The sequence below is a fragment of the Pleurodeles waltl genome, chromosome 5 (genome assembly GCF_031143425.1).
Source record: "Pleurodeles waltl isolate 20211129_DDA chromosome 5, aPleWal1.hap1.20221129, whole genome shotgun sequence".
NCBI classification, from domain to species: domain Eukaryota; kingdom Metazoa; phylum Chordata; class Amphibia; order Caudata; family Salamandridae; genus Pleurodeles; species Pleurodeles waltl.
This window is the reverse complement of record NC_090444.1, coordinates 1094213187-1094789902: the sequence shown is the minus strand read 5'-3', so window position 1 is coordinate 1094789902 and position 576716 is coordinate 1094213187. Positions and strand designations below refer to the sequence as shown.

General features: G+C 44.2%; 1 protein-coding gene across 2 annotated transcripts; it reads right to left on the bottom strand.

The window, feature by feature from the left end:
• Positions 1 to 103783: 103783 nt before the first annotated feature.
• ZDHHC14 (zinc finger DHHC-type palmitoyltransferase 14) lies at positions 103784 to 539595 on the bottom strand. 2 transcript variants are annotated; one of them, XM_069235302.1, is made up of 9 exons: positions 537930 to 539595; positions 262196 to 262356; positions 173425 to 173583; positions 147913 to 148050; positions 134640 to 134688; positions 131120 to 131222; positions 129325 to 129434; positions 112123 to 112225; positions 103784 to 104921 (listed from the first exon to the last, which is right to left on the bottom strand). In XM_069235302.1, the coding sequence occupies exons 1-9, from the start codon at positions 538184 to 538186 to the stop codon at positions 104526 to 104528; spliced, it is 1476 nt and encodes a 491-aa protein (XP_069091403.1). In that variant the 5' UTR covers positions 538187 to 539595; the 3' UTR covers positions 103784 to 104525. The 2 variants fall into 2 exon arrangements, with proteins under 2 accessions (XP_069091403.1, XP_069091404.1); XM_069235303.1 differs by having other exon boundaries at positions 103784 to 104876; positions 537930 to 539262.
• Between the last annotated feature and the right edge of the window lie 37121 nt (positions 539596 to 576716).

The window sequence follows — 576716 nt, the reverse complement described above, 5'->3', positions numbered from 1 at the left end:
GGATGGGTGTCACTGTAATGTCAACGGTCATCCCATTCAGCCCTGTGCCTCTACCGGTATTGTGACAGGTCTTACCTTTGTGCCCACAGGTTACTCTGGCTTTCCTAACCTTCCCTGGCTGCTGGCTGCTGGCACCAGTGAGGTACCCTACCATGGATGGGGAACACCGTTTTAATGAGGCCCACGGCACAACGAGGTGTGTTATAGAAAGAACATTTGGCTCCTGAAAGCCAGATTCAGGTGCCTCCACGTCTCTGGAGGTGCCCATCTCCACAATCCCCTGAAGGTATTCCAAATCATAGTTGCCTGCAACATGCTACACAATCTGGCCCTGAGATGTCAGTCATGGAAAGTGATGAGGAGGCTGATGAGGAAGGTGCAGCTGAATCCAAGACTGAGCTGATCACTCATTACTTCCAGTAACATACAGGTATGTTGTGTGTGTATTGTCAAGTGTATTATTTCTAAATTACCTTATGACAGTGCTGCTCATGGTCAGGTACATCATTGGAGATGTTCAGTGTACCTATTCCTCGGTGTGACTTTTGGTGGGTGCCAGATAGCCTATCAGGAGCTATGTTACTGATGAAATCTCATTGACATGTGTGCTAAATGCAGATTGGTAGGTTGATAATTCCTATGTACCGGCAAGCGTTATATCATTTGTCCTGCAAGCTTCTGTGCAGATGTGTTCCCAAATGAAGATTGTATAGTGTGTCTAACTCCCTATCAAAAATGTTGGCTGTGGCATCCATGGACATTGTCCTTTCTTAACAGTAGTAAGGGTAGTTATTTACCCATTTCAGCTGTGATCTACTGCGTCATGTGATTCCCGATCTTGTGGGTATGACATTGTCTTTTGTTGTCCCCTGTGTAGTTGCAAATCCACACTGTGCACAACAACAATGTACTGCATGTGTGCTGTGGCTCCCACCATGCCTACTATCCTGATGTGAGTCCCTGTCTTGGTCTATTTGCAGGTTGGATTTGTGGATCTTCTCCTGTGTGTGGCTGGGTGTAGGAAGTTGGCTCTGTAAGTACTATCTCAAAGTGAGAGATAGTGTGCACAGAGTCCAAGGGTTCCCCTTAGAGGTTGATAGAGGCAAAATTAGATCATTCTAATGTTCTATTTGTGGTAGTGTGGTCGAGCAGTAGGCTTATCAGAGGGTAGTGTTAAGCATTTGTTGTACATGCACAGGCAATAAATGAGGAACACACACTCAAAGACTTAACTCCAGGCCAATAGTTTTTATATAAAAAATTATCTTTTCTTAATTTATTTTACAACCACAAGATTCAAGATTTGAAGTAAATACATAAAATGCAAGGTACTCCACACAGGTAAGTAAGGAACTTTGAATCAGAGCAGTAACATACACAGTATAGGTTAAAATGGCAATAAGCTATTTTAAAAGTGGACACAGTGCAAAAATCAACAGTTCCTGGGGGAGGTAATTAAGGTTAAGTTTCTGAGGTAAGTAAAGCACTTACAAGTTCAGTTTCCTGGGCATAGGCAGCCCACTGTTGGGGGTTCAAGGCAACCCCAAAATCACCACACCAGCAACACAAGGCCCATCAGGTGCAGACGTCAAAGTAGGGCCCAAAACACACAGGCGCCTGTGAAGAACAGGGGTGCTCCGATTAGTTTGCCAACAGGTAAGTACCTGCGTCTTCGGAGGGCAGATGTAGGAGGCTGGACTGGCTTGTAGTGAGTACCAAGGGGTACTTGCACCTTGCACCAGGCCCAGTTATCCCTTATTAGTGTATAGGGTGTCTAGCAGCTTAGGCTGATAGATAATGGTAGCTTAGCAGAGCAGCTTAGGCTGAACTAGGAGACGTGTGAAGCTACTACAGTACCACTTAGTGTCATATGCACAATATCATAAGAAAACACAATACACAGTTATACTAAAAATAAAGGTACTTTATTTTTATGACAATATGCCAAAGTATCTTAGAGTGTACCCTCAGTGAGAGGATAGGAAATATACACAAGATATATATACACAATAGCAAAAATATGCAGTATAGTCTTAGAAAACAGTGCAAACAATGTATAGTTACAATAGGATGCAATGGGGAAACATAGGGATAGGGGCAACACAAACCATATACTCCAAAAGTGGAATGCGAACCACGAATGGACCCCAAACCTCTGTGACCTTGTAGAGGGTCGCTGGGACTATTAGAAAATAGTGAGAGTTAGAAAAATAACCCTCCCCAAGACCCTGAAAAGTGAGTGCAAAGTGCACTAAAGTTCCCCTAAGGACAAAGAAGTCGTGTTAGAGGAATAATGCAGGAAAGACACAAACCAGCAATGCAACAACTGTGGATTTCCAATCTAGGGTACCTGTGGAACAAGGGGACCAAGTCCAAAAGTCACAAGCAAGTCGGAGATGGGCAAATGCCCAGGAAATGCCAGCTGCGGGTGCAAAGAAGCTTCTACTGGACAGAAGAAGCTGAGGTTTCTGCAGGAACGAAAAGGGCTAGAGACTTCCCCTTTGGTGGACGTATCCCTCTCGCCGTGGAGAGTCGTGCAGAAGTGTTTCCCCCCGAAAGAACGCCAACAAGCCTTGCTAGCTGCAAATCGTGCGGTTAGCGTTTTTGGACGCTGCTGAGGCCCAGGAGGGACCAGGAGGTCGCAAATTGGACCAGCAGAGAGAGGGGACGTCGAGCAAGACAAGGAGCCCTCTCTGAAGCCGGTAGCACCCGGAGAAGTGCCAGAAACAGGCACTACGAGGATGCATGAAACGGTGCTCGCCGAAGTTGCACAAAGGAGTCCCACGTCGCCGGAGACCAACTTAGAAAGTCGTGCAATGCAGGTTAGAGTGCCGTGGACCCAGGCTTGGCTGTGCACAAAGGATTTCCGCCGGAAGTGCACAGGGGCCGGAGTAGCTGCAAAGTCACGGTTCCCAGCAATGCAGCCCAGCGAGGTGAGGCTTACCTCCACCAAACTTGGACTGAAGAGTCACTGGACTGTGGGGGTCACTTGGACAGAGTCGCTGGATTCAAGGGACCTCGCTCGTCGTGCTGAGAGGAGACCCAAGGGACCGGTAATGCAGCTTTTTGGTGCCTGCGGTTGCAGGGGGAAGATTCCGTCGACCCACGGGAGATTTCTTCGGAGCTTCTGGTGCAGAGAGGAGGCAGGCTACTCCCACAGCATGCACAAGCAGGAAAACAGTCGAGAAGGCGGCAGGATCAGCGTTACAGAGTTGCAGTAGTCGTCTTTGCTACTATGTTGCAGGTTTGCAGGCTTCCAGCGCGGTCAGCAGTCGATTCCTTATCAGAAGGTGAAGAGAGAGATGCAGAGGAACTCGGCTGAGCTCATGCATTCGTTATCTAAAGTTTCCCCAGAGACAGAGACCCTAAATAGCCAGAAAAGAGGGTTTGGCTACTTAGGAGAGAGGATAGGCTAGCAACACCTGAAGGAGCCTATCACAAGGAGTCTCTGACGTCACCTGGTGGCACTGGCCACTCAGAGCAGTCCAGTGTGCCAGCAGCACCTCTGTTTCCAAGATGGCAGAGGTCTGGAGCACACTGGAGGAGCTCTGGACACCTCCCAGGGGAGGTGCAGGTCAGGGGAGTGGTCACTCCCCTTTCCTTTGTCCAGTTTCGCGCCAGAGCAGGGCTAAGGGGTCCCCTGAACCGGTGTAGACTGGCTTATGCAGAATTGGGCACATCTGTGCCCAAGAAAGCATTTCCAGAGGCTGGGGGAGGCTACTCCTCCCCTGCCTTCACACCATTTTCCAAAGGGAGAGGGTGTCACACCCTCTCTCAGAGGAAGTTCTTTGTTCTGCCATCCTGGGCCAGGCCTGGCTGGCCCCCAGGAGGGCAGATGCCTGTCTGAGGGGTTGGCAGCAGCTGCAGTGAAACCCCAGGAAGGGCAGTTTGGCAGTACCAGGGTCTGTGCTACAGACCACTGGGATCATGGGATTGTGCCAACTATGCCAGGATGGCATAGAGGGGGCAATTCCATGATCATAGACATGTTACATGGCCATATTAGGAGTTACCATTGTGAAGCTACATATAGGTAGTGACCTATATGTAGTGCACGCGTGTAATGGTGTCCCCGCACTCACAAAGTTCAGGGAATTGGCTCTGAACAATGTGGGGGCACCTTGGCTAGTGCCAGGGTGCCCTCACACTAAGTAACTTTGCACCTAACCTTTACCAGGTAAAGGTTAGACATATAGGTGACTTATAAGTTACTTAAGTGCAGTGTAAAATGGCTGTGAAATAACGTGGACGTTATTTCACTCAGGCTGCAGTGGCAGGCCTGTGTAAGAATTGTCAGAGCTCCCTATGGGTGGCAAAAGAAATGCTGCAGCCCATAGGGATCTCCTGGAACCCCAATACCCTGGGTACCTCAGTACCATATACTAGGGAATTATAAGGGTGTTCCAGTAAGCCAATGTAAATTGGTAAAAATGGTCACTAGCCTGTTAGTGACAATTTGGAAAGAAATGAGAGAGCATAACCACTGAGGTTCTGGTTAGCAGAGCCTCAGTGAGACAGTTAGGCACCACACAGGGAACACATACATATAGGCCACAAACTTATGAGCACTGGGGTCCTGCTTGCCAGGGTCCCAGTGACACATAACAAACATACTGAAAACATAGGGTTTTCACTATGAGCACTGGGCCCTGGCAAGCAGGATACCAGTGAGACAGTGAAAACACCCTGACATACACTCACAAACAGGCCCTTAGTGGGGGTAACAAGGCTAGAAAGAGGCTACTTTCTCACAGCAGACCAGGGGGATTTTGTAGAGCACTGGAGGGGACACAAACAGCCATACAAAACACACCCTCAGTGGCACAGGGGCGGCCGGGTGCAGTGTGCTTAGTAGGCGTAGGGTTTTCTGTAGAAATCAATGAAGGGACACAGGGGTCACTCTCGCGATGCAGGCAGACCACAGGGGGCTTCTCGGGCCAGCCACCGACTGGGCTAGGAAGAGGGTCGCCTGAGGGTCACTCCTGCACTGGAGCTCAGTTCCTCTCGGTCCTGGGGTCTACGGGTGCAGTGCTTGGTCCAGGCGTCGGGTTCTTTGTTCCAGGCAGTCGCCGTCAGGGGGAGCCTCTGGATCCTCTCTGCAGGCGTCGCTGTAGGTGCAGTGGGGTCGTCTCAGGTTACTCATGAGGTCGCAGTTGCCGGGAGTCCTCTCTGCAGTGTTGGTTCTCTGGAGCTCGAGCCAAGGTCGTCAGGTGCAGAGGATGAAGTCTCACGCTTGCGGCGGGAAGAGTGAGTTCTTTAAAAGTTGCTTCAAAGTTGCACAAATGTTGCTGTAGGTGAACAGAGCCGCTGTTCTCTGGAGTTTCTTGGTCCTTTGGTTTAGGGCAGTCCTCTGAGGCTTCAGAGGTCGCTGGTCCCTGTCGGATGAGTCACTGTGCAGGTTCTTTGAGTCTGGAGACATGCTGGTAGGGCTGGGGCCAAGTCAGTTGTCGTCTCTGTCATCTCCGCAGGGCTTTCAGGTCAGCAGTCCTTCTTCTTTGTGTAGGTTGCAGAAACCTGATTTCCAGGGTTCTGGGTCGTCCCTAAATACTAAATTTAGGGGTGTGTTTAGGTCAGGAGGGCAGTAGCAAAAGGCTACTGTCCTGGAGGGTGGGTACACCCTCTTTGTGCCTCGTCCCTGAGGGGAGGGGGGCACATCCCTAATCCTATTGGGGTAATCCTCCAATCTCAAGATGGAGGATTTCTAAAGGCAGGGGTCACCTCAGCTCAGGGCACCTTAGGGGCAGTCCTGACTGGTGAGTAACTCCTCAGTGTTTTTCTCATTATCTCCTCCAGCCTTGCCACCAAAAGTGGGGCAGTGGCCGGAGGGGCGGGCATCTCCACTAGCTGGGATGCCCTGGGGTGCTGTAACAAAAGGCATGAGCCTTTGAGGCTCACCACCAGGTGTTACAGTTCCAGCAGGGGGAGGTGAGAAGCACCTCCACCCAGTACAGGCTTTGTTCCTGGCCACAGAGTGACAAATAAATGCAAAGAGTACACTGTTCCAAAAAGATAAATCCAGATAGGACGCCGGATATCGGTAAAATGATAGGAGTGCCCTCATGCGTCAATGAAGACGCTAAGCATCATCATTGGGCTTACTCCACGTCAGACCGGCACTGCAATATCTGACGGGTCACCACTCCAATGGTGGTGGCTCTATACCGAAAAATGGTATCGCAGATCCATTGGTATCTGCAGTACGTGCTGACAAAAAAGAAGGAGAGTGCAATGTGGGATAAAATTGGCTCTGTGCATCCAAAGACTAAATTTAATAACTCAAGGAAGCTGTCAGGCCAAGATTAAAATCAGTGGAGGAGTATTCGGAGGAAATAATGACCACCGTTACTCCTACATGGAGGGAAGGGAGAGAAATACTCTATCCTTACACTAAGGGGTCGGCATGTTTGGCGCTCATGCGCTTCATCAGGACCAAGATTCGTCACTTCTCCTACAGAAGAGGGTGCAGTGTGTGCTGAAAAGTCACTTACTGTACGTAGGCTAGTCGTCAAGGTCAGACACCCAATAAGTCGCCCTAAAATAGGAAAAAACATAAAAACATATATTGGTGCCTGGGCACAACACAAATACCCGTAATTAAAGGGGGTAAACATCATACCTAAATAGCATCGTCGGGCACAAATCAATAAAGAGGGCTTACCATCCCAGGTGGAAATCAGGCATCTTAGGGACGCGTAGCCCTCAGACAAAAAGAGAATGCACTGTGTAGAAGCATAGTAGCAAAATATCTTGTCAAAAACAATCATATGATATATAAAGTTTGAAAACATATACTCATGTTTGCCTCTCTATGTACACCTATAGGGCCTCATTCTGAGGCCGGCGGGCGGCGGTTGCCGCCCGCCTGGCGGGAACCGCCATATGGCCGCTCCACGGTCGAAAGACCGCGGAGGCCATTCTGGCTTTCCCGCTGGGCTGGCGGGTGACCGCCAGAAGGCCGCCCGCCAGCCCAGCGGGAAACCCCTTCCCACGAGGAAGCCGGCTCCGAATGGAGCAGGCGGAGTGGGAAGGTGCGACGGGTGCAGTTTCTCCTGTCGCGAATTTCAGTGTCTGCTAAGCAGACACTGAAATTCTTTGTGGGGCCCTCTTACGGGGGCCCCTGCAGTGCCCATGCCATTGGCATGGGCACTGCAGGGGCCCCCAGGGGCCCCACGACACCCCATACTGCCATCCTGTTCCTGGCGGGCGAACCGCCAGGAACAGGATGGCGGTATGGGGTGTCGGAATCCCCATGACGGCGCAGCTTGCCATGGAGGATTCCTGAGGGCAGCGGAAAACCGGCGGGAGACCGCCGGTTTTCCCTTTCTGACCGCGGCCAAACCGCTGCGGTCAGAATGCCCTTGAGAGCACCGCCAGCCTGTTGGCGGTGCTCTCGTGGTCGTTGACCCTGGCGGTCAATGACCGCCAGGGTCAGAATGACCCCCATAGTCTTGTAAAGGTGACACCGATGGTATAGTGGATGTAAAGAGAGGTGAAAAATCCTACTAGTGTAGGCTAGAAGAATCAAGATTATGAAGCACGCAGAGTTCTTTGGTTGAGTAAACTGTCTTAGAGTGTTTACATACAATGTTGTTATTATAAGAAAAAATTAACGATTATATGAGGCACAAAGCAATAGTCAAATCATAGACCAAAGCCGCTACTCAGGTTGGGGCTCGTGCAACATTATAACACGAACACCAAACGCCGTGTTTTCTGGCGTCGGTGAAGTGCGGAAATGCCGTGAATGCGGCTCGCACAAAAGCCAATAAGGTCAGCAAATCTATTAAGGGCCGCCGCGGTAATTAGTCCGGTCAATAAACACACAGGCAAAACTTCCAAAAAGTAGCTCGAATCCCAGAGTAGGGTCGGTACCCACACGGGTGTCAAACACAGCCGATAAACAGATAGGTGTTCAAAACAAGTCAGTGGTCGTGATTAACGACAAGCTGCACCCACAGGTGCCGAAGTTTGACTTACTTCATGTCTTCCTTTCGTCTGCCCGTTACACCTACCCGGGGACGCGTGCCTGGAAAGTGAGGCACAGTGCGTACAGGAGGTTATAAATAGAAATAGGAGGGAAAGGGCTGTGAGCCGGCACAGCAAGTGACCGGTTAAACACTAAAAAAGGACTATCTGGGCCAGTTGAAACACTATAGAAAAACCGGCGGCCATCTTAGAATGGTCCTTGAAGCAACTTGACACTTAGTATATCCATATGTTACACAGACCACCGGAGGTAAAAAATTGAACCCATGGAGGCCAGAATTATAGAAAAGAACACCACAAGATGAGAAGTATTAACACTAGACTAAACAAGAATAGTCCATAAACGGATGTATAAAGTCATACAGATTGGAAAGAATGAATGGACGTCAGTCTGTGAACAAGGGATCTCAACATATGTTAGGGTTAAAGGGTCCACCACGGAATCTCGTCATTGAGGCCTTCGTTGGATGTTTTTAATTTGTGAATCCAACGCTGTTCTAGCCTGAACAGATAGTTAGGATCATTGTCATTGCGTGGGGGCACCTGTAAAACTGTCCACCACAAGTCATCAGGGCCATGTTTTGCTTCAAGAAAGTGCGCACTAAGTCTGGTCGTGATGCGTGAACATCTGATATTACTACGATGTTCGTTTATTCGCTGTTTGACTGGTCTGGTTGTCATACCCACATATTGGAGATTACAAGGGCATGTGATCAAATAAATACAATGGTGAGTATTGCAATTTGTATGTTTGGTCAATCGCCATACACCAACATACTTAAGATCTAGTGAGTCTGTCCGTTTCGTCAGTGGGCAGACATTGCAGGAGCCACAAGGAAAATGCCCAGAAATAGGAGGTAAATTCCATAAGGTGGACTGTACACTAGAGCTGCCTTGTTTATAAGGCCGCATATGTACAACCAGATCTCTAATATTAGGGGATCTCTTGAATGCAAAAAGAGGTCTGTCAATCTGTGTCCCACCACTTTGTAGAATGTTCCATCTTTTGTTAATAAGTTTTTTAACAGTATTGGACATAGGAGTGTAAGTGGATACACAAGTCAGACGTGATTGCTCTGCCCGCATATTGGGTGCAAGGAGGGCTTCTCTATGGTTATGGCGGGCTCATTTGTAAGCTGGATTGATAACCTTGGTAGGATAATGGCGATGCCGTAGTTTATCCTTCAGTTCAGATGCCTGTGCTTCAAACAGCTGGGCTGTGGAGCAATTCCGGCGTAGCCTCAGAAATTGACCAAATGGAAGGTTATCGCGTAGGGCCTTAGGATGGTGGCTGTCATACAACAGTAAACTGTTCCGATCAGTACTTTTATGGTACGTGTCAGTGACTAATTTACAGTTCACAATTTGTATCATAAGGTCTAGAAACGGGACTTGGGTGGTGGAAACGTGTGCTTTGAATCTCAAAAAAGGATCCAGCGTATTAATCCAGTTGGTGAACACATCGATGATCTGTAAAGGACCTTGCCAGATAATAAGAATATCATCAATATAGCGACGCCATAATTTGATGTGGTCGAAAAAAGGATTGTCAGTTGGTGTAAAGAAATGGCCCCCTGTTGCAGTTACTCCCCACTTTTTGCCTGATACTGATGCTGACTTGACTGAGAAGTGTGCTGGGACCCTGCTAACCAGACTCCAGCACCAGTGTTCTTTCACCTAAAATGTACCATTGTTTCCACAATTGGCACAACCCTGGCACCTAGGTAAGTCCCTTGTAACTGGTACCCCTGGTACCAAGGGCCCTGATGCCAGGGAAGGTCTGTAAGGGCTGCAGCATGTCTTATGCCACCCTAGGGACCCCTCACTCAGCACAGACACACTGCTTGCCAGCTTGTGTGTGCTGGTGGGAAGAAAATGACTAAGTCGACATGGCACTCCCCTCAGGGTGCCATGCCAACCTCCCACTGCCTGTGGCATAGGTAAGTCACCCCTCTAGTAGGCCTTACAGCCCTAAGGCAGGGTGCACTATACCACAGGTGAGGGCATATGTGCATGAGCACTGTGCCCCTACAGTGTCTAAGCAAAACCTTAGACATTGTAAGTGCAGGGTAGCCATAAGAGTATATGGGCTAGGAGTCTGTCAAAAACGAACTCCACAGCTCCATAATGGCTACACTGAATACTGGGAAGTTTAGTATCAAACTTCTCAGAGTAATAAACCCACACTGATGCCAGTGTTGGATTTATAAAAAAATGCACACAGAGGGCATCTTAGAGATACCCCCTGTATTTTACCCAATTGTTCAGTGCAGGACTGACTGGTCTGTGCCAGCCTGCTGCTGAGAGACGAGTTTCTGACCCCATGCGGTGAGAGCCTTTGTGCTCTCTGAGGACAGAAACAAAGCCTGCTCTGGGTGGAGGTGCTTCACACCTCCCCCCTGCAGGAACTGTAACACCTAGCAGTGAGCTTCAAAGGCTCAAGCTTCGTGTTACAATGCCCCAGGGCACTCCAGCTAGTGGAGATGCCCGCCCCTAGACACAGCCCCCACTTTTGGCGGCAAGTCCAGGAGAGATAATGAGAAAAACAAGGAGGAGTCACTGGCCAGTCAGGACAGCCCCTAAGGTGTCCTGAGCTGAGGTGACTCTGACTTTTAGAAATCCTCCATCTTGTAGAAGGAGGATTCCCCCAATAGGGATAGGAATGTGACCCCCTCCCCTTGGGAGGAGGCACAAAGAGGGTGTACCCACCCTCAGGGCTAGTAGCCATTGGCTACTAACCCCCCAGACCTAAACACGCCCTTAAATTTAGTATTTAAGGGCTCCCCTGAACCTAAGAAGATAGATTCCTGCAACTTACCGAAGAAGAAGACTGCTGAGCTGAAAACCCCTGCAGAAGAAGAAAGAAGACACCAACTGCTTTGGCCCCAGTCCTACTGGCCTGTCTCCTGCCTTCTAAAGAAACCTGCTCCAGCGACGCTTTCTCAAGGACCAGCGACCTCTGAATCCTCAGAGGACTGCCCTGCTTCAAGAGGAACAAGAAACTACTGAGGACAGCGGACCTGCTCCAAAAAGACTGCAACTTTGTAACAAAGGAGCAGATTTAAAGACCCCTGCAATCCCTGCAAGAAGCGTGAGACTTGCAACACTGCACCCGGCGACCACGACTCGACTGGTGGAGAACCAACACCTCAGGGAGGACCCTCCGGCGACTCCAAGACTGTGAGTAACCAAAGTTGCCCCCCCTGAGCCCCCTCAGCGACGCCTGCAGAGGGAATCCCCAGGCTCCCCCTGACCGCAACTGCCTGACTCTAAAATCCCGACGGCTGGAAAAGCCCCTGCACCCGCAGCCCCCAGCACCTGAAGGATCGGAACTTCAGTGCAGGAGTGACCCCCAGGAGGCCCTCTCCCTTGCCCAGGTGGTGGCTACCCCGAGGAGCCCCCCCCTTGCCTGCCTGCATCGCTGAAGAGACCCATTGGTCTCCCTTTGATTTACATTGGAAACCCAACGCTTGTTTCTACACTGCACCCGGCCGCCCCAGTGCCGCTGAGGGTGTACTTTTTGTGTGAACTTGTGTCCCCCCCGGTGCCCTACAAAACCCCCCTGGTCTGCCCTCCGAAGACGCGGGTACTTACCTGCTGGCAGACTGGAACCAGGGCACCCCCTTCTCTCCATTGAAGCCTATGCGTTTTGGGCACCACTTTGAACTCTGCACCTGACCGGCCCTGAGCTGCTGGTGTGGTGATTTTGGGGTTGCTCTGAACCCCCAACGGTGGGCTACCTTGGACCCCAATCTTAACCCCATAGGTGGTTTACTTACCTGCAAAACCTAACAATACTTTACCTCCCCCAGGAACTGTGAAAATTGCACAGTGTCCACTTTTAAAACAGCTATTTGTGTTTTATGTGAAAAGTATATATGCTACTGTAATTATTCAAAGTTCCTAAAGTACTTACCTGCAATACCTTTCAAATGAGATATTACATGTAGAATTTGAACCTGTGGTTCTTAAAATAAACTAAGAAAATATATTTTTCTATAACAAAACCTATTGGCTGGATTTGTCTCTGAGTGTGTGTTCCTCATTTATTGCCTGTGTGTATGTACAACAAATGCTTAACACTACTCCTTTGATAAGCCTACTGCTCGACCACACTACCACAAAATAGAGCATTAGTATTATCTCTTTTTGCCACTATCTTACCTCTAAGGGGAACCCTTGGACTCTGTGCATGCTATTCCTTACTTTGAAATAGCACATACAGAGCCAAGTTCCTACATTGGTGGATCAGCGGTGGGGTACAAGACTTTGCATTTGCTGGACTACTCAGCCAATACCTGATCACACGACAAATTCCAAAAATTGTCATTAGAAATTGATTTTTGCAATTTGAACTATTTTTCTAAATTCTTAAAAGTCCTGCTAGGGCCTTGTGTTAGTCCCTGTTTAGCATTTCCTTTTAGAGTTTAAAAGTTTGTGAAAGTTTGAATTAGAACCTAGAACTAGTTTTAAATTCTTAAAAAGTATTCCAACTTTTAGAAGCATAATGTCTAGTACAGAGATGAATGTGGTGGAACTCGACACCACCCCTTACCTCCATCTTAAGATGAGGGAGCTAAGGTCACTCTGTAAAATAAAGAAAATAACAATGGGCCCCAGACCTTCCAAACTACAGCTCCAGGAGCTTTTGGCAGAGTTTGAAAAGGCCAACCCCTCTGAGGATGGCAACACAGAGGATGAAGATAGTGACTTGGAGGAAAATTCCCCCCTACCAGTCCTAACTAGGGAGAACAGGGCCTCTCAAGCCCTGTCTCCAAACATAATAGTCAGAGATGCTGGTTCCCGCACAGGAGGGACCAACCTCTCTGAAATCACTGAGGATAATCCCAGTGAAGAGGACATCCAGTTAGCCAGGATGACCAAAAGATTGGCTTTGGAAAGACAGATCCTAGCCATAGAAAGGGAAAGACAAGAGATGGGCCTAGGACTCATCAATGGTGGCAGCAACATAACTAGGGTCAGAGATTCTCCTGACATGTTGAAAATCCCTAAAGGGATTGTAACTAAATATGAAGATGGTGATGACATCACCAAATGGTGCACAGCTTTTGAGAGGGCTTGTGTAACCAGAAAAGTGAACAAATCTCACTGGGGTGCTCTCCTTTGGGAAATGTTCACTGGAAAGTGTAGGGATAGACTCCTCACACTCTCTGGAAAAGATGCAGAATCTTATGACCTCATGAAGGGAACCCTGATTGAGGGCTTTGGATTCTCCACTGAGGAGTATAGAATTAGATTCAGGGGGCCTCAAAAATCCTCGAGCCAGACCTGGGTTGATTTTGTAGACTATTCAGTGAAAACACTGGATGGTTGGGTAACTGGAAATGAAGTGCATGACTATGTTGGGCTTTAAAATTTGTTTATGAAAGAACACATTTTCAGTAACTGCTTCAATGAAAAGTTGCATCAGTATCTGGTAGACCTAGGACCAATTTCTCCCCAAGAATTGGGAAAGAAGGCAGACCATTGGGTCAAGACTAGGGTAACCAAAACTTCCACTGGGGGTGACCAAAAGAAAGGGGTTACAAAGCCTCCCCAGGAGAAAGTGGGTGACACTAGAAATAAAGAAAAAGAGTCCTCTGTAGGCCCCCAAAAACCAGACCAGGTGGGTGGGTCCCAAGACACAACCCAAAACAAAGGTGGGTACCAGGGTAAGAACTGGGATGCCACTAAGGCATGGTGCCATAACTGTAGACAGACAGGGCACCACACCAAGGACACTTCTTGTCCCAAAAACAAACCCCCTAGCAAAATCCCTGGGGTGACCAGTGTAGCCATTGGGGATGACTCCTCAGATGAGGAGGTCTTCATAGCCTTCAACTGGAAAAAGGGCCCAACAGGTGAGTTGGAGATTCCAGAGGGAAGTAGACACTTCCACCGCCTACTGGTGAATGGAATCCCAGCCACTGCCCTGAGAGACACTTGTGCCAGTCACACTATTGTGCATGACAGGCTGGTGTTCTCAAACCAGTACATCCCAGGTGAGACTGCCAGAGTAAGAGTTAGCCCAGACAGGGTCACTGATAGGCCTGTGGCTTTTGTGCCCATAGAAGTGGGTGGGACTTTTAGCTGGAGAAGGGTGGTAGTCAGTACAGACCTCCCCCTTGATTGTCTCCTTGGAAATGACTACCCAGAGGTTAGTCAGAGCCCAAGAGAGGAACTGGTCCAGTGCCACTCCTCTCCCAAGGATTCTGGAGGTGCTGCCTCTGCAGTAACTGCAAGCAGGCCCCAGAAGAAAAAGAAAGGAAAACAGAATAGGAAAGGTGGACAACCTTTAGCCAAGGTTCCAGCAAGCCAGGGAGATTCTGCTCCAGTAGGGGAGAACTCCAAAAATGGCACTGTTAAAGTCCAACCTGACCCACAAAAAGTCCTGGCTAGTCCGGCAACTGTTAAGCCTGAGTGGGTGGCTCCTCAGCTAACAGAAGAAAGAGTGGAAGAAGGGTGTTTACTACAAGATGTGGTAACCCCCCACTCTAATACAGCAGACAGGCACCCTGAACCCAAAGAAGCCTGCAACTTAGCCCCTTCCCTTGTAGGTGAAGAGCTAAAGGTGTGGTTCTGGGCACTGACAGCTGTCAGTGGCCTCTGCTGGGTGTTAGCCTTTATGGCTGCACTATCTTTGGCATGGTGGTCTGACACCATGCCAAATAGCAAGTTAGGCCCCCTGACCCTGTTGGTCATGGTGGGGTTACTCCAGCTCTGGGTAACCTCTTTGGGTAAGCTAGGGGTGACCCTGGCTTAGATAAGATTAGCAGAGGTGGATACCTCTAACCCCAAAATAGAGAGAATGGGTGGAGACATAAAAAGTACAGACAAGAGGCAATTCAGACTAGGTCCTATCACTGTGGAAGTGGGTCAGTTCCCCAGAGGGAATGACCTGAACAGGAGGATGTAAGGCAGAGTAGGCCCTGCAACAAACCAGCCTATTTCCTCTACTCTTCCTCGCCTGACAGACTAGGAAGACTCTCCTAGCTTTGGCTGAGTCTCCTGGCCTGTGGGCTGGGGGGGCTTGTGTAAAGAAATGGCCCCCTGTTGCAGTTACCCCCCACTTTTTGCCTGATACTGATGCTGACTTGACTGAGAAGTGTGCTGGAACCCTGCTAACCAGGCCCCAGCACCAGTGTTCTTTCACCTAAAATGTACCATTGTTTCCACAATTGGCACAACCCTGGCACCTAGGTAAGTCCCTTGTAACTGGTACCCCTGGTACCAAGGGCCCTGATGCCAGGGAAGGTCTCTAAGGGCTGCAGCATGTCTTATGCCACCCTAGGGACCCCTCACTCAGCACAGACACACTGCTTGCCAGCTTGTGAGTGCTGGTGGGAAGAAAATGACTAAGTCGACATGGCACTCCCCTCAGGGTGCCATGCCAACCTCCCACTGCCTGTGGCATAGGTAAGTCACCCCTCTAGTAGGCCTTACAGCCCTAAGGCAGGGTGCACTATACCACAGGTGAGGGCATATGTGCATGAGCACTGTGCCCCTACAGTGTCTAAGCAAAACCTTAGACATTGTAAGTGCAGGGTAGCCATAAGAGTATATGGGCTGGGAGTCTGTCAAAAACGAACTCCACAGCTCCATAATGGCTACACTGAATACTGGGAAGTTTAGTATCAAACTTCTCAGAGTAATAAACCCACACTGATGCCAGTGTTGGATTTATTAAAAAATGCACACAGAGGGCATCTTAGAGATACCCCCTGTATTTTACCCAATTGTTCAGTGCAGGACTGACTGGTCTGTGCCAGCCTGCTGCTGAGAGACGAGTTTCTGACCCCATGCGGTGAGAGCCTTTGTGCTCTCTGAGGACAGAAACAAAGCCTGCTCTGGGTGGAGGTGCTTCACACCTCCCCCCTGCAGGAACTGTAACACCTAGCAGTGAGCTTCAAAGGCTCAAGCTTCGTGTTACAATGCCCCAGGGCACTCCAGCTAGTGGAGATGCCCGCCCCTGGACACAGCCCCCACTTTTGGCGGCAAGTCCAGGAGAGATAATGAGAAAAACAAGGAGGAGTCACTGGCCAGTCAGGACAGCCCCTAAGGTGTCCTGAGCTGAGGTGACTCTGACTTTTAGAAATCCTCCATCTTGTAGAAGGAGGATTTCCTCAATAGGGATAGGAATGTGACCCCCTCCCCTTGGGAGGAGGCACAAAGAGGGTGTACCCACCCTCAGGGCTAGTAGCCATTGGCTACTAACCCCCCAGACCTAAACACGCCCTTGAATTTAGTATTTAAGGGCTCCCCTGAACCTAAGAAGATAGATTCCTGCAACTTACCGAAGAAGAAGACTGCTGAGCTGAAAACCCCTGCAGAAGAAGAAAGAAGACACCAACTGCTTTGGCCCCAGTCCTACCGGCCTGTCTCCTGCCTTCTAAAGAAACCTGCTCCAGCGACGCTTTCTCAAGGACCAGCGACCTCTGAATCTTCAGAGGACTGCCCTGCTTCAAGAGGAACAAGAAACTACTGAGGACAGCGGACCTGCTCCAAAAAGACTGCAACTTTGTTACAAAGGAGCAGATTTAAAGACCCCTGCAATCCCCGCAAGAAGCGTGAGACTTGCAACACTGCACCCGGCGACCCCGACTCGACTGGTGGAGAACCAACACCTCAGGGAGGACCCTACGGCGACTCCGAGACTGTGAGTAACCAAAGTTGCCCCCCCTGGGCCCCCACAGCGACGCCTGCAGAGGGAATCCCCAGGCTCCCCCTGACCGCGACTGCCTGACTCTAAAATCTCGACGGCTGGAAAAGACCCTGCACCCGCAGCCCCCAGCACCGGAAGGATCGGAACTTCAGTGCAGGAGTGACCTCCAGGAGGCCCTCTCCCTTGCCCAGGTGGTGGCTACCCCGAGGAGCCCCCCCCCTTGCCTGCCTGCATCGCTGAAGAGACCCCTTGGTCTCCCATTGATTTACATTGGAAACCCGACGCTTGTTTCTACACTGCACCCGGCCGCCCCAGTGCCGCTGAGGGTGTACTTTTTGTGTGAACTTGTGTCCCCCCCGGTGCCCTACAAAACCCCCCTGGTCTGCCCTCCGAGGACGCGGGTACTTACCTGCTGGCAGACTGGAACCGGGGCACCCCCTTCTCTCCATTGAAGCCTATGCGTTTTGGGCACCACTTTGAACTCTGCACCTGACCGGCCCTGAGCTGCTGGTGTGTTGACTTTGGGGTTGCTCTGAACCCCCAACGGTGGGCTACCTTGGACCCCAATCTTAACCCCGTAGGTGGTTTACTTACCTGCAAAACCTAACAATACTTTACCTCCCCCAGGAACTGTGAAAATTGCACTGTGTCCACTTTTAAAACAGCTATTTGTGTTTTATGTGAAAAGTATATATGCTACTGTAATTATTCAAAGTTCCTAAAGTGCTTACCTGCAATACCTTTCAAATGAGATATTACATGTAGAATTTGAACCTGTGGTTCTTAAAATAAACTAAGAAAATATATTTTTCTATAACAAAACCTATTGGCTGGATTTGTCTCTGAGTGTGTGTTCCTCATTTATTGCCTGTGTGTATGTACAACAAATGCTTAACACTACTCCTTTGATAAGCCTACTGCTCGACCACACTACCACAAAATAAAGCATTAGTATTATCTCTTTTTGCCACTATCTTACCTCTAAGGGGAACCCTTGGACTCTGTGCATGCTATTCCTTACTTTGAAATAGCACATACAGAGCCAACTTCCAACAGTTGGTAAAATGAACAGTTTCTCAAACTGATACATATAAAGGCATGCCAGGCTGGGGGCAAACGTGCTCCCCATCAAACATGAGTATATGTTTTCGAACTTTATATACCATATGATTGTTTTTGACAAGATATTTTGCTACTATGCTTCTACACAGTGCATTCGCCTTTTGTCTGAGGGCTACGCGTCTCTAAGATGCCTGATTTCCACCTGGGATGGTAAGCCCTCTTTATTGATTTGTGCCCGACGATGATATTTAGGTATGATGTTTACCCCCTTTAATTACGGGTATTTGTGTTGTGCCCAGGCACCAATATATGTTTTTTACTATTTTAGGGCGACCTATTGGGTGTCTGTCCTTGACGACTAGCCTACGTACAGTAAGTGACTTTTCAGCACACCCTGCACCCTCTTCTGTAGGAGAAGTGACGAATCTTGGTCCTGATGAAGCGCATGAGCGCGAAACATGTCGACCCCTTAGTGTAAGGATAGAGTATTTCTCTCCCTTCCCTCCATGTAGGAGTAACGGTGGTCATTATTTCCTCCGAATACTCCTCCACTGATTTTAATCTTGGCCTGACAGCTTCCTTGAGTTATTAAATTTAGTCTTTGGATGCACAGAGCCAATTTTATCCCACATTGCACTCTCCTTCTTTTTTGTCAGCACGTACTGCAGATACCAATAGATCTGCGCTACCATTTTTCGGTATAGAGCCACCACCATTGGAGTGGTGACCCGTCAGATATTGCAGTGCCGGTCTGACGTGGAGTAAGCCCAATGATGATGCTTAGCGTCTTCATTGACGCATGAGGGCACTCCTATCATTTTACCGATATCCGGCATCCTATCTGGATTTATCTTTTTGGAACAGTGTACTCTTTGCATTTATTAGTCTACGTTCAGGGAGAACGTACACTGGACCAGTAATCTCCCAGTCCCTCTTATTGTTTAATGATATTGCACAGCAGTCTTGCTGTGGGACACATTGCATTTCTTTAGTAGTATTTTCTATGGCCATGGATAATTTCCAGGGGTTAAGCTTCGACGACGATGTTGTCTCAGCTATTTTGCAGACTACATCTATTCTTTCCAATGACGGCTCAGCCCCGTCAGGGAGTCTAAAAGAGGATTGGGACAAACTATCCTCTTTGAAACGTGAATTGATAAAAACCATCATACATGGCACAATCATGACTGAATACTTGAGAGCCAACATTGCCCCTAATGGGTTATTGGTCTCCAATATGCCCAGGATTTTCCTACAGGATTTGGCCTTTAGGAAGGACTGGGCACAGATTGCATGGAAATGCACCCGTGACTGGCTAGTATTGATCATCAACACTTCAAAGCGTCTAGCTGATTCAATTACAATACAGATCAATTGTATTGAGAGCACAATTAAGACAACAGTCACTCTAGCGGCATTTAAGAGTCGTCTTTCCGAGATCAACGCGGAACTCAATGAGACCAAGGAGTTCCTCACACAACAAAAAATCTCCAAACTACAAATAGATATTGGCAAGTTCAAACGGGAAAAGGTCTATCCCTATATTAAAGAGGACTTTGAGACTGATACTCAGTCCCGGTCATCAGATGAGTCCACTACCTCTTACAAGAAGACACGTAATTACAGCAGTAGCTCCTCCTCTGATGGATGGAGCACGGATGAGAGCATGCCCCCATCATTTTACAACTTTCCCCAATATCCTAACAACCAACCTCTCTTCTGGCAACCCCCATATCCATTCTTTCAGCCTCGCCCCATGCCACCTTATGGGCCTTTTTTATGCCGCAGCCCGGGCAGAGGAAGAGGCAGAAGGAGAGGAAGAGGCCGGAGAGTACATTGGGGCCGCGAAGAACCACAGATGGTCACACGGAGCCAGAACAAGACAGCTCCTCCAAAGACCTAGTGGTGAATCTATCGCATAGACAATTGTCTGTTCATGAATCTAGAGTCATCAACCGTGGTCTGGGTTTTGTCCCGACACCCCCAGAGGACTCCTTTCGCTTGAACTGTGAGCTGTCGCACTTTTTTAGGAAAGTACGCCTACACTTTTTCTTTAAAGACCGGCCTGAACCAACTCCTATCAATGACACAGGTCTGAAAAAACCTTCTTCATTTATGCCCCCAACTAACTTGCTTCCTTACGAAGTTTTAGCATTTGAGAAAGCTGTCTTAACCGATCTTGATCAGATCACTTCCAAACGCCCGTTCATTAATTTACCAACTCTTGAACGAGACGCACTTGAAACTTTGGCTAATGATCCCTCAATCATCATCAAACCAGCTGATAAAGGTGGAGCGATAGTTATTTTGGACGCAATGGACTATAGGCAGGAGTGTCTTCGCCTTTTGAGCGACACTACCTACTACGCTCCCCTTACTCGGGACCCTACCAACATGTTATTGTCCCAGATCAAAGCCATGGTTGAAGAGGCCAAGGCAAATGCTTGGGTGACTCCTAGGGAAGCTGAATTCTTGGTGACCTCTCATCCACGCACCCCATATTTCTATTGCCTCCCGAAAATACACAAGGGTACTCTTCCTCCACCTGGACGACCCATTGTGTCTGGCATTGGGTCTCTGTTGGAACCACTCTCTACCTTCTGCGACTCATTTCTTTAACCTCTAGTGAAGAATTCTAGTACTTATCTGAAAGACACCAAAGATGTCCTAAATTTAATAGAGGCCATCAATGTCACCACCTTTGTTGAGGCCCTGATTACCTTAGACGTTGAATCTCTGTATACAAACATTCTTCAAACAGCCACCTTACAGGTAGTTGAGGCAGCCCTCTTCCAGCACCCATGGACTTCACCCACTCCTGTGCACTTTGTTATGCACTGTGCTTCCCTGGCAATGACACAGAATTTCTTTCAATTTGAAGAAACATTGTATCATCAGATTCGAGGTACTTCAATGGGGAGCATGTTTGCCCCCAGCCTGGCATGCCTTTATATGTATCAGTTTGAGAAACTGTTCATTTTACCAACTGACAATCCTTTTTTCGACCACATCAAATTATGGCGTCGCTATATTGATGATATTCTTATTATCTGGCAAGGTCCTTTACAGATCATCGATGTGTTCACCAACTGGATTAATACGCTGGATCCTTTTTTGAGATTCACAGCACACGTTTCCACCACCCAAGTCCCGTTTCTAGACCTTATGATACAAATTTTGAACGGTAAATTAGTCACTGACACGTACCATAAAAGTACTGATCGGAACAGTTTACTGTTGTATGACAGCCACCATCCTAAGGCCCTACGCGATAACCTTCCATTTGGTCAATTTCTGAGGCTACGCCGGAATTGCTCCACAGCCCAGCTGTTTGAAGCACAGGCATCTGAACTGAAGGATAAACTACGGCATCGCCATTATCCTACCAAGGTTATCAATCCAGCTTACAAACGAGCCCGCCATAACCATAGAGAAGCCCTCCTTGCACCCAATATGCGGGCAGAGCAATCTCGTCTGACTTGTGTATCCACTTACACTCCTATGTCCAATACTGTTAAAAAACTTATTAACAAAAGATGGAACATTCTACAAAGTGGTGGGACACAGATTGACAGACCTCTTTTTGCATTCAAGAGATCCCCTAATATTAGAGATCTGGTTGTACATACGCGGCCTTATAAACAAGGCAGCTCTAGTGTACAGTCCACCTTATGGAATTTACCTCCTATTTCTGGGCATTTTCCTTGTGGCTCCTGCAATGTCTGCCCACTGACGAAACAGACAGACTCACTAGATCTTAAGTATGTTGGTGTATGGCGATTGACCAAACATACAAATTGCAATACTCACCATTGTATTTATTTGATCACATGCCCTTGTAATCTCCAATATGTGGGTATGACAACCAGACCAGTCAAACAGCGAATAAACGAACATCGTAGTAATATCAGATGTTCACGCATCACGACCAGACTTAGTGCGCACTTTCTTGAAGCAAAACATGGCCCTGATGACTTGTGGTGGACAGTTTTACAGGTGCCCCCACGCAATGACAATGATCCTAACTATCTGTTCAGGCTAGACCAGCGTTGGATTCACAAATTAAAAACATCCAACGAAGGCCTCAATGACGAGATTCCGTGGTGGACCCTTTAACCCTAACATATGTCGAGATCCCTTGTTCACAGACTGACGTCCATTCATTCTTTCCAATCTGTATGACTTTATACATCCGTTTATGGACTATTCTTGTTTAGTCTAGTGTTAATACTTCTCATCTTGTGGTGTTCTTTTCTATCATTCTGGCCTCCATGGGTTCAATTTTTTACCTCCGGTGGTCTGTGTAACATATGGATATACTAAGTGTGAAGTTGCTTCAAGGACCATTCTAAGATGGCCGCCGGTTTTTCTACAGTGTTTCAACTGGCCCGGATAGTCCTTTTTTAGTGTTTAGCCGGTCACTTGCTGTGCCGGCTCACAGCCCTTTCCCTCCTATTTCTATTTATAACCTCCCATACGCACTGTGCCTCACTTTCCAGGCACGCGTCCCCGGGTAGGTGTAACGGCCGGACGAAAGGAAGACATGAAGTAAGTCAAACTCCGGCACCTGTGGGTGCAGCTTGTCATTAATCACGACCACTGACTTGTTTTGAACACCTATCTGTTTATCGGCTGTGTTTGACACCCGTGTGGGTACCGACCCCACTCTGGGATTCGAGCTACTTTTTGGAAGTTTTGCCTGTGTGTTTATTGACCGGACTAATTACCGCGGCGGCCATTAATAGATTTGCTGACCTTATTGGCTTTTGTGCAAGCCGCATTCACGGCATTTCCGCACTTCACCGACGCCAGAAAACACGGCGTTTGGTGTTCGTGTTATAATGTTGCACAAGCCCCAACCTGAGTAGCGGCTTTGGTCTATGATTTGACTATTGCTTTGTGCCTCATATAATCGTTCATTTTTTCTTATAATAACAACATTGTATGTAAACACTCTAAGACAGTTTACTCAACCAAAGAACTCTGCGTGCTTTATAATCATGATTCTTCTAGCCTACACTAGTAGGATTTTTCATCTCTCTTTACATCCACTATACCATCGGTGTCACCTTTACAAGACTATAGGTGTACATAGAGAGGCAAACATGAGTATGTTTTCGAACTTTATATATCATATGATTGTTTTTGACAAGATATTTTGCTACTATGCTTCTACACAGTGCATTCTCCTTTTGTCTGAGGGCTTCGCGTCCCTAAGATGCCTGATTTCCACCTGGGATGGTAAGCCCTCTTTATTGATTTGTGCCCGACGATGCTATTTAGGTATGATGTTTACCCCCTTTAATTACGGGTATTTGTGTTGTGCCCAGGCACCAATATATGTTTTTATGTTTTTTTCTATTTTAGGGTGACCTATTGGGTGTCTGACCTTGACGACTAGCCTACGTACAGTAAGTGACTTTTGAGCACACACTGCACCCTCTTCTGTAGGAGAAGTGACAAATCTTGGTCCTGATGAAGCTCATGAGCGCGAAACATGTCGACCCCTTAGTGTAAGGATAGAGTATTTCTCTCCCTTCCCTCCATGTAGGAGTAACGGTGGTCATTATTTCCTCCGAATACTCCTCCACTGATTTTAATCTTGGCCTGACAGGTTCCTTGAGTTATTAAATTTAGTCTTTGGATGCACAGAGCCAATTTTATCCCACATTGCACTCTCCTTTTTTGTCAGCACGTACTGCAGATACCAATGGATCTGCGCTACCATTTTTCGGTATAGAGCCACCACCATTGGAGTGGTGACCCGTCAGATATTGCAGTGCCGGTCTGACGTGGAGTAAGCCCAATGATGATGCTTAGCGTCTTCAGTGACGCATGAGGGCACTCCTATCATTTTACCGATATCCGGCGTCCTATCTGGATTTATCTTTTTGGAACAGTGTACTCTTTGCATTTATTAATCTACGTTCAGGGAGAACGTACACTGGACCAGTAATCTCCCAGTCCCTCTTATTGTTTAACACAGAGTGACAAAGGCACTCTCCCCATGTGGCCAGAAACTCGTCTGTTGTGGCAGGCTGGCAGAAACTGGTCAGCTTAGCAGTAGGAGTTGGACTGGTATTCAGGAGGCATCTCTAAGATGCCCTCTGGGTGCATTTTACAATAAATTCCACACTGGCATCAGTGTGCATTTATTGTGCTGAGAAGTTTGATACCAAACTTCCCAGATTTCAGTGTAGCCATTATGGAACTATGGAGTTCTTGTTTGACAAACTCCCAGACCATATACTCTTTATGGCTACCCTGCACTTACAATGCCTAAGGTTTTGCTTAGACACTGTAGGGGCACAGTGCTCATGCACATATGCCCTCACCTGTGGTATAGTGCACCCGGCCTTAGGGCTGTAAGGCCTTCTAGAGGGGTGACTTACCTATGCCACAGGAAGTGTGAGGTGGGCATGGCACTCTGAGGGGAGTGCCATGTCGACTTAGTCATTTTCTCCCCACCAGCACAGACAAGCTGTGAGGCAGTGTGCATGTGCTGAGTGAGGGGTCCCCAGGGTGGCATAAGACATGCTGAAGCCCTTAGAGACCTTCCCTGGCATTAGGGCCCTTGGTACCAGGGGTACCATTTACAAGGGACTTATCTGGATGCCAGGGCTGTGCCAATTGTGGGAACAAAGGTACAGTTTAGGGAAAGAACACTGGTGCTGGGGCCTGGTTAGCAGGGTACGGGCACACTTTCAATCAGAACTGGCATCAACAAAAGGCAAAGTCAGGGGGTAGACATGCCATAGTGGCATTTCCTTACACTGAGCTAGAGACTCCCTTGCCACTGGAATTTTGACCCTGACTGGTGTAGGGTGTCACCTGCAGGGAATGGCTCCCTCTGCTATCCATGTGACATACTTTTTGTGAAGGGGAATTACCACACATTACATTTCGCTGTGATTGACATTCGTGCATGTGACAATAAAGACACAAACACAGTTCCTGTGCTCTATGGTGTTTATTGTGCACAAAGTGTGGAAGAGTTGGTGAGTGGGGCCATGGTTGGAGTAATCATCAGAGTAGGAGGCCTAGCTGTAGCCAGTACAGGTCCAGTATCCAAGAGCCATGTGAAAATGGAGAAGTGACATTGAACAGCCAACAGGGTATCTCAGTGGCACACAAGGGAGAATTTTCAGAAGAGGGTCACTTCCTGGCAGTGTCTTTGGTCTTGAAACCTGCTCCTGCAGGATGCCTGGATGGACGACCGCATTTCCGGGGAGGGGGGGGGGTCCTCAGCTGCAGAGGGTGGGGTGGGTGTGGCCTGTGGTTCTTCTGGCTGTGCCTCCATTCCATTAGCTGAGGCTGATATTGATGGCTCAGTTGGTATCTGGCTAGTGGAAGGGCCTGCTGGTGGGTGGAGGTAGCACGCAGGATGGCTATCAGCTCCTTGAGCACCACTGCAATGGAGGCCATGGTGGCATTGTGGGTCTGGCACTGCTGCATGGCCTCTTGGTGGTATTGCCTCTGCAGCCTTTGTTTTCCTCCAGAATGGTAAGTATTTGGCCCATCTTGCCCTGGGATTGCTGGTATGCTCCCAGGACTTGGGAGATGCGTTCCTGGCCAAAGTCCCTCAAGGTCCCCATCCCCTGTCCCACAGGAGCCCTCCCATGGCCCCTGACCCACTGTGCCTGTGCCCCTGGGATGGTGTGCCCACTCCCAGTTACCCCAGAACCGAAATTGTCTTGGATGTGAGGGGTCGACTCAGGTCCTTGCACTGTGGTACACACTGCTGATTGACCAGTCCTTGGGACATAGGTTGGGGAGCAGGGTTTGGCTGAGATGTAGATGCCAGAGGTTGGGGGGTGTTGGGTGTGGACAGGGTGAGGCTGGGAGTGGTGGACTGACCAAGTGTCCCAGATGGGACAGGTAAGTCGTCTATGGCCAGACATCCTGTGGTGTTGTCGTCACTGGAGCCATCATCATGGGGAGGGCTGGATGTCTCTGGCATCCTCTCCAAGGTGGCAGTGGCAGGGGTACCTGTGAATCAAGTGGGAGAGTATCACATGGTGGAGATGTGAATGTTAGTCTCTGTGTCTGATGCATAAAGTGGCTTAACTTGATTCCCAGTTATGGCAATGACAGATGCAGCACTACAGACATTCTTTGTGGGTAATGTACAGTGATATGGGTAGCATGTTCCATTGAGGGTTGCTGTATGAGGATTGCATTTCTGTCATTGCCATGCACAGGTCCTCAGTCATAGCATCCTGTTGGTGTTGCAGGTGCAACAACTATACATGCAGGTGTTGCACTGTGGCGTGGATAGATCAGCTTTTTATGTGGATACACAGGTGCTCTGTGGGAGTTGTAGTGATGGTGTTTGGCAGTGCTATCCGTGCAGTGGCCAGGGACTGTCTGGCCATTGTGGCTGGGTGGTGGGGTGGCATGCAGGGGAGGGGCTTTCGTGATGGTGTGCGAGGTGTAGTGGAAGTTAGAGTTACTTGGGAAGTGATAGGGTGGTGGTGTAGCATGCTGGAGGGCCGAATTAGTGCTAGGGGCATGTGGGTACATTACCAGTGTATAGTCCTCCAGGTATTCCAGTCAGTCCCTCAGGATGCAGGATGTCCAAGATCTTTTCCTCCCTCGAAGCGAACTTTGGGGGAGGAGGTGAGTACCCACCACCAGTCTTCATCACGGCAATTTGGTGCCTGGACACTATGGAACGTACCTTCCCCTGTAGGTCGTTCCACCTCTTCCGGATTTCCTCCCTTGTGCGTGGATGGTCGCCAACTGAGTTAACCCTATTGATGATTCTCTGCCATAACTCCATTTTCCTGGGTATGGATGTTTGCTAGACCTGTGCTCCGAGCAGTTGTGGCTCTACCCTGACGATTTCATCAACCATGAACCTCAACTCATCGTCTGTGAAGTGTAGGTGTTTGTGATGGGACATGGTGGTTGTGTTGTGAGTGGGAGGGGTGTGGTATGAAAGGGTGTAGTGTAGGATGCTTTGTGGGGTGTTGGGGCTTGGTTGTGTGTGCTGGTTGTCTGTGGTGTTTGTGTGCTGTGATGATGTATGTATTGTGTCAATGGTGCAGTTTTGTGGGGTGTGCTGAGTGTTGTGAGTGATAGTGCGTATGGTCTACGTGTTCAGTGTCTTTGGTTTGTGTGGTCCTCGCTGTCGATGTATTTCGTTTTGGTTGCAAAGGGTTATGGGTTGTTATGTTGGTGTGTTTTATAGTGGTGTGTGTGTTGGTGTGTCTAATGTGTGTATGTGTGTCAGGTTTGGAATATTTATTTGTCCAATGTGGTGCTGTGTTCTGGTAGAGGTGTGTTTTTGGCCGCAGCGGTACACACCGCCAATGGTTTTCTGCCGTGCAGTGATCAAGGTTGCTGATTTGTGGGTCATAATATGGAGGGCGGTATTTGTTTGGCATGGCGGTGCTGGTGGTGGGACTGCCTCTATGCCGCCCTCGGTCATCTTGGCGGTGTCGGATTTGTGTCTATTTTTGGACAGAATACTTTGTGGACTCTTAATACAGCAGGCAGGATACCGCCAACACTAGCGGTCTTTTGTCACCCACAACCGCAACAGTCTTGCTGAAAGACCGCCAAACTTGTAATGAGGGCCAGAATGTTCCAATCCACTTTCCCGCAGTGTACCTAACCAAGCACATCTCAACTGTCTCAGGCTATTGTCGTACAATGTATCAAATAGGATGCTTAAATAAACTGTGAGAATGACTGAAATCCAATGTAATATTACCATGAGAGAATCACCAAAAGTATTCTGTAATAAAATGTTTCTTCTTGCTTGTTCTCTATTGGTGCCTATCCTGAAACCCATGTACTTTTGTAGAATTGTATGAAAGTCTTTTTCTGAAACCTTATGAAAGGATGTATAGTTTTCTGTACCCCAGTACCCCTATTCCCACCTTTAGAAGGAGAATATATGACCGATTGCATATGACCTGTACACTTTGCTGCCAAACTTGCTGATGGAATATTTCATTAATACTGCCTATTAAATATGTACACATAATTTCAAACCACTCTTGTCTGTCATTCTTATGGGAATATTTCAGCATTGATTATTGACCTTTATCATAATTATATTAGCAGTAGGTCCAATCGGGGAGCACCAAAGTTCGTATCTGGACTTCACCGCTCCCAGTCCTAGCCATTGGCATGCCTTTGCTATGATCATTTAGGACAAGTTTGGGTACCAACAGACCCGGTAGCAGAGGTGATGGTTCTGATTTGAGCCAACCAGTAATTGACAAACAAATTCACTAAAGAATCGAGTACTGCCTCCAGAAAGCCTGTGGCAATGACCCCTTCGTGATAGACAAAAGTAAAGTTCTAATATTCCCGGAGTTCACGGCAAATGTTCAGGCCCAACGAGGGTCCTATTTGGAGATCAAGAAGGACCTCCACGAGGAAGGCATACAATACTCGCTGATGTTTCCGGCAAGGTTACAAATCATTCTCAACGGAGCCACTCACGTCTGCAGCACGCCAGAAGATGAATGGACTTGGCTAGAAGCCCATAAGGGGGCATACAGCTCCCAAGGCCTGGACCTAGAACCCGAGGGCCTTGACAACACCCTAGAAGGAGAACCAGAGGCGGCACTGGGGAGTCCTCACTGAAGAAACCCTTTCCCTCTTAGACTGAATGAGAAAGAGCATCAGCACTACAGGCAGTGGCAGAAATAGTGCTAACGTAAAGGACTGCAGAGGAGACTGCCGTGACTTCGGAGCACTACTCGTATGCCTCTGGCTTGGAGGCCTTGAACTCCATTGGAGTTGTTATTCCCAACGTAACTCCTCAGAGAGCTGAAGAGTTGATATGACAGTTACTCTGAGAGGTCCGACAAGCACGAACTTTTGACACAGCAGACTGAGGACACTCAAATCATGACTATGCTTTAGATACAACTGTTGTAGAAGAGGACGAGGGCACCGTACTGGGGGCCAGTAGTAGTGGTCCGAATCCTCTTGAGATCCTATGACGCCTTTTCATGCAGCATCTAGGGATGGGACGGAGTTCACGGGAAAATCCCCCTTTTTGATCATCCCTTAAGGATTACCCCTGCCAAGTAACTGGAGGCGGTGATCTTCGACTAATGTTTTCAGGTTACAAGTTTGAACGATCAGCCACTGCTGGGCTGCCCTTGGGTGTGGGAGTTTGTAGGGGGAAATGTTGGTCCTGGGGGTCTTGTTGTGGTATGCTGACTGGGAGATGGTCTGGGGAGACCAAATGAGGTATACCTGGCTCCTGTGTGCTCATCGAACAGATGGCAGATCCTAGAAACGCAATAACTTTCATATCCTGGAATATTTTGGGGATGGGGTTTGCATCTTAACGGCATAACATCCATAGATATTTAAGGAGGTATGGCACATAGATAGTTATGCTACAAGAGACGCACCTACAGACCACAGAAATAGAATGACTGTGTCATAGATGGAGAGGTCAGTTCTATGCAACAGCATACTCTGCTTACTCCTGAGGTGTGTGATATGGATAAGGGCAGACATACCCTTTGAGTGTATATACTCCCTGATTGATAAAGATGGTTGATATGTACTGGTTAAAGGTAGACTGATTGGCAGAGAGATCACACTGGGTTGTACAGTATATATGCCCGAATCACGACCAAGGGGCATTCATCGAGGGACTGGCCACCATGTGGACGGGAGACTTCCTACTAGGTGGCGATTTTAATTGTGTAGTGGCTGTGCATTTGGACAGGTCTACACCTCCTTATTCTCTGGCCCAAAAGCTTTACCAAGAAGAGGACATTATTTGGGGTATCCCCCAATTAGCAATGAGTAAAAGTCTCAGAATGAGCAGAATGGCTTACCAAATTGTTGATATCACACTTGCATATGGTCTCCGTGCTTGTAACGGTCGTTCCTGCTCAGATGCAAAACCTTGTCCCACTTTTAACGTCCACGACCCATTGATTCTATCTATCAGGGTCTGCTGCCCACAATAGAGGCCCCTGATTCTAGGGACTATGTGCAGCAGCTTACCATGACAAATAACAAACGGAATGTCAGGTGGGATGTTGTTAATTCCTCTCCAGGGACCCTTTCATCAATACATAACGTTCTGGCAGACCAAATGGAGCATATGCTCCATTTACCTGAGGATGATAATAGGCTCCTGGTTGCTCATGTGGAACTATTCAACTCTGAAAAAACATTTTACTAAAAAGCTGTCGCTAAAACAAGAAACAGGTGAAGCGAGAGGTGGTTCAATCATTCATGCAGGGAAGCCAAGCACAAATTATTGAGGGACCTGAGAAGGGGGATCAGAGAGCAAATAAGACAGTCAAGAGAGAGCTATAGGTGGGAACATTCCCAGGCACAAAGAAGTTGGGAGGAGAAACAATGGGTGCCCTCCTGGATGCCGCATTAGCTAATGATGCCTCCAAGTTTTGGAAGCTGATTTCAAATGACAGTGGTGATTCCCGGCCCTTGGGTCGCTTTACTCAGGGATAAATGAACCTAATTTCAGGGAGCTGATTAGCATTAGGTAAATTGGTGTTCCTCCAATCAAGTTTTCCCTAGCCGAAACTAAAGCAGCAATAGCTTCCCTCAAGTGGGGAAAGGCCCTGAGTCTTGATAAAATACCTGGAGATCTCTACAAATCAAGCCCCAATATCTGGGTACCCTACTTAAACAAGGTTTGTAATGCAGTTGTAGCAGGAGCACCTATTCCTTGCACATTGAGGGGGGCGCTGAGATAGTTCCCCTTTTTTTATACGATCGTGCCAATGCTCACAGAATTTGCAAATATGACCCGTCCACACTGGTAGTAAGTGCGGTTACTAAATATATGTCAGCAACTTGGTCCATTCGCCATAGGGCTATTACAGTACCAGGTTTCAGTGTTTAGCCCGCATCATGGGCAAAGATCCATTTGACCATGCGGTTGGGACAGGGCTTTGGAATAGATTTCTTTCAGACAACATGTGGGTAATCATCCTGTGTTTCTGCTATCATATCACCAGTGTTAGCCTCAAAGAGTTATTTTTATGCATGTTTGGTTTTTGTGCCATTTTAACATGAATCTGATATCTGTTTTAAGTTATGATATAAGCTTTATATCACGCTGTGCATGTGTCTTTAATGATTTGACTATGCTTAAATTTGCTTATATGACTGTGCAGGTAGTAGGCTCTCTTTGTCAAAGTATGTCATCTAAATTATTACGAAACTGTATCAGTTTACAACATCAAATCAGCACTTTAAATTTTGGGTCGGGCTGTTTGTTTTTATCTTGATGATGGTATTATCCAGGAAATTTGAATCTGTAACCACCTTTCACTGTTTTGCTAGCTTTTAAATATTTTTATTATTTTTTCATTGTGATGCAGACGTTTTAGAAACCTTGGCATCTAAATCTTAAGTTATGTACCGGGAACAATGGTGGATTATAGTAGGCTATTGCCTATGATTGACTTTTTATTGCTGGTATTTGAAGATTTTAGAAAAGCTATTTTTATTCTAAACTTTATTTTAAGTCAGTGTAAAAGCACAATGATAACGAACGCACTTTCTTTTTTACTATTTTATGTGTAACTTTAATGACCTATGGTCGAAATTAAGTATGATATGATTTGATTTGATCTCCTTTGTCAGGAGCACCAGCTCATAAGGTCTCAAGGGACTTTTGTTAATGGTTCCACCACTGGGATCTGTCAGAGATCTGGAGAATACAACATGACTAAGTACGCAAATACTCCTACTACTCACACATATATAATTTACACACCAGACTAGACATGTTTGCATGCTCCACTATTCTGGGACAACATGTGCTGCATACAGAATATCTAGGGCATACACTGTCCGACCATAGCCCTTTGTTATTGAAGTTCAGGCCTATAGCAGACCGTTCAGCGATACCCCTATAGAGGCTTAACCCCCTGATCATAGAAGATGTTTGCTTTACCTCCTCCCTATGGACAGCGTTGATAAATATTTCAAACATAACCAGGGGTCGGCGTCCACTGCACTTATTGAACGGGACGCACTGAAGGAAGCAGTGCGAGGGTATTGCAGTGGACAGAGGGTGGGGGTTTGAAGAGCACTCTTTGATGAACTTAACACGTTGGAGGCTCAGCTGCATGAAGTAGATAATTGGTTGAGTATTTAGGAGGGTGCCCAGGACCTACACAGAGAAACTAGGGAAAACTATCATAAGGCACTTGAATGCCTATGCTGCCTTGATTACAAAGTCTACATAGCTAAAGCACATGATGAAGAAGGTGGAGCAGGCAGGTTGTTGGCTTGGTTGATTTGATCAAACACCAAGATTAGACCTATTACGCAGATAAGGATGACAGAGGTAGACCTTACATATTCTCTGAGGGCCATCAACACTGCTTTCCCGGAATATTATGAGAAACATTACAGTGACTTAGAACATCCCTCCTGTTGGGAGTGATTAAAAAATTCCTGGCCCCTGTACCCCTGAGGGAACTGGACCAGATGCTTTGCTTGGAGAACAATTGGTGACCCAGTGAGAACTCTAGAGAATAAAGCAGCCATTAAAGAGATGGCATCTGGTAAGACTCCAGGTCCAGATGACCTCTCAATGGAATTTTATGCTGTGTTCTCTCATGTATTGGCCCCTAAACTGGAATTGCTATATGCAGAATCACTGTAAATAGGAATTTTACTGGAGTCCACCAGAGACGCACTAGTGATCCCTCTGCCCACATCCACAGCAGTGGAGGTAGCTCCATCGGCATTCCACCCGCTCTCTATGCTAAACCTAGACTTCAAAATTATTAGCAAAGTGTTAGCCCTGTGGCGGTTCTCCCATATGCCATCCTTAATACTCTCAGACCAAAATGGTTTCATCCCATCCCATAACACTTCCCATAACCTTTGTAGAATGTATTACACCCAGATGTGTGCTTCCATCAAGATGCTGCCTTTATGTTGGTGGACCTTGAAAAGTCCTTGGACTCTTATCTGATGGGACTTTTTGTTTGCTGTCATGCTCAAGATTGGATAAGGAGGGGATTGTCTGAAGTGGGTCAGGTTGCTATATGCCCACTCTAGAGCTAGAGTGCAAACAAGTGACTGCCCAATATGAGATATAGCGGGGAACTAGGCAGGGGTGCCCTTTATCCCCCCTCCTGTTTGCTTTGGCATTCAGCCTTTAGCAGCACTTTTCCATATGAAAGGGAGGGGATATGGGTTAACACTAGACAATAGCATATCTTTCTATGCTGATGGCCTACTGCTTTTCCTGACATATGGCAATGAGGGAGCAAAGAATGTGTTTTCTCTACTGAGGGAATTCGCAGTCCACTCTGGTCTGTATGTCAATGCAACTAAAACATATTTGTTCACCTTGACACCGGAGCTATGTGACCTCAGACTCTCCCCCAGGGCCTGATCTGGTCCCTGCTGGTCCCGGGTATCCGTTAAATACCTCGGCATCCAAGTGTTCTACTCACTAGTGGATTTGCAGGATGCCAACTTAGGTACTGCCCTTAAATCTCTCAAATTATGTGTACATTTTTTTAGATCCTTGAGAATTCCGATCTTGGCACTTATCTCCCTATCCAAAATTGCAATGTTGCTCAGATTACTATACTTTTTGTCAACTTACCAGTCAAGGTTTCCTCTGGCCGGTTTAAGTGATTAGATACCCTCTCCCGAGAACTGATTTGGGATGGCGGACGCAGTCGGGTCTCATTAGACATTGTTAGGTGTCCACCAGATGAAGGAGGATTGGGAGCCCCAGATTTTCAATTATACTATCTGGCTACACAGTTGCAGTGGGTTATACAGTGGCTAGATGGAGAGCTCCTAGAGGAACTGGGACACATAGGGACACAGGGTATCCAGGGCACTTTGTTGGCAAAATTACTGAACAGGGCAGTGGTGCTCCCCAAACAGGGAGTGCTTCTGGGGGTGGCTTTGTGGTGCTGGAGGAGATGTCTCTGTCAGTCTACTGGGAAGAACCTTTACACATGGGCACTGCCTTTAGTGGGGCTACCACATTTGGACCCACTTACATACTTCACAAATGACAGCTTATGCCTGGTCTGAGATGGGGTTGGTGATGGCTACCAACAGGGAGTATTACTTTCATTGGAAGAACTGACCTACCCACGGGGCAATTTCTGACTTTTCAAGCGCTGGTACACACATACGGTGAACTATGGCATGCCAGTGACCAGGAACTGGAGACACATCAGGTACTTCATAGCTTAATGACTTTGGGGACTGCCTGACACTTGGTGAGATGGTTCTACTGGGCATTATGGGAGGGGGTCAGAAAACCATTGACACGGATCAGAGAGAGATGGGAGTCACTGAAACGACAATGTTTCTCCGACTCTGAGTGGCAGAGAGTATTGGCTTACACACACAGAGTTTCCCTTAATACCCAATTGAAATACATGCAATTTAATTTCACACAAATAGCATATTTGAAGCCCCATAGACTACAGGTCATCTATGGGGAAGTCCCCAGACCAGGCCCGAAGTGCACATCCCCAAATGCCAATTTTGGACATATGACGTGGAGCTGCCCCAAAATCAGTCAATTCTGGAGAACTGTGACTGACACTCTCTGATGCTTTGGGCTGTTCTCTCCCTTGTACTGTGGAGAAGTGCTTGATGGGTCTGTTCATTAGACCAAAACCCAGGAAGGTGGGGACTAGATTTATTGATCTAACATTAGTATTGGCCAAGTGCTGCATAATAAGACAGTGGAAGGCAGCAATAAGGCGGATCACCTGGCTGGATGCGAGAAGTGTAGTTGTGGGCTAGGGCAGAGGAGAAGGCATTGATTAGGGAAAATGCACAGGGGACAAGACGAAGACCATTAGCAAGACTGTGGTCTGAGGTGCTAATGGCATGGGAGATTTAGGGAGCGGACTCAGAGAGTGATATGAGTGCTGAGAACTCACCTCCCATGGTGATGGCAGACACACCATGATAATCTTATGATAATAGAATCCACAAGCCCTAACACGTATATTATGCTGATCTGTGGGAGGCGACAGGAAAGGGTGCCCCCGGGGCCCACCCCATCCCCGGCCCTGCTCATGAAGATATGGACACTGCAGAAAACTATATTCTGATTAAGAACACCTTGGGCTCTTGTAGCCTGCTTTAACTAAGAGGCACCCGGGACAACACATAGTTTGGTTTAGGTTTACTGTTATTTTACTGAAAAGCTAACCTTTTCATTTGTTGGCCACAGAATCCTCCGCACTCTCTGGCCTACAACAGCACTACCCACAAGATACATATGATTTAGCAATGTTGTGGTATATATCTCAAGTACAATATGTTGGATGCTGAATTGTGCCTCAATAGGTCAGATAGAACTTGATAATAATGTAAGATACAAAGGAAAAGAAGGCTTATAATTGTATATCACATGGTGATGTTTATTTTTGAAAATGCCAATCAAAACAAAGTTTACAACATCAGTATGCACCACATTACATATCTGCACAAACAGTCACTCATCTACTGTTTCACACATGGCACATCCCTTATCTTCAGGGGGAGATGTCAGAACCTAACACATTAACATGGCAATGTGACAGGCAGGAATGTGCCCTGTACTCACCCCCTTGTGGCTGCTGTGCTCCTCTCAATGCCCATCAAGGTCTGAGTACGCCTCCATGAGGATGGGTGACATTAGGGGGGTCATGGTCCAACATGCCCCCCACCCACATTGGAAGGACAGCTCTAGGTGGACCTCTGCGATCTTCCAGGCCCAGCATCTCAGGCCCTCCCACCTCTTGCGGCTGTGGGAGCTCTGCATGCTGTGGACCCTTAGGGTCCGCACCTTCTGGGTGATGGCTTTCCATATCCCGTTCTTTTCTAGAAATGTAAATCTGGTAACACACCACAAGTGTGAAGCATACATGCAAATAAGTAAAGGGACATAACTACGTACTTTTGTATCTGTCTGCAGACTAACCCACTACCCAGCTCATGGCATACAATGACTAAACAACCCTGCTGACATCAGGTAGGCCATGCTCCAGCAACACGTACTGTGATGTGAGCTGCAATGAAATACTACACACAAATGCGACTTCTTAAGAGTAAACTACTGAGGCCTGACTGGACCAACACATTCACACTCTGTGAGATTGACTCACTGCATACAGTCCTTACAGCAACTGCCATAGTAAAAACTTCACCCTTACACTTGAGTGACACTGAAGGGACTGGCATGGTGAGTACATAATGTGTCTTCCTTGTGCCTGTTTGGATATGTGGCCTACCAAATACAGACCCATGCCACTTCAGGGGGTGGGTTCTGTGGTATGTGCCTGTACCACATAACATTCCTTTGGACATATGTGTCTATTCCACAGAGGTGCCATCCAACACACAAAGGTATGCAATGTACAATTTCTGCAATGTGACCAGGCACATTTCATGACCTCCAAGGAACAGTTGTGGCTCGCATGGGTCACAGGGGGCTGGATGGCGCATGGGAGAGTGGGTGGGGGGAAATTACATTTTTTTTTTTTTAACTTAACTCCGCTCTACGTACCACTTCTCTCCTCCGTCACTTCAGGTACAGGCTCCCAGCCTGCCCTGTGGCCAATCCTGATGATGCTCAGAGCAGCGTCAGGATTGGCTGGGAGCACCCAGCCAGGGCACTCCCAGGCAGATTGGGAGCATGTGCAGGCTCTTTCCAGCCCGCCAAATGTATTGCCGGGCTGGAGAGAGCCTACTGCGCATGTTTGGCCGGCCCAAGACAGCTGGCCATACATACATGCGCAGTGGGCGGGGAGTGCACAGTGCACTCCCCTCACTACTCGTCACCCCACATGCCACGCCCTTTAACAAGGAAAGGATACTAAATGTAGTTTATTATCCTTTCCATAATAAACTTAGTTTATTATCCTTTCCTTGTTAAAGGATTTGCAGCGGTTGCTGCTGGCGCGGGGGCAACGCTACTCCACCCTAGCGGAGGAGCCACCACTGCCCAGGAATCAACAAACTGCCTGCACTGTTGGACTGTCATCAGTGTACTAAGCCTGTACAGCACAAATATGACTTCTGTGAAGGAGACAATAGAGCTGTGGGAGTAAGTGTCCTGTCATGAGTCAAAAACACACATTTACTCTGATGCAAAATGTATATATGGATTGGTTCATGGATTTACCTCAGTACCCATTCCTAATCTAGTCATTGGACTGAGGCATTCAGGACAGGTGTTGCCACTAGAGCATCATATTGCCCACATGACAGGATCTTCTGGTGTACTGAGATTGGGCACAGTTCCACAGTTGCAATGCCACAGTGACTCTATCACAGGCTGGACTGTGTGCCATACTGGGAGATGCATTTGGCAGGCCCTGGGCTCTGCAGGCTGTGCATACAGAACCTACATGTCACTCCATTTCCATCACTTCCATGCATGGCAGTTCATCAAGTGGGCATCAGCAATTCGGCATGTGGTGTGTGTGGCAACCTGAAGGGCATAGTGAGTCAGGATATGCCTTCCAGACTACAGTTTGTCAAGTTCAGATGTGGGATGAAAGATATGTGGTACTATACACACTGCATACAAGATCCTCAAATGACTCATACAAAATGCATACAAAGCTCATGCTGTCAAGCAGATACATGTTGTCTAACATTTACAGACATCGTAAAGAAAAAGATGTCAGTGGATGGCAGTAAAGTTTCCTTATCTAGTTATGTGCATCCAACACAAGGAGAGTCTAGGACCCCAAAAACCTCACACCACACAATGTGACTGAACGTTACATGTGTTACTGGCCACCAATACCTGCACAATGTACATCCCATTGATGCCACACAGACTGCAACAACAGGCACACAAGAAGTCTACCTAGTACACAGGGGCTCAATGCAGCCTGTGAGGAGGAAAAGGAAGGTGTCGAAAAGTATCAATTGTACCTATAAGATTCTTACCTGCTCCTCTGGTGAGCCGTAGAGCTCTCCATACAGGGGGTAGAACCTCATCAACTACCCTCTTCAGCTCTTCTTGGAGAGAAGGTATGGGCCCTGTCAACACCTGGAAGTGGTATTATTGCTCCCAGAGGCGGCACACAGCAGCTCAGGTTGTGGAGGTGTTGTTGGCAACAGTGTCAGGAGTCAAGTGAGTGAATGTGCTTAATATGGTAGTAAGGTCCACCACATACGCAGTCGTCACTGCCAGTGGACACAGCCATTGTTCTGAACATTACAGGCAACAACGTTAGCCTATGGGTGTGTCTGCCGCAGTAGCAACCACCTACCGACATGACAACTTCCGCCGGCGGTTGTGGGCAATTCCTAGTGTCCAGTGGAGTAGGTCAGGCATCACATCATATTTTGTCACACATAGATACCCTGGGAGATGGAGGATGCAACAGCCTCCTGTCTACCGTCCACTGCCAGACCTTCCACCATGGAAGAGCTCCATGTCATCCAGCTCTACCGTCTGAATAAGCAAACAATAGTGGGCGTATAACATCAATGGAGCCAGATCTAATGCCCGCTATTAGTTAACCAACCAGGATATGACCCGTTGAACAAGTCATGCCTGTATTGCACTTCCTGGCCACAGGGTCCTTCCAACATACAGTGGCCCTATCTGATGGTATGTCCCAACCTATGTTCAGTCTGGTGTTGAAGGATTTCATCTCAGCAATGTTGAAAACACACTGGCAGCTATATCAGGTTCCCCGCACGTGAGGAGTTAGCCAGTGTCAAGGCTAACTTCAATGGATTTGCCCACCTCCCACATATGGTGGGGGCCATTGATGGCACACATGTTGGCTTAGTGTCACCGCAGGCCATTGAACGAGTCTATCACAACTGAAAGAACTTCCATTCCGTCAACAGGCAAGCTGTCTTTTTGGTGGATCTCTACATATCACATCTGCGCCCTTTGTCCAGGTTCAGCCCATGATTCCTTCATAATGCGGAACAGCACCATATCCCAACTGATGTCACAACTGCACCCTGAGAGGGCCTGGCTGGTTGATAAGTCATGTCTGTCCTGATTGTGTGTGTGCAATGTCAGGTGTTACAATCATGAAGTGAAGGAGTCATTGTTGCACTTATGTCCCATTCCTTGACAGGAGGCTTAGCATAACCAAACCGTCCTTGGTTGTTGATGCCTTTGAGGAATCCAACTACACTAGGGGAAGTCCGCTTCATTGAGGCCCGTGGAAGAACACAGCGGCCAGTGGAGGGGGCTTTAGGGCTCCTGAAGGCCTGATTCCGCAGTCTGGACCAGACTCGTGGAGCCCTCCTCTATTCACCTGGGAAAGTGTGTCAGATCCCTGTGGCATGCTGCAAGCTACACAACATCACCCTGCAGAGGAATATCCCCTACATCCCAGAGGAGGAGGAGTCTGCAGTGCCACCGGGTGAAGTTCCTGAAGTGCCAAGTAAGGATGACTGTGGTGAAGAGGAAGCAGCTGACCTGCAGGAAGATCTCATCAACGGCTACTTTTTATGAGAGTATGTCATGTGATATAATGACTGTGACTGTATGATGAACTGTAGTTGTGAGAATGTGGAATTTAGTGTTTTTGAAACAGCTAGGGAGCTGATACTCTGCAATATTCTGCCAAAGGTTGTCTGATAAGATAGCTTTTGACACATCCCCACCTTGATGATGTTGCTTTGTTTGTGTCATTTCCTTGCAATGTACTTTATTTTCAATTTGCTTGCTATGTGACTAATGTCATAGTTACGGTTTCAAGCCCATACTCCTTGTTTTGTTCTTTATACAGGTAGCTTCACCATGGCATCTTAATGTGGGCATTTCAGAATTGTGACGTCCACAGGTATCCAATGCTGTCCTGACATACAAAGTAGGTTGCAGTGTTTGGATGCGTGAGGCCAGTCGCAAGACAGTTGGCATGGTGTTTGGGTGGAGGTACAGAAGTGGCCATTGGACTTGTTTTGTGTCTTGTGGTGGGCCTGATGCTTCGTTTGTGTCATCATGTGGTCTGAAAGTATGTAGTCCTAGCTTTTGATCAAGTAATTTTTTCCTTCACATTGGCTAAACACTATTTCTGTATGACCTGTATCTAGCTATAAATGTGTTTCATCATTGCAGGCCACAGTGTCAGTGCCACAACACCAGAAGCATGGAGATTGGATTGTCATGGACCTGTGATCAGGTACTGTTGTGCTGCCATCTGTCTGTATCTTACATCATGTGATATGGGATTACTTTGGTGTAGTATATGATAATGCTTCAGCTGCTGACATCAACAACTTTAATGTTTGCCTATACTACGGGACAATGCCTGTCAAAGCCCTTCCTACCGTGGCCTGGGGTCTGTACCTTTAAATATGTACTTTGACCCAGTATGAGTCACACATACTTGTTCCTAAGAGACCAGACATATTGACAGCTTATGTGCTGTACGCTGGAATAAAATGTTTGGTTTGACCAGACACTTGTACTAATATGTTGGTGTGCAATGTATCTAATCCTGAGCTGGACACTCTGTACCTGTAACATATCCTTGCAAGTAGCTTGTGCTTTCATCACATGGTTCACATGGTCTTACATCTCTACATAGTGAAATGTGAAAATTATGAAAGCAAACAATGAGTTTGTGATGGATGAATTTATTACAATGCGAATTATGCAAATAAAATTTGGACAGAAGGAATCACAAGATTTAAAGTAAAGGAGTCAGCCATGGTGAATTAAATAATTGGAGTAGATGTCACACCATTGAGAGTCCGAAGTCCAGAGTACTCCTTCCATTGGAACTGGTAGGTGGTTGAGGATCAGAGTGAATGTGTGTCACACAAAGGAGGTCATTTAGGAAGAGGTCACTTGCTGGCAGTGGTGGGTGTTTTGGCATCTCCACCTCCTGGATAATTTGCTGGACGTCCCCACTTTCATGGGGGGATCTGCTGCTACAGAGGCAGGGGTGTCCGGTTCTTCTTCTGGCAGGGCCTCCCTTCCAGTGGCTGGCACCGATGTTGATGTGCCTGGTGCTGATGAGCCAAAGGAAGGAATAAACAGATGTTAAAAAACCCTTCTCAGGGTGGTGTGAATGTCCCTCAGCACCCCTGTTAGGGAGCCCATGTTGGTATTGTGGGCCTTTATCTGATCCTGCATGTCTCTGTGCATGTCCCTCTGTAGCTGCTTGATTTTCCAGAGTTCAATAAAGTCATCAAGGCTTCGGACTCCTGATAGTCCCCCATGATGTGGCTAATGGTGTCCTGGCCAAGATCAGCCCCAGTGGCCTCACCCCGCTGGCCCACAGCATCCGTCTCATGCACCCTACCCCACGGGCCTGTGCCATTGCCATAGGGTACCCTCTCCAACTTGTTCCTGGACTCTCATTGTTGGAGGTGTTGCGCTGCAACTCAGGAACCATGACTGGGGGGGCATAAGATGGTAGACACTGTGCTTGGGCCTCAGGCTGGGGGGCGAATGGCTGCCTGTGATGTACAGACAACCGGGCTGGTGGCAGATGTAGTGGCCACAGTGAAACTCACTGTTGCCGTCTGACCAGGTTGCCCAGATGGGCCAGAACTGTCCTCCACATCCAAATGTTCAGGAGTGTTGTTGTCCCTGAGGGCTTCCTCCAAGGAAGTAGTGGCAGTCTGTTCTGTGGCCTGTGTGCCCAGTGGCAGCTCGACCTGTTGATGTAAAACGTACAATGTTACTGGTTGTATTGTGACCTATACCTCCAACGGTTTAGTGTTACAGTAGGAGAGACCTTGAACAAAGTAAAGTTGCAGTTAATTCTATTATGGCAAGTAACCATGGTATTGGATGTATTGACATGCCATGTGTGAAGCATGCCAATTCAATTTGACTCAAGCTACTACTGAAATGTGCAGGTCTTTAGCACTATGGGGTGGTGGCCTGAAAATGCCATCTTGCCAGCAGTGCAGGCAAAACAGTGGCTAGGCATCATAAGGCTTTGCCCATTAGGAGGCCTAGTTGGTTGTGATGCAGGCAGATCCAAGACTTGTATATGTGACTGGAGTCATCATGTGCCTAGTATAGTGTGAATGAGTTAGCTGCCAGTACCATTCTGGTGATGCATCTTGAGGCAATATGAATAATGATCATATACAGTGTTTAAGGCGTCATTCCTTTCCTCCAATATTGCATCTTGGGTTAGCAAGCCAGGCTGGAGCTATGTTGACAATTACATCTGTGGTTTGGGCATGATCCGTGCTTGATCAGTCTCAGTTGAATATACTTCATTTGAGAGTTGACAAATGGGGTATTTGTATAAGTGGTCACTGTCCTCGTGTTTAGAATTAGATTTACGGGGCCTATTGGGCTTTGGAGTCATATCACATCCTCTACTTCTTAACACTTCGCAAATGGTATCCTCCCAGGGGAGTACACTTTAATTGAGACTTGCCAAACAGTGGTATGTGGACAAATGAACACTGGTCTGGTGTTTGGAGTCAGATAAACAGGGCCTCCTGGGAGTTTCAGTCAGGTTATTCCCTCTACTTCACAAACTTGACAAATAGTATCCTCCCAGGTAAGTACACTTTATTTGTCGTTTACCCAACAAAAGTACTTGGACAAGAGAACACTTGTCTGGTGAGTGGAGTAACAGCAACAGAGCTTCCTGGCCTCAACAGTCATACCACTCCCTTTACTACACACACAATACAAATGTGATATCCCCTGGTGAGTAAACTTCATTTGTTGTTTATCAAACAATGGTATCTGGACAAGAGAACACTGGTCTAGTGGATGGAGTACTAGTAACATAGCCTCCAGGCCTCAGCAATCATGTCACTCACTGTACACACACTATACAAATGTGATCAGCCCAGGTGAGTACCCTTCATTTGTGGTTTATCAAACAATGGTATTTGGACAAGAGAACACTGGTCTTGTGAGTGGAGTAACAGTAACAGAGCCTCCTGGCTTCAGCAGTCACGTCATTGCTTATACTACACAGACTATTCAAACATGATCTCCCCAGGTGAGTGAACAATTTGGAGTTTACCAAACAATGGTATTTGGACAAGAGAACCCTGATCTGGTGAGTAGATTTACAGACACAGGGCCTTCCTGGCCATAGCAGTCAGGTTACTCCATTTACTTCTCACACTTGACAAATGTTATCCTCCCAGGTGAGTGAGGGTCATCTGTGATTTGCCATAAAGTGGTATGTGGACAAGTGACCACTGGAATTGTGTTTTAAAATAGTGAAAGAGTGCCTCCTGGGAGTTTCAGTCAGGTCAGTCTCTCTACTAGACACACTATACAAATGTTCTCCGCCCAGGTGAGTAAACTTCATTTGTGAGTTCACTAACAGATGTACTGGCCCAAGTGACCACTGGGCTGGTGTTTGGAATGAATGAAACAGTACCTCCGGGGAGTTGCAGTCAGGTCACTCTCTCTATCACACACAGTATACAAATGTTCTCCCCCCAGGTGAGTAAACTTCATTGAGGGTTCACTAACAGATGTATTGAGCCAAGTGACCATTAGACTGGTGTCTGGAATTAGATAAACAGTGCCTTCTGGGAATTGCAGTCATGTCACTCTCTCAACTACACATACCATACAAATGTTCTCCCCTAAGGTGAGTAAACGTCATTTGAGAGTTCACTAACAGACATATTGGGGCAAGTGACCACTGGGCAGGGTTTTGGAATCAGTGGAACAGTGCCTCCTGGGAGTTGCAGTCAGGTCACTCTCTCTACTACACACATTATACAAATGTTCTCCTCCCAGGTGAGTAAACTTCATTTAAGAGCTCACTAACACATGCATTGGGCCAAGTGACCCCTGGTCTGGTGTTCAAAATTAGAGAAACACTGTTTCCTAGTAGTTGCAGTTTGGTCACTCTCTCCGGTACAGACACCATACAAATGTTGGGGCTCATTTACAAGCCCCTTACACTGCCGTAGCGTCACATTTTTTTGTGGCGGCGCAAGCAGTCCCCTACACTGTGCCACATTAACAAACTGGTGCAATGGGACCATTACACCAGTTTGTAAAGCCTTGTGCCACATTATAACTGCGCCAGGTATTATGCATGCAAAGTAGGCATTCCCCCATTAAAAGCCACGCAGAACTGGCATTGTGAAATCTAAAAGATTTCACTGCGCCATTCTGCACTTTCACAGAGCCAACTTTTTAATGCCTGCTCAAAGCAGGCGTTAAAGTGACGCTGGCCTTTTTTATATCGGACCCCCACCTCGCACTGCTGGAGTAGGGTCATTTTATTTATGCTAGCCTAGCAATGCGTCAGTTTAGGGCCACAAATGTGTCAGAATTTCTGATGCATCTGTGGAAATGTGCCCCATGAAGAGCTGTATCATAAATACAGTGCTACCATGGCATTGTTAGGGGGTCCTGGGCTGGTGCAAGAAAACTGACACATCGATTTGGATGTACCAGTTTCTTGTAAATGAGGCCTGTTGTGTATTACATATCTGTATGCAGACTGCATTTAGGTTTGGGCATACATTTACCTGTTGAGTCCTGGGTTCAATTTTGTATATTGAAAGACTTACAGGCCCAATTTGTACCAATGGCATGTGATGGACCTTAGTAGCTATGTTGTTGGGTCCAACAATACAGACTGACAGTGTTTACACTCAGATACTCTAGGTATTGAATGTTGGTGGGGTACATGAACAAGACAGTGGCAAAAGGTGAGCTGTAAGCATGCATGACATGGCATTTTGGTGACAATTTTTGTGTTGTTACTTATCAGATTCCAATCCCCCAGGTATTCCTGTCAAGCCCTCAGGATGCAGGATGGCCAAGGCCTCCTCCTCATCCCAGGGAAAGAGATGTAATGGGGCACTGGGCGGGCCACTGCCAGTCTTCTTGGCCTTCAGCTGGTGCCTGTGGACCATGGGGTCCTCCCTCCTCTTCCTGATGTCCTCCTTTGTGCGCAGGTTGATGCCTACAGCAATGACTCTGTCGACGATCCTGTCCTGAATTTCCGTTTTCCTAGTGATAGGAGTGTGCTGGACTTGTGCTCCAAACAATTGTGGTTCTATTCCTATGATTTCATTCACCACGACTCATCATCTGAAAAACTAGGATTTTCCAACCCTGACATGGTGGAAAAAAATGGGTCACAGGGACTTACTATACAAGGAAAGTGCAAAATGATGTGAATTGACAAAAGTATGTGCAGGGTGTTCTATCGGACTGTGAAAAAGGGGTGCCTAATCTATGCAGTGTTTTGGAAACAAGATGCTCTGGCTTATGTGATTTGTGTTAAAAATGCAAAGGATTGTGGTCTGTGAAGGGGTGTGTTTTATAGTGCCCTTTGCAGGTGTCCACTGTGGCAATGTGTGTCAGCTGTGTTGTTTTCAAATTCATCCAATGTTCAGTTGTCTATTACTTTGGTGACCTAGAACCGCCGTGGTTCGAACCACCATTGGCTGACCGCCATGAGAGTTTGCCACAGTGACTAAGTGCCTGTAATATGCTTAGTGGTTGGTTGCAATGCTAACGGGGTTGGCAGTCAGACCACCTATTTCCAGGCCACTGCGCCGCTGGCAGTCTGGCATTTTTGTTTGGCGGTCGGTGGTCCTGTCTGTGTAACTTGTAATAGGGCTCTTCAGGACCACCAACATAATGGTCTGGTGGTCCGACTGCCAACCTCGTAATTGGGCCTGAGGGGCAGAGGCGTTGGAGATAAGGGTAATGAGGAGGTTTTATGGTTCATGACTGTGGCACAGGATAGGTCACAAGCTTTTTTAGAAGGATAACTTCTTTCAGAGTGACTTTTGTTTTTTAAGGGAGTATTATGTCCCTATTGAGAATATGGGGGTAGTCTGGAATCTTCTGGTTTGTCATTGGGAGGTTTAATGCCTAACATTAAGGGATCATATCTTTATGTTATGCATATTAGTGGTTTAGGGGTCTTGCGAGAGGTGTCCCTAGTTGAGCAGTGGATCTGGATGAGGAGTTGATGTAGGCGATGCCCGAAAGGGTAGGGGATAGGATGGGGAAGGATTTGGGTGGGAAAGTAGTGGTGGGGGAAGGGATGGAGTATGGTAATGAAGGAGGGAGGGGAGAGAGGATGGGGCGGAGGGAGTTGACAAGTGGAAAGATGATAGAGAAGGGAAAGTGAAAAGAGAATGAGAGAGGAGCAGAGGAAGAGGCAACATAAGGAGTATAACTATGAACCAATGTACCAAGAGAGGGTACAGAAATAAACCTATTTGGAGGATAGGCAGTTGAGACCAGGAGGGGGGTCAAGTCTAGATTCAAGTGCTAGAATTTATTACCCTTAATTTGGTCTGTGAAGGTGTGAATTTGGGCTAAACCCCTGGGTGAGAAGTAGGTGGGAGAGTGAAATAAGTATAGTAAATTGTGCATTAGCCCAAGGTTGACTGGTAACTAATTTCTATGAGTAAGATTCTATATCAGCAGGTACGTGTACATATGTATCAATTAATAAATAACAGGTACATAATAAAACGTTTACCAAGGTAGCCTGCGCAGAATGTGCATTTAAGGGGATGAGCTTGTTAGTAGTCAGGGAAAGGGGTGTCACACATCTTACGTGGAAGGGTTAGTGTCGAGTTTCCACTATGATTAATATATTGTGCTGATATGGTGACATGCAAGCATTTCATTAACATTTCATAATTGATACCTAGGTAACGGCAATAAAAAGGCTTTAATAGAGAACAATGAAACAGTGTGAACAGGTAAAGTAAATGGCATCACAGGTGACACTGGATTCAGAACATATCAACAATTATTTAGAGTGCCTCAATAGTTCAGGAGTCCAAATTGTTGGGATCTTCAATGATGGTAATTTTCCCCTTGTATGTGGTCTTAAGGCAAGATGGTCCTGTGAACAAGAATTGTATTGCTAAGTCTTCCAGATGTTTTTGCTGGGATAGGAATGCTTTCCTTTTTTGAGAGTGTGTTTGGAGTAATCCTCTGTGATTCCAATGCTTCTGATTTGCCTGTTTATCCTTCATTCCTTTTTTATCTGTATAATCATGTTAAAATGTATCTGGGTAAGTAGTGGTTCGGTGTATGAGGCCTGTAGATATTAACTCTGGGTGAGCTGCTCTTTTTTGGTTTGAAAGTGGGCACTCTGTGGGCTTTGTAATTTCAAAATCCTTTGTGAAGTTTAGGCCCACGACTTGAGGAATCTATTTTTCCACAAAGGAGATGCAAGATGATGCGTGTTCCTCCACGCCCTCTGGGAGCCCAAAGATCTACAAGTTGCCCCTTTCTATGCCTGTCCTTGAAGTCTGTAAGGTTTCTTTCTACTCCGGCTGGCCTTGCACTGGTGGTTGTTAATGTCTTTGAAGAACTCTGTTTGTAGTCTTCCAGGAGGCTAATGCGTGATTCTGGTTCAGTAACTCTGCCCTCTAGTGATAGAATATCTTTTTTTTATTGATGTGAGCTAATTATGCATGGATTCTGTGGTGGCTTTCGTGCATTGGGCAAGGTCATGCAGTTCATCGAGTTTCTGCACATTTAGGTCCAAGACTACATTATTGTTCATTTTTGTTTTGATTGGGGTGTCAGGGATGGGATGGTCCTATTTGGATCTGTCTTATGCTGTTAAGATTCTTTTCAACCCCCTGGACTCCCTACTGTCCTGCATTCCGGGATCAGTCATGTCAGTGTTGATTTTAGCTATTTTTATGAGCTTTGAATTTACCCCTGGTTAACAAGGATGGCTGATTGTGAGGTGCTCTCACTGAGAGGGTTTGCTTCTAATCTCTGTCAATGTGTGAGGCTCCAAATGAATCAAGGTTGCAGGATGGAGGGAATTCTGTGGGTATTATGGATCCATAGGAGGAGAGGGAAGGACAAGTGTGCCAGGGCATAAACACTGCAGACAGTCCTGTCTCCCCAGCAGGGTTCAGAGCTCAGTTTGGAACTTCACCATCAAGCGAAGAGGTAGGAGACTGTTATGGCAGTTTGAGTGGTTCAGGTAGCTGCATGAGGACCAATGAGAATTTAATTTGAGGTATCAGTCCAAGTGGTGGTCATTTTAAGGTCAGGCATGGCCTTTGAGAAACCTCAAGGAGGTAGCACTAAAGATATGAGCAGTGACAAAGGTAGGGAAGCACCTACCATACAGTGGTCACCGCAGAACAATCAGGTGCTGTGTGGGAGCTGCTGGCGGTTCAGGTCTGTAGGGACTTGCATGAGGTGCAGCACTCATTAGAAGTATGTCCTAATGGCAGCCATCTTGAGGTTAGGCGTGTCTCCTCCAACTACCTTGTGGAGCAAGGCCAGACAGAAGCCTCAGAGCGGTGGTGGTAAGTCAGCACAGCTGGGCAGCAGTTGAGTGGTGCTTCAGGTGCACCACATTTTCAGCGAGCCAGGCATCTCCTTGTACGAGCCAGAATGCCTCTCTAGACAGTGGGTAAAACCTTTATTGTTCTCAGGTGCCATGGAGCGTTGAAGTTAGACAGACATCTTCTCTGGGCGCTAGCCACTACCCCCCCAATTGTTATGTGGCTTTAGCCTTTGGATTTGTGGGAACGATAGCTACTGAGTTCTTGATGATATGCTTTGAGTTTTGAAATTGGTAAATGGATGAGTTATTATACACATGATACAGAGCTAAAGAGAGGTATCTCAAGTTAGAAGTATTGAACTATTGAAATTGCCTGCTAATGTGAGGTGCATTTTGAGGTGCTATCAGTTATACCAAGATAGAGACGTAATATTTTCTTGCACAAATATATTAATTGAACACTGTGGCAGCTCATTCTTTACTGCACAGGAGTGAACGTGCTGAGTATAGTAATTTTTACAAGTCGAGGGCTCACTTTGGATGAAAGTAGGTACTATTCTTTTGGCTGTGGAAGATTTTATGTTTAGTTGAAGCAGGCAAACAGTAAAAAATGTGTGGAAAGTGGTTCAGAAGGACTGCACAGTATTCTGGCACTGCATCTTTAACGTTATGCAGGGATTGGCTGGTGAAAGCCGTAGCTGCGATATGAAAAGGTGATATTTGACAAAGACTTGCTGGTATTTGAGGATGAATCGTGAACCCAGTAGTGTGGAGAAAGTGAGTGATTGAAATAGAAAGTGACTGGGAGCTTCTCAGAATGGGAAATCCCTTTTCAAAGAAGGATAAAGAAGTAAATAATGATTAAAAAAGTCTCCACATGTAGGTACCCCCGTTAGGGAGATGGTGGCCAAGAAAGGGTTACACACAGCAATGTTACTTGATCAATGGCACAAATACACATCCAGGGATGAGGAATAGCGATTCCTACTGAAATGGACCTTCCACATCCTTCAAGTAGAGAGTTTGAGGAGGAGAAGACAGGACTTAAAACTACAGCCTTGGCCCACATATTTCGAAGCACTAAATCTTTGGGAGAAGATGTCAAGTGAAAAGAAAGGAAAGACATTTGAATTAAAAATCCACAGTAGGGCTAATGCATGAGCAGAGGCAGAGAAAGTGGAGGGAGGAAGTCACTAAGAACATTGGTGCTTATTTCTTAATAGAGAACGAAGAAAAGGAAAAGGGGAAACTAAAGAGGAAGAAAGAAGAGTGAGGAGGAATATGCCCTTATAAACAAGCTCCTTAGCATAAGACCACTCCCATACAGTGCAGTATCTACTGCACTGAGTGCCACAGCCTCAGCAGTAACCACAACTGGGACAATTGCAAACTTCCCTATAGATGCTGGTGCACCTCTGAACAGTACAGAAACTGCAGTCTCATCCATGGTCAGGTCCCCATATCCCACACAGTAAGCACACTGTGTTCATCAAGCACCGTAATTGTTTCTCCAGTTGAGACCCTTGTCAGTGCTCTACTGAGCAAACCTATCCCAAGCATACCTCAAGACTCTGCACCAAAGCCTGCAGTAATGGCACTAGGGTCCCCCCAAAAGAAGGGTTACCTAGCAGCGGGATGGGAACTCAAACAATAGCATAGCTTCACCAGTACAGTGAAATCCCATAGTGACCTAATGCCACACAATTAAAAATACAATTTGAAGAAATTGTTAAGAGATACATGGTAATGGACTTCTTAGGACATTACAGTGAGAACGAGTCACTTTACATGAGCAAGGAAGCAGCGAGAGTGGCAAGATAGGTGCATACAAGGATGTAAAAGGTTGTGGAGAAATGTGGAATTGACATAAGCCAGTGAAAGAAAATGCTGGGTGGCAATGGGTGAGAAGGAGCTAAAACTGTTGAAGCTGAGGGGGTCGAGGACACATGTAAGGGAAATGATTGAGAACATCAGAGAATAAAGTAAAGCTGAAACGTTTAGGGAGCTGTGGTCCAGGAAAGAAATGGTCAAACTGAAGCAAAAGAGAGAGGGTTCTAAGGAAGAAGGGGGAGGAGCTGTAGGAGGGGAAGTAAAGAAGGCTCCTTTACGAGACATACAGGGAGGAGCATATGTACATGTTCCATGGTCGAAATCAGACCTTTTCCATTTTACAAATTCCCTTCCTAAACTCAGAGAAAATCCCCATAAGTGGTACACATAGATGGAACAGATTGTGACCAGTGCTAGATTAAACCCTGTAGATGCCCGTAGGGAGTCGAAACTTTGGGTACATTACATTAATACAGTATTTTTTCTATAGCGTCTTTAATGTAAAGGTTTTGTTTCTTTGAGTTTACTTTTTTTCTATCTTTTGAAAATAATTTAAGAAAGCTTGATTGTAATTTTCCTTCAAGATCAAATCATAATTGTTTTGATCTTTTGTCGCAGGGCTCCTAAAAGGAGTGGGGCTCATAGGCCGGTGCCTACTTTGCCTATTTGGTAATCGTGCACTGATTGTGACCGTCTCCAAGGAAGATTTACTTGTACTATTTAAAGTAGCGTTCCCAAAGGATCTGTGGACAGAAAGAGGGTAGTTAATTAGCCAAAACAAGAACCTCCATGGGTGGCTGGATTGTATGCCCCTTTGCCCATAATCAAAACCAAATATGATGAAGTTGTAAAACATCTAAAGATAACGGTTCCCCAAAAGGAGATGAACTGACCTAAGATTTTCTTACATCTCAAGAACTGAAAGAGTCAGTGTACATTCACTTAGACAAATTGATGCAGATATATAGAGAGCAGCAGGATGAATGATCTGCTAGGGAATAATTTGGAGGTCTCCAACCGACCTCGTACAGGGAGTGAGACCTGAGATTAGCAATTAGATTATCCAAGGTGTCCTCTGCTGACGGATCTTACAGTATGCAAAATACAATTCACACAAAAGAAGTATTTAATCAATCATCAACCAACCTCCCAATATACAAACACCATACATAACTAAGAATTGATGGTAGGGAAATTAAATGAAACTACCCTCTAGAGAATTCCTTATTGTGGGATAGAAATGCCCGCACCCACTGTTAGTAGCATGCATTCATTGTCAGTCTGCTACTACACTCCCTGTGTTGCCATCAACAGGAGCAGAGCAAACATTTTCTCATTTATTCATTTTTTAGTGAACAATTTTGTTTAGTGATATATGATTAAAACTGCCTTAGGGATAGCCTATTTATTCTGACCCTTTAATAGTGGGTTCCCTAGATAGGATTACAAACCTTGTGAATGGTCTCTGGGCTTTATCACACTACTGTCCCCCAAACAGATGTTGTCTACATGTTTGAGCAAAACATCTTGCACCACTAAATGCCAATGGCCTTCATCAGGACAATGAGATCTCTATTTTTAAGACATTTACTAACCAACAGCATACCAATAAAATTACTGCCCTAGTTTCAGTAAAAATAGAGACACCAGAGAACAACATAAGTTTGTGATTTGTGATTCTAGCCCAGTAAACTTGTTAGGATGATACCTTCTCTGTAAACTGAATTGCACTCAGGATGGAGTTGGAATTTAAATCCAAGCAGTTAATGATGAATTTAAATTACAGTACCTGAAAGCTATCCTCAGGTTATCCCTGGTCATTTCAAAGGAGGACCTACCAGTTGATTTAGGAGAAACTGTTACGAAGAATGTCTGGGATTTCACTGGGGGTGAAAGTGTATTGATAAAAAGTGCCAAACCCCTAAAGATCATCCTCTGACCCAGTGCTGTTTTGCCACAGAACCGCCCTTATAAAATCACACCAGAAGCCATTGCAGGGCTCACCCCTGTCATTGAGCGCATGATAGAACAAGGAGTTTTAAGGAAAGTTATCGGAAGTCCATGCAACTCACAGATCATGGCCTTACAGAAAGCAAGCAAAAAGTGGAGGATCAATCAAGACCTCAGAAAGATTAACAAATTTGTTGTTCTATGCCTCCCTGTGGTATCAAACCGGGCTGTAATTCTGTTCCAAATTCTCAAAGAGGCCGAGTGGTTCACAGTCATTGACCTTTGTCAAGCTTTTCTCTTGGTTCTCCTACATGAAGAGAGCCAGTTTCCCTTTGTGTTTCAGTTCCAAGAGAAGACCCTTGTGTGATGTTACACTCCACAAGGCTGTACTGAAAGCCCGTCCTATTTCAGTTAGATACTTAAAAATCTAGAGTCTCTGCAGCTTACATGTGGTTCAACTTTAAAACAGTATAAAAATGATCTTTTGATTGACGCGATGACCAAGCAAGCTTGCAAGTAAAACACCATTGCTCTGCTCTACCATCTAGCTGAGAATGGCCATAAGGACTATTCTTAGAAATTACAATACTGTTGGAAGGAAGTAATGTACCTAGGACATGCGATAGAAAAGGGAGTGGGGCCAGTCTCACAAATGCGTATAGATCATTCTTAAGATGAAGTTCCCAACCACATAGACAGAAGTGTAAATGTTCTTGGGCATGGTTGGCTAGTGCCAACAATGGATCTCAAACTTTTCTTTTGTGACAAAGCTTTTACTGAGGCTGATGTACACCGATGGTAATGACTAGGTACCAAAAGATGACAAAACCATGGAAGCCTTTCAGGAGCTTACTACTGTCTACTTTGTAGTGCACCCACTCTTGTAATGCCCGCCTACATAAAGAAATGTGTGCTCTAATGTTATAAAATAGATGGGTGCGCACTGTCTGTACTAACACAAGGCCACTGGGAGAATTAAGCACCCCATTGGGTACTTTTGCAGCTACTCTTGACCCGTAGCAGCTGCATTGCCTGGTTGTCTTAAAGCAGTTGCACCGGTGAGCCTTAGCATTCAGCATACTGAGGAAACAATGATGGGTTACCCCTAATTGTAATAGTACCTAATTCCATCAAAATTCCTATGACCCATACCCAAACTCAATATTTGTGCAAATAGCCACTTATCTGGCTATGAGAGAATAATTTTGCAGCAGGAAATGTTTCCTTCCGGAGATGTAATGCACTAAAACCTGCTTGTACAGAAGTCAGACCTAACATACTGGAGGTTTCCCTTCCTGAACTGGACCACACCATTTTGTTTATGGGTCCCGCTTGAGAGACCCATGCTGTATTTTAAAAGCTGCTGATGCTATGTGCACACTGAGCAGAGATGTGGAAGCGTCTTACTTGAGCCATATAGGGTCCACACAAGTAGCTAAACTAATTGCCCTTACCAGAGCCTGCTGCTCTTCAGAAGCCTCCGGAGTCATTCTTTATACTGACAGACAGTATGATGTTGGAGCTGTACACGACTTTGACCAGTTGTGGTCACAACTAGGTTTTATGACCTAGGCTGATTCACCCTTTCGAAATAAGTTGTATATGTCAGATCTGTTGGATGCTTTGCAATTGCAAAGGGAAATTGGTGCGGTAAAGTATGCTTCATACAAGAGTACACCATTTTGTCACCAGAGGCAATTGTTATGGGGATGAAAGTGTCCAATGTTGCATTCTTCAGTCCAGCACCTTCCATTTCAATGAACCATGTAATGCAAAGGGAGAAACTGTTTCCAACATGCTACTGAATACTGTCCATACTTTCAATGATCAGATGGAACTGCAACATACTGCCGCAGAGCTAGAGAAAGACAAACGGGAAAGGATGGGATGTGTGAAGGATGCCAGTGACATCTGCATGTCCAGTGATGGAAAACCAGTTCTTCCTGATTCCTTCTTGCCCGCGATGGTGCAGTACATGCACAGTCCTACACATGTGGGTAGGGATAGGATAGTGTCCATGGTCAAGCTCTACTGGTATTATAACCCCTGTTTCTGACTAATGGCAGAAAACTTGTGCCAGCGCCGCTTGCCAGAAACAAAATGTGGGTAAAAGGGTTGCAGTGACCATAAGCCACATTGGGAAGTCTAATGGTTTGTTCAACGGTCTCCAGATTGACTTTATGGAGATGCCCCAATGTAACCTACTGAGGTTTATTTTTGTCATCAAGTGTTTATTTTCATGATGGGTTGAGGCATATTTCACCAAGAGATGTGATAATCTAACAGTTACCAGCCTACTGCTGGGGGAGTTGATACCGCAATTCGGGATGCCAATTCATCTTGAATCGGATCAGGGAACACACTTTAAGAGCGATGTAATGCAGCTGCTATGTACATCCTTAGGGATTGACCAGAGATTCCAATGAGGCTGCAGGCCTGAGGTGTCAGGCATCGTAGCGAGATTGAATGGAGCAATCAAAGCTAAACTGGCTAAATCCAGTGCCTCTATGTTGCTTAAATGGCCAGATGCTCTTCCTTTGATGATAATGAGTATTTGAAGTACCACCTGTAAGAGAATAGGAATTTCTCTTCTGGAGGAGCTGATAGGGAGACCCATGCAAATTGCTTCTGTCTCAGCATCTGCTCCTGTGAATATCACAGATGACCTTGTTCTCTAGTACTGCAAGGGATTATCTGATATGGTGTGTCTATCTCTCATCATGTCAATGCTGCTACTCCAGATGTACGAGAGTCTCCAGAATATAACTTGAACCACGTTGATTGAGTTCAAGAAACACATCTGCAAAACCTTGCTTGGAGGAGCGCTGGAGAGGTCCTTATCAGTTATCTTGGTCACCAACACTACAGTCAAGTGTGCTGGTCTGCCGAACTGGATACTAGCTTACCATACCAAGAGGGCAAAGGATAAAGAGAAAGAAGAGGAAACTACACCCACTAATTCATCAAATCACCTGAGGTTTGAAGTGTTTGAGGCTTCAAGAGAAGAGGAAGACGAGCCTGAGGGTACACAGTCTCCATCAGGCAAGCATTAATCAGGACAAGAGCCAAAAGACAGCACTGCTATTCCACTGACCACTTTGAGGCCAACCACTGGATTGAGAATATGCATTCAGGAGGACAGTGAAAACTCATGAAAGGCTGAAACTGTAAAGACGCAAGAAGCAGCGATTGGTGCGGGACAATGAAGTTCCACTTCAGAGAGTCAATCAGCTTTATCAAAAACAGAGATCTCAAGAACCTCTAGGGATTGAGGACCATCTGAGGAAAGTTGGCCAAGAGCTACAACCACCAAAAGAGACTGTTGACAGTTACAAAAAGACCAGAGATGGTTAGGGACGGTGGTGAGTTAGGGGAACAAGAGTAGGTTGACCAGACTGACTTTGTGGATGAAAGCCTGGACTTGATCAGTACCAAATGACCCAAAAGGGAGAGAAAGGTCAACCAGGAATATTCAGGCTCAGAATGGACATATCTTGCAACAATCAGATTTGATTCTGATGATTGCCTAACAGACATTGACAAGCCTCCCTGAAACTAAGACAAGCCACACCAAAAGCATATCCATATTGATCAGTGACAAACTATGAAAGGACGGTCAGAGAGTTAGGGTAATGGTCAGAGGACTGTAGCTCCTTTAGGCCTCCAATTGATCCATACTAAAAATGCTGGTAGCTTCCGCGATAGGGTAGTGATGATAGGATAGGTCCTAGAAGACTTATCATTTTCTTCGGATATTTTGAGGTTTCCTTGATCTGATTTAAGCTAACGCGGTGCAGCAGTGCTGCAAAAGTTTTCTGTTTCTATGTTTGGATGGCTGTGGGGTGTTTATTTGCTGAGGGGGTATATCCCTCATGTTTGACAAACTCCAACCCTGAATTTGTAGTCAAACTACCCGCACACAGGAATAAAGTGTCACATGTTCCACAGCATGAGAGTGTGTAGGTTATGGAGGAGGAAGATTGGTTTCTAAGTCCCTACCTTTCCACCACTGTGGCTAAGAGGTCAGTATATTTCCATTTACTTTTGTCCTACTTTTTTTCTTATTCTGTTTTCTTAAATCTCTTTTATCAATAGGACTCGATTAAACTGTTCTACTCTGACTTTGATGAGCCAAATGCAACCAGAGCAAATTTGTATTTGTGGGATACCAAACATGTTTCTGACTTGTACAAAAGGTTTAAGCCAAAGGATCAGTGTGCATGTAGAATTAAATTCTTTACTCCCACAGTTAACCAGAGCATGCATGATATAACCTGTAAAATTAACAAAGATCAGAGGGTATTTGTAGATGAACTGAATGCGAGGATAAGAACAGATGAAGAGAAAGGGGAAAATAAGACAAGTGCAGAACATATTATTGGAAAGGGTAAGGAGACCTTAAAAGAACCATCCCCAAAGTCGGAGCATTGACATCACCAAGAAGGGATCTCTATGTATAAAACTGTGAGAGGAGGCCTCTTTTTGCATGGTTAGCCCCACGTTTTGCCTGATGTTGATGTGTCCTAGAAGTTGTAATGCCCAGGGCCCCTGCTAACCAGGTTCCTGGGCCAGAGCTTTTTCCCTAAATCTGTTGTTATGCTTGGGACACACTCTTACATATCACTAGAAGACACTAGTAAATGGGTACTCCAGAACCCAGGGCATGGGATAGTGTGCATAGGCTCCTGGGGTAGCAGCACTGATTGTGCCACCCTCTAGGGCCCTGCACCCAGATGCAACCAGCACTGCCACTGGGGGCAAACCTAAAAAGGCAAACTCAACATTCAACACACTCTTTGTGTGCCCTGTCCACCCTACACTGCATGTGATATGGGTAAGTCATCCCTCTGGTAGGCCTTACAGCCCTAAGGCAGGGTGCACCAAACTATATGTGAGGGCATAATTGCATGAGCAGTATGTCCCCACTGTGTTCAAGCCAAGCCTGGGACATAGTGAATGAACAGAGCAGCCATTTTAAGTACATGTACTGGACACAGGTCAAACACGAGTTACTCAACTACTTGTTGGCCACTCTGCACCCTGAGTTATTTGGTATCAAACAACTCAGAATGTTAAAACCAAACTGGTACCCGTATTGGATTTAACCCTAAATGTATCCAGGGGTCATCTTAGAGGTGCCCCCTGCAAAAGCTAACCTAACTGGCATAGTTGCTGACTGGTTCCATCCAGGCTGCCACTTTCAGACAGGCAATATACAAACCTGGGGTAGAGCCCTGGCTCTCTGGTTTGTAAAACAATGCCCTTCCTGGTTGGAGGAGCTAACACCCCCTCCCTCAGGAATGTGCAACACCCCGGCGGTGAGCTTTAAAAGGGCTACTGCCCCTGAAACTCAAGCTCCAAGCCTGCTGCTAGCAGCAGATGGCTTCCCCCTTTCCAAACCCCCACTTTTGGTGGGAGCAAAGGCAGGAAACCAGACAAAGGGTAGGAGGAGTGGCCTCACTGAGCATGCACCATCCCTAGGAGCTGTCAGGTGAAGTGGACCCCCCATTTTATTTTCGTCCGTGTTGAATGGCAGGAAAATAGCCAATGAGGTTTAGGGAAGTGACCCTTCCCACAGAAAGTGGGCAAAGGGTAAATGCGGAAGAAAGAAGAGGGACCGGGAGATTACTGGTCCAGTGTACAGCCTCCCTTCAAATTCATAATACAAAAATAGGTACACTGTTCCAAGCAAAAAAATGGTTCACACTAATGAATCAACTTAATCAGGAGCAAAACCCTCATGCATCACAATGGATGACTAGCATCATCATTGGGAAAGCTCCACGTCAGGCTGGTACTGCAATGCCTGGCGGGCTCACCCCGAAGGGGAGCTCTTAACCACTTTAATTGAATGGTGACTCTGAAAGGTGAGTAAATAAATGCAGGGCTACCCAATCTTAGGAACCCGATTCAGTTTTGGAGAGAATGAAACAGTTAAAATTGATTTACCATCAAAAAATAATTCATTAATTTTAATTCATAATGCAGGAGATGGCAACCAAGGTTAAAAACAAGAATGCGGAGTAACGTGATAAATTATGTACACCTACTCACACTAGAAACAGGGGAGGAAAACCAATTAGGGTACCTCACTAATACAAGTCTACATGTTTCGCGTCTATGTGGTCCAACCGGATCCAGCGACGCTTCATCAGGACACACGAAAAAAACCTTCTCCAAAGTTTATGGTCAACAATATGTCGAAGGAACAAAGTAACTTACTTAGTCCTATATAATAACGTAGGAAAGGTCACCCTAAATAAATATAAGTCAAAGAACAGTAATCACAATAAAGTATGACAATCATATAATATTAAAAGTTAGTGCACATGTGCGAAAAAAGTGATCATAGTGACTCACTCGTGTGAAAACAAATAAAAGGATTATGGCTTACCATCCCATATGTCAGGATAGAGCTTTAGAGGATCACTCGCCAGAATGAGAAACTGAAATTCTAGTTAATAGTGATCATGAATCCCAATGGATAAAAATAAGAACATTTGTAATGAGTTTGTAAGGTACTTAGCTTACAGCAAAATATCATTGGTCATTGAAATAATTAAATAGTTCAGACATAGTATAGTCATGCACCATGAAAAGCAAAAACGGTCAGTTTAAGTGGGACGAATGTTACCTACATAACTGCAATCATATAAATTCAGTGGACACATATAATTATGCAGAAGATCGCTTCTTCAGTTGTTAACATGCATATTATCTCGTGGCAGAAATAAAACAATATAATAATGCCAGTGATGTTAAACATGTGATGTAGCAAACGGAGACTCAATGACAACGAGTGTAGGGAACCTTCGGTAAGGAGGCAAGTCAATTACTGATACCTATCAAGGCATACCAAACGGATGCACTGTGTTGTCAAAATTATAGCCTAACATACTAAATATGATGAGCACTTACTTCGGTTTCTGTGCCGTAAGTAGTTACACCTACCCTCCGGCGCGCGTCCACACAAACAGGGGCGCGATGCGGACGCGGGTATTTTATACCCGTTCCGTCTTACCCGGAAGGGCCTGTCTGCTAACACTGTCACTGACAGTGAAAACGGACTCAGCTACGGCTGAGGTCGGGGATAAACAATCGGAACAACTACATCGTAGTTCCACAGTACGTCTAAACCCGAAGGATATCAAAAATTACTAATAAATAAATAAAGAAAGGAGTGCCTGTCGATTTAGTTTAATTTTCACTAAGGACACTAACCTCTAAGCAAAAAATGTGTGAATTGAAACAGGAGAATGAAGAACCGGTTACGTACCGGTTCATGTAAATCAGTCGGTTGTGCAGTTATGTATCCAGACACGTTCTCAGTATATTCCCACCGCATGTATGTCGATATGGTGTATGTTCCCATAAAGAAACAGTTTTATAAATAGTCACCGTCCAATCTCCTAACCAAGGTGTATCAAAATTAACTCAGATGTAAAGGGGCTAGGTAAATAGACCAACTTGTTAAATTACATGTAAAAATTGAGAAGTAAAATGTAAAAAGTCAAATACCCAATGGACTAATGTACAACACACTCTCTCCTAAGGTGAGAGAGAGGTCCAGGGAATATCATCATTCAGTTCTCTCTGTGATGTGCCCAATTTGAAAATCCATCGTTGTTCTATCCTAAAAAGTGAGTTAGAACCATGCGGAAGAACCTTTGGAACTTCTAGAACTACCCACTTAAGGTTGTCTGGTGAATGATTAGCATCCAAAAAATGAGAGCTCAGTTTAGTAGTCACTTTTCGACATCTGATATTGCTTCTGTGTTCATTTATACGGACCCTAACTGGTCGTGTAGTCATCCCCACATAACGTAAGCCACAAGGACAAGTAACCATATAAATACAGTTTTTGGAATTGCAATTCGTGTGTTTCTTTAAAAACCACCTTCCAATAGGGTCTAGATCTAAAAATGTGGCGATGACTACACGACCAGTTAGGGTCCGTATAAATGAACACAGAAGCAATATCAGATGTCGAAAAGTGACTACTAAACTGAGCTCTCATTTTTTGGATGCTAATCATTCACCAGACAACCTTAAGTGGGTAGTTCTAGAAGTTCCAAAGGTTCTTCCGCATGGTTCTAACTCACTTTTTAGGATAGAACAACAATGGATTTTCAAATTGGGCACATCACAGAGAGAACTGAATGATGATATTCCCTGGACCTCTCTCTCACCTTAGGAGAGAGTGTGTTGTACATTAGTCCATTGGGTATTTGACTTTTTACATTTTACTTCTCAATTTTTACATGTAATTTAACAAGTTGGTCTATTTACCTAGCCCCTTTACATCTGAGTTAATTTTGATACACCTTGGTTAGGAGATTGGACGGTGACTATTTATAAAACTGTTTCTTTATGGGAACATACACCATATCGACATACATGCGGTGGGAATATACTGAGAACGTGTCTGGATACATAACTGCACAACCGACTGATTTACATGAACCGGTACGTAACCGGTTCTTCATTCTCCTGTTTCAATTCACACATTTTTTGCTTAGAGGTTAGTGTCCTTAGTGAAAATTAAACTAAATCGACAGGCACTCCTTTCTTTATTTATTTATTAGTAATTTTTGATATCCTTCGGGTTTAGACGTACTGTGGAACTACGATGTAGTTGTTCCGATTGTTTATCCCCGACCTCAGCCGTAGCTGAGTCCGTTTTCACTGTCAGTGACAGTGTTAGCAGACAGGCCCTTCCGGGTAAGACGGAACGGGTATAAAATACCCGCGTCCGCATCGCGCCCCTGTTTGTGTGGACGCGCGCCGGAGGGTAGGTGTAACTACTTACGGCACAGAAACCGAAGTAAGTGCTCATCATATTTAGTATGTTAGGCTATAATTTTGACAACACAGTGCATCCGTTTGGTATGCCTTGATAGGTATCAGTAATTGACTTGCCTCCTTACCGAAGGTTCCCTACACTCGTTGTCATTGAGTCTCCGTTTGCTACATCACATGTTTAACATCACTGGCATTATTATATTGTTTTATTTCTGCCACGAGATAATATGCATGTTAACAACTGAAGAAGCGATCTTCTGCATAATTATATGTGTCCACTGAATTTATATGATTGCAGTTATGTAGGTAACATTCGTCCCACTTAAACTGACCGTTTTTGCTTTTCATGGTGCATGACTATACTATGTCTGAACTATTTAATTATTTCAATGACCAATGATATTTTGCTGTAAGCTAAGTACCTTACAAACTCATTACAAATTTTCTTATTTTTATCCATTGGGATTCATGATCACTATTGACTAGAATTTCAGTTTCTCATTCTGGCGAGTGATCCTCTAAAGCTCTATCCTGACATATGGGATGGTAAGCCATAATCCTTTTATTTGTTTTCACACGAGTGAGTCACTATGATCACTTTTTTCGCACATGTGCACTAACTTTTAATATTATATGATTGTCATACTTTATTGTGATTACTGTTCTTTGACTTATATTTATTTAGGGTGACCTTTCCTACGTTATTATATAGGACTAAGTAAGTTACTTTGTTCCTTCGACATATTGTTGACCATAAACTTTGGAGAAGGTTTTTTTCGTGTGTCCTGATGAAGCGTCGCTGGATCCGATTGGACCACATAGACGCGAAACATGTAGACTTGTATTAGTGAGGTACCCTAATTGGTTTTCCTCCCCTGTTTCTAGTGTGAGTAGGTGTACATAATTTATCACGTTACTCCGCATTCTTGTTTTTAACCTTGGTTGCCATCTCCTGCATTATGAATTAAAATTAATGAATTATTTTTTGATGGTAAATCAATTTTAACTGTTTCATTCTCTCCAAAACTGAATCGGGTTCCTAAGATTGGGTAGCCCTGCATTTATTTACTCACCTTTCAGAGTCACCATTCAATTAAAGTGGTTAAGAGCTCCCCTTCGGGGTGAGCCCGCCAGGCATTGCAGTACCAGCCTGACGTGGAGCTTTCCCAATGATGATGCTAGTCATCCATTGTGATGCATGAGGGTTTTGCTCCTGATTAAGTTGATTCATTAGTGTGAACCATTTTTTTGCTTGGAACAGTGTACCTATTTTTGTATTATGAATTCAAAGGGTAAGTGCCCCATTGGACACTACCAGGTTCCCCCTAAAATGCTCACTAAATTCAGTATTTAGTGGGCTCCCCTAGACAGGAAACTAGATTCATCTGGAAGATAAGAAGACAGCACTAAAGAACCTGACAGGACAAGAACAGAGAACCTGCTGCACCAGAAGAGGCTCCAAGACCACTACTTGCTGCACCAGAGTTCTGACAATCGCCGCTTCGGAGGAGCTGACCACTAGACCAACCTCAAAAGACTCTGAGGACCTCCTGACTTTGCAAATACCCTGAGATCTCCCTCCTGAGTGGAGGCACCACTCAAGAACCAAGGAAACCTACAAGGAACCAGCAACCTGATGAGGGACACTTCACCAAACGGATGATATCTCCGCAACTGGAAGTCGCAGCCAGACCCGACAACACCCCGACAGCCCAGATGAGACCTGCAAGTGTGCCAACTTTTGTGGCACAGTGCCCTCCTGTGGCTGAGTTGTGCCAATACCCCAGGTACTGGTCAATGCATGTCAGACAGCCCCGGAAACAGTTCCCCCAGAGCTGCAACTGGACCAGGAGGAAGCCCCAGGCGAGGGACTTCAGTGAAACCTTGGACCTCCCACCAGAGCACCCACGATGTCCTGCAAGGCCCATGGAAGAAGCCTTACCTCCAGCTCCAAAGGGTCCCTTTGTGCATAGCATCCAAGAACTTCAAATCTCCCTGCATCCGGCCACCCTGAGCCCTGTATCACAGGATCTGCTGTGTGCCCCGGAATCCCCAACCCCTTGCTACTTCAACAGCCCAAGGGGACCCCTAGGCACCATCTTTAAATCTGCAAACCAGCTCCTTTTCAAAGTGGCCCCTCCAGGTGGCCCTGTGCGTGTGCCAAGAGATTTTCCAACTCTGTTCCTGCCAGAACCAGGAGCCGTCTGAGGCTCTCCATTTGGCACAGGGTGCCCACCGACTACTTCGACCATCCTGCAAAAGAAGAGACTGATAACTCAACTTTACGGTTTTTAATGCATTTTTAAAAGTGACTGCCTATTGACTCCTGTGGTGCGTAATTACGCAAAGAAAGACTAACTTTATTAAAACTTTGAAAAGTCATATCTCAGAAAGTACTTAACACATCTTAAAGATCTTGGTCTTACAGTTTATATAAAAGTCTTAAGTATTTTTATAAATTCTGGTCTTGAGTTATTCATTGAGTGTGTGTGGTTCATGATTGGATTTGTGAGTACAACAAATACTTAGCACATCTCCTGGATTAGCCTAACTGCTAAACCAGCTACCTTAAAAATTGGAGCATTAGGTGGTCTAATTTTTACCTCTGGAAACCAACGTGTGGTTGCCTGGACCCCCTGCACGGTGTGCCTAGTATTGCACACTATATAGAGGGCCAGCCTCCTACAAAAACTGTGTTGGAAATAGCCGTTTTGGCTGGGTTATCCCCTGACTTTTGGATCTGACCTCTTGGTTTTGACTGTATGCTGCAGGTGGTTTATGCTGGCTTTAGGACTCTGGGCACTTTATCACTACTGACCGGTGCTAAAGTACAAATGCTCGCTGCCTAAATTGTATTGGTGATTGGTTTATCTATTGTTGGTATATTTGATTTACAAGTAAGTCCCCAGTAAACTGCCCAATGTGTGCCAAGGGCCTGTAAATCAAATGCTACTAGTGGGCCTGCAGGACTGATTGTGCCACCCACTTAGGAGCCCTGTAAACATGTCTCAGACCTGCCCCTGCAGTAGCTGTGTGTGCAGTTTTAAACTGCCATTACGACCTGGAAAGTGCTCCCACTTACGAGCCCCAAACCTTCTCTTTTTTTACATGTAAGCCATCCCTACAAAAGGCCCAATGCAGTCCCAAGGGAAGAGTGCAGTGTATTTAAAAGGTAGGTCATGTACTGGTGTGCTTTACACTTCCTGATAGTGAAATACTGCTAAACTCGTTTTTCCCTATTGCCAGGCTAATTTCTCCCATAGGGTAACATGGGCATTGCCTTGAAATATCTTTTATGTGTCATTTCCCTTTGGAAGCAGACAGAGATATGGAATTTGGGGTCTCCAAACTCACAATTTAAAAATACATCTTTTGGTGAAGTTGGTTGTAATGGGTTCTTTGCCTCCAGGTGGAGGAGATATTGGAATAACTCTATAGGCTCAGGATTGAGGGGATAAGTGTTTTATTTATACATAATTAAGGTCGTCTTTTTGATTCTTGTGTTTCAGGTTGGCTTCTTATTGTAGTCATCCGGGTTCTTTTCTTTCTTGTAGGATTCTGGGTTGAGATCCTTGGGTAGCCCGTTCCCGGATAGAAGGAGGTCCGGTCTTTCCCTCGTGGCAGTAGCCCAGGGTTCCCCAAAACAAAAAGAAGAATGGGACAACAGGTAAGTGTAGAGGTAAGGCAGGGGTCTTAAGAGGGTTAATAGGTTGGTGGGAGGAGAGGGAGGTGTAGGGCTGTGGTGGGGTACTTTCTTCAATAGTGACTGTCACCTTCCCGTGAACCTTCTTGATTATTTTCCCTCTTTGTCTGTATCTCTTTTCCTAAGAGGGATTCCCCTCACAGTGAGGTTAGTGGTAGGGTCAGTAGGTTTCCCCTTCCCTGTAGGACCTCCCTTCCTTACTCCCCGTATTCCCCTCCCTCGATTTCCTTCCCCGTAGCCAAGCCGGCCAGAAACCCCAGTTTAGGTACGAACGTACCTGTGGGTGCCACGCCCCTCCTGGGACGTGGCTGGCCCCTTCGTAGTATCCTGAATTCTCTCCGGTAGTGGTGAGAGGCGCTCCGAGGTCTCCTTTCTTCTCCGGCATCTTTCCAGTCGTGGCGCGTTCCTTCCCGACCTTTTCGTGCTCCGGCGTGTCTCTCTCCTGGGTCCGTGCGTGCAGTGTTCCTCTCTGCTCTCTCGTACGGCGTTTTCCTTGTCCGTCCTCTATTTCAGTGTAGGATGAGACGCCTTCTGCGTCTGACGTCACCCCTTCGGGACTCTCCGGAGTGCCCCGGGGGTATTTTGTAATGGGCTCCATCGGAGTGCGTGTAGCCGTGGCGATAGATGCCCGGTTACACATCCCCTCCCAAGAATGGGGCTGCTCGAGTCCCAGAGGGCCCGGGAACCGGGACAAATAGTCAGCCTGACCCATAAGATCACCAGGGAGGTGGCAAACCTGGAAGGAGAAAGGTTGAAGCTCCATAAACCATCTCAGAATACATATGTTGGTATTTTTATATCTCGAGAGCCACGTAAGAGGAGCGTGGTCCGTATACAGTAGGAAAGACCGCCCTAGGAGGTAATACTGTAGGCTCTCAATCGCCCACTTGATGGCCAGACACTCCCTTTCAATTATAGGATATCTTTGTTCCCTGGGGAAAAGCTTGCGACTAATAAAGACCACAGGGTGGCTTACATTTTCCTTATCTTTTTGGAAAAGAACTGCCCCCAGACCTACGTCTGAGGCATCCGTCTGCAGGTGAAATGGGAGATCAAAATCAGGACATCGTAACACCGGTTGAGTAGTAAGACACCTTTGTAAAGTTTGGTAACTATGGGACTGGACCGTGTTGAGACTCGTAATATTTTTGGGCGACCTTTCTTCAAGAGATCCGTCAGGGGGGCCGCCAGTGTGGAGTAGTGCGGTATAAATCTTCGATAGTACCCCACTAGACCTAAAAACGAACGTACCTCTTTCTTTGTGGTAGGCGTTTTTATGCGCTAAATGGCCTCTACTTTGTTCATTTGTGGTTTAATGATACCTCTACCTATGTGATACCCCAGGTAGGAGATCTCATGAAACGCAAGTTGACTTTTGGAGGGATTGGCTGTCAGACCCGCCCTCTGTAAGACTGTAAATATGACAAGTGGTCGTCCCAAGTTTCGCTATATATAACAATATCATCCAGATAGGCGGCGGCGTATCTGGTATGAGGTCGTAATATGGTATCTATAAGACGTTGGAAGGTGGCTGGTACCCCGTGTAGCCCAAAAGGGAGAACATTAAAATGATATAGGCCTGAGGGGGGTAGAGAATGCCTTTTTTTCTTTATCCTCTGTTGCTAAAGGAATCTGCCAGTATCCTTTGGTCAAGTCCAGGGTAGACATATATTTGGCTTTTCCTAATCTTTCTATGAGTTCGTCTACCCTTGGAAGTGGGTAAGTGTCGAATTGGGATACGGCATTGACCTGTCTGAAGTCAATACAGAAGCGTATAGACCCATCCGGTTTTGGAACTAACACCACCGGAGAACACCAGGGACTTTTTGAAGGCTCTATAATACCTAGGTCTAACATTTTCTCTATTTCTTTTTCTACTAGAACTTTCCTAGCTTCGGGGATACGATATGGTTGTAACCAGACTATTTTACCCGGTTGGGTTATAATTTGGTGTCGTACTAACTGGGTTTTACCCGGTAGCGGGGAAAATACCCGGTTATGACCGTTGAGTAGTTGAGTTAACTGGCTATCCTGTTGGGACGTGATTTCTGTATTTCTTTGGGGCTCTTCGGTTTTGTAAGGGCGGTCTGTGGGACACCAGCCTATTTCCAGTTCCTTAATCGTATTAACTAGATATCCAGCTGTCTGGCCCATCATAGGTTCTTCCCATTTTTTTAGCAGATTGATGTGAAAGATCTGGGATCTTTTGGGATTATCAGCTAGATGGATGTTATAGGTAACAGGAGTTACTACTCCTATCACCTTATAGGGCCCCTGCCACTTTGCCAATAGCTTGTTGTCGGAACTTGGTAGAAGTACTAACACCATGTCCCCTTCTGTTAAGGTTCGCATTCGCATGTTCCTATCATAATAATGCTTTTGCTTACCCTGGGCTCTTTCCATATGTACCCTTACGTCTTCCCATACAGTTTGTAGTCGGGATTTTAAATCGCAGGTATATTCTAAAAGGGATTTCTCCCCATCCTCTTCCTCCTCCCATAACTCCGCTGCCATATCTAATAATGTTCTGGGTTGTCGTCCGAACACTAATTCAAAAGGACTATGGGGGTTATTACAACTTTGGAGGAGGTGTTAATCCGTCCCAAAAGTGACAGTAAAGTGACGGATATCCACCAGCCGTATTACGAGTCCATTATATCCTATGGAACTTGTAATACGGCTGATGGTATATCTGTCACATTTGGGACGGATTAACACCTCCTCCAAAGTTGTAATAACCCCCTATGTCCTGTGGAGGCTTGCTTGTGTGTCCGGATGGCATACAATACTAATGGTAACTTTCTATCCCCATCCTTACCTGATTCTGAAACCGATTTTCTTAAGAGAGTTTTCAGGGTGCGGTTGTATCTCTCCACCAACCCATTGGTTTGTGGATGATAAACCGCAGTCCTTATTTGTTTAATTCCCAGAAGTTGACTAATCTGAGCCATTAAATTGGACATGAACTGGGTACCTTGATCTGTTAAAATTTCTCGAGGAAAGCCTATTTGGGAAAAGAACCCTATCATTGCATTGGCAGCACTCTTGGTGTTAATACTGGTGAGTGGGATGGCCTCGGGGTACCGTGTAGTGTAATCTACCAATACTAGTATATATCGGTAGCCTTTAGAGGAAGGTAGAAGAGGACCTACGATGTCCATCCCTATCCTCGAAAAAGGTATTTCAATAATGGGAAGAGGCTGTAAGGGGGCTTTTTTCTTCGGTCCAGGATCAATCAGTTGGCATTTAGGACATTGTTGACAGAATTTTCTGATCTGAGAAAAGACCCCAGGCCAATAGAACTTCCTTAACAGGTACTCTTCCGTCTTCTCTCTCCCATAGTGACCACCCCCCGGTTGACTATGGGCCAGATGTAACACCTTCTGTCTATAGGGCTCGGCAACAAGTAGTTGTTTCTTTTCTTGCCTTTCACTGTTAGTGATTCGATATAACAGATTCTTAACTATAACAAAAGAAGGGCCTTTATCGTCAGGAGTTCGAGGTCGGGCGGTCTTCCAGGCATTAATCAGACTAGGATCTTCCCTTTGACAAATACGGAAGGGGGGGAGACCAGTGAGGGTATGAACCCGTGTAATTACCCTATTATAGTTCGAATCCCCTTTTCCATAGAGTTTCCTTGTTTCTCATTTTTCTTTCCTAGTAGGTTTGTACCGGATAGCCTGGGGTTGTATTTGTATGTTAGAAAAGGGGGCGCTTTTCCACCAGGAACTCGTGTCCTCTTTATTCCTTGTACTATCCAACAGTATCGAAAAGTCCTTGAAATCTGTACCGATGATGGCTTCTTCAACCAGTCGTTCAACTACTCCCATCCTTATGGGTGTTTCTTTTCCCTCCCACGAAAGGGTGGCCCAAGTCATGGGATACTCCCTCGTTTCGCCATGTATACAACAAATGGAGACAGTAAGTCCCGGCGTTAAGGTATGGCTGTCTATTAAATCAGCCCTGATTACTGACTGACTACATCCGGAATCGATAAGTGCCACAGTTAGTCTCTCATTGATGAAAAGCTCTTTCTTATACTGGGTATCTTTTCCCCCTGTAAAGAAGACCCTCCCTCTAGTAATCCCTATTTCCATAGGCTCTGGTTTCTCAGTTTTAAGGGGACAAACCCGGGGTATATGGCCCCACTCCCTGCAACTATAACACTGGGGTTGCTGCAAATACGGTCTCTCTGCCCCTCGTGATTTTCCTGGGTCTTCAACCGGTCTTCGCCCCAGGGAAGAGGTTTGTCCGAGGTTCTGTCGGATTGGGGCAGGGGTTGTGCGATGGAGGGGTGTCTTAAACTCGAGGGAGCGGTGGAAAGCACAGGCCAACTCGATGGTAGTATTTGTGTCGGGACTCGGATGTTGTTTGATCCAGTTGCGGGTATTGGTGGGTAGGGCCTCGAGATATTGTTCCAAGAGGATGGCCTCCATAATATCTTCCCTATTAGCCCCTATGGGTCCTAGCCATTTGAGACCCAAATCCTTTATCCGAAAATATAATGCTCTGGGATTCTCGGATGGTCCCCACTTGGCTTTCCTAAACCTGACCCTATAATGCTCTGTGTCAAAGCCCACCCTCTCCAGGATGCTCTTTTTAATATCTTGGTAGGGCGTCGTACCTCCCGGGTTTACCGCTTGATAGGCTGCTTGGAGGGTCCTGGTTAACAAAGGGGCAATGTACTGGCCCCACCTATCCTGAGGCCAGGTGGCTGAAGTGGCAACTCGCTCAAAGTTGGTAAAAAAGGCGTCCGGATCTTCGCCCTCCTGATACCTTTGTAACACTGAGCTGGGTACATTCGGATGTACTCTGGTGGCCGCAATGGTATCGGTTAAGGATTTTAGTGCATTCTCATGTACCAACTGATTGTTGGCTATTATAGTGGCCTGGCTTTTGAGAGCGCTTTGTAGGGCTTCCCTTTCCACTTTCTCCTCTTTCTGTTGTTCCTCCCACACGATCTGCAGATGTCTCTGTCCCTCAGCCAATTGCTGCATCATGTCCGCTATGGTGGGGGTACCCTCCCTGGTATCAGTCCGTCCTGTCGCCTATTCCAATATCCCACTTCTGACACCACTGTAATGGGTTCTTTGCCTCCAGGTGGAGGAGATATTGGAATAACTCTATAGGCTCAGGATTGAGGGGATAAGTGTTTTATTTATACGTAATTAAGGTCGTCTTTTTGATTCTTGTGTTTCAGGTTGGCTTCTTATTGTAGTCATCCGGGTTCTTTTCTTTCTTGTAGGATTCTGGGTTGAGATCCTTGGGTAGCCCATTCCCGGATAGAAGGAGGTCCGGTCTTTCCCTCGTGGCAGTAGCCCAGGGTTCCCCAAAACAAAAAGAAGAATGGGACAACAGGTAAGTGTAGAGGTAAGGCAGGGGTCTTAAGAGGGTTAATAGGTTGGTGGGATGAGAGGGAGGTGTAGGGCTGTGGTGGGGTACTTTCTTCAATAGTGACTGTCACCTTCCCGTGAACCTTCTTGGTTATTTTCCCTCTTTGTCTGTATCTCTTTTCCTAAGAGGGATTCCCCTCACAGTGAGGTTAGTGGTAGGGTCAGTAGGTTTCCCCTTCCCTGTAGGACCTCCCTTCCTTACTCCCCGTATTCCCCTCCCTCGATTTCCTTCCCCGTAGCCAAGCCGGCCAGAAACCCCAGTTTAGGTACGAACGTACCTGTGGGTGCCACGCCCCTCCTGGGACGTGGCTGGCCCCTTCGTAGTATCCTGAATTCTCTCCGGTAGTGGTGAGAGGCGCTCCGAGGTCTCCTTTCTTCTCCGGCGTCTTTCCAGTCGTGGCGCGTTCCTTCCCGACCTTTTCGTGCTCCAGCGTGTCTCTCTCCTGGGTCCGTGCGTGCAGTGTTCTTCCCTGCTCTCTCGGACGGCGCTTTCCTCGTCCGTCCTCTATTTCAGTGTAGGATGAGACGCCTTCTGCGTCTGACGTCACCCCTTCGGGACTCTCCGGAGTGCTCCGGGGGTATTTTGTAATGGGCTCCTTCGGAGTGCGTGTAGCCGTGGCGATAGATGCCCGGTTACATTGGTTTTTCAACTGTGATTTTGAAAATGCCAACAGGGTCAAGACTGATTTGCATATGGTTGGGTCCATGGCAGGCAAAATAACTGATGGATTAAACCCAGATCTGTGACTGGGGGGTGAATGTTTGATTTGCTCTGCATTCTGTCCATCATCTGTTGTTTTTGCTTTTGGCACCCCAAGTGGGTCCCAGGCTTGCTATGCCACTAGGTTCAAGCTAGCCTGGCTAATGAAGAGTGATACCCTGAAACTGATCCCTGGATGCTTGTTTCTGGTCCAGGGAGGACATGGCCTGGTAGTTTGGGCTGGACTGTTCCCATGGGGAACAGGATCAAGACTGATTTGCATATGGCTGGGTCCAAACTGGGATGGTATGGCAAGCAAAACAACTGATGGATTAAATCCAGATCTGTGACTGGGGGTGAATGTTTGATTTGCTCTGCATTCCGTCCATCATCTGTTGTTTTCGCATTTGTTGCCCCAAGTGGGAAGGGTATGCCCAGATGTGGGTCCCATGCTTGGTATGCCCCTAGATTCAAGCTAGCTTGGCTGATGAAGGGTGATACCCTGAAACTGGTCCTAGGATGCTTATGTCTGATCCAGGGAGGACCTGGCCAGGCAGTTCGCGCTGGACTGCTGCTATGGGGAACAGGGTCAAGACTGATTTGCATATGGTTGGGTCCAAACTGAAATGGCATGGCAGGCAAAAAACAGATGGATTGAACCCAGATCTTTGACTGGGTGTGGATATTTGATTTGCTCTGCATTCCGTCCATCATCTGTTGTTTTTGCCTCTTAGAAAGTGGGCATTTTCTTGCTTAACCATTCTGTGCCTTGGCCTGTCTGCTGAAGACACATCTGGGTCAGAATGACAGTTGGCTGTTTGTGCATTCACTCTAGACAGTCACACAAATGGAACTGAGGTGTGCCCTGCATATCCTGATGGCCCATCACCAGGCTGATGGGTCTTCTGTAGCTAGAGTGGTGGGAGGAGCTGAACCTTGCCCCTGAATAGGGCTGTGCCTGTCATCACACAAAGCAGTCCCCTATCCTTTGGAGTGTTTCTGGGGCCAGGGCAGGAAAAGGCAGGGTCTTTTGCACTACAAAGACTTTTCTTTGAAGTATGCCTACTTCAAAGACAGAAATGGGTATAAGTACTGGACCTCTGACACCACATAGTTAGAATCCTCCTGGACTGAGGAAATTCTGACAGGAAGAAGGATGCTGTAGTAGGGACTGCCACTCTGCCCATTGCTTTGTTATGCTAGCCTGCTGCATGCTGCTTCTGTCCTGGAAGTGAAAGGACTGGACTTGGCTTTCTACATCCTGCTTCCAAGGATTCTCCAAGGGCTTGGACTGAGTTTGCCTCCTGTTAAAAAGTCTCAGGGACATCAAAGACTTCACCTGCCAGAGCCTGGGCTCTCTTGCTGAGACTCTTGACATGCCAAGTGGTGCCAAATCCAGTTCCTGGGCCCTTGAGAGTGAGTTCTGGCGCAACAAGGAAAGAACTAGTGCATCGACTTCCAGAATGACTTTGGAACTGGTGCTGCTCTCTGGCCCCGCACCGTTGCCTGTACAGAAGCTGTGGTCCCCTCTGAGTGCAATGAGTGTGTCCTACAATGCAGGCTTGATGCCACCACAGTGCCGCCAAAGTCCTGCTACAATGTAAGTCCAGAGACTGTGTCACCGACATCTGTGGCACCCGATTTCGATGCAGTACCTGTGGCCCCATGGTGTGAGTGCGACACCGCAAAGTTGACTCCTCGCATGTTGACCTGCTGAGTTCATCTACCCCGCTTTGTTGTAAGGAACTGACATCTCCCTGCCAGCGCCGCATTACCTCCTCTACAACCATGAGGACCCACAGCATTACTTCCTCTGCCTAGCATTAAGGAGCCAACGCCTTACCTACCTGGTGGCAGTAAGGAACTGACACCGCACCAGCCCCAGCGACGCCTAACCATCCTGACTCCGGGCAACATCTTTGTTTCCTCATTGTTTTCCAAGGTACTGTAACTGGGGTCTATACGACTCTGTGGCCGACCGCGCTCCCTTGCGGTTGGTGCTGGACTGTTGGAAGCTACTCTGTTAAGCTTTTGGGATAGCCACAGTTGGAGCTATTGTGTTTCTAAGTGTTATACTACATTTAATCTTTGACAATTCTTATATTTACTTGTGTATGTTGGATTCAGATAAATATTGACTATTTTTCTAAACTGGTGTGGAGTACTTTTGCGTCGTCTTCACTGTGTTAATGTGTGTGTACAAATACTTTACACATTGCCTCTGAGATAAGCCTAACTGCTTGAGCAAAGCTTCCAAGGGGGCCAGCAGAGGTTAACTTAGCTGTGTGATTCCCTTACCCTGACTGGAGTGAGGGTCCCTACTTGGACGGGGTGCAAACCACTGCAAACTAGAGACTGCATTTCCAACAGACAGCAATCAGAGGGAAATTATATCATTGAGAAATTAGAATGAAGGAAATGTGAGCATAATCATTTAGTTAAGGGTAAAACCTTCTCAGAACTAGAGGTGAGTATAAAAGGCATGATATAAGTGGTAATTCAGCCGATTTTAAATTGCCACACAACTGGGCACGCAGTTGCTATGCAGCCTCAGTTTTCCCCAAGATTTATCACACTAACAAGTTAGATTTTCCTCTTGAGCAATACATAAGGTGAGGCAGGTGTAGTTTTGAACAGATTCTTAGTGATATTTTTTGAGCACTCATACCTTCTATAGAGTGCCACTAAGCGATGTGAAGATCAGAAAACTGTCCATCTTTGTATAACTGTCCACCTTGGTATATCGGCCTGCTACTGACACAGCAGGAGCGTTAACTGTAATGAATAAAGAATTGCTTGCAATAAGGACTATGATTATGTAAAGTTGCCTTTTATTGGATTTATTCCTTGCTAAGGAAGGTGGAGTTTGCAAGGTCATTCATGTTCGAGAATGTTGCGCCTACATCCCATGCATAGATAAACCAATTGACTAGTATGTTACTAACATCACAAACGTAAAGCATGAACTAACTGACGTGGAAGAGTCAGAATCATTGGAAATATTACGATCCGTATGTGGATCTATTGGAAGTGGCTTTGCTTAGATAAGAGAATTGCTGGGTAGTGTAGGTTGAGGGATTCTAAATTTGCTTTTGACCCCCTTTCCTGGTTATACTATTCAGCATTGAATGTGTACTTATTGATCTACATTTTTGCAGGGGAATTTCAGCACAAAATGGTATGAATTGTGGGTAGAGAAAGCTGTCATCAACAAGAGGAAAACGAGAGAGAGAGAGAGACAGAGAGAGAGAGAGAGAGATGCAAAGTGAATGCTATGATGCCATGAAAGATTTGGAAGCGTTTAAGGAAAGGAACCTGAAGTTAATGAATGGCGTGTTGTAATAAAGAAATGTGGGAGTTGTTTTTTCCCTTTTTTCAGTTTAATGCATTATGAACTGAGCTTATGCTAACCTAAACTGTGCTTACACTGTACTCCATCTTTCAGTGTTGTCACAGTACATCACATGATGGCTGCTACTGTTGCTTCTTGTTCTAAATAAATAATTGTGAGCTTTACATTAATAGATAGAGAGTGTTCCCAGAGACTTTCCTTCACTGTACCTAACCAATGACATCCTAACTGTCTCAGGCTATTGTCGTACAGTGTATCAACTAGCATGTTTGTATACACTGTGAGAATGACTGAAATCCAATGTAATATTACCATGAGAGAATCACCAAATGTATTCTGTAGTGAAATGTTTCTTCTTGCTCATTCCCTATTGGTACTTTACATTAGAACCATGTACTTATGTACAATGGTATGAAAACCGTTGTCTAAAGCCCTATGGAAGGATGTGTAGTTTTCTGTACCCCAGAACCCCAATTCCCCACCTTTAGAAGGCAAATCTATGTCAGATTGCACTTAGAACTGTACTAAGTTCTTTGTACTTATGACCTTTACGTTTTGCCGCCAAACTTACTTATGGCATATCTCATGTATGTTGCCTATTAATTCTTTACATAATGTTTCAAATAATTCCTGTCTCTCATTCTTATGTGAATGTTTCAGCATTGATTATTGGTCATGTTTATAATTATATTAGCAACAGGTCCAAACGGGGAGCACCAAAATGTGTATCAGGAGTACACCGCTCCCAGTCCTAGTCATTGGTGTGTCTTTGGTATCATGGGAGTCCCCTGGGGGTTGTGGGGGTGGGGGTCAGACAGTAGGGGTGCAGGCAAGGGGGGGGGGCGATTGACCCCACCCCCGTATTTAGATACAGCCTGGTGTGCAGGCTCACAGTGCAGTGTAACACTATGGCCATGGCCCCCGCCAAAAACAGTCGGGCGCCCCCCCTGGAAAAAAGTCTGCAGACACCCATGCTTGGTATGATCATTTAAGACAAGTTTGCGCGTCAACACTACCACATTGTGATAGCAGTGGCATATGCAAGTCTGCCCCACACCAGCGCTCTGCCCATAGCCCACACTCTAGTAGTGCGCACATTAGAAACTGTGTGTCAGCTGAAGTGGAGTGTGCGCATCACTCACCACGACTCTCGGAACTCAACAGTGGAAAGGCCATTGCGTATACTGTACATCTTTGCACTCCCATCATTGAGATTTGAATAATTTTGTGGTTGGATGGTGATATTTCTTGGCCTACACTTTAGAGTAAGAAGTGATAGGGAAGGTAACACTTGAACTATTGAAACAAATGTAGTCATTCAAGTTCCAAGTTTGACCCATCATAGCCTGAAAAAGTGGACCAGCTCCTATTGAAAAGCTGTAATGCAATGCCTTATTTCTCTGTGGTAAACAAGGATCTTCTTTGATTGAGCAAAGGAGCAAATGATGACAGATTAATTGTGCATAATTGGGCATATGTGTGAACATTTGTGTAGGTTAACCTCTAACCTAAATAGTGTACATATAAAATTCCAAGGGTGGAATACTAGTGCACAGTTACTTAGGTGTCACTCACTGTGCGGAGATAGTGGAAACTAACCATCACATACTCATCTATTTACCTGGTTAAGGTACTGCATCATGATAAATACAGTCAATGTCAAAGCAAGCCTCTACTCCTTAAGTGTGTGTGATCTGTTTCTAGGGGTGCCCCCTAAGTTCCTGCCACCTCCTTCACAAAGTTACTTCTGTGTGGTAACTGTGTAGCACCTAACATGTTTACCAAGTTCATAGTACTTCCCAAATTGTGATGCTTGTGCACTGTACATTTCATCATGGTACGATGCAAGTTGGTCCACCTTTGCCAGATGAGAACAGTTATCCCGACTTGGCCCCTGCTTGTGTTGCTGTTGTCTCTGACTTCATGTTGACGTGCAAATGCGTGCTCGATCTGAAAAGGTAGGTTGATGTGAGCCCAGGCTATTTGGTGTCTTAGGTTGGCTTTGTTCACGAGAAATCTTAGGGTCCAACACAAAGCCCACAAACTAGAGTATAAGCCACCTTGGGTCTTGGCAATGATCCAATGGGGATCCACTGATGTGGAGTGCAGTCTCAAAGTGGCGCCCACCTTTTTTAGGTGCTTTGAGTTTTTTTTTATGTGATCCAGGGTTATCCCCAAAACCTTGGCCTCTGGCCTCCTGTTTTTAACTGTTTACTGCATTTCATTTTTGCTGGCTTTTGAACTCTGAGCAATTTACCACAGCTAACCAGTGCAAAAGTGCACATACTCTCTAAGTAAATTGTATTGAGGATTGATTTCTCCATGATTGCCATATCTGATTTACTAGAAAGTCCCTAGTACAGTGCACCAGGTGTGCCCAGGGCCTGTAAACCAAATACTACTAGTGGGCATGCAGCACTGATTGTGCCACACACGAGTTGCGCTGCAAACTAGTCTCAGGCCTGCCATTGCAATGTGTGTTTGTGCAGTTTTAAACTGCATTTCTACCCGGCAAGTGTACACACTCGCTAAGCCCAAACCTTCCCTTTTTTTACGTGTAAGTCAGCCATAAATTAGACCCAAGGCAGACTTATGGGCAAGGTGTAGTGTATTTAAAAGGTAGCAACACAAAAGGATGATGGACGGAGTGATGAAACTTTACAAACACTCACCCCCACACACAGATCTGGGTTTAATCCATCATTCTTTTGCTTACCATGCCACCCCAGAACTCAGCCATATACAAATCAGTCTTGACCCTGTTCCTCTATTGGTATAGTCTATCCCAAACTGCAAAGGCAGGTCCTCCCTGGACCAGAAACAAGCATTCTGGGGCTGGTTTTGGGGTATCACCCCTCATCAGCAAGACCAACTTGAATCCAATGGCACAGTGAGCAAGGGACTCACATCTGGGCATACCCTGGCCACTTAGGGTGACTTTAGCAACACAAAAGTATGATGGATGGCGTGCTGAAACTTTTTAAACATGCACCCCCAGTCACAGATTTGGATTTATTCCATCATTCTTTTGCTCACCATGCCACCCACGTTTGGACCCAGCCATATACAAATCAGTCTTGACCCTGTTCCCCTTGGAAACAGCCCAGCCCGAACTGCCAGGCCAGGTCCTCCCTGTACCAGAAACAAGCATCCTGTGACCGGTTTCGGGGTATTTACCCTCATCAACCAGGCTAGTTTGAATCCAGTGGCACAGTGATCAAGGGACCTACATCTGGGCATACCCTGGCCTCTTAGGGTGTCTTTAGCAATACAAAATGATGATGGACAAAGTGCTGAAACTTCTCAAACACTCGCCCAGTCACAGACTTGGGTTTAACCCATTGTTTTTTTGCTCACCATGTCACCCTAGTTTGGACCCAGCCATGTGCAAATCAGTCTTGATTCTGTTCCCCATGGGAACAGTCCATCCCGAACTGCCAGGCCGGGTTCTCCTCGGACCAGAAACAAATATCCTGGGACCTGTTTCATGGTATCACCCCTCATCAGACAGGCTATCTTGAATCCAGTGGCACAGTAAGCAAGGGATCCAGGTCTGGGCATAGCCTAGCCACTTATGGCAATGTTATCAACACAAAAGGATGAAGGATGGAGTGATTAAACTTTTCAAACACTCACCCCTGTCACAGATCAGTGATTAATCCATCTTTCTTTTGCTCATCATGCTACTCCAGTTTGGGCCCAGCCATGTGTAAATCAGTCTTGACCCTGTTCCCCATGGGAACAGTCCAGCCCACGCTGCCAGGCCAGGTTCATCATAGACTGGAAACAAGCACCCTGGGACTAAATCTGGGATATTACCCCCTCATCAGCCAAGCTAGCTTGAACTTAGGGGCAGAGTGAGTAAGGGACCCATGTCTGGGCTTACTCTGGCCACTTAGGGGGACTTTAGCAACAGAAAAGGATGATGGACAGAGTGCTGATACTTTTTAAATACTCACCCCCCAGCCACAGATCTAAGTTTAATCCATCATTCGTTTGGTTACCGTGCCACCCCAGTTTTGGACCCAGCCATATGCAAATCAGTCTTGACCCCGTTCCCAACGGGGGAGCTACAGAAACATGTGGATGGTTGACAATAAATTTGACATGAACAGAGGCCAATTTCTTGTCTATGCCTCTTCAGATTTGGTGTAAATATAGTTGTTCTTGAGTAGTTTGAAAATAAATTCGGCAGCATTTTCAGGGTTTTTCATAGCTATATTGCTGAAAGGTTGTGAAATTTTACAATCATCTGTCACTTTAAAAAAGTTATGAATTTGTATGACATCTGATTAGATGTGGCAGATTGCAAATTGTGTTGCAGTCACTGTTATCTGATGGTTTGAAACTTGTGTCACGGAAAAATACACTAAGCCATGTGGGAGTAAGCCGACCACGCCCAAGTGCCAGAGGGATATGGGGACTCAGCAGATGCATGCCAAATCTCCTTCGAAAAAAATACATTCGATGTGTCGTTTGCCTACATTTAAAGCAGAGTCCACTGAACAATGGCCACGATTTTGAGATGCTGTCATATACTAAAAATAAGATCATATACGGCTATTAATGGTTTGCTATCCTAGACGCATCAGAATAATTTAAAATGGAAGGTTTACAAACCTTAATCATTTTCAAATTATTGCAATTAGTTAAAAATTGTTTGATAACTTCACCCCGGTGGAAAGGCTCGAGGACATGACAAAGCCCAAGCTGAACTTCCACATCAGAATTATAAGGTCGGAGGTTTTGATTTTGCACTGTACAGTCTTTATGCCGTTACGGCTTTTTCTGTTTAGTGCTGTTCCACTGATTGCTAGTTCTACTGTGGCAGCAGACAGTGTGAGTCTGAAAGTGGTTGGTCTCACTTCATGGAAGTTGACAATGGACACTTACATCCAGCTCTTGACACTCGGGAAACCACTTTTAAGAGGATGCTTCTGTGTCTAATATTTGAGCTGAAAAAGGCTTAACTGGAAAGATGCATAAAGCTTCTCAACTGTCAAGGCAGTATTGGGGTAGTCAGTTCAAGACCTTGTCCTTTCCTGCATCTCTGTAGCTGATTGCTTCCTGAACTTTGACAGCAGGAGTCGGATATCTTTTTTCTTAATTAGTGTTTGATCTTCCATGGTCGATTTGTTTTCAGGTGAGGACATTGGGTTCCACACTTTTATCCACCTCTTGACATGGGCCCAAGTATTGCCAGTGAGCAGGGTACTGCAACTGATCACACAAATGTGTTAACTAGTGTGGATAATACTCCAGACTATGAAACTCCTACATCAACGAGCAATGAAACCATGCATCTGCAGTCAAATGATCAACCTGCACACGTTCCTTATAACAAATCTGCAGCCGCTTATGTTGCATGCCTGGTGCCTGGTGCAAATTGTACTTAGCATACGAAATTGCTTGAATGGCTTGGGAACTGTACCAGCAGTAGGCATTAGGGGGATGGCAGAAGCCCCAATGCAACTTTTACCACATCAACTGTGGAATAGGGCCAGTAACAATAGTGAAAAGGAAACCTTCCAAAGACCAGCAGTGGATATGGTAAAATAATTCAACCTCAAAACTGTAGGTCCCCATGCAGGGTGAAGCATTAACTTATGCAACAGCATGCCTCTTCATTGCAACGCTCGGGGCATCCATACAAAAATCAGGTAAAATGGATCTCGTACGTGGTTTCGAGGGCAAAACCTGTCAGCAACAGCTATGGTCTTAAATGCAACAGAGACAACCTGTGATTCAAATATTTCTGATGTCCCCATGCTCAGTTTAGTAAACCAAGGAGTAGCATCAAGAACAAAGTTCATACGGTTTTCTGGTTGAGCTGACCTGAACCCTGAGGCCAGGCTAAAGGTACTCAGCTGGAATATCGCTGGACTAAGAGCAAAGATGGATGACACAGACTGGGTTAACTTTATCTAATTAAATAGTATTTGCTACTTCCAGGAGACTTGGCCCCTGGATGGGCTCAATATGGATGGGTTCACTACGTTTTTGACAAGTGCCACAAAGGCAACAATGGGGAGACCGAGAAGTGGTCTCACAATCTGGATCTCTACCCAACTAGACATGTAAAGCCAAGTGTTCACCTCAATTAATGAGAATTTTCAAATACTGGTAATTTCTGGCGAATGCTGGGTATTGACCTTAATGAATATCTATTTTGTGTCAGGCTTGCAATCAGGTTTTCATAGGCAGATGGTCGAATTAGTAAAGCATATGGACAGTGCCAGTCAAAACACACTGTTATCTTCATTGTTGAACTATATGCAAGCAAAACAACATGTTATCCTGGTATGCGGGGATTTTAACACAATACCTGATGAAACAATGGTTAATCTAAATGTGCTGTATAATCACACTATGTGCATAAATAATTGCAAACCTTCTTTTCACGGATGAAGTGGTTATTTTGTCCTGCACTGAACTGGCTATGCATAAACTTCTGCACGCACTGGAGATCTACTGCACATAAAAACGACCTGCAGATCAATACAGCAAAAACAAAGTACATGATCATTAAAGGAACTGCTTAGCTGAGGATCCCCTTTAAAATCCACGGAACACCTTTGGACCATGCCTACCATTATGATTATTTAGGAGTGAGAGTTGACTCCAAGTTGTCTTGGTCCACTCAATGGATCAAGGATCAGGCATCACTGAGACAATATGCCTACAGGGTGCTTCTATGTGCCAGATGCCAGAGGAGTAGGCTGATCATCCCTCCCCTTAAAGCCTACAGTGCACATGTCCTTGCTGCAGACTTGTACAGAGCAGAGGTGTGGGGATAAAAAAATGTTAAAGGTCTAGTTAAAGCTGAGAATCGTTTTTTGTGCCGCCTCCTCGCGCATGGTCCTGGAATCCCCAATGAATGCTTTACGTCTATTGAACAGCAGGCAGCACTTCACCCAGTTTTATATGTGGTAAAGGTACAAACCAAACCTAAGCTAGAAACTTACTTGAATAATGTGCAAGAGGTTTGGTCTCAAGACAAACTAGTCAAATGTCCCTGGTACAGTCATGTGGCCAACATCCTGCACCATAAGATGTCCTAAATGTCGGGCTAAACCAGATAAAATGATGAAAGGAGCCGGGCAATATGTGAAGGAAAGGTTTTGGCACTCTGGCCTTCATTACGACTTCGGCAAGCCGCGGGTGCCACTATACCGCCGGTGGTATTGGTGGCTCCGTATTAAAACATTTCCGCTGACCCAGCGGAAAAGTCACATCAACATTGCAGCTGGCTTCTAACAGAACCGGCGGCAATGTTGATGTGCAGCGGGTGCAGCAGCACCCGTCGCGCATTTCACTGCCCAAAATTCGGGCAGTGAAATGCGTAATGGGGCTGTGCCTGGGGGCCCCTTACTGCCAGCCTTTTCATGGCGGTGTTCACCGCCATGGACATGCTGGCGGTTGGGGACTCATAATCCCCAGGGCAGCGCTACTTGCAGGCCTGCCCTGGGGATTATGACCGCCTGGCAGAAGCCTGGTGGTCAAGTGGAGGAGCTGGTGGGATGGCCGTGGCTAATGCGCCACGGTCACAATACACTGGCAGATCACCGCCAGCCGGTGTACCGCCGACCGCCAGGGTCATAATGAGGCCCTTTGTGTCATCAACCAGTCAGGATGGAAGCTGGAGCAGCTTCGACACTCAAGCCCCTTTCTGCCTTTGAACCATATCTGGCAAAATTCACCCACCCTTTAAGAGGTCATTATATGTTAATTTTAGGCTAGGCACCTTGCCAGTAAAACAGTACTCCAGGTCGTGGCATAAAGTTGGGTCAAGCTCATCTGATTGTGGATATGACCTGGGGTAGGAGTCCGTTACACACTTTATGTTGCTTTGCACCTTTTCAGTAGAAGCCAGAAGAGAATATCTCTTCCCACTCTTCATAGCTCATGCTATAAAAAGCTGTGAGGATGCCTTGTCTCTGTGCATGCGTATTGATCTGGAGTAAGTTGTTATATACATGCAGCCTGGAGAATAACTAGGCAGCTGCAATAGCAGGGCTACAGGGGAGTTCCTACTCAAATACTAACTAATTCAGTTTAAGTATACTGCTTGCTCCACTGTTGCTGCTAAAAAGGCAGGGTCACTTGAATGAATATTTTGGCCAGTCACTGGTAGGTAGCCTGTAGTGCCTGGTTTACTTAAAATACTTGTTTTGAATTTAGAGTGGCTGGTAAAAGACGTGGGGACCTTGTAACTAATGCCACTGTCATGACTTTATATACACATTTGATCAAGTTTTTGCCAAAACGTTCAAACATAAGCATATCCTATCAGGACACCAGGCGCAACATAATGTAGCAGTATGTCTTTGATGATTAATTGATCCATGGGCTGCTCAAAGTCAATGCGTTAGCACTTTGTGTCCTGAATGGTAGGACCAGTGTGCAAAGTACCATACATTTGCATGAACTGTTATATCTATTTCGTGCTGTTTTAGGTCAAAATGATTACAGCTATTCCTGGTAGGCTTGAAAATAGGGACTGTGGAACCAATGCTCTTTTTGTCAGTCTTATGTTCACAGGACAATGCGCAATATGTGCCCAAGCCCCAGTTTAAAGGATGTCGAAGTGGGATCTCAGGTGCAATCGCATATCTTTTTGAAGACTTCGGCGGTCATTCTGACTCTGGTGGTCATGGACCGCCAGGGCCGGGGACCGCGGGAGCACCGCCAACAGGCTGGCGGTGCTCCCAAGGGCATTCTGACAGCGGCGGTATGGCCGCGGTCAGAGACGGAAAACCGGCGGTCTCCCGCCGGTTTTCCGCTGCCCTGTGGAATCCTCCATGGCGGCGCAGCTTGCTGCGCCGCCATGGGGATTCCGACCCCCTCACCGCCATCCTGTTCCTGGCGGTTTTGACCGCCAGGAACAGGATGGCGGTGAGGGGTGTCGTGGGGCCCCTGGGGGCCCCTGCAGTGCCATGCCAATGGCATGGGCACTGCAGGGGCCCCCGTAAGAGGGCCCCTAAAAGATTTTCAGTGTCTGCCATGCAGACACTGAAAATCGCGACGGGTGCTACTGCACCCGTCGCACCTTTCCCACTCCGCCGGCTCCATTCGGAGCCGGCTTCCTCGTGGGAAGGGGTTTCCCGCTGGGCTGGCGTGCGGCCTTCTGGCGGTCGCCCGCCAGCCCAGCGGGAAACACAGAATAACCGCGGCGGTCTTCTGACCGCGCAGCGGTATTCTGACCGCGCAGCAGTATTCTGGCGGCTCCCGCCGGCACTGTGGTTACCGCGGCCGGCGGGAGTCAGAATGACCCCCTTCGTGTTTAAAGGGACGTCAAAGGTTTACGCACTAGCCCTTTCGGTTAAAATGGCAGGGCCAACGTCTGAAGTAATACTTATTTTTATGCCTTGTTAGCTACAATTGATTTGGGCTACTTGCAATAAAGTGATTATACTGAGCTTACTGTAAAATGTGCTCAGGAGGGAAATCCTGGTAGGTGTTAAACGGTAATTGTAACCCACTACTAGATGCTTTCCGAGATCCTTACAATAAATTGGTGGTCCAATAGCTAACGTCTTAAAATTTACCCAAGCGAGTCCGCACTTACACTTTTCATGTTAGTAGGTTCTTCTTCCAGAATCTTATAATGGTGCTCAAATTGTATTCTTTGATCAATTCTAATGGGTGTATTCTTATGTTTTTATACTCTGAAGTTGTTTATTTTACAATGTAAAACATTGTGCATATGTTATGTATGGATATATTATGGAACAACGAATGTGTATATCATGCATGCCTTTACAACGTGGTCAGTGCAACAACCGCCTCTTTACTATGCATGCCTTTACAACAAATTTTGTTGTAAAAGAATGTTTGGTAAAGGAACATGCATGGTAAATTCTCCCTTACACCTAACACAAAGCATTCTCCACCCACTCAAGCCCTTAAAACTGCCTCTTCCACCCCATGCCCTGAGTCCTAACTCCCCTACCCTAGCCTGCCCTGCCCTAAAACATACCCCGCCCTGTGCTAAAAGAAATCAAGACCTCTCTACCCTAAACCCTAAAATCTACCCTGTCCTAAAAACCAACCCACCCTGTCCTAAAACCTATCCCGATCCTGCTCTAAACCCTAAAACCTACACTGCCCTGTCCTAAAAACTAACCTGAAACCCTAAAATCCCCCACCCTAAACCCTAAAAACTACCCTACCCTGTTCTGAAACCTTCCCCGCCCTGTCCTAAAAACTACCCCAACCTCTCACCCTAAACTGTAAAACTTACCTTGTCCTAAAAACTACCCCTCCCTGTCATAAAAAGTGCCCGACCCCTGCCCTAAACCCTAAAAGCTACCCTGCCCTGTCCTAAAACCTACCCCGCTCTATCCTACAAATTAGCCTGACCCCCCACCCCATCCTAAACCCTAAAACCTACCCGATCCTAAAAACTACCTCAACCCCCCAACCCTAAAACCTGCCCTGTCCTAAAAACTACCCTGACCCCCTAACCCCAACCTAAACCCTAAAATCTACCCTGCCCTGCCCCAAAACCTATCCCACCCGGTCCTAAAAACTACCCTGACCCTCGCCCTTAACCCTAAAACCTGCCCTGTCCTACAAATTAGCCTGACCCCCCCCACCCCACCCTAAACCCTAAAATCTACCCGGTCCTAAAAACTACCCCAACCCCCCCCCGCACTAAGACCTAAAACCTACCCTGTTCTGTCCTAAAAACTACCCTGAAGCCCTAAAGTCCCCCACCCTAAACCCTAAAATCTACCCTGCCCTGTCCTGAAACCTACCCCGCCCTGTCCTAATAACTACCCCAACCCCGCACCCTAAACCATAAAATGTATCCTGTCCTAAAAACTATCCCTCCCTGTCCTAAAAAGTGCCAAACCACTGCCCTAAACCCTAAAAGGTACCCTGCCCTGTCCTAAAATCTACCACCTGTCCTAAAAACTACCCTGACCCCCATCCTAAACCCTAAAAGCAACCCTGCCCTGTCCTGAAACCTACCCCGCTCTATTCTACAAATTAGCCTGACCACCCCACCCCACTCTAAACCCTAAAACCTAGCCGGTCCTAAAAACTACCCCAACCCCCCACCCTAAACCTTAAAACCTGCCCTGTCCTAAAAACTACCCTGACCCCCTAACCCCACCCTAAACCCTAAAATCTACCCTGCCCTGTCCTAAAACCTACATAACCCGGTCCTAAAAACTACCCTGACCCCCGCCCTAAACCCTAAAACCTGCCCTGTCCTACAAATTAGCCTGACCTCCCTACCCCACCCCACCCTAAAATCTACCCAGTCCTAAAAACTACCCCATCCCCACCCGCCCTAAGACCTAAAACATACCCTGTTCCAAAACCTACCACACCCTGTCCTAAAAACTACCTTGACCCCTGCCCTAAACCCTAAAACGTACCCTGCCCTGTCCTAAAAACTACCCCGCCCCACCTCAAACCCTAAAAGCTACCCTGCCCTGTCCTAGAACCTACTCCGCCCTGTCCTAAAAACTATCCCAACCCACCACCGCACCCTATACCCTAAAATGTACCCTATCCTAAAAACGACCCCACCCTGTCATAGAAACTACCGCACCCTAAAACCTACCATGCCCTAAAAACTACCCCACCCCACCTTAAACCCTAAAAGCTACCCTGCCCTGTCCTAAAACCTACCCCATCCTATCCTAAAAACTACCACGACCCCCACCCTAAACCCTAAAACCTACCCTGCCCTGTCCTAAAAACAATCCCTCCCTGTCCTAAACCCTAAAAGCTACCCTGCCCTGTCTTAAAACCTACACCGGACTGTCCTAAAAACAACCCAGCCCCTCCCGCCCTAAACCGTAAAACCTACCCTGTTCTAAAGACCACCCCTCCCTGTCCTAAAAACTACCACTACCCCCTGCCCTGAAACCTAAAACCTAGCCTGCCCTGTCCTAAAAACTACCCGGACCTCTCACCCTAAACCCTTAAAGCTACCCTGCTGTCCTAAAACCTACCCCACCCTGTCCTAAAAACGATCCTGACACTACGCCCTAAACCCTAACAGCTACCCTGCTGTCCTAAAAGAGACCCCGACCCCACGCTACAACCTGAACCCAAAAACCTACTCCACCCTGTCCTAAAAACTACCCTGACTCCCTGCCTTCACCCTAATTCCTAAAAGCTACACTGCCCTGTCCTAAAAACTGCCCCTACTCCCCCACCCTTAACCCTAAAACCTACCCAGCCCTGTCCTAAAAATTACCCTGCTCCTGCCCCACCCTAAACTCTAAAAGCTACCTGCTCTGTCCTAAAACCTACCCTGCCCTGTCCTAAAAAGTACCTAGACCCCCACCCTAAACCGTAAAACCTAACCTGTCCTAAAAACTACCCCTCCCTGTCCTAAAGACTACCCTGACCCCTACACCCTAAAACCTACAGCACCCTGTCCTAAAAACTACCCGACGCCTCGTCCTACATCCTAAAACCTACCCTGCCCTGTCCTAAAAACTACCCTGACCCCCCGTTCCCACCCTAAACCCTAAAACCCACCCTGTACTGTCCTAAAACCTACCCCACCCTGTCTTACAGACTACCTTGACCCCCACCCTAAACCCTACCTTGTCCTAAAAACTACCTGATCCCCCACCCTGAAACCTAATACCTACCCCACCCTTTCCTAAAAACTACCCCAACTCCCGCCCTAAACCCTAAAAGCTACCCCACCCTGTCCTAGAACCTATCCCGCCCTGTCCTAAAAACTACTGTGACCCCTGCCATAAACCCTAAAAGCTACCCTGCCCTGTCCTAAAACCTACCATGTCCTAAAAACTACTTTGACTCCTCCACCCCGCTGTAAACCATAAAATCTACCCTGTCCTAAAAACTACCCCGCCCTGTCCTAAATACTACCCTGACCCCGCCCTAAAACCTATCCTGCCCTGTCCTAAAAACGAGCCCGCCCTAAACCCTAAAAGGTACCCTGCCCTGTTTAAAACCTACCCCACCCTGTCTTGGAAACTACCCCAACCACAGCCCTAAACTCTAAAACCTACCCTGTCCTAAAAACGACCCTGCCCCGCCCTAAACCCTAAAAGCTACCCTGCCCTGTTATCAAACGTAACCCATTTCCCAAAAACTACCCCGACCCCTCAACCCTAAACCCTAACCTGTCCTAAAGACTACCCGGATTCCCCCACCCTGAGCCCTATACCTTCCCCGCCCTGTCCTAAAAACTACCCCAACCCGGCACCACTTATCTCTCTCTCTCCTCTGGTCTCTGCTCCCTCTTATTCCGCCCGGACTGCTCTCTTCAATTACGGGCTAAACGCATGCGTAGTAAACGCATATGCGTGGTAATGGCAGCACTGACCGCGTTGTTAGTGATGTTTCCGTTACGTATACTGTAGGGCCTAGCTATATCAGGCTGGCGCTATATACTTGAACTTGCGAGCTTCTATCCGATTTGGGGTTTGTTGAAACAAAGATGTAAGGAGCATAAGTTGACCATTTTTGTCCATTATCAGAGCATATTTCAATTGTTCTTATATTCAGGGTTCTGGGATATTACGGTATTCCTTAACGCAATATTGCATCCTGTGTTCCTAAAAGCCATATGTAAAGACATTGGAAAATAAGGCCAGGGAGAAAGTTGTGCAGTTTCAAAGACTACCATAACCTACTGTCAGTAAACAGACCTTTGAGAAGCCTTTGTCTTGGATGAATATTGTCATTGGCTGTGCTCGGACATCCATAGTGAGTCAGTATAGTCAGATAGTGAAGGACCTGTAGTGAGCCAAGCAGATGGGCAAGAGTGGTGGTGTGTGGAGGCGCACCTCAAACATTTTTCCTTGGTTGGCGGCATCAATGCTTTGGGAAAAACACAATTACACTAATAAAGAGTGCATATTGCATTTGAAAGACCGTAGACTTGGAACAGTGTCCTTTAACCACAAGGTGATGTTTGTTTCTTTACTGATGAACTGATTGCTGCAGACCAGCAGTGCTTTGAGTAGGTTTAAGTCCAGAATCACGGTGAGCGTAGAGCACGTGAACATGGAATAGATGTAGACATGTTCATGATGTAGCTGTGCTCTTCCAGATGTTTAACATTTCTGTGTGTATCTTTCGATTAGGGAGCAGAGGGTGAGTGCTCATGTGCTCTACATAGGACTGAGTTTGCTCTACTAGTCAAACCTTGAGCAAAAATATACCAAACACAAGTAGAATTCCTCCTACCGTTGATCTTAATCTCATTTTGGGAGCCAGCGGGCCATAACAGGATGCACTGAAACCTCAGTTTTTTCAAATAGATCAAATGCCCACTTGCATGAAATGGATCTTTTTGGTGTCCATCTAAGTAAAATTGACCTAGTTGCAAGATCTGACGCTTCTCTGCAGAGTGAATTTGATAGTTTCAATGGCTAGTTTAAAGTTTTGGTTACAATGAATTAGAGCATGTAGGGAAAGAAATGCTGCTGCCTCATATATCTCATGACGTTTTCTCAATATCAGAATGCTGTTGAGGAAGATTCTAAAAGTAGGGCAAATTTGCTAGCGTGTTTATGAGCCAGATAAAATTGCATAATGAGACAGAACTTTGTTCTCATTCTGCTTTATACCATTGCATAAGCCCAGCTTTGCTTATCCATTCCAGACCAGCCTTCGGTTGTGATGCTGCAGCACGCCTGATACAGTCCAGGCCGGCCATCTGGGCAGAAGATCTTATGTATCACCCCTGCTGTTATATGAATTTCGTTATTCACCTTGGATCATTAGAAGGATGAAGGACGAGCTCCAAATATAAAAAACACATGGCAAGAAAATTATTTCCCCAAACAAGAATATCACAAACCTCTTGCATCTGTCTATGTTCCTAAATGGGAGTTTTATAACTTGGGGAACTAGGCTTTGAAGGAGAGGTATCGTCTTCAATAGGTAGGTTTCTGAATATGCCTGTTTTCCATATGGAAAACAGTAGGTGGGTGCCAGTCTGGTAACTATGTTTTTGACGCCTGCTGTTTGTGAGTGTGCTGACTCTTTTTATTTGATGTTTAACTCTTAGAATGGCCAAAATGCTCGGAACTTCTCTGTCAACCCAGGCATATAAACACTCCATCTTCAAATATGATTGGCAGTGTGTAGTAGGGATGTTAAGACCTGTAATTCCATCATTTGGTTGCATTTTTAGGCAAAAGACCAATGGGAAAGGTGAATATCGAAGACAATAGGGCACATTTCTAGTAGGCACTAATCTAAAACAGTTTATGTGGCTAAGTTTTAAACTCAGCGTGATCATGTTGGAGAGGCAAACAAAGTCTGCTATAACATTTGCGAATCTTCGATCCTAATCCAAATTCCTGCAACCTAGTCAAGATGTTTTCACATAGAATGTAACAAATATAAATTGGACTTTGTCCATGACAGACAGATCCTATGCATTTAATACACAGAATTCACACAATTACAGATCGTGTGGTTTAGATGTCATAGCACAAGCAGATCCCATAATGAATTCTGCCACTGCTTCAGAGTGTTGCTAGAGTTGTCCCATAAAGCTTCCCAAAACACTATTTGGTTCTGGAACTATATTATCCAGCAAGGTGTGCATTAGGCATTCTTGTTGACACCAGGACTCGCCTTGGGTATTACTGAGTTCTAGAAGCTTATATCACTCACATCATCATTATCTTTGACTCTGAGATAGGAAGCCTGATTGCTTTTTTAACCTTCACATATAGTTAAAGGAATGTAGTGTCTTCTATAGGAATATGCAGTATTCAGTAAATTCTTCATGACCTCAGAGGCTGTATGTCTTGTTTTTCACTTTGTTATGTGCTGATTGAATTACCTTAAAATTGTCGGCTTTTTATTGTGTCCTTAGTATACATACATTTATTAGTAACACATGTATTCATAATAGCCCCCCCCATTTCCCCTAACATTGCATATTTCTGTTTGTATATACATTTTATGAATCTCTGTCTTCATGTTAAGGCCTCAAGGTCCTTAAGCTGTTTTTTTTAATTACACCATTTGGAGTCGACTGCTTTACACATTTATGCTGTACATTTGATCAGTTCTTCCCAGTGACTGCTGTTACTGAACACATATTTCTTCCCAGGGTCTCAGGACGGTGTTCATTTGCAGGATTTGTCCTGCTAGGACAACAAGCGTGTGATCAGGCATTATCTGGTTCCATATTCTCTTTACTTCATCATTGACTTATCACAGCAAAGTGACTACATTGGAAGAAACTATGGGACTATAGATTCCCCTCTTTAGTACTCTCATTCATTTTGTGTCTTCTCTGCTTAGTTCTTTTATCTCTGCATGGCTTTGGGTACTTAAATTATATTTTCATCTGTGGATCTCCAGTAGTAGCCTGGTCTGTAACCTCCTCCCAGCCAAGGATCATAGTCGCCACATCTGTTGTGGTGGCTGACACTTGTTTGTTCTCGAATGCTAGTGAAAAGCAGAAGGGGAAGCCTCTTTTACCCCAAATAACCTCACTAAAATTGTGAGTCATCTAGGAAGTTTGATTTTGTTTCTTGTAGCTGCTAGAATTTCCTAATTTATGTGAAAGATGTGGAGTCTTGCCAAGTTGTCTGGCAAAGGACCATTTTTGGTTTGATATGGGTTCTGTCCAGGACTAACTGATAATCTGTGATATGTAATATGTCCTTGAATAGCCCCTGGATGCATTCTTCCAAAGTCTTTGATAGAGATTGGGGTACTTATACTTTATATATATATGTAGATTGTTCCATTGTGATCTAATTTGACATCATCCACTTTACAGATGAGTAGTTGGTAATTGGGATGTTGGCTGACTGGGGTGAGTGCCCTGGTAAAGCTTGACTGGGGTGTGTACCCTGGTAAAGCAACATCCACACTCACTTGCAGGATGAACTACAAAAACTCACTAAATGAACCTGTGCTTAACATTGGGTAGCTTGGCTAAAAACAGTCAGTCCTAACCTAGAGTTAATGTAATACGCCGTATTTATGCAGCACACAAACAGAAACCACAACAATTTAGAAATATAGAGTAAATGTTGATAAATTGTTTGACACCAGAACAACAAATATCCAACCAGTAGAACTGGCGTTATAAATGTTTATGTTTTTTGTAAAAAAAAAAACTAGCACCTAAAAGATCAAAACACCAACTGTGGACATTTAAACACATATGACTGGGTCAAAATAAAAAAATATGGTTAACAGCATTGGCGCGTGGCTCAGATACAAGAAGTAGATTGGGACCGGTCAACGCTTAACTTCAGACGTAGAAGAATTTTTGAGAAAAGTGTTCTGAGAAGATAAAGTTCAGAGGGGCAACGCTGCAGCCAGTGTCCAAGGAGGGAACTACATCATCAGGGAACCTTGGGTCAAAGCCACGGTGAAGATTTACACATTTCAACTTAGTCTCTTTTCTGGAAGTTGAAAACCCCAGTGGGATGAGGCAGAAGGTTGTAGTCCAAGACAGTTTCAAGGACTCGGATACCCCTTTGGCGATGGACTGCTGAACAGGATTTGCTGCTGCAAAGAAGATTGTAGCAGGAGCAACCACAAGTTCAGGCCGTCCGGTGATGCACCTTGGAAGGATCGACGAGTAGGTTGGTCATGGTCTCCCCTAGGTTCTCAGAGCAGTATTTGGCCAAAAAATCCTTGGTTTTAGATTGTGGCTACCTGGGCACCTTTAGCACCACAACCAAGGGTCCAGGACTGTTGGTTTGACACCACCTGAGGGTTCAGGACTCACTCAGGCCAGGTTCATGTGCGGATTCAAGATGGTAGGAGCTTTTTGTATCCCTGTGGCTCTGAACAGAAGGCCAGCAAACTAACCCTTAGAGTCACTCTGATAGTTCTTGGTTCAGGTGAAAAGGCAGGCTCAAACAGTGGGGTTGGCCTTTGAGGGTTCAAATCAGGCTTCAAGTAGCAAAGCAGTCTTTCCAGGTGCAGTAAAGGAGCCTTGCAGATTGTGCAGCAGGTCACAGCGGCCAGCAGTCCCCTGAAAGTCCTTCTGGAGGCCCAGGAGTGAACTGAAGAGTGGATCTTAGGGTCCTATTTTTATAGCTAGTGTCCTTCCTCTACAAGCTAGGAGAACCTTCTAGAAAGTCTCTTTAATGTGAATAGAATTTCCTGAGTCCCCTTTCCTGGATCCAAGCTGGCTGCAGTGACAATATTGAGGTGATAAGACTTCTGTGTGAACACAGAACACAGCCTGTTGCAAGTAGGACTGTGCTAAGTCCCCCCCTCCTCCATCCTGCCAGCAGATGGACCATTCAGGCACACCTAATCCCTCTATTGTGTGACTGTCTGGCAGGAATTCACAAAGTCTAGCTGTCAGTTATACCCGGTCATGTAGCTCAAGACAGGCTTCAGGCACAAAAGGGCTAGCGGCAGGAAAATGCCAACTTTCTAAAAGTGGCATTTTCAAAATTGTATTTTTTATTACAGTTTAATGGAGCACAAACTTGGACTGCCTATCTGTCCAAATCAAAAGTTAGCACTTTTTAAAAGTAATATGGCAGCCCGGTGTTATCCTATGGGACAGGTAGGCTTCACGGAAGTGAAAATGAATTGAGAAGTTTTTCACTACCAGGACATGTAAAACTTAAAAGTACATGTCCAACCTGTTACAATGTACCCTGCCCTACGGGCTACCTAGGGCCTACCTGTAGGATAGAAGTTAACATTTGTTCAAATGCCGCACTATATCAGCAGGGGTGTACCAAAAGTAAATTAACAACCTATTTTGTCACAAAAATTGTATAATGGAAGCAGTCAGTGGTCCCTTGCACAACATCATGCTAATAAATAGTTTGTGACCATGCATTCACAAAGAGCAGGGGTCCCATGATGACCCATTCACTTTACAAAATAGTTTGGCACTAAAGAGACACAGATGGTAACTGCACTAGCTCAGTACCAGCAATTGCGTCCAAACCAAAAATGTTGTTGGGCCCTGCTACTCAATTATAGGATTGCAATGCCTACTTCGAAAAGCCACAAGATGAACCTGTTGTGTGCTACTGCAATCTGGTAGCATCCTGGCACGTTTGGGTTTGGCCATGTGAAAGATTATCTGTCCAGACGTAAACACACAGAAACAATGAACTTAGGGCCAGGAGTGTCAGTTTTTTTGTGTAGCATTTGCTTCATTTGTTTATGCTACAGCTATGGAAATTAGCAAAATAAAATTGATTGTAGCAAGTGTGCTATACTTTTGTATCCAGAACTAACGCAAATTCATCACCAACAAAGTAGAAAGATTGGCCTAAGATAATAGCAGAGGTTAGGAAGAGCTTTGTACGTATGGCCAAGAATACTGTTCAGACATGGTTAAAAAAAATGGGGACTACATTGGTACCTTGTATTAGCATGTGAAATACATCCCATTCCTGGTACTATCACAGGCCCTGATTCATAATTTTGTTCGTGCCGCATTACAATCATCTATTGACACAAAAGCAGCACTAATTTACAAGATAAATTTGTCTTTTGTAAGTTTGCGTGGCTTTTGTGTCAACAAATGACGGCAATGCGTCATTGCATGCAGCATGTCACAAAATCTGCTACTGTCACTCCAGAGCATTGTACTGTACACATTAGTCAATTTTGTACTCACCAACAGGGCCACCAATCACCACACCCAGGTGGTCCAGCAGGTCCTGCCCTTGGGCCACCAGGTCAGCCCAGAGATGCTTCAGATGGTGGTCGTTGCGCTGGCTGTTGAATATGCGCTGCAGGTGGAACAGCACCTTTGCCAACCTGAGCTTTCTTGCCTCCGTGTGATACCCCTGTATCACCTGGCCCCCAGCCTCCAACATCAGGGGGAGGAAGTGGCACACCAGCAACACAAATGCCCCTAGTTCCTACTCACCCATTCTCCCCAGACGTGGCCTTCCCAACATCTCAACAAAATTAGGAGAGAAAAGGGTAAAGAGGGAAAAACAGGGAAGGGAGGTAGGTAAAGGAAACTTAACTAACCCACAGACAGCCCAACAATACCCCAACTAACAATACCCACAAACAGACTTCCAACAGTACAAAGACAAATCTAATTACAATAAATGACAAAAAACACTTACACAGGATACCACAGACACTTACAAAACACCAAAATACAATATCAATAGCACACAGGAGACAAATTCACAATATTCGCAGAGACAACTCAAGACACAGCCACACAGTCTGGAATAATCACAGACTGCAAAGTGAAAGTGCACCCACTGTACCATTTCTGCAAACAGGATATCCTATTACATCACTTCCTGTCTCAATTGCGGGCCATTTTTTTTGTATTGAATGTAATTTTATGACACTTAGGGGGTTTGCGTCAATATTTTTTGACGCATATGAATAAAAATTCCCCCGCATTCAAGGATCAATTCATTTTAAATGGATAACCGCCTTCCTGGGGTGTAGTGGTGGAATTAACGCTAGGGACCAATTGATGTATAATGTGTGTGAGTGTCATTCTTTAACGCATTTGCGTTATATTTTGAAGCATATGCTTCTTTTTTGACGCATTTACATAAAAAAATCTGCCTTAAACTGTGTTTGTGTGATTTTTCAATTTTTTACATGCATGCAGCCTTTAACTATACAAAGATAGGATGGTATGACCTGCAGTGTGTGTTCTAGTGTTTGGGCACATGTGGCAGACCATACTACTGCAGCCCATAATACTCATGTTGTTTTGCAGGATTAGCTCTCTTAACTGACGTAACAGCAACACAAACGTTGGAAATAAAATAGGTATTTTCTAGTTTGAGCAGGTGTTGCATCAATAAAGGACAGCAAGGCTACGCTACTAAACAAATAGACTTATGGCCTGTGTGTTTATGTCTGCCTCTGTGGGACCGTCATGAGAAAAGTTTGGCGTAATGTGCATGTACGAATGTGTTATAAATGTGTATAACCATCAGATGCCATTCATTGAGGTACATCAGTCATGATATGTGTTTGTTATATCTGTTGCGTCTTATGCTGTGTGTACTTCCTTGACTTTGGGGACAAAACATTTCCCATGACTAACTATACACAGGAAAGATCGAGGACGGTTGATCATGTCTATGTCAGATATGTTACCCCTCACATGTAATGAAATGTTGGATACCACTTCATGGTCACTTGTGTGTATACTACCCATGAGTCAGGCATTTGAATATGCTAGGTAGGTACAGTGTTTGTGACACAGAGCCGCATATTCAATCCTAAAATTGTTATGTACACCACAGTTTGAGTCATGTAAGTGACCTATGTTTCTCCTGTGGCTGTGGAGGACCAGCAGACCATGTTGCATGTGTTCACATATTTCCAGTGGTTCATTGCACAATGGTGTCCCGTTCAAGTGTGTGGCCATATGTACCGTGTGTCAGTACTGGCCTCCATGTTGTCACAGTTACATGCAGGTCTGTCATGAGTCTGTGGAGCCAACCCTTGAATTAACAGAGTATCCTTCAAAGCAGATTTGACCAAAAGCCAAAGATCATCTAACGACACACATGGGGATAGTCCAGCTATGGCACAGCAGAACTTTTCGAAGGCTGACGACAGAGCAACCTTGGTGTGCTCAAATACGTTATGGATGAGTAATAGTAAATAGGCAGGTTTCATCACAAAATGTGTACACAGGGTGGGCTCTAGAATTCCCACTGCAACAGGGACCATCAGTGCCTCTGTGCTGATTAATCTCACAGCTAGTCACCACGCAAGCCCCATCAAAAGGTGGCGGCAGAAGTGAATCTGTGTCTGGAGCGTCAGGGCACAAACGTGTTTTGTTGTGTCTTTACATACACATTAGCAACCCTTGCTTTTTGTGCTGGAGGCACAGTACCAAATCCATGCATACAGCCATAGCACTGTCACTGTTTGGCACTAATGAATACATGCAAAACCAGACAAGGGACGGGGGCTGGATTAGGCCATTTGAATACATGTCCCAGAACAGAATACGATAAGTAAACTGATTAAACTATACTATACATTTGAGGGTTCATCGTAGACCTACCAGACACAATACCCCAGGAGGGAACAGCGGGCATAGAAAGCAACTATGAGGCAAATGTAGCCACAGGGAACCTCTATGGTTAACACAAAGACTGGAACCAGTCTGGCTAACAGGATGCAGGCTCTGTCAGGAACAAACATGAACAAGGCAAATACACAGTGAGCAGACTCTGACTGGGTCAAGCAGGAACAACACTGTGGGAACAAAAACTGTTTCTGCTGTGGTCTGCACTGTTACACAATCCCCCAAGGGCTCTGGTACATAAGTGATTTGTACGCCAATGCACAACAAGGAGATTCAGAAAATGGCAGCTTCTAAGCAGTTCCAGGCAGCAGCAAGGGCAGGGCAGGTTCAAATGGCTGGTCTGCATGGAAGTGCTCACAGGTGGTGCACCTTCAGTCTCTCACAAGTCCTAGAGTTGAGAATCAAGTTCAAAGGGCGAACTGGACCTTTCGCATGGGAACCAATGGACAGCTGATTACAGGTCTTACCGACTACCAGGCAGTGCATTATCGGACCTGACGTCCATGCAGACTGATGAACTATGACTATGGCATGCCATACCGAAGAGGGAAGCACACAGGAGTAAGAATGGGAGTCTGGGCGAGTGTAGATGAAGATTCTCACGGTACAGATAGTCTATTTACAGCGCCCCCTAGAGAAGGGTGGGGAGAGACTTAAAACATGGCAGTGGCCGGACTTATTACCTGGGATGGACTGCGGAGGGCATGTCTTGTGAGCAATGCTTGTCATACCTGGGGCACTTGTGCTATCCATTTTCAGGTTTGATGCACTTCTTGTCACACATATTTCTTGAAGAGATAGCTGATGTCACACTGCTGTCAAGGGTTGGGTCATACATTCCTGGTACCAATGCAATTGCACATCCACTGCCTCATGTATGAAGCACTTTTTTACCTTATGATTGATGGTGTCTTAGTTGGGGGTCATATGCTGCAATGGACCATGTTGGCAACATGGATGTGTCTTATAGCTGTGGTCCTCTGGTATTGCCATTCAAATGTGAAATAGACAGGATATATGTCATTTACACCGTGGGTGATGTTTGCTGTACATTCATACCCATCAAATGTGATATGGATTTTTCAGTATGCAAATTTGTATTTCTGCAATGCTCCATGAGGCAAAACTCTGATTATGATTCCTAGAGATCATGTGATGCATAAATAATTACCCAGAGCATGATTGAGTGATGAAGTCACATGTTTAATTACATATGATAACAAAGTGGTGATGGTGACTATAGTTAGAAGAAGTTTTGTACGATGTGTTGTCTCCGATGCAATCCTGCAGCTGTGTTTGAATGTTCCCCCTCATTTTCATGGACAGCATCCTCCTCTTCCTCCTCTTCAGGCATTTGTTGATCTGGTTCATAGAGGGGAATGTTCCTCCTCACTCAAATGTTGTGCAGGATTTGCACAGGTCAAAATGATCTTGCAGACCATTTCAGGGGAATATAGGAGGCTGCCTCCGGTGATGTACAGGCACCTGAATCAGGACTTCAGGATGCCAAAAGTCTGCTCAACTATGGTGCGTGTCCTATGATGTGCCTCATTATAGGCACGCTCTGCTGCTGTGCTAGGGTTGGCAATTGGGGTCATGATCCATGGCTGGATCCCGTAACCCTGATCAGCTGAAAGAGAAAATGAGGGTAAGTATTTTGTTGTTGGTTGCATCGTGATTGTCACTTTGCATGGCAGTTGTTATCTTGTGTCGTTTGTGACTCATCTGTGTTTGTGGTATTGTGTGGGATCCTAGGCTTCTGTGATGTTCTTTCTGCATTGGGTTGTTTGACTATTAAAACTGGTGTTTGGCTGATTGACATGATATCAGTGGTATATTTAGAAACTTGCTGTTCAGTGTGTATCTTCCATGTGTTATGTAATGTGAAAGAAGTGTCTGTGTGTCTTCATTGAAGTGCATGATACTTCCACACACACAAGCAATTCCACTGTGGTGGTAACATGGTTGCACTTTATGGCCTGAACCTCCCATCCAATTCGACATATATAATTGCAGGTGAAATGCAACAGTGAGGCCCTTTGATTTGGCTAGGTGACAATGCACAACACATCTCCATAAGTTGGCAGCACTGAAGTGTTCACAATTGACAATGCACAATTATCCCATGTGTGACAAGTTCTATGCAAACCTATTTTTGTGCCCTCACCAAGTTGGCTCATGTGCAAATGTGTACCTACACTACTGAACTTGCTTCAGGTAAACTGGCTAACTTGGTTGTGGGGGTGAAGGTTTTAGTGTAGGAAGGTCCATCTGCCTGCACATATGTTATGTATATGGGGAATTGTCTCAATCCGTATGTGTAGCAGTGTGCACTTTGCATTAGTGTCACATCCACATGTTTTCATAGCACAGTCCACTTCCTTATTGCTAGCTGGCAATGTCACCCTAGGAGTGATGTGAGATGTGGAACTGCCTCAATAATTCCATGTCACCTTCATTAGAGTCAGCGTCATCATGCTATGTGTCTCATGGTGTTTGACCTGCAGCAACACACATTACACACCCCTTACACAGGACGTATTGCTTGGAAGGGTGTGGGATTGAGTGTTATTGATGTGATTTTGAAAGGTTCATCTTCCAAGTTGTAATGCCAATTAAGGCCATGTCATTGTCACTGTGTGGTTATAAATTGGTCCTGTGTGGCTCTAGAGTGGCATCTCTTGTTATTTGCATCTGTCATTTGTCCATAGGTGTGTCTCCCATTGGGTCAGGATATCAAACATGACTAGCAGTGTTACACCTCAGTGTCTTCCTGGCCACGTGTCAATGTAGTGATGTATGTGTTGGGTGTCCTACAGGGTTGCTGTGCTGTGTGTAAATTACTAGGTTTCTGTACTTACCAACAAGTAGGATATTACCATATCGTCCATCCTGGAAGTGCCGATTGATGGTGCTGTGGCGGAAGTTGAATGAATCATGTACCCTCCCAGGATACTTTACCATTATGTTGGTGAACAATCCCCAGTGATCCACAATGGCCTGCACATTGATGGAGTGTGTGTGCTTCCTGTTGCGGTATAGGTGCTCAGTTGCAGCAGTTGGCACAATCTGGACATGTGTGCAGTCAATGGCACCTAGCACGTGCAGGAAGCCATGAATTGGATAAAACCCCTGTTTGGTCTGCTGCTGCTTCTGCTGTGTGTTGGGGAAGCTGATGCAGTGGGTGTGAGGGAGATGATGGCATCAAGTACCTTGGGAAGGAAGGCAGAGAATGAGGGCTGTGAGATCCCGGCAACCAGGGCACCAGTGGTTTGAAAAGAGCCACTTGCCAACATGTGCAGGACAGTTAGCAGCTTGGTCTCTGGTGGAATGATGTGGGGTGTCTGCAAGCTGGCTGCCAACTGTGGCTCAATGTGGCGCAGCAGCTGCTGTTTGGCTTGCCAGTTTAGTCTGTACCTATGGATGATGTCATGTTCCCTAAGGCCCTGAAGGGTTGGCCTGATCCTTAATATTCTCTCCTGCCTTCTGCGTTGCCTTTGGGGTCCATGTTGGTGTGGTGGTAGCTACTGCTGTTGCTCCTGTGCTCTGCGTCTTCGTGCATGCTGCATGAGTAGCACCCCCATGTCTTCCTTTTTGAGCAATGATGTTGCTTGTGTGAGTTTTCCTTAAGTAGGGGTGTGTTTGCCTCATTTTAACGCCTGCCAGACGTGCGACATTTTTGCACGTTGGATAAATATGGCGCACGGGTGTTTAAGTCATTTTTTTGGATGGGAACGCCGACCTTGCATATCTTTGTTGCAAGGCAGTTTCACGCATCCAGAAAATGGCGCACACTAGGATATTTTGACGTTAGACGGGTCTAGCGTTAAAGTATAAATATACTCTCAATGGATAGGTTACCACAACCAAAAAATATGAATATATTATGCCTAACATAAGACATCTTGACTTGCTCCCGCTTGAAGCTTGAATAGAATTCAAGATAGCTTGTTTACACATAAAGCAATCTATACTGATGTACTGCCCTACCTGACTGAGAAACTCCAGCTCATAACTGGCCACAGAAAAAACAGAAAGCGAAGCTACATAATTCTTCATATCCATAAAACTAGAAGAGGTAAAACAGCTCCCAAAATTGTCGAACTCCATTCCTGATTACATTTGTCTGACGATTTCCATATAGTCCAAAAGGATCAGTTAACTCTATCAGATAATACCTTTCTTATTAACTGTAGCTTTTGTCCTCTCTCTCCTCTTGTCTAAGAGGTCCATGTAGATGTTGGCAGACTATCTACGACCACGGTGGGGGTGGCCATGGCCTCCTCCATTGTGGCAGTAGACTGTCAACCTCCATTTAGTAAGCCTTGAGTGCCTAGTGAGGATTTCTATGCTGTGAGGGTTTGCAAGGGGATATCACATTTAAAGCACCTGTTCTGCATACTTTAAAAAAAAAAAAGAAAAAACACTTGTTAAACAAAATTAGATGGCCCGGTGTACAGGGACTTTTTGCCCTATGTGTGGGGAGACCAGCCTACATACTCAAGCTAAGTATGCATGTACAGACAGGGAAAATAAGATTCATCACATAAAATCCTTTGCCTTCTACATGCTCTAAATTGTACATCCAAAAGATAATGATTCCCTCTCAGAACTTCGATTTCTGACTTTTTGGACTGGTACCTATTTCTCTGAATAGTAGCCTTTTACTCATTGCATCATTGAAAAGTCTTTTATGTAAGTCATTGGCAAGGTATCCTTGTTTTTCAGCAGGGGGAGCAGGTTTGTGGAAGTGTGAACGCTGAATTTACTACTAATTAATTTTATGTATTTTGGGTGAAGGATTTTTATAGAATTTGATTAATATAGAAAATAATGTACATCTTGGAAAATGTGCCCACTTGAGTGGCTGCCTCTAAACTACTTAATGTCTTTATTAAATGCATATAAAATGCCTGCATTAGGAGAAATGTAGTCTCATGATTACATGTTATGTATTTGCTTTATTAATTATGAGCCTTAAGCTAGCATGTTTTTGGTCTTGTTTTGCACAACCTCATATTAAGCTGCACTGTTTAATAAAATCTTGGGAATGTATGTCCAGGGAAATTAAGTCATGTATTGTACACACTGTGTTGACCAAACGTTAGCAGATGTGTAACTTTCTCATCAGAACTGATTGCTAGAGTATCTTGTATTAGTAATTGTTACACTGTATAGTTTGATGCGCGAGACAGCGATGTTCCCAGGAATTAACAATGGATGCACCGACTGGAGTACGGATGGATACAAAAATGTTACCTGACAAGCCTGACGATGGGAACAGGAAAAGAGGAGCCAATCATCGACATGTGAAAGACAGTTTAGTTATATCTTAGATTTGAAGATTAATCCTTATTGGACTAATTGTAAACGTACAATTTCCTGACCAATGGCGATGTGGGAGGTTCTTTAGGTGATTCTAACTTAGCCCGACTGCACCGACAGGAGCGTGCCTATTCCTACTTTAATTCCATCTTTAGAGGGGCTCTTATTCTAGTCTGTTTGAGGAGCAGAACACTTCCTGATGACTTTATTTCTATCTTTGATTTATTGCTCAAACTTTAATGCTGAATGCTGATTCCTTAGGTATTGCTTCTTAAATGGTTCAGATAGTTTAGAGTCCCTGTGTCTGAACCATTCTCCTTTCACTGCCCGCTGCTGATGCTAACCGAACCGATGTCCAACTGACGAAGATAATCACAGCTTGCTGATCCATACGAGGAGAGGTATAACAAAGTGCTATTGTTCTTGTTGTAAGTTTGTCTTGTGCTTCTAGGTACCAACCGCTAATATGATAGAGACATAGTTAGATGTTTTCCAAATTGACTTTGACTAAATTGTTTTGCATGAAGTCCAAAGATGCTATTTTAATCAAAAGTCTATTAAGGAAAACCCTGAAATGTTAACAGGTTGCTATTAACAGATAATTGATGTTGCTCAGTTGTTGAACCTAGATGTATGCTATTTCTATTGCGCAGTTATTCTTGCTATTGGTTTGTACTATAACTCTCAAATGTTAAGTGATCAATGTGTTAGCTTAATTGAGATTCTTTAGAAGATTTGGTCAACCATGTTGTTCTTATATGCTTGTCAGTTGGTTTTGAGAATAATTTATGTGACATTAGCATTGTTAATATACGGAAATAAACCTTCTAACTTTTACATAAAGGTGTGGTTATTCATGACCTAATGGGTCATGGTGTGTAAAGATTATGGACTCCAAAGAATATTTGATGATGTTTATTGATTATGATGACGTAATTGTAATGCATTTGGGGCTTATGGTGGATTCACTCTAAGCGTAGTCAAAAGGTCTATCGAACCTCTAAAGCGTCCCCTTTTAAAATACCAATAAAAGACCAAATAAGGACAGACACACTCACAGAGGTTCTAAACATTTGGTCCCACAGCTTTGATCTACAATCAATCATATGCATTTTTACTACTGTAATCTTCTGAGCAGAGAGTGTTTGCCTGGATGTATGCCTTTGTAATGCATATGACACAGTCTGGAGTCACTACTTTGCAGTCGCTACCTCAGGATTCACTACTTCAGGAGCAGCACTACTTCACAGGCCAGTTAATATTTGTTTTTAAAAGGCTGTTTTCTTTTTAGGTGGGTTAAACTCCTCCAAGCTCCTCATGTTTATAGTTGGAAGTAATAGCACTAACCGCATTGTTTATATACAATTATTTTTTCTCTTTTTTTATCAATTTCTTTTTATTGAGTTTCAGGACACAGTTTAAACATCATCATAATTTAATATTCCCTATCACGAATGAGGACTAACTTCTTCAGCTTTATTCTCCCCTAATCCAGCTCATCTCCTTAATACCATCAGCATAGTAATAGCTTTAATTTTTATTGCAGACATACAGGAACACCAACTTGCTTTTTTATAACATCGTTTTAACATAAGGCCCATATTTACACCTTTTTAGTGCCGCATTTGCATAATTTTTTGATGCAAAAGCGGCGCAAACTTGCAAAATACAATTGTATTTTGTAAGTTTGCACCATTTTTGCGTCAAAAAGCAGCGCAAATGCAGCGCTAAAAAAGTATAAATATGGGCCTAAGTCTTTCATTTTGGCTTCTTGCCTTTGTGCCATTTGACTCCACCTATAGCTCAAAATTCAAATACTTGTAGCATTCAATCTCACTGGTCTTTGTGAAAATATTTTGCTCTCATGATTAGAACAAGCCGCAGAAGCTAAAATGAGAACACATTTTCTATAAGTTCACACTATCTTCTTCAACCATGTAAGAACAAAGTCTGATATTACGAGTGACACATACTTACAACAGCAGCAGTAGCCTGTCGGCGATTCCCCAGTGCTCTACTGCTGCTTCACCACAGTGTTCTAATTAACAACTAGAGTGCTAACATTCTACATTTATGACAAATATGTAGCATAATGTATATAATTACTTCATTTGAACCCTCTAATACTTACCTGCAAACAGTGCTTAATTTGTAAATAAAAATGTGCCGGTGCCCAAAGCTCTCCTCTGAAACACCCGGCTGCTGCAATAAAATGTACGAACACAGAATACTGAGGCAGCGTAATCCTGAAGCCATCTTGGAACTCTTCAGTAAATATAAAGCCACTCCCTTCCCCTTCAGCTCACTCTGATTTCTGCTTTCTCCCTTTGTGACGCTTTTTCGTTTTTCCCTTCCTCCGTCTTTCCCGTTTGTGTCTTTTGCTTGCAGAAAATACTTGAGGCAATAGAATAAGCCCCGGCCTTCAAAAATAAGTGCTGGTGCTCAGCACCGGAAACAACAAGCACAAATTAAGCACTGCCTGCAAAGTAATTTCCAATGGAAAGTAGTGATTCTTGATGTAATTGTATGAAAACGTAGCTGTGATGTAGTGACTCCCAACGTATTACCTGCGAAGTAATGACTGAACTAAAGGCCCTGATTTAATGAAGGGTACACCATTTTTTTGGTACAGTAAACATCTCCAATTGTGCCCAGTGTACACATCCATCTATGAAGGCTAAGGAAGGGACTGTGAAAATGATGCTGCTCAGAATTTCCTTGCAACACCATTTATGAAGATTTCTCCCAGAGCATAGTTAGATCAGTCGGCGAAGTTATACGAATAGCGGCACTGTGCTCACACAATAAGGACAGCCAGAAAAAATGCCTTAGCATTATTTGCCCAGCCTCTCTTGCATCCTAAGAGACAGAGTGTGCAACTTTATTGGATGTCCAAAGAAAGCCATCACATCACTTTCCAAGCAGGAAGATCAGTTTATGATAAAGTGTGCCCATATGTAGAAAATCAATAACTGTACCCAGAGTTACCAGATTTGTACAATCATTAAACACAAAGTCTTTGTTAAAATTAATCATTAATATAAAAACAGCACTTTATTTAACGGCAACGGCACTCCTACCCATACCAAAAAGTGGCATGCAACCCCACAGCTGAAGCGTTTATAGTTTTCATTTTTACAATAAATGAAATAGAATTCTTCTGGTTCAGAACTAGCGTTGAAATGCCTATGTGCAGGCCTCCTGGGTGCCTCGAGCATGTGCAGAAGCATCAGCGCTACCGTTCAACAATGTCCTTCTCCTTATACCTTAGAATAGGTCAGGACATACATGTTTAGTGAACGGGATAGTGTCCAGCAATTTGCACACACATTAGAACAAATCAACCAAGTCACCAAAAATCATTCTGACAAAAGGTGCTCTGTTAGCTGAGTCTACGGGAACCATGTTCACTTGATCCTTCTCCATTGATGTACAGCACAAAGTGACCACAAAGCGGATGGATGTAACTGAATGGCTATAATGCTTCCGATATGGCGTTGCTGGTGGACCTGCTCTGGTGCATAAGTGGCACATGGCGGAATACCTGGGGATACAAATTTCCACATATGTCACACCGAGCTAAGTTTAACCAGGCCACGGACAGAGTCTTCGTGCAAGGAGTCTTGGCTGGCAGGGCTCAGCACGTGCATGGTGTGGCTGTGAGTCATTGGGTTGGCCATGGGCAGCACCCCAGGTGGGGAAGGGGCTTCTTCAGGTGTTAGAAACTGATGCCCCTCCAGCTGCCCTTTTAAGTGCATCATGTCTGTCAACCCAGCTTCGGCAGCCAAGTTGTGCATGGAAGAAGGTGGCGTTGGCTGCCCAAGTGTGGCACAGGGTGCGCTTAGGGTGGTCTTCCCATGCAGAGATGGATCCTCGCCAGCTATGCTGGGCTCGGTCTGTAATAACGGTGTGGCCGCAGCCTGCAAAACGAATTTGGTGCTTTGAATGCACTGGTCTTGGTCACACTGCAGAATGGATCATGGGAAAAAGGAGGAAAAATATACAAAACCAAACCAAGATGCAGATGAGACACAATAAATAAAATGTATAAATGACAGACAGGGGAGGGGCATGAGGAGAAAGCAAAAAGTCATTAGTAATATGCTGCAGATGGAGCTTAGGAACAAATAACATGCATAACCCATCCAGCACCACCCGCATGCTTTGGCAAAAGATCAATGCCATTACTCATTCCCCGTGCATAAACTCTATGCAGTTTTAAAGCGTTTATGTGATGCAATTCTGACTTTTTTAAACTGCTTTCACTGGTTTTAAATATGCAAACTTACATCGACCTTCAACAAATAAGGACCTTGAATAGTGAGCACAATTAATAATTATTGCTTTTTATTTTCTTGTTGAAACATCAGGACCTCAAACTACAATCAGAGATCATGAAAATAACATCATTACTTACAGTAGTCCATGCTTTGAAAGAGTAACGGAGGACATTTGAACTTAGATTCATTAGAGATTGTGATAAGTCCCTTGTTTATCTGCCGATATATATATTTTTTAATTTCAGACACCTGTAAGGGACAACTAATCACTAGCAGCCCAAGAAACCAATATATAGTCTCAGGAGAAGAAGGGCAGATAAAGCAGTATACGAAAGGTCTGATTGACGCGAGTAAATTTGTGTTTACAACAGAATTTACCTTACTTGTGCCTGCCGAGAATTCACAAAGGCATTCATTTTAGGTGTAAACGTATTTATGTGTGTGGAGATCTCTGCTATGAGTGCTACTTCTCCGCCCCTGTAAATCCCACTCAAGGGGCGGGAAAGTGCGCACTTTAAGGCGTGGTTAGCCTCGGAAGTTTGTCAACACCCCAAACATGGTTATTTATTGCATTCACAAGAGCTGTCATAAAACTTATCCAGGTTGGGCGGGGAATGAAGTATCACCTCCAAGTGTAAAGGAAAAGGTTTCTCCATGAGAAAAAATATTTTCCTTACAGAAAACAAATCAAAGAAAAGGAGCGTTTACCCGTTGGAGCTATGCTGATTTTTTCCTCTATAAATAATTCCCCCCTGCAGGAATAGGAACATGCTAGGAATGTCATATGCCTCATGAATACGTATTGAAACTTGTGCCACATGTAGCCTGCCATGTGTATTGCTGGAAATTATTGTGAATTTCAGAAAGAGGTGAATCTACACTCAATCATGGGTGTAAATCTGTAAGTGCAGGTTTGCAACGTTGTACCTGAATCCGGCCCTTAGCCTGAAAAAGGATTCCTGCCTTTTCTGGAAAGGAAGAAGTTTTTGAACGTCTCTAAAATACTAATTGAGAAAGTTCCACGAGGCAAATCAGAAAATTGCAAATTCTTAAGCACCGAAGGGGAGACGTTAAAAGAGTAAGGAGTCTTTCTTAAGTCATCTGTTGATTGGAGAAGTCCCAGTGATGAATAAATTGTGAGGAGTTCTGAAAGTTAACAAAACGCAACCATGTCCATAGCTTCAAGGACAAACAACTTGACCTGTCAAAGTTCCTTAAAAGGGATCCAATTTAGAGATTTAAGAATACATTTGAAGTAATCTTTCAAGAGGTATTTGAAACAAATCTTGCAATTGAATTTTAGAGAATATGTTTATTTTGTTGCACGCTTTTAATACCTTCTAGGATGCTCGCACAGCAATTCGATCTCTGGGTAATTAGCGACTGGGTGACAGATTGTAGAGAAGCCACTGCGTGGAAGTTGCATGTGGACCTGATGCGTTTGAGAATGTAATTAGCAGAGGAAATCAAGGTATTTATACAAGGATAAAAAGGTACCTTTGAGTCAGTGTTTTCCCCATGGTGTTATACTTTCTTAGATTTACAAAGGTTCTGATAAAAAATATGGAGCTAATGTATACATGTTAAAGATGTGAAATATCTAGGTGAGCAAAGGCCTGCTGATCCAACTCATCTTTTTCACTTCGACAGATTTCTGAAAAGCTGTCTGCGTTATGTATTTATGTTACTTGTAGAGCACTGATACTGGCTGGTGGGCCTTCTAAAGCTTTGTAGAAGTTAGGAGGTGGCTAACAAGGTATGGAAGGAAGGGACAATGCCATTCAATATCAGCGGTTCACTTGTACTGGAGCAGTCATCTTTGATGTATTCCAAAGGCCTGTTGAAGCAAATGTGATGCCAGAACTTTCCTGACTCTCGGGAACTCTGATGTGAGGCAGAGGGGTATAGGGACTGTGTTCCAGTAAAATAAGCTTTGCATGCAGTGCATTCTAACCCCAAAACATTTGTACATAACAAGGTGGGGAGATACTATGAAAGGGACTACCTCAACAACTAATGAAAGGGAAGCAGTTGTAGCCTGTGGGACCTTATCCAAGTGATCAGGCCAGGCCTTTCTAAGCTGTGCTGGTTTCACACGAAACTAAGATAGTGTTGAAGTGAATGTGCTCAGTGTGTTCAGAACATTCTAGTGCGCAGGTCCCCCATGAATTCGGAAGAACTATCATAAATATAAAACAGAGTTCATAGATCAAACAATGAAAGATCCCTATTTTGAGAACAGTTAATTTGTGAAACAATATTTGGTGGTCGATCTTGGAGGTTCTGGGTCCTATTCTCTGGAATGCCCTCCCACTATTACCAATGGAAAGAAAATATTTGTTCATTTCCGCAGAGCCTTAAACTCAACCTGATCTGGGCAGATGACTCTTATCCAGTTTCTGGTTTCCACTTATGCTTATTCCTGATGCTGCTCCTTATCTTTATTGGTTTTGCAAAGAAGTTCAAGAGCCTCAAAGTGACCACTGAATATCAAATTGCTCTACATTAGACGGTCTAACAAATTGTTTCGGACCCTTGACCAATGGAATTTGTTTTTATGTAATGCGCTTGGCTACTTCTTGCGTGCTGCACAAGAAATGCAACTCAGTACGATTCAGAGAAAAAAGTGAAAAAACAGCGGACTTGTTTCCACATTCTGAGTAATCGATGATGTGTTGAATGGTTAATTTGGCAGATTTAGGAGTTGATCAATACCTTACCTACAGCTGTTCACAATAATTGAAATTTATTGTGAAATGAATGATTTACAAATTGTTGCTGGTGGCTACCAAAAACAGCATAAAAACATCATTTGATTTTGAAAGTGTGGCAGCTTTTTCCTATATTTGAGAGACCTACTCATACTACTGTAAAATAGCAACATTTATAAAAATGCTGCCTGTTATTAGACGGTGCCTGCCCAAGATGTCATATGACATCTCAGTCGAGATCGTTCAAAGAAATCTTTGTAGGAAATGATTATCAACTCTTTTCAATGAACAGTTCTATTCTTCTCTACTTCCCTCTGAGGGAAGTATTTTGCTCCAGTTCCGGCACTCGGGCCACTCTGTAACATCTGATCTACAATGGCAATCTGGGGCCCTTACTACAATGAAGAAATATTTGTACACTAGTGTAACATGCCACAAAGGATTGTATGAAAAAATGCCTATAGTGGTACTTACCTGATGCAAGCCTAACTAGGAAGCAAAGAGCAGCCAAACCCGAGTGAGAGACCAGAGTATTATACGAAGATTTTAAAAATGCAGACGAACAGTAGTTCTAGTATGCTAGGGTGGGGTGGGAAGAGGGGGGGTGATCCTTGAAGGGATGTGCTTTCAGTGTCTATCAGGATTGCTGGAGGGCCAGAGTAGTCCTGATGTCAATGAAGATATTGTTCCAAATCCTGAGTACGTTTCTGGAGAAGGCATGTCTTCTGTTTGTTTCGTTCTTGTCCTTTTCATCTCTACTCATGTGATGTCCTGGTTCCTGGTGTGGCCCTGTCCATCATAGGTGGTTGATTTCTAGGTCAGATATTTTGGGTTGTTGATTCTGATGGATTTGAGGATGATGCAGCTAGTCCTGAAAGTAATAAGGGCTTGGCCTGTGGTTCCATTAGCATTGGATTGATATTGTCTAACTTCTTCAGGCCCTTCATGAGGCATGCCCTACAAAATTAGGCTCCTACATTGTCCATGTGAGCAAATTAATTGCATAGCCCTTGAATATTTGTTTAATCAAGAAATCTTGCTCTGACATTGAATTAATCAATAATAGTACAGGACGCCATTGCAAACCATACACAAATAACACCTAAATGCCTTTTTCATAAAAAGAAGCGACAATTTGGAATTATTTCAGACTTTTTCATGATGTCACATATCCCATCATCCCTGCTGTGTCTTCACAACCCTAATGCCACACACACTCACAACATCCACTATCCTGGAGAAGAGCAAGCCATCATGCAGTATTAGGAGTGTTACGTCTAACGCAGTGGCATACAATCTTGAGGATTTCCACTTTTCAAAGAGTGCTATAACGGGAATCCACTTATAGATCTAAATTCAGAAGACAACTGCCTCCTGAGGGGACCACCATATCCATGTGTCTTAGAGGTAGGCTCAAGTTTAACAACTTTTAAATTCATTCATACTACCAGTGACAGGGCCGGCCTTTAGCATGGGCGAGCTGGGCCCTGGACCAGGGCACCAGTATTCTGAGGGGCGCATGGAGCTGTGTCCATTAGGGTTATGTCAACAGCAGCGCCCTTTTCATTTGCACCCACTTGACCTTGCCCCTGCGTGTTCTTTTTTGTCTGACTTGCCAGTTTAAAGTGGTTTTAGTCCTTTATTATCATACCGCAGGTGATGTTTTAAACACCCCTTAGACCCCTTCCTTGCCCTCCCTTCACCCTTGGGCCCCTGCTAACACATCAACAAAACCGTCATCTGCGTGAGGCAGCTAAGCTATCGGTGATTTAGGTGATCTGAGGGAGGTCACCGGATGTTTTTGTGCAGGGGCCAGTCACTCATGCAGATCCTGGCCAATGAACACAAAAGGGACTCCCTGGTGCCTCATTTAATTCATTACCATCTGCAAGGGCGGCAAATTTCTCTCCACCCACGCCCAGGGGGCTATCTTAGCAAAGGCCAGCTCTGACTAGGGAGCACATCAACCAACGTGTTGCTTCATTTTACCTCTTCTCCACCTGACCTGCTCCTGAAACTATTAGCACACCTGCTGACCATGAAAACCGCAGGCCTGCAGTGAAAATGTCAACCAAAACACTGACTGTCTGATGGCTCAGTGACTGCTGGCAGCCTTACATTTGCTAACACTAATACCTGTTAGTTGAAAAAATTAGAAAGAGCAGAAGAGCGATTTGAAATGGTATATAAAGTAGGTGGCTACTATTAATTTGAATCTGTAGACAGGCTAATTAAAAAAGTGTGCTGGAGATGCATTCATCATGTAATACTATTCTAAGAAACTGAGCTCTGAGGGCATGTATAGACGAGTTAACACGCAGAAATAAAGAAGACTTCAGACGCAGCGGACAGGCCAGGGAAGAGACAAAAGAAGACCCTTGAATCCACCAGCTCAGCAAAACATAACTGGAGGCAGGAGTTCAAAGAAGAGTGTAACTAAGGCAAATGAAAACACAATCCTCATGTACGTCCACTTCCACATCCAACTTCCGCTGCCAACAGTATCAGCAGCAAGGAAAGTGATTTGAATCGATGAATGAAATAATGAACTTCTGAATAGATAATTAAACCTCGGCATCAAAAAAGGATTAAAGTGACTTATTGGAAGAAGTCCTTTTGGGATCCAAGGGCAGTGTGTTGGGTCATACTGTAGAGCAGTAGACACAACAGGCGAGTTGGCACTGACAGCAATAAAACATATGAAAAACAGCTGCGATGCCACGCAAGAGATGACCAAAGAAGTAGTAAGCCAAGATGCAGCGATAGTGAAAGAGGAAATAGCTGAGGTAGGCTCTATGCCACTCATCTATACCAACATGCAAGTGTCCTGTAAAAGAGTGGGTCAGTACAACCACATGTAGCAGTGGGGCCAGCCTGCGAGGATTTAAAAACAATTTGTCCATAGGGTGATTAATGCAGCATCATATGATCCGGGGGATGGCTTAGCGTCCTCTCCATCTTAATTGGACACCTTTCAGACCCTGATTTCAATGTCTTTAATTAGGGACTGTTTAGCGAACTTTTATGGCATGAGCCTTAAGAGTTGAAGCGATTTAGAGGCTAAAACTGTAAAAAAATGTTTAGCCATTTCTTCTAGCATTAATGAGCTAGGGCTTAAAAAGAAGCAGTTATTGATGTCTTCTCTTCAGATAGATAATGGTGGCAAAGGGGATTTCAATATAAAAATATGCTCCAAATTGACAGTCAGCTCCTAAATAAGCCATCAAAGCATGGTTGTGTGTGGTAAACCCCATTGTAGGTGCTAATTTCTCTATTAATACTGTTTTTTGTCCTGAGGTAAATAAGTGATCAATTTTTTTGTGATCTGTAGATCCTGTTACACACTGAATCGCAGAAAGCACTCCTGCCCTTTTAGAAATTACTCTTCTTGCCCGAATGTAAGGAAAGTCAGAGTTGCATCATAAACAAAATAATACACATAGACCACCGATCACCATTTCATCCAGTCAAAATATTCTGTTACACATTTGAAGACAACATTACATTCAACCATTGAAAGCCGAGAAATGATATCATCAATGTGTGACGGGCGGCTTAGCTTGACCATTGTGCTGTTTTTTTTATTCAGAACATCAGTAGCATTTGTTGAGGAGACATGAGCAGAAGAAGCTGTGTAGACATTTCATGAAAGGAATCTTCACCAAAAGACCCAGTGCCCACCACTGCTCTGGCAATGGTGCCGAAGAATGCATGGCTGGTGGTCATAGATATTCACGGTGGCATTGTGCCTGTTATTTTCACGTTTGTTATCATAACAAGAAATATGTTCCACAAACATTCAAGACACTTTCCACATGAATACTGAGACTGCCTTGGGAGATGGTAATGATGGAAACACTGTTCCTGTACTGTACGCAGAAGCGCCCAGACGCACTGGTGATTAAGCTCTGGATAAAGCTTCACCTCGTTGTGAAAGTCTTCTTGAGTGATCAGGCAATGACAACACTTCGGGGGGACATTTTGGCATAGCTAGCTATCTGGTGCTAAGGTAAATACCTTGACACCTGAACGGAAACCCTTGTTGCATTATTGCTGTCACGGCCAGGGATCATTCCCTCTAATCCCAAGCCATCAGTGAGTTGGTTAGTTTGTTAGTGCAGGCAGGGAGGCGTTTGCAGGGATCCTGATGGACAACACTATGGGATAGTTCCTACCATGTTGCTCTGAGACTGCGTTGCCCCATACATTGTGATGCCATTGGAGGGTGCCACTGCCTGAGGGGAGTCGGGCTGCACGATTCCTCTTCTGTCGATGAGACTGTAGAAAGACAATTCATCACTGTTATCAGCTAATCAATTTAGCTTAAATAACAAATCCAAGCAAGTAGATTAGAAATGCATCAAAAATTAAGTATTTATGTTTTATCACAGAGCCATCACCTAATTTGTTCACCAGCCACATGTTAAGAAGTTGTTCATTTTTTCACCTTTATTCCAAGAAAGTAAATAGTGCACTGTAAGACCTAATTAGCCATTTAGGTACATTAGTCATCCTGGCCATAGAGCCATAACAGGGGATTGTTCCTTTAAACCACAATTAACTGTTGAATAAAGGTTGAGATTTGGCCAGTCTGTTGAAAAATATTAAAGGCAACTGTGTTAGAAAGAGTACAGTTGTGTGCGGTGAACAATGGTGTTACAGTAAATATGTGGACTATATCTAATAAAAGATTTAGAGAAACAACATGCAGTATGGTTGCCTCAATGGACTGTTTCTTCGCCATTTGATGTCTTTAATACTGACAGCTTTAACAAACGTATGCCATAAAGACATTTGTACACATACATTTAAAAGCTGAAAGAGAATGGTCAATGATTAGAGTCCTTGACTTTGCACGACTGAACATGGGGAATGTTATTCCTAATATCTTTGCTCTGAGGATTCATTTTGCACTATGCTTAGTAGTGCTTACAATATTACTAACGAACTACAAAACGCAATTCAGAAGACGTCAGCCACTCCTATCTATTCTGTGTGGAAATCTCCACCATGAATGGGAGATCTCAGCGAATACACACATATGTTAAAATAGTAAATGTGGGAAGGACCAGGGAGAGTGGCTGAAAAATTAGGAATACTTACTCTTAAATGGGTGGGATTTACAGAGCGGTAAGGAGGGGTTTAGGAAGGGACATACAAATACGAATACCCACTCATGAAACAGTAAGGCTTATTGCTATTCACAAACTATACTTTTAAAGTTACAACAGCCCAAATGGTCTCAAAATATTAGTAAGTGTACTCTAGCTCAACCTTGGAATAAGTCTAGTTCTACACATGGCCACTCACAAGTACAAGAACGCACTCCTATAAAACATAATAGAGACAAAAACATAACATAACACCCCATCACAAATAATATTAAATACATTAAAATATTTCAACATTTAAATTAAATAATAAATTATAATAATGCTGTTTTTTAAAATATATAAACATATATTTTAAAGTAATACAAAATCAAATCACTATTAATAAAATTTATAATTTTTGCCTATCCTTTCCCATAAGGGGATCTCTGCCTATGTGTGAAAAGTTACTAGTATTAACTTTACACTTGCAAATCCAGACTTAGATGTCACGAGTTCAACCCCCTCAGCTGAGGTGTTGAAGAGACGTAAGTCTGCACTTAAGTATAAACCTACACTCTGAAATGGTAAATGGCAAAAAACTATAAACTTGCACATGAGTAAATCTATACTTGTATATTTACCTTAGTGAAATTACCAACAAAAGGTAAAAAAAAACAGTCAAACGTCCAATTAACTACTGAAGTACGAAGGACAACTACAAGTACCTAGCATGACAAAAAGCGTAACCTTTTATCCGATTCCATCAGATCTTTCTAGAGAATGCAAAATCATTAGATTTTTAGAGAGTGAACTACAAAGATAGTAACATTTATAAATGTGGAGGGATTAGAATAAACTACATTGCCTATTTACTTACTATTCCAAAAACAAATAGTGAAAAAAAGAAAACATATATAAAGAAAGCCTAAATCTCCCAAGGACCCTCTGCTTCTTGTCACATAGGATAGATTCATCAATATAAATCAGCTGGTTGCTTGCTAGACAAACTGTATCAGAGTAACTCACAAGGACTTAACACTGTGGCCTGAACCACCAAAAACGTGATTACAACTGATGCTACAGTACCCACTCCTGGCTATCACAGCAAAATGTGACAATGCACATCAACACCTTCATGTCAAGTTTGGCGATAATTCTGATTTAGGTGGAAACTTCAATTTCTGTCCAAAGCAGGACTAAGAGTGTTGTGGGAAAACCCCATGTGGTAAACCTTCATGGCCCTCATTCCAGTTTGGTGGAATATGGTGGGGTATTGAACACCTGTGGCAAATATAATCACCCCATCGTGAGGTATTTAACACCTGTGATAAAATAGCTCATATTCCGAATTTTCTAAAGACAAATTAGGCATATCATGCTGAATCCGTTTTTAGCACACCAAATTCTGCATGTTTTGCCTTATTTATGTGTCTTTGCTCCAGACTACAGCAGATTTGACCTGCCAGAACGTACCAGGAGAAAACTGCAAGCATGGGATAATTATCACACAACTTGTAATATCGATCCCTGTGCAAATGCGTATTTGCACAAGGATCAGATTTCAGCCTTTGACTCGTAAAGAGGGCCCATGTTGTAACACTTCATGCCGCATAACATTTTACTAGGCAGAACCAGGTAAATTGTGCATGGGTGAATGCCTTCTGAGTGGCGGGGTGGGGGGCAAGAGGAATACGGCTTGCAAAAGCTGATTTCCATGGTTATTCTTCATTCTGAACCAAAAACTGATAATGATGAGGTAATACTGTACAGGGATATTACCCCAAGTAAATTACATATGTGCCTGGGTTCATGAACTTAGTAATCAACTCAAATAGAAAAAGGCTAAGATATATCTGATTGGGAATGGAAGGCAGACAGAACCAGTAACATACAGAAGAAAATTACCCAATTCTACTTCTCCATGAATGAGTTGCAATTTTACAAGACTGACACTTTTTGTATTCAAATTCCTTATTAAGCATTTATTTCACATCACAACTGTGGCCATCATCAGACACACTAGCACATGTAACATGTAAAATACCGATATTCTCACATCTAAGACCAATATCAACATCAGGTGGTGTTGCGTGTTACAGGGCATAGGGACTGGGTCAATAGTGTGACTGAATATGAAAGAGAGATAGGCGAAATGAGATATGGGAAGGGTGGTGGTGGCAGGTCAGATATACTGCACAAACTTATCATAAAGGAATTCAGTTAAACACCAAGATCATTTTGATCACAAACCTGTGGGGCGCATAAGAAGGCAAAAAAAGGCTATAGAGGTAGACATCACTAGGGAGGTGACAGAGGGACCAATGTGAGTGCCCTAATGGGTCATCCTATGGTCAAGGAGGGATCTACAAAAAGGAGTGGGCAGAAGGCATTCTGTATACAAGTGTAGGAGCAGTCGGGTAATGTCATAACACATTTTCACAAACAAGGATATGCTAGGGGTGTGGTGAGTGGGGAGAGGCACATATAGCAGTGTAAGGGAATAGCTGAGAAAGTCCATTGACTGAGGGTTCCAAAATACGCAAGTTGCTCCTGAGTAAATGAGGGAAGACGCTGTTGGGGTCTTTATCACCTGGTGCATGTGTGCAATCCCACTACTTAGTAAAAAAAGGGAGGACAAAAGATAGAAGACGGAGGGCCACATCAGAAGGAGCTGGGGGAGAATATGGATAAGCAACAGTGAGTGTAAATATCCAGTGGGTTGACCAAGTAGGAAAGAGCAGTCTGTATGGAGGGAACCGTCACCACACAGTTGTGACTTGTTAGGGGATGAATGAAAGAAGAATGGGGTAAGACGGTGCAGAAATATTGTTAGGAAAGAGTAAAACCAAAGGGGTCAGGACACGAGGTTCGGCTGCTTAATAAATGTCAGCATAATGTGCCATGGTGTCCATCTGAACTTTCAACCTGCGAATGATCCTCTCATAAGCCGCCAATTTCATCATTTATCCGTGAACCAATTTCAGTAGGTGGGATCTGCAGAAGATTTCCAAGGTCTGATAATACATACCTTGGCAACAGAGAGCACCGTGAGGGCATGGCTTGGTTTGGCAAAGGTGAGTGTCCCCTATGAGATTCCCTATGGATGTCAGTCATGTAATGCAGTAAGGCAAACGAGGCAAACATTATGATAGGGGGTCTATAAGAGGACCTCTTGAAAAACCATGCCTGTGACCAGTAAATCATTAGACTCGGGTAGGTTAAAAAAATCTGTAAAGAGGCCCCAGTTTGGGCACATCTGCAGCAGTACGAGTTCGGGCTCATGTTGCCCATGTGCCGTTCCTGTAGGGACATCTTTCATGCAATATTTTAAAATAGCTTAACTTGAGTCTTGCTTGTCTTACACTTGTTTTATGAAACACAAAGGTATCATGCCATATCTCGTCACTGAATGGCAACCCCTGTTTATTATGCTATTTGGACATGAGAGCTACCACTGTATGCATGGAAAACGTTGTGTCAATAATCGCACTGTATAGACCAGAAAACCTATGAATTGACGTCAGATCCTAAAATATGTGCAGACATGAGACAACGGAAGAGAGAAGGAAGGCATCGCCAGTTTGGGTTTTACACAGTGGGCCAGTTTATTATCTTTCCAGAGTTGAGAGGGATGTAGATTAAATTTTGCCTGAAAGGCAATAAATTATTTTAGTTGGCAGTCTATCAAGAGGTCTACCAGGGTGTGACAAAATGCCTCTTTCCACACCTGTCAATATAGCTCACCGTTTCCCAACTGAAGACCCTTGTTGCCCCATGTAGGTGCATACTGATGAATTTAGGGGTCTTGTTTCATAAGCATGTGGGCATCAAACCAAGCGAGACCAGTGACACACATTATGGGACTGTAATCAACCACTGCACCAGGTATTCTGAAAGCACTACTAGGTCAAGGTGACCCCCTATTGGCAGCAGTCGATTTCTGATAAGGACCCAAACTGGTTTGTTCTGACAGAAGCAAGTGCCAGATATATGATAGCTGATTCACCAAGTAGTATATCTTCATGCGAGGCAAAGATAGACCAGTACTCATTGTAGTCTCATGGTGTTTCAAAGGCTTGACCTCAGTCTCCTGCACCCCAATGAACTTTATGAGACCCTCAATCTTTGACATAGTGGCAACTGGAAATAGTAGGATAGCTGCAAACACATATCGAACCGTGGAGTGGCGGTCATTTTAACTACCAGAACTCTCTCCCATAGGAATAATTGAAGGCCTGACCAATTTGAAAAATGTTCACACATCTTCATTAACAAAGACTGAATGTTGTCATGTACCATTTTGCTCAGACCCTGATTTATCAAGATACCCAAGTATTGTAGCTTCAATGACACCCATTATAAAGGGTAACTTCCCAATACAACCCTAGTACTGGATGCAGACATTAGTAGAGCTTCACTTGTGTCCCAGTTAAGACATAACCTGATAAGAGCGAGAAATCCTTGATTATGGAATGACACAAGGAATGGACGTCAGATTTAAAAGGGTCAGCAGGACATCATCCGCATGCAAGACATTTTTCTGAAAACAGATGAACTGGGTTCAACTAACTATGCAGTAAGGGTCACCTAAGGGTACTTCTCTGGATCACAACAACCAAAAAGTAAATGTAACTTTTATCTAGCGAATCTAACATTCTATCTAACCCAAGGAAGTCCGAAAAACTTTAGCACTCTCTGCACCTAGCAACCCAGCATTCTAAGAAGGCGTTATCATAAGCCACCAAAGAAGAACATGTGTATGTACACAGCAGCTACATCCAAATCCACACAGAATCAGGATACAATGAGGATGCACTTTGTATCCTCGACTCCACTGTCTAGTGCTTTAAGGGTGACCCATATTCACCTAAGAAAATTCCACCATGCCAACTTTAACAAAGACAAGTAAATATTTTTGCATTCAAAACTCGTGGAACAACAGATAATTTTGGGTCTGTCTGAAAGGAGATGAATACGCCTTGTAGTATCTTCCAAAAATTGTATGACATCTGAGCCAATGTTAGACATAGTGGTTCATCACCAATTAGACAAGGAATCAATGCCCAGCCACAAGGAGTTCTTCTGTCAAAAAGAAAAAGCTTAAAGTATGAGTTAGCTAGAATGGTTGGGGCACAAACTGTACTGAGTGAAGTATTTTGCCATAGAAACAACAGAACAAAAGGAAGAAGGCATTTCAGGATATGATAATGTTTTAAAGGGAAATATAAATAGGGTTGAGGTGTCATTTCTACCTCTGTATGTATGTTTGTAGGTATGTGTTACATGTACAGCTCAAACGAAAAGCAATGGAGTGCTGTTCCGGAAGTAAGGTAACATATTAGTAACAAATTGAGTGGAATTATGCGTCTTCAAAGCCCGAATCAGTCAACAAGACATACAAATGTGAGGGATGCAGGCGGAGCGACTCTCAAAAGGATGGCATACGTCCCTTGCCCTTTAAGGCTTGAAGTCGTTAGGAGCCGTGGTTTTTAAACTTGTGACTTTGGTAGACCCCCGCTGAGTCACTACTGGAGGCCCGGGATCCTAGCCTAAGCAATTTCAATTATTTGAACCTCAAAATATTACCAAGAAATATAGAAAAAAAGTATTCACAAAAATCTAAATGTTTATTTCAGTGGGAAAGTTTGAGCTTTTCAAAATTTTATTTCTAAAAGATGAAGCACTGCACATTGAAATGTGAAGTATTGCATTTTTACTTTTTTAAAATATATATTTTATTAATCTGCTACTATTATTTCATTTTCTAGACAGTTGTGGACTCCCTGAGTAGGCTTCGTGTTCACAGACCCGGGGTTAAGATCTGGTGATCAAAAGAACATTCACTTAGGGTCGTAAGACAGCACATTCATGTGTACAGCCAAGAACTGATAAGGATTCAAAAACAGAAGGGCTCTTTATTTACTGGTCTGCTGCTGTATTATTGTGGACATTAAAAGAAATGACATAACTCTAGGCGAATCCACAAATTTGATCATGCCTTGTGTAAGGAAATGCCTCCTTGGCATGGTTATCCCCTGACTTTTTGCCTTTGCTGAGGTCAAGTTATGATTTGAAAGTGTGCTGGGACCCTGCTAACCAGGCCCCAGCACCAGTGTTATTTCCCTAAACTGTACCTTTGTCTCCACAATTGGCACAACCCTGGCACCCAGGTAAGTCCCTTGTAACTGGTACCCCTGGTACCAAGGGCCCTGATGCCAGGGAAGGTCTCTAAGGGCTGCAGCGTGTCTTATGCCACCCTGGGGACCCCACACTCAGCACATACACACTGCTTGCCAGCTTGTGTGTGCTGGTGGGGATAAAATGACTAAGTCGACATGGCACTCCCATCAGAGTGCCATGCCAACCTCACACCGCCTATGGCATAGATACATCACCCCTCTAGCAGGCCTTACAGCCCTAAGGCAGGGTGCACTATACCACAGGTGAGGGCATAGGTGCATGAGCACTATGCCCCTACAGTGTCTAAGCAAAACCTTAGACATTGTAAGTGCAGGGTAGCCATAAGAGTATATGGTCTGGGAGTCTGTCAAACACGAACTCCACAGCACCATAATGGCTACACTGAAAACTGTGAAGTTTGGTATCAAACTTCTCAGCACAATAAATGCACAGTGATGCCAGTGTGCACTTTATTGTGAAAATACACCTAGAGGGCATCTTAGTGATTCCCCCTGAAAACATACACAACTCCAGTGTGGGCTGACTAGTTTTTGCCAGCCTGCCACACACCAGACATGTTGCTGGCCACATGGGGAGAGTACCTTTGTCACTCTCTGGCCAGGAACAAAGCCTGTACTGGGTGGAGGTGCTTCTCACCTCCCCCTGCAGGATCTGTAACACCTGGCGGTGATCCTCAAAGGCTCACCCTCTTTGTTACAGCGCCACAGGGCATCCCAGCTAGTGGAGATGCCCGCCCCTCCGGCAACTGCCCCCACTTTTGGCGGCAAGGCTGGAGGAGATAATGAGAAAAACAAGGAGGAGTCACCCCCCAGTCAGGACAGCCCCTAAGGTGTCCTGAGCTGAGGTGACTCTTACTTTTAGAAATCCTCCATCTTGTAGAAGGAGGATTCCCCCTATAGGACTAGGGATGTGCCCCCCTCCCCACAGGGAGGAGGCACAAAGAGGGTGTAGCCACCCTCAGGGCCAGTAGCCATTGGCTACTGCCCTCCCAGACCTAAACATACCCCTAAATTGAGTATTTAGGGACTCCCAGAACCGAGGAAGATAGATTCCTGCAACCTAAACAAGAAGTAGGACTGCTGACCTGAAGCCCTGCAGTGAAGACGGAGATGACAACTGATTTGGCCCCAGCCCCACCAGCCTGTCTCCCTACTTCGAAGAAAACTGCAACAGCGACGCATCCAACAGGGTCCAGTGACCTCTGAAGCCTCAGAGGACTACCCTGCATCTAAAGGACCAAGAAGCTCCCGAGAACAGTGGCCCTGTTCAAGAAACTGCAACTTCTGGTAACAAAGAGGCAACTTTTAAAGACCACACGTTTCCCGCCGGAAGCGTGAAACTTTCCACTCTGCACCCGACGCCCCCGGCTTGACCTGCGGAAAACTAACACTACAGGGAGGACTCCCCGGCGACTGCGAGCCCGTGAGTAGCCAGAGTTGAGCCCCCACAGCGATGCCTGCAGAGGAAATCCAGAGGCTCCCCTGACCGCGACTGCCTGCTTCAAAGAACCCGACACCTGGAATCCACACTGCACCCGCATCCCCCAGGACCTGAAGGAACCGAATTCCAGTGCAGGAGCGACCCCCAGGTGACCCTCTGCCTAGCCCAAGGGGTGGCTACTCCGAGGATCCCCCCCTGTGCCTGCCTGCATCATTGAAGAGACCCCCGGGTCTCCCCATTGATTCCTATTGAAAACCAGACGCCTGTTTGCACTCTGCACCCGGCCGCCCCTGTGCCACTAAGGGTGTACTTTCTGTGCCTACTTGTGTCCCCCCCGGTGCCCTACAAAACTCCCCTGGTCTGCCCTCCGAAGTCACGGGTACTTACCTGCTGGCAGACTGGAACCGGGGCACCCCTATTTCCATTGAAGCCTATGTGTTTTGGGCACCACTTTGACCTCTGCCCCTGACCGGCCCTGAGCTGCTGGTGTGGTAACTTTGGGGTTGCCTTGAACCCCCAACGGTGGGCTACCTTGGACCCAACTTTGAACCCTGTAAGTGTTTTGCTTGACTGTGAACTTAACATTTACTTACCTCCCCCAGGAACTGTTGATTTTTGCAGTGTCCACTTTTAAAATAGCTTATTGCCATTTTTGCCAAAACTGTACATGCTATTGTGATAATTCAAAGTACATCAGTGAAATACCTTTCATTTAAAGTATTGTTTGTAAATCTTGAACCTGTGGTTCTTAAAATAAACTAAGAAAATATATTTTTCTATATAAAAACCTATTGGCCTGGAATTGTCTTTGAGTGTGTGTTCCTCATTTATTGCCTGTGTGTGTACTACAAATGCTTAACACTACCCTCTGATAAGCCTACTGCTCGACCACACTACCACAAAATAGAGCATTAGAATTATCTCTTTTTGCCACTATCTTACCTCTAAAGGGAACCCTTGGACTCTGTGCACACTATTTCTCACTTTGAAATAGTATATACAGAGCCAACCTCCTACACCTTGTCAAAGTAAAGGAGGTATTGGGTGACATTTACTGGTTATGTGTTACTCCAGGTCACTGAGGTGGGGCTAGTACAAAGATTGGGATGAGGTTATATTTGAAGGCCCCTTTTGCATGTTCCCGCACAATTATTGACCCGAAGGTCAAGCCCAGGGTTGTCTATTTCCTATCTTTCCTTTCTATGTTCTACTCATTCTCTCTCTGTATTTTACAGGGAAATACTGAAACCCAAAGGAAACATGGGAAGCATCCTTTAGCTCAGTAGTTCCCAACCTTTTTACTTCTGTGGATCCCCACTTTATCATTACTGGAACCCGGGACCCCACTAAATCAGTATTGGAATCTGTGGACGTCCACCCCCGCATCACCGAGTCATTACTGAAAGCTGGGGACCTAATCTGTTAATATTATTTAATTTTCTAAGCAGTATCAGACTCCCTGAGGAGGCTTTGTGGACCCCCGGGGGTCCCCGGACCACAGGCTGGGAACCACTGGCAAAGAGGAGCACTATTTGCAATACCAGACTTGTACCCTTGCTGCACATATACTGTACAGAGGGATTATCCTGCGCAACTGACACCTAAAACGCAGGTCAGAATCAACAGGTCACTCCGTGGAAGGACAAAGGTCTAATCACATTTAAAAAAGCAAACTTATTAAATGGCACTACTTCAGAAAATTATTTGATGTAGCACCAAAGTAGCTAAGAAAGACCGTTCGCTATATTTTGAGATCATTGCCTGACTGGCAGAAATCTGTGTGTTTTCAAAGAAGCTGCTGCCACGGTGACTCCTCTGAAAGACCTGGAACTTTTCTGAGCGGAGCCAAGTTTAATGGAGTCACTCAGGAAAGTGTTTTGTATAAAAATAAACTCCTAAAGCTGGGTGTGTTTTTGATAAACAAAAAAATGATAGACCTGGCATGCTTCAAGTTTTCTCGTAGCGTAGGGGTGTTATTTTCATTTTTTCCTGTTCGGGACCTCCCATAAATATATTTTTGGGAAGACTTTTGAAAGTGGGTAGGGTTCAGAGGGCGTATACATTACGATGTCCTCAGTAACCCGCCTTGCAGTTTCACCCACTGGCGTTACCAGTACTCAGTGCAATGGCAACACTGGAAATCACATTACTAGGGATTACAGGAATAGGGAAAATTGGTAATTCCGGTACCAATTGCCCTGGTTATTCCTCATCTCCCATCTCTATTTCATCAGGAGGCTTCAACTGCGTTTAGCAGGTTGAGTCTCTGACCGAAGTACACCGGACCCGCAGTGCTTAAAGGCTCCATCGAAATTAAAACAGCACTCATAATCGATCTCTTGGCGTGCAAAGGGTCCCACTTCAGCTTGTGTTTTTGGAGATGGCAAAGGGACACATCTTGTGATGTCCTACCTCACTGATCACCTGCGACAGAGGGGCTGAAGAGACTGCCTAAGACATCTTGTGTCGAGCAGTGCACAGGGCCTATTCTCATGTACCAAGGAGAACCAGTAATATTCTTTTTGTACAAAAGATACATTAAATTACTGGAACTTAATAATCATTTCTAAAAATGTCCGGGACAGAAATATCTATTAAGGTTTTTGGATACTCACTTAATCACGATAAGACTGAGATCTTTCCTTTAAAATGTATGTGTCTCCCCTCTATTACCCTTTAAGGACTCATATAGAGTTCACCCTTCTAAATAAAAGTAAATACCTACTAGAAACGGGGTCTCCTAGATACAAGACTTGGTGGGGTCGAATAGAAACTATCAAAATGATGATTGCACCTCAAATCAACTTTATCTTGGGAATGTTCTCATTATGGCTCACCATCAACCTTCACAATTCCATTAGTAATCTTCTCTCAAACCTTATATGGAAACACAAGACAGCCAGAAGTTCCCAAGGGAACTAAAATGAACAAAATTAAGGATGGCCCGAGTATAGCAAACTTCAATAACTATCAAACAGCTTTCCTTGTCAGACAAGTCGTCTGGTGGCTGAACTCAGAACCAACCACCCACCGTCGTTTGGGTTGGCATCAAATCAGATCTAATCAAGTATCCACCTACAAACACACTCACTCCAATTTCATTACAGACTCAAAGCTCACTATTTATTATATCAGTTACTATTAATGCCATAAAAAATTCAATAAATTGTTCCTAAATGAAATAAAATACTTCGTTTTCTCCTCATTATGGTACAATCCACAAAATTAAGTTACATGGGCGCACAATCTTTTGGAAAGAGTAGACATCTACAGGTATTCTACATATCAAGGACCTAGGTAGAACTGAAAAACCCGTCATGCCATGATCTGTAAGAAATGTAACCTTCAATTGAATTTTACACATTTCTCAACATCGGACTTAGGAAGACTGAAAGACCTCACTCTGCAGACTGTCTTCACCTCCTGAGTTTCATAGCCATAAGGGACATGTAGCTGCAAAACTGTATGGACTTTTTTAAATAAATAACCCTTCAAATACATACATTCAGGAAAAATGTAACAAATCTTGTAGAATTAAGAATACATCTCCAACTACTGGCACTATGTGGGAGCAAGTTTGGAACTCATTTATTTGCCATTCAATATCCCCATTGCTTTACCAGTGCAAATTTTGGATCACACACAGATACTTCTGGACTCCAACAGGACGGCAATAACTAGGCCTATCTGCACAAGCCAATGATGGCACTGCTTGGAACCCTTCGGTGATTTAGATCATCTACTCTTCTATCGCAAAATCATGCAAATTAACGGGAACAATATTGAACAAATGCTACATGAGATCTTTCACACTACTGTCTCTCAATCTTGCTATAGTTGAATTAGGTCCACATACTATTTTTTCACCACCAGATCTCGTCATATGGGACTTCAGACTTTTGGATCTATTATTAACTATTACTGTGAAGACTATTCTAGAGTATTGGAAAAACTCTTAAAACATCTACTTCGACACATGGTGGGCATTGGTTTGTTTCAGCAGAGACGCAGATAACATTACACATAACCACAGCTTCAGCCCCAAATCTTCCAGAGCACTCTGGAACAAGTTAGACTTATACCTCTAAAAAACATAATGCACCCGTCTTTCCATTCACTGGAATATTACCCTCTATTACAGCATTTCGATTATGGAAACAGTGTACCTGCCTTATGCAACCTTGGGAAGTGATCCATCATCTCCTGCACCCTTTTAATGCCAACCCTACTTTCTCCCTCCCTCTACTTTCTTGTTTTATATGTCACTGTCCCTTACTCTTTCTTTCGTCATCCACCTTACCTTTCTTTTTTCCCCTCTACCTCTCTCAGTATTGTCTACCTTATATACCATGCCCAACACCTAAGCAACACACATTGAGTAAGATCTTTCACTGTTACTAGATATATGAGGTAGATATTGTGTGGCTTTATGTGATAATTTCTGACCATGTCTTGCAGCTTTAAAAATGTTGTTAAACTCTTTTGGAAGAAAAATAAGAATGTGATCGTTTCCAATTGTGCTTATGACAGTTTTATAAATGTTCTTTTTTGGTGGAATGGAGATGCATTCCTACAAATACCAGGAATCCTCGTGTTTTCCGGCTTTCGTCTGTGAAGTTCCCTGCTTCGAGAAAAGATCCTGCCTGCGAGCGTCAAACACCCGGAGACGTGACAGTTCCAAGTATAAGCTCCACTGCCCTAGATTCCCACATTCCTCTCGGGCTCGGATACACGAAGGTACAGCTCTCTAGCAGTATTTATCTGCACGACGACTAAACTGTATTAAACCGGAATCTTTTCCGTACAGTACCATGTTTTATAGCAGTGCCCTGTCCAAGGTTATATTATGCAGTATTTTAGAGGTGGGGTAACGAGCATTCAGGCTGCATATAATATAATATAGCACAAGACATCAGGCGGAAGGAATGTGGCTCTGGCCGGCTGAATGATGTTAACACAGGGAACTGCTGCAGCACAAACATCCGTCACTAAATCACTGGACAGCATGCTGCTGTTTCTCTTGAATTTACAATGACAAGGGAAGGGTAGGAAGGAAAGCAAGGGCACGGTGATGTGTGACTACACAAAGCCGGAGAAATGCGCAGAAGCAGTAGCCAATGTCACGGCCTGACCTTGTGCGAGGGTCAGGCACGTCCATCCACAGCCTTCCCCAGGAAGACAACACAAACTAAAAGACAGCGGGGGCAGGGCTATTGTTTTCTGAACTCTGGAAGACCTTTTCAGACCAACCATACAGAGCACTATTTAACAGCGACTTCCTCGATAACCTGTTTTTTATTCACTATGCACCCCAGAAAGGGGAATAACCAGCGGTCGAAGTGTGTATGGGAACTGGGGGCTTGAGTACAGTGCAGGCGGGATCAGCGAGAGTGGGAGTGGAACACCAGGTTAAAAAAATAAATCATTCACTGATTGTTTTATTGGCCATTCACATACAGGTGACTGCATATACAATGTAATGCACAAATTGTGTCTTAAAATGTCAAAAATATTGTTTAAATGTTACAGTGTTTTCAGAAGTTATGTTTTTAGTAAGACACTGACTGTACGTAGTGTAAACCTTCTTATAGGCAGGGCCACTGGACTTATGCGGCAAAAGCGAGCCAAATTATACAGCAGTTTTCAGTACATTTTGCGGCAACAAAAGGCAAATTATTCTGCATATTAAAGCACATTTTGTAGTAGTATTATTTAATCATTTTGTAATTTTTAGGGTCGAGCCTGCGAGTGCATGCACTTGCGCATGCGTCTCGTATGCAAGATGCTGTTGTGTTCAGTAAAGGGTTTGGAGCCCGCCTGTCGCTCACCATTTGTTGGTTTGCGTGGCATTCTTCTTTACAGCCTCGTAATTCATTAAGGCATGTCTGGCATCATTTCTGTTCCTCTGTGTGGAGCAGGGATCAAGCACTAATTGATTTAAACTTTATTAGTTCCCGTCCGCTGCTCTCGATGTGATTGAGGTACTATTTTGTTCTAACTTCCAGTGCCCTGCAAACAGAAGGCTTGTGACTGGCAAACACGTGCCCAGCAGGACAAACAAAATGTCAAAGTTTTATTTTTTAAAGCTAACTTTGTAACTTTATTTTATTTTGTTAAGACGTCTTTCCTCAAATTGCGCACCTTCGCGGACCTAGTGGCCGCTGGGGTTATGCACACAGGAGCCTTTCTGACGTACAACGCCATTAAACGGCTGCTTAACAACCTCTGGGGATCTGGCAATAATGAACCACCCGAATCCCAACTACTCACCGTTATTCTTACCATGGGTAGCGCAAAAGGCATCATAACTAAACTATATAAAGCACTGTTGGCGGAAGTCTGCTCTGCGCTAAAGCTCGCTAAAGCACGCTGGGACTCTGTCCTCCCTGCACCACTATCACAAAAAAACGTGGACTGCGGCTCTCACAATGATTAAGTCAATATCCCGCAACCCTCGGCTGCGCTACACCCAATTCAACTATATTCACCAGGCATATTTATCTCCGGCCCGCATTCAAAGAATATACCCTAACGCACACCCGACATGCCCTAGATGTGCTATTCCGGCAGCAGATTTCTACCACATGGTCTGGAGCTGCCACCCCATAAACTCAGCTTGGCATCGGGTCACAAATACCACAGCAGACATTTCATCTCATACTCTGTCGCCCACCCCAGACTCTTGTTTACTTGGCATACGTCAACGCGCCAAAGGCGATAAACATTTGCACAGATTTATTGATTTGGCATTTGTTGTCTTTAAACGCCTAATAGCCACGCACTGGAAAGCCCCACACGTACCATCTCATGCTGCCTGGCTTCACGACTTACACAACCGCTCACAAGCCGAAGCTCAGACATTACGCTTACTGCAACACAAAGGCCTACTACAGGATGGCCCCGAAGTCTGGGACACTTTCGTGGTAGCGACTGAAAATAGGGATTACACATACCCCCCTTAATAATTAAAATAAAATAAAATAAAATAACAACGGCAGAGGCATTATCCTTCGGTTTAATAATTACAGTATGTTATCCTCAGATCCCCCACCCACAATCATTCTGTACACTAACCCCCTCATATCCCATCCTAACGTAATGTGGTGGCACTTTTGGATGCTTACGCCAGGACCATGCCTTCACGCACCTCATGCTCTGCTTTGGTTATCCCTAAAATGGCTCCATGCCCTATTATACCCTCACAACCAACATCTCAATGGTGCTGCCCCGTCCTCCATGCACAATAATCTGATCTTCTCTCTATCCCTCCCACCCTCCAGGTTTGGTGTATCCAATATTAGGAATAATATTAGCGGTGTTTAGCTGTGACCTTTGTTAATTAATTAGTTGCATAATTTTCAGTGGTGTTCTTGGAACTGTATCGCGCAACTGCGTTGTAGTGACTTATAAATTAGTGTAAACAGTTTGGAAAATTATTAATGACTAAACGTGTTGTTGTGTATGCATAATGTTTAATAAACAGATTTAAAAAAAAAAAAAAAAGACGTCTTTCCTCAGTTTCCACTCATTTTTTATTTTTATTTTTTTGCTTCTGGGCGCTTTTGTCAAAAGATGACAATTAACTTGTTCAAAATATGCAAGGCCTATTGCATTGCAAATGCTTGGTAAATTTGAAAACACTGTCTGGGCATTGGTTTCACCTCATTAGTACCAGTCTAACACCCAAATATAACAATAAGCAATAGAAAGGTGACCAGTCCAGCTTTGCAAAGGGCCTTCCACTTCGCGTCAGCACATGTTGGTCGGTACATTTTTAGTAACTTTTGAATGGTTTGAGCTAGACTATTTTTTTGCTAAAATCTACAGATTATGCAGTAGATTATGGATTATGTGGCAAGTGCGGCAAATCTGAAATTATGCGAAAATTGCCGCAACCGCACAATCGCATAGTTCCAGTGGCTCTGCTTATAGGTTTTGATTAAAAGAACACATTCCAGATTCCATCAATTAAAGCCTGTGCCGGCTCCCAAGCAGCGTTTAGATTTGCTGATTAAACTATCGCACACATATACATTTCTTTAAGAAGCAGGAACCCTGGAGAGAAGACTTGCTGCTTCTTTTGCTGCCTCTCCTTTCTCCCGCTCCAAAGTAGCGGAACCACCACTTCTCCCTTTTCAACCAGCAGGAACTCAACCGTTCCGAAATGTTTTTTTTAAATAAAGAGTGTGGGAACTGTTTGGATCAACCTAATAAAGCTTGGGAACGTCGCTCCTCCGTTCCCCTGCCCACATCGACCCTTGGGAATTACACAGTACAGGGCACTAAGGAGGTAATAAAACCTTTTACACATTCTGAGCTGCAAAACTCAGAAATGTGCGGTATTCTCTTTTTACAAATCCCACTAAAATTTTTATGGCAAATATTGTTCGGAGGGGAAAGGGTGTGGGGTGGGCTGACAGTAAAAATTAGTACTTTGAATATGGGTTTGGGTGTTCACGACCATATTGGGTTTCCCATTTCAAGATTCAGATACAGAATCAACACGCAAATCTCTTGAATAACACAACATACCTCCTCAGATGTGGTTTGAGCAATAGTTTCTACCTCTGTGCTTTAAATTTCATTGTGAAGTGCCACGCTAATGGCAGAGAGCAGCCATTCAGTGGCAACTCCACAACCTACCTGGGAGGCATTGGGCCACACAGCGCGGAGCAGCAGTTTGTGAAGATGTTGCCATAGCTGTACGGATTGTAGTTGTCTTTGCCTCTTTTACTCGACCATGATCCTTTAATCTAGAAAAAAACATAAATATTAATTTGGGAGATGAAGGGGAAGGTGAAGCGAATAAACACACATCATCTCTACCACGCAAAACCCTTGAAAGAAACAAACACAAAAAAGAAAGGCCAGGCCTGACCTTGAAAAACAGCAGCGAGTACACACAAGTATGGCACACCCTAGTGTAGGTAACATTGCTGCTTGCAAATCACTCCTGTACATCATACGCAGGGAGTACCAGCGCCACACTGAGCATGTAAGGCTATTGAACATACTAGTGCATCTGCCACACTTTCACTACTACACATATCACTTGTAATGCAGCTGCTGTGTCGTGGTTTCTACTCAACAATTTAAGGTTTTGCTGCTCATGCCAAACCGTTGCTATTCCACTGGTGCAGGCTGTTCTGTTGCTGTCACACTTGTTGCAGGTGTTCTGTTGGAGGTATGCTGTTTCTGGTATGATGTTGTGCACGCCCATCTGCAGGTGGGACACTATTTCGGTGCATCTTATGCATGTACTTTTGCTGTGCGACATTGTGTATATAAAACTGGTCCAGGTAGTTCTGTGGTGTCACAAGCTTTCTATATGCAGGATGTGCTGCTTGACTGTTATGATTTATTTTGATATATTTTATCTACGAAGTAAGACCCTCTTGACTAAATAGGCATTGGCAAAGCCAATAGGTTTGTCTATTTCCAGTTGAGCCAGACGTATTGGTTTTGCTAACGCTGGTTAGTGAGCTGCATTTCTATTTCAGCAGGGAAATTGCTGCAGGAGCGGGGGAGATGCTAAATGCGCAGAATCTTAAGGCGCGTCAGCGGTTGAATGTGTTTCTTATAGATGCCAAAGGGTCATTCCTTTTATTAAAATCTCTAGGTAATCAGGCATTTTATCTCTCTAGAAACTAATTTGTTTTGATGTAAAGTGAACAGTAGTGTCTTGTGGTTACAAAACAAAAGAGAATTGCATTTTGTATAAGATGCATGCATGTGACATATAACTAAATGTAAAAAAAAGTGAGATCACAGTGTACTTTTAATATGTAAAACAGTCCCTAATCGATTCAAATAAAGGCACTTCTTAGGATGCAGAAGTATTCACACAAAAGTTAATTACATGAAGGTGAGACTAAAATACTGCTCTTTGCTGTTCCAACATGTGATTGACAATGTTGCAAGCCTATTGCTGAAGGAGGCTTTACCAAGCTAATGGCTAGCCCAGGGTTGATCCAGAGCCTACTTCATGTACACAACACAAGAAGTTGTTAAGAAGGTCTAAGAAGGCCCAGTTGCATTTTATTTTGTTATATGTGTGTCTGTGAAGCACTGTTGTCAAATGGTTTACTGACACTAACATCAAAGGTGCAGAACATTCATAAATAGAGCAACTCATGAGACAAAGATCAGGTCTTAAGTTCATTCCTGAAGCTGAATAAGTCGGTTTTAGGGGCAAAGGGGAGGATAAGGAGGAGGGTAAGAAGCTGAAGCTACGCTTCCCTTCTTCAAAGGAAATTAGCTGACCCCCATACGCACAGGTTAAGGACTGTACCACAACAGTGGGGCAAGCATAGATAACCGTCTATCCCTCTGGCCTGTAAGAACCGGTATAGCCTTAGGCAGAGGGCTATAATGCTATATTAAAGAGTTGTGGGGTCTTCTCATTCAGCCGACAAGTTGCAGGAAGTAGCAGACTTACATCTTCGTTTGTTGTTTGATTGGAGCTGATCAAGTATGTATGAAAACCTGAGAGACCAACAATGGACCACACTGAAAAAAAACACACCACGGCCTCCAGCACAGTGATGCACAAGTCAAGGAAGAATCAGTAGGAACAAACACATAGCATTTGGCTACATTCTACAGTCTGATTTGAGGTGCCTATTCTCCTATAAAGCGGGTAAACAATATGTGCCTCAGCTTTTCCTTCTGTAGTTGCCACATTATAGCATCAGATTACATAATTCCATCACTATGCATTTTGACAACATGGGTGTAGCTGAGCATCTATCACAGTGATACTCAAAGTACAGCTGGAGGCCGCTTGCCCCCTCCTGAAATTTACATGCGACACTCAGCCCTAACATTAAAACAATTTTAATTAAACATGCAAGTCTTTATTTAAAGGTTAATCAAAGTCAAAAAAGGATGTAACTGGGTTGTTCTGCACCACTTAACTTTAGGAACACCTTTAGTTTCAAAGCCACATAAATGTAAAACGTGATAAGATCTCTTCAAAATTCAAAAAGTGTATTTCATTAACATGCAGAACCATTTCACCTTAGTTCATCAGATATCACTGCATTGATAAGTATTTTTTTAAGTGCTAGTTTTCAAACATGAATTTAGAAACATTCATTCTTCCACATACACCGACAAAGATTGCCAATAGTGAACTAAGAGTCGAGCCCGTTGTAATGTGCAGTCTTAGGGTAGCCTGGTTTCCTATTATACATGAACGGCATGGGTTCCTATTATACATGAACAACATTATAGTTTAATAAATCAAACACAGGAGGTTTTGTACAGCATACATCCTGAAGTCATGTATTTTCAAGGTTCTCTAATATGTGGTAATAAATAAAGTGAGAAAGTATAATAAAACAATTGCCTAGGATCACACAATTTGGTAAAGTGGGGAAGCTGGGATTGGTCCCAGGTTTTCTGGTTTCACTTTGTGCAATTCAACCGCTAGATGTACATGCTTTGCTTCCTAAATACCCACCTTACTGCAGCAACCTCCCCCCTTCAAGACCACCACATTGCTGGCATTAATGCAGTCCTCAGTCACATCACAGATCAAACTTTGTGACCACATGGAAAATGTTTAAGAGTGTCCATGGTCTATCATTTATGAGCCCTATACATGCATTGTTCTACCGCTGGAAAGGCCACATCAACAGCAAATCTTAGTATTGAGTTTACATAATCAGGGGTCAACTTGATGGAAATGTTACAAAAACAAGTATTATGACAGTCATCGTGGAATGCTGATTTCAATCACTTCATAATATTTTTAACAATATTACGCCTAATCTAGTATCTTTTCAACTTCATCTCTTGAAAAGAACAAAAATAATGTGTGGAATTCTTCTCAGCCACTGCTAATTACTTGGGCCACATTTCAGTCCATCATTTCTTTGCTCAATGTGCCACTACGGACGACCAGACATATGCATACCAGCCTTGGCCCTACCCAAAGAAGGACAGTACACCCCAAACTGTTACCCCAGACCCATTCTGAAGGGAACAAAACAATCTCCAAATGTCTGAGCCTTTTTGAGCCTCATCAGTGACATGCAGTCTGAGTTCAATATGTGGGCATATCCAACCCCATTTAGAGTTACTCACTGAGAAGACCAAAACAGATGGACTGAATCATTTCATGAATCAGCCTCTTAAGTGAGGGGTCTGTCCTAGCAGTATGAGATGGAATGCCCCTTTTATGGATAAGTCAAGTCTGATTTTTATATGGTTGGTGCCTGTCTGCAATGAACAAGACAGGTTAAACATTGATGGGCTTGGATGAGCCGAGCACCTGTAATTTTGCCTAAGTGAGCAGGAGAGGTATGTCCAGACATGGGTACTGAGCCTGCTGTGTCACAGGGCTCAAGCTGCATGTCACTGGTGAGATCCAACACGGCCAGAACAGATCTGGGTTTCTTGCATTTCAGCGGCAACATGGTCTAGCACTTTGGGTTGGACTGCTCCTCATGGGATAGTAAGTGTAAAACCAAACCAATCAAACCCTCCAAATTCCACCAATGAAATGCTTCAACGGTCCTGATGCCAATAACTTTTGCCCGCCAGAAAAATGTCTCTTTTATCAATCACTTGGGAGCAGCCGGTCAACGTGTTTTTGATAGTTTGCCTCCAATACCTGCACCTCCAGGATATGGAGCACAGTGGAATGTATTTTTGGAGGCTAAAGAGAGAATGAAATAGGCCGTTGTGTGGGTTCTGGAAAGAGAGGCGGTTTGGAGTTGACTGTTGCCTCTGAGTCTGCTCGCGGTCCATGCAGTCATGGGTCTTTTTATCCAATAAAATGATTTATTTTCTTTCTACACCCTACACTTTGTGACTCCTTATTTAGGAACCAAGACAGATGACCTTCACCCTACGTAGCTTAATGCTACGTGGATTACACCCAGAGTAATCAGCCCTGGGTGGGACTAATCCAAGCCTTTCATTGTGCTGCACTTTCTGCCTTGAGTTTCCATTGCATAGCATTGTAATATGTTGACATCCTAAGCCAAGCCACCTTAAACAGAACTGGCAAACAAGGGCATGGCACACTGACCTAGTACGACTACGAACACATATTTTCCCTTGTTTTGGTCCAGGATGCATGTCATCTTTTCAACTCAAGCAGTGATAATTTCTAGTCAAAACTGCTAAGCCGTCTGTGCCACAAACAGAGGTAAAAAAGCAGAACTCACTGCATCATCAGTGAAAGAAGCAGTCTGCTTTCTCTCTTTCGAACAAAGAACCTGCATCAGATTCACTGAATGTCCTCCTTTTGGCTAGCCACAAAACATACAATAACAAATTACAAATTGTCCAAAATCAAGCAGCATGATCCACCACAAAGACAGCACCTCATTCCCAAAACATTTACACAGGCTGCCAATTGAGAGTAGCATCAAATTCAGTGCTTTGTATCTTTCACTGCACCATCTGGAGTACAGATCCTGCTTGCATTCCTAACAGAATGTCTGAGTATAATTTTCCACAAACTCTATACTAGGGAAATTTGGCCCAAAACACTTGTTATCCCATTAAATAAATACAGATCCAGCCGCCACTTGTTAAGCAATTAATGAGCGGTCCTGTGGAACTTGTTGTTCTTAGATTTCAGAAACAATGTAAAACTTGAACATATTTGAGAAAATCCTTAAGATGGTACTATTTTAAAAGTACTATAATTATTAAATTCCAAATGACCGCTCACCCCTGTAACCCCCTAAATCAAGGAACACCTATTTATACATTTTTAATTTAGTTTGAATTTTGTACAAAATGAAATGCGAACATCCCTCCTACTTTTCCACCATCCCTCCATCACAGCATCATTGTGATCACTGCAGTAACCAACATCCAACATCCATTGGCAGTATTTAGTTGTAGACACATACATGCAAAATAACAGCATTAGAGTGATGTGATCCATCCAGCAATATGAATTTTACATTAAATAGAAAATGCTCCAAAAAGGATATCTTGCTGGACTGTCCTTGAGGGCACTGAGGAAGCCTGCCTGCTGTGCACCTGTGAAAATAATAAACATAATAAATTACTCTTGATTTCATAACCATGTGAATCAGTATAAATCCTTCACCTCCCAAAAGCCCTCCTCCTGCCCCAGGCTTCCACTGTCACCTGCTCCTTTGCCATATGAGCCTATGTGCCATACAAACTGTTCCACCTATGAGATGCAGGTTCATTCCTATTCCACAGTTCTAGTGCTTTGGCAAATCCACTTGATTGGCCTGAAGTAGGAAGTGAAGCTAATTTTAAAACCAGGACCAAACTGTGAACCACCATGAGCCCTGGCAAAGCACTCCCACATTGAAGGAGACCACAACTTGAATGGAGGCATGGGGTTATGATGACCTGTCACCCATCATGCTTTTAAATGCAGCCGCCTAGCCTACAGCCCACAGATTGCCCAGTGTGCCCATTGTAGAACCTGGTATTGTTGTATACAAAATGGCAGGCCTTTATGAATAATTATTTCCACCCTAAGCCTAATTAACTTTATCCCTTAGTGAGTTCATTAGAGAGGTTAAGATCGCTGTATTTGCTCTGCTGCAAACTGATATCAAATGTGTATCGGAGCATATTAGCCAAGGGTCGAAAGTGCCGAATACAACAGGAATTGGCACGCCGAGCAACTGAAAAAGAGATATTCTGATTTATACTTGGTGATAGAAAAATTGAAAAATTGTTGTCCAAAGATTTTCATTTTTGATTTGTGTTTTTGGATCATTAGAGAAGGAATTTAGCTTTGGTAGACATTGCTGATCCGGGCCAAATTTTTCTGGACAGCATTTTTAACAAGCATTTGCAATGCAATAGGTCTCGCACAAGCAAGAGTTAGAGCTGTTGGCGTTGTAAATTATAATGCCAATCTCGCCTTTGGAACCTTATAAATATTTAGCCATGCAGCACATTAAACCTTTATCAGAAATTAACTGTGTTTTTGCATTTCTTCATTCACTTGGCATTAGACTGTAATGATCCGAACAGCCCCTACAGAGCACCACGTTCAATATAGCATTTGGAAGAAACATGGTCATGTAGCCATATAGTCAGCCAGAAGAGGGCATGTTCACATGAAAAAATAATGACAAAGAGCATTGCTGTGTAACCATATAATCAGCCCCCTGAGTGCATAGTATATTACACATTTTGAGGCCTAGCATGCCTTTTAAATTACATTTAACTGTGGAGTCAGTGGCACAAGGGTGCAGTGCCATAGGTCATTACTAGATGTCCCTGTAATGTCAATAGTAGAAGGTGCAGTACCACTGGTCATGGCTAGATATCCCTGTAGAGTCAACAGCAGAAGGTGCAATACCACTGGTCATGGATATATGTCCCTGTAGAGTTAACAGCAGAAGGTGCAATACCACTGGCCATGGCCAGAAGGGTTGCTAGGAGGAGTTATGTTCTGTCTCTAAAAGACTACTTGACCCCAAAAACCTATGTTTTGATACCCAAATGTACTATATAGGTCTCATGGTTCCTGAAATATTAAATCATCTCTGCAATACATTCACTATTTTAAAAAATGCAGTTCAGAAAAAAATCGCCCTGGATTAGCAATGTCTACCCAAGCTAAATTACTTCTCTAATGATATAAAAACACAAATCAAGAATGAAAATCTCTGTACAACAGTTTTTTACAGAGGTACATCAAGGGGCCAGGACTATGAGATTTGTAGCCTTTCTAAAAGACATTCTGTACATTGATCTGGGCAGTGCATGAGAACATTTACAAGTGGGATGGTTACATAAAGATAAGTTGATGACACAAGGGCCTACATTTATTAAAATTTGTGTGGGCAATCACAATTTCGCACTGCACCCATAGGTCTTTTTAATGGTAAGTACATAGATGCAATGCTTTGTGTCACTCTGTGCAACTTTAGTCTATGGGTGTGCCCATGCAATATGTTAATAAATATCCCTTTTAATGGTCTTGGTTGTGACAAAGATGAAACATTACATAGACATATTTACAGAGATTTCCATATTTTGTTTGCAGTGGCAGTCAGAAACATTTATGGTGCGGTGTTACAAGGTGGAGAGGATTTCTCAGGTCAAGGGTGGAGTTGACGGTGGTCTTGAAATCAGGAAAATATGTAGTGGCTCTGGGCTGATTGTGGAGGGCACTCCAGAAAACCAGTGCATGCATCTGAAAGAAACTTGGTCTCAAGGTGGAGCATAGGTATCTAGATGCATTTAGGAGATGTATGAGGGAGCACCATGGGTGGTGTGGTCTGTGATCAGCCGAGAGAGGTAGTAAGGTGTAGTGCCAGAAGGGTGATTCTCTAATAATGTGTTATGTCTGGAATGTAATCATTGTGTGTGGTGCTGGTGGAGTACACTGGGTCTGAGTTAAAGTGTTTGAGTTGCAAAAATAATGATATCATACAAGGGCGAGATTTTGTGTTGGTGAATCTCCATCGGCAAGTTGTTACAGTAGTCCAGTCGCTCATGATCAGTGCATTAATGAGGACATAGCCACCTGGGAGTTGCTGGCAGTTTTTTTCTGACACATAGCAATTGGAACCTAGCAGTTCAAGTGGTAGAGCTGATGAGGGTTCCAAATGCATTTGGAATTTTAGTGCAAAAAGGAATAGGATGTCAAAACACATGATTATTATCTAATGCTATCAAGAAAAATAAATATAGTTTGTAGAAATTGTTACTGTTACTCAACTTTGGTCAAAATCTTAATATTTGTTTAAGGAGAACAAAATGAACTGATTGGAAGACTGAAAGTTATCCTAAAAGTTGCGGCATGTGCAGTCACTAAAATCGTTTTGGCTTTGCCAATGAAGACATGTTAGTTTTGAGTAATGGTACTGTGGTCCGGTGGGTTTGAAGTAAGTGTCAACGAACATCAGAAGTGGAGGTGAAAGCAAAAGGGGGGCTTGTAAAAATGACAAAAGTCAAAACTATGCAGGATGGAGGTAAGGGAAGCAATAGGTGACCTAGAGGAGAAGGAGAAAGCCATACAGATAATTAAGTGGGGGCAGAGATTTCAGTGAGAAAGCAGCACCACTCATATAAAAACTCATATACCTGCATGGGATTTTGAAAAGAAAGAAAAAAGTAGGCCTTTGAATATAAGTGGTGAAATGATGCAGGTCATCAAATCAAAAGTTTGTCAAAGGAGTTATGCTTCAGGGAGGGCAAATAAAACGTGAAGGAATAAAAACCAACTAAATGAGACTGGGAAAAACAGCAATTGGTAAGCAATGCGTTGATCTAAAGCCCTCTTTAAGATGGGTATTTTTTTACAATAGGCCTTTGATGACACACCACTAAAACTGTCATTAGGCAAAGCCTGAAAAGGAAATGGGAAAGAAGAGACAATAAGGAATGAAAGGAGACACAATAGGAAGGAGAAGAAGAGAGCAGGAGATAGGAGGTAGAGCTACAGAAGTTGATGAATGCAAGACAAAGCAAGGAACGGTGAGAGAAAGAATAATAAGTGAGAATGAGGGAACAGTTGAGAAAACACGATTTGGAACATGGAGAGTGAGAAGGGTGGAAATAGACTGCAAGAACTGAACAGTGGGATGAGAAGTTAGAGAGAAGGGAAGGATTGAATGGGAAATTGAGGAAAAGAGGGTGGCAGGAGTGTCCTAGTTTGCAAGAAGGGAAAGGATAGTTCTTCATCTGCACATCCAAGTAATATAGAGGCTGATTTAGGGGCACCTATTAAGGGTCAATCCTCACATCCTTGCCGAAAGTGCTAAGTCTAGAGGACAATCCATTCAGCTTTGGGATCCAGTCAGCATTGGTATAGTATGGTGGAGGAAATAACATTGTGGACTCTGGACTACAGAATTAAGGTCATTCTACCTTGCAGGACTGATAATTCAATGCACTTGTTGCCCGCCTCTAACTGCTGAAGATTAAGGGCCTGATTATGATCTTGGCAGATTGAATACTCCATCACAAACATGACTGTTATTCTGTCTGCCGGATTATGAGTTCCATGGAATATAATGGAATTGTAATTTGGCAGACGGGATATCCGTCACGTTGCTGATGAGTAACCCCGTTGGCAAAGATTGGATCAGGCCCTACTTTCTTTTAAGGCTCCATCTAGACCATTATATTTCAATTAACAGGCTCGTTTTTTTAAATAATCTTTACGTGGGCATAACTGCCTTGTGTCGTTCACTATGGTCATTCAAAGTATCATACAAGGCACTGAAATGTCAAACTGAATACTTGGTTATGTCAAGTGTGAGCTTTCATAACAGCTTCATTTAGTTAGTGACAAACCCACTTAATTGGTGAGGGGCATACAAATTTCTTACAACTCCCAAGTTATGTTTATTTGTTGCTTTTGTACATTAAGCTCCCTAAAAAAAGAGGTTTGATTATAGTTGCAGAGGTATCCATTCTGCAATAAACCAGTTGGTACTTGACCACTAATTGCAAACACAGACCTTATAGATAGAAAACGTAAAAAACGAAACAGACACCTCATCAAAAAAACACCGCTGTAGGCAGTAAATATAATGAATAAACATCTCCCAAAAAATACAGCTCCTACCTAATTAAAGATTGTCTCTCAGAACTTACCCAGTATCACCTTCTGAAGATTTATCGTAAGCATACTCCTTCCCACAGCACCACTTAAGTTCCCTTTTAGTTAACAAAAAATGGCCCTCCCCCATACTTCACCATAGCAACTCTCGCACATCTTATTGTGCCTTCTAGAAAGCATCACCATAAGCAAGCTGAACAGTATGTGTTTGCATGCTAAAATCCCACAACACGCTTTGGAGGCCTAACTCAGCGATGCACATAATGTTTCTTTCTTCAGTTTACGTCCTCTGATTGCATGCATTCTTAAAAGAGCGTCCTCTGTATGCTCGCAAAAAGTCTAAGTGTTACCTCTCCCTTTCTTTCAAATGAATCCCTCCTTACTTTCCAACCTCTGGTTGCCTCTTCTGAGTACAGCTCACACTTATTTTTGTCTTTATCCCTATTGTATTCTAGCAAATTGTTCATTCCTCATTTCAAAGATCAAATCCTAACCTTTAAAAATCAAACCACTGTATACCAATCCTTCAGCCCATCTGTTAATACTGCCATCCATTTACATTAAGTTACCTAATGACTCCCACAAAAGATCACATCTAACTCCTACTTATGTATTCTACCACCTAGAAACAATAACACTGAAAAAACACTAACCTTGGGTTCTGGAGCAATGTGCTGCCTGGTGTAAGGGTAAAGCTTTTCAGTGCCTTATCAGGGTTAGTAAACTCTATATAACTGCAATTACAATACAATACAATCTTGCAAGCTTAGAGGAAGAAAGAAAATCTACTCTCATTAGTTGCAGGGTATTAGTTGCAGCAGCAGATGATTCCTCAAGGGGATGATTCCTTGGAAAAGTTTCTCAAGCGTCCACCAGAAGATTTTCTCCCACTGGTGCAGTGGGTGTTGACGCTGATAAAACCTACCTCTGTTTATCGAAGAGGCAACCTATGAGGCCTGAAAGGCCTTGGATTTATAGAAGTACCATGTGGTCACAGGCTATGCTGGGTAGCTTCAAGACAATTTGTTTTGGCAACCTAATGGCATAATATACTTCAAAAAAACCCTGGGAGTCTTCCTTGAATTTCACTATCTCCCACACTGTCAACATGTATCAGAACAACAGTACCCTGATCTGAAGTACAGAGAATGGAAAACATTGTTGATGAAGGTATTTTTTGAACAAATGGAGAAAAAGGTGCCGTGCTGTAACCCATGTTGCAGACTGCCACCACAAATGTCTGCATGGGACAGTGAAAGAAGTCAAAGTATCTTCTTGTACGCAGGGGCACTAAAGTTGCTAATTAGTTTATTGGCAACCTCTAAGTTTCAGTAACCCCGTTGCCATCAGTTCAAGACACCATCTTGTATGTGAATAGCACATATATGAGCATAGCTGCACATGAGGTGGCATTCTTCTCTTACAAAGTAAGATTATGTTGAAATAAGAAGCAGCATGGTCATCCCAGAAGAAGGCAACTAATTTAGTGGTGGCAGTTGGTGCTTTTTAAACCACTATGCAAGAGCCTTTGGAATAAACAGAAACCCCTCCACATGTGTGAATCTTGTTTTAGAGAAGGACTCATTCATTCATCACTACAGAAAAGAAACAGTGGTGACAGTTGATGGGTTTTTACCCAAAATGCAAGAAAGATCCTTTGAAATAAACAGGAGATCAGCACATCTGTGAGCCTTGTTTTAGAGAAGGACTCTCATTCATTCATTAACACAGAAAAGAAACAGATTGACTACTTTAATTCATAGGTAGTTAAAAGAGAGTTCCAAAATAACAATGATGGTAACTTTCACATAACATGTCATTAACTTAAATCTTGTGCATTTCTAAATATTTGGCTTATGATGACAGGGATCTGGGTGCGGAGCACCCAAATGGCTGTCTTCAAGTATCCATGTTTCAGACTGCAGTCTACAGCACAATTTCAATTAAAAAGTGCCATTAATTCAAACAGTTACTTCAAGATTAAGTTCCAGTTGAGTCAGGGATTAGGGGGCTGCATTCCGTAGATTGAACAAGGTGTGGAAAGATTTATATTGTGTTGTATTCATCCAGGTTGAAAAGCAGCCTGGAAAGGCAGTATTTCCATAGGTTGACCCTGCCATCAATTCAGATCTTATTTTTTACGATGATTTCTATTGTTGATGAGACCAAGATTTTGTACAAGCTTTGCATTTGTGATTGCCCCTCTCTACTTAAACCGAAGGGCCATCTATTTGAAAGAGGTAACCTCCTTATTTGTAGACTCCTTGAAAGGTCAACACTTTCTACTCTGGAGCTTTCTATCAAAAACACCTTTTGCTGTATATGTAGCACTAGAAGATTGTTGGAGTTGTAACAAAGTAAAGCTCTGAGCTGCCTGTAACTCTTTCCACAGGTCAGCATTATAAAGGCAAAACACTCACCTTTCTTCAGCACTTTGCTTTTAAAAGTGTGTTTGAAAGATGGTTATTCTGACCATTTTTTTACCCAGACCTATGTTCCTGATAAAGAGATTATATTCTTTTTAGCTCCAAACAGGAAATCCTCCATGCTTTATTCTGGTGGTGTAAAAATGTGACCCGACTTTTACCCAGACCTATTTCCCTGACTAAAGTGATGTTCTATTTTTTATTTCTAAAGGGAAATCCATCATGCATTATGTTTAGACCACGAAGTTCGCCTCTATAGTCCATTAAAGGCTGCTTTGTAGTCCAGAAAGCATAAATACAATTCTGATTACCTTTCGTATACATGATTTTGCAAAATAATTGAAAGAGCCACAATGTTATCACTGGTTTTGTTTTTTGGCAAAAGCTTGTCTGGTGTAGTGGCATCAGTGGAGATGTTGTAGTCCAGGCATCCAGTTCTCCAAGCAAGATCCTGGCAAAAATCTTACTTCTATTTTGAGAAGAGCTATGGGTCGTCCTTTTTCAATATGAGCTGAACTGATCTCTTTCTGGAGCTCGATGGGACCTGTGTGCAGATTGCACTCCGGGGGAGTGGAATGAGCCATTTTGCCTGAAGCTCAGTATCTGCTTTGAATAGAGAGGCAGGGCGTCCCTTGCGTCTGTAATCTTCCTAATAACTCCAGTATAGTTCTTTCCAAATACTTGCCTCCTTGTTATCTCCACTCTTTCAAATGAAATGTACATTGCTACTCAGTGGTTATATCATTAAAGGGGGAATGTTGTTGCCTACAGCTGCAAGTGGTGAATCATAGAATGAGAGTATTCCCAAAAAATTAATTCCCACTGTAAGGGACACCAATTAATCCAGTGTTGCCCATGCATATGGATTTTCTTTCCAGGCTATCCATATAGCTGAGGAGTCAGCAGACCACTGAAGTATTTTTAGTTCATTTGCCTGTTATCAGTCTTTCAACTGCTTGATTTGTTCCACTCGGACATAAGAATTAACTACTGTAGGTCTATCAGTTGTTGTGGAATGAGGCCACTTTTGTTCCTGGGATTATACAAAGAATGTAATACAAATATTTAGTAGGAGGAGGGACAAATGTGTAATCCAAAACCAAGGCATGACCTGGCGAGTAGCTGGATTAGCATAAGGGATGTCAGCGTATGTAATATAGGGCGTGTTTACCTTTGAGCCTAAAGTAATTAGAAAGTCTACCAGCTGGGCTGAGGTTCTTCCTTTGGCAAGTTGATTAGGTTGCATAAAAATATGTATGACTTCTGAAAGGACGCCTGCGCCTTACCCATTACTGTGAGCCAAACAGCTTGGAATTCAAGTTTTTGGACAAAATGCACTCTTCTTAGCATTCTAGAAAGTTATCGGTTTAAAGTACCAACACCCCTTAGACTTTTCCATGATGTCTTGTATTAATATTATGCTCAAACTACAGATACCTTGTATTGGAACGTCTCCCTTATTTCAGGTATCCTGGAAGCAGAGCAAGTCATGACTTTTCTAAAACTACCTTCACATCTTTATTCTCTGACAGTCTCTCCAAGCACTACATAGTCCAAGAGATTAGTCTCAGGGTTGCTTACTTAGATCTGAGCATGTAGTGTTAAATATCCATTGCGCCACCAGCATACAATGTGGATGCCAGTCTGCCCCAGTCGTGGCACCCTGGTCAAATGTCATGCACCAATTACTTCCCCATGTGGGGGCTCTGTCAATAATTGATTTGTGGTTGCCACTGGAAACTAATGATCCTCTGCATAAGGCTTCCTTCAGAATAGAAAAGGCTTTTGGCATGTGCTTGCTGTGGGTTATTCATTAATGTCTAGTATCTGGGGAGAAGTGCTGGTTCCCACCAACTTTGACAAATCTTACTCCCACTGAAAATATAGGCTGCTTATTGCTTGGAGATCTATGTTACTTTCCTTGGTTCTCCTTGGTTCATGGGTTGAGCTTTTTGAAATTGTATGCTTTCAGGGTCCCTGACAGTAAGAATATGGAAATCTGGATGGCAACCCAACATTTTCGGAATAGTTTCTGAATTTAATAATGAGATGTAATTGCAATAGGTATTCTGGAGACAATTTCAGGGTATAAATCGGTGCTTTCATAAGTTCAAAGACCGCCCAGGGACCTGCCCTTTGGGATTGGATACAGAGCTGCAGGAATAGTCTTTATGCGAGAGTGCAGTGCTGAAGGGAGAGGAGAAAAGGGGTTTGTGTAGAGAAGTGGTTCTCACCCTGTGTTCCGAGGACCCCTGGGAGTCTGCAAGGCCTACTCAGGGGGGTCTGCAATTATGTTACAAAATTAAATATTATTAAAATGAATTCATTAAAATGAATGAAACATAAACAAATAATAAAGCAACACTGAAAATGTGAAAACCTATTGTATATTTGATTGCGAATCAAACAATATAGTTAAGTATCTGATCATTTGTTTGGTGTATACTTGTTTTTTATATTTTTGTGTATTGTTTTGAAGTTCAAATCATAGAAATTGCTTGGGTGTGGGGTCCACAGCTTCCAATTATAGCTCGGTGGGGGGTCCCCGAATTCCAGTAATGAGTCTGTGGGGGTCCACAGAAGTCAAAAAGTTAAGAACCACTTTTGTAAACAAAGTAAAGCACAGGACTGGGACGCAATTTTGGAGGCTTACTCTGATCCAGATCGCGCTGGAGCTCTGCTTCATGCGCACGAAGTGGATGACTGAAAAATGTACCAGTAGCTGCCTTAATCATATTTTCCTAACTGAAGAAGGGATGATCATTTGGAACCCCTTTGGGCATGCAGTATTAATATGTTTGTACTGGAAGGTTGTTAGTGCACTCCAGCAAGCACATTTCTGGGTATGATGTTTGATAAATTATATACTAAATGAGCACTCCCCCTCCATCATTCCATTAATATAAATTGAACTTCATTCTGCATTGTTTAGCCAGATTATAATGCTACTGCTGTACTAATGGTTTTTAAAAGTAGAGTTGCTCTGGACTAGACTATTGTGCAAAAGTTACCCAATGTCCTGATATATAATGCTGCAAAGACAGATAAAAAGAATACAAAATATTTCTTATAAACACACATAGTAAATAGTGTGAATTGGTTTAGGGACAGTAGGACACTTCTGTGAAAGGGCCTCTCCCTCTCCACAGGGAGACGGTGTGCTCTGTAGCAGACTTCTTTGCTTTCGCGTTAAGGAGCTCTGTGTGATGAATTTGATTCACTGTTGCAGCACTGATTAAAAAAACATGCCTCTGCTGGGGGACAGGGGAGGATGCCCACGTAAATTAATTACACTTTTGGTCATAGGGAGGTATTGCATGTTCTGCTGCTCTCACCTTTCCTTTGACCAAATGTGTAAACAGGTGATGTCCGTGCACACGCCCCTTCATGGATGGGTTGCCCAGGTCAACGTTATGTCTATTTGCGCATGCCATCCGCCCTCTTCATGAAGGTTCTGATAACGGTTGCGGGTGACCTGGTTTCCCGTCCCTACCTGCCAGGTGATGAGCTTGGGATATTCAACAAATATTGTTGTCTTCATGTGCCTCAGCTTCAGGACTTACAACGTGGGAATGTGTGAGTTTATAAACTGGCAAAATGGTTTTAGGAAGCGCTTTATTTTTAACAGGATGTTTACAGGAAGGACATCGAGGGAAAGGAACGACTGCAGGCGAAACAGAACATCTTCAGTTTCCAGTGATGGAGGGGGTCGGAAACATAGTCTGAGCTTGATGTAGAGACTTTTTATCACACTGGGCGTTGCAGGTTGGTTTTGGAAGTCCAGGGCCACTGCTACTGGTCCTTCTGTCACTTTCCCCAGCTCCCCGAGGTTAAGTGTAGCAGGCATGGGAGACCTCAGGACAGAGAGAAAGGGAGGGTGATCAGAGAAGGAGAAGGGACAGAGGAGAGAAGGAGAGAGAGAAGATGGATTGAAAGAGAGAGACTGCGGAGGAGAGGAAGGGAAGGGGGCTGGTTTGAGCATTTTTGCCAAGTCTGCTTTTGTTCAGGTCCTGTTGATATATATATAATTCTAAGTGAATAAGGAAATGCCCCTCTACATATACGCCAGACATACCACTCCTTGCACTTTACTGAAAATTGTGCAGCCCCTTATGTTACTATACAAGAGATCCAGCTAAACAAATTGGACTACCAATGGGGGCTAGAGGCAGGCGAGCCAACAGATTAGTAGGGAGAGTCAAGCCAGGGCAAAGCCAGAGCCGAGCCAGGTGTCAACTTTGGCTCTATGAGCCGGTGTACAAGACAAGCTCTAAAACTATTTGGCATGTAAATCATGCAACAAAGATCCTGTTAGAATATGATTAAAATGCTGTCAAAACAAAAAGTGTATTTTTTAACATACTGAAAAGTATCGCCTTAGTACCAGGTTATTTGAGAAGTATTTATTACAAGTGAGAGTTTTCTAACATGAATACGACCCTGATCCTTTTCTGTATAGCATGCAATAAAATAACAGTTCTCTCAAAATGAACCGATGGGCAGATCACTCCATGTCACTGGGACACTGTCCAGCTTTCGCCTAACACACAACTGCATTGTGGGACTTGAAGTTCATGGAGAGTTCAGCCAAAGTGCGTAAGAAATTGGTGTCCTGCTGACTCTGAACGGGAAGAGGTGGGACCTGGTATATTGACAGTATTTATGGGCCTGGGGAAGGGGAATTGAGGGTTGAGGTATTAGCTTTAACAGCATGCAATAAGAAAACCTCGCTCCAAGAGAACTGATGGGTGGATTGATCCATGTCAGTGGGACACTGTTTCCACACTTTTTCTTAACAGATAGCTGCATTGTGGGACATTGTAGTTCATGTTGAGTGAAGCTGAACTGCTGGTACAGAAACAATGATTTCTGAAATGAAAGCTTCAGACTGGGAAGTTGGTGCCCTGGTGACAATGAAATGGACAGAGGGAAAGCCTGGTGTGTACAGCAGTTATGGCTCTCGGGGACGGTGCTTGTGAGTTGTGGTATTACTTCCAATAGCATGGAATAAGAACACTTCTCTCAAAATAAACCAATATACAGCCTTTTCTGCAGTATCAGATAGTGACGCTTTGTGTCGGTGCGTAGCTGGATGAGAACTTGCTTTGGCATGATTTTCACACAGGCCACCCCATACTTTGTTAAATGTTCAGTTGCACTGCTGATCTTCAAAAGACTGCTCTAGCAAAGTAGTACGGTAAAAGGCAAAAAGAAATAATGGCAACCGGATGTGCAGCTTTTTAATCCAATACCCAGCAGTTACAAGCAGCTTTCCAGTTATTTGTAATTTATTACTGAAAGGGTATGAGGTATGTATCTGGCAGGGTGGAAGGTGGGTAGGAAGAGGGAGTGATGTGGTAAATCTCATTCTAAATTATTGATTGAAATTTTACTTACCACTATATTGGATTATGCAGACAGATGCTGCAATGCTCTCAGTCCGAACAGGCCTGCACACAAGACAACCACGAGTCCTGGAGGACTTGTGACAAAAAAAGCCACAACTAGCTTCCACTCCTCTCATGCACAATGCTGTCACTCCTGATGGGCGTGAGTGGGAAAGCATCACCATCGCCTCATCCTCAAACATCACCAATCATTGTGTGGCTTCAAAATACAGCCACGCACTGATTGGTCATGTACTTTAATCTTCCTTGTACGCGCAGCCCGCGAGGACAGGCAAACCTGAGAAGACCCCACCTGGACTTTGCTCTCGTGCTTTTTATGCGCATAGCTGCAAGACAGCAGCACAAGGACTGGTTGAGGCAGGTGAACCCCGAGCTTCAAATGAGAGCAGGACAGCTGTGCTGTGTCCCCCCCTAGAAGCCTGAAGTGTGCATGTTGGGGAAGCAACAATCAGAGACCTACCTAACCTGATACGCACACAGCTGCCTGAGACCGGCATGCTTATCAACAGGATGGGCCCTGCCCTGCTTTTTTGAACCCCGCGACGAACAAAAGAAGCAGCCGAAGGCAGGACAGTTGGTGACTTTTAGATCATAAACACTCGTGGGGCTCAATGCTCTAACGTCCCACTTTAGGAACCGCCCCTGATAGCACATACATTTCTCCCAGAACCACATGGGTATTAAACCACAATCCTTCTTTAGTCTAACTGCCCTACCCAAGGATGGCAAAGGTGACCCAGAAGCCTTGGGGAACAAGGGGAGGAGCAATGTACCCTGGATGGTTGAAAATAAAGCTAAATTAAATATAAAAGGAAATCAAAGTCAAGCAAATGGCTACATATGATTTCACTAGCATACTTACGAAGAATGACGTGGGTGATAACGAATGCAAATATAAAGACTGTCAGAAAGGACAGTGATAAAATAAACATATAAAAAAATCTGTAGTTTCTTTTCCCCACGCAGTTGCCTACCCAGGGACAGTGGTGATCAAAGCGTTCTGAAATGAGAGGCAGAAAGAAAAATATGGAATACGATTAATCAAATGCTTCTTTAAAGAAAACAGCCTGTGAACAGCAGAAGCTGGCACATACATTGGTGCAGTACATGCAAGGCATTTGTAATTTCTCACTGATCCTGCACAGCATTCTCATATTGCAACAAAAATATTAAGGATTACGAAAGAACAGAAAGCAGGCGCTGAATCTGCATCAAGCCTCGAACAATGTAAACAAAACCGGAGATAAGTACCTGTTTATTTATTTTTTTAGTGTGCGAAAGAGGAATGATGAAAGTACATTCTTGGACACTTGGTTGTGTAACGTTTCCCTCTCCCTCCTCCCCAAATTCATTGATATGGTGTCTTTAATCCTGCTCATGTTATATTTGAGAGTTGCTGGTTCACAGAATCTTTACTCCACCACTATCACACCTTTATGCAGAAACCTTTGTTTCCCTGCTCCGCCCTCTTACTGAGAAGTATTTGCAATGCCAGCTATCTCAAAGAGCATGTTAGAACAATTCTGGGTATTTTATTAATTTCTCAATTGACAGATGGGCCAGAATAAGGCTACACGTGTAACCAAATCCCCATAGCACAAACAGTTTTCTTGTATCCACTCCATAGTGGTCGAAATTATTGGGAAACTAACCAGTATTGTAAGATTCTGTCCAAAGTCCCATTTGGAGGCCCTGCAATCCCATTCTTAAGGTTCTGAACTTATGGTGTCCCTATTGATCATGGATACTTAGGGCCTGATTTAAGAGGTCCTAGTGCCACCATAGTGTCATTTTTTTACGCAAAGGCAGTGCTAAAGTGCTTTTTACATGCACCATATTTACAAAGTGGCGCAAAGCATGCATTGCACCACTTTGTTAATCCTTGAGCCACATTATAGCTGTGCCAGGCATAATGTATGTAAGGGGGGGTGTAAAAATGGCATAAGGAAAGCTAAGAGATTTCCTTGACCATTTTTTTGGCACTTTTAATGCCTGCTCAGGGCAAGCGTTAAAAAGGGGCATGCCATTGAATATAGTTGGCCCCTATTTACTCTGCAGGAGTAGCGCCAAAATGTTGGTGCTACTCTTGCAGAGTTCATCAATAGCGTCAGGAATTCTGACGCTATTGCCCCCTACCCTGCGCCATGGTGCACCATATTTTAAATATGGTGCACACATGGTGGCGGTAGGGGGCCTCTAAGGGGCACAAGGAATGTGGCGTTGCACTGGGTGCAGTGCCCCTTTCCTTAAATCAGCCCCCTAGTACGCTTAACAATTATGCCCCTACTTGCCTATACACTTAGGGATCTCAGAGCACAGTGTAATATCCTTACTCTCTACCATATTCTGCATATCACGCAGGATACTGCAGTACCCTTTTGAGGAACTGCACCCTGAACATATGCTCTAGGACACAGGATGAGTCCAGTTGAAAGTGCATGTCTTTAAAGCCTGTTTTAACAAACAGTGTACTGAGCAATACCGCATATTCCATATCCATGCTCCCAATTAGATGCAGCATATTTTGATCGCTCCCTTTAAACAATGCTGGACCCGAGCCAGGCCCAACAGGCCCTCAAAGGCCACTCATTTAAAACCTGGTTCTTTGCAGCAACCTAGGATTCAGGGACCCTTCTAAAGGCTACATCTGTGATAAAACACTAATCCCAGCAACCCAACAGATTACCTGGTGCTATGTCAAGATTAGTCTGTGTGTAGAACACCTGTTTCTGAACCACCTCCTATAATTTATCTTTAGAGCCTTGTCCAGAAATTACAGTCTCTGGAAAGTTACATTAATTCCTTTTTCTAAAATCTAGTCTCACCAAATATCAAATATTGTCTTCACTCCTTCCTATTTCTCCTTATCTTGTTTTCAACTTTTTATTCTGCCTGACATCTACTTGTCAGTTTTGAAGCTGATGTAAATCGAAAACAGATCCTGAAACCAGAGTTCGCTACTACCTTACTCTATTTTTACACTTCTGTTTGTGCGGAAATAGCAATATTTGTATGTTTTCTTGGTTATAACGAAACCAGGAACCAACCTGGGTCAGGGGTTTGTCTTTTTTCGTGGCAACTGATTTTTTTAAGCAAAAATAAAAATTCCTGAAATGGAAATCCTCCCTTTTCGTGTGCTCAGGAGTGTGTTCCCTTGATCAATATTCCATCCAGTGCACATACGTCTGTCTCTAAAGCCCATCAGCCCTGGAAACCTTACTCATTTAAATAGGGAAGTTCGTAACACGTCAAGGTCAATGCTGAATGAATAATCCGAATAGTCACGATTTACACATAGCATGGATTAGACATCTCTCTGTATTTTAATGTAATGTGGTTTTATTGTGTCAGCATCCTTCCGAGTAGTTGTATCTATACATGCCCCTTCCATTCAGAGTGCATGCATAGTATGTGCTAGTAGTGGGTTGTACGTCAGAATATTAATAGCACAAATAGTATCTGGCATAAGTATTGTGACCTAAATATCGTCCACCAAAATATCACTCCACTGGGTATACATTTTCTATTATTAAGTCCGATGAGGTGATGCTTTTGTAAATGTTAATTAAGACACAATATTTTTGTCAGAAGATATCAAGGACACAACATTCCTGGATCATATTGTGCTAAAACCAGTGATTCTTGACGTAAGCTGATTACATTAAACTAGGACAAAAACGTTCGGTTTCTGAAACACTACTCAACAATAGCACAAGGTAACCCAATTCAGAACCCACGCGTTAATTTCTATTTCGGCAGCCTTTACTGAACAGCAATTATGGAGGCAGGGAAAATGTTGGTGACCTCAAAAGAACTCCTCCTGCATGGCACACTGAGCTATTGCTCATAGGTTTTATGTTGCATGTTTACATTGACAGTCTAAAATAATATTTATAGAATGATCTTGTGCGTACTGGCACACAGTGCTACATTCATATGCACATTCATTATTTTGCATCAATGCTCATGCACCATAAATCTCAACGCCATTTTAAAATAAAGCCTGCAGAGGAACAGAATGGTCCCTCATAAGCATCCCCAAGAAAGGATGTTGCATGTCTGTTTGAGATTTAGGTTAGGGAAATGTATTCTCAGTGGTAAAGCATCTGCAGGACCATTTTAGGGGTTTAGCATGTATGCGTTGACATGGAGTTTAGGGCTCCAGGCAAGGTTTTGCACGCTTTTGCTACAGTCAATGATTAGTGTTAATAATGCAACAGATTTGTGTCGAATATATTGTAATATTCAGGGAGCGAGGTTACTGCTTGTAGGAAAACACTCCTTTTTGAGTGTTCACCCCCATGTTTTGCTACATTTTATTGATGTTTATTGGATTCTGTATGCTGACACACTGCTGTCCAGTGCCCATTGTATGTGCTATGAGCTCTAAAAACATATTGAACTGGTATATACCCATCTACCATAGTTAACTTACCTCTAAGTACCTAGTATATGGTACAAAATATACCCATTGCCTGTAAGTTAGATGTCACTAGTGGACTGCAGCACATGTTGTACCTCGAATAAAGTGGCAATGCAAAACATGACTGCAGGCCTGCCACCAGTAACTTGGCTGTGCATGTTTAAACTGCAAGTATGAACTGTCAATTTTTGACAGGCCTAAACCCTCCTTTTAAGTATAAATTAATCACCCCTAAGTACGATTTACGTGTCAATCAGGCAAAATGCATGATATTAAAAGCAGGACAAGTACGAGTTTAATGCAAAACATGTCCTTAAAGTAATAAGGCCCTAAAAGCAATTTTCACTGTAGCAGGGTTAGCTATCCTTTTTTAAAGTAAATAAAAGTAAAGTAAATAAAGTTATCTCCTCTTAGCAACACACCAAAAAATTCATTCATGTACGTCTTACATTTTTTTTCAATTTCAGTAATTGACAAACTCAAATTTGTAACAAATGTTTCACAAAATTAACTTTAAAAAATTTACCTTTGGCATGACTAAAGACTCTAGTGCCCAACTGCCTGAATTCCACCTGTCACCCGGGAGCTGAATAGCTTCTTGATTAGGATAGAATTGGCACCCAGAGCTGACACACAGGCCATGGGTGTCAGGGAGAGGCTAGCCTTCTCAGGGGTGCCCAGGTATTTAATTAACTTAAAGTGATGCCTGCCTAGTCACTGGCAGATGTAGTTCACACCTGTACCTGTCTCTCTTTTGCCTTCCTAACCACAGTGGGAGAGGAGCTGCTTCCAGAACAGGTTTTGACTGACCACAGGGGAGGGTTTGCTGCTTTGCCTGGCCACCTCTGCGGTGGGCACAATAACTCTGCGCAAGGGAAGAAAGTTGCCATCCGCTTGCAGCCTTACTCGCTGGAGGAATCCATCTCCCAAAAAAGTGACTACGTTCGAATGTAGAAACATTCACCACACAAAGATGCCAAAAGTATCCGGCCGGTGAGGGACCTTACAGGGCCGCGAATTTTGAATTTCTCCTGCTTTGTGCTTTCCTGTTAAAAGTCAACAGCTTCACCAGGAATGTTGTCTGATGGCTTTCTGGCCTCGTGGAGCCCCTCTTGCCAAAGCCTGCTGCCTTGTTCCAGTGAGGCACTTTGACTTCAATTTCAGAGACCATGGCCCATATTTATAAATTTTAGCGCCGCATTTGTCTCATTTTTTGACGCAAAAGCAGTGCAAACTTACAAAATATAATTGTATTTTGTAAGTTTGCGCTGCTTTTGCGTAAAAAAAGATGCAAATGCGGTGCAAAAAAAGTATAAATATGGGCCTAAGGGCCTGATTTAGATCTCGGCGGACAAGTTACTCCGTCACAACAGTGACGGATTTGCCATCTGCCAAAATATAAATCCCATTATATCCTATGGGATTTATATTTCGGCAGACAGGATATCCATCACCATTGTTATTGAGTAACTTGTCCGCTGAGCTCTATATCAGATCCTAAGTAAGAAGGAGGGACATGGTCTCTGTATATGATCCACACTCTATTGCACCTAGGTTCCCGTCAAATGCAACCAGATGACCATGGGTGGCATTTAATACCTTTTGGTGCTATTTTCATCTAAAACTTTAAAATTCATATCTCTGACAGCACTTTTTTTTGTTGTATTGGTGTCATTTTATTCATTAAAATATTCTCTATTGTTATAAATTGGAGTGTGATTGTTTATGCTGTATTTTTTACCATTTAACTCTTTGGTACTTCTAAATGCTTTACACATTATCTTATGTTAAGCATGTCTGCTCTGTGCCATAGTAACCAGGAGTTGAGCTCATTTTTAAGTTACTGAAACCTTGACCTAACAAGAATAGTGCCATTATAATTTGTGGTGGACTACCATGCATCCTAATTTATAATCCACTTTCTCACACTGCTTATCTTAGATTTTTAACAGTGTATGCAGACACCAGCTGAACAAATGCATTTGCAGTTACTTTTTGGAGCTATAGTTGCCAAGCAGGTTTCATTGATACTGCATGAATAGGCAGATGCTTCTGTCTGAATAGATGAATTCTCACTGACTCACTTCTCAAAAAGTAGGGACTACAGGACAGCAGATAATTGAACCGAGATGCATCAGAACCAGGATTCTCCTGAAGTAGTGTACGTTGGCTAATAATGGTGGTCCCATATGAATGTTTTAGTAAGCCTTCTATTATGGAATGGAGGAAACCCTGTGATGGAAAATCTCGAGTTAGACAATACGAACGCCTCAGGTACTGACACAAAACCAGGACAGCCAAATCTGAGGGTCTTTAGTGTAGTGAAACCATGATGATCCATATGTTCTAATAATAGCCCCAAAATGGCCAAGAAAAATATGTGTTGGATCACACCTCTTCAAGGTACTTTGCAGTTTAAGTTTGTGGGGGGGACTTGAGATGGATGCAAAATAATATCATGTGTACTAACAGAATAGCAAGTATGTAATTAACTGAAGAGTTGCAATTCCATTTCAAGTACTCTAAGGTCAGGTGTAGACTTGTAGTGTGGTGTGCAGCACACTGCACAGAACAATGTGTACCCTGTCAAACAGACTAAAAGTATGTATCTGGTGCTGCATAGTAAAGGTGGAATAAGCATGTTTTCAGCTCAGTGGAATAAAAATTGAGCTCACATTTCGGAGGTGTGCTACATTTTAAATTGTGTGCAGAAATATATTAAGCTGAGTAGAATGGGAGCGTATATGTGCAGATGTTTTACTGAGATGTAGGTGTGCTATGAAGTCTGGCAAATGTCACTCCATCCAAATCCAAAAGTAGCTGTTAAAGCTTTTAGTAAGTAATACTTCTATGTAGGCCATTCAAATAGAGGTGTCACATTAACAACTGGAGGAACCGGTTTAGAATACGTTATTTTGACCACCAGTGTGTGACAAGCAGAGGCTTGATATGAATCGAGGGGAAGCTATACCACCTACTGTCCGGTTGAGACACATGTGAGCACTGTCTGACATGGTTAGTGGGACGGACCTCCAAATATGTGTCTATCCAATTGTGCAGGAAGTGGAATTTAGATGGCTTGATCCTGCCAGCTGGCACCTGCCAAATTCTGTCTGACTTTAGGAAGTGCTATGGGTAAACATGTGGGGAGATGGAGAATGCCGGTCAACGAGGATTGTTGACAGACTGAATTCCTATGCTGCAGTGTTCCCAATCATACAAAGCAAAATTGTATCAGCCAGGGCTTTTCAAGGCTGGCGAGTAGTGAAGAGGTGTGATGGGTTGTTCCAACTTCAACATGGCTGGAAGGAATGATCACACAACACCTGTTCGTGGCACTGTCGTTTTTGGCTTTAAGAGGGTTAGTTTAACCCACAGAGGAGTCTGTAATCAGATTCACTCCTCATGGCAGATGACAGTTGGTGAAAAGCCACCAACTTTGTAACAGGGGTCCTTTACTCTTTCTTATTATGTTTTTTTTGAAGTAGACATTATTTACCTGTTTGTTAAGTGTTCAGTTTGGTGGCAAGCCATTACTTGTTAATAATTCGTAACTATGAATAAGATATGCCAAATTCATTAGGACTTTGATCGCAACGATCAATATTGTTTACACTTTTTGTCTAGGCCATATAAATAAGTGAATCAAGAATGAGGCAACCATATAATGCCTTTGATAGTCGAAGATTTTCACTGGGAGGAGGGAACCAAGGGTCAGGTTGCAGTTACATTTGATCAACATGGAGCACACTGAAGAAGTCATTGGCCAGTGTCCTTAGAGATCCTGCTTATGTGGCCAGGCAGCGCTCAATCATTTGGTGTATTTAAATAAAAGTGCTTTCCTCGATAATCTATTTTCAAGCTTTAAAATTAGGTAGGGGGCACCAGAAAGTCTGCGGCAAGATGACCACACTTGTGAGGCTCTGCCAGCCAGGGACACATATCCGTTCAATATCCTATTGTCGGACTGACATCAACCGATCTACCGGACTACCAGCTACTATAATAAACGCTGTGACCTGCTACAAGGGCTGAAAAATCTTTTCTGAGCCGGCAAACACCTGAATCGCACAGGATTGTGGGGACTCCATTGCTTGCAGCAGTGATGAAGATGGCAGCCACAGGCCAGATGCTGTGGCGTTAAGCGGCCCAGAGTGATGCTGCGGTGATAACACTCGCTGGAGGAGCTGTGACGGGGCACGGCACCCTGGTTTTTTATCTGCAGAAGCACAGTGGTGCGGAGCCGGGGCTATGGAGTTGCAGTGGCTGGCTGTGGCTTGTGGCCGGCTGGAGGTGGAGGGCCAGGTCGGCCCTAGCTGCCTCTCTGGCCTCTGCGCCTGGTCGAGGGTGTCTGCAGTCCTCGAGGAGCCTATCAGGAAAAGCTCCTGCTGAATCGCAGAGAAAGGTGGCTCTGGCGGTTGCCAGGGATGCTGGGGGTGTGAGTGAAAGCCGCGTAATTGTGGAGTTTCGACTGGGGCGTCCCTCTGCTGGTTGCGGAGCACTGCGCTACTGGCGGTGCCACTTGGGAGAACTGTGGTTTGGGCTGGATTACGGGGCTCCTGGCTGTGCAGGCAGATCATGAGACACTGCGGGGATCGGAGCAGGAGGTGTGAGGAAGGTGAACTCTACACAATACTCCCCATATGTCTGGCCTCGCCTGCTTCTCTGCAGGGGACCACTGCAGTGTGCCAGGTACTGTGCTCCCAGCACGTTACAGACGTTGGTAAAGCCTATTGTACTTTCCTAATGGTCACTGAGTGGCGTGGCCAGTATACTCTCTGCATGGAAGGTGGGAGTGACTTGGCCGAAATTGGTGATTGGACCTGGAGGATCTGAGTATTATATCTTGCAAGTGGGGTGAGATGGAGGAACGTCTTGAACGAGGCCTATGGACTGAGACTGGTGCTAGGAGGTGGGTTGCTGCTTGGGCCTGTGCCTGGTGGACAGGAGTGAATTATTTTTGTAGTACTTGAGTGGGGTCACCGTCCTGTTGCGATTTGGAGCGGTCCCCCTTGGCATCAGGGCAGTGGGCTTCGATGGGTTGGTGGGTGCTGACTCTCCGCTGGCTATGGTGGCAGCCGGCGAATACTTAACATAACAGGATCCTTCTCCCCTGGAGAAAACACTGATGGTCATGCAACAAAATCTCAGATAAATTGATGGGAAAATCGATGCCCTAAACTTGCACATTGATCATATGGCAACTAAATTGGACCTGCAGGGCAACCGCCTGACTGAAGCAGAACACTGCATCTCAACAGCAGAGGATGGGCTATCTTCTGTTAGTAAGAAGTGTCTGAAAATGGAAAAGGTACTGGCACTCATTCAGGCCGAAAATGAAGATTTAGAAGCCCGCTCACGCAGAAATAATCTTCCGGTCACAGGTGTGCCTGAAACACAGGAAAGCTGGAACAATATGTAGAAGGCATGCTGAAGGACATTTTTGGCATGGAACAGTTCTCTTCTGTCCTTATCATCAAAAGAGCACACAGGTCGATTGTCAGCAGACCGGTCCCTGGGTTGCCACCACGTCCCATAATTGCGAAGTTACTTAACTACCGTGACCGGGATACGACGCTTTGGCTGGGGCGTGAAATGCAGCAAAAAACCTATCAAGGGAAAGAGGTGGCTGTCTGTCCAGATGTCAGTGTGACCGTTCAGGCTGCTAGACGTGAGTTTCTGCCCATCAAAAAGAAGCTACAAACCCTGAATATGCAGTATGCAATGCTCTACTCAGCCCATCTGAAGATCCAATATGTGAATATGCTGAAGGTGTTCGCTATGCCTAAGGAAGCCCTCTGCTTCATTAAAACTCTGCCCTGTACCAGTGATCAATGCTCAGCATCTGATGTAGATGACATCAAGACAGGAATATAAAGGCGATGGATCATACTGGTCTTTCAGTGGAGAGACCATACACGCTCTGTGTGTCAACTGTAGTATAGGGCCGGATTCCTAGGGGAGGCCCGCTGTTTACTCTCTGCACTATATATGAAGCTTTATAGTTTCACAACTGTGACCCAGGTGATGATTAATATTTCTGTTTACAGTGACAGCATATGTCCTCCTGAATACAGTTTATTTCATCTAATGCCTTTGTTATTGCTATATTTGTCTGATTCTATAGGGAACCTTGGTACAGGTTAGAATCGTACAAGAGGTTGGTCCACATATAATGCTCTGGTGACCTTCCTCAGGCTGGGAGGGGATGTGGCCTCTGACAGCCATCAGAGGGTGCGTCTCATTTGCTTATGACTCAACCGTTAAATGGTTATGTTGCTATGGCCTACTATATTGTATTTGGAATTTACTGGTTTTAGAAAGGGATTGGGGTTTGTCTCAGCATATTTGGGATGCTGAAGTGGGAGGGGAAGAGTTGTTTGTTGCTTTAATGTTGTGCCATTATATTGATATTCTATCAGAATTTTTACACTGCCACAGTAACACAGCTAGCTTTGATTTACTCTGATTACTGGCTTATCTTGTGGGCCGTAACATGAGCAATGGCTCTGCAAATCATGTTACGTTCCTTACATGGAATGTCAGGGGACTCAATAACTCTGAGAAAACACAGCATTTATTAGCATATCTTGATAGACATGTGGTGCAGGTTGCTCTACTTCAGGAGACACATCTTACTCAACATACAGAACACCATTGACTCTAGATGGGCGGGTCTCCGGGTGGCCTCATTATGTTTTTTCTATTCACTTGGGGTTATAGTATTGATTAAAAAAGGTATTCAGTGGTACATTGTTAACTATTGTGAATGTATATGGCCCAAATATCGATGACCCTGAATTCTATATGCACATTTGGCGCCACCTCCTCAAACTGCTTCCATCTGCAGTTATATGGGGGAAGATTTTAACACAACTCTTAACCCCTGTAGAGATCGTTCGGATACCACCCTGAGAGACAGGAAACAGTCTGCAAGGGTACTTTGTGAGGGTGTGTGGGAGCATGGTCTGATTGACTTATGGCAACTAAGGAATCCGGAAGGAAGAAAGGGTACCTTCCACTCAACTGTTCACAGTTCGTGGTCATGGTTAGACTACTGGCTTGTGACAAGGGAGGTGAGCGGGTGGACACATAACCTTAAACATTTGCCTAAAATGTTGGATCACGTGCCTGTCCTCTTAGATGTTACTATGCCATCATATATTTCTTCGCCATTTCAATGGAGATTGCAGGCTAAGTCTCTACTGGATCAGGTCTTTAGAGAAGGTGTGAAGACGACGATTATTCAATACTTTGATAAAATTGTGAAGTCAGTGGATGGTGTGGACACCCTGTGGGAAGCATTTAAGGTGATTATTTAGGGTGCCTGCATCAGCTTGCAGGCCGGTGTCCTGCGCTCACTCTGTACACAGCTCAAGATCAAATCAAATGAAATCAGGGTTATAAAGCACAACTATTCACCCGTAAGGGTCTCAAGGTGCTAAGGTGATTTGCCCTCTGAGCTTCAGTCGAAGAGCCAGGTTTTAGGGGGTCCTTCCTGGATTGGGGTAGTGATGGTGACTGCCTGAGGTGCAGGGAGTTCCAGCTCTTTGTCGCAAGGTAGGCAAAGGATCTTCCACCATCCGAGGCCTTCTGTATGTGGGGTATGGTGGCTAGTGCTTGTTGAGCAGAGCGGGGAGGTCTGGTGGGGGAGTAGAAGGTGATCCAATGGTTGAGGTAGGCAGGTCCTAGGTTGTGAGGGCCTTATAGGCGTGGACAAGGAGCTTGAAGTTAATTCTCTTATCTATAAGGAGCCAGTGGAGATCTATTAGGTGACTGGAGATATGTTTGTGGTGGGGAATGTCCAGGATGAGTCTGGCAGAGACATTTTGGATGTGCTGTAATTTCTTGATGTTCTTCTGGGTGGTACCAGCATGGCCGTCAGGAGTCCTCCCAGGCTGTTGTGGATGGTCCAAGATGAGGATCTCGGTCTTGTCAGAGTTGGGCTTGAGACAGCTGTCCTTCATCCTGTTATGGAAATTCCTCTTGGCAGTAGTGGGTTTTCCGTCAGTGAGATGACCAGCTGGGTATCTTCAGCGTAGGAGATGATGTTCAGTCCGTGGTCCCTGATGATGGATGAGAGAGGGGCCATATAGATGTTGAAGAGTGTGGGGCTCAGGGAGGAGCCCTGTGGAACTCCAAAGCTGATCTCAATAGGTTCTGACAGGTAAGACCGGAGTCTGACTCTCTGTGTTTGGCCAGACAGGAAGGAGCGTATCCATTGTAGGGCTGTTCCACGGATGTTGTCTGCATGGGGCCTGGAGCAGAGGGTGAGGTGTGAGACCCTGTTGAAGGCAGCTAATAGGTCCAGTATGATGAGGACTGCTGTATGGCCGCAGTTGAGGAGCGGGCGGATGTCTTCTGTGGCGGCAAGGAGGGCAGTCTCCATGCTGTGATTACTCCTGAAGCCTGATTGTGAGGTATCCAGGATGTTGTTGTCCTCGAAGTGCTCATGGAGCTGAGCGTTGATGTCCTTTTCGATGACCTTGCCTGGGAAAGGCAGTAGAGAGATTGGGCGGTAATTCATGAGGTCCAGGGGGTCTATGGGTTTCTTTAAGAGTGGACAGATCTCTGAGTGATTCCAGTCCTCTGGGAAAGTGGCATTCTCTAAGGAACAGTTGAGGGTGTGTCGGAGCTCTGGTGCGATGGATGTGTTGGCCTTGTTGAATATGTGGTGAGGACGGGGGTCCGTAGGGGATCCAGAGTGGATGCTGCTTATGATGGTGCGGATCTCGTCAGTGGGGAGGGTGGTCCAGCAGTGTAGGCTCTGCAGTGGTTTAATGGGATGGATCTGGGGGGTTGTTTGGGGCTTGGAGGGTCCCGGGAAATGAAGTTGTCATATATGTATTTGATTTTCCAGTGAAAGAAGTTGGCTAGCCTCTTGCAAAGATCTTGAGATGGAGGGATGCTTGCTGTTTCTGCTTTGGCGGTTGGCAAACTCTTTGACCACAGCGAAGAGCTCTTTGGTGTTGTGAGCGGTGGGGCTGATGTGGTCCTGCAAGGTGGAATCCTGGTGACTTTGATGTGGTGGTGGGATTTGGTGGACGCTTTGAAAGCCTCAAAGTCTTCCAGATACTTGCTGTTCATCCATCTTTTCTCAAGCTGTCTGCAAGGTGTTCCTGGTGTCCTGGAGTGCAGGGAAGAGCCAGCTTGCCATCTTGTGGTGGTGTTTGGCTGAGGTCTCACAGAGAGGTGCTAGGGTGTTGGAGCATTCGGAGATCCATTGGTGGAAGTTCTGTGCTGAGATGTTACCGTTTGCGCTGAGGGGCAGGGCAGGGAAGGCTTGCTGAGGGTGTTGGAGAGCTGTTCCTCAGTATCCGGTTCAATTTTCAGCTTTTTGTTCGGAGTATGTGGAGGAGGATGGTCAATGAGGTGATGGTGAAATGGATGCAGTGGTGGTCAGTCCAGTGAAGTCTGGAGGTGTTGTCGATGGTGATGTTGCTGCTGGTGGAAAAAATGGCATTGAGCATGTGTTCTGCGATGTGTGTTGGCGAGGTGACCAGTTGTTTTAGTTCTGTTGTGGCAAGGTTGTCAAGAAGAGAAGCAGTGTTTGTGTCATCGCTGTTTTCAATGTGGTAGCTGAGATCGCCGAGGAGGAAGTAGGTTGAGGAGGCGAGAGGGTGAAGAGAAATGATGTTGACAATGCAGTCACTAAAGGATGGACTGGGGCCGGGTGGCCTGTAAATGAGGGTGCCACAGAAGGTTGACTTGGGTGTGGCATATATCTGAAAGTGGAGGTGCTCCATGGGGGGGATTGTTCTTCTGCGCTGGTTGTCAAGCAGAGGGAGGATTTTTGTACAATGGCCAGGCGGATGCCTGGGCGAGAAGGCCGGTCTTTGAGGAGCAGTTTGTAGTCACTGAGGATGGCGATGTCGATGTCCGGTGCAGATGCTGGGTTTGTCCAAGTTTCAGTGAAGAAGGTGATGTCCGGAAGGGTGGAGTCCAGTAGGTCCCAGAGTTCTACGGCGTATTTGTGGAGGGACCATAGAAGCTGCACCTTTTAAATTAGAAAGGGAGTATGAGTTTAACCAGAGCCCAGCTACCCTTGTAGAAATATGAGAGCAGTTCTGTAACTACACTGATACAGCAGAACAAGAGGTCTGCCACATGTCCATGTGATGGAAACCCCATGCATATGGTAAAAGGGGTAGGCCAGGCTGCACACTTGCCAATAAAATAAAAGAGCCCTGGGCACACTCACAGGTAGTAGAGTTCATGACTGCTGATGGCATGATGTGCCATGACACTCCGAGCATATTATCCTCTTTTACAAGTTTTTATGAAAGCTTATACGTGAAACATGAGTCGGCGGATGAGACCACTATGGTACAATACCTTGCAGATATAGCACTGGCGTGGCTCTCCCCTGGGCAAAGGGAATTTCTGGTTCAGCCTATAACGCTTGAAGAGATTCAGGAGGGAATATGATTCCTTCCTAATAGGAGGGCATAGGGTAGTGATGGCTTACCAAGTCAATTTGACACAGAATTTGCACCTCTGCAAGCACCTCACCTACATACACTATATCATGAAGCCTATTGTAAGCAAATCCTCCCTATGACCTTGAGAGAGGCCCTAATGATCACACTATTGAAACCTGATAAGCCACCAGGGAAGTGTGAGTTGTATCGACTGCTGTCCCTTATTTATACAGAGGTCAAAATACTTGCTAAACTTTTGGCTGCCAGACTGAGACCTCTACTTCCTAATATGGCCTTACTGGACCAATCCGGCTTCGTCCCGGAGAGATCAACTACGCATAACTTTTGCACCCTCTTTGCGGTGCTTCATACTCTTGATCCCACACTTCCAGCTGCGGCGGTACTGCTACATGCCACCAAGGCATTTGACTCTATTCAGTGGACGTACATGTTTGGGATATTCTGTTGTACGGGAGTTCCGATGATTTACCTCAATTGAATAAAATTGCTATATACTGCTCCTACAGCACTAGAGAGCAGTAATGGGTATGTTTCTGGACCCTTTCCCATATACAGGGGTATGAGACAGCATTGCCCCTTGTTCCTGCTCCTATTTATGATAGCTTTAGAACCCTTGGCATGCATTATCAGGCAGAGGCATGCAGCTGCGGTGCTGCACTTTCAGCAGCGGCCCTTGGACATATTGTTACACGCTGATGATATGGTTCTATATGTTAGGAATCCCGCTAGTAATCTGGAACCTCTTAAACGTGGATATATACAATTTGAATGGTATTCTGAACTTGGCATTAATTGGGATAAGCCAATTGTTTTTCCCTTAACAACTGATACCAAACAACACTTGATGGAGTACCCTCTCAAATGGTGCGAAGAAGCTGTAAGATATTTGTGAGTGTGGACTCACAGGGATCCAGAGACAGTTATACAATAGAATTATGGCAGGGCTGTCTCCAGACTAGAGGAGTAAGTGGGCGGATGGACCAGGCTCCTGCTATCTTTTGCTGATAAGGTAGCACTTATGAAAATGATAGTATTGCCAACATTTGTATACCTGTTTATAAATGTCCTATACTTCTTACGCAAGCCTTTTTTCGGCAACTTTTCTCTCTCCTTATCAGACTAGCCTGGGTGGTTAAGTAGCTAAAGATTGGCTGAGACACCCTTACCATACCATACGATTAGGGAGGGTTCAGAGCACCTGATCTTTACCTCTATTATTTATGTGCCCAGGCCATTTCGCAAATCATTGGCACTTCCCACTAAAGTATGCTTCAAATGTAGCTATAGAAAGTGATGATGCTTTTCCCAACCTGCTGACAACTATGGTTCTACACTCATGAGCGGATATGCCCCGTAATATTATAAACACAATACAATGTACCACGCATGCATGGAAGATGCTGGCGAGGCGAGCAATGGCACAGTGGCTCTATGCTCCAGCATTGCCCCTATCAAACCACCCTGGGCTCTCGGTGACGCAGGAGCTGAAGGCATTAGCCATGCTGAGGGAGGTCGGCCTGAACACTGTAAGGAATGTTTATTCTGAAGAGAACTTTGTGTCCCTGTAAGACCTTCAGAAACAGGAGACATGTCCCCAATACTGGTCTTTTTCTATCACAGGCTGTGGGCAGCACTTAGACAGCTGTACCCCCGGTTCCCTGTGGTGCCGGCAACTCTGGGAGCGCTACAGATATTGCTCACCAGTGATAACCGCAAACACTTGATCACACAATTGTATCATGCATCCCAGTGTGACAGGTGCCCCTCACGGACTGACGATCTTGATAGGTGGAATGCTGTACTTGAGGTGCCGCTCAGTTTACAGGACTAACAGGCATGTTGACCTCGAATTGTAATCTTCGAATTATACATTTAAATATTTGTGTCAAATGCCTTATAAACCTGTGCAGTTATATAAGTTTGGACTTCATGAGGAACCACAATGTATTAGGTGTTGTGCACCTTCTGCAGACTTCATACACTTGGCGTGGGACCGCCCTCTGTTACGCTGATATTGGGACCATGTGACTCAAATGCTGTCTGTGATGATATCGGAGAGGGTGGAGGGACCCCCACAGGTATGTCTTTTGGGTTTTGTGAAGCTACTGAAGCCTGTAATCCGTAGGCTGGCTGGGATTGCGTTGCTTCTAGCCAAGAGAAGAGTTTCACTGTGTTGGGGGAAAAACGTGTCACCCAAACAACAGCATTGGTTGCAGGATATGACACACTGCCGAAACCAGCTTGAAACTTTTGCAGAAGAGCTCCCCAAGGCCTCCCAGCCAAAGGATATTTCGAGTCCCTTTACCACTTATTTGCTCCCGTTGTCCAATGAGTCCCAACCTATTGAACTGCTGGCACTGATGTTGGGGTTGGATTTGTAATGTATTGTGCATACCTGTGCCTCTGCCCTACTGACAATGTATTCACCGTGGTAATAATTGGCACATGATGGAACTGTTTGTTGTTTGTTATGTATTGAAAATGCATAAATAAAATAATTATAAAAAAAGCTTTATAATCAGGTAGTCAGTACTTGAGGAATTGGTTGCATGGAAATGCTGACTTAAATGAATGGCTACTGGAAGTATTTGATTCTGCTGCGTAATGCCTCTCAGCTATTAACCATGCTGGAAAGTACTGGCTGCTACAATTTTGATTTGTATGATTGGGAACACTGTATAATCTGTAGATTTGAACCAAAAAATAATTTCTAGTTTAGACGGATCTAAGATTACTAAAAATGCTCAACACAGGTTCCTGCGCAGTGGAAAAACCTTCACAAAGGTTGATGGGTTACATTCAGTTGTTTACTGATGTGTTTGGATGTTGAACTGGTATTATTGAGATAAAGCTTTTGGCCATTCAATGTTAGCTAGCCCAGAATGTGCCGCCTTACGCCGCATAATTTGACTTTTCTTGGCACATAATATAGTCACCCGGCTGCATAATTTGGTCCTCCCCTGCAAATTACTCTAGTAGCCCGTGCTTACAAGCATGCTTTGGAGTATGAGTCATGCTTGCAGTATTTCGGTCTTAATGCATGCCTAGCAGTAGAGACTAGTTGTGTAGTTTTTTGCATGATACCGCAGATGTTTGAGGCTGTACATGGGTATATTTGTTCATTTCAGCACCAGGGCTGTCACTAAAACCTAAATCTTTTGGTTTTTACAAGACAAAAATCCCTAACTTCTATAGTGAGTTGTGGGGGTGCATGAAGGCACTATGATGTGTTTATAAGAAGCAGTTTCAAAAATGTACATTGTGCTAGAGAACAATCTAAAGCCATAATGATGCACATGCCGTATATGTGTTTACAGAGTGTAAACCTTTAAGTTGAATTACATATATGCACATATTATGTTCATGAGTATGACTGTACAAGTTGTGCTTTATTGTAATGGGTCAGGAAAATGGAGGTATGCATGAAGCACTGCTTAATTTGAAAAAGAATGAGAGGCAGATTTATGACAAGTGGCGATGCAGTTAGTGCTGTGCCACTTTTCTTTCACCCCTTAACACCCCCCTAACGCCACCTTGTGTGCGACGTGTTTAAAATACGGCACGTCATGGCGGTAGTCAGGGGTAGTAGCATCATAATTTCTGAAGCTTGTCTGGCTCTTTGCAGGATTAGTGTCAAGAATGTTGACGCTAATCCTGCAAAGCATCCAGAGGCCCAGTGAAAACAATGGGAGCCTCCCTTTAACGCCTGCTCTTAGCAGGTGCTGAAAATGTCTATAATAATGACGCAAAGAAATCACTTAGATTTCTTTGCACCTTTTTTTGGCCCCCCTAGAGCTGGGATACCCCCTTGCATACATTATGACTGGCGCAGGCATAATGTGGCACAAGGGGTTACAAAGTGGGGCAATGCAAGCATTGCTCCACTTTGTAAATATGGCGCTGCGTTTTTGGCCTTCCAACGCCACATTAGCATTAAAAAAATGATGTTAATGTGGTGCTGGAATGGCGCTAGGCCCTCTTAAATCTGGGCCCAACGTTTTGCACAGGAGTCTGCAGCCGGCGCTACTGAATGCCGGTGTGAAGAACACCAAGGCTGCGTACTCTTCATTTCAAGCCTCTTTAAACCACCACCAGAACCTCCCTCTCCCATTCACTCATTCTTGCAGGTTCCTTCTTTCTCCCTCTGTCACGTTTTTGCTGTCTTACTCTTTCTCCTTCTTCCCCCTTGTGTGTTTTTCCCTCTTTTGCTGTGGATCAAAGTCTGATGATGAAACATAAGTGCCGGTCTAAAAAATTAGTACTAGTGGGCCCACTGGCAAAGTTCAAACTAAGCTCTGAGAAGAAGGTTTTCGTGTAGTTGGGCTTGATGCATGACATCCATTGCTTGGTGCTAAAAGCAGGCCTATTTCTGTATTTTTTCATGTACTGTGCTCCTTAGTTATGTGTTACAAGCTGCCCGTACATACTGAGTATGTAATCAATTCACTATTTTGTGAAGTATGCATGTTAAGTATTTGATTGGGGAGGGCAGTATGTCTGTAATGAGCACAAAGTGCACAAACAAAGCCCCCCAGGCGTTGTGATGAAAAATGCTTGTGTGTTAGTAACGAGACTAGTGCGTTTGCAGTAAGATTAATAGTCTTGCGCATGTGGTGCCTAAATGGCAACATAGTGCTGCTCGTTAGGCATGCCATTCCTTCCAAAAAGATACCAACTTCAAAAACAAATCACATCTTTCATTGAATAATTTCTCGATACCAGCTTCAAACAAAAATGACAGCTGTAATCCCAACAGGACACCAGGTTATACTCAAAGGTGAGTATTTAAATATGTACCAGATGAAAACAAGAGAATAAAAAGTACTCAACAGTTTCTTCCACAAATACTGATTGTAAAATATGTGCTAAGTCCTTGCTTCAATACTACATAACCTACTTTAATTAATATAACAATGGCAAACAAGCTTTGTTAAGGGCAGGCTATCCTCTTTCAATACCATACCTTTCTGTTCCATTATCATTTTAACTGAAAACTATAACGATTAATAGAAAGAGATAATATTCTACACTGCAAAGGCTTATGATTGTGAAGAGTGTCTCTTCCCAAAGGTGGATCAAAAGTAGCAAATAAGAAGTTAAGATTTCAAAATCGTTGAAACCAATTCTAAAGGTTTATTTGTGTCTGCGGTAAACATTCTAAAATCTCCAAAGAGATGCTGAACAGCGGTGCCTTTCCCGATTTCTTTGTTTATTTTGAGACAAGAATCATGAATCCCGAAAAGCAAACACACAACGTAATAACGGAGCAAAGCTTAAAAACCTGCTTATATGGACATGTTTGTCATTCCACTCCAATCAGCAACCATAATCCCCTATTTTATTAACAACTACTCAGGAATATTAAGCAGTCTTTGGTTACAATTCAAACTTGGATAAACTGAGCTCGCGCTGTCCCTTCAATAAAGCACGGCTGATGACTTACCCATTACTGCAATTGCAATACAAATGGAGAAATAAACACCAGAAAAACAGTCTGGAAAATCACAAATTGATACAGCAATTGATGGTTCATTTTAGTATCTTCTTACAGTTAACTAAACAGCACCACATTGCTGATCTCCTATGTGTTGTACAGTTTTGCAATGATTTATATTCCCTTGCCCCCCAAATTCTTCAAAGAAACGAACATAATCGCCTCTAACGACAAATAAAACACGCTAAAACTGAATTCAAGATAATACAGAACAAGAACACAGAATCCAAACTTCTTGAATTATCGAAATACCTTGAAGTTTAACCAACCCATTTATTTTGTGTGCTTGTAATAAAGATGTTGTTAGTTACCCATCTGAACAAAGACCAGTCAGGGTGGAACTCTCAAAAGCGGGGGACACCCCAGAGCCTTGTTAAAAATGTGTGACTGTATCTGGTAACTGGATGTTATGATTCCAAATACTTTTTAGTGTACACACTGGTAATTAACTAATCAGGGTGTTCCTGTATGTTTTCCCCTTTGTATATCCTTTTCCAAATTTGTTTTTGTACTACCAGCCTTGAAAAAGCCCCAGGCTTGCAGGCCAGAAGGGGGTGAATCACGTGCTGGCTGTTTTTTTCACTATGAGTGTGTGGGTGGGAATAATTCTACACATTTACACTTAATAAAATTACGTTCACTCTATATTGAATGTGTCATATTTTCAATCAAGATTGAGACTATGCTTGGATCGAATTACTACACATAACAGTTCTTCCTTGAACAATTTTCAGTTTAATTAGTGAATGGGCAATGGGTCGTCAATCCAGCAGGATGGGCTGCTCTTTATCTAAACCCATTTCATCAGGGTGGCAACCCTAGGGTTTCTAAGCCCTTCCTTTGGACTATACAATTGTATGTGTGGAAGAAAAGGAAAAACTATGGCGGTCATTCTGACCGCGGCGGGCGGCGGTAGCCGCTCGCCATGCGGTCACCGCCATTTGGCCGCTCCGCGGTCAAAAGACCGCGGAGGCCATTCTGGCTTTCCCGCTGGGCCGGCGGGCGCCCGCCAAAGGAGCGCCCGCCGGCCCAGAGGGAAAGGCCCTGCAACACAGAGGCCGGCTCCGAATGGAGCCGGCGGTGTTGCTGGGGTGCGACGGGTGCAGTTGCACCCGTCGCGATTTTCACTGTCTGCGATGCAGACAGTGAAAATCATGCTGGGGCCCTGTTAGGGGGCCCCACGACACCCGTTCCCGCCATCCTGTTCCTGGCGGTAAAAACCGCCAGAAACAGGATGGCGGGAAGGAGGTCGGAATCCCCATGGCGGCGCTGCAAGCAGCGCCGCCATGGAGGTTCAGCCCTGCCAGGGGTATTCCGGCGGGAAACCGCTGGATCCCCTTTTCTGACCGCGGCTTTACCGCCGCGGTCAGAATGGGCACTGAAGCACCGCCAGCCTGTTGGCGGTGCTTCCGTTGCCCGCGCCCTGGCGGTTTAGGACCGCCAGGGTCAGAATGAGGCCCTATATGTGTTCTCCACTTTTCTGCCTATGAATGGTGAGAGATTGGTCAAAATGACTACTTCTCTTACTATAACTTGCAAAATACGGGAATATTTAGGAAAAGTCTATGATAACAGAAGGATTAGTCAATTCTTTAATAAAATGATTCAAGACAAAAAAAGAACATGAGGTTGGGACCTTTCAAGTTAAAAACATAAGAAAAGGGGACGGGGGTAACTCAAGGTGCATCATACACACCCCAATAGGACTTTGTAAATAGAGAAGGTTTGCAGTTCCTAAATTTAGAGGTGGTCAGAGATAATCTGAGGAACAAGAGGATCTGATTATTCAGGAGCCAGAGCTGAAGTGGAGATTAAAAATAACTATCTTGTTTAATGTACAGGTACTCTTGTTATGATTAAAAACTAATATGACATAGGCCAGAAACTGGTGCAATGGTCTAAACTGGCTCAGAAGGTGATAAGTAAAGAAAAGATTGACATGTTTCTAGCCTATTTTATGTCAAAACTGATCATGGAAATTTATTGGGAAAAAAACCTAATCTACTAGTGAACTGGGCTGTCAAAGTGTGCAGGGATTATTATAATTGTAACCAAGAGGTGTCCACACCGGTATATAGTATACCTTCAAGGTTAAAAACCGACCTGAAACGAAAAAGTAGCATAAAAGAGTAATACTGGCATCTGAGAGCATGCTGCAGAGTGTGGTAAAGACCATGCTGGGGAGGGCTCACGCTCATAGTGCTGGTAGGCCCACGCCTTATGTCAGGGGTTCATAACACTGTGTTTACACAAACAAGAACACAACCACATAACATATATGGAGCTAAATCACAAATCACAGCTCTGAAAATGTGATGTCCAGCAGGGAAAGTGCCTGTGCCCAATGAGTCAAAAGCTTACCTTATTAGGCAGAGTGTAGTGCCCAATTTGCTCCTGCTCTCTGTAAGTACTAAGTGTTTATAGTAACAAACATATGGTAGGGTAGCCTCTGACATATTCTAAGTGAGATGAAATATTTAATGTTGACTGGAAACATGTTCTTATTTTGCACGTATCTTAAACGTGGTAATGAAAGATAATGGCTGCTATGTGTTATCATGTATTGTAAACGTCTGTCCCAAAGGAGGCCTTGGAGCCTGGATCAGCCCTTATTGCAGGCAAAACGTATTGAATGTCCTGTTTTAGTTGGCATGTGTAGGCATGTGATGTCTAATTATATTACTTACAGTGCTGACCAGCAAGGTCATGCTTGTTTTAACACAGATTCTGTAAAACAATTATTTGGAATATTTTACAAATGTCCTTGCAAAATATTTTTAAACAATGTTTTCTTTCTAATTATGTTTAAACATGGTGTCAACTTGTTTTGCTCTTGAAGTATTTTTTCATAAAGTATGGTTTGAAAATGCAAAAAAACATTGTGTTCCCACAACATAAATTACACTCGTCTCAGTCATGCTTCATATTTTGCCATTCTCTTTTCTGTAGTTTTGTCACAGATGCTCCTGATTCAGTGTCTTTGCTCCCCGTGCTCGGGTTACTCCCACCTCTAGAGAATTTATGGTTCATCTCTGTCTTTAATGGGTTGACTGTATCCTTCAATTGCTGACGTCAGGAATGTATTTTATTTCTTTATTCAAATATCATTTGCGTTTTAGCACTCCATGGGGGTGTTTTTCCTGCACCTTTACCTACCGCTTTCTTCCTTGATGAAGCGCGCACTTGTGATCTTTCCCTCTTGGGCCTGCCTCACCCTCTCTCTCTGTACCACAAGTTATCCTATGTTATGATATTGAGCACTGCTGTGGCTCTGTGCTGTGCTGCCTCTCTCCTCTTACTCTCTTCCCTCTCCTACCTTTCTCTCCCATTTCTTCACCCTCCTCCTGCCACCTACTGCTCATCCCTATTGGCTTTATCATTGAAGGGTGCTTTTAAAATTGCACCAGTGGTGACATTGCCAATAACGGTGGCCAGCTATAGAAGTGTATTTTATATATTTGCATGATGGTTGCAAAGTTACATGACACAACATGGAGTGACATATCATGGCATCTGCAAATATAGAAAAATATAATAACAAAATGAGAAAATGACTGCCAACATGTTGTGTTTACATGCAAAGTGGAGTCCATTTTGAAAGTATAGAACATAGAATACCAAGCTGACTGCACGCTGCTATCAACAATGGCAAAAAACAGCCATTGTTATAGCAAGACCGAATAGCTTTGGCAATGCTAGTTTAACCTATGGGTCTAAAAATATGTTGGGACATATTTAGTTTTGCAGATGGAATACTTCCTCACGAATGTAGCATATATCCTGTCTGCTGCATTATGAGTGCCATATGCAGTAACCCACTAGTAACACAACAGATGGGAGATCTCCCACGTTTGTGATAGAGTATCCGGTCCATCAAACTCTAAATAAGGCCCTTTGCCTACCTTTTCTTTCACTGATAGCTTGAGTTTTTTTTTTTTTAAATGTAAAGCATTATTTCCTTAAGATATTGAACATCTAATTTCTACAGTTGACCTTTTTGCACTTTTGTCTTGCATAGCCACACACAGTGTTAAATATTACCAGTGTACCTTTACCTGCTCAGTTCCTACTCACAAAGACGTTTTGGAGTATGTAAAGAAGTACTCCTGCAGTGCTCTTTTACGTTGTATTACACAAATTTGTGACGTGGCCCCAAAACATAGGGGATTCGAGTGTGAATGTACAAGGAACATTCCTATCCAGTTAGTAGAAAGGGGTGTGTCCCTGTTGCACTCTTACCAGCAAGGAATTAGAGGTGTCACAGAGGCATGTAAGGGTACATGAAAGAGTACACCTACAGTACTACTTCCTGTACTCAGAAATGCTTTTGTGAATATGCCCCAATGTGACCAAAGGACCAACTGGGATTGGTACTGAGCAGATCTTGGGACAGGTGAAGCGGTTCAAGTGCATTTGCCTAATACATACTTTAAACATGATTTACTGTATTATCCAAATATACAAACTTTTCTGTGTAACTTTTACTGTCAACAGGAGGAAAATTACTATCCTCCGGATAGGAAAGACTCCATTCTGACCCTGGATCTTATTTTCCACTCATGTGACTGAGGTAAACTAGAAATTAAACAAAACATGCAAATCCATTAAGCAGCCGCATTAAGACAACACGGATGTCTAATTTTGAAACAAATTGATATACAGACTGACAGCTTCCTTTAATAGGTTAGCCATCAGTATTATTTTTGCGCATTGGCACTCAGCTGTTTATTTTTATTTTTTAAAGTGTGTCCTATTTGAGCGTATGCAGCAGAAGCAATACATTAATACGGTACATACAGAATAGAGTTTCAAGGTCGGGGTGATGGAGTGTCTCAGCAGAAATCTAAACGAGTGAGAACCCACTATGTCTTTCGGCAGTGTTTTTCTGAACTAGTGACTCGCTCTGTAAAAGGCAAGAGTGGGTGACACGGACAAACCTTCCCACTCCTGTCACTTGTCATACTGCTGCGTTAAGTATTTATTTGAAAGGCGGCAATGTAGTGTAGAGACTCTCCTGAGGCCAGGTGTGACAAGAGTTTGAGCTACAAAGTGGAAGCCTTTTGGAGGGAAATAGATGGCAGAATTGTGGCACATACCTGACTATTGTCAGGGGGCAAACACCTTGCTGTCAGGGAGCCAAACACCTTGCTCATCTTATGTGGAAGTCGCGTGCTACACGAAAGGAGATTTGTTTTGGCGGCTTGGAGAATGCAGGGGGACTTTTGTGCTGTTTAAGGTGAAAAATTAAGGCTTTTTTGGTATGTTGTGGATCATGGCGGTGTGGCATTTGTGGTGTTTGTTTCTGTTTTTCTTGGTTTGAGCTCTGTCTGGCACATGAGGCCTGATGTTTGGAGTGTGGACCTGACGGTGGTGCGCGCACCTTCATTGAGCTGTGGATGAGTTCTGTTTTTGCAGACGACACATGATCCTTTGTGCTTACTGTGCTATTGAGTACTGGTCAGGGGACTTGTGCCTCCGTCCGGTCCTTGGAGTGGCGCGGGTAGTCTGGGCACAGGGGGGCATATTCACTAGGAATTGGCATAGGGCAGCACCGCAAGTCTTTCTGCAGCGCTGGCCTATGCCAATTCGAAAGGGCAGAAATGCACAGTATTAACAAGATACAGTGCATTTTTATCCTTTCCCCCTGAGCTGGTGCACAAATTGCTGCCTTGCACCACAGGCACCCTTGTACCATGTTGCAAGGGACCCTTCCTGCACAAAAACAATCCAGAGAGGTATTTTTCTCTTTCTAAGTTTGTTCAGGGTTTTGAAGATACACCAGATGACGCTATTTTGGGGGCACAAACTGGAGAATAAAATGCCAGCATAGAAAAATGCAAAGAATTAAAAGGAGGTAATACTGAATTTTTTCAAAAGTCCTTTCAACGAACTATTGATCTTAATATTAGGATACATCATTTGTTATTGTTAATTTTAGAAGTCATGGCATGAATGGATTTGTAAATAATAATCTTTGCGTCCTATTAAAAAAAAACACAAGTTTCTTCTACTCACCAACGCAGTTATCACAAAGGCTGCAATGAGAGGCTCGTGGAGGTCGGAAGATTTTGCAGGTGAAACAGTACTTGAGTTTCACCGTCTGCCCATTGATCACTACTTCTTTCGTTCTGGGAGGTGGTCTATACGCCCCTGTACTGGTCCCATTGGCAACATCTGCAAAAACAAGCAAAAAAACACAAAATAACAATTATGTCACTCAAAAAGATTCTTCTGTGTTTCTCCTGCTGAACGATGTAGGGTACAGTTTAGCCACGGTTTGCAAATGACACATACATTTTGGAGTTTAAGCAGACCTGGGTAGTATGCCTCTGCCCTTCAGTACTATTTTAGCCTGATCTGTTGTTTGTCTGTTTACGAGGCCCTGGTGAGAGCCCCAGGGCGGGCCAGGCCTGAGGAGGAGGATAGGATGTTCCTCCTAGAGTCTCTGCTCCATATTGCTAACATATGTGGGTCTCTCCTCCTTATGCGACAGGGCTATGCTGATTTGAGAAAAAGAGGATCCCACGGCTGTGCTTTTTCTATGGTCGAGACACGCTTACATTCCTCCATATATAGGGTCTCTGGCACCAACTAATCATCTACCCATTCCACATTTTAACTGCAGGTGCTTTATTCACCTTCCAGTGCTTGGCTATGCTCCTTTTCGCCAACAGGAGGGCCAGGTATACACAATTTACTACTAATTTTCTTCTTGCAGGAGTGGGTTATCAATCTCAGTAAGCCGGTTTACCTTCTGCGAAAATTCCCCATCTCCATGAATGTTTCCAGCCTGTTGGCCAATAGTGTCGTGAACTCTGCAATCACTAAAGAGTCCCAACAAGATAGGAGGAAACTCCACTCCCTCAGCTCTGCAGCATGTGCACTCTGCAGTGTGAAGCATGCAGTTTTTGCCTACCCTGCTAGGGGGGAGGAAAGTTTTGTGAAGTATGCTGAATTGCAGTAGATTGAACCGCACATTTCTGGATACTTTTAGGTTGTCCTGTAATATCAAAGCCCAGCCATTGTCTTCCAGCTCTCGCCCTAAATCCAAGCACCATTTTTCCCTCAGACCATCTAATTTACCTTTAGTCTCACTTACTCTGCATTTCAGTATCTCCAGCTAAGAACAGCAAAGGCCACAAGTCAACTGACACCACCACTGGTTATGACGCCTCCACCGGAGTCGCCTCTAGAACATGGAAAACCCTTCTAATGTTCAATGATATGTTATGACATGGGATGAAGTCGAACTGGTCAGAATGAATACATTGAGGCTTAGTGTAATATACAGTTCACAATGGCTTTGCATATAGCAATATCTTCAACATTGAGAGCGGTTAGAAGGAAGCGGCTTCCACAGTGTCCTTGCCTTGACTGGGGCCGGATACGATCAGAGCCTGATTGGCCGTAAAGGCTAGCTATTGTGTACAGGGCTGTCAAATATGGTGCTAATAAATTAAGGTACTTTCTATAAAATTCTGCTGGCAGCTCATATGTGTTCGGGGTCTCAGCAAATGCCAGGTGAAGAACTGTAGATTTAATTTCCCGATCTTCTATAGGAGCTTCCAGATTTTCTCTGACCGTGGGGATCAGGGCCTCCAACCTCGTCTTCTGTAAGTACTGCACCATATAGTAGGCTCCTACTTAATCTCCAGCCTTGTACAGCTTATAGCACCTGGTTAATCGCATACTAGGAGTACACCGCCTCCCCATTAGTACTGACAGCTGTCCTGAAAGGCGTGACCCTTTCGATCAGCCTGATCAGTCCTGCTAACAGGCTTCTTACTTTGTCTCCCTCCTTATGTCTCTTAGTCATGTATTCCCTATAGTCTAGAGCGCTCAGCCTTTTGATAGCCTGCGCATATGTTTCCTTCAGTTTCCGAGCCTCCTCCTACGTGCCATTCCCCTCATGTCCCACATCTTCAAGTTTTTACGTTTTTCTCGAGGGTGCAATTTACTTGTACATTTCTTTGGGAGCACAGTGGGGGCTTTTAATACAATGTCCTGTTATAACCACAATGAACACTCAGGGCCTTCGTTCTGCGTAAAATGTTGTTATATTTGTTCTGCTATATCTTACCTAAATACAGAATCTTCTTGTGCACTAGCCTATAACCTCAAAATGTATATGGAATCGTCCAATGCAAATGCTGGATACAAATACCAAGTTTATGTATTGAAACAGTGGGTATGGGTGCATTAATTGCCAGGGAAAGATCAACATTCTTCGGATTTATTTTGAGTGTTTGATCGGGGGCCATTGCTAGGAAGGGGAGGGCTCCAGATGCCACCTTTGCTTGGAGGGGCAACAAGCCAATGTCAGGCTTTGTCATTTAAGCTCAGTGCAGAAATAAGGTTAGAGGGCCAGCTAAAGGGCTCCTTAATCCTTTTTTCCACTAGCATACGTAGAAAGGGATTTTTCACAAAACTATCTTCAATGGTCTTAAAAATGTAAAAATTAACTGCTGTCACACTGAACTTTGGCTGAGAAAAGCACATCTGAGGAAAACTCCTACTCGAATGGCAATCGAGTTCTTTTTGTAGACTGAAAATATAACAAAATGTTATCACCATCCTCAAATGGTGATGACCGAGTTCCCTTCATTCACAAAACGTGAGGTCAGACGTACCATTATACTGGTCACAAAAATTGGTAGCAATTTGTAAGCAGGATGTTTGTGAGCTATGTGGAATTTTACGAACCAACCTATGTACTGATAGGTTGGATCGCAAAATTCATATTTGTATTGAGTTCCAATCCGACCTACCTAATATTTATTAGGTAGGTCACAAAGTGCGACTCAATCTGTTAGACCACAATCATAGAGATGGTGACCTGCAGGGGTCTGGAGTCTGCCATGTCTGTGATTGTTTTCAAATAGAGGTTTTTTTAAAGCAGCCTGTTATCCCTAAATAAAAATGGCTGCTTTTTTAATCACTGCCTACCTCACCAGAAACTTTTTTTCTTAATTCTCACTGGAAACAGTTCAAAGGGAACACTCCTTTCCTTTTGCAAATGTGTTACCCCGTTAACTTCGGAGCCTGCAACGTTTTAATTGTTTAAAACCCGAATTCTAGTTGCAAACCATTGATAAATATGGTATAGAAGAATCACAATTTGGAAAGGAAGCTTACAATACGTTCCTTCAAAATTACACATTTTTAACCATTCACAATTCCATTTTAATAGCCAGTAAAAGGAAAACAGACTATTTCAATGTAATTTTTGATTTTTAATGGAATGGTGTAACATGTCTTTAATAGGGTACATGAATTATTTTGATTTGGAGCCAAGCATTACAATTGTATTCGTCTTTGTGTGCACTACTACCTTTTGTGTTGCCCCTTTCTCTCACACAGACGACATCCTCCATTTTGATTTTTTTACAATCCTTTGATGGTAGTCTTTTTCCACTTTAAAGAAAACAGACGATTTTATGCTTCACAATATAGTTTCACATGTTAGTATCCTGGGTTACTTTAAGAAGACGATTTTGTATTTAAGGAGCGGATTCATTCTTCATTCGAAAAAATTATCTTGTTTTTGGCATAACTCATACTCATTTGGCATTTTTAGGTCGAGCTAAAGCAGCGCGCAAGTGCTGTCTTCAACATGTTGTAATCTATATCTGTGGGCTTTAACCATGCCCATCTCACGCCTATCCTTTGATGTTGTTGGTAAATTCTTTACTTTGTCCCATCTTGAGGCTGGTTTGTTACCACCTGTTACAGACTGGCCCTGTTACATGGATGATTGCAGATTGGCCATATAGGTTAGTGTGGGGCCCTATTTTTTTCTTTGGCCTGGCGCTGCGTGGCTGTATGTTGTTTCTTCCTCTTGCTTGTTTCTTTCACCAAGGCTTACTAATTAAAATTGCCCTGGGAACCTACACACCATTGTGTTATTGCTAGGTGACAGGCGCTTTATTCTTCATTCATTTCTAATGTGCTTCCTTTGCGGACTTCCGCATGGCTACCATACCTATCTGCCTTTTGATTGCCACTGTTAATTTAATTTTTATTTGTTAGGAGTTTATGTTTAGATTGGCATTTTTTTTATTTTTAAATGGAGCAGACGCCAGACTTGAACCTGGTTCCCGGTCCCAAAGTCAGCTGCTCTGTAGTTATGCCCCATCCTTAACTAGTTATTTTTTTCTTTTCAGAGTAACTGTTATTAAAACAATTACTCCTCTGTTCTGTCAAGTCTCAACAAATCTTCTCAAGATGGAAGAGGAACGCATACTGTAAAAGAGAGGAAAATTACTGGATTCTTTGGCAGGCAAAGGCATTCCCTTTGCCGTGTTTACTTTCTCTCCATTTGAGAGTACTGCCATTTTAAAGGCAATGAAACAGTAGCAGGCTGAGAAACTAGCTACATTACAGAGGTCCCAAACTGAACAACTACTGGCCATGCTCTCAGATTTGCTTTTTTTTCTAGGAGTGATTGATTATTCGTCCTATTGACTAGGGATCCAAATAAATTCCATCAGAGTTATTTTCTCTCACATTCATTCTACTCCCTTTCCTCTCCCTAACTGCCTCAGCCGTCCATGGACGCTGTTCCTTCCACCCCTTACACACCCATGTGATCCCAGAAAGGGTGCGGGTTGCATGGAGGATGGTCTCAGGATATAGTTATGTTTGAGCTGGATGATACGCAGTTGCCGGGCCGTGTTCTGCTTGGTGAAGGTTGCTTAATCTCCTGCTACTGCACCAATGAGGGAGGTGGGCTACTGGAAGCAAGGGGTTACTGATGGCGAGAGAGGGGGCTCGGGTATTTTATCAGATATGACTTATGGAAATGGCAGGATGTTGAGTAGAAAAACTTAGGCTTGTGCCGCGATTCGTTTCCCTGATATTTGCAGCACAGGCACCCACAGACTTGGTGCCATTGATATTTGCATAGATTATCCATTTTTGTTGCAACGGTGCTCCCCGCTTTAACACATTCTATATTTTGGTGAAAACAAGTGCCAAAAACAACGGTCTTGTGTCCACACATCACACCAGCCCTGAGGTTCCTCTCCCCTGACTTTAGACATCTTACCCATCTTGCTTGCTGTACTCCTGCCACCGCTCTCTGCCATTCCACTCGACACTGCACAAGCCTACAGTATACATCATCATCTCCCATTTAACTGAACCAAAGCTGTTGGGGTTGAAGATCAGAGAGTCCCCTAAATCCAATAACAACATCAATAACTGAGTGACAACAAAAAATTGTGAGTTGAAAATAATTGAGAACAGCGAGCAGGTTACTTGAAAGATATTTTAAGGAAGTTTGATGGATTTTCAAAAGATAATTGAGTGTTTAAAAAAACTTCCTAAATGCATGTTTCTCTGAGTTTATGGACTTGCAAGTATAAATAACACACCCGAGCAATGGCTCTTACCCATACGCCTGGTGGGATTTTAAGATCTCACCTTTGTTTAGGTGGGAATGTATCCACTTATGTATATTGTATCATCTGTAGCTGTTTACCTGGTGAAATCAGTCGTGTTAACATCTTACGTGGGAGACATACGGGTTTAAGGTCATGAGAGCATAACACTCATTTGAAGGGCCCTACTTTAACGTGACTGCTACTCCTTTAAACTCATCAGAATTGGAGTCTGTCCTAAACAACACTGACTTGAGAGTGCGCCACAGCCACCCTTGCTAGGCCAAAGCCTGCTGGAAAGCTCAGCTGTTTGGTTTGCTCAGAACATCATGGGGACATTCAGAAACCATTCAGAGGCCATACAGCTTAGCGTGTTGCACTGGTGGTGGGGTGGTGAAAGTGTGGTATTGTATTGTAATTAACATGGCAGATTCAAACTAGGATGCTAAATGGCAACATTTTCATTTTTTGCTGCAGATAGAGTAATAGGGTAAATCGAAGTGTTTTAGTTATATTCAGGGCCACTAGAATTATGTGGTAGGAAAGGACCAAATTATGAAGCAGGGTTGACCAATTTATGTGGCAAGAAAAGTCCAATTAAGCATTTACAACACCAATAGCTCTAACTCTCGCAAATGCAAGACCTATTGCATTGCAAATGCTTGTTAAACTATGTTGGCACTGTGACTTATGTCTTATTCACCAGCACACTTGGACCTGTAATGGTCACTTGCCTCCTCCACTAACCTTGCGCTATTTGCAAAAGCCACCACTGTATTATAACAGCCTCTGTGATGTCTTGCCCTCATATACCCATAGCATCGTACTGGCAATTATTCTTGTTTTTGACTGGATCAATATATTTACTGATATTCCCTTAATTTGCTATCATCATTAATTCATTATTTATGGCACACTTTGCTACCCTAGAGTTAAACACGATTCTACGTTTGCACTTTACGATCACCCACTACATATGAACATCTTGCATGTTTTTTGGCCACATATACATATGTAATTTTTTTTGGCAGACATCTAATTATGCTTGAAAGATATTAAATGATGTCATGCTAAGCTCCACCCTCCTTTGTTTTTACATAGATTATTTAGAATTTTTAATCAGTACTCTAACAGCATGTTATGTTTTGGATATTTTATTCAGCACCCATCTTAGATACCTTTCCAAATCGTTAAATTTATGACGATGAACTATGGAGTGATTCATTTGGGTTAAAAAATTGACTTTCAACAAGCAGAAAAATGAGCCATTGGGATATAAACAAAGACTTATCAAAATCACTACAAGTCCTGGTTGGACTATTTATTCCCCCACAAAAACATTTTACTCATTGTTCTTATTTGGTCCTGAGAGAGCGTAGCTTATATAATCTATATTAACATGAAATGTTTATGAATTAATGAGTGATAATGCTGAATAGAAACTATAATAATAGTAATTGTGCTTAGACAACAACCACTGCTGTGAAATGTGCAGACGTTCCAAACTGGATAAATGCCAGTCACACAAAGAAGGTAACATGTCCAACTGATGAGGAACTTGAAGTTTCCGACTCAACAGTTCCAGAGAGGGAAGTCTCAGGGCCTGAAAATAGCCAAGAGAGAACTGAGACTGTAGGAGAGCCCACTTAGAACAGCCTTGTCCCTCAAACAGTAAACAAGTTCGAGAAAGGTGACAGTGAGCCTATCTCAGTAGAAGCAGCAGGAGAACTAAGCCAAGGAGAGGTTCTCCTAGAAGCAGACGGATACGGGTTAGAGCTTGAACCCGTTACAGATCCAGAAGAAGAAGAAGAAGGGAAAATAGTAGAAAGAGATCAAAGTACACCGGCATCCCCTGAGCCAGTTGTAGGTCCATCAAGAGAAAACACCATAGTACAAGAGGAGGGTGCTGCTCAGCGTACTGAAGGGACAAGCAGGAAAAAGACGCATAAGGGAGATACCTGGCCAGAGAAGCAGGCTGCAAAAGAAAAGGCTGTATCAGGTGAAACAATAACAGAAGAAACTGATACCACAAGAACAGACGATCTGAGTGAAAGAGAATTGCAAGGTGAACCCAGACTGAAAAGGAAAAGAACCGCAAATAGAAGGTATGCAGGTCCTGAATGGGCGTATGCAACAACATCTGAATGGCAACAAGAATTCTTAGCATTCTGTTTTGATCGAGAAGTACCAGGCCAGTACTGCGGTACCTGAAAACAATCAGGGAAAGAGACTGTGTTGGAACTAAAATATTGAAGTTGAAAAAAACTAAGAAAGAGACTTATAAATTACCGGATGTGACACTGATAACCTGAATTGACTTTGAAAACCCGATTATGACAAGCTGCTAACCTGATTTGACAAAAGGATCCTGGGGTGAGTGAAATGCTGTAAATATACGCAGAGAGAGAGAGAGACTTTTGCATCAAGAAAAGAAAAAAAAAAAGAAGAGTTTTATATCATCCTCAAGTTGATTAATTGTTCTACTATCTGATTCTTTACAGACATGGCTTATAATAGTGGTAGTAACAAAAAGGGTAAAGTGTGTGGTTGGTTGAGTCTTATATTAGGTATTGTGTGTGCAATAATATTTGTGGGAGTGATTGTGGGAATGCCGTGGTTGGATAAGAAAGCGACTAACAATGCCTCGAAACCTAAGACTACAACACTAACACCCTGGGAAAAGTTTGAGCAGGATGCAAAACACTTGCATGAGGGAACTAACTCAAAGGGGGAACTTTCCACTAATGTCTTCTATCGCTTGCTGAATGAATACATTGAGACCATGGATGTGAAAAAGTGTTATGTGTGTACAAAGATTCCTTCATCAGTGCAAGAAGGGGTCACCTATCATAGTCTTCCATTAACCTACGGGATAAGATGTAGCTTGCTATTAACAAGATTCTATAATCAGGAGCATGTGCAATATTTTTATTCAAATCTGGATGTGGTGTTTTCTTTTGTGCCTTTGATTGAGTTTCTGAACAAGCTAGCTAAGGAGCATAGTATAAAATTAGTCAGAGGTTTCTTTGAACCGACGCTTACATTTGGGACAGCTTATGCACACCGCAATAATCTGACTTGCTTATTGACACCTGTAGAGAAAAGCTTTTTAGATCACACTGATGATAGATGCAAAGCATTGAAAGATAGATTAGAAAAAGGGCTAGAGAAACGCACATATGCAAATGATTATGCTTACACCGCAATAAAGACGCAAGGCAAACTTGCTATAGATGCATTACACGTAGGAAGACTTTGTATATATAGGCCGAAATCTGAACACGACACTTTATTTGTGGGAACGAGTGAATGTAGGCATGTGTTTTTGTTTCAGAGTAAATGGACATTCATGTTAAATGGACAGGACCCAGCAATCCCTGGGATCTATTATATCTGTGGACTTAATGCTTATTACCGTCTCCCTAAGGGATGGTATGGGACATGTTATTTGGGAATAGTTTTCCCAAAGATTTACGAGATTCATGACTTAAAGCAAATACCTAAAACGTCTGAATTACAACATGTTAGACAAAAACGAGAGACAGCGGCTGCTGTTGTTGGTGACATATTTGGAGCCATAATTCCTTCAGTAGGGGTTATCTTAAATTCCATAAAGATTCAAAAGTTGTCTACCATTGTGGATAACATGCTGACAAATTTTACAGGGGCAATACTCCTGATGGATACTGAACTTGCTGCGGAAAGAGCTATGACTCTTCAAAATCGACTTGCTTTAGACATTCTTTAAGCAAAGAGTGGCGGAGTCTGCAAGATGCTCAACGAGCGTCATTGTTGCTCATATATACCAAACAATAGTAAAAAGATTAGAGGTATGCTTACTAACCTAACTAAGGATAGTACAGATTTGAAGGATTTGAAGGAACCTGGAGTATGGGAGAAATTAGGAAAAGGAATTGCCAGAGTAGGGAGCTGGTTTAGCAATATTTGGAATGGGGTACTTGCAAAAATATTAGGTGGTCTATTAATTGTTCTGGCCTGTCTATTAGGATTATGGGGAGCTTGCAAAATTAATGACAAAATTAAAAGAAAATTGACCAAGAGGAGTAAAAAGCATGAAGAAAATGAAAGAGAGAAAATGTTTAATGAAATTTGGGAGAGTTCACACAAGGGACAAGATGTTGAAATGCGCATTATGCGTAAAGTGAAAAATTAAAGTGAAAGATCAAAGGGAGAGGTTTGTGTGATGACGAACGTCATCAGAGGAGGGACTGAGAGAGCGTAGCTTATATAATCTATATTAACATGAAATGTTTATGAATTAATGAGTGATAATGCTGCATAGAAACTATAATAATAGTAATTTTGCTTAGACGTACACTTGAATTGTGACCACAGGGAGTAGCCACCAATGCATACGTAGACTAATAATAATGACCAACATTTTTATATTAAGTTTAAATAAGTCTATACTAATAATTGCGTTATTGAATCTGTGCTGAAATCCTCATAGGCCTTAAGTTAGCATGAGCCGAAGCTTAACTGCTGGGCTCTCATATTAAATGCATTTTTCTATTTTTCAGTATGCTGACTCACAAAGGGACACCACCCTGCGTGTTCTTTTAATTCAAATTAGAAGACGACTGTAACCATATTAGATCCGTTCTCAAGCATTCTTCATTGTGTGCAGAGTAAATGTTAAAAGCAAATTGAAACAGTGTAGATTAATGTAATGTACAAGGTCATTCAAACCGGTGAAGACAATGGAACTGCTGACCAAAAGATGTGCAAAGAATTACAGAAAGATGAAATCATACCGGACGTGCCACCTCGGAAAACGTCAATTATGAAGACCAAAGACTTGTAAAATAATATGGGGTGAAGAGTTGGGTTACCTAATGTATTTTCTGATAGGTTAAAGATAGTGGGGTATAACAAATATCCAATAGAATTTTGGGGGAATGTACAATGAAAAAGGGATAAAAACCCAAGTCACGGGGAGCCATTTAGGTGGGTTAGGGAATGCTATTGATTTTATCCAGAAACTCTGTCACTCTGTTTGGTGACTTGGTGGTTTACTTAAAACCATCCTTGCCCTTAGATTTGTCCATGTTACACTTTACCTCCTTCTGAGGAAAGTGCCCTTTTGCCCCGGAGCTGAGTTTTTGACCGATGTCAAATTGACTGATGCCCTGAAGACGAAGACTGAACCTGTGCGCTGACCTAAACTTTGGAGGGTAATTATGACAATGAAATTGTGATTTGTCTGTTTGCTTTTCCTTTATAGGTACCAACTGCTTACTTTTGACAGAGACCATAGTTAGATGTTTTTCCAAATTAGTGTTCTAAATTGTTTTGCATGAAGCCCAACATGCTAATGCTAATCAGTGGTTAGGACAGGTGTTCACTAAACTGAGGCAAATAGACAAACGACTGAATCTATGCTTTGTTTGAACTGACTCGTTATTGACACTCTGCTAAATTGATTCATGTTCACACCGTGTTATGTTCTGATGTTTGTGATTCTCGCTTTAATGAAATCTTATCAAAGTTGCCATATCATGACTATGCTATTATGTTTCTTGGTGTTGAGATTAACGCATCTGCTATTAGATTGTAATCAATAGGGAATAAAACTTATAAAATTCTACTAAACAAGGTGTGGTTATTCATGGCTGAAAGGTCATGGTAGCATCTTTGAATTGATTAATGACTTTGACTAAAGTGAAATGCATTGTCGTTATAAATATTGATGACATTATTGATGTATTAATTGACATATTGATCAGCTATCTCGTCCTAAGGTGTCTCTCAACTGGGTCAAAAGATTCATTGGCCTAAAACGAGTCCTGATGTGTAATAAATTATCATAAAGGGACGCGTTATCAGTTCCAATGTCACTTCCGTTTACGTAGTCTTCTCACCTATCCCAGAACTGTGTTGCACATCTGCAGAGAATTGTTGTGGTCACTTTATGCCTTCCCATATAAATTGCACCAATTAAATGCATGGAACTATTTCTGTTTTTCCTTGGTCTCTTTTCGTAAACTCCAATATAAGAGATACTTTACAATAAATCTGTCCTGGCTCTGTTCTGTTTTCTCTCTGACTGCCGATGTCCTGACTAACTAGTGGATACAGCTGAGCCATAAGAGCTATCCACAGCCCAGCCTCACATGCACCGATGACATTTGAACGTGGCCCCTCTTCCTCTGTGAGTGGGCTCGCGATGGACCATTCCAGCAGCAATACGAGTCTACTTCTTGGAGCTAAGTTTAGTGCTTATCAAATGCCTACAAACACAAGAAACATAAAGCATTAGTACAGTAAGCAGTCAGACTGGAGCTCACTTGCACCTGACCAAGATCTCAATGGGCATTCCAGATGTGCCCACAGCTGCGTTTAAATTAGCCCTGAGCAACACCAAGCAGGGCAGAACTTGCAGAAGGCACCAACTGGGGCATAAATGATCAGTGCTGATGCAAGCTATAGTATGAAAAGTAGGGTCGCCCCAAGTAGACGTGTCTGCCCCCTGTAGTTTCTGCCTTGCTTCCCTCCCACACCGTGGCTCGGTGCAGTGTTCTCTTACTGTGGTTCACAACAACCGTGGGTCTTTCCTGGCTACACTAACTTTTGTGCTTTGAGAAGCAGACCGCACCCAAGTATCATGCAACACTTGGATTGTCAATGCCCTTCGCGGGCCAGTCTAGCACCCAGCGCTAGGCCACACTGGACTCCATAACTTAAGGGTTTGACAGGATGTGCATGAGGGGAACATCCTGCATCGGGTTGTATAGGACCTGATGAGGAGCCGGCAGTGAAGCATTTGCCTACCTTCACTTCGTCTTTTTCTGTAATAAATAAGAGAATTCCCTCACTTACAGTCTGTGGTCATGAACTTTGGTGGCATCTCCGGGTGTGACCATGCCGTTCGCAGCATCCATCGACGTACATGGACATCTATGAAGTGACAACTGCCACCGAACCCCCTTCAGCTTCCTGCTTCATCACTTCCCCATCAGGAAACTGAATGCAAAGCATCCCCTTTCAAACAGGAGACCAAGTTTTGAACCCCAGTCAAGGTACATATTTCTTGTTGGGAGGGACATTTTATTCAGAACTCTACACAAAGTACGAAAAGAACTAGCACACAAAGTTTGACAACTTATGTAAATGGTCATGTACCTTTTCAATAAAAGCAATTTCTAAACTCACATAGAGGGATGGCTAAAAGGTGCAAAAGCGATGAAAATAGTTACAGTAATTGGTATTTCTGCTGAAACTCTGAGCAATTTAACTATAATATATTTAGAGCATCGTGTTTTAGGACCAATATGTGTGCGATGTCTGTGGAACATGATGTACCTTGAATAATGTGCACTTCATGACAAATGTTCCTGGACACACACTTTTCTCCCCTCCCCCCCACCTCGTTTTCTGTAATTGATTTCCAGCACTTTGAGTTGAGGCAAAGGTGTTGACATGCGCAGTGCGCTTTTACTTTGCACCCTCCCTCCCCCCCCCCCCCAGCGTGTGCACAGTCATTTTTGCTCAGCTTTTACTTGTCGTTGATATGCTTGTGAAGGGAAGGCGGCCTCTTGAGAATAGAGACCTGTGAGGTGCAACTGGAGTTTTGTACAGCGTTTAGAATCAATAACGCAGGCAGCTGGCTTCCTGTTTAGCTGTGTCCAAGAGAGGGACGAAACAATAAATGTGAAACATGAGCATAGTCAGTACATGGACCGGCCCGTGTTTGCAGAGGGAGAAAAGCATCTTCCTGGAGGCAGGTGCAGTGCATGACTCCAGCCACCTGCCAGGGAATGCCTGGGGAGCGAATCACTGACTCGCGCCCTCCTCCCTAGGGCGGAGCTAGTGGGTGCACTGACTGCACGATACCTTTACGTGGTGCACGGTCACTGTCCTTCCTGACCACTCTCTCCTCTAATTCTAAGCCTGTAATGGGGTAAGGGTGCAATGGTACAATGTTCCCTAACTTGCTTGGAGCCACATCCACATGCAAATGAGGGATTGCCCACTGTGACTGTGTGGCGCAAAACACATGCAAGCATTGCCTGTAATATTGAAGGGTCACACAAACATCTCAAGCCACTTCTATTGTACAAGGTGTCCTGGGCATACAAGAAAGTGTGCAAATGTCCATTGTGTCCCTGTGGCATTTTCTGTAACAAAAGCCCTAGTGTCAAAAGGTTCTCTCAAAACAGATCCAGGCATACTACTCTAACGAGTAACACTAAATTAATACAATACCGTCTGCACAGCTTGCTGGTGCTTTGCTACAGAGAGCAATGGAAATTAAAAATGAGTACCACTGCGGATGGACTGGTAATTCACAGCAATTTTCATTCCCAAAGAAAGAGAGATAGGTGGATAGATCATAACAATTTAGGCGAGGCCTGTCTTGAAAATATAGAAATAGTACTGTTCAATCGTATTCCAAGTGTCTCAGCCACGTTGGAAAATGTCTGTATTTAAAACAATAAAGTTTGCTGCTGGTATAGCGCAGCCTGCGTTTAAAGGGTGTTTACTGGCCTATCAGGGGGAAGGGGGCACCTCACTAGACCAAAAGTATAAGTGTGCAGCCTACCACATTTTATCAAGCTTATTCTAAGTACAGGGAGGGCATGTGTGGTCCTGAAAAGATGCCTGACACTGAGGCTGAACCGATATATTTGATCTTCATTACATACTTAGAGTTCTTATCACAGGCTTGGCCTCAGGACAGTTTGCTCCTCCAGCTTCTATAGGTTCCCGTAGGTGCCTCTTTGCCCAACAATCACAAGACAGGTGGTGGTTTTACCTCTTAGCAGTCCATTGTCGTGGAGAGACAGTGCCATTGTGTGGTAACTTTGTACAACGCCCGTGGGGTAAGCGTGAGCTTGAAGACGAGGACGCGCATCTGCAGCCTGGTAGACCACAGCCCATCTGTCAGGGGTTTCCCTGGGCTAAAGCAACCACGACCCCTTCAATGATTCCTGGGGAAGTGCCACATCTGTGTACATACAGTCTTGTAGTAGGCTCTGGAGGTTGCCCAGACTAGGGGGCCAAGAACGTCCAGAGCAGTACCCGAGCGAGAATGCAGGGTCACAAACAGCTAATGGGGATGCGTTATCACAAGGCAGCCTACAATGTCTGTGTCAGCAAACTGCAAGCAGAACATAAAGTGTAGCCCTGTGCATAATGGAGCGACCACTGATTCTTGCACCTCTCCAGACTGGTAAAGCATATTTGAACATTGTGATTTTCTTTAGTTTGAACGAAAGACTAAGTAATGGTGAGACATTGTACATTTGGTAAGTCTTATTGTACAGTAGTCACTTTCTGTGCAGGCAGCAATACTTGTGTCTCTCACCTGGCACAAGCACAGCACAGGTGCCGGACAGGGTTTCAGATGCTGTGTCGGTGCTGAGTGCCACACTTGCTATTGCAGTGACCCTCAGTGTGAAGGAGCTGTGATGGGGTCTCTAGCTTCACCTCCTCCCAGGCACACACAATCTGCTTGGAGGGCTAGGATGGTAGAGGTTGTAGTCATGGCTGGAGATGGACTTCTTTCCCATGCTTTCAGGAAGCAATGAGGCAAGTACAATCTTGGTGTGCTCAGCGCATCAGATCGTCTTTTGGCGCCGAGCAGTATACAGGCTGCTGAGTAGGCTATGCGAGTGGTATACAGGCTGCTGTGGAGGCTATGCGAGTGGTATACAGGCTGCTGTGGACGCTATGCGAGTGGTATGCAGGCTGCTGAGGAGGCTATGCAAGTGGTATCCAAGCTGCTGAGGAGGCTATGCGAGTGGTATACAGGCTGCTGAGTAGGCTATGCGAGTGGTATACAGGCTGCTGTGGAGGCTATGCGAGTGGTATACAGGCTGCTATGGAGACTATGCAAGTGGTATACAGGCTGCAGAGGAGGCTATGGGAGTGGTATACAGGCTGCTGAGTAGGCTATGCGAGTGGTATACAGGCTGCTGAGTAGGCTATGCGAGTGGTATATAGGCTGCTGATGAGGCTATGCGAGTGGTATACAGGCTGCTATGGAGACTATGCAAGTGGTATACAGGCTGCAGAGGAGGCTATGGGAGTGGTATACAGGCTGCTGAGTAGGCTAGGCGAGTGGTATACAGGCTGCTGAGTAGGCTAGGCGAGTGGTATACAGGCTGCTGTGGAGGCTATGCGAGTGGTATGCAGGCTGCTGAGGAGGCTATGGGAGTGGCATACAGGCTGCTGAGAAGGCTATGGGAGTGGCATACAGACTACTGTTGAGGCTATGCGAGTGGTATACAGGCTGCTGTGGAGGCTATGCGAGCGGTATACAGGCTGCTGTGGAGGCTATTTGAGTGGTATGCAGGCTGCTGTGGAGGCTATTTGAGTGGTATACAGGCTCCTGAGGAGGCTATGGGTGTGGTATACAGGCTGCTGAGGAGGCTATGCGAGTGGTATACAGGCTGCTGAGGAGGCTATGCGAGTGGTATACAGGCTGCTGTGGAGGCTATGCGAGTGATATGCAGGCTGCTGAGAAGGCTATTCGAGTGGTATATAGGCTCCTGAGGAGGCTATGGGAGTGGTACACAGGCTGCTGAGGAGGCTATGCAAGTGGTATACAGACTACTGTTGAGGCTATGCGAGTGGTATACAGGCTGCTGTGGAGGCTATTCGAGTGGTATGCAGGCTGCTGAGAAGGCTATTCGAGTGGTATATAGGCTCCTGAGGAGGCTATGCGAGTGGTACACAGGCTGCTGAGGAGGCTATGCAAGTGGTATACAGACTACTGTTGAGGCTATGCGAGTGGTATACAGGCTGCTGTGGAGGCTATTCGAGTGGTATGCAGGCTGCTGAGAAGGCTATTCGAGTGGTATATAGGCTCCTGAGGAGGCTATGCGAGTGGTATACAGGCTGCGGAGGAGGCTATGCTGCTGCCTCCTGTCTCACGACTTGAGCCACAAACAACAGCCCCCTGGAAGGCAGGTGTGTGTGTGGCAATGATTGTTGCTAGACTGCGCCTACTCTGCCTTATGAATCTCGCCTCTCTCGGAGGCTCCACCAGTTAAGAGAAAATGCTACTTCAGATGACTTAACCTGGGGCCCTGACTATGAGTTAAGAGACATGGATTTATTATGTGGAATTGTGTTCTGCCGAAGCAGGTGATCAAGTGTTGAACACCTTGGAATAGAAAATACAGTGCGGAATTCTGTATGGTAGTCCCATGTCTGTGCAGTGATTCTTCCCTTTAAGGGGTCTAACTTGCAATAGGTGGAATTCTATGTGGAAATACCAGCCGGTAATGATAATTCGGGCCTGAGGAAATATCCACATGTATATCGGACCAAACTCGTAATCGTGCCCCTAATGGCTTTTCTGTGGACTGATGAAAAATGTGAATAGGGCTTGCGCCAAGTTAAGACTGAAAGGGACTAACCCAGCGTTCCTCTCAAAAGGAACATTTTAAAAGTTGTATTTATGACATTATCTCTGGCAGGCAGGTAAAGCTATCTTCATGGCAAACATGAAAACAAAATGTATGACCGTGTTTTTACTGTGGTCTACAAAACTTATTTTGAGCCAGGTTTGTGCTTTCGTAAGGGAATTTAGCAACCCTGTGGCTGGCTGCCAATAGAGGAACATGAGGGTCAGAAAAATAAGGGGGGTACCAGCGGATACCAATAAAGGACGATTTACAATACTTTCTCAATATATATCTAATACACATGCTGAGACCGTACAAACATATCTTTTTCACTTGCAGTCCATTGATACAACATCGTTTCCAGTCCTGTCATCCATAAGAGGTCGAATTATATGTTTTAAGTAAGATCACAATGTTTCAATTTAACTTCGTTCCTGTTTTATTCCATGACGAGAAGTTTCCAAATCATGCACTATCGTGGACATTTGGCTAGCAGGATGGAATATAATTTGTCTTTTAGAGATGCAGAACTTGACATGCAGGGAATGAGTATGGTACTAGAATCTTGCAGCTTAGATGTATATTTGTAAAATGGTAGCGAGAGAATATTTTGCAGGAATTACACCAGGAGTGAAAAATTGTTGCGGAATAACATAATGCAAAGTTGTTTTTGTTCTTACCCTGGGAGTATTATCCCGTTTTAAATGGCGTAACGTCATATTTATTTTGGAGGGAGAAAACCACATCAGCATTTCTCCCATTAAAAAGGGCTAATGTGTTTGGAGAGGAACTAAATAACAATTGTCCTACACACAACACGAGTCTTTCTTGTGCTCTAAAAATAAAAAACAAGAGTAAAGTGATGCCAATTATAATGCATCCTTCATCTATAATAGAATAAGATGCCAATAATAAGCTACCGCTCACCTTCCAAGTCACAGAATAATGTGTTTAGATAATTGCAGTGATGATTTTGAGAGGGCAAAAGTACTAAAAAAAATCGATAATGCATCTTCACAGTCTAAAGCATGATGGATCTGAAGATATCATTATATGATGCTCACAAAGTTTAAGAGAATGTCAAAGGACAAATATATTTTGGTTCCTTCATTTTATTGGGGAATTTCAAGTTTGCCTTACGTATGAGCATATAATGCTTATCCTTAGAGCTAAATAACTATTAATTATATGCTAAATTATGTTATTCAATCTTATGTGTCTTTGTATAAGTTTTAAGGATGCAACAGACATGGCACCAGAGTTTGAACTTGATGGTTTGAATAAATGAATTAAATGACATAGCATAAAAAAGATACCTTCTAGAAGACGTCTATCCTTCGGGTACCAGATGACCTCATATCAACGTGAAAACCAAGCTCCAGTTATGGGAAGTGATTCAAAAACCACTCAACTTCTACTGATCTAAAGCCTTAGATTACAACAGCTAGTAAAAGCAAAACCTGGACTGGATTATATATAGAGGGGAATAAAGGACCAACATGCAGGCCCAGATTTACAAAGATTTTGAGTCAGGTTTGCATCTCTTTTTTAATGCAGGCACCACCCAAAATCCAGGTTAGTATTTACAAATCCATTCAAATGGAAATTAGCATTTGCTTGCAACCATAAAGTAACACAAAGCACCACAATGAACTGCCTTGCTTTACTTTTGGTCAAGAGGGCATTCCATGGGTGGTTCATGGGTGTTCTTGTGCATCCACTCATTGATTGTGATGTAAATCCATATCTTCAAAGCATTGTAGACAAGGATTTGCACCAAACTCCTGTGCTTCCCTGAGCCTGGCGTAGAGAGAATATTTTTTTTATTTCTCTTAGTTTTTTACTCTTTGCATGCGTGTTGTAGTGTGCAGCACAGTTACAAAGAGATTGCCTCAAAGCATAGTTTTGTGCTGGAAGAGACATTTTTCTGGCAAAACCTATATTGACTCTAATACAGACACCCTTGCAATATAGCTTAAGGGTGCTTGGGTTGGTGCATGGGTGCTGAAAGTTCATCAGCGCACTGAGAGAGCATAACTGCAGCACTTCTTTCTAGATACGGTGCAGTTTTTCTCTCCCCATTTTAAGCAACTCAGCGCAGCAACTTTCTTTGTTGCGCTGTGTTGCGTCAACTCATTGTAAATCTGGGCCCATGTTAGGTGAAAGGGATGATTTAATAAAATAAGATAAACTACACACTTGGGAAAGTGGGCATAAGGGCTTTAAGGGGAAAGGGTAAAACACCTAAAAGTCATCTAAAAATCCAAGATGTCGAAAATATTCCAAAGTCAATCAAAAAATGAAAACGCACAGCTCAATACAATTCAGCAGGTCAGATGTTGAGGACCCAGCCCCGAAAGCAGTGTCAAATCTCAGGGAGCTGGCTCAACCAGTTCAAGATAACAGACTTGTTAGAAATGGAGACTCTGGTTGGCAGTCAGTTTGCACTCTATCCAAACAGGGACCCTCACTCTAGTCAGGGTAAGGGAGTTATACTTCTCAGATAACACCTGCTCACCCCCTTTGGCAGCTTGGCACAAGCAGTCAGGCTTATCTCAGAGGCAATGTCTAAAGTATTTGTACAATCACACACAATAACACAGTGAAAACACAAAAAAATGACTAAACACCAGGTTAGAACAATAGTCAATATTCATCTGAGTAGAAAAAGACCACAACAACAAAAATCAAACATACACAAGCAAAGTTATGAATTTTCAAAGATTAAACCTCAATATAGTGCTTAGAAAAACAAATGCTCCAATTTGGTGGTCTCATGACGTTATGACGGAATCCTTTCCACCAATCCGACACCAATGGCACCGGCCACGGAGTCACACGAACCCCCAGGTATAGTACCTTGTGCAAATGAGGAAACAAGCCAGTACACAGAGTCAGGGATCGAGCCCTTTGCTGGATCTGGTGCAGTGCCAGTTCCGGTGCTGCAAAGCAAAGGAGCGGAGGCGTCAGTGCAAGGAGTCGGACCTTGCTGTGGAGATTAGATGGCGTCAGTGTGAAGCGTTGGATCCTTGCACTCCCGGCAGGGTTGATATCTGGCAGTCACGACATGGTAAGGTGACCTCACAGGGTCGCGGTCACGCCACGAGGTTGAGGGCGCCACAGCGGAGTCGGGTGTCATGGACATCGATGACACAGCACTTCGAAACTTACGCAGTCGCAGACTTCAGCGAGGCTGCGGCAGTGTCGGGCCTACGGAGTCAGTAAGGGTCGTTGCAGTCTAACGGGGACCACGGCTTCAGTTGCAAGCGGTGTTGCAGGATCCAGCAGCAGGGTCAGTCCAGGTGTCATCTGAAGTCAGTGCACTTGTTTTTTCTTGTTTTTTCCACAGCTTTCTCTCCCAAGGACCCAGAAACTGGACTTGGCATCACCAGGTGAGTTAGAGTCAACAGCAAGTAAACCCAGAGGCTGGTAGGTGAAGTCTTTGCTGTCCATGAGGCTTCTTAAGAAGAGACAAGCTCAGTCCAAGCCACTGGAGAATCGTCTCAAGCAGGATACACAGCAAAGTCCAGTTTTTACCCTGTCTAAGACAGAAGCAGCAACTGCAGGCCAACCCAGCAAAGCACACACAGCAAAGGGGCAGTACTTCTCCTCCAGCTCTTCAGCTGTTCTCCTTGGCAGAGGTTTCTCTTGACAGTGCTCTAAAAGTCTGGGGTTTTGGGTCCACTACTTATACTCTTTTCTGGCTTTGAAGTAGCAAACTTCAAAGGAAAGTCTCTGTTGTTGACAAGATCCGGCCTTGCCCAGGCCTGGCCCCAGACACAACCCAGGGGGTTGGAAAACTGCATTGTGTGAGGGCAGGCATAGCCATTTTAGGTGTGTGTCAGCTCCTCCCTCCCCACTCTAGCCCAGGATACTCATCAGGATATGCAGGCTATACCCCAGCTCCCTTTGTGTCACTGTCTAGAGGGAATTCACACCAGCCCAACTGCCAGTCTGACCCAGACGTGGCACACACAAGCCGGAAGAGGCACAGAATAGTTAGCAAGAAAATGCCCCCTTTCTAAAAGTGGCATTTTCAAACTGACAATCTAAAAACCAACTTTACCAAAAGATGTATTTTAAATTGTGAGTTCAGAGACCCCAAACTCTACACCTCTAACTACTTCCAATGGGAAACTGCACTTAAAAGATATTTAATAGCAGTCCCTATGTTAACCTATGAGAGAGCTAGGCCTTGCAACAGTGAAAACCGAATTTGGCAGTATTTCACTGCCGGGACATGTAAAACACATCAGTACATGTCCTACCTTTAACATACTCTGCAACCTGCCCATGGGGCTACCTAGGGCCTACCTTAAGGGTGCCTTACATTTACAAAAAAGGTAGGTTTGGGCCTGACAAGTGGGTACACTTGCCAGGTCAAATCGGTAGTTTACAACTGCATACACAAAGACTGCAGTGACAGGTTGGAGCCATGTTTACAAGGCTACTCATGGGGGTGGCACAATTAGTGCAGTAGGTCCACTTGTAGCATTTGATTTACAGGCCCTGGGCTCATCTAGTGCACTTTACTTGGGACTTACCAGGAAATCAAATATGCCAATCATGGAAAAGCCAATTACGCATACCGTTTACACAAAGAGCACTTGCACTCTAGCATTGGTCAGCAGTGGTAAAGTACCCAGAGTACCAAAAACCAGCAAAAGCAAAGTCCAGCACACAGTCACAACATAGGAAACAGAGCCAAAGAAGACAGGGGAGACTACGCCAAGAATGCCAGGTCTAACAGGACTATAATCAATAGGATCCGCAAGAAGCCTTCCGCCGTTTTCAGTTTTTGTGAGCATCAGCATCATCAGGTCTTGGGCTCTTTTCAGCTCAACAGCACTCAGGCCTCTTTGCAGGTTGCTTCTTCCTATTGTACATTGTACTCATAGAAATTAACACTTAAGAGCTGAGCATAAGCAAACTTCTCCTCGCCCATAACAGTACTCTTAATCAAAAAGGATTTCACAAGACCAGTACATGTGATGAGATGAGGCAGATGGGCTGATCATTTGAGGGATGCTGAAAGACGAATCTCCAACTTCAGGTCTTACGGATATTGGGTAGTGTGTGACTCAGCCTAGGTATTCTAAAATATACTGGACTGCACGTATAGTTATTACATAGCTGGGGATTAGACTAATAGGTTAGGGATGTGTGATGAAACATATTCGGCGTGTATACAGGGTTCACTCTTTTATATATTTTCTTCAATAGGTTACTAAGAATCATGGCTATAATTGCCACTTACTATTTGTAGGAGAATAGTGCTTAATAAATATCAGACCGTTGTAAAATAACAAATATTATGTATATCCCAATGTTGAGATTCAGGACGGAGCTCTTCCTCTTCAACTGCAAAAGAAAGGTTCTCTGACAGGATTATCAGATGCCATACACCTTACTTCATGTCAGCACAACACCAAGGGGGGGCTGAGAGACAACTGACAGTTTTTCTTTTCTTTGAAATGGTTGTAGTTCCTTTTGGAGATTAGAAAATATACGGAGTGTGATCCACTCTCCTCCAATAACTTTGGGAAGACAAAATTGTGGGACAATGTATTCTGGTTTGTACCTAAGGTTTCTTTGGATACCGAAGAACAAAAATGGAATTACTTCCTGCTATTCGCTTCGCATTATAAGTCTGCTAAAACAGCTACATTTACAAGAGGCTAGGCTCTGAATGGTTGAGATGAGATAGGGGAGGGACAATGGCACATATATTTTGTTACTCCTTTATGTCTAACATACTTTATGTATTTTGCCAAGAATAGCTCATAATCAAATGTCTCTCATAAGGTCCACATTTTGGTGGGAGAGGGTGCCAGGGAGTTTAAACAAATTCTTTATTGCCGGGACAATAATTGCGAAGAAAGGTGACCTACAGGCGCTCCGAAAGTGTCTGGATGGAAGACCAGTTAACATCAAACGAAGGGACCAGATTTACATGGATCTAGTGCAACGCTGCACAAACAATTTCTGAAATGCAGGGATGCACCATATTTATAAAAATACGGCACACCCTTGTGTTTCCCCTAGCGCTGGTGCTAAATTTAGCTTTCAGCGCTAACGTGGGCATCCTTGCCCTAAAGTGTAAGGGTGTCTGCGTTGAAGGGAATGATTGTTTATGTACAATGGTGATTTGGCACTTTTATGTGTGCTGCAAAATGCAGCACACATAGAAGTAGCAAATTGTCATTATTGAATGATTGATTACGTGCAGGAGAGGGCACCTTCCTGCACATAAACAATCATTCATGGTGTTTGCTCTTTCTATGTGTGCTGCAGAATGCAGCACACATGGAAAAAGCAAAAACGAGGAGAAATTAAAGTATGTCACCTCGTTGCACCATGCTAATGCCACCAATGGGGTGGCGTTATTTTTTAGCGCTGCCACAGATTTATGAACTCTTGTAAATCTGGGGCATCATCAAAAGCAGCGGGTGTTGTGGTGAAACACCCACGGCAACACCCATTGCACACCCTTCTGTTGCAAAAAACGACATCAGAGAGGCCCATATTTACAAGGCGGCATTAAGCCACAAAAAATGTCTTAGCGCCGCCTTAAAAATATGGTGCAGTGCACAGCATCACCAGAGCATCACAAAAAGTGATGCTCTAGTGGCGCTAGGGGCTTGTAAATATGCCCCAAAGTATTTTGAGATCGAGCTATCCCTATACAGTATATTAGATCGAAGATGAGTTATATAGAAATGTGAGCTCTTTGAAAGCTGTTTCTAGAGAAGGGACTAGTAAACACCGCTATGTGGCCATTGTGATGTGGATGGCATGACACCTACCTATAAGATAAAGGGGAAATGGGGGGAAAGAAAGATGTGGTTTTGTGGTTGTGTGACCTAACACCAGCAATGCATTCCGCTTAACATTTCTGTGGTTCCAAACTCTGTTTGAATGACATTTATGACTACAAAATGTGTAACAAAGAACTTTTCATTCTCCAGGAAAACTGCTGACCTTGTCTTGTGAGCTCGAAACAGTGAATAAACCCAGAATTCCTGGCAGTGCTTCTGGCATAAAATCTTCAAGGTTTACACAGTCAGATGCCAGACTTTCGGGTTTTGTCAGCCTAATGTCTCTCCTGCCCTGTAATTCTTCAGCTACAAACAAACTGCGGCTCAGTTTGTGGCGCCTGCTAAACAATGCTGTTGGGGGCCTTCAGATCCAGTCTTCACATGAGATCCTCTTCATTTAAAAAGTCTGACCCCAGGCTCAGGGGTCAGAGCCACTCTTCTGTTCAAGAGTGCCGCACCAAAATTCTCCAGGTTCGTATTTGCTCTAGTGATGTGCAGGAGAGTTGCTATTTTGCCTGCCTCTTGGATCGTTTGCTCTGGTTCCACTCAACTTTCTCTCAACAGCAATTCAAAGGCAACAGCTGTAGTGGTTTGTAGTTCCAATGAGGTATCCTCTCGGGCTGCACTCATCAAACCTATATACTCGCCAGAGCCCACCACGACAAAAACACTTACATTTCAGGTAATTTCATTATTTGTAAAATGGAGACAAGCAGGTTATTCAGCTGTTTTTTCTCCCTAGTAGGTTTACTTCGAGAATCAACTGTGTTTTTATTCCCTTGTTGCTCAATATTTCTCACTTAGTGAAAGGCTTAACCAACAGTAATTACAGCAGCTATAGGTTTGTTCAGCATTATTTAGTTTACAGTTGGAGCCATCAGTATCATAAAAAAAGACTTTCCCTTAATCGCTGGCAGTTTCTAGTCAACCCCATTGCCTCAGGGAGCTTGTTTAGTGATCACTAATTTGCTTGATCGGCCATATTCTCCCGCCCTGCCGACTTCTCACGTAATTACTTTTCATATACTGAATTTTCTAAGAATATTTCTCAAGATTACAGGTGGGGGGGAATCTTGTGTAAAAGGAGTCTGCTTAGCGATCAGAAATCCCAAGTCATGTGATAAGTATTGCATCCCTTCCACTGCTTAATTTGTGCTGGTGTTGGCACAAGCACCCTTTTCTAAACACTGGCACGTATTTATTCACCACATGGTGGAGCTGTGTTCCTATTTTTTCTACCACAATTCCTCACTGACAATTTAATATATATTTTGAAAAACTAGCAGGTAGTTGCTGCTGACATTCGGCAGCAGTGGCAGGAGCTGTGGCGGCGGCACCTGCAGTGGACTCCCCGGAAATATCTTGGTCCGTAGCACTTCCATTTTTAAAAACAAGCATTTTCAATGCAACAGGTCTTGCATTTGCTTGAGTTAGAGCTATTAGCATTGTAAACTCCTAACCGGACTTTCTTGCCACAAATTAAAAGAAAAAAACGCAGTGCGATCGCACTGTGTAAAATGCAGCGCAATCGTGCTGAAATTGAAAATTGAAAAACCTAGCATGATCGCGCTATATAAACCCCAGCGCTGCGTGAAAGATATACAGATAAAGTAGTCTGGAAGCAATGCTGAAAACATTGAGCCTCGTATGTTTTCAGTAGTTTACTGTTGCTGTGTAGGTGGGCTAAACACCGTAAAAGGCATGACATATGCATGTCTTTTACAAATGAAAGCAAGTGGATTTTAAAAGGCAAGCCCACAAACCGATGAAAGTGACTGATGTGACATGGGCGTGGTTGGAAGCCCAAAGAGAGATTACTACGGGGGACAGGGTGCTTTGCGCTCGCCCCTAATCAAGCACTGACTGCTACTGCTGTTTGCAAAGCATGCAGAATTCGCTGTGATAAACATTGATTCTCTGTTTTATGCCCATTTATGAGTGGAAAACTTGGAGTATGAGTTATTCACTGCATCTGGTAAATAACTCCCCCCTTTTTACCACTTCGGAATCTATGTTTATACCCACTACTGAAGATACATACTCTGCAATAAGGACTGCATCGCATAATTTCACATTGTAGTGTGGATATTCCACATCGAATGCAAGTGCTTGCATTCTCCGAGAGATGTCACTGCGATGATCACTTAAGCATGATATGGCTCAGTCTCCATGACATCACACACTAACTTGCTTGCCGAATATGCACAGAGTTTCATATGACCTCCGCAGCCCTGCAAGCTCGTCATCGCTCGAGGCCCCAATATAGTACTGAAATCCAGCTCATTATGCCACGTTTTCGTCAGTTCTTTCGGCATCACTTTCTACTGATGGCTTTCAAGGTCATTTTCTGTAACGTTTCGAATCTAAAACAAGCATTTTTTATTCTACTGACAAGCCTCAAATGTACTGTCTATTAAGAAAACCTCCCGAGGGCTGTTACCATGAGCCTTATGATATACGCGCTGGAATCTAAACGATTTGATGAGCTTGATACATACGTTTGTCTTGCAATGCTGAAAAGATTCGCCGGTACACAGATCTCCTTAAGGTAAAGTGGGTTTATTCAGAAGATATTTATAATACAGAAACACCTCAGCCCACAGACAGTTTCTCTCCCTGTTCTCTTTCTCCTTCTCCAGTCCTCCAACTGTCGTTGTCTCCTGGGAGACCTTCACATTCTAAACCCCATTCTAACCTAGAATACCACACATCTTCCCCTCATTAACAAAACTTAAAAAAACAAATATGTATTCTTAACACAATGCTATAAATTAGAAAAGAAAAAAAAACAAACCCGCAACATACAGTACAATTATAGAAATTGTAATTGAAAATTGAAACAATAAATAATATGAAATACAGTGCATTCATTAAAAGACATATAAAGTAAGAAAAGAATAAGTGCAACTCTCCCTAGAGTAATGAAATAACTCTGTTGCACATATTCTTACATTGAGAGAACAAAATCATCTAGAGACTTAGGATGTCTAGAGACCCTTGAGCTTCTTCTTAGTGCAGTATGGCTATCCCCTTGCTCACATTTCTCTTCATTCACTTTCCCAGATTTTTCATCACCATCCCCAGAGATTTTTACAATTCTCCCAATGTTTCAAATCCTATGATCCTCTGTCTTTACAGCTTTCTTCATGACTTTTATCACTTTGAGAGGAGAAGAGAATTTAGAATAAGTGTTAGATAAACCAAATCGCGGATTTCTCACTTTGACAACATCACCCACTGAAATCACAATTTTCTTTACCGCCTTCCGTCTGTCAAAATTCGCCTTTCTTTCAAGAGTTTTCCTAATTTCCCTGTCTATTTTATGTTCTAAACTACACCCCAGGTTATGCTCTAACCCCACCTTGTCGTTAACCCAAGATGGACACATCTGCGTATTAGGTTTTCTGTGCCTAAACAATTCAAAAGGTGTAAGACCTGTACTTGTATGTGGAGTTAGTCTGTAATTCTTGATTTTGTTCAAAATCTCCTCTCTCCAACATTTGTTATTAGCTAGAGCTAATTGAATTGTTTCCTTTAACACCCTGTTTAATCTCTCCACCATGCCATTAGTCTCAGGATGATAGAGAGAAGCCTTCTTATGTATAATTCCCTTGTTACTAAGGAATCTCTCCATGTTTTGAGAAACAAGTTGCACACCATTGTCAGTGAGAATGGAAGAAGGAATCCCCTCCCTATCAAAGATCTGATTAAGAAAGTCTATGACAACCTGAGTTTCTACTGAAGAGGTGATCCCAATCTCAGGCCATCTAGAATACATGTCTATCAAAACCAAAACATACTTGTCAACGCTGGAATATCTAATAGGTCCCAGGATGTCTAAAGAAACCTCCTGCCACGGTTTACTAGGTAACTCCCTCACCACCATGGGTTGAACTCTACACATCCAAGTTTTGTCAGCCCTGGAACATTCCACACACTTCCTAACACACCGCTCAATTTGAACATCCATACCCGGCCACCAGTATGCAAGTCTCAATCTTTCCTTTGTCTTCGAGATCCCTGGATGACTCTCATGTGCTAAGGATATTAGCTCATCCCTTAATTTCTCCGGAGGAATAAGTTTAGTACCTCTCAATAATAGACCTTCTTGAGAGGACAACTCGTCTTTGACCCTCCAAAAACCACATAAATGCTGATCTTGTTTTTCAGTGCCATCCCAACCATATTTGATTTTTTTAAGAACCTTTTGCACCACTGCATCATTACATAAATTACTCCTCCATTCACTCTCCCTAATTATTCCTTCCCTAATCAGGCAAACATCAAATTCATCAAGATACTCAACAAATTGATCCTCAGATTCTGAGACTTCATTCACAAGTCTAGAAAAACAATCAGCAACAAGATTCTGCGCACCTGGTATATATTGTACCTCAAAAGAAAATTCCTGAAGAGCCACTACCCATTTCCTGATCCTACCCGAAATGATATCCAGCCCTTTTTTCTCAAAAATTTCTTTCAGTGGTTTGTGGTCGGTTTTCACAAGAAACTTGTTACCCCAAACAAACTTCCTTAGTTTGTTCACAGCCCAAAATACAGCCAGTGCTTCCCTCTCAATTACCGAATAATTTGATTCTGCTCCCTTTAAACACCTTGAGATGAACAGTATGGTTTTCTCTACACCATTATGAGTTTGAAGTAACACAGCACCAAGACCTTTTGCACTAGCATCAGCCATGATGATGGTTTGATGACTTGGATCAAAGCTTTGCAAGCACGGAGCACACTTCAAGAGATGTTTCACATTCTTAAATTCATCTTCACATGTTTTATCCCATTGAAACGTAACACCCTTCCTTACTAATTCCCTAATGGTTTTGGTCTTCTCCGCAAAGTTGTCTACAAATTTACTGTAGAATTCAGCCATCCCTAAGAACTTCATTACTTCCTCTTTTGACGTAAGACTCGCAAGATTTTCAATTGTATCCACTAAGCCCTTTCTTGGTTCAATACCAAGAGCAGAGATCTTGTGACCTAAATAATCAATTTCTTCCAGATTAAACTTGCATTTCTCTGCTTTCAACGTTAGGCCACTTTCCCTTAATCGCAGAAGAACCTGGCGAACCCGCATGTTGTGTTCAGAAATGCTCTCACCATACACTAATATGTCATCTTGATATATTTTGACCCCTTGGATTCCTTCAAGAACTTTCTCCATAGCTCGTTGAAAAACTGCAGCCGCAGAAACTAAACCAAAAGGCATCCGAAGAAACTTGTAAGTACCAAAGGGCGTTATGAAAGCAGTCAAGTCTTGAGAATCCTGATGAAGTTTAATCTGATGGTACGCGGAGGTCAAGTCAATGGATGAAAAACATTTAGCACTACTAAGAAGAGCTAACATTTCGTTAATATTAGGTAAGGGATAGTGATCTGTTATCACACATTTATTCAGCTCTCTCAAGTCAATACATAGTCTTGGCTCACCATTAGCCTTTACTGCCATCACCACTGGAGCCAACCACTCAGTGGCTTCCACTTTTTCAATTATTCCATCTTGTTCTAGCTTTTCTAATTCTTTTTTCATCTTCTCTCTCACCATCAAGGGAACACCTCTCACTTTGCTGACTACTGGAATTACACCCTTCCTCAACTTGATCTCATGAACATATCCCTTCAAACAGCCTAGTTCAGGATGAAAAAGACTAGAGAATTCTTGTTCATAAGACGGTCTACCATTATCCACAGTATTAATACAATTTAAATCTTTCAACCTAACTGAAGGAGACTCATTGGGATCAAGGTAAACCCTTAAATCTCTCTGATGAGACCAACTAATGAGAGAATCTCCTCTTACTGAGATGTAAATTTTACCAGCTGTGAATCTATCCATGTACTGAATGGAACCTATGAAATAACCCAACAGCTTAATGGGTTCACCCCCATATCCTTTTGGAGAAATATCTGGTCTGAACAACTTAACACCAGTTCTCAAATGTTTTTCAAAAATACTCAAAGGAATTAGAGTGATCTTAGCTCCAGAATCAAACATCATAGGTATAGAAACTCCCTCAATATGTACAACTTCTACTGGCCCACTAATTCCGTTTTTTATTTGTAAAACAAACTCTTTTGGAGAATCTTCATCTTCCAGCGTTATTTCTTGAACATTTTTCTTTTTTAAATTAATATTCTTACAACATGAAGCAAAATGACCCTTTTTGCCACAAATTTTACAGACAACCTTCCAACCTAAGCACCCTTTGAAATTGGCATAGTGACCGAACTCACCACACCTATAACATTTTCCCTGTACATTTTTTTTAACTCTTGGGTCACTAAAATTATCTTTTACCCCTTTTTGAGAGCCCATTTTATCTTGTAGACTACATCCATGACTGACATAATGGACTTCATCATCCCTTGTTTGAGAATTTGTCTTCCTGATTTCATCAAGACAAGCTAAACTATGTTCATGTGTTTTTGCAATAGATACAACTTCATGAAGTGACGGATTGTCTTTAGTCCAAAAGGATTCTTTTGCTTTGTCGATGTTGCAGCCCAACATGAATTGATCTCTCAGACGCTCATCCTTACTACTCCCAAAACCACACGTGGAAGCTAATTTTCTGAGTACTGTAATGTACTCTTCAACAGATTCTCCAGATCTTTGCAGTCTTTTCCCAAAATGATATCTCTCTAAGACTGTTGAAATTTTGGGTAGATAGTGTAAGTCAAGCTTTTTTATACAAATTTCGAAATCATTGAGATCACCAGCATCGTCAATTGTAAGTTCAGGTAGATTTTCAAAAACTTCCTGTCCTTCAGGACCTAAACAATGCATCAGAAGAGACATTTTCCTTTCTGCACTTAAGGATGTGCCACAAACTCGAGCATAGTGTGCAAAAACGCTTTTCCATTTTCTCCATGGAATCAGTGGTTCACCAGGTGAAGATAAAAAAAACAGTGGGCAGGTAACATTCTGCATTTTGTAAAATCTTTACAGAGTTAGATGTATAAAAACTCTATAGAATTGAAGAAACAGTCACAGTAATTGTGAGACTGATCCTAAAAATGTCGTTCTAATATGTCTGCCAGGATGATTACTCAAATGCAATTGTAAGCTTGGAAACGACTCGAAACAAATGGCGTCCACAATGTCTGGGTGAAAGTGAGGCTTGACACGCTTTGTAAGACGTGTGCGTTAAAACAGGAAGTAGAAGGGAGAGAGAAAAAAACAGCGCGTGCGCTCGTTACCTGAGCAAAGCACGAGAGTCTGTTCGTCTGCTCCACACGCACGCGGCACAACCAAAACAAAAAAAACAAAGGCACCCAGGGACTTCAAAAGCAGCAGCTCCAGAGGTGCGCTGAGCCGCTCCAAGTGCCCAAAAACAAGGCAGCCAAAGACGCAAGCGATCACGCAGTCCCGGTTGAGGTGTTTCTTCGTGTTTCTTCGAGTACGTCTCAACACAAATTCATCCCACGTCGTCGCCAGTGAAAAGATTCGCCGGTACACAGATCTCCTTAAGGTAAAGTGGGTTTATTCAGAAGATATTTATAATACAGAAACACCTCAGCCCACAGACAGTTTCTCTCCCTGTTCTCTTTCTCCTTCTCCAGTCCTCCAACTGTCGTTGTCTCCTGGGAGACCTTCACATTCTAAACCCCATTCTAACCTAGAATACCACAAATGCCTCCTTTCAGCTGACCACTACATTTATAAATAGATGTTAAAATGGTTTACTCTTCTGCTGTGGTTGCTGTACACAGAGCGGAATCGACCTTGTGACATTAAAAAGACTCACAAAATGGGTATGGATTGTGTCTACAGACCATTTGAGGTAATATATAAATGGAAAGGTTCCACAAAGTTTGATACTTGTGGAAACAAGCATTGACAAAGCCAATAGGTCTGGGTTTAATGTGCTGACGCACGTAGGGGCATATTTATCAAATGTTTTGCGTCCTCCTTGCACCGCGCAAGGGGACTCAGGGAGACGCAAAATCTAGAATGAGATTAACCATGCCATGCAAGGCCACCTTGCTTGGTAAATCTGGAGTAACGCAAGGCACTGCAGATTGCTGCCTTGCATTTTTCTGGCCCAGCGAGGCATTCCATGGGGAGAGCTTGGAGTGTTCCAACACATCTTCCCATGTATTTTAGGGCATTCATAGATTTACCATGAGTGGTAGATCTAGGAATGAGTCTATATGCTGTGTCTTCCTAGGGTGGCGTAATGTGGAGAAATGTTTGTTTCTCCTTGTTTTTCCTCTTTCTACATGTGCGGCATTCTGCACAACATGTAGGAAGAGGAAAAAGCCTTGGAGGATTGTTTTTGTGCAGGAAGGTGTCCCTTTTTCCACAAAACAATCCTGTCTGCAACGCACCATGGTGCAAGGGTGCCTGTGTTAGCGTTTGGCAACAGACTGTGCACCAGCGCAGGCAGGGAGCAGGAATGCATCATATAATGTTAAATATGGCACACTCCTGCCCTTTTCTTGTCACACAACACAACGCAGCGCAATAAGGTGTCTTGGTGAGCTGCATTGTGTGACCTTTTGATAAATCTGCCATGTAATGTTAGCAGGGAGAGACAAGTGGCAGCCAGCATGAGGAAACAGAGGGCTATACTTTTACAATAGTTTCTCATGCTGTTTATGCGGTGGGGAAGGATACAACCAAAGATGCAACAGTGTTACCTGAGAGACAATTACTCTTCCGGTCCGAAGGCGTGATTGGCAACCCCTCAAGCTGATGGCAAAAAGGCATTTACTGAAAAGGGTGGGCCCAATCTACGTAGATTGTTAGCATGAGGTCTGCTTGACAACTGCACTGTCAAAATCCAGACCTAGCAAAGCTTTGTTGGTGTAACAGTGGAGTAGGTGAAATTTGCTACAATTTGGTGCCTACTGATGTACATCTGCAAGGATTAAGGAAGAGTATACAAATCTGAGCCCCCCCCTTTAGCCATACCACAAGTGGGATTGATGTGGCACGCCACAAGACTCAAGTTTATCCAGCTACTTGGCATGAGCTGTTCTCATGAGCATCAATCTTTTCTCAAAAGGGAAGCCCAGATCCAACAATCAATATTGCAGATATCCACCATATACGTAGACTTAATGCTCAACTACTGTCACTGTATCTAAACATTTCTGCTTTGAGTGCTCTGGACTTAGCAGAGATCAGCAACACTGACCACAAACTAATGGCTTTACCAGAGCCTGACTACACTAAACATTCCGAAACAAGACTGAAAACATGCACAGTGCTGTTGTGGTCCTCAATAGGAGCTCATGTTAATTACGATGGGGCCGGTAATGCCAATTACAGGCCTAATTTGCAAAATAAGATCAATGAGAGCACCATGGCTTTTATTTATTATACCTAAAATGTCTGGATGAAACTCTGGGGCAAAATGAGGAATTACTGATGGTATCCGAGCCCAATTCACCAATTCCACCAGTATGTCTTCATTTGTAAGGAGACCCTTGGTTCAACATGTAATCTCCCAACAACTCTGTCGCCACAGAATTATCAGTAATCAATCAATCAATCAATCAGAAAATGTATAAAGCGCGCTACTCACCCGCTAGGGTCTCAAGGCGCTGAGGGGGCGGAGGGAGGAGGAGTTACTATTCATTACCCCTGTGATCGGTAGCCCGGGGGGAGGCAGAGTTATCAGGAGGAATAACGGGCCAATGGTAGTGAGTGCGCTAAAGTTTTAAATAAAGCTTTCGGCGCTCTCTGTCTTTGGTGTAGATTTCACCAAATAAACAAGTGCGCCACTGCAAACTCTTAATTACTAAGCCGAATGTGCCACTTAATGAAATAGCTCCTGCTCAGTGTAGAGCGTTTTGTCGCATTAGATTGTGTATCAATGCATGTTTCCAAGATAAAGTCAATGTTGGTAAAAACACAAAATACCCGAAATAACTGATGTATTTTTTAGAAGCCGCTCATTAGGAATTTTCATATCACTTAGCTTGGTAATGGCTGTGATTAGAGAAAATGTTGTGTTGGCAACAAAGAATAATATCAGTCTTTTCTTGCATTAAGTGACCGAGGAAACGAGTAACAGCTGCTCATTCATCACATCACCTACAAAAGATGGTGAAATCGCCCAGTGAATTAAAGTGAGTGTTCATGTCCACATAATCATCGTTTTCATCAACTATAATCCTTCATTTATAGAAAAAACATTCATGGATCGAAAAAAGGCAATTACTGCAGCTGAATAGCTTACTACTGTGCAGCTAAAGGCTATATTTATGTGTACAACAAATTATATTGCGAGAGAAAACCAGGGTTAATGTAGGGTAGAATCTCAAAACCAGGGACGTTTGAAGCATCAGCGTACAGCAAGTTATATAGTGAATTTATTAAAGTTTACCTCAACGAAGATAAGGTTTCATGACATTCACATTCAATCATTGCATTAATATTTCCCTCCTTATATCATCTAATATTTTTTTTAAAATCCAAGACTAGGTCCAACTATTAATATTATCGATGTGCACTGCAGAAGCTCTCCAAAATGTTGGTCCAGTTGAGTTAAAAGAACAAAGCTGTCAATTATTATTTTTCTCATTACATGTCACTGAGCTTAGCCACTGGTGTTACTAAAGTAGATTTTGTGGTGAGGCTAAAAAATGTCAGGTCAATGAACTGAAAAATATGTTAAAGGTTAATAGGGGCGTGGCATAGCTGGGACTGAAAGGACGAAGAAGCATAGCTCCACATGGAGCCCCCATTCATGTTGGAATCAGACCCAAATTATGTTGGCCAGTTGTGATTAATATCGGATGCATGCACACTAAGAGGAGGGAATCCCAAGAATCATCATTTTTCCAGAAGAATCCAGGGTCTTTCTTGCTCTTATTATGCAGAGGCTCAGTACCAGCAAAGGAAATACTACGGCTCCATTCTTTAGGTTTTACCCGCACAGCACTTGCGGTGTGCTTGCGAATTCTGTTGTTTTAAAAAATAAATAAAATTATAATGGGGTTACAGCCTATCCAGTGCTTACTCCTACTTACCACTGGCTTGCTACAACATGGCTCCCACATCACTTTACTAACCATTAGCTGGCTCCCACAAAGAGTCATTTCCCACACATTGACTGCATCTTAGCACTTTTTTTTTACTTTAAGCCATGCTGCACCTAAGCTCAAAGGCTGTGTAACATGTAAAAAAAACATTGACAGAGCCAATAGATTTTTCATAGGAAAAACCTATTGACTTTGCCAATGCTTGTTAGTTAGGAGGGGGCTTGCACACACCATGGAAGCTAATCTTCAGGATTATCATATGGTTAGGGGAGGTGAAAGCCATTTCGCCCTCCTGGGGGCTCTGTGAATCTCCTTTAGGGTTTCAGAGGGCAGCCCTTCGACAGGGTTTTCGAATTTCAGGGTGAATATTGTTTATCAAATCAAAGGGTGTCATATTTGCTCCAGACTTAGGAAACCTTTTTATGGGAAACTCTATTTGTTCAGTAATGCCAAGCCATTTCAACAGAATGGTGTACTATGGGTGGAAATATATGGGGTCAAGCGGTGAGAGCTATGCTACCCTTGCAAGAACAGGCCATGGCCTTTTTTGGGCCATTTTGAATATGGCAGCTGCAAAGCTTGTGATATTTGTAAGGGAAATAACGCTTTTGAGCACCAAGAATAACAATTTGCCTTTAAAGAAGTAACTAATTGTAAAACCACAAATGTTGCGTGATTTTTGTATATACAGAACAGACTAAGCAGAAAGGAAAGGTGAAAATACTGCAACACTTCAGCAGGATCTGATGTGGATGGCAAGAGCACCACTGGCTTATCACTTCAAGAACTTTCAACACACCTCTGTGGATATCCAGTGGCAAGTAGTCAGGACATTTGTTGCAAATGAGCGAGGTGGCGATATGACTACTATTATTAATCTTCAAGATCATTTCCAATGGAATGAGCAAGCATGAGGAATGGAGAAAATTGCTATTTATTTATCCAAGCGGCTAACAATCCAAACACGGTCATTTACTGTGCTTTTCTGGAATTATCTCTGCCTGTATTAGTCATTCCACAAAGACACTGCCTTTTGACTTGGAAAGCTTGATGAACCCTTAATTGTATAGTTTACTATTTCTTTGAACAATTGTGTCTTTTGTGCTACAATGTATTTCTGTCCAGGCTAGGGGCCTGATTATGACCTTGGTGAATGGGATACTCCATCACAAATGTGACGGATATCCCGTCTGCAGTATTACAAGTTCCATTATATCCTATGGGACTTGTAAAACGGCTGGCAGGATATCCGTCACGTTTGTGACGGAGTATCCCATCCGCTAAGTTCGTAATCAGGCCCTGTGTGCCTTCAAGTTATGTATTCTGTAGCCTGGAACTCTAGGGCATACAAAAAGTGTTTCCAATATCTTAATACAAACTTTGCGACATACTATATGTTATATAAGACTGGCACGCCCCCATTAAACTATCAGCATCAAACAACCTGACTATTGTTTTTTTACCCGGTGTGTCTTTTTTCTCAATCCCAGCAAGTAGTCTTTTTTCTGGTTCTATTAAGCACATAATAATAATAATAATCAACAATGTTGTCAAGTTTTCATATACTGATGCATGTTTACTACATCATGCCGGTCTGTTTTTTCTTAAAGTTATACAATCTAATTGACATTAAACAGGCATTACACAGCTCTCGGTATACACGCCAGCATGGCTGCCCTATTATGCGTACCCCTTGGCATCTGAATTGAAGGCTGGTGTTGGCAAGCACAGTGATTACTGCGGGCGTTTTTTGCTAGTGTTTGGCCAAATTCTGAATTACTGTTGGGGGAACAGAACTTATGACAGGTCGTTTTCCCTCTGTTTCAAGCTGGTTGGGGATTTATTAACCCAGCTCATCAATCATACAATGTAACATAGACATTTGCCTTGCATTTCTGACTTTGGTATATTTACCAACTGCCATTATGTATATGGAATGCTCACCTCATTTAAAAAGAATTCTTCCCTCATCTTATTGCTGTAGGAAGGTAGCCTCTTTCTAGCCTTGTTACCGCCACTTTTGGCCTGTTTGTGAGTATATGTCAGGGTGTTTTTACTGTCTCACTGGGATTCTGCTAGCCAGGGCCCCAGTGCTCATAGTGGAAACCCTATGTTGTCAGTGTGTTTGATATGTGTCACTGGGATCCTGCTAGCCAGGACCCCAGTGCTCATAAGTTTGTGGCCTATCTGTGTTCCCTGTGTGGTGCCTAACTGTATCACTGAGGCTCTGCTAACCAGAACCTCAGTGTTTATGCTCTCTCTGCTTTTAACATTGTCACTGCAGGCTCGTGACTAATGTTACCAATTCTCATTGGCACACTGGAACACCCTTATAATTCCCTAGTACATGGTACCTAGGTACCCAGGGTATTGGGTTTCCAGGAGATCCCTATGGGCTGCAGCATCTCTTTTGCCACCCATAGGGAGCTCAGACAATTCTTACACAGTACGTCCACGTTATTTCACAGCCATTTTTCACTGCACTTAAGTAACTTAGAAGTCACCTATATGTCTAACCCTCACTTAGTGAAGGTTAGGTGCAAAGTTACTTAGTGTGAGGGCACCCTGGCACTAGCCAAGGTGACCCCACATTGTTCAGGGCGATTTCCCCAGACTTTGTGAGTGCGGGGACACCATTACACATGTGCACTACATATAGGTCAATACCTATATGTAGCTTCACCATGGTAACTCCGAACATGGCCATGTAACATGTCTAGGATCATGGAATTGTCACCCCAATACCATTCTGGTATTGGGGGAACAATTCCATGCATCCCCGGGGCTCCAGCATAGAGCCCGGGAACTGCCGAACTAACTTTCCGGGGTTTTCTCTGCAACTACCGCTGCTGCCAACCCTCAGACAGGTTTCTGCCACCCTGGGGCCTGGGCAGCCCAGTCCCAGGAAGGCAGAACAAATGATTTCTTCTGAGAGAGGGTGTTACACCCTCTCCCTTTGGAAATAGGTGTGAAGGGCCTGGGAGGAGTAGCCTCTCCTGGCCTCTGGAAATGCTTTGAAGGGCACAGATGGTGCCCTCCTTGCATAAGCCAGTCTACACCGGTTCAGGGATCTCCTCAGCCCTGCTCTGGCGCGAAACTGGACAAAGGAAAGGGGAGTGACCACTCCCCTGACCAGCACCTCCCATGGGAGGTGCCCAGAGCTCCTCCAGTGTGTCCAAGACTTCTGCCATCTTGGATGCAGAGGTGTGAGGGCACAATGGACACCTCTGAGTGGCCAGTGCCAGCAGGTGACGTCAGAGACCCCTCCTGATAGGTGCTTACCTTTCTCGGTAGCCAATCCTCCGCTGAGGGCTATTTAGGGTCTCTCCTGTGTATTTCTCATCAGATAACGAATGCAAGAGCTCACCAGAGTTCCTCTGCACTTGCCTCTTCGACTTCTGCCAAGGATCGACCGCTGACTGTGCCAGGACGCCTGCAAAACCGCAACAAAGTAGCAAGAAGACTACCAGCAACATTGTAGCGCCTCATCCTGCCGGCTTTCTCGACTGTTTCCTGGTGGTGCATGCTCTGAGGTCTGTCTGCCTTCACCCTGCACTGGAAGCCAAGAAGAAATCTCCTGTGGGTCAACTGAATCTTCCCCCTGCCAACACAGGCACCAAACTTCTGCATCACCAGTCTTCTGGGTGCCCTCTCATCCTGATGAGCGTGGTCCCTGGAACACAGGAGCTGGGTCCAAGTGTCCCCAACAGTCCAGAGGCCCTTCTGTCCACATTTTGTGGAGGTAAGTCCTTGCCACGCCAGACAGTAATCCTGTGTACTGCGTGAACTGCAGCTACTCGGGCTTCTGTGCACTTTTGCAAGACTTCCATTGTGCACAGCCTAGCCCAGGTCCCCAGCACTCTGTCCTGCATTGCCCAACTCGCTGAGTTGGACTTCGACTTCGTGGGACCCTCTTTTGTTGTGCTGAGTCGACCGTCATGCTTAGATCTTCTGAAAACCTGTTCAGGTGCTTCTGCGGGTGCTGCCTGCTTCTGCATGGGCTCTCTGTATTGCTGAGCGCCTCCTCTGTCTCTTCCTCCAAGGGGCGACCTCCTGGTCCTTCCTGGGCCCTGGCAGCACCCGAAACCTTCAACTGCGACTCTTGCAGCTAGCAAGGCTTGTTTGCGGTCTTTCTGTGTGGAAACAACTCTGCAAACTCCAGCACGCTGTGGGACATCTTTTGACCAAAGGAGAAATTCCTGGCACCTTCCGTTGTTGCAGAATCTTCGGCTTCTTCCACCCGGAGGCAGCCCTTTTACACCTTCATCCGGGGTTTAGTGGGCTCCTGCCCCCCCTGGACACTTTCGTGACACTTGGACTTGGTCCCCTTCCTTTACAGGTCCTCAGGTCTAGGAATCCGTCTTCAGAGCTTTGCAGTCAGTTGTTGTCCTTGCAGAATCCCCTATCTCGACTTTACTGTCTTTCTGGGGTAGTAGGGTAACTTTACTCCTACTTTTCAGGGTCTTGAGGTGGGGCATCTTGGACACCCTTAGTGTTTTCTCACACTCCCAGCGACCCTCTACACACTACACTAGGCCTGGGGCCCATTTGTGGTTCGCATTCCACTTTTGGAGTATATGGTTTGTGTTGTCTCTAGGCCTATTTTTCCCTATTGCATTCTATTGTGTTCTACAGATTTTGCACTACTTTTCTAACTGTTTACTTACCTGATTTGGTTTGTGTGTGTATATTTTATGTATATTACTTACCTCCTAAGGAAGTATATCCTCTGAGATACTTTTGGCATATTGTCACTAAAATAAAGTACCTTTGTTTTTAGTAACTCTGAGTATTGTGTTTTCTTATGGTATAGTACTAAGTGATATAAGTGGTATAGTAGGAGCTTTGCATGTCTCCTAGTTCCGCCTAAGCTGCTCTGCTATAGCTGCCTCTATCAGCCTAAGCTGCTAGAACACCTCTAATCTACTAATAAGGGATAACTGGACCTGGCACAAGGTGTAAGTACCACAAGGTACCACTATAAGCCAGGCCAGCCTCCTACAATGGCTCCACATTTGAGTGAATTGTGGGACAAAATGTATCCCTCAACTTTCTTCAGTAGGGTGAATTGTTCATTTATGGCATACCCTCGTGAACGCCTTATGTGATATGGCCCTATTTTGTTTTTACCCTTCTTCCAGTTTGTTCACAGATTCAAATTAATTTAGTCTCTTTTGTACAGGTAAGCCCTAGTCCACTGCTATTAGACTGATAACCAAAGGTACCCTGATTTGTTCCTTGTCCCAAATCATACTTTTTTTTATTCAGTTAGGATTTCTGGTAATTTATCCCATAAAGACCTATCTCGAATGTTGTCCTGTTAAACACTCTACTTAATTGGTTTATCGGGCATCAAAACACCAACTTATTAGCACTTTTGGACTGCTCTTGTATTGACTGTGCACCCTAAGGATGACTAATGAGTCCAACAATAATCTCTTATTATGAATTACACACAATGGCAGCCAATAAATTATGTATTTATTTTGAGCCGTTTCAACTATTTTTAGGTTGAGCGCGCAAGCAATTTGACTTGTTGTAAGTATTGTAGGCTTTTAAACCAACAAAGTAGAGAACTTCGCCGAGGAGGCCCGGGTGTTTCGGGGGCAGCCAGGTTTCTCTCTGCTTGGTAAGTAGTTCTATTCAGAACTTCTCGTATTTTATCTGCAGTGGATGAGGGGTGCTGGGTTTGGCCCCCATATGAAAACAAGCGATCCAGATAAGGACATACAGTGGGCGTGAGTTCTCAGCAGTGTTCAATGGCGGGGGGCATCCCCATGCTGGTTTGAGAGGAGAGGAAAAGGAGGGCCTCCTTAGTGATGGCCATAGTAGGAGGCACCAGGCTAATATGCAGCAGGCTAACATGAACTTTGGTTACTCCATTCCTAATCCATTCGTATGTGTGAATTCCTGAACTGTGGGGTCATGGTTGAACAGGACAATGACGTGGACTAGGCCTGAAGGTGGAAATGCAGCAGCACTCCAATAGGGGCTCTAACGATAGCCTGGTTCACGTACTTTCTCTCCACCAATAAAAAGGGCAAAAAGCGGACCATCTGCCCTCCGATTGCACAGAAGGACAAAATATCAAGTCACCCTTCTGGGGCAGCGATGGCTAAGGCTGCTTTACCACGAGGATCACTAAGTCAAGGCCCAGTAAATCTAGATTTGGAGGTCCCCATACCAGAAATCAAGAGCAGTATAAATAGTGGAAGTGACCAAAGGCCCCAGACATCAGTAATTGGCCAGGACAAGCCCTCCCCCTCTAATAATCTCCCTGAGGTAGTAGCAACAATGCCTGATGTAAACACCGAGGGAGGAACCTCTGGTCCTCTGGTTCAAAAAGGGTCTCTTGAGGGAAGACAAGAATATCCTCTTTTTTGCAAGGGCTCTGCTATGCACCACACAGTAAATACCCCGCCGTCTGTGGGGGGAATTGATAAGGGACTAGAGGAGTCTGCAATACCATATCTGACGCAGGTTAAGCAGCTGTCTCCATTGATGGAGATCTTGCAAACATAGGAGCATCCCAGGAATCATTAAATCAGGCAGCAAGGTACGAGCTATTGCCAAAAGATCACTCATCCAGGGAAGCCAGAAGCTCAACCAGCAGTCCACAGAGAATGATGTCACATGAACCCCTATACAGGGGGAGATACCAGATATTGAAGGAGAGCAACGATGATGGACAGGCAAAGATGAAAGGGGATCACCCCCAAGTGCTGTTGTATGCCCTATCTAAGACAATTTTTATGGAAGTATGCAAGCTTAAAGACATACAACGAAGCGAGACTGCAATCATTAATCAAAGGCTTGATAAAATTGATGGTTCAATTAGCCAATTCTTGACATGTTTCCAGGAACTGAAACAGAGAATATCAGACTTAGAAGATCGTTCTGTAGTCTGGGATTCTGAGCTGGGCAGCATTAAAAAAAAGTTGTCTGAATCCCAGTCTAAGATGGAAGAGATAGAAAATTACATTTAAAGATACAATCTCCATTTTACAGGGGTTCCAGAAGGGGCAGAAAGACAGGGTGAACAGTGGGACATGCTTCAGTTTATGGATGATCTGATCAGGTCACATATTCTGGAAGATCCGCCACCTGATTTGACAATCATGCAAGCCCATAGGGTCCCCACTCAACAGCAGCCTAATGCAAAGTATCTGCGTACTATCATCGTAAATGTTTATGATTACAAGATTAAAGAGCATATTCTTTCTAAAGCAATTCAACAGAATTTTTTTTCCTTGGCAGGGAATGAGCAAATTCAAATATATTCTGATATATCTGTAGCTTTGGCCCGAAGAAGACAAGATTTGGCAGGCATGATCCCACAATTTAAAACAGAAGGGGCACAAGCCTCCATAACAATCAAAGCCAAAAGTTGTATATAAGGGTCAATTTCATATATGTACTACTCTGCAAGACACTCAAAGTCTTTTGAATAAGGTTAAGTCTGACTGATAATGGTGGATAATGAGATAATGAGACCATGTGTTGACTGTGGTTATTTAATGCCAACAGGAAGATCCCTTTCATATTTTGTATCTGATGTAATTTCATGTAATAATAGGCAGAGCAAAAGGAGACTTGGGGGGGGGGGTCAAGGCTATAACTGGTTAAAGCGGCAACAATGAGGGGGGTCTTTCTCTTCTCCCCTTTTCTCTTCTTTCATTTTTTAGGGGGCAAAGGAGCTCAGACGGGGCAGTAGCTCCCCTTCCGAGCAAGCCTAGTGCTTTTCCAGGGCACCAAGCAGTAGTTGAGATGATAGGGGGTAATGTGGGCTATTCCCCTTAGGGGTTGGGTGGGGCACTCGCACTGGATTTGGGTTAGTGGTGGTGGGTGAGTATGGAGTGTGGTGGTGGGGGTGAAATTGAAAGTGAACATAGACATCAGTGATGCAATCCGTGTTTGCAATTATTTTTTTAATAGAATTGAACCATATAAATTCACAGTCTGCCAGAGGGCCACTTATGTTAGGGAGTCCTACTTTTGGTAAAGGCAATGAGACAAGGAGTAATTAATGGAGTATTTATCTCCATCGTGGTAGTAGTGCAAGACCAGCTGGGCAGCTTGTCTAAAATTTTGATTCTTTCATGTAATATCAGTGGTATTTTAAATAAGCTCAAATATCGCTCTGCAATGAATTGGTTCACTCCATTCAACCCCACAGCAGTTTTTCTTCAAGAGACCCGTTTGAAGGAGAATTCACCAAAGATTTCTATACCGAGTCCTATTCTCACGCTTTTTTCTCATCTGCTGGGCTAGCGGTACGTGGGGTAACAATTTTGCTGTCTAGAATATTCGACTGGGACATAAGCAATGTCATTTGAGATAAGGAAGGGCAATGGATTTTTTTGAAAGTACAGGCTCAGGGAGCTTGTTTTGCCTTCTCAATTACTATGGCTCAAAATAAGATAACAGTGTTTCCCTGAACGATTTTTTGTGGAAGTAATAAGCATGACAGGTCCGCTAATTTGGGGGGGGCGGGGATTTCAATTTTATACAGAATCTTAAGCTTGAACCTTACAAAACATTTGAAACATAAAACAGCTGAAGTAATCACTGCAATTAAAAGCAGTCTCAATTTAATAGATCTGTAGTGATATGACACGCATGGGCAGACTCATTTTACCTGCTTCACGGGTCAATAAAATACAGCTTCCCTTGTTGATTATTTTTTATTTCTAAAACAGCTAAATGGGAAGGGACTGAGATCTGGGCTAACCCATTTTCAGATCATGCACTGGTTGGGATTAATTTGGTAGTCAAGGATATTCGTTTTTCAAAGATACAGTGTCATGATCAGCCTTTCGCTTACCGCCCTGGTTGGATGAAACTGGAGTGCGACCTCGGTTCTTGCACGTTATGGTCTGGCCGATATAGGGGCAACCCTTTCTGGTAGCCACAGTGCTGCTGACAAGAAATTGCCTTGGCAGCCCATGCCCTCCAGAAGGAATCCCAGAGGAGAAACCCAAAATGGAAAAAAACTCTTTCACAGGAACTCCCAGAAACAGGAAAAAGGTGAGCGTTAGGACAACAGGACTTCTAAGAGATGGAACCTCAAAAGGCTGAAGGAAAAAACAAGATGAAAAAAACACTTCACAAGAATAGAAAGCAGGAGCGAAAACCACCACCAACAGGAAGTGTTGCAACACAAGGAGAAAAGGAATCTGGGGCCAGATGTAGCAACCCTTTTGCGAGTCGCAAACGGCGAAAATCGCCGTTTGCGACTCGCAAACGTGGGTTTGCAATGCACAAATGCATATTGCGAGTCGTTACCGACTCGCAATATGCATGTGCGACTCGCAAATAGGAAGGGGTGTTCCCTTCCTATTTGCGACTCGCAATGGTATGCAATACCATTTGCGACCGCATATGCGGTCGCAAATGGCATCGCAGTTACCATCCACTTCAAGTGGATGGTAACACAATCGCAAATTGGAAGGGGTCCCCATGGGACCCCTTCCAGTTTGTGATTGCACCCAAAAATAGTTTTTCAGGGCAGGGAGTGGTCTAAGGGACCACTCCCTGCCCTGAAAAAAACGAAACAAAAGGTTTCGGATTTTTTTAAAATGCAGCTCGTTTTCCCTTAGGGAAAACGGGCTACATTTAAAAAAAAAAAAACCTGCTTTATTGAGCAGCAGGTCGCTAACATGGAGGCCTGCTGACGTCAGCAGGCCTCCATGTTAGCGAGTGCCCATAGTCGCTATGGGGCCGCAATTTGCGACCCACCTCATTAATATTAATGAGGTGGGTCTTTGCGACCCCATAGCGACTTGCAGAAGGTGTCTGAGACACCTTTCTGCATCCCAAATTGCGACTTGCAATTTGAGAGTCGCAGAGACTCGCAAATTGCAAATCGCAATTTGGTTTTTTCGTACATCTGGCCCCTGGCTCCTTATATACCAAAGGATAGGAAATAATATGCAGGAAGAAAGAAAAAGGCCATCTTGGGTTGGGAATGCTCCATAAGAAGAACTGGAGAGAAGACACCATCTTGGAAAAGGAAAAGGAAAAAGAAACCAGTGCATGAACGGAAGAGAACAGTATCCTGGGAAGAAGAAACATGGTCCAAGGAACTTTTTGCAGCAACAATACGAAGAGAGACATTTATTGGGCAAGATGTTAGCATGGTCCGTACAAAGGAAGCAAGAAGCACTTCATATTAGGAAGATTAGAGACTCCGAGTCTAATTTGGTTGACAATGAGGAGGATACAATCGCCCATATCTTTATGAGATATTGAAAGCATGACGTGGAGTGCCTACAGATCTGTTAAGGAGCACTAAGGTAAGACTTTTAGCACAACTCATATGTATGAAAATATCCTTGTGTGGAGGACTAGTGACGGAATAAAAATACATCATAATTTGAACTCGATATCTTTTTCAACGTAAATATCGATAAAAAGGCCAAGTCATTTTTATATGTTCTTCTGAGTGGTGTCCGTGAGAGCCAAATTCCATTCTCTCTTGGCACGGATTCTTGCCATCCAAGAAGACCAAAGGAGGGATGTGAGAAATGATACAACATAAGAGGCTGAGAGACATATTTTGCTCTGTTTATTCGTGGATCTATTTACAGCAGCAAAGAAAACAAGCGGAGGATTGTTGGCATATACTGTGCACGGCAAAAAGTTTGTGGGAAAGTCATGTCCAGTCCCATCTGCAGTCTCTCAATGAACTGTGAAAACATAAAGTCGACTGGAAAAGGGCTAGTTGCTTACATTCATAAATCTGACATCCTACCACGTGGGAATTCCTTGGCCCCTGGTGTCAACTGTTATTTATTTATTTCTTTATTTATTTTAGTCTTATATAGCTCAAACTTGGGCCGAGGGCAATAGAGCTCTTTGCAAAAGAACTGGGTGATTTGTCCAGAATCAGTTCTTTCACACAGAAACTTGATTGGCAGTCAAAAGAACTGAACAGGCACCTTTAACATTTGCGGGGAATACAGCAGGTCCATGTCTGTTTTGGGGCAATTTTTGTTGTTGGAGATACTTTCACGAGCAAGCATTTTCATTATAGTAGGAAAACATCCAGTTGTGACATTCGGAGCGTTTTCTTCAACCTGGTAGATGGTTTGCACGAGAAGCCAAGGCAGAGTGCTCCGAACACCCGAAGAATATAGACCTGGACTTCAGTACTCTAAAAGGGTAGTCATTGTCTTCGGGGGGAAATATATTTGCCTCCCATTTGTTCTGGGCCCTGATTACGAGTTGGGCTCATGCAGCAAATAAATAGTACACCATACTTTAACACACAACTTTCTTGCTATTTTCAGAAATGTAAAGGTATATATACTCTGACCACTGACCCGACTTTAACGTGTGAACTACTGGTCAATGAAATGCAATCTGATCAAGGAGGGTGAAATTTAGAGAAGAGTAAAGAGAAAATTAAATCTATTTTTTAACATTATACAGATTTTGACGGCAGATGACATTTTGCAGATATATTCTTTTAGCATACAGGTGGACTGACAATAACTTATGCCACAGTATGTCAGGCACAAAGAAGCACGAGCAGGCACTCACCGAACTATATCCAGCCAAAACAACCCCAACTCAGCCCCAGTAAATCACCAAAGTCCAGAGAATAGGTTAGTCCGAGCAAAAGGGAGAAGAAACTGAGAGATGGAACATATGGAGGGAAGCGCAGGCAGTGGAATGTGGGGCAGAATGGCAGGAGAACAGAAGGAAAGGGAAGTGGGGGAAACACCTTTACTGTAAAGCCTACCTGGTACTCTCTTAGTGTGATCTTCTAGAAGGGTTGTGTGTGTTTCTGTATTTCCATAAATACACTAGTCCCACTATATATATATATATATATATATATATATATATATATATATATATATATATATATATATATATATATATATATATATATATATATATATATATATATATATATATATATTTTTTTTTTTTTTTTTTTCATTCCAGGGAATCACAACTTAATGATAAGAGAAAGAGAAAAAAAAAGTCCTGGCTAAAATAAAAATAATCCCTACAATGTGTCAGTGGGGTAGATTCAAAAGCTCTAGCTGAGAGTATTTCTCATTCCCAAGAGTCTGAGGTGTGATCTTGCTCTGGCTTTTCTTCACTTCTGCTAAGGTATGTGTGTACCCGGCAGGATTAAACAAGTTATTCAGCTGCTCCTTCAGTTGAGAAGATGTTTCTCTGATTTATTCTTTACAGTCTTAGGTGATTGCAATGCCACTCTCTTTATGAAAATGACCATCTTCCTCATTTATTAGACCATGTTCCACTTTAATGTTGGCCCGAGCTGCTGATTTTGGACCTGAGGCACCAGGTCAAAATCTTGGCCCAATCTAAACATCATGTGATTCTTGGCAAATAACTCAACCTCCCTGTGACTAAAAACAATTGTGTAATATCTGATTCTCTTAAAGTGCTTCTAGGATCCTTGTGCTAAAATGGTGCTATATGAAACAGCAACTTATTACCATTCTCCCATTTACTATACAGGCCTGATTCTTTTCCTTCGTCTGAGTTCTTGATTAAGATTTACCTATTAGCACTGGGCAGAGGGTATCTTGGGCATCCGTGAGCCTCTACATATGGGTTTTATGGTGGTTATGTTCAGAGTGATGTCTAATTACACACAGGGGTTTGTCTAATGTCTTGGGGCCAGCCTAATTCCCTTTTGGATACTTTTTAATCCTTTGTGAATACATACAAAGGTGAAATGTGATTTTATTCAAATGGGATGGTAGCCACTCTTTAAGCCTAAGACGATCTTCAGGCACCCGCAGGAAGCAAAACATTGACAAGGCCTAAGATACATTTCTTTTTTAATGGAAATAAACTGTTGATTGTTTTCTATCATCATGCACGCAAATATATTGATAAATTGTTCCGTTCTATTTCTAGGTTTTGAAAGTGCATCTGTCAAATAAGACCGATTGTTTACAATAAATAAAGAGTGGACTATAAGCCCTCTCCTTTGAACCTTTGGCTTTCTTCAGCTAGCCTCTTTCAGCCCTTGTCTTGAGAATCTGTCAATCATGGTGTGGCTGTTGGCTGTCTAAACGTACCGTTTCACCTCTACTCGAGTCCTTGCATTTAATCCCATGACGGACTATTTTACAAGTATAGCCCTCCTAGTTTGCAATAAGCACAAAAACAGAATGCAAGGAAACTTTCAATATAGTCTGCCTTTCACTTGTTGTTTGGCTTTGGTGTGCTTATGATTCATTTGTTAGTACATGAAACCAAAACCTATTGGCCTTGTCAATCCTTCTTTTCAAAAGTTGCCTTTTGAACCAGCTGAAGCAAAGAAGGCATTCATGCTTTCCGTACCCTTCAACATTTTAGGAGGATGAGAATATGTCTCTCTTCAACAGCTGCTTTTATTGTCTGCCACATACTCTTGGGGTGTGGAATCTACCCAAAGCTGAATAGAGGCATCCAGTATTCCCTGTAAGAGGTCAGCAATCAACGGTGCTTTCATTCCATGCATCACTGAGATGAATGATGCTGCCACAGCTGACAGGTCAATCAGCACCAAAAAGCTGTGGATCACCATTAACAGTGATAGATTAAATGTTTTACCTGGCTCTGTACCACGGCGGGGAGTTAGTAGACTGGGAAGAAGCTCTGCAGGGCAAGGCGCAACTGAAGCTGGTTAGGTATTGGCCCAGCCACCTGTCATGTGACCTCCTCTTCCACCTCTGACAGCTTATTCAGGTTTAACAACACTTTGCCTCACAACTGTTACTCATTGTTTGGTGAAACATTGTATACTGGCCCTCCAGCTCCAAGGAGATTCCTGAGTTCTCCTGGCTCCTTTGTCTGCCTCTATTTGTCTTCTGCTAAATTCTTCTGGAATCTTTTAGATTTCTGTCACAACTACTTTTGCATTTCTTTGCACTTCCTTAGAAGTAAGAATTAGTAATGATGTAACTAATTGAATTATTTTCTAGATATGAATTAAAATTAGTAAGGTGTAGCATGCATGAGATTGTGCTGAAGCTTACCCCACTTAAGATAATTTGCAGTAGGGAGTTTTAGGGACTTTCTCACTAGTTAACACTGTGTTTCCTCCTTACCACCCACCTTCTGGAATAGATCTGCTATGCCATCTATGTTGCTTGCTTTGGGATTTCCATTAATTCAGGTAACAGGGGCTTGGAAAGGGACTTGTGTTATCTGGTTATTATTCAGCAACTTGTATTTCTTTTTGCCATTTTCATTTGAAGACTCCTGGCCAGGTGAGTGTTGAGAAAAAATATAAACTCTGCATTTGGGCACCTATTCCAGTGACCTCCCTTTCTGCCCATTACAACGTCCTGATTTTCAAGACACTTTGTGGTTGGAGAGGAGGGGTGCTTCATTCATTTATATGCTGTCTTCCTGGAACATGTCAGTGGATAACCATGACACACAGATGTTGATGATATCCAATATGGATGTAATGGTCTCAGTAGACAGGGATGTAATGACCAAAGATGGGATGGGATCATCATCATAATAGGTTGCTTTCAGAGCAGGGCAGTCATCAGGGAATATGCTGCGAGTACCAGGAACTGGTATGCCACAGAAGCAAAGGAGATTTTCGCAGCATGGATGAAGGAGCTGTCAACATTGAGTCTGATTTTGTAAACTCTTACAAGAAAATATTCATTCATGTAATTTGATTTCTGTGTGGAATCAGGAATAAGGGGTGGGAAAGCGGATTACAACAGTGCCTGATTGTTTCAAGAATGGTTTATAAGTAGTAATTATTCTTGATGTAGAAATGTGTGTTTTGCTAGTTTTGCATGCTATTTTGTGGATGGCAAGGGCATAAGGTGATTTAGAATTGGGCCATTCCTTCTCATATTTGCTGCCCTCTCAGAATGAGGGCCTATGGGTTAATAAACAGTATAAAAAGAACATGTCATTAGTATATATACATTTTGTTCTGAATGGCTGTAGGCGTATGACAATTAAAGGCTTACTGTTGTTTAACTGGAGTGACTCGTGGACCACTGCATCAGGATGTAGCAACTATCAGCCCAACTCTCATGGTGACAGCGAAGCAGCAGAGCTGAGGACTGAGTAGAAAGTAAATTGGTTCTAGAGTTGACCCCTACCCCTTGCCATCGGCATGTAGCCAATCCCAAGATGTGGAATCAGCCTCTACTCCATGTGTGAGACTAGAGCTCAGCAAGCCTATTTGGCAATGTACCTCCACGCTGCAGGCACAATCACTTGCACCCAAGCAACTATGAGATGTCTGTGCCCATCCATCAAGGGGACATTCTCACTCCTGGCCTTAACACTTTCCTTTGGCCTTCTTTCCATTCTACTGATTTCCAGTTTATTAACCTGGGTCCAACAGTGCACTTCTGGACCATCAGGGGTCTAAGCTCACTGCACTGTGACACAGCTCCACAAGCATCTGTGTGGAACCTACTTTCACATATGCGACCATTCTTTGGCCATACCTCATAGCCCTTAGGGGCACCAGTCCCAGGGTCAGGCTCATGCTTTGGTGTACCTCTGATCAGACACCCACAGGCTTTGTTTGCAGTCACTGTAGGTTTAGCCTTACATTTTGATTCACTTATGTGACTTCTGTGAGCCTATTTGTGTCCTCCTTTTTAGTTTGCAGGTTCTTCCTTAAGCCTATATGTATGGCCATCACCACACAACCCTTAAAGTGCAACCACTTCCAGAATACAGGTGCAGCCTCTGTGGCACATTGTACGTTCAAAAACACTTGTGTGCAGCAAATAAGTAGTTTAGGTAGACTGGCAGAATATGTTTGTTTTTTTATGAACTTCTGGGTATTTTGTGTGTTCATTCTTTAGTGCTGTTGATAATGTAATGGACAATGTTTTTGTTTTTATTACTCCTCTAGAGTATAAGAAGACCCACCTTGAAATTTAGGAAGATATGGCATTTGGAACCAAAGAGTACAAATGATGACCACTCCTCCCTCCCCACCCTATTTAAGTGGCAACCCACCAAAAATGGCAAAATGCAATGCTCAATGTAGTATAATTTGGTGAGTTTCTGTGCCTATTGCATAGATTTAATAGACCTCAAAAATCCCAAAGATGTAAGTGCAGTGTTATAACAATGCACTTTACATTATAAAACATCAAAGCATAGCATAATATAACTGTAATACATGCAATGAAAGTATGGAATATCAAAGACCAGAAACATAAAAGCAACCATATCTAAGAGTGCAGTTAATCACATTGTCTGCCAATAACACCAGCCTGTGAAGACCTAAATTTGATTCCTTTGTGGGCTTGCAATTGTATCAGTTACAAGGGAAAAGTTAATATTCTCCCAAAAAATTATTGTTGGAAAATAGCCCTCTCTCAAGGGTCAACCCTAATGTTTTGCTCCCCTCTTCCTCTTTTTCTGACTTTGTTTTTGTTGACCTTAGGACTTGGAGGACTTTATCACTGCTGACTGGTGCTAAAGTGCATGTGCGTCGCCCCTAAACATGCTAACATTGGTGTATACTCAACTGAGATAATTTACTTGTGAGTCCTGTGTAAAGTGGTATACCAGATCCACAGGACCTGTAAATTAAATGCTACTAGTATGCCTGCAACACTGGTTGTGCCACCCACACAAGTACAGTTTCCAACCTGTCCCAGGCCTGCTATTGCAGGGCATGTATGTGCAGTTTACTGCAACTTCAACTTGGCAATTACAATTACTTGCCAAGTCTCAAACTCCCCTTTAATTACACATAAGTCACCCCTAAGGTATGCCCTGGGTAGCCAGTAGGACAGCGTGCTATGTAAGTAAAAGGTAGGACATGTACTTTTAAGTTCTACATGTCCTGGTAGTGACAAACAGCCAAAGTCGTTTTCACTACCGTGAGGCCTACTCCTCTGATAGGGTAGCATTGGAAATCCCTTAATAGTCTTTTACAGCTGTAATTCCTTATTAGAAAAGATTAGCTGCATCATGTTTCATATCTTTGGAATGGTAATGATTAACCCTCTTTAATGATAAAGTTGGATATAACATTACTATTTTAGAAATAATTAAGGAAGTTGGCATTTCTCTGCTCATACTGCTCTGTGTGCCTTGCAGCCTGTCCCCTACGCATCTCTGGGATGGATGACAGCTAAACTTTGTGCATTTCCTCTAGACAGCCACAAACACAGGAAGGTTAGGTGTGTCTGAGTACTCATCTGCATTTTGATGGCTCTTAGTTGGCAGGAGGGAAGGAGGGGGTCTGACACACATCAATAGGGAGTGCAGTCCCCACACAAAGGGCTTTTTACCCCCCTACTGATAGTCTGGAGACAGAATTAGGATGAAAGAACCACTCTGCACTTCAGAAAACTCTTCTTTGAAGTCACCCTCACTTCAGAGGCACATTTGGGTATAAGAACTGGGTCTGTGACCTTAACACATGAGTACACTACTGGACCTGTGAAGAACTCTGCCAGGAATAAGGTCTGCAGTGCTACAAGGAGTGCCACTCTGCTGACTGCTTTCCAAGAAGGACTGCCCTCTGCTTTGAAGGGTTACCTTGCTGCCTGTTGATCTCTATCCTGCTGAGGAAGGACTGGACCCCTCTCATCTGAACCCAGAGTGACTCCAATGACTTGTTGTCTTGCCCCCTGTTCTCCTGCAGTCTCAGTGGCAGCAAAGACTGCCTGCAACCAACAACAAGCACCTGGACTCTGACTGCTGTGAGTCCTGCTCTGCCAAGCGGTGCCAATACAGTTGTGGGCCCTTGGAAGTGAGTATCTGTGCTGCAATTCAAAGAAAAACGCATCAATGACGTTGCGCTGCTGAGAAATGGTGTATTTCCTCTTGATGCGATTAATCACTGCTGCTGCCCAAACCGCAGACACTGCATTGCCAGCTGAGCAACGCATCATCCCCAGATACCGATTAATCTTCAACCATGCGCAGTTCAGTGCAGACACGTGGCTCGAGTCCAGCAGTTCGACAGCGGCACAGCGCCTCGATGCCCAAGCATCCTCAACTCTGTGCAGCTTGGAACCGATGCATCACCTATATCTATCTGATCGACAGTGACACATCTCCTCCTCTGCTCCAGGCATTGAGTCCTCGATGTTGATACTTCTTACATTCAAGGTACTATCTCAGTGGACTCTGCGTGGATACTGTAGCCAGCTGGCCCTTCATTGCGGTCAGGCCAAAATTTGAATTTACCCCAGTCTAGCGCGAGCTCAAGTAACCTTTTTGCGCTTTTGACTTTGGTTTAATCTTCAAAAATGTATATCTCGACTTCTACTGATTAGATTTTTGTAATTTTGTTCTTGATTTACTCATAAACATATAATCTAGTTTTCTAACCCTGTGTGGAGCACTGTTTGTGGTTCTTTCATTGTGTTACTGTGTGTGCTGCTCAAATACTTTACACATTGCCTCTTTAGGTAAACCTGACTGCTTTGTGCCAAGCTACAAGAGGGTGAGCACAGATTGTCTCTGTGTATCTGACTTATGCTGACTAGAGTGGTGGTTCCTTCTTGCACAGGGTGCATACTCTGATAACCAGAAACCCCAGTTCTAACAATAATAAATGAGAATTATTTTGCCGTGTTTACATCACTCAAAAGTAAAAGCTGTTTATTTTATAGTTAATTTTGCCTCACCTCACACGTCCGAATTATGAGGCAATGTATTTCACTTCTAATATTAAAGACATACAAATATTTTCAAATATTGGTATATTTTAGAAATGCAGTTAGTTAATGTCTTTACCTTTGTCTTAGTCATTAAACATTTGACATAGTGCATCCTTAGCCTGCCCTGTGCCAGCAATTATTTAAGACCATGACTTTTCAGGCAAACACACGTAAACTTTGATCCTTCTGACAAATAAAAAAGCAGTTGTTTTTAAGGATTTATTTTTCCACTGCACTGTCAACATTTGGCTGTCTTTGAAGACAACAATATTTTAACTTTCTACTTGCTGTTGGTCATTTCCTGTTCTAGGGTATATAAGGTGAGTGATTCTTGTTCTCCGCTGCAACACTTCCTTTTGTGGTGATCTTCGCTCCTGCTAAACTTTCTCCAGTTATATACCTCACCTGTTCCAGCTTCTTCCAGTATTGTTTTCTTTTCTGTTGGAAGACTCATCTTTTTGCTTCTTTTTGTTCCAAGGAGTTCCTGCTTTAGAGGTTTTTCCCTTTGGGGTTTTTTCCTCTGGGACTCCTGGCGGGCATGGACTACTTTTTGGTGTTTCTTCGTCAGCAGCACTGTGGCTACCAGAAAGGGCCACCCTTAGCTTGGTTAAGGGAGAACCTACAAGAATCAAGACCCTTCTGCAGTTCCAGTGGGCCAAAGACATAAACGACGAGTAGCCTGTGACAGAATGATTGAAAGAGACAACGAGAGGCTGAGATAAAGAAGAGGGGAATGTGTGAAATTTAAAGACTGGAAACAGTGAGTTTAAAAAAAGAAAAGTAATGAGTGAGACTGAAAAGGATAAGGGGGAAAACTAGCAGAGACAGAAGTTTCGGAACATAGAACTGAGGGACAAATGGGGAGTGGAGGCAACAGCAGAGAAGGGGATGTAAAAATAAAGAGTTTGGAAAACATGAGTAAAAGAAGAGATGAGTTAAAAGAAAGTAAGTGTAGATGGGCAGAAATAAAAAGCGTGAAAGACATGGAGAAAAAGGAAACTAGACGGGACAAGAAACAGAATGGAGCCCAAAACTCTGGGAAAGTGAGTGAGAGAGAAGATGAGAGATATTCAAGTGGCAGAAAACTGAGAAGAAGGAAGAAAGAAAAGTCTGGGTAATTGGAAAGAGATGAAAAAAACATCAGATAGAGAAGTTAGGAATGAAAGAGAACATGGAAACAGAAGGGAACTCAAGCTGCTATAATTTACCCCTGCGCAGAATATGTGTATCTAATGTTATTGCACCTCTGAGCCAATGATGTAAGAGGACACAACAGGATACAGGTCCTTTGTTGTTTAGGAGTCACATGAGTTATTTTTTACCACACATAAGTTATGCTGCTCGAAGTGCTGAAATGTGGGTCTCAAACAGTGGGCATTAAGGGAGATGGACATTCCTTTTTTATCTGTTTTCTTAGCCATCTCCAAAGGCACCAGCTTGCTCATTTGTAACTTCCGTATACTGCACAAGGAGGGCAGCAGTGACACTGCCACATTCAGCAACAACCAAAACCTTCAATAGAGAAATTAAAATTATCCACTTCACGTTGATACCTCTGCAAGGGCAGGTATGGATAGTGGGAGAAAACTCTACAGATGCCTATTCAGTGTTCCCCAGCAAACTTAGTGTCTCGTAGTGAATGTGCACAAACATTATCCTACTGAAAAACGATTCCCAGATATAATCAATACATGGTTATAAAGATCTTTAAGCACTTAAGTGGTAGTCTGGGCGGCAGAGAAATAACTGTATTTCTATGTAGAGATTTGCCCTGCTGGAGTCAGAAATTTGGCAACTTTATTAGAGCAGGACAGGTACCTGGCCCCGCTGCAAGTGCTTGGTTCAGTCGGACATGAGTGGGAAGAGAGAGGGACAGTAATTGCCTTTATGCTCAACAGTTCCTCTGACTTGGCCCTATCACTGGAAAGCCGTTTCATGCCCACAGTGCTCCACAACTTCCTTTTGAAAGGTCACCCAACCTCCCCTGGTCAAACCTGTCATTTGAAAATATAGTTTGGGGTGCAGTGTGCTCTGAACTGAGGCTCTGGCGATGAGTCTAAACAGAGCAGAAATGTGCTCTCTAGTCTTGATCTCTCACCAAGAAACTAGCGTGTATATAATAGGGGTCCAAACCAGCGTGATCCAGCAAAACACAGTCTTTGGGGTCAACTAGTTTTGCTTGGCCTGGATGATCATGGGTCTGTTTGCAAACCTTAACCCCACTCCCTTATTTCAGAACAAGAGCCAGCAACCATTTTATTTACTTTGTAATTTTGTACCACAACCCACACACATTTCAATTTTCCTTCAGAAAGTAATTCTTCCATCAGCTGCACCATACAATGAGTGAATATCAAGAGAGTGCACTAGCAGAAAGTGGAGTAACACAATACATTTAAGGGCATGGCTGAAAATATGATCCTAAAATCCTGTGCTTCACAGAGCAGGTGACCTGTTCAGTATTAGAGGGCCCCTCTGTGAGTTTTTTTGTCATTGGATCCATGCATATAAGACAACAAGGGACCTACAGCTGGAACAAGCAAGGCCTACTGGCTTTGCAAATGCTTGTTAGCAGTGTCAAAAAATGAGTAACAACAACTGTGATTAATCAGTCTTGAAATTATATCAGTTCTCAAAATATCACTGTATATTAAACATTACTAAGGTCTGTGGAAGGGATAGTAGTCTTCTGAGTGTCTTAATCACTCCAATTCTCCCCTGTTCTGCACCCTGTTATTACACATGCACAACTTTTTTTCTTCCCATGTCTTTCTGAATCTACATATCTTGCATGGCATCTTTTCCCTCATCCACAACGTCTTTTCACTCTCTTCTTGTGTGTGTACTTACTTTCATCATCTCCACTTTACTACCCACCATTTACACAGTCCACCCACTCATCTGCTGGCAATGCATTCTGTTTTCCTTTGGTGCTGTCCATAATGCTACAGCTGCATATTTCCTTCACACTTTTTAACATTTACAGTTTGCATTAATGTGACCATTGCTTTGCAGAAAGACCAAGGGCTAGATGTTCAAGTAGTCTGACAGGCACTGTCAGAACGTCACCCTGCATTAGGCCTCCACTCCGCCACTTTCAACCAGACATCTGGAGGTGATTCAGTTCAAAGTATGCACTACACAAAAGCACTATGTTGAATGAATTACTACAGAAACACAGCAGATGGATGAAGCAAATACGTCTAGAGAATGCTGATGTAGGGTCATGTAAAAAACACGTGAAATATGGATAGGAACTGTATCTCTGACATCAATGTAACAGTGGCTGTTTCGAAATCAGTCAATCCCTACTTTTGCCTCAAAAATAAAGATATAAAAATAGAGCCTGATAGGGTCCCATTTCAAAAGCGCACCACTCTAAGCTTTACTAAAAGAAACCAGGTGTGTAAAAAAGGGACATCATGCACTACAACAAATTCTTTCCTTTTACACCCACCCACATCATAATCCCACAATAATGATACAAAACAAGCCTCATATTAGACCTCCCACGAGTTTTTTTCTGGTCACAACAAGGCTTTATACAAACTCTACACTACGATAAAAATCGTTTTGTGGGCACTATCACAAATAATAAGCAGTATGCCATGGTTCCTTGCCTTCTGCTTGTGCTTATCTTTTGGAGTGAGCTAACCCACGTGTAATTGATTAGGGCATTCATTTATGTGATAATCATTATCTGTGGGCTTTACTTATTCTTTTTTCAAATTAAGAACTGCTATGTAATATCCTATAGCTAAGCTCTCGATGAGAGTAAAGCTATTGCTGGAAGACAGTAATGAAACTGCCAAGGAAAGTTTAAAAATAGAATAGCGTTTTATGGAAATCATATTGTAATCTCCTGGGCAAACCTTCTAATTTGAATCAGCTACTGGGACCACAGCTGCAAAGTCATTCCAAAGCTACTTCACTGCTTTCCAAGCTAAAATGTAGGTCAGGGATGTATTTTCAAAGAAAACACTGAAAAATTATAGTTTGGGGTATTTTTGGGCAATAAAATGGTACATAACAACAAGATCACCGAAGGGTCTTTAAATCAGATTTAATGCATCTAATAGCATGGCAATGCATCTTTAGTAGTTAGGTTATGCAGTTTATTTGGAAAAATAAGTCATACAACTCATGAGAAAAAATGCGCATTGACCAACCTTGAAGAGAAACAAAAGAGTAAAAAATTAGCCAAAGTCTATCACTGAAACATGCACTGTTTCATGTAAAAGGTTTTAAGCATTTTCCAAAACACTCAGAAGGTATCAGTAGTTTTTTTCTAAAACGTTTCTATCTGAGTCTCTCTTTTGAACTGGTTCGGACATCCAGCCTAGACCGGTTTCTTCAGGTGTGGGACTGGGTGCTTGCAGAAGGTCGCTTGACACCAATCATGCTAAGTGAATGGTGAGCATACTGGGGCTCTGATGCTGCATCTCCTTGTCACCACTAGAGCAGCAGATACCCTCAAGCTGGACCAGTCATGTGCGGGTATATATTTGTATATACTAGAGCAACAACCGTGTCCTCTTGGTGACCCCTAAGTCACAATGTGGTTTCTGAAAAGCTTATCTAACGTGAGGTGCTGGTCACCATACCAGAGCCATCACATTTTCGCAAAAGATGACATTGTGCACTAGCTGGATGAGTTCTGGATTGCGAGGACGAAGGATCCATTAATTGCAGGATGATGCTGGTGGCATCTGCAATAATAACAGGGAGATTAGGCGTTCCCTCTGAGGATCGAAAGGTGGAAGCACAGTCTACAGATCGGTCCCATTTAAGTACAGAATGAGAGGCAGTGCTACCTTAAAATCCGAACCAACTGTGCAGCTGCAACCGGGCCAGAAATTAGGAGGTATTAAACTGAATCCTGGTCACTTATCTTTCTATGAACACAATCTAGTGTCAATTTAATTCAGACATACGCTGACTTACTGTAGCGTTGAACTCACACTCCCACAAAAAATGTATAAAAGGCTACGCTACACTGCTTAACTTTTGAGACAATGATTTATCAGATTTTTACTAAATTTGGGTCTTCTAGACTGGTTCCAGTGAGCACAATCCTCCAGAAAGATTTGTAGGGTGCTTGAAGAACTGTGAGCTGAGATCACGACCCTAACCTGAGACTCTGCATCAGGCACTTTGATTTTACCAAGTCTAACAATTACACATGGCATTTACTCTTTTTATTGTTACTGTCATTTAGACTTTTCATAGCTGTTCAAGTATGATGACTCAATGGTATATAAACACTTCATGCATAAAATCAGCATTTATCTATTATGAGTTCAACAATTATAATCTGCAGATACATTTATTATTCTTAAAATAATAACAATTAACCATATGAAAACCTAATACAACTTCACAAGGTGACGACTTAAAGAGCTCTACACTCGCTTCAGAGGCTTTCCTCTCCCTCAAAGACAGACATTTAGGTCGGAGGACATTTAAAGATGTTTTATTTGAGGTGGTTGCCTCACTGAACTGGATTAAGAGAGAGCGAGAGTTGGGGGGAGTCAGAAAGTATGTTACTACCTTGGTAAATTGCATTCAGTTGCATGCCTGTGCATTGTGAGATCCGTATTTTTAGGACTGTAAGCTAAAAAAGAACGAAAAAAACGCACATATATCACTTGAATAGATGTCTGGTTTGATGCAAGCCTCAGGACAAATCATGCATGCCTTCGGCGCACCACTGGCACATGCATGCAGCACTCGTGCTTCTATACAGGTGGACCAGTGAGCACATCTAGATGGTCAACCTGAGTTTACCCTTCAAAATGGTAAAAATTGAGGATCGTCTACTAGGAAGGCACAGGGGACTAGAAATTGAGGAGACAACATTGAAACACAGTATTTTTAAAACTAGAGTAACTTTGTGCAAATTCTAGCTAACTGGTGCAACTGTGCTTCAGAAACCTGCTGCTCAGTGAGTCAGACTGTGGAATAAATAAGTATCCTCCTGTCAAAAATATTCAAATACAATTAAGAAAAACAGGCCTATAAATGCACCTCTCAATATGACGGCTTCATACTTTCCTGTGGCCTCCAAGATACACAAAAAATTGTCTTACTCTACTACCACACAAACATATTTTTCCATACTCAACTAACTCACTGAGGAAATAGGGTCAATTTGTCTTCATAAAAAACACTAAATATTGTAAGGGGATTTTAATGTTTGGGTCGAAATTCCTACCAGTGAAACCTTAAACTTCGAAAAGACACTTGACATATTGAGTTTACGACTTCTGTCATCAGAACCTACACACTCTCCTGGCCATCCTTTGGATCATACATTTTGAACCTGTAACAAGATAATCATAGATAATTTTGTAGTAATTTCGCGTTTTCTATATATCTTCCATTCTCACATATAAATACCCTCAACAAAACAGTTTTTTCAATGGTTTTGTTTTTATGACTGCTGACAACCAACAGCAAGTCAATCTTTTACTGGATGCCATAGCCAATATGTTTAATGGTTTATTACCAAACGCTCTAGATACCCGTATGCCCCCAAAAAGCCTAAACTCATTAGAATATGAAATTACAAATGGTTTTCTCTGGATCTTGCTCAAAGTAAACTTGAGGTACCCTGACCGGAACAACAATGGCGCAGATCTAATGATAAAGATCTAATGTTGAAATATGCTATCAAGGTCAAAGAGTATCAACATCAAATCATGACTACTAAAGTTATTGTGCATGCTTAGATAACACATTGGAAATCAGTGGGGAAAATCAGTTGAATTCTAGTCGCTCCAAAATATGAGAAAAAAATATTGTGTGATCATGGAAGTCTTACTGGAACCGAATGACGCTGCAAGACTGACCTATGATTGATGATAGGATTGATCCCAGTCAAACTGTTTATGGTCACACAATATTTTTTAAGCTAAAGCCTTCCAGCTAGAAGACTTTCAAATCTGTCGAGTAGGCTTCAGGACATCAGGCAGAGTGTATGGGAGCCCTCAGTGAAGGCTTACAAAACTATCATAGCAGACTAATACATAATACAGTGGTGAAGGATGCACCAGAAGGTCTTCCTTGCAAGTCCTGGAGTTTAATAAGAGAAAATGGGATGAGCTGGCTGGATGCATCTGGAGACAAATTTAATTCAGACACCTTTCTCTGAAACCTATATTGGTGGCCTTGTGAAAATGAAAACGCAATGAGTGAGATACACTTGATTTTGATTTCTAGAAGGCCACACCTTGGTTTTAATGATACTTCTTGGTACCCTGGTATTCCAGCACCCACTAACATTGTTTTTGTCCCACAGATACTCTAAAAGTCTTGCAAAAGTTAAGTATTACGGCAACATGAGACTTAGTGTAATTTCACAAAGTTGGCTACTTCTGAACTGCTTCCCTTAAAAAAAAAATTCTGAAAACCTTTACACTGGGTATCTTACAAGTGATACAGGTCCACATAAACCTTCCAGTGGCGCAATAGGTAATTGTGATGTGTCCAAATGGATAACAGCTCTTTAAGGTGAAGGTTCTCAGCTTCCAAAAACGTATGTTTGTAGAAGGTGCGTTTCCAAACAACAGACTGTTCACAGCAGACAAAGAACCAATATTCCTGCAGGTTAGTTAATGCAATTGGCTTCTAACATTTTTGGCTTACAACCTTGGTGTCTGTGGTTTGCACTAGAGGTCTAAAGAACTATTCTAGTATTAGTCCAGAAAGCAAACTAAGTTTCCCCACCACTTCTCTTCCTCTCCTGTTGAAGTCTTCTTCTGGGATTCAGTGATCTGTGGAAGGGCTGGGTACTTAGTCATTTGAAGACACCACTAGACCAATCATAACTATTCCTAAAGTGACTAACCTCTCTGTTTTTCCAGCAGTGTGATGCAGCTGTTGTTCCAGTAGAGTACTGTTTGGTGGATTTGTTTTTTCTATATGCCGAAATGGACCAATCAACTGTGTTGAAATTGGACTAACACCACAGCTGACATGCTGTTCTTTCAGATGGGGCACTGCTGAGGCCACCTCGTAGCAAAACCAAGGCGAAAGTTGGTTGTGACCTTTTTATACTGGATGCGCAAATTTCTTCATTTTTCTAAAATTGTGTAAACATGTATTAGAAGATCCATTTTGTAGAGACTGAACCTCTTAAAATGTGACAGTTAAAGTATTATTTTTTCTCTTGAATTTGCTTTCTGTGTATAATTTTACTTGCCCTTCCTAAAGGTGATGTAACACAAGTAGAACTTACTAGCAATAACTGAAAAGACTAAGGGCCAGATGTAGCAAAGGTTTTTCCCCATTCTGTGACTATGGGAAAAAGTGTTCGTACATATGGCCCTAAGTATCTTGCAGTATCGCATAATTCTGTACATAAAGCTGTAGCTCTGCTCTCACTTTTTCCATACACAGAGCAGATGACTCAGGATAAGGTAACGCTCAAAGCCATTTTTTTCATATATGCTTAACTAAATTCACAGCTCTGTAAAAAAAAAAAAACATTGAATAATGTTGGCTGCGTACTCACTCACTTTCCCTTTAGGAAAAGGGGACCAGCCACTCTCTAGACTTTGAAGGCTGGAACTCCCTATACAATTTCAAACACATGGTGTCTGTGGGCCCTATTCACAAATTTCATTTTGTAGTATATTTAGCAGTATTGCAAAAGTACTACTAATGTACCACAAAAAGCAATTCAATAACTTAAATGAGGAGGTCTATACCTCCACCTCCACCTCTCCTATCTTTTATGAGCTGATATCTCCGCCTGACTGCGGAGACCTCCACACATGTAGGTATACATTTTAGTAGTAAGTGTGGGAGGAACAGGGGACTATCTAGAAAATGGATAATACTTATGACCAAAGGGATGGAGGGGTTGAGGGCCGGGGTGTAGCTTGGTCAGTAAGACTGGGAGGGGCGGAGCGTCAGATTTCCCAACATTGATGCTTATAATACTAAAATACATTATATGACAAGCAGGGTGTAAGAGGCAGTTGAAAAGTATAGGTGTGCAAATTAGTAAAAGTACGAAATGAGAGAAACACTATATTTTGTAAAGTAATGGACATTTTTAGGACTTTTAAAACAGAGATGTGAGAGAGTGTGTGTGTTTTTGTCAGTGTGTGCATAAATCCCAGGTTATATCTGACAGACACCTCACCATACCTGAGTGAAAGCAATTGTACCCAACTATTCGTTAGCAAATACATTTATTAGGGAGGTGTAACACCCTAAAAAACACCTCTGAAGCTATGCCCCTTAGTTAAGGGAAGGCTAGGGAGGGGTTTTTGAGAGGGACATTAATCCACTTACTAAAGAATAAGCACATTCCTGTTCACAAATTGGACTTCTGTAGTTACTACAGCCAAATGAAGACCGAACAGTTGTAAATGTATTCCAGTTGCGAGCTGCAGTACATCCAGCATCACCCCTGGCCACTCATGGGTACTGTAACACCCCCACTGAATATAATGGAGGTCAGGACTTAAAATAAAAACTTCTAAGGAAATAATGTTAAAAACATTTATCTAATGTATTAAAAAAAAATAGAGTTAGGTCGCACCTTCAATGGCAAAAGCAGTTTTGTGTTGCAAATAACTTTGACTGTTTAAAAAATCTCCACAAAAGTTTCAGAAAATGTGCTCTTTACGGCTTGTGCATGGAAAGTTTTCGAGTGGTCTATGAAGTGGGGGTCGGGAAAAACGGGGGTCCCAAATTGCAAAATCTACAAGCATTTTCCATAGTTCCCTTTAAGACTGGCTACAGCAAAAACCTCTAAATAGAATTACAAATTTGTCAGGGTGCTAGATTTTGGCCTCCAGGTTGAGCTTTTTGTGATCTGGTGTAAAATCAGTTTAGTAGATTTTGAGAAAGAAAGGGTCACAAATAATTTTAAATCTGGATATTTGGGCTCACAAGAGTACCTTGGGAGTACTGCAAGAGCGCAAATTCAAAAATGGAGCCCTATGATTGGTCGAGACTCCAGTTTTCCTGGCAAACCTTTGATCTCTTGTGGTTGCGAAAGGCTCCTGAGAATCCTGGGAGAGTGAGCACTCTCTGACTGGCTTTCGGAGGTTCAGGAATAAAATAGCTGCCATTACTGTTTACTGAGAAAAAGTGCAGTATTTGTGGAAATAAAGTCAAGAAAGCTACATAAGGAGGCAGGAAAAAGCTATCCTTTCCAGCTAGAGGTAGAGAGAAGGTTTCTAAGGCATAATTACTGTGATAAAAATAAATACATATTGTTGTTAAAAAAAAGTTAACAGTCTAGCGAGACTTTTGCGGGATCGTGAATAGTAAAAAGGGGTAGGTGAGCTGTAATTATAACTCGTGCCCTCAGATAACTGTAACTTGTGCTTTCACAATGCACTGTTAATTACCCCACATATTACATCACTCATGATATCTTCTATGACAACATTGATAATATCACAGCAACATCTGCAATGAAATTATTGATGAGAAAACTGTGCATGGTGCAGGTGTGAGTTATAGCTACCTTAAGGTACGAGCTACAGTTACTTGAGATAACTATAATTAGTGAATTTCTGTATTTTTTTGTTTAAAATGTTATGTTGTTACTGAACATTTCACCTAACTATAACATTACTTTAACCTTTGCTTTTTGCAGTGACATAACTTAACATGTAAAAATAAGTTCCACATGTAGATTACACATACAAATGTATTTACATCAACATTTCAAATACAAACATTGTAAAAAAAAATTAAACTTTAAAAAACGTTATTTCCCTATACTTTACCATAGGACAAGCACTACCCTCATTGGTGAGGTCTCCCCCAAGTGTGTGTAACATCAAACACATTTGTTGAGTAACTACTAGTAGTAACATTATGATGATATTTCACCTTTTTAATGGTGCCACACCCTATTTTATGGAGTGTAGAATAACATCACACTTGTAAATGGCGAACAGCCAAAATCAGTAAAGTTACTCAAAAGTGGAAGAGTAAACTTACACAAGCAGATCTACTCCTGGGTAAGTTTACCTTTGTGAATTGCCCCCATTGTATTTAAAAAAGGCATTTAAAAAGTCTAAATGTTCAAAATGTGTGTTTTCTTAAGAACATAATTGCAGGAGGATATTCTGCATGTATACACATTACAAATCTTGTTATGTATGAAGCATCAACAGCCGGGCCATGCATCATGATAACAAAGTCTCCAAATCTTAGTTCTGCATTTTCAAGTCAGTAAGTCAGGCACGTCTTGAGAAACAATGCCTCAAGTACATACTAATATACACTAAAGAGATCAGACTGAAATCTAGGCTTCCATTAAAATGAAGGATATTCCTCTAGAAATAACTAGAAATAACTGGATGATAGTATCCAGCAAATAATTATGAACACTTTACAGTTGTTGCTCACACAAACATGCCAACAACAGATAATGATCTGGCAGATGTAATCCAATGGTGCGCCAACAATCAAGCCACTCACTTGTACATTCCAAAAGAAAACTGCATTATAATTTGTATGCAGAGATTGACAAAGATGAACAGATAAAAAACACAGCGTGCTGCTCATAAAAAATGACACGAAAACAGAGGCATATATGAGCTACTGCCACTCAGTATTTAAAAAAGGAAGATGCAAGACGGAGAAATGAGAACTTGTAAGGGTTTTTTCCCCTAGCCACGACATGCTGTGCTTGGGCATGGTTTCTGCAGTTCCTCTCGTCGGTGGGCCAGGGTCAGGCACAGGCGTCGCAGCTCTCGTTTTCTGCAGCCTGCAATTGGGCACAAGTGCCACAGCTTTTCTCTTCTGCAGGCTCCTGTGACGGTGTCCCCAGGCCAGTCTTTAACATGTCTCCTTCCTGTTGCCCTACGAATTCTGGAACATTTTCTTCCTGCATGCTGGCTTCCAGTACACCAGTACACCACATGCAGGAAGATCTAAACAATGACATAATATTTATTTTTGTCATAATATTCCTTTTTGATCATCATCTTTTAGGAGTCCTATAATTTTGTGGAATTCTTATTCGTACTGTTTATTTTCTGCATGAATATCAGTATTGATTCCTAATTCGAGACAGTCAAACCAATTTCTGATAACATCACATTGTGATCACTCTAAAAAGGGGAGTCCATTTTGGGTCCTGTTTGTTCATTATTGTTCTTGCTTGATCGCTCGCTCACTGGACTTCTTTGATTTTCCATTTTCTCCAGCTTATTTTTTTTTAAGTAAGTAAGTACATTTTAGTAGCATAGTTAATTAAAACCAACGCCAATTTAGGAACTAGTCACATAATTACGCCAAATAAACACTTGAATGTGCTCGCAAGTTGAACTTTGAATACGCACAATAAAAAAACAGTCCCCAATTATAGTTGATTGATTTTAGCATTTGATTCTGCACTATATAAAAAAGGTTGCCCCACCTAATTGTCATAATACTAAAACTTTTCTTAAAATGTTAAGGCTAAAAGTGGAGTAAAAGTCCAAGCACTCGCTTGTGACCGTGTATAAAGGGACAGTGCAACCTAGTTTGCTAAACGTAAAATACAGTCAGTTTCTAAATGACAGAGAACATATTAAATTAGTTTATCAATCTGAGCGACTTAAAAGCTCCTCAATGGTGAACACTAACCCTTCAACTCTAAAAGATGGCATTTGTTTTCTCCATCCACACATTTTTCTAAGGTTTGCCAATTGAATACTCATTAACATAGACAAATAAACATTTATGCAACGGCACGCCGGTCAGTTCTACCTTACTCAATTATTTTTGCCATTTCTTTGAAGGGCTGCACCATGAATTTAGTCCCCCAACAAGAAAAAGAAACTGAAGTGCTAATTAACCATCTAATAACAGCTGGCCTCCATGAGCGTATGTCCAGAGTCCTTAGAATGTATTTCAGATACTTTCTCCTTTGTTCTGCCTACCCCGGACACACACAAAAAACATGAACAAGGGACTCTTGTTTATACCTATAGTGGCAACAAGATTGTGGCCCTCATTATGATTTTGACGGTCTTCAGCCCGCTAGACTCACGGTGGCAATCCCACCGCCGACGGGCCGGCAGTGTGGACCACTAAATTATGAGTGTAGTGGTTTGGCCTTTGCCAAACTGCCACTTCCCGAGCTTACCGCCAGGGCAGTCGCACCAGCTGGCCGGAGATAAGCATCTGCGACACTGAGGTCCACTCAAAACACCCGGCAGCATCACGAGTCCCCCCTTCTGCCAGGGATTTCATGCCGGTAGCATCGCCACAAAATCCCTGACGGAAAGGCTACCGGGGCAGGATTTTTCATTCCTGTCGCCGTTAGACGACTCCCTCACCCCCATCTACCCAAGAGACCCCCCCACGCCCCTTTGCCTTACAACATTCCCACTTCCCACCTCCCCGAACCCCCAGTAACTCCCCCACTCCTGCTTCCAGTAGTCACCCCCTGCATACATGTACTTACTCCCCACCCTGATCCCCGTACTTATCCCCCACATACACGCACACCCACACCCACAGATGCACACCCTGACACTCACTCACTCATACTCACAACACTCTTACACTCACGCGTACACACACACACGCAACACCCCCAAATCCATACACACATACGCGCACAACACACCCACTCACACACACACTCACTACATTCACCCCCATTGACACGCATACCCACTCCATCCCCCACCTCTCCAATCCTCAACTTACATACACACACAACTCCCACCCCATGTCTACATGCATGCACACACGTACCCCGACCCAGCATTCACATTCACCCACACATGCATCGCCATCACCACATTTACACACAGACACACACGCAGGCACGCACAAACAGTCTCTCCTACCCCCCATTCATGACATGCATATACACCATCACACACATCCATTCACACACCCCACCCCCACCTCTTGCGGAGGACACTTACCTCGTCTGATGAGGTGCTCCTCCCTGAGGGCACAGGACCCCGTGCTCCCACCGCCGGCAGCGTTCTCCATCAGGACACGACCAGGCCATTTACAGGTCAAAATAGCAGAGTCCTTTTGGCGGAGCAGGGCTGCAAGTAGAACTATCTCTGCGCCTCCGACCGCCAGCACGACTACTGGAGGATTTCCACCCAAATTGTGGCGGAAATCTTTCAGTACTCGTAATATGGCGGGCAGAAGACCACCAGCACTGCCAGTCTTCTGGCACCCATGGCTTCGGCGGTCTTAGGAAAAGACCGCCAAAGTCATAATGAGGGCCTGTGTCTGTGACTGCTGTCTCCATGAAGAGACCATGTCTGTGGTTTCCATCCTGCCTAAATGCAGTAGCATGAATTGATGTTTCAGAGACTGGGGAAAGGACACTGCTAGATATTCCTGAGCCCGTAGAGTTTTGTATGATGACAATGCAGTCCAGGCATGTTGTTTTGTGGCGAGTGTGTTTTTTGTCTATAATTAAGGACTCTATCCGAGTAGCAGCGTTTGCCATCCAATAGAACTCCACTTTACCCAAGTTCATGTCCCATAATTCTTGCAAACCTAGATCCTCTAAAGAATTATTTAGGTGATGACTCCATGAGCCTTTGGCATTATAATGCTGTTCTTCCTCAATTTCAATCCAGCACAGATTGTTGATGGTATGGATCTCTGCTGTGCGCAGTCTCCAACAGAATTTAATATAAGCACTTTTGCTCTAATATTCAAAGTTTTCTAGTCCAAATTCCAAGCGTACCTGGGCTGGTGAGAATGAGCTTGGACTCTGGAACACTGTTTTGTAGGCCTTTGGTTGAGTTTGGTTGAAAAAAGATGTTTCCGTACACAGCATTATTTCCGAATCCATAAGTGACTGTTGGCATTCTCATGCTGACATTACAAAAAGCAGATGATTATATGACGGGCAACTCAGTTTGTGTTTTAATAACTTGAATCCATAGGTCAAGGATTGTGCTTTTGATTGAGCAGGAGCAAGCTGAGGTTTAAAGGTCAGGTGATAATACACTCTGAAACCCAAGTATTTGGACGAAGGGACAACCTCTACCTCAGTACCGATAATGAACCACGCAAATGATTTGAACTTCGAGTCAACCATTTGGACTATTCTTGCCCATCGCCTTGCTGTTTGCCTTGAACAACTGGAAGGTTTTCTGGTCTCCAGTTTTTTCCTTACTGCTGGATATTATTTCTGGAGCAATACTAGATTTTCAGGTACAATAGGGTGTCTTGCATTATTCTGGAGATAGTAGGCTATTCATTCGCACAAAGAAGATTCTCCCAGCTCAGCCAAGAAGACCAGCTCTTGACAGAACTGGATACATAAATAAAAACAATCAGGTGTCCCTGATGTTCTTGGTGTTGAAGACTTCTCTCACTCTCACTTAAAATTTCAGATGAAATTCTAAAGTCATTAAATCAATTATTTAGATTTGGTGTTCCACTACACACTTAGTGTAAAGGGCATGAAAAATAGTCTCTGATTTAGGGAGGAGACTCTTAGTTTGATTACTTATCATTAATCCTGATTACTCTTCCCATTCCTCACGTCATGGAGGTGACCTGTCCTGTGAGACAAATTAAATTTTACTCTTCCCTCTTTGTGAGGGATGGCAAAAGAGGTCTTCTTCCTACACATGCTGTATGTAAAAGAGCAGCTCTAAATCAATAAACACGAGAGAGGAGGACGATGTGAGCACCCTAGATATAAGTGGAGGGGGAGAAAGTAAGAGTGGATGAAAGTATATTAAAGGTTAATAGGAAGTAGTACAAGTGTTACATCGCCAAACATTTACTTCCTCTCACTCCTTATGTCAAGAGAACACAGTAAGCAGTACAGCAATACTAGCCATTAAGAACAGTGAATATAAGTGAATGCCACAACCAAAGTGAAAATATATCAGTGCAACAAAGTAATTTCAAATGGCAGTCTGACTCAATACTGCATTATAATAAGAAGTTGACAAATGGAGCACATCCAAATTTCAACGTCTATGACTGTATCAAGAGAGGACCTTGTAGCTGCCTTGTAAGAAGCACTCGCAGGAACCGCTGCATGCTTTCAATATGGAAAACAGCTATGCCCATGGTGGAACTGCTTCGGATCAAAGCTAGAGAACACCAACATTTTCATAGGCCACGGACAAGGTAAGTTGAATACATTTACTGCAAGTGCTTAAGCAAGGCTCACCCTTACCAAAAGGGTTAAAGGTAGTAAATAAGGGTTGAAGATACAGATTCAACAGATCTTCAGTGGCATACTCATATTGGGAGTAGTGCTAGGACTGCTGTCTGTGGATTCAAAACGCTAAGCAAGAGAAGGAAGGATGCTGTCCTGATTTTAAATGAAACAAAGCACACCTTTTGGTATGAGGGAGGGAGATGAAGCACTAAACCATCAGGAATAAACCATAAAAGACAGCCAACAGAAAAAGTATCTTAGAGCAGAAAGCACCTTAAGTGTTACTTCCACAAAGAGGATATCACTAGCAGGCCCTGAGAAAAATGCTAGATGTTGGAGGGAACTACAAAGCATATCCTGGAACAAACAATTGAAAAATATCTTAAAAGACATGAAGCTAATGGTTCAATCATGCATTCCCCTGTCTAGGCTCCTTAAAAGCCAGACTGCCAACTGAAATCTCAAGATGGTGATGCTATAGAACTAGGTTGCAGGAGATTAATTTAGCATCCACTCACTGTGGCACAGAAGTGGAAAAGAAATGTGAAAGAAAACATTATTTTTGGAATCAAACAGATCTAGAATCGGAGAACCCACATTTCTGGAAAATCTCTGAGCAGGTCTAGAGGGAGAAGGATGGTTTGATAGAGGAGGGACACTATTTTCATGGAGTCAGCATGGACATTATCTGCCTTTGAACGGACTTAGTAGATGTGAAGAAGAGATGGCTTTACACAGAGCTTCAGAGGAAGAAGGCCACATGTAATATAAAGCGAAATTAGGTACCCCCAAGTCATGTAGGCTAGTCTTGGCTGTAAGAATGTCTGTCAGTAACAAAAGTGTTTTACCTTCCGTAGTTCATAGATCATGTGTTTAGGTCTCCAAATGGTTTGAGGACTAGGAATGTGAATAATAAAAGACCAATCTGCCACCCACTGTGGAAAAACAGGGCAATGCCCCATTCCACACACAGTGCCTGAATGCCTATTACGGTGCACAAAGCTTCACGGGATGGCTGGGCAACGACCCTCTAGTAGGGGTGATGAGCACAGACAATATCTAAGTTGTTCTTGACATTCTCATTATAGATGTTGTAACTGGTTGATTTTGCCCACTATGTGAGTAACTTTCCTAAGTTTGGTTAAGGGGGAGCTTGGGTGGCGGTGTAACAAAATCATGGATGGATGGATAGGTGTTGGATGGGAAAAGTAGCACACAAGGGAGAAGCATGACAGTGAGATCTTGAAACTTAAGGTGGAAGAGCACCACATAGAGCAGAGGGTTGGTATTGGTATTGAGGGAGAAGCACACAAAGAAGAGAGCTGGAAAACAGATGCACTCTCAAGGAAAGTTTAAGCAAAAAGAAAAATTGAGTTTCCTAATAGTAAGCAGTGGAAGGATAGAAGTCAGCCAAGCCAACGTGAGGTAAAAAGGCTATTCTCCAGGATAGGGACAAACACAAGATCGAACAATATGGACAAGGAAAACCAATGAATAAAAACAAGCAAATGACAGTGACAACCAATTGTAAACAATAGGTGGGCTGAAAGGCCAATGTAAGTCTTAGTAAGCCCACAATAGGTCAATATGAATCATACAGCTTGCTCTGTCTGGTAGACTCAACCTAATGAAATGTAAATTAGATCACTGCAGTCATCGGCCTTCTTCAATTTCATTGTGATGGGCCCTCATTTAGAGCCGGTGTGCATGGGAGGCACATGTCTCATACCTAAAGGTCAAGGTGGATGTCTTATGAGCTCTTATGAGTATAATTTTCACTTTTTGTCACTGAAGTCAGAGAGAGGCACTTTTTCCACGACTGCAGAGGGCATGCCTACGAAGGTGGGCAATAAAGGTATATGTTAGTAGTCTCTGGAAAATCACTGTAATATTCTAGCCCATCTTGGGACAGTAGTGGGGTATGGTGTCTCTTTGTTGTGGTGGTAATTGACTGAGAATTGTGGAGGGCATCATATCTGTAATATTCAACAGCACAAATTTTGTGACATGCAATTGGATACACCGATGTTTGCAATTTCTGTTGTTTTTCTTCTCATGTATTAGTAAAACAATAAAAAAAAATAGTTACAAGTTTAGGCTTTCAGTAGAAATCCTATACTAGACAAATACACAATCACCTCTGCACCTTGGTGCGCGGTGATGGATCGCACAAGAGAGCATGCCGGGGTGCCAGCACGGGGATGACACCAGCAGCAGGCCTATCTTTGTGGGTGAGGCGCTGCACTGGGTTTTCATCCTTGTGCAAAGCCCACAGTCAGTTCGGCCTTAAGATTTATAGCTACAGATATAAAATGAAATGTTAAAATGAAATGATATATCTACACTATTACACTGATTGAATAAGTGTGATTCACTTTCTCTTAAAACCCTACTTCCTGTTGCAGGCATCCTTACAAATAGCCACGTGAACATTCTTCATGACAATTTGTGAACAGACGTAGAAGACGTATTCTCTAATCTCATTCTGTAAATCACAAGGGCCAAATTAGTAGATAGGCATTAATATGTCTTATTTTAATCATTACAATGAATGTTTCGAATGAAGATTTACTTTGGGTATGTGCCAGTTGTAAGACGATTTGCCAGAAGAAAATACGATTAGGTACTCATTAGATTGTTTATCTCTGCTATGTATTAGCAGATGGCAATTCGACAAACTGTGGCTTTATCACAGACTATTCGCTCGCTGACAAGCCAACTACTTGTCAACATCGAGCAAACCATTTTGGCATTGCCATTCCAGTAAATGAGGTTTCTTCAGCAACAACAACAGCAATGGAACTTGAATCCGCCAGGGACCTAGTAACGCTAAATTACTCCTAAAATGTTTCTTGAATTCTGTGGCAAGCATTACTTAAAAGGAGCAGGCGGCCAGTACTTCATTCTGCCTCTTTCATTGTTTGAAGTCTGTCTGAAAATCAGACCCCTGCTTTAACAATAAATCATGATAACAGCAGGTGGAGTGGTTGAGTTATTTGAAGCACTATTGTGTGTCAGTGAAATTAATACATTCTTGGAATTACATATATATTCGCTCAAGCCTCAAATCAGACTGTTCTGATTCAAACCAGACCCTAAAATCATCAAAACTAAAGATTCACACAGCCTTATTTTTGTAAACAGAATCTCCTCGTGTAAATACAAACAACCACACTGGCTGTGATTTACAGATATGTAACTCACATCACGTCTTACTCCTCTCTGTCATTTTTAGATTGAGTGCACAAGTGCTCTTGACGTGTTGTAATCTATTTGTGGGCTTTTAACCACGCCCACCACACACCCATCACTATCACTAGTTCATGCGCTTGCCTTTCAAAAATCCTTTGTTATCATTGGTAAATGCTTTACGTTTGTCCAGCCTTGGGGCAGTTTTGTTACTGACTTGCAGATTGACCCTGTTACATGGATAATTGCACAACTACCAATATACTTCAGCGTGGGCGAACCACTTTTTTCTTTTGTGGCTCTCCTTTGCGCTCATGGAGTTGCTTATGACAACTGTTTTACTTTTCATTTTCAATTTATGTGGCAAGAAAAGTCCAGTTAGGAATTTACAATGCTAATAGCTCTAACTCGAGCAAATGTGAGACCTACTGCATTGCAAATGCTTGCAATGTTGATGTTGTGAGTGAAGGGGGTTATCTGTCCGTAAAAATCAGTAGGTAGTTCCCCAGACTCAGGTCATTGTTACGACCCTCGTGGTCATGAGACCGCCAGGGCAGCGGTAGAGGTCGGACTGCCGCCGAACCGGTGGTCCGGCCCCCACTTTTTGACTGTGGCGAAAGAGCCACGGTCCAACTGCTGGCACTGCCAGGATACCGCTGGTAGACACCCTGGCAGTGCCAGCGGTCCTAATCCACCAGGGCAGCGCTGGGGATTATGACTTCTGTATCCGCCAGCCTTTGCATGGCGGTTCCACTTGGCATGGGCAGTGCAGGGCCCCCATGGACAGCCATGTTGTGGTTTTCACTGCCTGCAGACCTGACGCACCGCAGCATTACCGCTGGTTCTATTATGACCCAGCGTCAATGTTGTGATGAGTTTTCTACTGGGCCAATGAGGGAAAATGCTGTTTCCTCCCCTGGCCCAGCAGGAAACTCTTAATAGAGCCAGCGGGCAGAAGACGGGACTAGCGGCCTTCCATCCTAAAGAGTTTGGCGAGTGGCCTCCGCCGCCCGCCAAACTCTTAATGAGGCCCTCAGGGTGTCCTGGCTATCAGTAAATCCAGGGTCGTGATGGAATTATGGGCCAAAGCACAGCAGCACTCGGAATCAGGGCCCTTTGTGATATTGTCATCTCAAGACGCTGATTGGATGGCAGTCTTACTAGTCAGCCCTAAGTACACAGGCAACTGTCTGAGAATCCTGATTACAAAGTTGATGGCATATGTTTCAAACGGAAAGAGTTGTCATTTTCTGATGTATTTAGATAAAAATTAGTTAAATGTTATAAATCACATTACAACTGTTAACGTGTCCCTTTATGATAATTTATTACACATCAGGACTCGTTTTAGGCCAATGAATCTTTTGACCCAGTTGAGAGACACCTTAGGACGAGATAACTAATCAATATGTCAATCAATACGTCAATAATGTCATCAATATTTATCACAACAATACATTTCACTTTACTCAAAGTCATTAATAAATTCAAGACACTACCATGACCTTGCAGTCATGAATAACCACAACAGTTTAGTAGAATTTTATGATGTTTATTCCCTATTTGATTCCAATTCTAAAAGCATTTGTGTTAAACTCAAAACCAAAACACTCAATAACATTGTCATAATTTGGCAACTCGAATAAGACTTAGACAACGCGAGGAACGCAATTATTAACACATAACACAACGTCAACATAGGTCAATTTAGCAGAGTGTCATCAACGCGTCAGTTCAACAAAACATAGATTCAGTCATTTGTCTATTTGCGTCGGCGTAGTGAACCCCTGTACTAACCACTAATTAGCATTGGCATGTTGGGCTTCATGCAAAACAATTTAGAACACCAATTTGGAAAACATCCAACTATGGTCCCTGTCAAAAGTAAGCAGTTGGTACCTAGAAAGGAAAAGCAAACAGACAAATCACAATTTCATTGTCATAGTTACCCTCCAAGGTTTAGGTCAGCACACAGGTTCAGTCTTTGTCTTCAGGACATCAGACAAATCGCCATCAATCAGAACTCAGCTCTGGGGCAAAAGGGGCACTTCCCTCATAAGGAAGTAAAGTGTAAAATGGGCAATTCTAAGAAAAGGATGGTTTAAGTAAAGCCAAAGTAAGTCACCAAACAGAGTGACAAAGTTTCTGGATAAAATCAATATCATTCCCTACCTAATTCCAAATGGCTCCCCGTGTCATGGGTTTTTATCCCTTTTTCGTTGTACATTCCCCTAAAATTTCATTGGTTATACCCCACTATCTTCACCCAGTTAGAAAACAGATTATGTAATTAATCTTTCACCCCATATTAGTTTACAGACATTTTATTGGTCCATATGATTGACGTCTTCAGAGGTAGCACGTCCGGTATGATTTCATCCTTCTGTAATTCTTTGCACATCTTTTGGTCAGTAGCTCCATTGTCTTCACCGGTTTAAACGACCTTCTACATTACATTAATCTACAGTGTTTCATTTTGTTCAATATTTTCTACAAGCAATGTGAATTTCATGAGAACGGATCTACTATGGTTACATTCAGCTTCTAGTTTGAAGAAAACAAGGGGTCATGTCCTTTTGCGAGTCAGCACACTGTAAGATAGGAAAAATACATTTAATATGAGAGCCAAGCAGCTAAGCTTCGGCTCATGCTAACTTAAGGCCTACAAGGATTTCAGCACAAATTCAATAACGCAATCATTAATAATTAGTATAAAACTTATTCAGTATAATAATTCATAAACATTTAGTTATTTTTATTAGTCTACGTATACATTGGCGGCCACTCCCCGTGGTCACGTTTCAAGTGCACGTTTAAGCAAAAATTCATTACTACAGTTTCTATGCGGCATTATCACACATTAATTCATAAACATTTCATGTTAATATAGATTATATAAGCTACGCTCTCTCACAACAATTTGTGTCTTCACTCAGTGTTAAATTGCAGTCTAAACTGTCATTCACACTCTGCAATTAATCATAGTTAATGTTACCTTAATTACAAGCTTCTCCTTCAATTAAAAACCAGAGATGTCGCGCAAAATCTTTAGCCTCTAGCCTCATTAAACCTTCCAACATGCTTGATACCAGGGTGTTTTTTCTTGCTGCAGGGTACGTTTTTTGGGTAGACAATGGATCCATGAATAAGTCGCTATTCTGGGCTTGTGAGATACAGCAATACATCATATGGATCGGTCTGTAGGTCAAAAACATGATTTCATAAAATAAAATGTGCTAGGGCCCGTCATCTATGTGTTTCTGTGCTTGTACTCATTGCCAGGAAAAGAAGAATATGTGGGAGATCTAACTCATCTCCCACGCCCCACGAGGGTGCTCCTCGCGCCTCAAAACAACTAGATCTAAAGCTGCTAGAAATCAACCCCAAGAGCTTTTGATAGAAACATCCTGTTGAAAGAGAAGTACTTCCTGTTGGCACCTCTGATGCAAGAAAATATTATCATACCTCCGCAGTACCAAGAGGCCTGGTTTGGCTTCCACTGGAAGCAAGAATAAAGTTTGAAACGACCTGCATCATCTTCTGCTTCAAAGCACTCCATTAAAAGCAACCAGACTATCTCCAATTCACTAAAAATATCCAACAGTCAAATAAATCTGAGGAGTAGAAACACTTTCTTTCTGGAATTAAAAAACAATCCTATATCATTGAGTAGCTAACCACACTTTCTCTGGTGTTTCTTCAATCCTATCAGACATACAGCTTTCCTTTAGAAAAATCTCAAAACTCACTTATTTCAGCTCCATCTGAATTAACCTGAATTCTACCATTACAAACCACTTCCAAATCTACTCTACTCTCTTATCGCTTTTCCTGATCTTCTAGGCTATAGTTCATATCCCAGTTATTTGCCCATCTAATTTAAACCCACACCTCTTTTTTGCTATCGCTATTCCTCATCTGCTTGTCTATGGATCATACTTCAGCTTTACCTACTCCCCATCAAACCGCCAACTCCACCCATTTAGTATGCTATTCTGTATGCCCTAACCCCTATTAATATTCCCCAACTGAGCATGATATACTCCCAATAGTGTTTCCAACTAATACTTAACATAATGGTCTATCTTCACTCCTCTGTCAATTTATTATGTTGTATAAACTAAGTAGAAATTTACTTCACCTCTAAACAGTGACTCTGTTGATCTTTTTATAAGTAAAGCACACTGCAGAGCTTAATTTGTGCTTGTTGTTTCCGGTGCTGAGCACCGGCACTTATTTTTGAGGGCCGGTGCTTATTGTTCTGCCTCAAGCATTTACAGCGAGCGAAAGACACATCTGGAAAAGACGGGGGAAGAGAAACACGAAAAAGCTTCACAATGGGATAAAGCAGAGTGAGCTGAAGGGACTGGGAGGGGCTTTACATGGATTGAAGAGGCCCGAGATGGCTTCGGGATTACGCTGCCTCAGTATTTCGTGTTCGCACATTTAATTGCAGCAGCCACATGTTTAAGTGGAGGGCTTTGAGCACCGGCACGTTTTTATTTACAAATTAAGCACTGGCACACTGATATCATTAGGTCTTGCTAAACTATGAAAAATATATAATAACATCCATAAATAAAAAGATATGCCTATAAATGAAAGGCAGTGGGTTCTAAGAGAGAAAAGATCTATTACTGCTTTGTGACCTTGTGTACCTTAAAGATGTGTTTCTTCAGCTCTTCCCTAAATTGGACAAAAGATGAGGTGGTACTTATGAATAAAGGAATGTTGTGTCCCAGTGCTTAGATGGAAATGGGCTGTTCCCTTTTTTCTAACCTATTAATCTCCAGCCTGATGGTGGTCTGACTGCAGGCGCACTGAAATCTACTGGAGGAGGTGGGCTTGTCAGTCATCATTACTTTGTTGATAATGTAGCTGATTTTGAAGATGATGTGGGCCAAGAAGGGAAGCCAAATGAATTCCATGAGGAGTCATACTTCTTGAGGCGGTGATAAGGTGTGCTGTAGCATTGAGGTCTCCCTTAAGAGGACCAGTATGGTGGCCATATATAGAAGAAATCTATGTGTCTTTCATTCTCTGATGATTTTCTTGTGAGACCTTGAGAGCTGCTTCTGGTCTCTTTTGGGGATTTTGCTCTGAGCCTTAGTTTGGCGCTTGCTGAGTATGAAATATACCCAGGAAACCCATGTTGCCAACTGTTAGTGAAAGCCAGCACATCTTTTCTAAGTGACTGAGTAAAACATCTGTGCACTTTCTTTCATGTCAGGCAGTATTTTTTGATCCAGTGCCCCATTCGCCAATTTGCATTGCATCTCAGATGTATTATCTCTGCATGCTTGCACCTGAAGGCAGGATCTGGTAACTGAGGTCTAAAAGTGTTGCGGTGCATACAATGAATTGTGGACTTTTAACACAGTGTGCATCTATTTCACCATAGCTGCAGTGAATGCCATGCTGGAGTTCAGTGCTTTCTCACAGAAGAGTGCCTCCCGGTGTACTGGCCAACCTAATGAGCCGCTGAAGGTTAACATGAAAGAGTTCAATAGAGTCACCTCCATAAGTGTTAAATTTTCTGAATGAATCTGCTTTTGCTGCCAAGCTTCATAGGACCCACTGAAGATACCAATGCCCCTGAACCAACTGAAATCTAAGGGAATGGTCAGTTTTAGACAGAGGTTACAAGAATAAATAGCTGTTGGATGATCTTGTAGTCCAACACCCACCCACCCCCGTTACCTTTACTTTGATGCGGATGGGTCAAGTCTAAAGATATTCATTTCTGAACCATTAGTCTTCCAGACTTCTTTCTGTAAGAACACTGTAAATGCCCATCGTCCAGGGATATCAGACTGTAGAAGTGTTTTTTTCTTCAGGGTTTGGTAAAATGATTTCTGACTTTATATCTCTTAAGAATACACTGGTGAGACTGAATATGTGATATTACCCATGTCTTCTGCAAAACCCTTTTTGTTAATTTTTACCATCTCACGTTTATCTTTCAGAGATCTCTGGCCTCTTTTATTGTTCCTCTCTCAGAGTCTTGCTTCCTCCATGGACGGATAAGGTGGCATCGAACATGTAATATATTTTCTCTTTCAGTTCTCTACCTTATAAAATCCAGGGTCACACAAGGTTTGATTTCTGTATTTTTTCAGTTTAGCTTTTCAGCCCTTTATTTTGTCTCCACAAACATCATGCCCCTTTCATAAGGGATAATCTGGTTTGTAATATTTTCCAAATCTTATTAGAGCCAGGTGAATTATAGCACTCTCTAACAGTCCATTTTGGATGACCATTTTATAACCACTAGACCCTCCTTTGTTGGTGTAACTAATGCTTTATTTAAGCACAGTTCTACAATGAAACTCACATATCTAATAACCAATTTGACAACTATGATCAACATCTTGTCAATATCGGTAACTCCCCAAAGGTTACATTTAGCCATGTTTTCTCTGTCTGCATTGACTGAATGCAGCAGCGTGTATTGACAACTGTTTTAAAACTTCAAAGTGCCTTTGCGTAAAGGCTTTACTCCAACTGAGAGGCTCACGCCACACTGGAGCCCACAATATATACATCTTCAAATGCAAAATTTGTTAAAAGTTAACTTGCTTATTTACCTCACTGTCAGCATTTCCATAAATGTCTCATAAATGTCTTGACCTTCTTCGGGGTGTTACAGGATTATAGAAAATAGACCATATGAGTTAGAGAGAACTATTTAAACAATGGCACTTTGACATTCTGACAAGTACGTTGAATGTACTTCTAAAGTCTTGCGCCAGACAAAGAAGAGAATGCCCCAAAATTAATGTATACCTTACAGGCAAAGAGCAAATATAAATTATATTAAAAAATAAAATGTATTGAGGCAGTGCTTTGCTACGACCTTTCTGTAAATTATACAATGCAATCTTTAATAACAATGACTGCTTGACAACGTATCCACATGTGCCCTGATACCTGGTCTTATGCATCAATTTAATCTTCACTTTTTGATTTTCTTTTTTATTAGATGCCTGTACTGACACCAATTCCTACCCCGCTTCCCAAATGAAAATAACATATTCCGTGGTAATCAACGGCAACAGTTCAATGGGCCAGCAATGGGTTAACTGATCTTCTGCTTTTTGTTTGGGAACCAATGAATCTTAGATGCAGCCAGAAGTGGGAAGTGTGGGGCCAACAATCGTGGGATTCTTATTTATACATTTCCTCAAGCTCCACAACAAAAACAGAAAAGCAGATGTGGCCAGGTACTGGTCATGTTCCAACCATGACAAAGGTAGAAGGACAGACGGTAGGACGGTATCACTCATCTGAGCTCGAGCAGGCTGGAGTGTCCAGCGGTGACTGCCAAATAGCTTAACCTCATGGGAGAGGAAGATATATAGAGTCATCTCATCATAGATTATAAGGGCAACTGCTGTACGGGGGGCAAGGAGAGAGAAATAATCTGTGAAGAAAGATGTGGTCATTGGGCAAGGGAGAACACAATGGTTTTGGATTCTTTCATATTGTGGTAAGTGGAATGAAACATCATGTAGAGAAAGAATGTTAGGTCATGAGTGTTTAAGTGATTTGTACACTCAAACTTGCATGTTTTAAACTGTCTGCCCTGGATTTGGAGCACTACGTACCTTTTGATCTTACATGCTCACATTGTTTTCTACAGTTTACATCCTTAGATTGCTTGCTGTCTCAGAAAGCCACATCCCACTATATCCCTAAAACCCTACATGGAAACCTAACCTTGACTTACTTCTACTTGATTTCTTTCAACTTGTTTCCTCTACTTTCATTCATCAGAGTGACCCTCCTCTTACTTCCCATTTTCCACATGCTTTCTATGTCTGAGTATAGTCTCATCTCAGTCTCATGCCTGTCTGCCTTAATCTCTCTAATGCTGCAATTGGCTGATTCCACATTTCATGGATCAGAACCTCTCTTTAAAACTCTATCCCTGCAACCTAACATCACCTAGTCTTCACCATCTCTCTCACCAGCTATTTACCTCAAACCACATAGCCTCCAATAACGATCATACCTAACTAGTATTATTGTCATCTATTTCAAAATAACTGGAGTAAACGCATGCAATGTTTTCTCTTGAGAGCGCACAACTAATCGCATTAACCAACATTTAACCACTGGATTAACCACTAACCTTGGATTCCGCAGAAAAGCAGTAAAGCACTTCAACGCCTCAGCAGGGTAGTAAGCGCTATATAAATACAATTACTGTAGGAAAAGACTGAAGTGTTTTTCTTTAGAGTCACATTATTCTTGTTATCCTTTCTCATTATGGTGCTATTACACTACTTCTAGGCAAACAATAGTACTTCACTCCTGTCTTCTCTTTGTTTACCTTTCTGCTCACCATGACTCTGTACTTCTGTCCTCTCTTTTTCCCTGGCACCCCTCCCATTTTCAGTTGTGGTTGGAGCAAGAGCTCTGCTGCGACCCTTGAGGTTGCTATTGATGCTCATTCCTGCTGTCTACCTTCAACTACACTTCTACTGATGACCAAAGCTTGAGTAAAGCATGCCACTTTTAATGCCTTCTCTCTCTGCTTGGTTATGCTAATTTTGACTGTTCTCTGATTCAGCGCTGATTACTTACACAGGGAATGTGGTATATTGCTTTATTATAGTGTGTAATGTGGTTAATTGAGTGAAAGGGAAGTGGTACAAAAGATGCCTCACTTTTCTAAATTTGGTTACGAGAGGAAAAATCACACTGTCAGTGCATATCTCTGCACAGACAGTGCTTAAAGGCCACACCTCTGAATGCAGCTCAGCTAAGTACAACGCATCAGGGGTTAGACTAACGCATTTTAGTGGTGGTGTCAGCATCATCACACTAGAGTGCATTAGTCATGCATTACACCTCTTCCAACCTGTAAATGTGAAAAAATAACATGTCAAGATATAATTAAACAATAGCCAGCGCAATTTGGAGAGGGCTGTTCTGCATTGCTGGCATTCCCAGGCAATTTACTGCTGGCCAGGTGGCATCACTTCAAAACATAAACAACAGCAAGTGCCAGCTCATGTGGATCCGACACCTGTTGCTTTCCAGTTGGTGAAGATGTTGACTGGTTAGCTGCCAGTGGACAGTGCGGTGGTTGAGCGGGTTGCGGGTGCCATGGGCATCATCCCTCCTGCTTTATGCCAATTTGCCTCGGTGTCCTGATCATTATCTTGGTGCGGTGCATGGGGTGAGCAGTCTTTATTTCAATGTATTCCTTCCACCATCAAGGTCTTCCCTCTACCGCAGGCTTACCTGTCTCAGGCGGGGAGGGAGAGCCTGAGACTTAGGGCCAGATGTATCATGCTCCCGGTTTGCTAATTAAGAAGTGCAAAATAGGATGTATGAAAACTGCGAGTCGGTAATAGCGATTTCTTAAAATTCACAATCGCTATTACCGAATCACAATTAGGGAATGGGACTCTATTCACCCGGTGCGAATGGTTTTGCACTACCTAATTTGCGAATTCCAATTAGGAATTCGCAAATTAGGTAATGCAAACCCCAGGGTGCTGGGGGCCGAAAGCCCCCTTTGATGCACCCCAAAAGAATATTTGAGGGCATGTGTGCGCTACTTGTCATTTTTAAAAATGCATTTATAATGCATTTTTAAAAATTGCACATGCTTACCACCAAATTGGTTTGGTGGTAATTGCATTTCCTAAATGCCCAATTCGCATTTAGGAAATGCTTGATACATGTGCTTTGGAAATCGCAAACAGGAATTCCTTATTTGCGATTTCCTATTTAGAGAATCGCAATTTGCGATTCTCTAAATGGAGTCGCAATTTCAGGGAATCGCTATTTTAGCGATTCCTTGAAATTGCATTGCGAATGCCTTTCATAAATCCTGAAAGGCATGTTTGCGTTCGCAAATGGTCGAATTTTGCGATTCACACCGTTTGCAAATGCAAAATTTTTGATACATCCGGCCTTAAGACTGTTCCTGGGGACTTACAGAGCTTGCCACATGACGCACATGACTGAAGTGAGTCACTGGACTCAGGGAAAAGCACGGGAAATAAATTGACTGTTAAAAGATTCTCTGCTCTGCAGCAGGCAAGGACGGTGTTCAGCATTCGAAAGCTGGCATTTACACAGTCGCTGCCCACCCTAGAACTAGATGACATAATGAGGAACAAAACACTTCCTCCATGCTGGCCCCTCAAAACGCAAACAACGTAATTTTTGCTGTATAATAAGAATAATATTCTTCATAACAATGCGGCAAGCAAACAGTAAACTGGTATTTTACTAGTAAATGTCACATGTTTGTGACACACTGTCAGCTTGCAGGCAAGTTTAACATCATAATGGCAGGTTTAATAATATTTAGACCCCCTGGAATATTAAGGGTTAAGTGTTATCCTTTATTGAGCATGAGTTGTGTACAAAGACTGGAAGCATGAGAGAAGACAGACTAAATGAGCAGTGAAGGAGACAAAAGAAGATGGGGAGAGGAGTGGACAAAGACGAAAAGAAGGATGACAAGAAGGGGAAAGTAGTAGGGAAAGAAGAGAAAACATAGCAGATGGAGGGAAGGAGACAGGTAGAGGGATGGAGGGAGAGATGGTGCAAAATCGAACGGGAGATCATGAAGAAGGGGAAGTTAGAACGAATGGACAGGGTTGAGGTCAAGATTGAGAAAAGGCGAGGGATAAAAGAAAGAAGGGTGTGACACAAAATGTAGCGGAGAGAAATGACAAAGAAAGAGAGAGAAAAGACTAGGCGTCAAAGAGAAAGTTGAAGAGGAGAGGGGAAAGTGTGTCAGGAGTTTCCTCGTCTGTATCAATAAGGAAACTGTTGGTATTGTGACTGAGGTACTATCTAAAATCATATTCGAGCCAGCCTGATTTCGGGCTGGGCTTTAATGCACAATATTCAGCTTTTTGGAAGTAGTGCTAAATCTGGAGGAAAATACACCAGTGGAATTTCCTTGACCATGGAGACAGACCTGCAAAGGAACCAGTACTGGTAGATTCGCTTTTAGCACTTCCTGCAGAAATAGGATTTTGAATTACCAAACTGATCTAAATCAGTTTTCGGCCTTCCCACTGCCAGAGGCAGAACATGAACCCCTCACTTCCCTAGATCATCTTTGGACGTGTGTGGGACTCAACACACTCTCAACACTAGGACAACATGCCAATGAAATCCCAAGGGTCCACATCTGCAAATGCCAGGATCCACAGCAGAAGACAGTCAGGGACTGCTCCTGAGTCTGTTTATTTTGAGCAGATTGTGACCAGCATTCTAAGTCTGTCCTGATGCAAAATCTTTCACTGGAAGGCAAATAGTGGGTAAAAATGCAGGTAATTGTGGCTGCAATAAGCACTTCAGGGGTACAGCAGCTGTTTCAAGGCAGTATGCAGAGCATCACATTACGAAAAGGGGGATCAGTTCAGCTATTTACCTCATTACATTAACTTAACTGCTTTGTTCTCTTTTACAATGTCACACAAGATGTCACACATAAAGCACTGAAATGTTAGACATAAATGCATTGAAAAAATGACAATGTCACACATATGTGACCCGAAACGTTGACAGCTATGTGAATGTCTTATGATTCAAAAAGGCTCTGAGTAAATACAATTAAAAATATGACCTGTCCGTGGCCTGTGATTTTACAGAGCTCAGCATCTTCCAAGTTTCTTAAAAAGTTAAATTGTGGAGAAATGAGCACGGGGCGCTATTCTACTTAGCATGACTAAAAAGAAGTTATAATAATTTGCTGCACAACTGCAGATGTGTGTAGAACACACGCTCATCTATCTAGGAAGCGATATGGTAATAAAACAAAGTAAAATCATTACAAGAATATCAAATTTATCCCGGAAATTGAGCTCGTTAAAATATAATGGGGATGAAAGATAAGTTTATGTTGATGGCGAGTTCTAATGTATGCTTCTATCGTTTTCGCTGCTCGTTGATCATTTGTAAAAGGACACCATTAAGAGATGCATGTCATTAAAGAAAATGCTAATCTGGCTATGCAGCTAGATGCTTCTACTATATTTTCCTCCATTGTGAAAAACACAAATGTTACATTTACCAAACTGCCTAATTTTGATTTCCTCTCCTGTCTTTTTCTTTGACCACCCTACAGGTTTTCTCTCTTCATCCCAATGTCGGATTTTTTCATCACTGCTTTTACTCCATTTGCACTGTTTTCGTACTTTTCTGTTCCTCGTTATGCCCCCTTTTTCTGCCTTTTTCTCTTTTGCTTTGACGGTAAACAATAAACCCCTGGTCTCGAAAAAGAGTGCTGGTGTTCACCACCTGCATCCACTTGCCAAATTAGGTACTGATCAGGCATCTTCATCAAGCATTTACCTAATACCGTCTATCCCCTCCTCCCATCTTTCTCTGCTCTGATCCTTCCCTACCCTGCCGCTTCACCCATCAGTGTCTGTAACTGAGCCATGCTTGCAGGAGCAGCAATAGAATCAGGGAAATTGAGAGCATGTTTGTTGACTAGTAATCTTTAAACTGGCCATATGTGAATACATTGAGAGTGAAATAACACTTCCACTTTGGGGCAGCAAAAGCAATAATCGAAAGAACATCATGGCAAATACAGATGAAGAAATCACACCTAAATTGACGCAAGGCAGATTAAACATTCAGTGGAGATGACAGTGACAAAAAACCAGAAGCCTTTTGAGACCATTTTGAGCTTCTGGCCTCGATTTAAAAAACACTGTAAACTTAGATTTAGACATATAGCTAGTTTACGTTTACATTTCTTTGAATTCTTAAAATGTTAAAGATGCTACATCTCAAGACTTCTAACCTATTTTTGCTTGACTGTGTGTTAAAATGGACAGCACTCTACTGATGAACAGACAAACTGGAACATATTCATTACACAATGGGGGTCATTACGACCCTGGCGGCCGGCGGTATGTTGGCGGTAACACCGCCAACAGGCTGGCGGTGTTCCGCCAGCAATTATGACCGTGGCGGAATTGCCACGGCCATACCGCCGGCCCCTCCATTTTCCCGCCAGGATTCCGCCTGCCGTTCATAATCCCCCGGGCAGCGGTGCAAGCACCGCTGCCCTGGGGATTATGAGTCCCCGACCGCCGACCTGTCCATGGCGGTACACACCGCCATGGAAAGGCCGGCGGTAAGGGGACTTGGGGTGCCCCTGGGGGCCCCTGCACTGCCCATGCACTTGGCATGGGCAGTGCAGGGGCCCCCATGCATAGCCCCGTCGCGCATTTCACTGCCCGAATTTCGGGCAGTGAAATAAGCGACGGGTGCTACTGCACCCGCTGCACACCAGCATTGCCGCCAGCTCTATTACGAGCTGGCTGCAATGTTGATGTGACATTTCCGCTGGGCCAGCGGAAATGTCATAATAGGGAGACAGAAATACCGCCGGCAATGGCGGTATTCTGTCTCCCGTGGCCTCAGCGGTCTTTTGAAAAGACCGCCGAGGTCGTAATGACCCCCAATGTTCTTAATTTGAGTTACATTAAAAATATGTAGTATATGCTCACAATACATACATGTTTGTAGAAATCTATCCCAATTTCAAAAGCTGCAATGTCCTGTGGAATAATTTTCGTGCTATACATGGGACCAAATAAAAAATATTATTTCTGTTGCCGTGCAATGTATCCAGACTAGTGGTATGAAATATTTTATTAGCAGTAGTAGACATTTGGTTGTCTATTATCCTCAGTTCTCCCTTCTTAATCACAAGTATCACGCCCTGGGGACTACTAATTTTGCATTACCCCTTGTGTCTTTTGCAAGGTCTGTTTTTTACTCATGATTCTCGAGCTTGGTTATATCTTGAATCTTGATAACGTTCCTGTTATCTCCTGAGGGACAGAAATGCCGACTGCAATCCTAGGCCCTTGTCTATATTGCGGATTGGCCATGAATGTGCCATGCTATTTTTGTTTTTAGATACACACTCTTGATCACTATTGTCACATTTATATATCACTGATGAGAAAGCATGGAGCATGTTCTTCACTCACACCCACTGTGCTGTTACACAATGTTTTTATAAAGAAACATTTTCCTGATTATTCCTTGGAATAAATGACAGTTTGGTTTGTGGCATTGCAGCATTCATTTGTCTAGGAGCCATTGCTTTGTATCACAGTGTTTACCCAACATTCTCAGGTTGCTTTATTATAAAGACCCAAAAAACAAATCAAGGCAGCAGAAGATCCATTATTTGTGTTCAATCTTCTCAACTAAATTCCAAGGGGCCTTTTCACAAACTGCATTACTACAGTACTACAGATTGCCATTCCCGAACCTACAAGTGTAAATCTCGACCTCTGCCTCTCCTATCTTTTCTATGAGACGATCCTCACACAGGTATGTTTACTACTTAGTAGTAAATGTGAGTGACAAGGGGGAGTTGTTCAAATTGTTATGGCTTCCCTACAAAATAGGTGGGGTGTAGGGAGGAATAAAGAGGGGTTAAGGGAGGATTAAGGAGGGCTTTAGGGAGTGACAGAGACCCACCCACAAATGAGTACGTCCATTGCTATTCACAAACTGCATTCCTAAAGTTACTATAGCCAAAAAAGACTTAAAACAGTAGTAAATGTACACCAACTCAGAGTTAGAGCATGTCTAGCATCACACTGGTACTGCAGCACCCTCCCACAGAAAACAATGGCAGTAGGGATGTTGCCAGGGAGGAGTTTGCCGTATGGTAAAGTATAGGGAAATTTTAAAAGGTTTAAATTATAATGTAAATTAATTTTATATATTTATTTTAAATGAACAATAACAAATGCTACAGCACTATTAACTTACTTTTCAACTAAATATTTGATTAATATACATACATAAATTAAATTAATATTATTTTTGAAACCAAATAAGCACACCTCTAGTAAAAAAAAACCTGTTTTATTATGTATTGCTATTTATTAAAAGTGATCTATCTAATTAATTAAAAGAACTGTCATTACATGTTAATAATAATTACATTATTTTTAATTTAAAAACGTTATTAAAATATGTTAAACTAAAAAGGTTTAGTTTTAGAAAATGTTAAATGTATTCGCATTCTTAATTATTTTGAATCATTTAATTTAACATTATTTTCTGTGGGTTTTATTTAAGTTACTGCCTCGATTATTTTTTTGGGAGGGTACTGCAGTATCAGTGCTCGCCCATGTTTGGTGCTGGACTTACTACTGCTCCCTTTTGGCAGCAGTAACTTCACACTCATAAATTTGGCTTCACCCCCCTGTTTCAGATGGTGGAGACAGTTAATTCTATTCTTTTAACTAACTTTACACTTAGAATTTATGAAAAGTCCAAAGTAGTAAAGCTACTCAAAGGTGGAAGAGTAAAATTACTAGTAGTAAATCTACATGTGTAGATTTACCTGTGTGAAAAAGCGCCCAAGAGTACACAAATGATCTGCTCAAGTATGCTTTTAAGTTTTTAATAAAAAAAAGCTGTGCTTTAGGTTTTTAAAAGAGGCTCTGCTAAACATAATGCCTTCTTCTGGCATTTTCTGTTACTAGGTTATGCACTCTATTTCTTGACCCACTTGCTATTTGAACTGGAACCCTGATATAGTTGTATGTCAGAATATTGAAGTCTGAACTATGGTATGGCATAAATATGCAAGTTTTGCAAGCCCTAAAACTGGCTCACATCAAAACAGCAGCGTGTAGGAAACAAAAAGATTTGGCAGTTATAGCAGTTAACAGTGAAAATTGATATGGGATCCTGAGACTTTGCACACTTGAGGTCGCAAACACAATCCTATAATATAGTTCAGTAGTTAACTGGTTGTCGTAGTACAACCATTCATAGACCTTCATAAGACTCTAGAGTGTCAACCTATTCTTTAAGAAATAGAGGACAAAAATCAGTTTGTGGCATACTGAAAATGGAATTAGGAAGGATATATCCACTGTGGTGTGCTTCCTAGCAAGTCCTGTAATGGAACACAACAATACAATGACAAACTATATTGAAAACGCAGCACAGAAACTAAATAACAATGATGAAGTCAAATTGTGCAAGACACCCTGTAAAGCTTACATATTTTAAGAGTGATAAGGAGCTTGACATGAAAATATTTACACTTGCCACTAAAACTGTCATATACTCGTTCCCAGATGTGCCAAAATATTAACTTTTTCTTAAAATTCGTTTGATCAGAAGAATATATAACTTGTGAAGAGACAAGGAGGGGGCTTTTCGATATACAAGGACAAACTGTCACTGTTACCTATTTGTCTTTCCAGGTCGGCTGCTTCATCGGGGGTGGCGCGAGGAAGTACCCCAGGGTCACTGAAGCTAGTCCGTAACAGGGTCCCCATCACGAAGAAGAAGAGAATCCCACCAATAACAGGAATAGCAGGTGTGATGTTTACTGCCAAATACGGGCAACTGGAAAACAAACACAAAAGAGCACTATTATTACCCAGAAAGGACTGCTTATTTGCTTGTGATGGTTAACCACCTTCCTTGCATCTTTTCAATTTCAGCCCTGCACCATGCATGCACAAATGACAATTCCCCTCCAACAAACAAAAAAATAAATCTATTATCAGGGTTTTGTTCCCTGCTTTTTTCTTAATTCAACCAAAGAGAAACAATGCAGACATTGCTTTGCCACTTTTGAATGCAGATTAAAAGTCTTTGATTAATATTTGTAGGAAGCTGGCCTGGTGTGTGGTGGTTACCTAAGGTACTTACACCTTATACCAGGTAACCCCTTTTAGTGTTGTGTAGGCAGTGTCTAGAAGTCAGGCTCTCTAGAGGTAACTTTCGATGAGCAGCCAAGGCTTATCTAGGGCGCAATACCACTATAGTCACACAGCACTCACACACATGAAAGAAAACACTTAGGGCCTGATTTATGAAAAGTTTGCACCACCTTAGTGTCATTTTTTTATGCAAAAGTGGCGCAAACTTACAAAATACAAATATATTTTGTAAATTTGCGCCGCTTTTACATCAAAAATTGACGCTAAGGCGGCGCAAACTTTTCATAAATCAGGCCCTCAGTGTTACAAAAATAAAGGTACTTTATTTTAGTGACCCAATACCAAAAAGTACTAGAGAGGCAATCCTCCAATAAGAGGTAACACACTAAATATATACACTAGTTACCAGAAATAGGCATAGAAAGTGAAAAAAACAGAGCAAATGTAGTTAGACAACAGTGACCTTAGGGGGAGTCCAAACCATATACTAAAAAAGTGGAATGCGAACACAGGACCCCCTCATCGGTAAGTGGAATGTATAGAGGGCAGCTGGGGTACTAGGAAACCCCAAAGGTAAGTACCACAGTGCCCCCTAGCGACCAGAAGAAAAGGAGTAAGTTAGTGGATTTTCCCCAAACCACCAAAAAGGAAGGAAAATAAGAAAATGCAACACCCAGACAAGACTGGAAGAAACCAGCGGTGTGTTCATGAAGAGGAAGACCTTTGGAAGAAGGGGACCAAGTCCAGAAGTCACAGAAGAGTCCTAGAGGATTAGGAGCTACTACCCACACAGCTGTGGATGCAGGAGTTGGTCGACAGTGAGGTGAGGAACGTCAGCACTGCAGCCCTGGAGTCTTTAAAGAGTTCCTGAGGGGTGCAGACGACCTTCAACGCTGGAAGAAGAATTGCAGTCGGTGTTGGTGCAGGAAATCCACCAACAAGCCTTGGCAAAGACAAAGGTTGTGGTTAGTGAAAAGTGTAGCTGCCGGGGACCAGCAAGGCCCAGGAAGACACAACCCAGGAGGGAGAGTCAGACAGGACCCTCAACGACACAGAAAGCCCACAGAAGCAAAGACAGCCCTCACAGGACGGGGCACAGGAGTCGCAGAAGAGCCCACGCAGCACAACTGAAGAAGGGTCCCAAGCTGCAGAAGAACCACCAACAGGGCTGTGCATCACAGAAAGGAGTGCTGGGGGTTGGAGCTACATGCAGCCTGAAGATCCTTTGGAGGAGATGCGAACAAGCCTTGGCAGCTGCAGGAGACGTGGTACATTGGGGTACTGTCCTGTGTGGGAAGGCAAGGGCTTACCTCCACTAAAGTTGGACAGCTGGCAGAGAGGATCAAGAGAACTACTCCGGACCACCACCTGTGATGCAGGATCCATGCAGCTCGGGATGAGAGGAGATCTACACAGCCGGTCGTTATTGCAGTAGGTGCCTGCGGATGCATGGGAGTGACGCCTTCAATCCAAGGGAGATTCCTTCTTCCTTCTCATGCAGACTGAGAGGATGCAAAGCCGGGAAAATGTTGCAGAAGCTGGAAGGAGCCGTGGAAACATTGTTGCAAGAAGAATCTTCTTCATTGATGCAGATTGTCCATTCCTGGAGGGTCCAGTCACTGTTCCAGTGGCTAAAAGTCGAAGTAAGGTTGCAGAGGAGTCCAGATGGAATCTTGCAAGCGGAATCTGAGGACCCACCTAAGAGAGAGATCCTAAATAGCCCTGAAAGGGGGACTGCTCACCTAGCCAGGTGACCACCTATAAGGAGGGGACTCTGACATCACCTGCCTGGCCTGGCCACTCAGATGCTCCCAGAGGTCCCTGCCAACCTTGGGCTCAAGATGGCAGAACCTAGGGATCCTCTGGAGGAGCCCTGGGCACCACCCATAGGGTGGTGGTGGACACGGGAGAGGGCACTCCCCTTTTCATTGTCCAGTTTCACGCCAGAGCAGCAACTGGAGGTCCCTGAACCGGTGTAGACTGGTTTGTGCATGGAGGGCACCACATGTGCCCTTCAAAGCTTACCAGTGGCTTGGGGAAGCTACCCCTCCAGAGCCATGTAACACCTATTTCCAAAGGGAGAGGGTGTTACCCCCCTCTCCAAAAGGAAATCCTTTGTTTGCCTTTCTGGGCTTGAGCTGTTCAAGCAGCAGGAGGGTAGAAACCTGTTGAAGGGGTGGCAGCAGCTTGGGCTGCCTGAATATCCCTGGAAGACTGGTAGGAACAATGCTGGGAGTCCTCTAGAGAGCCCCCAGAGTACATGGAATCACACTTCCAATGCTGGCAACAGTATTGGGGTATGATTCCGAAATGTTTGATACCAAACATGCCTAGGTTCAGAGTTACCATTATGTAGCTGGACATAGGTAATAACCTATGTCCAGCACACGCATAAAATAGTGTCCCTGAGCTCACGAAGTCCATGAAAATGGCACTGGAGTTCATGGGGGCACCTCTGCTAGTGCAGGGGGTCCCTCACATACAGGTACCTGCACCCTACCCTCTGGGCTAGGAGGGCCTGCCATAGGGGTAACTTACAGTAGTGACCTGTAGTGAAAAAGAGTGCATGCACCCTTTCACACAGGCTGCAATAGCAGGCCTGCAGAACACTGGGCTTCCCATGGGTGGTATAATACATGCTGCAGCCCCTGGGGATCCCCTGGTAACCCAATGAGCAGGGTACCTGTGTACCATATACTCAGGACTTACATGGGGGCACCGGTGTGCCAAATGTGGGGTGAAAATGGTACAAGTTACCAAGTTAGAAGGGAGAGAGCATAATCACTGGGGTCCTGGTTACCAGGATTCCAGTGAACACAGTGAAACACGCTGGCAACAGGCAAAACACTCCCCACCTCCTCCTATCCACCTATCCACCTATCTCTCTATCTCTCTATCTAACTCCCTCACTCCCCACCTCCTCCTATCCACCTATCTCTCTATCTATCTATTTCTCTATCTATCGATTTCTCTATCTATCCATTTTCTCTATCTATTTCTCTATCTCTCCCCCCCTTCCCGCCACCCCCTCTATTACCTATTCTTCCTATCCTCTCACTCTACCTCTCACCCTCACCCTCCTCTACAACCCCCCCTCCCCTATCTTCAAAACCCAACTCCTATCTGTCTTCCTAATCTCCCAAACCTCCTAACACTCTCCCCCCTCCACCCTTAAACCCCCCTCCCCCAGCTCTTCTCACTCTACCTGTCCCTCCTCCCTCGCGCTTTCCCGCCGCAACCTCCTGCTCGCCCCCGCCCCCCCAGCTCCCATTCGCCCCCAGCTGACCCCTCCCCCCCACCTCATATGGCGGCCGCTGCGCGACCCTGCCGCTGGCGCGCCGAGGCGCGCCAGAGGCAAGCCCGTCTGCGCCCGTCCGCGCCTGGCCCACGCCCAGCGCCACGACCCCTGGTCCCCAGCTCTCCCAAACCCCGCTGATCCGCTACGACCCCACGACCCTCCTCGCCCTCAACCCAGGACGCTCCAACACCTGCTTCCAAGCTCACCCCAAACGCACCCATGGACCCTTCGCCTGCAACTCCTGCAAACGCATCTTCCACCACGCAACTACCACGACCACAAGCCCACGCGCCATCAACCACCTCAAGTGCATCCTGGTCAACGCTCGATCCGTCCACAAGCACGCCGTTGAACTCTGGGACCCCCTGGACTCCACAGCACCGGACGTCGCCTTAATCACGGAGACCTGGATGAACGCCTCCTCTGCTCCAGACATCGCCACCGCCATCCCCGAAGGCTACAAGATCTCCAGAAAAGACCGCACCAACCAAGTAGGAGGAGGTATCGCCATCGTCTTCAAAGACTCCATCAGCGTCACCACCTCCACCGAAGACACCCCCCTCACCGCTGAACACCTGCATTTTCAGATTCGCACCGACCCGAGGACCACCCTCAGAGGATCCCTCGTCTACCGTCCTCCCGGACCATGCGCCCCCTTCAGCGACGCCATCGCCGACTTCATCTCCCCGCACGCCCTCGCCTCACCGGACTACATCCTCCTAGGCGACCTCAACTTCCATCTGGAACAAAACAACGACCCCAACACCGCCACCCTGCTCGACAACCTCGCCAACCTCGGCCTCAAACAACTGGTGAACACCGCCACCCACATCGCCGGACATACGCTTGACCCTATCTTCTCCGCCAGCAAACACGTCTTCTTCAGCCACACCTCCGCTCTACACTGGACCGACCACAGCTGTGTCCACTTCACATTCCGACGCGAGACCCGCCACCTCCGCACTCAACCCATCCCTCGTCGACAGTGGAACAAGATCCCCGAAGAGCAACTCTTCTCAGCACTCGCCGCTAACCAACCCACCCTCACCACCGACCCCAACGACGCAGCCCTCAGCCTCACAAACTGGATCTCCAACTGCGCAGACAACCTTGCTACCCTCAAACACACGCATCGACAGACCAACACCAAAAAACCTCTCTGGTTCTCTGACACCCTCAAAGAATCAAAGAAAACTTGTCGCGCCCTCGAGAAGGCCTGGCGCAAGGACCACACCGCTGACAACATGACCGCCCTCAAGAACGCTACCCGCGAACACCACCGCCTGATCCGCGCTGCTAAAAAGACCTTTTTCACCGACAGACTGGACAAAAACAGCCACAACAGCAAAGAACTCTTCAGCATCGTCAAGGAGTTCTCCAACCCCAACGCCAACGCCGTCACGCCCTCACAGGATTTGTGCGAATCCCTCGCCACTTTCTTCCATCGCAAGATCAGCGACCTCCACAACAGCTTCGGACACCAGACCCAACATAACACCACCGAACCCGCAAACCCGGCCATTACCATCAACAACTGGACCCACATCAACACTGAAGAAACCAAATCCATCATGAACTCTATCCACTCCGGCGCCCCTTCGGACCCCTGCCCTCACTTCATCTTTAACAAAGCCGACGACATCATCGCCCCACACCTCCAGACCGTCATCAACCATTCTTTTTCTTCTGCTACCTTCCCCAAATGCTGGAAACACGCCGAAGTCAACGCCCTACTAAAGAAACCTACGGCTGACCCGAGCGACCTGAAAAACTTCCGCCCCATCTCTCTTCTGCCTTTCCCAGCCAAGGTAATAGAGAAGACCGTCAACAAACAGCTGACCACCTTCCTGGAAAACAACAACCTGCTCGACCCTTCACAAACCGGATTCCGAACCAACCACAGCACGGAAACCGCCCTCATCTCAGTCACTGACGACATCAGAACCCTGATGGACAACGGTGAAACAGTCGCCCTCATTCTCCTCGACCTCTCGGCTGCCTTCGACACCATCTGTCACCGCACCCTAATCACCCGCCTCCGCTCCACCGGGATCCAAGGCCAGGCCCTGGACTGGATCGCCTCCTTCCTCTCAAACCGTTCCCAAAGAGTTTACCTCCCTCCGTTTCGCTCAGAACCCACCGAGATCATCTGCGGCGTACCTCAAGGCTCATCGCTCAGCCCGACACTCTTCAATGTCTACATGAGCCCCCTCGCCAACATCGTTCGCAAGCACGACATCATCACCTCCTACGCCGACGACACCCAACTTATACTCTCCCTCACCAAGGACCCCGCCAGCGCCAAGACCAACCTACAAGAGGGTATGAAGGACGTCGCAGATTGGATGAGGCTCAGCCGCCTAAAGCTGAACTCTGAAAAAACAGAAGTCCTCATCCTCGGCAACACCCCGTCCGCCTGGGACGACTCCTGGTGGCCCACGGCCCTCGGCACCGCACCGACCCCCACAGACCACGCCCGCAACCTCGGCTTCATCTTGGACCCTCTTCTCACCATGACCAAGCAAGTCAACGCCGTGTCCTCCGCCTGCTTCCTCACCCTCCGCATGCTCCGTAAGATCTTCCGCTGGATCCCCGCCGACACTAGAAAAACCGTGACCCACGCCCTCGTCACGAGCCGCCTGGACTACGGCAACACCCTCTACGCCGGGACCACAGCCAAACTCCAAAATCGCCTGCAACGCATTCAAAACGCATCGGCACGCCTCATCCTCGACGTACCCCGCAACATCCACATCTCCGCACACCTGACACACCTGCATTGGCTCCCAGTCAGCAAAAGGATCACCTTTCGACTTCTCACCCACGCACACAAAGCCCTCCACAACAAGGGACCGGAATACCTCAACCGACGCCTCAGCTTCTACGTCCCCACCCGCCTCCTCCGTTCCTCTGGTCTCGCACTCGCTGCCGTCCCTCGCATCCGCCGCTCCACGGCGGGTGGGAGATCTTTCTCCGGCCAAGACCTGGAACTCCCTCCCCACCAGCCTCAGGACCACCCAGGACCACTCCGCTTTCCGAAGACTCCTAAAAACCTGGCTATTCGAGCAGCAGTAACCCCCCCTTTCCCCTAGCGCCTTGAGACCCGCACGGGTGAGTAGCGCGCTTTATAAATGTTAATGATTTGATTTGACTTGAAAACATGGGGGTAACCATGCCAAGAAAGAGGGTATTTTCCTACAATATTCCATAGGTATTTTAGCTACATTATAGTGTTTAATTTGTACTGGTGGTTGTCGGTGGTGGGCAACAGCACCATTTTTTAGGGACCAAACCCTACTATTTATCAGTTTGACCCACAGCAAGAGAGGTGCAAAAATGTGGAAAAGACAGATAGGGAAACTGAGACAGAACTTCCAAAAAAGATAAAAACAGCAACAGGGAACATGGGGGGAAATGTATTTGGCAGGGGAAGAAGCACATGAGCGAGAAAGCAAGGATGGAAAGTACTGCAAGTCAGATAAAGAGATAGGAAATGTAGGATCGTGGAAGAAAGAGGCATGAAATGAAATCAAGTCGAGGCAGCAGAGCATTTGGCAACCTTATCATGTAGAAAACATTGGGCATGTGCATTGTTTTCCAAGTTAAGCATTGCTGAGTTTCACATGTTGACGAAAGGGAGTTTAAGCAGCAAACCGATTTATCCCAATAAATTGCGTGTAAACATATATTCATTCAGGACATGTCCAACAAGCCTATTCCAAAACACAGAATAGAACAGGTGCAATTGTTTCTTCCACACAAAAGGACCTCGAATAGATCTCTGACAGATCATAATGCAGTTTCCAGCAGGCTTGTTTTCATTATATTCCCTTAGAAACGGCTGACTAGGGCAAATGATAAGTGAGGTGACATTTGCTGACATACATTCCCAAGTGACTTGCACCCCCAAAGGCACTTCCAATGCTCTGTCGTAGGCACCACCATTGGACTGGTGAGACGTACAGACGAATCACATCTGGTGTCGCCCCCTTTCCATTGTCTTTCAAATAAATGTGACGAGATTTTTTGGTTTTGTTACTATATGTCTGTAACGTCACAGGCTCCATCTACCTTCGGTAACCCTCTAGGAGTCTAGGAAATACACTGAGGCCCTGGCACTGCCCCGACATGGGTTTCACGAATCTAGTGGTACGCCATTTATTTCCGCTGCGCCCTTCTTGCCGAAGCGTAGTGTGCGGTAATGAAGGCACGCCAGATGGTGGCATTTGGGCGGAGCAGCATTGCAAATACTTCCTAAAACGAGGAGAATTGCGTATGTGTCAGAAGCCTAACGCACTCCAGTTAGCGCTCCCTGGTGCCGGAGCCGACCAGCTGCACGACTTCACCCAATGCGATTTCATAATACTTTTTAACCGCCAGTGAAAAGTGCAACAGACATCTTTTAAAACACAAAATGACATTAGCGGTGCAAAAACAACGCGGCACATATTTATGCACCAATTCGACATTCATAGACAATTTACATTACAACCGGGTCAAGAGATTAATGTACCGGTGACAGCTGAAATCTGAGGAAAACAAATTATTTTGTGCGCTAACATCCCATAGTTTTCCCCCCCGCCAGGATCTTGTATTTCATCTTTTGTGTTTATAGAACAAGGTGTTCCACGCACATGGGGCGACTGGCGGTAACTAGGATCGAACAAGAGATACGACGTGGATAGTTTAAGACAAGCTGCAAGTTCAACCGAGGAGCTGGAATCATGTGTCTGATTCTGGAATGTTTGGCTAATCTTGGTTAACCGGGGTCTCCACATCTCACGTAGATTCTCATGTGTACGAGTTATTATAGATTACGGAGAGTTGTGCGTTATGCTAGATCTCTGAAATATACAATTATAACGAGCTTTCTGACCCCGCCATAAACTACTTGCTGACCGCTGATTGACGGGAATAGTTCTGACTGTCTCTCTGGTTCAGCTACACGTAGTCTCTCTCTCTGCCCATGAGCTCTCAGCAGCATCTCTGAACAAGCATTTGCAATGCACTGGGTCTCGCATTTGCTCGAGTTAGAGCTATTAGCGTTGTAAACTCCTAACAGGACTTTTCTTGCCACACTAATTGAAAGAAAAAAAAAAAAAGAAAAAAAACAGCGCAATCGTGCTATGTAAAACGCATCGCAAACGCGCTGAAATTGAAAACAAAAAAAACAAGCGCGGTTGCACTATGTAAAAGGGCGATCACGCTGAGTGGAAAATAAAAAGATAAAGTAATGCAGAAATCTGGCTGAAAACATTGAGTGCTCGAAGAGGGCTAAACACCGAAAAAGGCATGACGTATGCATTCCTTTCACTAATAAAAGCAAGCGGATTTTAAAATGCAAGCCGACGAACCAATGAAAGTGGTGGCCGTGACATGGGCGTGGTTACAAGCCCAAAGAGAGATTACACCAGGGACGAGTGCTTGCGTGCTCAACCCTAAAAAGGGAAATATCTGTTGCGAAGTCTGTAAGGACTCAAATGGAAGGAAGAAAAAAAGAGAATGGACTTCAAAGGAAGCTGGAAGGATAAGGGGCAGGAGAGAGAAACAAAAAGAGGAAGAGCGGAAAGGGTGATGCAGTGATATAGAAGAGTTGAAAGAATGGAGAAAATGTATAAAGAGAAGGGTTAACAGGAGAAAAAGCAGCGATAACAAAGGAAGACATGAGTGGACAATAGATTTTAGAAGGGCTCAAGGAGAAACTAGGGGCAAGGCAAGGAGATAGATGTCAGATGTGGAGAGACAGGCAAGACAGGTAGGGAGGAGAAGAACAGAGAAAATGTGAGGGGAAAAGAAGAAAAGATGCAGAGCTAAAAAAAGAACACGTTCACGAGGGAGGAGTGAACGGATCAGAAAAGGGGGAGAGCAGGAAGACAGAAGGCATCATTAAAAGTGAAAGAGGGGGGAATGAGATATGAACAGAGGATTGCAGAATGGCACAATCAATTACAGTGGAAGAAAAAGGGGAAGGAGGAAGGGTGAAGAGTAGCAGTCTGGAAAAGGAGTGAGAAGAGGGAGAGCGGTAGCGATGGAAAGGGAGAGGAAATAAAGCAGGGGTAGTATGGAGGGAGGACAGTTGGCAAATCAGAAATAGAGGTAGAGATGACAGATCTGGAGTGACAAAAAGAGGGAAAACTGCCAGTGTGGAGAGAGGATAAACAGAAGGGCAACGCTGGAAGGCATTGTTACAACCTCTATGGGATTTGCACCATACAGATGGTTGATGGAAACTCAAGTACAAGCTGCACTAGCGAGGATGGACCTTTAGTCCTAGGCTGATGCTAACACCTTCAAATCAACAATACAACATTTACAGTGAAGTATATTAGGCCCCACAAGGATGACAGAGTAGTAGATCTGCAAACCATGAAGGTTTATTAGCAGATTAACAAAATTGCACATTCAGATTATTCTAATCAGTCATAAATCAATGATCATATATTGTGTTGGCCAGTATAATTCAAGGCAATTTAAACATAGCAAATACAAAGACGGGCTATTTAAAGTTGCCATATGCAAATCAAGTAAATTTCAGTTTCACCTGAAGTGAAATGCTAAGCTAAGAAATCGAAAGAAAGGGGAAAAGGGGGCAGAAGTTGTTGCCAAACAAAGTCTCTAAAAGAATCAATTAAAGGTTCAGTCTGGTTAAGAGAGAATGGACTTATTCAGGAGTCTAACTCTTTATGCAGGAGCAAATTAAGACATCACTTCTTGAGAAAATAATAAAGGAGCTTCTGAATCTAACTAGCTCAGCAATCTACAATTAAAGCATACAATTCGTGACACTCTGCAACACTCGCCTTGATTCTCAAGGAGCTGAGACCAACCAGGATCCTGCTTTTCATGATATAGGGGTTAATTATCTTCCCAGCCACCACACAACGGAAGCTTACAGCTGCTTTGCCTTCAATAGGTACCTTATAGCAAGATGATAGATCGTGGACCAGCTTGTCCCAGGCACATGTGGAAATGTACTATTTATTCTCTATGGAACTAGTTTGCCCTGTCTCGTAGGAATGACCTACAAATATGTCTCACCCACAGTACAAAATTCAATGAGAGAACAATGAGTTTAGGTCTGAAACACTACAGGCAGGAGATCAAACAGAGTGACAATCTGGAACCTTAATGGCTATTGGAATGAAGTGGATATAAAAGTACTCAATGTTTCCCAAACAGCTGCTTTAAAAGAAAGTGAGAACAGAAATCCTAATAAAACTCTCGAGTTGCTGGGTCAGACAAATGGTTATATTTCACACCTGATGTCAAAGGTCAGGACATATTTCAAAAATATAGCCTGAAGAAACGCATATAGATTCCAGTAGCAATTTCTTTCACTTTCCGAGTACTTATGCGAAAAATTAACATGTGAAGTAATAGCTGTTGAGCTATTATGGATATTTTTTGTGAGCTATTGAAGTGTTGCTATGGAAATGTTCCTGTCCCTTGAAGGAAGTATTTGGCTAGATAACGGTTTCCACCAATATTTTTTCATTCGATTTTTCACATAACAAAAAATGTGTATGCAAGAAAAACACATTAACATTCAATAAAATATTTGGAGTTAACCTGAACTGTGTCTGAAGCCACTTGTTTAATAGAGGCAGTTTGTTTAGTTTGTCAGAATCAAGATGCTTTTTAATGCACCAGATAAAGAATTATACTGTGGGGTACTTTAATTATTGGGTGCAATATGTAGCACCTTTTACGAGTCTCTCGAGAATACATGTGGATTTTGGTGCTTACTCAACCAAAAGCTGCATGGTACTGCAAATACCAGAGACTTTTCCATTGTTAACTTCTGGCAGTTCTGCTGACAGTGAGAGATTTAATGCAACCAATGATTACCAGATGTGGTAAATACCACCGAACTCGTAATTCCAACCCCTATGCAAACAGGGTTTTACTTATGGTTCAAAAAATACCAAACCACTTGCACTCAGGGCCTATCAGTTTAGGGCTACCAAGTCACCTACATATCCTGTTTGCAGTGTGTATGTGCAAATGCACCAGGGCTTTATCCTTGTGTGACAGGCCCAGAATCATTGTCATGGTAGAAACCAAAAAGAGAAAACCTCCTTTATAGGTGCTGAAGTGCCAGCTCTGTTACATCAGGCCAGTCTACCGGCTGATCTTTGTGTCCTCTGTTATAAGGGTGCGGAGTTGCCTAAGGGCACCGGCCTCAGAGTGAGGGAAGCTGTGAAACAGCTATAAGTTGTCTAGACTCAAGAGGGCTTCATGTGTTATCCTGCAATCTCCTTTAAAATCTCACCAAGTCTGGTAAAAAACATCAACATTATCCTGGAATCTCTGTATAGTGGATGAAAGCACACAGTTGACACGAGAATGTATACACAGATTAAAAATGAAAAACACATTTTTAGCCTAATAAAATATTCAAATGATGTAAAATGTGTAACACAACCTTTTAAGTACAGAGACCTCCCTAAAATCAAATTTCAAAACGCGTATTTCTTGTGATAGGTCTCCTTCCTCGAAAAACATCTAGTCATGCGATCTTTAATCATGTGAGTTCTGAAAACTTCTCTGCCTGTTCTAATGCCAGCATCACTCTTCCATCAGTTCCCTGTAAGTTTTGTTCTCCTCTGTCTCCGGGTTCTCTATTTTGTTCAAGGTGGACATTATTGCCTAAAATTGCTCAACAAGCAAAGGATAGAGTGCCTGCAGTTTGGCAGGTCCTCTGTGTTCCCTCGGTTTATCTATCTGCATATATTCTTCATGACTTTAGGAGACTGGGCATTCTCAATTACTGTTCCGGAATGCATCCTCTTCCCAACCTACATACCAGAAGATTGTTGTTTTTTCCTATAGCGGTTCATGATATATTTTTTTTTCGTGACTTTGGGAAAGCCATGCTAATTGTCACAATACATTCAGAATTTGGAGTAACGTTTTTATTGAGAACTGTCATGACCTGACCTCCAAATTAAAGTGAGTCCTTATGAAGTTTAAGACATTCAGAGCTAGTTTATTCCTTACTTGGAAAATACAAAAATTATGTATTTTTGGCACTGGGCCAGAGTTCCAGGCCTAGGTTTCCACTGGAGTGAAATTTTAGGGTTTAGGACTAAAGCTTACCGATTTAACAGACACATAATGATTACCAATGGAAGGCTCACTTAATGGTGGCTGGAAAGGTGCCCCAAGATTTCTGGCTTGCTCTTGATGAGTGAGACTGGAGGTGCAGCTGAGGATAACCTTGGAGGCACTTGTGCTTGCCAGAGGTCTACGTCTGATTCGTAATGAAAGTGATGTGTCACACTGTGGTGGGTTGACAGGCCTAGATAGTGTGCTACATTGGACTATAGGGAGCAACAACGTAATAGATGGAATAACGGGTCACCAGCTGGAATGACTCCTGGTTACAACCCTGTCAACAAGGGTCTTGCACAGTCTATTCCTGGGTCCCAGTTCCTTCTTGGAGCAGTAAGGGGAATCCGTGAGGTACTTCAAACTACATTTTTCAGTACCTGCAACACATACCGTGAAGCGTGTGCAGACTGTGCTAATGTGTAAGGAGACCCTTGTGAACAAGAACGAGTGCAAATGTAAATGGGAACGAATGCTGTATCCTCTTGGCCCTCTTTGGAATCCTTCCATCTGAACTATTCCCACTAGCTCCTTTCAAGAGACCCACCTAAATCTTACATGCAAGAATGCTGCATTTTTTGCAAGGGAGAGGTTCACACACGATGTGAACATTGACCATTCAGCCCACACCGGACTAGTGTTGCGCAATCAAACAACTCGCTCTGCTGGAAGCTTTTTTGGCAAAGAAAACCGCACAACTGGGTCATTTCCGTTTATTTTTCAACAACAAAACATCCGTCAGCTGAGCTAACGTCCTCTTTGCAGAAATGAGATACCTTCCAGCTGTAATGGAGCGCACACTCATGGACCACCTGGAAGCCCGGGCAGCCAAGTGAAAGTTAATGACGCCACGCTGTCGTTACTGGAGCTGGCCGCACGCTTTCAACTGACGCTTGCCCTGACAGGAGGCATTAAACAGGCTTAACGGATCGTCCCAGTCAGTGCTCGTGAAACCGTGTTAACAGGACATTAAATACCTCCTTACAGTGAATGGCATAAGAAAAAAATGCCCACAGAATTAATGTTCATACTTCCTGTATATTACCTTACTTGGCTTTTCCGGGAGAGCGGAAATGGACAATGCATGCCTCAGGGCAGTTTGTCTAAGGAAGGCAAAGCTAGTCAATGGATACAAGCACACAATCTTCATGTGAAACTGAATTATGCAAATGGTGGGATAGACAACACTGAAAAACACCCTTAGGAAACTACCAGCCTAGAGGTATGGCTAAAAACAGAAACCCAGATGAGAGCTGAACAGGAGAACCAAAAGCAGCCCTGGCAAAAATGTTTTAACCAGTCCCTCTCCCTTCACTTTCTCATGTTGGCGCTCTCTTTCTAACCAACCATTCTCTCTCTTGCTTTCTCCTCCTCTTCCTCTTTCATTGCTTTCTCTCCACCTGCCCTCTCCCTCCCTTTCTCTCTCAAACATCCGTGTGCCTACTTCAATTAACCTCAGAGGCCTGGGAAGGGTGACTGAGGCACAAGGAGGTGCTGTAGGGCTTTCAAAACCGTCCTCCAAGGGCTCCAGCCGACTTGAGAAATTCCCAGTGAAATAAAACGCATGTCCGACCTTTTCTTTCCTCCAGTATTAGGACATAGTTCTACACCTTTCATTCAGTTTTCTGGGGAAGCACAGAAAAAACACTACTTCTGGAAGACATGGGCCATCATCAACTGTTAGAACACCACATTTACTCAAAGCAAGGTCAATCTTAAGACAAATTACTCCAAAATATTAGAAAATAATCTATTTTCCATTTAAGGTTGAGCTTGAGCAGGCACATTGAGATCTTCCTAGCCTTGGTGTAATTTTTTTTAAATTTTATTAAAGACACAGAGGAGAGTATTATATTGTCTGTTTTTGCTCTTTATTAAACAGCAGCCAAGTAAAGGAAAACTTACATTACCCAGAAAACCTGAATAAAAACTACAGTCAATGACATCACCATAGAAGCCCCAATAGCATGTTGAGTAACTCAATAATTATCCTAACTAAGCGCAACAATTTCTCTTTTCTTGAAGCGAGTTAGTCAATATCAGATACAGGAAGAAACAACAAAACTGAATCAAGAAGAAATAGTGCAATCATAAATCAATAAAGCAGGCCAACAGAAGTCGCAGAAACATCCTCGGGACAGGAAGGAAGGATCCATGAGGAAGGCCATTGAGATCCACTGCAAAAAGAGAATCCAGGAGGATTAGATAGAGGTGGAAGCACCAGATGATGGCACTAGAACTGCAGAGAAAACAGGTCAGGGTGGGTTAATAAAAGTGGTGGGATATTACTCCCCTCTATGTCTTTAATAAAGGCTAAGAAAATCTCAATTTTATTACAAGACCAGAGGCTCATATTGTGCTTATTCAAAGCATTGCAATAACAGAAAGATACATGTGCAATAGGTTTACAATTAAAGGTTCTGAAAGCATTAACATTTGACCAATCTGCAGATTTGAGAATGTCATGCATACTAGCACATGCCCAAAAGGCCAGAGAGAACATAACCCCTCTGGCCAAATGGGCACCAAAGAAATTAACGTCAATACCAGCCAATGACATAATCAATTTAACCCATCGGGCTAAGATAGGAGAAGAGACAGGTTTATGGGGTTTCTGAAAAGAGATTAATACATGGTTAGCAGAGGATTATCTCAAATCAGCAGTTTATGAAACATAGGATTTTAGACAATTTCCAAAACACAATTTTGGTTGAGAGGAAAAAAAGGGATAATGAATTGTAGATAAATTAGTCTTGGTACATCTATGAATTTGAAAAGAAACACCAAGGGGAGAATAATGGAAAGAGGACACATCTCATGCTTTAACATCAGAGACGGGTTTCAAGGAAATTAAGCATAAAAGCATTGTCAATTTTGCAGATAATTGCTTGAGAGAGAAGTTTACATTGTCTTGCTATGAGATAAACATATTCAAAACCAAATTACCATCCCACAAAGTATTGTTTATGGGAACTGGAGGATTAACATAATGTACTCCCTTTAAAAGACAACATATCAAATAATGTTCCCCAATAGGTCTTCCATCTACTTTAAGGTGTTCTGCAGAAATGGCAGACCTGTAAGCATTGATGATGTGATAATCTTTTCCCTGAGATGCAAGCAAGGCTAAAATAATGATAACAAGAATCACATCTGGCCAAACAGGATCTAAATCCATGTCCAAACACCAGCTACAAGAGACCAACCAGGCTGTTTTGTGGAGTTTGGAGGTACCAGGAGCCCAAGGTTGTTGAATGAGATGGATACCCTCCTCTGCAAATACCTGGGGTTCTCCAGGAAGACCCAAAATCCTCCAAGCAATGAGAACTAGAGAGACCGCTAGAAATAAGTTGTGTTGAAATCCCTGAGGATTGAGCAACAGATCGTGAAAGTGCAGGAGCCAATCTGGGAAATCTGAGAGCAGTTACAGCACAGGTGGATACCAAGGTGGAGATTGCCAAAAGAGGGTGATTAGAACTATGGCTGAAAACTGTCTGCAGCCTCAATAGGAAGGGATGAAGCGGAAGGGTGGAAAAGCGTAGAGAAGAGTCTTTGGTCAAGATTGAAAAAATGCATCCACGGCTAGAGCTTGGGGATCTGGTCTCCAACTGAAAAAGGAAGGAAGTTGTGTATTGAGTCAGGAGACAAATAGGTTGATTGACATGGTGTCAAAGATGGAAGAAAGACGATTGAACACTGAGGGGTGAAGACATAAATTTCTTGAACCTGGAAGATGTCTGGAGTGCCAATTCGCTATTACATTCAGGTTTCCTGGAAGATAAACTACTTTGACTAAGATTTGTCTCTGAAGGCAGTATTCTTAAAGGTGTTTGGCGAGATGCGCCAGAATTCTCGACCTTGTGCCTCCTAGATGATTTATGTATCGGACCACTGTTAGATTGTCCATCTGTAATGGGCATTTTGCTTTGTCTTTTGTAAAGGACAAGATGGCAAAGGAACTTGCAAGCATCTCTAAACTGTTGGTGTGCAAGAATGACTCCTGAGAAGACCATGTACCTCCAGTTGAGAACTGACCACATCTTACACCCCAACCTGTCTGACGTGCATCAGATTCTAAGACAAGATCTGGGGTGGCAGAAAATTGTTCTCTCGTTCAGGCATCTAAATGAGTCAGCCACCACAGGAGTTCTATCTTTGGATTCTAGATCAAAAGATACTGGGTCTGAATGGGGTAGATCTCTGCAGAAATTACGGATCTTTAGTCTTTGAAGGGCTCGATATTGAAGGGGTCACAGAAAAATAGCCTAAATCGAAGAGGCTAGAAGGCACACAAGACTGGGCAAAGATCTGAGAGAAAATGTGAGAGGGTATGAGAATAACTGATCTCCTTCGTTATGAGGGAAACTTTGTGTTCAGGAAGTTGCAGGAAGGCCTGAGAAGTGTCTATTAGAAAGCCTAGAAATTCCATCTGACAAGAAGGAACCAGATCCAACTTTTGAATGTTGATGAGAAATCCCAAGTGAAGAGTTTGGCAAAGGTGTAGATGGGAATTTAACACATTCTTGTTCTGGGCCATAATCAGAAGGTCATCGAGGTAGACAATCAGTCTGATTCACTGAGCTCTGAGAAACACTACAACAGGTTTTAAAATCTTAGTAAAACCCTAAGAAGCTGAAGAAAGGCCGAATGGAAGGGCTTTGAATGGAAAGAAGGTGGTTCCCTATTGGAACTGGAGGTATTTTCTGTAAGAGGGATGCACCGGAACTGAAAGATAAGCATCTTGAAGATCCAATCTGATTAACCAATTGTTCTGAAGAAAAAGACCTCTGAGATGGAGAAAAGTTTCCATTGTTAAATGATGGTATATTACGAAACTTTTGAAAACTTTCAGGTTTAACACAAGGGGAAATGTTTTGTTTTTCTTCTGCACCAGAAAGATGATGCTGAGAAAACCTGAGGGCTTGAATGCTGTTTGTTCAATCACCAATTTGGTCAGAAGAGAATGGATTTCTTCATGAATTAAGAGGGATTGATCTTGAGAAAAAAAGTGGACAAGGAAGTTGTGGTTGAATGTGGAGGCTGATAAAGCTCTATTTCATATCATTGAATGGTTTGTATAACCCAGGGATTTGTAGTGAGAGAAAAACATGCATTTAGACAAAGCACTAACCTGCCTCCTCCAGTAGGTAAGCCAGACTTGGAAATTCGTACCCGAGTATTGTTCTCCTTTGTTTCTATATCCCCTAAAGCAGTAACCACTGAACAGCAAGTATAGAACTGAAGTTTATAGCCAGTGTAGACATTGACCTGTGACTGTTGGTCGAAGGAGCCTCTGTTGAAGGGTTGACCCCTTGTGGGATAATGGCCGACAAAGCGACTCCTATCTTTGCCAGCCCTGCCAAAAACTAGAGAAGAAAATATTTTATTGAAGGAAAGTTAGGCCTTATCCATTGTGGCAAAAGTTGAGACATATTTTCCAAGTTCTTTAATAAAAGAATCTCCAAACAGGAGACCATTAGCCAGAGGACCTTCTTCTTAGTGGTCAGACTAATAAGTTTAGGTTATATGTTTAGAAGAAGACTTTTTCGCATTTCCTGCATGATATGGGCATTGGCATTACCCAAAATGCAAATAGTTCATTGGGCCCAATTACATAAATAGTTAAGTTTCACATTCATCTTTCCCTACTCGACTGAATCTAAAATTCTAGTCAGAGGCCCAACCAAATCCAAAATTCAATCTTGACAGTTGGACCAGGCTCTGTCCACTCCTTTTTTATGGCCCTTCCCATACTTTGTGAAAATCATTAACATATTGGGATCAATAACAGTAACAGAAGTAATGTTACTGGGAAGGGAAAGGCGGAGACATTCAGATTTTAACTTATTTTGTGATGATTTATCAAGAGCCTGGTGAAGATAAAAGGAGACATAATCTGCCACATACTCTGAAGCGATCACTCAGTAGAGCTGGGGTGGTGAATAAGAGAGGGATCACACATGGGTGCCCCAAGATGGTCCACTAAATCATTAGAAACTGGGGGAGAAGCACCACCATTAATAGGAGAAATGTTTCTCCTTTCCTCCAGAGGCCCATAAATGTAGTGTCAGCCAAGACATCATTATCATCATCAGTGTCTTTCAGTTGGTAATTTGAAGAGGGAAGGAAGAAAGCCCTGAAAATTAATCCTCTCGGGTGGGAGGCCCAGAGTTTGAAGAGATGCCATTATTAGCGGTTAGTGGTACCACAGGGAGCAGCACACTTCTTATCCTTTTTTGAGGTAACTTGGGAGGAAGAAAGTATTTTAGAGAGGGACGCTTCTAATGTGTATGACACGTCCAGCATAAAGACTGAAACAGCCTGCTGAAGTAAATCCTTAATAAAGGATTTTAAATTATCCTTAAACACCTGAGTGTCTTCTTCCTCAGACATAGTGAAAAAACAAAGGTACAATTAATGAAATTGAACTTGTGAAATGTTTATACAAAGGCTACTGAAAATCACTAATGTAATTCAGTTAGAACAGTATAACTATTGAAAACGGTAAGGAAGGAGTTAAAAAGGGAACAAGACCAGGGCAGTGGCTGAAAAGAATAGGTGTGTAATGGGGAGATGCCCACGTTAAGGGGAGTGTTTGGAGGTAGAGACAAGCCAAAGAGGATGTTACCACTTAGCAGTGAAGAGGAAACAGTCCTGAAAACCCTCAGGTGCTTTGGAGGCAAGCGAGGACACACACAAGCAGGAATGCCTGTGAGGCAAAAATGAAAGCAAAGCAGAAAAGCTGGGGAAAACAGGAAGTTGCTTGCGAGCACGTGACACATGAGAGAAGTAACCAACTATAAAATGTTTATCCTCTTAATAAATAAACATGTTTAAGAAATATCACATTAAACAATAACCTTATGAATTTAATACAATAATTATCTTGACTACGAGCAGAAAGAAAAGAGGAACTGTTGGTCTTAGTCAGGATAATTAATGACTTACTCGACGTGCTATTGGTGCTTCTATTGTGATGTCATTGACTGTAGTTGTTTATCAAGGTTTTCTGGGTAATGCAGTTTTTTCTTTACTTGGCTGCTGTTTAATAAAGAGCAAGAAAATACAGCATAATATGAGCCTCCGGTCTTGTAATAAAATTGTGCTTAGGTCTAGGTTCCTAAAAATACTTACAGCATTGCACCCTTTACTAAACAAGAAAATACCTAAAGCACTGTACAGAGGGAAATGTAAAGCTAAATTCACTTCTTTCGGGGTGTGTTCATGCACAGTTGATGGCCTTTTGGGTGTTTGGCTTTGGAGATAAATAAAAAGTAGGGTATTGAAAAGTTGAACAAATGTAGGGGTGCCACTTAAGGTGTACTTTTGCTGATGCCAAATTGATGGCTTGATTTAGAGTATGGCAGAGGGGTTACTCCATCACAAACATGAGGGATATCCTGTCCGCCATATTACGAGTTCCATAGGCTATAATAGGATTGTAATACGGCGGAGGGGATAGCCGTCATGTTTGTGATGGAGTAACCCCCTCCACCAAACTTTAAATCAGGCCCTTAGCCTACCATTATCTGTACAAAAGCTTAAAATTAAGGCCTGGCATTGTCGTCTACATCTTATCAGGAAGCAGTGGAGAGCTGCTATTGTTTATTAGGCTTAATGTGCTCTGAGAGTTTGAGAGGGTGCATAAACATTGAGTTGATGACAATGTGGAAGGAGGCTACCCCTCAAAATTGAACCAAAAGCCTGTCAAATTCACAAATGAAACACACATTGGCAAAGCTAATGTATCTGCCCTTGGCAAGCATGCATTCTTTTATTTATATATTTTTTGCATATACAATGTGCAAAACAAATGTCAAAAATATAAAACAGATAAAGGAGTGGCCCAGTACTACAGGCACACTAGCCCAGACACTAATTGTCTCTCCTTTTTCAGCAGCTGCAAGAAAGTCAAAGCAACAAGCAGGTTGTGTGCTGCTTTGGGGTGGATACACCAGTGAAGCAAGAGGTCTGGTCCAATGGCCCTGTATGTATGAACATATGAATATATTTTTATTATGATTTTTTGGGAATACAGGAGGCAGACAACACAGTTAACGTGCTGTCCACTCCAGAACTGAATAATCACATAACTTACAACTTCCCTCAACTCATTGTCCAAGATTGACGTAATTTTCATTTTTATTGGTGGAGGCTTAGTTCTTAAAAGATCCTTCCCTTATCAACAACAGTGAAAAAACAAACCAACTAGCCAAAATGCTACTTACCAAATAATAGTGTTCATCTATCACCTAAAACCATTATCCAACTAACTTCCACCCCAGTGTGCGTCTTCCTTTCAACTTTTTTAAATTCTTAACTTTAATAGTTCCTTTTCTCTATTCTATTTTAAGGTAAGGTATTCTCCCTTACCGAAGCACTATGTAAATACTTTGTTAGATTCACACAACCTCAACCAGAACAAAAAATGGAAACAACAACCACTTCTTGGTTACGTTGATGCACTGGAAGAAAATTATTAGCTTAATGTACGAAAGTCAGTTTGCATTTCCAAAGCACGAGTTGTGCAAAACAGCAGCCTTTGTCTAAGCAAAGGCTCAACTTCAATGTATAAATGTGCATTGTGTCTCTCAATTCTCCATTTTTATCATGAGACAAAATGCACACTTTCAACATTCTAATGAGTTGCAAAAGGAAATGGATGGACAATGGGGGTTGCGACCACTCCTGCAGTAGTAAGCACTGCTCAGTAACTGACAGCCCATGACACAGTGTAGTCATTTCGAGGGTGGGAGCTGTTCTTGAGAGGCACCAGTATGAGGGGAAGAAGCCGACATCAGGGGATGCATGAAATGACACGCTGGACTGCTTTATGCTCCCCTAATTTCCTTTTCAGAATACTTTTCCTAGCTACTATCGCTCCATCTCTATATTCAGAGACGACTTTCTGCCTCTCGTTTATTAAAGGCAGCATTTCCATGACGCTCTGCGTACAGCTGTTTTTTTGCTCTGCCAAACTACTGATTGTAAAGACCCGGCTGCATTGTAAGTAAAGCGCTGTACAAACCTAATGCTGTGCTTCCACCTAGGCACATGGCAGATTTACGGCCTGATGCATCAAAGAGTTTTACCTATTCTTGTCTATGGGGAAATGTAGTGACACATTAGAGCCTTAGTGTGGTGGGCTTCACTGGAGAGGTAATTAACTTATTTAAATAACAGAACAAAAAATAAATAAATCTAAGATTGTTGATGATAACAGAACATGGACATTCAGTCAAAACGTGAGTAGTATTAATTCTTCTGAACAATAAGAACATAACCCTATTCTTTGTTTTATTATCTGGGTGAGGTACTCCATTGACTCTGAAATAGCATCATCACAAGTCCTCATTTTGGGGCTGAATGGAAGCGTCGGAAAAAAAATAAGTTGTAAACATAAAGATGGTAGAAAAATGAAAGAGTGGATAAGCATAAAAGTCAGGTCACATCTGATATGAAGTATTTTGGAAACATAGACATGCAATGACTTATACCTATATGGAAGTATAGAAAATGTAAAGCTGCGTGTAGCAAGAAAACAGAAACTTAGGTGTGTATGGATGGGACTACAGCATTTAGTCAGCCATAAGATAATTTTCAGCAACCTGTGTTTAAATGATTCATAAACCAACCTAATGTTCATTAAAATGTCTAAAAAGCCACTGCCTATCATTTAACACAGCATTTTGCCTTTAGTTCTACTTTTCGCCTCCTTTCATTTTTCCATCCTCCCTCTTCCAAGAAGATCTGCAATGATGAGTTATGACCAAGAATCTCCTTGGAAGTCATATAGTGGAACGTAACAAAAAATACAAATCTTGGAATCTCAGTCAACACAGCAGACCTGTGCAGATTTTAAAGGCCCAGACAGCACTGATATTAGTCAGGTTATGGAGAATGTGCAGGTTCGAACAGCAGATGGGTTACACTAATCTTACACATTAGGGTTTCAGCCATACTGATTACTGCTTAAAAACTGTTTTAAATTGTATATGTGAAAGTGCAATCACTTTGTTCATGATCAACATTTTGTCAACTTATGATATGTACAGTTTGGTAAAATATAATTTTAATTTTGAAAAAAGGATGTGATTCCGTGGAACAAAAGGTTTTATTTTTTATTTTCATGTATACATTATTGTTGTCAAGATATACCCCCTTGTCATTTTTAGTAACTACGTGTTTGGTGCTCAAATATCTATTCATCATTCCCATCAAGTATGACGTGCACTAGTGCCACACATGGATAGATTCTGCCTTGCATGTCCATGTCCCACAATCTCATTCAAAATTGCTCACAGTGTGCCAAAAATTAGCACCACTGTGCTAGAACCAGCAGTAGACCAGGGGTGAGCGTTAGCAAACCATGGATTCCTTCAGGACACCAGCAATCATCACCATTAAGTCGGGTATGCCAGTTCAGTTTCAAGAACCATCCTGTCACCATGATACGTACAGAGGTATCTGTGCCAATTTGTTATGGAGTCCTCAAACCATTTCATCACTTCTTCTATCATTTCTGTCCATCATCCTCTGTAAAGGCTACATGGGGCCTGATAGTGAGATAGCTGAGGTGCCGAAAGTCCATGAAAGGTGGCACACACATGGGCTTAGAATCAATGTTAGCAGCCAGAAGCCTTCGGAGTGGCAATTTTTATCTGCATGTGGTTAAAATCTGGTGTTTCGATATAGGGAGTGAGAGTTCAGAGAATTGAGGGAAGGATGGAAAAAGATAGAGCGAGGCAGTGTGAGACAGAGAAAGAGAGTGAAAGAGAGAGATAGCGAGAGAGAGAGATACAGACAGAGTGTGACACATCTCTCTGGCAACCAGTGTTCTCATTTTCGCGGCAGCTTTTTCAGTTGCCTCACTGCTTCATGCCTTGATAGACATTGTGTTGGTCCTGGCAGAGGTAGACATGGACATCTAGGATAAGGAGTTATCTTGGATCACTAGGCAAACCTGCAGTAGATGTTCTACATCAAGAAGATTTAATTTGATCCTACATATGCTGGTATTAGAAGATGAATTGTTATTTGAACTCCTTAATGGCGACCCACTAGATGGTGCACTGTGCCCACAGGTGTGCCCAACTAGATCGTCACTACTACCTGAAGGCCAAATTGTGGTACAGCGTAGTGAGCTTTTTCTTTTTGGGGTAGACAATTATCATCTTTGTTGCTTAGAATAGAGTTGTGAGAGGTTTGAGTATAGTGAGACACTGTGTAGTGTTAGTTTTGTGGGAGCCTTATCTATTAGACACAAATCTGGTAATTTTGTCTTTGCATCCTTGACAAGCCTTGACTAAGATTCAGAGTAACTTCATCATGCCATGAATCTGGGGAGCGTTTTTAATGTATAGTGAAGCCCAAGTCAGCATCACAAACCATCTGCATCTTGAGGTGGGGGTAGTCTTTTTTGACAGAAGTTTATGATGGGACACCTGGGCAGCTTCTTGGTGGCTTTGTGTGTGTTTGTGTAAGGGCACTCCATGACCCCCACAGAAAGGAAGTGCCACTAAAATCCCTGCACATGCCATATGGACTGTGGTGTGAGGTAAAAAGGTGGCCCTCCATAGAAAGTGCATTTATGTCCCTGCACTTGTCATATACACTGTGGCATGAGAGGTAAAAGGATGATTTCTTCCACATGGGGCAGGAGTGTGTCTCTGACTTGCAAGTCAGAGCCTGCAGGCATATCCTTGTGAGATGCCTACTGTGTCTCAAGTGACTCTCTGTAGGAACAACAGTGCACCCAGGAGCTTTGTTTCTGAAGTCATAGCATGAAGCATACTTCGAATATGTATGCGATAGTGGTGCTAAGTAGTTGCGGTCATTGATGGTGTCCCTGTTGGGTTTAAATCTCAATTGCTTTCCATGCCCAGAGTAGTTTTGTTTTGCCTTTGGTTGAACCTCATTTTCCCGTGTGCCTTTTTTGACTTCCTGGGACACTAATTGATTATGGGTGCTGGGGAGATCTACATGAGATACAGGTCTTGTTATGTATGTCTGTCTGCATCACCTTGCTCCGTGGCTTGCTTAATTGTTCAGAGATCGTAATAGATAGGATGAGTGTCCTTGTCAAGGCCTGTTATTTTATAGTACTTGTAATTGTGTGATGGCACTCGTGTGTCACTTAAGCAGGCATGTGGCCATTTGGTTTGTGGTCCTCCTTGCTTGCAGTTTTCACTTGTTCATGTTTTGGCTGCCTATAATTGCTTTGACCTAAATAAAAACTACATCCTGAACAATTTACCTGTGTTCCCTGTTAATTTGTTTTTCTAAGTATCATTGTGGGCATTTCCATATTGGTGGGTGGATCTGATAAATGGGATTTAAGTGCATGCTACTTTCGTTTTGTAGTTACCTGTGACAATATACAGTTCTGACATTCAGGTGTAGGAATGGATTGTGTCACATTTATGTCACACAATTACAGTGACAAACAAGTTACTTACCTTTGATAACACATTATCTGGTAGAGACTATATCTAGCTGCAGATTCCTTACATTTGAATTTCCCTAGGCATCAGCCTGGATCGGGAAACTTTAAGTGGCTCTGTTCGGTTCAGTGTGGTGTCATCAGCGTCGGTGACGCTGGATGTGACATATGGTCACCTATATAGGCACCACCCAGTCACGCAGACGTCAGTTACTTTTTTCATTACTTTCCCCGCCAGGAGCGCAGCACCATGAAATGAACTGACAATTGTGTGTTTAATCTAGGGCCCTGAAAAAGGGATCACTCTGACCCTAGCAAATGAGACCGCAGAGCGGGGAGGCATGGGTGGATGTAAGGAATATAAAGCTAGATATAGTTTCTACTAGATAATGCATTACCAAAGGTAAGTAACTTGCTCATCTGATGGGGATTTCTAGCTGCAGATTCCTTACCTTTGAATAGATACCCAAGCCATATCCTCCTGCTGGTGGGCTGCAGACTAATTTCTAAAGTAGAAAGTGAAATACCCGTCCATGCGGACCTGACTGTCCAGGCAGTATTGTTTGACAAACCTGTGCAGAGATGTCACGTTGCTGCCTGGCCGATGTCCAGGATTGGGATTGCATGAGCTAACACCATGGTTGCAGCTTTTTCTCTGGTGGAATTGGCTTGTAAGCCCTCAGGAGGCTGCTTTTTAGCCAGAGCATAGCAGATTTTTTATACAGAGAATCCAGCGTGAAATGGGTTGTTTCTGTACTGCCTGACCTTTCTTTGCTCCCACGTATCCCACAAAGAGTTGGTTGTCCACCCAGAACTCTTTTGTGCTGTCAGGGTAGAATGACAACGATCTTTTTGGGTTTAGCCGGTCGAGTTGCTCCTCTTCCTTTGAGGGATGTGGGGAAGCAAAGAAGGTGGGCAGGGTAACCGTCTGTTTCAAATGAAATGGGATCACCATCTTCGGCAGAAAAGAGGCACAGGTGCAAAGCACCACTTTATCAGGAAACAATGTGAGATATGGAGGCTTGGATGACAAGGCCTGCAGCTCACTCACCCTCCAGGAAGATGTTATGCTCACGAGAAAAGCCGTTTTGATGGTGATCAGCCTGAGGGGACAGTTATGAAGTGTCTCAAATGCAGCACTCATCAGAAATGCAAGAACCAGGTTCAGGTCCCACTGAGGCATAGTGAAGGGCAAAGGGAGAAGCATATGCACAAGCCCTTTAAAAATATATTCACAATAGGGGACATAAGCAAAGAGGGTTAGTCAGGCAGCTGCAGAAAAGTGGACAGGGTAGACAGATAGCCCTTAAGAGTGCCCAGAGCAGAGCCCTGCTTGGCAAGAGACAGAATTAAGAGAGAAACTTCAGAAAGAGAAGCAGAAAGAGGATCTAAAGACTTCTCTGTACAATATTTTACAAATCTTTGCCAACGGCATTCATATACCGTTTTTGAGGAGGAATGACTGGCTGCTGAAATACTATTACAGACTTCGGGAGGAAGGTCAAAGGTTGTCAACTGCTGCGGCTCAATCTCCACGCATCAAGGCGCAGAGTTGACTGGTTTGGGTGAGAACCCTCCCCTGCTGCTGCAACAGAAGAGTTTCCCAAAGGGGCAGCTTGATTGGAGGATCAATGCTCATTTTCAGAAGCTCAAGGTACCAGACTCCCCGTGCCCAACATGGAGCCACAAGAATTACTTGGGCCCGCTCATTCCAGACCTGCTTGAGAACTCTGGGCAGGAGTGGTATGTGTGAAAAGGTGTACAGCAGGCCTGAGCTCCACTCGTGTCAAAAAGCATAGTTGAGCAATTGCCGTCTTGGAAACTCCAAAGCCCAATACTGCTGACACTGTGTGTACTCTTCGGAGGTGAACATTTCAAACCAGGGCTCTTCCCACTGCTGAAAGAGTCCTTGAGCCACCTCCGAGTGGAGACACCACTTGTGATGGGCTAGGCATCAATGGGCGAGTTTGTCTGGCCTGGCGTTCAGAGAACCTGCAAGGTGTTGAACCACCAGGATTATTCCCTGCTGCTCCAGCCATGTCAAGAGTTGCAGGGCCTTTTGGCAAAGGGTCCACAACCCCGTCATGCCTGTTGCAGTACCACACAGCGGTGGTGTTGTCCGTGAACATCTGCACTAACTTCCCCTTGACACAGGAAGAAATGCTTTCAATGCTAGCCAGATCGTCTGTAACTCCAACAAATTGATGTGGAGTCCGGATTCTGCCAGAGACCAGAGTCTTCTGATCTCTACCTCTCACAGATGGTCGCCCATCACAGAGGTGACACATCTGTCACTACTCTGAGATCTGGTAGGGGAAGGGAGAGGAGTCTGCCTTTGACCCAGTCACAGTTTGTAATCCACCACTGCAGGTCTTTTGCAGTTCCCTCCAAGATCTAGACCATGTTGGAGAAATGTCCCTAATGGTGCGCCCACTGGAACTTCAGGTCCCACTGCAGACACAGCATATACTACCTGGCATGATTTACCAGCAGGATGCAGGAGGTCATGACGCCCAGCAGCCTCAGAGTCATTCTCACCAAAATCCAGGATAGAAGCTGAAACATCGATATCATAACCTGAATATCTTGGACTCACTGTTTGGGAGGATAAGCCCGAAACTCCACTGTGTCCAGAACAGCTTCTATGAAAGAGAGCATCTGAGAGGGAGTCAGGAGTGACTTCGACGTGTTTATAGTGAACCACAGCGAATGCAGAAGGGTCGCTCTAGTCTGGAAGTTGGAGACAACTGCCTGGGGCGAACTTGCCTTCAACAGCCAGTCGTCGAAGTAGGGGAAGACTGAAATCCCTAACCTGCTCAGATGAGCTGCGACCACCACTATCGCCTTGGTGATCACCCAAGGAGCACTGGTAAGACCAAATGGGAGCACAGTGGCCTGAAAGTGCTCGTAGCCTACCTTGGAACGCAGGTGGCACCTGTGGGCAGGCAGGATGGGAATGTGAGAATCTGGATCCTGTAAGTCCAGCGCTACTAACCAGTCTTCTTGGTCTAGGGCACACAAGACCTGAGCCAAAGTGAGCATCTTGAGCTTCTTCTTCTTGAGGAAGATATTGACAGTCCATAAGTCTAGAATAGGGCGAAGACCCTTTACTCTTTTTGGGTTTCAGAAGGTAGTGGGAATAACAACCACTGCTTATTTCTGATACTAGGACCCTTTCAATGGCTCCCTAGGCCAAGAGAGCCATAACTTCCTCTCAGGCAGAGACAAATGATCCTGTGTCAGCAGTTTGAATGTTGACGGTATTGGGGAGGTAAGGCAGGGTATAGCCCTTCCACATAATCTGCAGTACCCAAGCGTCTGATGTAATGGACTGCCAGTGGAGGAAATGATGTTGAATTCTCCCTCCAACTGGGCAAGTATGGTCCTGCAGAACCTAACTAGGAAGGCTTAGAGGCTACAGCTGCCAGGGGCTGGGTGACGGACGTCTTCTGGCTTCCAGGACCCTCTAGGTCTGAAGACACCACGCCTATATCCTCATAGCTTGTATAGGAACAGTGGCTGGCATAGTTTAGTGGTACATCCCATCCGTGGCCACGAAAGGCAGACAGTGGACAAGTCATTGCCAAGAGGCCCCAGGACTTGGCTGTAGCCTGAGGGTCCTTAAAGCACTCCAGAGTCTGCCTTCTCACCAAACAAGCGAGTCCCATTGAAGGGCATATCCATAAGGTTTGCCCGGACATCCCCCAAAAAGCCAGATGTTATCAGCCAGGTGTGGTGCTGTAAGGCCACCATCTAGAAAACCGCTCTGCCCCTCAAGTCATTCGTATCCAGGCCACACCCAATGGTGAACTTTTCTGCATCCCTCCCATCTTTCAACGCATGTGAGAGGATGACCTAGGCCTCCACTGGGACCTGTGGCAGCAGTTCTGCAAACATTTCTCATAAGGTGTGCAAGAAACTGCCCAGTAACCATGAGGTGTTCACCAACCTCAATGCCAGGCTGGTGGAATAAAACATCTTCTTCCCAAGCTGGTCTAGTCTCTTGGGTTCCCTGTCCAGGGAAATGGAAGGGAATTCGCCATGTGAAGTTGGGGCTTCGGCTACCAAGTTCTCAGGAATGAGGTGTTGGCAAAGGAAACTACAGTCACTCTGTGCAGGGCAGGGCAGGGCAGGGCAGGGCAGGGCAGTAGGCAATCATCCTATTTACAGAAGCCCCTGTGCCGGGTTTGGACCAAGTTCCAATCAGGATGTCAGTAAGTGTATTATTAAAGAGCAGAAGGGGTTTGGAAGTGGAAGCTCCAGGTTGAAGCACTTCAGTCAAGATGTTTGCCTTGTCAGCCACTGAGGGCAGTTCCAGGCCAAGGACCTCCGCTGCCCTATGCACCACGACTCCATAGGAATCCCCCTCCTCCGTAGCCACATTGGGGGGAAAGTGTAAGTCAATATCAGAAGAGTTGTCCAGTCCAATGGCCTCTCATACTTCCTCATACCAGTCCATAGATCTTTCTAACTGGTATTCTATAGGGTCCTATGACCCCTCCCAATCTTCTTCCATGCATGGCTGCTGAAATAAGGCTCAGACGATGATCTGGGATCTGTGGGCGCCGTTGGCACTGGAATCAACATCATGTTACACCATTACGGCTCTGGATTGTCCAGAATGAGAATGGGGCTGGTGCCGGCACTGGAAGCATCGGCGTCATGATGGGCAACAGAGAAGATCAAGTCGGTACGACCAACGCCAGTCCAGAATCAGATCCGTGAGACCCCATTGGAACCAAGTTCAAAGCTACACACCTCATACACTCATATCAAAAACACATCAGCACCCCCTGTAATACTCTAATTCCACTCACCAGCACTAACTCACATACAAATCCCTCACAGAAAACCACTCTCACTATTCCACAAAAACAATACAGACCATACACATCAGCACATCAAATCAACACAAACTTTCATTATACTTATCGTCACACCCACCCTCATGACTACACAAAGAATACAAATCCTGACCAATCTTTACCCCTATATTCTCACTCTTCACAAACATCTACCACAAGCACCCCAACACAGCAACATTCATTCACCCGCCTCTGATCCACTGCACAATTTAGAGCCTTACATAATGAGCCACATGCTCCTCTACCACCCCTAACCCATACTCCTTCCACACTAAACAAACGCAAACAAAATAAACAACATGCCACTCGTAACAACTTTGCATACCCCTGTCTATTACATAATAAGGCTACCCTACAAAACAAAGTACACTCTTCATGTCTCTCTCAGCCACCAAGTCCACCACCCACACACACAGACCCAACAAAATACCTCCTAAGCTTCCTGGAAGAAGAGCACTATATTGCAAATCAAGACTATTGTGACCCTCATACAGTTATCACAACTAAGAACACACCTGCTACAAGCTCAAACTATACTGCTCACCCTTCTCCTAAACAAAACAACACCGCCACAAATATACTTTTTCTAAACTGCCAGCTCATAAATGCTCGGTCAGTCTCAAAACACAAGCACCACATCTACGACCTGCTCACAGACACACAACCTGACCTACTATTCATAACTGAATACTGGTTGGGAGATGACATGGCCCAAGTGTTGCATGAAGCCCTTCCTCCAGACTATCAAACCATCACACAAAACCGTATAGGCAAGAAAGGAGGTAGACTAGCTATTATATTCAAACAAGCAATAAATCTCAGTAAAACAGACAACATTTCCATACAAGATTGTGAGGCCCTCCTCACCAGATGCCACCCTACTCCAACTTCCTCCTGTAACTTTCTCCTCCTTTACAGACCTCCACCTAACAACTCAACATTCCCAGACGCTTTTTTAGATACAGTCTCAAACCTTATTACATTATACTCAAACCTATGCATTCATGGGGACCTAAACATTTGGTTTGACAAACCCAATGTGCCCCATCCAAAAGCTATCACCACTGGCCTAGTCGCTTTGAACCTACATCAGATTGTACACAATACCACACACATCGCTGGACACATCCTAGATGTCATTTTTGCTAACCCTGAACTAGTTACCATTCATAGCATCACGCCAATCACATGGTCAGACCACCATTTGATAACTTTCCGACATAAAACATCATAAATCAACACACCCCACAAGTACTTACATACATGCACCTATCGACCTTGGAGCAAACTCAATTTTGATAACTTAGAAACACAACTAACAGCCAACACAGATCTAGATACAATTAATTCTGTTCCAAACTTTATGAGTGGCTACCGGAAGCTTTTGGTATCCTAATACCACTCAGAAAAACTAAACAGGACAAAAGAAAACCAACGCCTTGGAGAAACACACAGCTTAAGAAAGCAACAAATCAGAAAATTTCAGCAAACTAGGCTCAAAACAAACAATGGTCAATACAAACTGCAGCTACACAAACTTAACAGAATATACAAATCATCAATCAAAAAAGCTAAAACAAAGTACTACTCAGACCGAATTCAAAATGCTAAATCTGCAACCAAAGAATTTTATAAAATTCTCAATGAATTTCGAAAACCTAAATGCATGGAAGGAAGTCATCCCACTACTCAAGATTTCACAAACAAACTGGCAACTCATTACACAATCAAGGAAGACACATTGGACTCCTATTTAAAACAGAAGAAAACCATCAGCACCAACCCCTTTCCTAAAATACCCTCTAGGAATAAACCAACCGAGCCTCTACAGTCCTTCAAACAAATATCACAAGGTGAATTTATGGATTTAGTCAAAGCAAGCAGACCTTCCGGTTGCCCTTCTGACCCTTGCCCACCACACATCTTCAAGAACATTCTTTTATCTACTTCTGCTGCCACACCTCTAAGAAGAATCAACAACTCTTTAAATATAGGAACTTTTCCTGTAGACCTGAAAAAAGCATACATACGACCGTTATTAAAGAAAACAAACTTAGACTCACAGGACCCCAACAACTACAGACCAATCACAAATGTACCTTTCCTGGGCAAACCGATAGAAAGAGAAGCATTGCCCAGATGTCACAATTCATTGAAGACAATTCCATACTTTCAGACTTCCAAAATGGATTCCGCCCAGGAAGAAGCACTGAATCGGCACTCATAGCAATCTAGGATGATCTTAAAAACACAGTCGACCGCAATGGAGTTGCTGCACTACTTCTCTTGGACCTCTCGGTTGCCTTTGATATGGTTGACCATGACACCCTCATTCAAAGACTCCACAAAGCCGACATAGAAGGGACTGCTCTCGACTGGATTACATCTTACCTTCAAGAAATAACTAATTTCATCTATTTTCCCCCCTTCTCGTCCAAACCCTACCTCACAAAAGCAAAATGATTTTCAACTCACAAGCTACAACTATGCAGATGACACACAAATACTCCTTAAATCAGAATGCCCCAACACACATTGAAAACTCAGAAATCTGCAGTTGCCTCAGAGCCGTTGATCAGTGGATGACTTGGAACCATCTCAAACTTAATTCCTCCAAAACAGAAATACTCATATGTGGTGACTGGAAAAAATATGACCCACTGTGCTCCTGGCCTGACAATCTCGGACCACCTCCTCAATTATCCGAGGAAGTTAAATGGGATTACCATGGACTCCAAGTTAACAATGAATGCCCAAGTGGACAAATTAGCACAAACAAGCTTCATCACCTTGAAGACTCTACGACGCATCTTCCCCCACCTCGGATTTCCACACAAGGTGCAGGCTAATATCTCACTTGTACTATCCAAACTAGATTATGCCAACGGCCTCTACCATGGATCATCTCTATCTAATATGAAAAAACTACAATGTATTCAGAACTCCGCTGCCAGGCTACTATTACATGTAAAGCCACAAGCCCACATCTCACCTACCTTGAGAGCACTACACTGGTTACCCGTTGCCAGAAGATGCACCTTCAAGCTGCTTTGTATCACACACAAAGCTATACATGGAACAGGACCACTCTTTATCAGAAATAAAATAACCAAATACATTCAACAAAGAAACCTCAGCTCAAGATTGGCACCCCGCCTTAGACACCACCATACAGGAAAAAGACTATAGGTGTTACATCTTTCTCCGTTCAAGCAGCCAAACTATGGAATTAATTACCCCCAAATATAATATCCACAGATAACTATCTTGTCTTCAGAAGACTACTCAAGAGTTGGCTTGTTCCTTCATAATCACCATATTCAAACAGCTATGGACTGCATATGCCTGTGTTGATAAATATTTTTAATCTGATTATGTGTATATTCTAGATACGTATAGTTCTTTAGGAAATATGTATCGCTACTAGGTCATAACAATAAATCACACAAATACTCTTTAAACCTGTTTAACTAATGTATATTTACTCACGGTTTAAATATGTATATATATATATATATATATATATATATATATATATATATATATATATATATATGTATGTGTGTGTGTATATATATGTGTATGTTATTCTATGCTTAACATGTTCATAGGTCATTGCATAGCTCCTAGATAAGTTGTTATATTAGATACTTATGAATCCCTGCTCTCATTTTATATCACACTGATGAAATGTTTTATTATCATAAGCATTTGGCTATTCCAAAATTGAGTAAGATAAATAAATGTTAGAAGAGTACACTTATTAATTAACTTCAAATAGGTAGCGCACTTGTGAGCAGGAGGAGGGGCCAGCCGCCACACGTCAGGGCAAGGAGCCCTTTAAAAACATTGTCGCGCTCCCGCTGCCGCGGGTAGCGCACTTGTGAGCAGGAGGAGGGGCCAGCCGCCACACGTCAGGGCAAGGAGCCCTTTAAAAACATTGTCGCGGTCCCGCTGCCGCGGGTAGCGCACTTGTGAGCAGGAGGAGGGGCCAGCCGCCACACGTCAGGGCAAGGAGCCCTTTAAAAACATTGTTGCGCTCCCGCTGCGCGGGACGCGCGCGGGCGGCGCCCGGGCGAAGCCCGGGCCAAGGGCGGGCCCGTCCTTGCCCGTCATTGCCAGGAAGAGCCAGGGCAGGGCCACCCCCCTAATAATTTGAACGAGGTAGGCTCAAATGTGATGCCCCTTAAAAGCAGTGCACCTGGGTCTATTTAAGTACAAACAATCTTACCCATATCGCACTACCTCCCAATTAGGGCCTATCGGCTTCTGGAATTTATTACCCAAGGTATTCATAACTCCCCCTTCGCGCACTAGTTATAAACGTCTTTGAGGCAAATAGCTTACCAAGATGGGGAAAAGGAAAGCTACCAGTAATCCTACTGAGCAGGGAAGGGCAAAAAGAGCACCTCGACACGCGGCCGAAAATTGTACGCTCACCCAAATTGACGATCTTATAGAGGAAGTGGAGAGTTTGCTAGCCACGAAACCCTTAAAATCTCATAGGAAAGATGCTTCTTCCTCCTCTAATGTCATAAAATCTTTCTTCGCTCCTGTACACAGAGATTCGCAGATATCTATACCCCAAGGCACCAGCACAGAACTTAGGAAGTTAGAAATTTTAAAGAATCCAACAGAGAGCCCTAACTTAAATTTGCCTAACCAGCAAGATGGTGTATCCCCCCTGCCAAACTGCAATAACCGTTTCTTACCCCTTGTCCTACCATCGCCAGCTGAATTAGAGAGAACCATCTCAAGGGAAATTGAGAAACCAGTCCCAGTCATAGCCACTCAAGATGAACATCTAGCTGTCTTCCAGCTAGTACAGATAAGAGATGAAATTTTAAGCCTTAGAGAGCATCTTACATCTTTTACTCATATGATATATGAGAAGCTGGACGGCATATCTGCAGTAATTGGGGATATAAGGAAGATACCACAAAAATTAGACCTTAATTCCTTACCAAAGTCAGTTGAAATACCGGAAACACCCATCCCACAGAGGCGTAGGCGTCAAAGGGTCGAAATGGTAACACAGACTACTCAGGGGGGCAATAGCGCACCTCCTGTAGCGTGTGTTCGTAATAACTACAATCCACCCTTGGACACAGGGAATAATTGGAAGGTGCACAGAGAAAGACACCTAGATACAAGCTCCAAATGCCCCTTGGGAAATAACCTCCAATGTCAGACTAGACATAACGTCTATGATATTTACATAACAAACGTCCCGAAGCTAAGTAAAGATCAATTTGAGCAAGGGGATTCCCTTAAAAATAAAGTTATACATTGGATAAGAAGGACAAAGAAGTGTAGATCCATTATAAGGGACGATATAGTCATTGCACAGAGACTTATAAAAATAGGTTCAACATCAGATCTCATAGGGATAAAATTGACCAGTCAGAATCTAGTTAAGGGCCTTTTGGCACTTGAGGAAAGAATGAGACCGGGCACCTCCTCCCAAATGACACTTGTTCACAAACTTCCGCAATCATTGACAAACCGGTCTCCACAAGAGATAAATAGTACTATAATGGCCCAATATTCTTGCCCGCAGAGAAGGGATCGAAAGCAAACCCATACTTCAGACATAGATTGACGCGAAGTCTCTGCCGTTGAAGTTCCTGCCGTTGAAGTTGGGAGCAATGGCATACCCAATCCCGACTCTTATACTACAAAAAATGACTTACCTAATATCCTGGGAGCAGAGCCTAAAACTTATTGTAGTGGCTCGCCAAAGGGAAAGTCCCAGCAAGAAATATTTTGTACATATGAGACTAGGGAAAATCTACCAGAAAATGGGCATGACCATGACCCACCGATTAAGATTCTATCCTGGAATGTGGCAGGCCTGACTCAGAAAATAGCTAATCCTGACTGGTGCAGACTTATAGATCAACACCACATCATTTTATTACAGGAGACCTGGGCGCCATCTGTAGTAAATAGAGAAGGCTATTGGACCTTCCAGAAGGCTGCATTACCATCACCATCAGGTAGGGCTTCAGGCGGCCTGATAATTTGGTTAAAACACGACTTGTTCCCAAAAGTTAAAGAGATAGTATCCCCTTTGAGGGATTTATTAGCCGTTGCAGTTGAAATTAGTACTGTTAAAGGTCTTGTTAACATAATAATTGTAAATTTATATATTAGACCTGGCACCCAAAGGACCCAGACCATCCAGATGAGTTCAATAGTAGAATTTCTTAACTGCTTACCTATTGGGCGGGGTATAATGGTTGCGGGCGACTTCAATATGCAATTGAACCGCGGAGATGGCAATCAGCAAGAGGGATCCCAGTTCACAGACTCATGGGATAGATCAGGGCCGGTGCAAATTACATCTAAGAAAGAAGGAGGAGCCTTAGACCTACTGGAAGACCTAATAAAAATAAAGGGATTAAGAATAGTAAATGGGAATACCAGATCAGACAATCCGGCGTCACCTACATATAGGAGAGGTGTATATACTAGCCACCTGGACTATGTCTTAGTAAATGACGCCCTCTGGAAATCCCTAACTGACATGATAGTTCTCCCTCGCATTGATAGTGACCATCTAGCCTTAAGTACCTCCTTTTCCACTATCTTATTTAGTTCCAAGACACTATCAACGTGGACTTCAAATAGTGCCCTCATTAGGACCAATGACCGTAAAAATGTGAAATGGGATCGGGTTGAAAGTGATGTAAATTTCCAGCTAGCGATCTATAGAACAGTTGCAACAACACTTTCCCCCCTGAAACATACAAATATCAAATTGGTTGATTTGGTCTATCTTCATAATACCTTGGCCATCCGACTAAAACCACACTTTCAGACGGTAAGGAGGCGGACAGAGACTGTGATTAAAACCTCTAGGTGGTTCTCCAACTCCTGCCGTCAAGCTAAGATACACTTACTGGGAGCACTTAAGGAAGGGAATTTAAGAGAGATAAGGAAGAGCAGGACTGTATACAAAGATGTACTTAAAAATGCAAAAAAAGAATGGGCGAATAGGAATTGGAACAAGATGGTTGTGGCGCTCCAGGAGAAAGATCTTAACCTATTCTGGAAACTAGTGTCAGATAAGAGTAGCCCTCAAGAAATGGAAAGTTACCCTGTCATCCAGCCAGAAATTTGGATGACGCACTTTTCAAATATATACAGAAAACCACATACTAATAGCACTATTACACCCCTACTAAAACCTAATGATCCTGTTGGCAATACCCTAACGTGGGGGAGTACAACACCACCCAAATTTGACCTGGACTTATTCTCCATAAAAGAAACAACAGAGGCTCTCCAATCCACACGCAAGGGAAAGGCCCCTGGTCTTGATGGTATCCCAGGAGATTTATATCTTTCTCGTCTGACAACGTGGTCATTGTATCTAAACGCACTTAGTAACGAAATACTGAGGGGGGGAGGACTCCCTACTACATGGCAAGGAGCAGTTATAGTCCCTATTTATAAGAAAGGGCCAAGGGAACAACCTAACAACTATAGACCTATCAGTCTTATTGATGTTAGCCAAAAAATCTTCGCTAAGCAAGTGCTGAACAGATTACAGACATGGATAGATGATGCCCAAATTCTCTCAGAATCCCAGGGAGGCTTCAGAAGAGGAGTGAGTACAATAGACCAGGTATTTAGGTTTAACCTCCTCTGCTGGAAATACCTGTCATTCAACAAAAGTCAACTGTATGTAGCTTTTATCGACTTAAAAGCTGCTTTTGACATGGTACCTCGGGATACATTATGGGAAGTTATGGAGAGTTATCAACCCAATAGCGAACTACTAAGACTGATTAGATATCTCCATGAAGGGACTTACGCTCATGTACGTTGGTCAGATAGTGGCGACCTAACGGAAGCCATACCCGTCAATAGAGGGGTTAGGCAGGGCTGCATCTTGGCACCAACACTATTTAACCTCTACATAAATGGTGCTGTGGACCAATTGCTACACTGTAATCATGATGCCCCTAGATTAGCTGGAACCCCAGTCCCTATTTTAATGTTCGCCGATGACACCTTACTAATTTCAAGAACACCTATGGGCTTGCAAAATGAATTGGACACTTTTTATAATTTTTGCTCTAACAGAGGACTTGAAATTAATTCAACAAAATCTAAGTTTATGGCCTATAACCCACACAAACTATTTAGGGGGAAAATGATGATAGCAGGCCAACCAGTGGAGAGAGTCAGACAATTTGATTATTTGGGGATTAGGTTAAGTGACGACCAACGTTGGTCGGCACAGATTAAGAAGAGTCTGACAACACTTAGGCAAAGGTCTATAGTGATTGCTAAGAAAATAGCTAATACTTGTGAAGGGGAGATAACACCTGCCATCACCGTTTACAAATCAGTGGCAGTAGCGGCCTCAATTTATGGTGCCGAGCTTTGGGGTCATACCAACTCTAGGTGTCTGACCACTGTAGAAAACCGGTTTATTCGAAATTTCCTAAAGTTGCCGATGAGCACCCCTCTCACTCCACTAAGATTTGATTTAGCCCTAAATGAAATACACAATGAAATTGCATTAAGACCCCTAATGTATTGGATTAATCTTTGGTCCTCAGAGGACCGGTCCATTCTCCATAAAGCACTAGATGAATTTCTTGCAAATGACAGCGTATTAAAGATCCCTTGGTTCAGATACATCAGAGATACGTGTAAATTTCTTAAAATGGAGAAGGTGTGGAGTGCTCCCCACAATTTGGCAAAGGGAACAAAGGAACGTGTAAAAAGGTGTTACTGGGAGAGCATTCTGACCCAAATTTGGTTAAAAAATCATGGTAGTCTGACTTTGCAGTTCTTAGACCATAAATGTAGTCCCAAGTTCGAGGCCTATATGGATAATGTAAATCCTCCATATACCAAAACACTATTTATTAAATTTAGACTAGGGACTCTTCCGCTTAAGTCATTTACAGCGCAATGGAGACCGGAGGACTGCAATTCAATATACTGCCATCATTGTCAAAAGACAAAAGAGTCACTCGCGCACTTTATGTTTTTCTGCCCTAGATATTTGGTACCTAGGAAAAAGTGGATTGCTCCACTATGTAGGGCTATTGGGATAAGGGAATGGAATACGGCATTACGACTCCTAACAACTGATACAAATGATAAAATAGTTTTTTCTGTGGTGGGATATCTGCGAAGTGCATGGTTACTAAGAACAAAAGAACTATTATAAATGTGTAATTTTAATACATTGGTTCTAGACTATATTCACTTAATACATCAGTTTTTAACCGGATGAACCTAAAACCTAAACGGTCTGGATTTTAGTTTAAAGAATAATGACGATTTGTATGTTTTATAAATATATGACCTCACTATTTATTTAGGGTTCTAAAAAAAAAAAAAAAAAAAAGTAAATTATGCAATTTTCTTCTTTTATCTCGGATAACAGAGACAAATGTTAAAATTGGTCACTCAGCGGCAAGGTTCTTGTAAAAATACACAGGTGACACGAACTAGAATTCCGATAATCATGTGCTTCTAATGTCCTGATTTTAGATTATATTTAATTAGTTTGATAAAATTTTAATTAATTGAAGTTAAATTTTAACAACCTAATACTTTTATATGTCTTTGAGATTTCGTAAAAACAAAAAATGTTTAAAAATAACGTTGTCTATACATTCTTAAAATTTTTAAAGTGCTATGCTTCTTAATCATGTTATGTCTTGTATTGTTTACTTTTATGGCTTATAGCCGAAATAAAGTTATATATGATGATATGAACTTCAAATATTACAAATCTTGAAAGTATGTGTTTATACAATACTACTTTTCTTCTCATGTTATACCTATTATTATATTCCTTGAACACATATTCCCTTACTATGTATTTACATATCTATTTATTTATTACTCTAGTCCTACTGTACTAGAGAAAAATTAAATAAAAATTAAATAAAATCTATAAATACAATTCAAATTATAAATAACTAAATTAAAAATCTTCTTCAGGACTTTGTTTCCTTCCCTAGTCTCTCTTCCAGCTTTTCTCATATTTCTGTGGTTCTTTTGGGTACATATATCTGGGCACATGGAAAAAGCCTGAAAGACAGTCATATTCTTCTTCAGTAACAGCTTCATTCCCCATCGCAATGTTTGTATTCTATTTTTGGGACACTCTTGATCTTATCACCCGTGCCTTCCTTTCTATTTCTACATCTTTATTCTCCTTATTATATTGAATTACTCTTGTGTCCCTGTCAGCACTTTTTCAGATTCTGAGGTTTGTTAAGGTTAGCTATAGTGACAATTTTACCCTCTTTTAATACTACTTGTACCTTCAGGTTCTGGCTGATATTAGCACCGCTCGATTATCAATTGGACCTTGGATCAATATATTGTACGTCACAATACTAAATGTATGTTACCACAACCATGGCAATCACTATTGTCAGTGCTACCTAAGCTTGCCTTGCACCACATTAAGAGGGTTTGTGGTTCAGTGGGGGTTGGTGATGTCTTATTTGAGATCTTCTCTTTGCGTGACCCTCGCCTGCAAATTCAAATCCAATGATGATTTTTTTGGATAGCTTGTAACCTTTTTCACATATTAAACCATCTTACAATGATTAAAAACAGGGTCGGTAACTGCAGAAGAACTTATTGAGGTTTAATAGATGCAAGATTTTAGTGTAGGTGTGGAGCACATACTACATTCCGTCATTTCACATTGTTTAGCTTATTGTTCACCAGTCACTCAAATGGATGCAAGGTAATAAAAAATAAGGAATATAATCATTTCACAAAATATTGCAGACATGACCCAGGCTAAGAGTTAAATACTAGAGATACTGAACCACTAAATACAAGCTTACTCTGGGAGAGGCACTGCAACATATGATGGAATGAATAAGCAAAATCCACATCTGCACTGTTGATCTGCATAAATGTCCAAATATCAAGACTGCAGAAGCAGCAGAAGAAGACAATCATTTTATTAGCAATTCAACTGTCATCCAATAGAGGCGAAAGCATGTTTGACCAGAAGAAGCCGTGTCAAAAATGCAGAAGGTAGAGATAAAACTACTGTGCCCTGACGTGGTGAAGGGGCACTGTGACTTTTGTAAGAAGAAGCAATATTATAGAGAAGCATTAAAGACAGGAAGTATAATTCTGCTGTTTGTCCCACAAGATGAATGTTGGAATGTTTAGAAAGCACCGGGAAAAAGAAACCAGGCCATGATTGGTCAGTATAAAATTTATTTAGTGTCTGGTGGTAAAGCGCCCATAAAAAGTGAAACAGCGAGGCATATGGACCTAATGTCACGAAGCAGAAGAGTGTTAACGTGACTGTTATTCTAAAGACATTCCCAAGTTACTAAATGTAAAAAAGTGATATAGAAGTATATTTCAATGGATGTTGTGAATCAACTGTCATAGAAAAAAATGAAAGAGGCAAAGTGAGTGAATGCACGTTAGAGGGATGACAGGAACGCCAGAGAAGAAAGTAAAGACTGAAAGAAGGAAGGGTGTCAGGAAATCTACAAGGATATAAGGAAATGTAGAAGGAAGAAGTTCAAAGTAGAGTGGGGAGGATAGAAGAAATAAGATAAACGTAAAGTGGGAAAGAAGAGATTGAAAATAAAGATAGAACAATAGAGGGAAGGGTGGATTATGCATGGTAGCTTGGAAGACAAGTTAGAAGAAAGGATGAAACAATGGAAGGATGTAAAGAAGGAGGCCGCAATGGATAAAAGGATGGGTAGACAGAAGGAAGTGTCCAAGAATGGATGGAAGAAATGACAGGTAGAAGGGTGGAAAGGAAGATAGAATGATGGAAGGAAGATCATCAAAGAAAATTTAATAGCATTGCAGTACCATGGGTGTGTGACCCTGAAAGTATAAACTAAGACAGCTAGACAAGGAAAATGATCACAGCTGTGTGGAGGGCAAGATCTCTTTTGTGGAAGCACACAATTTCTGCCCAATCAAAAAATTTATTTCTGGCTTCCGACATGTGGGTGGAGCCAAAGCCCTTCTCTTTTGATGCTCCATAATTGTCTAGTGACAGCTGCACTATCAAGCCAGACCATAAATAAAGAAGTGAGCAGCTTGGTAACAATTAGCAGCTGCTGCCCCAACCCACCCCTTAAAAAAAACAATTAGAGCAAGGTGTTGGACAGAAGCATCGGGAAGACCTGAGGAAAATGAGAGGGTACACAGGAGAAGGGTAGAGAAAGAAGCAGTGAAAGAAACACATGCATTCAATCAATCAATCAATCAATCATTCGCATTTATAAAGCGCGCTACTCACCCATAAAGGGTCTCAAGGCGCTGGAGGGGGGGGGGGGTCAGTGCTCGAAGAGCCAGGTCTTGAGCTGCCTTCTGAAGGAGAGGTGATCAGGTATGGTGCGAAGATGGCTGGGCAGAGAGTTCCAGGTCTTCGCTGCCAGGAAAGAGAAGGATCTTCCTCCGGCGGTGGCTTTGCGGATGCGGGGTATGGCTGCCAGGGCCTGTCCGGTAGAGCGTAGGGTGCGCGGAGGAGTGTAGAAGGAGACGCGGTTGTTGATGAGTTTGGGTCCGAGGTTGTGCAGGGCTTTGTGTGCGTGGGTGAGGAGTCTGAAGGTGATTCTTTTGTTGACAGGGAGCCAATGGAGTCTCTTCAGGTGTCCGGAGATGTAGTGGCGGCGGGGTATGTCCAGGATGAGTCGTGCGGCAGCGTTCTGGATCCGTTGAAGTTTCCTCTGCAGCTTGGAGGTGATGCCGGCGTACAGAGTGTTCTCGTAGTCCAAGCGGCTGGTGACGAGGGCGTGGGTGACGGTCTTCCTGGTGTCGGTGGGGATCCAGCGGAAGATTTTGCGGAGCATGCAGAGGGTGTTGAAGCATGCCGAGGTCACAGAGTTGACCTGTCTGGTCATGGAGAGGGATGAGTCCAGGATGAAGCTGAGGTTGCGTGCGTGGTCGGTGGGTTGGGGAGTGCTGCCAAGAGCGGGGGGCCACCAGGAGTCGTCCCATGCGGTGGGAGTGGGGCCGAGGATGAGGACCTCCGTCTTATCTGTGTTCAGTTTCAGCCGGCTGTCTGTCATCCAGTTCGCTACTTCCTTCATGCCGTCATGTAGTCTGGTCCTTGCTGAGGTGGGGTCGTTGGTGAGGGATAAGATGAGCTGGGTGTCGTCGGCGTAGGATATGAGGTCGAGTCCGTGTTTGCGTGCGATGTTCGCCAGGGGGGTCATGTAGACGTTGAAGAGAGTGGGGCTGAGGGAGGATCCTTGGGGTACGCCGCAGATGATCTCCGTGGCTGTGGATCTGAAGGGGGGCAGGCGGACTCTCTGCGTCCTTCCGGAGAGGAAGGAGACGATCCATTCCAGGGCCTTGTCTCTGATGCCGGCGTTGCTGAGGCGGCATATCAGGGTGCGGTGGCAGACCGTGTCGAAGGCTGCAGAGAGGTCCAGGAGTATGAGGGCCACGGTTTCTCCCTTGTCGGTCAGGGCTCGGATGTCGTCCGTGGCTGCGATGAGGGCGGTTTCGGTGCTGTGGTTGGCCCTGAAACCGAACTGTGTGGGGTCGAGGGAGTCGTTGGTTTCCAGGGCGGTGGTGAGTTGAGCGTTGACGATTTTCTCAATCACTTTGGCGGGGAACGGTAGGAGAGAGATGGGCCGGAAGTTTTTGAGTTCGGTTGGGTCGGCTGTGGGTTTCTTTAAGAGGGCGTTGAGCTCTGCGTGTTTCCAGCTTTCCGGGAAGGTGGCGGTGGTGAGGGAGGCGTTGATGACGTCTCGGAGGTGTGGTGCAATGATGTTGTCGGCCTTGTTGAAGATGTGGTGCGGGCAGGGGTCCGATGGGGATCCGGAGTGGATCGAGTTCATGACACGGGTGGTCTCCTCGGTGGTGGTAGGGTTCCAGGTGAGGATGGTGGTGGTGTCGGTGGCGGGTTCCGGGTGGGGGTTCGCGTTGGTGGTCGGGAAGCTGTTGTATATGTCGATGATCTTGTGGTGGAAAAAGGTTGCGAGGGAGTCGCAGAGGTCCTGTGATGGAGGGATGGAGTTGTTTTCTGCGTCCGGGTTGGAGAGCTCTTTGACAATGTCAAATAGTTCCTTGCTGTTGTGGGCGTTGTTGTTAAGTCTGTTCCGGAAGGCTGTTTTTCGGGCAGCGCGGAGGTGTTGGTGGTGTTGGCGGGTGGCGTCCTTGAGAGCTGACATGTTCTCTTCGGTCTGGTTGAGGCGCCACGTCTTTTCGCGGGTGCGGCATTCTTTCTTGGAGTCCTTGAGGTCGGGGTGAACCAGGAGTTGGTGATAGCTTGAGTCTTCAGGGGGGCCAGGAGGTTGGCGCAGTTGGAGATCCAGTTTGTCAGGTTGTTGGCGGCTTCGTTGGGGTCGGTGGTGCTGGTGGGTTGGTTCTGGGAGAGGGTTGATGCGAGCTGTTCGGTGGTGATACGATTCCAGTGTCTTCTTGGTGGTTGCTGGGTGTGGTGGTGTACGGTGGTCTTCTTGAAGCTGAAATGGACACAGCTGTGGTCCGACCAGGTGAGTTCGGTGGTGTGGCAAAAGGTGATGTGTTTGCTGGAGGAGAAGATGGGATCGAGCGTGTGTCCGGCGTAGTGGGTAGGTGTGTTGACTAGCTGTTTCAGTCCCAGGTTGGCGAGGTTGTCCAGTAGGGCGGTGGAGTTGTTGTCGGTGTGGTTCTCTAGGTGAAAGTTGAGGTCTCCTAGGAGGATGTAGTCGGTGGACGAGAGTGCGTGAGGGTTGATGAAGTCTGCGATGTCTTCGCTGAACTTGGTGCGGGGTCCTGGTGGTCTGTACATGAGGGTGCCTCTGAGGGTGGTCTTGGGGTCGCTGTGGATTGTGAAGTGGAGATGTTCGGCGTTGAGGAGTGAGTCGTCGGTGTGGGTCGAGATGCGGATGGAGTTTTTGTGTGCGATGGCGATGCCTCCTCCGATGCGGTTGGTGCGGTCTTTCCGGATGATTTTGTAGCCGTCGGGGATGGCTATGGCGATGTCGGGTGCCGAGGAGGGGTTCATCCAGGTCTCGGTGAGGAAGGCGATGTCTGGGTTCGTTGAGCTGATGAGGTTCCACAGTTCGATGGCGTGCCTGTGGATGGACCGGGTGTTGACCAGGATGCAGTGGAGGTTGCTTCCGGGGGAGTCGTTCTTGACGGGAGCGGTGTTGGTCCGTAGGCAGGTGAAGCGACAGTTGCTGCAGGTGAAGGGTCCGTGGGTTCGTTTCGGGGTGGCGCGGTAGCAGCCATGCATGCGGCCGGGGTTGAGGAAGGGTGAGGAGGCCTGTAAAAAACGAGGAGAGCGAAGAAAACTAAGAAAAGTACCTAAAAGGTACAAAACGAGAAAAAATGGGCAGAAAGGTGGCGGAGGGACGAGGGGGACGGCGGGGGCACAGAGAGCAGCAGGCACTCGGGATACACGGAAAAAGAGAGGGGGAGCGCGATCACACCAGGCGAACAGGCATTCAGGGGTACAGAAAAACAAAAGGGGAGCGCGATCACATCAGGCGAGCAAGCATTCAGGGGTACAGAAAACAAAAAGGGGAGCGCAATCACACGGGCAGAGACACAGTCACTCAGGGGTACATGCAACACACAGACACAGCGAAGGCAGGCACAGAGGATCTGGTGGCGCTGTGAGGGCAGGGGAGCGACCTACCCTGGGGTTAACCCATGCATTTCCACATACTGCTTACTGCACAAGAGAAAAAGTCACCTCAAGTTCCCAATGGAAAGATACAATCACATCCAGCCTGAGTGCTGAAACGAAAATGCTTCTGGGTGGGACAAAAACAAGAACCGGGACAAAAGCTAATGATTTATAAACAAACAGCTAAGAGAAACAACAAAGCTATGATTTTATGAGCAAGGGGCTGACCCAAAGCCCCCTCTAAGTATATTTAATGTATTGCAAACAATAGGTTTGCCAACATTTAAAAGCGGTCTACAGCCAAGACCTAACAAAAGAGGTGGCAGATTAAGTGGATAAAGGGAAGACATTAGTATGACTCTAATACATAGCTACTGCAAATCTATTGTGGTCCTATCCGATGCTGGCAACAGATGAGAAACTATGAAACTTCGAGTTTCGGAAGTAATTTAGGATCTTATCCAGAAAAGAAAAACAACAGAAAGGTCAAGATTGAGGAACTGGAACTCGCAAACAGGCCTTAGGTGACTAATATTAAGCATTGGGCATCAGCGTTTTCATATACACAAGTGTGTGCTACAAAAGTTACCCAGAGCCGAATGTACATTATTTAAGTACACAAACGCCATTAGGACGGCAAATGCAATTTCTGGGGGATTTGTTAGTGTGCATTGAGGAATTTGGGGCACAGATGTGGAAAAAGAGGGGTATTGCTTCTGCATCACGAGCCCTTTCAGAGAGGCTCACTCACTTTCAGATGGGGGCTGAGGAGGCTATGAAACACAAAATAGAGCCTGTTGGGGTTACAATGAAAGAGATGGCTTTAGGGAAGTTTACAATTCTATTATGTGTCTAAAATGCTGGGTGAAACTGTTGTTTACCCAGTCTTAAAAGGGGGAAACAATTAGTGTCGGTGAAGAGCTCTAATGGTAATTAGGCAAGATTAGAAGGTGGCTAAGTCTATGTTAAGTCCTCAACGTAAATTACTTCTCCTGCAATATATTACAAAGATGATTGGACTAGTATGTAGCCAGTGCTGAATTGCACAGTTGCACAGCCCTCTCTTGTGCTTAACAATATCTATGTGTCTGATTATTGCCTGTGCTAAATGTTGTTGATGGTATCAACCATCTGCAGTCAAGCGGCGCATAGTTATCAAACCTCCCCTACTAGCTTTTAGAAAAAACCCTTAAAAGAGACAACATGCACTGTTGCCTGCAGACCAGCACAAACGTGATGTAAGCAGATACTTTAATCAGCCTAAATCATTGGTTGTTACTCTGGACACACTCGTTGCATTATTCTTAGCTTGTATATGACATTAAAAGGACACAGAACACGTTTATGTGAATTAGTCTGGGCCCTGTACAGTCTGACCTCTAGATGGGAATCCAAGAAACCAGAGGAGCAATTCACTATGGACCATCGTTGGAGGGATGCAGCTTAGTTCTAGCACACTGGGGTGCACTTCTCATTAAGGGACAGGCCAAAACTATCATGCATGTGGTTGATTTTTTTCTGTTATGACACAGACCTTGAAAAAAAGCTGATGGAGTGAAATGCTTTTCAAAGTAATTTCCCAGTGGTTTACTTTAAGTCAAGCTTCCTCTTCACCATCAGTGATTTTCTCAGTATCAGCACTTACACGGCTCATGTTTTTTTTTAATGAAACAATAACAAACACTGGCAAAGCCAATGGATTTGACATTTTTACATTTTGCTATTATATTTTTTTAATACTCCCTTTTATACTGAGGAGGGACACCAGGCAGAACTGTCAGAAAAATGGATGACATAGGAAAATGGTGCTTTCTTTTCAGTAACATCCATTTCTTCTGATACGTCTGTCAGCCCTCACTGTGACTGAGAATCATGGGTGGGTGGAGCTCACGGAGTTCTACTCTGCGAATTCCATGGAGTTGGCTTAAAACTGTGTGCTGCAGACTGCCGCCTGTCCTACTAACACCCTGGCCGGAATGCGCCTGATCTTGGAAGTGCTCAGCAGGGTAGTGCTGGTTAGCCAGGCCCAGCCCTGCTTAGTGTTTCCGAGATTGGACGCATTTGGGCCAGGATTCTAGGCAGAGAAAGCTGCTGTTTCATGCCTCTTGTGCTGACACCGCCCCACAGGTGTGGAGCCTGCTGCTCTCCACACCTGCAAACTTCCCTTCACCAACTTCTCTCCTTCACAAACCTGCTACAGAGGGCCAAGCACAACCCTTGTCTTGCACTGGACTTGCAATCGCTTCCTGTGCACTTACACACAGCCTCAACCCGTCATTTCTTTAGGGCATAGCACTAGCAGCAGCAAACTGGCTCACCACCAGCAGCCTGATATTTTCACAAAGTGCCTAGCTTTGCTTGCCACTGGGCTCTAGGGCACTCTCTCAGGCCACACACATCTCTATCTGGCGAGGGGGCTGCCGGACTATCACTCAACAGCTGATGCTCCCCAGGTCTCCAGCTCTCCCTGCTGGCCTAAGCACTGTACCCCATAACACCACTTCCTTCCCCCAGGACTCTGGGGAGACAGTTCTTTTCAAGTGGAGATCTGACTGCAGTTTCCTTTTTTCCAAGCACAGACCACCCAACCCCCACTCCCCTCATATGCAAATACTCTCCATGCCCAGTGCCGGCCCCATGTACACATAGAAGAGAAAGCAAAATGATGGTCTTAACCGGGTCCCACGGTTCCTGTTGGCAGCGGCCTGCCTCTCTGCCTCCCTCTACACCCTGGTCCCGGACTGCCGACGTCAGGCCGAGTGCACACTGCAGCCCAGTTATGGGCCACACAGAACAAGCACAGACTGTCTTTGCTTGCGCTGTGTGGCCCATAACTTGGATGCTGTGCACACAGGGTGAGCTCCGCTCCACTGCTGGGGCTAGTATTTGGCTGAACTCCATGCTCCAAACGGGGTGCGGATGGCCAAAAGCTTTGTTGACTCCGCCAGCGGAGGGGAGCTCACCACCTAGCCCTACGGAAGAATGTCTCAAGCCAATGGCTGCAGGTTCCAGTGCAAAAAAGCCTGTGGCAGAAGATGGCTGACCCAAAGCCTGTATCATGTAAGTATATCATGCAGTATGCTTGCCATAAATGATGCAAGCCCCATAAACATCGAGCTGTTCTTCCAAAAACAGACATCAGCCTACTCAGCATGCAAATATGTCCTTAGTAACTGATTTACTAAAAAATAGTTATAGCACTTTTTACATTGCAGAGACACAAACAGTTTAAAGTAGTTCACTTCTGGTTGAGCCTTGGATTAGAAACACATTTGCATTGTAAATAGAGAAAAAGTACTGATTAGCCTCCTTCTGGACATTCCAAACACAGAAAGCCATTTCGCAAGCAAATGTACATTTATCTGAAAAAGAGGAAGCGTATCAAACCAGTGCACAAAGGAGGAAAAAAAACAGTCAAGAAGACTGAGAGAAAATATTCTGGCAAATCAAATAAAACAACATCTTCATGAGAAGAAGCATTTTTCTCATCTGAAGTCATTAGTTCTGCTGATTTGGGTATTTGTCTGTTGATTTGCGTTTCTACACTGAGAAGTACAATTCAGAGCGGGACAACAACAGAACACTCTGTACATAGGATAAATAATAAACAAAGGTGTGACTGACCTCTTTTTGGACTGAACACTTGCGCATGCACAGGTCCCTGCATTATGATTTCTTTATCGGTGGAACAAGTTACAGACATTTCTGTCTAGGAATACAGCTCAATGCGAGTCACCACTGTGGAGGGAGGTATCTCTTAATCCACGGAGGTCTGTGAGAGAAGAACTAGTACTAAGAAAGGCAATTTGTCCTTCTTAATCAGAAGGCACAATCAATAGATTGCCACCTTCAAATTAGTATGTTAAAGATACACCTCAAGGCATAGGGATGCAGTCAAAACAGTTCACTTCCAGAGAGTGATATTCATAGACTGCGTGGTGACTATTAAAGGTTGAAGGTCCCTATGCCTTCGTGACATCCATATGTCTAGGATACACTGTTCTTGATGCGTGCCCATGCAGAAAGAAAATTGATCTATTTATGGGCATGTTCCTTTCCAAGTCTTAAAACAAGATAGTACCGTGGAATTATATTGGCAGTGGCGTGCTCGACTCTTAATCTTAAAAACATTGACTCTTACATGCTTGACTCTTACATCAACCACATTGAACCTCGTGTTTGACACTTACAACAACAAATTGACTCTTGCCTGCTTGAGTCTTATTCTAACCACATTTGGGCTAGCGGGTGTGACTCTTGTTCCTACCACATTGACACTTCATCTGTAACACTTCTTTCAACCACATTGGTGCTCCCATGCTTAACATTTAATCCAACCACACTGGTACTCGCATGCTTGACTCTCATTAAACCTACATTGGCCCTTGTGGCTCTTATTCCAACCACAGTGGCATTTGTGTGCTTGGCTTCTATTCGAATTACGGTCGGGTTTCCTAAATTATTTAAATTATTCCTAATCCATTTGCCTGGCTCTTTCTGGGCATTGTACTGCATGAAAAAATAGTGTTGTGGGAAGAGGAATTTAGCATCTATTATTCAGCCATAAACTTAACATCTAAAAAAGCTTTCTACATTACATTTTATTTTTCTAGGTACATTCCTGTGCTCTAACTGCATGAAAATATCCGTAACCTTAATGCCTAAAAAACTGAAATCCAAAGTTAAAAAAAGACTCTGTTGTAAATGTTCGTGTTCTTTGAAATAGTTCACGGTACAAGCAATTATGTTTGTTTTTGCTATTCTCATTCATTAAGGCCGTGCTCCGTCAATATCCCTTAGTCAACTCTACCATAATGGCTTTAGAAGTAAGAAGACACTAGAAAAACCAGAATTAGAGAGCCTGCTTTGCTTTGAAAGTTACAAAATATGCAGATAGAACTCTGACTCCCAGAGGCCTAGAGCAGAGGCCACATTAGTTCTATTTAGCGGTTGTGAGAGTGGATTGTAACTTTTGGCATTGCACTAGGGAATGGCCTTCCACAACCACAACCAACAAATCACGATAGGATGCTATGCATTGTCCAAGTAAAAACACTTGCAGGATTTCACGGGGGTCCTCCCTCTACCCCTTAGTTTTCAATATGTGAATGTAATCCGGTGCATTGCTAACCGAAGAGTATAAACTTTAATTCAAGAAGCACATGGACAGCACCCAGGTCCACAGACGGTGAGCCCAGAAGCAGAGATAATACAGCAAAATGCAAGTAAGTCAAATTATTTCTTCTTCAATAAATGCTAAAGAGGTTTTAGTACCAGGCAGTTCAGAGGAAACATAGGGTCCTCCATTTGACCTTGTTCCCTGTGTCCGGTAATAACCTGACACAGTAAATACAGTATTCAGCCAAGCTATTTGATTCTGACCTATTCTTGTCCCACCAAGTAATCAAAGTTGTCAAGGGTTCAAAGTTCCGAATGTTCACGCTCCGAAAGATTTTTTCGCACATACGTAGCAATCACCTGGTAGGTAGGCTGACATGCTCCTCACTCATTATCCAATTGGAGTACGGTATCATAATCTACATGGCAGCTCCAAAGAACTCAAACTGCCTTCAAATGTTTTTATGGTGGTCTTGTTGCAGTGCTCGGTAGAGTTTAAATATCTCTGCCAAATGCTTGAGGATTTCTGTAATACGTTCCTGATTACTTACCCCCCCGCCCCCCCCCCCGCCCCTTTGCCCCACACAGTGCACACACTGGGAATCCTAGGTGTTATTCCCACCCTGAGAATCTGCAGTTCAAGTGTTTAAACCAAGTTTCCCAGTGTGCAGGGTCCACAACTCTGGAGCGTGCTAAAACCAGAGGTGAGAGCACCCCCAAACGACCTCCTGTGTAAGAAACACATAAAAACGGCCTTGTTCACAGAGCCAGACTGGTCATGTTTTTGCAGTCTGACATTTTCACAGTGGATTGCGGGTGTGGGAAGTTGTTTCCAGAGGTAGATGGGCACCCATGACTTAGCTATCATGGGTGCCCCCAGTTCACCATCGAGTCACAACCTTTTGCACAGAGTGGTTGGTTTGGACCTGAGGCTGTCACTAAACAATATGTGGAGCTACGTAGTAACTCTGTAAAAGGACACTTTCAACATTCAAGGACGTGCTCAAGTACTCCGGCCATATATACTACAAACTCATGGTTCTCCCTATGCAAATTGCCTTTTCAAGTCAAACTCAATAACACAAATACATTTACTTTACATCGCTCACCTCACCCTCAATACTGGAATGTGTAAGTAACCACTAAGCAAATCTTTGGCGCTTTTTTAACTAAATAAAATAAATAAGCAAATAAGACTATTCTAGGGCTGTGCTACATTGCAACATAAGGAATTGTGATTTTTAAATACTGTAAAAAATAAAACAAACCATTTTACAACCAAGTAATATGAACGTGTTCAATAAGCCCATACTGAGTTTCAACTGGTCTTTCTGGATTACTTTTGTAGACGTTATACACCACAAGGACAACTGGAATCTCTTATGCAAGACACAGCAAAGGATGAATAGCTGGCCAGCTGCATCCCCTGGGCAATGAATTATCAAAATGTTAAATATGACAGTTTTGAACAGCTCAAGTACAGGTCAAGGGACAGGACTGTGGAAACGGTCACTTTGTCTATTCGCTTACTGAGTTGTACTTAAATTTTAGTACAACCCTGAACCATACGCAAGTTACCTGTTTATGTTTTTAGGGGTTGACTTCAATGCTATCATGATTCCACTATGGGGCTTGAAATCAAATATAAAGACGATTTGAAAAATATTACTGTCTATTATGTAGACTTATGCTGTCTTGGTTAATTATTTGTTGTGTTACAAATGACTTCCAGTTATCGCCTTTTTTTAATAGCGCTCTCTCTTGACATAAATGTGATGTTTATTCTTTGTAGAAGTGAATAAAAGCAATAACAACTCTAAGATATAGAAAAGATATGTCAACAGCAAGATAAATGGACAGTAACATGAAGTACAGTCCATGAGCCATATAAATATACAATAAAAAGAGAAAGGACACACCATAGGGAAATAAAGTGAAGAAGCTCTAGCATTCTGATTATTTCCGTTTTTTCAATGTTTGCATACATTCATTTTATAGGGAAAGTTTCACCCAACACATTGTTCAAGTGCAGAAGAGGCACGTGATACTTTGCTACTTTATGGGGAGCGCTCCTGCGGTGCATCTGCATGAAATAAAATATCAGGAACCTCTTCCCCACTTGAAATGCGTCAGAGGTTACAGCAAGTTACAAGTCTGAATCCCTGTACCTACAAAATGGAGCGACCCCCCATTTGCATGCTGTGTAGCTATGTATATGACAAAGTCCTCTTGCCCCTGAGCATTCTCCCATGATGGGACATGCACAAAATTAACAGGCTCCAGAGAGACGTGCTGACTGCCCAAGACCACCACCAAAGAGACTATGGGAATTTAGGGGTATATTTTCTATAATTTTGTCTGGGCACTAGCACAGTACAAGTCAATATAAAAAGCATATTCGATTTACCACCAAGGTCCGTAAACGAGTGCCCGGAGACCGTTCGGAAGCAGGTATCATTGCTGCCATGATAACGGGGGGGGGGGGGGGGGCGGGGGTGAGTAGTGTTTTTAAATTGAAAGAGTTGAAAAGTTCGAATTCTGATTGGAAAAGTGACCACAATAGTGTTCAGGCTTCGTTTTGATTGAAGAGACTATTATGACTGTATGTGTGTGCATTTTGTGTTCCCTCCACCCATCCCATGTGAATCCACCCAGCTCCTACCTAGCTACACTGTTGGTGAGGAGCAGATTGGCCCTCACACGCAAGTGATAGGGACCAACCCTCCTCAGTCATTCTCCATGCACTTACTCACTCATCTCGGCCCGCTGCAACCACCATTTTAACATGGGGAGATGGTGCAAAGGGCAGACACAGAGAGTCCTTTGTTCTCCAAGAATGATCAGGATTCAAATAGCAATGAAATGGTAGTCACAGTAATCTTAATGCCAATTTCCTAATTTAATAGCCAATCTTGAAACATCTGAATTCTGTATAGAAAACAGCGGACAGGGCCTGGTTTTTACCAAGTATCCCACATTGACTGTATTTATATGTATTTGGTCTTCCGTTATACTGCTGTGCCTTTTGTTTTTTCTTTTCAGGTTTCTCCCTGCAGACAGTAAGTGTGAGACCCCGAAAAAACTGGATCTATCATATTTTAACTCCCAGCTATCTGCTTATTTAACTACCAACCCAATTATAACAGTCCAGGATTTCTTTTACTGCAACTGGCAACTATCCATGCCAACTTTATCCCATTCAAGTCCCTTTCATTCATCAAGACTCTTAAGAAAACAGGCTGGCTTACACTTGAAGCAATTACTTAAAAAACAAATAAAACGACCCCGAAAAAACTATGGAAAAAATCTTCCAACAACAGCTACAAGTATGCATTCCAGGGCCTTTAAAGATTTTACAAAACTACCACAAACAAGGGAAAATATTCCACTATTTGACTGTGAGAAATTTGGTTGCGATTGAGGAGGGCATGAGCCACAATCCTTGCAGGATGAACCACAAAAAGTCACAAAATCAACCTCTGCTTAACCGACTAGTAGCTTGACACAAACACAGTCAAGCTAAACTTAGAGGCAATGTGTAAAGTATTTATGCGGCACACAAACAGCAATAAAGTGAGAACATTACACAGACACTACACAAGAAACAATCCCACACCAGCTTAGAAAAATACACTAAAACAACATAAATCCAGTCAGCTGGACCAGAGATATGCAATTTTAAAGATTTTCTAGGAAAATAGCGCTTAAAAGCAAGAAGCGCCATTTACAATTATCTGGCAGCAAGTTCAGGCCGACCACGATGGAGTGTGGGCCAGATATAGAACTGAGTTCAGTCTGCTGTAAAAAGTACCTTGTGTTCGGGTGGGTAGAGATGTGAAGTCCTTGCATTGGCCTGCGCGGAGCAGACATCCAGGGGCCATCGACGGGAGCTGTGATGCGGAGTCCAGCGCTGAGATGTGCTGTGCTACGTCGAGGTCTTGCATTGACATGTGCTAGTGCTGAACCAAGATGCATCTAGCAGGCCTGGCTTTTGGCTTTGAGATGCATTGCAATGGGTGAGTGCTTGTAAAACTGCCAATAAGATGCTGAGATGCCTAGTCCGATGTAATGGGTTCTTTATCCCGAAACAAAGAAAAAGGATATTGGAATAATGTGACAGGTGCAGAAGGTGAGGGTTTAGCTAATTTATTCGTGCTCTGTTTTTAAGGATGGAGCTTTTTATCCCATGTTTCTTGTTCACATGGGTAGCCCTGTTTTAGTCCCAAAAATATATCACCAAAGTTCCCTTTCTCTTCTCTTTCAGGGTTCTGGTGATAGTCCATATGTGGCCGGGTCCAGCTTTGGGAAGGGGTCCGATCTTCCTCTACGTCAGTGGCCCAGACTCTCCAAAGGACATAGAAAGAAGGACAACAAAAACAGGTAAGTGGGATATATATAATGTAGGTATAGCGGGTTAGTAGGGTGGTGGGGTGGAAGAGGTATAAGTGAAGGGAGGTGAGGGTATAACTGTCCTTTAGTTTGTGGTTAACCCTGTGGGTGTTCTCAGGAATTCCCTTCTTTAGAGAAATCCTCTGGCCCTCGGTTTCTTTGTGAGGTTAGGTATTATTTTAGGGCTCTCCGTCATATGGTCTCCCCTTCCCTGCAGGACCTCCCTCTCTTTCCCTTATCCCCCCCTATTCCTAATAGCCACCCTGACCCAAGCCCCAGCTGCGGTACGAACGTACCTGAGGTGGCCACGCCCCTCCGGGGACGCGGCCGGCTCTTTGGCAGTCTCCCGGCTTCTCTCTGACGGGGGCGGGAGAGCCCCTGTACTTTTCCCTCTTCTCTGGATCCTCCGCTCCTTCAACGGGTTCCTTTCTGTCGGTCCTCGACGTCCGGGTTTCCTTCGCTTCGGGTTGCGTTCGCCGAGCGTCTTCCTCCGTCTCTCTCTCTCTTTCACGTTCGGGTCCGTCTTTTCTTTCGTTCTTCGTCCAGACGCCAAAGGCGTCTGACGTCATAAGCCTGCGTCCCTCTCGAGTGTCTCGGGGCCCGGTAATTGTGGCCGTCACAATATCTTGAGAACCGGCGTCCGGAGACGTCCGGTTACATCCGACATCAAGGTGCATCAAGGTGCATTGTGCTGGCTTGTTACATCAAGATGCATCACACTGGGCCAGTGATGAAAGGCCATGGAACTGGAGCTACAATGCTTGGTCCTCTGTTGAGATGCATCGGGCTGGGTTGGCACAGCGGGGCATGTTATGCCCCTGCAGCTCAGAACAGGAGGCCAGCTAACTAGCCCTTGGGACACTCTGGAGGTGCTGGGTCAAGTTGTAGATTCAGTCCTTCTTCCTCAGGCACTAGGGCAGCAGAACAATCACTCTTGCAGCAGAGCAGCAGGACAGCAGAGCAGCTGGGCAGTCACTCTTGCAGCAGGGCATCAGAGCAGTCCTTCACCTGAGTCTTCCACAGGACCAGAAGTGAACTGAAGAGCTGCATCTGAAGGTCCAATATTTATACCTGGTGCCGGCTTTGAAGTTGGAGAAGCTTCAGGAGTTTCCCCCTACAGAGGTGTCTGGAATTTACTGCCTCCCTGCTGTGGCCCCAGTCTGCCTGGGGGGCACAATAGGCTAGTGTGAAGCCCTTTGTGTGTGAACTAAGCCATTGCCTTTGAAGTGCAAGAGTGGCAGGTGCTGTAACTAGGTACGCACAGCAAAACAGAAAAAGTGAAGGCTAAATGTATGGGGGTAGGCCACCTTAAGATTCACAGGTGTAACACTGACCTCCTTCTGCGAAGCCTCTTACTAATCAACACAAATTAAGTAAAATTATTACTCGGTTTCAGAACCCTAAAAGCTTGGATTCAAAACTGAAAAAGTAGCGTAACCTAATCACTCAATCACATCTTGGCCCTACAAAGCAGTTCAAATAACAATGCCATGCTCCATCAAAGTCTGATTCCTGAAGATATGATTGCAACAAATCCCGTGGCTGAGCCCAATTATTGCTTATATATAATGTCATCCTCCTTAAGAGTTCTACAGTCATTCCAGACAAAACTACCTCATAAAATCTTTGATAAGTTGAACCTTCTCAAGTGAATTCAAAATCTTGTACATAAAACCATTTCTAAAAAACAGCATGCTCTCATTCTTATCAATCCATCTATCTATCTTTCAGCCTATATCAAAAGGCACATTCTCAGGGAAGCTTATTTAAAGTTTTTCCTTCAGGCAAAAATAGTAATTCACAGAGAGAAAATAACCTTCTCTCTGACTGGCAAACTGGGTTCCTTCTTGGCATGGCACTGAAGCACCACTGATCACCACATGGAATAATATTAAAACTGCCATTGACTAAAATGGAGTAACAGCATTCTTTATACCTGATCTTTCCGCTGCTGTTGACACTACATCATACCTTGTTGCTATCACAGAGACTTGACAACACTGGAATTGAAGGTAGCGTCCTGGAAAGGATCACCTTCTTGGTCAATGTCAATCCCTGATCAACTTATTTCCTTCCTTCTCCTTAGTATATTTTGTTTCCATGGTTGACAGATACCAGTAAATGACCACTACTCCCTTTATCTCCAATGTCAACCTTAGTTTTTTTTTACCTGAAATCATCTGCTCCTTCAACCTAAACTGCTTCAACTATGCTGATGAAATGAAGATCATAGTAAAGTTTGATAATGCATCAGACCTTTACTCTTGTACCATTGGCCAATGCCAAAAAGTGACTGATCACTGGATGCTAACAAACAACATCAAAGTAATACTTACAAAACTGAGATATGAGCATGCTGCAAATGTAGAACCAGTACACATCAATTATATGGCCAGAAGAACTACGACCATCAACATCCAACTGAGCTAGACTGAGAAATTTAGGGTTGATTATAAAGTTCTCTATCAAATCTTTCCATACCGTGGCTACCCTTAAATCTAAGGGATTATTACCTAATGTGTTCTCCTGTAGTGACAATAGAGTATACTTTGGAACTCCAAAATACCTCAAAAAAGTACAAAGAATATAGAATACAGGAGGCAGAGAGCCAGATAGCTACTTAATCTGCTCATTCAAACTTACATCACGCCAGCCCAAATATCCTCACATTTCCTGGTTGTGGCTATACGTATCACCTTCAAAGCAATATCCATCACTCATTGAGCAATCCATGAACTTAAACCAATCTTTCTTCATTTCAAATACAGCAACCTATCACTAAATGAGACAAGTAGAGGATTTTTCTCATGCCATCGGTGCGTTATCTAAAATAAGTCCTTGATGAAACAGGCTTTATGATGGGGTCAAGAAGTTTGTGCAACTGAGTGTCTGAATTTCTCAGCATGACACACTAAAAGAAACACAATGTAGAATTTTATATTCCCACAAATATTTCCTGCCAGTGGGCTGTTTTCCCACAATGATCTCTTTCATTTCTTAGACAGGGAACAACACAAATACCTTTGGGATTTGGGTACTTATACATCATTCTGAGGTGGAGCATTTGGTTACTTTCCTCAGTTTCTTATTGTAGGAAAGTCCTTCTTTTTGCCCTGGTCACCCCCAAACTTTTTGGACAGATACTGGTGGTTTACTGACTCTTGGCTGTGTCCTGGGTACTGCTTACCAGTCCCAGTGCCAGTGCTCTGTGTAAAGTGGATATGCAAATTAGGCTAATTATAATTGGCAAAATTAACCTAGATATAAGTCCCTAATATATGATAGGGCATGTAGGTTTAGGGACCCCAGCATAGGTAGTGCACTCATAGGTGCACTGCTGAGGTGGCCACTGTAATTTTAAAGGCAGGCCTGCCTTGCTGGCTGCTTTTAAATTAAAGTTACATGCAAATTCGACTTTTGAATTAAAACTACTTTTTAAAGTCTTAAACTACCTTATTGGTATATATATATATCACGCCTAAGGTGTGCCCTATGTGCCCCTATGGTTCGGTGCCATGTAACTATAGGCAGGGCATTATACAAATAGCTTTATAAGCCCTGGTGAGGTAAAATAGCCATATTAGTTTTTTTCTCTCATTGTAGTGAATGGCCTCCATAGGTCAGAATGGGGAGACTTTATTTTAATTTTAAAAGCCCCCTTTAGTAACAAATACTTCACGTTTGGTATCAAATTAATTGTTATAAATCCCACAACTTCCAATTGTTGGATTTAATAAAACTTGTTCAGGTAAAGAGTTTTAAACTTTACCTGAAAAGTTTCCAACTTCAGCCCTGCAGTGTTTTGCTACTTTGCTCTGATTGGCCAGCCTCTGGCAGCCTGGCTAGGCTGCCTTGATGAGGTGTGAAGTGGCCTGGCTCAACACAAAGAGATGTGCCTGGGGATGGAGATCTTCCCTCAGCAGATGGGGAAGTAGGAAGGGGGAGGGCTGGCAAACTGGTCTTCAAAGGCAGGGAAAGACATTTGAAGCAACCCAGCACCTCCCTCACATCCTGCAACCCCAGACAATTAGGTGCCCCCTTGATTAGATTGGTAGAGGGCAGGAGAGGGGTGTGTTTAGGATTTTTGGCTACACCAATGAGTGGGCTCAGCCAGATGTAACCTCCAAAAATCATTTTCAGCCATGATGGATTTTTGAGGAATGTTGCTTCCTGGGGTTGATTTTTGTCACACTTCCCAGGAAGTGGTCATCACAGGGGGAAGGACCCTGCACCTGATTGGAGAACCAGGACTCCCCTGTTTTTCACCCTGGAGCAAGGATAAAACTAGCAGGCCTGTACTGCACCCACACCTCAGATCCCTACCCGAAAGAACTACAGGAGAAGGAGGACTGCCCTGCTAGACCCCTGACCTGCACCTGCACACTGCACTCTGGAGGACTGCACCAGCTGCACACTCGGGCTTTACCACAAGAAAGACTTTGCCTGGCTTCAAATGGTTCAAGAAGGGACTGTTTCCTACAGGTGAAAACTTGCTAACCAGAGTCCCCTGCACCAACTCTTGAAAAAACTGACCAGCTGACCACTGTTGAGTGGCCAAAAAGGAGTTTGCTTCAGGTGCATTCTGGGAGTTGTAGTCCGCACCCTCAAGGAGCATCTCAGAGCTTCTAGAACCTTGGGGTGAGCTGTGGACCTCAAAAGAACCTCAAATGAACATCTGGAAGAAGATCCAGAAGTTTGGAGAAGTTTGAAAAACTTTTGGAAAAAAGCTCCATAAAGGGATCGAACCGCCATGGCAACTCTAGCCGGCTTGCCTCAACCGCGACCCAGCCTGACTTGCAGGTTTGTCCCGGTGAAGAAAATCTCAGAAGAAGTGACTACGTCCGAACGTAGGAAGTTGACTGGGACCTCCCAGGCAGTGTATTCAAAGAGGGCTCCAGGAATGTCAGATCAAGATTCAGGTTTGCCCCGTCGAAGGATTCTCATCTTGAAAAAATGACTAAGTCCAAACGTAAAAATCTCCACTGAGGGCTCCTGCGATGCGTATCCGAGGAAGAGTTCCAGGACGTCGGGTTGGACTGGCGACTTGGTCCCACAGAAGAAAATCTCCAGAAAAACGACTAAGTCCTAAGTTAAAGTTTTGACCGAGGCCTCCTGCGGGCTGTAGCCGAGCATGGCTCCATCGCAGTCGGCCTTAAAGTTTGACTTTGCCCTTGTCGAGGTGCGACCAGATTGACGCAATTTGTTTCTAAGCACTAAAAAGCAATGATTCTTTACAAATTCATATCTCCGGTTCCATTTATCCGATTTTATTCGTTTTGGTGTAATTTTAAGGCTAAAAATATGTCCTATTTTTATGAATTGGTTTGTGATTTTTAAACAATTTCCAGTGTTTTATTTAATTACTGATTTATAAGATCTGAATGCTTTACGCTTTGTCACCTAAGTAAAGCCTTGTCGCTCGTTGCCAAGCTACCAAGGGTTGAGCTGGATTTAATTTACTGAGACCTAACTGGCCATAAGTGGAGGTTAGTGGCCTATTGCTAAGTGTAGGTACTTACCTGCCTTTGCCAATAACCCATTTTCGAACACTTATCTGGTGCAGCACACGTTTTTCCTGGGTGCCACTGTGTAGTGCAGAAGCCATGTAACTGTGAGTACAGGTCTCATTGTACAAAGCTAAATTGTGCAAGGGTGCCTGCATTGGCGCTAGACAGCCAATTGTGGGCCAGCGCAGGGGGAAAGGACCGGAATGCATTATATTTCATAAATATGGGGCATTCCTGTCATTTCACATTGATGTAGGGCAACATAGCAAGAAGACTTGATGTGATGCGCTCCGTCCATTCCACATAAATATGGGCCTCAATATCAATGAATGTTATTCTTCATTCCTTCCTTCCAACAGCATCCTTTCAAGTGAGATCATATATCTCGTTTACAGTGATGACTTACCTATGCTCAATTCAGCTCACCAGTTCAGCTGCATGTCCAGTTGAGGGTTCAAGGAATTATGACTGCAATACCCTCATCCTTAGAAAATTACACAAGGAGTCTCGTACTGCCTAGAGTATAACCAAGGATTCCTGCCTTAAGTTCTAGACAGTATCTTTTAACTCATCTCCCCAAATGAGAGAGAACAGGAAGCTGCCTAGTGGTCAACACCAGCAGCTTAATTTTCAGTCACTTACTTTGAAAATCCCTTTGGCCAAAATAGCTAAGTGGTTCTCCTTTAAGTCGGTGTTGGAATTGTCTTCCACTTAGTACACATCTGGCTCCATTATATCTTTTCTTACAAAAGGAACCATTTACAGAATATCTCAAACATGAACTTATTCTCCTATCTTAAGCTGTAGCGGAGTTCGGCCCAAAATTCATATTCTTTGACATACTTAATTTTTTTAAAGTAATTGCTATTACAATATAAGCCCAGTGATGTGTTCATGTGTCCCTTAACTTTGGACTGGGCTGTTCAATTAATTTAATTCCTTCATGGTATGTAATATAAATAATTAAAAATAGAAGCAGCTGAGCATCCCGGTTTAACCACGTTTGAAGTTTCAGCTCTATCTTTGTCCAAATGTTTATAAAAAACTGAATTGAAAGATGGGAAACTAGAATAAAATCAAAATGGCATCTTAAAATGTGGAGCACCAATCAGATGACACTCACAATAATCTATATAGAATTCGAATACTTGAGAATTCACAAAACACGGCTGCCTCTTTGACCTATATAACTAGAATTCCTTTGAGCTATCTCAGCTTTAAATAAACCAGGAACTTGACTCTTTCTATTCACATTTCATTTGATTTACCTTTCATTAATATTTCAAAAACTGTGTTGTGGGAAATTTTACATTAAAACTTTACATTCAGCATGAATGAATAGAAAGTGGAAATACACATAATACATTTTGAAGTTTCATGCCTTGATGTCCAAAAACAACCAATTGTTTCTTTATGCGGAACACCTAACCTTGTGCACCCCCATCATAAGGGCTCGAAGTTGAATCACAGTTCAGAGAATAGTATGGCTACAGTCTTTTGCCTGAAGTAGTTATGATCAAGTGCTATCTTTTTTTCATAATGATATAATTTATGGCTTTTTAAAAATTATACATCACAGAACCGCTCAGAATTAAAGTCAAACTCCATAAGAGAATGTGATACATTGACAAAAACAGATAATATATGCCAAAGCAAAATAACAGAAAACATATAAATATCTAGTACAAGTAGAAAGAATACCCCATTACTGCTATATTAACTACTTTAAAGCAAGCAGAATCATCTCTGCTTCTATGCCACGGTGGTTCACTTGCAATTTCCAATTGCACCCCAAATAAAAAAGGACGCCAAAGGTAGTCCCGCCATGTGAGTTTTTCACTTTTTGGGTGGCGGTTAGTAAAGGTTAAAACTGGTCATTTGCCATTGGGCACTATATATTAGGCGGCTGGACATGCTGACAAATCCCTAAAGGCCCTAACTCTGCAGGGCCGTCGGGAGTGGGGTAGGCATGCGGGCAGCAGACAGGGAGTAGTGTCGGCTGTCTACATACTGGAGCTCCGCTTGTCTATAAATCTGACAGGCAGACCAGTCTGGCGGAGAGGGTTCTCCCGTTACCTTTGTGATGGAGTACCCTCTCTGTTAAGCTCTAAATCAGCCACTGAGTGCCAAAAACATCTGTCACAAAAACAATAATGGCACCAGAAAGAGAACGATATTAGCTGGGCAGCAATTTGTATTTGGAGGAACGTAAAAGGGGATAAACGAAATTGCTCATTAGCTTGGTTCTGAGGAGACAAAATGGTGATAGGAATATCATTGTTTTATGTGGTATAGAGGAATAATGGTCAACAGTTATTCTTGGCCAATTATGTTCTGAAGAAAGGCCTAAGGTGATTTGAAATAAAGGCTACAACTGCAAACATAAAAATAAAAAACACACATAGGCTTGGGGGTATTTCATTTTTACATGCGGGATGCTGAGATTCCGATGGGACATTATCAAAGTGACAAGGAAATTCATGGGTTAATAACAAACTGCTTTAAAATGCTAAAAAAACGACCAACGATACACACTCAGCGAGGATGGAAAATGCTTATGGATTATAGCATATAGGGCGTTGTCTACAAACAAGTGAAAGAGACCTCCTCACATTTAATAGTTGACACTGCATTCAGTGTTAAATTTACACACTCAAGAGTTCACCTTGTGGCAGCAAACATGCTACAAACATCAAATAAGTATAAAAAAAGAAAATGCAAATCGTGACTGATGATATGCACTATGCTATTTTGTCTGATATTAGCCTCTAATTAATAATAATGCTTTCCTCTCTACACCCACTCTTTCGCATTTATTTACTGTGAGACGATTTGTTTGACAATCTACCAGCTCCATCGTAACTATTCATACTCTTCAAAATGGACTGGCTCCATCTCTCTGCGAGAAATCCACTTCCAAGTCTGTTGTGTGATCTGTAAGACCCTCCATTTGAGAAAATCTGAGTTCTAAACCTTCCATCTAAACTCTAATGTAAAGAATGCTAAGGCCACAGGCTTTCTCTTCATGTGGATTTAGACTGTAGAACAACCTGTTATTGTACCATCAGACATGGTACCTCCGATTTGCTCCTTCAAGGATGATATCCAGGAAAGGTCTCAAAACTCACCTCTTCCCAATTAAAAAGTGGACTGTATTCTCCTCTCTTTCCATATCACCTCACTGTGATGCTGCATTTCTTATCCTTCTGTATTTGTTCACACATATTGCCCTGAATTCACATGGTGAATGAAAATTCACTTTGAATGTCTGTGTATACTGTTGCTATGTTCAGCGACATGTCTCCCTCTGGGGGTTCCATTGTGGTCCATAAATAGCCCAATACAATCAATAAGTACAAAAACTCATCTTCATTTTCTTCAAGAGGCATTCTTAAAACTATGTGGGACTGGGCTTCCAAGATTCATTCCGGAGTTTCTGAGTGGTCTTAATTTTTATTCATAAATGCAGTTAAAACAGTAAACACATCAATTATATTTTTTACTCGGTATTTTGACATGGCACCATGATATCCACTCTGTTTTTAAAACAATTATATATGGTGCTACTTCCCTTATGTTTCTTTAGCCTGCTTTTATCTGTCTATCATGCTGTCCTCTCGCCTCTAAAATTAGTCTATCAAGACGGCCTTATTTGCTCTTCTTGCTGATTTCTTTTTATCCACATCCATTAATTCATTAAGTGTTCCTACTGCCCCTAGTGACCCCTCCATTGTCTAGCTGTAGTGAACTAAGTCCACTGTTGTATGCCCTTTCTTCTTAAAAAATAAAAAATAAAAAATATATATACTATTAAAACTCGTTTGTCCCTTTAAATGTGCCAAATGTGAGGCGGTAGGCATAATTAAGATTTCAAGCAAAAGTGACACTTTTGCAAAGGGTTATTTTTGACGCAGCAATAAACAAAGCATACATTCATTCTGCAGAGCACTGCTGCTGAAGCAGCAAAAACAGATGTTATATGTGCAAATTGGTCTGTCAAGCTATCAGAGAAAGATGCATTATTCCTCAAATTCAAAATTATTTAAAAAAAACTAGGCACACTTGCAGCGATTTAGATCATTGCATCGATCTGGGGCCATATCACATACAGTATGAATTGGTGCAAAACTTAAGAATCAATCCATTTACAGCATTATATTTCTTCTATAAAAGGAGAAAACAGATTTCACTCAACTCCATTTTCAAGAATGAATACAAAACTGAAAGTGGATGATTTTCCCTGAAACATACTCTCATATTCTAAATTCAAACAATGCAGAAACTGCATCACATCTGTTTTTTTAAATGTAAGCACGGCAAATAATATAAATTAAGTTTACTCCATGTTTTGCCCTGGTACAAATACTGTTTTTTCTGCGCCATATTACAAAAGTTTTAAAAATACCCACAATATGATTTGCCCTGTGTTTACACCTCTGCGTCAAGGCCTGTGATGTACTACAATCCATTTTTTAAAAAACACTGCACCGTCGTGTGACATTCAATCCTTTTAAATGGCAGCTTAAATAAAATTGTATCATTAATGAGAACGCGTTACCTTTTTTCCTCTTGTACGTCACAGCGTTTCCATGGCAACAGAAGCTATAGAGTGTAAGCTGTGTGGCACCAGTAGTACAAAGGGGAGCGCCCTTTTTATGAGAGCTCTTTTTCAACATTTATACATGAAAGATTGAGGTTTAAGAAGGCTATCTGAGCATGTAAAGGGGATAACTATATCTACAAATATGGTTGCCCTTTCCGGGGCTCTAGAGCAATAATGATACCCAATATGACAGATGGACATCTCCCCTTGTAGCATTTACCCTCTGGTAAGCTTTTGGCACAAAGCTATTTTGCTCTTTTTCAGCCTCTGTTACATGTACCTTAAAGTGTAAGGTTTGCGTCCAGTATTCACCCTCATCTCCTGCGTTCTACAATCTTCCAACATAAGCGTATCTATGCATGTTTGAATATATGTTTTATATAAGTAAAAGTACTGGGAATCAACAATTGAACAAATAGAGAGCCAAGGAACTATACAATCTTATGTCAAGAACGGAGGCTCATATTATGCTTCTCTTACTTGCTTTAATTTCAGTAGCAGCAGTCAAGAAAACTACAACTCCCAAAAGGCTTACAACAGAAAAGCCAATGGGAGCGAAAAATGTAATAACAAATGCACCAATCACAACCATGGAAGTTATGCATACACCAAGCTTGACTGCGACCAGCCCTCTTTCTCTCTGCTCGCAGTCAAGATAAGTCACGTTCCTTTCACTTCTATATATTTATACTTATAGTGTAGGTGTATTGTATTTGTTGTTTATGTCCTCGGTATATTCATGATTATGCATGTATCGGCGCTTTAATATTAGCTCTTTAAAAGCGCACGTGGCTTTATTCCGGTTCCAGAACCTGTTTTCTGTACAACGCGCTCGAGCGCGTCTGAGGCAGCTTCTCTGCCTCGAACGTTCTAATGGACGCGCTTCACTGGAAGTGCGTCCGTTGAACAGTGCGGCTCAGCGCTTACCTCCCACCACTCCGGACTGTTGTTTCTCACCATTTTCGGTGTGCAGGCTCAGCGTTTCTTCTTCTCGGACCTCGTTTTACGAGGTGTAGAGTTTCCGGTATAGAGTTTCTCGGTGTTCTTTGCTGGGCCACGCCTTTTAGGGCGTGTTTATCCTCCCCTTCAGCTTTGCTGATATTTTAACCCCTTCTAGCCTGGTTTTTTCTTTTCCCTTTTCCCTATTTCTTTATATTATGGAAGGGCAAGACCCTTTTTCTGATTTATCCAACAATAATGAAATTGGAGCCTTTATTAACGAGGCTGTGACTAAGGCTGTGTCAGCCTCCATGAGCAAAATGTCAAAGAACTTTGAAAGTTCGGTACAAAATATGGTTCTCAAATCCTTTTTGGCCCAATCTGTGGGGGATAGCAGAAAGAGAAAAAATAAGGATTTGTTAATACAAAAAGATGGCGCTTTGGTTGGTGAAGTTTCTTCACCCTTGACTGACGATGATATGCCTCCCAGGCCTCCTTCTAAGGAGGGGAATGCTGTTAACGTTTCTGCAAAGCGTAAGTCTAAAGTAAAAAATACTTTTCCAGCGCCAAAACAAGTTATAATTACACATATTTCAGATACCGATGAGGACATCGGTGATATTGATGATGATGACGATGATTCTGATGTATGGGGCTCGCTCTCGCAGGTTTCTCCCCCCAAAAAGCCTAAATTGGAATTTTCTAACCCTTTTTCCGCAAAAATTATTCTAGACTCTGAAGGTAACCCCATGTTCGATCCCTCCTACCTTCACCATCCTAACTCTACTGAGTGGTCTCCTGCGGGTCATGTTGGACAATACATAGCTTCCAGGTTAAGGCTTCCCCTGGATAAACAAACGAGAGCTAAGTTAAGGTCTGAATGCCCCAGACCCTCTCTCTCTTCCAACATCACTACCACCCCAGTGATTGACGAATCTTTTCAAAATTTGGCAAGGACCCCCGTAAAGGGGTAGATAAAGCCTGGTCGAACTGCCAGGACAAGCTCCTTGATCTGGTGGGGCCTCTGGCTCGTATTTTGGATCTGGCAGAATCAGCCAAAACAGACAATGCAGACATTGACCCTTCAGAACTCTCCCTCTGGACTCAGAGAGCATTCTGTTTGTTGGGCAATGCAAATGCGGCCATTATACATGAAAGAAGGAAGGGATTGTTACTTAAATTGGATCCCAAGCTGTCTAATTTGGCGTCCATGGATCCTGGAGTGAAAGCTGAGGGTCGTCTCTTCAGAGACTCGTTTATCAAGGATTTAGGAAAGTTTGTCGCAACCTTTTCCTCTATCGATAAGGCTCAGCAGAATATCAAAAAAGTATTTAATCAGCGGGTTTTCGCCAGGGCCGGTACAGGCAGGAGCCGCTCTACCGGCCGATTCACTCATCCGCAAGGATTCAGAGGCTCCTCATTCTCGTATTCCAACTACGGATACCAATCATACAAGCACCAGTTCTACCCTCAGAGAGGCAGAGGTTACAGGGGCCGTGGACAACGCAGATTCAGATCCAATAAAACCCAAGGTAAGCCTTACCTCTGGCCCTCCTCCAATAGGGGGCAGGCTCAGTTCTTTCATTCAAAAATGGCGCTCTTTAACTACCGATCCATGGGTTCTAAATACTATTCAGGGATACCAAATAGAATTTTATTCACATCCTCACCAAGTTTATTTCCCTCCACCGCCAAGTTTCTCGACAGAAATGTCTCTTCTTATTTCAGAAGAGGTAAAATCTCTCCTTTCCAAAAACGCCATTCAAATCTCAGCTCCAGATCCCTCAGGTTTCCTCAGTTCGTTATTCCTAGTCCAGAAGAAAAACAAAACATTCAGGCCAGACATAAATTTAAAATATTTCAACCAGTTTGTTGTCTACCGACATTTCAAAATGGAGACAATTCTCCATTTACGGGATATTCTTCTCCCGCTGGACTTCATGGTACGATTCGATCTTCAGGATGCGTACCTTTCGGTTCCCATTCACAAGGGTCACCGCAAGTACCTTCAGTTTCAGTGGCTCGGTCTGACTTACCAGTTTTCTTTCCTGCCGTTCGGTCTGTCGTCAGCACCCTGGTGCTTCACAAAACTGATGAAACCAGTAACGGCACATCTCAGATCTTTGGGCATCAGACTACTGATTTATCTCGACGATATCCTCATCTTACATCAGAATCACGAGACTCTTCTTTCCCATCTACAACTAACTTGTTCTCTTCTCTCCCAACTGGGGTTTCTAGTGAACAAAGAGAAATCAAGCATGATTTCTTCGCAAAGAATTCAGTTTTTGGGTTTCGAAATAGATTCTTCTTCCTCTACCCTTCATCTTCCCCTTCAAAAAGTGAACTCCATCAAATCAGAGATTCGGAGAACGCTTAGAAAAACCCAGATTTCCCTAAGATCCCTAGCCAGAGTTGTGGGCCTCTTGTCCTCTTCAATTCAAGCCATATTTCCCGGCCCTTTACATTATCGGGCTCTTCAAAGATTAAAAATCCATCATCTCAGAAAAGGTCTAGCTTATTCAGATACTGTATGGTCTTTATGGATCAGGAATCCCGCCTCGAACTCCAATGATGGATAGACCATTTAGATGCCTGGAATGGCAGAACTATCTTTCCATCAGCCCCAGATCTTGTGTTAGAATCCGATGCAAGCCTGACAGGTTGGGGCGCCCGCTGTGGACCAATCTCGACTGGCGGTACACAGTCGTTATGGGAGTCCAGATTGCACATCAACTATTTAGAGATGCTTGCAGGTTCCTTTGCAATAAAGAGTCTGGCAAAAGGCAAGGTTCAGTGTACCATCCTCCTCTGCATGGACAATGTTTCGGCTGTCCGATACATAAACCATCTGGGAGGAACCAGATCAAAGCCGTTAGCAGACCTGGCAAAAAGCCTGTGGGAATATTGTTTGAGCAACCAAATTTCGCTCACAGCGGAATATCTTCCCGGCTCCCTCAATCAGACGGCGGACTGGCATTCTCGCTTCCTCAGGGACTACAGCAACTGGAAACTCCACCCCTCAACATTTCAATCTATCCTCCACAAGTGGGGTCCCTTCAATATAGACCTTTTTGCCTCCCGCCTCAACGACCAACTTCCCCTCTTTTTCAGTTGGCGTCCGGATACTTCGGCATTGGCTTCCGATGCGTTTCTTCAGGATTGGTCCCAATCGACCAGCTACGCCTTTCCTCCTTTTATTATGATTACCAGAGTTCTGGCCCAAGTCAGGCGTCAGGGAGCAACTCTGGTCCTTGTGGTACCCTTTTGGCAATCCCACATTTGGTTTCCCCCTCTTCTGGAATTGGCAATCGACTTTCCCTTTCTGCTCCCCTCTTTTCCTTCCCTTCTGCTAGATCCCTTTGGGAATCCCTATCCCTTGGTGCTCAACAGTACGCTCACCCTTTCAGCATGGAAGGTATCAGGAATACCTCATCTACCATTCCAATTTCGGAAGAAGCTACTGACTTCATCAATAAGGCATGGCCCCTGGTACCAGGAAAGCATATTCTTCCGCCTGGTCCCTTTGGTCTAGCTGGTGTATGGGAAGGGACCTCAATCCCTTTTCAGCAGATATAAATTCTGTAATTAGCTTTCTGGCGGCGCAAGCTAGTGCAGGTAAGTTTTACAGAACAATTAATTTATATAGATCTGCTATTTCCATGCATCACGCCCATGTCAACGGCAAACCGGTTGGGTTACACCCCCTACTCTGTCGTCTGTTGAAGGGAGTAAGATTTTCAGTTCCTCCATTACCTAAATATTCAAAGTTATGGGATGTCAATTTGGTTTTGAATTTGTTCCTTTCTTGGCAGGACAATGCTGATTTGTCTTTGAAAATGCTTTCAGCAAAACTTACTATGTTGTTTTGCTTAGTCTCTATTAAGTGCTTATCTGATGTTAGAGCACTTGATGTTACTTCCCGTCAATTTGCCCCCATAGGGGTACTATTTTCCATTAACAAACGCACAAAAACCAATTTACGTACAGTCTTTTATCCATATTTTCCAGATCAACCTAAGCTCTGTGTGGGACAATGTCTCAAATGTTAAGAAGAACGAACAGTCAATCTCAGAAAGTCCTCTGTTTCCCAACTGTTAATTTCTTTCCAAAAACCACATAATCCCGTGTCTGCTGCAACTCTAGCCAGATGGGTTCATTGGGTGATGTCCCTGGCGGGTATTGATACTTCCATATTTGGAGCTCACTCAGTTAGGGGTGCTATGGCTTCCAGGGCCTTCTGGGTTGGATCCAGGCTAGAGGACATTCTGAGATCGGCTGATTGGTCCAATGATAATGTGTTTAGGACGTTTTATTGTAAACCAGTTCATCCTGCTACGTCAATAGTGATTAATATGCTTTAAAATAGCATAATATGAGCCTCGGTTCTTGACATAAAATGTAGATTTTCCTAGTAGATTATGACGGAAAGTCTTAATTTTATTAAAGACACGGAGGCGAGTATTATCCCGCCTCAACAAGGAGATGTTTCTGATTTGTCTTGTTTCTTCCCTCCCTTGCAGCTACTTCCACTTCAGCTCAAACTTCTACCTGATCAAAAGACGTGTTTGTCGAACACCAACATATCGGCTGGACGTCCAGATTCTTTCCAAAGCATTCCTTCTTCTCCTTTCCGGACTCCTGCTTCACTACGGTTTTGCCTAGCGTTGATCCAGGACTTTTGTTCTTTGACTTTAGCAATTGCTATAATCTTTGCCATTTTTCCACTGTTTTCTCGTAACTCCTAGCCTTCTCACATCAAGAAAGAGGGCTGGTCGCAGTCAAGCTTGGTGTATGCATAACTTCCATGGTTGTGATTGGTGCATTTGTTATTACGTTTTTCGTTCCCATTGGCTTTTCTGTTGTAAGCCTTTTGGGAGTTGTAGTTTTCTTGACTGCTGCTATTGAAATTAAAGCAAGTAAGAGAAGCATAATACTCGCCTCCGTGTCTTTAATAAAATTAAGACTTTCCGTCATAATCTACTAGGAAAATCTACATTATTTACAAGAAGCAGGCAGAAGGTAAGGTCAGGCATGCTAGGGGGAAATGCTCTTAAAAAGTGTGTTTTAGGGTTCTTCTGGAGCAGTTCTGATGCCCATTGGATATTGGGCCAGATGTAGCAAAATCCGAATTTGTGAGTCGCAAACCTGGATGCAGGATAGTGTCCCTGACACCATCTGCGAATCGCAAGGGGGTCTCAAAGACCTACCTCATTAATATTAATGAGGTGGGTCGCAATTTGCAACCCCATTGCGATTCGCAGCACTCACAGGGATGGTGGCCTGCTGGAGACATCAGACCACCATGTCTGTGACTGCTTTTAAATAAAGCAGTTTTTTTTTTGTTTTGCAGCCCTTCCTTTAAGGAAAACAAGTTGCAATACAAACGAAAAAATTCAACGTTTTTGTTTCATTTTTTGAGAGCAGGCAGTGGTCCGTAGGACCACTGCCTGCTCCGAAAAAATATTTTCAGGGCCATTCACAAAGGGGAAGGGGTCCCATGGGGACCCCTTCCCTTTTGTGAATGGGTTACCACCAGTGTGACACTGGTGGTAACGGTGAATTGCTTTGTGACCGCAAAACTGCATAGCGATGCGAATTGCAAATAGGAAGGGGAACACCCCTTCCTATTTGCGACTCGCAGTCCCATTTTGCGAGTTGGTAACCAGGTTACCGACTCGCAAAATGGGAATGAGCATTGCGATGTGCTTTTTGCATGTCGCAAACAGCGAAATTCGATGTTTGCGCCATGCAAAAAGTTACGTACATCTGGCCCCATTGTTCCATACCCTGACATGGAAAAGGCCAGTCTTCTGTTATTTTTGCAACACAAAAGGATGATGGACAGAATGCTGAACAATGCAAACACTCACCCCCGCCACAGATCTGGGTTTAATACATCGTTCTTTTGCTCACCATGCCACCCCAGTTTGGACTCAGCCAAATGCAAATCAGTCTTGACCCTATTCCCCACAGGAACAGTCCAGCCCAAACTGCCAGTCCATGTTCTCCCTGGACCAGACACAAGCATCCTGGGACTGGTTTCAGGGTATCACCCTTCATCAGCCAGACTAGCTTGAATCCAGTGGCACAGTGAGCAAGATGTGGGTCCCTTGCTTGCTGCGCCACTGGATTCAAGCTAGCCTGGCTGTTGAAGGGTGGTACCTTGAAACCAGTCCCAGGATGCTTGAATCCTGTCCAGGGAGGACGTTCCTTGGCAGTTCGGGCTGGACTGCTCCCACTGGGAGCAGAGTCAAGACTGATTTGCATATAGCTGGGTCTGAACTGGGGTGACGTGGCAAGCAAAATAACGATGGGTTAAACCCAGGTCTGTGACTGGGGGTGAGTGTTTGAATAGTTTCAACTCTCCATCCATCATTTCATTTTATTTTGTGATATTGCCTTCTGTTATTTTTCCTTCAGTGCACCTTTATATCATCAGTCTACTGATATACTGGTTCTTACTCTGGCATTGTCAGCTAAAGGTGGTAGGTATCTTGGCCAGGTATATCAGTGTATTGGTTCAGTTGGCCTTGTAGGTGATGCAACAGGTCTTGAAGATGAAAGAGGTATGGAGGCAGAGATAGTCTTCTCCTTCAGCATTTAGGTGATGTGGTCAAACTCCTTCAGACCCATGATGAGATACACTGCAGTAAGTAAAATGAACTTCAGGTTTGCCACAGTGGTATCTAGGGAGCCGCCAATCAGAGTGTTTCCTCGAACCAGGTGGCAGAGGACCAGGGTGTCTATTGTTATTCTAATGTTGGCTTTTGGAACCTTCTTCAGTAGGGGGAGCTGGGGCGTTGTTTTGTAGGTTTTTGGTGATGCCTTTTCCTAATATAAAGTTTGTGATGAAGTTGAAACCATGAGCTTTTGCAGTGCCTCTCACAAGTAGCCTAAAAACATTAAGGTTTAAGGTTTAGAGAGCCAGGCTTGAATCTGTGGTTCTTTGCAACTGTTGGCACACAAGAGGAATTCATTGTTTGTCAGGGTGAGCTTCAGGAGGGCACTTGACATCCAATAGTATTTTTGATTAGTGTGAGCCTCTGAATTTTACTGCAGCACTCTCTGCATGCTTTTCACCTGCTTCTCGACTTCTTCCGAGCCACAGGCGCTACCTGGTCACAGCCATACTGCACTCATCCTCCTAATCGTTTTCATGCACCATTTTACAGATGGCTTTACTGTAAACTTTACCGTCCCCTGGGTCTTGGCCTGTCAGCATCCTTCAATTCATAAGAACATTTAACACTCAAAGAGGGCATTCCACCTAACACATTGTTACGGGAATTAAGTAAAACACAATAAAACATCCTAGAACAATACAAACAATTTATACTTTCCAATGTGACTTCTGTCACTTTTTTCAACTTTGACAGCTAATAATTAATATTAGAGGGCCAATCTCTTTCTACCCCTTTGCAATTCTCTCACACATTTTAAGTAGCAAAACACGTATATTTTGTTACTTCATATGGAGCATTGAAGGTCTGTTTTCCTCTTTATATAAGAGTGCAAAAATAAATCATAAAATAATGCATCAGCAGACTAGGCAATGTAAAAATCAAACGACCGATTACCTTGAGTTGCAAAACTGGGTCATGAGCTAAAGAGTTTAGGAAATCACTCTACTCACGCAGAAGCTTTTTGCTAAACCATACATAAAAATAGCATTAGGGTGTATTTCTAACTCATGCATTTATGATGCAATTGAATAAACTTATCTTCAAACTGGTAGAGTGACATAAAGCCCGTATTGAGAGAACAATGGGCACAGTTGCTCTATAGATTGTAACAAATAATCTATTAAATCGCATAGGCAAAATAAAAATTTAAATGCACTGTTTTTTCCTCCCACATAAAACTCTCCTGGAACAATGAAAAATAAGCCATTCTACTATCCGCCCTACCCACGAGTATCCATCCACAAACTAACTGAAAATTGTGCATAAGATAAAAATGTAAATCAGACTTGCAATTGTATAAATGCAGCAAATCGAGCATACTCCCGCCCCTTCACCATCTACATTTTACAGTGCTTCTGAAGATGCCAGGAGGCCACAAGTTGGATTCTATCTTTGTATGTGGGCTCGAAGGTGAGGGCTGCAGCCGTGAATAATGCCACAACCCATCAAGTGAAAGACTGGTGTAGCATTGTAGTTTTAGCATATTACAAACGCTGGTAAACTGTTTTGAGTACTAATATCATATTGTTATAGTGCAATTTGCATGTGATGGTTTCCACTATGGTGTGTGCATTAGAATGTTTTGTGTTAACTTTTCGCATGCTGGTCCTGAACAACTGAGATTCTGTTGCCATGACATATGGCGGCTGAACCAGTGGTGACGGTGGGGGGCTTCAATGAAGATATTAAAATGAAATATGCCTTCTGGATTCCCTATGCACCACAATTCAATAACTAGATTAACTGGAGGCCACCCTATCACAGCACACATCTGCCTTGTAGACTTACAAAAACTATTTCTATTGACTAACCCTGTTTTGGGGATTCCAAAAAATCCTTGGGAGTTCACTTACAAATTTACAACAAGCACTGGCAAAGCCTATATGTGTCACCTATGGATGAGCTTCTTGGCAATGGGATGGGGTGGGTAGCGGTTGGGCAGGTATCAGTGAGTACGGAAGGGAGTGGGTGGAGTGGATAATGGGATGAATCAAAAAAGAAATATGAAGAGCCCAACGCTGGGTACTTGATAGCTCTTTTTTTTCCCTTCTCTCAGGAGAATAAACAGAGGTGTGGGTGGACAGAAACATGGACAGAAGGGTGGGAGAGGAGGCAGGTGGGATGGGAAGAAGAAATAATTACAGGTGGGGAGGGGGAGAAGAAACAGGGATCTGAAGGTGGGTGGAAAGGAGGTAAGAAAAACCATGGACAGGGTGGGAAGAAGGTTAAAAAAAGAGCTATGATGAGGTCATCATTGCCCACATCATAGTGTTTTTTTTTCAGAAGAAACAGTACCTGAGTTACAGAGCGAGTGGCTGATGGCCAGCAGAGGGATCGTAATCAACTATAATTGATCTGTGCCCCAGGGAAAGAAAAAGAAGTGATACATTGCAAGCGCCTCCCAATTGACAGAAAAACGACTATGATGCCAATGAACAGTAAGCAATGGGCGAGTTCTCATACTTCTTTTTTTTCCTAACCCCATGTACTTGAATGCACCACCTGTTAAGGAGAATTTGGTGTCCACACATTTTTGTTATTTTTCTCCACACAAAAAAAACTTTTTTTGGTTAAAAACATCTTTTTTCCAACACACATGGCTATTGCAAATCTAATTCAACCTATGCATAAGAGATCATGCTGCCAGTCCTCTCCCTCAAAAGTGCTAATAAATTGACATATTACTCTGTGCTTCATAATATAAATTAATGCCATGTTGTTCTTTCATGTACATTTGCTATATACTTAGATATTTAAGCAAAACGCACAATCTCATTGCATAGACCTGTAATGTGTGCAGTGAAGATCCAAACGCATGATGATTTAGAAGATCCAATAGACGACTGAGCTCCACTATGGTATTAACATGAAATTTGACCTTTGCCCTGTAGTAATAAATGTCTGAATCTGCATGTATTGCTGCAATCGTTCCAAATACCATATGTTATTAGGCTACATTTAATTTCACTGGCATGGCACATATACTTTATTTGATATCCTTACGTCTTAGCAAGTATGCATTTGGATTTTGTCTTAAAAACAAATCAAGAGCTCGTTTAAAAATAAACAGGAACATAGCGTACAACACACCTATCACATCCTGTTGCCCTTCTGGGTTGGCAACAATTTTGAATTAAGGTGTCCACAAGAAACATCAAAACAATTTGGAATAATTATTACATGCATGAAGCTTATGGAAAATAATTCTAGAAAAGCCTATTCCATCCATTTTTAGAAAACTTCGGCCTCTGAGGGTGTAACTGCGAGATGTTACTGTGAAATGATTCGTGGTATTTCTTGTTACTCTTTCTGTTCAGAGCTTACAATGCCAAAGCGCACACATTAAGTGGGGCGGTGACGAGGTATATAAATTGTGATATTCATCTTGACAGAATCTCTAAAGGTAATGACAGAACACTTAAAAACATCCACTTACTGTTTTCATTTCTTTTAAGTCTGGCTCACATAACCAATTCTGTGCAGCGGTAATTGAATTTGTCAAGAGTATTAGCCATATCATGCTGGCAATATTCGAATTTACTGGCACAAAGAGATGTTACCAGCATTTTAGTTTGTTGTGTGATCTGCTATTTTTGGAAATACCATTGGCAAAAATAAAAAAATACCATCTGGAATATGTAGCCAACATCAAGCACTGAGGAATGAAAATAATGCTGACACATTTTTGCTGCTAATACATTGAATACCACCATAATCTGTTGAAGTGACCAGTGGCAAATTCCAATATCACTAACATAAACTTGTTCATTGATAAGTAACCTACTGTCTTGGCACCAGGTCGGCTCCTGCTCCAATGGTCCAATAAGCCTGAATCCTGCTACTGAGTTTGATCGAGTTGCTAGGTTGCTGCTGACTGCTACTGGTGCCAGATGCTTAGCTGCTGCGTTTTCTCTTTCCAGGACCCACTTCCGAACTGTGAAACTGGTTATCTTCCTTTGATGGGCCGTGCTTCAATTTGAAGGTCAGGACCATACCTGAACTTTTGACCTGCCTGGCTCCCTCGGGCAGATTTTGACACCACATTTCCGCCCAGCTGTGCCAGGATCGCTAGCAAGGGAGGGACAGTAGAATAAACGTGTGTGTTAATGGGCCACTACTGAATAAATGTGGCACTTCCACCTAAACTAAGTTTGTGATGTTTTTATTGAAGTATTCAAGGAAGGCATGGGTTTACTTGCATGAAGCAGAAAATCATGGAAGGTTGACGTATTAAACGTCACCATAAAGGACAATTCTCGACGGACAAAATAGCACAGTATACCTCCAGGTTCAGGAAAGACTGTAACTATGGCTAGATTACAAAAAAAGAAGCCCTCTCTCCAGCACTGAATTAAGTCCACTCCTGAGTCCACTCATGTGCCTCGTACAGCACAGCAGTGAAATGAAATCAGAGCGGCAAATTCAAACCACAGCCCCATCTTTCCTTGCCAGCACACCAGGGGTGGCTCCTCCACAATGGTGGAGGAGTGTCGCCCTTGTGGCTAAGAGCCAGCAGCAGTAAAATAAAACAATACTTCACTATGGGAGAGGCGATGAGGAATGCACATGTGTGTTTGGCCGAATGCGCACATTGGTTTCTCCAGCCCGGCTGTGTACACAGCTGGGCTGGAGAAACTGCATAGGCCCCAGGGTTGTGTCTGAGCGGCAGTCCGAGCTGCTCAGACTAACCCGGACACTGCTTTTATGCTAGGTTTAGCATGAAAGCAGTGCTAGCATTGCTGAGGAGCCTGTTCTGGTGTCCCAGTGAATGCTGGGACACCAGAACAGACTAGGAGCAACGAGCAAGGTGGCAGGAGACCGCAGCAGCAGAGATGGTAAGTCTTTTAAAAAAAAAGGTATTTTTTGCCCCCCTCGCTATCTTCCCCCCATGCCCTTGATATGTGTGGCGGTAGCCGCTGCAGCACACTAGCCTGATTTGTGGGAGTAGGCAGGTACCTTACCCTCCTGCACCTGGGTGCAGTGTGTGACAGGTGCGGGTCTACCAAAGACTACTTAGTGAATCCTTTGGACTCTTGTCCCCCGTCCGAAAGTCCCTCTTGGAGGAATCAATTAACTGTGCACCACATCCTAGTTGGCACTCCGTTAGTGCCCCACTAACGGTGCGCCCCCAGTGGCACAAAAGACGGGCACTCAGCCCATTCTGCTATAAGGGCACCGTTCTGGCCTGACCCCAGAACGGAAGTCTACATGGCACAAAATGTCTCTGTTCTCCTAATAAAAAAAGTGGAAATCTCAATGGTGGATACTAACAAAGATTGACAAAGCTGTTCCTTCCAGCGTTTTATATCAAGAGGATTTTGCCAACACTCACTTAAGCAGTGCAGACAGGTGCAGCATTTCGAGCAGCAGAGTAGGCTGTACTACTCACAATAGCTGTCGCACGGCGGCAGTAGGACAAACTGCATTACATTGCAGAGGCCGATTATACTGATTATTTAATCCCACATTAGTTAGCAAACAATCACTTTTAGTCCTTTACCATGTGTGTGAATCAATAGCAGACAAATCACTTTTAGTCCTTTACCATGTGTGTGAATCAATGAAATATATATGTATTCTCAGACATTACAAGAATAAACTGTACAGCCTGATAAATATAGTGTGCCTCCTAAATATTCAGAAGGGAACGTTGTTGAACATTAACACCACAGACAGAATATCCGGGGACAAGATATCAAAGGTACATACATGTGGTATTATATACTTCCCCTATATGTACTTACCTTTCAATATTTTGTCCCTCAATATTTTGTCTATAATATTATGATACCACAATGTTCTTACATTCGAAATTAACGGTACAATTTTAAATATAGGAAAAACATGGAAACATCATAACAATGTTTTACCTAAATTTCTACAAAAGCACACTACATTGTAAACAACGCTTCCTCCGGATGCCTCCAAGAGTTATTATGCACATGGGTCAGGAAAATCCTCTGCACACAAGGGCTCCAGATGACAGACTAGCTTTAAAGTCCAGCAATGCGTCTGCTGCTTCCAAGACTCAGCCTGCATTGTTCCACACACACGTTTTTCTCTAGCAATTTCCAACCACCGCCCTTTGACTAATATTAGGAGATGGACAAATCAAAACAACATGAAAAGTGAACGTCCTGAGGCATATCTTAGTAGGGATGATTGCTGGACCTTAATTAAAGTGCTGCACGGCTGCAGTTATATCACATAAATGTGAAAGTATTTATTTTACATCATTTCTAATACCGTAATTGTAAGTGTTCATTTAAAATAAGACTTGTTTATATTCGGCCATATGAAATTCATAAAGTTCAATATTTAATACAAAAAATACGAACATACTCTTAAAAATATATATGCAGGTCATAACATTGGCCACAACATTCCACTGACAACATGTTCAACTATGTATTCATAGACGATTTACAATACCATATAACAGGATTAAACATTTGTAAAATATATCAACCTTAGCCCCAGGCCTAGCTCAAGGACCCAGAGGGGGTAGACTTTGCTAGACATAACTATGATTCCATAGCATAGTTTTTTTTACAGCTGCACCAAATTCACTCTCCAACCCTATATACTGTAGATCACAGTGTATACTGTCTTAGTATAATACAGTACATAAAAATGTGAATGCTGGCTTTATAAGGGACTGCCCAACACTAAGCCAAAGTGCTTGAGCTGAAATAAAGGTAGCCACTGGAGCAGTGTCTGTTTACATCAGCCCCCACCCTTAAACGCACTCCTTCCCTCAAGTACCCCTCGCATATCCCCCTTCGGATCTGGGAGGCACTGGGGGTGAAGAAGAAGATGGAGAGAGGGACAGGTATAGGTGGGAGGGGGAGAAAAAGGGTAGGGGCAGTGGAAGGGGGAGAGGGAGGGAGAGAGAAATAGAAAAATGTTTATTTTATGTTTGCAGTTTGGATGGACAGCCAGCGGTTGTTAACTTTTTGGCATCTGTGGACACCAAATGAATCACTATTGGAAGCCATGGACCCCAGGACAAACAATGTTTATGGTTTTAATCTCACAAAATTACAGAAACAAGTGTACATCAAACAAATACACAAATTAAACTTTTATTGAAAATATTAAGGCCCAAAATGTGGTTTTATATCTAAAAGACAAAGCAACATGCTGTGGTCTAGCACATGGGTACTCCCCAAAATTTTCCGAGGAGCCAAAATGTTGGGTCTGTGATGTGACTGAGGGCCGCATTGATGGCAGTGGGGGGGGGGGGGTGTAAGTGGGCTGTGTGGGGGGCTTGGTCATAAGGTAAGTGTAGGGGAAATTAAGTATATTTATCTAGTGGCTGATTTGTACAATGTGAAACCAGAAAATCTGGGATTAATCCCGGCTTCTCCACTTTAAAATAAATTATGTGATTCTAGGTGATTGATTTATTTCACTTTCTGTCCTTTTTCTTCACATATGTGAGGACCTTTAAGTACAAGGCTTTAGAAATCCTTCACCTATTTTTGATTTACTAAACTATAATGGTGTTCATGTGTAACAGAAACCCAGGCCAACCCTAGAGTGAACATAGGAACTAACTTGCCTCTTAGTTCACTATTGGCATTGAAATCAGTAAGGGGATAAGTTTCTAAAATCAAGTTTGAAAACTTTCACTTCAAAAAAACATTTCTCAACACACTGAAATAATCTAATGTACATGGTTAAAACGGTTCTGCATGTTAATGAAATACACTTTTGGAATTTTGGAGAGACGTTATCATATTTTTAAACATTTGCTGCAAGCTGTCTTTAAAAATGAATGTGTTCCTAATGTTAAACGGTGCAGGACACTTTAGTTACTTCCTTCCTCTGAGTTCAATTTACCTTAAGTTAATCTTGAAATAAGTGCTTGCCTGTTTAAATAACATGTTTTAATGTTAGTGCAGAGTAGAGTATACAGCAGCCGAGTGCTACTTTTGATCAGCCAGGGTGCTGCATGTAAAGGTCAGGAGGGCCTCACGCGGCCCTGGGGCCGTACTTTGAGTATCACTACTCTAGCATATCACTTTGTCTTTTTTGCTCCTAAAGCATGCTATCTCTTTGTTGGTTGATACCAGGGCTTCAATTGAGACCACCAATTTGCTAATATTAGGCTCTCTTTGCTGGACCTGTGCTGCTCCCACAAATCAAGCTGAGGATACTTATGATTTTTTTTCACCTCCAATTATAAATTCCTTCATATTTAGATGTGGTTTTCAAATTTTTTATTTTTTATTTTGCTTTTTTATGTCTATTCACTTTATTAATTTGCTATTTAATTCTCTAAACAGTTGCGGACCCCGAGTAGGCAGCTCAGACCCTCCAGTGTTAAACAGACCTTAGGTCAAGAGCCACTGGTATAGAGTGGACAAGGCCCAAGGGGCATCACTGCGCTTTACATCGAGGAAGTAACAAGAACAGAGCACAAGTAAACGTTTTTCAAAAACATATTCACACTACGTATAAAGTAGTTCATCTGAGAAAGTAACTTTCATAGTAGTTGGGTATAGTGAAAGGATAAGAACAAAAAATGATGAAAAGCTGATATGGCGCTCAATGGCAAAATTGGGTTTTAGGCGTTTTATTGCAGTGAATTGGTAGACTTCAGTAGTATAACTAAGAAGGACTGAGTGAGGGCGTGTTGTGGTCTTATTGAAGGATGGTTTTGGAGACTAAGACGCAGTGCAGCAGACCAGAGATTTAGGTTTGCAATAGTTGCACTGAGGACAGGCATAACTGGAGATTTTATGCAACAGATAAACCATTTTGAAGATGCACTCTGCTCCAATAGGGAGCCACTGCAAATGAATTAAGAATAGGACTAATGTAGTCGAAACAGTTGCTCCCTAATGCACGAAGAGTTGCAGTAGAGGGCAGCTTTCAGAGGAACAAGGTGTGTTTTATTTAAGCCAGTGACAACAGAGCTCCAATAATCAAGACTTGGGGGAACCAGAGACTGAAACTTGGTCTTGAAATTATGTTCTAGAATGAAGGATTCAAGACCTCGAATTGAGTTATGTTGGGCGAGTCTAAGGTGAAGAAAGAGACTGAAACACTTGGGGGCTGATGTACAAAACACTTTTTTCTGATCACAGACCTTGCGATTCACGTAATCACCAGGTTTCCGTTTGCAGTACAGTAGCTTACAAGGTACTAAAGCCATTTTGTAACTCATAAAAGAGGAATAGTGATACCTTCCTAATTGCAATGAGGAGGGGTGTGAAAGAATATTTCCTTCATAATTATGATTGGTCATGAAATACATAAAATAGTTTGTGACCTAAATTTCGTGTGTGAACCATTGAAAAGTTGTCAACTCCAAAGGTGGGGTGGTAGTTGATTTGCAATGGAGAAGCTGACTCTTTGGGAATCCTATTGAGAGGCCTCTGGGAGGAGCAGACAGTGGCCTGGACTGCTGATTGCTCCACCCAATGTCCTCCTAAATGGGAATTACTTCTTAAGCAGTACTTGTACCTGTAATGACTGTTTAAAAAAATATTTTCCATCCGGGAATACAATTGCAAGAATAAAAAGCTGCTGCCTTTGCAGGCCATCATCCCTAAATTCAGACAATCATAGGAAAATTTGCCTTGCCTACTGTAATATGCCTAACCAAATCATTTGAGTACTCTCTGTGCCCATGTAAGACTGCAGGATATCTAAAAGGATTTGACGCTTGACAGTGTGAAATTACAGTAAAGGGTCACCATTGTACAGAGTATTAAATGCATTACTCATAATTTCAGGCAAGGTACCCTTCATGATTCATCCAGGTCTTAGTTCACACATAAGGCGTGAATGAGGACTCTGTTTCCAATGAACTATTGAAGGTGGGTGCCAACATAGCTTTTTAGCAGCTTAGGTAGCAAGGATTGGCTAGTAATGAAGCAAAGGTGTTTTGATCAGTAGGGGAAGCTAATGGATTTTCAAGAAAGGGAGCGACTTATTCATGGAGGTGACTTGATTGGTGGCAGAGACTGGATTGGATAAGTGGCTGGAGAATTTTATTTTAGGAATTTTAGAAACTGTTTTGATTAAACTAGTCTGAGAAATCACATGAAATTCGACCAAGTATTAGCAAATTTCCTGCAGTGGGAGGAAGACGATGCTAGTAAAAAAGCAGGTTAAGAAAGGGTTTGGTGATTCCCATTTTGGAGTCAAAAGAGAAGTCAAGTTCCTTATATCTGGTATTGGGTTGATCGAGTGCAGGGATCTGTCTGCCAATATAAGAAATGTGTCTGTATTTAAAATTGAAGTTGACCTTTGATCGAGGATGTCTTATTTCCCCGGTGAAGTGCAGCTCTGTCAAATTGAGAGTTGGTTCTGGCCTGAAGGAATTGTCTGTCATTATTGAGTGCTTCAGAGTATCATGTTTTTGGGTTTCATTTAAAGTTTGGAGGGGACATAAACTTCTGCAATTTCCAGAGAAAACTAAAAACCGAATAGAATCCATTGGATGAATATTCTCTGCAAAAATATCCATAAGCAGAGAAAATCCAGCTGGCGCATTCTACTCTGTATTTAGAATTTTCCACCGAAATTGAATGATTTTTAGCCATCCTAACCCCTGCATCTAAATGAGACTCTTTGTCTCCAGTTTTTTAATTGTTTGAGGGGCAAAGTCATTAAATATAACCAGCATGGCTTCTTGCAAAGTAAGAAAGGATTAGCCTCCTGAGGTACAGAGGAAAGAAATATGCTTCTCAAAACAAAAGAGGGAAATGTTTAGGTTAAATGATGATATAACTCATAGGGCCAGATGTACAAAGTATTTTTCCTGTCGCAAACAGCCCACTGGGACATTTGCAACAGGAAGAATGCTTTTTTCAATGCACAGAAGGCAAAAAAAAATATTGCTTTATTCAAAAAGCAATCTCAGACATAGTGGTCTGCTGACCTCCGCAGGCCACCATCCCTGTGATTCTTGTGATTCACAATGGGTCGCAAAGCAAGACCTACCTCATGAATATTAGTGAGATAGCTCTATTTGCAACCCACTGCGACTCACACAATGTATCAAAGGCACATTGGTACATAGGTGTTTACGAATTCCTAATTGTTAATCACAAAAATTCGCAATTAGGAAATCGCAAACCCTCACCTATGTACATCTGGCCCTTAGTGAATGATATGGAAAAAGTTAGTTGGTCTAACCTGTACAAAAGGATGAAGTCATCAGTAAAATGGAATGCCCTCTTTAGAAACAATGACATCAAGTGCTGCACCTTTCTCATATATGGACAACTTAGAGCAGTGGTTCCCAACCTGTGGTCCCGGGACCCGTGGGTGTCCGTGAAGCATCCTCAAGGGTTCCGCGACTGCTTAGAAATTTAAATAGTATTAACATATTAATAAAGTGTAAATATATAAAGAGACTAAATGTATAATTGAACATTTTAAAACATACTGTAAATGTCAAGCAATTTGAAATTGGAGGCTAACAATAACATCAGTATCCTTAGATTGATTCAAGGGAGCAGTGCAGGTGCATCAAACAGAAAATAGTAAGGAAGAAGTGTGGCTTCAATTGAACTTAGAAATGCTCCAACCTTTCTATTGAATTTAAAATGTTTATTTTTTTATTTACATTTGTTAGCAATTTAAATAAAATGTGTTATCATTTGTGCATGTGTTTGATGAATGCTTGTTTCTGTATTTTTTGTGTATTGTGTTGCGGTTCAAATCATCGACAATGTTTAGGCTGAGATACCCATCTTCCAGTAGTGACTCAGTGGGGGGGTCCCCAGATTGCAATAATGATTCAGTGAGGGGGCCCAGGTTCCACTAAGGGTAAAGTGGGGGTCTACAGAATTCAAAAGGTGTGGGAACCAATGACTTAGAGTATTGAGTAAGGATTTTGTTGAGAAGGAAGGCAGCAAATTGGATGAGATGTTGAGATCATGCAGGTGGAGACTAGGAACACTCAGGAAGACTTTGTTGAAAGGGAGTGACAGTTGAGCAGTGATATGCTCGCTGCATTGTTTAACAAATGTATGATTATTGCCAGATGTGTGTAAGAAAAGCCTTAACCAGTTATACATAGTGAAGATGGACTTCAGTTCCAATACAAAGGATTGTAAGGTAGAACATGTTGAAGTTTGAAGACATTTCCAACAGATGTTTTTTTTTTATATCACTGAAACACCATCCTGAACTCTACTTTCATGGTCCAACCATGGCAGCTTCTCTGCTGCATGTCCAAGATTATATTTGTGAGGAGTCATTAAGGCAGGTTTCGGTAACAAATAGCAGGCCAAGATCTTAGGAATAGATGGTATCAGCAAATCCAGTGGCTGATGATCCATCAATAACAATCATGTTTCATCTTTCGCATAGGCTGCAGGCGAGGAAAGGCAGAGGGTTTGTGGCCTGAGAGCATGATAATGAGGGAGCATTGGAGACAATGAGATGCGATGGGGCTTTGTCCCTTGGTTTTGCGGTGGATACTAGAGACAGCTTGAGGGATGTCATGTGGGAGAGTGAAGGAAAGTCTTAGAGGAGTTAAAGGGATCGTGTGAAGGAACACAGATGGTGTTCTAGTCATTGAGGAAGGCATTTAGATCATCCGAAGAGAGAGGTGAAGGCTATTCATGGGAGCAGGATCTCTGTTGCTTTGGGAAATGGAAGAAGAGGATAAGGAATTAGAATTGGAAAGAAGGGGTAAAGAAGGTTTGGTCTGTGAAAGATGAAAGATTCCTAGAAAGCGAAAGTGATAGCAAGTGTAAAGTGGTGGAGGAACGTGGCATGAGATGGAATGAAGGCAAGGCAGCTTTGGTGTTCAGCAACCATGGCTTTCAGCAGCACCAGGAGCATGCTTCTAAGAAACACTATGAGCCCCTGCACTTATGTTTTTTAAATGCTGCAATGGTGGTAAATCACCAATCATAGAAGGAAATGAATGAGATATGATTGATGGTGGCAGTAGAATACTTGATTTGCTAGATTAGTAGAAAAGTAGAAAAATGCAGGGTGAAGGTGAGAGTAAGATATAGGGGGTGTAAATGGAGTATAGTCAATACTGTTAAAGGTGTTATGAGGTGCTAGCAGAAACGAGGAGTGCACCACATGGGAATTGAACATAAGATGTTTACATTCAATGGCAAAAAATAAAGGTTACAGACAGTGGGAAAATATGAAGGAAGGAAGAAAAGTTACAAAGACAGTTGGGAAATGCTGAGGTTGAAGGAAAGAGCAGGCAGGGTAAGGACATATTAAAGCACAGTAAATGTGGGGATCATAAAAAAAATGGTTATCTTCAAAGGATTGCACCACGATGTTGCCTTTGTTGAGACAGAGGTGGAAAGGCCAGTACTGAATGAAAGAGAAGAGGTTATAGTGAGCTTAAAGCTACAAGAGATTTTAGATTTCCAACAGATATGAAAAAACATAAAGGAGGACTTTAGAAATTGGGTTTCTGGTTATCAAAGGTATGTACCTCGTCCAAGCAGGAAACGCAATCCTAGTCAGGGTAAGTAACCAACACACCCCAAATTAAACTGTGCTCAACCCCTGGTAGCTTTGCATAGAGCAGTCAGGCTTAATTTAAGAGGCAATGTGTTAAGTAATTGTGCAACACTTCAAACAGTAAAACAGGGAAAACACCACACTAAAAGTTACCACACCTGGTTGGAAACACTAGAGCTTAATTTTATGAACAAAACGAGAACAAAATAACAAAAATCCAATAAGTAAAACTCGAGTTATGAATTTTAAAGGAATAAACTGGAATGTAGTGCTTAAACACCTAAAGTGACAACTGGAGCTAAATGGTAGTGCTGGACTGGGTCAAATCTGAAAAGTTAGGCAGACCACGATGGAGCGTGGGTCGGATACAGCCTTGGCCTGCTGAAAAAGTGCCTTGTTTGCGTGTACATTGGGGACACTGCAAGGAGCAGGGGGCAATGCGTTTTCATCAATCCTTTGGATGTGGAGAATGTGTCAGCTCCGAGTTGCAGAAATCTGGAGATACGCTGGGAATGGAGATGGTGCATCGGCGTCAATGACGATGTGCCGAATCTGAGCAGCACAATGGCGTCATGCATGGATTCTGAACAGCACTTTATACCCACTTCGAAAGGCCCACAACTGGATTGGCACCACATGGCAGGGTCAGACTCACAGATGGAGGAGTACAGGTGCTGTAGGTGATGAGCTGGAAGTTTTTTGTGCCTTTGAGACATCAGAAGAACAGGAGGCAAGCCAGCGAGCCCTTGGAGTCACTCTGGTTCTGGGTTCAAGTAATGTGGGTCCAGTCCTTCTCACCCATGCAAGGAGAGCAGCAAGTCAGTACAGCAAGAAAGCAGTGCTTCAAGAGCAGCAGTCCAGCAGAGTAGCAGTCCTTCTTTGTGGCAGAGTATCCACAGGTCCAGAAGTGTACTGAGTTGGTAGGGAAAGTGAGGTGAAACGTCAAAGAAGGGTTTTGAAGTACATTTCCTGCCCTGGCCCTCGATACACTACCTGGGTTAAGCAGTCCTTTGTATGGGGATAGGCCACAGCCTATTCATGTGTAAGTGTGAGACCTTGCCCAACTCCTTCCACTCATCCTGCCCAGGATTGCTCATCAGGATGTTGAAGGCCCAGCAGTCACACCTAAGCTCCCTTTGTGTGTGACTACCTAGAGGGAATGCACAAAGCCCCGCTCTCACCCCACTCCAGACGTGTATTGGAGTGAGACTGTAGACACACAGGGCTAAGAGCAGGAAAATGCCAACTTTCAGATAGGGGTATTTTTTAAAATAGTAACAATAAATCAAACTTTACCATTAAAAGAGAATGTATCATTACAATTCCCTAAGAACTAAACATGACAGGAATACCCCTTTCCAATCCAGAATTCCAGTTCACTAAATGTAAAATGGAATACCAATTGTGATCCTATGGGAGGGGTAGGCCTCACAGTTCAGAAAAACAAATTTGAGCGTTTTCCACTACCAGGACATGTAAAACCTAAAAGTATATTCCCTGCTGTTAGACCTGACGTATATAGGCAGTGGTTCCCCTGGATTTGTTTGCTTTTTTCAAGTAGAGTTTGTGTTTTTTTGTCTCCATGTGTTTAGGAGCTCAGATCACTTTCTGTCTGTCAATGCAGAGTGAAGATTCCCACGCCATCCATACAATTTAGAAACAGGCACCGCTACCCATGTGCAGGTTTGAGTACCTGGGTCGGGCCAGGTATGGATGGGGGTTAGCCTCTCTGGCCCGGTAGGGTGGTTCCTATGTGAATGCGCACATGGCCGAAGTGACCATGGCACCCGTATTTACGCATGATAGGAACAGAGCCAGAGGGCCCAGGCCGACCGGGGTGTATGAGCACCAGGGTGGTGGTGTAGCGAATGTCTTACCTGTCTTGGCAGGTTAGTTTGTGCACTAGGACATAAGTGCCCTGGAAGTGCCTAAAACCCATGCGTGCTTGCACTGCCCATGAGAGCTGCTCTACCCATACAATGATATGGGACACCGAGGCTTATTAAGTCCGGCTGCAATAAGGGGCTGCAAGGGAGCAGCCTCCTACTGTTAGTATCGTTAGACTCAGGTTGACAAACCCGAGCCATTTGTTACTGTAGTTTTGTCATCACTGCCCAGGAAGTGCCACTTCTAGGAAGTGGGCATTTCTAGGCATTGGGACTGGTTCTGTTGCACTGTAAATTACGCTTCATTCCATAGGTCCCGGGGGATCACATCTGCACATTCTCCAGATGACCACTATAAAACTCGGGCATCCAGAATTAAAGATCCCTGTCATTTGGAATTTGGTGAGATAGATATAGGGAGAGGTTGTGACACTTGGCCTCCCCGAGCCAGAGCCGGGCACTCATAAATATAAAAATCTGCATTCCAGAACCCTAGGGCAGATAAGGAGAAAATTTAGGGGAGACATCTGTGGTTCAAAGGAATACCCTTCAAACTACCCCCCACTTCAAAGACTTTACCTAGTATAAGTAGGGGTACTCAAAGTCTGGAACTTAGAGTACCACAGATAGACGCGTGGGACCAGTGCAACTGGACCGCATTGGTGCACTATCAGAGGAATCTGGGAGCCCAGGAGGATAAATGTCCAAGGAGGGGTACCCTGGCACCCTTCCCGATTAGAGACTGGCCTGAGGCTGATTGCTTTCTGCTGTGTGGTATCCTGAAGTGTCTTTCCAAGGGCAGGTTGACTGCCCCCTTTTCTCTTTGGAGGTCTCAGGGACATCAAAGACCTCCGGACAGGGACCTACATCATGATCAGTAATATCTGGAGAGCAGTGCCCTCTGCCTGGCAGGAGCGGTGTGCCTATGGACCAAGAACTAAGTCTGGGGAACGGGCCCACCAGGTTCCGGGTAGAAATGTACTGCTCGTGCTATTGGTGTGTGGCCCTTCATGGTGGGGACCACTGCACCCCCAGACGGCTTGTGAAGTGAACTGATCACTGTTGCAGGGCGCTGCTGGGGGCTTATTGGGGTCCAGTGGGAAGCATTTCTCTCATGTGACAGTCAACTGCCTGCTCATTGTGTGCTGTGCCGGTTCATAGGTTGAAGCCTGCATAGGAGTGGATACAACCTGAGGAGTGCTTTACTTGGCCTAGTATTGCTTGAAGAACTTGCATCTAATGTGTTCATCTGGAGAGTTCAGAACTGCTAAGTTCATAGCATACTGGGCAGAGTACGTCAACCCAGGTGGGTACGGAAATCAAGTCCCGAGTGAAACCAGAAAGTCTGGTATGGCTCATGTCATCACACCCCAGAATAGTTCCTCCTGTTGAAGGGGGGAGGAGGGTACAACGCTAGAAGTTAGTTGAAGAAACCTGGTGCCATTCGGGAACTCCCAGTCATCGCATCCCTGACAATATCCTCTTTTTTGTTGGAGTGAGACCCTGCACACTTTCTATGTTGGATCAAACCTGTCTGGGGCCACTGAAAGTTCACGGGCACCAGACAGGGTGTCTCCAATCCGGAGTCACGGCCCTGGTAACTTGTTGTGTACACCCTGAAGTGTTGAGGGTGGGTCTAGTCAACACACCCTGACGGCGCCTCTCCTCTTCGGAGGTGCTGAATTTGGTTACTATTTGGTAACACTGGAATGTCTGGTGGGGCTGGGTGCCTCTGAGTCTAAAGGTTGGCCCCGGTGACCATCCCCCTGTGTTTTTAGAGCTCTGAGTGAACCTCCTATTGGGTGTCTGAATATCTCCTCCTTAAATGTTTAATGGTTGTGTTGTATGTTTAAGTATAGTGGAAGGTTGAGGGGTGGAATGTAGAATGTGGGGAGATGGAACCTGGGGGTTGGAGGTTGAGCATTCTGATATGGGAGACGGTTGAGAAAGGATGTGTGGACCAGCTTGAGAAAATAAACTTAAGAAATACAAGATTACGTGTGTCCTCATCTTTACATTTTGGCGACGAGGGAAAGGAAGATTCAATGAAAGAAGTAGTGGACTTTTAAAGGTTTGACAGGATGTACTCCAGGCGCACACTACGGAGGAGGTGAAGGAGTAGTACTTCACGCAATTTCAACAGAAGGAAACACATGAATTGAACGAGTGCGTGATATGGAGGCACGGCAGTGAAGGTGGGCTTTCAGTTTTTATTTTATTTTAGTGCTTTCTGTTCCTCCTTCTTCGCTGCCTTTGCCTGCCAGTTTGAACTGCCGTTGTGGGTTTGGTCACGCGGCCTAATTTAAACAATGCGCCGCGCGACATCCTTTTCTGGATCCTAGAGCGTGCTGTACATTCTGTGCTGTACGCGCAGTAGCGAATCTTCGCATCGTACCGGATTGAATTTAAGTGGAAGACTGCTGTGTTGAGGATTACATGAGGATTACATTAGCAATATACCTTACTTGTTTGCGCAGCCCTGTGTTGGAGTACACCTGTTTCTTGCTGTTCCTGCCGTCTGTGCTGTTCTCTGCATATTGTTCTGGGCGGAGCCAGGACTTTGTCTTCTAGACATAAACAGAGGACTATCGGATGGTTTCTTCTATTATTGTCACTAAAGAAGGTTTTTAAAGGAAAAATGCGGAAAAGGAACATCTTTGTGACAAATATTCATTAACTTTATGAACAACTAAAGTCACTTACATAAATTTATTTTTATTTATTTTTTATTTTTTCATATTTTTTTTTTCCCCTTTTTATATATAAGTATACTTATTAAAAGGAAAAGGGAGAAAAGATGCAGTTAGAACCTCCTGCAAAGTTTTTACAGAACAAGGGAGAACCACCATTGCATTGGACTAGGTGGAAGGAAGAGTTTTTGACTTATATGAAAGCTATTGATGATGACGAAATGTCACAAGATAGGAAAAAAAATATTTTATTACATTGTTTAGGCTCTGAGGGGCAGATGGTTTTCAGAACTTTACCACCAGTACTGTTACCAGATCATACGGAGGGAGAAGTGGACGTTTTCAAGGAAGCGCTAATGAGATTGGAGAAGAGATTCAAACCTACTGCAAGTCTGGCATTAAATAGATTCAAGTTTTATACTAGGGCACAGCTTTCTGATGAGACATTTGATGAGTTTTTAACAGCACTACGAGGATTATCTATACATTGCAATTTTGGTGATATGACTGATGAGATGATTCGGGATCAAATTATAGTGCATGTGAAAAGCAGGAAGATCCAAGAACATCTGTGGGTTATGGGGGATCCTAAATGGCAAGATGTAATCTCTACTGCGAAAGCTCTAGAGCAATCTGAGAAGTGGATGAGATCTGTACAGGATGTCGATAAAGTTAATAATATAGAATCTGAGGAGGTGGGTGCAATGATGGATAGTAATTCGAGTGGTAATCCTGGTTTCAAGAATACTGGTGTGGGTAAGAAATGGGTGAGACAAGATAGGATGGAGAAACTATCCTGTTTCCGTTGTGGTAGTGTGAACCATCTTGCATCGTCGCCCCAATGTCCGGCAGTTGGAAAAGAATGTATGAAATGTGGAAGGTTGGGACATTTTGCTCGGGTATGTAAAGATTTCAAGAAAAGTAACTACAGTATGTAGCCAAAGGGAAGATGGCGTGTGTTAGTAGTGGTAAAGATGGTCATGATTGGCTGAAGGGTGATAATGATCAAAAGGGCATGGTGTTGTCACTCAAGCATGGGGATGAAATACGGTGCGAACAGATAAAACGACCTAGATGTGAGGTACAAATCGCTGGGAGGAGGCTGGAGTTAATGGCAGACTCGGGGTCACCTTGGACAATTGTTACACAAGATTATTTTAAGCAAGTCTTAGAGGGAATTTGGGAATTGACCGATTTGAAGGAACCAGATATTATTGCTGAAAGTTTTGAAGGGAGGACTATTGATGTGACTGGTTTTGTTGAAACTGGAATCACTTTTAAAGAGAGACGTGCCAATATTAAATTGTATGTTGTAGTTAAGGGGGTTAATGTCCTAGGATGGAGGGACCAAGGAAAATTGGGTGTAATTTTGAATCCCCGGTGTAGTGAACCTGTATTAGTGATAGAGTCCAGGGAGGCAACAGAGTGGATTACTTCTAAGTTTCCACAAGTTTTCACTAGTAAATTGGGCAAATTGATCAACTACAGCCACAGAATTAAAGTCAAGGCTAATGCCAAACCTGTAATTCAGAAACTTAGGAATGTTCCCATTAGTGTCAGAGATGAATTAAAGAAGATCTTGTCAGATATGGTGAATGAGGGTGTGATAGAAGAGATTGAATCCTCTGAGTGGGTTTCTCCGATCGTTTTAGCACGAAAATCTGACAATTCTTTGAGACTGTGTGTGGATTTGAGAGCTGTAAATGTTAACATCATTGTGAATTGCCATCCTTTACCCAAGATAAATGAGGTCATTAGTATGTTGGAGGGGGCGAATATTTTTTACACATTGGATTTGAGATCGGCGTATCACCAAATTGAATTAACGGAAGATTCTAGACATCTCACGGCGTTTATCACCCCGCAAGGGTTATACCAATTTAAGAGGATGCCGTTTGGATTGGCATCAGCAGCGTCAGTCTTCCAGAGAGCGATGTTTCATTTGTTTAAAGACATGGACAAATATGTGAAGTGTTTCCAGGATGATGTTTTAATTTTCTCAAAAGATGAAGTTGAACACAAACTGCATGTAGAAAATGTTTGTAAAGTGTTGAGTGTGAATGGTTTGACTTTAAGGGAGAAGAAGTGCAAATTCTTCTTGAAATCTGTGGAGTACCTAGGTCATACAATTTCGGGAGAAGGTGTTGTACCAAAACGATCCCTAGTGGAAGCAATAGTAAATGCTCCTGCTCCTGATGATCGTGAAAAATTATTATCATTCACTGGCTTGTGTGAGTATTATAGCAAATTTATTGAGAATTTTGCTACAAAAATGGAGCCTTTGAGGGAGCTTACGCGAAAAGGAGTCCAATATGTATGGACAGAAAAACAGAGTAATGCATTTGAGAGGATTAAGAAAGAGATAATACAGGCGCCTACTTTGAGACCTTTTTGTGTGGGGGCACAATGCATAGTTACTGTTGATGCAAGCATGTATGGGATTGGTGGGGTTTTATCTCAGAGATGTGGGAGAGACAAATGGAATGTTACGTTTGCTTTTCGCACATTGACGGATGCAGAAAGAAGGTATGCAGTAATTGAGAAGGAATTGCTAGCATGCATTTGGGCTGTGGAGCACTTTTGGGACTATATTTGGGGGTCCAATTTCATTCTGCAGACAGATCATAAGCCTTTAGTAGGTATTTTATCTCCTGGGGGAGGTTGGAATGCCACTGCCCGTATTGCCAGACTTGTTTCCAGGTTGCAAGAGTATTGTTTTAAAATGGAGTATGTGCCGGGTAGAAGTAATGCTGTAGCGGATTGTTTGTCGCGTCTTCCACAGGATGAAGGGAAAGGTGTGAGTATTGTGGAAAGGGATGTGGTATCTTCTGTGTCTGGATACATGTCTGCCGAGTTTGGTAGTATACATGAAGATGAGTGGATGAAGTGTGATGAGGAGGATTTAGTTTTCCAAGAGGTTAAGAGATATGTGAGGGACGGTTGGCCAGGAAGGAATTGTATAGCTGCTGAGTTAGAACCATATGGTAAAGTTAGGGATGAATTGCATATAGAGAGTGGGTTGTTGTTTAAGAATGGGAAGTGCATTCCACCCAAGGGTATGCGAGATGTGATTTTGAAACTGGCACATCGTGGTCATCCTGGAATGTCTTCTATGAAAAGATTGATACGCACTTGTTTTTGGTGGCCTGGTTTAGACAAAATGGCAGATCGGGTTGTGAGGGAGTGTTGTGTGTGTGTAAATGCGGAGAAAATGCTGAGAACAGTACCTGCTCCCCTTGAACCTATTCCCTGGCCGAATTGTCCGTGGCAGAAGTTAGGTTTTGATGTTTCTGGCCCATTTTTTTCTCTTCCAACAGATACACGTTATGCTTTGGTGTTAATTGACTATTTTTCCAAATGGCCAGAGGTGAAGTTGGTTGCTCAGGTGACATCTGCAACTATTATTGAGTTTTTCAAGGAGGTGTTTTCTAGGGAAGGATATCCGGAGGTGTTGATTTCGGATAATGGCGTCCAACTGACTTCTGGTGAAATGCAAAGTTTTTTTAAATATAGTAATATCAAACATGTTACTACACCTCTGTATGATCCTCAAGGGAATGGTCAAGTAGAGAGATTCAATCGAGTTCTTAAGTATAGTATTTGCTGGGCAAGAGGATTTGGGGGAATGTGGAAAGAGAAATTAAGGGAGAAGTTGTGGTATTATCGCATTACCCCGCAAAGTACCACGGAAGTGAGTCCATTCAAATTACTGAAAGGAAGACATCCTGTGTCTAAATTGTGTCCGTGGTGGTTTAAGAAGAAACTGAGTAAGGACTGGGAGGATATCTCAGTGGAGGAAGTTAGAGAAAGGGTGAGGGGGAAACAAGAGAAATTTAAGAAGAGATATGATGACAAGTGGAAGGTGAGGGAACCTAGTTTTTCGGTTGGTGATTGGGTAAAGGTGCGTGAGCCAGGTTTTGTGAGGAAAGGTGCATCTAAGTTTGCCAGGGCTTTGAAGGTTGTAAAAGTGTTCAAAAAAAGTGTTGTTACACAGGATGGTAAAGTGTGGAATGTGAGCAGATTGGCAAAATGTGCTGGTAATTTTGAGTATCATGACGGAAATTGTGGAACTGATCCGTTAGTGATGTTTGGAAGTGGGATGCAATCTGGTGTTTGTATAAAAAAAGGGGCAAGTTGTGAACAACAGGAAGTCATGGAGAATGGTTCTTGTGAAGGAGAGGCTAATATGGAGTTGGGTGACAGTAATGGTAATGTTACTATGGATGATCATTCTGTTGTGAATTATCATCCTGTGAATTATAATTCTGTTGCGTCACGTGTAAAGTCCTATGTCAGGACGAGACGACAGCCTGCAAAGCTCAAAGACTTTGTTTAGAAAAAAGTATGGTGTTTACATTATGTTTTGATTTACAATACATTTTCTGGATTCTGTTGTTATATGTATTTTAATGTTTATATTTCTTTTGTTAGTTTTGTTTAAGGAGGGAAAGTGTGTTGTATGTTTAAGTATAGTGGAAGGTTGAGGGGTGGAATGTAGAATGTGGGGAGATGGAACCTGGGGGTTGGAGGTTGAGGCATTCTGATATGGGAGACGGTTGAGAAAGGATGTGTGGACCAGCTTGAGAAAATAAACTTAAGAAATACAAGATTACGTGTGTCCTCATCTTTACAGGTTGTTTTTCCTGTCCTCCACCTTGAGCGACACTTGGGAAGTTGTGATTTAGTCGTGAGTGGCTGGGTGTCCAGGGGAAAGTTACTATAATCTTTGGGGCTATGTTGGGGCGAGGTTAACTGGAGGATGGTTGGCATGTGGAGGGTGGGTTGGGATCCAGAAGGTTTGAAAGCATATGGACATCCACTTGCCAATTATCAGGGCATCGCATTAGGGTGCCGGAAGAGAGTGCGTGGGAGAGTGTGTGTGTGTGCGTACCAGCACCAACTGATACCCGAGCCCCATGCCTAGGCATGGGGCGATTGTGAAGGAGTGAGCCTGAACAGGAACGAGTGAGTTCTGGGGTAGCACTGTGGTGTTGCTGGGTACTCAGGTTCTGCCAGTGAGTTCATAAGGTTGGCATCACATTTTACTAGTGCGGCTGAGGATGTGAGAGTTTGTGGGACTGTGATTATACTGTGAGATACATTGTGCTGCTACTGTCAGTCCCAGGGATCATCCTGGATTGCACGTGTTACACTGATAATGGGTAATGTGAGGCTGGGCCTAGTGCTGGCAGCAGGTGGGTACCATATGTGGGTGTGGGGAGGGAATGTATGGTTTCCTCAAATGTATATACAGTGATCAATTTTCAACGCGGTTGGGCCTATTATTGTGTGTTGCATTGTTTAATGAGATTCATGCCCAAGCTTACGTTGCATATTGTTGTGTGTTGTGTGCGCATTGACATTCACTCAGAGATCACATTGCAATCAAACTGCGTTAATCATGTATGTGTGTGTTGAATGCAATTTTTCTATACATACCACCCATGTGAAGGTTGTTTTTGGGGTTGTTCAACCGGGGTGTTGTGTTAACGTGCTGTGCTGTTGCGTTACACATTGCCTCAGAGATAAGCCTGACAGCTCCATGCCAAGCTACCCAAGGGTGAGTGCAGGTTATCTAGCAGGTGTACTTGACCCCCCGTACAGGAGTGGCAAGTTCCACCTGGCTGAGCATACGTTTTAGCCAACTGGACCGAGCCGCCTCTAACACCTGCCTTTTAATTACAGAGAACCCTGCCCTATGGGCTACCTAGGACCTACCTTAGGGGTGACGTATATGCAATAAAAGGGGAGTTTAAGACTTGGCAAGGGGGTTTTACAGACCAAGTTGACATGGCAGTGTAACATTGCATTCAGGGTGAAATGGCAGGCTGGCAATATGATTTAAAGTGTTACTTAAATGGGTATTACAAGCAGTGCTGGAGGCCCACTAGTAGCATTTATTTACAGGCCCTGGGCACGTGTAGTGCCCTTTACTAGGGACTTATAAGTATATTAAATTGCCAATTAGGTATATACCAATGAAATCACATTTTAAGGAGAGAGTACATGCACTTTAGCACTGGTTAGTAGTGATAAAGTGCTCAGAGTTCTAAGGCCAACAAAGAGAGATGACCAATGGGAGGCAAACAGGCAAACGTTTGGGGGAAGGCCACCCTAAGACTGCCTGGTCTATAACCAGTGTTTTTTTAACCTGTTGTCCATAGACCCCTAAGGCCACCTACTCAGGGAGTCTGAAATTGTTTAGAAAATTATGTAACATCAGCAAGTTAAGAAAATGTATATACATAGACAATAAACTTACAAGTTTGTATAATGTTCTGTTAGTGTGCTGGAACTGAAATCAGAAGCTAAAAATAAAATTGCTGTCTTTATCTTGATTCATGGGAGCAGACCATGTATAGGAAGTGGATTCCAAAATGGACGATGTGTGGGTTCAATTGAAGCAATGATTAAAAGCACCAACAAAATAGAGCATTTACTTGGAACAAGAAAGCCAAAGTTATATACTAGAGTCTGGCATGTTGTCTCATCTTTTAGAAATAAAAGTACACTTTTAAGACCTTACTATTAAAATTAAAGTTTCGATTTTCTCATTTTTTTGTTTGTGAATTTAATATTTCATCATGTGTGTGTTTGCTTGATAAATATTTGATATATACACTTTTTTGAATTGTGTATTGTTTTGATATGCAAATCATTGAAATTGCTTAGGCGGGGGTCATCATCCTCCAGAAGGAAATCAGTGGGGGTCCACAAAAGTCAATATATTAAAAACCATTGCATTAGACCAAAGAGTAGTGTTGTGTGAGCGGAAGATAAGACCAGTTTTCAGAATTTCTTTGCAAAAGCAGTGACTTTGATCAGCAAGAAGTGAGTCGGTTTGCACATTGTGAAGTCTTTCAGCACACTGGGAAGTTTAGGGGGATAGATCGGAGTTTGGAGGGAGAAAAGTATGTGAAAATCAAACTTGAGAAAAAGGTTGAGAAGAACTAGGCAGGAACAAACCACATCAGATAGATGCCTTGGGGTGAAGAACAAAATAATTAAAAAAGTACAGAGAGCACAAACACAATGGGTGTCCAGTAGATGCAGAGGGGTATATAATAAAACAGCTGCTGTTAATCTACAGAGGAAGCAGAACTAAAAACACAGTTAAACTTTGGACCAAACATAGGGGGCATTTATAAACCAAGCACTGGTGCTGTGGGTCTGAATTTCAAGTCATAGGGGTGAAATACATTCCAACGATACAAGCAATGAGATATTTCCAAGAACCTTTAAAAGAAGGGCTCTCACTTTACAGGCCCCATCGGAATTATGAGAAACGCGGGAACACTCTTGATCTGTTTACTTTCAACTGGAGATTTCAGCTGCTGCAAAGGGCAGTAATCTAGGGTGAATATCTACGACAAAATAAGGAACTACTGAGGGGAATCAGATTCAGGCTTACTTTTTTATTTCAAAAGCTGTGCAGCATGATGTGACAGTGAAACGTTTGTTTTGGTCTAACAAACTGCCCACGACGTGCATGCCAATAGACCCGATTGGGGCGGGAGTCACCCTGTTTTTGAAGCCAAAAATGGCTTTATTTTGACCGTCTACCACTTGAAATTGCCTCTGTTACAATAGAAGTCAATGAGGGAAAAATAAATTCTCCTGATTATTTTTTTTTTTTTAGAGCTCCCACTTTTCTCTTCTAAAATGTTGGCATGTATGCCACAATGTCTTACTTTGCTGCAAGGTGCTACTCAAAACCACATAACATGTTGCGGGGAATTCTTTTTGTGGTGGAGAGCACTTTTAAGTTCACTTAAATAGAATTTCGTTCTTTTTTGTTTTGCTAGACATAAAACATTAGGTCCAGCGCACCAAGGCAGTTTTGGTTGTAAAGATTTATATTGGAACTACCTGGACGTACATCTGCTAGGTGCTGACAAAGACCGCCTAGCGAGATTAAATCCATTTAATCCTGCAGAATGGTAAGCCTCAAATGCACCTCCTATGAAAGGAGTGGCATTTAGACATATCAAAGCATAGTTAACCTTGTTAGCTTACTAATGCCTTCAAACTTGGGCATTTTTAAAAATTCACTTGCTCTTTTCTCAACCTTTTTTTTTTGGGTAGGGTTAAATGGCAAAAATATGCAATTGGACATAGGCACTGTCACATGTAGACCTGTATGTAATTCTGCATTGTAGCAACCCCATCAGTGGAAAAAGTCACATGACTTTCCAAAAATCATAGCTGGAAAGCTGCAAAGGGTAAAGATTTACAGAAGTACTTCAGTACCTGAATTCCAAAAAAGTGCAAAATACGGAACTCTCTGAGCATCCTTCTGGACTTATTCGTGAATCTGACCCACTTTTTCTGTTCTCTAAATAAGCACTGGCCACAGCAAAAAGAAATGGATCAGAAGAACAGACCTTTGTCATTCGTAACTAGGTGTTAAGTAGAGCTTCAGCGCAAATTAGTACCACCTGATCAGTTCATGTAAACCAGCATCATCTTTGATGCCAGGACAAACTTGTTCTGCCTGGTATTTGGGCAAAAAGCATGGAGTGTGAATATGCATATACTCAATGGGGGACACTAGCATGTAGTTCACGATGTTGTCTTTTTCTAAGCAAGGTCTGCACCAAATTGGACTTCTTTCACAGTAAAACAGGCAGGTCTTCATCAACCACCAGGTATTTGATTGCCATTTGCTGTCACTCAGCAGGTAACATTCCTGATCCACACTGTTTTGCCTGGCACACCTTTTTTGACAGGTTTTAATCATTCAATTTGTATCATATTTGTAGTTTATTTTCACTACTTTTTTGTCTTTTATTTTCTTATTCCGCAGACCATCTTCTTCTTTCCTTCTTTAGGTATTTGTGCAACTCTTGTCGCTAATCAGAGTTGGCAACAGCTATGAGACGGTGTCCCTGCTCTGTCACTAAGATGGGACTAAGCAGCCCGAGCTAGCACTCTTCTAGGACTAGATAATAGTGCAAACTGATACAGAATAATGCTCGTGCTGATTGGGCCTCAGCTCCAAGGCTCATGAACAGATCTGCCCTAAACGATTCCTTGAAAGATGGGAGGCGGTGTGAGTGAGAAATATGCTGATTACCATTAAAACCAACTTCATAAAATGGTGTTCTACACTGTTAGACCTGCCATCCTGGGCATGGTCTCCCCTGGCTTTTTGCCTCTACTTCCCATGTTTTGACTGTGTGCTGGACTCTGTTTTTGCTGTTTTTGGTACTTTGGGCACTTTGCCACTGCTGACCAGCGCTAAAGCGCAAGTGTTCCTGTGTAAAGTGTCTGTGTAATTGCCTTTTCCCCGATTGGCATACTTGATTTACTAGCACATCCCTAGTAAAGTGCACTAGAGGTGCCCAGGGCCTGTAAATCAAATGCTACTAGTGGGCCATCAGCACTAGTTGTGCCACCCACATGAGTAGCACTGCTGACATGTCTCAGACCTGCCACTGCAGTGTATATGTGTGCAGTTTTAAACTGACAATTCGACCTGGCAAGTGTACCCACTTGCCAGGCCCAAACCTTCCCTTTTCCTACATGTAAGGCACCCCTAAGGGAGGCCCTAGGTAGCCCCAGGGGCAGGGTGCAGTGTATGTTGAAGGTGGGACATGTACTGATGTATTTTACATGTCCTAATAGTGAAATACTACCAAATTCTGTTTTCACTGTTGCAAGGCCTAAGTCTCTCATAGGTTAACATGGGGGCTGCCTTTAAATATTCTTAAAGTTCAGTTTCCCTTTGAGAGCAGATAGAAATATGGAATTTGGGGTCTCTGAACTCACAATTTAAAAATACATCTGTTGGTGAAGTTGTTTTTTAGATTGTAAGTTTGAAAATTCCACTTTTAGAAAGTTGGCATTTTCTTTCATTAACAATTCTTTGACTCTGCCTGTTTGTGGATTCCCTGTCTGGGTCAGACTGACAGTTGGATTGTTTGTGAATCTCCTCTAGAAAGTGACATAAAGGGAGCTGGGGTGTGGCCTGCATATCCCGATGAGCCATCTGAGCTAGAGTGGAGGGAGGGGTGGTCACTTACACCTGAAGGGGCTGTGCCTACTCTCACACAATACAGTCTCCAACCCCCTGGTGTGTGTCTGGGGCCAGGCCTGGGCAAGGCAGGATCCTGTGATCAACAGAGACTTTACTTTGAAGTTTGCCTACTTTTAAGGCAGATAGGGGTATGAGTAGTGGACCCAAAACCCCAGACTTTTATATCACTTCTGGAACCAAGAGGAACCTCTGCCAAGGAGAAGAGCTGAAGAGCTGGGGAGAAGTGCTGCCCCTGCCTGTGACTGTTCTTTGTCGGGTTAGCCTGCAGTTGCTGCTTCTGCCTGTGAAAGGGGAAAAAGACTGGACTTTGTTGTGCATTCTCGCTTGAGAAGAATCTCCAAGGGCTTGAACTGAGCTTGCCTCCTGTTTTGAAGTCTCAGGGTCATCAAAGACTTCCTCTGCCAGCACCTGGACTCTCTGCTGAGACTCCTGCCCTGCCAAGTGGTGCCCTATCGAGTCCCTAGGCCCTTGGAAGGTGAAGTCGGCAGAACAAGAGCTGAAATCCACTCACAGAATAGCGTGCAGGTAAATTTTTGATGCACCAACTGCAACGCGGTTGATAAATGACGCGCCACCCGCTTCGCAGCTGTAATCGACACTCCGCCTGCATCGCGGCTGGGAGACCGATGCATCACGGCTTGAGAAACGACGCAACACCTGCTTGCGGCTGCTGATAATGACGCAAACCCCATGCAACGTGGTTTTCTAACACCATGCGACTGGATTTCTCATGCATCGTCGCTGGGCGTCAAAGTCACAGTGTACCTGTGCAGATCCGAGATGTCCTGTCTGGTAATCAATGCATCGCTCTCTTGCGAGGGAGAAAAATGATACATCGCCTACCCGATTGGAGAAGAAATGACGCACGGCCTCACTTGCGAGTAAGGAATCGACTTATCGCTGGCTTTTCCGATGCACGCTCACCCGTGCTGCTTTATTTTTTACGCAAACCAGGTACTTTGTGTAAAATCAACATTTCTATTGTTTTTAATGGAGTAAGACTCTTATTCTTTTGAAAATTCATATCTTGACTTGTGTATGTTGGACTTTTGCCGCGTTGGTCTCGTTTGATTTAAATAAATATTACCTATTCTTCTAAACTGGGTTAGTGCTTTCACTGTATTACTGTGTGTGTTGGTACAAATACTTTAGCAACACAAAAGGATGATGGACGGAGGGCTGAACAATGCAAACACTCACCCCAGTCACAGATCTGGGTTTAATCCATCGTTCTTTTGCTCATAATGCCACCCCTGTTTGGACCCAGCCGTATGCAAATCAGTCTTGACCCTCTTCGTCATGGGAACAGTCCAGCCTGAACTGCCAGGCCAGGTCCTCCCTGGACCGGAAACAAGCATCCTGGGACCGGTTTCAGGGTATCAACCTTCATCAGCCAGGCTAGCTTGAATCCAGTGGCACAGTCTGGGCATACCCTTGCCACTGAGGGCAACTTTAACAACACAAAAGGATGATGGACGGAGTGCTGAACAATGCAAACACTCACCCCCAGTCACAGATCTGGGTTTAATCCATTGTTGTTTTGCTCACCACGCAACCCCAGTCAAATCAGTCTTGACCCTGTTCCTCATGGGAACAGTCCAACCCGAACTGCCATGCCACATACTCCCTGGATAGGAAACAAGCATCCTGGGACCGGTTTCAGGGTATCACCCTTTATCCGCCAGGATAGCTTGAATCCATGGTACAAATACTTTACACATTGCTTCTGAGATAAGTCTGACTGCTTGTGCCAAGCTACAAAGAGGGGTGAAGAGGGGTTATCTAAGTATGTATCTCCATTACCCTGACTAGAGTGAGGGTCCTTGCTTGGACCGGGGTAACCTGACTTCCAACAAAAGACCCCATTTCTAACATACACCATGTAGCTTTGTCCTGATGCCTGAGGTATCACTAATTAATATCCATTGAGTTTGGGGTACATGTATGTCATCATTGTGCTGTGGTATTTAATTTTACCTACCATCAAATCGAACGACCTGGGTACAATTTTACCCTCTTTCACAAGAGGCTGCCATCCAATTATCAATAGGCATTTCCTTTCGGGTAAAAAAAAATCTATGTCCAAGGCAAATCTATGTCCAGGTGCAACTATTCCTTTTTGGAGCTAATCCCTGTACTACATATAAAGGGTTCTCTGTCTATCAATTCTAGTCAAGCAGAAGCTGATCAAAGATGCCTATTCAAACAGAGTTGCACAGGCTGGATTAGCGTAACCTTCATGGCTATGCATCAGTTATGACGGACAACTCTGATGCTTGCAACATGAATAACTCATTTTCTATTCACTCATTGGTATTCAGCATTGCCATACCTTCATATTGTGGTTTAGGTCCCTTCAAGTTCACTTAAATTACAAAGGAATCCTGAAGCTCACCTGAACACTAATGTTCCAAGGTGTACCTCTCACCCCCTCTAACTTCTTGCTGAGCGCAACGTAATCTTTCCAAGAGAAAGTGCCTATGGGACAATATTTTGCTGTTCGAGGAAAGAACCACAGGGCATTTTCAGAACAGTGTGAACCTCAGAAAATCTCAGCTCTCTGTCTGTCTGTAACTTCTCTCACACTACCAACCACCAATAAACTGACTATTTCAGCCACACACTGATAACATCTTGTCTGGTTCCCTTGGCAGCCAATCAAACCATGCACTATACAATTCATGCCCCTCATTTTACCTGCATAACATCTCTTGCACAGCATCTACAGCTAGAACAGGCTACATAATTGGTGTGTGTGTCTGGCACTTCATACACAGAGACGTTTCGTACGAAGTGACCCACGCTTTACCTAACACAGGAGACTGCTCTTGAATCTCATACCAAAAGGTACTTAATTGGCATGTTTACAATTATAACCTTATTTTACACTAACGCTAGAACTTTGCCATTTATAGAACATTTCAGTAGTGTGCCGCATTAAATTTTAAAATCTCAGATGCAGTATTTTGTGCTAGCAGTATTGCTGCTTCTTGTCACAGTACATTGTGACACAAGTGGTGTCACCTATTCAATTTATAAGTTTGGTGGCAAGCCACTATCCTGCTCTCTCTAATCTACAGTGGGGCAGGCATCAAGCTTAGAGACCAGAACAGAAGGGCATGACTCACTGGTTTAGCAGTAAACTTGCACACAATTTTAACTATGCAAGTATACTTTGCGTAATTTTGAGACTTTACTGTTCTACTTGTTACATGAAATTCCAGAAATTATACAATTACCCCTCATCGCGTAATTATGGTTTGCTTGTGGCAACATTATAACGAGGGAGCACGGGAACAGTGTGAATGAGGGGACACAATCAGCTGTCATGCGTGGTACTTTTGTTTTTGGTGCAGCATGCGCCCTTATGTCCAAAATGGGTGCAAAGACGCATTTCACACTAAAATATAGAGCAAAAAGCCACATTTGCATTTCAGGCAATTACATATATTTCGTGTAATTTTATCACTATTTCACATGACTAAACACAACACAATTAAGCAACTTTCGCACATCTTTAGTAGCACAAGGCAGTCGGCTTTGAGATCTCTGTCTCTTGATGAGATGATGGCATCATTTTCAAAAAGCTTGCCATTTGCAGAGGAGTGTAGAGATCATTGAGAGGACTTGTCCGGTGCCTGAGCATATGTAATACTTTGCCCCACGGAAAGCAGTATAACTAACACTACTTGACCAGTGCGAATTGTTAATGCATACTCAGATCAGAGCAGGGGCGGATCCTCCATTAGGGCGGAGGACCGTCACCCTCCGCCAGCAGCAGAAGATGCACACCTTTCACCACAAAGGGATAATACACTATGGCCCTCATTCTGACCTTGGCGGGCGGCGGAGGCCGCCCGCCAAAGTCCCGCCGTCAGGTTACCGTTCCGCGGTCGAAAGACCGCGGCGGTAATTCTGACTTTCCCGCTGGGCTGGCGGGCGGTCGCCTTCAGACCGCCAGCCAGCCCAGCGGGAAAGAGGCTTCCACGATGAAGCCGGCTCGGAATCGAGCCGGCGGAGTGGAAGCTGTGCGACGGGTGCAGTTGCACCCGTCGCGTATTTCACTGTCTGCGCAGCAGACAGTGAAATACATGTAGGGGCCCTCTTACGGGGGCCCCTGCAATGCCCATGCCAGTGGCATGGGCACTGCAGGGGCCCCCAGGGGCCCCGCGACCCCCCCTACCGCCATCCGGATCTCGGCGGTCCGACCGCCGGGATCTGGATGGCGGTAGGGGGGGGTCGGAATCCCCGCGGCGGTGCAGCAAGCTGCGCCGCCGCGGAGGATTCAATGGGGCCGCGGTACACTGGCGGGACCCCGCCAGTGGTGCCGGTCCGACCGCGGCTTTACCGCTGCGGTCGGAATCCCCATTGGAGCACCGCCGGCCTGTCGGCGGTGCTCCCGCGGTCCTCCGCCCTGGCGGTCAAAGACCGCCAGGGTCAGAATGACCACCAATGTTTATTATCCCTTTGTGGTGGAAAGGGTGGGGCCACGGGGGTGACGAGCACTGTGCACTCCCCTCAGAGCACATATGTGTTTGGCCGGCCGTCTCAGGCCATCCAAACACACATGCGCTGTAGGCTCTCTCCAGGCCAGCATTCCTGGGCTGGACAGAGCCTGCACAGGCTCCCAGTCTGCCCTGGAGTGCCCAGCTAGGGTGCTCCCAGCCAATCCTGACGCTGCTCCGAGCAGCGTCAGAATTGGCGCATGGCAGGCTGGGAGCCTGTGCCTGCCTGCTGCCTGAGGAGACGGAGGAGATGTGCAGCGCGCGAGGCGCAGGTACGTTTTTATTTTCTTTTCTTTAAATGTATGTTTTTACCTGCTCCCGCTCGCTGACTCCCAGCCCCCCCCATTCCGTACACACCACCCCGCCACCTCCTCATTGATAGTGCGAGCTGTGACTGGATCAGAGACAAGAGGTGATTGGGGGAGCATGTCTAAAAATGACTTATATATCAGTCCCACATCCCAGTATTCCCCAATTCTTGTGTCACATCCTGTAGCAATGGAACAACTTAATTTTACCACAATTTGCAAAGACACAAAGACAGCCATCCAAAACTAATTTTGCATGTCACAATTTGCATTCATTTAATCAAAATGAAGACAAAAGTGTGATCTAGCTGAGATTTGAAAATTAAGCCTCTTTTGTCTTAACAGAATTTCTGACATCCACATTTCAAACGTAGGCTTTGTCATTCATGCCTAGTAGGACATGGCTCCCTCTTCATATTAAGCAAAACTGTGAGGAATCAATACCTGCGAATTATTTTGGAAGCTTAGGAGAAACTGTTTAAGACAAAGACAACAAGCATTTGTAATGCAATGGGTGTCGTATTTGCTTGAGTTACGGCTATTAGCATTGTATACGCCTAACTGGACTTTTCTTCCCACATAAATTGAAATTTTAAGTTAAACAGTTTCACATAACTAACCAGACTTTTCTTGCCTTATAAACTGAAAAGTAAAAGTTTCACATAAGCAAGTCGACGGCCACCATCAGTGCAACGCAGACACACAAAGGGAAATAAATGTTTGCTAGCAGTGAAACCTATTGGCAAAAGTGCAATTATCCATGTAACTGGTAAAAGTGCAATTATCTATGTAACTGGCAGAAGTGCAATTACCTATGTAACTGGATCGATGTCATGCATGGCGACTACTGCCCAGCAAGATCGCGTGGCTAAATAAAGAGAAAAAGTAGTCCAGAAAGCAGACGGAAAACATTGAGCCTCGTAGTTTTCAGTCGTTGGTCGGTGCGCTCGAGGAGGCCTAACATTGGAAAAGGCAAGACATATGCATGCCTTTCACTAATGAAAGCAAGCAGATTTTAAAAGGCAAGCCCACAAACCAATGAAAGTGACTGACGTGATATGGGTATGGTTAGAAGCCCAAAGAGAGATTACAACAGGGGACAGAGCGCTTTGCGCTCGCCTCTATAAACTATCCCGAAGTAGTAGTTTTATCATTGTTTGCTTAGGCTGCGGGTTTGTTGGTGTTCATGTCTGAGCACGTGGGAAGGGTAGGAGGAATTGACCTGCCAGTCTGGAATGAACCGTTTCTATTGAGGGACGAACAAGGCTAATTTACATATGGTTGGTGTCTGAGTGGCACAGCGGTGTAAAAAACAATGGACTGGAATATGGCACTGACCTATCACCAGTGGCTGAGATTAATTCTGGTATTCTTTCTATCACTTTGTTGTAGTTGGCTAAAAAGAAAGCAAAGTGATTTCACATTGCTAGCTGGCTTTAATATTCTATATAAACGATTAAAGACTAGTTGGAAGAACACGAGTACTGACTCTATTACATGCAATATGATTGTTAATTCTCTCCTTCATTCGCACTTCTGAACATCCTGATCTGTGCCAACAACCTCTCCTAACAGACTTGTTTTGTCTCCTTGCCAGAAAGGATGTAGAATTATTCATTTTCACCTTATGTACCCTTCGCATATTTTTCAAGAACATAAAATTAACATGATGTTATGTCCTCTCTGTGGGCATGCATCTTTAAGGGCGCGGGAACAGTTTTCGAAGGTCCAATCAGGGTACATCAAGCCAATAAAACCCCCTCCTCCTATCTCACCTCTCCTTTGCTGATCACGCCATTAAATGATTATGGGGGTCATTTTGACCGCCGTGCGGAAGACCGCCAGTGCAGGCGGTTTGCCGCTCTGCCTATTATGACCGTTGGCAGCTCTCCGTCCTTTTGGATGGAGAGCCGCTAACAGCCATACTGGCGGGAGGCGGGGAAGTGGAGGTTGCTCCACCTCCACCGCCATGCTAACAGAACACCGCCCAGCGAATCACGTCCTGTGATTCGCTGTGGCGGTGTTCTGTTGGCGGTGTGGTGTCGGCGGAGCTGCCCCCATGGCTCCCGTCCCCTCCCGGAGGATCGACGGAACAGGTAAGTCGATCGTCCGTTAGGGGAGGGGGTGGGGGGGCGTTGTGTGTTGTGTGCGTGCATGGGGGTGTGCGTCTGAGTGTGTAGAGGGGGTGTGTGAGTGCGTGCATGCTTGTGGGGGTGATGCGTGTTTGGGAATGATTGAGTGTATGTCTGTGGGTATGTCTGTATGGATGTGTGCGTGTATGTTTGAATGTGAGTGTGCGTGTCTGAGTGTGTGTGTGGATGTTGGCATGTATGTAGGGGTGTGTGCGTGTGTGTGTTGGTGGTGCCTGCATGCGTGTCGGGTGTGTGTGAGTTATGTGATGTTGGGGGTCGGGGTGGGAGGGGGGCCCTGCCACCTTTGGGGGATGGCAGGGGTGGTGGGGGGTGTAGGGGAGGGAGTCGGGGTGGGGGAGACCCCTATCAGTGCCAAGGAAGGAATTCCCTGGCACTGATAGTGCTTACCGGCATGGATTTCACTGCCCAGGTCTCCAGCCCGGCGGTCGTCTCCGCCCTGGCGGGCGGAACGGAGAACCGGCGGATGACCATGGCATGATCCCACAAGGTAAGACCGCCAGCCTGTTGGCGGTCTTACCGCCGGTTCTCCGCCTTCCGCCAGTGTCGTAATGACCCCCTATGTCAGAAAATCTCCTCTGCATTTACTTACATTTTTTCTTCTAGTAGAAATGTATTTTACTGCTGTACAGTGTTTAACTAGACTTAGTATGATATTTAAGGTGCTTTTTCAGTCCATTTAGGTTTATTAAGTAAATCTCAGCAATGTGCGGACAGCTTTGTCAAGAATGGCTTAAAAGGCGGCTTTTGGACCACGAAGGGGCCATTGGCATGAAGGGTAGGTGTTTTCTATGGAATGGACTTGGTGTGTAAGCCCTGTAGTAGCTGGTCCCTTAGTTCGCAGCTTCTCATGGCTTAGTCTACAGATTTGGACTGTCTCCTCACCTGTGTACCTTCAATATTTGAGGATGTGGGCTACTGCTTCTTATTTTGAGGCAGGAGGGGTTACATCAATCTGCTGGTGGCCGCTTATTTCTGCTTGCAGAGCGTGAAGGGCTTGTTTGGGGAGCACAAGTGCATCCAGCGGCTACTAGGCCTCAATTGTGTCAACTGAAGTTATTTACCACTGATGTCCCGGTGTTCCTGAGCTATTCTCGCCTCAACTGGAAACCAACACACCCCTCACCCTTTCAGAACTTAACTCAAAATGTAGCGATGTCACAGGAGTCCAAGGCTCACTCAAGAAGATGATGTGGGATGGAAACTTAAAAGTCAGTAATGCACATGATACCACTAAATAAATCATTTGACAGTCATTCCATTTACTTCTAAAAAGTGAAAATACTTTAATACACAAATAACTCAATGCTACGCAGAGAATCACAAATACATACATGAAATATAGCTGGTGAAACAGTACACTAAATAGTAAAAACAACAGTGAGAAAAAACATTTAAAACCCTTCTGAAAGTTTTTTTTTTTAGATAACAAGGTACAAATCACCAGTCTTAAAGAGTTCCCACAGAGGGGGGCCTAATCCTATAGATCTAGCCTGCCTGTATTATCTCCATGGTAGATGCTGATCAATTTAACAACTGCAGGCCCTAAAATGAAAATTCACAATATCGCTAACAAGGCCTATGGTGAAAAACATTTACCTTTCACAATCAACACAGTGAGGCCAATAGAATTTCTCAATGTAATCAATCACAACTAATAAACAAATGTCTCCTGCATTTGACAATGCATTCACATTTGTTAAACCAGATCTTCAGGCTTTAACACCATTGAACCATTAACCTCCATGCTCTGTGTAAAGACACCTAAAACAACCTTCATGTAGGCATAATGCATATAAACATTTACAATGAGTACCTAGCTCAAGACACAACACATTCGGCCAAACCAGAGAAAAAGCTCGTTATCATTAATAATTGGCTTTTACAAAAGAGCTCATCAAAACTCCAGCTGGACTCACTTTTTCACTGTGGACACTAGACCTCTGGTACCTCCCCCCTTCAGTACTTCTGTTGCCTGGTAACCCTTAGGACCGTTCAACCTCTGCCAGCATCAGGACTTTGCAAATGTTGGAGAAAGTAGGCAGCTCTGAACAGGTGCTGTTCTCTTACTGAGTACCTGCCCCCTTCCTGGTGCAGGGCTCAAGCCTCCAGCATCACCTCCCTGAATGTGTTAATCTCACTTCTTCATCCTTCATGCACAGCTGTGGTCTCCTTTTCTATACAGTGTCTGCCCACAAAGCACAGTTTCCATATAGCGTTTAGTCTTTTCCCTCAAGACAGATGCAGCTGATTCTGGAGGGTTAGGATCGAAGTCCCTTGCACAGTTCCTTAGTCATCAGGCATCTTGACTAATGACTCTACAAGGTAGGCATCAAGGTTATTTCAGCTTTAAAATGTTTTTTTTGATAAAGAGAATTTATTGGTTTTGCATGAAACAATAATGTGCACAAATTAACATGATGCCAACGGGCATTAAACAATGATGGTCGAATCCTAAGTCCCCGCTACACAGTGTTGATAAATATAGTACACACTCTAGAAACCTAAAAGCCTGCCATGCCCTCCCACTTCCCCCATATCTTGTTATGTTTATTTAAGCAACCTCTGGCCTCATATACCAGTTTCTCTCGCTGCGCACACCAGTCCACCCCCGTCTCCATTTAGTCAGTGTCGGTGCATTCCTGGCCTTCCACTCTGCCATTATATCCCTCTTGGCCACCAGGCATGCCACCCCTAAGAAGGTCCGGTCTGCTCTTCGCAGCCCAATGTCTCCCATAACCCCCAGAAGAAGGGGCAAAGGCAGCCTCTCCACCTCTTCTTGTAAGACCTCAGAGATCTCCTGCACAACCGCTTCCCAATAAGCCGCTATTATCGGGCATGCCCATACCATGTGGAAGAAGTCAGCTGTGGGGATCCCACAACGGGGGCATTCCGCCGAGGGGCGGAGGCCCGCTCTGTGTAGTTTGTCGGGCGTGAGATATGCGGTATGAAGAAAGTAGGTTTGTATTAATCACAGGCGAGTGGCCATCAGTGCTTCTGTCCAGTCCATTTCCTCCATGGGACCCACCCAGTCTTCCCACCTTTGGCGAAGTCCTCCCTGGGGGCCCGCCGCGACGGTAGTTAGGGTGCAATATATCCGGGAAACCCCTCCTCTACCCAGGTTTCCCATCAGAGCCTTGGCTTCCATGGGGCTATGCTCGGGTATGGTGTCCCCTGCCTGTATCTGGACTAGGAGGGCATGACGCAACTGAAGATACCGGTGGAACTGTGTCTTGTTCAAAGCGTATTGTTTCTGGAGGTCCTGAAAGGACCGCAAATGTGACCCTCCCCAGATATCACCCAGAGTAGAGATACCTATGTTGTCCCAGTTCTGAAAGCCCTCCAGGCCTGCCACATGTACCAGCTGCCTCCCGTGCCATAGCGGGGTCTGTTGGGTAAGACGTCTCCACCACCCCGTCACTTTCTGAGCCGTCCGCCATCCCTGTAGTACCACTTTGGTCACGTCTGGGACATCTCTGGGGATCGGATTCCTGTATAGGGCGCCGAAGATCCGTGGGTAGCCCATTGTCTGTAGTTCTAGTTGATATGCGGGGTCTGTCCAGCCACCTCCCACCCAGTCATTAATTATGAGTGTATGCATCGCTAGGTAGTAGTATTGGATATTGGACATGCCCAAGCCCCCATCGTATATGTCCCTCTGACATGTTTTAAGCGACAATCGTGCGCGAGTGCCGCCCCATATGAATTGGCGCGCTAAGGAGTCTATCTCTCTGAACCATCTTGTGGGGACAGGAAGTGGAAAGTTCTGCAGGAGGTATAGGAGCCTGGGGAGGATCATCATCTTGTACAGCGCTATTCTGCCAAGTAGATTCAGGGGAAGCGCCTTCCAGCGCAAGAGATCGGACTTGATTTTCTTTGTTAGTGGCGTGATATTAAGTTCCCACGCTAACTCAGGAAGAAGTGAAATATGTATTCCTAGGTATTTGAAGCTGTTTCTCTGAACTGGGATGTTTCATTGCCAGTCTATACAGTCGCGAGAGCGGTGTAGGGGAATTAGCAGGCACTTGGCCGGGTTCAGGATCAGTCCTGAGGCTTCTGCGAATAGTCTCAGGATCTCTATGACGCGTGGGCCGCTTTTGGGTGGGTTAGAGATATACAGGAGAACATCGTCCGCGTATAATGCCACTCGGTCCTCCAAACCGAAGGGCCAGTGCCAGCCCTCGATCAGTGGATCGCTTCTCAGTAGTATCGCCAGGGGTTCTATTACTAGCGCAAAGAGCAGGGGGGATAGCGGGCATCCCTGCCGAGTTCCACGGCCAATGGGGAACGGTCGGAGACTACTCCGTTCACCCAGACTCGGGCAGTCGGGTTAGAGTATAGGAGTTTCACTAGTCCTCGGAATTTAGGTCCGAGCCCGTTCCTATGCAGGACCTGTTCGAGGTAAGACCAATCCACTGTGTCAAAGGCCTTTTCAAAATCAAGTAAAAGTAGTGCCAAGTGCTTGTGTGACAGAGTTTTGTGGTGCGCCAGGGCCAGATGTAACCGCCTGATGCGGTGCCTAGTACTACGGGTAGGCATGAAGCCACATTGGTCAGGGTGTACCAGCGTGGGCATTACCTCCTTCAGTCTGGAGGCAAGGATCGAGGAGAGTACCTTGATTTCAACATTTAGGAGCGAGATGGGTCGGTACGCTGAGCAGTGTCGTGATGGGGGTTGGGTTTTGGGGATCACCACAATTGTCGCTTGGTCAATCTCAGTGGGGAAGCGGCCTTGGTTTTCAGCTTCGTCGTACATGTTAAGTAGGTGGGGACCCAGGATGTCGCTGCGTTTACTATATAGTTCTGCTGGGAAACCGTCTGGGCCTGGGGTTTTGCCCGTTGCCAGGCTGGATATTGCTTTGCTGATCTCTGCGAGGCTGATGGCCTCCTCCAGTCTGTTTCTCGCCTCTGGGGACACCCTAGGAAGGGTAATATCGTTTAGTAGTGGGGTCTCTCTCTCAATGGCGGGGCGTGGGTGCTTGGCATATAGATGAGTATAGTAGGAGGCGAAACTCTGTGCAATTTCTGCAGATGTTTTGACAAGGGAGCCTGAGTCCTCTAGGATCTCAGGTATAATTCTGTTGGCCATGGGGCGGGTGGCTAGCCAGTGCAGCAGCTTCCCGTTTTTATCCCCCCATCCGTATATTCGGGCTGCTGAGGCTCTCCACATGTGTTTGGCCGACTCCAGAATTATATGTTGGATATCCTCTCTCACCCTAGTCAGTTGCCTCATGGTAGAGGCCGATGCCGAGTTTACGTGCTGGCGTTCCAGTCTTAGGGCCTTGGTCTCCATTTCAGAAATCTGGGAATTCTGGTCTCGCTCACGGGACCGAAGGATGTGTTTGGCGTGCCCTATAAGAGTAGCCTTACAAGTGGCCCATATTATTCCTGGGGATCGAACCGACCCTACGTTTAATTCAAAGTATTGACTAAGGTGATTCCTGAGCTCCTGCGTGTAATCTTTATCCTGTAGGTGCCAAGCATTCAGGCGCCACATAGGCCGCCTGGTGGGGTCTACTCCGCCCAGTCGGATACGTATTGGCGCATGGTCCGAGACCCCTCGAGGGAGAATCTCCGCCCCGCGACGTTTAAGAAGTCCAGGGCGGGCATAAACACAAGGTCTATTCTAGATTGCGTCTGGTGGGCAGCCGACGTGTGCGTGTATTGGTGCTCTCTGGGGTGCCAGGTGCGCCACACCTCGCACAAGCCGAGGCTCTCCGCCCAGTTGCTTAGGGTTGAAGCCCTCTTAGTTCTATTGGTGGTGATCTCCCCAGATACGTCCAGAGTTGGGTCAAGGACCGCGTTGAAGTCGCCTCCCAGTAGGGTGGTCCCTTGGGGAAGTCCTGAAGTCACTCGGTGGAGCGAACGTAGGAAGGCGTCAAGACCCGCTGGAGGAGCAGAGGCGCATACAAGGTTTAACGGGTGCCCCTGAAGAGTCCCTGTGACTACTACGAATCTACCCTGTGAGTCGGACTGCGTGGCTGTAATCACCATGGGTAGAGATCGGTGAAGTAGAATGGCCACCCCCCTAGAGCCTCTGGAGAATCCCGCGTGATATACTCTATCATATCCTCCTCGCGCAAGCATAGGGCATCTGGACCCAAGGAGGTGGGTCTCCTGCAGGAGGACCACGGAGGGGGAGTATCTACGGAGAGTGTGGAATACTGCTGACCTCTTGATCTTGTCTAATAGGCCATTTACATTCCAGGAAAGGATTTGGGTCATTGAAGGCCAAGCGTGAGATGTGTAGGTGCTATACAAGGTTTAGTGTGCGGGTGCGAACCTAGGGACGACCATTTCAAACAATTCGGTGGAATCTTAAAATTACAAACCGGGCTAACTAACTCGTAGCCCTTTAAACCTAAATCAAACTCCCCACCCCCCCCAAACCCCCCCTCCCCATACTCCCACCCCGGAAGCATCTGTCGCCCAAATACCCAACCAGAACCAGACAGCCAGTAGAGCTGTCATTGGGGTGGAGTGGTGGACCCCTCCTTTCCTTCGGATCAGCTGCAATTAACGGTCACAAATCGAGCATCCGACACCATACATTAGGAATTCTCCGGTGTCGTCAATGGCAGTCCCACCGGGGCCCGCTAGAGCACACCAAGCGCAGCCAGTCTCCCCCCGCGTCCAGCGAAGGGGTCGCACATATCCTGTAAGCCGAGCATCGGAGATTGACTTAGGCGACCGTCTTTCGCCGCCTGGGCTGGTGTCTGAGGCCCCGGGAGAGCGTCAGAGGTATTCTCAGTCTGTGGGTCCGAGTCTTGGGCCGCCTCATTGTCTGCAGGAGTGTTCAGGTTCTCCGCCTACCTCTCCGGGATCTGGAGCGCCGCCGGCTCCTCCGGGGCCCCTCTGAAGAGGAGGGTTCGATACATGGGGTTTTCCCAGTAGTTCTTGGGGGACCTTTTCGGGCTCCGATGCCCTCCTCCGTCAGCCAGTCCCATGCCTCCTCTGGTGATTCGAAGAAGTATGTTTTCCCAGCCATGAGAACTTTGAGGCGTGCGGGGAAGAGGAGCATGTACGAGAGTTGCATTGCCCTGAGTTTTTGTTTAACAAGCTCATATGACCTGCGGCGGGTTTGGACCTCTCTGGTGTAATCCGGAAAAATTAGGATATTGAGATTTTCCCATTGAAGATCTTCCAACCTTCTCGCTTCTTTAAGGATATTGTCTCTGTCTTTAAAGTTAAGAAATCGTGCGATCATTGGGCGCTTCGGGCCGCCCGGAGGGGGGCGAGGTGCGAGCGCCCTGTGGGCTCGTTCAACTGCGAACAAGGGCGAGAGGGATTGGTCTGGCATCCACGATTTGATCCATCTCTCTAGGAACTCGGAGGCCTTGTCATCCTCTATGCCCACGGGGAAACCGATGAAGCGTAAGTTGTTGCGTCTTGCCCGGTTTTCAGCATCCTCTGCACAGCGGTGAAGCTCGTTGGTTCGGGTCTGCAGCTGGGCCACTTTGGTTTTGAGGTCAGACAAATCGCTTTCATTCTGAGAAACTCGGGATTCCACCTCAGTGATTCGGTTTACTGCATTTCTAAGGTCTTGTCTGATGAGGCCCATGTCCACGCGTACTTCTCCGATTTTGGTTTCCACGGCCGTCTGCAATGATTGGATAGCTAGGAGAATGGCGCTCACTCCGTCCGGGGCCGGGCCCCCGCTGGCTGTGTCTCCCCCTCCCCGTTGGCCCGTCATCGTCGTGAACTGATCGATTTTTTGCTGGGAGGGTGGAGGTTGTTTGTTCGCCTTGTCCTTTCCCATTGTGGCGCCTGGGGTGAGGGTCAAGTGTGTCGCACTCTCCGTATTATGTTTCCAAGCCCAAGATTTCAGTTTGTTTTCAAGTGTCTTGGACCAGGGAAGGTTCGCCGCGTTGCTCCGTGCGGGGACGGTGGGATGTCACTGTCTCAAGGGCATCCTCCAGTCTCTTTTACTCTCCCTTGGGCCCTGTGGAGGCATCTCTTGCCGGCGCCGTTGGAGGGCCGGTTCGTTGGTTCCCATCCGGTAGCTCCCCTCCTCGCTCCCCCTGCTTAGTTGGGAGGGACTCGCTATAGATCAGGGCCCAAGTCCCCCCATACCCGGGATCTGGTATTTCAGTGGAAGGTCTTGTCTCGCCACATGTTGGCCTCTGATTTCCAGATCTGTTTCGACAAGGATCAATTATCTATGATTCGAGGCCTTAAATTTCAGACTGTTCTGGGATGTGTTCCTCCATATCTCGGATCCTGGTCGGCTCCTAGCTCTTGTTATGGGCCTTGGCGAACCCCCTCTGGGTGAAGGCCTGAGGGGGAGCAGGAGGTGGGCCACCGCGTGTCCCCTTCGTTGTGACAGAGACAGGAGAGGGGGGTATCACAAATCGCCGACCCGCTCTCTTTCCTCCTCCTCTCCTGGGTCTTTGAGTTGTGCCTTCGTCCTCTCGGGGGCTCCCGCCCGACCCCCAGCCGGGTCTTGATCCCCGCGCGGCCCCAGCCCTTATTTCGTGTCAGAAGGGGGCGGCGGGGGGAAGGGCGTCAGCTGCGGCGGCGGTCCTCTTGTCCTCGTCTGGCCGCTTCACTTCCGTCTCGCGGGCATGGCAGGACAAATGGGGGGTCTCGGCTTCCCGGCCTGCACCCGCGGGGCAGTGCACAGGGGCAGGGCCGCTCACCTGGTGCTTTCTTTCTCGGCTGGGGTTTCAGCGACCTCCCGGCCACAGGGATCCGCCGTCGGGGCCCTGGTCCAGGCTCCCCAGGGGCTCTCGCCGCTCCTTCAATTCGCCGCGTACGCCATCAGCAAGGCCATCGGCCCGACCTCAGCCCAGCCGGGTGCATCGCTTAGCTGCCGCCATCTTCTTTTCCCTTCCCGGGATCGGCAGGATCTCCGCGCGAGCGTGGGATGTAGGATCCTCGTTCGTTTGCCGTATACGACCCCCTATGAGACCCAGGGTCACAGGGGTGCCCGAAACGGCGTCTTTCTGCTCCTTCGGACTACGTTAACTATGGGCGGATGACGGAGGGGTCCAGAGAACTCTCAGAGTGCGACCGCCATCTTGACGCCCGAAGCCACGCCCCAGCTTTAAAATGTTTACATTAAAATTATGTTAAAACTGCATTGAGTATTAATGATTTGTATGTTGAATCGTCTATGTGAATAGTAAAATGATGTGTATGGAGCTGAAAGAAGTTTAATCTAAGTTTTAGAAGTGTGTTTAATAACATGTTTTGGTCATGGCACATTTTAAAGAAACGCCATATTAGTTAAAATGCCTGGTATTTCTGTCTCTGTGTTTTCACTCCTGCCTTCACCCTCTCCAATCAGGCTTCTCTTGCATCTTCTTTGCCCACAGACTCTGTAAAACCAAAGTCAACTAATGTAATGTGTTTCCTGATTAATAATAATACAAAGGCCTATTACTGTCAAGCTTCTAGTGTACCGAGAAAGTTATACCTTTCCATGGTACTTCCGCTGTGTTTCCATGGCAGAGTTCATTTCACACGTTCATGAATAGCTTTTGTTAGATGGTTGCAAGTTATGTTCAAAATATACCCAGAAGACTACCACTAATGACCATCATGCATACTTAGAAAATGGGATATTGCTAACATATAATGCCATTGACGTGGTGTATACTGATTTGCCAAAAGAAATGTTTCATGGGATCATGCCATGTTGAATCTTAGCTAAATTTCTATGTAGGAATTAGGTCAAAAAAACCTTAAATTTGGGAGTGTGACACATTTTCCTTGCAGACTTTCCAATTCCTTTGTGATGCTGTCTGGTTTATTTTGATCTTGCGACTCATTCAGGAATTATAATGATTTATTGACTTTTGACTATTCTGTATTAATTTTTCAATTTGAACCTTCACAACATTAATTGTATTGCTTGTTTTAAGATTTTTGAAATAAAACAGTCTAACTTTTCCCTGATCTAGAACTCAGTTATTGAGTGGTCTTTATCATTTATGTTACTCTACTAAACTGACTTTGGGTGAGCTGTTCTTTTACACAAGAAAACCCAGAGTGGATTCTCTTATGGGGTTTTAAAGATTTTGGTGTGTCAAGAGTATAGGGGCACAGTCCTAAATACTGAAGTATGGGGTTCTGCGCACACAGAGGCTTATTCTCTGGGTGATGCAGTCTAGCAGTCCCATTTCTCCAGCAGGCAGTCCCTCCTTTCTTCCAACAGTTTACAGCTCTCTTTGAAGGGGTCTTGACGACAATGTCCACACCTGAAAGGAAGCCAGAAATCAGAGATTTCCATCTATCCTGCTGGGCAGATTCTGTAACTATTCCATGAGAATGCTAGGTTGCTACCCAGCAGACAACAATATGGCTTTTAGGAATCCATCTTTGAAGGTAGTTCTAGGCAATTCCACACATTTTGGCTATTAGCCCAGACTGGCCAGGCCACAGTCTTTGTCATTCAAGGTTTAGCAGCAACAGGGAGTGGAGCAGGGAGTTCCCTGTTGAAGAAACAAACGCACAAAAGATTGAAAGGTCTCCCCACTCAGTAACTAAACACCACTTCATGCAATAACACTTCTGGAAGAAGAATGATGCGGAAAGCTGGAAGTGACTGTCCCTGCACCTAAAAGAGGAAATGGTTTCCCTTCCTTGTCTTACAGAAATCTGATGCACTATGCATGACCTCAAGAATGTTCTACCATCTGCATCCCTGTATGGCAGGTTCTCGGTCTCATCCACCTTGTGAACCACACACACCAGGAATCTAAAATGGTTTCCTGTCCCCATATAGCTAAGCACAATAGACACACTCTATGCTTACCAGAATCCATATGTGCAAAATGCAGAGTGCATACACACAGCCCTAAACCATTGCTGTCCAACGGCAGTTGACCTTAAAAGCCAGTCACTACAGATTCAGCCTATCCCTCAAATTAAACTTGACCTGAGTGAGAGTGCACTAGGGATGCTCACCCACACAGAGAAATTAGATATCAGAGGTCAGAAAGTGAAAGACTAGGAGATTTTAACAGTTAGAATCCATTTCCCAACATATGTTCTTCCTGGTTCCACACTGAAACTTGTGGGTTTGTTTGTGGATTTGGATATCCCTTTTCTCAGGTTTTGCATAGGCTATAAAGAAGTAAATAGAGGTAAATATATAACAGAGCCAGACTGTGTGACAACTGAATTCAAGACCGTCAGATGCTCCCACTAGTGTGTAGCACTTTCCATCCCTTCCTGACAAGTGCTGTCGGAACACACATTCAGGGACGTTTTAGAAGCTAAATAGAACTGATGCAGCATAATGAATTATATTCTATCAATTAAAGGAAGGTGTTCTGAATGCCTTCTGCAGGGCGTGGTGTGATGTGATTTCACTTAGTCCTGCCCATCACAAACATGAGTAGAAAATGGCAATAACTAGCCATTCAGTTATCTAAAACCTCATGTACATGAACAAATGTTAGAGATTCACATTCTCCCTGTTAATTATCTCTCAAAACCACAGCCAAGATAAAGAGCAAGAGGACTTTTGGTAAAATAGCACTACTTTCAAAACCGACATTAAGGGGCTCCAGCCCACTGGAGACATGGTCAGCGTAATAAAAGGCATGTCTGGCCCTGACAGCAAGAGCTTGTTTGATGATGTTGCTCATTGTTTTTTCAGCTTCTAATTTAAAGCAGACAGAGACAGTGATAGCTATTCTAAGCTGCTGTATGCATCCCCTGTGAAATGTTTACAAACCTCGTGATAGGAGGTCTGACTACTGACCCTTCAAAATAAAGTATGCTTTAGCTTCTTCTCTGTGTGCCTTCTGTCAATTATTTTAGTAACAATGCTTGGGTATTTAATAAAGACTGTTTAAAAGCACCCAATGGCCCAACATCAGAGGTCAAATGTTCAGTTATGTCAATGGAGCACAGAGAAGGGTGTTTGCTGGCGGGCAGGTCACAGTTCATGTGATATCACAACCCGGTGTTTTTTGCTGCAAAATACCATTGGTTGTAGGACCAATCTCCCACAAGTCTCAGCATATGTTTTTAAAATGGCTGAATCACTGTTTTTTTGAGACAGGTATGTTTTTTTTCCTCCTGTACCTGTCCTGAAGCTTTTTTCACTAAAGGCAGTTACTCCAGAAAACACCACGTTTTGTCACTGGAGATGCAGTACGTAATCTTTTGACTTCTGTGGACCCCACTGAATCATTACTGAAATATGAGGACCCACATTGAGTCATAATTGGAAGCCCCAGGCCCCAGGCCTAAGCAATGTCTATGATTTGAATCTCAAAACAATACACAAAAATACAAATGAATGTATACAGAAAACACATGCTCAAATATTGGTCTGTGTTGTTTAATTCACAATGAAATAGAGAAAAAGGTTCTAATTTTCAAATTTACTTCTTTATTTGTGATTGATTTAATTTATTCGTTTTAATATTATGTTATTTTGTAAAACAGCTGAAGACTCCTTGAATAAGCTTTGTGGACCTCCAGGGGTCCTTGGACCACAGGTTAAGAGCCACTGCCATAGTCTGTTGAAAGCACTGCTGGCATCTGTGTCACTCTCCGGTTAGCACCAGGTATCCTACTATAGAACTACAAATGAACATGTACATACTTAACATGCAAAGTAAGGAAAAGGGTGGGTAGTCAGATGGAGAGTGGACAGTTACATTGAATGGTGGCCAACATGTTGCTTTCTGGTTCATGATGTTAAAGCCTTCATTTCAAGTGGGCTGGATAATTTCCACTATTGTGCAAAACTGTGTTTTCGCAGTGATCAGAATTACAAGTTGTGTGACATATACTTCAATGAGTAATTATTGTGATAAAGTCAGCAATCCTACATTTATTTTTTTCCAAGTACATATCAGTGTTTATCTGCTGCTACATACTAGAAGATAATGGCTAATAAATACCGTACATATGATTTTGTGTGTGGATAGCAAAAAATAAGCATGTTATACTCAGTCTGAGGGGTTAAGACAAACTATAACTATTCAACATGATAAATACAGAAGGATTGGGCCTTTTTTTAATATATGTTTTTTAAGTTTTCCAACAGATATATAATCAGCAACCTTTTCGACTTGAGCAGCCAAGCACCCCCATACACAATTTTGTACCCCCCATATATAATTCTGTATCTTTGAAAACAGTTAAAATTACCCACAACTTTCTACCCCCAGCAAGGTCCCTAGGCATCTCAGTTATATCGCCAATCATAACCACCCCCCATTCCCCTGCACAGTGTATCAAGTCTTCTGGCACTTTACCATCTCTGTTGGTGTGCTTTATTTGTTGCTCATCTGGAATCACCCACTCCAGTAAACCAATCAAGCGGTTCTTGGGCTCCGGAGCTCTAGCCGCCACCCAGTGTATCACAATTCATCATGTGCTAGTACTAGTCCCAGTGCTACCATCTCAGCTTGCGTTTTAGAAAGTTTCCAACGTAGCTCCAGCCCCGTTACATGATTGACCGGCTCAACACTTTAGTCTAAAAGTCCAGCAGTCGGGGGCAAGCCGAGGTCATGTGCAGGAAGTCAGCCGCCAGACTTTTACACTGCAATATTTCACAATAAATCTCTTATTCAGATGCAGGTCGCCCGCCCTCAGACAACCCCAGTCCTGCCATTTTGGGTAATTCACGTCCTTCCCTAGTTTATAGAAAAGTCTTAGCGACCACAGGGGCATCTCCTCTGCAAAGGGGGCCCTCTGGAAAATTCTGTAGACAACTCTGTGCCACACATCAAGCAGCGAGTGAATATGATATGAGGATCCTTCGGGGACTCATTTTCCCTTCATAAAGAGCTCCTGTAGGGTGAGTTTGTCGTGTGTGCCCACCAGTCAGGCACGTTCCCAGTTGGGTTCGTCCTCAAACCAACTCAAAGCATGATGGAACTGGGCAGTAATATAATAAGAAACAAGTCCGGTAATCCCAGCCCGCCTTCAAGCCAGGAGAGCTTCAGAGTTTCCAGCCACACCTGGCTCCGTTTTTCAGCCCATACCAGGGCCCCAGCAATCAGCTCAAATGGACAAATGTAGTGTTTGCGTTTCCCTTTGCAGTCCCAACCCTCATGGTGTCTCAGTGACCCAAGGGAGAATAGCCTAGACTTAGCCTGGTTTGTATGTAAATCCAGACATCTGAACAAAAGTACCCAACTCCTCTATCAAGAGAGGGGTTGACAATGCCAGCTCCCACAGGAACACAGGCTATCATCTGTGTACATCAATACATGTGGTGTGCTGCCAGTCTGATTTCCTAGATCCCAAGTCTCACCTGCAATCTGCCAGCCAAAGGCTATACCACAAGTGAAAAAGCATAGAGAAGAAGGGATACCATTATCTGGTGCCTCTCCCTGGCTCCCAGGCCTCTGAGATAAGGCAGCCCGTGCACACACTTGCCACTGGGTTCGTGTAAAGAAGCTGAACCCACTGAATAAACTGCGGTCCAAAGCCCATCGGCCAAAGGACCTCAGACATCTAGTGCTAGCTTACAGTGTCGAATGCACGTTTTAAGTCTAAAACTGTGAGTGGTTAGGCATCTTTGGAAAGTGACTCAGGTGCAGAATATTGTGCATCCTGGTCCTGCCTGGGATGAATCCTGTTTGGTAGATGGTGCACTATGGCACCCACTACCCGCAAAAGCCTGGTGGCCAGAAACTTGCACAGTAGTTTAAGATCAATGCTCAACATCAACGGGGTATATAAAGCCAGCTTTGATGGATCTTTGCTCTCTTTTGAGATAAGGACCACTGCCGCTTCCCTCATAGAGCGTGGTAGCTTCCCCCCTCTTTCACTTCCAAGAACACCTGCAGTAACTTTTCCAGGATAGAGGCAGACAATGTTTGATTCAGCTCTACCAGGAGCCCATCTGGTCCAGATGTTTTTCTCCAGGGCATTTCAGCTGAAGTTTCCCATGGTTTCCCTAAGATCTGATGCTGCTCTGCCATGGAGGACGACAGCCCCATCTCAGAGAGGTAGTGTTACAGGGCCACCCACTGGAGCAAACATCAGCCAAAGGTAGGTTAAACAGACTGCATTTATGCGCTTTTTGTCTACAATATTCCGTACTCCCTCTGCTTGCAGTGACAGTATGTGAGTGTGAGGTCTGTCCCTCTTAATCAAAAATGCCAATCACTTCCTGGATTTCTTGCCTTCACCGAACAGACTCTGTCTGTAGCGTGTATGGACAAATTTCTCTAATCTCGACCGGGTATCGCCTATCTGTCTCTTCACAGCAAGCTGTTGCATGCCAGCGGGCCTCGGAGCACTCTGTTTATCTAGCGGTGCCAATTTGCCCTCCAAGTAAGGCAGATCGCTCTCAAGTTATCTACACATGCTGTATACATGTGTCAATCATTCCCCCCTTAAAACCACCTTGTATTCTTCCACTCTGAAGCCCTGCTGCTCGCAGAGCTCTGACTCTCCCAAAAGAAATAGTCTATAAACACTTGGACATGTACTAGGAAAGCCGCATCTGTCAATGCTTCCATTTGCGTGCGCCACAGTGGTATTTTAGGTCTTCGCCATCCCAGCTTCAGTGTCAGGAGAAGCAGACAGTGGTCCCATAAATATCTATCTAAGTAGGTGGACTGCTTACATATATATCAATCTCCTCTCTATGCCCCAATGCAAGGTCCAGTCTACTATGGGTATTATGGACCGGGGAGTAAAAGAAATACAATTTGTCCCCATGAAGTTGGTGGTGTCATATTTTAAATAGATTCAGGTCTGCCAGGACATTTCTGAGTGCTAGCTCCAAGGCTTTGTGCCCATGCTCAGGGGTTGTTTATCTAGCTATCAGTGTAACACACAATAAAAAGCGCTAGCCCAAATGAGACACACACTCATATAAGGCGCAATTAGCACTCTGATGCTAGAGAAAAATATGCAGTCATCAACGTTCTCTGATGCTAGAGAAAAATATGCAGTCATCAACGTTCTCTGATGCTAGAGAAAAATATGCAGTTATCAACGTTCGGGCGTAGGTGTTTACAATACATGTCTCAACCCCATTGAGGACCCAATTTATGACGTATCTATCCATTGCATCCGTCATCACTGTTCACTCCAGGAGCAGAACCCTAGCAGCGATCCAAGCCAGTATCCCTCTTGGAATTGGAAGCATGTATGTGGCCCTCCAGCCTTTCCCCAACCACCCAATCTCTGCCCTTAGAAGGTGTATCCCTTGGAGCAGTGCAATCTAAATTTTGTAGAGTCCCAGATAGGAAAATACTCTGTACCTCTTTAGGGCAACTGCCCGGACATTCATTGTCACTAATGTTTTACCTATGGTGCATTGTACCTAGAGTACAATGACAGTTGTGAGTCTGGCGGGTGGAGGTTAGTCTGACAATATGGAAAAGTACTTTACTCCCACCACACCAAGATTCCTTGGCCCAACAAATTTGAAATTATCCGACAGACCCACAGACAACTATACACATTGGCAGGACCCGCCATCATGGTGATTCCTGTTAATGTTGCAAAAGTTTGAGGGACAGCCCCACCAAACATGATGGCTGACAGTCAAAATGTATAACGTTTTACGCTTTCCAAAGATAAACTCCAATGGTGAGAGTTTGGTTTTGGAAAGTAAAACTAATGAACCCCATACCATATGAGAGTTGTCTTTCATGCTTTGGGGGATCATTATTCTTTTTTTACTGTCCGCACTGCCAAGTTCTACTTGGTGGTAACAAAATGCAAAAAAACACCTACAAAACCATCCAGTCTAAATCGGGCGGACAGTGTTGTTAGCGAACCTCCGACGAACCATACACTGTTGGGCCATCAGGTGGGTATGTCAGCGATGGGGCTGGAGTAGCCGCTGTTGCTGGCACATAGGACTCTGCTCGCCTGGCATCAGACGTGCAAGCCTTAAATTTTCAGAAACAGTACTCCGTTACCGCTGTGTCTCAGTAATCACTCCACCTAACTCTAAATTAGCCCCATAATCAGGCCCTTAGAATACATGGAACATTATGGGATATACATTATTGGGAGGTTTCACTTCACCTTCTATTTTTGAGAGTTTGTTTACATGCTTGTCCAAACCATAAATAAATATTTTCTAACACTGAAATGAATGTTGGAATGGCATACCTGCCAACCATAGTGAATTAACTTAATTTACTTTTGTCATCTTTCTGTGATTAAGTGGTAATGTTAGGCGGATTGTTGACTTAAAGCTTCCACATTTGTGGTGAAAGCAAGGAAAATACTATACTTTGGAATAAAATGTCAAAAAGATAAAAGGTGCATTTTAGAATTCATCTTGTCTAGTCAATTACAGCTTTAAAAGGATTTGTCCTTTCTATCTCTGGCCTAAACGGTCATGAAGAGTGAACGAACAGGGCTCTTTCTGTAGCTTCTACATTTTTTTCTTTTTCCTTGCACTCTTAGCAGGAGGATCTTGGGGGAAACGGACAGGCAACAACTGAGGTTTTTCTTTTTAGGGTCGAGCCTGCGTTGCATGCGCTCGCGCATGCGTATCGCAGCAAGACACTTTAGGGTTTAGAAAAGGGCTCAGAGCCCTGTCGACATCACATCAGTGTTTTTCATTGGTTAGTGGGCTTTCATATTAACATCTGCTTGCTTTCATTAGTCGAAGGCATGCATACGTCATGCCTTTTCCGTGGTTAGCCCTCCTCGAGCGCATCGACCAAGTACAGAAAACATGCGAGGCTCGCTGTTTTCTGTCCGGCTCGTGGACTACTTTTTCTCTAATTTACTAGCGTGATTTCGCTTGGCAGAAGTCGAGCGCTTTACATAGTTAAATGCACTTTTTCGGCTTACGTACATAAATGCACTTTTGCCGATAGGTGAAAAGTCGGGTTACGGGTTTACAACGCTATCAGCTCGAACATGAGCAAACGCGAGACCCGTTGCATTGCAAATGCTTGTTTAATATTGTGTCTAGAACTTCGAAAACACCACCTCTCTTTATAATAATGTAAGCTCTCTGGAACCCAACCCTCATTAGGCAGATACGACTTTTGGTATACCTGAGCGTGCCGTGGCAGTTGTAACACGTTAATCACAGGTGTCCCGCGTTTTTTAATTTAATCAGATTTAGTTTATTTGACGAACAACCTGACTGCCTGCGCAGCCTCCTCGGGCCGGCTGAAGTCACATCTCAGCATCACGTTTTCCGCAGACTAAACACTACCTAACAAAAGGTAGATACTATTTATTTAAACAAACAGCTTAAGCAAAAGTGAAAAACACTTGCTTTCCTTTCTGCAGAGGTCGGCCCGCATGAACCAACGTGCCAGCAGCTCGACAGTGAGCGCAGCAAAATTTCTCCTAGTTGCTTAAGAGGCATAGAGAGAAATAGCTTACACAAAGCACGCTGTCCACACCAGCATGACGAATGTGGAGCCAGGCCAGCAGATTACAGACAGTATCATCTACTTAAATGCATTCAACGAGGCAGGAGCTCACTAGCAAATCCACTGAATGGAATTACCCAAACTCTGGCCTCTGCGGGGGCCTGGAGCAAACCAATTTACACTGTCGGCAAATGTCTTTCCATGAATTCACTGTGACATGCCAGCCTAGCAACAAGTAACCTTACAGATTAAACAACTATATATTTTAGACACTCAAACATTGTTTCGAGCCACACGCACATCCAAACAATTTAAGTGTTTCCTAACTGAAAACAATGAAAGCAGAAATACACCAGCGGAAAGGCTTTATTGCCGCTTATACGTTATTTATGTACTGCCAAGTCTCCGGCATACGTTCCCACGAAGCCTTCAATGTCAAAAGATTTAAGGATGTTGCTCACAAAAAATGAGTTGCATTAGATACGCTAAATGCTTATATTTGCTAAGGCAATACTTATCAAGAGCAAAGAACACCAAAACAATCACGTTTGCAACTACTAAATATTTAAGCATCGACATGTAAATTGGTATTTATTTTGTATTTGCTATGGCTTAAAATAACGACCACATGGGGAAGCAATGGTCACGGGGTATGGCCGGTTGGCTCACTCCCATGAAACGCATTCCCCTATGGCCAGTGCTATCCTAACGGAAAACTGAGGGACAGGCCGTAACATACCATACAGAGAATATTGCATTCTCATTCTGATTGGTCATAAATCGACTTTTTGACAGGTTTTAAAAAAAGAAAAAAGCCCATTCACAACAAAATTAGAATTTTGCTGAAGAAACCATTTGGATGATGTCTCTGACAACTGTCACAAAAGAGTAGGTAAATCACTGCTTAGATTAAAAACATAAAATTCCGTTCAGTCTGCACAGACTCGGCAATATATGTCCATTCACAACAGAAGAGCCACAGGAGTGGATTCCAGGCTTGTTGGTATATTCTTCAAGACCAGAAGTTGGTTCTAACTTTAGATGAAGTTGAGAAGAAGGTGGTATTTTATAACATCATGAAACAGTTGAACAAATACTGAGACATATTTGCAGAATACAAGATGTATAAGTACTTATAGAAGATGAGGCAAAGTCATGAATTAATAAACTAGGCATCTGAAGAAAAGACTAGAAGCACCACCCAAAACATATTTAATTCTGTGTTGGACGGAAATATGATGGTAGACAACTGGAAAGGTTCAGAGAGGCACATTGCATAATACAAGATGTATAAACGTTGGAGGATAATCAAACAAAATCTAATGCAATTAAACTATGATGTGAAGGAACAGTTTGAAGCACCATCAACAATTTTTTTTAAACTTTGTTGCTGTAAGTAATCATGCTACCAACTAATTGATTGAGAATTTATCTTACAGACAATTCGTATATAATTGTATTGTGGTATTTTTTAAATAAACTCTGATCAACGAATATATCAGAGTAAATATAATTATATATTTATAATTCGAGCTTGATAATAAACCTTTGTGCACAAAGTACCTGGATATTGGTCTTTCATGAAAGGACTAAGGGCTAGATGTAGGTATATTCAATTTTGTGACTTGCAAATTGCGAGTCAGATAGATTCGCAATTTGCGAGTCGCAAAATGGAATGTAGGATGGTGTCTCTGACACCATCCGTGACTTGCAAGGGGTTCGCAAAGGCCCACCGAATTAATATTAATGAGGTAGGTCGCAATTTGCGACCCACTTGAGACTCGCAGCACTCACAGGGATGGTGGCCTGCTACGGATAGCAGACCACCATGTCTGTGACTGCTTTTAAATAAAGCAGTTTTTTTTTTGTAATGCAGCCCGTTTTCCTTAAAGGAAAATGAGATGCATTACAAAACTAAAAATGAAACGTTTCCGTTTCATTTTTTCAGAGCCGGCAGTGGTCCATAGGACCACTGCCTGCTCTGGACAAATGTTTTTAATGCCATTCACAAAGGGGAAGGGATCCCATGGGACCCCTTCCCTTTTGCGGATGGGTTAGCACCCATTTGAAATGGGTGCTAACTGCGATTGCTTTGCGACCGCGGTCACAAAGCAATCCTACATTGCACTGCGACTCGCAATTAGGAAGGGGACTCCCCTTCCTAATTGTGACTCGCAAACCCGTTTTGCAATTCGGTAACCAGGTTACCAAATCGCAAAATGGGTTTTGTGAATTGCCAAGTGCAGTTTGCACGTCGCAAACAGCGAAATTCGCTATTTGCGACATGCAAACTGTGTGCTACATCTGGCCCTTAGTCACAATCTCAAAGTAAAAAATGAAAAAGTACTAGTTACTCTTGCGGAATTATAACGTAATTACTATTTCTTACAAAGACTAGACCGGTAAAGAGTTCATCTACTCCCCAGTTTTTCTGATATTCACATTCATGCTTGTCACTTGCTGACTGAGATCACTATCGAATCCTCGTAAACTGTGAACAACATGTACAGCCTCACTACACTATATAAATTATTTAATTATTGAACTCCCCATATAGGTCGTCAGGGTATATGCTGCAGAAGTAACTCAGTGAAGCGCCTTTCAAATATCACCTATGCAGCTCATCACAGTTAATCGACAATTCATGACTTTCAGCACAGGTTTAAGCAAGGAGAAGGTGGGCAACTGTAGTACTAGGTGTCATCCGAACGATAATACAATTAACAAAAATATTTGTTACAGAGGGCAAAATAGTTAGACTCCAAGGATGTATGACATCCATAGCAGTTTGGTTTAAGAGCTCTGGAAAAAAGAAGTGTAAAGGATTTCCTCGACCATGTGACTTGAGCCTTGGGTCAAGATGGAGAAGTTAGCACTGCGGACGTAGGTGTTAGGAAGACGTCCAGCTCTTTCACATGGGTGACACATGTGGCCTCAAAGTGAATTCTTTACAAGTGTAGCCTTGGCTGCCTGTAACCAGTGCATGCCTGTAGATGCCCCTTTCACGTCAGGATGGACATTTGTGATCACGCAGCACTGCTACCATTCCACTGGACTGCTATAATAGTTTTGGGTGGATTATAAAGGACATTTATCACAGCTGCCTGTAATCCAATGAATTCCTGTGGTTGATCCTATGCTGCCCATTGTTAGACTAAATAGAGCATTTACCTTGGCTCCCTTCAAGGAGTACATTACAGTGATTGCTGCTCTGCCGCTCGAACCAACATTAGAACCAAAACCTCAGCCATCTCTAGGTTTGTTTGCGACTTCACATGCACTTCTCTGTTTTAATCTGCTTCATTCCACTTCGCACATAAGCACAGATACATGACCACAAGACACAGTGAATGCATTCCACTACTCACCATATCTAACACCAAAACACTACCCACATAGGCCACATTAAGAATTGACTTTCATTAACATAGATATAATAATAAATACCGCAAAACGCATGTGTCTATCCCTCACACCATTGCACACTTATCAACTTGGAGCTACAACAGGATAAGTGCCCCACTACAGTGCACCGTACATGACACCACAACTCTCATCTCCTTGGCAACATTGAAACTCAACACTCGTTCAACCAAGCACTCCCCTGTGGTGTAAGCCATCCACTAATGTGCTTTGTTGCCTAATTTGGGAATTGAAGCACTATATAAATGCACCTCCAATACCATACAATACAGTAAACAGCCTCCTTATTCTGCCTTAGAAGTGCATATTTTGTGTTTTCTGAGCCATTACCCCCTCATAGGACCTCCTCTACGCACACTTTACCCAGCGAAGGTGGTTGTGTCCCAAACAGGCATGTAACAGCATATCTTTCTCTAGTGTCTAGACTGACACAGTGTAAATGCTCCTCCAGACCCCTTGATTTGTTTCCTTGAGGGAACCATCTATACAGTGGGGCCGGAGGTGGCAGCAGTAAACCTAATAATTCTTTGAAGTTGTGTTACCAAGTGTCCTCTGGTATGTACACATCTGGTGGATATTTGGTGCTGTGCAAAAATGGTACCCTGTCTGGCCCTCTGGCCCTGATCAATTTGCCATAAGATATGGTGACAATGAAACACGTTGGCCTTTCATAAGTGTTGGTCAGAACGTATGTTTGTGTTTTTGACCATGTGCCAGGGTCTGGACAATTCAATCTATGAATGGCACAGTTTCCTATACAAATGCTTAGTTTTCTGTTGAATGTATGTGTGCAGTCTATGTTTTGCCGCAGGCGTGTCTTAAACACCACTAGCAGGATGTTTTTAGCAGGGGCATTGTAGGTGATTTATTATTTTCCCTCGGTGTTAGATGAAGACACTGACTGAGGGTTACAGCCTTGTTTTGTTTTTGGCATCATTTTTGAGTGTCTTCCCTGCAAGTAGGAGCTCCACCAATGATGGAGGAACAAGCTAATGTGATTGTTGATTGTGGTGGAAGCTTACATGAAGCGACTCTCGTTTTATTTTATGTAGCTGACAAGGTACGCACCTAGTTTGACATACATTTTTCAGCAGGGAACAAACCTGGGTCTCTGGCTAACTCCCATACAGTGAAGTTCTAGGTATGGGGCTGGAATTAATTTGTGAAAATGGAAACATTTTATAGGGGTGTGGGAAACTGGTGTCTTTTTTTCTTATTTGGTTTCCTACCGCTGACAGGTAAGGGTTCACACATTATTTTTTAAGTACTATGATTAAGCCAGTATTCTTTCAACTGTGGGCTTAGTGAGGGGGGAGGGGGGTTGGTTGGGTGCACCACTTGCAGCCACACTCCTTGCTCATGTAGAAGGCTGGGGTTAGGAGCAGCGTGCAGTGGCTCGCGAGCAGGCTGTTCAAATAACTGGGTTGTCTAGCGGTTTTCTGGCCCTGATAAAATGTGCAACAGCACACACTGTGCAAGAGGGACAGGTCACTGGTTTGTAAGCAACCAAGTCATGTTGGATAGGAGACCTGGTTGTAGGGCTACCAGAATATATGGGAAGTGATGCTTTTAGCACCTGTTACGAACTTGTGAGGTGCACATACTTCAGCATTATTGCCACACTATCAGGGGGAAGGCCTAGTCACAAGAACAGGAATGTGGAGATTCTTGAGGAAGAGGGCATCCCACAGATATGCAGAGCAGACTTCCAACAAATAATTAATCAAGCGGCGGGTGCAGCACATAATGATCCATAAGCAAAAAGAGAAAACATTTATACCAATAACGAATAGGATACTTCTCCAAGGTGGAAATATCCTCACAGTAAAGCTTTCCAGGACATACTAAACCTATATCAGAGATGTACTGGGATTCAAATCTAAAGCCCAGGATGATGATGGGTTTAATGAACAGTACGGGGAGGGGGCCATGGTGGATAATCTTACTCTCCATAATGTTATTAGATAGATTTATCCTTGAGGAAAGATACTGATAATCAGAATGTCCAATGGATCTTGAATTAGAGGTACTGAAGTGAATAATTTGAGGAGAAATTCCCCAAATCCCAAATTTTAACTATATTTTGTCATCTATTGCATCTTCATTATCCTCTGAAAATTCAACATTATCAGATGCTGTTGACAAAAAGGTTGAGTCGGTCCTAAAAAGATGTTATGCAGCCTCCAAGTTTGGTATGGAGGCTTGCACAAACGCAGCTTATGCCACTCAGGTATTATTAAAGGTCTTTGAGAAACTGTATGATTATATGCAGGAGAGTAGTGAACCACAGCAATCCTGGTATAAATGGAGGTCCTTTCCCAGTCATTGCCACAAGTAATGTTTGACAACTTATGGGCATCCACAGCTTAGCTTAGGCAGGAGCAGTGGTGGATGAGACCCTGGATCAGAAAGCTAATAAAAAATGTCTGGTCCAAAAGCTTCCTTTTTCGGGTCTGAAGCTCTTTAAAGAGGAGTTGAATGGAATTATCTGAGAGCTGCTGAGGAAAAGCAAATCTTAAAACCCTTAATGTTGTTCCAGGGGAAGAAGTCAAAAGCAAAATGTGCTGAGCTAGCAGGACAACAAGGGTCCTTTTTTTTGGCTGGGCTCGAAGTTAGCGAGCCATCCTTGGCAACAAATCCTGACCATAAAGACAATCCAGTCAGATTTATTTTACTTGTAAGACCTAGTAAAAGTGGTAATGCCTGTACTCAGGGTCTGTAAATAAATGTTAGTAGTGTGCCTGCAGCACTTATTGTGCCACCCACTTAAGTAGCCTTTTAAAACATGCCTAAGGTGCAGTCTGTATGTGCAGTTTTTGATGCATTCACGACGACCTGACCTTGCATCAGAGCCCGCTATCACCTTAGAGCCGCCGCTGCGTGATGCATCCTTGATGCAGGCCTTTACATCGCAAGCCCCTCATCAATGGCATCCTCAATTATGAATCAGGACTTCACATCTCAGCTCTGCAATTTCTTCGGAATCGCCACTGCGCGATGCATCTTTGATACAGGACTTCGCATCGCAAGCCCTCAGTCGACGGCATACTTGAAGATGCAGGATTCTGCCTCGCAGCACTGCAGCTTCCTCGGAGCTGCCACTGTGCGACACATCCTGAACATGGGCTTTTGCTCCATTGTGGTTGGCTTGAACTTGTTGCTTTGTCTGAGTGACCAGATCACTACATTTGGCACTTTCTTTTAAATTCTCCTTGATTGACTCTTTTTGTCTTTTCCACATTCTACCTGACTGTCTGTGCTTATGGCTGCACTTACAAGGATTGAGTTTGAGCTTGCCAACATGGATGCCTACACTGTGGCTGACCTCAAGACATTCTGCAAGGAAAGGAGACTTCTAGTCATAATTAACATCAGAAAGCTGAAGCTCAAAAAGGTGCTGTGGGATTGGGAGGAAGTCCACCAATTACTGTTCAAAGCAGATGAGGAAGATGATATGGAGGGGCAAGCTGAGGCCCTGGGCACCAGGGTGCAGGTCCTGCAATATAGCACTCAGGGGAGGGGTAGGACTCAGTGGCGGCTCCTCCATATGGGCAGAGGAGCATCACCCCCTGTAGGAAAGTACAATCTTGCCTGGCATGTACCCCCATTTTTACTTGTGTGTCAGTTTGTTTTTGCCTGTCTCACTGGGATCCTGCTAGCCAGGACCCCAGTGCTCACAGTTGTGGCCTGAATGTGTTCCCTGTGTGGTGCCTAACTGTGTCACTGAGGCTCTGCTACCCAGAACCTCAGTGCTTATGCTCTCTCTGTCTTTAAATTTGTCACTGCAGGCTAGTGACCATTTTTACCAATTCTGATTGGCACACTGGAACACCCTTATAATTCCCTAGTATATGGTACCTAGGTACCCAGGGTATTAAGGTTCCAGGAGATCCCTATGGGCTGCAGCATTTCTTTTGCCACCCATAGGGAGCTCAGACAATTCTTACACAGGACTGCCACTGCAGACTGAGTGAAATAACATCCATGTTATTTCACAGCCATTTTACACTGCACTTAACTAACTTATAAGTCACCTATATGTCTAACCCTCACTTAGTGAAGGTTAGGTGCAAAGTTACTAAGTATGAGGGCACCCTGGCACTAGCCAAGGTACCCCCACATTGTTCAGTGGAATTTCACCGGACTTTGTGAGTGCGGGGACACCATTACACGCGTGCACTGCATATAGGTCAATACCTATATGTAGCTTCACAATGGTAACTCCGAATATGGCCATGTAACATGTTTAAGATCATGGAATTGTCCCCCCATGCCAAATCTGGTATTGGGGTGCCAATCCCATGCATCCCCGGGGCTCCAGCATGGACCCCGGGTACTGCCAAACTAGCTCTCTGGGGTTTTCACTGCAGCTATCGCTGCTGCCAACCCACAGACAGGCTTCTGCCCTCCTGGGGTCTGGGCAGCCCAGTCCCAGGAAGGCAGAACAAAGAATTTCCTCTGAGAGGGTGTTACACACTCTCCCTTTGGAAATATGTGTTAAGTGCTGGGGAGGAGTTGCCTCCCCCAGCCTCTGGAAATGTTTTGAAGGGCACAGATGATGCCCTCCTTGCATAAGCCAGTCTACACCAGTTCAGGGATCTCCCAGCCCCTGCTCTGGCGCAAAACTGGACAAAGGAAAGGGGAGTGACCACTCCCCTGTCCATCACCACCCCAGGGGTGGTGCCCAGAGCTCCTCCAGTGTGTCCCAGACCTCTGCCATCTTGAATGCAGAGGTGTGAGGGCACAATGGAGGCCTCTGAGTGGCCAGTGCCAGCAGGTGACGTCAGAGACCCCTCCTCATAGGTGCTTACCTGCCTAGGTGGCCAATCCTCCTCTGAGGGCTATTTAGGGTCTCTCCTGTGGGCTTATCTTCAGATAACGAATGCAAGAGCTCACCAGAGTTCCTCTGCATCTCCCTCTTCGACTTCTGCCAAGGATCGACCGCTGACTGCTCCAGGACGCCTGCAAAACTGCAACAAAGTAGCAAGAAGACTACCAGCGACATTGTAGCACCTAACCCTGACGTCTTTCTCAACTGTTTCCTGGTGGTGCATGCACTGGAAGCCAAGAAGAAATCTCCTGTGGGTCGACGGAATCTTCCCCCTGCTAACGCAGGCACCAAACTTCTGCTTCACCAGTCCTCTGGGTCCTCTCTCATTGAGACAAGCATGGTCCCTGGAACACAGGAGCTGGATCCAAGTGACCCCGACAGTCCAGTGGTCCATCTGTCCAAATTTGGTGGAGGTAAGTCCTTGCCTCCCCACGCCAGACAGTAATCCTGTGTAGTGCGTGAACTGCAGCTGCAAGGACTTCTGTGCACTTTTGCAAGGAATCCTTCATGCACAGCACAGCCCAGGTCCCCAGCACTCCGTCCTGCATTGCTCAACTTGCTGAGTTGACCACCGGCTTCGTGGGACCCTCCTTTGCAGTGTTGAGATGACCGCCGTGCTCAGTTTTCTTGAACCTGTGTTCAAGTACTTCTGTGGGTGCTGCCTGCTTCTGCATGGGCTCTCTGTGTTGCTGAGCGCCCCCTTTGTCTCCTCCTTCAAGGGGCAACCTCCTGGTCCTTCCTGGGCCCGGCAACACCCATTTTCTTCAACCACGACCCTTGCAGCTAGCAAGGCTTGTTTGCAGTCTTTCTGCGTGGAAACAACTCTGCATCCTCCAGCACGCCGTGGGACATCTTCTGTGCAAAGGAGAAGTTCCTGGCATCTTCCGTTGTTGCAGAATCTTCAGCTTCTTCCACCCGGAGGCAGCCATTTTGCACCTTCATCTGTGGTTTAGTGGGCTCCTGCCCCCCCCTGGACACTTTCGTGACTCTTGGACTTGGTCCCCTTCCTTTGCAGGTCCTCAGGTCCAAGAATCCATCTTCAGTGCTTTGCAGTCAGTTGTGGTCTCTGCAGAATTTCCTATCACGACTTTAGTGTGTTTCTGGGGAAGTAGGGTAACTTTACTCCCACTTTTCAGGGTCTTGCGGTGGGGTATCTTGGACACCCTTAGTGTTTTCTTACACTCCCAGCGACCCTCTACACACTACACTAGGCCTGGGGTCCCTAAGTGGTTCGCATTCCACTTTCTTAGTGTATGGTTTGTGTTGCCCCTAGGCCAATTGTATCTTATTGTTTTCTACAGTGTTTGCACTACTTTTCTAACTGTTTACTTACCTGATTTTGGTTTGTGTGTATATTTTGTGTATTTTACTTACCTCCTAAGGGAGTATATCCTCTGAGATATTTTTGGCACATTGTCACTAAAATAAAGTCCCTGTATTTTTAGTAACTCTGAGTATTGTCTTTCTTATGATATAGTACCTATATGAAATAAGTGGTATAGTAGGAGCTTTGCATGTCTCCTAGTTCAGCCTAAGCTGCTCTGCTATTGCTACCTCTATCAGCCTAAGCTGCTAGAACACTACTAATCTACTAATAAGGGATAGCTGGACCTGGCACAAGGTGTAAGTACCATCAGGTACCCACTATAAGCCAGGCCAGCCTCCTACACCCCCTCCACCCCCCCCGCCAGCAGTGGCAGCTGCAAAACCTTCTAATAAACTATATTAATTATCGTTTTGTTTAAAAGAGGGCGGGGCCATGGGGGTGACGTGCACTGAGCGCATGTGTGTTTGGCTGGCCGTCTCGGGCCGGCCAGACACACATGCGCACAGGGCTCTCTCCAACCCAGCAACACAGTTACTGGGCTGGAGAGACCCTGCACAGGCTCCCAGTCTGCCTGGGAGCGCCCAGCCAGGGAGTTCCCAGCCAATCCTGATGCTGCTTTGGGCAGCGTCATGATTGGCCACAGGGCAGGATGGGAGCCTGTGCCTGCGTCCAGCCAGCAAGGAAGAGGAGCGCGGCGCAGGACTGCACGGACCAGGTAAGTGTGTTTTTTAAAATTTAATTTAATTTAATTTTAGCAGCCCCCCCGCCCCTTCTGTGGCCCGCAAGCCGCTACTGGTAGAACTCAATCCCTGCATTGGATCTCTCTGCCAGAGAGGAGAGCAGTGTTTCTTCACAAGGCCTATTCCCCAGAGGAGCTGGCAGACAGGAAGGCTGAAAGGGAGTTCAGGTTGCAAATGACTAAGCTCAAGTTGGAAGCCGAAGAGAGGAAGGCTGAGGCTAAGACAGCCTTGGCAAGGGAAAAGGCTGAGACTGAAAGATCCTTGGAGGAAAAGAGACTAGCCATGGAGGAGAGGAAAATGGCCCATGGCAGGATACCAGCAGTGCCCTCTGGAAACAAAGGGTTCCACATTCCAAAGGATCTGGTGCCTACCTTTGCTGTGAGAGATGCCATTGACAAGTGGTTTAAAGCCTATGAGGACAAGCGGTTTAAAGTCTACGCAGATCTTTGCATCACATGGCCCTCGACGATGATGCAGAACTTCGCATCGCAGCCCAGCAACTTCTTCAGAATTGCCAGTGTGCAATGCACCTTTGGTGCAGAACTTCGCATCTAAAGCCCTGTTTTGACGGCATCCTTAACTATGCAGAACTCTGCGTCGTATTACCCCAGCTTCTTCTGAACCGCACTGCTTGACGCATTCTCAATGACAATTCTCGTAATGCTCCTTAACCAGGAATGTAAGGTGCTTTGTTCAGCAAACCTAACTTGGTCCATGAATCCCGCCGGTGGTCCATCATGTTCTGCCTGAACTTTTGACTTTGTCCCAGTCCGGCGTAACCAGATGACTACAATTGGAGCTTTGTGCTTCTATGGACTATTTTCAATTTGGAGATTATTATGGTCCATGAGGAAGACTGTGGGCCCAGTCTCTGGTGGCAGATACCTAGTGAAGGGAGGGGCACCCCGCTGGCCTTAACGAAGGGAGACAGGATCAGGTATCCCTTCATGGAGGGCATCCTTGTCAGGAAGTATATCCTCACCCCAAGAAAGTACAGACAGAAGTTTAGGGACAGTCAGAAGCTGCCACACGAGTCCTGGGTGGATTGGGTGGATTTTGTGGGTTTCTTTTGCAAGGTATTGGATGGCTGGGTGAAGAGCAGTAAAGTAAAAGTTTACCAGGGGCTGTACAGTTTGAGAGAGCACATGTTCAGCCTCTGTTCTGCAGAGCTGCGCCAACACCTAATTGATAGCAAGCTTGCCAAGGAGGCAGACCTCTGGCTCAGCACCAGGGTACATAAGAAGCTACCTGAGAGTGACTAAAAGGTGGGGGCTCAAATTCCCCCCAGCAGAGTGTGGGGGAGGTCAAAGACAAGACAAGTGCCAGGTTAAGTGGGGGCTGGGGGAAGGGTTCCCATGCCCCTTCTGAGTAACAAGGGGGAGGTTCTATTGGCCAGTGACCCTGGGTGCCCCATTTCCAGCCAAGTGCTTTGATTGTTCTGAGTTAGGACACAAACGTGGGGGTTCTGTCTGGCCAAAGAAATCTCCCACTGGTGGCCCTTTACAGGGGTGCCAATGTGCCCTAAGTGGTAGTAGCTCTGAGGAGCAGGCCATAGAACATGTCATAATTGCTCTGGCTGGGTGATAGACTCAGTGAGTGAACTTGTGATCCCTGCAGGTGGGAGTTGTCACTTCCACCAGGTTGAAGTGAACTTGAATTCCTGTCACTGCTATGAGGGACACAGAGACTAGCCAGACCGGGATAGTGGAGAGGCTAATTTCTCCAGAGCAGAACATCGGCCAGGTGTGTAGATTAACTCAGGCTCAGGGGCAGGGCTTTTTTCCACCACATGGCCTTGGTATCCCTGGAATGAGGTGACAAGGTGATCCAGAGGAGGGTCATATTAAGTCCTCAGATGCCCATAGACCCCTTTCTGGGGAATGAGTTGCCCCCGCTCTAGGAGAGCTGGGATTGGTGGCCACTAAGAGTTCCCTGACAGTTAAGTTTTTCAGGGGTGTCACTCACAAGGAGAGGGTACAAGAGCCCAGATGGAGCAGGGGGTGAGGAAGACTCACACATGTTGCTTGTTCAGCATCAGGGTACAAACATTAGGCCGGAGTCCACTCCTGGACTGAGGGGAGGTAGAGTGGAAGTAGGGTGCCTAATAACCGGGGGCTGTTGCCCTCCCACTCTGAAAACATTCAGAGGTCAGAGAACTATCAGGAGCTTATAGGGAACTCATTGCCAACCCAATGTCCCGGCTTGGAGCTCCATCAGACAGTGGATGCCCTAGGGCGTGTCACTTGGCACTGACAGCTGTCATTGGCCTCTGTTAGTTTCTGTTGTTATGGGCAGATCCTTTCTTGGTTTGGGAACAGAAGTCTGATCCACGGGGTGGGATGGGCCACGTCATTTTGTTGACCATGGTGGTACTGTCTGCCAATTGGGATGCATTTGTGAGCAAGTAAAGGTTAGGAGATGCACAGATGGGGTGCGCAGATAAGGAGAACGGCTCCCCATGGGTCAGTCCAGTGGCCCAGGAGGGTGTAGACAGAGGTATCCAACTGAGTTCAGATGGGCATACAACTAGCAAGCACCTCTGCAGTAGAAGGCAACTGTCCAGATACTATCACCTACGCAGGAAAACCCATCAAAGTATTGGCTTTTGGCTGGAGGGGGTCATATTGGACTTGGCCCTTTCTTCAGGGTTATCCCCAAAATGTTTTTTTCCTTCACCCCCCTGTTTTCAGAACTCATTATTGTTGGCTTTATGGGTCTGTGAGCTTCACCACTGCCAATTACTGCTAAAGTGCTACTGCTCCCTCCCTAAATCATGGTAAAATTGGCTTACAACCAATTGGCACATTTAATTCACTTGTAAGTCCCTAGTAAAGTGGTATTTCATCTACCTGTAAATTAAATGCAACTAGTGGGTCATTGGCACTCTTTGTGCCACCCATTTAAGTAGCCTTTTACAACATGCCTCAGGCCTGCCACTGCAGCCTGTGTGTGTAGTTTTAAAGCTGACATTTGGAATCCGTCAAAATAAACCTCTTTTGAGGCTCAAATCTTCCTTTTTAATACATGCAAGTCATCCCTAGGGTAGGGCAGGGTGCAGTGTAATTAAAAAGTTGGACAGATACTTTCAAGTTTAACATGTTCTGGTCCTAAAAATCTATTAAATTCGTTTTTCACTATTGGTGGGCCTATGTTTCCCATAGGATAACATTGGGTTACTTTACTACATTTAATAGGTGATAACTTTCAATTAGGAGCAAGTAGGAGGATCAAGTTTAATTTATAATGTAAAACCCTCTTTAATGGAAGAGTTGGATTATAAGTCACAGTTCTGAAAATGCCACTTTTAGAAAGTTGGCATTTTCTTATCTTAACCATTTGGTGCCTGTAGCCTGCTTCATGGGTCACACAACTAGGTGTAGCTGGCAGTTGGTCTTTGTGTATTGCTCCCAGACAGTGAGACTTGACAGGGGTGGAGCTGTCACTTATCACACTTGAACAGATCACTGACAGAATATCTGTAACAAAAATATTGTGTAGATAGAATATTGTGTCAAAAATATCAAGGGCCAAAATATTGAGAAGATAAGTGTAAATAGGTAAGTATAAATGTACTATTCTTAAGTCTACATCTCTGTACCTTAAAGGTATATATATCGTCAAGGTACACATATGTGGAGTTATATACAGTATAACTTTGCTTACCTATGGAAACTTACCTACATGATATTTTTGCCCTCGACATTCTTGACACAATATTTTGTTCACACAATATTTGGTCCCAATATTTTGTCTAAATACCACTTGCAAATCACAAGGGCTCTGCCTGAGCACACTCGCAACGGAGTTGACACTAGTCTTTTGTGTTCCAAAACTAGCTGGGGCCAGAGCAGTGAGGGAGGAAATTCAAGCACATCTGCGGGGTGGAACCCAATAGAAACTAATCCAACATCAAAGGTGGCACCAAGGATAAACAGTGGACCCTCAGACCCAATTCTTCAGAGCACCTCTGAACCAGAGGATGACTCAGAAAGACTGCTGTCTGAGTGATAAGGCCCAGACCTGCATCTTGAACCCAGGACCACCAGAGTGACTCCAAAGGTTAGTCGACTGGCCTCCTGATCAAAGTCACAGGGACAGAAAAGGCTCTAATCACCTTGAACTCAGCACCTGGAGTCTGTCTGCTGTGAGTCCTACCTCCCAAGTGATCCCAGCCTACTCCTAGACCCTTGGATGTAGGCCTGAAGGTGCTCTGCCAGCTCAGCTGTGGTCCTGTGGGCAGAACCAACTCAGCTTGACCCATCCCTGACACCGGACCTCGCATTGCAGCCCGCAGTCTCCTCAGAACTGCCTCTGCATGACACATCCTGCATGCAGGTCTAAATAGCACCTTGAAAGCACCCTTGATGACAACACAAAACTTCACATTGCAGCCCTGTAATTTCTTTGGAACAGCCAGTGCAGATGCATCTTTGACACAGGACTTCACTACAATCCGCAATTATGATTGTAAGGTACTTTGTTCAGTGGGCCTAACTTTGTCTATGTATTCAGCTTGTGCTTCTTCATTGTCGGCTTGAACTTGTGACTTTGTCCTGGTCTACTGTGACCAGTTAACCACAGTTTCCGCTTTGTGCTTCTATGTACTGTTTTAACTTAATTCTTTAAAATTGCATATCTCCTGTTCTACTGATTGGATTTTTCTCATTTCAGTCTCAAATAATGTATTACATTTTACTCTATTGTTGTAAATTGGTGTTGGATTTTTCTTGTGTTTTGTTTTCACTTTGTTACTGTTTGAAGTGCTGCATAAATACTTGACACATTGCCTCTAACTTAAACCTGACTACTTTGTGCCAAGCTACCAGAGGGTTGAGCACAGGTTAATTTGGGGTTTGCTTGTGTCTTACGCTGACAGGGATTGTGGTTGCTGCTTCAGTAGGGTTCTACCCCCACAACCAGTAACTCAATATCAAATGCATATGTATTAAAAATGCATTTTAGCTTTTCAAAAATTTCATCTCAACTAATGACTTGATTGTTGAGTGTCTTAAACAATTCTGACCTCTGTGTAAATGCTTGTTACCAGGTGTGATAAAAGTCCACATCCTCAGATAAATTATGGCAGGCCAAACCTGCTGGACTTTTTCATCGGAAAAAAGCCTAGTAATTATTGAGAGATGTGGATTTTGGCGCAGTAAGCCCCCTTGGGGCTCTTCTCAAAGATAACAGCATCAAGATTCACCAATATGCTGACAATACACAACTCTACCTCATAGTCTCCTCTGCTCCAGACATCCAGTGCCACACACATTGCCTTCACCTTATCCAGACCTGGGTATCCAGCACAACCTGAAGCTCAACCCAATAGGACAGAATTCCTGTTATTATTCAAAGAACAAGTAACAAGAAATAATACAAACTTAGCCCAATGGCATGAACCCTGATGGTTTTGAACCCAATTTTATGATTTCTATGTCACTTGGAATCACCTTGATTGCCAGCTTCACCCAAAGGAACACATTGCCAAAACAAAGACGGACTAGAGCCAGCTCTCTCTTCACCAGAAAGTAAAACTATTTCTTCCACAAAGCGACTTCAGAACTGCTTTCCAAGTCCTTGTACTCTTGCACCTGGATCTCCTAGACTCCACACTGGTACCCTTTACGGGAATCCTACATAGCTCATCCAGGGCCAGAAGAAACATGATCTCAGTGTGCCCATTCTAATTAGCTTCAGAATCAGCTGCATCATTTACAAAGCCATCATGCCCAGCAACACCGCTTATCTTGCAGACACACTCGCTATCTCTTGTGGCTCTCAGCATACTCGCAGCCAGGCCACCATCAGACTGGAGATCAAGAAGTATAAAAATTTAAAAACAAAGTGGCAGGCCTTTTCTATCTATGCAACAGGATCTGGAACAAAAGCATTACATTCAAAAGCACTTCCCCAACAGTTCTCCAAATCAGGAATGGGTTCAAGGCACATTTCCTAAAGAACATTACATCACAATGCAGTAACAGCCCTAAAACAAGCTACCTCTCCTATCCCTATTTGTCGGTATGCTTGCCTTTGACACTGTGCAGCACTCTGCTGACATTTCAGCTAGTTTTTTTTCTATGCAAATACCATATAAATAGATAAATGTTATTCCCCATTAACTTGGAACAGGTGAAATCTACCTCTAACGATAAATTCCAAACCCAGGAATTTTGGATTTTACGTGGAGTGACAAATCTTTTATAATCATTTCGGGAACTCGAAATCAAACCCTGAGACCCTCATTGTTTGAGTTTCATGCAAAAAAAGGGTAAAAATTCAGGGCACATATCCGCCTGAAAAAAGCTTATTTAATTTTGTTCAAAAACACGCCGCAATATGGAGAAAAGCTATAGACGCCTTATGTTAAAACCTAGTTCGACCTGTTATTCCTCATTCTTAATATGAAAGCTTGTAACGGCCCAGTAACGACCGGGAAGGTAAGAGAGCTGTTTGGGAAAGCATCGTGTGTACGGAAAATGGTGTCACAGAGCAGGGTATGGAGGAGAGGAAGGTAGACTCCTCGGAAAGGGAAAGGGAAAGGGAAAAAACCCAAATATGAGGTTTGTGCGAGCAGAAGGTGAGAGCTAAGTTTAGAATGGCCCTGGGGAGGGGTGCCTCCCACGAGAAAAACAGACTCGAGCATGGAATGACGACACAAAAAGAAAATAAAGAAAAACAAACAAAAATTGCAAAAAAGAACCATAGTTGTGTATAAAAGACCAATATAAAACGAGATTTTGCAAGCACAACGTTTTTATAACATTTCTGCACTCATGTGATCAATATGCTCCCCAGGCTCCTTTCACTGTTTAGGACCAGGGACCGCTAAATGATGTCACGATTTTTTTTAAGTTCATGGTGAACAAAACACCCGCATTTATCTTAAATGAGAAGAAATTATGGTGCATTGATAGAAAAAGACAGAGAGACTGAATTTTTTCCGGACTGGTTAATTACCAGGCGTGAAGAACTCAGCACACTTTATAATTCAAGGTCGAAATTATCTGTCCAACTTGTAATCAGGGCCTAAGACTCTAAATTCAACACAGTGGTAAGTCGATTGTGATTTGCAATCAGAAAAGCAAGGCAGTCTAAAACTTTAAGGATAATTATTGAATATCAGTCGGAAGTAATATGTTATTTTGAATACCACTTTCTTCTAGAAATGTTCAATTCGGGCGTGTGTACCTTTCCTTTAAAGCCTAGCTTCCAAATAACGCCCTCTCCTGTTGCCCATGACTACATTTTATTATCACTACCTTTGAGCTAGACAGCATGTTAATTTCTGCAAAAGTACTTTAGCATTTTGTGCAAGAGTGAGCAAAATTGTGTCATTCATTTTTTTTGCACGAACCTTCGTGACATTCCATGAAAAATGTGAAATGATGCTTTCAGAGCGCATTATGGTTAGTTGGTATTTCGCGTGGCCATCTTTATGTGAGCATGCACCTTACATAACAAGCCTCAGGAAACTCCCACGTGATATTGCAAGCAGAAAATATCTCTTGGCAACATATTTTTTGCACCAACATGTCTCCTATTCGCAAAAAAATATTTTAAATTGCTTCATGTAAAATTTCGCAAATTTCATGTAATGCAACATTTTGGAATATTGAAAATGTTGCCCAGTAATTACAATTTTCCTCATCCTAATTTTGTGCCAAAATGGAGCAGATTTTCCCAACGTCAGTACATTCAACAGCAACAGATGCTCCGTGGGAATGGGAAAAGCACTGTGTACATATCAAGTTAAAATTGGACCTCAAATGCTTCTTGCAATCAGGGGTGACTGTTATTTGGAAGTATAGGGTTCAACAATTCACATGAACCTTATGGACCGACATGTGTAAAGCAACCTGGCCCAGTTTCATAAATGACGACCAGCAGAAGGAAAAATCCAATGTTCTCATAGTGTTCCAAGAGGAATTTCTGATCCGTTCACCAACATACCCTCATGCACACTTGGTCTGTTGCATCAGCATGGTGAACACTTATTGAAATGTAACACTCATTTAAAGATCAGTGCATAAAAAAGGTGCTTGTCCTGCTTCAAGGGAAGCAATTTCCACTGGAACAGCTAGATGTGTCCTGGGCAGCCCTTTCCACTTCGTCATTAATCTATTTCAAGAAATCTTAGGGGGTCATTCCAAGTTTGGCGGGCGGCGGTTGCCGCCCGCCAAACTTACCCCGTCAAATGACCACTCCGCGGTCAAAAGACAGTGGAGGCCATTCTGGCTTTCCCGCTGGGCCGGCGGGCGCTCCCTTGGTGCGGGAAAGGCCCTGCAACCCAGAAGCCGGCTCCAAATGTTGCCGGCGGTGTTGCAGGGGTAAGACGGGTGCAGTTGCACCCGTCGCGATTTTCACTGTCTGCTAAGCAGGCAGTGAAAATCATGCTGGGGCCCTGTTAGGGGGCCCCTGCACTGCCCCCAGGGGCCCCACGACACCCGTTCCCGCCATCCTGTTCCTGGCAGTAAAAACCGCCAGAAACAGGGTGGCGGGAAGGGGGTCGGAATCTCCATGGCGGCGCTGCTTTCAGCGCCGCCATGGAAATTCAGCCCAGACAGGGGAAATCCAGCGGGAAACCACCGGATCCCCTTTTCTGACCGCGGCTTTACCGCCGCGGTCAGAATGGGCAGGGAAGCACTGCCAGCCTGTTGGCGGTGCTTCCGTGGTCATCCACCCTGGTGGTCGATGACCGCCAGGGTTGGAATGACCCCCTTAGTTTCTGCTTCATAACTGAATAATCGGAAAGAATATCTTTCTTTCAAATTGGAAAACTTATTGCATTTATCCTTCTGGCTTGTTGCTGCTGGGTAAACAAATACAATTTCTCTTTCAAGCAATAGCAAATACCATACATCTCACACATATTCCCCACCAATATATGTTATACAGGTCTAATATAGCAATCGCTTGTTCACAGATACTCTTCCTACTATAAAAAAAGATTACTGGAAAAGAGAATCATCATGGCACAAAATGTTTCAGTCTTTCCACCATATCTACCCTCCAACATGCACGAAGCACTTACCATAAAGTCATCCACAAAGGTAAAAAAAAGGATCTTAAAGGAAACAGTAATAAAAACCTTAAACTGACCAAGATAACTATTCAAAGTAGTACAAACCTTTATCTCCCACCAATGCACCACGGCTGTCACACACCAACGACCTCTGCATCACACTAGGATACTTCTTCATAGACAAACTGCAAAAAAACAGACCTGACATCATCAACACCCCGTCCCCTTCTCCTCTGCTCTGCACTACAGAATCTGATGAGTGCTTTCCATACACACCCCCTGACTCCATGGAAATCCTAGCCCTATTACAAATTCTCAGATCAGCAAGGACACAGGTGACCCATGCATATATGAAATCATGACCACCTACACTAAAACCAGGGGCTTGCAAAACCAGGGGCTTCATTCATAATGAGCTCTCTAAAACATGGAAGAGACATTAATGGTGATTCTTTGGTGGGCTGCTACAACACATACTTTTGGAAGCCCAGAGGGTCTTGGTGGAAACAACTTACAGGAAAGCCCAGAACTCCCTATGAACCATTCAGGAACTACAGGGAGCACCCATTCACCTATTATTCATTGTAACACACCCAGAAACCTAAGGGGAAAACCTAGCACCCAGCTGAACTCACCAGACCTTCATGGACAGCACACAGTACCTATTAGAAAGTACGCAGAACCCTATAGGAAGTGATAACACACCATACAGAAGCACCAATCCTAACAGGGGAAGCATACAGAACCCTACAAAACAATCAGACATTATAGTGGAAAGACAAAGCACACAATCGGCACCCAGCGCCCTGTTGGATTCTCCTGCTGGGGACTCCATCAGCTCCCGATCATGGATCAACTACCATAGAGGGATGTTCCCACTCCACCCCGAAATGTTTTTATTCTAATTGTCCCATGAATTTATTCAAAAAAATTCATTTTGTTAGAGTCTTGCATTTTTATTGACAAAATTTGACAAGTGATAAAGTGCTTAAAATAAAAAACAATTTATTGCCAGAACCCCATGTTGAAGACTGTGTAAACTGGACATTTGATTTCAGGTGTCCACCTGGCGTCGATCCACACTAAGCAATAGCTTTTACATTGAAGACGAGCACAATTTAAGGCAAATCCAATGTTTTCAGTGTACAGTTTCTCGTTGGGCGAGGTGGCATGGAGTGAGCCAACATCCAATCTTGCTCAGTGTTCTTCCAGCAGCTGAAAACAATGCTACCAGTGTAGCACTGGCATCTGGACAGAATGCCACAGTCGTGGTCCTCAGCACTTAGCAAAGCCCTCCAGATGTGACTACAGCTGTGCACTGCCGCTCTCTTGGCTCATGCATTGTCCTTCCTTCATCTGGGCACTGCCCTCACTTTGCTCTGTGCACTGCCCTAACCAAGCTCTATGTGCTACATCTTCCTTGCAGCAGGCTTTGCCCCAGTCTGAAAACAAACAATACAAATGGAATGCCCAATGTTTATGCTCTACTGATCCTTATTTGGAGATGCGGGGCTGGAACGAACCCCAATAAAGCTTGAACCCCCTCCTGTGCAATGCACCGCATCCAATTGTACACAGAGCCTGCGATTTTATCGTCATAACTGAATAAAAAACCTGACAGTGCATGGACAGAAGTAGTGTGCTTGCACATTCGTTGCCCTGCCTACCTCCATATGTTGTTCTCATCTTATCCTGTGTGATGCCCCTTGCTGGCCCCTCTAAGCGCTATCTATTTTATTTGCATGACCTTTTTTCCTGTATGCATGATGATCCAAACTTCTTGAAATTGTATATATTTGTATGTTTTTACACTTTTGTAACACGCCTTCCCCAAACTATTCTAGTGGTGCAGAATGAGTCCTGGGAAATGTGTACACTTGCCTAGCCATGCACTCTGCGTTCCCCTTATATACCCCCTTTCATTCTCCACTTGTACACTGCATTTCCCACCTGCCCTCTTTCCTTTGAATTGTGTGTTACCCATTACTAATTGGTATTCCCCTGTTTCCTCTCTCTAATCTAGCTTGCGACCTGTACCCCTTGCCACACCCACTCCCCTTTCCACCCTGCATCCCACTCTTTCTCAGTAGCAGTAATTTTGACTTATAGTCAATGAAAGTGTTCCTCAAGCTCCAATGTTGTGCAACACAGGTGTAGCTTGGCGATTAGCATTGCCAGCTTCCCTATCACAAAGGCCAGTTACAGGAAAGGTGGCAGCAGCAGAACCTGCTTTTCTAGGACTACACACAGCTTGTGCAGTAGCAGTGCAAGCTCCCCTTAAGCACACAGAACACATACATCATGCGAACATCAGTGTCATCTTCTCTTTCATACATAGAGCAGGAACAGCAGGTAAGGCAGCAATGCAAGCCCCCCCCTCCCCAAAGACACACTCAGACAAAAAGTGTGTCACACACCTGTAAGTGTGCAAAGAGGTGTATGTTAGTGAAATGCCATCTATTGAGATTGGTGTGTGTAACACTCTGTTCAAGCACCATAGTGGAGGGGGGAGAGTGGAGGGTCTGATGTGGAGGAAACTCAGAGTTGAGAAATTTTCTCCTGCCAAACAGACCAGAGTCCAGCACTACATACGATATAGATCCTCCTAGTGTACAATGCCACAGCTAAAGAGGACAAAGTATAATGCACTGGCAGGATAAGAATCAAAAAAGTATTTAAGAATCAATGTGATCAACCAGGGCTTTCACAGCATCCAAATTCAGCTATTCACAGGCAGATGAGGAAAAGTGTATGGCAGGTACCACTGGCTCTACAGCTGCCAACTTTCAGTAAGCTTAGAAAAGGCATGGGTTCCAATGGGTACATTTACATTTAGGAAACAAATGAAAAGCTAAGTACTACTTTTTGATAGGGCGTGGTAAAAATCAAAATATATTCATATCCAACCAGGATAACGTTGTCTCACTGTCCAATAGGGCTTTAGAGGTTGGTCTTGTACAACAAAGGTTCCACACCAAGGGGCCATGAATATCTTTGCAAAAGTGTTAAAGAAGCTGTCACAATGACTTACTTCATCATCGAGTCAAAGAACCTGGCCCTAGATGCTTTAAGGTTTATTTATACAGTCCAGATCATGTCTTCAGTTATGATTTTAGCCTAATTTTATAAGGCAATCGTAAACCCAGCCAAGATATGGTAATATGAAAGGCATTGTGCTCGTTTTCCAGACCGAAGTGCTTCAGAGCTCTAAGCCTGTCCTGTCCCTGCCCAACAGTGGTGGCGCCCAACCCAATGAAAGTGATCCAGTTTTCACAGCTGTGTCATAGTCCAGCTCACTGAATCTATGTTAAAGCGAAAGGTAGCTCACCTCGTCACTAACTTCATAGCATATTTGTTTCTTTACATTATCCTTTTTCAGTCTGAGGTGAACACTGGCTTGCTCTATGTAAAGAGTAGCACATGGACTTAAATGAATGCTCTTGAAGGCTACTGGCGACTACCACTCTCTTAAGGAGCACGGACTGCTGATCATGCATGTGCTTTACCTATTCCGTAGGTTTGAGGGATGCTTACACTGCTGCTAAGGTGTCCTGCCGGCTCTCTGAGTGAAAGGACAACCAGTCAGATGTATAGGCAAAGGGAGCTTACCCTGCTGTTGTCTATGCGTCCTAGGCTTCTGACTAGCCATACTAGCTGGTTGTATATGAAGAGAAAGTGTACCCTGCTGTGGTCCAAGCTGTATTATGTGCAATTGAATTTTCTATAACTTTTTGTTATACAAAAGCCAGAACAACTGCTACTCCTGTCCTTCTCTGTGACAGAGCATCAAGCATTTTTAGCAGAGCCTTGATACAGTATGTTACATTCTTTATGATACCCTTCAAGGTATAAATCAAAGAAAATTAAAAAAGTTAACGTTTTTTTTTTTCAATTATGTTTTTAAGTTTAACATGTATGACGCTTGCATTGCTCATAGAACACTTATTTAATTCTATACTTGAAGGAGCTTTGAGACAGCCTCCTCCAGCTTCTGACTTTTGGGCCAGAACTTTCCGCCACTAGCTTGAAACTTAGTCAATCGTTTTTTGGCTCAGCCCACAGGAGTATTTCGGTTTCACCTTTTTACTACTGGCTGTTTGGGTTTGTGCTCCCACCATCATTACAATGTCCTAGGGACTATGTTACAGCCAGTGAGTGGCCCGTAACACTGCCGAGCGAGTAGGGACAAAAGCAATGAACGCTACAAAAACAAAATGGCTGCTTCATTTTGTGTAGCTCCATTTTCAGACGCTATTGTCTGCACTTGCTCCTCAGCACACAAACAATGGCAAAGCCAAGAGAATGTTATACAAACCTAAAACCCATTGACTTTGCCGATACTTTTACTTTTTAACCCATACTAGTGAAGATTGGTATCATATACTGAAGACAGGAAACACTGGCGGGCAGCAATTCACCGAGTCTGCACATTGCTTGTAGTTCTTTGCAACAGAGGAATAAAATATGCTAATCTGCTGCTGTTTTAGCACTAAACCCTGAATCCTTTTGTTATGGAAGTCTAACATCCACACAGATGTTACAGGCTGTAGTTGGCAGGGAGAAAGAAGCATTTGCAGATAATGGTCATTTAATCAGCATGTATTTAAATTACTAGCGAGAGAGAGGGTCACTTAAAATAGACCAGGAATATCTAAGGAGCAGAGGGACTTTCAATATCAGACAGCGTCGTTTTTGATCATCACTCCACCAGCATGAGGTTTGATTAGCTGTGTGCCCTTTTCAAAGTAGGACTTGTACTTCTGGACTCCGCTGTTTTATTAGGAACAATAGGCTGATGTGACAAGCGATTTGCGGTTGAAAGTTGCAAAAAAGCAAGTCACCATATACTACACTCATTCCTGCATGCTGGCCCCCACAGCTTGCAGCAACTCTAAGGAAGCTAACGAGGTTGAAACAGCAGTAACTGTTTGGGCCACTAGCTGTCCAGAGGCACGTTGATGGCAGGGGGGTGCTAGCATGCACAGTGCTCCATGGCCTAATGCACATTTTACACAATAACAGGGGCATGAGTACACGCAAGGCGTGCTGTGGGAGCCAGTGCACCATGTACTGCCTTCATCCAGGGCCCTGTTTCCAGTCCTGGGCTTTCATGTGATAGCCCAATGTATTCTATGTGTTGCAGTGCTGTTTTGCCTCCATTGAACTAATTAGACTAATACATCTGAAACTAATTCTTTGTAAGTGAAATGATCTGGACTGGAGACAGTGTCCTTGATGACCTGGCATTAAGAGGTCATCCTAGCAGGCTCCACCTTAATTTCATTCACTACTAGTCCCCTCAAAGAAGGTTGGAGGATAGTATCTGACTAGGTAGATTACTTTTAGTAGGGGTAGTAAAGCCCTCAAGGGGTTCAAGGTTTCCAGAACCACATTCCATATGACACCAAGCAAAGTGGATGAAAGATAAGTCAGACCTATTAAAATGTTCAAACGTTACTCTCCAGATTCTTTCACAGATGTGAGTAAAGTTACAGTTCAGCTCGCTACTAAATAGTTTCTTACACATGCATCACTACACACATTTGATACGGAATGGGTCTGAAGGGTCAGGTAATAGAAAGAACTAGCATTGGCAAAGCCAATAGGTCTGGCATTGGCTATCAGCCTTTTTGCTTTGTAAATTGTTTTTTTTTAGTCAAGGTTTTCATAACCCGTTTTTGTTGAGGGAGCTGCCAGGTCCGTATGCAATACAAACAAGCATTTGCAATGCAACGGGTCTCGCGTTTGCTCATGTTAGAGCTGATCGCGTTGTAAACTCCTAACCCGACTTTTCATCTATCGGCAAAAGTGCTTTTATGTACGTAACCCGAAAAAGTGAAATTAACTGTATAAAGCGCTCGACTTCTGCCAAGCAAAATCGCGCTAGGAAAATAGAGAAAAAGTAGTCCACGATCCGACAGAAAACAGCGAGCCTCGCATGTTTTCTGTACTTGGTCGCTGCGCTCGAGGAGGGCTAACCACGGAAAAGGCATGACGTGTGCATGCCTTCCACTAATGAAAGCAAGCAGATTTTACTAGCCAAGCCCACCAACCAATCAAACACACTGACATGACGTCAACAGGGCTCCGAGCCCTATTCTAATAACTAAAGCGTCTTACTGCGATACGCATGCGCGAGCGCATGCAATGCAGGCTCGACCCTAAAAATGGCTTAAGCATATATATATATATTTTTTTTTGTTTCAAAAAGTGCCAATTGCCATGGTAGTCTCTGGCACAAAAGGGAATTACTTTGCTTACAGATGTGCTCCTTGTGAAAGAGCATTAAGCCATCACTTTTGGTGAAGTTAGACGATGGCTGACCCACTGCCCAATGCTGAATCCTGCCATGGGTGGAAGAAAAATGTGAATGACACAACCACAATATACACAAGTACATTGTATAATTTTAATAAAATCAAAAGGTCTTGGTTAACGCCAGACCTAAAAAAGGTTCTGACAGTTTAATAGCTGAGAGACCTGCGTGGATTAGCATATTAATTAGGGGAACTACCAGACAGGATGATGGTTTTATGTTTCCTTGTTTTTTAAATGTCAAGCTATCCAAGCGTGCAAATGACACTCTCGGGCCGATAAATGGAAATGTGGCTGATAATGAGCGAATCCCAGCTGTTCGCACGTTTTCTGACACCTCCATAACGAATATGTGCGTGAAGTCCCGGGGTCAATGTAATTTCACTTTGAACATGAACTGGCGGATATTCGTTGGAGGACGGTGCTTTTGTTGAGCCACTTGGTTTGGGGCATTTCAACTGGGTTAAATCATTTTCTATAATGTGAATGCCAATTACATAGACCTAGGGACTTTACGTCAATATATCGTATGCAGAAAAATCGTTTAACATAAATGCTGTTTCCTAAATATCGATTACAAAATGTTGTCCCTTCCGTGCAGTTTTCCTTTTATTAACACTACTGGGACTGTATTTTTGTAGACGATATTTAGGGCACATTACTTTTTAAGACGATATTCTGACATCGTTATTATGATACCACACCAATGTTATGCTACAGAAAAGTTCCAGAACCTTCTGCAACCTACAATTCGTCTTTAAAAGACATAACTATCGGTAACCTCAGTAGTAGAAGAAACGTAAAGGTAATTAACTAAAGGAAAACCTGCAGGCTAAGTACTTGAAAAACTGAAGAAACTAGTGTTTATTTTAAAATTATCTGTCTTACAAGAGAAATTCCTCCCCCATTTATAAAACTGCTTTTAGTAATAACCGGGGAAAAAAAATGAAATTTGTACAACATCCTGCATTGGAATATGCAATAGTGTGCATTGAAATATGCAATACTGTGCGCACCTGCCTCATATGGTTCCTGGCTAACCACAATCACCACAACAGACCAGGCTTGGTTTCTCCATCGACCACTGCCATGTCCTGTGAGGTCCCTCCACGAATGGCTCCCTGGCCCTTCCTTCTTCACAGGTATAGTGGTGACGTCCAGATGACCCTCAAGCTAGAGGGCTCCGCCGAACATAAACTGGTCAGTAATTTATTGTTAAATAAATATTGAAAATTACAATGAAAGATGCAAGGGCGACATCTCTGTAGTGTTTTAGGTCCTTACTGTAGCCAGCTTTACTGAAGGCAAACAACAGGGAAACGATCTGTGCTGCTTTGTTTGAGCGCTACCACAATCTATATTTGTGTTAAAGAACCATTAGTTCACATCTTCCAAGGCAGATTTCTTATCATGTAAGGGTTGGCCTGCTACCTTGCTCTTCAAATACGCATATATTTGAACCCACTTTCTGGGAAGAAATGAAAAGACTCCTTTCTCTTTCCTCTTTCTTGCTCTCTGCCATGGAAGGAGGAGGTGCCTTGTTTGATTACTCCCTCTTGTGTCAGAGGAATGCTAAATATATTTAACCATGAACATTTCATTTACAGATTGCAATTTACCCAGCTGTCTCAACTGGTTTTCTGGACAGCTCCTCTGTGGCATGCAAAGGTCTCCAATATGGTGAGAAACATACACAGACTCAAACACCATCTACAATATGAATAGTCCAAATGTTTGGTGTGTGGATTAAGTACACAGCTGTTTTTAACAATTTCAATCTTTGATTTTCAATAAAAATCTGTATCTAATCTTCTCCTTTCTCTGGTTTGTTGTAGCCAGTAAATAAATGGCCCTCTGACAGGTGTCACTGTCCAGGAAAACATGGGGTTGTGTTTTGCTCCAGACATGAAAGGAAGTTAGGGATGTTCTTCACTCATGTTGAAACAGGATCGCTCCGATACCCTCCATTCTGTCAATGACTTTGCAATGGTGACGGTTGTCAGCGTGAATCCCATTGGATGAAAATAATGCCCATTTCTCTATTATGTCTGGTATCTCATGAGATTGATGTCTGCTTAAGTAATCAGAGGATATTTTCCAAAGCATAGTCATTGATCAACCCTGCAATCTACAGTTTCTTGAATCTCAGAGATATATCCCTATTAGCAGAAAGAAATACCTTAGTGAGTAGTACACAATGCTCAGGGATTTAGGTGAACATATGTGTAAGAAGTACTCTAGTCAACAACCTACAGATTGTGCGGTTTAATTGAGGATTTTAACCTGAGGATGGAAAAGGTTTAAGTAATTATGGGAGGGTCATGCTGCCGCGATAAGGAGTGTCTATCTGCAATCTAATGAATGCAGTGCTTCTCTGCTCAGATCCCAGTCGTAACAATAACCCTTAACTCAACGAAGCTTACAGCTTCTAACTAAGTTGTATATCCAAAAAAAACACTATTATTAGAATGGCTCAACCTTCCGTTTCTGATTGACTTCAGAGCAGCTGCAAAAACCTTAATTTTTGATGAATCTGTTTACTAAACTTTCTTTCTTTGTCAACTTACATCAAAATAGTAATACTAAATTGGAGTAAAACAATGAAGTAAAGAGGTATCTAAATATCACATCCTATCTCTCAATTTCCAACAATATTCTCAAGATCAAAAACAAGTTGACCGTAATAACTGGTCCCTGTAAGGGCTAAGCCATTTTAAGATTCATTTAATACAGACTCAGATTATCTGCCATCTTCAAACAGCTAATTGATCACTAAACAATAGCAAGGCAATATGTAATAATTGCAAGCTGCAATGATATTTGTACATTTCACTTATTTGTTAAACAATGAAATGCCCCTTATAATGTTATGAAATTCCTGATCCTTATTCAAACCATACTCCACACTTTTTAAACAACAAATCCATTTTGCCTCACATTGCCTCATAGCAGCTTGTGATCTCTGCATCTGGGATCATTGGACACTACATCAATTCTATCAAGTGAAACAACTGTTTATCCGTAGTAATTGTATTGTATTATTTTGTGATTTTCCACATTAATCTGGAGCCTGGGTATTTCACCTTTATTAATTTTATGCTTTATAGAAGAAAATAATATTTAGTAACATGTTGCCTCTGAAGTTATGCAATAAGTCACCAGGATGACAGATGCCTTAGCATGTTGTACATCACTATTTATGATAGAATTTACCTTTTTGTTTATTATTTATTGAAACTCGCTGCAGCATATAAAAGTATTGGTCTATGGCTATTACAATTTACAAGATTCGACAGATAACCCATCTAGAGAAAATATACATTAGTTTGTGGACTTAATATATGGTTGCATTGTGTATTCACAGTGGACTATATGATTGTTTAGGAACTCTTTCTTATGCATAAAATAAGTAAAAGAGAATTCAGAAGTTACACAGTCAATACATAAAGTAAGTTCCTACATGGAGACTATCATATGAGATGACCAGTTTTAAACTACATTTTGTGAGATAATGAGCTTTGGAATATAGCTTTTGAGATGATAATCTGGACACCATTGGATAATGTGTTATGCTTCTACAAAGACTGGGATCTGATCAACTATTAGGAATGAGGGTGTCTTATGCGTTATAATGATGTGGAAATATGGGTCATTTGGACTGAACACTGAGCTTCTTTCAAGGAATGTTGCCATGTAAGGTTGGGATCTCCTCTTGTATTGAAACTTGTTAAAGTAATTAGTAGAAGTCTACTTAATTTCATGACTGTAGGTACTGTAAACTGACTGGGTACAAATATTTCTGAATATTTTTTTAATAACAAAGTATCCTGACTGTGTATGGTTTGTGCTGACTTTATCGCATGGTGTAATTGGCATATAGGTTATGTGTCTTTTTTATTGGAAATGCTATTTAATGCATTGTTTTTAATTGTAGCATTTAGCATTTTTGTTTTTTATCTATTTTTCAACAGCCCTGAGGAAGTCTTGCTGAGTTCAGCACGAAACGCGGTGGCTGTACATTGAATTAATGATTAAAAGAATACACTTAAGGTTTTCTTTTAATTGACTAACTGCCTTTATGCATTTGATGATACAAACACATTGGCCTATTTATGTGGACCTACATTTGAATCCAGGACTGTAAAGCTGTTTAGCAGCATCAATTAAACAAGAAGAATCTTGTTACATGCTCTGGTGTGCCTCATCTGTTTTGTATATTTAATGGTTCCCTTCTATGCAGTGCTTAATTTATGCTGGTGGTTGCAGGTAGTAGGTACCGGCACTCATTTTTCAGGACAGTTACTTATTTTTCATCCTCAGACTTTGGCCCAGAGGAAAAGACAGCAAGGCATATAAAAGAAGAGAGGTGGAGAGAGAGAAATATAGGAAAGCAGTGGCAAAGGGAGAAAAAAAGATGTAAAAGAACCTTAAATAGTGACAAAAGAGACAGGAACTGTAGAGTGATGGAAGAAAGATGCATACGGTGCAAGCGAAACAAGACAGCCTGGGTATCCAGGAACCCGGGAGGCGACCTCTTAAGAAAAACTTTGGGCCTCTGCACCTATTTTGTTTCTATAATTTATGCATGTGCTGCTTCTTTAGTATTGGCTATTATGTATGTGTCCTCCCAAAACATTCTGTCATTTTTAAATGTTTCTGGTCCACTACAAAAAGAGCACACCCATCCTTTCTACCACAAAGGTTACCCAGTCTGATATGTGATGCAATTGCCAAGGAACTGAGTGCAGTTCTGAAGGCACAAAAGTCACATTGCCAGTAGTCCCAACTTTCGTCTGGTTGAGAAACAAAATATTACACTTTAGACATTGATGCACAACAGAGAGCCATGTCACGCGAGTAAGTGTTCAAGAAGGAGTGATGAGGTGACCCAAACTAAGGAGAACGTAAAACATAAATATTGTTTAATCACTTGCCTGTGCATATGAAACCAAATGAAAGCACTGATGTGTATTTATAAAGGATGCCATTCATCCTGCACACAACGGAAAGGTATTTGTTTGAACTAAGGCTGCTGAGTCTTTTGTCTTTGTCCATTCACAAGGGCATGAAACGAGTACCAGGAAGAATAGCAAAGTGAAAATTAGAGCTGCAGACAGAAAGAGTTCGAACAGGAGTTTGAACAGGATCCTCCATCTATTTAACATAATCAATCAAAAAGACACATTTGACCTCTGGCTTTGTTCTTCTGCAATTCTGTTCACGTTTCATAAGTTTTTTTTTACTCATGTCTACCCATTGATTGGGCCAATTCCCCACCTTCAAATGGATCTACTAATCTTCTGTGTGCGAATATTTGCTATATTTTCTGACGGAAACGTGGGAATATAGGTTTGTTTTTAGCACAAACGTTATATCATTTTATCAAAGTACAATACATCCCTCTCATTTAAATCTGAGGGCAGGACTGTATACATCATTTGACTAAGCATTACAACAAGATTCAGTCTGATGTGCTACACAGGAAGCATGGCATACAGTGCACTACAAGAGAAGCAAACAATGTGAACAGTACTCGATGTGTGGCGGCATGTATAAAGTGTGTAAGACTCTACAAGAACTTTGTATGGGGAGGCGGCCATTCCACATGGTGTGTGAAGTGCCCGAAGCAGCTCGTGTGCAACACAGTCCTTCCCATCTGGTGCCCAATGATGCCATACATGTTGGAGGATGCCACCATATGTTACAAAAAGAGCGTTGGGGGGGGTCCATGTGTGTGTACAAAGTCAGTGTGCGACATTAACGTACCATGCTGGGAAACAAGCCCACAGTCAGTTTCCCTCCTCTTCCCAGGGGCTCAATCTTCACGTTGTTAACGTGCTATAGAACGTAGGGAGACAGCGTAGTTGATCATTCGGTGCATGAGGTTGAATGGAAGTGGTGTATCTCAGAGCCATTTTCCTATAAGCTAGGGCCACATGCAGTGAAAGAGAACTGATCTGCGGTAAGGTTGTACCTGAACACACCAGTCTATGAAGTTGATCACGGTCTATCTGCTCCGCCGTGTAGCCTATCGCTGACCAACAGGATAGCCACTCCAGCTTGCCCACTAGACAGTAGGCCTTAAAGTCAGGAGCCCCCATGCCACCTCCGTTCGTTATAAACTGTAATTTAGGGAGGCTCACTCTGCAGCATCAACATGGAAATGCAGGCTAGTTTAGAATAATGGAGACAGAATGTTGGCGATGGTTTTTTACAGTTATTTGTTCGCATTCACAAATCATTTCTTTTGAGACAATAGGCTAAAGTCAAATAATATGAAGTTTCACTCTGATTTTACTCAAGTGGATCAATAAGGGTTAAACTTAGTCTGTAAATATTCCCCAGGATTTGCCTGTCAGCATCAAAACTATTTCAAGCATGACTCATCTAAGTTTACTAAGTATAATACAATCTATCATTAAGTGCATTTATTTTTTTATTAAATCATCCTCACAATTAAGCTATTTCAGTACAAAATGGCCTCCGCTCATGCATACTGATGCCTGCGACATGCAGATTTGTTAGTACATAGCTACCGGGCACAAGAGGGAGAAAAGAACGGACATGTTTTCAGGACTTTTGCTAACTATTTACAGGTTGCATTAACTCCTGCTGCTGGTAAAAAGTGAGGCACCTTGACCCAGGGTGGATTAGGACGGATTACTGATGTGTAATGTTGGGCACTCCATTCATCAGCTAAACCACTATTTTTTTTTATTTTTTTTGAAGTAGGCCTAAAGGCAGTAGTTCGAGTTGGGCAGTAAATGGATATTTTATGTTACGTGTATTTGTAAGGCGTGCTATAACCCGTGAGGTCATCCTGCCGCTGAGTGGGTGTACAGGCCTCCTCTTGAGGGTGGCAGGTTTTTTTTTTCAAAAAGCCAAGTCTTCAGTTTCTTCAGGAGCTCAAGTAGAGAGCAGGAGCCTCTGATGTGTAGTGGGAGGTTGTTTAAAGCTTTAGGAAAGACCGATAAGACTGATTTCTGACAGGAGTCAAGCATCACAAAACATACCCCACCAGATGAAAAAATAGAACATTTTCCTACACATGGCGGCCATTTTAAAACTTTGGGAAAGAATACATTTCCCTGAGTGTGTTATAAGTAATTGAACTTATATCTTCATCTATGCAGCCTGTTACTTATGTGTTTTGCAGTGACAGACATCCCTTCATGCATAATATTACACCATTAATTAAGATTTAGCAGTGGTGACAAGAACATTTTGCTTAAAATTCGTCACACTCTGGGGTGCATACGATGCACCCACTGTTTACGAAAACATTTTTGCACTATTAAGGTTCAGCCCAAGTTGCATGCGCATTTGTCGTGGGTGAATTCAGTGGTGACAGGCACAAAGGCATGTCTTAAAGTTAGTAGACTACAACAATGTATAAATATGGTGCGAAATTTTACAGGTGAACAGCACTCCTTTATCATCATTGTTTTGTTGTGTTTAGTTATACAGCTTGTTAATGGAACGCATTGCGGTGACAAGCATGCCATTGGCATATAGTTCTGTTGCAAGGCATTGTTATAGTAATACTATACATGCCATTAACCCCACTCCACCATTTTTAAAATCTCCAGAAGAACCCAACACTCCTTGGAAAGAGAGGGTTGGAGCATTCAAGGCATTTTGGGGAACAATAGATGGATTTGAATTCAATTCTGATAGGAGAAAACGGTTGCTGGAACACTTGTCGGGTCTGGAATGTCAAGAGGTTTTTGTTCATCTGCATATCTAGACACCGGAAGATGATGAAGAACTAGATGAATATGAGGAGTCTGTTAAGAGATTAGAAAAGCATTTTTCTAAGCCACCAAATTTGTTTTTGAGGCACAATTTTTTTTCCTAGGGAACAAACTTCCACCGAATCCATAGATATGTATGTGGCTTCATTACGTGTTCTAGTAAAGTGTGAATTCAGAAACTTTACAGATCAACAGATCGAAGATCAACTACTTACGAGGTGTCATACTAAGACGATCCAAGAGAGATAGCTTACATGTAAAATACCACAGTTAGATGAAGCAGTAAAGGTTGCTAATGCAATTCAAGATTCAAAGGATTTTCAACTAAAGAACTTAATAATAGTGAATACACAGTTCTGTTAGTTAAAGGCGATAAGTCTTTTATGAACATGGGGTCAGACAGAACAAGTGTTCTTGAAACACAACTCTTAAGCACTAATATATGTTATAGGTGTGGGTCCAAGTTCCACATAGCTTCATATAAGCAATGTCCAGCTCTCACAAAGAAGTGTAACAAGTGTCGGGTTACAGGTCATTTTGATAGGATGTGCAGGCTGAGTACAAAGAAAAGGAAAGGAAATCGGGTAACAGAAGAATGTGACCAGAGTTTTATGGTTGAACTGAATAAATTGTTGCTTTGTGTAAAAGTACAAGGGTAGGTAACAGTTAATAATATGAGCACAATTTTGGCACAAGGAACTGTAGACAATGATCTGACCTATCCAGTGCATTGTATTACAGTTTATGAAGATGACATAACTGTATCCAAGGACTATGTCAAAATATTCAGAATGGGAGGGTTAATGATACCTTTACTGACGGATTTGGGATCCAAAATCACCATCTCCTCTAAAGATACTGGGGCAGATTTACAAGTCTCTAGCACCACCTCATCATCATTTTTATGATGCTAAGGCGGAGTTAAGGTAGCCATTACTTGCACCATTTTTACAAAGTGGTGCATTGCATGCATTGCACCCCTTTGCAACCCCTTGCGCCACCTTATGCCTGTGTCAGGCATAATGTATGCAAGGGGGAGCGTTCCCACACAGGAAAACCCCCAAAAATGGCGCAGTGAAATGTACAAGATTTCCCTGTGCCATTATTTCCATCATTTTTAACGCCTGCTCACCTGCTCAGGGCAGGGGTTAAAGTGATGCACCCATAATAATCTATGGGCCTCCCTGTGCTTTGCTGCAAAATTGTTGATGCTAGTGCAGCTAAGCACCACAACACCATAAAAAATGTGGAGACTGTTGGGGTGACTACTGCTATGGTGCACTGTACTGTAAATATGATGCAACCATGGTGTTGTTAGATGGGCAAGGGGACGCAAGAAAAGTGATACATTGGGACAGATGGGCCACTTCCTTGTAATCTGCCCTACTGTTCTTAAATACAATATTAATGAGGTGTTACTGCCACCCATCAAGGATATGATGGTGCAAAGATTGAGTTATGTCGGGAAGTGCAGGGGAAGGTAAACTTCTTACATTGTGGGCCAGATATTCTTGGACAGGACCATCAAGCCTGATTGGGTATTATCCTTAGTCCAGGTAGTGTATTTCAGGTTTTGACAATTACTGATGGTCAATTGAATGTACAAATTGACAACTTACACACTCTGCTTAAAAAACATGGCAATATATTTGATGAACAATTAGGCATGTTGGAAGGACTTGAACATGTTATCAAAGTAAAAGATGGGTGTACTCCTGTAAGACATAAACTGAGGGGAGTTCAGTCGAGTGTGAGAGATAATTTGAAAGAGATGTTGGATAATTTATGCAAAGATGAGATGATTAAACCAACAGACTCATACCTTTGGCTTTCACCTTTTGTGGTGATTTGGAACAAGAATAATGAAATCAGAATGTGCATTGATCCAAGCACTTTGGGTGGATGGGTATCCTCTACCTAAAATAGAAGAAATGAGGTGTACTTTTGCTGAAACTAATGTATTTTCAAAACTTGATCTTCAGTCAGGGCACCATCCGGTAGTAACTAACTGCTTTTGTCACACTTAATGGCATGTATCAATTTTGCAGGATGCCTCCTGTACTTGCTTCTGCTGTAGCTGTTTTTCGGAGAGTCATGTATGAGGCTGCCAAGAGACTAGATGATGTGTTTGTGTGTGTTTCAAGACAATATGTTGCTTTTCAGAAAGAACACTTTTGAACATCAGGTTAGATTAGTTGCTGTTTTAACTGCTATGAGTGAGAGAGGATTGAAACTAAGAAGAGACAACTGTGAGTTTGGCGTGCAAGAAGTGGAGTATTTGGGCCATGTTATCTCTGGGAAGGAATATGGTCTAGGTCTGGGATTATGGAAAGTCATAGAAGATGTACGGGTTCCTCTAGACAAAGAACAATTAAAGGCATTCCTGGGACTGTCCAAATATTACACCAAATTCATAAAGAACTTTTCAACTATTGGTGAACCTCTACTTACCTGGTTAAAAAGAATACCCGGTTGTGTGGGTGAGTTGCAAGTGCTTGCTATCAGAAAGTTCAAAGAGGGGTTGAGCAATGCTCCCCTACTAAGTCCATTCAATCCTGGCGAGATTCTAACTAGAACAGTGGATGTTAGTGCAGTTGGTCTTGAGGCTGTACTGTCAGAGGGTAGAGGAGATGATGTGCGCACTGTTGCGTTTGCGTCTCATATGCTCAGATCATTGGAAAGGCAATATTTGGTCAGTGAATGTGAAATTCTTACATGTTTCTGGGCAGTGGAGTGATTTAAGCATATATATGGGATACTAGATTTACGTTAAGGTAAGAAGACAAGCCACTTGTGCCTATTCTAAATGGTGCAAATGTGCATTCTTCTAAGGCCACGGCTAAACTAGTAAGACTGAGGGCCTCATTATGAGTTTGGCGGTCCCACCATGGCACTGCCAAACTCACAGGGCAGACGCGACTGCCATGGGGGTGATGTACCCCAATGTTCCCGCCTGGTGCATATGTGTTTGTTTGCTTTTGTCGCCCTAAGTGCGCTGGGTATGCCCAGACATGGGTTCTGGGCTCACTATGCCACAGGATTTAAGCTAGCCTGGCTGATGAAGGATGATACCCTCAAACCGGTCCCAGGATGTTTGTTTCGGTCCAGGGAGGACCTGGTCTGGCAGTTCAGGCCGGACTATGCCTATGGGGAACAGGGCCTAGACTGATTTGCATATGGCTGGGTCCAAACTTGGGTGGCGTGGTGAGCAAAAGAATGGATTAAACCCAGAACTGTGACCGGGGCGGAATGTTTATTGGCTCTGCACTACATTCATCATTTGTGTTTGTTTGCTTATATTTACAAAGTGGCGCAATGCATGCATTGTGCCCACTTTATAAACACTTGTGCCACATTATGTCTGCACCAGGCATAATGTATGCAAGGGGGGCAATCCGGTGCTAGGAGGCCCACAAAAATGGTGCAGTGAAATTTAACAGATTTCACTGTGCCATTCTTGGTGTCATTTTTAATGCCTGCGCAAGGCAGGCATTATAATGACGCTCCCATAGATACCGATGGGCCTCCTTGCACTTAGCTACACTAGCGTCAACTTTTTTGATGCTAATGTAGCAAAGCTCCACTGTAGCGTCAAAAATGTTGGTCCGATTGTGCAAACAACCTCCATGGTGTGCAGTATTATAAATACGGCGCACCCATGGTGTTGTTAGGTGCCGGTAGGGGTATGCAGAAAAAGTGGCCACTTATTCTTAAATATGGGTCCCATTGTGAAAGCAAAAGAGAGTGGCGATCTGCCCTGGACCAGGATATAGTGTTAAGCAAAGCAATTGAATACAGAAGAAAGGGTTGGCCAAGGAAAGGCAGCCTTTCTATTGAATTTCAACCATACAGTAAGTTGAAATCGGAACTTGCATTGGAGGATGGATTGCCATTTAGAATAGATTAAATAAATAGATCCTCCTAGAATTGTGAGTGAAAAGCTCATGAGCATAAGTCTTGAGGGTCACCTGGTTATGACAATGACTAAAAAGAGATTGAGGGAAACTCTCTGGTGGCCCAGGATAGGCAGGGATGTAGAAGATTGGATTGGTAAATGTAGGAATTGTATGTCAAATGACAAAGGTTTAAAATGCGTCACCTCACAGATAGTTTTTCCTGAAACCCTTCAGAAAGTATGGGAAAGAGTGAGCAAAGATCTTACTAGGCCTTTACAAGTTCTACCATATACTCAGATGCTTGCCATTGTTTTGGCGGACCATTTATCTGAGTGGCTTGAAGTTACGTTCATTTGTGAACCTAACACTAGAAGTGTTATAACTTTCCTCACTGATGTTTTTGCCAGAGAAGGTTTTCCTCCAGAAGTGTTATCAGACATCCGGCTGTAGTTTGTTTCATTAGAGATGGAAACATTTTTAAGGGGAGTAGGGATCAAACACAAGAGATGCACTCTTTACCATTCTGAAGGAACTGGCCAAATTGAGCGGGCCAGTAGGATAGTTTCTGACTGTGTTAGGGGAGGTGTATTTGAAGGTGTCGATTTGGGTGGGGGATACGGTGCGCGCCGTGCTCTAGTCATATACTCCTCAGAACGTAACAGGTATTGCACCTTTTGCAGCGCTAAGGGGCAGAGGTACTCAGGACTTATTTAAGCCAGCTTGGTTGAATAATCGAACCAAAATCAAAACCAGCAATGTCAATACACAGGCTATTGAGATGGCTAGCAATAGAATTAAGGGGAGTCAAACAAGAAGTAAAAAACGGTATGGCATTATAAAATAATCTAAAGATATGTGAAAATACCCAATGCCAAATATGTCAAGGGTAAACTGAGGTTTGGTTGTGCTTGTTGTGTGGATGAAGTAAGCAAAGATGGCTGTGCCGTAAAATTGTAAAATGGACAGCGATGGAATTGTGCGAGATTAAGGTAAAGAACCCAATTTAGATGTGCCGGCCATTAATCTGTTGGGAACAAAGTAATGAACAATGTTTAGCCATCTATTGTGGGGAAGCGTTTACACATAGTTCCTGAAAGATTCGAAGACGTTATGATGACTTAAAGTGTATTTTTTTCTCATTCACGTGTGCACATTTCTGCATTGGTTATGTATGTTATTGCAGCTTTCAATCTGTGTTTTGTATAATGCGAAGAGGGGGAGGTGTGTTATAAGTACTGCACTAATGTTAGGGTAGATGGCTCGTTTCTCTCTGGCTTGCGGTACCTTTGTTTTGTGTCAACTCACTGCCCCGACATTCATTTAGAAAGTTGGAGAGCAAAGCGACATTTGAAGGCGCCTGTGGGCTGGACATGCTGGTGAATGGCTGCCCACAAGGAGTTCAGACTTGTTATCAATAAAGAAAAATAACACACACAAAAATGCGTTGGAGCCTTTATTCACCGTTAATAGGATCTTGAGGAGAGCATGTGTCTGGTTGGATGATGGAAGGAAATGCAATTTTTCAGGTAGCCCAGGCCTTTGTAGTGTAGTGCTTTTAATGTGTGGGCGAGGAGATAGAACTGAGCGTATTTGTGTATTGGAAACAGTGGAGTACCCTGATGTGTGGTGTGATGTGAGTCCTGCGTGGAAGGTTGAGGATGTAATCCATCTGCTGACCTCTGTGTTTTCTATTTAGGGTGTAAGTTAATGTAGTGCTCTTGAGAACTGAGTTACTGCCTGTTTTGCCAATTGAGATACCTTTTAGGTGGTTCTTACACCAAGTGCATTGCCATAGAAGGTCCTATCCTATAAATGGTGGGCTCTCCAATGTCATTTCCATTGGTCGATCTTCTGTCCTCGCTTACTTTTGATACCATGGCATTGCCGGGCAGAAAAATATGCAACGTGTCCCATTCCCTGAGTTATGAAAATGCTGGCTATGGATCCATGCGTTGGGGCTGTTCTATCTTCAGGAATAACACTGGTCAAAAATGTATGCCATGCCAACCTGACATGGTGACATGTTGTTCTTTCCCACTATTTGGGAGGAGAAATGCCCAACTGAAAAGAGGACAACTCTGAAATGCCCAGGCTGGTGCACATGCTGCTGAACCTCGGCCCATGCCGCAACTACAATTTAGTGGTCTGGCCTCAAACCTTACATGAAGCCCTAAAGCTTGATTTCATGTGAAGCTTTCTGTTCAGGAGATCTAAAGCAGAGGATGTCTTAGCTGGTCTGATGTTGCTTTCTTCTCTCTTCATTAATATTAGGCAGGAATGTAAGACCTACAAGAGCAGTGAATTAAGGGAAATGTTTTATTTCACTTCCCCCATACGAGAATTGAAAGTCCTCCATTTGTTATATATATCAAGATAAAAGGCCCAGCACACAACAAACACATACACACACACGCACACACAGGCACACACACACACAAACTGAAACCTAGTTGGGTATGAAGAGAGAAATATAGATATGTATTTCAATTGGACTTACGCGTCTGAATCATAAACTGAGAGTACATTTCACATAGTTACAACTGCATTTCTTTTCAAGCATACTTACAGTTTTAGGCACATGGACATTCACATGCCAGTTTAAAAAGCATTTATGAGTACAAGAAGTAATACTAAAGGAGTACTCTCTTACGTACTATTACTTGCTTTTGTAAATCTACCTCAAAATTTCCAATTCCCTATTAGAAAAATGCAAAGATGGCATGGTCCTTTCTATCTGTACTAATTGTATCTGGCTATTTCCTGAATATTCTTGTTTTATTCAAACAACCATTAACCAGTACGTATGGTGGTAAACAGCACTACTACAGCTTACAACTACTTAAGACACAAGTCAGCTCAAAACTGTATTTCAGACCTACCTTAATTTAGCAATTCCAATCTTCACTTAAAGTGATGGGACCCCAAAGCTGCAAGCCACTCAAACCATTTATAACAACAAGTATTGGCAAAGCCAATATGTCATGCCTATGTAGCTGATATAGCCAGTGCTGACTGCATTATATCGCTTTTTTTTATTTTGATTTATGCTGCAATGAAGCTAATGCTGCTGTATAATATGGCCAAAAAAACATATCCGAAGCCAACAGATCGCGCATAAGCGAGACCTATTGGCTTTGTCAATGCTTGATATGGAATACCATATGGTAAGTTATAAGTATTTACATAGTGTTAACAACGGTTGAAGTGCTCCTGTTATAGAACGGAGACTGTCCTTGCCAAGGTGTTACTGTGTCCAGATTCAGAAGCATTTGAGGACCATACAAAAACTGTGAAAATGTGCCATAAAAAAGTGCTGCATGTAACATAAGTTGTAGGTAGACAGAAAAGTCCAATAGGGTACAGCTTTTATTACAGTGACAATTAGGCTATGTGTTACTTTTGGTGCAGTGGTTACAAAGGAATCAAAAAAGCACTTCTAACTGCTTGTTTAGTAATAAAATATAGCAATAACCAATGTTCAGTGGGGTTCCTAGAGTTTTTGGCCCCTGTGCCACTGCACCATCATTCAAATTGTGGCCCCTACTGCCTATAAGGAAACTGCGCTTGTTATTGCTTGTTCAGTGGTAACATGTAGCAATAAATGCTGCTAGGTGGGTTTCCTAGAGCTTTTGGCCCCTGGGCTACTACACCTGGTGTACCATCCAAATCGTGGCCCTAGTTTCTGCAAGGTAACTGCACTTGCAAATGCTTGTACAGTGGTAACATATAGTATTAATCAGTGCTCATGGGTTTCCTGGTGCTTTTGGCCCATGTGCCACTGCAGCACCATCCAAGTCGTGGCCTCTAGTTCCTGCAAGGTGTCCGTGCTTGTGAATGCTTGCTCAGTGGTAGCATATAGCAATAATCAGTGCTCATGGGTTTCCTGGTGCTTTTGGCCCATGTGCCACTGCAGCACCATCCAAGTCGTGGCCTCTAGTTCCTGCAAGGTATCCGCGCTTGTGACTGCTTGCTCAGTGGTAGCATATAGCAATAATCAGTGCTCAGTGGGTTTCCTAGAGCTTTAGGGCCCTGTGCACTGCACCTGCTGCACCATCTAGATCATGACCCTAGTGCTCAAGGGTAAGTGTGCATGGGACTGCTTGTTCAGTGGCAAGATACAGCAATAATCTATGTTCTGTGGGTATCCTGGAGTTTTTGGCCCTGTGCCACTGCACCTGCTGCACCACCCAGATCATGGCCTAAGTGCCTGCAAGGTAACTGCATTTGTGACTGCTTGTCTTGTGGTAACCTTTAGCAATAATCAGTGCTTGGTAGGATTCCTAGAGATTTTGCCCCTATGCCGCTGCACCATCCAAATCATGACCCTAGTGCCTGCAAGATAACTGTGGATGTGACCGCTTGCCTAGTGTTAACCTAGAGCAATAATCATTGCTCAGTGGATTCTCTAGAGGTTTTGGGCCCTTTGCCACTGCACCTGCTGTACCATCCAGATCATGGCCCCAGTGCCTGCAAAGTAACTGTGCCTGGGAGCACTTGCCTAGTGACACATGTAGCAATAATTGGTGCTCTGTGGGTTTCTTAGAGCTTTTTGCTCCTGTGCCACTCCACCTTCTGCACCAGCCAGATCATGGCCCTAGTGCATGCAAGGTAACATGAGGACATTGTTTATATCCAGTGATGTCTGTGTTCTGAAAAAGGCACAGTTGCAGTCGGAATACATAATTATATATAGGTAAAGAAGCACAAAAGCTTTAATAAAAAGTGCCTTTAAACTTGTCCAACTCTCTAAAACTAGTTGCCACATATGTCATAAATAAAGGACATGCTTTACACATCAAAGTGAAAACCAAGCATTGTTAAATTGTGTTACAATGTTGCTGGCTGTTTTCTGTGAAAATATCTTATCCTGTGCTTAACAGTGAATGGGCCATTGTAGGAAGTTGGCTCTGTATGTGCTATTTCAAAGTAAGGAATAGCATGCACAGAGTCCAAGGGTTCCCCTTAGAGGTAAAATAGTGGTAAAAAGAGATAATACTAATGCTCTATTTTGTGGTAGTGTGGTCGAGCAGTAGGCTTATCCAAGGAGTAGTGTTAAGCATTTGTTGTACATACACATAGACAATAAATGAGGTACACACACTCAGAGACAAATCCAGCCAATAGGTTTTGTATAGAAAAATATCTTTTCTTAGTTTATTTTAAGAACCACAGGTTCAAATTTAACATGTAATATCTTGTTTGAAAGGTATTGCAGATAAGTACATTAGGAACTTTGAATCATTTCAATTGCATGTATACTTTTCAAGTTATTCACAAATAGCTGTTTTAAAAGTGGACACAGTGCAATTTTCACAGTTCCTGGGGGAGGTAAGTTTTTGTTAGTTTTACCAGGTAAGTAAGACACTTACAGGGTTCCGTTCTTGGTCCAAGGTAGCCCACCGTTGGGGGTTCAGAGCAACCCCAAAGTTACCACACCAGCAGCTCAGGGCCGGTCAGGTGCAGAGTTCAAAGTGGTGCCCAAAACGCATAGGCTATAATGGAGAGAAGGGGGTGCCCCGGTTCCGGTCTGCTTGCAGGTAAGTACCCGCGTCTTCGGAGGGCAGACCAGGGAGTGTTTTGTAGGGCACCGGGGGGGACACAAGCCCACACAGAAATTTCACCCTCAGCAGCGCGGGGGCGGCCGGGTGCAGTGTAGAAACAAGCATCGGGTTTGCAATGTTAGTCTATGAGAGATCAACTGATCTCTTCAGCGCTGCAGGCAGGCAAGGGGGGGCTTCCTCGGGGAAACCTCCACTTGGGCAAGGGAGAGGGACTCCTGGGGGTCACTTCTCCAGTGAAAGTCCGGTCCTTCAGGTCCTGGGGGCTGCGGGTGTAGGGTCTTTTCCAGGCGTCGGGACTTAGGGTTCAGAGAGTCGCGGTCAGGGGAAGCCTCGGGATTCCCTCTGCAGGCGGCGCTGTGGGGGCTCAGGGGGGACAGGTTTTGGTACTCACAGTCGGAGAGTAGTCCGGGGGTCCTCCCTGAGGTGTTGGTTCTCCACCAGCCGAGTCGGGGTCGCCGGGTGCAGTGTTGCAAGTCTCACGCTTCTTGCGGGGAGTTGCAGGGTTCTTTAAAGCTGCTTCTTGAAACAAAGTTGCAGTCTTTTTGGAGCAGGTCCGCTGTCCTCGGGAGTTTCTTGTCGTCGTCGAAGCAGGGCAGTCCTCAGAGGATTCAGAGGTCGCTGGTCCCTTTGGAAGGCGTCGCTGGAGCAGAGTTCTTTGGAAGGCAGGAGACAGGCCGGTGAGTTTCTGGAGCCAAGGCAGTTGTTGTCTTCTGGTCTTCCTCTGCAGGGGTTTTCAGCTGGGCAGTCCTTCTTCTTGTTGTCGCAGGAATCTAATTTTCTAGGGTTCAGGGTAGCCCTTAAATACTAAATTTAAGGGCGTGTTTAGGTCTGGGGGGTTAGTAGCCAATGGCTACTAGCCCTGAGGGTGGGTACACCCTCTTTGTGCCTCCTCCCAAGGGGAGGGGGTCACAATCCTAACCCTATTGGGGGAATCCTCCATCTGCAAGATGGAGGATTTCTAAAAGTTAGAGTCACCTCAGCTCAGGACACCTTAGGGGCTGTCCTGACTGGCCAGTGACTCCTCCTTGTTGCTTTCTTTGTTCCCTCCAGCCTTGCCGCCAAAAGTGGGGGCCGTGGCCGGAGGGGGCGGGCAACTCCACTAAGCTGGAGTGCCCTGCTGGGCTGTGACAAAGGGGTGAGCCTTTGAGGCTCACCGCCAGGTGTTACAGCTCCTGCCTGGGGGAGGTGTTAGCATCTCCACCCAGTGCAGGCTTTGTTACTGGCCTCAGAGTGACAAAGGCACTCTCCCCATGGGGCCAGCAACATGTCTCTAGTGTGGCAGGCTGCTGGAACTAGTCAGCCTACACAGACAGTCGGTTAAGTTTCAGGGGGCACCTCTAAGGTGCCCTCTGGGGTGTATTTTGCAATAAAATGTACACTGGCATCAGTGTGCATTTATTGTGCTGAGAAGTTTGATACCAAACTTCCCAGTTTTCAGTGTAGCCATTATGGTGCTGTGGAGTTCGTGTTTGACAGACTCCCAGACCATATACTCTTATGGCTACCCTGCACTTACAATGTCTAAGGTTTTGTTTAGACACTGTAGGGGTACCATGCTCATGCACTGGTACCCTCACCTATGGTATAGTGCACCCTGCCTTAGGGCTGTAAGGCCTGCTAGAGGGGTGTCTTACCTATACTGCATAGGCAGTGAGAGGCTGGCATGGCACCCTGAGGGGAGTGCCATGTCGACTTACTCGTTTTGTCCTCACTAGCACACACAAGCTGGCAAGCAGTGTGTCTGTGCTGAGTGAGAGGTCTCCAGGGTGGCATAAGACATGCTGCAGCCCTTAGAGACCTTCCTTGGCATCAGGGCCCTTGGTACTAGAAGTACCAGTTACAAGGGACTTATCTGGATGCCAGGGTCTGCCAATTGTGGATACAAAAGTACAGGTTAGGGAAAGAACACTGGTGCTGGGGCCTGGTTAGAAGGCCTCAGCACACTTTCAATTGTAAACATAGCATCAGCAAAGGCAAAAAGTCAGGGGGCAACCATGCCAAGGAGGCATTTCCTTACAGCCATAAACAGTGTAATTTGCCCAAGATCACCATAAATTATGCTGATGGTGAGACTGAAGTGCGGTTTTGTAATTTGTTCCTAAAAAGGGAGTTACACAACTTAAATGGAATCAAAGGAGAAGAATTTTGCAAAAACATGCAAATGTTTTGTGCAGTTGAAGAACAAGATATATTTTGATATGGCTATGTCTAACATAAATGTTAAAAAAGGGAACATGTAGGCTCTGTGGAAAAAAGCTGCATTCCTCTTTCCTAGCTTTGCCAGGCTCCCACAAAAACACAGGTTGATATTTGACCTTAGTCTTTGAATGCTCAGCAAATGTGACAGATAACAAGAAGATTTAAAGGTCTGTTGACTGAAAAGGAGTTTGTGGAAGTATTCAGTGAACAGACTTTCTCTTTGGGCCAGACCATCTGAACCTAGACAGCCTAAAGAAAATAAAGCCAGCAAATGGGAAGCAAGACAACGTGAGTTACAAACCACAAAGCCAGTGGCGAGCGACGGGCATCCCCAGGTCAACTTTCTGAAACTCCCCAAGGTGTCTTTAGCATACAACACAGCTGCGCTGTATGATAGGCAGCAAAGTAAAAATCTAAGGCTGCTCATTTATATCATCTCTGCTACTTGTGCTAAATATTTTGCAAAATATATTGCGATGATAGGTATTTGTTAATACTCTGTGCCTATTTTCACTGGAAATTTATTTCGCAGAAGAATAATAAAGGACCCAGTATCAAACTCAAAAACATCCAAGTACAATGCCGGGTTTGGGTGATTGATTGTAATGTTTAACACATACAAACACTTCTACTTGCCGCTTTAATTGCTTGTAGAGATAACGCCATCCTTGCACGCAAACAAATCACAAGAACTAGGAGCCAGCTTCAAAGCGTGTGCAATAGACCTTAATTTCAATGCATAATAGATGCATTGCCATGGACTCTAAAATATTTATGTTATCATCGCGGATTCCAGGCTGCATTTTAAAGGTCCACCCGCTTTCAGATTTTTTTTGCTTCGGGATGGAAACAAAGGAAAGAAAATTGGGTCTGCTCATTTTGATGTTTTTCCAGGTTGTATTGGACACAGTTCTTACCAGGCAAATGGTCTTGAGCCAGATTAGCTGGTTACTTTTGTTAACAGGTCAGTTATCAAGCCACTGTTTTCTCAGCGTGCTTATGTGCACAACACTCTGTAAAAGAGTAAAGTCCACCTTGGGGAGCGGTCTCCCATGCTGCATCCTCTGAGAAGGATCAGCTCACCCTGAGGCTTCTTGACCTGATCCTGGCTCAGGGAGGGACTCACAAACATGGGAGAATATTCGATATTTTGCAGGTATGTGAAGTCACTGAGCTGTGAGTGTATGATACTGGGACGAAAGAAATGAGGCTGCGTTACCAGCTACTTGCACATATGTTTCAAGTGTAGTTTACTCTCTGGGCTGTGGTTAGACATGGTCTAAGCATAACATTGATGTCCACATGACACGGCAGAGCTGACATTTGACATGTATGTGATGTTCTGTCTATGATGATCTTTTTGTTTCTGTTGTTGTTATCAGTTTTCGTGCCCAGTTTCCTTGCTGTAGTCGTGATTTTTCATTAAAGGATATAAGTGGGAAGTTCTGTCCAATGTGATAAGTTGCATTTTTGTGTGTGGCATTTTATTGTAGTAGATGCTGTTGCGGACACAAATGTGGGTTTTTGTGCAGCATATCTGTGCTGCGTCACATGTAAGTGCAGAGTTCCGTCTAGTGTGTTCTCTTGCATGTTTTTCTTCGGTATACATTTTTTTTTAGAGAACTATGATAGCCAACTTCTTGGCTTATCTATACTGTTGGGTGTATTTGAAGTCTGAAGTTTACCATACTCTGTGGATGGTGGACTATTGTGTAAAAAATTCAAACTTTTCATAGTATGGGTTAGAGAGCTATGATTTAAAGAAAGCAAGTATTGTGTAAACACAGAAGTGAGAGACAAGTCATGCAATGCCTGAAACCATCGGTTAGTACCACAGCCAGCTAAAAGCCACCTCCATGGCACTGTGCCAGTGAACAGCTACAGTCTTCTTTTTCTTAAGTGGATCCCAACATGGTACAACTGAGAAGCACTGAAAGTCACCTTGAAGAACAGTGACGTTCAGGAACTACCATAAAGTAACATTGTCCATCAAGCAATGAGTTGGGCATCGTGTCTCAGCCACCCATAAAGCTGGAGGATCGCTTTGTGCAGCTGAAGACCATCTAAGTTGTGATGATCTTGTCGAACTCAGCAATGCAAAAGGTCGAAATGGACACTTCAAGATGATTTCAGTAGAAGGAACCCAATGGGGATATTGGCTGTGCCATGTTACGCAGCCATTATGGCTGCTATTTCTTTTGTGTATGTTTAAAGGCGTTAGGGGCACGTACAGAACAATGGAGTTTATCTGAGTGGAAGTATGTTGACCCGTGTAGTGGGAAGCACACTTCTATCATCATTATTTACTTTTTTAAGGCAGTAAGCAAGCTTCCCTGATGAACGAGGGTGACAAAGGAACCTATAAAAAAACTCTTTCAAATTTATTAAGAGTGAAGGTGGCGATTTAGTGCATGGAAGCCAGGAGATGTGAGCCTCGCACACTTGCACGTATAGGCCCTTATTAACAGAAGTTTGGTGAGGACATCTGTACAATACACGCAAGCCAAAACACACTTAAATCCCTAAAATAAACACAGTGTTTCAAAGGTTATCGCAGGTTATTTTTACATATTCATGCTGATTCCCAGCAGCCCAGGAATGGATCCTAAACAACTTAAGACCAACTGAAAGGTTAATAGGTTGCTCAGAAACAGTTTTAGCTTTGCAATGTTCTGTGGCTTTCGTAAAAGGAGGTATGTTATGTGAAATACCACTGTAAAAAAATGCATTATGGGAAACTGAAGTATAATTTTGAGAGCAATCGCTAAAATGAAACAGTGGATAATACTGCATGTTTATAACACTGGAATGATGAGAGTCCCACTGAAGAAAATGGAGTAACAGAGGTCCAATATTCCGTTGTACAGTCTATCTGATGCAAAATTCTATGTTTGTTTTTTTCTGTTTCATTTAGGATATTCTTTCCTCAGTCGGTGGACTATTTTAATAGCTGTCTGCCTTGAGCTGCACCTGCTCTTCTTTGTTATACGCCTTTATCTGCAGGCCTACAGTTTAGGTGGAGTGCCTTTAAAAACTGGTAGAATCCTCAGCAGTGGGTTACAATGATTTGTGGAACCAAAACAAATCCATTATAACTAATTTAATTTTGGAGAACATTCCCCGTCCAAATTTACCCGAGCTGTAATCCTAATCCAAATGTAACTATAATCTAGCCTTTTATCTTTTCCCAACCTATAACTTAATTTTTAATAGCACATGATTAATATCCTTAAACCTACAAGAAATCCAAGTGCAAAGGGCCTGAATTGGAATATGCTTTTAACTGGACAGCCATCATTAAATGAAGTATCCTCTGCATTTATTTGTCCTCTTCCAATGCTGAGGTAACGATGATGGACCCGGTGACAGAGGCTCCAAATTGTTTGTCATCAGCTGCTTTTAACATGTTGAAAATGGTATCGGACCAGAAGGCCCGTCCCCGCCTTCCACCCTGAAAATTCTATAAAAGAATGCCACGTAAACCTTTGAGGTCTTACAGTAGCCAAGCTCCAAGAGACGTCTGGGTGGTAGTATGATTCCAACAGGCCAATAATGTCAAGAGGCATCCAGGTGGCAGTGTGCTTTACAAATTCAAATTGCACAGAAATCCCTGCAAACTCCCAGCACATGGAGGACATCTGTAATGTGGGTACTGGAAATACAACTCTAATATAACAGTACATTTTCAGTGCCCTCATATTGTGATGGCATTCCTACCACCATGTCTCGTATTAGTCTTCTATTTCAAATGTGCTGACAGAGTTGTGAGAAACAATGATCACATGGAAAGAATACACCAACAGTGAAACAAGTATGGTGTAACTTCAAAAAAGAACTGCCCTCACAGTAGCCCAGATGACTCTTGCGTGTCAAACTTACTGTCAAACAGGATGAAATATTATGCAATTCCAATACATGTTGGCTAAAACTTGAAGTCCATGCTGCAACCTTTCAGAGCTACATCTAGCATGGAGTCACTGCAGAGTTTAACTTAATCAGGTTCAATCCAGTACAATTAAAAAAAAATATTGAAAAAAAACTTAAATTCCAAAATCGCTGCCAAATTCACGGCCTAACATATATAACTCAGTATATTCTTTTTCGATCTGCATATAATACCTCCAGGGAGCTAAATTAATTTCACACGTTTTTTGTTTTTTGTTATTTGGTTAGTTTAGTTCTTAGGATATTTGTGACAAGTGTTTTATGGTGACAGTAATATCAAGTCGAAATTTGTTTAGGGAGATATTGAGGTATGGAAAACCGTTTGATGGTCTGTTTTAGAGTGTATGTTTTTGTAAAAGATCTTTTTGCATTGCAGGTTTTCACAAACACAGCCCAACTTTTTAAAGACCAAGACCTCAGGGTCCGACGTACAAAGATGAAAATGACATTGCATACCACTGTATTAGGGAGACATTTCCTACAGCTCTTACAAATTTAGGAAATTGTGTTTTGGGACTATGCAGAGTTACATCCACCTGTTTCCTGCTCTACAAGTCGGAGGCCGTCCATTGAAGAGCAGTGTCATTGGCACATGGCAAACGTATCAGTTGTTGTAGGAGTAGCGCATGTTCAAATATATTGAGGACGGCTGTCAAGTGGAACATGGCATGGTTATCATGAGCCGAGGATGCTGGATAGCTTCTATCCAGCGCTAGCAACGAACCACATGATAAGAAGACCAGTGGCAGTCTCAGCAGTATTCTGTTGAAGAAACCATTAATAGATCTAGTCAGTAAAGCCTTACACCTAATGATTCATTTTGGCCGGATAACGCCGTTTCCAGCTCCCCCCAAAACTAAAGATTTACAATCGGTTGGCAAATGGTGTGTGTCCAACACCCGACTATGCAAGTGCCCTCTATGCACCATTTTAATCAGCTGTCTGAAGTGAGTCCTTTTCAGAGCCCTTTTGTAAATGACCTTAGATTGAGTCTGCCTTTTAATCAATGTCGTCACATCACTAGCTAATCTGGTCCTTTTGGACGGGCATGCAATGGACGCTGTCATACAGAAAAGAGAAATGGAATAAATGAAATCAGACATCAACAGTGCGTACATTACAAATCAACTAATTTATTTTCTATTTTTATATAGTGCTACTTCACATACAGAAACAATAGTTTCTTGTGTGCATCATTCAAAACAAGCAGTGGTTTCGAGACTCCGTACAAAGAGAAAGACCTATAGTGTATTGTTTGAGTTAACAAATGGATACGGTCTCGTATATGTATTATAATGGGACCATTATGTCCTTCTCATAAATGCAGAAGGAGGTGGTGGGTTCAACGGAAAACAGAGTAAAGAATCAGAGAGCTAAGTGGGATGGCAGTGAAGTGAGAAGTGACATTTTATTGAGGTACCCGGTTGTGCAATTTTATATAGTGGAAACTATACCCAATGGGTATCTGAGTGCTTCACATAAGAACAATTTAAATATGCAAACAGCAGCTTACATAAGGACAGTATGGCATGAAGTTAACCATAAGGACAACACAGCAGCCTGCAAATTAACAGTTACATCCTGCTTAAGGAAAATTACATTCAATAAATTGATTCAACATTAAACGTAGAACTGTTACAGCAGTTTGCCTCAAAATAGTTGAACACAGATTCTAAAATATTGCAGGTACAATGTGGCATAAAACTGAAAGTATACGCTCTGGACACATTGATCACAGGGCTCAATGACCAAGAAGACCCTGTGAGCAACAGTTCCACCAGGGCCCATATTATGTTTCGGGTGCACTGTCCATGTTTGCACCGCAGTGAACCTTTAACCTCGTTCATCGGACGCAAATATGAATAGTGCATCCGATTACAATGAATGCGCTATCTTCAGGGCATCCGCAAAGTTGGGACTATCGTACAGGCAGCCAATTCAGTGAAATATTTAATCAGCCGCTCTGTGTTTCAAAGTGCAGGTGTCACCCCAAGTCACTAGAGAGAGAGAGAGACGGGATAAAGATCCCCCTGCAAGTGGGTGCAGTGAGTGACTGCACTCACTTGCAGCGGATGTCGGTGGGTACAAGGGACTCCGTGCCCCCCCGCAGAGGATTTGCCCTCTAGTGGGAGCGTTGACAGTGTGCCACCTTTTTTGGGGGCACTGTCAGTGCACCTCCCCACCACTCCTTTGTATTTACACCCATGTCCATAATATGGCGCTTGTTTATTTGAACAAGGCCACACCCCTATGCAAACGAGGAAACTCCCTCTCAAGATAGTGTTGGCACTACATGTATGCTAGCACTCACAATACTACAGAAGGGGCCGCACAAGTGTCTGCTGCCCCTTCTGTAATACCAAAGTAGCTTATGGGTGCACAAAGCGGACACCCCCGCCTGTTGCGCTCCCTGGAACCTTTGTGTAATATGGCCCCAGGTCTTTACAAGGATTTTTTTCGGTCAGCCAAGGCTAGCAAGGATGTCATTCCTCACCAAAGATGGCTGCTCCTGCAAGGTTGTATGTAGTAGGGCCACCTCTGCCTGCAGTCTAGTACTAGTGATGGTAGGATCAAATACAAGTCTGCCACCAAGAGAGTCTGCTATGATTTATGAGCCTCCCCTACCTCCCAAACTGTCTGGTGTCTGCTGATTTTGGGTTCGCCCAGACCATCAATGCTCCGCCACTCACTTAGCAGTGAGATCTTGAGCAGAAGTTCTTGTGGCCATGTTTTTGGTCCTAACTGACCTAGCGCTGCAGAGGGACTCCAGTGGCAAGTGGACAACTGCTTCTCCAGGTTTTGTCATAGCCTCAGGTGTCAGGCACAAAGAGAAGTCCAGCTGCAGCTCCTTAGCTGTGGGTGACCAACTCCCCTCCTTCTGGAAGACAGCTACAGGGGGTGATGCGGTCTTCTGCCAGGACCATGCTTACCCTCCCAATATAGTGGTAGTTAATATTTTGTCCACAACATTCAAACATATGGCCGCGAGAGAGGCAGGGGAAATAGAACAGCAATAGATTTTGGTGTGCATTTAGATGTTTCACTAGACAGTAGTAATTAACCAACACAGTCTTAATGATGTAGTCAATGGTGGGAGTACCAGCCAATTTGAAAACACTATTACCCTGTAAGAAAGTAGACAAGGCCTCGAAGGGGAGGGAGTGAGGCCTGGAAATGGGGACGGGGCTTTCAGTTGTCAGAATTTGATATACCATTGAAGAACAACGAATGGGGTGGGGGGTCACAAAGAGAGGGGGCCCTCAGACTCTAAGCAATTACACAAAAGGTGTCTTAAACCTTCTTCCGTGTGTGTCCCTCGGATGATGAGCACTTCAAAATGGATTTCAAAAGTTTAGAGCCTCCGCAGACAGCGTTGGCAGGTCTGGCTAGTCAATTTACTGAAAACAAAAAAGAAGGAAAATTATGCCGTGAGATATATTTTTTCCACAAGAGACGCTTAGGCCTGATTTCATGACAAACTTAGATCTGTTTGGACTTTCCGATCCTGCCTTTATTTTTGCTCGCGGTAGCTTAAAAGCATGTGTTCTAAATGGCACAGAACACATCACAGGACACTCCTCTGGACTAATGAGTTACGCCAACTTACAGAGGGAAAACAACACAACTCCTCTTGTAACTCCGAGGAACGGTTTGCATTCAATTTAGAAGGGTCTTTTTTTGGGCTCTGGGAAAACATGTATGGCTAGGGCTCATTTGGAATGGCTTTGTTTTCGACCCGAAACTGTTTTTGTACGGTTCGATAACACTGTATGTTCCCAAGACAGACCCCACAAGCCCTAGACAGCACTGCTCCCATACCTAGCTACACATTAAGCAGTCACTTAACAATCTGGAGAATGCGTCTATTTTAATCCTAAGAACTTCTGATGTGAACTTTCACCTCTACTTCCTCACACGAGAATAGAGAATAACATTTGGCCTTCATAAAAAGGAATTTTACCTTCTATGGTCAACACTGACTAACATTTGGCTTTGGCCAAATAGAAGTCATCAGGTCTGAAATACGACATCCCATGGGGTCACTAGTTTCCCGCTGTGGGCCTCGTCTGCACAACATATGGACTATACGCATTAAAACAACATGTGCATCTGGTGGAAATATAGCGTTCTTTAAATAGCGCCTCAGAATGCGTAACTTCTATCTTTCGCCATTCTTCACAAAAATGGCAGTGCAAACAGGCAAAGGCTGTTAAGGGAACTGCTAGATAAAAGAGAAAAATGACAATTCATATGTACATTTTAGGATGATGATTGGATTTTGACACTTGTGACATCGTTCACTGGGTGAACCTTTCACCTTAATTAGCACCGTCTATGAATGTAAATACTAGTAAGGCTATCATAATGTTTACAATACGGGCATTTTAAGCCTCCATGGGTAGGGTGACCACCTGGCATTGAGGCAAATTCTGGACAGGACTGTAAAAAATTCAGGACAAAGGATCAAAATTCGGGACAAAAATTCAGGACGAAGGGCCAAAATTCAGGACAAAAATTCAAGAACAAACATCAATTTTACAGACACATCCAAGAGAGGCCATACCGCATTAAGTTATCAGTGCATTTATTTACTCTTTTTTTAACATAGCACTATTTATTCACTGTGGTCTATTTGTGATTGCCTCCTGGTATGTTACATTCAGGTGTCACATTACGCCCTTGTTCAGTAGTAAATTAATGCCCTTCAGCACTGTGTCAAGGCCATCACCCCTACCCAAATCTATCCAATCTTTCTTAAAGAGAAAGTAACAACACCATTTTAATTATGTTTCTTAACATTTTAAAACCTCTGACAAACAGTTTGGGAAACATTAAGGTAATTAACCTTATGCTAGTTTAAACAAATTGAACAAAAACATCTGGCTCACCCCAACCATGGATTTTCAACCAAAAAAAAATTCACGAGGAAGGGCAGATGGTGTGACGACAGTCTCACACCTAATGTCAGGATATGAGGTACCCACAACTTGTCTGTAGTCTCACAGCACTAGAGTGTATGTCTGGGACTCTACATTTATATCAGAACTGGGTTCCCAGACTACCAATCAAAGATAATAAAAGAGGAAGATGAAATCGAGATCAAATGGGAAGTTGTTGCTATGAACCTATAAATAAGGAAGAAAAGAACAAGGTGGGACAATTCCTAAAATCAGACAATATGGGTCCATCAAGACTATCAGAAGGTATTGGGTACTTGGGGAGTTGTCTCTGCAGACAGGAGAGAAACAGAAGAGGTACTGTCAAGTGGTTGAACAAGTAGCACCTACCCACCTTGGCAAACTCTTCTGGTGCAATGTTCAGCTGTTTGTGCTTGTGAAGGGTGAGAGGGGGCCAGACCCTTTGCAAGGTTGTGCACGGCAACTGCCCGCTTTGTCTATGTCTTAAAATGCTTTTGAAATTGAGCAAAAGCCAAACTAGTCTTCTGGGTTATCCCTAAGTGTCAAGTACACATAGAATCTTCAAAATATTTGGGATTTAAATTACAAACAAAATGTAAACAATGAAAAATATAATTAGTGTTTCTTTAACATATGGCACAGTTTTCTCCTTTATATACAATTAGACCTCAGATTGAACTGGAAACCAGTTACGTTTCAATACCTAGTGATTAATATCTACCATTATCCCACTGATTTGCAGGATGGAAATCTTGGCAGAGCGTCATGGTCCCTCTGAGCCCAGTTTGCTTTTTGGTCTTCTCTTCTGCTTTCTGTAGTGGGCCAGTGGCACTAGTGAAGATGGTGTGCTACCCCGATGATAGTATAATTTTGGAAACCTTCCCCTGCTCATCCTTCTTTCCTTCTTCCGACATGCCACACATCTGATTTTGTCACTGGAGTGCAGTCGGGTAGCTCTTTCCACTCTAAAGCAACCCTTGACTGAGGGTAGATTAGGCTTTCTGAACTTAGAATGCTATTATTCAGCTGCACAGGTCCAATGGGTGGCTAAATGGCTTTCTGCCCGCCCCCCTGCATGAGATGGGTTTTATCCTTAAAGACTTTTAAGGAGGGCTTACTGCACTGCTCATTGTTTCCTATTGACCATTCTACGGATCACCAACTGGGGTTATCATGCACAGTTTTCTCCTGCCTTGCTAGAACCTCTAAACTCATTGACACGAAGAAACCCTCTGCTCCTGCACTACCTTTGCTAAGCCTTCCAAATCGCCCAGGACGGCTGTGCTCAGAGCAACTCCATCAGTGTCATGCTGCAGGTGTCTTAAAATTGGGGGATTTGTTTCTGGACAGCGAGCTACTAAATTTCCAAACCCTTGTGGCAGACTACCATCTTCACCCCGGTCAACTCCTTACTTACAACCACCTTAAGCAATCATTAAATGCCCTATTTCATGTCTGCCATCTAGCACTAACCCTACATGAGGTGTGCCAGAAGCTCTACACCATAGGGACTGGTGGCAAACTGATAGAATGGGTGAACAGACCTTTCCTGCAACAGTGAGACCACTCCAGGTCTTCTCATCATACTACCTTGATGTGGCCAAACCGCTGCACGATACGGACTGGACTAATATACTGGACTTTCCCCACAAAGTATCCCACAGCTGTCACTTTAAGTACATTCATAGAGCTTCCTTGGGAATTTATTCCTCCTGTTGCTTGCCATTGGCTTTGTAGTTTGTAACTCACATTTTGTTGCTTTTAATTTGCTGGCTTTATTTGTTTTAGACTATGCAGCTTGATCTCATCCCTTCCCTTGCCCAAACCTTATTTACAGTATCCTTCCAAGTGCTTCCTTTCTGTAGACAGGCCTGTAAATTTTGTTCTTATCTCATCAAATTTGCTGTGCATTCAAAGACCAAGGTCAAATGTCATGCTCTGTCTTCGGTGGGAACTTAGTGTTTACTTTTCTTTCTCTGACTTCAAAGTGAGAGGATCTATGTGACAATCTTGCTGGATACTGGGGTTAGGAAAGTTTTTTTTATAACACATGACAACATTTAAATAAACATAATATATCAGAATTAGGAGTGCAAATGAAGCACATTTTCTGTTAATACTAAACTGTGCTGGAAACAAATATTTTTATATGATTAAACAAATCAGTGCATTAGGTGATGCAATTTCCACACATCGTCTGTGCACTGTATAGTTTTATTTGAAAAACTGTGTGTCTGTGCAATATGATGGTCATTTCAATCAAAAATGTGTTGTCTGTAATGGCAGTGTGTTACCACACCATGCATACTCCACTCTGCTCTGCACCACTCCACACTACTGCACCCTACTCTGTATCACTCCACTTTACACCTGTCCATGCCACTGCACTGTGGGGCATTGCTCTCTTCCCCACTCTGAATCATTCCATGCCACTGCACTCTATGGTACTTCACACTGCGCCTCTCTACTCTACTCTGTACCACTCTACTCTATGCCAGTGCACTTTACACCTTTCTACACCACTGGGCTTTGCACCGCTGCACGCTATACCACTCCAGTCTAGGTAACAAAAATCTAGTCTGCACAACTCCACTCTATACCCCTCTGCAACACTGCACTGTACGCCACTGCAATCTGTTAATACAATCTATGCTAGTGCACTTTACTCTGTAACACACAACTCTATGCCCCTGCACTCTACATCAATACACTGTACGTCACTCTAATCTACTCTACGCCATTGCACTCTACGCCACTCTACGCGACTCCACTCTACCCTGCACCTCTCCTCTCTACGCCATTTCACTCTTCTGTGAAACAATCTACTTTACGCCACTGCACTCTGCACCACTGCATTCTATGCCACTGCACTCTACCCTACACCTCTCCACTCTTTGCCACTGCACTCTACTCTGAAACAATCTATTCTATGCTACTCCACTCTACACCACTCTACCCCACTGCACTCTAAACTACTGCACTCTACTTCAATGCGCTCTATGCCAATGCACTCTAAACAACTGCACTATATGCCACTGCACTCTGGCACTCTACTCTGCAACACTGCACTGGCCGTCACTATACTGTACACCATTCTACTCTGTACTACTGCACTCTGCACCAATACACTCTATTCCACTGCACTCTGTACCACTCTACTCTGCATAATTCCACTCTAAGTCACTGCACTTTACAGCACTATACTCTGCTCAGCACCACGCTACACTACTCCACTCTGCACCACTCTACGCTACTGCACTTTATGCCACTAGAGTCTATTCTGCACTCTATGCCACTACACCACTCTACACTACTGCACTCTCTGCCACTTTATTGTATGCCACTCTACTCCACTGCACTCTATGCCACTCTACTCTGCCCCATGCAACTCTATGCCACTGCACTCTACGCCAATGCACTATAAACAGCTGCACAGTACACCACTGCCCTTTGCTCTGCACCATTGTTCTCTACACCACTGCTCTCTCGACCACTCTATGCCGCTCTACACTGCACTGATACTCTACTCTGCAACATTGCACTCTCCGCCACTGTACTCTACACCACTCTACTATGTACTACTGTATTCTATGCCACTGCACTGGGAAGCAGCCTGAAGCACGACTCCCGAACAATGAAGTAGTGGAAAATGAAAGCGGAACAACGCTTTTGTTATCCGCAACTTCCTTGTTCAGGGCCTTAACCATGCATGTGCTTAATCACGCACATGCGTGGTTAAGGCACAGAAGAAGGGAGTCGGCTGAAGAGGACGACGCGATCAAGGAGGAGGTAAGTGGGGCTAAGACTGGGGCTGTTTTAGGGGCGGGGTGGGGGGGGTCGGGGTATTTTTCGTTTTAGGGGGTTGGGGTGGTTTAGGGGCAGGGGAGGGGGGGTCGGGCATTTTTAGTTTTAAGGGCTGGGGTGCGGGGTGGGGGGGTCGGGTAGTTTTAGTTTTTGGGGAGGAGGTGGTTTAGGGGCAGGGGGTTGGGGCATTTTTAGTTTTAGGTGCGGGGTTGGGGGTAGGGGTATTTTTAGTTTTAGGGGCGGGGTGGGGGTCTGAGGTATTTTTACTTTTTGGGGGTGGGGAGTTGGGGTAGTTTAGGTTTTAGGGGCGGGGTGGGGGTATTTTTAGCTTTTTGGGGGGTCAGGTGGTTTAAGGGCTGGGGAGGAGGGTCGGGCATTTTTAGTTTTAGGGGCGAGGTGGGGGGTCGGGGTATTTTTAGTTTTTAGATTTTGGGGGTGGGGTGGGGTGATTTAGGTTTAGGGGCGGGGGTCATGGCAGTTTTAGTTTTAGGGGCTGGGGTGGAGGGGTCGGGGTATTTTTAGTTTTAGGGGCGGGGCGGGTGGGGGATCTGGGGTATTTTTACTTTTTGGGGGTGGGGGTTAGGGTAGTTTAGGTTTTAGGGGCTGGGTGGGGGGTTGGGGTGGTTTTTGGGGCGGGGTGGTGGGGTTGCTGTAATTTTAGGTGCGGGTGGGGGTTGGGGTGGTTTTAGGGGCGGGTTGGGGTGGTTTTAGGTTTAAGGGGCGGGGTTGGGGTCATTTTAGGTTTTAGGGGCGGGGTGGGGAGTTGCTGTAATTTTAGGGGCAGGGGTTAGGGTGGTTTTAAGTTTCAGGGGCGGGGGTGGGAGGTCGGGGTAATTTTAGGGGCAGGGTGGGAGGTTGGGGTGGTTTTAGGGGTGGGCTGTGGGGGGTCGCGGTAATTTTAAGGGGTAGGGGGCCAGTGGAGTTGCACGCTGGAACCACGCATGCTGTTCACTAATGCCTTTACCTGGATTGCGTTTCCAACGAAAAATCATTGTTAAGGCATTCCTGGTAAAGGCATTAGTGGTAACGCGGTCGTTGTTCAGACCTCGTTGTTTAGGCATGCGTGGTTCCAGCATGCGTTGTTGCGACATACATTCACTGCACTCTATGCCACTGCACTCTGCATCACTCCACTCTAAGCCACTACATTCGACAGCACACTACTCTGCACCACTCTACACCACTCTATGCCACGCAAGTCTACTCTGCACTATATGCCACTGTACCACTCTGCACTACTGCACTCTCTGCCACTCTAGTGTATGCCACTCTATTCCACTGCACTCAATGCCACTCTACTGCCCCATGCCACTGCATTCTAAACCACTGCACTCTACGTCAATGCACTCTAAACAACTGCACTGTACCCCATTGCACTTTACTCTGCACCAGTGTGCTCTATGCCCCTGCTCCTATGCCACTGCCCTTTACTCTGCACCATTGTACTCTACGCCACTTCTCACTGTACCACGCCACTCTACACCACTGCACTGACACTCTACTCTGCAACATTGCACTCTTCGCCAGTGTACTCTACACCACTCTATTCTGTACTTCTCCATTCTACACCACTTTATTCTATGCTACTGCACTATGTATCACTCCACTCTAAGCTACTGCATGCTACAGCACTATACTCTACTCTGCACCACTCTACACTACTCCACTCTGCACCACTCTACGCCACTGCACTCTATGCCACCCAAGTCTACTCTGCACTCTATGCCACTGCACCACTCTGCACTAGTGCACTCTCTGCATCTCTAGTGTATGCCACTCTACTCCACTGCACTCTATGCCACTCTACTCTGCCACATGCCACTGCACTCTACGCCAATGCACTCTAAACAACTGCACTGTACCCCACTGCACCCTACTCTGCACCAGTGTGCTCTATGCCCCTGCTGCCATGACACTCTACTCCACTTGACACCACTATGTCACTAACTTTTAGCCTTGCTGAACAGCAGCTACTCTGGTGTATAACATGGCTAAAACACATTGGCAAAGCCAATAACTCTTGCGTAGACGAGACCTATTGGCTTTGCCAATGTTTGTTAGTACCATGAGGTACCGAGGTCCCTGAAAGAACTGTGAATGTGTAAGTCCTTATTTTAAACATGCATTACACACATCGTAATTTAGGCTGCTACAAAATGCACCAATACATTTCGGTTAAATAAAAAAAGTCTTTTAAAATACAGATTTGAATAATCTACAGTTTATACCTCGTACTAACATTCCAATAACAACAGCCCAATAAAACCACACTCTCCACAGCTCACCTTGGAGCACCCTTATAGGACCTCTCTAAAAGAAAATATCTTTGTCATCAAAAGTTTCAAGTGACTCCTCAGATTAAAGTCAATGCAGGTTTCCAAGCCCCTTTACATTTGCAGATTTACCAGTTGCGCACATTTGCATTTCTTTAAGGAAGGAGACACTCAGGCAAGAAGGCCTTTTCTTATCTGTCTGCCCCTCCCTCCTTCAGAGCACAGGAGACTCCCTGCCTTTCAATCCAGCTGGGGAAACTGATCTGACCTAATTACATTTTGTCCTTTAGGTGAAAGGCTAAAATGAAGGATAAATGCTGTTTGTTAAGCCTTTCATCATGGACAATGGACAACAGGGTGAAATTACGGGCAGTCTGTAAAAATTATGGACGGGTGGTCACCCTATCCATGGGCCCAGTGAGACAGCATAAGAGGGCCACAAGAGGAAAGAGGGCTGGTACCCCAGGAGAATCACCATTCCCCTCATGCACCCTGGCATGAAGTTAGAACCCATAAATGGAGGACGGTCAATGAAAATCATTACCCCTTCTCTCCAGTCACAGTCAACACAGAGTTAGGCGGGGCTTTTCACACTGTGTTGTCTGTGACAGGAAGGGCTATGGATCAGGGTAATGAAGATTACCAGTGAGTAAGAGGTTCAATAATGCCCACAACAAGGGTCAGACTGGTCTGTAGGGCAATCAGGCACACCAATGAGCTGGTCTGACAGGTCAGTATGCGGGCTGTGTTTTGGGCTATTTGTGGGCCTGTCTCGAGGTCTGCTTGGACAGCTTTTACTGTTGATTTACCGGCCATTGAAGCAAACATTGCCTATATCAAGCACAAATGCACACAGTCTCTCAACCCCTGCAAAACACTTATACAGCATGTCTTTACGAGTTAAAAACTGCCCCAATTTGCAAACATGGACCACTTTTTAGCTAGATCACAAGCAGGGGACCATTTTATTTTCGGTGTCTGGGCCAAATCTGACCCCGTCCAACCCAACCCACAACAGAAAGCAATAGTTTTAATTCACTTGACATCTTCAACCATTCAGCTCGTTGCTTGCCCGGTGTAAGACGCCTCCAAGGTTCATCACAATCATCAAGACACCGGAGAGGTTTGACAAGCGAGCTACTTTTAACAGGAGATCTGTTTCTTATAGTCTCAGATGACATCTGTGTTAATTTGCCTCGTCTAAAAAAACTATTTACTTCATCCTCAACAGGAATGCAAATCATTAAATCTATTCCTGAATGGACAATGTGGACGTTTCCGGGTCTTTCAAAATATTCCATCTATATTTCGATTTACAGCTGGCAAACAATTGCAGACAAAGCTTTGTTTACACACTGGGGTAATCGATTTGGAGGCACAATTGTTACACGGTACAGTATAGTTTATAGATTAAATGATGCAATGTGAGATTATTGACACACACCGTAAAATCCACCATAATAATTCCTGGTCTAGTATACCCTCTACAATTCAGATTACCCAATCAAGTCAATTCATGGCCTTGGTGTTCAGTTTAAAATTCCCAAATCTGTACACTTTCTTGGCGTGCCACGTCATTGCTGCTCATTAAGCCCTTCTGTGAAATGTACTGGATGGTACCATGCAGAATAAACTTTCAGGTGAGAACCTACTCGTCAGTTGATATACACGGACCATCTTCCTGTCCTGAAAGCACTCAAAAGTGCCCTTGGGCAGTGCTTTCTACAAATTATTGCTGAACACTTCAAAGAGGTATCGAATCTTGTTTCAAAGCAATGCAAGCCATGAACCTTCACACCCAGGACAGATAAAAAAAAAAACAAGCTCTTTCTGCCTTCCCATACCTAAGGGCATCAGAACCCAAACGAGCCTTCTTACCAATCAATTTCATTTCCTAACTGTGGATTATTTTAGGCATAATAGATATAAAATGGATCCATTCTTTAACGAAACAAAAAAATCTTCCAGCCTATTGACTGAATATTTTCCACAGCATTGTGGCCAGATTTTTACAGCTGCACTAAAGATCTGGTATTTGTTGAACTCTATTTCATTCTTAAAGGATATGAAGATAGGCTGTAATCAATTAAATAGTCTGCCCTTGGCTCCTAAATTATTGATGACCTCATCTTTGACAGAATCTGCTTCTTTCTCTGGAACACGCTCTCTAATTCACTAATGCACTAGCAGGAATCCGTGCAGACATGCAAGCCAGAGTACTCCGTCTGAAAGCTCTCCGGCCTACATTCTAAGTTGACTCTGGTTCAGTGGACATTTCTTTTTTCGCATTAAGGCTGAATGTCTTAGCACTTGTATACGTTTTCCCTTCATCTCTAATCCATGAGGGCACTGTGGTGGGACAAGCTGGTGGCACGCTGCAGTCAGGCGCAGACCCTCTGTTATTGACTGTAATTAACTGCAGTGTAAAGTAACTAATTTGACCATGATTTAAAAAAACCAAAAAGCACAGCTTCAGAAGCCCAAGCTCATGCGTGTGTAGGGTCCATTGTACAAAAAGAATCATGGATGTTAAGCAGCACAGGTAGTACTACGGGAAGTGCATTAATCAACAAAAAAAGTTGTGCAGTCTGAATATACAAAAGTACACACCTTTTAGCGTATTTGTGCCTTTAGTCATATGCTTGCGTGCTGCAGCGTACCCATTGAATTCAATAGACTACGACCATTTTATGTGGCCACATTTCTTCTTCAATGTCCTGTTCTTATTATAAAAAAAACTGGTGCATATTTGATCATGAGAAGTATGGAGAAAAGGATAAATCCGTCCAAGTGGCTTATATTGACAAGAAAGTACAGACTCATCCTTTCTAGCCTTAGTAAACCTCTCACGTATTAAAAGATGCAAAGGTCTGAAGATCTGCACACCTCAAGGTGCAGATTTTTGTATTTCAGAAATTACATGTCTAGAATCATCAGACACTTTTATTATCATTTTGTATGTTTTGGGCTTTGCAGGGCTTAACAGAGATTGTCCTGAGATGAATCTTAACTTGCTTTCAATACACGAGAAGGGACATCAAGCCAATTATTACGTGGTGATAAATCTGCTAAAATACCAAATACCACACTACATCCAGATAATCAAACCACCCACCTAACAAACCCAGTGGTACTTTCTGTAAATCAGTCCCTCTGAACAAGGTGGGGAATAATGATACCCTCAATACAGGAGGAACTAGGACAATAAAAATGTGTGCACAAGGGCAAAAAATGTTAGCTGTTGCGGTGTTTAACTTGTAAGCAAAATAAATGCAGGTCCCTAGAGTTTGTTTCTGAGGAGCTCAATGCTGGTGCTATCCCAGTGCTGAGGTTGACAAATATCAAGGCTATATAGTCTTGATTCCACCTATTGCCTCTTCCTTTCACAGCCCTACATGTAATGTCTTTGTCTCACTCTTATAGGTTCTTTTTAGGCCAAGCACGCAAGCACCTTTTGACCTGTTGCAAGTATTCTGTAGTAGCTTTTAACCATGCCCAGCACTTTCACTCATTCGCGGGATTGCCTTTAAAAAATCCCTTGATGTCATTGGTAAATGCTTAATGTTTGTCCCACCTTGGGGCGGTTTTGTTACTGCCTTGCAGGCTGGCCCTGTCACATGGATTATTGCACGATTGCCAATATACTTTAGCGTGGACAAACTATTTTTTTCCTTTGTCTCTCCCATTTGTCATCCATGGTGGCCATGGCGCTCACAGCGCACAACAGCAGTGCAAACTCCATTGGCGGTATTGAAGCGCTGGTCACATTGTTCATATTGTTACCTAATCAGAGTCAATTCTTTTGGCTCCCCACTTCAGGCTCCATAGCTTTCACAAAAACACTTGTAATTGATAAATGTTTTATGTAAAAAACACAGTAATCCTCAAAGCGGCTCTCCTGGCACATCGGAACAGCAGATACTACAATATTCACTGTACTCGGGGAAACTCACCCCATAATGCTTTGCAAGGATTCTTTTACAAAACATTTTTGCCCATAGCTCAGCCTGTCCTAGGACAATGGGACCACTACCAAAACGTTCAGCACAACACACTCTTTCTGTCTACGTCATCTCTGGGTTCCCACACTAGGTTAGTGGGGACCCCAAAATAATAACCCCTCCCACCTTGCAGTGTCTTTCATGGCTGGAGCTTTGGTTTTATCCTTGAGAGTAGTTAATGGTTTAAGGACCTTGTTTGTAGTATTGTTATAGTAGACCTGCCAGTCCTGAAAACGTGTAATGCACTGTGCTCTCTAGGGGCTACATATATGCTTGCACTGCATTATTTTCTGTCATTCTGTTTTCATGTGGTTAAGTTCTCTAGGGGCTAACTATATGGTTACATGATCATGTTTCTTATAAATGCTATTTTTACGGTGGTGTCCTCTAGGGCTGTTCTGAGCATTACAGTCAATACAACAATATTTGCAGCACTCGGAAACTCGCTCCGCAATGCATTGCAAACATTCTTTTACAAAACATTTTTGCACATAATTCAGCCTGCGGTGTTCCTAGGACAATAGGACCACCACCAAAATGTTCACAGCAACATGCTCTTTTTGTCTATATCATCTCTAGGTCCCTAACCTGCCACCATTCAGTCTCTGTTTAAGCTCTTCATGTCTGGAACTTTTATTTTATAGCTGACAGTAGTTTGAGTTTTAAGGGCCTTGTTTGTGATATCATTATAGTAGGCCTGTTACCCTTGAAAATGCGACATGCACTATGGCCTCTAGGGGGCTAAAAATATGGTTGCACTGCATTATTTTCTGCCATTCTGTTTTCATGTGGTTATGCCCTCTAGGGGCTAACTATATGGTTACATTACCATGTTTCTTAGAAATGCTATTTTTATTGTGGTGTCCTCTATGGGTTGTTTTGAACATTACAGTTAACATCTACAATATATGCGGCACTCAGAAACTCACCCTATCATGCTTTGCAGGGCATTCCTTTTACAAAACATTTTTGCTTATAACTCAGCCTATGGTGGCCCTAGGACAATAGGACCACCTTAAAAACGTGTTCACCACAACAAGCTTTTCTGTCTATATCACCTCTGGATCTCTACACTAGGTTAATGGGGACCCCAAAATAATAACCCATCCCACCATTCAGTGCATTTGTAAGCTGTCTTATGGCTGGAACTTTTGTTTTGTACCTGGGGATAGTTTGTGTATTAAGGACCTTGTTTAAAAAATATAGTCCAGTAGGCTTACTAGCATTTTAGTTATGTGCAGGTCTTCTGTAATTATGTAGCAGAAAGGACCAAAATATACAGCAGAATGATCAATTAACATGGCTAAAGAAGTCCAGTTATACATTTGCAATGCTAACAGTTTCATCTCAAGCAAATGAGAGAACCATTGCATTGCAAATTATTGTTCTTTTTATCTCTCTTGTGCCAAGTCAAAGCCTTGTGATGAAAAATAAGTTTTGGTCCACAAAATGAGTGCCAATGCTCACCACTAGCAATCACCTGCACAAATTAAGCTCATGTTCCCTGGCAACTAAAAGCTTGGAGCAACAGAAAATAAAGCTCTTAATAAATGTTTCCCATTAGATTGTCTAGAATGTTAGAGAACACCAGCACAAAATGTGTGAAGTGCTCACACTCTACAAAGTAAATGCAAATATTTTGTTATGCCAGTGTAATCAGATTTTTTTAAAACTATGCCATTATGCCCTGTCACATAGTTATGCTGCATTAATTAGCACGTAAGCATGTGGACAACATGAATGACCATTTTTGGTGCTATATTATTTTAGCACAAAATGTGTCTTCTGCCCAAGAGGGGAACAACAACTCGTTTCGCATGAATGCAATATGTACATGAGGTGTAAATATGCATAATTGTGCATGATGTCCCAAAATGTCATGTAATTACACAAAAGGAAACTATGCAGGTTTCACGCGTCCCTATGTATTTCAACTATTGTAATACTAAAAGGACAGAGTGCATTTTATTTGTTGCAGTCTCGTACCACAACTTAAACATTGTAATACCTCCAACAGAATTATTATTTATTTTAAAATGCATTCACCACCAACTAGCTAGCTATGTTCGTAAAAAGATTTATTTGAGCAAGATTTGAGATCGTTAATCTCAATTTATAACAAGCATACACATCTGAGAGGATTCAAAATCTTAAGTATAAGAATCTATGGGGGTGATTCTGACCCCGGCGGTACTAGACCGCCGGGGCCAGGGTCGGCGGGAGCACCGCCAACAGGCTGGCGGTGCCCCGCAGGGCATTCTGACCGCGGCGGTTCAGCCGCGGTCAGAAGAGGAAAACCGGCGGTCTCCCACCGGTTTTCCACTGCCCTTCTGAATCCTCCATGGCAGCGCAGCTCGCTGCGCCGCCATGGGGATTCAGACACCCCATACCGCCATCCTGTTCCTGGCGGTTCGCCCGCCAGGAACAGGATGGCGGTATGGGGTGTCGTGGGGCCCCTGGGGGCCCCTGCAGTGCCCATGCCAATGGCATGGGCACTGCAGGGGCCCCCGTAAGCGGGCCCCACTTTGAATTTCACTGTCTGCATTGCAGACAGTGAAATTCGCGACGGGTGCAACTGCACCCGTCGCACCTTCCCACTCCGCCGGCTCAATTCTGAGCCGGCGTCCTCGTGGGAAGGGTTTTTGCACTGGGCTGGCGGGCGGCCTTTTGGCGGTCGCCCGCCAGCCCAGTGCAAAAGCCAAAATACCCTCAGCGGTCTTGCGACCGCGGAGCGGTATTTTAGAGGGGGGAAGTCTGGCGGGCGGCCTCCGCCGCCCGCCAGACTTAGAATGACCCCCTATATCTTTAACTTGCAACAGATTGTGTGCAATACAATGCGAGACATAACCGTAATGGACCACTGTGTTACAACCTTTGCTGTTCAGGCCTGCCCTGAACACAGTCTGTATACTGTTTTCAATTCTCAGACTCCACCAAGCTTGACGATCAGGAACTAATCCCTCTACAGAAGCCTGACTGATCTCTGACACCCATTGCTGGTCCTGGTGCCTTTAAAATGCAGGGTTTTTGACCATCCCGTTGCAGGCTACATTTCATTATGAGTCCACCAGCTTTTATTACCAACCAAACTATTTTTTGAACTAGCTATACAGTAAAGGGGAATCCCTATCCTTGTCTTTCATGCAACCTGCCCTCTGCTGGCCACATTCAATCCTGCCTTGCATATTTTTCAAAGCAAGTTGGGCAGACCACGCTGAACGATACGATGTCACCATCTCTGCATCTGTCGGAAACAATTGACACCTTTGAACCTGGAGAGGACACATCAGGGGAGAGGGATTGGTGATTATTTTTAGGTAGGATAAGATTTTATCTTTAAGATGTAGAGCCTAGGAAAGAAAAATTAAGAAAGTAATGCATTCCTAATCTATCAGTTGTGTAACAGGTTGAAGTGAATTAGTGATGTGTTAAGATCTTTAAATCTATGAGGGCAACTGAAAGGGTGGACCGTGAAGGATCAAGATTCAGCTTTGGATTCAAATAATGTGAAAATCACACATGACGGAATGATAAACTATAACCAAACATAGTGGATGACAGCGATAAACAAAAATGAGTCTTAAAGCAACAGCTGGGATTCAAAAGCTAATGTAATGTAAGGTGGGGTGGATTTGTAGAGAGCTGCTTGTCACCGGTGAGGGTATCCAGATGAATTTATGTCATATCCTTGGCTGATTAAAGCAAATGCTTTCAATTGTACTTATGAATTCTGAATGAGTGTTCAGGACCCTTCAACTAAAAACATATACAAGAAAACCCATCATCAACTGCAGTCATTCTGCAGCCTCCGTGGGTTAGTCCGTAAACTAATTTGCAATGTTTTTGACATTTTATGTAATATATTGTTTTTAGCAGCTGGCCTGAAAAGGATTGTATCTGGTCCAAAATCTTTCTACACAAATTTGTTTTCATCGCAACGCTATTTACAAAGGTGCATTTGAAGAAAAGTAAGTTTGGAACGAAAGAAGAGACTCGAGGCCTGTCTACGCGTTAGTTCAATTTCCGCGATTGTCATGCTTTTCCTAAAAATTAGGCCAGGATTGTAACTAACAGGAAAAGAGGACACCAGCTTCTATGCTGTCAAAATGGCTCCTTGTTCATAACAGGAAGCCAGTTTGTGTAGCGTTAGGTGGTTTCTTAAGTTCAGCTTGAATCTGCAATGAAACGTGCCAGTGCCCTCAGATATACCTTCCCTTCATTGTTAAGGAATGTACTTAACATCTATGAAGAAAGAGGTATTATGACACAAATTCATGGATGATATACAATAACCAGTTATCTAGGATACAAGTCTACAATTTCACACAGTGTAATTTACACAGAACATGAAATGCCCTGCTTTTTGCTGGTTATTGGGTGGGGAGGGGCACGGTCAAGCCTAAGGAACTTGTAAAGTCCTGAACAGGAAAGTAATCTGCATCACTTAAGGGCTGTGTGGGAAGCCCCGGGTGGCCCAGCAGGACGTACCAGCGTGTGAAGGGCCAGCAAATATTGACAGGGTAACGTGAAAACAGAGGTTTCAGCACCAAGGGTGTCATGAGCACTGCAGCTTTAACAACATGTTTAGGTATAAAAATGTACACCTATATGAAGTCCTGCAGTGAAGATTACCTGACCCTCCTACCCTAAACCTGCAGGCTACTGCTCCAAATGCTTCACCTTAGCCAAACTGACCTAATGGTCAGTCAGCCCTGAAGACTTAGGGTCAGATGTACAAAGCATTTTTCGGGTCTCAGATCGGGCCATTTGCGGCCAGAAAAAAGCATTTCTGAATCTACTAAACCCAATTTTGCCACTCATTAATCTATTACCAACTTGCAAAATGGGTTTGAGAGTTGCTATTAGGAAGGAGCGTGCCAAGGGTGTCCTTTCCTAATTGTGAGTTGCAGTGGTATGTGTGAATGTTTTGTGCCTAGAACGCGGTAGCAAAACATTTGCAGATTACCACCAACATAAAGTTGGTGGTAACCATTCCTAAACGAGAAGGGGTCCCCAAGGGACCCCTTCCCCTTTGTGAATGGGGCGCCAACACGAACCACTGCCTACTCAGAAAAAATTTGAAGGAAACGTTTCATTTTTGTTGTTGTAATGCATCCCGTTTTCCTTTTCCTTTTTAAATGGTCTGCATTTTTTAAAAAAATGCTTTATTGAAAAAGTAGTCACAAACATGGTGGTCTGCTTTCTCCAGCATGCCACCATCCCTCTGAGGGTTATATGTTGAAACAACGAGTGCTTCAACCACCCATGCCTCAACAACGAGGTCGGAACAACGACCTCGATGTTATCACTAATGCCTTTACCACGAATGCCTTACAACGATTTTTCGTTGTAAAGGCATTCCTGGTAAAGGCATTAGTGATCAGCATGCACGGTTCCAGCATGCGCCCCCCGGCCCCCCACCCCTAAAAATTACTGAGACCCCCACCCCCAAAATTACCACAACCCCAACCCCCCTCCCCTAAAAACTAAAGCACCCCAACCCACCCCTAAAACCTATACCCTGACCCCCTCCCCGCCCCTAAACCCTAATCACCCCGAGCCCCCACCCCACCCCCAAAAACTAAAAGTACCCCGAGTCCCCGCCCCTCCCCTAAAACCTAAAGCACCCCAACCCACCCCTAAATCCTAAACCCTGACCCCGCCCCTAAACCCTAATCAACCCGAGCCCCCCACCCCACCCCCAAAAACTAAAAATACCCTGAGTCCCCACCCCCACCCCTAAAACCTAAAGCACCCCAAACCCCCAACCCACCCCTAAAACCCTGACCCCCCTCCCCTGCCCCTAAACCCTAATCACCCCGAGCCTCCCAGCCCACCCCCAAAAAAACAGCTCCAGTCCCAGCCCAACTTACCTCCTCCTTGACCGCGTCGACTCCCTTCTTCTATGCCTTAACCACACATGTACGTGGTTCACACATGCTTGGTTAAGGCCCTAAAACAAGGAAGTTGTGGAAAACAAAAGCGTTGTTTCGCTTTCGTTTTCCACGACTTCGTGGTTTAGGACTCGTTGTTCCGGGTGTTCCCCCCCTGTGAATGCGGCCATTCCAAAATGGGTCGCAAATTGCAACCTGTCTCATGAATATTAATGAGGCAGGTCCCTTGCAACCCATTTGGGAATCGCAAGCAGTGTCTGAGACACTGTTGTACATCGCAGTTTGTGATTACCTTATTGCGAATCTCAAAGATGACAGAGAAGAAGGGCAGAAAAGAAGGGTGAAGACCTGGATGTTAGCTACACATTCTTGCGATGGGGTTTTTCTCTCTGAAAAAAATCAAGTCCCACAGGCCATCTTGTGAAGGTCACAAACATATCTCCTCACACCCAAGCTGTATGTCCCTGTCCTTGTCCTGGAAGAAAGTTCACACCTACTGAATGCTAATTACTGGCTGACAGAAGGGAGCGGGCAAAATGCTAATTTATCTTTCAGGGACTGCAAGCAGGGCAAAGGTGGCTATTTAAAAGTAATCTTTCCAAAACATGTATTAGAAATCGGACTTTACCAGTTTAACGTTTCCTATCACAATCCATACCCAATTGCTCTTATTAGGCCTGACTCATTGATCATAATTGCACATAAAATGCCAATAGTGAACATAAGCCCTCAAACATGATCTACAATCTCACACTGTTAGACTTTTAGCCTTGTAAAGTATACTTATAAATGAAATACAAAAACACTTGTATGTCAAAATTGTCACCTTTGTAAATTTAGGGTCGGGAGGAGTTCTGGGAGTTCCTTGGTCAGGGTATCTCGCAAAAGTAGAAAACACCTACAATTTTGCAGGTAAAGCCCCGACCTGGATATGCACATCAAAATCAATATAAATGCAGAGAAATGTGGTTTTCATGACAGGGCAACTTAGGAATTGTGATGGATGGTAATGTTTGCTCACATAATAGGCACTGAGCTTAATCTACAATCATTGTGATGAATGGCATGGCAGTGCTGCTTTAAATACTTTGGCAGTATAGACACTGGTATCATCTCTTTTACATTTAACCTGAGGTCTAACTCTAATTTCTGACACTTTAGCCTGTAAAATCAGTAACTGGGGAGCATAGGGATAACCTGAGCCCCTAAGCCACAACCAACCACGGCACTGTGAAAGCCCTTCATGCACTGAGCAGCCTCTGGTGCCATGAGCAAACATGGTTGTTAAACCTGTCAGCCCATGGCGTGATTTCCCCTGTCTTTATGGCTTCTGATCTCCTGTTTTGATCCTGTGCTGAACTTTGTTTCTGAGGGCTTTAGGACTCAGGACACTTTAACAGTGCTGACCAGTGCTAAAGTGCAAGTGCTCCCTATCTAAATTGTATTGGTGATTGGTTTATCCATCATTGACATATTTGGTTTACCAGTAAGTCCCTAGTAAGGTGCACTATGTGTGCTCAGAGCCTGTAAATTAAATGCTACTAGAGGGCCTGCAGCACTGATTGTGCCACCCACACGAGTAGCCCTGTAAACATGTCTCAGACCTGCCACTGCAGTGTCTGCAGTTTTGAACTGCCAGTTTGAGCTGGCAAGTACACCCACTTTCCAGGGCCAAACCTTCCCCTTTGCTACATGTAAGTTACCTTTAAGGTAGGCCCAAGGTAGCCCCATTGGCAAGGTGCAGTTTATTTAAAAGGGAGGACAAGTACTGGTGTGTTTTACATGTCTTGATAGTGAAATACTGCTAAATTAGATTTTCACTATTGCAAGGCCTTTCTCTCGCACGGGTTTACATGGGGATTGGTTTGAAATAGAGAATGTTTTGAAATATCTTTTAAGTGTAATTTCACATTGGGAGCAGATAGTGGTAGGGAGATTGGGGCTCTCTGAACTCACAATCTAAAAATACATCTTTTGGTGAAGTTGGCTTTTAGATTGCAAGTTTGAAAATGCCCCTTTTAGAAATTGGGCATTTTCTTGCTTAACCATTCTGTGCCTCTGTCTGTCTGTGGAATTCACGTCTGGGTCAGGATGACAATTTGTGAATTCACTCTAGAATGTCACACAAAGGGAACTAAAGTGTGCCCTGCATACACTAATGGGTCTTCCTCAACTAGAGTGGTGGGAGGAGCTGACACTTGCACCCGAATAGGGCTGGGCCTGCCCTTACACAAAGCAGTCTCCAGCCCCCTGGAGTGTGTCTGGGGCCAGGGCAGAAAAGGCAGGGTCTTGTGCACTACAAAGACTTTCCTTTGAAGTTTGCCTACTTCAAAGGCAAAAATGGGTATATGTATTGGGTCTCCAAGACCACAACTTCAGAAAACTTCTGGACTGACGACATTCTGTCAGGATGAAGAGCTAGATGCCGTAGGAGGGACTCCCACTCTGCCTGTTGCTTTGCTGTCTGGCCTGCTGCTTGCTGCTTCTGTCCTGGGAGTAAGCAGACTGGACTTTGCCTTCTACATCCTACTTTCCTAGGTTCTATAAGGGCTTGAACAGAGCTTGCCTCCTGTTAGAAGTCTCAGGGACATCAAAGACCTCACCTGCCAGCACCTGGACTTTCTTGCTGAGAGTCCTAACTGACCAAGTGGTGCCAAATCCAGTTCCTGGGCCCTTGGATGTGAGTTCTGGTAAAACCAGGAAGAAACCAAGTGCATTGACTGGAGAGCGATTTCAGGAACCGGTGCCGCTGTCTGACTCCACGCTACTGCCTGCACCAGGATCCGTGATCCCCGCTGAGTGCAACGACCGCATCCAACATAGCAGGCCAAACACTGCTGCAGAGCCCCTGAGGTCCCGCCACAGCATGAGTCCTGAGTGGTGTGTCCCCAAAGTCCAGGACACACGACTCCAACTCTGCCAGAGCACCTGTGGCCACGCGGTGTGATCGCGATACCGCAAACTCGACACCTTGCATCTTTACCTGCCGGATTCATCGACCCCGCCGGTTCATAAGAAACTGATGCCTCGCCACCAACACCGCATCACCTCCCCTGCAGCCCTACGGAACTGACTCCTCATCTCCCCTGCTTGGCAGGAAGGAGCTGATGCCTCACCTCCCTGGTAGCAGTAAGGAACCGACGCCACACCTGCTCCAGTGACTCCTCACTGCTCTGACTCCGTACAATGTCTTTGTTTCATCGCTTACCAAAGGTACTGTGTCTGGGGTCTGTGGGACTCTGTTACCGGCCCGCACTCCCTCACGAGTGGTACCAGACTGTTGGGAATGACTCCGTCAATGGCGTCGTGATAGCCCCATTTGGAGCTTTTGTGTTTCTATGCGCTTTAATGAGATGTAGTCTTTAAAAATGTGTATCTTTCCTTGTGTATTTTGGATTTTTGTCGATTTGATCTTATTTTATACAGATAAATATTGGCTATTTCTCAGAACTGGTGTGGAGTCCATTCGGGGTGTTTTCACTGTGTTACTGTGTATGTGTGTACAAATACTTTACACATTGCCTCTGAGATAAGCCTGACTGCTTGTGCCAAGCTACCAAGAGGTTGAGCAGTTGTTATCTTAGCGTTTGGCTCCCTTACCCTAACTAGAGTGAGGGTCACTGGCTGGACAGGGTGCAAACTATTACCAACTAGAGACCCCATTTTTAACAATGGTCAACTACTGCATAGCAGCTGGCTCACTGAGCAATCATGGCCTATTTGAACTTGATGACTCCTAACTTCACCTCAGGTCAGGGAAGGGGTCACGGTTCACCTACCTCGCAGGGAATTGGATGCATACTTGACTGATACAGACCTGGAACCCCATATAGCTATACTGAGAGAGAAAATAACTTTGGGCCTGATCTAGATTCTGGCGGATGGGAATACTCATTGCAAATGTGACGGATATCCTGTCTGAGATATGACAATCCCATTATAGCCTATGGGGATCTTAAAACGGCGGACGGGATATCCGTCACAATTGTAACGGAGTATTCAATCTGCCAAGATCTAAATCAAGCCCCTTGTCATCAAAAACCATGTTGCACCTCCAAGATCTTAAAAACATTGGCATTGTTGATTTATTGAGCATAACCTACTTTATTGATACAGTGCATAGAACACATAAGGGAAAAACAGATGGCACGTTCCTCCCTGATCATGATAACATTAGGTCCAGATCACAATGGTTTAAGGTGAAAGAGTCAAATGGTTCATCACATCTGTGCTAAGCCCCTCACGGACTGAACCACCAATGTTCACCTGGAGTCAAAAGCGCACTTGGGGATTTATGTTGTGTCAGGCAGCTCGAGGTCTTAAAAATCTTTTTTTTAAGTGATCACGATCTTTTGATTAAATAGATTTGTTTAACTAAAAATACATCAAATAAAATGCATGTGTTTTTAATCTGTTTTTGCTACAGTGTACTCAGACTAACATGTCTTTTCCAAATCCAGAACTTCATCACGTATAGTGTCTGATTTTGTAGGCAGCTCAGAAAGAAACAAATAATGCCTAAGAAATGGGATTTGGAGTCCCTTTAAAGCCTGTTAGCAGTAAACAAGCCATCTCACATGCAGCTGTCAGATCAAACTTCACACTAATGCACCACCTCTTCTATCATGCATCAAAATCACATCTTACATACATTAAAGCGTTAAGCGAATAAATAGCATATTACACTTTGACGGGTGACAAAGCGAACACTGTCATAGTTTTCGTTTCACTGATATTTTATTTTACTTTTCTGTATGACAGAACTACGCATGCCCTTTTACATGCTTTATTTACTTACCTACAAATAACTAAGAGAATTTAGCCAGGCAATTGGCACTACACAGGTCTCTGGACATAAAATAAAAAGTACTTTGACTAAACCAATAGGTCAACCGTTTACAGAGAAAAGTGGTTATGTGGTTGACAGGAAGACGTGTTTTACATGTTGTTTTCTGTAATTTCGTATGTTTTTCTTTAAAAGCCATGTACAATGAAGAGTTGTTTATTATTAGGGCTACTGGTTTCATGGTATTTATTTACCAACATTTCCGCCTGTGTTCTATATTTATTTTTTGTCCATCTTATAGGTATTTACAAAGTCATAAAATTTTACATTTTCACACATTAAACTGATAACCATGCACTCACACTTTTATGCTTGTTGTTTTTTAGCAAATTAAGCAGCCAAATATAACAAAACACCATACTATTAGGTGAATATTACCTTTATAATACATATATATGTCATCATATTCCTGTATTTAAGGAAATGTCGCTTTGTTTTTGACTCCCTGAGCTGTATATCTGCTCAGCTGTTGGCCTGGAATTCAGAAAGCCTGTATTGAAAGTCACTCACAAGAAGCAAAATTTTCAGTATTTTTACGTTTTTAAAAGTAAATAAGGACAGTAAATACAGATAAGAAGCACATTGTTTTCTTGCTGTATTTATTTCTAAAATTCGGTAAAAACAGAAAACTAGGAGCCGTATTTATTATGCATTACTATTAAGGGTTTGATCATAAAGTGCGTTTATTATGCCTCTCCTCTTTCTGTAGGTAGGGGCAGCCATGGTAGCTTGCAGGGTTGTTTCCTGTGCAGTTTGCACATATTGCAGGTTCTGTTTCTCTATTCCTGGTGCATTGGTTGGAGGTATGTTCATCTCCACAGCGTACACACCTTGGTTTCGGATGACAGAAAGCAGAGGTGTGCCCCAAGCGTTGGAAGTTGTTGCACATGGCTAGGCCCCATTTCCCCTTAGGTGCTTCTGTCGTAACAGTGCAGCTGCAGAGTCTTGTGACTACTGAGAGATCAGAAGGTTTTCCGTCATGGCTTGCAGACATGGTCACAATGAACAGGGGAAACTTTTTGTTCTTGTCTGTAGGCGAAGCAATCTGCGTTATATTTTTTACTGGAAGGCCGAGCTCCGATAAATCGCGGGTGATGTGTCCAAGGGATGCATTTGCCAGTAGTCCCAATATTACAAATCGTTGTGGTTTTACCATGGTCAAGGAGAAAGCATGGTATTACAGCTTTTGCTCTAAGTACGCTGGTCACACTACTATAATGTTCCGGAGTTGTTAGCATTATTTTGGCCTGGTCCTGCTGGGGCTGTTTGGTGAAAGTAGAGGCACAGTGTTCCTCCAAGAATTCCACAAGATCACTGTGAGTGGGCAAGTTCAAAATGATGGGTGGGATCCACAGTCGCTTTGTAGGACAAGGATTTGTTGCAGGTCCAGCTGTTGTGTTGTCTAGTTGGTCAGTGTTGCAATCTGTGGTATTTTGCAGAACTTGAAAGCGATTAGCAGTCTCAAAGCTTTTGTGAGGTGCACGGGCAAGGTTGGGTGCTTTTTCTGGCGAAGTTGGGCTTGAGTCGAGTCCTCTGTTTATTTTGGTGTGCAATTCCATGTCATCCGTAGCATCGGTAGAGTGTGCATTGGTTTCTGCAATTGCCGCCATTGCGTAGCAGTGGTGAGGTAATATCCATGGAGAGCTTCGCAGGCTAGCCAGTTGTAATAATATTTATGCGAGTAGTAAGGGCAGGCAGGTCAGCTGTGCGTGCCTTTAGCCTCTGTTCTGCAAGATGCAGGAGGGATATCCACAAAAGGGATGCTCCCCTAAATGTGAGGGTGACCCCTACTGGTCGGTTGCGGACACTGCTGATATATACTGTGCTCTATAGGCCTATTTCACCAGGCCAGGGGAGGGGCCGGGCTCACAAGGGCCCTGGGGCTGTGCGGATGAATCCGGGAGCTCTTCAAGCCTGCTCTCACCACCGCATGAGAAGAACCCAGAATGAGAATCAAATAGAATCAGGCCCCCGTACAGAATGGTGCCGCCCCTGTTAACTTGCACAAAAGCAGCATCGTCGCACACTAGAACGTTGACCAGACAGTTAAGAGTGCCCCGGGGTCCCATGTCATGTAATTCCCATGTACGGGTTTTGGTGGATCGCCACAGTGTCACTCTACGCTACTCGACGCTACAGCACTATTTTTCAGCCATGCTAAGCAACAACCAACTTTGAGCCATATTGAACAGCTGCTGTACAACATGGCTAAAAGACCTTGGCAAAGCCAATAACTCTTGCATTGGCGAGACATATTACCTTTGCCAAGGCTTGTTTGTGTTATCAATTGAATCTAGCACAAAATCAATGCTGTCTTTTTGGGCATTGTCCTTACTTTAACTGAGCTAAACACGCCACATTTACGTCCTTTTTCCAACATCCTTGGGATTCTAAAGGTACCCAGAGTTTGTGGGTTCCCTGGAGGAGGCCTAGAAATTAGCCACAATACAGCTAAAATTTCATTTTTTTTAAACAAAAAATGTGAAAAAGGGCTGTAGAAGAAAGCATTTGTTTTTTTCTCTGAAAATGGCATCAGCAAAGAGTTTTTGGGCCTAAAATCACCATCTTCCCAGCTTTCATGAACATACAGACTTAAATCCGAAAACCACATTTTTCAACACAATTTTTGCATTTTACTCAGACATACCCCATTTTTACTATTTTTTGTGCTTTCACCCTCCTTCCAGATAGTTACAGAAATGGGTGTGAAACCAATTCTGGGTCCCAGAAAGCTAACCATTCCTGGAAAGTAGACAAAATTCTGAATTCAGCAAGAGGTCATTTGTGTAGATCCTTCAAAGTTTTCCTACCAAAAGTAACAGCTAAAATAAAACAATATTGAAGTTGAGGTGAAAAAAGAGCCATTTCTGTCCACGTTTTCTCCTATAATTGTTTCCAGCTATGGCAAAAAGACATATGCTGTTACGTCTGCTGGACTCTTCTTGTTGCGGGGATAAATAGGGCTTGTAGGTTCATCAAGAACCCTAGGTACCCAGAACCAATAAATGAGCTGCATCTTGCAATGGATTTTCATTGCTTACCAGGCATACAGCAATTCATTCTGTGAAATATAAAGAGTGAAAAAAAGGTATCAAGGAAACCTTTGTATTTCCAAAATGGGCACACGAAAAGATGTTGATTAACAGTGGTTATTTGCAAATTTCTGAATTCCAGGGTACCCATACTACCATGTGCATTACTGGGCATTTCTCAAATAGACGTCTTTTTTTACACACTGTCTTACATTTGGAAGGAACAAATGTAGAGGAAGACAATGGGCAATAACACTTGTTCTTCTATTTTGTGTTTCCCCAAGTCTCCTGATAAAATTGGTACCTCACCTGATTGTGTAGGCTTAAGGCTCGCAATAGGAAACGCAACATGGACACTTCACATTTTTACAATGAAACCTGAAGTCTTTTTGGGAAAGTGCCTAGCTGTGGATTTTGGTCTCTAGCTTAGCCGGCACCTAGGAAAACCTACCAAACCTGTGCATTTTTTAAAACTGGACACATACGGGAACCCAGTATTGGGTAACTTGTGGCGCTCTCACCAGGGGCCACATGTAGGTAGGTATACAATTGCGACTTGCAATTTGCGAGTCATAGCGACTCGCAAATTGCAACTCGCAATTCGAGATGCAGAAAGGTGTCTCAGACACCTTCTGCGACTCGCTATGGGGTCGCAAAGACCCACCTCATGAATATTAATGAGGTGGGTCGCAGTTTGCGACCCCATAGCGAGTCTAGGCACTCACAGGGATGGTGGCCTGCTGGAGACAGCAGACCACCATGTCTATGACTGCTTTTAAATAAAGCAGTTTTTTTTTCTTTTTGCAGCCGTTTTCCTTAAAGGAAAACGAGTTGCAAAAAGAAAAAATACCGAAACCATTTAGTTTCAGTTTTTTCAGAGTAGGCAGTGGTCCATAGGACCACTGACTGCTCTGAAAAATACTTTTTTGTGGCATTCACAAAGGGGAAGGGGACCCATGGGGACCCCTTCCCTTTTGCGAATGATTTACCATCCACTTCCAGTGGATGGTTACTGCGAGTTGGTTTGCGACCGCTTTCGCGGTCACAAAGCAACTCTACATCGCGATGCGGTCGCAAATAGGAAGGGAACACCCCTTCCTATTTGCGAGTCGGAATCACATTTTGCGAGTCGGTACCGACTCGCAAAATGTGACTCTGCATCGCGTAAGGCCTTTTGCGCCTCGCAAACTGGGTTTTTCGCCGTTTGCGAGGCGCAAAAGGCTTCCTACATCTGGCCCCAGATTCTGTAACCCAGAATCGTTTGCAAACCTCGAATATGGCAAAAAAAACTCTTTTTCCTCACATTTCGGTGATAGAAAGTTCTGTAATCTGAGAGGAGCCACAAATTTCCTTCCATCCAGCATTCTCCCAAGTCTCCCAATAAAAATGGCACCTCACTTGTGTGGGTAGGCCTAGAGCCCGCGACAGGAAATGCCCCAAAACACAAAATGGACACACCATATTTGCCCAAAGAAAACTGACCTGTTTTTTGTAAAGTGCATAGCTGTGGATTTTGGCCTCTAGCTCATCCGGCACCTAGGAAAACCTAGTAAACCATGACATTTCTGAAAACTAGACACCTAGGGGAACCCAGGATGGGATAACTTGTGGCACTCTCACCAGGTTCTGTTGCCCAGAATCCTAAGCAAACCTCAAAATGTGACAAAAAAACACTTTTTCCTCACACTTCAGTGCTGCAACGTTCTAGAATCTGAGGGAAGCCACAAACTTCTTTCTACCCAGCATTCCCCCACATCTCCTGATACAAATGGTACCTCACGAAGGCCTAGTGTCCACGACAGGAAATGCCCCAAAACACTACGTGGACACATCAAAATTATCAATGACAAAACTATCTGTTTTTGCAGGGGCGGGGCACCAGCGCTTTTGGTCCTGCGATCAGCAGCCATCTAGGGAAACCTACCAAACCCAGACATTTCTGAAAACTAGACACCTAAGGGAGTTCACAGAGGTGTGACTTGCATGGATCCCCCAGTGTTTTCTCACACAGAATCCTCAGCGAACCTGAAATGTAGCTGAAAAATCAGATTTTCCCCACATTTCTGTGTGGGGTCCCGCACCAGCACAAATTTCCTACCAGCCAATGTTCCCCTCAGTCACCCAATAAAAATGATACCTCACTTGTGTAGGTGGATCAAGTGACTGTGACAGGGAAGAGCCGAAAATATGTCAAAATTGAGGGGGAACCAAAGCGGGTCCAAAAGGGCAATTTGAATAAAATAAAATAAATTAGGCTGACAAGTGGGGCAGAACTTTTATCAGTATGTATGAGACAATGCTGTGTGGTAGGAATTTTGTGGCTTCCTGCAGATTCCGGAAGATTCCATCATGTGTGATTTCAAGCAAAGTTAGAGGTTTGCAGGGCATTGTGGGTAAGAAAATGGTGCGGGTGCATGTGAAGCACAGCACCTAGGACTCAGCCAGATGTTTAGTTTTCAGATGTGCCTAGGTCTCATCGATTTTTCTACATGGCAGTGTCCCAAAGTCCAAAAGTCCAAAAAGTGCAGCCCTCCCCATTCCAAATGGAACGATTTAGATTTCATGGCCCAAATGTAAAACCAAAACCCCAAATAATCAAATGTTCTGTTGCTTGCCGCTGGGCTAAGATCTTTTAGTGTGTGGCGGGGAGAGCTGAAAGACTGTTTACCCCTTTCAGTTAGGGTGGTGGTATAACCATGCCCATACTGGTTGGTAGCCACTACCCCACTATTTTCTTCTTTTTTTAAAAAATTCCCTGGCATCTAGTATGCTTTCAGCCCCCCCACCTCGGGGAGTGGATGGGGGGTAATTGCTCCATCTGCCCACCGGTGGACAGAACAACTTTGTCCCCATTTATTTGGGGGGGGGAGATATGACCATAACCCCACCCTCTTTTTTAGAAAAAAAATCTTCCCTGGTGTCTGGTTGGTTTTCTGCCCCCCTTGGAGGCAGATGGGCCTGACAAAAATAGGTTGATCTGCCCCCAAGGGGGTGAGAAATGGCCAACAGTAATGTGCCCCATGGGGAGCGACCCTTGCCCAAGGGGCTGATCCCCCAAACAAAACACACACACCAATCCCTGGTGCCTAGGTGGTTTCTGCCCCCCCGGGGCAGACCAGCCAAATAGAAATAGGCCGATCTGCCCCCAAGGGCAAAGCCTTTCCTTTCCTTTCATGTCTCTCTGCCCACCCCAACCCCCAATTGGAAGAGAAATGCAAGCATTGCTCTTCCGATCACACTGGAAGCTGAACTTCCAGCACAATGGGGACGGCCTCTGATGTTGTCAGCACGCAATCGCCCTTCCATCCTTGCCTTGCGGGGTGGGAGGCCAATGGGGGAGCCATGGGCAGGTGCCAGGACGTAATGGTTATGTCCGTGGTGCCCCAGTGCCGTGCCACCGGACGTAACCATTACGTCCGTGGCGCCGAAAGGGATAATATGATGTGGGGTCAAGCACTATCAACAATGCACTTTAAAAAGGTAAATAACTCAATTACTGTGTTGCATACAAGTGAATATTACTCATTGCTAGAAATGGAGTCTTTGGTTGACAGTCACGTTACCCCGTGTTCAAGCAAGGACCCTCACTCTAGTCAGGGTAAAAGAGAATCACCCTCAGCTAACCCCTGCTTACCCCCTTGGTAGCTTGGCAGAGAAGTAGGCTTAACTTCAGAGTGCTAGGTGTAAAGTGTTTGTACCAACACACACAGTAACTTAATGAAAACACTACAAAATGACACAACACAGGTTTAGAAAAATAGGAAATATTTATCTAAACAAAAGAAAACCAAAAACGACAAAAAACCACAATACACAATCATAAAGAGATTTTAAGTAGTTTAAAAACACACACTAACACTGTTAGCGTGAAAATTTACCTTGGGTGCATCAAAAATAACCCCGCACTGGCGAGTGTGTATCAAAAAGGGCTTGCGATGCGTCGATTCCACTCATGAGCGGGACCTTGTGTCATTTCCCCTTTTGTCAGGTGCGTCGTTCCTTCTCTCCGCAGGAGAGCAATGCGTCGATCCGGTCAGCACTCTCGGGTCCTGGCAGGCCTTGTGTTGTTTTTACACGCCCAGCGGTACTTGCGTCGGAAATCCAGCCGCACGATGATTCAAAAACCATGCAGCTCAGGTTTTGATCTCCAAGTCTCTGTCAGCGATGCTGCGTGTCGCTTCTCCTGCTCCGTGCGTCGATTCTTCGGTCCTGTTTCCGGCGAGCGCCGATTTTCAGCCGCGGAGCTGGCGGCGCGTTGTTTCTTCATCCGCAGATCGGAGTCGTGTCAATCTTTCCCCCGCATGGTGCTCTGTGCTTGGATTTCCTTTTTTTAGGCTTCCAGCTTCACCTTTCAGGGTCCCAGGAACTGGATGGGCACAGGGCAATGTAGGAGTCTCTCGAGAGACTCCAGGTGCTGGCAGAGAGAAGTCTTTGTTGTCCCTGAGACTTCAAACAACAGGAGGCAAGCTCTAAATCAAGCCCTTGGAGAGTTCTTCTCAAGATGGAAGGCACACAAAGTCCAGTCTTTGCCCTCTTACTCTGGCAGAAGAAGCAACTGCAGGACAGCTCTACAAAGCACAGTCACAGGAAGGGCAGCTCTTCTTCCTCAGCTCTTCTCCAGGCAGGGGTTCCTCTTGTTTCCAGAAGGGTTTCTAAAGTCTGTGGTTTTGGCTGCCCTTCTTATACCCAATTTCTCCTTTGAAGTAGGACTACTTCAAAGGAAAGCTTCTTTTGATTGTGAAACCCCGCCTTGCCCAGGCCAGGCCCCAGACACTCACCAGGGGGTTGGAGACTGCATTGTGTGAGGACAGGCACAGCCCTTTCAGGTGTGAATGACCACTCCTACCCTCCCTCCTAGCACAGATGGCTCATCAAGAAATGCAAACTGCACCCCAGCTCCCTTTGTGTCACTGTCTAGTGTGAGGTGCAACCAGCCCAACTGTCAAACTGACCAAGACAGGGAATCCACAAACAGGCAGAGTCACAGAAATGGTATAAGCAAGAAAATGCTCACTTTCTTAAAGTGGCATTTTCAAACACACAATCTTAAAATAAACTTTACTAAAATATGTATTTTTAAATTGTGAGCTCGGAGACCCGAACTCCACATGTCCATCCACTCCCAAAGGGAATCTACACTTTAATCAGATTTAAGGGTAGCCCCCATGTTTACCTATGAGAGGGATATGCCTTGCAACAGTGAAAAACGAATTTAGCAAATTTTACTGTCAGGACATATAAAACACATTACTATATGTCCTACTTTAACCATACACTGCACCCTGCCCTTGGGGCTACCTAGGGCCTAACTTAGGGGTGCCTTACATGTAAGAAAAGGGACGGTTTAGGCCTGGCAAGTGGGTACACTTGCCAAGTCGAATTTACAGTTAAAACTCCACACACAGGCACTGCAATGGCAGGTCTAAGACATGATTACAGAGCTACTTATGTGGGTGGCAGAACCAGTGCTGCAGGCCCACTAGTAGCATTTGATTCACAGGCCCTGGAACCTCTAGTGCACTTTACTAGGGACTTACTAGTGAATCAAATATGCCAATCATAGATAAGCCAATTACATACACATTTTGTAAAGGATCACTTGCACTTTAGCACTGGTTAGCAGTGGTAAAGTGCCCAGAGTAACAAAAACAGCACAAGCAGAGTCCAGCACACATCAACAACCTGGGGAACAGAGGCACAGTTTAAGGGAGGCCACGCCAAGGCCGAAAAGTCTAACACTCACCAACAACTGTGAAGCTAGGATTAGAGCGATCGATAACAAAAGGTTTTAGTTACCATATGATTAGACGGTGGCATGTTTTCAAGCACATCCGTTCTAGATGGGATTGGTCCGAGTAGTGTGTTCACATCAAACATTTTGGGTTTGGAAAAGACAGCAGAAGTTGATAGTCCCGGAAGCTCACTCTGTTGCTGCGAGCAATTACATTACAATTCACAATAGTGGTCAAAACAGTTGCATTTTTGGAATTGTGGTCAAGCTAGTTTCATATAATTTTACCAACAACACCATAAACTGCTTTATTTCAAAATTACAAGCATGTGTACAGTTAAACTACACTGGTTGAGAGCTATACCTGTTGAGGTAGCAAATGGCCCGACTCACAGATTCGGGCTGTTTGTGAGAGCAAAAATACCTTTTCTGTTGTTTAAATCTCAAATTGAGATTACGATTTGCGACCCAATACTAATTCGGTATTTGGACAGAGCATGCTTAGGGCATCCCTTCCAAATACCAATTCGTAGTGCCACGTATTAATGTTTTGCGATTTAATTCCGGTGGTAAGACATTCGTAAACAGCAAGAGGTCTGCAAGGGGCCCCTTCCCTTTTATGAATGGGGACAAAACACTTTTTAATAGTAAGCAATGGACTTTATTATAACTGCCTACTATTGAAAAATAAAGTGTACACTATTTTCTTTAAACGCATCCTGTTTTCCTTTAAGGAAAATGGGTTTAATTTGAAAAAACATTGATATATTTAAAAGCAATCACAGACATGGTGGTCTGCTGACCTCAGCAGGCCACCATCCCTGTGACAGCTGTCATTCCTAATGGATTGTAAATTGCGACCTACCTCATTAATATTCATGGGGTAGGTCGATTTGTGACCCACTAAAAAATGCTAATTTAAAAATAAAAGTTTCATGCATTAAGAACAGCGATGAACATGTTGTGATTCAAGAAAAGCACACTATTTGGAAATCGTTACTACTAATGTTCTTACATCCAGTCTTATGTTTTGAAGCTCTCAGGCTGGAAAAGATCTAGGAAAACACAGAAAACATACTCATGAGCTTCAAATCACACCTCTCCAAATTTTATTGAACCCATGTAATGTTACTTGCTTGAATTTTTGTGTAAGACTGTGTGTATGTGCATACTAATGAGGTCCCTTAAGTATTATATGCCTCCTTTTTAACTATACATAATTACCAACATTCTCTGCATGTTAATCCCTTTTGTATTTTCAAGGTGCAGGAATGAAAAGAGGCAGCAGCGTTACAAACCCCAGCACTGCTTAGCCTCTATGCTAGGGAACAAGCAAAATAATTTAACCAATGAGTAAACCTGGTGCAGTGGACTTTATGATCAGGAGCTTGTTAAAACCCAAGTGGTGCAGAAAAACAAAGTAAGTCACCAAATAAACATTTTGTAGGGACATGCATCACCAATATATGTTTAGACAGTTCACATCCAAGTTCAGCCCTGGCAGGTCCCAGTCTCAGAAACCAAGGCCCTGATTTATACTTTTTGGTGCAAAACTACACCAACGCAGTTTTGCAGGAAAAGGTTTAGCACAGGCTTATGCCATTTTTTAGCACCAGCCGGGCATGATATTTATGGAATGGTGCAAGCCAGTGCAAAGGGTAAAAACATGACGTTAGCCTGGTGGGGCTGGCGGTATGGAAGAAGGGGGTTTTGCACACAAAAAATGACGTTAGACAGGTTAGAGTAAAAGAAAATGACTCTAACCTGCCTAAAGTCATTTTCTGATGCAAAACCCTCCATACCACATCCCCAATGGCCAGCACAGGGTACCAGAGTCCCTTGGGCATGGCCATTACACTAAGTGCCATGTAGAGGGGCCCATTTCAGGGCCCCAAATGGCAGTTAAAAAAAAATACTTACCTATACTTACCTGGGATGGCGTCCTCATCCTCCGCTGTCCCTCTGGTGTGGGTGGGGGTGTCCCTGGGGTTTGGGGAGGGCACCTGTGGGCTTATTCCATGGTGTTCCATGATGGAAATAGGGCCACAGGTCCCCTAACGCATGCCCTGACCCAGGCGTTAAAAAATGGTGCAAAGCTAACTTTGCACCATTTTTTGACCCCTCCTACCCCCCCCCGTGCGTGATTTTTGCAGGGGAGGATAAATAAGGTGCTAGGGCCTTAGAGTCATTTTCAGCCCGGGATCGCCTACCTTGCATCTCATTGACGCAAGGTAGATTTCCGCGGGCAAAAAATGACTTTCATTCCAATATTTTGGCGCTAGACATGTCTGTATGTGGCAAATTACGTTACTTCAACACTCTGTAGTAGGCACAGCACAGACATTTTCTGAGTAACTATGATCTGAAATTCTATTGTCAAACTAACGACTCATACCAAAATAATCCACCACATTACATGAGTTCTTCAAATGTCGAACTGGTAGTCAACCAGAGCTAGGACTAGCATAATAATTTTTTTCTACCAAAGAATTTACAAGATGTCGTATGAAATGTCATAGACAAACGTCTTTTGCCATTGTTCTTTCTGTTTTTGTTTCCATTTTTTTCAAAGTATGACAAGATCATGCTTCTATATGAAGAAATAGTAAATCATCCAAACGTACAAGGAATATATGATCTAAGCTTTTCAATAAAGTATATGTGGGTTTGTGAAGCATAAAGCAGCCCAAACACATCAGGCTCGACCCACTATGTGGGACACAGGGAAAATCCCCAGGAGCCTGAGGACCAGGGGGTTGCTGTTTTGGGGAGGAGTGATCATCATTCATCCAGCCTGGCAACAGTCCAGAGAGAACACACACAATCTATTTGTTGACACGTAAATAATTCCTCCCCATAATCGTCCTAGTGACTGACAGGCTCACTGACCACACTTGGTTCACCACAGAGTTGGTATCAACACATCTTCCACAAATAATTCTAGCTCTCACTCCACTACCAAGCTCCTCCTAACAGACAGTTGCTAAGTACTGCCTGAAAACTGAATTCTTATCACGCACAATTGGGAAGAGAGGATGGGGATAAAGCAAGAGTAAATATCTTCCAAATAATGTAACTACAACAAATATTCCTTGTACAAAAGTAGATTATGTGTTAAATATGGCGTTAACGTGGTGTGCACTCATGTGGCAGGCACATAATAAAAGTGAATGTTTTAGTACTGCAAACTCTTTACATACTTTTTAGGCAATCTTACCCCAGCTTTAGGTTTTTGTCATCGCATCTCAGTGGTGGAGTTACAGATCTGGTGTGCTACACAAAGAGACAAACGTAGGGTAAAATAGATATGTCTAACTAAATGTAATATTATAAAGTATATGCTAGGCTATGTTGTATCAAAAAGTTGTATCCTGTGTTCAAATTCAGAGTCAACATTTCGTAAGAGGAAAAAAAGAATAAAGGTCTCAGCAAATGGTAGCATGTTTGATGTTGGGTTCTCAGTAATAGAGGTTTTTAGCACTGACCATATTGCATAAAGTGTGTAGTTAAAAGTTATATTTTGTCATATATTACCTATTATGGAATGAATCAATGTTGAAACTGTCTTTAAAGCACGGACAGTATGACCCTCTATATTCTGTCAACAGGACCAGCACGGCACTGTCGTGAGAGGCATCTCTGCAAGATTGTTTCATCTATGTTAGTTAGATTTAGGTGGGATCAATTTGTGAATTTCGGACAACCAAATCTATGCGATCTCATTGGTTACTCTTGATTCATCAGTGTGTAATCTATACATCCAGTGTTGTTCTCTTAAGAGAAGGTGCTTCGCTTTCCCTCTAGGTGACAATTGAAATTGGGAATGCCGTTTACTGTCCAACTCAGCTCATCTTCTGAGTGCCTGTTTTCAAAGAAATGATTAGTCAGTTTCGTGGTGGAACACTTGCCTCTCATACTGCTTCTATACTCTGTGATTCTTGAGTGACTCTTTCTCGTGGCCATGCCCACGCTAAGTAGTTGACATGAGCAAGTAAAGAAATAAATTACTCCCTTACTGTTACAGTTTGTGAAACAATGTAATTCCCATTCTGTGTTCAGGATCATGTCAATTTTTATCTGGATTCTGTCAAGTTGCAATCTGCACAAGACCACATGAGTAGTGGTTGACAACCTTGGGTTGGACCCATTATAGGGTTTGGATGGTGGGTCTGCTTCGTCTCTTTCGTGTGAACACTACGATGTCCCTAAGATTCTGACAACATGTGAATGCAAGTATCGGTTTGGCTAGAGTTAAACTGCCTGAGTTAAAAAAACGTGTCACTGTCTTGAAATCATTTTTTCAGGTGCTTTGAGAAACTCAAGTATGTGGTAAGAAACACTCATTTTACAATAGGTCTTTTGGATGTAACTCAAGGAGAGCTTGACAGTGATTATTCTTGGCTCGGTTCTCAGCCCACTTGGTTAGTGGCGTAGGGTAGGAGCACTGTCATAGGTTCCTGGTGAGAATAATTTGCAAAGGTGGATAAATCTGAGCAGTTCAGGTGTAGCTGCAGAAACTGCCCCAAAGGGAGATTCTCCTTCAGTGCCCTCGGATGGTAGCTATCTCATTCTAATATTGAGTTCCTATTTGTGGGTTTCAGGAATTCATCAGTAGCCATCCTATCATCTAATGGGTGGGCTACAATGTCCTTGAAAGGCAAGGATTGTTTACTATGTGGGCCAGTGAACTTAAGATGTGGGTTCAGATTGTTGAGCCTGGTTGGGAACATGAGTATGATCTTTTCATTTTCTTGTCCATATCATGATAATACCATTAATATAATGCTTCCAGAGTTTGATATGCAGATGGAACAGACTGGTTACAAAGTAGATATGGGTTACCTCAAAGCCAAGCAAATATGCTTCTGCCAGACTTGGGGAAAAAGGTACGATCCATCAACGTTCTCTTGGTTTGGATGTATATGTGATCTTCAAAGTTGAAAACGTTTTTGGGGAGAGGCAGAGTGGCACATTGTATAATGAGGGTAATTTGTTCTGTAGCTGAAGCGCCTTAAAGGAGTTCTATGATTGGAAATTAAACTGCCAGTGTGATACAGGAGAAAATAGAGTCCACGTCAAGCCCAATCAGAATGTGTGACAAAAGATCAACCCCTATAGTGTCACAGGAGGCAGAGAATATCTTTCCTTCAGATAGGATGAAGAAAATGGTCTGTAAATTGTGACAGAAGTTCTTAAAACTGAATCTATGCCAGAGCTAAGGTCTCCCCCAGGGGGGCAGTTGAGTCTTTTAGATCTTGGGCAAAATGGTGAAGTAGGAGATTTTTAAATTTCAAGTACAAAGAAAATCAGCTTCCTGTTTAGTGATCCAGAATTGCTCCAGTGTCATGTCCCCAATACTGATGATAGTATTATGCACTCTCCTTACTGAATCTTGTTTCGTTATTGATTGATTTTTAACTTTGTTGATTGTAATCATCTGTCCATAGTAAAACAATGGTGCCGCCTTAGTCTGCTGGTTTGCTGGTAGAATCTTGATTGAGATCACAAATCAGAAATGACAGGAATGTCTGAAATATTTACATTTTCAATGCATACTTGGATGTATCTAGTATGACAATCCCTGTAGCAGAAATATTAAATACATAATAGAGCAAAAGAGCAAAGGCAAGCATAACGGAATCTCAGAATCTCGCAAAATCCACAAAACGGTTGCTAAGAAATAAAGGCTTCCAGGGCAACAATGACAGTCAGCCTACATCACAGCACGACCACACTTTGCATTTCTAAGAAGTGCTCTGATTCTCAGCGTGCCTCAGAGCGCTCGACATGGCACAAAGCCGCCAACAAAGCATTGCTTTCTCCAGCTCTGTCGGAGCATCCTGCAAAGTGGGCTATTTTCACATCTCCCAGAACTTGCCGTTCTACACCTCATTGTTTATAGGCCGATATGTGACTGGTCACTCACAATTCAAATAGCAAACCTGTAGCAAACAATACTCTATCTCATTGTGTGCACCTACAGTGGAAGTTTTTTTTACCATCTCAGGCAAAAGTTAATTTTGTAGATTTTGTGGGTTCCCACCACCTTGTAGTGCAATTGTAGCTGCTCCCAGCTGCAATCTGTGCGCCTGCTGCCTCTGCCAATGGCACTGTAAAGGTAAAATTGTATGTCATAATATCGAAGTCAGAAATATCATCTGCCATAAATAATGCGTTCTTAATATAATTTATAAAAAGGTGTGCCTTTGGATTTTTTTTTATTATTAACTCCAATGGGACGATATTTTTGTAAACCATATTTAGGATATATTTATGTTAAACGATATTCTGACTATGACATTCGGGTACCACACCAAGTGGCAACCAAACCTCATGCTACTGGTGCACAGGGCCTGATTGCGGCATAGTTCTTTTGTTTGACTTATTATTGACACCAAAATAAAGACTAAAAATAAAGACTAAAAATAATTACCCAAAAAATATATCTGACCCACAGCTGGCTTGCAAGCGCGTAAAGAGTGTTGCCTCATAGAGATGCGGTTAGTACTAGATGTGGTCCCGTTATGGCAGAGTTAATCAGTGCCAACACTATGCACTGTTAAGCCCACCATCTAAACTGTAGAAAAGAGATTAAGTGAAACAACAAGAATTAATATAAAAATTACAAATGGAGGTTTTCATAATCTCAGGTGGGATTCATTTTAGTTATAACTTAATCAGATTGATATGAAGTTAAACTCATTGTTCCAAAATACAGATGTCACAAGCTAAAATATATACACTAAAAAGCTTAATGCGATAGAATATTCTATGAAAACATATCCCACTACGCATTCTAGTCCATTTAAATCAATGTAAGCCGACCTCACATGTCAGTTTACCTGCACTATTGTAATTCTTCCCGTTTTTCTTAAGTCTATACCACACCCACTTCCCACCCCATATCACATGCTGCCCCTACAACGCCAACATTTCAGAGGGGTTGTAGGAAAATCAAATAACTACATTATAGTCCCATCACAATGGCAATATTCTTTATAATAAGCCAGAGGACAATGATAGGGCAAAGCGCTAGTGTATAGACAATATAATTAACAAATATCTGAAATACAAAAACATCAGGTCCAGATACAAGTTTAAGAAAAACATTTATGATGTCTAAAATTATATGTCTTAACATATGCAGGCAAAGCTACTGGAATCGACCTGTTCTGTGTCATTTAGCACAACATGGTCAAATAGCGCCCACCCCGTTTTCGATCCGTGGAAGTTTTTTTTTTTCACGGTTTGCCTGGTTCTTTCTTTCCACTAGGTAACCCTAAAATTTGACCATCCACAACATACATACTTGCTAATAATTTATTTTTCAGTTCAGTGAATCAAGTGGCAGCTCTGGGCAAGGCCACTGTTGATTGGCAGCAGGGTCAAGTAGCAGTGGTAGTGTTGCTCCAGTTTAAAATGTGCATGTCCCTTTGGCCAGCCCTCTTGCAACGGCCACCCTGACATGCGCATTTTAAACCTCTGCAACCCGAGCTGTCTTAGATAGCTGGGTGGAAAGGAGGCACAGGCACCCAGTGCCTCAGGGAGCGTTGAGGCAGACTGTCCCAGCCAATCCTGGTGCTTCTCCCATACTCCCAGCAGCATGAGAGCAGCATCAGGATTGGAGCCTCGCCACCTCTAGTGTGCTATTTGTGCATTTCCTTGATGGGACTGCAGCATGTGGTTAGAGACCTTCTCACGTCTGTCTGAGACTTGGAAGGGAGTGGAAGCAAACAGCCTCTGTCCCCAGAGCACTGGAGGATGCTGCTGTGCATGGAAGGAGGCTTTCAAGGGGAAAAACGCAGGTTTGAGTTATACATTATGACACAGTGACCCAACCCGTGTTAGAAATGTACTGATTGCTTGTTTGCTTTTCAGCAAATATCACGGGCCCCTGACAATGGGGAAATCGATGCATGCCGAACCTGCTGCCTATGTACCTGCTTTGTGATCTTAGCTCTCGTTAAAATGTTGAGGCATGTGTTTGCGTCAACATTTCGGCAAGAGCTAAGAGCAAAAAACACGTACGTGTGTGCACACCGGTCACCAAACAGGCTTGTGGTACGTTCATGGCAGTGAAACCAGTTGCATCTTCTGTGCGCTGCGTTTAAATTACAATGCTCATTGCGCCCATTGATTGGCTTCTAGTTTACCTTTTTTGCCTTACCAGTGTTGTCAGCTGCGCGGTCTTTATCTTGTATTTAAAATTCGGAAGAAAAAAAACCGAGCAAGATCCCCTGCTCTTTTGGAGTGCTATGTGAAAGTTCAGGTTTGAAGGAAGGACTCGGAGTCAAAATTTAGAGGGAAGCTTTAACCGAAACAAGGCAGGAAAAAAGTGCCACCATAATTACCAGTTTAAAGTTATCTGTGTTTGGGGGGAGGGGTGGCGATATCCGTTCAAAGTGACGCCTGTAACTACCAGTGCAAGGTGCTGTGGGCGGGATATCCGTTCAAAGTCCCACGAGAAGCTACAAGTGTAAAGTGCTGTGGGGCGGGGATATCTTTTCAAAGTGCCACCTGTAACTTCTAATATAAAATTGTAAGTGGTGCGATATCCCTTCAAAGTGTGCCACTCGTAACTACCAGTGCAAAGTACTCGGGGGAGGTTGTGGGGTGACTATCCCTTCAAAGTGCAGCATGCAGCCCTTAACTTCCAGTGTAAAGTGCACAGGGCTGGATAGTCATTGAAAGTGCAACGATGTAGAGCTAATGTAAAGTGTAATGATGCAGAGGAAATTGATTTTGTTTGTGGCCTGAAGTATGCATTCTGTGTGTGGAGGGGAGAACTCAACTACTTTAAAGTGCAGAGGGAAAAAATAAGTGAAATTAGAGCAAATAATCAAAAAGAAGGGACAGTTACTTGTAAGTGCATACAGTAAACTATCAACAAATAACAGAATGCAGCGAGTAGTTGTGAACTCGACAAAGCACAGCAGGTGTATGGATTTAAAGTCAAGTGATTGTGCACAGGAGTACATTGGATGTGCACATTAATTTATTATTCATGCCTTACATGCATGCCCCCACCCACCACCCATTTGCCTGCCCCTCTCTGAAATTTCCAGCCGCCACCGCTAGTGGTGTGAGCAAAAACTGTGCTGGGTCTAGAGCTGTGAGCAAAAACAGTGCTGGGCAAGAGCTGTGGGCCTGGTGCTGTGAGCAAAAACAGTGCTGCGCCTAGAACTGTGAGCAAAAACAGTACTGGGCCTACAGCTGTGAGCTAAAACAGTGCTGTGCCTAGTGCTGTAAGCAAAAGCAGTGCTGGGCCTAGAGCTGTGAGCAAAAACAGTGCTGGGCTTAGAGCTCTGAGCAAAAACAGTGCTGGGCCTAGAGCAGTGGGCCCACTGCTGAGCATAAACAGTTCTGGACCAAGATCTTGAGCAAAACCAGTGCTGGGCCTAGAGCCGTGGGCCTAGTGCTGCAAGCGAAAACAATGCTAGACCTACAGCTGTGAGCAAAAACAGTGCCTGGCCTAGTGCTGTGAGCAAAAGCAGTCCTAGGCCTACTGCTGTGAGAAAAACAGTGCTGGGCCTAGAGCTGCATAGTGCTGGGACTAGTGCTGTGAGCAAATGCACCGCTGGACCTTGTGCATCAATGGACCAAAAGGTATGCTGGGCCTACTGCTGTAGGCAAAAACAGTGCTGATCCTAGTGCTGAAAACCAGAAACAGTGCTTAGCCTCATTCTTGAGTGAAAATAGTACTGGGCCTCATGTAACTAGCAAGGAGCATTGCAACAACTGCTATAACTTAACGGTGACACATAGGGGATAAAAGAAACTCTGGGGCCAACTAACCAAAAAAATCTTAAAAGTGTGTTTGGAGATTTCCTTAGCGCCTGAACATTCTTTTACTTTTTTTGATATTCATAAAATATTTCCATTGTACCCTCGGAAAGGTTTACTAGTCACTGGGTTTCCAACTAAATTTATAGGTAAGTCTTGTAACTTTTCAGTGCATATGTCATTTCCCCAAAAGGGAATTCTACACATTGTACAATTCCACCATGGGGAAAGGCAGCCCATTGTGCAACAGGTATTTTTACTTCGAGCGCGCAAGCACTTTGACCTGTTGTAAGTATTGTGGGTTTTCACCATGCCCACCTTACGCACATTACTTTCACTCGTTCATGGGCTTCCCTTTCAAAAATCCCTTGATGTAATTGGTAATTGCTTTACGTTTGTCCCGCCTTGGGGCGGTTTTGTTACCCCCTATCAGACCGACCCTGTGACATGGATTATTGCACGATTGCTGATATACTTCAGCAAGGGCAAACTATTTTTTTCTTTCATCTTTCCCCTTCGTGCTCCATGGCAGCCATGGCCCTTACAGCGCCAAAAGTGCAAATTCCATCAGTGGGATTGTAGCGCTGGTCACATTGTTCCCTAAGCAGAGTCATTTCTTTTGCCTCTCCCCTTCACGCTCCATAGCTTTCCCAAATAAACGTAATAAAATACTTTACTAAAAAAACACTGAAATCCGCATCACGGCTCTCCAGGCACAGAGGGAGAGCTGATACTACAATATTCACTGCACTAGGGAAAAGTCGCACCATAATGCTTTGCAAGCATTCTTTCTCAAAACATTTTTGCCCATAAATCTGCCTGTGGTGGTCCTAGGACAATGGCAACACAAAAGGATGATTAACTCAGGTCCTCACTGGACCAGAAACAAGCATCCTGGGACCGGTTTCAGGGTTTTACCCTTCATCAGCCAGGCTAGCTTGAATCCAGTGGCACAGCAAGCAAGGGACCCACATCTGGGCATACTGTTCCCACTTAGGGCAACTTTAGCGACACAAAAGGATGATGAACGGAGTGCTGAACAATGCAAACACTCACCCCTAGTCACAGCATTGTTCAGCACTCCGTTCATCATCCTTTTGTGTTGCTAAGGTTGCCCTAAGTGGGAAGGGTATGCCCAGATGTGGGTCCCTTGCTCGCTGCGCGACTGGATTCAAGCTAGCCTGGCTGATGAAGGGTGATACCCTGAAACCGGTCCCAGGATGCTTGTTTCCTGTCCAGGGAGTACCTGGTCTAGCAGTTCGGGCTGGACTGTTCCCATGGGGAACAGGGTCAAGACTGATTTGCATATGGCTGGGTCCAAACTGGGGTGACGTGGTGAGCAAAATAACGATGGATTAAACCCAGATCTGTGACTGGGGGTGAGTGTTTGAAAAGTTTCAACACTCCATCCATCATTTTATTTTGTTTTGTGATGTTGCTTTGTGCGCCCTAGGTGGCAGGGGTATGCCCAGACGTGGGTCCCTTGCTCCCTGCGCCACTGGATTCAAGCTAGCCTGGCTGATGGAGGGTGATACCCTGAAACCGGTCCCAGGATGCTTGTTTCCTGTCCAGGGAGGACCTGGCCTTGCAGTTCGGCCTGGACTGTTCCCATGGGGAACAGGGTCAAGACTGATTTGCATATGGCTGGTTCCAAACTGGGGTGACGTGGCGAGCAAAATAACGATGGATTAAACCCAGATCTGTGACTGGGGGTGAGTGTTTGAAAAGTTTCAACACTCCGTCCATCATTTTATTTTGTTTTGTGATGTTGCCTAGGACAGTGGCACCACACCCAAAACGTTCGGCATGACAAACTCTTTTTGTTTAGATCATCTCTGGATCCCCACACTAGGTTAGTGGGGCTCCAAAAACATAATCCCTCCCTCCAGTCAGTGTCTTTTTAACCCCTCTCATGGTTGGAACCTTTGTTTTACAGCTAAGAATAGTTTCTGTTTTAAGGGTCTTGTTTGTAATATCATTGCACAAGGCCTACTAGCCCTGAAAATGTGTAATGCACTATGCTCTCTAGGAGTTAAATATATGATTACACTGTAATACTTTTGGTAATTTTCTTAACCTGTGGTTATGTCTTTTAGGGGCTAACTAATATGGTAACATGACCATGTTTCTTACAAATGCTTTTTTCATTGTGGTGTCCTCTAGGGACTGTTCTGAGCATTACTGTCTAATGTCAAACGTTTATTTCTGATAAATGTTTTTATTGGGTTTATATGGTAATTGTATATTTTTTCATTACGCTCTCTGTATTGCAGCTATGACTATGATTCAGGCCAGCCTAACATCCTTATTACACTATGACTGTTTGATCACTCTTGATATGTTTGGGTGACCCTTGAAGTTTATTTCTCTTGTTACAACTCAGTGGCTGTCTTGTTTTAGGAATTGTGTTAGCCAGCTAGCAACACTGATGGTGGGGTGGTGAAAGTTGTATTCTATTGGAATTAGCATTTACATTAGGCTGCTAAATGGCAACATTTTAATTTTTGGCTGAAGCTAAAGGAAGAAGGTAAATGGAAGTGTTTTAGTTATACGCAGGGCCACAGGAATTATGTGGCAGGAAAAGACCAAATTATGAGGCAGGGTTGACCAATTTATGTGGCAAGAAAAGACAAGTTATGAATTTACAACGTCAATGGTTCTAACTCAAGCAAATGGTGAGACCTTTTATTCCCCACCTGGAAAACATTTTCTGTTCCTTTAGCACCCTGGAAATTGACTTCATCCCTTGATTGGTATTCAAAGGATTTATGACTGCTAGGAAACATTTTGGAATGTTTAGTAGGCATAAATTCAAGCATTTTGGGTTGTAAACCTAGGCTTGAGATGATTAAGTGCTCAGGGAAGGGGGTCCACTGCCTCCTTAGAAAGGCACACACAGTAATCCAGAGGATTCTTTTAAATAATATTGAATAGTTGTCATGAGAGGAACACATTGACGAGATTACATACACCATGCTTTGTCAAAAAAAACTGACCATGTCCTTTTGGCACTGTATTTGGCTACTTGTGTCGCAAGAGGAAAATCAGAATCCTTCAGTACATATTACATAAAGACATTTACACAAAGGCAAAGTGTGGAGCACACTTTCTGTGTGTTGTCTATTTTCTTTTTGTTTTCTATTGCTCTATAATTACGGTCCCAAAAGTCTCAAAAGGCGACATACAACACACAGGTATATAGCTGCCAAGTTTCCCAGGTTCATGAGTGATGTCCTGCTTCAGTCCGAATTTTCTTCTCTGAATTCTGGGACCTGTAGCCCTGTTTTACAATGAAATAAATAGGACTACAAGTCCCAGAATTCAAAGAAAAAAACCTGGCCGCCTGGAGCAGCACATAACGCATGGACCTGGGAAACTTGGCAGCGCTACATGTAAGTAAATGAAGCAAATTATATTTTCCAGAGACAAATTACAGAAACTGCCATTTGGACAGGTACTTCACCCATTGGGCAGTTTAACTAAACAGCCACGATTAATCTCGTACCATGCTGGTTGTTTCATTATTAAGTGGCTTCAAGAGATTCGAAAGTAAATAAGGGGCATCATTAGTCTTTATAAAACGGTAGGCTCCTCCTGAGAAAGAAATAGAGAAGGAGACCTGGATGCTGCTGCATCCAAAGCTTCATATGATTTTACCATGTACTATATTACCCCGTGGTAAAATCGGGTGTTTCTCCCACCAAGAAAAACCCACTAATAATCTGGTGCAGTGGAATGTTCTGGAATTCCATGAGGTAATACCATGAGGTAATTCCACTCCGCCTGATTCAAAAGGGCGGACAATATGCATAAGTCTACCCATTCAGGCCTGTAAAGTCCTGTTGCCCAAAAAGCCAGGGCGAGCTAAAGTGCCACATCAGATATAGAGCCACTTGGCAGCTTTCCATGACTATGTATGCAAAGTCACATCTCAGAGTGGAAAGTAGTATAGCAAAATTATGGCAGGGTATAGAGGTCAAAAAAGAGATGGAAGGCAAAAGGGAAGGGAAGGCAAGATAGGACAGGACGGTGGCAAGGCTTTGTTATACACCTTTTTTTAAAGCAATTATTTAATTTTATAAAACAATGCAGACATACGTGAACAAACAAAGAATATTTCCTTATTGTATACAATAGGGTGGAAAAAGAGAGAGGCAATAGGCTAATGAGAAGGATAATACAACGAGCTGGAGATTTTGCAATCTTGGCATAAACACAGAACATGTAATAAATTACAATCGGGTAACTAGCACCTACAGCACAGGCCATACAGATTCAAATCATCCTTATAAAGTTTATACAGGACCCAATGCCAGGTGAGTAATATTCTATAATAGATGAACTTCAGTCCAGCCTCTTTGAGACCTTAGTTGAGAGTTAACAGAAGGGTCTATCAGCCGCCTTCAGTGTATTCGTGGGATATCTGGGCTTGATAGAACAACTGGGTATCCTCCTCGTTCTGTATGTAACGTAGTTCAGAAACCAAGACCCTCTCTACACCTCAAGACCGAGCCTACAGTGAGGTCTGTAGGGTTCCCAGTACTTTATCCGGACGTCTTTCCAAGAGTGCATCAGCTGCATCCTTGGTATCAAGGTTTCCAGTCAGGACCAAAGGTTCTGAGATGCTTCGAAATGCACTCTTTGCAGCAAATTTATCACTATTAAAAACAAAAGGGGTAATCTTGGGAAAAAAATACAATTTCCCCCATTACTAGCATCTTGATTCTGTGCATGGGTTTCCTTCAAATAGGAACAATCAAAGGAGGGTGAGGTAACACTTACACGATTTCAAGCCCTAAGTATTTAATGGCCTCCCTCTCAGAAATAATGTCTTCAAGCCAGGAGACCTGAAACTGGCAATGTACTTAAGGAATAAAGGACAGAGGACGGTAAAGGGAATGCCGCTGAATTTCCATAGAAAGCTGCAAAGGTTTCTTGAACTAGAATTAATTTGTACAAATATGGTGGATGATGGATGATGAGAATGGACACCAATTAGGAAGCAGAAAGACCTGGTCACCTTTCTCACAGATTAAGAAAGCTCAGCCCTCGCGACGGAGAGTATAGACTTAATGGGGATTAGTAGGAAAAAATGTTTGGACGTTCTAGGAGGTTTTTAAAGAACTCAGGCTAAGAAACCATGCTTGGAATTGACTTACACATTGAAAGGTAGATGAGAAAATCCACATAAATAAAGAAAAAAAAACAGAACATATGAAATTGCTGAAAAGCAAAGAAACAATCTTATTGACTGCCTTTGTGTTGGCTAGTTAGTCGAAACATCCTACTAGGCTCGTAGTGGGCATAAAAGTAGCACACCTGGCTTTGAGACCTCACATAATGTCAGGACTGGAGACAGGACCGAAGAAGGACTGCCCTGCTATTCCCTGGACCCAACAAAGAGAGGCTGCACCAAAGACTGCACTGTACCTGCTACATCTTGGGCTAGCAAAGAAAAGACTATGCCTGTGGTGCCCGACTAGAGGAAAAGTTGTGCTTGAGCCCCAGACAGAAAAGGTGACTCATAGAGTCTGTTACGGGCACAGGGCCATAAAAGCTGAGATGTCTGTTTCCTAAAGAGCCCAGCGCCAAGAACCCTGATTGTCACTGAATGCCAAGGTGCAGCCTGGGAGACTGAGCCCTGACCCTCAAAAGATGCACCCAAGTCTGCTGGAGCAAGGAGAGTTAATGGACTGCAATATGGCTGCCCAGCACAGAAGTAACTAAAGGGAACCACTGGTTTTGCTATAACCGGAGACTAGTAGACCAGTGGCAACTGGCTTTCTGATGGACTTCACTTAGACTTCATGGTACATCAACCCCTCAGGCCAAAGACATCCCAGACGTGTTCATGGACCGAGGGGTGGCCACAGGTAGACCCCCAACACTGGCTCAGCATCCTCAGTATCATTGAGCATCTTCAGCATCCTGCATCACTTGCAACAGGGCCACTAAATCAACTTCCATGGTGGTTCACCCATAGACTCTGAAACTGGACAGGAGACTGATTTAACTGTAAAGTAACTGTTGAACTACAACATCTTGGTCCCTGTGAATGGCTCCCTGTTGGAGTTAATCCCTGCAAGAGTGCCCTTATAACCATTTTCAGCTTACTTTTTGTGGATAATCTTAAATTGCAAGTTGATGTAGATTTCAATGATTTATTGCATTGCAGAAAAAACTGATTTTTGTCAAGGAAGTGTGTCTATTTAAAGATAAAAATACAATCTATTTTTATGAATTTGTGTTTTCTTCTTATTCATCTGACTGGACCTGATATGGACATGTGATTTTATTACACAATGAGACCACAAAACCACAGCATATAATAAACCAATTTTCTCATGGTTAACCTTTCAGATAAACTTGGTGGGATGTTGATTTGCACTGTTATAATCCTAGTTAGACCTCCTTAAAAAGAACTGTATATTCAACTGTCATTTTATATGTATTTGTAATTTTGATGACTGTTTGCCTGGCAGCTGCTTTGAGAGAAAGCTGATCCTCAATATGGTAAGCCTTAGTTGGTTATGGTGATAACCCAATGATAAAGGATATAGACCTGATTGGTTCATTAGAAACAGTTATGTCAGGTGCCATAGGTTCGCTCTGTTTTTACAAGGAAATTACAACAAAAGAAATAGGACTGACTAATTTATTTTGATTAACAAATGTTAAAGCCAATGGGCCTCTATGAGGAGATTGTTATTACACTGTACATGTTGACAGGTATTTTATTACATGGATGGTCACAGATTACTGTAGTAGGAAAGGATATTGCTGTTGGTTACTTTTGATTACACTTGTTGTTGAAGATTTGCAATGTGATAACCCTTACTGGACACTCTTTGCAGGACCTGGCTGGTGTAGCTGTCTGCCAAGCCATGCTGGGTCGGTCTCCTTCTATCTGTCTGTTTAAGCGCCATTCATATTCTGCTCCTCCAGCAGCATTTTGCATGGAGCAGGGTGTAAGCCCATTTCTGGCATTTGGCTCTATTGTGTTTTGAATGATGGCATTTTGCCTAATCAAATGTCCTTAATTGTCTAAAAATGATTGTGCTTTACTGCCTGGGCAGGTGCGCCAGTCATTTCGTTTTTCATTTTTTTCCTCTCATATGTTCTCTTCCATTTCTTTCCTTTTTTCAGAACATCCTTCATCTTTTCAGATACTCAAACCCTGCCACTCACTTTACTTTTATACTTTTACTGTATCCTGTGTATGTTCATTGAATATGTATGTATGTTTTATTGTGGATATGTAAGTTAGTGAATGCAAGAATTTGTCAGTGAGTGGACAAAGGGATGCATGAGTCCAAGGTTGAGTGACAGATCTGCTGGCATTGAGACTGCTCGTTTTCGTTACTTCAGTAAAAAGTTTCAAACCAGATACTGATGACGTCAATTTGGGATCCGTGTTTTAATATGAAGTACACTAGCACACAAACTAACTTCTCATCTGTAATTGGACAACCATTCAAAAGCCATCCTAAAAACAAATGCCTTTTTTAGAATGGTAATTCATGGTCTTTTTAATATTTCAAAACAATTATAGCACATTTTGGGAACACGAGGTGATCTTCAACAGAGTATAATTTAAACATAAAGGGGAATGATTTAAACCGATTAGTCTCTTTGCAGTTTCTCATTGTTATGCAAAACCCTGTGCCAAATGTGCGACAAGCAAGTGAACACATAATAACAGTAATAAGGTCCGAAGATCCTTCCCTTCTATGCATATAAAAGCTTTCATTTTTTAAAATATAAAACTGGCAATCATCTCACAATGAACCATTAGTCATGAAGAAAAATAGCTTTTAGTGGAAGAAATAGCTACAAAAGCAAATGCCCATATACAACAAGCATTTGCAATGCAATAGGTCTCACATATGCTTGAGTTAGAGCTATTGGCACTGTAAATTCATGACTTTAGTTGCCACATAAATTGGTCAACCCTGCCTCATAATTTCGTCTTTTCCTACCATATAATTCCAGTGGCCCTGCATATAACTAAAGCACTGCTATTTACCCTTTTCCTCTATTTGCAGCACAAAATGAAAGTGTTGCCATGTAGCATCCTAATTTATCTGCCATGCTAATTCCAATAGAGTACCACTTTCACTGCCCCACTATCAGAGTTGCTGGCTGGCTAACACAAGTCCCCCAAAAAGGCACAAGACAGCCATGGAGGAGTAACAAGAGAAATAAACTAGAAGGGACACCCACCCATATCAAGAGTGTTCAAACAGTCAGTGCAATAAGGATGTTAAGAGGGCCTGAATTATGGTCACAATTGTAATAAAGAGAGATTATTAAAACATATACAATTATCATATAAACCTTTATCAGAAATACATTTTTGGCATTAGACTCTAAAGTTCAAAACAGCCCCTAGAGGGCACCATGGCAAAAATATCATTTGTAAGGAACATGGTCATGTAACCATATTGTTAACCTCAAGAGGAGATACCCCCATGAAAAAATACAGGCGCAAGTAATACAGTGTAACCATATACGTGTCCCCTAGACGACATTTTTAGGACTAGCAGGCCTACTGCAGTGATATAACAAACAAGGCCTTTAAAACAAAACTTCTTGTAAAACAAAAGTTGTAGCCATGAGAAGGCTTAAAAGACACTGAATGGTGGGAGGGGTTACAATTTTGGGGTCCCCACTAGCTTATTGTGGGGACCCAGAGATGATGTAGACAGAAAGAGCGTTTTGAAGGTGGTCTCATTGTTCTAGGACCACCAGAGGTTGAGTTATGAGCAAAAATGTGTGTTAAAAGTAATGCCCTGCAAAACATTATGGGACAAGTTTCCGTGCCACAAATATTTTATTATGTTGATTTGCCTGTAATGCTTAGAACAGCCCCTAGAGGACCCCATAATGAAAATAGCATTCAGAAATAACATGGTCATGTAACTGTCTAGTTAGGCCCTAGAGGTCATAACTGCACACATAAAAAATGGCAGAAAATAATGCAGTGCAACCATATGTTTAGCTCCTGGAGAGCATTGTACATTACACATATTCTGAGCTACAAGTCCTCTAGCAGTGATATTACAAAGAAGGCCCAGCCTACTCTCAGCTGTAAAATAAATGTTCCAGCTATAAGAAAGATTAAACAGACACTGAATAGTGGGAGAAGTTATTATTTTGGGGTCCCCACTAACCAGGTGTGGGGACCCAAAGATGATGTAGACAGAAAGAACAAATTGATGTGAACATTTTGGTAGTGGTACCATTGTTCTAGGACCACCACAGGCTGAGTTATGAGCAAAAATGTTATGAAAAAGAATGCTTGCAAAGCATTATGAGATGAGTTTCTGGAGTGCAGTGAATATTGTTGTATTGGCTCTCCCGATGTGCTTGAGTGTTTTGGGGGGAGAGCCACAGAAATTACTCTGATTAGGTAACTGTGAACAATGTGACCAGCACTCCAATACCGCCGATCGAGTTCACACTATTGTGCCTGTTCGCACTGTGAGCACCATGGCTGTCATGCAGCATGAAGGGGAAAGACAAAAGACATAGTTCTCCCAAGTATATTGGCAATCATGCAATAATCCTTGTAAGAGGGGCAATCTGCAAGGCGTGACAAAAACAGCCTCAAGGAGGGACAAACGAAAAGCAATTACCAATGATACCAACTGAATTTTGAAAGGCAAGCCCATAAACGAGTTAAAGTGATGGTGTGAGTTGGGCATGGTTAAAAGCCCATAATACTTATAACAGGTCAAAGCGCTTGCGCACTTGACCTAAAAAGGTGGCTTCAGAATCCTCCAGCAGAAAAAAGACCCTGACAAGTTGAGATGTAAGGGTTCTTTCTGAAAGGCAAAGAGCCTGAAGCTATTACTGCCGGGAAGACTGAGCAGGCGAGACCGGAGAAATCCTCACTATGAGTTTTCCAAGTAGTGCTCCCCTCTGGTTTTCCAATTTCTCCAGGCCTGGAATTATCAGGTTTACGAATTTCAGACCTGAAAGTTCCAGGCATGAAAAAACAGGACTCGCCTTGCCTTCAGCAGTGGGAGTGGCTGCTGGCAGCAGCACAGTCCGGTCCCTACCTTATCCATGCAGAGGCACAGGGCAACAGACAAGCTCCACCCATGCCGACCGAAGCCTGACTAGACCTGCAACAGTCCTCCCACTAATACCATCCTCCAGCAAAGAGTAGGCTATTTATGGATCCAAGCAGGTATCCTCACCCTCGGCATTCCTACACAAAATGTTCAGACAACTCGTAATAAGGGCAATAAAAGAAGCAAGACCTGCAAATTAGAACCTTTACCGGCATGGTTTTCGACATAAACATCGAATGAACAGCTGTGAGACAGCATATACAACGTGCCTGCGCACTGCCAAGGGAACAAAAAGATAGCAGTGTTCTGCATGCTGGCAAAATTAAAACACCATAAAACATTCATATGTCCCTTACTGGTATATGATAAATATGATTTATCCATGCTAGCAGGAAGACTCCGTGATTTTAACACCCGCTGCTGATAAATGCAGCATCTGGAGGCCTTAAGCTTGATTCTCAGTAAAGCACAGTCAATGAAAACACCAACTACCAGTGTGCCTCTATAAGGGTCATGTTAAAGCAGGGGTGTCTAACAGAGGTCCAGGAGGTGTTGTTCGATGATACATGCTCAGGGCTCTATAAATGATTTTCATTTATATTTTTTTAATAATTAAAAAAACTTTATTTCAGCATCCAGTGCCAGAAAAAGTCACATAGCATCATAAATAATACATTTGTAAAAAACGTACTTTAAAATAAAAAAAGCAATACACGAAGAGCAATACGATCAAAGTGCAATTCAAAATTACAGTACGGGACTAAAAAGTGCAAGTTGGACTACAGCGGGACATTGGAGCTAAACAGTCTTGGCCAGCTTCCTTCTAATACGCCACATTCCTCTGAGGAATTTGGCAACTGCGATGGCAGTGGGCGGCCTAGGGTCTGATTTTAGAATCCTCATGGCTGTGGCATGATCTTGAGTTCCCAGCCTTTTGCAGATTTGAGCAAGCCATTTCCTGCGTAGGGAAGTGTAAAGTGGACATGAGAAGAAGACATGGGCAGTAGACTCCTGGTGTAGGTTGCAGTGTGGACATAACAAATTAGTAGAGGCCCTATTCTGCCATCTATTAGCGAATGTTTCGAGTGGGAGGGAGCCAAATCTAAATTGCATATAGTGCTTCCAGTTAAACCAGTTGTCTCCCTCGGGGTAGAGAACTACGAGTGGTGTGGGCAGCTGGCATAGTTAGCGGCAGTTCCAATCTTTTGAAAAACCCAGTATGTACATCTAATAGAGAGGAGCAGTTTCCCACTTCCTCTTCCACCGTAGATATCAATGCTACACAGTGTGTCAGATCTTGATTGATGGTAGAGAGAATGTTCTCTTACATCACAACCTTACTCCATCTTAAACGCCCTCTGTTATTCTCGGCCTGGACCACTTTGGTTACTTTGATGGTGGTTGGCGCAGTAAGCGCCCTACCCTATGGGGGCTCTAGGCTAAGGCAAAGTGGATTGTGGTCATTGTCCATTTGGTTCCGAACTACCATGTCATCTACCAAATGCCAATGTCTGAGGTCCATTAGGACGTAGTTGAGGCAACTCTTCCCCTGTGTGCCAGTGAAAGTATTTACAGCATGCCTGTCGGATTTGGTTCTTCCATTGACTGCCCTCAGGCCTAGCCCAATGGTCAAGGCATTTAATTGTAAACCATCCTGATGCCACATCTTAATGGGGGGAGGAGCTCAAGCCTGGGTATATGCCATAGGTTGTCTTCTTCTAGGAAATCGCCCATGTTGTCCAGACCGCGGGGTTCAAAAGCGGCGTTAAAATCCCCTGCTACAATAAGGATGTGATTAGAATGTCTCTCACCCAGCAGGGTCTCAAGAGACTGCAAGTTGGCAGAGTAGTTGGACCCCCTTGTCCCCCTGGCATAGATGTTGAATATGTCAGTGACAGTGGTTCCAGGTCCCTTGAGACTGATGCCAAGAATATCAAGGCTGTCGGTTGGATTTTCACACATACTAGGAGGCCCCCGGATGGACGACCCACCTTACTAGAAATAGCAGGGATGTGGTAGGTTGCATAACCAGGTTTGTAGGCAGGTTCAGCTAGCCAGGTTTCCTGGAAAACGCATATATCATATCAGGGTATTCCAGTGAGGGTATGGAAGTTTAGATTTAAGACCTGCCACATTCCAGGAGACGATGTTTGCTTTCCGAAAGTAGTCATGGACTTAAGCGATGAGGGAAGATTTGCCTGGGAATCTACGGAGCCTGTTGAAAGTCTACATGCTTCCTTAGTGACTAGTGCAATGACATTAGGTGGTACAATAGGGGCCGTCCTGCCTCTCTGATCGGGCATATCCACTGAGTAACTAATAGTGCAGAGACAGTTGTCGGAGCTGGCACAGCTATTGGAACTATCATAGGAGGGCTGTACCTCAGCCTCTATGGGTCAATCTAACTTAGAACAGACAGTGCCATCATCTACAACTGTGTGGGGGTGGCGCACAAAAAGGGAGAGGTGGTTCGAGTTTGAACTGTATAGTAGACCCATCCGGAGGATTGGTTCTTTGGTCTAGGGCCACTAAGTTGTAAGCTATCTTCCCGTTTTCTAAAAGAAGTTCAATGCAGTCGGACGGAGAGCTTGGGGACCTATGTCATTTGGCCCTGAGAATATCTTTTCTAATTACTGAGAGACATCCTCTACTATGTCGAATCCAGTGGGTGACTTTGTTAATCAAAGAGTCTTCCCCTTCTGCCCCCCCCCCCCCAGGAGTTAGGTTTTGGCACATTGGTCATAAAAAATTTTTGGGGTAAGGGGGTGGTGGTTCTGGCAACGTGTGTTCTACTAAAGTGATTACCCTCCCTAATTCCCTAATATAGGGAGTAAAATGTTGAGACCTTTGCTCTGTGGGTAGATGGAAGCAGATTCACTTGGCACACCTGCAGGTGCACGGGAACCCATGGTGCGGGTTGCCTATGTAGCCTCCAAGGTGTTTTACATGGGGGGCATAGTAAGAGCATTGGGTGCCAGAGCGGGGGTGTTGGTCAAGACTGGGATAGCAATTCCTTCCCTAGGTATTCTCCCCCTCTCTTCCATGAGACGCCCCACAGTGGCCACAAAGTTGTCTATCATACATTTTAGGGCTGCTATTTCTGACCTAAGTGCTTGTATACAACCTACCAAGTCATCATTTGGGGAGGGGGAGCGTGGCTGATTGTCTGGTAGGCAACCTGCCCTAGCTTGCGCAGGAGAATTTACGAAATCCTGAGTATGGATGGATCTGGGATACATGTTAGTAATAGAAAGTGACTGGTACGGGGGAGGGAGCAGGTGCTGTTGCTATGTCATGGGTAGAGCCAGAGCTGGAAACTAGATCAAAAGAGTTATGGGCACTGTACTGATCTTGTTACTCATCCGTGCCCTAGCTTTGTTAAACATATTGGATATACTTTCCTGCTTGTTAGTCAGTGGTTGGGATACTAAGCACAGTTTGGGTCTCCTTGGTTGGTCTCCACCAGATGGCGAAGCTAATATTTCCCCGCAATCTGCCAGGAGATTTGCTCTGCGGCCGAGCACATCATTACAGCCCGACTTTTCGAAGTTTTTCTTGTGTTTCCCCTCCCCCCCACCACCACACCACCTTCAGTCGCTTTTCTTTTGCCAATCACTGTGGCAATATGTTAAAACAGGACAAGGGGCCTGAGACGTTGTGTTAGGGAGAAACGGAAGGGATGCAGAGCTATTAAAAAATGGTAAAAAAAACAGTGACCAGACTCAGGGGGGTGGTCCAGCCCAGCCTCGGTCGGCCGCAGATGGGCGCAGATGGGTCTGCCCTTGGCCCGTGCTTTCCCCGGGCACCTCCCGCACGAGACCCACCCTGTGGTGTACCCCCTTGCACTTTATATCGCTTGTTGGAAATCGCAAGTGGGAGCATGTGATGCTGAAAACGGCTGCCGCCTGGGGCCACAAAGCAGTCTGGGATATGTAGTCCCTCTGGTCTCAGTTGGCGTGTCCTGCACGGCGGTGTGCCCCCACGTGCTTTATAGCGCTCGTTGGAAATGGCAAGTGGGAGCAGGTGATGCTGAAAATGGCTGACTCCTGGGGCCACAAGCAGTCTGGGATATGTAGTCCTTCTGGTCTCAGTTAGCGCGCCCCGCGCTGCGGTGTGCCCCCTCGCGCTTTATAGCGCTCGTTGTAAATGGCAAGTGGGAGCAGGTGATTCTGAAAATGGCCGCCTCCTGTGGCCGCAAAGCAGTCTGGGATATGTAGTCCCTCTGGTCTCAGTTAGCACGTCCCGTGCTGTGGTGTGCGCTCTCGCGCTTTATAGTGCTTGTTGGAAACGGCAAGAGGGAGCAGGTGGTGCGGAAAATGGCTGCCTCCTGGGTCACAAAGCAGTCTGGGATATGTAGTCCCTCTAGTCTCAGTTAGCGCGTCCCATGCTGCAATGTGCCCCCTTGCGCTTTATAAATTATTTTCCTTGTACATAAGCATATCTTTTGAGGGTATCCTTAAAAATATATGGCATTGAACTGAGCCTGTTTTCAACAACCCTGCTCCAAAACTTAATTAAGGCCCATGCACTTAAAATGAGAAATCGGTACAGCGCCCACAGGGCATGACATGCTAGACATTCAGAAAACACTAGTCACAGGCTCAAAAAGAGGGAACAACAGACGAGGTAAATGACTCCGGCAAACACAAATGAAGATATACACACACTGAAATGAAGGCAAATAAAACACACACTCTATTGGGCCCAAACCAGGAGTGCAGCTAGATACCAGAGGTCTGATTCACAAAGAATATTTTGTGGCTTACTCCTGCAGTACTCCAGGCTTCCTCGTGGGTGTCAATTCACAAAAATGCCAGGAATAACAGGGTGACACCACTCTGACACAACTGACATCACAGGAAGTGACATGATATGATCTTTGATACTGAGTCCTGCGAGAAAGTGATATAATAACACATGCATTCAAAGCACATAGATGAGATTTTTAGCAAATCACAATACTTTCCAAGTGTTGGCAATAATGAAAATCTGCAACATTTTGTTTAAAAAAAGTTTTTTTTTTCTATTTCATTTTTTCATTGTATTCTTGAGTGTAGACATTGCACTGCTCTCATAAAATCTCATAAAAGATTACACATAGAGTTGACTGGACCAGACAAATTTGATCATTTTATTAAAATAAAGATATTAGGAGAAAGAAATAGGAATGCAAAACCTGGCCTACACCTGCTCGTGAGCACCGGCTAGCCCCAGAAACAAAAAAGGGTCAGTTATGCACTTTCAGTTGCCATAACCCCCCTGAAAGTTATAGCAAGCACATGCCATCTTTGCCACACAATCATGGCCATTATCAAGTTTAAAAGGATCCGTGCTGAGAAAAGTGCACCTGTACAGGTCTTCAGTCTTCAGTCAAAGAGGTCTCCAGTTATTCCACACCACCCAACCAGGGCCGGCTTTAGGACTGGTGGTGCCCTGTGAAACAGTTTATTTGAGCACCCTACCCCATGACCTCCTCCATGGTCTCACTCACTACCACCCAGCAAATGTGCCCCTCATCCCTCCATCGCTCTCCTTACACATACATTCATGTGTTTTAAAGCACTTGTAAAGGCTGGCTTTACTAATCCACTCAGCTAGCCACATAAAATATAGGGGCATGTTTAAGAGCCCCTAGCGCCATTGTAAATCCACATTAGCGTCACTTTTTACGCTAATGTGGAATTAGAAGGCAAAAAAACGCTGTGCCATATTTACAAAGTGGTGCAATGCATGAACACTGTGTCAGCTATAATGTATGCAAAAGAGGCATTCCCCCATTAAGAGGGGGAGGGGCAAAAAAATGGCGCAAAGAAATCTGACAGATTTCTTTGCATCATTTTTTTCCGGCACTTTTAACGCCTGCTCAGAGCAGGCATTAAAAGGAGGCTTCCATTGGTTACAATGGGCCTCTGGGTGCTTTGTAGAATTAGCGTCAACATTTTTAATACTAATCCTGCAAAGCATAAAAAATTCTGATGCTAGTCCCCTAACTATTGCCATGGTGCACCGTATTTTAAATATGACGCACCCTTGGTGGCGTTAGGGGGCGCTAAGGGGCGCAAGAAAAATGGCGCAGCACTGTGTGCAGCACCACTTTTTTCAAATATGCCCCATAGGAGCATATTGAACAGCCCCTACTGCCATTCTAACGCCACATTAGTGTATTTTTTTTACGCTAATGTGGTGTTAGAAGGCCAAAAACGCTGTGCCATATTTACAAAGTGCTGCAATGCATGCATTGCGATATTTTGTAATCCTTTGCGCTACATTATGCCTACAACAGGCATAATGTATGCAAAGGGGGCATCCCCCCGTTAGGGGTCCAAAAAAATTACACATTTGTTACGCTAATCCTGCAAAACGCCGGACTAGCATAAAAAATTATGACCCTAGTCCCCTAACTACCACCATGGTGCGCCGTATTTTAAATCTGACGCACACATAGTGGCAGTAGGTGGGCGCTAAGGGGTGCAAGAAAAGTGGCACCCCATAGTTCTGTTTTTTGCAGCAGGCATATTAACCCTTTATGCTACTTTATGTTGAGTCAAAACTGCCACTAGGCAAAACTCCCATCTCTCTCCCTAGCGGGAACATTAATTACAAGAGGTATCTTGATATTGTAATTGTTTCCTGAAGGCTGGAGGCACAAGGAACTTTTCAGCAGGTGCTTTTAAATCGCGAGTTTCGGAAGTTATTGCTAAATAAAGTGCACCCCCTGAGGTCAGCGCCCGGTGCAGCCGCACCGCCCAAAAGCCGGCCCTGCACCCAACTGTCCAACGGAAGAGTAGTTTGGATTTATGTGTATGTCACGAATGGCATATTGAAAGTCCTGAACTGTTCCTTGAAAAGCAGAACAGTATACTCATTGTTTAAAACAACAGAAACCCATCTACACAGTAAATGAAAAGGGTGCAAACTTTGCAAGTAATGTGCAAATAACAAAATAGAAGAGATTTCATTATAAATCCATAATGCATGCACCTCCCGTATCTTGTCCGAGATTTAGCATACATTTTGTTCTGTCTTCAGTGCTGTACTAAATTGTACCTCATTAATCTTTTGTGTTTCAGGTTGGCCACCGGTTATGCATTGTTTTTTAAACGTTTGTATATGTTTATAAATAAAGATAAACTACATTTCACATGTCTTCCATCAATACCTCTTCTTATAGCAAAGTTGTGTAAAATACACATGCTGTTCTAATTTACCGCACTGCCAAAACTATTTTCCCACTTAGAACAAATTATCTCAGCTATAACCAAGTTCAACACCCAGACTATCTCGTGGTAAACAAAAATGGAAGTACAAGATCAAACAGGTTCTCAGGGTTGTTCTACTGACTATCAGCACCAGCTATATTGCGGTGCACTAATACTGTGCGACAGAATGTTGAGGGACAAAATATTTAAACCTACGTGTGTAGAGGGAAGTGCAGATTTACTTTTCCTAACGCCACATCGACGTACCATGAAGATGTATGTACCACGTAGAGTCAAGTATAGAAAGTATAGACTTTCTTATGTGTCGATATTTATTTTTAAATATTTTTCTCTCAAAATCGAGTCCCATTGATAGATATTATGGTTTCGATATTCAGGGGGCACACAGTTCTCATCACTTTGGCACAATGTCACTGCATCTAAATGCTGCCATCCTGCGGCAGCTAACTCTCATCAGAAAGGCAGGGTAGGCTTGTTTATTTTTGGCTTGAATCCATTCTTCCTGCATGCCGTTTCTTCAAAACGGCCTAAACTTATGTCCCTGTGTGATTCAGAGTTCCCAGAGGATTGCTGCATGAAAGTAAAAATGAACCGTTGTTTTAAAACAAATAATGACATGCAATGGCAAATCCATTCATCCAGTTTGCAAAGAAAATTGGTGTATTAGAAAACATAAACAAAAATGAATGGCCAATAGGCCATGCACACCAGCCCTGACGTAAACTTATGCTCCTTGTCCAGGGGCAGTGCGCATGTGAGCTGGGAAAATGATGTACCTCACGGTTCAAGAGAGCCAATGGCTGAAGTGGGCTGACACGTTGCCCCCATGCTGCATACTGTGGGAGGGTGGGAGCAAAATGGGACTGACACATAGGCCAACGGATTAAAAAGGCTGACCGACATCCCCTTTGTATGTATTGCTGTTATGATTTTTTGGGTGAAAAGGGAGGCTGTTGAGATACTTTAGATAACGTGTGTAATGTAGAAAAAAACTCATGGCACAAACACCATAGCAAGTGAAATTTACAATTTATTGTGAGCAGCACAAACATAAGTCTCAACAGTGCACTGCCAATGACTTGACCCACAGTCTGAAAGGTTGCGGAAGTCACAGATGAGTACAATGATAACCAGTGTGGTACAGACACAAGTCTGGCCCCTGCCCAAAGTGTGCCTGGCATAGCATAGGACACCTCTTTAATCAGAAATTGGTGTTTCTTGTATATCTCTGAAGGACTGAAAAATATATACTCCTTTCGCCCTAACTGTAGAAGCATGCACTTTTTTAAATTCCTGCCACATTTCGTGTGAGTTTGAAACTAGCCTAACTCTCCCCTTATAAACTTTATGCACCATAAGCTGTAGATCATGTCCTTGCTGTACTAAGCCCAGAATTCACTACATAAAGAGCAAGAAGGCTAAGTACTCTGCAGTGTGCCCATATGTACTGCATTGCGCCCATATGTACTCCATTCAATATATAAAGGGCATGTCCCAGTACGCAATGTGCACAGAGAATGGCCAAATAATTGTGATGGATATCATTACAAAATGTATAAGATTCATTGTAATATAATTTGCTAAAGATTAAATTTTGGTTTATATATGTCAAAGTAGCATTAAAAACGAAAGAGTGCGCAGGTCAAGATGTGGGACACTGATAACGCGGAGTATGTGCTCCTTCGCAAAAAACAAAGATATTACATGGGGGCAATAAAGTAGGCTAACTGCTAGCTTGTACGTTCAGAGACAGAATAAATACAGATGAGTGGAGGTGATATGGGAATAAAGAGGAGGCCAATACTAAAGACGCAGATATAGCACAAGCATTTCAAGGTTTTTATGCCTAGCTATATCAAGCAGACCACAAATCAAATCATACCATACAGATCTCTTGCCAAAAGCCCAGAATCGCGACACTCAACACTCCTCCAGGAGTTTGCAGCATCCCAGGATCAGCCTATAGAAAACTGAAAAGGTTATTTCCAGTATATGAAGACTGAAAATTGGTTAAGCTGAGGGGCCTGACATTTTCATGCCACTTTTCTATCAACTCTTTAGTCAGAAGCTTATCCCCTTGTGACCAGAATTTGCGACAGCTTTGCTGAGATGGGCACACTCACAAAATCAGTGCTATAGGCCTCCAACTCAGTTTTACAGAAACCTGGAAGAAATCCCTCTCTCTACCTTTCTTATAGGCCCAATTCATGAAATAACACTGGCACCCACATTTTTACTGGGACCCATGCAAGCCACCTTAATCTCCTCATGCCGGGCCTGGTAGAACCAGACCAATCTGACTTTATAACTGGCAGGAATTACTATGATAATTCAGAGGGCAATCCCTCCATATTATAGACAAGAGCAACAGAACCTGTAAGAGAGCGTTGTGCTTCACAATGGGTGATGAAAAGGCATTTGTTCGGGTCCACTGGTTTATTTAAAGTTCTGATTAAATTAGGACATGGGTCAATTGTAACAATCAATCTCCAATAGTGATGGAAGGTGAACACTGATGACTCCGCTATCTGCCCATCCAGAAGGGACCAGACAGGGCTGCCCACTCTTCCCCTCTATATATGGAGAAAATGGTGAGAGGGTGAGGAACAGAGAGGGAATCACAGGAGTCAAAATAGTGCATGACATGCCTACACTTAAATTGTACACAGACGATGCCTTAGCTACTACGTCAGATCCTGTGAGATCCATTCTGGAAGTCACAGAAGAATGTGCAGGCCTATGGAGATGCCTCAGGCTTTAACTTGAAATTCCAGAAATCTGTCATCCTTAGCACATATCTCCCAAAAGAGCTGCAAGACCTTTTCAGAAGATTATACCCCTTTGAATGGGCCCAGGACAGAGTCACATATTTAGGACTCTGGATACCACCCACCCTAGTTGCGACTAAACTGTACTACAAGAGCCTCATGTTGGCAATTAAAAGGGGCATGCAATCTTTGCACAAATAGGACTCATGTCTCAACTGCATTGCGGCGCTTAAAGTGATAATGCTACCAAGGGTCCTATTCCTTTTCTAGACACTCCTACTCCAGCCACCACTGCAGACCCTCCAGAGACTTCATCAAACTGTAGACTGATTCATATGGGCTGAGAGAAAGCCTCAGTTGGCCAAAAAAAGGGAACAGGGACACTCAGGCACAGGGGGGCTGTATATCCCAGAAATCATTATGTATTAGCAGCTGGCACAGCTCTGTTACCTGGTAGAAATGCATAGAAGGGTGCTGGAGAAGCACTGGTATTTTATCAGCCAACTTACTGTGGGCATCCATAGCTGGAAGGTGTCCCAACTGCCACAGAAATATCGTCCCGGGGCATATAAGCCATGCCAGTGACAAGGTCCACTCCCCAGTCCTTACTACATCTGATGTTTTTTACAAGTTTATTAGGATGTATTTTGATTTATTTTTAAAACCTATTTAAGGCACTTAGCGTTCAGGCAGTGTACAATTCCGTTGTTTTATTTGCACCTTCTAGATATCGCCGAGGTGTGCTTCAGAGTTAGTTCTTCTTTGACGGCAGTGCTTAAAGGACGTAAATCTTTGAAAGGGTAACTGGCTTTCCGCTTTGTGTTTTAAAGTTCTGGGTCTGTTTATAGTGGACCCTTAGAGTTTTTTTGATGCTAGATTTGTTGGTTGTTGGAGGGTTCTGTTGTCTTTTGTGTAGCTGTTGTCATTTCCAATGTATTCCGCACTTTACAACTGTACATTCTGTGTATATTTTATTATGTTCCCTGTAGTGTTATTTTATTGTTTCATATATGATGTATTTTGTAATTGCATTTTTATGATTTTACTTAAAATCCAATAAAGGCTTTCAAACTGAAACTGGCAAGGTACACTCTAGCGGTCTACGGTATGCTGGCTGGTAGTACAGATGTATGGGGTTGACTATCTTTCCTTACCTCTTACATCTATGTATGGTAACCCACCGTCTTACAGTCTTGCAGAGGATCCCGCCCACACCTTTTCTGTGCAGCTTCTTAAATATAGTTTTAAATGTCGTTCTAAACTACAAATGTAAGCACATATTTAAATGTAAGATAATAAGGTATGAATTAATTTTCTGTAAACGAACGTTGTGGATGGTGGCGGAGATGCAAATTCAGATAAACATATTCGGTGTATTTTACAGTAACCTATTGTACACTGATCTTTCCCATAAATAAGTGGGATGGTGTTCTATTTCAATGTTTAAAATATTGATTTGACCTTCCATAGAATTCTAAACACCAATCAATTTTACGGGGGCATGGGATTGTTTTACATTTCTCGCCTGACTTTAGCTACCCTTAGCAAGTCCTCTAACTACTTCCTAGGTGTCGCCTGCAGACGTCTTCAGTTGTCTGTTGGCAACCACACCTATTGTACCCAATGTAGACAGAGTGTTTTTGTGCCCAACCCTTGTTCCTGATTCCATTTCTTTATTTTTTATATCTTAGACCCCTGCGCTTGACTGGATGGCTTTTCTCACGTTTCTATGCCAGAAGAAATTAAAGATAGCAGCAAAAACATCCTTATGTATAGCGGGCAGTCCCCATCTGAAGCAAAAAACAAAGCACAAGGGAGAACATGTCATAAACCTCAAAAACCCGGGCATAAATAAAAATGCCAAACAAGTAGGACCAGATCAGAAATGGTGGACTGGGGCTCTCAAAACAAATTCAACCCAACCAACCTTAAGAACACACTGGAAGATAAAAACCAAGCACCAAGTCACACCCAACACAGGGCTTAAAGGACTCTCCATACATGGTATCAAAGGCAATCTGACAGGGAAGCTAGAAATAGGGTCATCAGTCATCCACAAAGCAGTAAATCAGTGCTTAACCCTTAGAATGGGAACGCAAACACAAAGGAATAAACACATGAGTGAAAAATCCCAAAAGGGTCTCAAGGGAATGGCATCCTAAACAAACGCTAGGACCTGGCAAGACACTGAAGGAGATAAGCCCTGAAAACAAAATACATGCAAACAATGTACCAAAGGGTGCCTGCTACAGTACGGACATGAAACAGGAACTACAGACTAAAAGCCAATGGGGCTGAGAAACACTACTGAAACTGAAAGGAAGGAATTAAACAAAGCTAGCTAGGAGCAGATACAGATCCAGCCCTTGTACAGTTCCTAACTCGGACTGGGTAATAATAAACCACAGCAAAAAAGGGAGAAAGAACCCAAAATCCCCAACAAGACCACTCTCTTGTGTAGGCAAAGCAAGCCCAGGGAATGTCAAGCTCCCACCCCAAAAGGTGCACAATGTAAATAAAAACCATCATAAACGCAAGCCATTAGACCCACCAAAAAAAGAATGGCACATTCTGAAGTATTACTTTCAGGGCATCCCACGCTCGACGTTTGACAACAGACAGTAGAATCCAAGAAGGACCACCAGAGGTCCAAGAAGAAGCTCTATCTCAAAGCGAGCGTATTAGAGGACAGGGCAGGATCATTGAATAAGGTTCCAAAACCTCAGTCCTTGTGTACTGCAGGGGTGGTCCACAAGGGGCACAACTCCAGGCAAGGAGCAAGCGAGAGCTGCATTCCACTTTCAAAGCTCCGCACAAACACAGAGAGAAGGGAAGGCTGCACATGAAAGAAAAAAACACAGGTAGGTAGCCCAAAGCATTCACACACATCCAGAGATGAGCAGAAAAGGGTGAAGGGCAAAACACCCACTGTCCAAATCCAGGAGAGGGCAAAAGCAAAATGCACAATAGAGCAGGCATTCAACACACAAAGGATACAAGCTCACTAACCCAAGAACAAATACACCAGCCAGACAGACTTGGTAAAGGCTACACCACTGAGACAACAGAGCCCACGAAAGCAGGAAATTGCACACAGGAATGCTGCAACACCACTTAAAAAAATAGCCATCCCTTCAGGCAGTAAGGAGAGTATCCCTAACCGTGCAAAAATGCCCAGCCCCCAGATGAGGCCAATTCCCAACAACAATCAAATGAGTCAGCCTATCCCCATATTGCATGTAAAGCAAGTAGGACAAGGCTGAAATCCAATTAAAAAAGTCAGAGGTCCCACCGGAAAAACCAAAAGTCAAACCGGTGAGACATGTGCCCCCAACTCCCACAACACGGACAGAGCATCTCAAAACCCAGGCAGAATGGCAAAAAGCAGTACCATTGAAGAGATGACAGTTAGCCAAAGTCTCCAAATCCAGGAAGAGCATATTCACAGAAGAACAGCAAGGCAAAGGGTGCAAGCCTGAGCTAAAACTTCAGCTCCCATTCACAGGGCCCACAAAGAGAGTGGGGAGATGGGTCGCAGGAAAGACCACCACAGAAAGTCAAGCTCAAAAAGGGTGGGCAAGGTCGGGCAAATGTCAGAAAGTGCAAGGTGCCAACCAGGGAGCATCCCACAGGCACCAAGCTCAAACGGAGGCATGCAGAGACTGCAACAGAATGCCACATCAGGACCGGGCACAAAAGGGGACACAAGACAAGGTTACAATGCACACATGCTGTAAGCCCCAAAGTCACCAGGGAGTATCAGCTGAAGCATTAAAACATTCCACACCCCAGCCTTACAGAAGGAGGCTTCAGTGCCCTAGAGTAGCCGTACTCCAATCACAAGGCTAATGTAGAGCCATCTAGAGGCAGGTCAGACAACAGAACCAGTACCACATGGTCCCCAGTAGGAAAACAAGACAGGGAGGCATTGCACAACTTGCACACAGTCTAAGCCCAAAAGGCAGCATAGAGGGAACCCAGACTCAAGGACAAAGAGGGTTTCACATGTCCACGTGTAGGGACCTTAGTACTGCCTATAGAGCAGGTACATCCCTGCCTCAAATCCATCAGGGAGCACACCCAGCTCCCTCATTCGGAGGGAATACCTAAGCATTCAATTGTCCATGGCTTTCCATTAACAACAACCCTAACACCAGCCCCTTAGCCCATTACAGAGTGTTAACTGTGGCAATTGTGTTCAGCCCATTCAGTACACTTGGATATTTTGATCTTTTGATCACCTGGTTTTGGACTTTTTACTGTTGGGGCATCTTACTACTGGTGTCTCATCCACGGTAATCTCATGGCAAATGGACTGCGCATGTTTACCACTGGTATCCGCCTTCTAAGACAAGGCCACTGCGACAGAGCAAGGGTAAGGGGGCACTTGGCTGGTTTCACGTGAACACGTATGCACCAGTGTGCACACGAGTGCAGGCAACCCACCAGAGACTACTGTCATGAAAGGTTGGTAACTGCACACAGGCAGCCTGGTGCAATGGGGACGGTTAGATGTTCACGTAGGGTAGGCCTTATAAGGTTAGTGTACACTAATAGGGAAAGTCAGTGTGATTTACTGTTTTGTCTGTAGAAACACTCAATTATACACATAGGGAGAGAATTACCTTAGTGTGTAATTTCACTCCTCTTTGGCCAACAGAGACCATTGACGTCTTGAATTTAACATGTGCAGGTAAATCAATTATGTAACAATCAAAATGATATCTGTAAACTTTATGGGTCATCCAGAGTTTTCATATTTCCCTGGCTCAGTTCAGGATCAGAGCCCAGGCCTTTTGTCACCCTGCTGTGCCAAATTAATTCTTTCCAGCAGCAGGAACAAAGGCAGCCCCACACAAAAGGACCAATTAACATTACTTCACCCAGCTCCTGAAAAGGAAGGGGGTGGGGTGAAATGATCTGCATCAATCATTCAACTGTCACACTATGTCAAGGATGGGCCTGCCGAAGCCCAGTGAACAAAGGAGAGTGCTCAGACAAATGAAACCAACCCCGTAGGGGTAGGGGACTCTCTTTGAAATTCTAGTGTGCAAATCCCTGGCAGTGATGTCAGCAAGGGGCAGAGCTGAGACCCCACAAGCTGATGTGGCCAGTGACTCCTGGATGACATCATTTTGGACTGTCACAGCATGCTATGCAAGGGGGTCGGGGCAGAGGTGGAGAGGTGAGGTGACACCCTAGGATTGGTCAAGGGTGCCTGACTTCTGGAACCTTCCTCTACCCTTTAAATACTCCTGCACAATGGGGAGACTCTCTCTTGCCTGTGGATTTTTCTACAATTTGATGCTGGACCCTGGGACCACTATGGAGAACTTGGAGGAGGAACCCTCTGATCCCCAAACAGGAATAAGGAGTCTAACCAGTTGACCCCAGGACCAGTGGGTTTTCCCAAGGGCAAGTGCGGCTGGCCCATTACACCCCCTGAGGACCAGTGGTGGGAAAGACCTGGACTTTTCTGTGCCCAGAAACAAAGATCAAGAGGACAGCTGGTGCAGGGAGGACCAGCTCTTTTGAGGAGTGCACCAGTTTGGAAGTGTGAACGGTTGCTGCAACTGCCCTGGAGGCTAGAGCTCACTACCAGGAGTAAAACGAGTTCAAGATTGTCCAAATCAGCCCCACAGGGCCTAAGTTATGGCATTTAAAAGTTTGGCCACCTTTGACCTTTTCTGCCACCAAGTGCGTGGGGCTCCATTGCAGGTCTGGTAAATTCCCCCCTCCTCAGTTTAATTTCCTCGCCCGGGGACCCCATCCCCTGGGCGTGACTCTGCTCTAGGTGGCTGAGACCAAACCGCCAGACCACCTACCACCAAAGGAGATAGTGAAGCGCTGGAGAACTTGCCCACATGCTGGGAAGAGGAGCAGACGGCCACCATATGGCACAAACCCTGAAGACTGCCAGCTCCCACAACCGAATGCAGGAGTGTGGTCTATGCAGGGAGCTGGCTTGTGGCACACCAGGGTCATATCCCAAAGCTGCCCCCATGGCAGTGAGGCCTTCCTGACCAGGCACTTCCTCTGCACCCTAAGGAGGAAAGGAGCGCAGTGCGAGGCCCCTGCTAAAAAACAAACAGAACCAAAGAAAAATCATCACAGCCCTCCTGGCCCAGCAGGACAGCTGATACTACAATATTCACTACTCCCAGAGGAGTGCCACATATTGCCCTGCGGTTCTTGGTGATTTTTTCTTACCTGTTTTGGTGATTTCTCCTCTTGTGGTGACCCCAGGATGACTGGGTCACCACCAACAGCATCAAAGAAAAAGTACTAACTGGGCAATCATTTATTGAGTGCATCATTGTGTGCCAGTGAATGGTGCAGTCTGAGTAGCCTATGTGTGCCAGTGAATGGTGTAGCCTGAGTAGCTTACCCTGAGTAGGCTTTGGATTGCTCTGCCTCGCTATCCTGAGAGAGTCATGTGCTACAATGGGGTGTTTATTTCCCAGTAAGAACAATTGTGGACCTATTACTTGTGCCAGCCACACAACTAATAACCAATTTTCCTACAGTGGCAAACAGGCCAAACTTCATAAGAGGGCCACATAGCTCCCAACAAGCAGAGTACAGGAGCTAAGGTAAAGGGTTAGGACCCATATCCAGCACCACTAGCCTAACAGAGGAAGGGAATTCACATCCGAAGACAGAGGCTCAAAGCAACACAATGGAGCCAGGGAAGGACAGGCTAAATACCAGAAGAACACCACACAACCCTCGACAAGTGCACCAAGGAAGCTGGGGCTCGCCATAGCACAACTATAGACAGGAAAACTGGGGAACACCCCACAAGCCCAGCTGGAAGCATAGTGAGTTGGGAAACCCATGCCCAGCCTACAACCCAGGCAGAGATGGGAACTCATCTATCTACCAATAAAGGGACTCCAGTGCTCAGCAGAAAGGCACTCCTTGTTCCAAGCCCGAGCCCAGCAGGGAGCACAAATACCGGAAGGCTCACTCCTAGCCTGGTAACTGGAAGGGTCAATTAAATGAGCCTGAGAGAATCATCCAGAAAACCAACCATAAACCCAGTTCTAATCCCAGCAGGGATGTACGTAGAGAGGCCAAACATGTGAACCAGGACCACAGAGCGCCAAGAGCTCCAGGCTAGCCCATTAGGAGACATAGGCACACATAAAGCTAGCACAAATCATGCCACAAGACAAGAATGGTACCTGAAAATCGACAAAAGTCATGAACACAGTCCACAGCACACAAGCAGAAAAAACTGAAACATAACCCGCAAGGTAAACAAAAACGCTTATCCAGAGACAGGAAGCAAAGGGTGAATGTCAGCTAAAAGAGACAGAGAAAACAGGAGGTTTCCTGAAAATGTAGTCCTTCATGAGCACACCTGAATTACTTTTTTATTTAGAGCAGGATGCCTGTTTCCGGGATGTGCACATACTTCAATACGTAAGGTCTGGAATGAGGAAGTGCTGAGGTGGTAATAATGTTTAGAAGAACAGGCCATTCTAATGAAGTGTATTCACTCGGATTCCCCAAAGCAAAATATGAACAGCTGCGTGGGGCTCGGGTACTTGAGGAATGGGAAATGCATTTCACTGCCTAATACTCACCACGAATAACTCATACAGATCTGCGACTGAGATAATCCGAACTCATTCCAGGTATAATTGAGGAATTCTCCGTGTGCGGATTTTGGTGGGTTCAAACTGTCTTTTTTATCTACAAATTAAAAATGAGCAAAAGCCAAATACTATTTTTTAATAAACATAAAAAAAATCTACCTTGTATCATTGGTCTACTGCCGCACATCACAAAATGTAGTCTACTAGAATTTTCACATACTGAGCTGCTGTTCGCAAAGATGGAAATGTCCAGTACTGCAGAGTGCAGCTTGATGAATTCTAAGATATACTAGCTGCTTTCAGCATATTAGCGCCACCGTCTATACCATGCACATGTTTCCAGTGACCTTCCAATATCTGTTTCCATCTGGCCATATGCCTTTGATGCTCTGCACAACCAAAGGCCTCTATGTCCGAGGGCTCAATTGGCCCCTACGTGCTGGACAATATGTCTGCAGATCCTCTGGTCGGCCAGATGAGAATGGTACTCTAACACCGAGTGGACAGCAGGCCTGGAATGGTCATTCTAAAACTCAGTCCTTCCCCAATAGGTTGCAGGCTAGAGAACTGCTTTCAGAGTTCGAGGGCTGTCCTCCACTGAAGGGTCAGGTTGGTTTGAACATATTCCCAGAGTTGATTTTCTTTTTCAGACCACCCTGGGGCTAGGCCTTTTTGATAACAGTGAGCAGAATCAGTAAATCCTTGCTGCAGTCTTTATGGTGCATACTATTTAATACTTCTGTCAGATTGTACTGTGCAAATAAACCCTTTTCTCATCATATAAGGTATTTCTGATAAGTCAACTGGATGAGAAATTCGACTTCTTTTTAATTTTGTAGTTTTCTGTACTGCTAACATGACCCAAAATTATTAGATGCTTAACAACAGAAACAGATTGATCTATACGTTTTTAAGGCAGAGAGAGATTAAGAGGTGATAAAATGTAATGGAATATCCCCTTCTTGATACATCAAAAATGACCATTTGCAGACATTTTAAGCTTTAAGCAACTTGATTTATATATGGCTACAGAGCTTCAGTCTTGAAGGCCTCAGTGATCAGAAGCAGACGGTAATTTTAGGAGGGAGGGGGCAGGCGGGAAGCACACTCACACTCATTCATTCACACATTCATGCACATCCATTCACAACACTCATCAACACTGAAACATACACGCACACACCAAAAATTCATTTTTTTTTTTTTGTAAAACACTCCCACCCCCTCGGAGGTCCATCAAGGGTTGGGACTGCCACCTTCCCTCACTGGCTGACCTTAGGCCAGCCAATGAGGGAAGGCAGCAGTCCCAATTTCGTCACACAGTGGGATGGGGGCAGTGAGACTGCTGATCCCACCCCACTCTGTGACGAGGTGTCACTGATTGACACTTGGCCTGGGCGCTTCAGGGCTTAAACCTGAAGCGCCCAGGTCGGAGTCAATGGGTGACGCTTCCCCTCATCACCGAGGGGGAGGGCCTTGAGGCACCTTTGCTGAGCTGAGGAGGTCACGCCCATAGGAGCTGTGACCTCTTCAGCCCAGCAAAGTTCAGCTCAGGCAGCCAGGAGTCTGCGCAAATCATGCATGTCTCGCTCCTGGCTGCCTGAGCTGAACACAAAGAGTGTCTGTCAGTCTGACCTTTGCTCAGCCTGACAGATACTCTTCATGAGGGGCAAAAGGTGGGGGGGCATGGACCCTCCTCTTTAAAGGACGGGCCGCGGCTGTCCGTGTTGCCTGTTGTTATACCATAAGACCTGCAATTAAACTACAGAGCGAATGGCGAAGCTTATTGTCAATTGACTGCAACGCCTCTTAACTACAGCATTGACTGCTACAAGGGCATACTGGCATTGTAACAATTTTAAGCTGCTCACCACCTGCAAGGAGTGCAGTCTATAACTTTCTGCACATCTTGACAGAGTTTACTTATCACTAAACAAGATCCTTCATGAATATTAAAAACTGTGACATGTGGAGGGGGTCTTCTTAGCGCTGGTCATTGGTCCCCAATGCAACCAACTATCTAAAAACAATGACAGAACGAGCAAAAAATAGAGCAACATATCATGGTGCAAAGGTTAGAAGCAGTGCTTAATTTGTAAATAAAAATGTGCCGGTGCCCAAAGCCCTCCTCTTAAACATGCGGCTGCTGCAATTAAATTTCGGAACACGGAATACTTAGGCGGCGCAATTGGGAAGCAATCTTGGGCCTCTTCAATCCATATAAAGACATTCCCTGCCCCTTCAGCTCACTCTTGCAGCTTTCTATTTCCTCCCTTTGTGACACTTTTTCGTTTTTCCCCTTCCTCCGTCTTTCCAATATGTGTCTTTTGCTCGCAGCAAATGCTTGAGGCAGAAAAATAAGCCCCGGCCCTCAAAAATAAGTACAGGTGCTCAGCACCGGAAACAACAAGCACAAATTAAGCACTTGTTAGAAGTCAGAATTTAGGTGGGGACTGCATTGTCTTACCCAATAAAGGATGAGACACTACAGAGAGCCAGGATGAAACCAGTAAATGAGCCAAGACAGATGAGTCCTATCAAGAAAGGAGAGGAGGCAACCTCGGACAAGAAGTCCAATTCTAGATCGTTCGCCTGCATGTATCAGAGCTTAGCGGCAGCAGAACTGCACACAGTGAAGGTGCCATGCGCAGCCGCGTGACAGGATATTCAGGGGATGCGGAGACAGTAGCCTAGTCCACAACATGCAATTACTCTGTTGTGCCTTCCTTTCTACCAGCCCCTTTTTAGTGGTCATACTGTGGGAGGATAGTGACTAGAGAACACAAATAGCAATTGTCTCACTGAAAGTATATTCTTAGCACCTAACTAACCTTTAATTTCATCTCACTATTTACTGTCTTGACACAGATTGCATGATTCCAAAGAAAGGAATCTTTTCTCATTTTTTCGCTGTAAATATAAATGCTTGACATCTCAATTTTATGAATAGACCAAAAATAAATCATTAGGGCGTTCCTTAAAATGCTGTGATTTAGTTCAGGCAATATTTTTTCTTTTAAACCAACTACAAAGGAAGGAAAAAAGTCAACATGTAAACTAGGTCCTTTCAAATTATTAATACTTCTAAATCATTAATACTAGTTTAAGTAAAAGCAAAGGGGGCCACGCTGACTATCCCGGCAGACAAAAAGTAAATAAGATTAGAAATGTCTTTCTTTGGAAACCATTTTAAAGCAACTTCGTGCTGTGAGACATACATTTAGGCATGTGGCAAGGATGCCATGGGCCCTGATGCAAGCAAAGAAAAAGACCTTTTGGCTGATGTTGGGATAGTAAATTATAGCAATTATCAGGGTTCAATGGGCCCCTTAGGGCTCTGGCCCCCGTGCCACTGCACCTGCTGCAACAACGTTATCTACGGCCACATCCAACTGGACCTGCAATCCAACAGCCACGTCTGTGCACTAAGATAGAGGTTGCTGCAGGCATGACCTATTGCCAACATGGCATACCCTTCCCAAGGCGCTCCAGTTGGATATAGGATAACCAGGCAGTTTGGCTCAAGAAAAGAGCCCATCAATCGGAAAACTGGCAAGGAAACAAGTATCAGGCAACAGAGGTCAGAAATGTCTTTGTTTCCGAGGCTCCACTGCAAAAATTGCACAGATACTGAGACCGAATACCTTTCTCATATGGTCAGTGAGCTGCAAAATGGTGCAATGATCACCCACTTGCCAGGCAATTAGTGTGATGAATTCTTTCAGTAAGCACGCTCTGCATCAGTGGCCGAGGCGCAAACCAGTGCCAAATGTTCACCCTCGGTGTAGGTGCGGTCAAAGTGTCTGCCTTTGTGAGTAGATGGATGGCTTTGGCATAAGGAGTAGGCATGTCAAGTGGGACCCACGGCATCAGATGTGAAGTGACTGATCCGAGACGTAGAAGACAAATGGGGATATGAGATAGTAGGGCAATGGGTAAGCTGAGACACTGAGACACACTGTTTGAAACTGTTGTGTTTGCTATATGATCAGAAAAATGGTCCCTGTGATGGTGTCAACTCGAGGAGACCTCTGAGAAGATTATTCACGTACCTTTTGAATCCCATAGACACCAACATTACCAGTTTCACTGCCAAGCTTGATCAGTCCATCTATAATTCGCTGGAGTTAACATATCAGTGGCGAGTGGTGGAAATGCTAGAAAGAGGCACCAACATGAAGGCCATGTTGAAAAGCAGTTCCAAATATGTACTTATAAGAGATGACAATGGCTGGAAAGCAGAAATATGAGGTAGCCCAGAACAACGTGATGTAGAGCGGGATAGATGTCACATAAACAGAACAACTAGAACCGATCTGGAAGAATCCTCATAGGACAGCCTCCCACGCAGGGTGATGCAGAAAGACTGCATACTGAATATCTCAATAGTCGGAAGACACTGGGTTGCTCCTAGAGATGACCAGATGAAAACTGTGTCCATGCCTAAATTTCCAGAATTCATTACGCAAGTCTTCCCATCCGTCTCTACCTGGCCCTACCTTTACCCACTTTAACTTCCGTATTGGTTGCAAACGTAGGTAGACACAGAACAAAGTAGGAGGGCCATTTATAAAAGTGAAGCCTCAATACACACCTTATCCAAGCTCCCCGGTCATATAACCCACCCGTTGTCCACTTTCCCAAGGAACAGTATACCATTTTTATGATTTTGCCCTAATTATGATGGTTGTGGCTTGCTTGATGTTTATGGATTATTTCCCTAAATAAGAATTGGCAAATTTAATTGATGCTGCATTGGCTTCCAAATTTTGTCTTTGTCAAAATGTTTTTTGCAAAACTGTACAAAGGGAAAACGTTTGAGTGTATGTGCATATTGTGCATAAATAGAATGCCATTACTCATATAGAGACAAGTCAATGGCTGAAGTGTACAGACCCTGTGCCCTTTTTCTATGCTGTGGTGGGTGGAACGAAAATGTGGCTGACACAGTGATAGTCCATTGTACATCAAGAGAGCTGGCTGAACGGTCCTACAAGTAAGTAGTATATTGCATATATAATTTTATTAAAATCAAACGGTCTTGGCTAATGCCAGACATAGAAATGCACAACTAATAATCACACAGTGAATTAAATGTAAAATCAGAGCTGCAACAGGTTATATGTTTTTCAGAAAGTTGTTGTCTCCAAGACTAACAATATTTTCTAAGAATCGCCACCTCCACATAAGTTGACAATGGAGAGCACATAAGTTGATCACCTTTAAGAATTGCGACATTAAAATTTACGTGAAACCTGAAATGTAAAGGTCAGCATCATCTTCGAGGATAACAAACAAGAACACTTAGCAATCAATGAAATATACAAGGTTTTAAGGGAGAACTCTGAGGTCATATAGAGGATAAAAATAGAATACACACAATTGATGTCCTGGTGCTTAGGGCAGTGCGCTGTGATCTTGCAGGGGAGAGGTAAACAAACATGGTTTGAAGTATTTATGAAAAGATCCCTAGTTGTCCATAAAAGACTTGGTTTTGTTAAGGGAGAAAATGCAACCAGTATCACATTAGACTGGCCACTTAAAGTCTTGAGGTGCCTCCAACTTCATCAGAGAAAACGAAAGTTCAACTTGAGCTACAACTATCCACAAATATTGTAGTAGGAAGTCCCACTGTATGCATGTACATACCCAAAATGAGAGTGAGGTGATGTGCTGTGGAATACAAAATCCTCTTTAAGTACGTTCATTGTGTTAAAAAGGTATTGGACAAGCCATGGGGAGTAATAAATGGAAGGGTTCCAAGGAAATCCCTAATGGGCACAATATTGTTCTCTACGTTCAAAAGGCATCCCTCCGCCAGTTTAATTGGAATTAGGGATCCCTATTTCACTGTTTGAAACTATACAACGTTTTGTTTACTGTGGCACCAATGGTGGATGTTAACACCAACCATGAATGCAAATATTCTAGTAAGGCTGTGCAGATCTGAGTGTTCGAACATGAAACCTTTTTTTATTTTGAGATTTGTAAATTATGCACAAGTGGTGGATTATGTGGCAGAAAACACCACAGTTGTTGAATCACTGTCAGTGGCATAAGATGTGCCCAACGAAGCCCAATCATTTATCCTATCATGACATAAAGTATAAAAAAACCACACATTTTCACAAGTCTCGCATGGTTTTCTTCGTGCTTATCTCCATTAAAGCAACCCAAACCAGGAAGTTATTAGCTCAAAGTTCGTCCGAGTTTGATATATGATTCTGTAGTATCAAAAGCTGAATTGGGGACAATCACCTGTATGCATCAACTGCATTCTTAAAAAATCTGCCTGCTGCTGGAGATATAGACTCCAAATCTTTAAACTGACTACAATTAATATTACGGGCAGTTTAAAAAATGTCTTTCTGGGCAGGGACAAAGGGAAGCCAATAAGCCAATGAGATGGCTTACTTTCAGGCATGACTGAAAAGTCAATTTAATGAATGTATATTGTCCTTGAAAAAGGTTTCATTTACATCATGCCAAAAAAAGTTTTTTTTAAACTACATATAAACTAAAGGCATATAAATGCAAATGAGATTAGAAACCGAGAGAGAGAGTTATATTATTGATAATAGCGGAAAAATTAGTTGGATGAATAATAGACTAGGTGGTTTGTTCGAGTATTACTATGTTCCCTTCTTAAGAATTTATGGTTCTGTGGATTTTTGTAAATATATATTGCCATTATGAAGTTATTTCCAAGCAACTGTTGTGATTAACAATCTTTTATTTCTACAGATAATGCTTACTGTATATTTCAGTCTCCACCCATCTCTATATGATTCTAAAGATTTTTTATTGCCAAATACCTTATGTTGTGATCAACTAACATAATAATACTCTTTCATGGGAAGGCCTGAGTGACATAAGTGAAACACATTAAAAAAACGGTATATTATTATCTGGGTCTGCCAATGTATCTAAGCTGTTACTTCTGTGCATTCTGTTGACCATTTTAAGAAGTTACTAGAAGACAGTGGTGACGACGACAGTCAGAGGAATGACGCTATGCAAAGACTACAGTTCAGCGATACTGTCTAACAATGCAAAAGAGCTCAAAGATGCAGTCTTACCACCCACAATGCAAAGAGAGTCACAGACGGACTAACAGCTATGAGGTGGACTTTATTGCAGCTTAAGAAACAGCAAAATGCGTTGGAGGAAGGAAAAAAGAAACAAGGGTGCTCCACTAATTCACTATTCGGTGGGCCTGGAGGTCAAAGGCACTCTTTTAATATGTTATTTAACTTGATATCACTACCTTACTGATCACAGAATTGGTGAAGTAAGTAACAGGAAAAAGGATAGGTAAGTGAGAGGTATTACATATGTTAGAAGTGCAAAGAGCCATATATAGTTCCCATAATAATTTTTATTTACATCAACAGTTAGTTAAAATGTTTATTATTTTCAAATTGTAATGATGTTTTAATTGTTAAATGTTAATAGTTATATCCCCCCCACTACCAAACACCCAAGAACAGACTACGCCCAAGGTCCTTCTGGACTGGTCAGAGCACTGGTCCTTTACACACATTTGGCATCATAAGCCTCCATACCTACAAGAGTACGTCTACTATTCGGCAGTCCATGATGTTTATGTTGATTTAGATCTCTTCTGTGCACAGCCCAGCTGCTTGTCAGACATACGCAAGGCTGAATATCTTGGCTGAAAAATATCTGTTAACAAATGTCACCTAGGACGACGAGCGACACCCATGCCCAAATGGGGACTTCAGTGTGAGGCACTGGAAGACCCGACTTTCTGTGTATCGATAAGGGTGTTCATCGGCCATTATTTAAAAGAAAATAAGGGCTCATTCAACTCTGATTCCATTCTTTGGGAGGCCTTTAAGGTGACACTTAATGGACACTGCATATGGCATCGGTGGAGCTAAAGAACCATACTGCCCAGCAGCTTGAAGCGCTGGATGGATGCCTCCGAGATCTAGAGAACAAGCTGATCACTTACACAATATACCTTACTAACTTGCTCAGAGCTAAGGAGGAACATGCTTCCCTTCCATCATCCTGACCAGAGTTATAGACCTTGAGGGATCTCTGCAACAATCTCAAGAAGCCATTAAAAAAGCCTTCCTAAGCTGCAAAAAAAGGCTTTATACCAGTAGTGAAATTGGACCAGATTCTATCGTGGATGACTATTGTGACACTATTTCTTACTCAAGCTGATACACCAGTTTAAGTTTAGGGAAGAACTGTGGTGCCCAATTTCCCTGTAGGTCAAAGATACTACTGCTCTTCCAGAAAAGGGTAGCATCTTGGGGCAGATGCCCTACCACTTGAATTTTATACTTCTTTCATAGATCAACTGGCTACCAAGTTGGTTGAGCTTTATAAGGAAGCATTTGTAAGGACGTTCCTTCCACCCACCTCTCGGAAGGCACCTGTTACCTCCCTCCTGAAGCCATGTAGACTGCCAGAGGAGTTACCATCATATCACCTCCTCTCAATATTAAATGTGGATTATAAGATACTGGGGAAACTCCTAGCAAATAGACTGCTAGCACATATGACACACTTAGTCCATAATGGCAAAAACTGTTTCATCCCTAGCCAGAATACCTCTCAGAAAAAAGAAGACTATTTCGGATTGCTGAATCTGCCCCCTTAGAATGGTTGAACTCAGCTGTGTTATCGGCTGACATGGAGAAGGCTTTTGATTCCTTTAGCTGGAGGTTCCTGCATAAGGTCTTAGACTGCTTCAGTCTGAGTGACACCATCTACAAATGTATAGAGGTCCTTTGCAACTTCCCAACAGTATGCACTGGCCATAGTTTTCGGAGCAGTACCATGTATGTTGTGGAACAGGGCAAGGACTCCTCATCTTTCTCCTCTTAGTTGCTCAGCAATAGAGCCCTTTGCAACATGGCTTCGTGCAACTGGAAGAGGATGGGGAATTCCAAATGGCAGGGTGTTCGATAACAGTCTCATTTTATGCCAATGACTATTGCTATATGTGGGAGAAGCTGAGGCCTACACAGGTGAGGTCACTAGGGAACTGGAATCTTTTGGCAGCATATCAGGTCTCAAAGTGAACTGGAAGAAACATATACCCATTGAGATTCCTCCATAGCAATTATCCCTAGATATTTGGAGGTGGAGATTTATCACACCAAAACAGATGTCATAGATGTGAATATAGGGTGCACAGTAAGATCTCTTCACTTTCACATCACCGTTTGTTTTTTCCTCCCTCTAATACCAGTCAACCAAATAACAATGGCCAAAATGATAATGCTCAAATGGCTTTATTTTTTACACAAATTTATCTTTACCTTACTTTTTACAGAGGGCATATTTTAAAGAGGTGGGCAGCCTACTACAGGATTTGATTTGGAACTGGAGCTGCCCCAGGGTGGCCATAACCACTTTAAAGACACAGACCAGGAAGGACAGAGAGTTCCAGATTTCAAGCTATATTATTTAGAGGCACAAACCCAATGGCTGTAGTGTTGGTTAGCTCATTGAAATTTGTGCAAACTTGGCAATGCTGAGAATTCAGTTACAATGGCTCGACTGGCTCAATGGGCCGTCCATCCCTCTAGACCATATAATATCCTGCCCCAACTGCCAAGAGTAGCACAATACAGTCATTGGAGGATCCTTCATCGCACATCACTGGAGGATCCTTCTTCGTATGGCTGACACTTAGCCCTATGCTCCTGGTATACCACTTTCTCTGTTATTTGCACAACCACCCATGAAGGGAAGAGTGATGGCGGCTTGATAGGAATGTGCAGCCCTTACTATAGTGGGTGACTTCTTCAAGAATGGGATGATGACCACTTTTGAAGAGATTATAAATAGATCTGATCCTACTCCTGGCGTGTTCCTGACTCATAGGATGCTCTTGGCTCAGACGCACGCTCCTTGTCATATTACAAATTTTTGCTTTTTAACATGAGCATGGGTCACAGGCTCATTACATGGTTATATAGATCATTGTTGACATTATTCATCCACCCTTAATTAAACTCAAACTGTGCTGGAGAAGAGATTTATACCACCCTTCAAGTGATAACGATTGGGTTAAACTACTTGAATATCCTCTTTCGGAATGCTAGGTTCCAGCAAATACAATATTATCAATCGCACAGGGCTGATTTTATATCTCAACACAGAAGTCCCAAGTCTCCCCATAACTAGCCACTAGGGCATTGTTCTTGTTTATTGTAGACCTTCTAGTTAACCACGTTGATAACAGCCAAACTATTCCTTGTGTGCTTCCCATAGACTCTGATACTGTTTTTGTAACGGCATTGTAAGTGTTGCTATCTCATCCAACACAAATGCATCTTAAGTCATTTCTATAAACATATTCAGCTTCAGGCTAAACAGTCAATGCATCCTTTCTGCTCTCTTTTTAATATTACCGTAATCTCTCGCTTATTCATTGCATAAAGTTGACACAATGACACAACAAAACAAAAAAAACGATTTAAAAAAATATTAAATATACAGAGGCATTTATAAATAACTAGTAGCATTTTAAAGCAAGTTAATGTCAAAAACATGTAACCATTTTAAAAGCATATATATTAATTTGCTTTGCAAAAATAGTAATGTATAAGTAATAGCAACTTGTTTTTTTTAGAAACGTGTTCAAAGCCATGTGGAACACTGTTACATTAAAAACAATAATTAAACCACATTCCATTTTAAAATGATTTGGGTCATTACAAAATGTGACATCAATTGAATTTGGTAAATAACAGGTTTAACTTTGCAAATGTTTAATACTGATAGACTGCTGTTACATTTTTAGCGTAAACAGGGCTTCATGTTTTTCTTAATGTATATTAGCTACAATTTCTCTATCTTTTTTGGTTTGTGGTTAGGCTTTTATCCATGTCCTTTAGGCCATCAGGGCAGCTGCACAATGCGTGAGGTTGTGGAACACTTTCGGTGGCATCTTTGTTGCAGATTCCCTATAAATGTGTTTATTTTGAACTGTTATTATAGTTGGTGATACAGTAAAAAAATGTTGAGGTTGTGTATCTACATCCAGATGGGTTTCAATTTTTGCAACTAATATCAAGGTGTATTTTCATTTCAAGTTGTACCACGCTTTGAGCATCCCCTGGAGTTTCTTTTGCCATCTCTGGAGGTTAATTCAGATTCTTCGGTTTCTCCGTCTCTTATTTACCCCATCACCACTTTTCAGTGTGGGCTTGTAATTTAACAACATATAATTCAGCAGTTTCAGTTATAGTGCCCTCCACCCTCCCCCCCTCCCCGGCACGGTTTTCTCATCAATAATTTTATTGCCAATGGAGCAGTGATATTATTAATAATAATGTCATAGACTGATACGATATGTGCAGTGATGAGGATTTGTGGGGCAGCGGAGATCTGCCCCCATGGGGTTTTTGGGAGAGGGTGAAGTCCTGTACTCCTTTTCGCAGGTTGAAGATCATCATGGATTTCCAGACTCAGGAGCGCTTGGCACGGCTCACAGACACTGAGGTAGAAAGATGGCTGGGCCCAGAGTGGTTTGCCAGATGTCTGTGGGGGACCTTGTCACAGTTAGCAGAAGTAGGTGCATGATGGCCTCTTTGGCTCCAACAGCAAGTAGGTCTTAGGAGACATCCGGCTTCTTTTGCACAGGTGAAGGATGTGTGGTGTCAGCAGATCGGTATGGTGGGACTCAAATGAGAACACCAAAAACAAGATAGTCTGAAGGGACTGGCCTGAGTTGGGCTAAGACAGATAACACTATGGTAGTGTCAATGGTGGATCACAAGGAGTATAGCTTCGAAGAAGGCAAGTTGCAAGATAGGGATGAACCTGGGGAGGTGTGGGTTAGGGCACGGTTGGATGGTACGGCTACTGTGTTTCTGTCTAGTGTGCTACAGACGGGAGAGTCCCAGCATATTGCAGCATCGGGGATACGGAGGCCAGTGGAGAGGCAGCAAGCACCTACACAGGCACCGACCTTGGAGCCAGGTAAGGGCCGTGAGGTGGGCATGGGCCCAGTGTTGGTATCTACAGGTGTGGATGTGGCGTAACACAGTGAGGGAGTTTAGGGGGAGCGGCTGCGAAGAGGTAAGTACACTGCTGATGCTGGTGTGCTCCAAGTGCACATGCAGGCACTGCTTTTGGACTGCATATGACTACCAGGGACAGAGTACAGGACAGGTTTAGCCTGATGCAGGCAGCCAAGGGCCACAACAGCAGCAACTGCATTTCAACAACAGAGGGGGAAGAGGAGCATAGGGATCTGGGGCAAAAGGCTTGTAGTATGGTTAAACTAGACAGGCTGGAATACTGGCTGTGGTTCTATGATCGGCCAGTGGAGGCAGGGATCGTGTAGGAGGTTTTCAGAAGGGGTTTTCGATTGGGGTTAGAGGGCCCCCAATTTTGGAGGTGGGCCCATAATTTGCAGTCCATGAAAGAGGAAAAAAGAGGAGTTCAATAAAAACTCAGAAAGGAAGTTTTGAAGGCGAGAATGCTGGGCCCTTTGGAGGATTGGCCTATGGCAGATTTGATTGTGTCACCTATAGGAATGGTGCCTAAAATGGGAAAGGGGCAGTTTCACCTAATTCAGCACTTGTCATGGCCTGAAGGCGGGTCAGTAAATGATTTCATTCCCAAAGAAACTGCTTTGGTGTCATATTGTTCAGTTGACGCAGCCATGTCCCTGATAGTGTCAGTAGAGCAAGGGGCGCAGATGGCAAAATGCGATATGGTTAGTTCTTCAGCTGCTTCCGGTTCACCTGGATGACTTTCAATTGCTGAGCATGCACTTCGAGGGGAGAGGGTATGTAGAGCAGGCTTTGACGATGGGCTGTTCCATATCATGTGCACTTTTCAAGTGTTCCAGTTCTGTCTTGCAGTGGCTCTTCACATGGCATATGGGCCACAGACTGGTGACTCATTACCTTGGACGGCCAACAAGCAATATGTAGATTCCAGGAGCTTATGGATGACCTGGGAGTTCTTCTGGCTCCTGTGAAAACAGTGAGCCAAATACGACATTCTCATTCTTGGGGATGGAACTGGATGCCCACGAAATGGAGACGAGGCTTCCAAAAGACAAAAAGGAAGCAATGCTGGCATTGCTGGCGAACATGCTGGGCGGAGAGAAGGTGAAGGTGAGGGAGGTGCAGGTCCTGTTGGATCACCTAATTGTTTTCTGTAGGCTGTCAGGGCAGGGAGAACATTCTGCAGAAGGCTAGGTTTAGAGCTTGCAGGGGGATCACTGCCACATCATCAAGTATGCATATCGGCTGGGGTCAAAATGGATCTAAGGATGTGGGGTTCTTCTTGAATTTCTTCATTGGAATTCCATTAGTCTGTCAGGATGATCTGGATTGGGGCGTACAGGTTTTCTCAGATGCAGCCAGAGGCCTGTATTTTGGCTTGCTTTGGAGGGGTCTCTGTGTGTAGAAGAGTGGCCGGCACAGTGGAAGTCAGGAGCACAAAGCATAGCATTCCTAGAACCACACTGCGGGGAGCAGAGTTGGCGAATTGCTGGTACACCGGAGGTTGCTGTTCCAAGTGGACAACATGGCTGTTGTGCAGGTGGTAAAATGACAGTCAGCGACAGATGAGCAGGTGCTGAAATTGTTGCACATTTTTGTGCTGGGTTGTTTGCAGCATATCATCTCTTTCAAGGCGCTGTATGTGTGCCAGGAGTAGACAATGACGTTGTGGATGCTTTGTCTCGTTTTCAGTGGGAGAGATTCTGTGGGCTGGCCAAGGACGCACACAGATGCAAGACTGTTATACCAGTGGAGTTGTGGCCAGTAGGCAACGTAAGACAGAGCAATTGGTGATGGGGTCCCAAGCTGAATCAGTAAGAAGAGCTTAGGGATCAGGCATGGTTGGAGTTTTTGGGATCAGGTGCACAGCGCAGAGGGCATGATGGTGCAGGACAGCAGATGTGATCCAATTTATCTTAGATTTGATGGAGAAGGGCCTTTGTAGGGAAGCTTGTGGTCATTGGCTTAATAAGAAAATTATTGTGGGGCTATGCCCATCACCTGGAGAACTGGGGCAGCAGATGCGCGAGAGCTGGGCAAGAGAGCAAGGTCACTTGGGGAGACCCTGGAGGCCCCTATCTTGGAACCTTTTTTGCCGGGTACTACAGCATTTGCTGTTGGTTTGCAAGGGAGATGAGAAGGTTTGCGTATTCTCCACTTTGATGCCCTGAATGTATTTGGTGCCTTTTAGTGTGTCTCTGTTGCTGGGGGGGAGTGACGTAGGAGGATGTAACAAGGAGAGAGTGATGATTGGTGGTATGGCTGTCCAGCTCCAAGACCGACCAGAGAGCACAAAGGAAGAATGTGGTGTTGCAGGCGAGTCTGGGGTCTGGGCAATGCTGCAAAACCAGCAGGAATAGACAAGACACATAGGAAGATCAACAAGGAGATGAGCTGGTATTGCAGGGACCTTGGTTTTGGCTGCATTTGCCACTCAGATATTAAGTATGATAAAACTGAGTTTTTTTTAGGTGATGGGATCCATCTGTCTCAGGTAGGAATGGAGATGTATCTTATAGAGTTGAAGGAGGTAGCAGGGAGCCCTGGGTAGCCTAGGTCAGCTGCAAATGGAAGAGGTGGCAGAAAAAGTCAATAAACAGCCTTATTCTGGGTGGCGGTCACCTGGAAAATACTTGAGGAGGTATAGAAGTTGGAGTGGCATTGCCATTGGTGAAACGCAGGGAAAGGGAGGATATGAAGGAAGTTCAAGGTTAAGATGTTTAGTTGCTTAGAGTTTAATACTTGTACGTAGGCTGGAAGAAAAGGTTAAGGTTGGAAACGTTGAAGTGTGCTTCAGTGTTAATGAGATACTTGCGGATGAGATATTGTGGGTGGGACAGCAGGGGTGGGGGTAGGACACTGGATAGTTAATAGGATGTTTAGCGAGGTGCTTCTTTCGTAAGGCGGTTTGACCAGGATTAAGCTGTTAATGAGCACCTGTTTCAATAAAGTGGCCTTTTAAACACTTTAAAAGATGGTCAGTGGTTTGTACTGCACCCATAGCTCCCAATGGGGAGCTGGGGGCAGCTGACCAAAGGGTGGTCTGCTCCAGGGGTTTCTGGGAGAGGGTGCAGCCAAAGTGACTACCTTTCACCCTCCTTTTGTTGGGTTATATGGGAGCACAGGTTAGCCAAAACAAGCTATATAGTGGCTATTTTGGCCTCCCGGCCACCATTTTAGGTTTCCAGTGACTTGGTGGGAGGGAGCCCTGGTAGCTTTTTTGCCCCAACCTGCCTGTCCCTCTATTCAGTTAGTTGTGGGCCCAATTGTTGGGACAAGTGCACAGGGGTTGTTTTGGTAGTAATGTTGCCGCTTGAGGCAGATGCATGGCAGTGGATTTTAAAGTTTTCCAGGAGGTTACAGAAGCTGGAGTGGTGGTGCCTTTGGTGAAATATGGGAAAAGGGAGGGTAGGCAGAAAGTTCAAAGTTGAGATGTTTAGTTGCTTAGAGTTTAAGACTTGCACGTAGGCTGGAAGGAAAAGTTAAGGCTGCAAATGTCAAAATGTGCTTTAATTGCACCTGTTTCAATAAAGTGGCCTTTTCCACACTTTACAAAATGGCCAGTGGTTTGTACCGCACCCATATCTCCCAATCAACAGTGCATGGTAAGGACGTGAGTTATAGTTACCGCAGGGCACGAGTTATAATTTCTTGAGATAACTATAACTTCTGAATATCTATGGTTTTGTGTGTGTAAAATCTGAACCTAACTATAACGTCCCTGTAAACTTTGTTTTTTCATGAATTTCTATTTTTTTTATTCTGTTTCCTAGCTAAAACGTCCCTCTAACAGTTGTTTTTTTTCACAGTATTTCTAGTTTTTTTTAAATGTAGAGTAATATTTAATTACCATACGTTAATCCAACCTCACAGTGCATGCCTGTGCATGGTGGGAGGGTTGCCTGCAGCCAGGCACTGCACCAAACCCCTGCATGCAGCCAACCGCATGCTGTGCATGTCCTTTGGCTGTGTGTAGCATGGGGTTGCCTGTAGTGCCTGGCCTGTGGCAAGGCCGTGCAGCCCACCCCGAGCTGTAGTTCTGTGAATGGGTGTGGGAGTGGCTGTTTGGGTATATGTGGTTGTGTGGGTGTGAGTGGGTGTGTGGGTCTGTGAGTGGGTGTGGAAGTGGTTTTGTGGATATGTGAGTGGCTGTATGGATGTGTGAGTAGCTGTATGTATCTTTTTTCTTTAATAACTCCAAAACTGGGGAACTGTTTTACACCTAATAACCTGAGTAGAAAGTTGCAGCTGCCATTTTAAATTAAGGGCACAGTTACAGGGGCTAAAAAAGAATTGAGGAAACCTGGTATATGGAGTCAGTTTGGATGTAACCTGATCCCCTGGTTGGGATATAGGGGTGTTTCTTGGACACAGCATGAGCATAAAATGTTGAAGAAGAGATTTTCACCCCACGTGTGATATTCAGGTATTCACTGCGATGCCCAGCGTGACCCCGTGTAAAGCTATGGTGAATTCACAAATATCGCAAAAAAAAAAAGCAATTTACACACTCACAGACACTCTCTTGCACCCACTCAGACACTCATGCACTCACTCACACACCCACAGAAGTACTTATGCACACACTCACAGACCCACTCAGAGACTCATACACACACTCACAGACCCAATGGGGTACTCACTCATAGACCCACTCAGACTTATGCATGCAGTCATAGACTCGGACACTCATACACGCACTCATAGACTCAGAGACTCATGCACCCACTCACACACCCAAAGACTCATGCACTCACTGACAGACCTACTGAGGTACTCATGCACACACTCACATACTGACTTAGAGACTCATGAATGCACTCATAGACTCAAAGATGCATGCACTCACTCACAGGCACCCCTTAATAAACTCATCAATGGAAGATTTTTTTATCCTTGAACATTTCACAACAATATATTATACACTGATACTTTGCAAACAATAAAATGACCTAGAAGACCCACCTGATACATATTACTGGCAAGAATCACCTTCCAACATATTTCCCACAATAATAAACACCTTACTAAATATTGCAAACATGTCTTTTCCTCCTTCACGCTGCTTTCTCCTCACTCTCAGCCCAGTTTTATGTGTGCCTTCAGTGTGCCTTTCTCTCCTTCTCACTTCTTTCCCCTCCCCCAGCCCTGTTTTGTGCAATCCATGCTCCTTGACCCGTTTTGTGCTGCCTGCCTTTCACTCCTCACTGCTTTATTCTTGCTCTCACCACCATTTTTCACAGCTTTCTCGTCGCTGTCAGTCCTATTTTGTGCATCCCTGCTGTGTGCCTTTTCCTCCTTGTCACAGCTTTTTGGAGACACTTTCTTGATCCACCGCATTATCATTACATTGCCAATAAACAAAGAAGTACTTCATAAGTGCCATGGAGTAGGCGGCAGGACCCAGCCATAGGCTCACCCTGAGGCTAACCCCCATTGCGCATGGCCAAAGGCCATGCATGGCATGGTATTGGGTGATTATAGTGTGTTGGCTGCAGGGGCTGGCTGCAGGTCAGACCCTGTGGCCATCCCCTGTTGAGCACGGCCAAAGGCAGTTGGATTAGCATAAAGTTATTAAACTTACTTTATATTTAAAAAACCTTAGAAATTTACTGAAAAAAACAAAGGTTACAGGGGTGTTATAGTTAGGTACTGAATTTAGTCGCACAAAACCATAGAAATTCAGCAGTTATACTTACCAGCCTCAACTATAACTTACAGCCTGCAATGCACTGCTTGTGACCTCACATATTACATCACTCATAACATGGTCAGTGACATCAATGATGACAGTACAACAAATAACACAATCAGTCACTCACCCACACAGTTACTCACACACCCACTCACTTAATCATATAGGGCCTGATTAACAAAGGTAAACTTAGACTTTTGGTCTAAGTTTAGACCAAAAGTTCAAGTTTATGTCTTTTTGGTATTCACAAAGGTAAGTTACGAGTAGTATTTTTACATCCACACTCAGGGTGGAATCTCAGCAATTGAGGCAGAATGTCTGCTCCAAGTGTGGAGATTCCACTCTGCACCCAGAGTGGAATCTCCACACTCGAGGTGGATCTCTGCCCCGAGTGCCAAGATCCTGCCGCAAGTGCGGATGCAAAGATACTACTCGTCACCTACCTTTGTGAAAAGTCATAAATGTAGATATTTGGTCTAAATTCAGACCAAAAGTCTAAGTTTATCTTTGTGAATCAGGCCCACAGATTTTAACACATATAGTCACTCTCCTATACAGTCACAGATAGAAGTACACATTCACCCATACATTCACAGACACACTCACTCATGCATAGTCACTGACACACCCAATATTTCACCCATACAGATACTGACACAGCCTCTAACTCACTCAGAGTCACTCACACAGTCACTCACTGAGCCATAAAAGCATTCAGTCAATCACACACCACTACAACTACTGAGAAAACCACTCACTAACACATAGAACTACTCACACATCCACTTGTTTACCCATACAGCTACACAGAAACTCACTCACTCAGTAAAACAGCTAATGACACAGTCAGTCACCCAACTATATAGCCACTCACACAACCTCTCACATACAAATGTAAACACACAAATATCCCCTCATTATAAATACTATCACTGATACGTAGCTCTGGAAGAGTACTAATTTAAATTATGCTATACCTTAGTGTGTATCTTTACCTCATGTAAACATTTTTTACACACTAACACAGGCTGGATGATGTCATCAGTATTTCATCAGAGATGTCATTAGTGATATCACTGACCATGTAATGAGTGATGTAATATGTGAGGTCATTAGCCGTGCATTGCGGGGGTGTATGTTATAGTTAGAGCTGGTAACTATAACTGTGAGTTTCTATGGTTTTGTGTGTGTAAATTCAGGGCCTCACCATAACATCCCAGTAACCTTTGTTTTTTTCAGTGAATTTCTAAAGTGTTTTTTATTCTACTTCTTAACTATAATGTCTCTGTGACTTTGTTTTTTTCTGAGAGAGAGAGAGGAAAAGAGAGTACTGAGTACATTAGGGGTCCAGTCCTCACATAATGATTGCATTTACTTTAAAGTACTTTAAAGACTGCAATTCTAATGTGTAAGCGCTGAAACTTTTACTCATACCCCCAGTATAAAATGTGCATCTATCCACTGGGTTTCGGTGGCTAGTACTAGACAATCATGTCATGGAAGCTGTGTACATGTGCATGCAAGTACTGGAAAAGGCTGTCAGCAAATGACTTCCTTTTAAACATTCCATTACACTCTAATTTGCATCAATACTACTTCCTCTATCTGTAGTCACTAGATGGTCCTGAAGCAGGTTTGATTAGTTTTTGCTTCCTGAAGCCCAACACAAGACTAGAAATACCCAAGCATCTGATGTGTACTTGCTGGTAAAGTACTGATACGGAACACAGCATCAGAGCAAAATGTGTGTTTTTTTCAAGAATGTGGAGAAAAGGAAATTAATTTATGAATTTGGATGAAGTGTGCCTTCATCACCACATCAACATGTGTTGCTGAAGATGAATGTCAACCAGGATGAAGCTCTGGGTGGACGCTCAGGGTGCTTGAACAGCATTGGACAAAGACGGTACCCCAAAGTGTCTGTTTCTGTTATCCAACTTGTCTTCTGGAAAGTTGAGTTTGGTTCTGCTGTCGTGAGTTCGAGCAGCATGTGTGAATAACTTTAAGGCAGTTAGGCAAAGCTTTCTGGCATCCTCTTTGTTTGTGTCATCACACATACGGCTGTGATCCATGCGTGTAGGTATGAAAATGCAGGACAAACTCATGTTTTATCTGAAGCAGCAAGGAGAGAAGAAATTTATGTTTGTGAGACAACCAACAGAAAAAGTCCTACTAAAAAAACGGGCCCAAAGTTGTCATGGAGAAATGAGCACACCTGAGAACTCAGTAAACAATTCTGAGCACTTCTTTTGTTGTTCTTCCAGGTAACTTGTAACCCACTTTTGTAAAAAGTGTAAAACGTTCTAGAAAGACCTGGCTGGATAGTATCTGTGAGAAGGTAAACAGAGACATCAGTGAAAATCACCTCAATGCCTCATTGGGTTTTTACAGCTTTGGCTGTAATTTTGTCTCTTCAGAAAACCCCGCTCCTCAGTTTATAATAACCAGCAGGGCAAAACATCGCCTGGACAGTCAAGTATTTTGGATAAATCAAAATCATCTATGAAGTCAATTATTCTTAAATGTTGTGAGCTATTGTACGAAACATGATCCTCTCATCAGTACAAGTGAGCAGCTGCCTGGTGTATGGGATGCTCAAAATCTACATTCTTGAGTGATTTAGTTAATGTGCTGGATGAAGAATGGTGACATGACTTGACAGATCTAATAGGAAATAATAATGAAGGCCCAGTCTGAGGGACTTTTAGTGCTAGTGTAGTGGCTATAAAATATTCATTGGAAGACAGTTAAGTTAGATGTTTTTGATTCAATTTCTATAAAGCATTCGCCAGGTTCTCAGAGGCAAATGTCTGAGCTCTCAAAAGTGCTGACCTACTTGTACAAAGGTTACCCTGCAATTAGTGATAGCATGTAGATTTGTACTGCAGGCAAAAACTAGTTCAGCATTCATCTTTATCTAGCAGGCACTGAACTTTCTTTAGGGTTATTAGATAGTGAGGAAAATCTTGCTTTCCATGCAGGATGTAGATGTGCTAAGCATGATGGAATTTCCAAACTGGGTGAATGGTAAGTGGTGGGAAAATTGTTTCAAGTGTGGCATTTACACAGTCCAGATCCAAGTTGAGATTTTTGGCTGAAAATTACTATAAAGCTGTAGATTTCAGCCTATAATCTGTGCCGCCTATTCAGGGGGTCCGCAACTGTTTAGAAATGTAATCATATTCACAGATTAATGAAGTACACATAATACTGTACACCGAGCCGCTTGGTGCTTACTCATGAATAGCGGCACCAAACTTCACCTAAATGCCAATGATACACAACTCCACTTGAAAGTCTCCTCTGTTTCAGAAAGCCAATGTCTCAAACACTCCTTGAACTTCATGCAGATATGGATGTCCAAGCCTACGTGAAGCTCAAACAAAATGAGACCAAATTCAGTTTATTTGCCAAGAGTAATAATCAAGTCATGGTACAAACCTTGCTCAATGACAAGAATCATGACAGCCTCTAGGACTCACCCAGGATGCCAACCTCACCCTCAAGGAACATGAATGAACATGAACAATGAACATGAACAGCTGAAAACAAATATTGCTTTTAACACAACAGAAATCCAATTATCGCCAAAAACATGGGGCAACTGGTAGAACAAGGAACAGAGGTCCGCAGTTGAAGGACTGTGCAGAAATTATGTACAGTCAAATGACAATTTTAATCAATTAAGCAATTAAAGACACAAAAATGGAAAGTGACTGAACAGACTACCAGGAGCAGGAGCAATGAGTGGGAGCAATCATGGTGGTAGTCATCAGACACTGCTCCTTTTTTGGCTAACAGGACTTCATTTCTCCTGCTCCTGGAGCCTAATTCAGTCCATCCTGACCTCTGCCTGCCTCATGGTGATCCCATACACAGGCACTCACAAACATCCCCATGAGAACAGCCCCTAGCTTCTACCACTCTTTTTGGAATGTGAGGCTTTTCTGATGATTTCTTTCTCCATGGATGTCTGCTTGGGAAATTATTATGCTGTCAGTGCCCTGCTAATATGGTCTCGGGTTCATTATGAATGTTGGAGTCATGATGATGATCCTGGTATTTATTGAGGGTTGAAACTTGGTTGACTGATTATACTGCAGACCCACTTTTGAATATATGATTTGTTATAATAGGAGGTGTTGTGTTTGTTATTTCGGCACACAAGATGAATTATGAGTCACTTATGAAGAATCACCCAGCACACTGTTCTGCACTGGAGCTCACTGCACAGCTTTTGTGACTAATTGTTTAATTGATTAAAATTGTAATTTGACTGTACATTATTTCTGCATATTCTTTGAACTAGGGAGTATGTTCCTTGTTCTTCCTCTAAAAACAAAGATGGCCTGGTACCAGCTCTCTTTTCTAAAGAAAAGCAAAATGTTTCTTTACAAAAGTGACTTCAGAAAAGCTGCCCATCCCTCATACTCTTGTGTCTGGATTGTGGTAATGTCTTACTCCATGGTCTACCAGGCCCCACACTAGCTATCCTTAGGGGCATCATACACGTTGAAGCACGTCTCTTGCATGGCATGTAGAAATATGATCACATCACTCATGGCCTGATGGAACTCCATTGGCTCCCCTTGCCGGCCCGCACCATCTTCAAAACCAACTGCATCATTTACAAAGCTATCGCAACCAGCACCCCTGCTTATCTTGTAAGCTCACCATCTCTGGTAGATCACAGCACACTCTCAGCCAGGACAACAGCAGACTACAGATTTAAAAGTGCAAAAAAGTAAAAGAAAAAAAAACAAAAACTGAAGACCTTTTTGCATCTGTGCACCTTAGGATCTTAACAACATTCCTGTATCCATGAGGACGGCACCAATGCTACTCCAATTTAGGAAAGAATTGAATGATGGCTCAACTCTTTAAAAAAAAACTACATCACAATTGATTAAACATCTACAACCCAGATTCCTCTCCACTTACTCCCTGACTTTATGATGGTCTTTATCTTTGTAGTGCTCCACTTCCTTTTGGTAAGGTTTGCGCTATAGAAATACATGTACGTAAATACGTACAAATATAGTACATAAAAAAACAAAATTATTTTTTTTTAAAATGTAAACGATCTGTAAATGTGAAAGAATTTGAAATTGTAAACTAAAAATAACGTTATTGCATTTAACATGATTCTCAGTTATCTAGTATAGTAGATTGGTGGCCTCAAATGAAGCACTGTTATGCACCGACCAAAAGAATGCATGTTTTTGGAGCAGAAAAGACAAAGTGATATGCAATATCTAGTATGTCACTTCTGCTTTAGAAACGAAAGTTTGAAAACCTCAAACCTTCCAAGTAAAATTAAAATGTTGATTTTTTTTATATTTTATTGTTTTTGAACAAAATAAAACAATTCTTAATGTGTATATTTGTTTAATATGTGCTTGTGTCTGTATTTTTGTGTATTGATTTGAGAATCATATCTTAGACCGGAGTCGCTGGCTTCCAGTAGTGATTCAGTGGGAGTTGAAAGAAGTCGAAAGGTCAAGAGCCGCTGCTATAACATATTATTAACCTATATATGGGGGCGGGGTTATTTCTGGGGGGGAGGGGAGGAGGGGGACAGAAACTAACCCATGATTACAATTACCCCAGAAAAGAAACTATGATTTCTCGTTTCCTCTGTAGAGTAGCCAATCGAGCTATTTTGTTCAGATACTTCGTGGATGCGCGACCTTACCCATCACTCTTTCCATCCATTAGACTGCTACCTCCTTACAGTGCCTCCGTGGCAACAGCAGTCTGGCCTGTTCTTGACCTTCGGCAACTACATTAAAGCAACACCGATTAAACCATTGATGCAAATGCAGCTGCAAACCTATTGCTATCCCTTCTTTCCCCTGCCGTAAACACCTTCAATGAGCAACGTTGCAACAAAGAGCAACGCAGACACTGTTCAGGTAACCACGTGAGCCAAAAATATTGCGCTTAACCACTGTAGATGCTTCACACAGACAGTAAAACTCGTTCCCTCGCTCAAACAATGCAATACAACTGCATTTTAATGTCAGCCAACAGATACCGGGCGTTGCCATGGTATCAAAAGGACAGAATACATTATGATACAAAAATATACCTTCAAGAAACAAACAACTTGGAGGAAAATTGATTTTGCACCTAAAGATTCGTGGATGTCATGCTGTGTGTGTGAAATTACCCTTATTAAAAAAACATGAAAAAGAAAAACAACTGACATAAAGGAACATTCAGAAGGATTGTGCATGTTTGCGTTGGAAAGCAGTTAAAATGTATGCCTTGCTAAAAACTAGATTTAAGACACGTCCCTTTTGCCGTTTCCTGCTGTGTTTTCTTTGCTAATATTCACATTTACTTGCCCGTTTGTAAAGGTTTTCCATCTACACTGCTTTTTGCCTCTGGGGATGGCTACCTACCCATCAGCAATAAACTGCCCAATGGCAGGCAGAGTTTGACACAGCTTCCTCTCCGCACAGACACATTCCAATGGCTGCTTGTCTAGTGAGACCGCGGGGCAGAATCAGACAAGGCAGCCGACTTAACACGCAGACAGCAAGCCACAGAAGAACACTTAGAACACACTAATGTGACCCGGCAGAGGCAATCATTTGGGGACACGTGTCTTTGCTTTTCAAAGGCCTCGGTCACAAATTCCTCGTGCTAATGCCAATATCATCGGCTGCGAGTTGCCATACTATTTGCCACATACATCTTCAGGACGAGCTTCAGCGGTAGGCCTGGGGGAAATTTTCATTTACGAGTCATTTTTTTTTGTTATTTTGTAAAGTTATATTACACACATTTTCAAAATTACATAAAATTTTCACATTACGAATTACATGTAACTTTTGCGTACAGGAGACTGGTTTACGGAGAAAATGCTTTGCCTAGACGCTTTGTTCTAGAACTAGACTTCTGTTGATATCCTGCAAGACGTTTTAAGATGAGGCTTGCTGTCACATAAAAAAGGTTGGCGAGATACACTCAAACAACATTTTGCGAAGAAAATGTCAATTGAAATTTTGCGAAATTTCATGGAAAATTTTACGGAATTTCACATACCCTTATCAGCAGCTTGCAATCGCATCTTCTGTCTACAGGGAGTGCAGAATTATTAGGCAAGTTGTATTTTTGAGGATTAATTTTATTATTGAACAACAACCATGTTCTCAATGAACCCAAAAAACTAATTAATATCAAAACTGAATATTTTTGGAAGTAGTTTTTAGTTTGTTTTTAGTTTTAGCTATGTTATGGGGATATCTGTGTGTGCAGGTGACTATCACTGTGCATAATTATTAGGCAACTTAACAAAAAAATATATATACCCATTTCAATTATTTATCATTACCAGTGAAACCAATATAACATCTCAACATTCACAAATATACATTTCTGACATTCAAAAACAAAACAAAAACAAATCAGTGACCAATATAGCCACCTTTCTTTGCAAGGACACTCAAAAGCCTGCCATCCATGGATTCTGTCAGTGTTTTGATCTGTTCACCATCAACATTGCGTGCAGCAGCAACCACAGCCTCCCAGACACTGTTCAGAGAGGTGTACTGTTTTCCCTCCTTGTAAATCTCACATTTGATGATGGACCACAGGTTCTCAATGGGGTTCAGATCAGGTGAACAAGGAGGCCATGTCATTAGATTTCCTTCTTTTATACCCTTTCTTGCCAGCCACGCTGTGGAGTACTTGGACGCGTGTGATGGAGCATTGTCCTGCATGAAAATCATGTTTTTCTTGAAGGATGCAGACTTCTTCCTGTACCACTGCTTGAAGAAGGTGTCTTCCAGGAACTGGCAGTAGGACTGGGAGTTGAGCTTGACTCCATCCTCAACCCGAAAAGGCCCCACAAGCTCATCTTTGATGATACCAGCCCAAACCAGTACTCCACCTCCACCTTGCTGGCGTCTGAGTCGGACTGGAGCTCTCTGCCCTTTACCAATCCAGCCACGGGCCCATCCATCTGGCCCATCAAGACTCACTCTCATTTCATCAGTCCATAAAACCTTAGTAAAATCAGTCTTGAGATATTTCTTGGCCCAGTCTTGACGTTTCAGCTTGTGTGTCTTGTTCAGTGGTGGTCGTCTTTCAGCCTTTCTTACCTTGGCCATGTCTCTGAGTATTGCACACCTTGTGCTTTTGGGCACTCCAGTGATGTTGCAGCTCTGAAATATGGCCAAACTGGTGGCAAGTGGCATCGTGGCAGCTGCACGCTTGACTTTTCTCAGTTCATGGGCAGTTATTTTGCGCCTTGGTTTTTCCACACGCTTCTTGCGACCCTGTTGACTATTTTGAATGAAACGCTTGATTGTTCGATGATCACGCTTCAGAAGCTTTGCAATTTTAAGAGTGCTGCATCCCTCTGCAAGATATCTCACTATTTTTGACTTTTCTGAGCCTGTCAAGTCCTTCTTTTGACCCATTTTGCCAAAGGAAAGGAAGTTGCCTAATAATTATGCACACCTGATATAGGGTATTGATGTCATTAGACCACACACCTTCTCATTACAGAGATGCACATCACCTAATATGCTTAATTGGTAGTAGGCTTTCGAGCCTATACAGCTTGGAGTAAGACAACATGCATAAAGAGGATGATGTGGTCAAAATACTCATTTGCCTAATAATTCTGCACTCCCTGTATTTTAGATTAACTTTTCTATTGGGTTTTCCAACCCATAGAATCATATAAATTGTAAGCCTGCTTACAACTCAAATAAAGCAAGTAAAAGGACAGGCCTGACAACTACCCAAAGAAAGAGCTCTTGCATGGCTCCTGACTCAAAGTGCAAGTTTCTGGCCGATCACTACACTGCCTAACTCAAGTAGCTGTTGAGGGCTATTCCAGTTGCTAAAGCCCCTGAACCTGAGTTGTGGCGAGGGCCTATAACGAAGGTGAGGGCGTATAACGAAGGTGAGGGCCTTTAACAACATGTATAAACAGAGGCAGGATGGCTATGAGGCTATTAGAACATTTAACCCACTAAGGGTAGATTGAGCTGAATAAAAAAGGGAAAAACAGAAAGACAAACATTGGAATGTTGGAGCAGAAGGCTTATACCAGTCATTATAAGCTCGGAACCACTCCTTTGACTTCAATGGAAGTATCAACATTCCGATGCTCTAATATAACCTTATTAAGGTCTGTTACAGCGTTAAAAGCCTGAGCTACAGCTGTGAAAGGCAAACATTAGAATGTTGGAGCTTCTGGCTTTTAGTATCCATCGGAAGCCCAAACCTACTCCATTGTCTTCAATTGGACCCTCCAAATTCCAGTATTCTAATACTTCATAAAAACACATTACCGTGAATAAGGTAAGCTGACCTAGTCAATTTTAAAGTACATTTCACACACACATGGGAAATATGCAGTTATGTGGGCAGAGACGATTGGGAAAAAGCAATCAAAATCTAAGTTACTCTACAAAGGACTGTGTTTGGTGTGAGCTACTCATTAGTCACTGGGTGGAATCGCAATGAAGAACTTAGACGCTTCTACACAATGTAAACAATATCAGCAACACAGCTTTCTTCCTGTTTCAATTACTGCATTAGGTTATCCACAACCTTGCTTCTGGCCATCCATCATCATACTAGAGCAACTACATTTCAAAACGTTTGTTCAAATGTAGTCACCCCAATAAGGATCATGTGTCAATTTCAGCAATCAAAAAAGAATCAGTATAGCTGTTTTGGGAGCAAATGTGTTGACTTGATATAATGAAGAAATAACAAACACCCAAGATTAGATACAGAAGTAATAGTATTGTATGTTAAAGCTCAAAGCACAATCTAAAAAACAACAAAAAAACGAATGCAACGAATGCCTAAAGGTGATGACAAAACTGGCAAGCTAAACCAGAAAAAAGCATGGAAAGTTGAAGAGATGAGAGAAAATTCTCCCAGAAAATCTACACCTCACCCAACTCATCTTCTGCCATTTAATAAATGTCATCTCAGACTCGAGCACACACAGATATGTGGCTACCAGTGCTAACAATTTGAAAATCAGTTGTGCATTCTGCGCTTCCAAACCCTTGCATAAGGGTAGACTGATGTTTTGTCCCACTCACCCTTATACACTTCCTTCTAAGGGGGCACCCAAATTGGAGCATAGGTCATGCAAGTAGTGCTCAATGTGAGACTCACCTGGACTATGTGTAGGGTTAAAGCACACCCACTACTGCCCACATTTGGAAATCAACGTTTTCTATTGCTATGTTCAGGACAAAGCAAACACGTGACCCATAGGAACCTAAGATGTTTCAGTGGATGGACAAATCTTATTCAGGTCACACATAATAGCTGCATTTTCCCAACAGGAGAAAGTGTAATTCAAGTTTACTCAGGTCTGGTTTGAACACAACCATGGCAGCGCTCCACTCACACACATTTAGCTAGAAGGGTTTCTATGCATTCTATGTTTCTGTATCAGAAGGTCAGGGAAGTGGTTGTTGTCTATTTTCTTGGGTGATTTGTAGGGTACATTCGTTATTTCATGCTTTATTTTTTGTGTGGTAAATTCTACTGCAACGAGGACACTTCAGGGCACAGCAAATCATTCACCATGCTTAGTGGTTGTAATTGATGAGACAGTTGGGTAGTGACCACATGAAGTAGCAAGCAAGCAATTGGTCATGAGACCTTAACAAACCAAACGAGGGACCACACGACTTACTCAAAGGCAAAGAAGAGCCCACTGGTGAGCAAGACAAGGAGCAGTGTGAGGTAGAAGACACCGGTCTGACGGGCCATCATGATCCTCCCGTTGCAGTAGAAGCGGTTCCTCCCTGGAAAGATCTGCCACTTCCTGCGGGGTGCCGGCGGCCTCCTGGCCTGGGGGGATTCCATGGGTGAGGAGGTCCGCGTGCTGATCTGGCTGTACTCGCAGTCTCTCATGGGCCCACCACCTCCCTCTCCAATGATCCTGGGCATGAGGGTTCAGCGATGCCAGGGCAGGGTCAGCAGCGGGACACAGAGGGCGTAGCACAGCAGGTCATCCAAGGCCAGGCCAGGGATCCCCAAGGCAGCTCCATGAAGAACTAGACGGCAACGAGTTTCCTGCCAAAAAACGACACACAGCCGCCAGGGTAGAACCCTATGTGCCAGGGAGCTTGACTATCTATTCCCAAAACTCCGGGCAACGCCACTCGCGCAGGGTGCTAAGAAAGCCTCGAGGAGGATTTAAAAACACAGAAATCCGCCTAGAAAATAAACTCCAAAAATAGTATTGTCGCTCTTCACCGGGAAGTAGAATGCCAAGCGCGAGCTGGCAGCAGCAGGAGTGTAAACAGCTTCTTCAAGAGGTCCTAAAAGGTGACGAGAGGTGCAGTAGTTTGTCAAATTTGAAGAGGAGGGACAAACAGTCGTCAACGGATTATTTATTTAAAAAAAAAAGGTTTAATAACAACACGTGCAACTGGTCTTGGTCTCTGCAACCCTCTGCAAGGCTGTCATTCGGGGCCACGGCTTCCTCATTCAAGACTTTCCTCAGGAGAGGTGGGGGCCCCCGTCAGGCAGGGGCGGCGGCCCCTGCGTCGGGCTCCCAGGGTGACCCACACATGCCGACGCGCCGGAGATCCTAGGAAACTCTCCGCAACCCAGGGACTAAGGGGCGGCGGCTCTGAGCGGCGACAAGGCGAACAGAAAGCGGCGGCGAAGAGATGGTGCCTGGGCAGCAGACGGGCAGCATCCTGCCCGCACACGGGGACCCAGGTTATTCAGGCTCCAGATTGCGTGGATAGGAGTGAGGTTATAGCGACAGCTCCTTGACACCACGTTCAGCCCGCACATGCAACAAGCAGCCCGGACGGAGGGTGATGCGGGCACCGCCAGCAGAGGGCAAGCGGGGCGCTTGCCTGCTGCAGCCGTGCACAGGGCCTATTGGGCACTGCCAGGCCACCCCGTTGCAACCGACTGCCTTGCCTGGATGCTCAGCTTCCGCTGCCGTGTAATCCGCGAGGATGAGCTGCGCTCTGTGCTTCCCCTGCCTGCCGCACTCAGTGCCCGTCAAGGAGGAGGGCGGGGGACGGGCGCGTCAGTGCCGGGGCGGCACGGGATGGCTGGGCGGGAGGGAGTGCCTGCGGCTCAGCCAAGCCACGGGACTTGTAGTTCGGCCGCTCTTTGAGAACGCCTGAGGGAGCCCAGTTGGAGGACGATGCGCTTCGAAGTCATGGGAGAGAGGCTTTAGAGAAGACCGGCCTTTAATTCTGCCAACAACCCGTCACTAGCAGCAGCCAACATCAAACTGTGGAACCTGACTGCCACGAGGAGGAGGTGCTGACTGACTGGCACTGGAGAGTCACTGTTCCACTGTTACTCGCTGTGCTTGCGGCTACGCGTGTAAACGTTTGTGGACACAGCTGCCTTACAAAGTATTTCCTAGTTTTTGAAAGAGTTCTTAAGTGTTCGGTCAATAATGAGGCGGGCACGGTAAGTGTGTTGGTATGCACTAAAAGGACCCCGCCCGTTTTCCAAGCTGTGCATTTGTGCTTCATCTGACCCATACCACAGACATACCTACTACCGCTCAACTGAGGGAAGACACTTTACCTCCCTATCCCTGGGTGTCGTCCCCTGAGGGACAACACTACATTCGTCCTTTACCTTGAGGTTGAACAAGGAACGTAAGATAAACAACAACCACCAACATAAAGACAGTTTGGGTGAACAAACCATGATCGCTAGGTGACTCTTGTCCTTGAAGGGCGCTATATGACTAGCACACACGACTAGCACCTTCTTTGCGTAGCCCTCATTCATTCAGTCAGTCAGGAAGTCAGCATAACGCATAACGCCTGGCTCGGCTAGAATTGAGATTTTCCTAGCCTTGGTGTCCAAAAGACTAGATTTTATTAAAGACACAGAGGCGAGTATTATGCAGTCTTTTCTTGCTTTTAATTTAAACAGAAGCCAAAAAGAAAAACTACATTTCCCAAGAAAAGTAAACTACAATGTGACATCACAATTAGAACAGCCAATTGGACATCGGGTACAGCTATTAATATATTGACTGCGAACAAGTCCTCTTTTCTTGACACAAGAACTAAAGAGGAGAATAAGTAACAAACAAAACTGCATAGAATATAGTAATCACAGTGAAAATGTCAGTAAAGTAGTCCTGAAGCTGGCAAGCGTAGACATGAGCCCAGAAAGGAGAAACGTTGAAGAAAGAATCCAGTCTTGATGGAAGAACACCATGTTGATTAGGAGGAGCCAATGCCGGAAGAGGGAGTTGGAACTGAAATAAAGGAACAGGGAAGGGTTAATCGAGTGGCTGGATAATACTCGCCTCTGTGTCTTTAATAAAATCTAGCCTTTCGGACACCAAGGCTAGGAAAATCTCAATTTTATTACAAGACCGGAAGCTCATATTATGCATGTTCAAAGCATAGCAATAACAGAGTCTGAAACATGAGAAATTGGCTTAAAGTAAAAAGTTTTAAATGTGTTTTCATTAGACCAATCTGCAGACTTGAGAATATCCTGTAAAGAGACCCCGGCCCAGAAAGCTCGAGAGGCCATGGCCCCTCTGGCAGAATGGGCTCCAAAATAATCTACATTGATCCCAGCTAAAGACATGATCCATTAGACCCAACATGCTAAGGTAGGTGAAGAAACAGGTTTATGGGTTTTTTGGAAAGAAATAAGTAATTGGGAGGCTGAGGATGATCTCAAATCTGCAGTACGAGTCACATAGATCTTTAAACAATTTCCAACACACAATTTGGGTTGAGAGGGAAAAAATGGATAATGAACAGATGCCAGGTTAGTTTTAGTACGTCTTCGAACCTGAAAAGAAACACCAAAAGGAGAGAAGAAGAAGGAGGTAACATCTAAATCTTTAATATCCTAAACACGTTTTAGGGATATCCGACATAAAAGCATAGTCAACTATGCCGAAAGTTGCTTAAGAGAAAGGAGATCATTATCCGGCCAAGCAGTAAAAAATTTCAACAGTAGATTAACATCCCACATTATATTATATTTAGGAGATGGAGGAAAAACACATCTTACTCCCTTTAAAAGTTGACAGATGAGAGGATGTTCACCAATCAGTCTGCCATTGACTCTATGATGTTCAGCTGAAATGGCTGATCTGAAAGTGTTGATAATGCGGTAGGCCTTACCCTGGGAGGCAAAGGAAGCAAGGAAGTTCACAACCAACACTACATCAGCTGAAAAGGGATCTGAATTCCTGTCCATACACCAGCTGCACCAAATGGCCCAAGTGGATTTATAAGCCCTGGAGGTACCTGGGGCTCTAGACTGTTGGATGGGTTTGAGAGCATCCTCCGAAATTCCTGGAGTTCTCCAGGACGACCCAAAATCTTCCAAGCAATGAGGAACAAGGAGTTGTCGAGGACCATGTGATGTTGTCAACCCTGGGGATCCAACAGCTAGTTGGGGAAATGAGGAAGCCAGACCGGACGGTCGGCTGTTAATTCCAATAGAGTTGGATACCAAGGCTAAGCCTGCCAAAATGGGGTTATGAGAACTAGAGTGGATTACTGTCTGCACGCTTATGCAAGAACTCGAGGAATCAGAAGGAAAGGATGAAAAGCATAAAGAAGAGATGACAGCCAAATCTGAAGGATAGCATCCGTGGCAAGTGCCTGCAGATCCGGCCTCCAACTGAAAAAGGAAGGTAGGTGGGAATTGAGACGAGAAGCAAAAAGATCTATGGACATGTCAACAAAGATGAAAATAAGATGATTGAACACTGAAGGGTGCAACTGCCAGTCGCTGGAATCGTGAAGATGTCTGGAGTACCAGTCTGCAACTGTATTCAGATTGCCTGGCAGGTAAACTGCTCTGACAGATATTTGTCGAGGAAGGCAATATTCCCAGAGATGCTTTGCTAGGGTAGATGAAATCTTGGACCTGGTGCCTCCTAGATGGTTGATGTATCTGACGGCGGTTAAGTTGTCCATCCTGAGAAGAATGGTGCAATTTACCTTGTCTTTTGTAAAGGAGCCGATGCAAAGGAACCTGCAAGTATCTCTAAACTGTTTATGTGCAAGAAGGACTCCTTCAGAGACCATGCGCCTCCAGTCGAGAACTGACCACATCTTGCGCCCCAACCAGTCCAACTTGCATCGGATTCTAATACAAGATCTGGGGCGGCAGAAAAGATAGTTCTCCCATTCTAGGCATCTAGGTGTGTTACCCACCACAGAAGTTCTTCTTTGGACTCGGATTCTAGAACCAGTGGATCGGAATAGGCAAGGCCTTTGTGAAGATGGTGTATCTTCAAACGTTGGAGGGCACGATAATGCAGAGGACCTGGGACAATAGCTTGAATAGTGGAAGCTAGAAACCCCACCAGACGAGCTAGAGTTCTGAGAAAGATGTGAGGAAGAGATAAGAATTGACAAATTTCTTTCTTGAGTAAGGAGACCTTGTGCTGGGGAAGTTGAAGAATTGAAAGAGTAGTGTCTATGAGAAAACCGAGAAATTCCAGTTTTTGAGTTGTAACGAGGGCTGATTTCTGAAAGTTGATGAGGAACCCTAACTTGAGTAGAAGATCCTGACAAAAATGTCACTGAACAAGGAGAAGGTCCTTGTCTTGTGCCATTAGGAGAAAGTCGTCTAAATAAAGAATCAGACGGACACCGTGAGATCGGAGGAAGGCTGCTACAGGCTTGAGAATCTTGGTGAAACACCAACAGGCCAAAGAGAGCCAGAAAGAAAGAACCTTGAATTGGTAAAAAGAGTTTTGCCATTGGAATTGAAGGAATTTCCTGTGTAAGGGATGAATTGGTACTGTGAGGTAAGCATCTTGAAGGTCCAACCAATCGTTTTGTAGTAAAATATCTCTGAGATGGAGGATAGTCTCCATCTTGAAATGTCGATAGATTACAAAATTGTTAAACTTCTTTAGGTTCATTACTAGTCGAAACTTCTGGTTTTTCTTTTGGACCAAGAAAGTGGTACTGAGAAAAGCAGAGGAGTCAAACAGAACTGGTTCTATAGCTTGTTTGGAGAGGAGGGACTGGACCTCGTTGTTGAGAAGTTGGTTTTGCTCTTGAGAAAAAACAAGGGGAAGAGGAAAAAGGGACTGACTTGGCGGTTGATAAAATTCTAAGAGGTAACCTTGAATGGATTGAATTACCCAGGGATCTGATGTAAGAAACAACCATGAATCTAGAAATAAAGCCAGTCTGCCTCCTACTGCAAGAAGGCCAGAATTGAAAACACTTACCGGACAATTGCTCTCCATTGTTGGAATAACCTCTGTTGCAAATCCCTCTGGAGCGATGGGGATAGAAACGTGGCTTGTATCCTGAATAGGTATCAAGCTGGTTTTGCTGGTTGTAGGAGTCTCGGTCAGGATATTGACCTCTGAGGGAGCGGCCGGCAAAGTGACTCCTGCCTTTGCCAGCCCTGACGAAGACCCGTGACAAAAAAATCTTTTTAATAGAAAGGTGAGCTTTGTTCAGGGTGGCAAAGGTGGAGACGTACTTGCACAGCTCCTTTATGAAGGAATCTCCAAATAACAAACCTTTAGCCGAAGGACCCTCTTCTTTGGAGGCCAAAGACGCCAGCTTGGGATCCATCTTTAAAAGGAGACTCTTCCTCCTTTCAATAGATAATTGGGTTTTTGCATTCCCAAGCATACAAATAGCGCGTTGCGCCCAATTGGAAAGAACTGCAGGGTCTATTGGAAAATGGTCCATTTTGGCTTCTTCAGCCAAATCGAAAATCCTAGTGAGAGGACCCACCAAATCCAAAAGTTTATCCTGGCAACAGGACCAGGCTCTATCCACACCTTTCTTAGGGTCTTTTCCGAATTTTGTGAAAAACATGAGCATGTTGGGGTCAATAACAGGGGTAGCAGTGACACTGTCGGATAAAGAGGGACGGGGACAATCAGATTTCAACTTATTCCCGGTAACCTTGTCAAGAGAGTGGCGTAAGTAGAACAAGACATAGGGGGTTATTACAACATTGGCGGTAAAAGGCGCTTACCGCCGTGCCGAAGACCGCCAATACACCGCCGCCGCCACGGGAGACCGCCACAGCTATTATGACACACATCACGGAATCCGCCAAAATTCAGACACCCACACAAGTCCGCCACACCAAAGGTCAGCGATAAATATGCGGAAACAAATCCTCCACCTCCACGCCAACAGAAACACGCCCATGCTATTACGACGCACGAATCCATGCGGCGGTCTTTCAACCGCGGTATTCCATTGGCGGTACACACCGCCGCGCTCAAAATACACACACCTCTCCAAACACTCACATCACCCACAAACCCCTTCGACCACAAATTAGAGACGAAGGCCAGAGAGAGACAGCACAGAATAGATAACACCATCACACAGAGGCACACTACACCATCACCCACACAACATCCACGCACAAAACACCACATACCACTACACCCACCACACTCATCAACACATACACCACCCCACACATCACACACACCACCCCATGTCACGCCAAAGACACCCCCGCTTCTCCGAGGAGGAGCTCAGGGTCATGGTGGAGGAAATCATCAGGGTAGAGCCACAGCTATTTGGCGCACAGGTACAGTACACATCCATAGCCAGGAAGATGGAGCTATGGCAAAGAATAGTCGACAGGGTCAACGCTGTGGGACAGCACCCAAGAAATAGGGAGGACATCAGGAAGAGGTGGAACGACCTACGGGGGAAGGTGCGTTCAACGGTATCCAGGCACCACATCGCGGTACAGCGGACTGGCGGCAGACCCCCACCTCCTCCCCCACAACTAACAACATGGGAGGAGCAAGTCTTGTCCATCTTGCATCCTGAGGGCCTCGGAGGAGTCGTCGGAGGAACGGACACTGGTAAGTCTAATCTTCACTATCATATCCCCCACCCTACCTGCATGCTATCACACACCCCAACCCTCACACCCTCCCCTATCATCCTAACTCCTCACTAATCTACCCATAACACCAACCACCCATCCCAACCCCAAGACCTGCATGACACAACTAAGCATGGACACCCATCACTAAAGCATGCCCACTGCACAGACCCACAACACCCCCCAACCATCACCACACAAGCCCCCACACAGGAATGCCTGCACTGGGGTTCACGCACACCCATCCATAGCACACCATGAAACACACACATGCAATAATCATGTTCTCATACCCCATACACGGTGCCTCTGGAGTTCACCCATCATATCAGGGATGCTGCTATTCCGCAGGATGTAGGCGTCATGCACTGAGCCAGGGAACATTGCATTTACCTGCAAGATGTACTGGTCTGCCAAACAGACCATCTGGACATTCATCGAATGATAACTCTTCCGGTTCCTGTACACCTGTTCATTCCTGCGGGGTGGACCAGAGCTACATGGGTCCCATCAATGGCACCTATGACGTTGGGGATATGTCCAAGGGCATAGAAGTTACCTTTCACTGTAGGCAAATCCGCCACCTCAGGGAATATGATGTATCTCCTTACGTGTTTCAGCAGGGCAGCCAACACTCTGGACAAGACTTTGGAAAACATAGGCTGGGACATCCCTGATGCCATGGCCACTGTTGTCTGAAAAGACCCACTTGCTAAGAAATGGAGCACTGACAGCACCTGCACGTCAGGGGGTATTCCAGTCGGATGGCGGATTTGTGACATCAGGTCAGACTCCAACTGGGTACATAGTTCCCGGATTGTGGCACGGTCAAACCGGTAGGTCACGATGACATGTCGCTCTTCCATTGTCAACAGGTCCACCAGCGGTCGGTACACCGGCGGATTTCACCATCTTCCAATTTGTCCCAACTGACGGTGCCTGAGAAGGACAACAGCGAAAAAACTGTCAGCATTCCTCCAGGTATGTACCCACAGTCATACACAAGACTACACCAGACAATTAACCCATTCGGGAAAGGTTTTGAGTGTAGGCCTCGGTATGTGTGATGCAGTAGTAAATTAAGCCATGTGGGACCCTGAATTGGCGGCTGCCTGACCTCTAAAATGGGACAATGGAATTGTGGGGTAACTGCGCTGGCGTTGCACACCGTCGCGGTAGGCGGTCGTAGAGCGCGGCGCAATGCTGCATTGGTTAACATTGGACACTATGGGTCCCAGGAGCCAATGAACAGGTGCGCTGGCGGTGATGATGCGCACCGCCGCGGACGTCACCGCCACGGACGTCACCACCATTTTCTATCTGTTCAATCACTAGATACCTGACCTTCGACAGGAGAGGACCTACACTGCTAGTGCTGCTGTGACCTCGGTCTGGAAGCGACGATGGCTGTTGCGTCTGGGGAAAGGGCCCCTGCCTTCACTGCACAGGAGTTGGAGAAACTTGTGGATGGGGTCCTCCCCCAGTACACGCTACTCTACGGTCCTCCAGACCAACAGGTTAGTACACAGGGAGCACGTTGTATGGGCTAGGCCTGGGTGGAGAGGGCTGGGTGGATGAGGGAAGGGGGCAGAGTACATAGAACAGTCATGCATGGGGATGTATGGGCCACAGGGATAGAGTTGGGAGGGGGCCAATTACAACGACGGTGCAGTAGGTAATGACTGTTCCTCTTTCCTTGTGCATGTCATGTAGGTCAGCGCCCACCAGAAGAGGGACATTTGGCATGCCATCGCCAAGGAGGTCCGGACCCTGGGGGCCCACCAGAGACGGGGCACCCACTGCCGTAAGAGATGGGAGGACATTCGCCGCTGCAGCAAGAAGACGGCGGAGGCTCAGCTGGGGATGGCCTCCCAACGTGGGAGGGGTGCCCGTCGCACCATGACCCCCCTGATGTTCCGGGTCCTGGCGGTGGCCTACCCGGAGTTGGATGGGCGCTTAAGGACATCACAGCAGACACAAGGGGGTGAGTTCAACCTCATGCAATGGACTTTGCGTGCTGTGGAGCTGTCTGGGTGGGGGTGGTGGGCTGTGGGTGTCCCTAGGCCAGGGCGAGTTAGGTAGGCAAGGCCCCTCCGTTATGTAGGCCATGTGGCACTCTACCCCAGCTCAAAAAAAAGGCAAATTGATGTATAGTTGCCCCTTTGCCATCCATGTGGGCAGATGTCTACCATTGCCATGTAGGCCATTTCCCAGGAATTGCATGTGCAGAGGGCAGGAGCACGGCGTAATGCAGGGGGCTGCTGCGTTTGTCTTGTCCGCCAACAGTAGCGGTATGCCATGCACTAAAACTCTCTTTCTTCTGTCTCCTCCCTTTTTCTGCTCTCCCTGTCCTTCTGTACATCAGCATCATCAGGCAGAGGTACAGTGGCACCGGAGCACGAGGGAGCTGCATCCCACATGGCCATGGAGGGCCAACCCAAAGACTCTGATTTCACCAGTGGGACGGAGGGCGAGGGGAGCTTCACGTCGGCCACAGGATCACCAAACAGCGATACGGACTTGTCCCCGATGGGAGATCCCTGTGGTGGCGGCACCATCTGTGCGCCCCACTTCTACAGGTACAGCCGCCACCTCCCCTACCAGCACCGCCCTCCCAGCAGCCCCTCAGCGTTCGCCCCGTGCCCGCTCACCCAGGAGGGTGGGCATCACCTTCGCCCCAGGCACCTCAGGCCCTGTCACCCCTGCTGCCCTCAGTGAGGAGGCCATTGACCTCCTCAGGTCACTCACTGTTGGGCAGTCTACCATTGTGAATGCCATCCAGGGTGTAGAACGAGAGTTGAAACACGGTAATGCATTCCTGGAAGGCATTCATTCTGGTCAGGCTGTCCTTCAGCGAACCCTGCAATCTCTGGCCTCAGCACTGATGGCAGCCATTGTCCCTGTGTCCAGCCTCCCCCCTCCAACTTCCTCCACCCAGACCCAATCCCCTGTACCCCAGCCCATCCCAAGCACACCTACAGACCAGCATGCACACAAGTCAACACCCAAAAGTAGCTCAAGCAAACATAGGCACCACACTCACCACAAGCACTCACACAAGCATCAGACCCATACAGACACAGCAACATCCACTGTCTCCACTGTGTCCCCCTCCTCCTCTTCTCCCGCCTCCCTCCCAGTCTCGTCTACACACACACCTGCATGCACCACATCTACAGGCACTAGGACTCGCACCAGGACACCCAGCACCACAAGCCGCTCACTTGCACTCACCACCTCCACTGCCATATACACGTCCCCTGTGTCTGTGACGCCCCCTCCCAAAGTACACAAACGCCAGCAATCACTCACCCAACATCCATCCACCTCACGACAGCCTCCAGTACCTGCACCTGCACCCAAAACACCTAAAGTGACACCTCCTAAAACCACCTCCTCTTCCTCCACTCCCAGAGCCCCTCCAACTACCCATCCCAGTGTACGTCAGAAACTGTCCCTATGTCAAATTGACCTTTTTGCCCCCCCCTCCAATTCATCAGTCCCGTCGTAGCGCCTCAGCCAAAATGCCTCCAGTACCAGTGGTGCGTGTTCCAGGTTTTTGGAGTGCCCCGTCCACCAGGGCAGGCAGTAGGACCCAGAGCCAAGGCACTGTCAGCCCACCCCCTGTGAAGGCTCCGAAATTGGAGATTGGACGACGGGACTGTGTCAAGACTCCTGGTGGTACAAACAGTGAAATGGGATCCAAGGCGATTGGTGAGTCATCTGTAACTCAAAAGAAGGTGGGGATGTTCCCGAGGAAGTCTCCCCAACCTGTTGTGAGTGTCACGGCGGAGAAGTACACCATCATTTCTGGCGGTCCAGACACAACTGCCAGCACCCTCGTTACTGGTCAGGAGACCACTGCCAGAGTCAGAGCCCAGGAGGGCTCAAGTATCGTTACTGGTCAGGAGACCACCGCCAGAGTCAGAGCCCAGGAGGGCTCAAGTATCGTTACAGGTCAGGAGACCACCGCCAGAGTCAGAGCCCAGGAGGGCTCAAGTATCGTTACTGGTCAGGAGACCACCGCCAGAGTCATAGCCCAGGAGGGCTCAAGTATCGTTACTGGTCAGGAGACCACAGCAACCGCCGGAGTCACAGCCCAGGAGGGTCCAGAATCTCACAGCCCCGCTGGGCAATGATGGAACGTCATGCCACACACCAATGTCAGTATCTGAACCGCCATCTTAGGCTACCGCTGAACAGTCCATAGGCAGCCTTGGCAAAGCACTGCTGAACAGTCCATAGGCAGCCATGGCAAAGCACCGCTGAACAAGGCCAAGACCGCCATGGTGAAGACCGCTGAACAGGGCAAAGACCGCCATGGCAAAGCACCGCTGAACAGTCCATAGGCAGCCATGGCAAAGCACCGCTGAACAAGGCCAAGACCGCCATGGTGAAGACCGCTGAACAGGGCAAAGACCGCCATGGCAAAGCACCGCTGAACAGTCCATAGGCAGCCATGGCAAAGCACCGCTGAACAGTCCCTAGGCAGCCATGGCAAAGCACCGCTGAACAAGGCCAAGACCGCCATGGTGAAGACCGCTGAACAGGGCAAAGACCGTGTGGGTATGAATAGTCCGGCACATCAGGCATCGTTCTCCCATGTGCAGCTGGGACAGTGACAGGACAGGTACTTTCACGGGGAGACTCATCCAGTCTGGGCACCAGTCCCCCTCCAGAACCAGTGGAGACCTGCATCTACCTGAGAGACTGTGGCTTTGCACTCCCCAGGATATGGCAGTGGGCAATCCACCCACTGTAGAGACTTGAGAGACTGTGGCTTTGCACTCCCCAGGATGGCACAGTGGGCAACCCACCCACTGTAGACACTTGAGAGACTGTGGCTTTGCACTCCCCAGGATGGCACAGTGGGCAAACCACCCACTGTAGTGACTTGAGAGACTGTCGCTTTGCACTCCCCAGGATGGCACAGTGGGCAACCCACCCACTGTAGAGACTTGAGAGACTGTGGCTTGGCACTCCCCAGGATACATCAATGGGCATGGAGCCCCGTCGTGGATCTGGCTTCGCATTCATGTGGCTGAGGTGCCCCTCCTTCCCTTCCCCCTGAGGTGCCTGTAGTGTTTCTATCTGATGCCCCGGCAGTGTTCTCTCGGATTTTGGTCAGGTATCTATTGTGGGCGTCGCCCATGCATTTTTGGACTGTTGGTGCACGGACATTGTTGTGTACATATCTGCACTACTTCTTGTTTTGTATATTTATTTTTGACTGATTTCGTGATATATATCCGTATATTTTTTAACGAGTTGTATATTGGCTAAATACAAAGTTTGGGCGCTATTCGCTTTGTCATTGCATTCTTCCGGGGGGGTTGTGGGTTGTTACTGTGATTTTTGTGACTGCATTGGTGTGTATGTTGTAATATGCGAGGGTGGGGGTGGGGGTGTTTGGTGGGTGTCCCAGTAACTTTTGCCTCCCCCCTCCCCCGTGTCGTAGGTGCAGTACTCACCGGTATGTTCTGCGCCTACGTCGCTGTTGGTCGTAGATGAGCAGGAATGCAAGGGCAGGTAAGATTTGTAGTTCCGGGTCCATGGAGTCCTCGTTCCTCGTGGGATGTGTTGAGGTGAGCGTTTTCCCATTGCAAAAGTTGTTTCTGCCGTGTTTTTATCCAGGGTGGATCCGCCCCGGAAAAGGTGGCGGATTAGTGTGTTGTGATAGTGTGGGCGGTACATTGTCTTCCGCCTGTCTGTTGGCGGTGACCGCCGCGCTGTTTGTCTGTACCGCCCTGGCGGGCGATGTGTTAAAGTGGCTGTCTTTGTTGGCGGTTTCCGCCAGGGTCGTAATTCCATTTTTTTGTCCGCCGGCCTGTTTGCGGTATTACCGCAGCTTTAACACCGTCCGCCAGGGTTGTAATGACCACCATAGTCTGCAACATGGTCAGCAGAAAACCATTCCTTAGAGTTTGGATGAATCATGAAGGAAGAGTCGAACATAGGTTCACCCGAATGGTCTACCAAGACCTGAGACACAGGGTGAACGGCACCACTGTCAACAGGATACATTATGTGCCTTTTCTCCGAAGGCTCATAAACATATGAATCTAAAGATCCGTCCATATCATCTATATGACTAAGAGAGTCATCATCGTCATCAGTGTCTCTTAATTAAGTATTGTGGAGAGGGGAGGAATGGGTTCCCGATTTATAAGCCTATCGGGTGGGAGGACCAAAAGAGACAGAAACACCTTTTGAAGGCCCAGGAAGGGTGGCCGCACGTTTCTTGCCTTTCGCAGAAGGCACGTCAGTAGCAGAAATAATTTTGGAAAAGGAGGCTTCAAAATTTTTGGATATGTCCAACATTGAGACAGGAACTGCCTGTTGAACAGAGTCCTTAATAAAGGACTTTAAGGTTTCTTCAAAAAATTGAGAATCTTCTTCTTCAAACATACTGAAGAAAGAAAAAATTCACAGGAACAATAAAAGTATAACAAAAACGGAGAAAAAACTGGAGAGTTAACTTTATTCCGGTAAATAAAGGGTTAAAATTAGGTTGTGAAGGCAGGGAGTGGCCTTGAAGCGGTAGGCGTGACAAAACAGAACGGAAAACCCTACTGCAACACAGGAGGCGGAAACAGGATGAGAAAACTCTTCCCAGCGGGGTTGCTGTCAGGGAAAAAGGCTTCACGTCTCGGCAACACGGCTGACAACAGGCGCAGAAGGAATTTCAGAGAAAGGCTGCCAGATGCGAGGAGAGGAAGTGAAGCGCCGGTCACACGCGTCTACAATGGCTAAAGATAATCACTGGTGGATGCGTGAGGATTAAGTAAGAAGAAGAAACAGCGCGCGAGTGCGGGCAAAGCTATAATAAAGCTTATAAACGGGAAAAAATATATAAACAAATAAATGCACATTGTATGAAACTTTTTTTGAATGAAAGTTGGAGTACTTATCTTGACTGCAAGCAGCAAGAAAAAAGGACTTGTTGTTCGCAGTCAATATATTAATAGCTGTACTCGACATCCTATTGGTTGTTCTCATTGTGATGTCACTTTGTAGTTTACTTTTCTTGGGAAATGTAGTTTTTCTTCTTGGCTGCTGTTTAAATTAAAAGCAAGAAAAGACTGCATAATATGAGCCTCCGATCTTGTAATAAAATTAAATTTGAGATAGTAATGCACTTGCTTAATCCTTGCCGAGGGCACAGCTGCAGACCTATCTGTCCCTGAGGGATCCATTGTTGCTGGACTGGATTCTCCGGACATGGGCATAGAGTGAGGTGGTAGGACCCCAGGGTTGAGTGGAGGCCTCCCTTCAGGTTCCGGGGTGCCTGGCGCAGTGTTACTGTGGGAGTTTTCACCATCTTGAGCACTGTTCCAACCTTCATCCTCTAGCAGGTCCTCTGATGTCGGGGTGACAGATGGCAGGTGGGGCACCTTGTTGGATTGAGACACACTGATGATGACAACTTCCATCCCTCTTTCTGCGGTCACCACAGTACCTTTGATGGGCGCAATTGTCTGCGAATCAAATTCGAAAGGTAGCTGAAACTTCCCACCTGGGTGGCGATCTTTGACGAATACCTGGTCGCCTATCTGTATGGTACTCTGTTTTGCTCAACATTGTTGCAAGGCTTATTCATTGTTGTGTGTTCTTTTTATGTCTGACATATTTGGAGGACTTTGCTCGGAAGCCCAGAGAGGATGGTGTGGGAAGGAGCCAATCACTGTTCTTCTGAAACATAACTGGCTGGGGCAACCAGTGGTGGCATGATGAATGAGTCGATACTCTCTGAGAAAGGTATAGATGGCTCTTTCTACGGTGTTATTCTGCAAATGCAAGGCAGATGACTTTTGTCAGAGTTCTTATGAAATGTTCAACTTCCCCATTGGCTTGAGGCCAACGGGGTGTGATGCAGCAATATGTTGTGTTCTGAGAGCAGAGGTATTTGTCCCACTTGTGGCTGTTGAATGGGGGGGCTTTATCTGTGCAAATTTCACCAAAAAGGCCATGGGTGGCCATCCTTTTTTCTACCTTTGTAATGACTACTGAAGCTGAGGTGATAGGAATGATCTCCATTTCTGGGTATCGGAAGAGATTGTTGATCACGATGAGCATATAGGATCCATCAGGGAGACTCCTGAAGTCAGTACTGACAAGTTGCCAAGGGGCAGTGGGGCCAAATTCGGTAATGACTGGTGTCGGCAAATCCGGTTGCCTGCTGGCTTTGCAGGTGGGGCAGCTCTTGACGACTTCCTCCACCTGTGGATCGAGGCCTGGGAACCACACTTTGTTCCTGAGCCTGTTCCTTGACTTGACCACGCCTTGGTTGGCACTTTTTGCTAGTAGGACTGCTTTTTGTTTCAGGCTGTCAGGGGGGAATAGGCATGGGCACTTGATGAGGCAACCTTCTTTTTGACAGACCACTCGTGTTGGTTGTGGTGGAATGACTGCAATGCTGACTTGGCTTTTTAAGTGCAGTACGCCACTGGGCCTTGGAGTGGTCACCAATCTTCGGACAGAGTGGCTTGGATGGCGATCTGTTGGCAATCTTCCTGCTTGGTCGCTTCTACTACTTCTGAAAGGGACATAGGGGTGGGCCTTGCTCTGTCCAGCACCAGTTAACGTACTCTTCTGGGTCTTGGGCTTATGAGGGAATGACAGGGTGAGAATGTCATGATAGGAAATCTGCGGGGTTGTGTGGGCCAGGTTGGTATTCCACTAGTTAAATTCCTGCAGTTGCAGGATCCACTTCTCAATTTGGGGGGGGGGGGGAGGGTTTGGACGATGACCCCCTAAACAGTGGAACCAGCGGTTTATGGTCCATGAGGACGGTGAATGGTTGACCATACAGGTATTTGTTGAAGTGTTGCCACCCCTAGTAAATAGCAATGGCTTCTTGTTCACTTTGGGAATACCTCTGCTCTGTGGGTGTGTAAGTTCTGCTGGCATAAGCAACTGGTGCCCATTCACCGCAATCTTGTCACTGGGCAAGCACCGCTCCTCTGCCAGTGGAGCTAGCTTTGACTCTTGTTTGTGATTGAAGAATACAGGTGTTGTGTTGGTGACAGGGCATCCTTGGTTTTCTTGAATGCTTGTATTTGTTCCTCACCCCACACCCAGGGGCTGGTGGACTTTGTCATGAAACGCCCACAATACATTACCCTGCATAAGAAGCTGTGAACACATGACAACGATGATGGGGCAGGAGCGTCCTGAAAATCCTTGACTTAAGCTCCTTCGTGGCCTGCTCCGGGGTACAAGAATCTGTAGCCAAAGAAAAATATCACTTCTCAGGAACTTGCACTTCTGTCTGTGGAGGGTCACACCATGCTCTTTTAACCTAATGAAGATGGCTCAGAGGTGAGCAAGGTGGCGTACTAGTGCTGGTGTGTGCACCAGACAGGGGAGTACCGGAGGCCTCCGCAAACCCACAGTGTGGGGGGAGGCAGGTTTTCTTGTTTTGGGGGGGGGGCACTCTCTAAGCCAAGCCATTGCATGCCAACATAATGCATGAAATGCCATGGAATAAAAAAATAAACCAGACCCTTCCCCAGCTACATATACTTTAGAACTTAAGCTTGTGGAGTCATGGGTGATATTTGCTGTAAATGCACCTGCCAGTTGTAGAGGCAAGTGGTTGCTGAAGGTGTAGACATGAACTGTGGTGGCTCTTAGTGCCGGTGGGCTTGCCAGACTGTGATACACCTCAGCAGCATGCGGTTAATGAAGGCACCAGTGTCTATAAGGGCTGAGACAGGTTGCCCCTGTACTGCTACCGGGCAAGTGGGGAGCCTGCAGTGGGTGTTGCCAGGGGGATCGATCGTTCTGACCACCTGGACTATCTCTTGATCATAATCATCCATGTCACTGTCTGTTGAAATTGTGGGGAGGGTGGTGACAGCTGTGACTGACTTTTTGGAATTCATCGACGATGGGCTTGGTGTGGAGCGGCACACTTTGGAAAAGTGATTTAGTTTGCAGCACACATTAGAGGTATTTCCTCATGGAGGGTAGTCGCCAGCATAGGGGACAGAGCTGCCACGCCACCTGCATGGCTTGATTCCTCTTCTCAGGTGTTCAATCTTGGATTGGTTGGCGTCTTTGCGAATGGCGTTGTCAGGCTCGACTTTGACAGAGGAGGGCTGCCCTGGTTTCATGTGCACAGTGCTTTGGATCGTCCGAGGGTAAGGATGTCTCTCATGGCCATGTTTGGTTCCTGAAGGATGCGCTAACGGAGTTTGGATATGTACTGCAACCATATTACATCTTCTTCGTTCGAGAGCCTACTGGTGCTGGCTAGTTCCTTCAGGCAGCTGTAAAAGACATCAACTGATTAATCTGGCTTCTGAAGTGCTTGTTGCAGCAGAAAGTGGTAATAATCAGGGTTGGCGTAAGGCTTGAAGTGTGCAGTGATGACATTCTTGTGCATGGTATATGTGTGAGGAGGTCCCGCTGTGATGACCATCTTGAAGATTTTGAGGATTCCCGCTCCTCCTAGATGTAGAAGCAAGGGGTGTTTCCTTTCCTCGGCGACATGAATGGCTTCAAAGTAGGTCTTTAGGTGCCCGACCCATGCTTTCCATCGGGTGGCTTGAGTGGGTGGGACCCCGTGACTGTGAAGGGTTCAAGAGTGGGAATGGCTAACATTATCAGGCATTTGAAGAGTTCAAAGGCGTTGCTAACAGTTTGTTAAGATAGTCCCAGAAGGGTGCAGCGACAGTGGTAGGCTGGGGTGAGGCCTAACTTGATGGATGTAGACCGTGCTTCGAAACAGCTATCTGGCCTTGTGGGTGAATCTTCCTGTGAGAGAACAGGGCTGATTGCAGAGGCCCCCTAACTTTTTGCCCCCATTTTCCACATTTTGCTGGTGTTTTCCTGACTCTGATTGTGCCCTGGGTACTGCTAACCAGTCCCAGGGCCTGTGCTCTGTATAAAATCAGTATGCAAATTAGGCTAATTATAATTGGCTAAGTCAACCTAGTATATGGTAGGGCATGTAGGTTTAGGGACCCCAGCATAGGTAGTGCACCCATAGGTGCACTGCTGAGGTGCCCAGTGCCATTTTAAAGGCAGGCCTGCCTTGCTGGCTGCTTTTAAATTAAAGTTATATGCAAATTCGACTTTGGAATTAAAAGTAGTTCCAAAGTCTTAAACTACCTTATTTTTGCATATAAGTCACCCCTAAGGTGTGCTCTATGTGCCCCTAGGGCTGGGTGCCATGTAACTATAAGCAGGGACCTTATAAAAATAGTTTTATAAGCCCTGGTGAGGTGAAAACAGCCAAATTAGTTTTCCCTCATTGTAGTGAATGGCCTTCATAGGCTAGAATGGGGAGACTTTATTTTAATTTTAAAAGTCCCCTTAAGTGACAGATACAAAGAGTGTGGTATCAAATTAATTGTTATAATAAATCCCACAACTTCCAGTTGTTGGATTTAATATAACTTGTTCAGGTAAAGAGTTTTAAACTTTACCTGAAAAGTTGCCAACTTCAGCCTTGCATTGTTTTGGCCAGCCTCTGGTAGCCTGGCCAGGCTGCCTTGATGAGGTGTGAAGTGGCCTGGCTCCACACAAAGAGATGTGCCTGTGGGAGGGGATCTCCCCTCAGCAGATGGTGAGGCAGGAAGGGGGAGGGCTGCCAAACTGGTCTTCAAAGGCAGAGAAGGACATTTGGAGCAACCCAGCAACACCCCCACATCCTGCAACCCCAGACAACTAGGTGCCCCCTTGATTAGATTAGGAGAGGGCAGGGTAGGGGTGTGTTTATGATTTTTAGCCACACCAGTGGGTGGGCTTAACCAGATGTAACCTCCAAAAATCACTTTCAGCCATGATGGATTTTTGTGGAATGTTGCCTCCTGGGACTGATTTTTGCCACACTTCCCAGGAAGGGGTCATCACAGGGGGAAGTACCGTGCCCCTGATTGGAGAACCAGGAACCCCCTGTTTTCCACCCAGGAGCAAGGATAAAACTGGCAGACCTGCACCCACACCTCAGATCCCCCATCAGATTCCAACAAGGAAGAACCACAGAAGAAGAAGGACTGCCCTGCTGGACCCCTGGCCTGCACCTGGACCCTGCACTCTGAAGGACTGCACCAGCTGCACACTTCGGCTTCACCACAAAAAGGACTTTGCCTGGCTTCAATTGGTTCAAGGAGGGACTCCCTGTTTGCTACAGGTGAAAAATTGCTAACCAGAGTCCCCTGCACCAACTCCTGATGAAACCGACCAGCTGACCACTGTCCAGTAGCCAAAAAGGAGTTTGTGCCAGGTGCATTCTGAGAGTTGTAGTCCACACCCCCAAGGACCATCTCAGAGCTTCTGGAACCTTGGGGTGAGCTGTGGACCCAAACGAACCTTAAAGGAACATCTGGGAGAAGATCCAGAAGTTTGGAGAAGTTTGTAGAACTTTTGAAAAAAAGCTCCATAAAGGGACCGACCCGCAGTGGCAACTCTAGCTGGCTTGCCTTAACCGCAACCCGGCCTGATTTGCAGGTTCGTCCCAGTGAAGAAAATCTCCAAAAAAGAGACTAAGGGCCTGATTACAACTTTGGAGGAGGTGTTAATCCGTCCCAAAAGAGACGGTAAAGTGACGGATATACCACCAGCCGTATTACGAGTTCCATAGGATATAATGGACTCGTAATACGGCTGGTGGTATATCCGTCACTTTACCGTCACTTTTGGGACAGATTAACACCTCCTCCAAAGTTGTAATCAGGCCCTAAATCCGAACGTAAAAAGTTGACCGGGACCTCCCAGCCAGCGTATCCGAGGAGGGCTCCAAGGACATCAGATCAAGATCCAGGTTTACCCCGGTCGAAGGATATTCACCTCAAAAAAATGACTAAGTCTGAAGGTAAAAATCTCCACCAAGGGCTCCCGCGACGCGTATCCGGAGAAGAGTTCCAGGAGGTCCGATTGGACTGACAGGTTCGTCCCGCTGAAGAAAATCTTCAGAAAAACGACTACGTGCAAAGGTAAACTTTTGACCGAGGCCTCCCGCGGCCTGTAGCTGAGCCGGGCTCCATCGCGGTCGGCCTTAAACTTTGACTTTGCCCCGGTCGAGGTGCGACCAGATGACCAGATTGGCCCTTTTTGTTTGTAGGCAATAGAAAACTATAATTCTTTAAAAAATCATATCTCCGGTTCCCCTTATCCGATTTTATTGGTTTTTGTGTCATTTTAAAGCTAAAAATATAATCTATTTTTATAAATTGGTTTTGGATTTTTAAACTGTTTCCTGTGTTTTATTTAACTACTGTTTTGTGATATTTGAATGCTTTACACTCTGGGGGTCATTACAACATTGGCGGTAAAAGCCGCTTACTGCCGTGCAGAAGACCGCCAACACACCGCCGTGGCCGCGGAATTCCGCCACAGCTATTAAGACCCACATCCCGGAATCCGACAAAATTCAGACACCCACACAAGGACGCCACACCAAAGGTCAGTGATAAACTGGCGAAAACAAAACCAACACCGTCACGCCAACAGAAATACGCCCATGCTATCACGACCCACGAATCCATGCGGCGGTCTTTCAACCGCGGTATTCCATTGGCGGTACACACCGCCGCGCTCAAAATACACACACATCTCCAAAACTTCACCACATTGGACAATTCAAAATACACACACCTGATACACATACACACACCACTCCCACACACTCAATACTATATAAAACACACACCCACATCACCCACAAACCCCTACGACAAAAAAATCTGAAAGAAGGACAGAGAGAGACACCACCATCCACAAACTAGCAGCCACAGGCACTCAACACCATCACCCACACTACTTCCACGCACAAAACACCACACACCACTACATATCACCACACTTATCACCACATACATCACCCCACACATCACCTACACCACCCCATGGCACGGCAAAGACACCCCAGGTTCTCGGAGGAGGAGCTCAGGGTCATGGTGGAGGAAATCGTACGGGTAGAGCCACGGCTATTTGGATCACAGGTGCAGCACACCTCCATAGCTAGGAAGATGGAACTATGGTGAAGAATAGTCGACAGGGTCAACGCAGTGGGACAGCACCCAAGAAATAGGGACGAAATCAGGAAGAGGTGGAACGACCTACGGGGGAAGGTGCGTTCCGTGGTCTCCAGACACAACATCGCGGTACAGCGGACTGGCGGCGGACCCCCACCTCCTCCCCCACAACTAACAACATGGGAGGAGCAGGTCTTGACTATTCTGCATCCTGAGGGCCTCGCAGGAGTCGGTGGAGGAATGGACTCTGGTAAGTCAAATCTTAACTATCATATCCCCCACCCTACCTGCATGCTATCCCAGACCCCCACCCTCGCCCCCTCCCCTATCACTCCAACTCCTCACTAATGTACTAATAACACAAACCACCCATCCCAACACCAAGCCCTGCATGACACAACAAAGCATGGACACCCATCACTAAAGCATGCCCACTGCACATACCCATAACTCCCCCCTCAACCATCATCACACAAGCCCCCACACAGGAATGCTAGCACTGGGGTACACGCTCACCCACCCATTGCACACCATAACACACACAGATGCAATAATCATGCCTTTACACCCCTGCAGGACCACTACCCAACGTCACCAGACAGGAGGGTCCAGACATCTCCACCCCACCCACAGAAGAGGCCCACAGTGATGACAGCAGCTCTGTCCAACTGGATCCAGATGACCAGCCCGGACCATCGTGGTCCTCGGGACAGTCGGGTCCCCACACCCAGTCACAGGCCACCACAGACCTTCCACCCTCTGGTAACACCAGCACAGCACCCACCCAGCGGGCCCATACCTCCGTACCCAGGACACGTCAATCAGCTGTGTGTCCACCACTACAGGGAACCCAGGATAACCCACCACCCCAACAACAACAGGGACCTGGGGGCAGTGGTAGTGGGCACACAGTCCAGGAGACGAAGGCCCAGGAACACAGGGGAACTGGGAGGGCTGCTGTGCGACAGGGGGCGGACAGGCCTAGGGAACCCACTCTCCACGAGGTCCTCTCCTCCATCATGGGAGCATACCACCACTCCCAGGAGACGATGGCAACGGTACTGGCCAAGTTTCAGGAGACCCAGCGCCTGCAGGAGGAACAGTATTTGGGCTTCAGGGAGGAACTCAGAACCATCAGCACCGCCCTGGGCACCATCCTAGGGGTGCTGAAGGAGATACTTAACACCAGGAGGGACACTGTGGCACTCCAAGGGGCCCCTGACACTAGCATGGACGATGAACTGCCCACCACCTCCGCCGGCGCTAGTGGACAGGAGGCACCGCCACAGGACCACCACACCAGCACCCCACCCCCTGCAGACGGAGAACCACCCCGCAAATGGTCCCCGAGATCCAGGAACAAGACAGAGCACGATGCCAAGACCCCCGCCAAGAAATGAGACCACCCTGCTTGTCATCCTACTGTCCCACTTTGTAACCCTGTCCATATTGGAACTGCCCCAGCTCCACTTCCTATGCCCATATGGGCAATGCACCTGTGAGACTAATAGACTTGACTCTGCCATGGACATTCCTCCACCATCACCCCTCACCATTTTACAACCCCCTCCAATATTTAGCACTGCAATAAACACCCTTGAAGCACAAAACAATCTGGAGTCAGTCTGTGATTTTGAAAATGTGTATCAGCAATGACAGTGACAAAATGCGTTCTCAAATGTAATGTCAACATACCTATGTCACACATCTCAAGTCCATGAGGAATCTAAGCAGATAACACACGTTGGAAACCACACCTGTGAAACCATAATGGAAATGTACAACTCAGTTACCATATATTGGTTGAAATCGACAGACAGGATAGAGGTAGAAGTGTGAAAGTGCTTGTAGTAGGCAGGAATGTATTCTCACCTGTGTGTCACTGGAAATATTGCTGGATAACTGAGTCCCTGTTGTCAATGTCTTCTTCCTCTGCTTCCTCCTCATCACTGTCCACAGGCTACACAGCTGCCACAACACCGTCATCTGGACCATCCTCCTGCAGAAAAGGCACCTGTCGTCGCAAAGCCAAATTGTGAAGCATACAGCAGGCCACGATGATCTGGCACACCTTCCTTGGTGAGTAGAATAGGGAACCACCTGTCATATGGAGGCACCTGAACCTGGCCTTCAGGAGGACGAAGGTGCGTTCGATCACCCTCCTAGTCCGCCCATGGGCCTCATTGTAGCGTTCCTCTGCCCTGGTCCTGGGATTCCTCACTGGGGTCAGTAGCCATGACAGGTTGGGGTAACCAGAGTCCCCTAATAGCCACACCCGGTGCCTCTGGAGTTGACCCATCACATAAGGGATGCTGCTATTCCGCAGGATGTAGGCGTCATGCACAGAGCCAGGGAACATAGCATTTACCTGGGAGATGTACTGGTCTGCCAAACATACCATCTTTACATTCATGAAATGATAACTCTTCCGGTTCCTGTACACCTGTTCACTCCTGTGGGGGGGGACCAGAGCTACATGGGTCCCATCAATGGCACCTATGATGTTGGGGATATGTCCTAGGGCATAGAAGTCACCTTTCACTGTAGGCAAATCCTCCACCTGAGGGAAAACGATGTAGCTCCGCATGTGTTTCAGCAGGGCAGACAATACTCTGGACAACACGTTGGAAAACATAGGCTGGGACATCCCTGATGCCATGGCCACTGTTGTTTGAAATGACCCACTTGCAAGGAAATGGAGCACTGATAGCACCTGCACTTGAGGGGGGATCCCTGTGGGATGGCGGATTGCTGACATCAGGTCTGGCTCCAACTGGGTACACAGTTCCTGGATTGTGGCACGTCAAACCTGTAGGTGATGATCAAATGTCGCTCCTCCATTGTCAACAGGTCCACCAGTGGTCGGTACACCGGAGGATTCCGCCATCTCCTCACATGTCCCAGCGGACGGTGCCTAGGAAAGACAACAGCGACCACAGAGTCAAACAACTCAGAGGTATGTACCCACAGTGTACACAGAACACCATTCATACACAGAATCTGGCCTGTATTTGTGTTGTGCGACAAGGCCTAGGTCTGTGTGACGCAGTTGGTAATTAGGCCATGTGGGCCCCTGAAATGGCGGCTGCCTGACCTCTAAAGTGGGACAATGGGATGTGAGGTAACTGCGCTGGCGTTGTACACCGTCGCGGTAGGCGGTCGAAGACCACGGCGCAATGCTGCATTGGTTAACATTGGACCCTATGGGTCCCAGGAGCCAATGACGATGTACGCCGGCGGTGATGCTACGCACCGCCGCGGACGTGACCGCCATTTTCTAGCTGTTCAATCACTCTATACCTGATTTTCAACAGGAGAGGACCTACACTGCAAGTGCTGCTGTGACCTCGGTCTGGAAGAGACAATGGCTCGTGCGTCTGGGGAAAGGGCCCCTGCCTTCACTGCAGAGGAGTTGGAGAAGCTCGTGGATGGGGTCCTCCCCCAGTACACGCTACTCTACGGTCCTCCAGACCAACAGGTAAGTACACAGGGAGCACATTGTATGGGCTATGCCTGTGTGGAGAGGGCTGGTTGTAAGAAGGAAGGGGGCACAGTTCTGCGTGCATGAAGGACTGTGAATGCATGTGCCACATGGCAAGGCTAGGGATGTGGGCCACTCACTTCGACGGTGCAGTTGCTAATGACTTCTCTTCTTCCCCTGTACATTTCATGTAGGTCAGCACCCACCAGAAGAAGGATATTTGGCGTGCCATCGCCAAGGACGTCCGGACCCTGGGGGTCCACCACAGACGGAGCACCCACTGCCGTAAAAGATGGGAGGACATTCGCTGCTGGAGCAAGAAGACGGCGGAGGCTCAGCTGGGGATGGCCTCCCAACGTGGGAGGGGTGCCCGTCGAACCATGACCCCACTGATGTTCCGGATCCTGGCGGTGGCATACCCTGAGTTGGATGGGCGCTTGAGGGCATCACAGCAGACACAAGGGGATGAGTACAACATCATTCAGCGGATTTTGTGTGCAGTGAAGGTGTCTGGGTGGGGGAGGAGGGCTGTGGGTTTCCCTAGGCCAGGGCGAGTTCCGTAGGCTAGGCCACTCCGTAATGCAGGCCATGTGGCAACCCACCCCACCTCCGTAGAGTGGCAAGTACAGGTATATATGCCCCTGTGTCATCTATGTGTGCAGATGTCGACCATAGCCATGTAGGCCATATCCCAGGAATTGCATCTGTAGAGCCCAACAGCGCGGCGTAGTGCAGGGGGCTGCTGTGTCTGTATTGTCCGCCAACGGTAGCGGTAAGCCATGCACTCAACCTGTCTTTCTTCTGCCCCCCCCCCCCTTTTTGTGGTCTCCCTGTTCTTGTGTGCATCAGCATCATCAGGCGGAGGTACAGGAGCACGAGGGAGCTGCATCCCACATGGCCATGGAGGGCCACACCACGGACTCGGAATACACCAGTGGGACGGAGGGCGAGGGGAGCTTCACGGCGGTCACATGATCTGCAACCAGCGACACGGACTCATCCTCCGATGGGAGCTGTGGTGGCGGCAAAATCTGTGCCCCCCACTTCTACAGGTACAGCCGCCACCCGCCATCCCCCCTACCAGCACCGCCCTCCCAGCAGCCCCTCAGCCTTCGCCCCGTGCCCGCTCACCCAGGAGGGTGGGCATCACCTTCGCCCCAGGCACCTCAGCCCCTGCCCCTGTCACCTCTGCTGCCCTCAGTGAGGAGGCCATTGACCTCCTCAGGTCACTCACTGTTGGGCAGTCTACCATTTTGAATGCCATCCAGGATGTAGAAAGGGAATTGCAACACACAAATGCATTCCTGGAGGGCATTCATTCTGGTCAGGCTGCCCTTCATCGAACCCTGCAAACTCTGGCCTCAGCACTGATGGCAGCCATTGTCCCTGTGTCTAGCCTCGCCCCTCCAACTTTCTCCACCCAGACCCAATCCCCTGTACCCCAGCCTATCCCAAGCACACCATCAGACCAGCATGCACACACCTCACCACACAAGGGAAGCTCAGGCAACCATAAGCACCACACATCCCACAGGCACTCATGCAAGCATCACACACATACAGACACACCAACATCCACTGCCTCCACTGTGTCCCCCTCCTCGTTGTCTCCCTCCTCCCTCCCAGTCTCGTCTACACTGTCACCTGCATGCACTACCACTACAGCCACTACGTCCCGCAACAGCACACCCACCACCACACCCTGCTCACGTGCACTCACCACCCCACTACCATTTACACGTCCCCCATGTCCTCTCCCAGTGTGTCTGTGACGCCCCCTCCCAAAGTACACAAACGCAGGCACACACCCACCCAACAGCCATCCACCTCACGACAGCCTCCAGCGCATGCACCTTCACCCAAAGTCAACAAACGTACACCTCCTACAACCACTACCTCTTCCTCCACTCCCAACCCCCCTCCAGCTACCCGTCCCAGTGTTCCTAAGAAACTTTTCCTGACCAAGCGTGACCTATATCCCACCCCCCCACCTCCAATTCATAGGTCCCGTACTAGCACCTCAGCCAAAAAATCTCCGGGACCAGTGGTGCCTGTTGTTACAGGTATGTGGAGTGCACCGGGCACCAGGGCAGCCAGTGTGACACGGAGCCACAGCACAGCCAGTCCCCCCCGTGAAGCACCAGAAGTTGGACAGTGCCCGGCGGGAGAGGGTGAAGACTCCAGCCAGCAATGCCGCTCACAAGGGTCCCGGGGGGGTGTCAACTCAGCTGTGACTCCTCCCAAGGTGGGGAAGGGGCAGAAGAAATCGCCAAAGTCTGGGAGGAGCAGGACGGCGGAGAAGACCGCCATCATCCCCGCTGCCCAGGAGGCCACCGCCAGCACAATCGTCACTGGCCAGGAGGCCACCGCCAGAGTCAGTGCCCAGGAGGGCAGCCCGATCGTCACTGGCCAGGAGGCCACCGCCAGAGTCAGTGCCCAGGAGGCCACCGCCAGCCACAGCCCAGCTGCCCAGGAGGACCCCGGCAGCCACAGCCCAGCTGCCCAATGAAGGACCGCCAGCCCCAGCCCAGCTGGGCAACGAAGGACCGCCATGGCAAGCTCCGCTGAACAGGGCAAGCACCGCTGAACAGGGCAAGCACCGCTGAACAGGTCAGAAGCTGCAAACTCAAGCACCGCTGAGCAGGGCAAAGACCGCCATGGCAAGCACTACTGAACAGGTCAGAAACTGCAAACTCAAGCACCGCTGAACAGGGCAAAGACCGCCATGGCAAGCACCGCTGAACAGGGCAAGCACCGCTGAACAGGTCAGAAACTGCAAACTCAATCACCGCTGAACAGGGCAAAGACCGCCATGGCAAGCACCGCTGAACAGGGAAAGCACAGCTGAACAGGGCATAGACCACCATGGCAAGCACCGCTGAACAGGGCAAGCACTGCTGAACAGGTCAGAAACTGCAAACTCAAGCACCACTGAACAGGGCAAAGACCGACATGGCAAGCTTTGCTGAACAGGGCAAAGACCGCCAACTCAAGCCCCGCTATCCCATGGGCGGCAGAGGCAGTGACGCAACTGGGACCGTCACGGGGTGAGTGATGCACTCTGGGCACCAGTCCCCCTCCAGAACCAGTGGAGACATGCATCCACTATCTCTGTCCTTCACAGGATGAAGCACTCTGGGCACCAGTCCCCCTCCAGAACCAGTGGAGACATGCATCCACTACCTCTGTCCTTCACAGGATGAAGCACTCTGGGCACCAGTCCCCCTCCAGAACCTGTGGAGACTGTTATCCACTTGAGAGACTGTGGCTTTGCACTCCCCAGGATGTAACAGTGGGCAAACCACCCACTGTAGAGACTTGAGAGACTGTGGCTTTGCACTCCCCAGGATGGTACATTGGGCAACCCACCCACTGTAGAGACTTGTGAGACTGTGGCTTTGCACTCCCCAGGATGGTACAGTGGGCAACCCACCCACTGTAGAGACTTGAGAGACTGTGGGTTTGCACTCCCCAGGATGGTACAGTGGGCAAACCACCCACTGTAGAGACTTGAGAGACTGTGGCTTTGCACTCCTCAGGATGGTACAGTGGGCAAGCCACCCACTGTAGAGACTTGAGAGACTGTGGCTTTGCACTCCCCAGGATGGTACAGTGGGCAAACCACCCACTGTAGAGACTTGAGAGACTGTGGCTTTGCACTCCCCAGGATACATCAATGGGCATTGAGCCCCCTCGTGGATCTGGCATCGTGCACTCATCCGGCTGAGGTGCCCCCCCTTCACTTCCCCCTGAGGTGCCTGTTGTATTTCTATCTGATGCCCCAGCAGTGTTCTCTCCGTTTTGATCAGGTATCTAGTGTGGGCCTCGCCCATGCATTTTGGGCCCAGTGGTCCACGGACAATGAATGGTGCATTACCTGCACTACTAATCGTGGTGTATATTTTGTTTAATGTGTATATATATATATATATATATATATATATGTAGATATTTGCTTACTGTATTTTGATATATTACAATGGTTCCACTCATTTCCTTTTGTCTTTGCATTCTTCCGGGGGGTTGGGGGTTGTTACTGTAATGTTTGGATATGCATTGGTGTGTGTGTTGTAGTGGGTGAGGGTCGGGGTGGGGGTGTTGCGTGTGTGTGTCCCTGTCTTTTGCCTCCCCCTCCCCTATGTCGTAGGTGCAGTACTCACCGTTGTCTTCGCCGCCGGCGTTGATGATCGTCGTGTAGGAGCAGGAAGACTAGTGCAGGAAGAATATGGAGTTCCGGCTGCATGGTGTCGTCGTTCCTCGTGGAGTGTGTAGAGGTGAGCGTTTTCCCTTTGAAATTCCTGTTTCCGCCGTGTTTTTATCCGCGGTGAATCCGCCCCGGAAAAAGTGACGGATTGGTAGGTTGTGATACTGTGGGCGGTACTTTGTCTCCCGCCTGTCTGTTGGCGGTGACCGCCGGGCTGTTTGTCTGTACCGCTGTGGCGGTCGGACTGTTAAAGTGGCTGTCTTTGTTGGCGGTTTCCGCCACAATCATAATTCCCATTTTCTTACCGCCGGCCTGTTGGCGGTCTTACCGCCGCTTTAACACCGTCCGCCAGGGTTGACCACCTCTGTCTCCTAAGTTAAGCCTTGTCGCTCGTTGCCAAGCTACCAAGGGTTGAGCTGGGTTTAATTTACTGAGACCTAACTGGACCTAAGTGGAGGACAGTGGCCTATTGCTAAGTGGAGGTACTTACCTGCCCTTACCAATAACCCATTTTCCAACACTTCCTAAACAGAGTGCAGGGAGGGGCCAAGGACTAAGGTTGGATTATTGGGAAGAGGGTAGGGCCCCAACTGGGTGGCAGGGCCGGCAGCAGAAGGCCTCTCAGGTGCAGAGGTGAAGTGGAGAGGCAGCATGGTTCCTAAGTATTGGAAAATTGCAAGAGCCAGGTGGGCATGGCGAGTGGATGAGAGCTGCATGAAGCATCAGCAGGGTGCACTTGGGCTCATGCAGGAATGCCTATGGGAGGCTGAACGCCTGCATCAGTCAGACGTAGCTGATCAGGTAGGCCCCAGGAGCAGTTTGGGGCCATGCAGCAAGGTTGCTGTCGGGGCTTGCAGGCACCCCGGGCACCCTGAGGAGGATAGCAGCTGGTGCGCTGAAGAAGGGCTGCCCTCGAGAGCACAGGCAGAGCCACTGAATATCGGCCGGGGCAGCCACAGGCCACGCAGGTGAAGTAGGCTTAATGGTGTCAGTCAGGCCTGACAGGCTGTGATGAGCAGCCATGCGGCGATGGCCGGGTTCTGCAGGCATTTGGTGTGACGGTGATCTGAGGCATGCGTGACAGGGTGCGTGGCCTCCTCTTCGCTAGTGCAGTGTAGGTCAGTAATCAGGGGGACACAGTACGTGTGCTGCTATGCTTTATTCACACCAAAAAGACCCCATCCTTTTTCCTGGCTTTACATTTGTGCTTCATCTGATGCACACGTCAGACATACCAACAATTACTCAACTGAGGGGAAAAAATACCTCCCCCTCCCTGGGGTAATCTCATGATGTTGTCCCCTGCGGGACAAGACTACAAGTTCCTCCGTGCTCTAGTGTAAAGTAACTGACTACTCCCCTATCAGTCGAGTCTGCGATCCAAATAGATACATAATATTCAACTAAATAAGGAAACATTCAACATAAGGGGGGTCATTCCGACCCGGGGTCGGCGGTAGCACCGCCAACAGGCTGGCGGTGCTCCGCCAGGCATTCTGACCGCGGCGGTACAGCCGCGGCCAGAAACGGAAAGTCGGCGGTGTACCGCCGACTTTCCGCTGCCCATGGGAATCCGCCATGGCGGCGCAGCTTGCTTCGCTGCCATGGGGATTCCGACCCCCTCACCGCCATCCTGTTCCTGGCGGTTCCGACCGCCAGGAACAGGATGTCGGTGAGGGGTGCAGTGCCCATGCCAATGGCATGGGCACTGCAGGGGCCCCCGTAAGAGGGCCCCACTTTGAATTTCAGTGTCTGCTCAGCACACACTGAAATTTGCAACGGGTGCTACTGCACCCGTCGCACACCTTCCACTCCGCCGGCTCCATTCGGAGCCGGCTTCATCGTGGAAGGGTGTTTCCCGCTGGGCTGGCGGGCGGCCTTTTGGCGGTCGCCCGCCAGCCCAGTGGGAAACCCAGAATGACCGCCGCGGTCTTTTGACCGCGGTACGGTCTTCTGGCGGTCCCAGCCAGGCCGGCGGCTACTGCCGCCGGCCGGGATCAGAATGACCCCCAAGGTACCCAAAAAGAGGTACACGTTTTTGAGCTACATTATTATTAGCATAATGATGTCATCATTGGAAATCATATTTTTTTGTATAGCAGCAATTATATAGCACTTACTGCCAGTATGTAGGGTGCTGAAGCACTTGTCTACATGAGTAGCACGCTACACCATGTAGGGTGTGTGGTTGGAAGGATGTTGTTGTTTTTTTTGCTCCTATGTGGAAGGTGTTTCCATGTGCATAATGGTCACAGAGGTGCGGTTGTCATGTTATGGCTGCATCTGTATATGTGTGTTGGATGATGAAGTGCAAGAGACAGACACACAGTTTTATGATTTGAACAGCTTTGCAGGTCCCTTTATGGTATTTCATAGGATATAGTTTGTTTATCTGGTTACTACTCTGGGTTGTCCAACATGAGATTTTGTGTATAGTTGTGGCCCTGAGCTGGCTTGGTTGAAGTGAGAGAGAAGTGGAGGGATCTATTGGGATGAATATTTTTATTATCACCCCTTATATAAGTGTCTATGTGAGATATAAAGAAATGGTCAGATTGTATAGATATTTGGGACCTGCAGTGAATGGACTATATTAAATTCCTCCAAAACGGTCCAGTAATGTGAGACGATCTCTTAAGTTAATCCATGCCTGGCCATTTGGTGGTGTTGGGTTTCTTTAGTTGTACAGTGCTGGTGATGTACAATCCTCATAGCTGATATGGTTTAAGTGAATTTAAAAGGTATAAGTTACAGTTTTTGCTGACCGCTGTGTATCATGGGTTTAGCATTATTGTGGATCATAACTCTTATGTATGGAAGTACATAACTATGTCATGGCACGCCAAACTGTTGGTCAGCCCTTTTGTACTTACCATTATTATGAAAGCAGTTTGCAACTGAAGTGTTTGCAGTTTGTGGGTTGTAAGCTGAGTATTGCTCTTAAGGGAGCAACTGTTTTCTGGGCTCTGTTGCCAGGATGCAAGGATGCAGTTATCTAGGAAACATCCAAGCTTTCAACTGTCTTCAGAAGTGTGTATGCTCCTGAATGCTTCTAATGCTGACTGGTAGTGCGTTCCAGAACATGGCAGCTTATACTGAGAAAGTAGTGCCTCCTATGGATTTCTTGGTGGTATGATGATAAGTGGTGCAGGCCTGGAGCACAGTGTTCTGTTTGGTAAGTATTGCTTGAATTTAACATCGCCCTTCTAGGTATAGGTAGCCTGTGGAGTGCCAGTTTAGTGATTATGTGACTGGAGTCATGTGTTCTCTTGGGTGAAAGCCGAAATATGTCTTTTTTTTGTTTTAAAGGTTTTGTTGATTTTTTTTTGTGACTTCCTCTCCATTAATATTGAAAATGTAACTAGATATTGACTAATAGACACAAACAGCAATATCATGACATTCAGGTCTAACATTAAATTGTAAAATCTGTCCTAAAGACTCGGGTAGGTGGAATAGTTGATAAGAAACTCCTGTTTATGACTAGCTTGGAGATGAGCCTTTTTGGTAAGTTTGTCAATATTTATGGTTGCAAATGAAGAGCTGGAAAAAGGAAACATACAGTTCAAGTCTAGTATATGAGGTAGGAGAAGAAAACTTGATAGCATGAAGAAAAGTGAGGAAAGCAAATAAGGGAGAAGCACAAAAGAGAGGAAACCGAGCCAAATGTTTGGTAATTAGTGCCACAAACATGTTAATGTCTAACTCTTGCATCAATGGATGTGCGCACAGGATGGTTAATGGGCCATCATGCCAAGTTATTTATAAAGGTGTCTAATGTTCCCCATAAGCACACTGATGGAATTGGGTTCCTAATGTTGTATGACTTGAGCATAGTGTGTGCTTCTAAGATATGTGACCCACGCCCACCATGTGATAGGAAACTTTGAAAGTTCTTCCAATTCAGTAGAATATCTTTAATAGCTATGGTAACCAACAAATGAAGGAGAAATAGGTAATTGTTTGTAAGCCTGGGAAAGGTTTTGATGATGTACAGACCAAGTACAATAGCCAAATAATCCAGCAATGTGGTAGTGTTAAATATTTCACCTAGCTGGGCCTCTACTTCGTTCCAATAGGTGACAAGAAGAGGACATGTAAAAACATATGCTCCGCATCACCACCCGCCATACCATAGGACCAGAAACAATAAGAATATTTCAGTTTCAGTTTGAAAAGTTTACTAGGGGTTCAGTACATAGATTGGGCAAGACAAAGTTTAGTTTGGTTTTGTGAGGGGTATGTTTACTTTGCAACAGAGAAGAGCAGATTTTGTCCCAAGTTTCTTTCCCTTGCGAGGTGAATTCTTTATCATGAAAGTATATAGACCATTTAGTACAAAGCCTAAGTGCATGTTGGGAGGAGCCCTCACATATCAATTCATATTTCTTTGAAGCCACTTGTCCACGCAATTGGATGCATTTGACGGCAGAGAAAAGGGGAGTGGAGTGCAGTGGACCCAGTTTAGAGATTCTAGCTTTAGGAATTTATAAAAGCCTAATATGGGTAGCGCATGTCCCCTTTTTATAGTCGCAAGTGATAAGTGTTCTTTGCCCTCACATAAGTCCGATATGAAGGCAATGTCTTTCTTTGCCCACTAAGCCAAAGAGTCAGATGTCCAAAGCTTTTTTATTATGCCAGAGTGAAATAGAGAAGGATTTATTAACATTAGAGGCTAGCAGGTTTTCTAATGCTAGAAGAGCTTTAATCCTGTCTTTTAGGATGACACTAGAATTGGCAAAGACATGATGGGGACAAAATCAAACTTGCTGGCTTTGGGAATGGGTAACTAATATGCTGTTCAATCAAAAGCCAGGATAAAGAATGAATCATGTTCAGACCCAGCATCGTATGATCTGTGCTGCTAGAAACGCCATCTGATAATTGATCCAATCTGGAAGATAACAGCCACCTACATGCATAGGGACCCCGAGTTTCTTAAAGTTTATGCTGGCATTTTTAGCACTGCAAAGAAAAGTGGAACGAAGTTTATCTATTTTAGAGAAAAAGGAAGCAGAAAGATGAATTAGGGACATACTAGAAAGGAAGTTGATCAAGGGAGTTACCATCACCTTTAAGACTTCCATTCGGCCCCACCATGGGATAAATTTAGGGGAACAAGCCTACAAGAGATACTTAATTTTATCAATTGTTTTCTTTTCATTCAGAGACATATATTCAGCTAAATTGTTACTGACCCAAATACCTATATATTTGATGGACTAAAGTTGCCAATTAAATTTAGAAGAACCCAGACATGAAGAGGTATAGTAAACATTAGGAGCATAACTTCCTTTTTATCCCAATTTAAAGAATAGCCCGAAAAGCCGGAGAACCTATTGATTATTTTTATAATGTTGGGCATAGCTGTATCTGGTTTTCCGGAAAAAAATAAGATGTCATCTGCATAAGCATTGGTTTTAAAGACCATATCACCAAATTGTATTCCATCAATGTCTGTAGACATTTTTAACATCTGGATCACAGGGTCAATGCTAATAAGAAGAGTAATGGTGATAATGGGCAGCCTTGCTGGGTGCCCTGTTGGAGTGAAATTGGTGAAGGCAGATCTCCATTGACCCTGATAATTTGCAATAGGTTTGGCATATAAGGGCATGACCGTATTACTGTTGATATTCCCAAGGTTAAATCTAGTCAGAGTGGCCTCTTGGAAAGTCCAAGAAACCTTATCAAAGGGCTTTTCCACATTCAAAACTATGGCCGTTGCAGATGTAGCTTGCGGAAAGGATGGTTTTTTAATGACATAACAGAACAAGCAGATGTTATAATTTGCTAACCTTCTTTTGACAAAGCCTGTCTGAGATGGGTGAATTAGCTTCGTTATTAAATGGGCAAGGAGGGCCGCTAAGATCTTATCATAAAGTTTGGCTTCTATGTTTATTAGGAAAATCGATCTAAAGTTTTTTGGGTCTGAGGGGTGTTTCCCTTCTTTTTGGAATCACAACAATAGTAGCCTCAGCAGCAGTGCCACATACTGAACTGATGGACACAAAACTTTCAAAACAGTCACTAACGGATCCATGATAATGGAGCTAAAAGTCTTGTAAACATTTATGGGAAAGCCACCAGGGCCTTCCCGGATGGATAAGCTTAATAGCCTACTGGAAATGGCGCTGTGATTTTGGTTCATTCATCCTCTGTTGTCATCAAAAGAAAGAGCTTTTAATGGTAAAGATTGAAGAAATGTTAAGCAGTCTTCTGTAGAGGTGGTTACTAAAGGGATGTATACATTGGCATAGAATTTCTGGATTAAGGATATCAGTGGTTTTTGTTTTAAAAGATCCTAGAGGGTCTCTAATATTGGTAATCAGCAAGGTGTTCTTCTTGAATTTAAATAAGTGGTGAATATTTTTCCAGCTTTATTAAGAAAAACAGTTTCTTCCGCTTCTGTGCCTGGACCCACAGATACGCATGTTTACTCACAATTTCATTGTACTTGTATTTCAGCTTCTTTAACCGAATCAAGGCAGAAGGGTCTTTCGAATGTCTAAATATAATTTCTTGGGATTTAATGTCTACCTCCAACTTATCTAAAAAGGATATAATTTCTTGGTTTTTCTTAGACATCATGCTTATCCGCTGCCCTCAGAAAAAAACATTTTAAGGTGCCCCAAAGGATGACTGGAAAACAGACAGAGGACGTGTTGTCTTCAAGGAACAATGTCAACTCTTGGACTAATTCCCAGACATCGTCTTTCTTCTCAAGAATTTCAGAATCCAATCTCCATGAGCAGTTATTAGGCTGAGGGTCAGAAGTCTGTGAGAGATAGAGATAGCTACATGATCAGAAATGGTAATGGGTTTAATGTTACCAGATAAGGTACCTTGTAACAAGGCATTATCAACAAGAATATAGTCAATCATAGAGAAACTATTATGAGGGGGAGATAAAAAGGTGAAGTCATTACCATTGGGGTTAAGCAGCTTCCACACATGTGTTAGAGCATGTGCAATGCATAGTGAATGCATTGCCTTATGGACCTTAGGGATTTGATATTTAAAGACTCAGGCTCTCATTATGACTTCAGCTGTCTTTTCTAAAGACCGCCGAAGCCGCTGCAGGTAGCAGACCGTCACATATTAGTAGTTGTGAATGGACTTCTGCTCATTCCTTTGCGGAAGGCCGATGGGGGTGCAGAGGCGGGTGCACAGCCAGCACCGCCACACCACCAAGACTCCGCCAGCCGTATAACGAGCCATAATACGGCTCAGCAGAGTCTTGCTGGCGTAGTGGTAATGGCGGTGCAACACAAACAGGACCCACCCGGACGACCACCTCGACGGAAAAGGTAAGCAGATCGTCCTCAAGGGGGCTTGGGGGTGTGTGCTGCTTGTGTGTGGTGTGTGTGTGTATGTCTGTGAATGGGGGTGCTTTTGTGTGCGTACGGGTGTGTGAATGTATGTGAATATTTGTGTGCATGTGAATGAGGGGGGTGCGTGTGCAGGTTTGAATGCTGTGCCTGAGTGCGAGTAAGTACATGTATGCATGTTCCAGTGTGCATGTTTGTGTGAGTGTGCACAAGTCATTGGGGGTGTATGTAGCGAGTACGTGGATGAGTGGGTGCGTGTCTGTATGTGCATGGACATGTGTGGGTGCAAGTGTGAATGTGTGTGAACGTGTTGAGTTTGCTTGTGGGGATTCCTGTTGCCAGGTGCGTGACCGCAAGGGTTCTGGTGGCGGGGTGACTGCCACGGAAAGTCTGGTGGTGTGCAACCTCATAATCCAGACGGTGGCCTGAGGCCTGCTGCCAGATTGGAGGTGGTCACCGCCGGTCACAGGAGTGCAACCGCACCGGCGGGCCAGGCAGAGTTGTGGAGGCTTGGCTTCAAACAAACCCCACAACTCGTAATACAGCAGTCTTCACCTGTCTCAAGACCGCCAGCCTCGTAATGAGGGTCTGAGTGCCTATCTAGAATACTCTCCATTGGTAGATTATAGTCTCCTCCCAGAATGATGCAGGCATTCATGGGGAGCATTCATGGGGAGCAGGGCCATCTTGGCAGCTAAATTAGACCAAAAGGTAGAGTTGTCTACAGTTGGTGCATAAATATTTACTGCAAACACTTGTAGGCCACCCGCTTGAAGTCGGGTAGTTAACCACCTTCCATAATTGTCCTTCTGATGATTGAAAAACAAGAAGTCCTAGATATCAGTGTAACAACCCCATTCTTCTCTAACAAAGCTGGTGAACATGAAAAGTCATGCACCCAGCCACTGTGCATAAACAGAGCTTCTGTATGTCCAATCCTTGTCTTCCGTAAAAACACAAGGGTCCTCATTATAACCCTGGCGGTGGGTGATAAAGTGGCATTAATACCGCCAACATGCTGGTGGTGAGTACCGCCAAATTATGACCATGGCGGTGATAACTCCCTTAGACAGCCAATGTACCACACCAACTACCATGGCGGAAACAACAGCCTCCACGGCGGTAGCCACCAACAGCCAGGCGGGAGACAAAGTACCGTCCACCACATTAAGACACACAAAACCTCCACCTTTTCCGTGGTAGTACCAATGCCAACAAAAGCCTGACGGAAACAGAGCTCAGAAGTGAAAGGGCTCACCATTGGAGACACAGGGAAGAACCACGCCGCCATGGAACCCGAACTGCATGTTTTCCTGATGATGTTCTCCCTTATGCTCCACCTGGAACATCAACGCTGACGAAGACGATGACGGTGAGTACAGCCACCTAGCACACAAGGGAGGGTGGGAGGAAAACGAGAGTGACACACACACACACCACACACACCCGCAACACACACCATACTCCCAACCAGCTGCACACGAAAATCAATTTGTCTCAGAAAAACAGCAGAATAATGCAAGGACAACAGGAATTGACAAAAGTGGTTGTAATCAGAATCAAAATTAATTATTTGATTTGTCAATGAAACAGATATGTACACATGTACACTAAGGGACACTTCCCACTCCAATGTTCAAAGGGCCCACATGGCCACAGGGCACAGTCTAAGGCCCAACTTGAGTCCTGACCCCATCCGGATAGTACGCTGCAGGGGCATCAGTCTGCAAATAGGCAGGTGCCTCAGGGGGCGGGGCACCTCAGCTGGATGTTGGAACAACTCACTAGTTCTGGAGGGGGCAACATGCCCATTGGTTTGTCCTGGGGAGTGCAAGGCCACAGTCTCTCGAGTGGGGGTCTTTCCCACTGGTTCTGGAGGGGGCAAGATGCCCATTGCTTTGTCCTGGGGAGAGCAAGGCCACAGTCTCTGGAGTAGGTGTCTTTCCCAATGGTTCTGGAGGGGGCAACATGCCCATTGCTTTGTCCTGGGGAGTGCAAGGCCACAGTCTCTGGAGTGGGTGTCTTTCCCACTGGTTCTGGAGGGGGCAGCATGCCCATTGCTTTGTCCTGGGGAGTGCAAGGCCACAGTCTCTCGAGTGGGGGTCTTTCCCACTGGTTCTGGAGGGGGCAGCATGCCCGTTGCTTTGTCCTGGGGAGTGCAAGGCCACTGTCTCAGGAGTGGGTGTCTTTTCCACTGGTTCTGGAAGGGGCAACATGATCATTGCTTTGTCCTGTGGAGTGCAAGGCCACAGTCTCTGGAGTGGATGACTTCCCCACTGGTTCTGGAGGGGGCAGCCTGCACAGCAGCCCCTGGAGGGTGTCCTACATGGCGTCCACTGGCAGTGACGGCTACACTGTGGTGGTGGTTGGAGGAGGCTCCTTGGCAGCCCCTGCACTCACTGATGTCTACACATCCACAGCTGACGATGGGGGTCCTGTGACAGCTGGTGGTGGTGGCGGTGGTTGCCTGACAGCTTCCGCTGGTGTAGAGTGCCCCGTCTCCTCCTGTTCATGGGTTGGGGATCCCTTACCCTTCCTGGCAGGGGTGGATGGGCTCTTCACCTCTCTGCCTGGTGGTGCAGTCTCCTTCCCCTTCCACACAACTGGTGCAGGC

Excerpts from the sequence above, each read along its gene's own strand:
- ZDHHC14 (XM_069235302.1), bottom strand. The coding sequence starts at position 538,186 with ATGCCCAGGATCATTGGAGAGGGAGGTGGTGGGCCCATGAGAGACTGC. Across the intron at positions 131,223-134,639 it reads CTCAAGGACAGTCCAGCAAG|TGTGCTGGAGGCCGTGGTGT; the intron begins ATATCCTTTTTG and ends CTTGTGCATCAC. Across the intron at positions 104,922-112,122 it reads CGCAGTCTCAGAGCAACATG|TGTGACCAAGACCAGTGCAT; the intron begins GTAGGAACTATC and ends TCCATTCTGCAG.